This window comes from Colletotrichum higginsianum, chromosome 1, assembly GCF_001672515.1.
Source record: "Colletotrichum higginsianum IMI 349063 chromosome 1, whole genome shotgun sequence".
Taxonomy (NCBI): Eukaryota; Fungi; Ascomycota; class Sordariomycetes; order Glomerellales; family Glomerellaceae; genus Colletotrichum; species Colletotrichum higginsianum.
Window position 1 is genome coordinate 4,875,230 of NC_030954.1, and position 537,391 is coordinate 5,412,620.

Here is a 537,391-nt window from a genome sequence, read left to right on the forward strand (position 1 = left end):
GTTTCCTTCGTGTTTCCTAGGGAAAGCAGCAGCGTGGTGTCAAAGAGACGTCATTGGCTGTGGGGCAAGAAGCACGTACCTCTCATACGCATGTACGTACCTACGTCTATTCATCGGGATTGGTGACTGCGAGACCCGCAAGGTCACGGACCTGGGCCAGCAGGGTCGTCGGTCTTGTCGTGGACGCTTTGCTCCGGGGATCGCCCTGAACGCAGGTCCACCACTCGATGAGGTTATACGGTGGTAAGCATGTGGCATTCTAGCATCATCTGGAAACTGCCTAGGTAGGATGTACACGTACAGGTATAGCATTTCATGGCGCGGTACCGACATACTGTAGCTACGAATGAGAAGAAGGATTTCAGTGTTTTGGTGTGTCTTAGCTCCGATCACATCCCGGAAGACGCGGCCCCACTGCGGTCTCGACCTACGGGAAGCGCGAAAATGACGTCAATTACTCGGCACCCAGGCTTTTTGCCCACCTGCCTCCCTCCCTCACTAGCCACACCACACCACCACCCACCATCTCAGTAGTACCTCACCTATTCCAGGACACAATGCCGTGTTACAGGCGGCCTTTGTCCTTGGCTGATGATGCTTCCGCCGCCCCTTTCCCCTGTCGCATGGCTACTGTAAGTATTACAGTAGCGGTAACGTCGACATTGGCAGGCTTTTCACTCCTACAGATAAGCCTACGGGAAACACCTGCGTTCAATACCATCACAATTGACATCGCCGTTACCTCATCATCCCAACCAACCCTCGAATTCAGCCACAGCAGGGACTTGTTTTCTCTTGTCTTCATTCGCCGCCACATCAAACAGAGTACACGCGCCACCTACATTACCAACAACTACTGCAACAACCAACACCGACGACGGCATTGCCGGGCTGAACCCAACGTCAACGTCAACGACGTCGACACCTGACTTGACGATCCTCCTCCTTCTTTTTTTCCTTCTCCATCCATCCATCCATCCATCCATCCATCCATCCGCCCGGAGTCCTTAGCTTGCCGACGGTGGGTGTGTTCTCCGCCGTACCATACCTTTCCTTGCCCTGCTGCCTTCCACTTCCTCCCCCTCCATCCATCCATCCCCTCTCTGTCTCTCTCTTGATTTGTCATATTTTCTCCTCCGTTCATCTTCGCCATCCCGTCCCCTCCGACCTCTTGTCAATCGACTCTTATTCCGAGATATCCGAGTTACCAGCCACAGAGACCTTAGCACTACTGCCTGGTAGCTTTCGACCTAGACTCACCTAGTTGGACTGGATCGCTGAGACATGTCCTTTTGATTGTCCGATTGTCCGTCCGGATTACCCACTTCCTCTAGCTTAATCCTGATCTCCTGTACGCGCTCCGCGCATTCCGCATCCCGCATCCCGCATCCCCAATGCTGCAAAGCAAACTCGCCCGCACCGTGTCCAACATATCGAATGCTTCGAGGACTAGTAAGAGCAGCAAGAAGGACAGCAAGGTCGCCAGCAAGGCCAGTAGTATCGCCGGCAGCGTGACCGGCAGCCTACCCGGCACTCCCGACGATGAGTATGACAACCCTCTCGAGGGCGTCTCCCGTTGGCGTCTGACCGCCAACGCTGTCGCCCTCCGCTCGGGGGCCGCTTTTGCCTTTGGGCTGCAGAACCTTTCCGCTCCCGTCCCACCGGCTGCGAATAGAGTCATCTGGCTCGACTCGACCCTGTCGTCGGAATGGGCCGGCAAGGAGAAAATAAAAGTCGACGTCTGGCTCCCGCCCACCACCACCACCACTAGGCCCACCGGCAAGGTCCCTGCAGTCATCAACTTTCATGGCGGAGGTTTCGTCCTCGGCCAGGGAACCGACGATGCGCGCTGGGCTGCCGCCGTAGCAACCGCCCTAAACGCCGTCGTCTTCTCCGTCAACTACCGCCTGGCTCCCGGCTACCCCTTCCCCACACCGGTTGAGGACTCTGCCGATGCCATCCTTCAGATCGTCGCCCGTGCGCACGAGTTCCGCGTCGACACCCAACAAGTCCTGCTCTCGGGCTTCTCGGCTGGAGGCACACTAGCCCTCGCCAGCTGGAACATTCTTCAGGACCCTGGCAGGTGGGGTTACGATTTTAAATTCCCCGTCCCCGAAGTCTCCGGCATCGTTCTCTTCTACCCACTCTTGGATTGGACCATGACAAGGCCGCAGAAGCGGCAGACATGTGGCAGGCCCGACATGACCCTCCCCAAAGGTATGACCGACCTCTTTGATGCGTCCTACGTCTACCCTCCCAGACCGAGGTCGGAACGCGGTGACCCCCGCCTCTCACCGGGTCTCATGACAGACGACATGTTGGATCGTCTGCCGCCCATCCACCTGTGCATGTGCGAGTTCGACATGCTGCTTTTGGAAGGCCAGAGTTTCGCTCAAAGGGCGACATCCCGAGGCCGCCGGGTTACCACGCGCCTTGTCAAGGCTGAAAAGCATGCCTGGGATAAGCCACCGCCGTTTACGCCTAAAGAGTCCGTCATGGTTGAATACAATGAGGCCATCGCGTCAATTAAAGAATGGCTCGAGAACCCCAGCCCCATGGTTGGTTAGAAGCCAATACGCAGCAATGCGCAAAGTTCATCGTCTGACACCTTGGCGCCTGCATAAGACTCCCGGTGGAGATGACCCTTGCGCAGTAACATCAATAACTGGTCAAGTGGGTGGACGAAGCTTCGGTTCAGGGTTCTGGACCGAATAGGGTTTTTTGGGGGGTCCAGTCCTGGAGCTTTCTTGAAGTTGTGGGCTGTACATTTGGTTGTGGGCTGCATACATCGTCCTTGGCCTCAATGCTATCGTACATTAGCCGGGGAAGGATGCCGGCCGGATGCCGTCTTTCGCCAGACTACGGCAGGGCACGCAGCGAATCGAAGCCCCTCCCGATGACTTCTGGGTCTTGTTTTATTTTCAAGCGGAATAGATATTGGTTTAAAGATTCGGTGGATCTTCGTCCACACAATCTGTTCCTCGCCAGACAGCGTCAGCCGACGAAGCGGCGCAAGGCCATGTCTGATGTCCCTTTTTGTTCCTTTAATAACCCTCCCCGCCCCCCTCACCTTTTTGCCTGACACATGCAATGGCCACGATCCCAAACTCTCAACATTGGCGTTTTGTGGTATTGCGGGGTTGGCAAAACTCTCCAGACAGGTTCTCGAGAATGAGACAACCAATAAGAAGAAGCACGAATGGGGAATGGAAATGTACACTACTTACAAAACATCAGCCCAATTGACTCGCGGCCCTCCTGAGCCAAATCCGTGGAAAGACCGCCGCAGCGCCGCAGTAAAAGATGGCATGACGTTGCCAGATAGCCTCAAAGCCACTACGCCAAGAGATTTTAGGGAGGGGAGGGGGGGAGGTAAGCTGTTCCTAGGGAGCCAAAACCAGGACTTGGGGTTGCTTTTAATCTATTTATTTCTGCCCCTTTTTTACGTTTGGTCTAGCGGCAAGCGCCGCGCGACGATGTGACTCTCAAAGTTGATCTACAAATCATAACGAGGCGGTCTCAGAGGGTTGCTGTTGTCTCTTGCGAGTATTTTGTGGCTTTGCGGTCTGTTTGTTGTGTTGGCGTTTTCGACAGTTAAGTCGGACGCGCATTTGTCGTTTTGGTTCGTACCTTGGGGGGTTTTCTTTCCTGGCGGGGGGATGCCAAGAGTTAAGCCACAAAAGTATGCGCGTTTGAATAAATGAGGAGGATTCGCTGTGCTGAGGAGGCGCCGTGTTGGTGAACAGCATCCTGCCGCCAGTATTTTCGAGTCCCACGATGTCGATGGCGGCGGTGCTGGGGGTTGTCTAGGCTGTTTCTGCAACCGCGGCCGAAGTTTTCTGCAGATCCTTCGCGGAGATGAGGTGTTGCCTCATGAAATATAAAGACTTTGGGTTAGGAAGACCACAAAACGTTTACACTTTGACAGGATTTCTATTCTCGTGTTGATGTTGAGGTACGCGATGACACTGAAGTTCATCGTGAGCGCCATGTATAAGTCTTGAAGCCCCCAACCTGGCTTCTTCTTAAGACATTCAGCGGTTTGAAGCGTACTATGCGCCGTTATCCACTGGAATCATTCATGAATGTGGACACAAATAACAGCCAAGGCCAAGAAACAGCTTGCAAATATGCTCCTACGATGTTGGTCTAGATCGAGATGACTGTGGCAACTCAAGCGCAGAGCCAGCTTGGCCCCCGTGGAAAGCTTCTTCTAACAGATCATCAACATCCTGAGTTGGGCTTTGCCCGCTTGGCCATTGCTCAAGGCCACAAGCGAGCAGAATACGACAGGCCGAGTGCTGGTACCTGCGACTGTAGCTTGTTTGATGACAGCCCGAGCCTTCAACGACTTACAGACATCAAAGGCGGTGGATATCAGGTCCATGGCTAGCAGTGGCGAGCGATGAGGAATGAGGGTGCCACGATACTCACTTTATTTGATGTGCCGAGATGAGACCAGATCCTCTCCTGGCTTCATGGCCGTTCTTCCACGCATCCTGTGCCAACATCTCATCCAAACTTTGCAATGTATTAAAGAAAGATCTGGGCTATTAGGAGGGGGGTGTCTGGACTACTGCTTTACGCTTACGTATTCTACATTCTACATCGTATAACATTGGCTCAGTACCATGAGAGTCCGAGTCAGCTGGGAGATCTATACGTGCGGCAATATTTCCATCAACAACGTCATGAAAAAAAATCAGCCGCCTTGAGTTTCACTGTTTTTAAGTGTGAAAAACAAAGATGGTGTCTACAGGGTGGTGGGAACAACAGTCCAAGATGAAGTACAAACAAGCCCGATTCCTAAGAACGAGAATGTACTGGCCCTGCCAGACTCTCGGCTAGACGACGAATCATAGCTCCTCCGACGCGCCATGCTCGTCTAGGCTTGAAGATTCACGAGATGGGACCGGTGAGCCCCAAGAGTGTCGTGAGATCGTCTCGGATGATGTATGGACGAGAACGCGGTCCTTGGCATCGACGGCCTGCGCTGAGATGAGAACTTCCCCGCGGAACCGAGATACATCAAGCGTGAGATGCGTCTCAAAGCCAGTACGTCTGGCTTCTCCGAGCGCCAGCCTCCCCTCTCCTAGGCGCGGGCTGCGGTCCAGCGATGGCTCGGCGTAAAACCTCCACGCTGTGACCTCGGTGTCCCCATTCCACGAGACGTATGCCTCGACTTTACCCCTGGCGTCTCCTTCTACGATCACAAGTGCGGGATCCTCGCTCGGGGATCCTGTCCAGTTCGACCTGAAGCCCCGGTAATTCTGCACCAAGCTGCCCCCTGGGCCCGAGTCGAGATACGCGTGAAAGAGCACTTCTCCGTCCTCGCCAAACTCGGTGATAGCGCCGGCTTGACCCCAGTTCACAAACACGTTCCCGTTCGGGAGGACCTGCGCGTTCCCCTGTGACTGCGCGGACAGCCCGTCAGGAGCGGGATATGTGCGGAGCGCCTTGGCCGTGTTGTCGGAATGACTGAGCTGTACGATTCGAGCCCTGGAGACAGAGCTAATCTGCTTCTCGGGCGAGGCTGCTGCGTTGTCGAAGAGTGAGAGGACGTCGGTTGTGCCGTCGGGGGAACGACTGAGGAGGCGGGCGTCGTGTTGATACGCAAAGTGCGCTTCAGGTTCAATGTTGAAAGTCGAGTTCGCACCTCCTAACGTCCAGATCACGTCGCCGCTGGTGCCGTTGATCTTGTAAATGGCACTGGTGGCGCGGGCCGATATGATGTAGTTGCCTTGGCTGTCCTTGTCCACGCTGTTGATGTGGAAATAGTCCCATGCACTGGACGAGTCCAGACCCGTGGTTGATGGCAGCTCTGCGAGCGGAAACGCGCTGTCTGTGTGCAAGGTCAGCCATTTTGTGTAGTTGAAGAATGGAGGGTCTGCTATCCAACTGACTTCCGGGATCGACATGATCGAGGCTCTCCCACTGGAACACCACTTCCCCAGTCTCGATGTTTAGCTCTGATCATCGTAAGCACTACTTAACAACCGCCAGGGGGGAGTCGAGACATAACAAACCTTGGAAGCCGGTTGATAAAATCCAGTCCTGTCCCTTGGCGCCTCCCCATGGAGACAGCCCAACGGGCCTCGTTCTCCCAATCTCGACCAGCGCGAAGACATCATCGACGATGCGGAACTCGTGGGCCGAGCCGAGCCTGTTCGAACGCCCGCGGACCAGCTTCACGGGCTCGTATTTGCTGTCCAAGATGACGTGGTGCCCGTACGAGCGACCTTCGGTTTCGCCACGCTGGCCCTGGAAGGCGCGCAGTACCTGCCGCCCATCCCACGTGTCGACGCCGAAGTTGGCGACCCCTCCGGCAAAGTAGCCCAGCCCGGACCAGACCAGGTCCCCGTTGTCCTGGAAGATGTAGGCGGCGGGCTGTACGGGATTCCGCGCGTCCGGACCAGCTCCGGGGTACGGCGCAACGAACAGGAGGCCTTGTTCCACCTGTTCCCTTGCGGCCGGTGTTGTGATGTTGAGCCGGGGCGGTGTGAGATCCGGTCGTGAGCGATACTGCCAGTCTGCCGCGGTGAATGCGGGGAGAACGGCGAGCGATGCCAGACGGCACGAGATCGAGAGCTTCATTATGCGATTCACCCAAAGTCTCTGTGGCCATTCCTCGAAGAAGGGGCTCGATCATTGCGGTCCTGGTTCGAGTTTTATGTCATTCTTGAGCTGTGATATCCGGAACAGCATGAAGCTCACCATATCCCGCCAGAGTTGCGTGACCGGATGTCGACGGGTCCTCAGGCGAGATCCGCAACTTCCGATGACCGGGGTTGTCTAGCTGGTAAGGTGGAAGGAAAAAAGAACAAAACAGCCGCTCGAGAGGGTAAAGCAAAACCCGCTATATTGGGGTGAACTCTGCCCGTCAACCTCGGCCCGTTCAGGTGTTTGGCACACGTTTACATCGTAGTAATCACAGAACAACAAGACAGCCACCACGCCAGGCAATGAACTCCCTCGTCACTCACGCAACAACAAAGTCTGCAAGCATTGCTGCCATGGACTAGTCTTGAAAATCATTCTAACTCCTGATTGCTTTTTTTTATTCCCTATTGAAACTCTTGCATGATTCAAACCGATGACAAAATAGGACATAAGCAGCTACAGCAGCATACAAGGCCATGGCGTTATCAATAGCCTCAATGATTGCAGCATGTCCTGCGGTAGTGGTTGGCACCGGGGATAGCCTTTCGGCTGGGTGAGATAGCAAAAGCCCTTATCGGCAACAGTCTCTATATTGTTGCTGTTTGGAGGAAAAGAAGGAAGCTATTCACAAGGGCTGGCGGCAGCAGGTGATGGAGATCTACCGGGGGCCCCACAGAATCTGGGCCTGGAGCTGTTGACCGACCCAATGTCATCCTTATCCTTCCGATCCCCAATATCCATATAGGCTCTATTCCGACATACGAGGCTCGAGATAGGCGTGCTGTCTACGCCTAGCAGTGGCCAGGCTCCTACTCGAACATTAATAAAAGCGCATCCACTCGGATTTTGTGATGGGAACTTACTCCGCAAGGATCAGACGGACCCGACCTCGGGTTTCTGGCCTCGACATTGGCCACAGGCTTGAGGGTAAACGTTAGAGCTACGGCATAATAAACGGGCTTAACAGAATGACACTGTTGGGACTAACCTCCTTGTTAGGTACAGCAACCGCCAAGGTAGCGAAAGCAAGAGCGACGAAAGCAATGATCCTCATGCTGGGCTATTTCTGCGCGTTGGACCTTTCTGATAGTGTGATGAGTGTGTAGATATCTCTTTGAAGATGGGATAGAAGATGCCAAATTTCCAAAGCCAAGGGGTCAAAAGCCTCGGTTTAAGTACTCGGTCAAACGGTAACCGCTCGTGGTACCTTCGGAGGTCATTGGCCATACATGACTCTTATTGCAGCTTTTCGGCGCGAGATTGAGACCCGGGCTTCCAGGAATGGGAGGCGGGACCGGCGATATTCGTGTGCACCGGATCCCTGCCGGACCGGCCAGTCGGTCTGCTGCTTCACCCGACCCGTTTTAGATCAGCGGATTTCCAGCCTATTTTACCAACTGGGAGACTTTCACGTGTGGAGATGCATACGCAAGAATCTTTGACTTTGGGTATACGGGCTTGCGGCCTTGCGGTAACCTTTTGTGTCCGCATTGGCGTCATTCGCGCGTGCATGACTATCTTGCAACTCTCCGGCGAGAGAGTTTCTCTATCGACAGCAAGATGGCTCCATCCCCGCTGCTGCTCCATTCATACTCTACATTACATGCCACCCCTACTTTTACAACTTTTCATTTCGAATCTGGTATTGGCTGTCAGCTGCTCTACACTGGAAACATTTCGAAGTCAAGGGGTGGGTGGATGAGGGGTCTACCCCCGCATATAACCTTATGATTTATAGAATTACAATACATATTGTGAGGAGAAACGTACGAACAGGCCAGCAGGCTGCCAGAAGTACTACAAACATCAGCTAAACCTAACCTTGAAGGGGGGTAAGTGTGGCAGTGGACAGAAGAAACCTGGCAGGGAGCTTTTACTTTCGCCGGATACTACAGGTATTGTATACGCAGGAATATTTGACTTTGCAGTGCGAATATAAATCCGGTCAGCCTGTCCGCAACAATCTTGATAAACCCCACTGTTAACTCCGTCTCTCTCTCGTATAACGTCACATGGGGATACATGTACCTAAAACTTTGGAAACCAGCGCAAGACCTGGGTAGTGTAGGCATCTATCTTGTAAAGGAAAGCTGCAGCTGGACAAAAGGTTCGCCTTCTGCCCAGCTGCCCTGGCCCAACTTAGGCCCTGATCGGCTTGTAATTGTGATAAGCTTTGGAAATTTGAAGCAGAAGGCAGTGAGAGTCCGGATCTACCGGCAATGTAATCCATGTCTATTGCATGTATCTACGTTACTTAGGCCCCGATCCGCAATCGACAAACTTCCAGACCAATTTCCAACCTTGGTTGCCGTCAAACCTAAAACCGGCAGCAACTATCGTGTCGATGCATGACACAGTACGTAAGTCGATTTTGAACTCAGAGTCCACCAGACTCCACGGCTATCCTTCTGAGTCAGTGGGTATATCAGAAGCCCCCTCCCAGTGAAGCTGTTGGATTACCCGTGGCAGGATGCCATCTGGATCCGTTCAAGTGGAGACAAGTGTTGCTAAGTTTTGAGGCTCTAGGCGCTGCCCAGTTTACGTCGTAGTCTGCGGCCAACACGGGAGACAACCAGCCCCAGCTTCTGAATCTGACCTCCGCGAGCATCATGAACACAGAGCGGGCAAAGAAAGACAATGATAGGGGACGGACATTGGGGTACAGAAACCTGTCACTGATATGGATTGCGCTCGTGGCCATTCCTTTGTCAGTCTATTTGGCTTCTGGGCTCTCTCTGTTCGACGTGCGGGAGACCCGACTCACAACCACGATCGTGTCATTCGACCCCCTCATCATTTATCTTGAGGACTTTCTGTCCGCGAGCGAAGTCAAATACTTGAAACAAATAGCGTAAGTGCGCCTTGATATATTAGTGATCCCGACGGATTCAACCTCTGGGCTGCATGCCGTCTCGGCGACGGCCCCATCTAACGCTTCTCTGCTCTCTCTCTCTCTCTCTCTCTCTCTCTCTCTCTCTCTCTCTCTCTCTCTCTCTCTCTCTCTCTCTTTCTCTCATGCTATCTTTCTTCCCCTTGCTCTCCTTGTTTCCCTTGCTTTCCACCACTTCTCTGTCCCTCCCCCACAAACGTCTCCGCCGTAGTGTTAAGGTTGCTCACCGTTTCCTACACAGACAGGAAAAATATGTCCCTTCCAAAGTTGTAGACGAAAACAACAAGAAGTTGGACAAGACATCATTTACGCGCCGGAGTTCGTCGGCCTTCCTACCCCGACAGGATGATGTCGTCAAGTCCGTGATAGCCCGCGCGGCACGGTTCCAGGGTTTCGCGCCCACGAACCATTTCGAAAACATCCAAGCCACGAAGTACGTCTCTGGCCAGGAGTACATGCCTCACTACGATGTGTTTTCCGCCAAGCCGTCGCTATATGGGAAAGAAGACGGGTCCGAAAACGCGACGGAGAGGTTGTCAACCATGTTCGTGATACTGGAGGACAGCTGTGGGACGCACTGCGGCACGCAGTTCCCCCAGATTGCGATAGACTGGGCTTCGGAGGATCCCAGGTGGTGTGAGTTCGTCGATTGCGCGGAGAAGAGGCTTACATTTCCGCCGAGAGCCGGGAACGCCATATTCTGGAAGAACTTGCGGGAGGACGGGTCGCTGCACGAGGACACTCTGCATGCTGGTCTGCCGCTGCAACATGGCGCCAAGATCGGACTCAACATCTGGATGAGGAATGGGATTTATCCACACGTATCTACATAAAAGAACAAGCCCATCGTCGTACGACAGCTCGCCATGCTTGCACGGGAAGTAAGAAGTGAAGCAAAGGCTTTATATAGCAATCAACGTCAGAGGGGGTTATCTTCAAGAGGAGTTTGGTCAATACCACACAAACAGGGGTATGCTCATGTGGGGAGTTGTGACAGAGTCTGTTATTGGTCGTCAACATACGCATGGGAGGCTCAATGTCAGTTATCACATCAACCAACAGCACCTGCACCAACAACATCTGCACCAACAGCATCTGCACCAACAATGCCAACGATCAATGGGCCGCCAAGGAGAGGGGTAGATCCAAAGAGGAAGCTGTCTGGGTGTTTAAAACTACGAGCTCTCTGCAACGTTTTGTCTCGGAAACCCTTCTCTGGCGCCTCGGCTGCTTAGAACCCGACTTCAATCTGTCCTCCCTTATTCACGTCCGACATTATGTCTGAAGCCAACACAAGTCCCGCGGCGCAACCGCCCACGAGTCAACCTCCGGCGCCACCGCCGAACCCAGATGGAGTCTCGGCTGCCCCGACCTCGATCGAGGTTGACGAGGGGGACGTGGCCGACGATGCCTCGGCGATGGACGACAGGATCTCCTCGTACTCGGCGTCCCTGACCTCGAGCGTCGTGGACTACCCGGAGGAGTACGGCCGCCGGTACCACGCCTACCGGGCCGGCTCCTACCAGTTCCCCAACGACGAGCGGGAGATGGACCGGCTCGACCTCAACCACTCGCTGATAGCCAGGACGATCGGCAAGCTCTTCCTGGCCCCAATCGAACAGGACAAGACCCATCGCATTCTGGACGTCGGCACGGGCACGGGCATTTGGGCGATCGAAGTCGGCGACGAGTTCCCCAACGCCGAGGTCGTCGGGATCGACTTGAGCGCCATCCAGCCGGCCTTCGTGCCGCCCAACGTCAAATTCGAGATTGACGACGCCGAGAGTTCGTGGGTCGGGGATGCCAAGTACGACTTTATCTTTTCGAGATACCTCGCGCTGTCCATCGCCGACTGGCCGAAGCTCGTGCGCAACATCTACACGACCTTGAACGCCAACGGCTGGGCCGAGTTCCAGGACTACAGTCTCCTGTTCGACTCGGACGACGGGTCGCTGACGGACGACCACGAGACGATGAAGTGGGAGAAGAAGGGCAACGAGATTGCCGACATGATCGGCCGGGACTTCAACCCGGGCCCCAAGCTGTACAACTGGGTCAAGGAGGCCGGCTTCCGGAACATCGTGCACAAGCGCTACAAGATCCCCATCGGGCCCTGGGCAAAGGAACCCCACTACAAGGACATTGGAATGATGAACCTGATACAGCTGTTGGACGGCCTCGAGGCCTTTACGCTGAAGCCGTTCTGTTCGGTGCTGGGGTGGACGACCGAGGAGGTCCAAGTGCTGCTCGCCCAGGTCCGCAAAGAGATGAAGTCTGGGGTCTTTCACGCTCACTTAAATTACCACGTTGTTTATGGCCAGAAGGTGGAGAGCGAGGAGGAGGAGGCTTAACACCGAACGGTCGCTTTGAGTGTACATAGCTCGGGACCTGTGGCAAAACCAACGCCGTTAACTGCATAGTAATCTACGCCTTAGTGTCCCTCGCTCAAGAAGTTCAGACTATCCAATGGCCCGTGTTCCATCGCAGCCCAAGTCTTTCGTTTCTCACCAGGTTGTAGTAAGTTGTACTGCAGATTTCATAGGCATAGCCACCAGTCATCACCGAAGCTGAAGACAGAGCGGCCACCAAAGATGAAATACACGGAACGTCCAGCAGTGAAATCACGAAAAACCAACAGCTGGTCACAGTTTGTTGCTACATCAGGATCAGATTGGAGAAGATAAGCTACTCGGTGGCCATGCCTCAGTCCCTTTGGCCCGAACATGGCAGCTTCTCACTTGTTGCTCTTATCTACTTCCCACTTTGCCTGCAAGTCCTCTTCGCTTTTGGGTGCGGTTCTTCACGGTGTCGCCGTCTTTCGTTCTTCAAATCCGTAGCGGTTGCCTCTTTAGGCGGCTGTGTCGGTGGTTCAGGACTCGCCTCCTAGCCAGAACGCCCACCACCTCTTCGTTCATGGCCATACACATCTATGCACAACGTCGACTAGTTCAAGGTCCCCTTGGCGATCTTACGTATATTGCCAACGAGTCACCATCACAAAGCTGGGCAAGTGCGGCCAGCCTCTCTGTCTTGTCCGTCTGGTCCATCTAACCCAAGAGCCGTGCTTTCGAGGAGGAGGGCATTGGCGGCAAGCAAGACACGAGCCGGCCATCTTGAGTTGACAGACAGAATACCGGGAGACTAGAAAGGAGAAACCGCGCCGTCTCTATAGCCGAGGGTCGTCGACACATGCCCTCGACCAGCTACATCTGTGTCTATGAAACCGATCTGTCAATGTCACTTGGTATGTGGATAGGGGGCGGAAGGCGCACCATGAGCCAACACCAAACAATTGACCCCACAGAGGAATATGTCGTCGTGCCGGCAACCCGAGCAAGACTGCAATCGCAAAGGTCTCACCTCACCTCACGGCACCGATACATTTTTCTCAAAAGGTCTTGTCACCTGCGGCAGGTGACACGGCCACAGCCTCACGGATGATAACAAAATAGAAGCTCAATGATGGCGTAGCTTCGCGTCTTGCAATGGGCTAGGCGAAATCGGGTTGCCCCGTCACTGGAGGCAGAGAGCAACGCCGCCCGCGAGCCGGCCGGCCACCTGGTTTCGTTGTGACACAAGGGTCCGTCAAATCCCTTGTGTCGTGACACCTCCCTTGTGTCGTGACACCTAGCCATGAAGATGACCGTCCCACCTGACAGCAACTGACAGGTGCAGCGGCCAGTCTCAGTCGGGCGAGAGACAAGCTCGGTAAGATGAGTCTGAGACACGGGGAGCGGTCAATCCAGCGGTGAGGCAAAAGAAGAAAGACCTCACTCGTCGTCTGTGGTCACGACGATTCCAGAGCGTGGCTGCATGAGGAATGCAGTACTGAGCTGCAGTTGACCACACAGACAGACAGAAAGAAAGAAAGTGAGTGGTGTGGTTGCTCTGCACGCTGTTGCTGCGCAGGAGAGTGGAATCCAACCCGTGGCTGAGTTTAAGGAGCAAAATTGGGATGGACCTTGCATCGACGAACCAAGGACGTGCGGAGACGAGATTGACGGCCATGGCAACATCCCGCGTGGTTTCGGGGGCGTGTCACGGAGAGACGAGTGGCCGAGGGATTAGGGAGGGCACGACTCGTAAAGCAGAATTGAAATCCCGCGCAATGGGTAATGTGGTCAGAGATCTGCTGATCGACGGGCGCCGGTTCATCCTCACCCTCGAAGGATTGTCAAAGCTGGGAGATCGAAACGCTGCTCCTCGGTTATGACGCCGAAAGCCATACAGGCACCGTCTGACGAAACAAGACGGCGTGGTCGACATGAAGATGGCGTGCAACTCGGTCGCAATCAGACCAGGTATGACACGCAGAGCAGATCATGGGAATGCCCTGAACAAGACTTGATACGCCAAGAAACGGGAGCGGAGGCGTATTCGTGAAGTCGCAATGCCGAGCCGGCGGCGGCGGAGAGGCGATAGATGGCTTGTCCCCTGGAGGAGGAGGAGGAGGCGGCTGCGGGATCCGAGGGATTGTTCGTCATGCTGACTGTGGAGCGTCAACGATTTGCGCTTTGACACGAGGACTTGGGGCGATTGGGATGCATGCTGTAGAATGGAATGACGGACGGAGCGTGGACGACATGGAAAGTCTGTCGGTGTGTTTTAGGTTTTGTCAGTTTAGCGCAAAGAGGGACTCGGGGATCAGAATGGGGGCCGCCGGTGTTGGAGATTGAGTCGCTAGACGGGCCAACTTGCATAGAAGTGGGAATAGGGGCCGAGCCCGCCTTTTCTGGAACGGGGGGAACTGTTGGTCAGTGGGAGCGAAGATGAGATGTGCAACCCTAAGCAAATTAGAGGGAGGGCGGCCGTTGGACTGATACTGCAACAGGACAGGCGCGAAGGCAGACTGCCGGGAGAGGTGTGCCACGACAGCAGCGGTTTATTGGCACCCATCAGGGCGGCGTGTTATAGCGCAGGCCGTGGGATGTTGAATGAGGCGATTAGACAGAGGGTTGCGATCACAAGCCATCCGAGATCAGCCCGCCGTCAAGCGCACTGGTGGTGAGTGTCGCAGAGTCACCCAAACGAACAATAATGGCCGCTCGTGTTCTTGTCGGCACTTTGGGGGCCAATAACGTCGGAAGCGCGGATGGATATCTGGAGGTTTCTGGGGAAGACGGCAGATGGGAAATTTCTAGGTTTCTTGCTTGGTTCTGGCTGGGGGAGGGGGGGGGGGGGGCCTGTACGGAAGCTCTGTCGGACGTAGAACATGGAAACCATCCATCCAGGGCGGCGGTGTTCTGCTCACAACAGCTTACAGCAATGCAGACCGTTCGAGTGCGGACGAGGAGGGAGTGGCGTACTCCGAGGCATGGCACGGGCCTCTGGATGCTACTAGTAGAAAGCTGGTGTCCGTCTGCATCCATCACTTCAGGGGAAACCATGGCCGGCTGCATGGACGCGTGGATGTGCTTCCATGTGGGCGCAAATGAGTGGGCGCATGCGGAGAGAGCGCGCGCGGTAGGCCGGCCGTCACGGAGTGACAGATAGAGAGGCACGGAGGGAAGCCGAAGAACTGTTTGAGGGCCGAGCATTGAACAAGGAGCATGCGTCGACAGGACGGACAGCGAAGAGGCCGGACTTGCGACGTTCATAGCTGGCGAATAAGACGGGTTGCGGGACGGGGCACGCCTTGCGCCGCGACCCGGACGCTCGCTGGGGAGGAGGGAAGGGAAGGGGAAGGGAAGGGGAAGGGAAGGGGAAGGGGAAGGGTAGGGGAAGGGGAGGGCTGGCTTCGGGTAAGAGAGCAGGACAGATGACGGGAAGCAGGGTCGCATCTATTAGTCGTGCAGCAGGCGCCTACCCGGTGAGCCACGGGGCATTCTTCTGGAAGCATGGCATGAACATGGCATGGCATGGCGGCCGGTGCTTCCTTCGTATCTTGGGTGTTCGGAGCCGGTATCGTCTTCGGAACTGCAGCCGTGAGGTACCAGCCAGGCACCGAAGAGGGGAAAAGATGGCGGGTTGGCAGCCGGACCAACATTGACCAAGCATTCAAACACTCAAGACGGGTTGTTGTTCAGCTTGACTGACAAACATTGACAGAGAAAGACAGAGAGAGACAGTGTGTGTGTGAGTGAAAGAGCCAGATACATCGTAGTGGCATCGCCGTTTGACCCTTCGCCGTTGCTCAGCAGTCTTTCCCCCCTGCTCGCGCAGCGGGCGCTATCCTTGACGAGACCGAGGAGCACACCCGGCCAATGTTTTGGGGGTCCCTTGCAGCTGGCTTCTACTTTGGGACAAGAGCTGTGGTGAAGTGGTTGCATCTTGCATTACCCCTGCAGCCCTGCCCCCTCTTGTATCTTTTTACTTGTAGTTAGTAGCGAGGATGTCTGGTGTCTGGAGTCTCACAAGGCCTCCCGCCTCTTCCCGTCCATTGTTCTCCATTTACTGGCCGTTATCCATGGTGTCCTTCGGTGGGCGCGACATGGCAGAAGTTGCGGCAATCAGCTGGTCAGTGTGCAGCAAGACGATGTCGGGGATGGGATGTCAACGAGTCAGTCGTTGATTGATGGTGATGAGGTGCAGACCAGACCAGACCAGGCCAGACTAGACCAGACAAACCCACCCATCGGTGATGTCGCCGAAAGGGAGATGACGACAAATATTGGGTTTGTTTGGGTCGAGGGACTGCGCAAGAAGGAACGGGGAACCTGCCTTCGAAATGAGAGAGAGGGAAAAAGGAGAAGAAAAAAAGGATAGGAAAATAGAAGAAGAAAAAAAGGAAAAAAAAAGGAAAACTGACAGGCAGGAAAAAGGGGGAAACCCTGCAGGCGCGGTGGAGACTCTTCGCACCTTCTGTCCTCTTTTGGGGGACACTGTCTGAATGACCGTCGAGGGCGGCAAGCACCAGGACAAAGAAATGACAGGGTGGCATGGCAGGCTTCCGACCACATGTCGCCAGGGGCGGTCTGTTGCTATCACACGATGACAGGTAGGTAGCTGACTGGACCCTTCTTTCCTTCGTCTTTCCCTGCTCACTGCTGTCGATTCTTTGGCATGTACATGGAAATCGATACGTACTGATATGGAGACAGAAGGGGGGAGAAGCCCAAAGTAGAAAGGTAGGGACCCCTGGCGAGTCGGGGCAGGTGCACGTCGAAATTTGGGCAGTGGAGGAAAGAACGATAGTCTCGTCTGGAAGAGAAGGGTACTCTGTATCTGTCGTCTCTTCTGGGCGTTTCTTCCCCTTCACTTTGATCGATCGTTTCCCGCGGGTTGTAACGTTGGGGACATGTATCAATCATCATCTCGATCCAACAGATAGATACCCATGGGTGTGTCGTTGTCGTCGTCGTCCTTGTCGTTGTCGGATTGCCTCCCACCGGTATTGGCGTCCGTGCTTTGCTTGCATTATGTCTTGGTCGTTATTATTGTTGTCGTCTCGTCTGGTGTTTCTTGTCCCTCGGAGCAGGACATGACAGGGGCAGTCGCACGCTGGGTGTCTGCGTGTCTCGTATCGACAGACTGACGCCGTGCTTCATGCGGTTGTGATGGGCGCCGTTGGTGGCCTGCAGACCGAGACTGAGACTTCAGAATGGGACTGAGACCGAGTTTGACATTGACGGAAGACGACGGACTGCATTGGACAGTACAGCGCACTCCGTATCAAGCTGTATCAACCCGCCATTTCTCTCCTGCAAAAGACTGACTGACTGCCTGCCTGTAGACTGTAGCACATCATTGTCATGGCAATCGATTCGATTCCCCATATCGACATCCACCGCCCCCCTGCTACTTCCTCCTCTTCCCCTTGTCCCTTTCCAGGAACCAAAGGTGCAAGGTACCCGTATCCATCCATACCAAGACCCTAACCTTGACCTTGGCTTGACCTATTCTATCCTGACCTTCAATCTTCCTTTCCTCACTTTCTTTACCTACCTTGCGCTTGTCTTGCCTATCGTAGGCACCTAGTAGCTTAGCTTATCAGCTTACCTCGACCTTGTTGGATCCAGATGCAGTTCTTCTTTCGTTCCACGCCTCTGCCCGTCTGTCAGTCTCTCTGCCTCTCTGTTTCTGTGTGTTGACTGTCTGTCTGCCAACATCAACTGGGCAATCCCTCTTCTCCGACTGCTTGTGCTTCACCACCCAGGACGACCAACCCTGGCATGCTGCGCCAACGCACATAGACTGGACGAACATGCATATTCTTACACCATGGTCTAATAATACACCATTGCTTCTTTGACTTCCTTTACCCTGCATCGCTCCCTGTCACCCAGAAAACCGCACACGCACACACACACACCCTCGGGCAATTATCACCGTCGGCTGTCGACCATCGCCAACTTTCCCACTTCCACTTCCACTCTCACGCCCACTTCCACTGCCACCACAACCCATACGGGCCTGTCAAAGTTCCTAGGTCAGGGGAAGATTGAGGGTAACATCCATCGCCTCATTCAGAACATCGCACCAATTACCAACCACCACCCGAGCCTTCGCCTACCCACATCGGTACGAATACTAGTACATTAATAAACCTTTCCGCGCCCGTTGCCCGCCTGTCGCCCGCGACGAGCACCTCCCGGTCCTTGACATTGCCCACTTGCCTATGCCAAAGGCAGGAAAACGGCGAGAAGCAAGAGCAGAAAAAAAGCAATTCGAGCAGAAAAAAAGCCACCAAGGCACCAGGAAGCATCGCTGGCGCCCCTGCGTTGCAACGTCGATTGTCCCATAGAGGCCAAAAGGAGACTCGAGAATCCGAGAGAGCGCAACTACTGTTCGCACTACTTACTACCGTACCCAAGTCTCCAATCTCGACCCCAAATTATCTGCGCTCGCTTGGGAATCGTCCGCGCGGGGAGAGACTGACTGAGAGACAAAGCCGGCCGCGACCAGGCCGACCGCGATCCCGGCCTTGTGGACATTGCGACGCCTGGATACATACTACTACTCTCCTGCTGAGTGAGTATCCGTACCTGTTCGTTCCACGCATACCTCTTCAGGACCGTCGTAAGTACCGTAGTAGCTACTGCTACGGCTACGCCTGTTCGAGACACTAGACGTCGACGCGCCGCTCCCGGAAACGTTCTCAGCCCCAGCGCCGGTGTCAAAGGTCCTCGACGCTCGACTGCTGCGGTGAAATCTCTCCATCTCGTCGTTGGACTAGATTAGATTGGACTGGATTGGACTGGATTGGATTCGACCGCCTGCCCCCTCCGGCGTCGTATTGGACGGGCTTGCTTGCTGCTCGTTCCATTGGGCCATCTTGGCTGACCACCAGTCCACACCCCCCCTCCCTCCCTCCTCTCCTAACCAAGAAACGACTGTACTTCGTACGCGCTCCTAATACAACACACACTTACCACGCATACCCAAGCGGCACTTTTCACTTAACCTACTTGGGGGAGACGTTACTGCCGACCCTGCTTGGCTTGCACATGCGCCTGCGCCCGCGCCTACGCCTGTCGGATTGTTGCAATCTGGAAATGACTTGAAAACCCTTTCGGACCCCCACGATACCCTCCCATCCGGCCCCCCCTTCCTCTCCTCCACCATGTACGCCGACTCGCCGAGACGGTCCAGTCGCCGCCGTCCCGATCTCAACATCGACACTTCCCCTCCCGTCGCCTTTTCGACCAGGCCCTCCGCAGTCGCCGTCGCCTCTCGAGAATCAGCTGCCGCTGCTGCCGCTCCCCCCGTCCCGCAAACGCCCCCAAGCAACAGGAACAGACCGCCGCCGCCCTCTTCCTCCTCGTCCGTCGCCAAGGGCAAGTCTAGTTCCCGGGCATTGAGAGGCCCGGCTCTCTCCCGTCATGCCGACGACTCCCTTCTAGATACCCCCGAATCCCCCGACAGCTTCGACATGTCGGCGAACAAAGAAAACGATAACCCTGATCTGCCCCGTCCGCGCGATTCCCACGACCTGTCCCTGTCCCCGCGGAACGTCACACGCGACTCCCTAATGGCCAACATGCTCATTTCCCTCGACCAATTCACCATGGCCGGTCCTGTCGGCGGTCCGTTCGTCACCGGCGCCCCAGACATGCTCGACGAGCCGCCCCAGCAGTACCAGTACGATACCGACGGCGACGGCTTCTCTAGGTCGGTGCGAGGCGGTCGTGCCAATGGCCACTCGTACTCGTACAGCTCCGATTTCGACGCCGACGACGCGAGTAGGATATCCTCGCGAGGGCGGAGGAGCAACAGCAGCTCCAACTTCCAGCCCGGCCTGCATCGCATCAGCAGCATGCGCGAACCGCTGCGAAGCACCCCCGGCACCTCGCGCCACATGCACTCCCGAGGACGCAAGGGGAGCGCAAAAAGCAGCAGCTCCAACAGTATCGATGCCGGATACGCCCAGGTCCTCAGTAGTACGAGGTGGGCGTCGGGCTTTGGTGGTCGATCTTCGAGCTTCGACTACGGCCACCGCCCACCCGCCTTGCAGGCCACCACACAACAACAGCAACAGCAAGCAGGAGGTGCCCCGTGGCACATAGAGTTCTCCAACAACTTCTTCGCCGACAACTACGACGCGGCCCCGACGCCCACCGTGCCTGGCGGGCCTCGACGCATGATGCCACCCGTAACGCCCCCGGCGGCCACGAATTACCCACCGTCGCCTGGGCCCGCCGCTGTTCCCTTGCCTGCGGTGGAGCCCATCGAACCGCTGCCGCCCGTCACCCTCGAACGCAAGCGCTCGAACCGATCCGCCAAAAGCACCTCGACAAACCACCACCACCACCACCACCACCGCAAAGCGGAAAACAATCCCAACAACCCTCACCACGAGGTGCCGCCGCCGCCGTTGCCAATGCCGGGTCCAGCAGTGCCTGCGCCGTCGACGGCCGCAGCCTCCGCCGCCTCCTCTTCGCCAGCACCATCTTCCGTCCCCGCGTTCGAGGTCGATTCCGCACCCGCGCCACACGTGGGCTACGGCAAGACAAAGGAGGCGGTGCACGGAGCTCAAGTTCCGACACAAGCACCGTCGCAAACAAAAGAAAAACCGGGGTTTTTCAGGCGAGTCTTCGGCTCGTCCAGAAACAATGCCTCGAGCAATCAGTCCGAGACGCAAAATTCCACGGCCGTATCCGTACCGTCGTCAACATCTGTTGTCGACACGGCTGACCAGAGGTCCGGGAACAAATCTCTACACGTTGCCAGCCAGATGAAGTCCTCCGGCTCCGCCCCTCCCTCACGGGACACGTCTTCGTCCCATTCCCATCATCACGTGCTGCAAAAGAAGCCGAGCTCCTTCTTCCGTCGCAGGAAGAAGTCCGTGTCCGCCGACGACGTCCCTCCCATGCCCGCTGCCGCCCCCATCGAGCCTCCAATGCCCCCCTTGGTTCCCCCGATTCAGCTGTCCGTCCCCAAGGACAAGCTTTCTGCGAAACCCGAACCCAGCCCAATCAGCAGCCTGAGGAGGGTCATGAACCCATACCTAAAAGGCAGCCCGGTGACGCCAAACACACCTCTGTCACCTCACTCCGCCGGCGCCGCCCCTGTGCAACAATCCGCCAACCCTGAAATGGCCTCCGATTCCGCCCCGGCTTCGCGCAACGAAGCACCCGAGGAGCAGCCGCGCTCCTTTTCGCCCGACTACGACCCAAGCCCCAATGCACGCATACGAGAAGTCCGGTCTGCTTCGCGCGGCGGTGATGGTGACGATGACAGTGACGGCGATGACGACTCGCAGCCCGAATACGAACGCCGTACCGACACGCCCACTCGCCCGCCTCCAGAGCCTCCCGTGTCGGCAGAAAAGAGGAACAACTCCTTCCTCGACATTGATGGCAGTGACAACGAAGCAGACACCGAGTCGAGACGGGGCAATAAGACGAGAAGGGAGAAGGGGGCGAGATCTGGCAGGAAGATCATCAAAGACTCGTCTCCCTCGCGGAAAGGCGCTTCAGACGGGACCGACGATACCATCAGAGGCAGGAAGAACAAGAACAACAACGGCAGATTGGCCGTCGCCCAAGCAGACTCCGATGACGAAGGCAATCGGCCAGCGCTAATCCTGCCGATTGAGGGTACTAGGTCTGCCAGCAGGGCGTCGGGATCGACCACGACTGAATACAAGTCTGCGATAAGTGGAACCCCCAGTGTGAGGATCGAAGCCTCGGCCAACAACAGCCCCAAGGTCCTCGGCACCTTCGAGTCCATGAGCTCCAAGCCCCTCGATGAGCCCGACTTTGTCGTCGGAGACCCGACGGAGGATGACCGCCAAAAGGCCAAAAAGATATTTGACGGTAACGAGGACTTTATCCAGAAGCAGAAGGCCGCTGCGTGGATGGGCGAGGAGGGCCCCGTCCGGCAGAGAACTCTGCAAGCGTACATGGACCTTTATGACTTTACCAACAAGAGCATCTTGCAGAGTCTCCGGTTGATATGCCAACGTCTGGTCTTCCGAGCCGAGACGCAGCAGGTGGATCGCATTTTGGTTGCCTTTTCCAAGCGTTGGTGTGATTGCAACGCCAACCACGGATTCAAGGCATCCGGTACGTTTTTCACTCTCTTCCTGCTTTGAAATGGGGTTTCAGCTCAAGCTAACGCGGCCTACTAGATGTTATCCACACAATCTGCTATTCGATCATGCTGCTCAACACTGATTTGCACCTGGCTGACATCGAACAAAAGATGACGCGGAGCCAGTTCGTCAAGAACACTATGACCACCATCGTCCAGGCGGTGGCGGAGGCAGTCCCCGATGCGTTTGAGCGGCCGACCATCCTGCCAGGCAAGTCCAACAGCGCTCTCGGAGGCGACGATTCCAGAACATCCATCGAGGAGCGGTTCACGTCACGTCGATTGTCATTCCGACCTCCGCCGAGGCACGAGGGAGACGGGTCCGGAGACCACTGCCATGACGAATGCGGGCCCCTGGTGAAGGCGCCGTTTGACGGTTCGATGCGAGCCTGGGAACACCAGGTCGAAATCGTCCTCAAGGACATCTACGCCTCGATTCGCGACGAGCGATTGCCCTTATTCGGCGCCGATCCGTCCAAGAACCTCGCGCCGAACCCGCAGAGTAGCCTGTCCGTCATGGGAATGTTGAAGCGAACGCCTAGCGTTCTGAGTAAGGCCCCGTCTGAGAGTCAGGCATCTATGCGTGGACGCATAGCTGAAAATGGCCGTGCCAATTCTTCCAGATGGAATTCGAAGAGCAGGTCACGACCTCGTATGGGCAATCCGGGATTCTCTTCGTCGAGAACAAGTTTCGAGGACGGAAATTCAGTTTGGAGCCCTACCGTATCATCGGCCACGTGGAGCAAGCTCTCGCTGGGCCGAACGCAGACCTCGATGTCTGTGGATTCGCTCAGCTCGTCATTCTGCGGAGGCGACTATCAACAGTCCATCGGATTTGCCAACGCCCTTAGCCAGGCCGTCATCCGTGATGATGAATCCGGTCTCGGCAAGGAGCCGTCCATCATGAGCGACGAACTGAAGCCCGCTCACCTGCTCGAGGACGAGTCCCTCGAGCTCGCCGGCCCTCCCTGGGTAAAGGAGGGCATGGTGATTCATAAGCACCACCTGGACGGTATCGAGAAGAAGGCCAAGGACCGCCACTGGAACGAGGTTTTCGCCGTCATCCAACGAGGCCAAATGAGTATATTCTCCTTTGGCACTAACAAGTCGGCGGCACGCAAGAGCCGCGGCCGCCACGCGGCCAAGGGTCCCGCCATCGTCGGAGGCGGCAACTGGCAGGAAAATGCTACTAACCTAGGTACGTTCAGTCTCCGCCAGACCCTGGCATCGACGCTGCCGCCACCCGGCTACTCGAGAGCTCGGCCTCATGTCTGGGCCCTGAGTCTGCCAACGGGTGCGGTTCACCTGTTCCAGGTCGGGACCCCGGAGATCAGCAAGGAGTTTGTCACTACGGCCAACTACTGGAGCGCTCGCCTGAGCACGCACCCGCTCGTGGGCGGTATCAGCAACATCGAATACGGATGGAGCGATGCCATCATCAACAACGCTCTCGTCACGGCCATCAATGAACAAACGGTGGGCCCGTCGCCAGCACGCCAGCGGTCCAACTCCCGACCCGGAAGCAGCGCCGCCAACAACCGACCTAGCATTTCAAGCTTCCGCTCCGGCTCTCTCGACCATGGCCCTGGAGGACCATACAGTTCCGCCAGCCGTGGTAACAAGCTTCCCGGCGACAGAATCCACATCGCCGACTGGGCGCCTCCGACACAGAGTATGCGGCCCAGCAACCTGCCTGAGGAGGAGCAGCTCGACAGCCTCCTTGCCTACGTCAAGGGCATCGAAGACGAGCTGCAGGTACATAACCAGCTTCGCAGCCCGATGCTACTTGCATTTACGCCCCGCGGCAACAATGCCGTCCGCGCCATGGCCAACTGGGAGCGCAAGAGCGCCTACCTCCTGCGGGAGATTGTCAAGTTCAGGACGTACGTCGACTGCCTGCAGCAGGCGGGCACGCGCAAGAACGAGATCTACACAGAGAGAGATCTGGCGCGCCGGGCGGCCAGAGGAGAACTGGACGAGGGAGAGATTGAGTTTGACGCCGAACGAGACACATCGATCAGAGCGTAGACAACATGCGTACGTTAAAGATACGGTACGGGGCGAAGAGGAGGGTAACTAATCAGGAAAAACAATAACGAGTGGTTCGTGCTTGGAGGGACAATACCCGAGCACACGACTGACGATATGACCACATTGGACTCTGGGAGTTTGAGCTTGGGGACGGGCATCTTTGGAGGTGTTTGCTTGGTACATCATCTCTGCTCTCTCTCTCTCAACCTTTTCTCTTTTTGGGGGTGTTTTTTTTCTCTCTTTCATTTGTACAAAACCTTACCTAGTTTGATACCCAGACTTTTTTTCATCGACGAGCCACCCCCCCCACCCCCCCCCCCCCCCCCCCCACTCCCTCCTTTCTTAGAATGCCCCCGCTGTTCGTCACCTTTGAACCAGAGGACCGCATGCTCTAGGGGGGGGAAGGGGGGAGTGGGAAAGCTTTCTGATGTCTCGGTGTTTTGGTTTGCTAAGGGGAGGCATAGCATGCGTTATTGGATGATGATGTTTTGATTATAGGAGGGAACGATGGTCAACGGCTGTGACGGCCATGCTCCTTAGATATGGACGACAGCAAGGTCTCTTTTTGTTGGGGAATAAAAGGAGGGTTGGGAGATGGAGTAAAGTCGTGGGTTAATGAGGTGTAAATAGTAATACGTCGCCGTCAAGAGAGAGAAAACCAACGAAATAGAAGCAACATGAATTGCGCACCCTGCCTTTCCACCCCCCCCCCCTAATGAAGGTTTTTATTTCCTTTTTTTGGTCTGGGTTTCGTTCCGTTGATCTTGTTGCTTACCCTCACAACACTCTGGATTTGAATCATCCCTTGCTAATGCCCCCCCCCCCCCCCCCCTTCCCCTAGTTTTACTGGGTAGTGTTTCGACAAAACTTATAACTCGTAACCCTGCCACGGAGTCGTCTTCGTATTCGACAAGGGAGAGGGGGCGGACGGAGTGTGGACACAAAACCAGGCGGGCGTGGGAGAAGTGAGGAAAGACAAAGGCAGGAAATACGGGCAAGCCGCTGCTGCAAGGGACAAGGTACCTTCTACCTACCTGTAGGCGCCAAGCCAACGAAGCCTTTGCTGGGCGTCTTTGGGGAGACGAAAAAGAAGGCCTTTGCCAGCGCGTCGAGGGACTCTGTGTTGCGCGATGACGACGCGGCAGGGGCTGGGACACTCAAGCGTGCGTGACATTTCCGCATGCAGCCAGCGGGCTACGGTGGACGAAACATCGTTGCCAACGCTTAGAATATGATGGCTCAAAAAACAAATTAATAAAAGCAGACTAGGGTGATATTGAAGGTGGTATTATTAGTGCAGCATTACAAAAATGCTCGTCTGACTTTCACGGCAGCAGCGCCTTTTTCCCCCAGGACCAATTTACACATTTTACCGTTCATACATGCCAGTACCCTTCCAGTCTAAAACCTATGTACAAATGGGAACAAACAGTGATTAGCGGAGCCCATCCATAGAAATTGATACCAGTCTAAATAATCATGGCGGCAAAGAAAGCAGCGAGACCGCCGACGAAGAGGCTGGCCTGCAGAGCCGGGGCGGCAGCAGCGGCGGCGGCGGGGGTGCTCGACTGAGCGGGAGCGCCGCCGGTGGTGGTGGGAAGAGTCGTCTGGGCGTTGGCGGAGCCACTGGGGGAGCTGGCACTCGAACCAGGTCTCGTCAGGGCCGACGAGGTGGCGTTGTTGGCACGTGTAGTGCTGGTGATAATGGTGGTGTTGGCGACGACCGACGAGATGGGGGCGGCGGTGGTGGAGGCCGGGGCCGAGGTGCTGATCTTGGAGAAGACGGGGAGGTCCGACTGGGCGGCCTTGTCATCGCCGATGGGCTTGCCGTCCTTGGCACCGTTGCTGGAGCCGACGCCGCCGATGCTCGCCTTGTCGCCGGCGCCAACAACATTGATGCTCTGCCAGGTGCCGTCGGAGCCCTTGTTGTACTCGTACTGCTTGGCGCCGGCCTTATCGCCGCCAGCGTAGTCCCAGACCTTGAGGGAGCGGTAGTGGCCGGCGAACGGGGCCTTTTCCCATTCGGCAAGACCGCCGGCCCAGTCGATGGTGCCTTGGGCAGTGCCCTTTCCGCCGACCCAGGTGCCGAGCTTCAGCTGCATGGGGGTCTGGGGGTAGTTGCCTTCGGCCGGGGTGGCGGTGCGGTAGACCTTGCCGTCGATGGAGAAGACGATGGACTCCTTGGTCCACTCGATGGTGTAGGTGTGGAACGAGGTCATGGGGTTGAAGGGCACCTCGTAGTAGCGGGCGCGGGTGTAGTCGTTGATGCCGAGGGCGTAGAAGTTTGTCTGGACGTGGGTCTGGTCGGCGCCGACGAACTCCCAGTCGATCTCGTCGAGGGCGTCGGACTGCAAGACGATGCTGGTGACAATGCCGCGGCCCGGGGCGGCCTGGAGCTCGACCTCGACCTTGCCGAAGAAGAGGTAGTTCTTGGAGGTGAGCGTCGGAGCGTTGCTCTCCTCGAAGATGGTCATCTCAGCTCCCGTGTCGGGGGAGAAGGACATGACCTTGGTGTTGTACTTGACGCCGCCGTCGACGATGAAAAAGGACTCCAGGTCGTCGATGTTCTTGGAGGTGCGGAAGTCATAGCTGGCTTCGCCGCCAAAGGCCGGGTTCGCAGGGCAGGCTGGAAAAGCATGTTAGCATCGTGGTGTTGTTGAGTAACATGGGGCCATAGTTTGAGAGAGTGACCGGCCCGTGTAAGTGGGAGGTGGGGGGGGGGGGGGGGGGGGGGGCATTGGCTCACCATCGCCCTTGACGGGGTTGCACAGCGAAAAGGTCTGGGCAGATGCCAGGCCGGCAGTGGCCAGAGCCAAAGTAGCGTATCTCATCATCTCTTAGTTGACGGGGACGAGGACGATGGTTGTACAAGTGGTTGCAATATGCGGATGGTCTGGTGAGACTGGGGCGAAAAACCGACAGGTAGAAAAGACTGAAGCCCGAGACGATGTCGACGTCGAGTTGTGGTTTTATAAAAGAGATGAAGGATCACGGACGTCTTCCTGGAGAGAGTGAAGGAGGACGAGGAGGGTCCAAATATAGATGTTTGGGAAGGCTAGAGGCTACGAAACCGGCATCTAGCGTACCAGGGGAGGCACGAAGGAACCAAGGAAGGTTGAAAGGGGGGGTGGATGGTGAATGGTGGATGCAGGACTCGGACCAAAGGCCTAAGGGCTGGCTACCTGTGTATGGTTTGCGGCAACAAGAAACGAGAGGCTGGAGAGTTTCTGGAACAAGGTGAGTCAACCTCGAAGGGGTGGTATGTGTGTATGTGTGTGTGTGTCAATTGTGAACAGTCGCTTTCCTTTGGTGGCCGAAGGCAGCGAGCGACGAATTGGAAGATACTGAAATCAAAAGAATGGGAAACCAGAGGACGAGACACGAGACACGAGACGAAAACGGGCGGTCAACGGTTTGTTCTGCGTCGGACGGCGGTTCCACTGGGTTTTTGTACATGTTGGAGGGGGGGAGAATACCAAGTAGCTGGACTGACCTATCCCAAGAAATCCCAAGAAACCCCAAGGAATCCCAAGAGTCCCTGGATGGGGTCCAGGCAGCTGTGATGTTGGCTTCTCCGTCGCTTCGTTGCTTCATTTCTGCGTTTCTTCTTCCCTGTAAGCTAGCTGCCTAGGGCGCTTGTGTAAGCACAAGATGACATGGGTGGATGGATGCATAATTAGTATTGTCTCGTCTCGTCTCGTCTCGTCTTGTCTTACTCCCCTACTGTTCTTGCCTCCTATTCCAACTTCACTAATTCCCTCCTTCTGCTTGCCAAGAGCAACTTGCACTGGCAGGAGGAGGTCAAGCGCGAAGTCAGCAAAGGCGAGACTGGGAAGGAGGTGGTGCGCAAGGCAGGGTGTGCAGTAAGATGGGAAGGGAAGGAAGGAGGAAGGAGGGAGCGCCACGCTAACGCAGGGTCCAAAAGCGACAAAGGTACACCGCCACGCAGAAACTGGGGGGAAGGTACCTTGCATCTCGCTAACCGCCACCCAGCTGGTTCAGAACGATTGACAACTGGACTGCTGCAAGCGGGAGATTAGGTATCCCAGCTGCAGGCGGGCCCTTCTTTCCTACCACCTACTACGTAGTAGGTACCTGTAGGCTACCTAACTTACCTACTATGTATGCGTTGGTGCATCCAGCTTCGGTACGTACCTCTCTCTCCATGAGCCCCCCCTCCATCTGCAGGCACGCTCTCTGTGTCTCTCCTTCTTTCTACCTACCCATCGAACCGTTTGCTACACCGGCATCAAATTCTCTGTTTCTGCATCTCCTGCATCCAGGGCAGAACAGAAAGCCAGTTCCAGTTCCAGTTCCAAGTCGAGTCGAGTCGAGTCCAGTCCAGATTGGCGCCGTTTCCGTCTTACACCACCTTCGCCATCTTTTTTCTGTTCCAGCTCCCCTTCAGTCCTCGGCTCAAGTTCTCAACACCATCTCCCAGCCTCCCCATCCCCTCAGATGGATCGCCACATTCCCCCCCTCCCTCCACCTGACGAATTCCACCAGCCGAGGATTCCAACGACCCCCTCGGCCGTTTCCTCCTTACCCTTCCACAACGACGACGCCAACGTTGCCTCGTTCACCGTCAGCATCTCCATTCATCATTGTCTCACGCTTAAACCGACATGAAGCCGTACTTGCCACGTCTCGTCTCCCCACCAGCGAAGTCTCGGCATTCTCGGCCGCAATTTCCCACTGACTGACTGTCCGCTGCAAGCCGCGACTGTCGCAAGCGGCAGCACTGCTGCTGGCTGGCTGGCTGCCTCTGTTGACTGTCGTCGACTGCGACCTCCCCCTATGCGCCGGGCAACGATGATCTCCATCTGAACGGCACATGTCCACTTTGCCCAGCCCTACGCTTCAGGAGTATACGACAGATCGGGCTGGCCCAGGTGCCAAGACCGTTGGCCGTCTCGTGTTGTGCGAATAGGAGTCCAGGACGCGTCCGGTCGACCTGCACTGAAATTACTACTCTGCCAAAGCGAGGAGAAACAGAACCCCATTTGCTTGCATCACCAATCATATTCACCAAGACCATGTCCGGCGTTCAGGAAAACGCATTGTTCAACACCTTCCTCGAGCGGCATTTTCGATTGGTTTGCTTTTGTTTAATTGCATCTCTCCGGTTCGCCCCAGCCCAGCGGCGACTTGGGGACTAACAACGGATGCTAAACTAGCAATACCATCCACGCCTTGCATCTTTCTCGACCGTTGCACAGGCAGCACAGCCCCGTCGACAATCCAACGTTTGCAACAATGATTTTGTCCCCAGTTGCCCCTTACATCAATTCATCCGTAGACTTCGTGGCGGCGCCAAGCGAGCCAGTCTCGCGACCAACCAGCGCGTCCTCGGCGCCTTCGTGTTCCATCCCCCGATAGTCTCAAAGGTCAAGTTCCTTCCCTTGCGAGCAGGAAGTAGAAAATCGAAAGAATAAATATGAACATTGAAAAAGAAGAGAAAAGAAAGGCCCCGTCATGGTTCCGTCGCTGACGAAATCAGGCATGCGAAACCGGCCCAGGAGCACACACACACTCGTGCACCCAAGAAGCCCCATCTCTCGCTCGCTCGCTCGCTCGCTCGGATCGAAATCTCAAAAAGTCGCCATCGCTTTAGCAGGTGTTGAGCATCGAGGTGAGGGCCGTCTTCTCGGCCGACGTGACGCTGAGGGCCCAGTAGCTCTTGACCTGCACCCAGCTGCGGGCGTAGACGCAGTAGAAGCTGGTCACAGGAGGCTTCCACGAGTCGGGGCTCTTGTCGCTCTTGGACTGGTTGACGCTGTCGGTAACAGCCCACAGCTGGGGGCGGGTGAGGTCGTTGGCGAACTGCTCGCGCTTGGCAGTCGTCCACGATGCGGCACCAGACTGTCATGCCATGTTAGCCTTGCGTCCCTACAATCACTTTACGTCCCGTGAAGTCACAACTGATGCGCACAGCGCACAATTCAGTGTGCGTAGCCATCGATCAAACTTCAACCCTCGGACGGGGGAGAGAGAGTGAGACTCACAACCCAGGCATTCTTCAGAGGCACCATGTGGTCAATGTCGACGTCGCTGGCGGCGGTCCAGGTTGCGCCGTCGTAGGGGCTCTTCCAGGTGCCGCTGGTGGCAGCGCATGCAGAGTTGACCACGACGCCGGTGCCGTCACGCTGGAGTACAGTCTCGCGAGTGTTGCACGTGCCCGAGACGGTCGACCAGTGGGGGAAGAGGTCGCGGTTGTACGTGTCGGTGTTGGTCCACGCACGCACCGTCAGGGCAGCAAGCTGCGTCTTGGCCGTCGCGGCGGTAGGGATACCGGGCTGGGAGCGAGTTTGTCAGTCGGGCATGGTCCGCGTAGGATTGGGTCTCAACAACGGACGGGGCGCCGAGGAAATCTGTCGGCACTTACGGGAGTGGGCATCGGCAACGGTTCGGCGACCGGCTCCGGGACGGGGGCAGCAAAGCCCGCGCCGGCGAGCATGAACAGAACGGCGGTAACCTTCATGGTGACGGTTGACGAGTATGAGCGACTGGGGCGAGGACTCGAGCGAGAAGGAGAACAAGGATGAAGGCTGAGAGGTGTCGTGAACGGATGGCTTGGCACTGATGATGGAGCAGTTCATCCCAAGGCGGGCGATCCGCCGTGGTTTATATGTGTTTTGTTTCTCCTCTCTATCGCCCTCCCGTCTATCTTGACAGTTGAACACTCTCGTCGTCTCGACGTCTCCTTCATCGGCGGGCCGCGATAGTCCCAAGCCCACGTTTCCTGCTGTTCGACCACACCCCCCCCCCCCCGGAACCCCACACCCATGTTTGTTTGCTCTGCCGTCGAGCCAGTCACCATCCTTCCCGACCCCACGATTCGACCACCTGCTGTCTTAATCTCCAGCCCGACCCTCCAGGAACCCGCCGACGATGCGGCATTGGAGTCGATGAAACGGCTCACTTCTCTGAAAAAGGACACTCGGCCGGCCGCAGTACGACTCGAAGCAGACGTCTCATAAGGCTTCGCAGGGGTGGCCCCCAGGGTCCAGCCGACGAGCTGACGACCGTGTATGGCCTTTATCTCTGTCCTCATTGGCGGGGTAATCTGCCATCCTCCATGTTCAATGCCGACGCACGACGGGCCACCCCCTCCCTCCCTCTCTCTTTTCCTCTCAACCCACTCGGGGCCGAATCCACGACCAGCCACTCATATCTCTCGGCATCGGCACGTTATCTTATCGGTCCCTGTTAATCACCTGCGAAAGAGGGGACATGGTCTGGGGCCACCAGGTCTTGTCATCTCCGCTGCACGTCAAATTCCCTTCCCCTCCATGTCCAGTCCCGACTCCCTTCGACAATAGCGCACAGCGTCTTCCACGAACCTTCCTCTTTGGGGACCAGCTGCCGACGATGCGTGATCAAGTGGAAGCCTGTCTTGCGCGGCGACCAAGATAGCAACCTCTCAGCGCACAGAGATTGACCATCTCGGGCTGCAGCTGGCAGCACAAGAAAGAAGCCCAATGTCTTACGCCAGACGAAGAGAGGCAGGTGGGCGGGAAGCGTAGATCCGTGTCACGGTTGGCGCAGACACAAACCCGGGGAAAGCCATCTCGAACGCTGGTTGGATTGCTTTTACGACAGCCAAGCAACCTCTGATAGTGATCGTCGGCCAGGAGCGGTGTACACATCGCTCTGCTGCTTGACCATCCAAACTGAGTTTCCGCCCATCTCTCGAAAGGGTCGAACCCGTCCCCATAGGACGTAGGTCGGGCATCCCATTACTCGCGCGAAGCGGATCTCCCCAGTATGACAGAGACGCAGGCCCACACCGACCTCCGATCGGACCTTGCCATCCGATTAAGCTTAAGCGGCAGATAACCACGACCTTCAACGCCCGCGCGGGCATCAATGGAGAAGAAACAGACAGAACTTTGGGGCCCAAGCTCCCTCATCCCAGTCACAGCTTATCAATGTGTCTTTAGAGCATCACACCACCGGACGTTGTGCCCATTCCTGCACATCCGGCGTTTCCGCCAAACCAGCCGCTCTGTTCACCGTGTCAGTAAATCGTCATGGCCGTGGGAAGCCTCGGTACCGATGATAAGAAGAGAACATGGGACGTTATATCCCGCAGACCGTGGTGAAACTCGACCGAACGAGGAGGGGGAGGACTCACCCCAACACAGCCGGCTGTGCACATGCCCAGCAGCTCGGAGCCGCACCCAGTGGCTCCGCCGCATGTTCCCGTCGCGCAGCTGCCCACCGAGCCGGGCCCCATGTTTGCGAAGCCCGGCGGCGCGGGATACATGGCGCTCGTTGTGACAGCAGCCAAGCTCGAGGCCCAGGGTCCCTCGACCTCAACGTCTTTCCCCCAGAAAGACGTCCTGTCTTCGCCCCGGGGTCCCATACGCTTGCCAGAGTCGGCCTTGAAGTTCTTGGTCGCCCTCTTGCGCGCCTTAGAGTGCGTTTCCTCCAACCTGTTCCGGTACTCGAGACGTATCGGACGAGTGGTTGCTCGACGGGCTGTCGTCTCGTTGGTGTGAACCGCCGGGTGCGACGAGACGTGCGCCGACTCGGTCATGGGAGGCATGGGCACGTTATTTGCCTTGGCGGCCGCATGCCATGCTTCGAGGACTGCGTCAAGGCAGGGGTTCGGTAAGTAAGTGTGGTGGGATAATAACTGTGTCACACAAAAGCACATGAGGAAGGGGGGGTTGCAGAAGATTGCGTGCAGGTTGTGCTTATGCTTTTCTTCCTTGCCTATGCCAAACATCTTGGTCGCCGGCAACGCCATCACCCTGACAGCTAAAGATAACGCATGTGCTGTCAGTCATCATGTCGAGGATAAGGCCGGAGTGCGCCGACCAGCGAAGACGACTTTGGCCTCGGAAGCCATGAGAGAGCCCTGATTCCGAGCGGTCGCTGGCTTGCGTGATGGTGGGTAATGGAAGCACTTACTTTCACAGTACCAGCACTTGCACTGGGAGTAAACCTCGCCATACTTCTCTTGGTAGGTCTTGCTCGTCCACTCAAAGGCCGTGCTCAGCTTATCCTCGTCAACCTTGTCGTTGTGGTCCACGAAAGCGCCCGTCTTGGCGAGCGTGAAGACAAAGTAGGACTGTGGAGAGAGCTGGTGCGTGTGCCATGTGAGGTCGACGTCGAGCGTCGGCACAGCAACCTTGTCCTTTGTCGTGGCCGCGATGGCGATGATATCGACGAAGCGGGTGTACTTCTTGAGGAGGTCGGCCACAAGATTCCGAGCCGTCGGGAAGTGCAGCCAGTCGAGCTGTAAAGGGTAAATCAACCTCGCCTTTATGAAGAAGGACCATGGGCTCTCAATGGTAGGTCGGACCGCGCGGGAGGGTATCTCACCTTGCACATCTTCTCGGTAAACGTCCCTTGTCTCATGACACAGCCCACAAGATCAATGGCAAAAGGCGACGAGTTCTCCCAGTACCGCGACATCATCTTCCGCGTCTGCCGCCTCCCGTCCAAGCTCAGGCGGAATTCCGTCACCTTCTTGTGACCGTGACGATTCATCACCTCTTTTAGGTTCTTGGAGTCGGCGAACTTGCCCGTGAAGTTCTCCTCCATGTTGTCACGGACGACCATCATGCTCGGCGCCACCTTGCTGCCGGGCTTCAGCATCTCGACGACCTCGGCCAGCAGGCCGCGGCGGGCGAGGCGCGCGGGGAAGAGCTGGTCGGGACAGCCGGCCGAATTGCTGTTGTCAGAGTCATACTTGAGTGGTTTCGGCAGGCCGGTGTGGAGGTCGAGGATCGTGCCCGGCATGGCGTGGTCCGAGGTGACGGAGGCCTGGATGTCGTTGCGGAACTTTGCGGCGCGGAGGGACTCGTGGGTTATGGTGACGGAGCAGGACGGGCAGGTTTGGGTCAAGTGACCGTCTGCGTAGCCCTCGCCTGCGATGCCGGGGCGTCTGTTGTGATGTCAGGGAATGGGCTCGCTATTCCAGCTGCTGGAGGAGGGGATGGCCGAGGCGCTCGCTGCTGGGATTGGGCTGGCGGCGGATGCTGTGCACTCACTTGGTTCCGCTGTAGTCCCTTGATTGGCCACACGTCGTCCATGGGACGGACACCATCGTCGGGCACGAGGGGCAGCGGATCTTCTTGGCGTCTGGATCGTCCTCGTTGCACCAAGCGAGGCTCGTGCGGGCCTCCCATTGCGCGACGCAGGCGTTCGAGACGACATAGTCAAAGGTCGCACCCGAGATGGCCTGGTTGACGACGGGCCAGGGCATGCCGGCCGCCCAGAGGGCGCCGTGGCCATAGCGGAGGCAGTCCTTGTGAGCATTAGTGGGTGGTCTGGCATCGACGATGATGATTGCAACTATGTGTGTGTGGTGGTTGTGGGTTGGGGGTTGAATACCTCGAGGTAAATCCTTGGGTTGAGCATGTGTGCGTGCCAGACAAGCAATACATCTGCGTGACTTTGCGTCAGTTAAGATGACCAGCAAGAACCAGGACATTTCCTACCCAGCGGCGGAAGCATGTCGGCGTTCCAGACCATGGGTTCCGACCTTGGGAACCCTTCGTATCGGTCCCTTCTCTCCTCGGGCGGGTCGACCATGTCCCTCTCGAGCAGCATGTCCGGCACGAAGCTCCGCCACCAGACGGCATAGCGGTCGACGGCGCGGCCAACATAGACGGCCCACCGCTTCTCGCGGAGCTTGACAAGGACGTCCGGGTTCGGGGTCCCTGCAGCAGCGGCGGCTTTGTCATTGCCGCCGCCGACATTGGCGCGCGAGTCCCAGATCTCCCAGAGGCCGTCGCGGTATCCCGTCTCGTTCTTAAGGCGGTTGAAGGCCGTCAGGAGGCGGAGGTGGGCGAGGCAGGCGTCCTCCGTAGGGTCAGTGCCGTGGGGTGGTGTGGGGCCGAGGCTCACGGCGCCGAGGACAGCGGGGAGATCAAGGGGTCCGGATCCGGAGGGCTGTGGGGTGGCTGCGCCGTAGGCTGGTGGAGGGGCCGAGGTCGAGGCTGGTGCGGGTGCGGGGCCGGATGAGGATGCGGAGCCCGACGCGTCCTCGTCGGCTTTGTGGGACTTGCTCTTCCACTTCCACATGACGGGGTGTGTTGACGACTTCTTTTATTTCTAGTCTCCAATATGATTCGCTGCTGGGGATTTTGTGCTGTTCTAATAATATTTGCTGTTCTAGAAGTCCCAAAAACGTTGTTGCTCGCTGCCTGCCTTGGGCGCTTTCCAAGGCTTTAATAACATGCATGGGTGGTCTCTCGATTCACGAGGGGGAGGCCTGGACGCCGGAGAAACGAGGGTAGGAGGTCAGACCACGGCAGAAAGGGGAGCGCGAAAGCTGCGCCTCAATGGAATCAGTTGTGACACGCCCGGCACTTGGAGCATGTCGAGGAAGTGTGGCAGGGTAAAAGGTGGGGAGGGGAGAGGGGGGCGGGGGGGACATGCGGTCTCTCCTCTCAGACAGTCGCGGAACGACGGCCCCGGGCGCCGCTTGTCGTCCGCGTCGAATGAGCTGCTCCGACGACGATGTTTTGCCGCCTGCGCTACTCGCGCCCGAGACTTGGCGATGAGAGGGGGGGGACGACGTGGACAAGACGGTAAATCACCCCCTGATGTGGAAGCGAATCCTTGAAAGCCTAGAACAGTCTACCCGTCTAGCAACATCCCCCATTCGATCAGCGAATAAAGGATCCGAAGCCTTGGTTTGTGGCTTCAGCTTACTCAGTCAGTCTGGTTCGTCCTTGTCGGGGTATTCCCGTTGGTCTGATGCCGCCATTACCAGCCGCCCTTTCAGCTGGGCAACAGCTGCTATTAAGTTGGGCGACTTGACCTGCAGCTTCTCTGCTTCTACGTCCTTGTTGGCTGGTGACATGCCTCCTAATCGCCTATCGACCCTTTCTGTACGTCGATGGGACTATCCTTGGCTATCCCCAGTGACCTGCTAGGGCTGTGAGGAGACGGCCTTGCATGATCCTTGCGCGTAGTTTCTGAATAGTCAGCACCTGCAGGACTGCTAGTGGCACTAAGAGGGATGAAACAGCTTTCTAGAGAATAACTCTAAAGATGGTCTGTAAGGAAGAGCATGGTAGGGAGGCCATTGTATAGTTCACCTAGCTTAAATCTAGGTAGCCCTCTCTTGCTATCCTAGACTAGCCCCAAGCTGCCCTACACTATCTCCTAGCAGCCTAGTCAGGCTGCAATGTAAACAGGATAGCTTTCTGACTGGTACCTCAAGGCATTTAAGCAGTGTTGACAACTGTTTCAAATAACAAGCAGATTAGACTCCATACTAAGGCTTTGAGCTTCCCACAGGCTTTTAGGCACAGGAAAACTGCCAGGATTGGATTTTTAAGGGCTTCTGAAAGCTGGCTACGTCATTGTTAATCGTTGCGGCGACAGGGGTGTAGAGGACCATCCAAAGAAAAGAAAGTCAATATTCGGGAGACACACAATCTGGAGGGGAAAGGATCTTCGGCACCTCCACAGAATCAGGGATTTACTTAGATTAACTTAGACAACGAAACAGCGCACTCAAGAGACTGGTCGCTCGGGTTTCCTACTTGGTATCAATAGTTCAGTCTAGGGTAGAGAGAGAGAGAGAGAGAGAGAGAGAAAGAGAGTTAAAGAAGGTAGGTTTGTCTAGCTACTCAGGGCACTTGGTCAGCAGCCTCCTGTTCGTCACATCCAAGATGCATAGGTACCAGTTCCGCAAGTCAAAGTCCAGATGTGAATACTTGTTCATCCGCTACTCATGAAGATTTGTAACGTGTTGCAAGATCACATTCAAGAGCCACAGGCCTCACGGCAGCAAGAGGTTGGGATGCCGAAAAAAAACACAGCTTTATTAAATATTTTCCAACACCATGATCTCCCTGTTCATCATTATTCATCCGTTACGTGCCCCATCCCCCATCATCTATGACTCTTCCTCCCCCCTCACGCATCCGTGCTCTCGGCGTCCTCGGCCATCAGGAACTGCAGCTCCTGGTTGCTGTAGTTCGGGACGTCCTCCATGAGCTCGAGGGTCGCGGGCGAGGCAAGGGCCTTGTGGATGGCCTCGAGGCTGCTGAAGCGGATCAGGCCGGCGAAGGCGTACTTGGGCGGCGCGCCGTCCGGTCCCGGCTGGTACTTGGCGACGGTCCAGCTCAGGCAGCCCGACGGCTTCCACTTGGCGGCGGCCAGGGGCATGTGGCTGTTGATGTAGTAGTCGAAGTTGTACTCGGCGCCGGCCACGTTGGGGTAGAGAACGGTGAGAGTGGCAGTCATCTTGGGCGGGTTTGTATCGGCTCTGGATAGGATGCTTGGGGGGGAATAATTCTGTGATTGTTTTTTGAAACAAATTTAAAAAGCAGGATTCGGAAGATTTTAGTTGAAATCTTTGGAGGGTTTGGAAGAAGATGATGATGATGTAAAAGGCAAGAGATCGAAACCCAGCCGGGGACGCCTGGGATAAATACCTCGCCGACGATGTCCCCTCACTGACGTAGCAAGAGACTTCTGACTCGCGAGTAGCGGAGAACACAGCAGATCGTCTTTTTATTTTTATTTTTATATTTTTAAATTTATCTTTTAAGGTTTCCACTTCCGCGGATTCCATGGAATTAGTTCCGGGTTCTGTTTGACGTTGCCAGGAACCGGCAGCTACAAGCAGGGGACGCTGTTCCCATGTAGGAATCACTCATCAGGGCCACTCTGCAGGGTCTTGTTCCCTGCCCATCCTGGTCACCCAGATCGTCTGATCTTGGGGCGGCGGATGACCCGGCTGCACCTGAACGACATGATGGATCGAAGCGAAAGTCTCTGCGGTCCATTTGGGGGTCTGGCCTCTCGAGGTCGAGTCTTGGTTGAATGCGCAGCTAACGAAAGGACTGACAGGCTAGTCAGTACTATGAAATATGGCTGGCTGCGCGGTTTGCCGGATTGCACAAGGCAAAGTCAACGTGCCCCATCTAACTAGGGTTCAATTACCTTGGTACTAAGCATTGTAGTTCTAGGGAATAAATAACAAAAATGCATGTCTCTTTAGAATATACATTTCAATCAAAGGCCTAGGGTAAAAATCTCTCTAGATAGACGTGTATGTGGCTCATAGTGTTCAAAGTGGCTGACGAAGCACTTATGCTTCACGACATGCGTATAATATTGAATTGGTATTGGTATAAACGCTAGAAATCATGTGATCTTTCTTGATCGATTCAATATGCCTCAACTCCATGCCATGCAAATCTTCATGTAAATACACCACTTCCCGCAGACCTAATTGTGGCTGCAAAACGAGAAAACGCCACATGGTATTGAATGCCACGACATTATGATTAGACTCTCTCCTGGTGGGAGGTGCCATTAACGCCCTTCGGCTGCAGTCCCTCGCTCTTCTCGCCATGCGCGGCCGTGTCGCTCGCGCTGGCATCCAACTCGGTGCCTGCCTGCTTGCGGATGCGGTGCATCTCTTCGGCGGAAGGCGGCACCCATTGAGTGCTCTTCCAGGCGGCGACGCGCTCGAGATACATGGTGTCAATCTCCTCGAGGGTGCGGCCCTGGCCCTCGATGACGAAGAAGTAGACGATGGCGGCACCGACCAGGTTGCAGCCGGCAAAGACGTAGCCGTAGCGGAAGTCGATGGCGCCAGTGATGAAGGGCGAGAAGAAGCCAATGAAGAAGTTCCACATCCAATTGCTGGCCGTCGAGAGCGCCATGGCCTTGGCGCGGTAGCGGGATGGGAAAAGCTCGGCTTGGATAGTCCAGATCTGGATGAAATTAGTGTCTGATGCGGGCTTATGTCTTTTGTGTGCAGGTCCAAAGCTTACCATGGGACCCCAGGTGGTCGCGAAGCCCAGGATGAACAGGGCGGCGAAAACAATGAGGACAATACCGGGACCGACAGTGCTCTGGGGGTTTTCCTGGTCGAGGCTAAAGTGGCCGATGGAGGCGAAGATGATGAAGCACACGAACATCCAGATAGAGCCGGTGATGAGCGACTTGCGACGTCCGAAATGCTCGACGATGTAAAGACCAATAAAGGTGGTTCCGAAGTTGATGGAGTTTAGGATGATCTGCGTGATGAAGGAGTTGATGTTGACCGAGGCGAAGATGGTGGTTCCATAGTAGAAGAAGTAGTTTGCACCAGTGAGCTGTCGGGAAGTGTTTGTTAGTGTTTGTAGGACAGGGGGAGTGTGGGAGATGGTCCATACCTGCTGGAACATTTGCAAAGCACATCCCAGAGCAATGCGGTAGGCCATGCGGGGGGCCTTGAACATGCCGGTGAATTCTTGGACGGCGTTGCCCTTGATGGAGGACTCGGCGCGCAGCTTGCTCTCGATTTCCTCGAGCTGAACATGAATACTGTAGTGGTTCTCCGGGGCGCCGTAGACGCGGCAGAGGGTGCTCTTGGCGCGTTCGATTCTGCCCATGCGGTAGTCGAAGCGAGGCGTCTCGGGGAAGGCGAGGATTCCCACTCCGAGAATGAGGGTCCACAGCCAGCCAAGACCGATGACGATGCGCCACGAACCGGAGCTGTTCTCGAGGTGTGTCACGGTACCAAAGTTGAAGCAGGCTGCCAGGAAGATACCCAGTGTGATCAGGAGCTGGTAGGCGCAAACAAGAGCACCACGAATCCAGGGCGGTGCAGTCTCGGCCTGGAACATGGGAACGATGAGACTTAGGGCGCCAACGCCAAGGCCGGCGACAAAGCGGCCCATCATGATTTGCTCCCATGCCCTCTCGGCGGCAATCTGGATGACGAAGCCAACAGAGGTGACAACGCACCAGAAAGAGATGGAGTAGCGACGTCCGAAGCGGTCGGCGATGGGGGCGGCGCACAGGGCGCCGATGAGGGTGCCGATGGAGAGGAGACCGACAATCAGACCGGAGCGGACGTTGCTGAAATGAGGGGTGCCATCGGGGCCGCGCTCGCCGAAGCGTTCGAGGAAGTCGGGCATCTCAAGGAAGCCGGAGACCTGACCGGTGTCGTAGCCGAAGCTGGGAGGGTGTCAGTGACTGTATGGCGTGTAGGCAGGGGGGTTTTGTGAGCTCCAGCTTACACCATGCCGCCCATGGAGACGAGGATGCCCATGGCCCATGACCGCCCCGTGATGCGCTTCAGCGGGGAGTAGTCGAGGTGGGCGAGGTCCTGGCGGGCATCGCTTGCCTTTTCCGAGGCAGGATTGTACTTGTCGAACTCGATCGTCGAGAAACCCATGGTGGGCGACGATATTCCGGGGTTGAGGAGGGGAAGTTGGGGGTGTGAGGTGCTTGAGGAAGGATGCCGATGATGGTTCGTCCGAGACAATGCGAAGGCAGCGTTGGAGGACACGGCTTGCAGTGTTATATATGTATGTTTCGGTCGATCAACTCACGACACGAGCCCCAAGCCCCGAGCACCACCACCCCCCACACGGAGGTCCCGTAGAAAAACAGACACAAGACGGTTTGCTGGGGAGAACCAAAAGGCTGGAAGACTGGCGATTGCGGCATGGGCGTGTCTTGATAGCGGGGGGGCGTGACGTCAAGAGAGGACCGAGAGTCGAGTGTCAGATGACTTGGGACGGACCATGGACTGGTTTCCGTTGGACGAGGGAGAAAGGCACCGAGATGTTGCCGTCCGGGGCCTGGGGTCTCCAGGTCGAGTAATCGGACCGTTCCCCATCATTTTGGGCAGGATGACCAGAAGAGGGCGAGAATTCTGCGTAGCTGTGAGGAGAACAAAAACATGGAGATGGAATTAGAGCGGGCGTGTCATTGGGGTGGGAAGGGGGGTGTGAGGTGAGGACGGATTACCAATGCGGCTCTGGGGATGCCGATGGGAATTCTGGGCATGGGATTCCGGGAACAGTGGAGGCGGAGGGGGTTTGGGCAGAAGAGCCAATCTGGGCCGTGTTGTCTGTTCCCTGAAAGCTGTTGGTGCCTAGGTAGGGGGGTTGCTCGCTCAGTCAGTCAGATAGTCCGTCAGTCATCCAGCCAGTCAGCCATGTGGGGGAAGACGAGGAAGAATTGAATGACGTTGGTGGGGGATGGCGAGTGGATCTTGTAGAAACAAGGACTGGGGTGTGGGATGATGTAAGTGGGTGAAAGCGCGGAAGTCATCGTAGGTTCTGTACCTGCCTAGGTGGGAGAATGACGGGAGAAGGCCGAAGACGAGTGTCTTCCCCGGCGGGTATCTTTTGTATGGCAACGCGGCGGGGAGGTACATCGAGCAGAGACTGAGGGTGGGTGCGACGGATGAGCCGGGTCCAGGTGGTGCCCTTTGTTCGCTCGCTTCTCTCCCCAGAGCGTCCATCACCCACGGGGTTATTAGCAGACCAGGCTGAGGGTCTGAGTAGTAAAATTCTTCGGGCCGCGTCTAGACTTTCTTGCTGTGGATTGATTCTTGTTCTGGAAGGAAGCCATCGTAACATTCATTCTGCAACGGGGCAATCAAAGCATCCCTCTCTGCCGACATGCGTCCTCGTAGGACAGGACACATGTGTCATGTATCAATAATCCTGGGATACAAACTGTTACCGCCTCAAGTACGGACGGATACCTAGAGCACAAGCGGATACAACTACAGGTACACCTAGGTAGGAGGACCCTTACATCCGTCGGCATCAGACACATAGAAGACACCACACAACGAAATCCTACCGCGGCTCGTCGGGTCGGGTGTGGTGTTGTCTGCAGCCCTTTTTGCGCCGCATCGCCAATCATCGCCAATCACCGCCAAGCAGCTTCCCGCCCGAGTGGATCGGGTCTGTCTTGTGCCAAGGTTGAAGGGGCCTGCACTATCTGTCCTATCGGGCGGGCTATTGCTACAACTGTTGATTCCGTGGGATTTCCGATGAACCCATTGCCAAGAGCCAGTAGCCAAGGCACGCACAAGGCACAAGGTGAAGAGCCGAGCATGTCTCTTGGAAGATGGCCAAGCTCTCCCTAAACGGAGCCTGGGAAATCTTGATTGAACCACCAGCGTCCCCTTCCGTCCGTCCCTGCCTTGCCTCGTGCCTCCCCTGCCATCATTCATCGTGCTTTCGGCAAGTCCTTTCCTCTTTCCCCCCTTCTATCCTTCTCTCCTTCCCTCTTTGCCAGGTCACCTGCAAAATCCTCTTCCGGTCTCCGACCAAGACCCGCCTTTTGTACCCAATGGGAAAAAATAAGCCCCCTGATGACGTCGTCAAAATACCTGCGCCTGCAGCCAGCTGATTTTTTGCACTCCTTCATTTTTCTTCACATCTCCCAATGTCCATCTGTTGTCGTCCATGGTCTCTCTTCGGCCCTTCTCTCTCCTCATACCCCTAACGTCTCCAGCCAAGCCCCAGATATTCTCCAGAAATCTCCAGTCTTTCTCCCTCTTTGCTGTCTGTCGGTCGCCGTCCGAGGCACTTTGCAGCCTGCTCCAGAGACTTCCACGCAATCCACACAACTATCCTCGCCATCTTCCCCTCGGGGCACCCGGATTTTGTTCTGCTCTGGTCTTGTTCTTATCTAGGGCAAGGTCCGTTTCGGGGCCTTCTCCGGGGAACGACATGCAAATCAAAGGGGCCCGCCTTGTCGCCTCTGCTGTTTCGGCCTCCGCCTCTGTCCCGCTGCCGCCAATCACATCATCATGACACGCCGTGGACCCCGTTTGCCCCCCGCCATGGTCGGGACGATACTCGCGTGAGCGGTCATGAGCCTCCCATGGGGTTCGGCGATGCCCAAACCAACGGGCCTCGGCCAGGTAGTCTCCATAGTTCCTCCAGAGGATCAGCCACACACGATCGCGGTGGCCGTGGTCCGTATTTCCATCACTTCGGCCGGACACGAGGTTCGGCATCTCGACCGTTCGACACAACGCTGCCCACTTTCCACTGCCATTACGCGCCGCGTCGATAACTAACAGTTCAAACCACGAAAAAGAAAAAGAAAAAAAGAGGAGACACTGGACGAAAATCGAAGCTCGATAAGCAGATGCCATTTTCCTCATGTTGGCGCCATTACCATCTTCATCCAGCGGCATCCAACGCGTTGCCCTTGGCCCAACCTTGCCATGCCGCTGCATCAACCCCTCCCCCCCTCTCTATGATGATCAATGTGCCATGTTACAGCTGGACGAAGATTTCACAATGATCGTGACTGTCCACTTTTCCTCGGTCGCTTTACGGCGCATTTCTCCATTTGCTATGCACGAGACAACTCCAGGCGAAGCAACGCACGGGTCGGCCGTCTTCTCCAGCAACGCCCCCGGTGTCCGCTTGCTGCCGGCACTTACTGGCTAAAACGTCGCGGGAGCGCATGGCTCCGCCAAGTTTCCTCCCGCAACAATCTTTCTTCCCGTTTCACTTCCGAAGCTTCCATGCCAGTCCCTGTCTCCCCCAGGGAGCCTCGAGACGGTCCCAATTTCACTGTCACAGCCTACCTGTCCCGCCCACCTACATTGTATACCTCCAGACTCAAACAGATTGCAAGACTAACAGCTGCGCGGCCCAAGTACAACGGACCGAATGCTGTGATGCCACTCACCACGTGGATCCCAGGCCGCTCGCCCCAGTTGGCTTGTCTGCCAATGTCGTGATCCTGAACCCGTGCCGCAGTCCTTCCTGCGGGTTGTGGACGTTGTAATCCGAGATGGCCGTGTGCGCCGTTACGCGGTTGTCCCACAGCGCCACTGTGCCCTCTTCCCACTTGACGCGCACCTGGAAGTCTTGTCCATGGTTGATGTGCTGTGGTATTCGTCAGCGCTATTTTTTGTAAGCCGGGACGGGCGTTTCGTTCGATCCCCTGTACCTTGAAAAGCAGCTTCAGCAGCGCATCCGACTCCTCGTCCCGGAGTCCAATAATCTTCTTTGTGAAGCCCGGGTTGACGAACAATGCCTTCTGGCCGGTTGCCTGGGAATATGTGCTGTAAGCAGGGCTAAACGACCCCGGGCAGTCTTGGAGGGATCACCTACCGGATGGATGCGGACGATGGGATGCTCCGACTTGACGGGCTCCCTCCTCACAAATTTCCCGTCCCTCCGCGCATTGTCGGCTTGTGGAAACCCGCTGTGCTCCGCCCTCAAGCCCTCGAGGAGCTTCTGAATCGGCGGCGAGAGTCGCGCGTACGCCGCCGTCTGGGACACCCACGCCGTGTCGCCGCCCGTCTCCGGCACAGAGAGCAGCGTCAGGATCGTGACGCCGGGCGGCTGGTGCTCGTACGAGACGTCCGAGTGGTACCCGACGGTCGACAGCTTGTTGCTCTTATTCCGGTTGCGGTACTCGTTGTCAGGGCCCAGGTAGATGTTGTGCAACTCGAGGTGGTCCTTGACATGCGCGCCCACGGGCTGGTTTGGTGGGGCGGGCTTTTGGTCAGCGACGTTTCAATAATGGGAGGAAGATAGAAGAAAGGAGAGATGTACGTGGATGTGGAGGGGCCCAAAGTAGCGTCCGAAATCCTTCTGCTCGTCGATGCCGATGTCCTTGAAGTCCTGGTCGCGGAAGACGACGACGCCGCGCTCGGCAATAAGGAGCGCCAGCTCGTCTTTTTGCCTTTCGTCGAGCCGCGAGAGCTGGAGGCCCCGGATCTCGGTCCCGATGACCGGCGTCAGTCTCTTCGCCGTGATTTCCGCGTTATCCCTGGGCAGGAGGTTCGGCTTCTCCCTGTCCGCCGCCAGCCCGCGGTCGCTGAATTCGAATGGCTCCAGCGCCGGGAACGACGACTCTTCGTCGTAGACGGGCAGGTAGTGGGAGTACTTGTACTGTTGAATCTTTGTCAATCTAACTGTTTTCTCTCTATTTTGCTCGTTGTACATGATGTCAATTCTGAGTTGCTTCTGAATTTTACCTGGTCATGAGTTTTGTCGTCGTAAGCCAACGTCAGCTTGATGGGCGCCGCGCCGGCCCGGATCTCCGTGGCCGTGGTAGACATTTCGATTGTTTTCTTCTTCTTGTTCAAGTTGCTTGGTTTCGTGCGACTGAAATGTCGTTGCGATTCAGCACTGCATCGTCGGACATGAGAGAGGGGGGCTGCAGATGGGTATCGATATAATTGTCTCCCTCCCCGGGTGACCGAACGCCCATCGCGTCAATCGGCGGGGGATGGCGAGCACTAGAGCCATTCATCCCGCGGTTCACGCCATCGGCACTCGCGTGCGGGGAAAGCAGTCGCGGATGAACCGTCGCCGTCCGTCAACGCTGAGGATGTCACTGGTCGCGACATCCGGAGAGGAGGGGGGATGATTGAATTGCATCACGAAGGTCGGGTGCGCTATTGGCTCGGCACTTTTCTGGAGGGTGATTGTCTCCGAACGCAGATAACCCATTCTCATTCAGCTTCGGGAGAGGAAGAGGCCAATCCAAACAAGCTGCGGAGGGGGAGGGTATGCGTGTTTGCGCTGTTTCGTGATCATGGCGGGGATGGCATCAGGTTCGACGATGGGCATCGCCGACGGCGGCGGCGGAGGCGGGACCGGTTCGGCCGGTGTCTGTGACTTGTGGGGCCTATTTCGCGCCGACGGTGACCCACATCGGTTCCGGTTCCCCGGGCTGGGGAAGATTAAAATACTACACTGGGGGACTACTACGTAAAGTACTAAGGTACGTGGCCAAGCGGTCCCTCTTGATGTCGCACAGGGACACAGCGTACTTTATATAGAAACCGGACGTGTGCACTGCAATTTCAAACCCCTCAAAAGCTCTGGACGTCCAGCCAACAATCCCGTAAATCTGTCTGCCAGTCTGCAATGGGCCAATGAGCAACTTTACTGCTATGCTTGAGCAGTTCTCGGCTTCACGCTCGGCTTCACAGCATTTTTAACCCACCCCGATGGCCTCGCTATATGAGGAAGCCTCAGGCTCACCCACGTCTTCGTACGTAGAATGGTGTGCGGAAGTTCGACTAACGGCATGTAGCTGGAGATTAATCTCCTTCACAGCATTCTTAACCCACCTCAAGGGCCTCGGGCCTCTTCGCATCTACACCCGCAGAGGCCTTGATGAGACTGAAACGCTACCGCCAGCCCGCTGCAATGGGTTCATGGACCCGAATCAATGACATCTTTCTGAGGCTCGGCATTCAGGGCTGGAACTGTGAGCAGCGCTAGAAGGTAGGTAGCCTGGCTAAAAGTGCTATCTCACGACCCTGTTCGAAGCCTTCATCAACATCCCCTGGCTTGTATTAGAGCCAGCAGCATGTGGGTTACTTGTCTAAATTGCTTACACTTCAAGAATTCCTTGCTGTGCAGATGCTGTAGCACCTAATTTTATGTTGTGATGCCTCCATCAGCCACTATTGCTCTGCAAGCAACTGTGACTATTGATATGCATTCGCCCCGTTATTGTAGGTTACAGTTGATGACGACTAATGAGTCTTAGAGGGCGAGGGGAGGTTAAAACTGCAGTATATGTGTACAGTCTTAATTGCATAACAGGGGAGCCTTGCATTAGAGGTTGTAACTAATACCTGCCCTCCTATCCCCTTAGATGCAGTAAGGCTCTAAAGTAGAGTAGTAGCTAATTATTACAGTCAGCTTTCTATAGTAGTATTTATTAATAGAAGCTAAAGTAATAAAGCTATTAAATAATACTATAAGTTATACTAGAAGAATTAAGTCTTTAGAGAATATAGTAATTAATTGTATACTTAATAAGGAGCTTATAATATTAATTACTAGTAAAGAGTATTAAGAGTATTTAAGGGGATAATTATAAAGTTAATTACTAAAGTAGAAGTAAGGTTGCCTAACTACTGCAGAAGAGTTAGCATCTTATTCGTCTTAAGACACTTAGGCAGTACAAGGAGACGCACACATAGCTATTATAGACGCTATTAAAGAGAGTCTTAGAGCTCCCTACTCCTAGCGCAAGAGGGTACACTACATAGTCCTCAATAGGGTTATTACTAGTAACTCTTGCAGTATAGATATAGGTATTACTGCCCTCAGCCCTAAACAATCCTATAAATACATCCTTACGCAGTTTTGCATTAGCCTTCTCAAAGCTGCCCTTATTAACAGGCGTCTTAGCTAGGGACTTAAGGTCGATGGGGCTGGATCCTAAGCTGGGGATGGTGCCGCTGGCTTTGCCTTTCTTCCTATCACAAAGCAGGGCTGAAAGACCCCATCCGCCGGCACTGGAGACAAGGAACACGCCAATAAGCTGCAGCGCGCAGAACGAGGTTGACGAGCCACTAGTCTTGTAGGAGTACAACTAGCGAGGCAGCAAGAAGCGGGCGGCGGGCCGCGCGGGGACTCGGAGGGCGGCCCCAGCGCCGGGGCAGTATGCACGCTGCAGCATCATAGTTAGTCGTCTGCAGGCGGCAGTATTCTTAGCAATTACTTAGTAGACGTACTCTTATTTAGGATGCAGCCTCCCTTTTTGTAGTCCAGTAGGAGAATACTTTTGGACTAACTCTATTTAGCAACAAGAAAGAGGATGTACAAAGTTGAGAGTTGAAGTTAAGGTAGTAGGAGCGAGCAGAGCAGCAGCCGAGAGATAAGACGATAGAGTACAGAGTCAGCTGCAATGAATCGCCATTGCTGTAGCAGGTTGCTCGCGTGCTCATTCTCCCTCCCTCCCTCCCTCCCCCTCACTCCTTTTCGAATCTCCAGCCATTTTCCCTGCCCCCCCCCCCCCCCCCCCCAGAAGAGGCATAGACTGCACAGCAACCTATCAGCATTTTCAATAGTCTTGAGGCAAATTACACTACCACCGTTGGACCTCCGACTCCGCCTCAATCATGACAGGGGATAAGTGAGAGGGGAAAACAGGTTGAAGGGTTAGAAGGATTCATTATCCTGCAAAGCTTCTTCGATTAGGATTAGTTCAGAGGCTTACGTGATTTACTTAACCCCCGATACAAAACGAATTATGCCTGTTGGTCTAGTGCGATGCTCCTGTTGTGAAATGTCACGAGGTCACCGTTCAGAATCATGATAACCGCGACACCGTATTGGCCCTTCACTTCCTGGAGTTTCGTACGGTATACGTTACTTTTACTTCCCTTTTTTACTTCTTTTCTTTTTCTTTTTTTCTTAATTTTTAGCTCATGTTGAATGTGAAGAATGGATGCGTCCCGGTAGAGATATAGAAAGCCTCACTCGCCGATGGGTTTCATCTCACCATAGTAGTTATCGAGTTCTCGGTTCTCCAAAAAATTGCAATGCATATATAACTAAATGACCCCCCAAAAGAACCACCCAACTTCGCTCTTTTTTTAAAAAAAATATTCTTTTTTCTTTCTCTTATTCTCTTCATCCTCGGTCATTGAGTTGTTCAAAGGGATTTGCTCTGCCCGAACACTCAAAAGACCACAAAATCGACCCTCCGTACCTGTCCCTGTCGTCTGCTTCAAAGCGACTAAGGGATAGCATCAACGCCGAGACCGAATCCTCCCCATCCGTTGAACTTAGCGACGAACGTGGCAGCAGCTCGCTGGTACAGTCCGTCTGCTAGGCCCCATGTTTCCTCGACAACCTTCAGACCCCGTACCACCTTCGGAAAATGAACGTCCACAAACCATTTGTTGTCCAACGCACTCTTGTAGATCTTGTCCCAGCTCGGAGTGACCTCGTCACCCGAGGCCTTGCTCTCCTTCCACTCCGTCTCGGGCCGGAGCTGAGCGAGATACACAAGGACCGCGTACAGCCCGTACTGTCTCATCAGAGATACCTGTCGCTCCAACGAGAAATGAGGGAACAAGACGCGCAAAGCATGTGCGACCGTCAGGATGTGGGCCAGGTAAAAGTCGTACTCGCCCTCAGCATTGCATGTTTCCATGAACAACGTAGCAGCCGTGTGCGCGAAGTCCCCGAGCTGCTTGATTGGGTCCTCGACTACCCATGCGTTCCAGTGCTCGAGGACTTGGGCCTCGTGGTGGGCAAGGAGGGTCAAGATATTGACAAATCCTGGTTCGTTTGCATAGCCGTCGAATCGGTCATCGGCCCGGATCTTCCTTAGGACTTGCTCGAGCTGCGGGGTCTTGTAGGTCGAGTTGTCCGGAGGGGCCGAGTCCAGGAATTCGTGGGTTGGATCGTATTCGGTGCAGCCGAGACTGAGAGCCTCAGTAGCGACCTCCTTGTCGTTGAACTCAAAGGCGTAGGCGAGATGAATGAACGAGTGGCCAACTGAGATTTTCCATACTAGTCAGAGCAACGAAGGGGGTGATGGTGAGCCGGGTGCATAACTCACGTCCTCCGATGAAGCCGTTGATTACTGGCCGAGGTCCAGTGAACAGATAATCTTCCACAACACTCACCCAGTCTCCCCCGCGTTTCTCGACCTCGGAGTCGAAAAACTGTGCATAGGCCACAGTATATATTTTATTTCCGAGGAAGTCTCTCCAGTTCTCCGTTGTAATCTTTTCGCGATGGAGTTTGTCGGCGTTGGCTGCAGTCAGAGTGCGCGAGTCCGAAAGGTAGATTGCCTCCAACTGAACATCGGTCGCACCGAGCAGGTATGACGAGCCAAGGGCCTATTAGTAACTCCGTTAAAACAATGAACCGAGGGAAACCGCAAGTCTCCCGGCTGCTGAAGTGCTTACATGCGGCAAATGGTTGTGAAGAATAAGTCGCGGGTTATGGAGGACGGCGTGAGCAGTGTGGTTGCGGTGGAACAGCTCTTTCAACTTCTGCGACGACGGATCGTCCCGCTCGTGCAAGAGGTGTACCTGAACTGGTTCGAGTGTTGATGCCATTTTCTTGTTGCTGAGTCTTCTAACTATTCGACTTAATGATGATGAAGGAATCAAGAATTATTTGGATGGTCTCCGTGCTTTCAAGGCATTTATATTTGCGACATTGTCACATATCATACGACACATCACCGCTTGGCAGCATTGAATTTGATTTGGTAGGTGAAACCGTAACTTCTCATCGTCCAAGTACATCTCCACTTGCGAGATTGGAATGACAGCAAGCCGAGGTGATTCGACACTGAAGGGCATCCGTGGATCGGGAAACGGACGTCGGCGCACCGACAATGTCACATCCGCCCGGAAATCTCAAGAATGTCCGAGACCCCGAGCTTCCACCCGGGCTAATCAGATCTCGAATGCCGCCGAGAACGCCAGCTTTTCAAGAAGCAGCCGTCAAATCGATTTCATCGAAGTACAAAGTAAATTTCAGTCTGGTTAGAAGTTTGTTCCCCTATTCGTCCATTTGATCAGTTACTGTCAGGAGTGGTGAGTAAAAAAATTAAAAATAAATACCCCAGCGAACAGACGTGCATGAAGATTGCCACAACAAATTCCAATCAACAAAACATGGATCAATCAGATGCCACGGCCGACAGTGACACAGCAGTTACGGACTGCAACTTGGTCGACTGGGACGGGCCAGGTGACGGAGAGAATCCGATGAACTGGTCTACGAAGAAGAAAGCTGTTTTCATCACAACTCTTAGTTTCATCTCGACCTTGAGGTATAGTGCAAAAAGCCTCCATACACATTACTCTCAGTGCAACACATGACAAAGTTCTAACACGCTCTCAGTCCTTTGGCCTCTTCGATCGCAGCACCTGGTATCGCTTCCATCAGGAGCGACTTCGGTGTCACGGATACCTACGTCGGCGCCTTCATCATATCTGGTTTCCTGATCGGATACTGCTGCGGTCCCCTAATTATTGCACCGTTGTCCGAGGTTTACGGGCGCTATGTTCTCTACAACATCTGCGGCGGACTATTCCTCATCTTCAACATCGCGTGCTCCGTCGCGCCGAATTCTGGCAGCATGATTGCCTTCCGAATATTCTCTGGTATAGGCGGGTCTGCACCTCTGACCCTCGGAGCAGGTTCGCTTGCGGATATTGTCCCACGGGAAAAAAGAGGCGTAGGGATGACGCTTTTCACTCTTGGTCCAATGGTTGGTCCGACGATTGGTCCTATCGGCATGTCCTTTTCTTCCCTGAGCTACCATCCATGACTCTGAAACTGACTTTTCGTTACCAACTAGCTGGAGGCTACCTATCCGAGAACGTAGGTTGGAGGTGGTCTTTTCGGGTAGTCTCGATTGCTGTGAGTTGACACGTGCTACAAATACGCAATTCGACCATCAATGGCACATGGTACTAACGCCGTATTATAGGCAGCGGTTGCACTCTTGGCTACTGCACTCCTTATGCCTGAAACATACGCCCTTACGATCCTGGAGCGGAAAGCGAGACGTCTGCGCCGAGAAACCAATAACCCATCTCTCGTGTCAGTCTTGGCAACCAATCGCAAGTCCAAGGACCTCATTGTTTTCTCCCTGTTCCGACCAGCAAAGATGATGTTCCTGTCTCCCATCGTCTTCTCCTTGTCCGTCTACATGGCAGTACTCTACGGGTACCTGTACCTGCTCTTCACCACCTTTCCCCAGGTGTTCAAGCAGCAGTACGGGTTCTCTCAAGGTTCGTCGGGCTTGGCATACATTGGAATCGGCATTGGTTCGCTCGTCGGCTTGTTGTTTGCCGGCCTGGTGTCTGACAGGCTCGTGCGAACGTTGACATTGAGGAACGCTGGACAGTATCAGCCTGAATACCGATTGCCGCCCATGCTCTGCGGTGCAATTCTGGTTCCCATCGGTCTGTTCTGGTATGGGTGGACCGCCGAAAAACAATTGCATTGGATGCTGCCCATCGTGGGAACCGCGTTATTAGGTTGCGGCATCGTGATAGTTCTGGTAAGACGCCCCGGCCTTTCGGTCCCTGCCCCCTTTGTTTCGTGACTGGAGCTATCGAGGCTGAACTTTCTGGTAGATGTCGACCTCGACGTACCTGGTTGACGCGTTCACCGAGTACGCCGCATCGGCTATGGCGGCCAACACTGTGACTCGGTCCTTGGTGGGAGCATTTCTGCCTTTAGCGGGAGAAGAACTGTATCGACAATTGGGCCTCGGCTGGGGCAACTCGCTACTGGGGTTCATTGCATTGGCAATGATACCTATCCCGGTCGTCTTCTACAAGTACGGCCAAGCCATTCGGCAGATGAAACTGTTCAATATAGAGTTTTAGTTGTTTACGCGAGTGAGCCTCCTCTTTACAGTCAACTCGTCGTGTCATTTAACGGGCGTTGATAGTAGCGCGATCCTAGAGGGTCTAAGCTCTTAGAAATTAAGATTAACTCGTCCTGTATGCGTTTCGCTTAAATTCGATCTATGTTGCGTTCTCTTCTTCCCCTTACAGCCTAACCTCAGAAACTGGCGTTACTAACTTGTTAAAGCTCTTTATTAGCTCTAGGCCCTATTGTCTAAATATAGCATTATTCTTATCCTAGTTATTGCAATCGATTATTAATATCTTCTCTCCTGTAAAAATAGCATTAGCGCTAGCTATGAAATACAATACCTATTTCTCCTCTAATATAGTCTTCCTTCCTACTGCAATGCAGATAATAGTAGAATAGAGAAGAGTATTTAGTCTAATTAGTTTTTAATTTTCTTAACTCTAATTAGAGATACATTATATAAGCTAAATTTAATTAAGTAAACAAATATAAGGAGATAGGGCTAATTAGACTTAGATAAATATAATATAATTTACTTTTTACTAAACTTTTTATATAGATTCTCTAGATTAAAGTAGAGCCTTTTTTATAATTTACTCTTAAATGTAATAATATAAGACAATTAGGAGAGTCTACTCTTTTAATTAAGTTAGAAATAAGTCTAATTAGGAGACTTAAAGTAGTCTAATTAGAATAATTTTCTCAGCTCTTATACTTTCCACCGACATGCACAATCTGAGGTGCAGCTTTCATCGGCTCTTGTCTCATGAACTCAAACTCAGGAAGGGTAAATACACATGTGCCAGCAATTTTCACAACCAACTGTTCCCCAGTGTCAAACTGGATAGCAGTAGGCCATATCCAGACCTCCATCTTGACGACCTCCCCCGCCGCCACCGGCATATCCTCATCGTGCGCCAACGTCTGCCAGTAATGCAGCGAGATCTCCGGTGCAACCTTCCGCTTCGAAGCGCGAAGCCTGCCGTTCGGTCCGAGGTATTTGAGCGGGTTGATGCTTGGGGCCTCCTTTTGATCGGATATACCAAGATCCTCCAAGGGGATATTGAGGTGTTCGAGCTCTTAGCCGTGCTTTTCTCGTTTCCGAAGCTGCGCGTAGACGTCGAAATCGGGCTTTGAGGGGCAGGAAATGCTGACAACAAGCTTCGTCGGGCCCAGAAGTTTTATCGGCTGGTCGAACACGTAAGTGAAGGTGAGGTGTTCCGTGTCTCCGTAGCCCAATGCTATGTACTTGGAATCGTTCACTGGCTTCAAAGTCTTGCCGTGACTCAAGTAGAGACGGGTTTGTGTAGAGTCCGTGGCGGCGGGTGCGAGCCAAGGCAGCTGGCCGAAGGGCAGGTCCAGAATGGGCGGCTTATTGAAGCCTTGTACGGCAAGTCTCACCGGCGGTGTTTGCTCCCATCCGTTTCCAATGCCCTTGAGGTAGTGATCAAAGAACTTTTGCAGATTTTCGGTTCTTGCTTTGCGGTACAAGTCGAACCACTCTTGCGTGGCATGCACTGTAATCCTACTTGCCATCAGCATCGGGACATTAGTTAGAAGCTCACCGCACGACGTACCATTTCTTCTGATGCGGGATCTCTTCGAACCCTCTAAAGCTCCCAATCGTGTGCAGCATCGTTGAAAAGCTTCCCAGAATATACGCGGGGACCTCAATCTTGTCCATTCGCGCTCGCTTATCGTCCCAGTAGTCTCTGCAGTTGGGGTACTTCTCCATCATCGCCACGCTGTCCTCCAGTTCCTGACGGCCTAACACACCGTGAGTAGAGCGCAAAAGCAGCCCAGAGCTTCCGAATTCATTACTGACCTGATAACACGCGCTGTATCATCTCCACGAATCCGGGCGTAGGAATCCCGCCCCTGCATATGCCCTCTCGTAGATGATCGCTACCGCCTTCCAGCGGCGCGATGCACGCCAAGTGAGGAGGCCTTTCCGCGGCGATGAACCACTGCGCCAGCGCCAACCAGGAGTTGCCTGCTAGAGAGACCTTTCCGGTGCACCAGGCCAAGTTTGCGACTTCCTCGATGGTGTCGTGGCCGTCTCGACCTTCTGCAGCTCCCTATACCCGGACATCGCCTTCGGAGTCGCCGATTCCTCTGGCATCCACATTGACGATGGCGTAGCCTTTGGGCACCCACTCGGCGGGATCGAGACTTTGGGAATGATCAGTTTCTTTGAGCATAGAGAGAGGTAGACGGGATTAAAAATCCTTTAAACGACTCGTAGCCGGAGAGCTTGCTCTGAGGAACACCGCATCGCAGGGAGACTTTGTCCAAGTTGAGTATGCCTAGTACATCTCTTAGCTATATCTACCCCCTAATTGAACGGTCTTCAAATCGCCATGAATCGTACCTGTACCACTCTTCCCATACGGAGACCACATCAAGATAGCAGGAACCTTCTCGCCCGTCTTCGGCCGATAGATATCAACCCGGATGCGAACCCCGTCTCTGACAGCCACCGGCTGGTCGCGTTCAAGGATGATGTCGCAAGGGAGAGAGCGATGGTCCGGGGTCTTCTTGCTGCCGGCTTGCAGCAATAGACGGGATGGCTCTTTGGGCTGCGGCCAAAGTGGACGCTGCGTGGAGCATTGAAGCACTTCAATATTGTTGACAACAATTGGCGCCATATTTTTGATTTTGAATAACTTAATTTTTCAATTACTTCATATTATACAGCGTCGGCTTAGATAGTTTCAAATTATTCGAGGCACACCCCTAGGCTTTTATACGCGACGTTGTCAGCCTCGAACCTAAGCTTATCTTTCATCTGAACCACGGATTCCGATTTATGTCAGATCAAGAAGTTGTAGATCTTCAAATGCCACAGAGAAGGAGTCCTTCCCATCAGCAGAGTGTCACGGCATAATATGCCGCCCCCATAGGATGATCCATGTTGCACTCAGAGTGCAGCACTCTCACACACCCTTCGGCAAGACGGATAAAGAATCCCGAGGCTCCCATTCCGATTGAAGCGACAGTCTGGGGTAAACGCGTAGTGAGCGTCAGGCATAACAAGTAGGAAGGGCTAGTATGCTTAAAGGGTCCTTTCTTTAGAGTTTCCCCCGCCCCGGGAGCTGCCGACGGCCCGGACGCACCTTGTGGTTTTGCGGAATGCCGGGTTTAGGCCGCCTCGGACATCTGAAATATTCCGATGTCCGATTATTAATCCCTCGAAAGGCCCGTAGATAGTGAAAAGCCCCGACATCCCTCATTCGGTTTCCTGGGTGCCGACCCACCGATGTGGGATTCAGCGCTGGGAGACCACACCGTAGTTGAGATACTTCGGAGGGGTCGGCGCTGGCAAAAAGGCCGTCCACCGGTTTAATTGTCATTGCGGACTTACTCGGGGCAGTACAAGATGTATTCCCACTCATTAATTGATTTAGTAGACCACCTGGAGCCTTACTGAGGTCAGCCAACCTAACTTATAAGTTAATATGTCAGCAATCCCTAGATTATCTGCACCTACCCTCTATATTAACTAAGACTGCAACTTTAAAGTTATCTATAATATTCTAGCCCCTAAACTTGTAGATAGTGAAGTTGTAGTAAAAGGAGTCTATTTAGGAGTTAACCCTACTAATATTAAATATACTCTATTGCTAGGTGTCTGCACTACAACCCTTAGCTACAACTTTTGCAGCTGTATAGTATAAGTAGGAATAACCTCTAACTTTAAGACTAGCAAACTTATAGCTAAATATATACCTATAGGTATTAGTAGAGTTATAAAATATAGTACTTACTAAGAGTATTTAAGTTATCTAGAGAGTATAATATTTAAAGTACTAGAGAAGCTTCTTATTATAATTAGCTTTCTATATTAGTATTTATTAGTAGAAGATAAAGTAATAAAGCTAGAGAATAGTACTATAAGTTATACTAAAAGAATTAAGTCTTTAGAGAATATAGTAATTAGTTATATATTTAATAAGGGGCTTATAATATTAATTACTAGTAAAGAGTACTAAGAGTATTTAAGGGATAATTATAAAGTTAATTACTAAAGAATTATAGAAGTCTATTCTTAAGTTTATTTAAGTTTATTCTATATATAAGTCTTATAATGTAGTTTATAAGTAAATAAATTATATAAGTAAGTAAATTACTTTTTTAGTACTTATATAATAAAGTAAAAGAGAAATTAACTATAATGCCTTAAATTAATTTAAACTGTTTTAAATCCTCTTCTTTAGAGGTAGATTTAACTTTCTAATATATATAAGTATTATATTTAGTCTCTCTACAAATACTACATTATTGCGCGCGCATTTCTATTCTCCTTATACAACTACTACTTTAATTTATTTCTACTTATAACTACTCTATTATATTAATTTAAGACTTTATATTTTTTACCTAATTAATTATAAGTATTCTACTTTTCTAAAGCTAAATCTTTTTTATATTATAATAGTAGCTTATATACTTATTTGCCTCTTAATACTTAATTATTAGAATAAGCTATATACACAAAAGTAGTATCTACTAAAATAACCTACCCTACTAAAATAGTCTAGTAATATACAGTACTACTAGACTATTAGTAGGGCTAGAAGTAAAAGTAAGCTCTACTCCTATATACTTAAATTATTAAAAATTGTATATTAATAAATAGAGGCTTTAATTCTTAAATTTAATTTACTTAGAGTAAGTAAAATAAATTATAATTAAATAAGTAGAGTCTTCTTAAAAATATAAGTAAAGTATAAAAATTAAATTCTATACTCTAATAATAATAATAAGTCCTACTATTTAGTTAGACTAATTCTTATTTATTATATATAATTAAATTTAAAAATCTAAGAATTAAATAGATTCTATAATTCTTTCCTCCTTATAGCCCTTATAAGCTATACTACTCTATTCTAATTATCCCCTATATACCTTCTAGAATTACCCTTAATAGAAGTATATACTTAAAAGAAAATAAGGAAAAAATAAACTCTTTTAGACTTATAAAGTATAATTTGTAACTATTATAGAGTTTAGTAGAGACTATATTACTTATTTAGAGTATAGGGAACTAGTACTTATTTATAATAAACTTCCTACTTAAAACTATAGTTAAAGTTTTAGCCTTTCTAATTAGTAAGCTTTAAGAATAAGTAAAAAGTACTATTTCTCTATATATTACTCTTTATTTAAATTTAAGAGTTAATTTATTAATTAATATATTCCTCTTTTATATAAGTCTATATATTTAAAATAAGTATACAATTTAAGTAGTTAAGCTAATTAAAAATTTATTAATTGCAAAGAGTACTAGTAGAAAGAATTAGAGAATTACTAGAGTCTTTATTACTCTTAGTACTATTATTATCTAAAGCCTAAATTAGTATATATAAAAGATTACTAAGAGGGCTATTTAAGTTAGAAGTCTTAAGTAGGTAAGTACTAGTAGTAACTTTTAGAGTTAAATATATAAGTAGTATAGTCTCTTTAGAATTTGCAAATTTAAGTAAGAGTCTAATTATATAAGTTTTACTTATATAAAATAAACTAATAAAGTTATTAAAAAGTATATTAATATTATATAGGAGTAAATTCTTATATATAAATTAAAAATTATAGAATTTACTAGTAATTTAGCTTATTTAATAACTCTACAATACTTTATAGTAAGAGATTTTCTCCTTCTAAGAGTAGAAGCTATTAGCTATAATTTAACGTACACGCATAGCGAGTCGGCCAACATAGCGAGCCGGCCACTCCTTATCGCTAGAAAAAGCCCCTTTTCTAACTATTTATTAAAAAGTAGATTCTTAACTAATAAAGACCTAGTTTTTAGCATTAGATAACGATAAGAGTTAGATTTTAAGAAATAATAGTATTAAAATTATTATCTCTTTCTAGCCTATATTACTAAGCTTACCTCTTATCTAGGCCTCTAGATAAGAGGATTACTAAGAACCTAGGGTTAGGAAGAGACAATAATTTCTACAATATTATTTCTTAAAATCTAACTCTTATCGTTATCTAATACTAAAAACTAGGTCTTTATTAGTTAAGAATCTACTTTTTAATAAATAGTTAGAAAAGGGGCTTTTTCTAGCGATAAGGAGTGGCCGGCTCGCTATGTTGGCCGACTCGCTATGCGTGTACGTTATATATTTCCTATATAATCTTTAAGGAATTATTAATAGAAATTAATAAATTCTAAGAATAATTAAATATTCTTAATATTTTAAAGTATAAGTTAGTCTCTAACTACTTATACTTTCTTTACTTTTATTTTAATTTGCACTAGTATAATAGTGTATTCTAGGAAGTTAACTCTTTAAGAATAGAATTTGTATTTTTCTACTTCTACTAGTAGTTTAACTTTTTAGAGCTTCTAAAGGACTTTATATATATATTCCTTATATAGCTTAAGAGTAAGTAAGAAAATAAAAATATTATTAAAGTAGATAATAATAAATATATTAATAAATTTACTAAGAATATAGTTAATTATTATTTAGAAGGTAGTAAGTATATTAGTAAGTTTAAAAAGTATAATAAAGTACTTAAAAAGTCCTTTATATATTTAGAATACTATTTTTTATTCTTTACTTACTTTTATTCTAATTAGATTGTAGACTCCTTTAAAATTTAGAGCTATAAACTATATTACTCTATATAGTAGATTTTAGAATTCTAAAATAAGTAGTAGTAAGTAATAATTCTTCTTTATAATACTATTAAGCTATTAGTAGTTAATATATAATTGTAGCTTACTATTCTTCTTTAGTATAAGTAAAATAGAATATTCTAAAAATAATTTTAAGAGTTTAATATATTGCTTTTTAAAGTTCTTATTAAAGTACTTATTAAGTACTTTGCATTCTATTTTATTAAGTCTATATATTAAATAGAATTTTAAATAGGAGCCTTTAATAAGAGGAATCTTATAATTGTAAAGTTTATATTCTAGTAAGTTTATTTTTCATTTTAGAGTAAATAGCTTTTTGTACTTTTAATACTCCTCTAGAATAATTAAAAGTAAATTTAATTCCTAATTTAATACTACTAGAGCTACTATCTTAGAAGGCTGTATCTCCTAGAAATAAGTAATATATTATATTTATTATTTCTATTATAGTATATTATTAAGAAGTACTCTAAAAGATTTATTTAAAGTCTAATTCTTATAGTACTACTTAGTAATTAAATTTAACTATTAGAGTTAGCTAGTTCTCTAATTTATTTATAAGTTGTACTTTTATAATTATATAATTCTTAGAATAATATTAATATTTCCTATTTCTATAATATTAAATTAGAAATCTTCTTTCTAATTATAAATTTGTAAAGGGAGGTGCACTATCTCTAAAATAATAAGTCTACTACTATACTTAATTTATTCTCCTTTAACTATTTATAATATATATAAGTATTCCTTCTTTTACTATAGTATTTATTATTTATTTACTAATTTAAGTAAAATAAAATTTCCTTAAGTACTACTATTAATAATTGCGCGCATTTATTATTCTTAAATCTTAATATTTAAGTTAAAATATACTATATTGTATATTATATATAGAGTCTTATAAGTTATTACTAGATATTACCCTTCTACTATAAGTATTTTTAATTTTTTAACTATTAAGTTTTCTTCTATACTTTCTACTAAGTCTTTACTTTAGCTTTAGAGTAAATAAAGTATTTATTATATTTACATTCTTACTATTCCTTATTATTATTATAGTATAATATAGAGTACTTAGAGTCTAGAGTAAAAGTTGCAATATTTTCTTCCTTATAGTATTACATTATTTAAAATAGGAGTTATTTATATAAGTAAATAACGTAGTTCACAAGTGAGTGAGCCACACAAGTGAGTGAGCCACTTTTCTAGAATTTCGTACAACCTACTTTTCCCTTTATTTTTCTCCACCTACAACTATGGTACAACATTCAAATGAAAGCGATTTAGTCCTAGCGCTAAATGCGCTCAGATCCGACCCAAAATTAAGCGTGCGAAAGGCTGCATCTCACTACAAAGTATCTCGTGCAACCCTCCAACGACGATACCATGGCCAACCTGCCAGACGCGATATCCGACCACCCTGCCAGAATTTAACCTCGTACGAAGAGGAGACCATTGTACGATACATCGTTGACCTGGATTCGCGAGCATTTTCGCCACGCCTTAGTGCTGTTCGAGAAATGGCCGATCGACTGCTTCGCGACCGCGGCGCGCGACGCGTCGGAACAAACTGGGCCTCAAACTTCGTACGACGACGACCTGAGCTCCAGACGCGTTTTAATCGAAGAATCGACTATCAGAGAGTCCTCTGCGAAGATCCGGACGCGTATCGCGCGTGGTTTTCCCTCGTACGAAACACAATTGCGAAGTACGGGATAGACGATACCGATATCTATAACTTTGATGAGACTGGGTTTGCGATGGGCAAGATGTCCTCTGAAATGGTTGTTACAGCCTCTGAACGACGTGGCAAGCCAAGAGGAGCACAACAAGGGAATCAGGAATGGGTTACAGTAATCCAGGGCATTGGGTCGTGCGGCTATTCTATCCCGCCGTACATCATCTTTGCAGGCAAGGTCCATCTTGACTCCTGGACGTGCAACAGCCCCCTCCCACCCGACTGGGTAATTACACTTACAGAAAATGGTTGGACGACAAATGAGAAAGGCCTAGAATGGGTACAGCACTTTGATTTCCATACAAGGAGTCGTACGAAGGGTGCTTACCGCCTCCTCATCCTTGATGGCCACGAAAGCCACCATTCTGTCGATTTTGAGCTATACTGCAAGGAGCAGAACATTATTACGCTCTGTATGCCCCCTCATTCATCGCACAAGCTCCAGCCGCTTGATGTTGGGTGCTTTAGTCCCTTAAAACGGGCGTACGGCCAAGAAATTGAGGTCCTTATGCGGGTGCACATTACGCATATTGCAAAGGAAGACTTCCTCCCAGCCTTTTATAAGGCGTACGACAAGGCAATGACAACATCAAACATTCAAGCAGGCTTTAGAGCAACTGGCCTTGTCCCGTACGATCCGGAACATGTGATTTCACAGCTAGATGTGAAGCTTCGTACGCCATCACCTCCAGGTTCTTCTGCTGGCTTACCAGCAGCTTGGGTCCCAAAGACGCCAAACAACCCAATTGAATTCGATTCACATTCTGATTTTATTACGAATCGCATCGTACGACATCAGAATAGCTCCCCAACGTCAATTATTAGGTATATGCAGCAGCTGAAGAAAGGAATTATGGTGGTAGCCCATAACCAGGTTTTAATGCAGGCACAAATGACTGAGTATCAAGAGGCAAATGAGCGTATGAGCCGCCGTCGCCGTACGAAAAAAAAACAGCTTCAGAAAGGTGGAACACTTACAATCAATCAGGCAAAGGATATAAAGTCTCAGATTGATGTAACGGAGCAGTTACAGGTAGAAACAGGTCAGAGTAGTGGTCGTGCGAGGAGGACAGAAACACGCGCGCGACGATGTGGCATCTGTGGAGAGACTGGACATAATGCTCGCACATGTCAGAAAGTTGAATCCACCTCTGAAGAAGAGGATTCTGAATAGTTTAAATTAATTTAAGGCGTTGTGGTTGATTTCTCTTACACTTTGTCGTACGGGTGCTAGAAAAGTGGCTCACTCACTTGTGTGGCTCACTCACTTGTGAACTACGTTATTCTAAATAGATTCTTTAGTATATTATTAAGAGTAAAAGTAGAATTTATTCTTACTCTTCTTATATATTTTACAATTATTATTTAAATACTCTACTTAGAAGAAGTCTATATAGTCCTTATAATTAGAGTCTAGTAGTAAGTAGTCTCTTAGTATAAGTAGTATAAGTAAATAGTTTTTCTTATATACTATCCTATAGAATTAGACTAATTAGTTATTATTCTTAGAGTAAATAATTTAGTATTCTAATTACTTTAGGAGTTTTAGGCTCTCTTCTTTAGAGCTAAATGTAATGTAGATTTTATAGTACTAGCTAAGTATAATTCTATAGTTAGGTACTTCTTTATAGTTTAAGCTTTTTAGCTCTTATAAGTAGTTACTTATAGTATATTTATTTATAAGGGAAGTTTTATTAATAGGAGACTATTTAATAAAGACTTCTTATATAGTACTAAGTTACTCTATATAAATATCTTAACCTATACATATAAGAGGTAAACCCCCCTTTAAAGAGTTAAAGGAAAAACCCTCTTATATTCTTATACTTATTAAGGGATCTTATTTTTGTCTGCCCTTTTCCTATTAACCCTATACTTTTTAATTTAATGCATGTACTATTATTAGAGCCCTATTGTATATGTAGAGCTTAGGGCTCTATATGCAGTAGGTAACCTAGTAACTAATTAGACTACTGCAATAGGGGTTCCTACAGTTAGAATTAAACTAACTATCTGCGCGCAGTATATACAGATACTACTAGATACTTACTATTGTATTATGCAGGTATAGTATATTTGTATACTTCTCTTTCTTAAGGAGTCTATATTTATAAATTTCTTAAGTTAGCTACTACAACTTAATTAAGTATAGTAATATTAATCTTACTATTTAGTATTACTAGGCCTTAAAGGGCTAGTCTCTTAACTTCTTTAAGCTATTCTATTTAGAGTATTTTATTAAGTTATTTATTAATTTTATATATAAGTTTTTAATTAGAGCCTCTTTATATTATTATAAGGGTCTTTAGTTATTCTTAGAGTTCTTTCTTTCTTTTAAGGCTATTATTCTTTTTAGCCTCTTTTTTTATTTTAGGGATCCTTTAGTATATTATAATTCTGCAAGCTTATTAGAGAATATTAATACATTATTATTAGTATTCCTTAGGGGTTTTATATATCCCTATTTATTTATAGCTTAATTTAGTTATAGTTAAAGTTCTAGGGGCTTTAGAATACTATTCTAATTATATTTTACTATTTTAGTAGGTAAAGTAATTATTATTATAGTAAGTAGTCTATAAGAGTAAAGTATAGGGGATATTCTTATTAGTAATATTAATTTATTAGCCTTTCTTAAGTATAAATTAGAATTACTACTTCTTAAATTATTAGTATTCTCTAACTATATATTCTAGTTTATTGTAATTATAGTACTTAAAGTTTTATATTTTATTATCTTTCTAAGCTATACTAAAGTCTATAGGGCTACTATAGTATTTATAAGTAGTACTATTATAATTCTAATTATTTTACTAATAGTTTCCTCTAGAGTACTTAGCTTATTTATTATACTAAGAGTAATTCTACTAGAACTACTATTAGAATTACTATTAGTAGTTCTTTTCTAAGTTAGCTAGTACTTATTTCTTACTTTTCTCTTTATATTATTTATAGAATTTATTATTAATTCTAATAGTAAATTTAGTATACTATAGGAAATTATTTAGTTAATCTTACTTAGAGAGTTTATTTTTAATATTTTCCTTAAGTCCTTTATAGAATAAGAAGATTTTAGTAGTATTAGTATAATTAAGTTTAGTACAAATGTATTTAAATTCTAAAGTATAATAAGTAGCTGCACCTTTCTATTTAAAGTTAGTAAAATTGCACTTATATTATTATTATTTATTAGGTTCCTAAAAGAGAGATAGGAGTACTTTTTTAAATCTATAGTAATTTTAGAAGATAAGTTAAGTCTTAGTCTTAAGTCTATCCTATTTATTAATTATAAAGTTTATAAAATAGAGTTTAAATTAAGTAAGGGCTTATTCTTTTAGGAAGGAGGCTATATAGATAACTTTCTTAATTTTATTTATAAAGCTTATTCTATAGAATTATTAATAAGCTTAGACTTAAGTAAGGAATCCCTTAAGTTATTCTAGAGTTCTATTAAAGGTTTAGAGTAAGTTAAGTTAAAGTTTTTCTCTTCTATTATAGTATAGAGTAGTAATAATATTAGCTACTATATAGAGAGTTTTAACTTCTTATTAGAGTACTATAAGTTAAGTATACTTAGGGTTCTACTGAATTATTTACTAAAGTTAAGTAACTTTAGTAGTATTACTATTAAATATTTCCTATATACAAGCTATATTTTAATAGGTCTTCTTAAATTTCTTAGTTAACTCTATAGTATTACTTTTACTTTTAGAGGACTTAATATTCTTTATTTCCTTATTTAAAGTCTTAGGGGGTATAGGGGCTTTTCCCTTAGAAGTAGGAGTAGGAGTTATAGGAGTTACTTTAGAAGCTATTATATTATACTATTTATTAGCTTTATAGAGTTAACTTACTAAATAGGAGTAATTAAAGTATTATAGTTAGCTTTCTATAGTAGTATTTATTAGTAGAAGCTAAAGTAATAATACTATTAAATAGTACTATAAGTTGTACTAAAAGGATTAAGTCTTTAGAGAATATAGTAATTAATTGTATACTTAATAAGGAGTTTATAATATTAGTTACTAGTAAAGGGTACTAAGAGTATTTAAGAGAATAATTATAAAGTTAATTACTAAAGAGCTATAGAAATTTATCCTTAAGTTTATCTAAGTCTATTCTATATATAAGTCCTATATATTTATTATTAAGATTTAGCTTATACTTAATTACTAGTAATCTAAGTATTATATAAAGTAATTACTTAAAGTAGAGTATATAAGTACTTATATTATAATTAATTGTACTTATGTATAATTAGTTACTTACTTCCTTATTTCTATATAACTTTGTACTATAGTTCTTCTATTCTAGAGGAGTTACTCTTATTTCCTGTATTTACTTACTTATAATTTATTTGTAACTACTAGGTACTCTATAGGGGCGTCTCCTAGTCCTATTATATTTAATAAGTTGTAGTAGCCTTCTATAGTAATTAGAAATTATAATAACTTTTATATATAATAGTATTTCTATTAAGAAGCCTATTTTATTAAAATTGTAGATATTATTATTATAGATTCTATACTTTGCAATTGTATTTTATATAAGAGTAAATTAAGCTTATACAATTGCAGAATTCTTAGCTAATACTCTCTAATAGTTAATTCTATATTAAAAATGTATTTTTAATTATAGTTAATATTATATAAAATTCTCTACTTATTAGAGTCTAATATGCATTATATTGTATTTATTAAGGAGGCAATTAGCTATATTTTGTATTTTATTAAGTTGCAGAGGAAATTCTTAATTAATTAAATTAATAATTTATTTAAGAATTACTATTTCTTCTAGCTTAATTATCTTTATTAATTTTAATTGTATTTCTTATTATAGTAGTTGTCTAATGTATTAGTCCTAAAATATTATTCTTAGAATATTATAAATAGTAGTTGCTTTTTATATAGAAAAAATTAAGTGTTTATTACTAACTTAAAGTATAAGTATAATATAGCTTTCTTTTAAGGAGGATTCTATAGTTGTATATAGAGGAAACTTAGTATAAAGAGGAAAAGTATAGAAGTAAAGAGGAGTAGCTAACTTACTATAATAGTTAACTTACTATATATATACATTATAGTATATTTATTTAAGTATAAATAAATAAATAATAAATAATATTAGCTTAAATTAGCTAAAGTACTTTAATTAGTATACAAAGTCCTATATAAAGGGTTTTTATTACCTCTTAATTCTTAATAATTATAATAATTATAAATTAATTAACTTTAATAAATACTATAAGGAATAGAATATTATTACTTTATATATACCTCCCTATTTATTATATAAATTCTAGCCTCTTAGTATTAAGTACTTTAGCTTATTAAAGTACTTATATAGTAAGGAAATTAAAAAAATAATATAAATGCAAACTTTGCATATTATTAAAAATAATTTCTTTCCTACTTTTAAAGTAGTATTTTTTACTTTTATAAGTAAAAATAGTATATAACCTAATTTTAAATAAGTAAGCTTTATACTTTTTAAATCTAAAGTAGTTATTTCTTAATTAAATTTTAAATTAAAAATACTAATACTCTTAACTTTATAATTAAGTAGTTAAAGCTCTTAGAATATAAAAATACTAACTATAGTAATAGAGAGTATATAAAGTACTACCTCTCTTAAAAAGAAAATTTAAGTATATTAAAGTAACTTATTAATACTAATATATAAAGTAATTAACTTTTAAATTAAAAGTATTAATAAATTAGGTTATAAATTTACTATTATTAAAATTAAGAATTATAATTTTTATATAGGAATAGAAATATTAAGTAAGTACTAGAGAGTAAAAAAGACTTAATTACATTTTAGAGAGTTACTTAATACTACTAAAGTAGAAGTACTATAAGTAGAAAAGAGTAATATTAATATTAGAGGAGAGAATAACTTTTAAAAGGAGAATTATATGGAAAGTACTAAATTATATATATAATAATATAGTAATTGTAGAAAGCTTAAATATAATATATAAATTTATAAAGTAATTTAGAATAGTAATAAGGAAGAGAGTAATAAGTAGTTTTAATTAATTTTATATATTATAATTTAATTAATACTCTTTAGAGTATTCTATAATATAAAAATTACTATATTTAAAATTAGTATTTATTACTCCCTTCTATTTAGCTTACTTTTATATACTACTACCTCTCTATTATTAATTAAGTCTATCCCCTAAGCTTCTTCTTTCTATAGGCTCTAGCTGTAATGTATATACTGTATAGTATAAAGGATACTTTAGTACTAGTCTAAATACTAATTAATTATTTTAATAACTTCTTTTACTTATAAATTTATAAGGGCTATACTATTAATTAGACTATTCTTATAGCCTTTAAGCTAATTAATTTTAAAATTAATTTACTACTTATCTCTTAGAGTAGCTAAGTTAGGCTATAGGATAATTAGGGTAAATATAGCTTTATTAAGTATCTATTAGTAGTTATACTTTATATTAACTATTCAGCTAGTATACTAAATACTATATCTCTTTATAAGTTATTTCTATTCCTTAGTTAGCTAGTATAAGTGTATAATAACCTTAATAGGATTAAAGGTAGTATTCTGCAGAAGGCTAAATAGATTAATTATATTAAGTATTAGAGTTATCTTTCTAAGCTAACTACTATAGGGGAATTACTATTCTATACATTAGGTAGTTAGCAATAGTATAATAGAGAGAATGCATACTAGCTTTGTAGAAGTTAGTAAGATATATAGTCTTTTCTAATTATGCATTTATTAAAATCTGCATTATTAATAGCTATAAGATTTAGGACCTCTATAGTCTAGAACCTCTATAGTTAAGGCCTCTTTATTGTAGACCTTAATTACTAATACTATTAAGTATAAGCCTAGTTTAATATTGTATTTATAGCTAAGATAGCTTTATAGGGTTATTAGTACAAGCTTAGAGTATAGTACTAATTATATATAAGTCTTATTATATTAACTGTAATAGGTTATTTCTCTATAAGGCTAGGTCCTTAGTATAGAGAGAAAATAATACTGTTAAATAGTTTAATTAACTTATAAAAAAATTAAAAGAGTAGGAAGAGTGCGCAACTTACTATAATTTACAACTTACTATATAGGTACATTATTAGAAAATTAAAATAAGTAAAGCTATTAGTACTAACGTAGTTCACAAGTGAGTGAGCCACACAAGTGAGTGAGCCACTTTTCTAGCACCCGTACGACAAAGTGTAAGAGAAATTAACCATAACACCTTAAATTAATTCAAACTATTTAGAATCCTCTTCTTCAGAGGTAGATTCAACTTTCTGACATGTGCGAGCATTATGTCCAGTCTCTCCGCAGATGCCACATCGTCGCGCGCGCGTTTCTGTCCTCCTCGCACGACCACTACTTTGACCTGTTTCTACCTGTAACTGCTCTGTTACATCAATTTGAGACTTTATATCTTTTGCCTGATTGATTGTAAGTGTTCCACCTTTCTGAAGCTGTTTTTTTTTCGTACGGCGACGGCGGCTCATACGCTCATTTGCCTCTTGATACTCAGTCATTTGTGCCTGCATCAAAACCTGGTTATGGGCTACCACCATAATTCCTTTCTTCAGCTGCTGCATATACCCAATAATTGACGTTGGGGAGCTATTCTGATGTCGTACGATGCGATTCGTAATAAAATCAGAATGTGAATCAAACTCAATTGGGTTGTTTGGCGTCTTTGGGACCCAAGCTGCTGGTAAGCCAGCAGAAGAACCTGGAGGTGATGGCGTACGAAGCTTCACATCTAGCTGTGAAATCACATGTTCCGGATCGTACGGGACAAGGCCAGTTGCTCTAAAGCCTGCTTGAATGTTTGATGTTGTCATTGCCTTGTCGTACGCCTTATAAAAGGCTGGGAGGAAGTCTTCCTTTGCAATATGCGTAATGTGCACCCGCATAAGGACCTCAATTTCTTGGCCGTACGCCCGTTTTAAGGGACTAAAGCACCCAACATCAAGCGGCTGGAGCTTGTGCGATGAATGAGGGGGCATACAGAGCGTAATAATGTTCTGCTCCTTGCAGTATAGCTCAAAATCGACAGAATGGTGGCTTTCGTGGCCATCAAGGATGAGGAGGCGGTAAGCACCCTTCGTACGACTCCTTGTATGGAAATCAAAGTGCTGTACCCATTCTAGGCCTTTCTCATTTGTCGTCCAACCATTTTCTGTAAGTGTAATTACCCAGTCGGGTGGGAGGGGGCTGTCGCACGTCCAGGAGTCAAGATGGACCTTGCCTGCAAAGATGATGTACGGCGGGATAGAATAGCCGCACGACCCAATGCCCTGGATTACTGTAACCCATTCCTGATTCCCTTGTTGTGCTCCTCTTGGCTTGCCACGTCGTTCAGAGGCTGTAACAACCATTTCAGAGGACATCTTGCCCATCGCAAACCCAGTCTCATCAAAGTTATAGATATCGGTATCGTCTATCCTGTACTTCGCAATTGTGTTTCGTACGAGGGAAAACCACGCGCGATACGCGTCCGGATCTTCGCAGAGGACTCTCTGATAGTCGATTCTTCGATTAAAACGCGTCTGGAGCTCAGGTCGTCGTCGTACGAAGTTTGAGGCCCAGTTTGTTCCGACGCGTCGCGCGCCGCGGTCGCGAAGCAGTCGATCGGCCATTTCTCGAACAGCACTAAGGCGTGGCGAAAATGCTCGCGAATCCAGGTCAACGATGTATCGTACAATGGTCTCCTCTTCGTACGAGGTTAAATTCTGGCAGGGTGGTCGGATATCGCGTCTGGCAGGTTGGCCATGGTATCGTCGTTGGAGGGTTGCACGAGATACTTTGTAGTGAGATGCAGCCTTTCGCACGCTTAATTTTGGGTCGGATCTGAGCGCATTTAGCGCTAGGACTAAATCGCTTTCATTTGAATGTTGTACCATAGTTGTAGGTGGAGAAAAATAAAGGGAAAAGTAGGTTGTACGAAATTCTAGAAAAGTGGCTCACTCACTTGTGTGGCTCACTCACTTGTGAACTACGTTAATTATAGTAATTAAAAAGTTATCTTACTATAGTTATTAGATATATAGTAATTTATATATAATAGTACTCTAAAGGGTTTTTAACTTATATATATAAGAGGTAAAACTCTCTTTAAAGAGTTAAAAGTAAAACTCTCTTATATTCTTATACTTATTAAGGAATTCAGTTTTTATTAAACTCTCTCTTAATTATACTATTTACTTTTAATTAATATATATACTATTATTAGAGTCGTCTTATATATATAGGGATTAGGGCTCTATTTTAACTGCAGTATTGTAAGGGGTTAGGCTAGTTAGCAAGATACTAGCGCCTAAATGCCCTACTTAAGGATATGTATAGTGCAGTCTAAGTACTAAGTGCCTAAATTAGTAGATCTTTTAGTAAATACTAGAATAGTCTATTGTAGAGTATAGTATACTACCCTAGTCCTTATAATTATTTAAGTACTTAGTAGGTCTTCTAATTAAGTATAAGGCTATAGGTTTAATTCCTACTAGTAGTAATGCCTCTATTGCCTGCAGGCCTATAGGCTAAGTTAGTTAGCAATTAGTAAGTACTCAGCCTTAGTGCAATATTGCAATTAGTTAGTTTAGTAGCTAATTGAGGGCAGCTTACATTAGGCTTAGAGGGACTAATGTGCATAGGTAAGGCTTAGTGCAGCCTAGTAGCTGGAGGCTGCTGGGCTAGTACTAGGTACTAGGCGCCTAGGGCCTTTAGAGTTTGCATAACCTTTGTCTCTAGTGCACAGCAGCTAGTACTAGCGGACGTATAGGCCCAACTCAGGACGTATTGCATTAGAAGGGGGGGCAATTGTAAGGGGTTAGGCTAGTTAGCAAGACACTAGCGCTTAGACGCCCTACTTAAGGATATATATAGTGCAGTCTAGGCACTAAGTGCCTAAACTAGTAGATCTTTTAGTGAATGCTAGAATAGTCTATTGCAGAGTGTAGTATACTACCCTAGTCCTTACAAGTATAGAGAGTCTAGTAACTAATTAGATTACTATAAAATAGAATTTATATAGTTAGAATTAAACTAATTATCTATATATAGAGTATATAAATACTATTAAATACTTACTATTGCATTATATAGGTAAGTAAAGAAAATATATAAGTTAGTTTTAAATAAGCTAGTTTTATTTCTTTTAATTTAAAAGTAGTTATTCCCTACTTAAACTTTAAGCTAAAAATACTAATACTATTTAACTAATACTTAAGTAGCTAGAGCTTTTAGTACTTAAAAATACTAATTATAGTATATAATACTATCTATATAATGCAATACTAAGTATTTAGTAGTATTTATATATACTCTACATATAGATAGTTAATTTAATTCTAACTGTAGGAACCCCTATTGCAGTAGTCTAATTAATTACTAGATTACTTACTGCAAATAGAGCTCTACATTCTATATACATAATAGGGCTCTAATAATAGTATATACATTAAGTTAAAAAGTATAGTATTAGTAGGAAAAAGGCAGATAAAAATAAGATCCCTTAAAGTCTAAGGATATAAGGGGTGTTTTCCTTTAACTCTTTAAAGGGGGGGTTTACTTCTTATATGTATAAGTTAAATATTAGAATAGGGTATTTAGTACTAAATAAGAAGTCTTTATTATATAGTCTTATATTAATAAAACTTCCCTAATAAATAAATAAATAGAAAGCTAATTATAATAACTATTCCTAAGCTTTTTATACTACTTATAAAAAACCCTTAGAATATTTAACCTTACCTCCTCTTAGCCCTCTAAATAATATAAATTAGATTTAATTCCTCCTTAGGCTACCTATATAATGCAATAGTAAGTATCTAGTAGCATCTATATATATTATATACAGACAGTTAGTTTAATTCTAGCTGCAGGAAAGCTACTTTTATAATAGCCTAATTAGTCGCTAGGCAATCTATACTGCAGGAAAAGTAGAGCCCTAAGCCCTATATATACAATAAGGCTCTAATAATAGTGCATGTATTAAGTAAAAGGTATAGTATTAGTAGGAAAAGGGTAGATAAAAATAAGATCCCTTAAAGTTAAAGAATATAAGGGGTTTTTTCCTTTTACCCTTTGAGGAGGGGTTTACCTCTTATATATATAGGTTAAATATTAGTATTAGGTATTTAGTACTATGTAAGAAGTCTTTATTATATAGTCTCCTATTAATAAAACTTCCCTTATAAATTAAAAATAAATTCCTTCTTAAGCCTCCTAATTATATAGACCTTTCTATAGTTACCTCTAAAGACTTAAGTCTTATTAGTCTAGAGGATTCTTTTCTATTCCTTAAGGGGCTAGTTAATATAAGCTAAACTTTAAGTAAGGTATTTCTAATAGGTTACTTTAGAAAGTAGAGGCTTCTGCCTAGCTATATATTACCTATATCTAAAGTATTAAAAGGTACTATAAATAGTATACTCTCTATACACTCTATTAAAGAGAATAGTTAAGAGTAGGAGGAAGCTAGTAAGGCGCCCCTATTAAAATAAAGTTATATACTTAATTAGCTATTCCTCCTCCTCCTAACTAAGAGCTAGAAGGCACTTAGGTTAAGGCTAAGTAGTTTTTAACTTTAGGGCCTATTTAACTTAAATAATAAATATACTAGTCTGCCTATTTATCTCTTACCTATTAAGATAGCTATTAAAATAGAGAGTGCAAATGTATAGGCAATCTCTATCTATAACCTACTTTATATAGTAGTTAAGCTAATAATAAAAATAAGCTATAGTATTAATAGATAGGAGGGAAGGCTAACTAATAGTCTAGAAGAGTAGTAGAAGTACTATTAGTATAGGGGCGTAGGAAGGGGTAGGTAGAAAATACCTAATAGGGAGCTTTTACTTTCGCTAGAAACTATTATATAGTGTACTATAGGGCTCTGCATGCCTGAAACTCTAGCGGCCTCAGTTGCTTAGCCTGGGTATTGGAGGTGCACTGATGTACTACGGAGAAACATGGAATTTAAAGTGGAGACTGGAGGCTTGCCGGATACCAGCCATATGACTAGCAGTCATCAACTCCCAGCCCCAGCAGGTGTAGATTCACCTGTCCAAATATTTCATAGTCTTGCACACAATAAACCTCACCAAAGAAGGTTTAACTACAAAGAGAAATATCTGATTGAACCTGTCTTTTGCTTTTAACTTGCCATTGTCTTTTGCTTCTTTGTTTCCTGCTTCTCTATACGCACCAGAAGTGTAGGTGAGCAGCCCCTCGCTGGCCTGTCAGCCCAGCGTCACGTAAAGCCACTCCACGCTGCCGTGGCCTCCAGCCCATTCACTCTGCCAGACCGGTAAGGCTGCCAGGAGAACAGTTTTGTATAGTGTATTTATAAATTAGTAGGTTCTGCTATGGTTTGGTGAGGCTGACGTTGCGGGAATTGGGGCGTGTCCGGAAAGGGGGCGTGTTGTTTTATAGAAACCGACGATTTGAGATCTTCCAGCACGCGTTGTGTCACGTTTCTTCGGAGTCCTGGTCTTGCTGTCACCAATTTCTTCGGATCCATTATGAATCGCACGAACCAGAAGACAGGCAGCAGGAGAGCCGTCTTTCTTTCACCACTGCTTCTCATACAAACCTCTGAGGGCACGTGGCGGCGTCATGTCCCCTACGTCGCCAAACCAGCGTCGCCGTTTATCCATCTTTTGAGAATCCACCTCACAACATGGCTTTGCATACAGGCCGGACCAAAGCTCAGGGACCAAAAGTTGACACTCTCCATGAATCAAGATTCCTCTTTTGTTCAGTAAGGACCCTGTGAGAGCGCGAAGGATTCCAACAGCCTCGCTCCACCCATTTATATGGTTTGCCGTGGATTATTGAGCAAATATGCATGCGAGAGATGAGACTGGAACCAGCCATCTTGTCATTGCTCTCCGCCTTAGGTCAAACTTCGGGTCACATAGTACATACCACGATGTTTTACTCCGCACATCTAGATGGTCAATCCCAAATCCTCATAGAAAGGCTCCATCCGGACATCACGCCCCAGAAAATCCGTGAGCGTCTTCATCTCAGGCTGACTCCCTCCCTTCTCGAGCACGCCGTAGCGGTACCTGCGGCCTGCTCCCTGGCTCATGGGGGCTTCTTTGAAAACATTGGTGAAGATATCCTGCGCGTAGACCTTGGAGCTGCAAGAAAAACTAATTAGCCACGAACCTGCTACGGGATTTGGACAAGTTGTGGACAACTTGTCCACAAAACTTACAAGAAATAGCCATAATATCCAGCATCGTACTCGTCCATCAGGTGTCCAATGTTGGTGTATCCGTGTCCCCATCCGTCGCCCTCGCCCAGAACGGACGGGTCATCGGTCGGGACGATTTCCCTACGAAGCCTGTTCCACAGCTGCGTGAAGTCAACGCTATCGACGGCGTCTTGGCCCGCGAGCTGATGGACGGCCATGTCGAAGATACTGATGAAGAGCTGATGCAGCGTGCCCATCATCTGTCCGGCATGCCTAGCCTCGATGAGACCTTCGACCACGTCTTCCGGGATCTTCTCGGGCGGCTGCCGCGCGTCCTCTTGTCCCACGCGAGCCCGCCAGTCCTTGAGACACGCCTCGGACAGGTACGAGTAGTGTCGGCTGAGACCCCTCAGTTGGGTTGGCGTCCAGCACCAGTTCTCGAGCATCTGGCTCGGCGCCTCGCCAAAGTCGACGACGGTGCCCATGGGCCCGTGGAACCGTGCGAGCTGCGTGCGGGAGACGAGGTCGTGAATGCCGTGACCCAGCTCGTGGAAGAGCATCACGACATCGGAATGGCGGAGGAGGGTTGGCTGGTGAGCAGAGGGGGGAGGGGCAAAGGCACAGATCAGAGCCGTCGACGGATGCGTACGGCTTCCGTCTGGGTTAGTGAAGCCCTACGCGGGGTGTCAGTATGGAGCACTATCCCGGAGGCCTCGAAGAAAGAACGTAATACCGGGATCAGGCTGAAATTGGCGGGATTGCCTCGTTTCCCGTCTCGTTGGTAAAGGTCGAGGTAGAGATACCCTAGAAACCCGCTGCCCTCGCTCTCAGCGTCCCACGCGCTCAAGATCTGGACATCGGGGTGCCAGACCAAGTCGTCTCCTTTGCCGGTGGACGACAAACGATCCCTCTCGTCGCCCTCAATCTCGTGGAACGCCATCCCGAAGAGGTGCTCAAAGATGCGCAGCATTCCCCCGACTGTCGCTTGGAGGGGGAAATACTCCGAAATTGTTTCGTGGTCGACGGAGTACTGCTCTCGCGAGAGGAGATTCCTGTAGTACGGTACGTCCCAAATGAAGAAGTGCCGGCCGTCAAAGGTCTCGCCTCGGGCCTCGACATCGCGCTGTTTGAGCCTGACAAGAGTCTCGCGTTCAGCCTCGCCTGCCTTGGCCAGCTTCGACCTTAGAGAGGAGAGGAAGGCGTCAACGCGCCGGGGAGACTCGGCCATCTTGTCCTCGACGCTAAGGGAGGCGTGGTCGGTGTAGCCCAGAAGACGGGCGGCTTCGTGGCGGAGGACTACGACTTCGCGGAAGACGGCGACGTTTTCCGGACAGCGGTTCTCGTAGGCCAGGCGGGCGCTCTTCCGAGTTTCGGAGTTGCATACGGTCCGGAGAACGGGGGCGAGGTGGTTCGGGATTCTGATGCGTAGCTTACCCTCGTTTTCACCCCCAGATTCTCCCTTTTCGAGACGCGCGAGCGAGTCTTGCGGGTATCCGTCGAGTTCGTGGGGGGTGAACCAGACGGAGACATCGGCCTCGGCCAGTGACTTGGAAAATTCCGACGTCAGGCTTTCGATGCGGCTTCGGATTTCCTTGAACCGGTCCCGCTCGGGGCCAGCCGGGATGCGCAGACCGTTCTTGACGAACTCCTTGTGTTTCTTGTTCAAATAGTTTCTGGCTTCGGGCCCCAGGCCTTGGACCTCGCCGCTGTTGTTGTAAACAGCATCGACGAGGCGGAAAAGGTCTTCGTTCATCGAGCATTCCAGCTCAAATTCGCGGAGGGCGCTGCGGGCCCTGGCAGAGGCGTCACGGACTTCCGGGGACGGAGACACGGCGTTGTGAAAGAGGAGAAGGGTGGACTCCGCTGCGAGCGCGTTTTCCGCACGGGAAAGGGAGAGGAGGACTTTGTCGTAGGTTGCGTTGGAGGTTGTCACGGAGTGTGTGATGGCCTGCTGGGCGGCCTGGGATGCTGAGATGAGGCGGTTGATCTCGGTAATGATGCCGGTCGGCGTTATGGTGAAAACCGGCGGCTTTTGGGGTGGGTGGCGAGTAGACATTGTGAGAAGGACTGAGTTGATTGCTCAACAATTATTCAACACATGGAGGCTCGTTGCGAGAATCTCACCCGTTAATGAAGTTGGTTTACGATCAGGCTGCCGTCACTCTACAGATTGCGCTGTATTTGTGTAGTATGATAACGAATCTGCCAGTGAGAGGACCACCGACAAGATTGGAAGGTCGTTTGGGGTGTTGCTGATGTCAATGTCGTTTCGGTTTCAGGATCATTGTGAAGTTTGCTGGATCAATGATGTTTTGGGCATTAACTCCGTTGTAATTATTGCGTATGTCTCCAACCAACCGTTCGATACGAGCAAAATGGATGTGCCGCATGCACGATTCAGGTGGCCTCCCCTGGCACCAGCAAGCTTGCAGGCGGGGGGCAGTGCAGGCACCACAATCGCCGGTTATGCTGGTGAATAACTGCATTAGATTGATACGTGAGTGGCTCCATAGGAACGTCTAATTATCTAATCAATTCCGACTTGAAGCAATCACGCACCATGGGTCAGTGATAGTGCTGTACGAAGGGTAAATTGAGTCTGGAAAATATAAATCGTCCTTCGCCCCGTGCTGTGGCATTATAGCCAGGTGCGTGGACTGCAATACACGTCTTAGAGTGATGAACACGATCCACTGAGGTGTCCTTGCTGCTCATCGACGAAGAGAATATAAGATGGACGGATGGAGTGCACTAAGCCTTGCCAACCACCAACGACGCCTCTGATATGCCCCTTTCCGCCAGAGCCCTCTCCCAGGATTCCGTAGTCTCCGTCATATTGCGTCTCAGGGTTTTGGCGCTCAGGTGTTTTGTGTACCGGTCGATGGCCAAGATGACCAAGAAGATCAACGCCACAGTGGGCAACGTGGCGCCGCTCCCAAGATACCTGAAGATGAACTTGTCCGACGCCGCACCGGCGGCCAGCCCGACGGCCAACAGGGCGGCCAAGCCTCTGGTCGTGATGGCGGCCTTGTCGAAGATGTTGAGGGGCCGGTCCTTGTGCCTGGTGATGAGGATGAAGATGGCGAAGGACGCGACGACGAAGAGGAACGAGGACCAGTAGTAGATGTAGACGGTCGAGTAGGCGGGCTGCGCGACCTCGCCGACGTCTTCGTCCGTGGGCGAGCTGACGCCGTTGTACGACTCGAAGAGCACGCCGAGCACGCGTTTCGTCATCGACCGGAACGCGTTCGGCAGGAAGAGGGAGTCGCCGCCCGTCGTGTTGGCCGGCGAGCAGACGCCCGTGATGTTGCCGATGCTGTAGATCTCCTGGTATATGAAGGGGATCATGCTGCGCGTCTCGGCGCTGTCGGGCATCTTGAGGTTCTTGAACGAGGTGGTGATGGACTCGGCGAGTACCTGGCCGTCCTGGTTCTCGGTGATGCATGCTTTGCGCACGTCTCGGAAGAAGTCGCTGAAGTAGCTGAGGACCTGCCAAGCCAATGCGATCTGCTGTGACCCCTCCACAACACCGATCATGCCGAGATGGAAGGGGAAGTGCAGCGCCGCCCAGATCTGTTGGCGGACGGTGCCGAACTTGCACTCCGGCGGGTTGTCGAAGTAGAGCATCCAGCAAAACATCTGGTCCATGTTAGTAAGAGGGAGGAAGGGGGGAAGAGTCCAAGAACCACGGAAGGCTCGGAAGGAATAGCATGGACAACACGACGACTACGTACTAGGATGAAGACGGTGCAACCAATGATCAAGCAGGCGTCGAGCCGTAGGCCTGTGTCACCCATGATGATGCCGATGGTCTTGGTGGCGCCGATGGCGCCCTCGCCGATGATGACGAGGGTAAAGAGTCCCATGCGCTCCGTCAGATGTGTGTGTTTGAAGCTGAGGCTCTTCCAGATGGACGACAGTCCCAGGGTGATGCCGATCTCGATCAGGAGGATGATGTACCAGACGTAGTAGATGCCAAGGCCGTTGCCGGACTCGGGGGAGAAGGCCGGTGTCATCGAGTAGAAGGCGCCGCCGGAAAAGATGAAGAGGACAATGGTGAGGGAGAGGGGCCAGTTTAGGGCCTTTGTCTTCTTGCGGACGAAGTGAAGGGCGACAGAGTACTGCGCGACGAGCAGCAGGCGAGTCGCGAAGAGGATGTTGCAGAGCAGTTGGAAGTTCTGAAAGTTCGTTAGCTTTTTGAGGAGGTCTCCCGAGTGTTCCGCCACCGCAACGTTGACAATGAGGATAATGCCAATGACGTTAGCGACAAGAAGTCCCGTACCGCATTGTTGTGCTCCTTGGTCCCGGGGCTGAACGAGGACCCCACCAGCGCGAAGCCGACGAACAGCAGGAACTGCAGGATCTTGCACATGCGCTCGTAGCCCGAGTCGATGGAGAAGCGAACATCGTGCAGCGTAATCTGGAACCAGGTGAACCAGATGATGCTGAAGAAGCCGAGGTAGGCCGCGAGGCTGCCGAGGTTGGTGATGGAGTGCGTCTGCGTAAAGGTCTCGAGGTTGGCGACGAAGAAGAGGTCCGAGAAGAGCTCGATGGTGTTGGCGCTGTGCCGCACGCACAGCTTGATCTCGCCCGTGTCCTCGTCGGCGGACGCCACGGGGGACTCGATCCAGGTCAGAGGCGCGATCTTTTCTTCCTGGAGGTAGTCGAGACCCCTGTGGGGGCGCGATGGATCGTCAGCTGCAGGACGATGCGCGAGACCACATCGAGATGGCCGTGAGAGAGAGAGAGAGAGTGTTGAAGTCAACTCACCAGCTGATCGAAGAGCTGTCGGAATCAACCCGGCGGACCTGGCTGCTCGGGAGCTTCGCCATGGCTGGCGGCGATGATGGATGGGGGCGTTAGACGCCTTGCGGGAACGTCTGCTTGTCACTTTCACGTTCGTCTTGCGAGTCCGAGGAAGAGGTTTGTCATTCTGTAGCGGGAGAGCGAGCGAGATGCAAGTTGGATGGGGGGGAGCAAAGAGTGGTTAACAACGCGGCATGGTCGGAAAGGCCGTCGTACCGGGGGGACACCAACTCAGCCCAACTCAGCCCTGTGGTCCCCAACGAAACGACCGGAGCCATCCTCGAGTTTTGTCCAGACCCAGACCCGACGCAACTGGGAACTGTGGTGGTCTGAGAACCGCACTAACGAGTCATCGCCCTCGAAGATTGCCGTTTTGCGAAGGGACGCGGGAGGGCATTGGTTGTCTCTAGTCTTAAGGTTCCAGCTTGCGTCTCCACACATGGTGTCGATTCGCTCTCGGTATCGGTCTCGGCCATTTCAGGGGGAATGGGGGGGGGGGGGAGGGTTATCGTGTTAATCAATGAGCTGTGTGAGACCGCAATTTTTACCAATGTGAGTCTTAGATTGATGGAAACTCAAACAGTTTCCAACCGGCTTGCTATGTAGAGCCACCAAGGAGACGAAACCACAGAGAGAGCGGGCTACTATAACGGGGACACTCTTCTCTATGGATGTCTAAGATACATTTGTTAGGTTATAGGGTCTGAGGAAACTTTTGCCTTTTGTGATTATGGCGTAAAGATGACCCATAGTTGCTTTGCATTGTGACTTGCATAGGCAATATGGCACATTTGTTTTCTGTTCTTGGTGGCCGATACGCGGCCGTCGTTGCTGTTGTTCGAGGAATTGAATCAACTCAACGTCAACAACAGCCGTTATGGAGGCCCTTCCAACCATAGCGATAACACTCATTTGTAGAGACTTCATTGCAACAACTTTCAACAGACTTTTGTTTACTGGAGAGTGGAAGCTAAGCAAATAAGAAAAAAGAGTAAATACCGCCCGAATGTAAAGGGACTTCGCTCAATCGACTGCCCCTATCTGCCAAGCTTATGTAGACTGGAAATAAGATTGGGTTTATAATGTCGGCGTAACCCCCCCTCTCCATTATGAATCACGATCTATGGGTACTTAGAGGTAACCAAGATCTAAGCCGAGTGTCTATGACACTCCAGTAAGTGCTGAAAAAACTTGAATTCATACTTAAGAAAAATGTAAAAGGTATTGATGATGCGTGGTACTACAGCGGCAGAGTAGTGGAGGTATTTTCTTCATTCAGTCCCGAGCTGCCGCCTGACGTAGTGCATACACCAGAAATATCAGTAGACTACAGTTTCAATCTAAAATAATTTATATACAAAACTTGGCTTCCGTGCTATCGGAATGAGACTCCAGTCACATTGTAAACCCCCAAAATCTTCATCCAGCTAATTCTTTCAAATAAAACAACTGCTTCGTCAATCTGGCCTTCCTCTGGAGAAGTTACGTCGAATGCATTGTCAGGAGGATTCTTACAGACACAATCAACACATTGGCCAGACATTTCCACCGACGTATGGCCATTATAGCCAGAGACTAGCCGAAGGAAACGCAACACGGGACCTTCGAGGGTTTGAACCATGACGGGAATAACCCCCGCCGCCCATAAGGTCTGGAGGTTGGGTTTAACGTCGATTGAGAAGCCGCCGTCAGTTGGAGAGAAGTAAAACACGCCTCCAAACGGGCCACGTGTTTTCAATGTGCTCCGGATCTCCGACGAAAGCAAGAAACAGAGTATGTCCTGCTCGTCGAGCCCCGGGACGACGTCGGCCACTTCCTTGACTGTTCGACACGTCACTTGCCGAAACAGAAAGTCCCGCCAGGTCCAGTCAGACACTCTGACGCTCTTGGCTATAAGGATCACAAAGCCGGCAATGATCCAGGAGAACATGGTGAGATTGAAGGGGTCGACGCCCGTTATCCTCTCGCCCACAAAGAAGCCACAAGCCAGCCCGCCCAAAACCAGAGCTGCGCTGAACAACGACACCCTGACGACGAAATCAGGGCATTCAACGACTATGGATGACTCATGAATCTTCCACTTTCTGATGATATTTTCCAGACGTTTTCGCTTTTCTTGGGCCTCGTTGAGAGCCGCTATAACCTCCCTTGGATTTCTGGTTGCCGATGTTCCCACCCTCGCATGGTTCAGAGGCGGAAGCTGTCTGTCGAGCACATTGTGTCTTCTTGCCGCGATTACCGAGTTCGACAACGACGATAAAGTGTCCGTTGGCCGACCGCCTTCCGCATTATCTGCCCAAAGATTCACAAACGCATAGAAGGCGGTCCCTGATTTTGTGGAGGGTGTGTGCTCCGTCGGCACATCTGACCTAGTGGGGGCGGCGCTTTTGGTTGAGGCATACTCATGATCCTCTGGTTCCTCGAAAGCCGAGAGGGCGCTGATTGTTTGTAGGCTGCTTTGGAAACCTATCCCGACCTCGGGATGACAGAGGGAGAGACACGTCGCGATAGCGACAAAATCAAACAGTGTTCGTATGGTCAAACGCCGCCGCACGTGATTGAAACGCTGTTCCCCATCGACATCCTCATTGTGACGCTCCAACTCGACCACCAAGACCGTCTCCGGTTCATCTGAGCCTTTAGACGCGCTTTTAGATCGATCACTCATTGTCTCATCAGTGGCCTGGTCCCCGGGCGGTGGAATATGGGCTCTGGACGACAGGATGCTGCTTAGTTTATCGATGATTGTGATAGAGTTCGACGCGAACGCAACCGGTATCAGTCCAGGGGAACCGGATACCTCCCCATTCCGGGCTTGGCAGAGCAGAGTGCGGGTGCCAGCTATGCCGGCTGGATAAACGATGGTACAAATGTCCACGGAGCCGCTTCTTGCCGACCTGGGGTTTTGAGCGCCGAGGCCCCTCAAAACTCGTATGAAGCAGTCCGTCAGCCAGCCAGAAACAACTTCGACCTCCCTGCGATAGCGAGTGTGCGTAGGACTGTTGTCATTCAGCGGTTGTTGGGCGTCGTCGTCCCTGAAATGTTCTGGTCCGAGGGTATCCTGATGGTCTTTCGAATTTCGAAAGCAAATTGCGACATTTTTTGAAAATTCCCTGACCAAGAACTTTATCTTCGTCGAAAGCTTCGCTAGACAAGCTAGCACAACAACAAGCCAGTAATCATTGTCCCGGCCCCTTACCGCTAGTAAAACCAGGGTCGCCGTAACCTGATCCACAAGGTAATAACACTGCTCAAGTTCAAAGTCATCGAGATTGCGATGCTGATCCTCTGCTGTGTCACCTCGGCGTTTTGCCTTGTACTCTTGATAACTAATATCATCGGGATCAGAGCGTTGGCGGCGGCCAGGCAAATCGTCTTCCTCGCCCCAAGCCTGGCGAAGGGCCCAATAGCTCTCGCTGAACCGTTTCGAGGGCCTGGTATTGTCCGGGAGCCGTTCGAGCAAAAGGCTGTCATCTATGACACACACGTGCAAAGCCGCACGAATCCGGTCTGCTAGCACTTGCAGTTTTTTTGAGTTTTGTCGAGTGAGCGAATAATGAATGATTTCGTCGCTGTCGAGCTTCAACACGGGTACCAGCATGTCCTCTGTGCCGTTGACAACTTGAATGAATCTCCTGACTTCAAGCTCCCAAAGCCTTTCTTGAAGCCATGATGCATTGTCCCCAGCATAAGGCCTCAGGTTACCGAATAGTGGTAGCCTGTTCGTAGTCCTTGAGCGCCGGTCTGTTGGACGAGGAAGGCAGAACCGCATCACTCGAGAAACAGTGAGATTCCGGCTTCTGTGGTGCTTTGCAGGCTTCACCCCGCTCTCTGGGCTGTGGGCGGCAATAGATTCAGATGAACTGGAATCGACATGATGTCTTCGTCGCCTTGAAGGCCCAGCCATCGTTTCAAGAGCTGACGGCAAGGATGTAAACGTAAGTGTGTTTATGTGATGATATTGCAGATGATTCGCAACTGAACACGTCTCCTCGGCGACGTTGCCAGTTCTCAGTTCTTTTGAGGGATTTTCTCGGCCGTGGTCATCTGTCATTTTTCTGGTTTGCCAGCCACCTCGGCGACTAATCATTAGTATATGATTGGTGACCTCGTATCTGCAAGTCTCTTCCGCCGCAGAGACAAGTCATATACATATATGCACCTGCTTCCTCATTTCCTCCCACCTCTCGAGGACTTTACCGACTGAAGTTTCATCGATTACTCACACAAGCACAAAAAATGGCATCGTCGCAACATATGAAAGAATTTCAATCCTTCATCAATTCACGGAAACCGCCGTCAACAGCTCAGCATTCGCGTCCTCCAAGTATCTTGGCATCCGACGCCACTAGCGACGAAAGGCATGCACGGTACGAAGATCTATCGGACTCGTCCAGTTCTTCAGGCCATGGCAATACATCTCGCGACCCTGAGCGGGGTGTCCGATGGGCCGTCCCGAGCACTCCAACGGAGTATTCGGATGAGCGAATAGAAGACAGCGACGTCTTTTTCGTGACTCAGAAACTGCAGACACTGATCAATGAAATACGCGTCAAGGCAGGATTTATTCCGCTGATGAATACTTTGCCAAACAAGAAGCCCGTTTCTATCCGGTTCGACTCATCGTTCATGCCTTTGTTGCTCATTTTTCCACAGCTCAACTTGGCTCTGGGCGGAACCGATATAGACGATGACACCAAAGAGAACATTGAACACCTCATGGACTGGGTTTTCACCACGTTGGTGCCGAGTCGCGACTTTGACAGACCACACTCGCTTAAAATTGCCGTCGGAGAACAGGGAAAGATGCTGAAAACCGGGAGAGTGGCTTTCAAAGACCTGCACAAGCTCTTTTTGCCGGGGGATTTGATATACACCAGGAATCGAACCGAAATGGGGAGTCTAGCCTACGAAAAGTGCTGGATAACCCAGGAATGCTCCTTCGTCCGTGTTCCAGATGGTGTGGTTTTCGAACTAACGGCTCTAGAGTTGACTTGGAATTCAAAAGTTTCCAAACTGGCCGCGAGTTCCTGTTGAATACCTATTGAAGAGTACGATGGCGAAGAGCCCATCGACGTTCAGGTTCTCTCGGTCGTGCCTCTCAAATCTTTGCCAGCGACTGAGAGGGATGTATTGGTCAAGAGACTAACAGCACGAGGAAAAACCTACGCGGAGCTTTGCCATAAGCCAGCTTCTTCAACTGTTTGGAACTACCACGGCCCATCTTTGCGATACTTTAGCGACGAAGAGACATTTTGTGTGTCAGATCGCTGGCGTCCATGGGATCGAAAGGTATGTCATAGAGTTTCACGCGGCATGATGGCTGTCGTTACTGACAAGCTAATTGGGGTCCAGATCAGCGGAAGAGTTCTTCTTCATCAGCATTTGACTCATAAGTCAAGTCGCAAAGCCCAAACACCCTCCTTGTGTGTGGAGGTTACCGACGAGTTGACCATCAACAGCTACTTGATATGCTCAGGCCGAGTACTCATCAGAACCATACCTGATTTGGTAAGAGAAAGCATCTTCTGCGACCTCTTGAGACCCATCAAATGGAACAGTTCAGCCCTCAATGCCAATCACGCCTTGGCCGCAGACAAAATGCTAGACATGATTCGGAACTTCAGCACTGGGGTGGAATCGACAAACCAAAGCCCTGACACTTCTCCATCGAAGCGGCTTATAGTTATCTTGCGTGGGAGAGAAAGTGAATTTGAGCATGTTCTAAATGGTAACAATCTTACTTGTCTCCTTGAGTCTTTCGTATATCTTAACCAACTCGGGCTAACAGTCCCATCACGCACAGCCGTGGCAGAAAGTGCCCGGCGCGCATTCATCTTTGTAGACATTCTGGATCACATAACTGCCGACCGCCATCCTCTCTACTCATTGGCCTTTGTTACACATCAGGCAGTTTTATCGTCCGCGGTGTTGGGCCTGCAGAACCTCGGACCGCTCGTCGCAAAGCGATCATTTGACCAACCCGACCGGTGTGCACACATCAATAGTGAGTGGTTTGGCTGATACCAGCGCGAAGACGCTATGTTGCTAATGTGTCTCCGTGTCATAGAATGCCGTCAAATCCTGGAGAAGTTTTCCGGGATCGCCTTAATCTGTCTTGGAGACGAGGATGAGATGGACCCGTCCTTCGAGCGCCTCGGACTTGTGCATATCAGACTCGATGAGAGCCCGGCAGCCTGAGCTATCATTGTCTGCATGATGAACCGGGAGAACCGAGCCACCATTCGAAGAGTATCGTCACTTGATACCAGGTCCTCGAAAAAGAATCTACTTGGGCATAGCAGCCTCAACGAAAGCAAGGCACAAGCAGCAGATGAGCATCACCAAATGCAAACCGTGTCAACTCGAAGAAACAAGCTACCTGAAGGTGCCCTTCTTCAAGGAGACATGCCAGAACCCTCTGAAAGCCGTGCAGCAAGATGATGGAAACTGAGATAGAATGGGCTACGGGCTGCTAACCTCCTGAGACTGTGGCACGGCCTCAATCACTTGGGCCAGGCTCATTTTGTCTATCTTGCTGGTCAACGCTTGAAGCAGACCTTCTATTATAAGGTCCTCCTCCTGCTGCTCCAGGAGCTCCAGAAGCATCGTCTCTATGTCAACCGCCAACTGCAGAAAAGCGTTTGCAGCGCCACCCAAGTCAAGGGCGTACACCCGGGGCCGTACCGCCGTGATGCACTCAGAGATGCGATCCAGGTTCTTTCGAAATATTTCCTCAAGCGGGTTGACATCGTCAAAGTCTTGGGCAGCTTGGGTGGGTTTTGGAAGGAAGCGCTTGGTTTCAACGGCGAAGCGGTAGGTATCGGCCGTTGCTGTTTTGAGGGCTTCTTCATTTTTCCAGGTCATGGAGGAGCCTTCCCAGCCTATGTTCTTGAGGCGGAGCATCTGGCGCAGGGCAAGGCTGGCGTCGTTACATTTCTCGCCGAGACCGCTCGCGAGCAGCGTCTCGTAGGTTTCCTCGGATGAGATGAGAGGATGGGCGAGTCTCTTGATTTCCAAGAGCGCTTCAGAGTAGAGCTTTTGGTATTCTGGCGTATACATTTTGCCCCTGGCCTTATTTAGACCCGGACTTTCTCGGGTTCGAGACTTCGTGGACAGCGTCGCTAAGGCCCCAGATTAGCAGGCGATGGGGAAGACTAGAAGAGTCGTAATTCGATATAATTACACAGATTCTTACCTCTTTCTAACCCGTATCTCGAACAATGTTCCCTGATGTCATTCATCCATGGCTCTTCTGCCCAGTCGTTCCGGTACACACCACAGACTTCGGCGCCAATGAGGATTTGCAGCTGCCTAAGAGGACTGAAATGCGAATGATAGTTCACCGCGTGGCTCGGATGGAAGCCGTTTACCTTTCGGAACTTGACAAGCTCATGCTTTTGCTTTTGCCCTTCGGGTCTGATTCTGGCAATTTCTGGATGCTTGGAATCGTCTCCAAACTTGTTTCCTATAGCAATGTGCTCAAGCATGTAGGCCGACCCCTTGACCTTCCTTGCCCTACCGTGGGGCATGTCTAATCTGCCCGCGCAAAGCAACACATCAGGTCTCTTGTCCAAGATGGTCTCGACCGACGTATGGAAAGCATTCTTTAGCCTCGTGTCGTCGACATCAGCCAAGCTTTTTGTAACGTACGGCACGAGGTCAATAACGGCAATATTCTTGCTGATGTCCATGGTCCCGCAGGAAACCACTGAGAATATGTCGTCGAGGGCGCGGAGGGTCTCGCAGTCGGCGATAACGGCATCGAGGCCTTGTTCGAATGGGTGGTTGTGCCGCGGCTGCTGAAGCAAGACGGCGATACCGCCCATGACTGGCGGACCCGCCAGCTTTGCCGTGACCTCAATCTCGGCGATAGGTAGCTCCAGCGACCGGCCTTCCGCTTCTATTCGGGAAACGTGTTTGGACGGCTCTGTGTGGGGCTGAAAGACGGGTTTGAACAGTCGCCTGATGCGGTGGTCAATCGCTATGTCGAGGCAGACCGAATTTTCCACCACGGGAGACATGATTCCCTTCCTTTGCAACGAACACTTTGATAGAATCAAGAGACACCAACCCCAAGCGGCTGGTGTGGAGGTGACGAAGCAAGACTGATATCCGGGTCTCTCCCTGTTCGTTTTGTACTTGGATCCCACTTGAATGACCTGGAATGTTCATTTTGTGCCTTTACCAGATAGGGAGAGACAAGCTCAGCTCCTGCACCTCACGCTGGAAGTGGTATTCCGCATATGCCACGTGGCCCGGTGATCCTTGCAGACTCGAGTGCAAGTATTGATCTCCGCACCATATGATTCGTTGCGTCCTGATGCCGCGGCCGTTTTTGTGCAAGCCACTGACTTGGCTTCCGAATCTGTAACCACTGAGAGCTTCTTGTTGACGCCGGGGCATCCCGGCCATCAGAAACAACAGCTGATACTGACATGTTGATAAAATTCGTCGATCTGCCTTCTCCATCGTTCCAAAGAAAGGCAATCTCGGGCATTTCCCGTCAGGAGAAACCAACTCAACATTCTCTTCTTGACTCTAGCACCCACGAGAGCTCCAGCTGGTTCATCAATAAGTATTTTCGGGAGAATGAAGTTGGGCTAGTGATTCTCGAGGCTTGAGCTTCCTGCGGTGTGATGTTGTCTTTGCCGTGATGGTCGCTGGGAACGAATGTCGGGAGGGGTAGCCATTGACGGTACCACCTCTTCATCATATCTATTGCACTATCAAGCGGAAAAGCGGGAGCATTTGTTCTAAGTGTAAGTCGACAGTTGATGTCACAAGCTTAGAGGGTATGTTACAATGCTACAAACTTTCCCAGGAAGGCCACTGCCTTTACAATGGAACTGCTGACCTTCTGTTAAGTCTAACAGAATCTACAATAAACAAGATGTAGGAGGCTGAACACGAACTAGGAATTAGTTCCATCAGTAATATTGATCTACCGCTGTATTATGCTTTGGTAGTTTAGTCGGGAAGAGTATATTTGATACGGAACAGCTGATTCGCACCCTTCACAAGTTCCACCGGCATGATTTCCATCGTCGCTGCTTAACCTAGCATCGAGTTCTCGCTGCTACTATTGCTACCATGGTAGGATTTACAGCTGGACGTACTTTTAATCAACTGAGCAACGATGTATTATCCAGCAGAAGAAAGAACTGGCAGTTTAATGCCCCCTTTGTCTACGTCTTCTTGGTACCAACTACAGCATCGTTCCATGTATATTGCACATTCGCCGTGTTAGACGTTTCCCACCCTTCTTCCTTGGCTGACTCTAGACAGGGTCTTTTCGCTTGGGGCATATTTATGAACTAGATTTACTCATCGCATCTTGGCTTTTTGAGAGACAGGCTTGAACGAAACATCCATTAATTAGACGAAACTCTGCTAAGTAGTCGCTTTAAGTCGAGACTAAAGATGAAGTCATGACGCGAAATGGCTTCTGATATTGATGACATTCGAGATAGCAAACGGTTGACTGTTTCCAAAGAATGTTTATTGTGCTCTCCAAGAACCCAATTATCTAGAAAAACACATGTTTCAACCTCCAAGCGTTTTTGAGGACCTTGCAGCCGAGCCGTACTCTGACACTGGCCAAGATCGCAGAGATTCGACAACGCTCTGAAGGCGCCGACGCCTCCCGCCTGTCCTAGGCTGAGAGAGTCTTCAAAGCAACACCTCAGAGTCATTCATCTTCGAATCTGAAGTCTAGTTTCTGCCGGTGATCTGGCGGGCAGTGAACTGCGTCAGACATCTGAACTTGCGGTAACCCTCGGTGATGCCGAAAGCGTCGCAGCGGTAGTTGTGGCCGGGGAACAAGATGCATTCGCCGTAAACTTTGCCGTCCAAGCCGTACATCTTGTAACCGCGGTCCTTGTAGATCGCTAATGGAAAAAGAAACTGTCAGCCTTTCTATTTCGTCTTGTCTCGTCTTGCGAACCCTCTGAGGGACAATGAACTTACTCCAGTGGTAAAGGGGGTTGTTGTTGAAGTGCATTTCCAGAATTTGAATCCCGTCGGGCCTGTTGGAAGGGAAGCAGTCTCCCACGCAGCGGACACCAATATATGATCCGCTCACGTCGCCGTAGTTGCCGTAGATGATGGCATTGTTGACCTGACCACAGGGAGGATCGGCTTCGAAAATGGTCCAGCCTGTCGATCCGCCCTGGACGGTCCAAGCGTTGTTCATGTAGATGTCGAAGTTGGCCGTGCAGACGGGCACAAGCGCCAGGAGGGGGGCGATGATTGCTGTGAACTTCATGATGGCGGCTGTTTAGATTTTAATCTGAGTCTGACAACTGCCGAGAAAAGGTGAGAGGAGGTTGGCGATTGTGTCCCAAGACCCGATCTCTTCAGGAAGAGCGAAAGGTTTTCTTTTATACCCAGCGCCAGGCCTACTTCCAGTGACTATGATGGCCGGGGTTGCCGACGATACAAGCTTTTTGGAAGAGCCTCTTTCAGTAGCTGCGCATACACTCGTTCCGAGAACCAGCGAAGACCGAGGCGGACGACAATATTGTTGGCCGATTCGGACTGAGCGCGGGACTCCCTCCCGAGGGAACCAGTTCAGGATGCTTGTGGCCGGGTCATCTTCTACCGTAGCCTCTTCACCGGGCATCGCGAGGCTTGTTGTCACCAAGGGAAGAAAAAAACGAAGAGTGAAGGATTCGGTCCAGACCCACGATGTAACGCAAACCCGCTCTTCGGCTAGGGCGCCAGCCAACTTTGACGTGTTTAGCCTTTCTGCGATTAGACGCCAGTGGTGCAGCATCTAGACCTTCCCAGAGTTGCCTTCCCCTTTGGTGCGGCCGGGCCGCGGAAGGCGGTGAAGTTTCTGTTTTACGATTAATTAAGATCAGATTGCAGTCGGCTGGGGCCAGTGGAGAGACAACGGAGCTAGGTAAACGGGATGCTGTTAGTGTCGTTTGGCAGACAGCCCACGCTGACCATCGCAAGATGTCAAACCCATCGGCTTCTACTGGGATTGAATCCTTCAACAACTGGATCTAAAGCTGTTCTGAAGATGCCAATCCATCTGCTCTAACCCTTGAGTTTAATTCAACCATGAATTCAAGCAAGTCTACATACATACTCTACACTATGAATCAAGTCAAAGTTGTAACAAACTCCATGACCAGTCACAAGCTGGGGTGAATCGTCAAAGGTGCCAGCAGGGGGGTTGAGGCGGCTAGTCCGTTCCGAACCTTTGCCCCGAATGCTGGGGTCCGGGGTCCAGGGTCCAACCCATAGGGACTCGGCCAGGGGTCGCAGCTAAGGGTTCTGCAGTTCTGTAGGATCACTAGCTCACATGTTGAAGAGGCTAAGCTTCGAAACTTAAAGTAGTCTACTTGGCAATGGACTCGAATCCGATGCGGTTATGCTGTTGCCTAAGGTTCGACAAGGTAAGTTTTTTTTATCAGGGCTGGGTTTCTCCCTTTCTCTGCCTTATCTTCTTCATTGCCCATTGTAAATGTTGGCACAGACAGCTAGATGGGAAATATTCTCGTTCTTGAGCCCAAACTTGATGCCTCATCAGTACACTCTACGCCTTCCTCAAAAAGATCACGTAGCTGCTGGTAGTATCCATGTCTAGGCGAGAGAGTGTGAAGATTTCCCCATTAAGAACTTGATGAGGGTGGTAAGAGGAAAGTGATCCAAGCTCATCTAATTCTCTTTCAACGAAAAGTGGGAATGGGATTCATCGTGGTCCTCTCTAAAGACCATGTTTGGATTGAACTCGCTAATACATGCAGGTGCATCTTATCTTGACACGCAAATTATCAGGCATGGATCTTGAGGCGAATCAATCTGGCTCACTGTCTGATTGGACTGACCGGACTCGGCTCGGTCTCGATCAGCCTAACCTATTCTACGCAAAGGCTGCAGCAACAACTCGGAGAACAGGATACACGTCTCTGGCTCCTTTCCCAGGGACTGGATCTGCCCTTTACAGTAGTTCTCAGTCATACTGAGGCTCAAAGCATCATAGATCTCGTGTATTAACCTCACATTGCCTCCCTAATTAGGGCAGATGACAGTGGTTTTTGAAGACTCACAGGCCTTGACAATCTCCGTGTCACTTCTTAAAGGCATTGGAGCCGTTAAAAGACTCTCGGTCATAGACCAGGTATCACAAAATTGGTGGACTTCTTCGAGCCCGTGAGACCGGTGCCAATTGTCGGTGGTTCTACCAAGTCGTCCAGGCAGTTTAATATCGTGAACAGTATGTACGACCCCGTAAGACCTGGAGCGGAGCCAACTGACTGCTTCGACAGTATTGAATGGAAACACGGTTTCTTATCAGGTTCCGGATGTCTTCTTCCACAACCACGACTTGCTCTTTGGAAGCGGAGGGGACGTAGCTCTACTGGCCTGAGCAAGTAAGAAGTTGATATCCAGGATCCGTCACTAACGAGAAGGGAAATGAGCCTTATGAGATGACTTCTGCTAGCAGATGTGAGCAGATATGGTTCATAGCTTACCAAATCGAAGGCCGAACAGCCAATTGGCTGAGTGGTCGAAGATATACGTTGCTTAACTTCGAAATCAACGAGGTGAAATATCGAGGGGTAGAGCAAGCAAGTCGATAGAACGTCTCTGATTTCTTTTTGATTTCTCGGAAATTCCAGCTACGTACACCCATTTCTGATAATGAGCTCTGCCAGAAGCTAGCCACGTCGAACCATAGGTCCTTCACCCCGATGTCTTCATGGTACCGTACCCTGCAGGATTTCTTCCCAAGGATCGACCAAGCCAGCTCTCTCTAAGATCCAATACCCAGATCATCCTTGCAAAAATCCCAATACTGATTTTCGTGCGTATGTGCTCAAGACGCTCTCCCAACCTTCATCGGGCCATGGAAGGTCACTCCCCATGTCCGGGAACATGGAGTCGGCACAGCTCATCCATGCGCCTTCTTTGGGACCTACAATGGCTTCCATGCTGACCTGCCGCAGCGCCTGGTCATCGTCGAAGATTCTCATGTATGGCCTCGACATCAGAAAGCAGGGCGTAGTAATACGTAGCTGCGGGGTTGCCCACACACTCCATCTCCCTACAGAGGCTCTCGTACGCGTGTAGATCGCCGTGTCGTTTCTATCGTCGGCGTCGGCTGCCGCCGAGCCCGTTTCGCGGTCGATGGACACCGAGTAAGCACAATGACTGCCAGGCCCAAAAAGAAAGAGAAAGAAACCGCAGAGGCTCCCAGTAGCGGTATATGATTGGTTCAATGGTGGCTAACAGTTGACATCTATGTCTGCTGATCCTCTCGCGGAAGCCTTTGTGTAATAACCAATGGTACTCGCTGAAGCCTTCATCGAAGGCCTGAGCGGCTGAAATGCACAAGGCCGAGGCGAAAGTCTGATTGAGTCCTCGGACTCTGTAGAACATGTAAACGGCCCCATGTTCATTCTAGGAAAGTTTGTAGACTCACGCGAGAAATCAAAGTTGATTCGAGAATATGTATAGCTCGCAGTGCCCCTCGAGGAGTCCATACACCTGCCGTTGCCGGGGTGGTCGTTGGACGTTTCCGCTCCTGAAAATTGCTGCAGTCTCTTAAGGAAATGCTCGGCGCCGAGTTCTTCCTGAACCTCTTCTTTTGACCGCCTGTTTCGTCCTGTGCGAGAGCGGCGTCGTAAAGTCGACGACCCCAGACCAAACAGACTCCGGAGTCGCCGTTGTCGCGCTGCGCTTGTCGCCGAGACTGTAGACCGCTGACCTGCCCCTCAAGCTTTTTGAAGTACGACTCGGGCATGCTAATGGGCTTCTGCCTTGGGGGATACACGCATTATTTGCCTCGTGTTTGGCATCGCTCGCACGACGTCCCTTTTATGAGTTTGAAGCTCGGTTAGCCACAATCCATCTCGGTAGGCGGCGGCGGGGTTCAGCATATCTCCATTGCACTTCAGCCTCTGAGAATGGCAGGCCTTGCAGGCGATTACGTTGAGCCCCTATGGCGTTTTACCCAATTCGATAAACCCAGTCTTTTGTCTCCTCTTTTCCACGCGTTCTTCCTCGGCCACGATTAGCCGTGCTGGCCTTGGCGACGGCATCGTTACCTGGAGTGGCGGAAGAAATCACGCAGGACGGACGTCTCACACGACATCCGAAACGTGATGTTTGCCAAAATCGACCTCCTGGATACAGTAAAGGTCCAAGATTGTGGGGATGCGGGATTAAGAGGGGAAGGGGACAGAGAGAGACCCACGGCGTCGACGTCTGACATCGAGGTTGGCCTGGTTCAAATAGCAAACAAACATGATCCGGGTCGCTTATGCAGCCTAGGGAATGTTTGCTTGATTGTGCCCCTGCAATCCTCCAGCGGGGGGTCGGCATGCGTTGGCCCCCTTCTCGCTACTGCGCGTGATTGGCACTGTCACTCACACAAGGATAATCTGCTTGTCCAGCGAATGGGCCGTCGGAACGAAACGGACAGGGATGCGGGAGGTGCGTGGGAGGAGTCTTGGAGGTGCTTTGAATCTTGGTGTTTGAGAGAATCGGCGAATGTGAACGTGAAGAGAAGCCGGCTGCCATCGTGAATCGTGTGCTTATCCGCGCGGTAACTGGAAATGAAAAGCACGACAGTTAGACATGGTGATGGGTGGGATGGTTTCATGCTACGAAAAACTACAATGTCCTTTGTTCACGACTCGTTCCAGAGCCTGCTCTGAGTCCATTTCAAAGCAGTCTGTCGTCGCCGGACGCGCTCCGGCTTCTCCAGCCTGAGATATTGGACGGATCGGATGAGCCACGAAGCGGCCACGGAACGACCACAGGCTAGGGTCCTGGAAGCTATCAGCCACTTTGTTATCCTTCCAGGTCCAGAGGGCTAGCCAATCCTTACCAAGCTTCCCCTCCAGCACGTCCACTAGCAATAGGTATAGTATTTGCTTACGATCGGTAGGGGCTTAAAGCCATGATTCCATCTGATTGTCGTGAAGTACAGGTCCGTCGTCTCCGAGTAAGGGCAAACTCTGAAGTTGAGGTCTCTGGACATGCCGTCCCTGCACCGGCAGCTGCACAGGTTGATGAAGCCACTCACATCCGCATGGAAGATGATGTTTGTTGTGCTGATGTTAACCTACTTTTTCTGCCGTCTCTGAAGGCAATCATCATGCCCACACATCCTGATTGCCTCTATCGAGATCATTGATGATGACAGTCTCTTTGTCCTTTCTAACATCGTGCGACGCGAGCTTGGTGACACAAGTCACCGACGTCTGCGCCACGTACTCCGTCTCGGTCACGACCAGAGTTGCAGCATTAGCAACGGCGGCTATGACGACTATATCCGCTTCTTGTGTGGCACCTCCCGTCATCCAAAGTCGTCGTCGAACATAAACTGCTTGATTTAGCATGTGGCAGTGATTGCTGCAGACGCACTCGACAACCCGAGACCGAGCCGCGTCGGCCATTCTCAGGGGTGAGGGCTTGGCCAGAAAGCACCTACATATCAATATCCACTACAGACACCAGCGATCGAATAGCACACCCATCTTCCTATATCAAACCGTACATCGCTCACCCAACTGGTCTCAGTGCTCCACAAGTTAGTCCAGCCCCTGTTTCTCATCTCCCCAGCCGTTGGGGACCCAGACAGCTTTCCGGCTGGCCCCGGTGACCGTTTCGAACGTGCTGTCGAGCTGCGACCTCGCCAGGCTGTGACCTGCCATGAGCCACCCGCTCTCGCGGTACATACTTGCGAAGAGCGAAGCGGGTGGGGGGGGGGGGGGGGGGCTCCTCCACTCCAGCGTGCTCTGAAGGCCCTTCAGCACCGTGACAACCCATTGGGCTAAGTGGTAGGCCGTAGACGTGCCGACAACGTTGCCGTCGATGATGAACACCGAAGGCTTGGCCGTTTCATTCATGAGATGTCGTTCTATTGGAAGTGATTGTGACGAATGAGACTTGCTCCTTGATAAGCCCTTGACTCTTTTAGTGGTTGGACCTCCGACAGGACTCTCGTCAACCTCACCCGCATCTCGACCATGCACCATATCTATCCCCAAGCACGACGCCGTCTTCCGCTCACGATGCAGAAATCACCGACCGGGAAGCCAAACCTCAAGCCGGTGTCGGGGGGAAAAAAAGCAAGCCTGCCTCATGCGTGTGGTACATATCCGTGCTTCCCCAGTACCCATTCCAGTGGGACGGGGAAGACCGATTCACAACCACCCCCCAATCATGCAGCTCGGGTGACAGCCGCCCTGCAGGAATCCTTGTTTGCTCACGTACCGTCAAGGACGGGAGCGCCAGCACTCGATCCGCTTGATGATCCGGCACGCTCGTCACTGGTGCCGCCCCTCCCATCCCCCCACCTCCCCCGAGCCCACCGAATGAGTCCCTTCATCGGAATGGAAGGTCGTCTTGGACGAGTCCTACTTCGTTTTGACTAGGCTTGCCGAGGCGGGCAAAGCACAATGGCTGGGCGAAGAGCCAAACAACGGGCAAAAAGGGCAGAGATAAAGAGGGACGAAGAACCCGGTGCGAAAAGCATGCTTTCCAACACGCACTCTCGGTTTCCTCGCTTTAGCCGCCACTTGACGAATGACGCAAAGCACTGTACTGGGTTGTCTTTTCTACCTTCTCAGCAACAGCAGCAGCAGCCCGTTTTCAGACCCAGACTCCTACTCTATGTGCCTAACTGTCGAGACGCAGTGATCCTTTGGACGACGGGAATCAACATCGAGTGGAGTTGTGTCTCTCTCTGGGCAAGACGTCGAACTGGTCTTTGTCTTGTTCGTCTGGAGGTCCCTCTTCAAGGCATATCGATCCGTCGTTTGCAAGAGACATTAGTGGTGATATTGGGCTCAGTTGACCCCATCGAGCCATCGGCCAGGTTTGTTGAAGACACTAGACGTCCGTCCCCTGTTCGCCACTCGGTTCAAGCATTTAGACGAATACTCGGGCAACCAAAAGGGCTTCAACATCGCCATGGACTCGTCATCAGGCAGCAGCAGTTCGAGTCCCGAGGGTCCCGTTACGACGACGCTGGTTCCTCACGATCTCCCGGAATTGTTAGAGGGCTTGTCCAAGGACGAACTCGCTGCTCTCGAGAAGAAACTGATCAGGAGACTGGACACGAGGATGCTGCCCACGATGATTCTGATGTACATCATGAATTACCTCGACAGGTTGGAAAAAGGTTCCTTGACACCCATGATGGGCTCGGCTTACACTTCTACAGAAACGCGATCGGAGCAGCTAGGCTAGGTGGGCTGGAAGAGGAATTAGGGTTGACAGGGAGCCAGTTCCAGGTAGGCAGGCGTCCATGGTGTATAATACCCCAGAGCAGCCAGTGTGTGACTGACACGACGCCGACAACGTCAGACCTGCGTCTCCATCCTATTCGTTGGATACATACTCATGCAGGTCCCTTCCAACATGCTGCTGAACAAGATCGGTCGTCCTGCCTTGTATCTGACAGGCTGCATGGCCGTCTGGGTTGGTCCAACGCTCTCCCCTTTCCCCTTTCCCCTTTCCCCTTTCCCCCCTCCCCCTCCATTTCAGATCCCTGGCTACTATATCCATGTCCGCATGGCATTGGTGCAACATAAGGCACGGATCCCATACATGAAAGAAGCTTTTACTGACAGCCAGGGGTAACATGTAGGGTGTACTTTGTGCCTGCAGCGGCGCGACGACCAACTACGCCGGGCTCTTGGTGACGCGATTCCTGCTTGGGTTCGTCCAAGCTGCGTTCTATCCAGGTGAGTCCGACGATCCAACGGGCACCAAGTCCAACTTTGGGAAAAAACGAGACAGTCCCCCCCATAACATCATGGCGCGGACAGGTTGCATAGCCACGCTCAGCTCCTGGTACGTCCGCAAAGAGCTCGGCCTCCGCACCGGCCTGTTCTACACCGGCTCCATGCTCTCGGGCGCCTTCTCGGGGCTCCTCGCCGCGGGGATCTTGAGCGGCATGGACGGCACGCTCGGCCTGCTGGCGTGGCGCTGGATTTTCATCACAGAAGGCACCCTCACCGTCGTCATCGCCCTCGGCGCCCTCTTCGTCCTCCCGGACTTCCCGGCCAACACCAGGTGGCTGACGGAGCAGGAGCGGCAGCTGGCCGTGTGGCGTTTGGAGATCGACGCCGCGGGCGAGGAGGACTGGACGGGCTCGTCGTCGTCATCGCAGCCGCTCTTCGACGGATTCCGGATGCTCGTCGTCGACCCGGTCAACTGGATCCTCGTGCTCGTCGTCTACGGCGCCGCGTCGTCCATCTCCATCAACAGCTTCTTCCCGACCATCGTCGGCGGCCTCGGCAGGGACCGCATCGCGACGCTGCTGCTCACCTCTCCCCCCTACCTGCTGGCCTGCTTCGTGTGCGCGGCCGTCTCGTGGAACGCGGGCCGGACGGGAGAGCGGTACTGGCACACCGTCGGCCCGCTGGCCTGCGCGCTCGTCGGGTTCGTCGTGTCGAGCGCGGCGACGGGGGTGGCGCCGCGGTACCTAGGCGCCATGGTCATGCTGCCCGGCATCTACACGGGCTTCAACATGTCCATGTTCTGGACCGCCAACACCATCTACCGCCCGGCCGCCAAGCGCGCCGCCGCCGTGGCCTTCAACAACGCCGTGTCCACGCTGTCGAGCATCTACGGCTCCTACCTGTACCCCAGCCACGCGGCGCCCCGGTTCGTGCTGGCGTTCAGCGTCAACGCCGGCATGGCGTTCATGGCGATTGTGGCATCGACGGCCTTGCACTTTGTGTTGAAGGGGGAGAATCGGAAGCTGGCGTTGAGGGATCAAGAGGCGGAGACTGACGGCCGGACGGTCCTGGTGGGAAAGGGATTCAGATACTTGGTTTAGGCGTGTCTACATCACGCCCTAGAGGTGTTGTAACATATCCAAGTGGTATTTTCAACAGTGAACCAACAAATTAGGTAGTACTAAACATGCTCAAGAAGCATTCTAATGAAGAATAGAATATGCTACACGAATGTTGAGATGAAATCTATTTAAATCAAGCCTCTAACGCCTGTAAATCAAACCCCGCTGGCTATACAACCGAAGATATGCACCCGAATCAATGCTCCAATCAATGCTTCCCAATGCTATCCAATGCTTCCTATGCTCCCAAATGCTGATAATCTGATGAGTGTCATGTCGCCAATGCAAGTCTAAAATCGTTCCAGTCGTTTACCCCCCCCCCCCCCCCCCCCCATACCACCTTCAACTCGGTGTGGACTTTCTAAACAGAGCCAAAGATCTCGTTCAGGTCGCGCTTGGCGTTCCTCTTGATGCCGCACTTGTTCAGGCAGGCGTCGATGCCGAGGGCGATGTTGGCCGGGATGTGCTCGCGGAAGCTCTCGAGGTCGGCGCCGTCGACGGTCTGCACGCCGCCGAGGGTGGCGGAGACGACGTCCGGGCGGAGGTTGAAGAAGGCCTGGGCGACCTGCTCGACGCCTGGGTCGACGTCGTTGAAGCCGGCGACGAAGACGGCGTCCTCGCAGTCCGGGTTGAACTCTTGGTGGATGGCGCCCTGGGGGAAGACGGACATCTGGAAGGTGTCCATGGTGTTGGCGATGGGGTCGAGGCCGTTCTCGACGATGAAGTTGGTGACGAGGCGGCCCTTGACGACGACGTTGAGCTCGGTGGCGCGGTTGTGGACGTGGGCCGTGTTCATGCCGCAGGGGCCGAGGAAGGCGAGCGTCATGGCGGCGCCGTTGCCGATGAGGGCCGGGAACGTCTTGGCCGTGGCCGAGGTCGAGAAGCCGCCCTTGCCGCGGGACTCGGAGCCGGCGGGGGCACCGGCGTCGTTGAAGTCGAAGACGAAGTCGCCGGGCTGGTTGAGCAGGCGGACGCGCTCCTGCTGCGTCGGGGCCGTCATGAGCTTGGTGATGAGCTCCTGGTTGCCGGAGCGGGTGTTGACGGGGACGATGGGGGGGAGGACGTCGTCGATGGAGATGCCGGTGTTGGCTGCGGGTGCCGCCGAAGAAGTGCAGCTCGATGCGGGAGGGGCAGCCGGGGCAGCCAGGGCAGCCGCCGTGAAGAGGAGACCTGAGAGGATGGTGGAGGTGTGCATCTTGAGGGTGTTGCTGTTGTTCTAGTTGATAGAGAGAGAAAGTAAGGAAACGGACGTAAGAGAGATGTTGGAAAGATGATTGTTCTGCTTGTTGATGTTGATGTTTGTGTTGTGAGTGGTGATAGACAGAACAGTTAGAGGTGGTCTGAACATGATGATTATTATATGGATGAATGGTGATGTTCCAGAATCTCGTCACAAAGCGTCAACCTTTAGCCAGCCACGTCAAGAGTCTATTCTTGAACCTGGAGTTGCTGTCATCCGCGATGTGATCCGCAGCATCCTTCCGCTGATGTGCTTGGAATCATTCCATGGCCTAATGAAGATGGCACAGCCAACTGAGCAGTACGGATCGGGATAGCACTGCTGACAACGCTCGGCATGTCTTCCGGAACATTGCAAGTGTAGGATGGTAGCTCCATGTTTGTGCTGACAGCCAATGCTAGCGGGGGGCTGACGTCGGCGGTGCACGAGGGTGTCAGCCTCTCTTCCCAAGCTTCCTCAAGAGGCACTAAACTGCTGCTGGAGGAGGCAGGGGAGCCGTCCGTCAGCAGTCGGATTTGACTAGAGGCTCCAAGTAGGGCTGTGGGATTTTGAGTTTCTATTCTTGATCCCATCCTTCTTTTCCACGTGGTTTAAACATCACACGCAAGTTGATGGTATGAACCAGTTTCCCTTCTAATGTAAGCGTCTCGTCTTGCTGCCCCGACTAAGAAGACGTTCATTCACCTGGAACCCTCGCATGCAGTTTCTTTTCCATTCAGTGGACCCTAGGTCAAATGCCGATTATTTGACAACTGGCGGGTGAGTTGTAAAGTTGTTGTTCACCAAAACAGATCCTGTCTTGTGTTATTCCAATGTTATCACAATAGCATTGTGCCCGTTTTTCTTGACTTACTGTTTCCCTGGAGATGACTGCATGATTAGACATAATAGAAAGGTGGAAAAAAAGAATTGAAAAAAAAAAAAAAGACTGAATGAATCGCTTGACAAGCAGGGCAGATGACCAAGGTAAGGCGGTAAAGCTTCCCCCCCCCCCCCCCCCCCCCCCCTGCCACGCTTACTGTCCAATGACCCTGGATCTGGTGCGCGGTAGTGCTGACCGCACACCACATTAGGCTACAGTGATTCGATGATTCGACCTGCACAGCGGCGTGGCGCAGTAGTTGGCGACCCCGGGCTTTGAAGCTGCGGATACATAAGCCTGCATGCTAAATCCGTCCCGAGTGGAACGGGGCTGCAGGCTGAGCCACGTCGACCGGATCCGAGCTGCCTGCTTGCTTGTCTCTCGTCGTCTCAGTCTTTGGTGATCGTGCAAGAAATGCCAGACAAGAAGCTTCCATATCGAGGTTTTTGCTCCGCAGACATTCAAATTTCTAAAGAAACTGATGTAGATTATGGCTGGTAGCCTCCTGTTAGTGGGCAGAAACACCACGGCCGAGTCTCACCTGATGCCCACCGACACAGCTCAAAACCGGGACTCGCAAGTGTGACAATAGGTTTACATGGTTAACAATCATGAAATGTATGATAAGTGCAATGACGGAGGCTAATATTATCAACATGCCAAAATCCACCAAAATATCTTCTCGGGAGGGGCATCCGCTCCGGGGTTGTGAGATGGGTAAATAATTGTTACGTTGGTTACGGCGAAGGTATCAAACTATTGTGGTACTACAATCAGGCGACTCGCTCCGACGCGCTGCGGCAAAACGGCCTTCTGTCTCCATCACTCAAGCCCAAAGGTCAAGTTCCCTTACAGCAACGACGAGATCAACCCCACGGGCTGTACTTGACGCCCTCAAAATAAAAGTCTTGTCCCAGTCCTATCGTGTGAGCGACGACAACCACATATTCCATCGCGAGATAGAACAGCTCCTTGTACCAGGGGAAAACCCGAAGATCCATCGTATGCCGGGCAGTGTGTCGGTGATTTGCATCTTCCATGTGGTTCATAGACAATCCCAGGTCCTCCGGAGAGTCGTCGCGGAGCTCCTCGAGAAGTTGAGAGGCATTTTCGTCGGCACGATCTCGTGATCCGGGGTCGAGGTTTTGATGTCCTTGGCCGGCGTCCGTTCTACAACAGTCCGTGTTAATTCTCATTCCCCCCCTCAGACTCAACGATGGATCGATGCTTGGGCAAACACCGTACGCAGGCTTCCGATTGAATTTTGAGCATAGGGGCAAGACATACCTCAGGAAAGTCGACCATGAGCTTGGATCGAACGAATCGGTCTCGACGACATCCAAAAACCTCTTCATTTTGCCGCCTTCCATCGTAAGGTTGGTTTGTGAGGCGAGGCAAGGTGAAGAGCGAAAAGTTGAAAACTGCGGGTGTGAAGTCTAGGAAGGAGGGCAGAAGCTGTTTTTGCTTTGCAGGGCAGTGAGGTTGAGTCTCCGGGCTGGTATCCGTGATAGACGGTGACTCAAGGCCCAGAGGTGTATACAAACGGGCTGAGACTCAGTCGTTTGTTAGGTCTGTGTTTTTCTTTGCCCGGTTGTGTAACCTGCAAGACTGCGGCTTACAGACAAAGCAAACCAAGACATGTAGTTATCCATGAGGCTCAAAGGCTGCACATCATGTGCATAGAAGGCCGCATCAAGGTAACATGCGCTGCCTGGGCTTACACATGTCATCAGAGTAAAGTGTTGCAATTTAGTCAACCTATTCAGAAGCACCAAACGGAACATCTAGTAGCTCAAAACAGACTCTTGTCCTATCTATGAGGGAAAACCAGCTGTTGAAACCTCTCACTGTATCGACATCTCGCCTTAATAACTAGTCTGTGGATTCATAGGATGCAATCACTGGGGCAATAACAATTGCTAGCCCCCCTTTTTGCTCGCTGGGAGCTCCCAATTATGTGCCCTATAAGAACTGGATGGACTTTTGGACTAACTGCTGGATGTAAGAGGCTCATTCCCTCTCGAATCCCTGCCGACGTATTATATTACTCGCCCTCAGCCTACCCATCTGCCTTGCTGTGTAAAGAAAATGCTTGCCAGGGTCTGCGGAATCACATGAGGATTTTCTCAACTGGCGCAACGGCTATTCACTGTCGCGACAGGTTGAGTTCTAAGTAACTGTGCTCTGGGCTTGCTGGCATTCCAGTAGATAGATATGTTGAAGGATGGTGTCAGTAGCTAGGCGTCTGTCCGCATGTCACTCGTGTACTGCTCCCATCGGATTGTGGTCATCTGTTGCGGCTCGAGGGAAACTCGCTCTTTTCAAACGTCCCATAGGCCCCTCGCATTGCCTCGGAAAAGCTTCTCCCGCAGCTCGTCGTCCCCGTCACACCACTCGGCGACCTTGTCCATGAACGGCTTCGCATCCCACCCCCACCACTTGGTATGGGGCCAGTCCGAGCCGAACACGACGCCGTCCCCGTTCCGCATGCGGAAGAGGGCCTTGGCCAGCGACTCCAGGTCGGAGAAGCTCGCATCTTTGGAGAAAAGGTACGGTGCCGAGATCTTGACGTAGACGCGCGGGTCCTCCATCATGCGTTTCAGCGCATCCCAGCCCGGCTGCTTGGCCGGGTTCAACGGCAGTAGCGCCGGGGAACCGAAGTGTTCGAGCACCAACTTCACCCCGAGTTCGGACACCAGCGGCTCGACGTGATCGAGGACCTCCATGTCGGCGTACAGCCCGATCGACCACGTTTTCAACGGCCGCAGTCTCTCGGCGTACCTGCGCAACACGGTCTGGATTTCGGTCTTGGAGAGCACGGTGTTGGACGATCGGAGGTTGACCCGGACGCCCCGCACACCGAGATCGTGCCACTGCTGTAGGGTATGGGAGTCGATGCGTTCCGGGTCGAACGCGACGACGCCGCGACCTCTGGTGGGCCCGACGTCCTTGAGAGACTCGAGCACCCACGTGTTATCGTTGCCGTACATGGACAGCTGGACGAACACCAGGTTCGGCAGCCCGAGTCGTTCAGCGTTTTGGAATGCTTGGTTTATGGTTGCTTCCTGAGGGGGCTTGACGCTGGCGGGGAACGGAAACTTTTGGGGGTCGATGATGTGGACGTGGCTGTCCCATGACCCTTCTGGAGGAGGGGTGGGTTTGAACGAGGAGTTGAAGACCCGATGTTGACATGACTCAAAGAGACCGGGGAGAACCCGGCGGTTAATGGGCTTGGTTGACAGAGAGGCCATGGCGGGCCGCCCTGACAACGCGCGAGAGCGCAGGCGGCCGATTGTTGGCAGCATCGTGAACAGACGCTATTAATGTGATCGTTGAAGATGGGTCTGGTATCATGTGTCGTATGAAGTAGAGGTGGATTGTGGGACCCGTAGATCCATATAGGCCGCAGATAGACACACGGAGAAGTTCATGAAGAATCCATCTGACCAACTTGAAGAATGACGAGTGCTCTGACAGATGGGAATCCCCGGATCAGTTATCGGGCCGCATGTGCATACCCGAGAACCAGCCGAGGTCATTTCATAGGTTTCGGTTCTCTGACTTTATGGCACTCGCTATTCAATCAGAGACTGATTTTATCAGCCGGAAGCGGTGATGTTTGTGCTTGCTTCTCTCTCCCAAGTTTCTCTTGAAAAATAATCATGGGTGCTTGCCCTCATTGCAAATGTAATACTTGCGATAGCTTCATGACTAGGAAGCAACCCAGATTAAGCAGTCGAGCTAAGTGTCACACCTCGCCTCAATTTAGTTCATTAGTTCAGAGGGGGGAATGGCAAAATAAGGCAGTTGTCGTTTAGTGCAGGTTCAATGCAAAAGCTGAAAGGGAATGCGCTTTTTGATCCAGCTCAGTTTTGTCTCTAGATTAGCAACGTTGTAAGAGAGGTGCAAGTGATGTGTTGCGCCGTATAAATTAAGTTCAGGTAGGGAGCGGAGAGAATATTCCATGCTACCCCCTCAACTTTCGGGGGTTGTTCATAGTTTGTCAACTCGGAGTTGTCGTAACTCCCTCCCATCAAGGTGCTGGTAGGAAATCCAGACAAGTCACCCGCGTTCAAAGCGAGTCTACCGCAACCAATGGCTTGTTTCCTTAGGCGAGGCCAAGAAACCATACTATGGTAAGTCGTGATGGTCCAAAATGGGGGGTTGGAAGCAGAATCTTGGCCTGCTGCTTGATTGGAGTTGCTCGGCACCTTGTGCCGACATCCCTGTGTTCTTCCTTCATTGCAGGTAGTACTGTCATCCGGCCGTGAACTTGAGGAGAACTTAAGAAGACATGGAGGCATGGGTGAGTCGTTGCATTCTGTTAAATGGCTTAACGATAGTTCACAACTACTGGCAATTACCTAGTAGATACGGACACTCGAGCAACACCGGTATCCCGCCATCTTGCAACTGGGAACGAGCAGACTGCCGCCAGAGCACCAAGTTCATGGGGGAGGGATGAAACTATCGAATCCAACTGCCATGTGATTGGACAAGCAAGTATTCAAACCCATCTCACGTGCCGACTCGATTGGTCCCTCCCGAGTTGCCAAGGAGATCCGGGAATGGTGGCTGCAGGGGCTATTCAGCTTTGGGCGATCATCTCGTCGGCACCACGCAATGCCTGCAGCGGCAACGCTCTTTGCGGCGCGGAAAAAGAAGGTGAACACGTCCGACGGGATAATAGCTCATGTGGCCTCATACCCCCCATCCCTTTTGATCAACGGCCTCAAGCTTGATTCGCAATGGAGCATGAAATTCCCGAGCATGCACATCAGGCAGGCTATGTATTATGTGTCACGTTTGTCTGAACGCATCTTTGCTCCTTCACTCTTCATCTTCTTCTCCTCTTAAAGCACGTGAACCACCTGGAACCTAGCACAGGGCCGCCCGTCTTCAAGGGCGCGCAAGGCTAACCCCCCCGAGTCGTCTATCTATCGCTGCTTGTCAATGCCACCACCGCAGTCATGTCGAACCGGATCTACACCGGGGTCTGGACCGACTGGAGCCTCGGCCGGGTCACCGGCACGACCATCACCCTGTCGGCCCGCGACGGCGGGCTCCTCCTCGCCTTCATCGCCATCTTCGTCACCGTCATCGCCGCGCGGTTGTGGCGCTCGCTGACCTTTGTGTGCCACCAGGTCCTCGCCTCCGGCGGCAAGCACGACGGCTTGCACTACCAGCGCCAGGTCATCCTCCGCAACATCCCCGCGCCGGTGCCGGCGACGTGGCTGTTCCTCCAGCAGGCGTGGCACTGGCGCGGCCGGGCGGACCGGCCGCTCCTCCGGACGGTGCCGTGGGCCGTCTGCGGGTTCCTGTACGCCGTCCTCCTCGGGCTCGCCGCCGTCTTCTCGTCCAAGGTGTCCGAGAGCGCCACGCGGTTCCGGCTGCTGGAGGCGGCGGACTGCGGCATGTTCGTGCCGGAGGGCCGGGACGCCCTCCAGCAGAAGAACGCCTACGACAACTCCCTCGCCGCCGTCTACTCGCGACAGTGCTACGGGGGCCACGAGAACGACGTCTCGCCGGCCGCCTCGTGCGGCACGCTACCCGTCCCCTCGATCCGCTGGACCAACGCCTCGGTCGAGTGCCCTTTCGCGGACGAGGTCTGCATGGGCAAGTCGTTCCGGATGGAGACGGGCATGGTCGACTCCCACACCCACCTGGGCATCAACGAGCAGGAGCAGAACCGGGTCCAGTACTGGCGGGAGACGGACTGCGCGCCCCTCGTCAGCCAGCGGGGGTTCTCGCGGTTCCTCAACGGCACCGAGGCGCGCGAGCTCGGCTGGGACGACGACGTGCTCATCAAGTACTTCTACGGCGGCATAGGCGCGCAGAACTACACCCACATCTACAACACGTACGGCGAGAGCACGCAGATCGGCTACTCGACCTGGGTCATCTCCAACGACCCCTCGAGGAACGCCAGCCTGTGGCGCCCCATCGAGGCCCTGGCGCTCGACCACCGGGACCTCACGCTGCTCCTGATCGCGCCCAACTCCATCGTGCACCTGCAGCCCAACGACGACCCGGTCTTCGGGGCCCACATACCCGTGGACCTGTCCGACGGCAGCACCGTCTACCGCGCCGACCGGTACGCGAGCCCCGTCGCCTGCGCGGACCGGCACCGGATCTGCAACCCGAACAACGGCGTCTGCACGGCGCCGCAGGGGGCCGCCGACTTGGTGCGCAACGCCCGGGCGCCGGAGGTCGGCCTCAACGCGGCGCAGGTGGCGGCGGTCGACCGCATCGGCTTCTTCGTCACGAGCTCGACGTTCCACCAGCTCATCTGGACGCGCACGCAGAGCTACCTCAAGGCGCAGGAGCTCGTCGCCGAGCTCCTCCAGCTCCCGCTGCCCTCGGACCAGTGGCAGATCGAGATGGGGTCGCTGTTCGCCGAGAACCTGGCCAAGCTGCAGCACCAGATGGCCGAGTACGTCACGGGGCCGTCGATCGCCGTCCCCGGCGCCGTGAACAGGGCCTGGGAGGCGTTGGAGGCGATGCCGGACGACGTCCGCGCGGCCCACGAGGACATGTGCCACAGGCAGAGGACCCGGGACGCGCAGGGGACGCTCAACTTCTCCGTCCTCGGCCTCGCCATGCTGCTGGGCCTCGGGTCGCTCTTCATCGCCTTCTCGTACGTGCTGGAGCTCGCGACGCAGCTCCTGCAGCGGGCGACGGGCCTCGGCGTGCACAAGGCGAGGCGGTGGGAGCGCGACGAGAACCTGCAGGTCATGCGGATGCTGTTCGAGGCCAAGGACGCCGGCGTGTGGAGGGGCTCGACGGACTCGTTCCCGACGACCGAGTCCAGGGACTATTTCGAGTGGGACGGCGACGCCCTCGGGCAGCACGCTCGCTACACGACCCTGGTGCACGAGAATTACGACAAGAGTTAGGGACTAGATTGGACGTTGACGAGTCGTGATTCGCATTGGTCTGCACTAACGCGAGACAAGTTGTATAGTCTGTAATGTTCACGTCAATTCAAGGTCTTGTAATCAAGTCTGGAGGCAAGTTGTGCTGAAGACCTGCAATCTCCTGCTCCTTTTCTGGCATCCCGAGGGAGCCAATTTTGCTCTCGGTATTGATTCCCTAAACGTTGCCTTTCAGCGTCAGATACCGCACGCACCCTGGCGTTGCAACAGAAGCTTTTTGTCAACACCATTAGAGTTACTGACTCATCGATGTGGTTCTGCTTAGTTGGAAGCAAAGAGGTGTCTTGATACTCGGCGCCTGACAAGCCGGGCGTTCGGCACATCGGACCCAATGTTGGAAGATCAAATTCCTCCTCAGCACAAGTCACCCGATAAAGGGGTCTCTACACAGTAACATGCTACCTACGATTCGCGTTCAGCCGTGTAACGTGTCTCGTCCTTCTGTTTCTGCTGTTTCTGCTGTTGCGCTGTTAAACCTGCTTTCGACCATCGTCGAGGTCGGTGCGGCATGTTAGCCGCCTGCGGCCAACCGGACCCCAATGTGGTTCTACGACGGCATGACCTATTCCGCGTGCCCCCCCATACCTATCGCCCCTTGTCACAACTGCGCGCCATGCCTTGGCTTCCAGGACAGGAGGAGGTGCACGACTGTCGACGCGCGCGCCTTGTGAAACTCTATTAATAGGTGTGGCCTTACACCCACACACATGCTTCTGTTGGGATGAATGAGCATCGACACAAGAGGGATTTCTGAGCAGCTTCAAACCCAGATTTCTCCACTTTCTCGATGCCGTCAGTGACGTGACAAGCGCCTGATGCAAGCAAGCGCTGTTTGTGTGATACGGCAGCACTGGGGATCCAGCCACAGAGGGTGCGCGCGTATTTGCGATCGATGTTATCTGTCTGTGTGTCTGGTCATCACGCCGTCTTTTTAAAATGATGATCACCCAAATGGATTGGCTTCTCTTCGGTCAGTCCTGTCACCATTTTGTTGCTGATCAGGGCAAATTCCGGTCTCAGTTTCACTTGTCTCACTTATCTACTGTCCTCTTCGATCACAACTACAATGCAGAGAACCGGGCCACTCTTGGTCAAGTACGGCGGCTCGACTCCTCTGGGGACCCTTCCCACGGCATTCAAATCAGCGGTCGAGACGGTCAGCAAAACCATCGAGGGCGACATAAGTCCAAAATCTCAACATCTAGTTTTCCTGCAAATCCTGATTTTTCGACATAGTATCCCAAGGTCACAGAAGCCAGAATCCAGTAAGTCTGGACAGTAGCTATGGAGAAAACCAGAATGTCATTTGCATAGAACTGATGCCAGTGTTTTGGTGATGCAGAGGCTCCGTTCCTCACAAGTCTCACAAGGACAAGGACGATGACAAGGACGTGATCACCGTAAGCTATCACACAGAGAAGGGAACCCGTGTTACCTCGGTCCATGTTCACGAAGACAACACCTGGAAAGAATTCCCGTCTCGCAACGCCAGCAAGGGGAGGTGATTGAGATGCAGCAATGCTGGCTGTGAGCGATGGAGGTTGGATACGCACGCAGTAGCTTAGCGGAGGACACCGCTCTCAAGACTTGTGCCCCGTACATCTTTCAATACACAAGATGGTCACCAAGAACAGCATTGAAGCCCCTCAGTGAAGACAGCGAATATGATATCACTCTCTTTGGATGAACTATGCCAATATTCCCTTATTGGTCTAGGTGGCGCGCGCTTCCGATCTCGACTTTGATTGGCTGAAAACAGTGTGGCGAGTGTGCATCCGGCTCCACCTCAAAGGTAACTCAGCTCCGCAATGTCTTTCTATTCTGATCTCATCCGCCCTTCTGACAGTTACAACTCACTACACGTTCCGACCGTGAGGGTAATGATGCAGCGAATAAGAACAGGCCGCATTTTCGCTCTGTCCTTCTTGCGGCCTGGAAGAACTGGTCGTTCTTCGTTCAGTGTCAGCCCCCACCGACTTCAGTTGCCTGTGTTCGTTGCCGCAAAGACGATGTCTACCCAGATTCATACCTTTCCAAACGATGGTTTCGAAAGACTCCCAGTCCACATTCAAGTAGAAGAAGAAACGGTGCCAGACTACAAGCCCGAGAGGTTCTATCCCGTCCGAATTGGCGAGGTGTTCTGCTCCCGGTATCAGGTCGTCGCGAAGCTGGGGTTTGGCACCACTTCGACTGTCTGGCTGTGCCGAGACGTCAGGTATGTACATACATACATGCTCTCCCATGCCGTCCCGGACTTATTAGTGTTTCGATATTTGCTAAAGAAGCTGATGAACAGGGAGAACACTTTTCACTCACTAAAGGTATGTATCACGGGGGAAGACTCCTCCAACGAGGCGGCCGTCTCCCAACGCATCCAATCCATCGACGCCGAGCACCCCGGCAAGGAGCGTTTGCGGGTGGCTCTGGACACCTTTCAGGTCGCGGGACCGCATGGCTCTCATCGGTGCATGGTCTTCGCTCCCCTCGGTCTCACGTACACGACCTTCCGGAATCTTTTCCCCAACAACGCTCTGAACAAGGACATCTTGCAGCAAAGCCTGCTCATGGTTCTGTTGGGCCTGGACTTCCTGCACCAGGTGGGCATTGTCCACACCGGTATACCCCCTCTCACCCGTCGTTGCGTTTCGTTGGTTCTGGACGCCGAAACTGAGAAGTATTCCAGACTTATCGCCCAACAACGTTCTCCTCGGCGTGGAGGACGTCAGTGTATTTTCCAAGATCGAACTGGCGGAGCTGCAGAGCCCGTCACCGCGCAAGGTCCTTGATGATCGAGTGATCCATCTTTCATACACAATGCCCATTACCCCCGGCGCCCCGGTCATTACGGATTTCGGGGCCGCGCGCCTGGGGGATCCGGGCCAGAAGCACTCGGGCGACGTTATGCCCGGGGTTTATCGAGCCCCCGAGGTCGTGCTCGGCATGGAATGGGACTCCAAAATCGACATTTGGTCAGTCGGGGTCATGGTAGGGAGAGCGAGTCTCGAATAAGGAGGTGTAATCCCTACTGACGTGTTGAACCCAGATCTGGGATCTCTACGAAGGGGGCCGTCTCTTCCGCGCCGTAAGGGATGGGCATCTGCACGACGAACAGCATCTCGCGGAGATGGTCTCTCTCATGGGCCAACCACCGAAGAAGTTCTTGGAACGAAGCACAAAGTCTCGTCAGTTCTGGGACCAAGAAGGTAAGTCTGGGTGTAAGCCCTTGATTCGCATGAGCGAAGTGTCTCACCACATATAGGCAACTGGATCGGGTCAACACCGATTCCCGACCAGACCCTCGAGGGGCGCGAGAGGCAACTAAAAGGTAGAGACCAGCAGCTGCTACTCGCTCTGGTGAGGAAGATACTGCGGTGGGATCCAGATGAGAGGCCATCCGCGGAGGAGCTATTCGAAGACGAGTTCCTGATCCAGTATAGAGGAGGTGAAGACGGGTCTGGTCCATGACGAGATATCACCCTAGTTATTGCTGACGCTTTTACCGAAGCGCTTGTGAAACTACTTTTGACCGAAAAAGTCCATTCAAAACACTCCCGAAGCATGGCTTTATCACCATCTGGTGTTAGATCTTCTTGATCTGACAGGGCTAACAAACAAATCAATATGGTATAATCGAACTGAGATTATGAAACCGTCTTGACAGCCTCCCTCGCATCCCTCTTCTCGCCCTCGGCCCCGTCCTGGCTATCGACCACCTCGACCTTTTCGAGATGCGCCACGCTGTCCCCGGCCTCCCTCAGGGTCTTCCAGTTGAGCCCGAAGTCGAGGATGTCGGGGTACCTCCGCACGTACCACAGCATGCCGAGGATCGCGGCGATGCTGCCGACGCTGAAGGCGGCCGCAAGCGGGAACCCGACGGGGTACCGCGGCGCGTCGGCCGTCCGCCACGCGCGCAGCGGGATGGTGGCGTGGCCGACGTAGACGAGGGTGACGGCGACGCCGACGATGACGGAGCGCGCCTCGGGCTCCTTGCGCAGGATGATGGCGAGCCAGGCGAGCAGGGCGTAGCCCCAGGCCGCGGTGGCGAAGGTCAGGAAGTAGAAGGTCATGACGGCGGCGCGGCCGGCGGGCCAGGCGGCCAGGACCGAGGTGGCGACGAGCTGCAGCAGGGCGGCGCCGACGGCGACCTGCCAGCGCCAGTTCTTCCAGTCGCTGAGGGCGTTGAGCGAGATGTTGGCGACGATGGAGATGGCGTAGCCGCCGAGCGGGATCAGGTTGACCGTGTAGACCGAGTAGAGCGCCTCGCCAGTGGCGGCGTCCTTGAGGCCCTTGAGGTAGAGCAGGAAGTAGGCGTTGGCGCGCTGGGACCAGGCGAACTGCAGGTAGGCGGCGAGGAACAGGTACGTGACGGGGGAGAGGAAGAGGCCGCGCACGCGCGACCACAGGGCCGCCCGGCCCTTGACGATCTCCTGCGTGGTGGTGCCGGAGCGGGCCATCCTCGAGGCGGCGAGGGCGCGTTCGGGCCCGGTGAGCCAGAGGGCGCGCGTCGTGACGGGGCTGTCGGGGATGGCGAGGAAGCCGTACAGGCCCCAGACGATGGTCATGACGCCAGAGACGACGAACAGCCACTGCCAGCCCTCGAGGCCGTGGGCGCCGTTGAGGTTCTTGTAGAGGGCGGCCTGCAGGATGCCGAGGAACATGCTGCCGGCCTGGCTGCTGACGCCGAAGATGGCGAGGCGCTTGCCCAGCTCGGCCGGGGTGTACCAGTTGAAGATGAGGTTGACGATGCCGGGCCACGAGGTGGCCTCGAAGACGCCGAGGAAGAAGCGCAGCACGAAGACGGTGCGGGCGTTGCGGGCGGCGAAGGTGGCGAGGGTGATGGCGCCCCAGACGACCTCGCAGAAGGGCAGCCACAGCGAGGGCCTCACGCGGGTCTGGACGAGCTGGGAGGGCACGATGAAGAGGGCGTAGCCGATGGAGAAGTAGGTGGTGAACTCGACGAGCTCGTTGCCGTAGAGCGAGAGGGCCTCCTGCATGCCCGAGACGTAGGCCGCCGTCGTCGCCGACTGGTCCATGTCCTTCATGAGGCCCGCGACGAAGGCCCACGAGAGCAGGAGGACGTCGAGCTTGAGCACGAGGACGTGCCCGGGGTCGCGGAAGTAGGGGTGGATCTTGGCGAGCCATGAAGGCCGGTGAGGGTCCGCCGTCGCGTCGTCGGTTTTGGTTGTCGCCATGGTGGAGGGGACGATATGGTGGTGATGTGGTTGTGATGTGTTTGGTGATGTCTTCTTCCCTCTTCAAAAACAGAGTGTCTCTGGGTCGTATTTGAAGCTTACGGTTCAGCAACTATTCGCCATTTGCGTCTACTAATGGTTCCAAAAGAATCTCTCCTTAGTCGGACTGATCCCGACGATGTCGACCGGTGTGTCTATCGGGTGGTGCCGCCGTCTAAGACCGATTCTGGTGAGCGATTCGATATGGCAACATTGCCATGTTGGATGGTGGAATGAGGAGAGAAGAAGTCGGTTTTCACACACACACACACACACACACACACACACACACACACACACACACACACACACACACGCACACACACGCACACACACGCACAAACAACGCATAACACACCGAGCTGACAAGCTTTGGTCGGTTTTTTTCCAGACGAACCAGTACCAGTGAGCCACGGCGCCAACAAAAACCTTCAGCAACCCCCTGAGTCGCGAACACGGGAGAGCGACATGGGGCATCCCAGCACCCGGGGCCCGTCGGGGGCGGGAAATGTCGCCATTTCGACGTGTTATGCCGTGACGTGTCGTCCTCCTCACCGCCAATGAGACTACGAGACTGGGCTGGTGGTTGTTGTCGTTCAGAGTAAGATTTGTCGGGATGGCGCCGACGGGGGGAGGGAGATGCCGGTCGTGCGATGCCGGGGAAGCGGCTTTATCTCCGGTAGAATGTATGCATGCTTAGGTGTAGGAATCTAGCAAGATACTTATATCGACAAGAAAGGACGTGACAGCTTTCAGCTAGGCGGCTTACAGGTATAGACGTACATATTGTGTGCTCTGGCTGTTCACAAAAAAAAAGCCAGCACAAATTCGTCGATCCTTCACCCATCGAGCCGAGTCATTCACAATGTCGTCCCAGCCACTCTACCCGGCCTACCTGCCCACGCGGCCCGACGGCTTCCAGCCGACGGTCGACCTTCCCTACTTCGAGGCCGAGGAGCCCGGGTCACGCGCCGACGCCACCAAGCCGTCCCTCCTCCGGGCCGGCGCCGTGGTGGAGAACATCACGCCCCGGGTGGGGTCCGAGGTCCGGGGCGTCCAGCTGACGCAGCTATCCAAAGCCGGCCTGGACGAGGTCGCCCTGCTGGCGGCCGAGAGGGGGGTTCTTGTATTTGTGAGTCGATGTCGAGAGAGCTGTTCTCCCTTTTTGGTTGGGTGTTGACGACGAAAAACCGTGTCACAGAGAGATCAAGACTTTGCCGACGCCGGCTTCGACAAGCAGAGGGAGATTGTGCGACATTATGGGCCTCTTCATCAGGTAAGTTGATCCCCTCCCGTCCAAAGGGGGAGGGGAAAACGAACCACAAGGCTCACAGAATATCTGTGCGATGCTGAACATCTGACCACCCTCTTTCTCCCCAGCATCCCACCATGGGATACCCGGAAGGCACCGGCCCCGAGTTCCACGTCGTCTACGCAGACGAAAAGGCGTAAGTCCACGGCGCAATGACACAGAAGCAAACCATATATAAACATAACTCACGCTCACTGCCAAACCCCCCAACCCCCCCCTACAGAGGCAACCTCCGAACCCTCCTCGGCCCCCGCGCGGCCTACGATCTATGGCACGTCGACCAGACCTTCACTCCCAACGTGCCCTCGACCACCTTCTTCTGGGTTCTCGAGCAGCCGGCCTCGGGCGGCGGCGACACCGCCTTCACCTCCCTGACCGCCGCCTACGCCGCCCTCTCGCCGGCCTTCCGCGCCACCCTCGCCGGCCTGCGCCTCTTCCACACCTCGGCCTCCGTCGGCGAGGTCGCCCGCGTTGGCGCCGAGCGTGCCCTCGCCGAGGCCGTCTCCACGACGCACCCGCTCGTCGCCCGCCACCCCGTCACGGGCGCGCCCGCGCTCTTCGTGAACCCGACCATCGCGCGCCGCGTCGAGGGTTTCCTGCCCGAGGAGTCGGACGCGCTGCTGGGCTTCCTGCACAACCACATCCGGAGCCTGGACTTTGGCTGCCGCGTCAAGTGGGAGAGGGGCTCCGTCGTCGTGTGGGACCAGCGCAGCGTCGCGCACAGCGCCGTGCCGGACTTCCGGGACGGCGAGAGGAGGCACATGGTGAGGATCATCCCGTACGGGAGCCGGCCCGAGCCCGCGTTCCCCGAAGAGTACGAGCGGGCCCTGGGTAGAGAGGTGTAGTAGGTAGTCCGATGTTGCGTCTGTTTCTCTTGGTTCTTATCTCCACAACTAGACTTGGATATTTCCTGCTTCTACTCCTACTATATTATGATATTATATATCTCTCGGAGCCTTCATAGCCTGATTCGAGAAGAATATGAGGGGGAGGCGATGCTTCATCTACTAACACCACCAAGCAATCGCCTCTCTCCCCTTTCACGGCACGCCGCTTCACTCCCACCACTTCACGTCCGTCTCCCTCAGCGTGTTCGACCCGCAATGAATCTCCCCGCCGCCGACGTGATGCGAAAGGAAATCGTCCACGAAACTTACAGCCATCCCCGCCGCGCCGTACGCCGCTTTGACGGCGCCCTCCAGCAGATCCACACCGTCCACCACGGGGCCCCACGGCTTGGGGCTGAGGTAGTGGCCCCCGATTACGATGGCGTTGATGGCGGCGGGGCTGAACGCCAGCAGGAGCCGCTCGTCCCGCATTACCGTGTTCGTGTGCGGCGGGAGGCCGTCCGGAGAGCGGGCGAAGAGGCCGGAGGGGAAGTTGGCGTCCTTGAACAGCACGGGCACGCGGACGACGTGCTCGCGCGCCAGCGGGATCTCGGCGAGGAGCGTCTCGAGATTCGCGTCGATGTGCTTCTGCGCGTAGGCGTTGACGGCGCGGAACGTCTCGTTAGCGAGAATCTCGTCGACGGTCGTCTCAAGCTCGTCGGGGGTGAGGGTGAAGACGTCCCCGACGTTCCCGTCAAAAGAGATGGCGCGGACGCCGCCTGCAGGGGGTGGATGGATGTGTTAGTGTACGCCCATCATCGCTCGGCCTCCCCCTTTATTTCCTCTTGGACTTGAGAATGATTTCTTACCCTTTCCAGCCTCGGAAACGTTCCGGAACACCTCCAGCGCGGAGACGGTATCGGCAATGGCGATGGTAAAGCCCAGCCCCGTCTCGTTCGAGGGCAAGAACTGCACAAACTCGTCCACGTGGCCGATGAATAGCCAGCCGGCCTCGAGCATCAGCGGCGTCTGCACTTGCTGGCCCTCGAGGAACGCCGTCATGGTCTCAGCGGGAGACTCGCCAAAGTGCTTGCCTGTATGTGTGTCTATGTCAGCCAAACTTCCCCCTTATGACCACCATATCACCCAAGGGACTCTCTCTTTCTTTCTCTTTCTCTCTCTCTCCACACTCACCCTGGATGATGCGCCCGGCAGGGTACTTGATCCCGCTCTTGGACGTATACGGCGGGATCGTCTCGACGTTGCCGAACGAGTTGATCTCCCGGTGCCCGAACCCGCGCCTCCTCCCATCTGCCGGCTGGAACCCGCCGACACCCTTGCCCCGGAGCTGCTCAAACACCTGCCGGCCGCCCGTCCGCGTCGACTGCGCCGACCGGAGCATGATCCGCACCGCCACGACGCCGCCGTCCGGGCCCGGCATGCTCGCGTACGCCGGCTCGAAGAAGTCCTGCGCCCAGATGTCGCTGCTCTGGTTGAACAGGTACAGCGGCGCCGCGAGGCCGGCGTCCCGGCGCGCCCGATCCAGCCCCTCGACGAACGCGAGCTGCACGGGGTCCGACTCGTTGGCCGCGACGGTGACGAGCTCGTCGACGCGCTGGAGGTGGTGGTGCGTGAGGACGGGCGCGACCCTCAGCTCCACGGCGTCCGAGAGGACGGTACCGTTGGCGTACAGGTCGAAACGCACCCTGACGACGCCGTCCCAGGCGGAGGCGTCTGTCACGAACTCCCGCCCGTCAATGCCCAGGGCGATGCCCGCGCGCAGCTGCGTCGCGTTGAAGCGGAACTCCGGGTCGACGAACCGCCACGCGGCCGTCTCGTCGGCGCGGTCCGGGTAGTCGTTGACGAATAACCGGACCCTATCGGCCGCGGCGTCCGGCGTTGCGTAGACGTACGCAAACGCATCGTCGGCCACGTCGACGGGGAGAGTCGCCAGCGGGGCGACGAGGGACGGCTCGAGGAGCAGGTGGCCCGACGCGTCGTGGCACGCCGCCAGCTCGTGGTTGCTCAGCGGGTTGCCGCGGAGGTCGGTGTTAGCGCACCGCCCGTGGGCGTCGCCGACGTTGGGGAGGAAGATGGCGCCGCGGGCCGGCGTCCAGAGTGCCTTGTCGGCATCGTCGGCCTCGGTGAGAATGCCATCGCGGTTGGTGTCTGCTCGGATGACGGGGCGGACAGGGCCGGCGCCGAGGACCGCTCCGAGATGGAGGCCGGCGAGGGCGAAGGCTGTGGTCTGGGATCGCATCTTTGCTGGTTGGAGACAGGTTATGATATCTTGTCGAGGTCTAAGAAGACAAAGTCTAGCGGAAGAGGGAGTTGATGACGGCTGGGCCGAGAGCTTGTTCGAGAGATGCTCACTGCTTGTCTGTCCTCGTGTAAGTCCATCCGAGCGGCACCACCACAAGGTTATATATACACGTCCCCGGGCCCGCGGACCCGGAGAGCCCTAGAGGAAACAGGAAACAATAACAAGAAACAAGTATCCAAGCAGGTTACATCCAGTACTTCACCGCCCCGCTATCTCATCATCTCGGTATCCCACGATTCCACTGTGAAAGGGGTCCCGGATAGTCCTTTACGACGAGACCAAATCCAGGCATCGACATGTGTAGCGGAGCGGAGGCAGCCCACAAACAACAACACCGAGTAAGCATCCTTGCTGGATCGCAACGAAAAGGCCAGCTTATCTCTCTTGTCGACGATGCGCGAACCCGAAAGAACCACGCAAGAACAGAGCACTAGGCGACTGAAGCCATCTCCGGGGTCGGCTTCGGCGCCGCTAACCCCGATCGGGAGACTTTCGTGGCCAAGACTTTTGCGGATGGAGTCGATTTTCTATTTGTGGGGAGAGAGAAAGAGGGGGGGGGGGGTTGGCATAGCTCATCCCTGCGAGATTTTCGTTGCGGTCAGTACGTCTATTCCTGTGGCCTATGAGTGAACAAAGACGTGATCAACATTCATATACGTTGTCGCTCCTTATCTTGCTGAGAATGGCGCGGCCTTGGCCGACTTCTACGAGACCGGAGGGAGGGGGGACGTGTGAGGAACATTCATTAGATCTGTCAATTATCTAACTGCACATGATATGGTGATGTATCCCGCTGGATGATGCAACGCTGGCAAGGAAGACATGAGGGAAAATAAAGAACAGCTGAGCAAAGATGCCCCAAGGAATCCCCCGGTGCGCCTGACAAGATAGTCTAATGTGGAAAAAATGCCTGAGTAGGTAGACCAGGAACTAAGTAATACATAAAGGAAAATTTGGCCATCAGAACCCTAATTGATCACAGTGATCGATGGCTCAGTGATCGTAACCGGCGCCGCGCTGCCATGGACTACGGTGGGTGTTAGCTGGGGGTGCCCAAGAGAGTGAGGGTGAGAGTGAGGGTGAGAGTGAGGGTGAGAGTGAGGGTGAGAGTGAGGGTGAGGGTGAGGGTGAGGGTGAGGGTGGGTGAGAGTGAGAGTGAGAGTGAGAGTGACAGGGAGCTCACCTGTTATTGTTCTGCTGCCGGAACTCGTGCATATTCTGACCCATCTGGTTCGCAAACGGACTCGGCGGGTACTCGTCTCCGTGCGGGGACCGCGGCGTCACCGGCGTGCGCGGCCGCATCGAGGTGTCCACGGGGAACATGGGCACCGACGGACTCACAGCGGACCGGGCGCCGGGCGACGGAAGCACCGAGAGCTCGTGGTTATCACCGCCACCGCCGGCGACGGTGACGGTCGGCGGGCGGTACAGGGCGGTGCTGCTGTTGTTGTTGCTGTTGCCGAGGCTGTGCTGGCTCATGCCGCCCTCCATGGCCTTCTCGGCGAAGCGCAGCGAATCCCTCCGGCCGACGCCGCCGCCGCCGCCGCCCGCCTCGTCCTCGTCGAGGTCCAGGAGGCCCTTGTTCTCGGTGCGGTCGCCCTTGCCCGTGACGGCCGGGTCGACCAGCTGCGACGGCTGCTGCGGCGGCTTGCCCTTGACGCGCCAGAAGACGAGGACGCTCGAGATGAGGACCATGAGCAGCAGCACGAGGGCGAAGACGGCGTTGACGACGAAGAGCACGACGCCGACGGCGCCGACGACGATGCCGGGGGCGCCAAAGACGTTTGTGAAGATGAGCAGGAAGACCGAGTTGACAAAGTTGACGGCGAAGATGGAGATGTTGAACGAGTTGGTCGGCTTGTCCATGAAGGGGCGGAGCACGCTGACGGCGATGAGGGCGGCGGCCTCGAGGATGATGAGGGCGATGGCCTGGCCGACGCCGACGCCCTGGCCGAAGGCGACGACGGCGGCCTTGGCGAAGACGTAGCCGATGAAGGGCACGATGAAGTAGTAGGCCGAGGCGCGGTACTGCACGTACAGGAACCCCCACTTGTTGATGATGGCCGGGTTCGAGAAGAGCACGTGGGCCGGGTTCTGGTGCGTCAGGATGGACTGCTTGGCGATGCGGATGACCTTGAACGAGGCCCAGATGAGGGTGAAGAGCGTGCCGAAGAAGAAGACGACGGCCAGCACGACGAGCGCCGGGGAGTCGGCCTGCACGAACTCCCAGAGGCACAGCACGGCCATCTGCGGGAACCCGATGAGGCACAGCCGGAACAGGATGCCCTTGAGCGTCGTCTTCCAGTCGCGCCGGAACTCGAGGAAGCGGTCGCGCCGGGTCCAGTTGTTCTTGGCCGCCATGGAGGTGCCGTAGCGGAAGGCGGCGACGCCGAGCACGGTGAAGAGCACGAAGGCGCAGTAGACGATGAGGCCCGTCAGGAACAGGTTTGTCGTCTCGATCTTGGCGCGGAAGGCGACGCGCTGGATGCCGTAGACGACGTAGGACCCGTTCTCGAGCTTGATGTTGGCGCGGCGGGCCAGGGCGCGCAGGCCGCGGCGGACGGGGCCGGCGACGGAGCGCTTCGACACCTGGACCGAGACGCTCCGGACCGAGTCCAGCAGGCGGGCGGCCTCGCCGCCGGTGGCGCGCTGGTACCAGGTGCACAGGTCCTGCATCCAGCCGAGGTGCACGATGCCCATGGACCACTGGAAGTTCTGGGTCCAGGCCTGGACGATGGGCGGCATGTCGACGCCGCTGAGGCCGACGAGGGCCTGGGCCTGGAAGTAGCCGAACAGCGAGAGGGCGTTGGCGGCGAGGTGGGCGGCGGCGTCGGAGTGGCCCATGGCGGAGATGATGCCGGCGGACCCGAGGCCGAGGCCGGCGATGACGGCGGTGGCCCACTTGACGCCGACGAGGTCGACGGTCTTGCCGTTGGAGAAGTCGGCCTCGACGCAGGCGACGGTCTCGTCCGTGTCGGTGAGGTTGACGAGGGCGCGGATGGTGGCGTCGAGGTCCGGGATGGTGTAGGCGATGCCCGGCACGGCGTCGAGCTTGTCGCCGATGTCGAAGGAGAACTCCATGTCGATCTTGCCGGGCTTCATCGGGCAGAGGCCCTGCAGGTTGGCGGTGCACGGGTCGATGACCTGCCGCATGTACTCGAAGCCGTAGATGCGCAGCGCCACGTCGAAGACGGCCTTGCCCTCGACCGACACGACGGCGGCGACGTTGGCCGTGACGGAGCCATTGTTGGCCGAGACGACGACGTTGAAGAGGCTGGCCGAGAAGTCCGACTCCTTCTGGCAGTTGTTGAGCGAGAGCGACTGGAGGATCTTTTCGGCCGACGCGGCCGAGGGGAAGAAGGCGGCGAGAGAGAAGACGTAGACGAGGTAGGGAACGACTGCGGTGAGTTTCATTGTGAAGTAAGGATCGTGGGTAGTAGCTGTAGTACTAGTGGTGGTGGTAATAGTAGTGGGAGTTGTATCAAGCAGTAGTAGTTGTCGTCGTGATCGCCGTCGTGATCGATCGCCGTCGTCGTAGTCGGTGTCGTCGTCTTCGTCGATGGTTCGGAATCGGGGTCAGAGACTATTCACTGTTTGTCGCGCAGTGTCCGTCAGCAAGGAAGTGAACCGAGTCAGTAGACTGACATGACACGCTCGCTCCGTCGACTCACGTTGACTTGACACGGGGGGGTGGCGGCGGCGGTTCCGTCCCGAGTCGAACGGGTATTTTTTTTAACGGGAATTACTAGTTGAGGAAGAAAAGGGAGGGGTCCCAAAAGAGCGACGGACGACCCCCTAAACTGAACTGGACTGAACGAAAGAATTGAACGGGAAGGGAGGAAACGAATGGCTAGGTAAAGGCGATGTTGACTGGCTATCGACTTGTGTCTCTCTCTCTCTCTCTCTCAAACACACACACTCTCTCTCTCGCCCTCTCTTTTTCTCTCTCTTTCCGACGATGCGGCGTTGGGAAAAGACTCTTTCAAAGGGACCGAGTGGGAGCGGCGGCGGCGGCGGCGGCGGCGGCGCAATCAGAGCTTCAGAGCTTCAAAGCTTCTTCTTTCGAAATGCGACATTAGAGTCCAGTCTAGTCCGGTCGCTCGTCGGGAAGGGGGGAGAGGGGAGGAACACAAGGCGAAAAGAAAAGTCAATCGCGTTCAAGGAGAGTTATTCGAGAGACGTCTCTCTCATTGCCGGAAGATCGGGTCGGGACGTCCAGGCTTTTGGATCAAGGGGGGTGCCGGGAGGGGTGACGGACTGAGAGGGAGTGACTAAGGGAGGGAGGGTGTGAGGGAGGGAGGGGAGAGGGGGGGGAAGAGAGGTATGGTATGGTATGAATGAATGTATGAATGAGTGGTCCAGATTGCAAGATGAGGATAGGGAATAGGGGATATTGGGGGATATGGGATATGGGGTCGCACAAATCGGCTCCATATGCATCTTTGCCAAGGTGCCAATTGCCGTTTGGTGCATGCAATTTCTCTATACGCGGCTACAGATGGACGGGGGACACGACGTTGAGGGGGGGCTTCTTTCGGGAGGCGAGGCGAAGCAGCTCTTCGCGGTGGGGTTTCCAAGACCGGCTACTGAGAGACGAGAAGAAGAGAGGAAGACATGTTTCTGCTGGTTTGAACGAGACTTTCGTAGTTGTCAAAGAGTTGCTACAATCTGTTGCAAGTGCAAGTGGACTTGCTACACTCTCCAGAGTTGCTTCATGTCTCTCTCTCTATTCGCTCAAAGAAGACACAAGATGATGAGGAAGAACCGCCCGTCCTGTCAAGCAAAACGTCAACTCAACTCTCCAGTAAACCAACACGGGCCGAGCCAGCCGTTCGCTCATCATCTAGGTAGGTAGGCTTTAGTAGGGGAACATTCAAGGGGATGAACCTGTGAGTGAGCACGGCACACCCCCCTTGCGTCCCTGTCCAGCTGAAATAATGGGTTGGATGGACGGCGTTCGTACTCTGTCTGTACCGATGCTGTGTACGCTGTACCTTGCCTTAGCTCCCCTCACATAAGCTCTTCACTCCCGTCTTCACTTAAACTATCACTCTCCCTCTCCTCTCACACAGCGGCTCACCTTGCACTGCCCCAAACATCACATCCAGTTCGTCTGGTCGCCCGCCGCCCCACCCCTGAAATCGCCGAGACACCCAAGACCCTTGAAACGAGACATGCCACTCAGTCTCAGTCTCTCTCTTTTTTTTCTTCTCTCTCGCCCTCTGCTGCTGCTGCTGCCACACGCTGCCTGTGCTCGTTGTTCGACAAGGGGGAAGAGACCCAATATAAACTCCACCGCAATCCCCTCGGATCGACAAATCGGTTCTAGCTGCGCAGACCGGGGAGGGGGGGAAGCCAGAAGGCGAGAGGGCGCGTCGATAGGCTGACTGCACAAAAGCCAGCGAGCGAGTCGTAACACAACACGATGGGGAGGAATCCGAAAATCCTTCCACCACCTTGGACGAACCGGTGGAAATCAATTCCTGCTGCCTTATCCACTATCCCCCCATTCCACCACCCCCTGTGCCCACTTACCCTCCCGGGTTATGCATGCTTCAGGTCAATCAGGTGAAGCTCTCGCCTCCAGACAATCGCCCGCTCCCCCCCCCCCCCCCCCCCCAGTCTCGACTCGGTCGAATCGGCGGGCGACGATGGCAGTGCAGCAGAGCAGAGAGCGCCCAAGGGGAAAACTCTCCGCGGTTCGTTCTCGATAACTCCTGTAGGCTGAAGGCTGCTGGGGGTGGACTGACTGAAGGCTGTCCCGCGCCACTCACTCACTCACTCTACACAGTACTACTCTAGAACGCCGCGTTTGTTGTGACAGTTTGTCGCTGTCAGAAACCCCTGATTCTCTCTGGCGCCCGCTCTCCCCCATTGGCTTGTTGTTTTTTGTGACGCCGCCACTACGCGCCAACACCGCCAAGCGGGTTTGCTCTCCCACACACACAATCGATCGTCAATTGGACATGGAGCCCGGCCTGGCCTGGCCTGGGTTCCTCTTGGCGCTTGTGCCTGGTCTTGAGGCGCACCGTTTTGACGGTTGGCATTCTTGTCACTCCTCCTGTTGACACCGCCAGCTTAGGGAGCGCGAACCCGATGACGTCGTTGGGTGCGCCCCCCGCGTGGTCTGGACATTGGAAACACATAAGGCATGCAAGGGCCAGAAGAGTGGTTGGTGTCTCGCAACCTCCTGTAGGATCTTGGGATATAGGAAAGGAAAATGAAGAAGAGGAAGAAGAAGAAGAATCCTCGGTTGTCGACTTCGAACCGTGTCTGCTGAGACGCAACATCGACTTCCAATCCGTCGGTCTCTCGAGAGGAGTGCCAAGCAAAACACGGCGAGGATTTCCTCCCCATCTCCTCACGACCAATGCGCCCCCCCTCGAACCAAGGGAGATGAGATGAGGCCAAGTGTTGGCGTCCTGCAAAGCCACAAAGACAAGAGACTTGGCCGATGATCCGTTCGGCCTGACTCTGTCGGTACTGAGTGCAAATACTGCGTAGATAGATTTTATGAAACTCCGCAGCGATGACTGGCCAAGGGCAATTAGCCATTCCCTCACCCCAAGATGAAGAAGGATCTTTAACAGTAGGTAAGGCGTTCTTGACACAAAATGTGGTGAATCAGCCTCATGAGAGAGACTGGCATCCGGGCCCGGCAGATGTCCATTAATCTCTAAGCCTCGACTCAGCGAACAAGCAGCAAACGCCGACTTCCGGAATAGGCAACTGGCAACCAAACCCATAAAGAGATAGACACCTTTCGGAGGCCGACATCGCCGCTGCCGCACTCCGCCGCACACGGTCCCGCCGCCGATGAGCTCTCGGCAGACGCCGCGCACTACGGATACTTTGCCGTTAGTTCGACCGACCTTCCTCTGCCCAGCAACTTGCAATGCACTCTTCGAAACACTACATCTCCGTCTGAACGTTGCTCTCGCGCCTTGGTGAATCGGAGACGCTCTTCAACCCACTCCGCCGCCACACATCCATCCGTCCCATCCCCAGCATGAGCCTCGGCCCGCAATGCTGGCGCTGCCGCAAAAGGCGCCTACGCTGCGATTCCTCCCTGCCGTCATGCCACAAATGCCTCGCGGCAGACGTCCATTGCCCCGGCTACGGTGACAAGAAACCGGTAGCATGGCGGGATCCCCTGGTCCTGACCAACAGGGGCGTCGTGCGCATTCGGGATCCCAAGGAAACAAAGACGTCGTCACCTTCTGCCCCGGCCTCCGTCCTCGGCATCGTGTGCCGATCGCCAAGGACGGCCAGCTCCGAGATGGACCTGAGAATAGCCGCCGACGCCATTGAGTACTGTGGGTAAGATGCAATCCGTTTACGAACAGTGGTCTGATGCTGTGGCATCCCCCCTCGCCCTTCGCAGACAACTATAAAGTCGCCCCGGATCTGGCGCCGTACGCGACAACACCGAGCCCATTCCAAGTGTCACTGCGTCAAGTTGGCGAACTCGCCGTGTACTTGAGAAATGCCTACATCTCAATTGCGGCACTGCACCGACACGTTAGCGGCGAGCCTTCGGTCCTTTTCAGGCTCGCAGCAAATGACAACCGTGTCAGTCCGAGATCCGTTGCCCGCTCTCACGCGAGGTCGGAGGCGGCCGCGGCGGGAGACTCGGACCTCTTGTGCTTGATACGAATGGGGGATTTCAAGAGCGTCCACTTTGCATCTCAAGCTGCCGCTTTCAAGGCTTTGGGCGAAGAGTTGCACAGATACCAACCTGGTGGGTTGACAGACGACTTTGGCCCGAGCATATTCCTCGGCATCATAGTGATGCTCTCATCCCAGGTAACAGCGTGCCCTTGACTCCTTGACGTGTGTCATTTCCCATTGCCAACAATCATCAACAGATCCAATTCTCGGCGTACGCCCCCTGGCAATCCCATATCGACGGGGCATGGAGTCTGGTCCAAGCCCACGGCGGCTTGGAAGTCGCTGCAAGGATGGACGTGAAGCTGTGTCGACTGTTACAGCAGTTTGCCCTCCTAGACATATTCGGCATGACCACACACCGTCTCAGTAAAGTGACTGCCGAGACCATCATCTCGCGTGCAGTGCCTTATGCGTCGATATTCCATGACTCTGGTGTCGATAGTTGCAACCCGTGGCGGCTGATACCAAACCAACTGGCCAAGGTTTTGATCCGAATCAACGTGCTCCGGGCACAAAACGTGCTGTTTGCGAAAGCAAGTCCACGTACAGACGGCCTGTCCGCGATCTTGGACCACCTCGATGGCTTGTCTCCTACCCGATGGGCGGCTGATGAGATGTCGACCAACACCACAGCTTTGCTGGCGCCGAGTGATCTTAGCGAAGACCAGGAGACCAAGGATGCCTGGGTGGCTTTGATGACAGCGTATCGTAACGCTGCTATCTTATACGCCATCAGCAGCCTCACATCGCTCGGCGGCACATCTGCAAGTGGAATCATTGACTTGCAGGATCCGGCTCCCTGCTGTGCTGAAAGGCAGCTGACTGCGTACCACGCGCTTCTCGCGTCCCTCCATGTACTCTTCGATCAGAGATCCAGGCGAAGAAGAGATCATGGAATCAACGGGTCGTCAAAATCCGCCGCTACCAGCGCGGGCCTGCTGCACAAGTTTGTGATATGGCCGATGGTCATTACTGGTATCCATTCCGCACTGGTCTATCACGACCAAGACGCCACAAGGTTCCTGTGCTCGGAGATGCAAGCGGTGGGCGAGGAACTAGGCACTGTCAGCATGATAGACGGTGCTCGTATAGTCGAAAGACTGGAGCTTGGAAGAGAGCGCGGCCGCGACGTCTCTTCATGGGACGACCTGTTCGACGGGGTACCCTTGTTTTTCATGTGAAGAAGAAGCTCTCCAAGGAGACTCATCCAGGCTCATCCAAGATCGACCGTAAATCAAACCCCACGCCCAAATTGGAGCTTGAGACCGTCCTCCCGTGTCGGCTCCTTGGGTCTTTCATGCCCTTCCACAGCAACAATGGGTCACACTGCCAAGCGTTGCCAATGTGTCCGAATCCAGCATTCAAATGTTTCGCGTGCCGTCGCGTGGCACCCAAGTCAAGCCACGAGCGATCATTGCCGATACAACGTCGAAACCTGAGACACGGAACGGCATTTGACGCGTTTGCGATTCGACAGAATTCCTGCGTTCGCCAAAGCGCGTCATGGGTCGTTAGTGGTTCGCTGTCGTCACCAAGGGAGTTCGAATTCGAAGAATTGTGAAAAAAGTATTCATATAATCTGCTGGATATGTACAGGAGAAAATGTGCGTGCACGGCGCCGGCATGCTAAAGGGTGTCTATTACCCCCATGCAACAGTCCAAATTACAAGTCGGTGTAGAGTATCCAGACGAGCGAGATCTAGAGTCGGTGCGATTCTCACACGCGACATCGGGTGAGATACGAGGTGACGGATGCAAATATGCAGCAGATGCAACAGATGCAGTGCAGTCTCAGCCGACTGCAACGTCTCGAGAACAAAAGGACAACAACGGGGCTCCCAATGCAAATGCAACATGCGCCGCTGAGAGACGTGACGGAAGATGGTCGTAAACAGCAATATGCCAATTGCTTGTGAGCAAAACCTCGTCGCACCTCGGAGGCTCGCCCCGAGGGTAATCATGTCGCCGTCATGAGATGGCTGTCCTGACACGCGCATCGTCCACCTTTTGATTTTGAGTTTTTTTTCGTCCAATTTTTTTTCATCCTTTTCGGAGAGGGGGCCAAGTCCGTCTACCGACGGATCTCGCTGACGCTGACGCGGCTTGATCTCCAATCTTGTGCCGGGCTCTGCTTGTTGGAGGAACTGAAGCCAGACATGGAGGCGAAGCGGCTCAGCCGCTTCTTGCTGGGTTCGGTCTGTGACGAGATGGCCTCTGTGGGGGAAGCGGGCTCGGCGTGATGGAGAGCATTGACGCGTGGTGATGTCGACTCCTTCGTGTTGGTAGTGGCGGTGGAAGAGGAGCCGGTCGAGGTAGGAGTCTGGTAGACGTACTCGCCGTCGACGTAGACAGCGTTGGAGACGAAGGTTGAGCGGCGGTGACGGCGGCGCGTGTATCGCTGCTCGAGACGGAAGAGCTCAATCTTCTGTTGAATACGTTCGATGATGCCGGGAGCCATTTTGAATATGTCTTTTTGGGCGAGTGTCTACAAAAGGCGGTGCCGAGTAGGGGGGAGCGTGCGTCGATACAGGATTGGAATGACGGCAGGACGAGGCAAAGTCAATTGACTCTTTTCGGACGACAGGAACAGCGAAGGGACGAAGTCTGTGTCTTAAGGGTGGGTGGCAGATGCACGATGTAATGTAGGAAGACGAGTGATGGGACGAAAAAGCTTATTGGGAACCAAGGTGTGCGCGGAATGAATGTCGCAACGTGTGACACAGATGTCTCTGGCGTGGCTCGGATGTGGTTTATGTTTCCCCCTTTCTTTTCAGGCGTATTTGCGGCGGGATCTATTGTTGGGACGAAGGGACTGATTGGGCCGGCAAGGTCACCGAGGTTGTCTATTACGAGCGGCGATCGGGAGACTGTTCGTCGTGTTTTTGGCGTTTTTTTATGATTCGGAGCGGGTAAGCTAAGAGTAGCTTGATGTCTGTGTCCGGAGTCGGTGCGGGAGCGAGAGAATGAGAGGGAGTCAAAACGCCGGGCTTCGAGGACCTCTTGGTGGTTTATCAGAATGAGCGGACGGGGCCGGCTAGGGTGTGAGTGTGTGATTGTGTGTCTGTTGGTTGATGGCGTGCGTGAGCGGGAGACGGTTGGTTGGGACAGAAAAGGACTGGCTGGACTGGATCGAGTTGACGGTGGCGGCTTGACCCTTGACGAGGGTGTGAGTATGTTTGTGAGTGTGCGTGGAAAAGAACGAATGGCAAGGTCAAGGGGAAAATGGAAGAAGCGTGAGTGTGGAAATGGAAGTCTGCAAGACTGAGAAGGGAAGGGGATGGGGGGGAAAAGGAGGGGAGCGAGAGAAAAGATTCGACGACTGCGACGTTGGGCGACTCGCGCGAAGGGAACGACGGCAGGGTAGGTGCAGCTGACGGCAGGAAGGAAGGAGAAGTGCAAGTGCAAGTGCAAGTGCAACAGCAGGAGCAGGAACAGGAGCAAGAACAGGAGGGAGCAGGAACAGAGGTACCAAGGTACAGATAGCCAGTGGAAGGTGCGATGGACCAGGATGAAGCAGTGGGTGTCGTGGGAGATCGTCCATTCGTCCCTCCTCCTCCGGTTCTCATGCACCTTCAACTGCACTTGCACAACCTTGGGGAACGATGCATGCATGGCATGTCCATGTCCATGTCCATGTCGCCCTTCATGCATATGCTATGCGCGACTGGCATTGTTGTCCCAATCCAGCCCAGGCCCAGACCAGCCCAACCAGTCCAACCAGGTCCATATCCAGTCTCCATCCTGGGTACGGTACATAGGTAGGTACGGAAACGCACTACTGCGGCAATAGTCCATCGTCATCCGCCTGTTGGGAAAGCCACCGAATTGCCCAAGGGCCAAACTGGGCTAAACAGTCGAAAAAGAATTGAGCAAGGAAAGGACCGAGGGACCGTCCCCCCCGATAGACCGGTTCGTCCCTCGCTGGTTCCCTGCCCAGTTTTCCCAAGTTCCTGTCCATCCTTTCCTGCTTGGGTCAAAGTATCGGCCGAAGGACCCGCCAAGGTACCCATTGAGACCCAGTTGGATCCACTCTCCACGCAGCAAGCAGCCAACGGGACGACGCCGGTACCGACGCCTTCCCTGCCCGGCCATGTGCTCTCCTGCCCGTCCGTTCCCTATCCCAAATTCCAATTCCAAAAATCGCCCCCTCTTCCTCCTTCCCCCGGACATCGCTTCTCGTTCCTGGTCTCTGCTCCGAACCTCGTTCCCCTTGATGTGGGGCGGGGGCCCCTTTCCTTCCTTTGCGCACTTGCACACTCGCGCTTGCCATTGTTTCCTGCATTCCGGCCATTTTACCCTCTTTGTCTCCCCGTTCGTCTTTCCGTCGCAGTCCGTCGTGATTGTTTCCTCCACCTTTGTCGTTTCTACCGCCGTCGACAATCTCCGTCCGACTAATCCCCGGTGGAAAGCGTTTGCCGCGTGGCTCGTCCGACCCTCGGCCCGTTGTCGAATTATCGACATAGACACCATCCGTGGTGAAGACTTTGCCCCAGTATACATACTACTATGTGCAGAATCCATCACAACACCAACCGCTGTGTCGATCAAGCCCAGAATGCTCCACGGTTCGTGTGTGATACACTACATAACTACACCAGACATGCCTAGCCTTCACTCATTCAATCCATCAAGCCGGCTTCTCGAACAACTCTCTAAGCATAATCAAGTCAATGCACCAAACCCCCACCCATGTCGCTGTCGCCATCGTCATGATCCGTGAACCGCCCAACCCTCGTGTCTGCCCCTCTCCCAAGTCTTCCCTCCGCCACCCAGTTCCCATGGACCTTCCTTTTCGGCGTTACATCGTCCCAAGAACAATCGGTGGGACTTGCGTTCAGGGGTTCGTCCGGTACGATCCCCGCCGTCCGAACCAACTCGCAATCAGCCTCGGGAGGAGGGCTGGTAAGCGACATTGCCTCGCCGCCGTCCGGGTAACCATCGTCGCCACTTTCTGTATATCAGAGTCCTGGGTGTAGCTCACGTGATCGTCGGACGTCGTGTGTCAGTGGATTGATTAGACCTGGATCAACAATGCTCCTGTCCTCAAGGGGGCAACATTGGTGGAGAAAGCCCATCGTTATGGTAACCTGTTCTTTCCTGCCAGCCTCAATAAGCCTCTTGATGTCTCCCAGCTGCTGCCTCCCTCCAAGAAGGCGTCAGTTGCCGGGATTGACCAAGGTTGTTTTACATATGTCATCCGTTGAAATAGTCAAGGATAATATCAAGAAAGCATGGCATACAGCACATGAGTCTATGATGCTCAAGCAATCCTTCAAGTCCCCATATGAATGTAGTTCCAATGCCCTGCCTCCCAGCGACCCCATCTCTGCCCTGGTTTACTCGTTACATCCCAATCAAGGTCGAGGTCCGAGAATTACCTCCATCCAAGTCAACATGTCTTCTTTCCCCTCATCGAATACTGGTTCGTCTGCAATGGCCATTAGATACCCAAGAGCCGATTGCCTCCTTTGATCGATATCGATCGGACGCCTCACCGCCTGAACATCTACGTCTTGGCGGAGGGTCAGAGCTTTGACTGCGTCAGTGTTGGTTGCTAGCACAGCATTTATTAGGGGCGTACGGCCTGAATGGTCTTGCACGTCTGGCTGGATTGCTGGGGCTTTGAGGATGTCTTGTAAATTATACCAGTCGCAACGCTCAACGAAGTGATGCAGTGCTGTTTGTCCCTTCTTGTTCTGCAGATTGATAGTCTGCTCAGGGGCTACTGAAAGAATCAGACGGAAGAGCTCTTGGCCGTCTTCATCAAGCTCATTCCATCGGCTGGCCAAAACATGAAGTGCTGTTTCATTGTCTGAATGATTGACTATGAAGTCGATTCCTAAGTGTTCGGCTAAGTACTTTATTACAGGAATACCCTTATACATAAGAAGCTCCCTAAATTAGTTATCTTACATACTACTTTACGTACTAATATATATATAACTAACTACATTTTACTCTCTTTACTTTATATAGAATTAAGCATCTTTCTCCCCTATTCTCCTATACCTTACTGTATACTCTAATTTATAATAGTTATAAGTCTAGATTTACTTACTATTGTATAGTTAACTTTAATTATTAATTAATACTCTTTTTTTACAAAAGAGTATATTTTATATAGTCTCCTATTTACTAATATATTAAATTATACTTTTATACTCTTTAATATAGTTAAATTAACTAGTTAATACAATTAGCTAATTTAGTACTAAGTACTAAAATCCTAATACTAAGGGTTAAGTATTTAATTACTTATTAATTCTAATTTTAAGAATATACTATTTAAGTCCCTTACTAAGGAAAGAATCCTAATAATTAAAGAGCTAGTAGCTAAAAAATAGGCTACTACTAAATAGTAGTATAAATTTAACTTTTAGAAATATAAGAATTGTAAGAAAGTATAGGATAAGAATTATCCCCCCCCTCCTACTACTAAAAGTATAATTCCTCCTCTTAAGAGACTAATGTATTCTTTTAATAAATTTAAGAGACTTATAATTTTGCAATTAAATACTCTAGAGGACTAAACTATTATAATTAAGGCTTATAGTATAGTAGTTCTATTGTATACTTATTATATTAAAAGCCTTTATATAGTACTTAATTAAATAATAAGAACTATAAGTATAATACTTCTTATAATTGTATACTTAGAAGTAAGTACTAATAGTAAAGTTATAGTTTAATAAACTCTTTAGTATTTAAAAGTAAACTTTGCACTTAATAACTTTAGTACTCTCTCTATAGTTAGGGAGGAGTATTAATAAGTTCTTAAGTGTGTAAAGGGAGGAGTAAATCTTATGCACTAGTATAAAGACTAGTAAGTAGCCTACTTTTAAGTTTGTACTTATAATATCCCTAAAGTCTAAAGTAAGCTTATAGTAAAGGACTTCCTTAATGCAGTTTAAATTAAGTTAAATCTAACTTAGGGTAAATAAGTATATAAAATATATATTAAAAACTTTAAGCTAGGATACTTAATTCTCTTAGTCTTAGAATTAGAATAGATTTTTAGTATTATAATTTACAATAATATAATTAAGAAGAGCTCTTTTAGAGCTAGTATATACTTAATACTTACTAGCTAATTTAATAAATAAATAGATGCCTATAAGACTTAAAAGGTTATATACTCTTGCAATTACACTTATAGCTAAACTATTTACTAATATATTTACTTATAATACACTCTTATAGGGAAAATTAATAATAACTAAAAGACCCCTAACTTTATAAAGGAGTAATAAAAGTAAATTTAAAATAAAGTCCTAATTAGTAAGTAGAAATCTACCTACTAGAAGCTAATCTTAAATAAGTAGTTAAAATTTAATAGAAGACTCTTCCTAATAACTCCTAATTTAAACTACTTAGGAAATATAAAGGACTTAGAGTATTTTAGTAGTATAGTAGCTATTATAATTAAACTTCTTCTAATTCTTAAGAGCTCTTATACAATTTTTAGTATAGCTCTTAGTAGTACTTATTTACTCTCTAAGAGTATAGTTATAAATAGCTGTAGTACTATACACCTTATTAATAATAAAGGCCTCCTAGAATTAGGATCCTATAAGTTATTTACCTCTAATAATTATATTAAAGTAGGTACTTTATTACTTCCTATAAGTAGAAGAGGTACTTGCATTATTAAGAGTATTATTAATAGCCTATAGGGGGCAGTAATAGAAAATTTTATACTTATAAATATTACTATTATTAAAGGCTTTTATATTAATATTACCTTAGAGACTCTCCTTCTTAAGAGTAGACTTTAGTATTATAAGTAGGATTGCACTATATACTATAGGATAATTAATAATAGTAATATAGTTATTAACTTCTATAGGAAGTATAATTTAGTCTTTATTTAATATAAATTAACTTCTAACTACTTACTTACTTATAAGAACTTTATTCCTACTAGCTTAGTAGGTATTCTAGTATTTATAGACTAAGGGTTATAGAGGAGAATATATTAAAATATGCACAAGAGAGCTAATATTATACTCTTTTAGTATTTTAAATTAAGTTACCTTAGTTTAGAGGGACTTTGCAATTTGGTCTAGAGAGTAAGGAGTATATAAATTAAAAGCTTAAATTAGCTTAAATGCAAAGACTATAGTATTGCGCATATAGATAGTATTATTTTAAGAGGACTATTTAAATTAAAAGTAATATACTTATAGTATAGAGTTTACTAGAATCTCTTTAACTTCCTAGAGTTACTATTAGGGATAAAATAAATTCTTATAGCTTATAATAAGTACTTAGGTTTTATTATAGCCTACTTACTTATATGTAAGACTAAGTCTCTTATACTTAGTACTCTTTAGATAATTAAAGCTTAAGTGTAATGCAAAAAGAGTCTTAATATATGCAAATTCTAGTATAATAATAAAGTAGTACTCTTTAGTCCTAAAGTTATAAGGGTATATAAGATGTAAATTACCTTAATTAGAATTAAAATAGAGATACTACCTCTATATATAAAGGAGCCTATTAGAGCTACTAAAAGAGTAGGTTATTTAATTATTATTAAGTCTATTAAAATGTATACTATAGTAAATCTTCCTAAGGAGCTATATAATAAGGTAGTCTTTGCAGTAGTTTACATTTATAATATTAGCTTATAAGAATTAAATAACTAGGAGTCTCCTATTAAAAAGGAATTTAAATAGTACTAGTAATACTTCTACTAATAGTAAGTAGACTCTCTAGTACTATAATTTAAGTTACTATAATTATACTAGGGAGGCCTCTATATATATAAATATAAAGTATATTTATTATAGAGGGATTAAGAGAAAGGTATATAGAGAAGGGAGTTTAAGGTACTTTCCTACAGTTATATTAAATACTTTATAAGTTATATACTACAAATGTATAACTTATATAGAATCTAAGTACTTGCACTTAAGTAGGTTATAATAATATATAATATACAGTTTAATAAGAGTACTTTCTACTATAAAGTTTAGGAGAAAGAGGCTATTTAAGGCCCTAAAGTATAATAAGTAATTAAGGTTATTAAGGAGTTTATTACTATCTTAAATAACCTCCTAAAGTTACTTAGTATAATTACTTTAGAAGACAATATACCTCCTATATTAATTATACTACAACCTATAGTTAAGAATTACTAATTAGCTAATTTTACTTAAGATATTAAGTATATAAGAAAGGTAAAAGTAGTATCTATTATACTCCCTAATACTCCTATAAGTTACATTACACTTAGGGGTAAAATAGAGACCTCTACTTCTACAACTAGGTTAATAATAGTTAATAGTAGAAGTAGCTTAGAATTCTCTCTTTTATTTGTAGAATTATTACTATCCTTAACTAGTATAATTGCACTTAGTAGGCTAAATACTAATAGTAGATATTAACTACTAATTAAAATAGTACTATAAATTCTATAATAAATATACTAAGAGCTTGCAAGCCTATTAGAATAAAGGTTATTAAGATCTCCTTTACTAAAGGCTATATAAAGAGGTAATATTTATACAATTATTTAAGTATATAAAAAATACTCTTAAGAATGCCTTTTTAGTACCTTCCTACCTAATTAGTAGAAGGCTATTAAGGAAAGTAACTTTAAATATAAAATACTTTATAAAGTATTAAGAGGGGTAATTAAAAGAGCTTATTTTAAGTGTCCTTTAACTAGTAAAGACCTTAAGCTTTATAAGGACTTCCTTATTAACCTACTAATAAGATAGAAGGATCTTAATAATCTCCCTCTTATAGTTAAATTTATATTTATTAAGGCAACTAAAGTTAAAATAGGTAAAATTTAGAATAAAGATATATAGGAGATCCTTACTTATAATTCTTCTTTTTAAATACTACTACTAAAATAGGTCTTTACCTATAAGTTTAATAAGAATAGGAATCTTAATTACTATAAAGTGTAGATTTATATTTAAGGAGATCTTTAATTAATTAATCTATTATAGAGTACTTATGTATTAATACTTACTATAAAGGCCTTCTAAATTATAATAGCCTTAGTAGTATAGTTTAACTTTAAGATTTAATAATTTAATATTATAAATGCATTCCTTAATTCTATACTTAAAAGTAATAATATAGTCTATATAGAGCTTCTAGAAGAGTATAGAATACTAAATAAGATTATAAGGCTAAAATACACTCTATATAGCCTTTATAATACTCCCCTTCTCTAGTTTATTACATTTATAGATACTCTTAAGGACTTTTTAATAGTAGCCTACAATAAGGACTAATGTATTTACTAATTTACTAATAAGAAAGTAATTCTTATATTCTATATTAATAACTTTAAAGTTATCTATTATAAGAGCTATAAGAAGGAGACTAATAGAATTATTAATAGTATTAAAGATAAGTTTAAGTTTAAGGAGAGCCTACTAGAATACTATTTAAGTATATATATTATTTGCAATAGACAATAAAGGAAGATTTATCTCCTTTAAGATACTTATACTAAAAGAATAGTAAAGTACTTTAATTTTATAAATAGCCTTCCTCCTTTAATACTATTACTATTTATTACTCTTATTCTAAATAAGGGGCAAATAATACTTTAGGAAGTAAAGTACTATTAGGAAAAGGTTAAATTAGTACTATATTTAGTAGGAATAATTAGGCTAAATATTATATTTATATGCATATAGCTCTTATACTTTCTAATTAACTTAGGGGCTTAGTATACTATAGCTATTAATTAGTATATTTAATACTTATACTATATAAAATTTATTATACTATTCTACAGCTGTAATTTAAAGGCCTAAGCCCTTCTTATTACTAGAGATGCAAGCTTTATAGATAACTTATTAATAAAGTAATTCTCTTAAGGGTATTTTATTTACCTATTTAGAGGACTAATATAATAGAAAGTAGTATACTAGAATATAGTTACTATATTAACTATAGAAGTAGAGCTACTTTACTTTAAGTATATTATAAAGGATGCAATAGCTCTCTAGTACTTTTTTTAAAATATTAACTTTATACTAGAAGATAAGTAGAAAGTATACTATAATAATTTTTAGACTATTTACCTTATTATTAATAAGGGTAAAAGAGTTATAATGTAACTTTAGTATATTAATATTTAGAATATATAGTTACAATAAGAGTATATAAAAGGAAGTTTTATAGTAGTATATATACTTATAGATAAAATACCTACTAATAGTCTAATAAAGTCCCTATTGCAGTTAAAGTTTAAGGACTTCTACTTATAGTTTAACTTTAGTAATATACATTATATAGTTAATAATAAATAGTAGCTAGGAAAAGTCTTATATTTAAGCTATACTTAGAAGAAAGTAAAATTCTACTCTATAGAGTGCACATAAGAATACTAACTCTAATAGCTACTTTATATACTTATTAAGGTATTAGCTTAGGGGAGCTATAAGAACCTCCCTAATAAGAGGCTTAACTACCTTAAGGAGGTAAGCCTTATACTCCTTATAAAGAGTACTAGCTCTAGAGGGTACAATAACTACAACTAGTAAAATAGTAGCTATAGGCAGGAGGTTAAATAGTACTATAAGCTACTTTAGTACTATACACTTAGGAAGAGTATATAGTACATTAATAGCTGTAGGCTTAGGGATAGGGGTAAGAGTAGGGGTAGTAGGGGCAGTAGAGTATAAAGATAAAATATTATTAGTAATTTTATTACTATAGTTAATTAAACTATAAATAACTATTTATAAATAGCTAAAGTACTATATATACTATTAGTAACTATAATAATATAAAAATATATATAAGACTTATAGTTTTATTATTAAGACTTTTAAGCTCCTCTTAGAGCTTAATTACAAAAGCCTATAATACTAGTGCAATTAGAATGCAATCCTTAGAGAACTAACTACTAAAGTAGTATAAATAGTACTTTCTACTACTCTCTAAATAATAGCTTATACTATTACTATAGAGGGCAGCCTTTAAATAAGGGAAGTATAGAATTTTATACTCTTTAGACTTAGTAGTACTCTTCTTCTTAAGAGCTATATAACTATTAATATATATTCTAATAGCTAAATATATATATAACTACTTACTATACTTAAAAATACTCTCCTTACTCTTTTAAGTAGGGGTAAAAAGAAAATAGTAATTTAGAGAAATAATTAGCTAAATATAAATTTTAAAATAACGTACACGCATAGCGAGTCGGCCAACATAGCGAGCCGGCCACTCCTTATCGCTAGAAAAAGCCCCTTTTCTAACTATTTATTAAAAAGTAGATTCTTAACTAATAAAGACCTAGTTTTTAGTATTAGATAACGATAAGAGTTAGATTTTAAGAAATAATATTGTAGAAATTATTGTCTCTTCCTAACCCTAGGTTCTTAGTAATCCTCTTATCTAGAGGCCTAGATAAGAGGTAAGCTTAGTAATATAGGCTAGAAAGAGATAATAATTTTAATACTATTATTTCTTAAAATCTAACTCTTATCGTTATCTAATGCTAAAAACTAGGTCTTTATTAGTTAAGAATCTACTTTTTAATAAATAGTTAGAAAAGGGGCTTTTTCTAGCGATAAGGAGTGGCCGGCTCGCTATGTTGGCCGACTCGCTATGCGTGTACGTTAGGGAGTATATTATAGGAATACTCTTATATACAAGAAGCTCCCTAAATTAGTTATCTTACATACTACTTTACATACTAATATATATATAACTAACTACATCTTACTCTCTTTACTTTATATAGAATTAAGTATCTTTCTCCCCTATTCTCCTATACCTTACTGTGTACTCTAACTCGTAATATACTTCACTATGTCGGGAAGCGCATTATCTTCGATCATTGAGTTTATAGCGAACCACAGAGCAGTCCTCCTAGTATTTGACTGCTCTTCATTGACATATCCTGGATTATCCGAGTAGTGCTGCAGGATAGTTTTAACCGTGCCGAAATTACGTCGCAGGACAGCATGGTGTAGGGGCAGAAGACCATCAGCATCTCGTATGTCTTCTGAAGAAGTTGATTTCTAATGCTCTTTCAGCTCTCTGTAGATCTCCTCTTCGCCAAACGCTGCTGCATAGTGAAAGAGAGTGTGACCTGTTCGTGTTGCCTTAGGACTGGGATCCGCTCCGAGATTCAACAGGTTTGTAGCCATGGGGAGGTTGTCGTTCAGGATGGCCAGATGTAGCGCTGTGTGCCCATGGTTGTCTGCCTCGTCGAGACCGACTACGTCAGTCAGAAAAGAAAGGTCTAAGATCCCCCCAATACTGAGACGGGTCCAAAATAAATCCAGTCTGGGGATGCCGATTTGCTTATTGTCATACTGAACAATGACATCGCGGACCCAATTGTCAACATAACAGTTTCGGTCTTTCAACCAGTAGGGTGCGTCCTTGTGTAGCACTTGCCGAAGGAAGCAGCCAAGCACCAAGGCCATAATCAACCTTGTCACACTGGGCCCCGATGTCGATGCTCTGTTTGAGCATAGACTGAGGCCACAACCAGTGACCAGTCTTAGTAGTTCGGTTGCGTATTTGTTCGCAAAAGCCCTCAGCCCAACAACACTATCGCTCTTCACTTCATTGGCGCAATCAGCATGTTCTTTGATAACGTCCCTGATTTTCTTGTCAGACTCCTCGACCAGGAATCCCATGCCTCTCTGTAGAGTACTTAGTGCTCCCGCAATCAGCTTTGCCTCCGACGAGTCCATTTTCAGACGACAGAGTCGCTTGGCGAAAAGTTCGAACAATGCTTGCTTGAGATCATTAGGTGTGTGTAGACCGTTGACAAATTGGTCAAAAGCAGGCGGTCGTGTTCCATGGGATCCAAAGTGCTCTTCATGGGAGAACATGTTGAAAAGCGTCCGAAATTTTGCCATTTGAATACGATGGAAATCCTCTTCTATAATTAAAAGGTCGATGAAAGTAAAGACGGTTACCCTAAAAGCTTGTTAGTTTGAGACAACCCACAACGCTTCATTTTGCTTACACGTCCTCGTCTCTCCACAAAAAGCTTACAGCGTCAATACTCGTCACCATAATCTCAGGTTGGATGGGACGTGGCGCCAAGATGCTCTCTGTAATAGCCTCATGGTCAGGTCCAAGTGAGGTGGCACCAACTTCGGGCAGCGGGGTTGATCGTGTCTGATTTCTGACCCGTTGCTTGACGACACTGGGCGAGCATTGCAATCCTTTGCCAACGCAGCGATCGCATTTCTGGGGCCACTCGCGCGGCTGCGGACTGCACTGTAGTTGGCATTCACAAATCAGCGAAGGCTGACACTGGACGATGGATGTAGAAGGTAAAACCTTGACTTTGTCCCTTCGACACCTCTGGCACTTCGCGTTGTCCAGCTTTCGTGGAGGTCTTCTTGTCGAGGTGTTTGGCCGACTCGGCTCAGGGGGGTCTTCTCGATGCTGACTGGAACAGGGGAGAGGGACGTGGGAAGAACGTTTCGGACCGGCAGTTTGAATTGTTATCGAGGGCGGCGACCCCTCCCGCGGCGATGGCAGTAGCGGCGGGGCAGAAGCGGATAACCCGTCCAGCGGCGGGGGCCATATGCTTGGAAACTGATACATCCTACGAAAGACCTTAATGACGTTGCCAACGCGGCTGGGTGTGGGAGAGGGATGAGTGTGGCACGCGGTCAAAGTAGCAAAAGGTGCGATGACAAGTGCGGGCAGGATTGAGATATAGGCCACTGGACAGGAACCATCATGCCTGAATGAAACAAACACCGACCCATACAAAAGATGGCATATTCAACCGGAGGGCTTGAAGCGCATCATCTACATGATTCGCTATCGCACCTGGCAAGTGACAAGTGTGAAGCTCAGCTGGGGCAGCCTGCAGACGCGGCCGCCACCTTCCATAGTGCCTTACGACCCAGGAAGACATCCAATCGCACATACATCGCACTTGAGCCGGCGTCATTAGCTCGCCAGCTTGATGTGCTCCCCAGTTATGCTATTGGGCATGCACCGGAGAGCAGGGCAACGTGGCGATATCCCCGGCACCGCACTTTCGCACTTTCGCACTTGCGTCTCCCGCCATACATAGCCACTTGGGAGGAGGAGACCAGGGACCCTTTCTCCTATGAAAGTTTGGCTGATCATGGACTACGGTGACCGAGACGCCAAGCAACCCACACCCTATTCCGGGGCGCATCGCACTTCCGTCGCACTTGAACGAAAGCTTAGAACTGGCGGCGTCCAAGCCTGAAGAGCCCGCCCTCCTGGGCTGACACCTTCGCCTCGTTGTCTGAAGCAACTACCATCGCACTGTTGATCGCACTTCTCATAGCGCTCACTTGATGAGAACCAGCTAGGTTGGCTGTAGGAGTTGGCCGGGCTGAGCACCCGTGATCTGAGAGCATTCGTCCTGCCGCATGGGCTTGTCCCGTTGGCCTTCGCACAAATCGCACTTCAACCGTCTGGATTGCTTCCAGTCTACAAAGAAGAAATCATCGCACGTTATCGCACTTATTCGACGACGGATGGAGCATCGCCTCAGGGACTGCAGAAAAATGATGAGACCTCCTCGCACCTTCAGTCGCACCTATACGCATACCATGAGCACGGAATTGATTTAAGAAAGCCGGGCAGCCATCCCATACTCTCCTTCTTCTCATTCCAGAAGTCAAGACATCATTCGGGCACGTTGTCTGATTCTCAACCTCCGCCAACCCAGCCGGTGTTGCTCACTGGCATCCCCAAGAACGATGCTGCTGCCATACACCTCCACCACTTACTCCATGCCGAGTCTTTCCCCAAACACCACGGCGCCAGCTGGGCCGCCGCAGCCCCCAGTCGGAGTCAGCGAGATACTCACATTGGTGTTTGGCCTAGTCGCCTCCTTCACGGCCTTTATCGCCCTCATGCCAGTTGTGCAAACCTTTCGGCGTAAATGGAGGCACCGTCCCGCTAGAGGCCGACAGAGGTACCCCGACAACGACCACGAGATGCCTGTGGCGACGCATCTGCAGAGGCCACGCTCAAACTCGGCGCCTCCCGTGATCCACTCGGACACAGGCTCCACAATGATCGCCGGCGCTCGGACGGCGACGGCGGCGCATCGGACACCGGGTATCCACGTTGTCAATACCGAGACTGTTTAGAGGGTGAACCTCTTCAAACAACGCAAACGTTAATTCTTGTTGATGCAATTACCGTAACGTGTGTTTCTTCTCGACTTTTCCATTCACTTTACTGACGTTTCTTCCACCCAGGACCTATGCTTGGAGATGTTACCTAGTCAACGCGCAGCATCAAAACAGAGTTCGGAGATTTGGCCATTGTGAGGCAGATATCATGTACAAATTATAGTGGAAGAAAATAGACGAAATGAACTTCACGGCGATCGCTGTCTGACACACATAGCTCCATTCGACCACACGCTTCGCCCGTACTTAAACCTCGACCGTCCGTCCGTGTGTAGCCTTCATGTCCCACCCCCCAGTCCTTCTGACGCCGAGCAACCGCTGAGGTTATCCGCAAGCTCTGCGAAGTTCTCCCGCAAGAATCTCAGCACCTTTGCATGCTCCACGTGAATGCCATCTCTCTCTACAATTTGCTTCGCATAATCGAGAGCAGATACTCCAAGCGGCTCTAGTGGTCGCCGTAACGCTGCGACATTGACATCCCCACGAACCGCCAACATTTTCACCGCATCGGCCCTCGCCTCCATTACGGCATTGACGAGGGGCGTATAACCATCTCCCGCCTCGAGGTCCGGCTCGACCCCCGGAACATCCAGGGCCGCCTCCAATGTCTCCTGGTCGCCGTAACGAGCAAGCATGTGCAGCGGCGTCTCCCCGCTCTCGTTTCTCGCGTTGATCAGCCTCCCAGGCACAATGGAGAGGAGGGTGCGAGAAAGGGAGGACTTCATGCGGGACGCCGCCACGTGCAGTGCCGTCTGGTTCATGCCTCGATCAACCACAAAGTCGACACCGGCATAACCCGCGAGAAACTCGGCCGTGTCGATTGTTTCTGGATAGTCGATGGCCAGAGACAACGCAGTCTGTCCCGACTGCGACGTCTCGCGGTTGACATACTCTGCGTCGTGACAGTTGGCCGACAAGATAGCTTCCACGACGCGAGTATGGCCGCGCAGCGCAGCGACGTGCAGCGGCAACATGCCGTCCCGGTCCCGGGTCTCCTCCGCCGGCGCGAGGTCCGGGTGACCGCGCAGCTCGAGGTAACAATCTTGGCACCCGACCGCTGCTGCGAAGTGGAAGAGAGAGAACCGTTTCCCTCGGATCCGATGAGATACCCTTGCGCCCCGTAAAACTAGTTCACGGACAATGTCCGGCCTTCGGTCCAGGATCGCGGCGTGGATTAGCGAGAGCCCTTGGTTATCCTTCTCGTTTAGTCCGACCTCGTCAGTCAGGAAGGCCACGCTATCGAGGGACCATGACTGCGACGGGAAAGAAGCAAGGTCATTTGCTGTGAGGCCAATTCCCATGCCGTCTCTCGCGACGACGTCGTGGATCCAGATCTTGACATAGGACCTTGCCTCGCGGTAGTGCTCGCCGCTTTCGAAGAGCAACGACGCGAGGACGGAGTAGCCGAGCAACTTCGCCCATTCGAGACCGAATCCCTGCTCGACGAGGGACCAGTGGTACAGACCGAACTTTCTCACTAGGTTCTCTGAATACATATCGCTGGCCAGAACAACGAGTAGATTCAGCGGAATCCGCTCCGAGCCTCGGGATCTCACCTCGAGGAGCAGGTCACAGAGATGCGCCCGACTAGGCGATCTCACGCTATCTTGGCCGGCCATCGTCGGAAGTCGCGGCAGATCGGTGTGCAGATCCACTAGAGCAGTTTCGAGAACTGTTCTGTCAACCGGAGAAAGACCCTCTTGCCCGAGGCCAGCTTTGAAGGCAAGGGACAGCTTGTCTTTGAGCAGGGGCAGGCTCTGATGCAAGCTTGAGACGTAGGGGACCGGCCGCTGCCCGCCGGATGCAGGGTTGTCCCCAAGGAGACTACCCTCAAACGATGCTTGAGGATAGAAAATGTGAGCTAGTAGTGTTCTCTGACTGTGGTGTATCTCATACTCGCCGTTCAGGAGCTGGACGACGGTGAGGATGTTCATGCTGCCTTCCATCAGTCAACGTTAAGTATGGGACTCTAGTTCCCGACTTACACATCCTCAGTGCCCCAAGTCTCGCGAGGGGGTTTGTGTTTATTTCGCGGCATCGCCGGTGCGCTTGAGATATCGAAGGCAACATCGTTTTGCTCCTCCTCATCCTCCTCCTCCTCCAGGACCGGTCGTCTGACACGCCGCTTGATCTCCCCAGGCGAGCACTCCAGGCCCTTTGACAAACACCGATCACACTTTTGCGGCCACAGTCGGGGCTGCGGTGTGCACTAGGCATTTCATGAAAAGATCTTGTCAGAAATGAAGGCTCATCTTGTGGCAAAGGCATACCAAGCTCAGAAGAAGGTGGAAAGGGGGGTTACCTTCAACTTGTGTTGTCTACAAAGCTGGCACTTCTCGCTGTCAAGCTTTCGAGGCATGTTCTTTCTTTTTGCAGATAGCGAGTCTTGTCCTTCGGCGTCGCTCAAATGGGCAAACGACGTTATCGGGTCGATTCGCGCAGTATTCGAGGGTCGTCCAAGATGCTGCGGAGAGGGACGGAGGATGGGCAATTGCGTAGACTGCGTCTCTTTCTCGTTGGATGATATGGGTTTCATCTTGAGAATTGGATCAGTTCTCTTAGGTCAGTCGGTCGTGTTAAAACCCAGGTTGTGAACGCAGAGGAGGCACTGACTTGACCAAGACGGAAGGATGGGATCTGGAAGAATATATCCCATGCGACGGACTGGCTGGGTAAAACCGGTGCGGGTATCGGTTGGCCATGTCACTGGAAATCCGGACAGCACCATGCATGCATGAATGGAGCACATCGAGGCATGTCAGCAAATGGGGGGAGACCGCCGCACATTCACCGCACCCCGGATCGCACTTCAGACTACCTCCGAATCGCACTTTGGGGCTAGCTCCGGCCGGAGTAGTGCGGCCGGCCCGGTGCCGCTCGCCCCCTCGGCCCGTGGCTGGCCGTGGTAAGTTGCACAAGATACACCCTTCGACAACGTTTATAAGCTCTGATTCGTGGGCGATAAATTTTGGAAGTAGAAAAATGATCGCCTTGTATCCATTTCTCATAATGAGCCCACTGGCACCGTGCTCCTGAGAATTCTTGACCATGCGACAACAAAGTCTATCTGACGACCTCATGGACCTTACCGCTTGAACACAGCTTCGAACGACTCTTTATATTCCTCCAGGGAGCCAAGCACAAACGCGCGGTACAACACTTTTATCTAGCCCATTCTCTAAAAGCCCACTGTGCCCCGACAAGGCACTTGCGGAGAGGCTGGGAAATCAATGACAGGCCTTGAGGTTTAGAGCCGCTTCACGTAAATGATCTAACCCAAAATTCTAAGAATAAGGGGATCTATAGAGACAAGAGTAAACCATGTGTTTTTGGGCTCAACTAAATGCTGCCCCAGATGGCTGCGCATTGTCCACATTTCGACCCATCCATCGACGTCAAGTGGGAACCATTGACGTCCATCGCGATATGACGCCTGGAATACGCAACTGTACGTCATAAAATTGATCGATCACGATCGCTTAGAGTATACCGAACGAATGAATACATAAAGAACCCCAATCCCCGATCTGGCTATCTGAAACTCGACAACAACAAAGCCGTTACGATACAGCAACTCGCAATCGCAAAACATCAACCAAATCCACCTGGAATTACTCGAACCCGTCAAAATGCCTCAGTACCAGCCTCAAACCGACACTTTCAGTATGTACGCCTGAGACCACTTGCAATCTGCGGAGACATATTGACCGTGACCAGAGGACCCCTCGAGCAAGAGTGAGGCCAAGCAACAAATGGCCGAGCAGGCGAAACAGGAGAGAACCGAGCACTCCAAGAGCGGCGCAAACACCGGAAAGCCGCAAGGGATGGAGTACGTGGCACGCAAGGAGCATGCCGCCGATGTCCAGCACAACTAGGGCACACTGTGCATGATGATGATACGACCTTAAGAATATTGACGACACCGAATAATGGTTGTGTGGAGGAACGGGAACAACGTAGGCGCGTGAAAGGCTGGATGGGGGCTATGTACCATTAAACAGCATGCATGTGTCATGATGAATGAGAATGCTTAGGCTTGAGCCAATGTTTGGTGCTCTGCTTCTTAAAAGTGAATAGAGAGATGGTTGATGGAACATCTTGGCCAACAGTGCGTTGAGCATGAACATCTCTGGTGATGCCTCGGCGTGGTAACTACGTCAGCCGTGATCAAACTTTCTACTGGGAGAAGCCGCCGAGAAGATGAGAAATTAATTTAACTACGATCGGGTTGATAACAGAGCTTCGTGAGGATTGGGGTCATCTAGCGCGCAAAGATGTGAATTCAACAGAGTTTGAGGGGGTTTTACGTGACATATTCCGATACATGGGGGGGGGGGGATATCTCGTATGCCGACGTTTGAGCATAGCAGCCAAGAATAACAGACTTGGGACCCTGATGCAAGTGTGTTTACCTATGGCTCAGAGAGTCACAACAAGGCTTGGTTAGCACCATGAGTTCTACTCCGTATCGTGATTCCGGAAAAGGTAGAAGCAACACTGGACACTTGACAACACAGGCCTTGAACGTATGGCATTTTTGCTGAATCCCTAGATGTTGCTGTACTGGCGTGTCTGGCACATGGCAACGAAACCATTCTCTGTCAGTGAGTTGGCGTGAAACCTAGGACATGGTTACATGAGTTCTATCAGTAATCGTTAAAGGCTCAATGCAATGCGGATCTTCCCGCCTGTTAGACAAGAATCTATGTTATGGCTGGACAACGGGCATTAGACCTGGCGCATGAGCGCGCGATCAGAACACTAGCGGGGCGCGGTCCAGATCGCGGGGCAACCGAGATCGATGCCGTCATTCCGTCAAGCCTATTCTCACCTCGGACAACTTGGCTTGTCAAATTGTCCGTCTTGTACGGATGTTGCGCCGAAATTAGAGACAACCTGTTTGCCTAATCAGATTAGTGGGACTTGTTTGGGGAAAAACATCGTCCGTGTACAAGTGCACATTATGCCACGCATCGGAGGTGAACTCGTGTGAATCGATTCAGCACCAACAACCTTGTCAACCACAAACCTGCCACATGCATGTCGGGCTTCCCTCTGCTCGATCGTTTGCCCATCAACTCATCTCCAGAAAGTGGACTGTTGGAGCGTCATACGTCGTCAAACCACTCGGCATCGCAGCAACAATGCGAACAAGATCTGCCTCCACGGCCACGGCCAGCATCATGAAGCAACCCAAGAGAAAACGAGAGGACGTCGAGGACTCCGATGTGAAGAAAGCAACGAGAGGCCGTGGTCGTCCTCGCAAGACGCCGCGCAGCCCCCCATCCGAAGCCGAGGAAGAAACCTCCCCAACCCCCACCAGTGAAATGCAACTCAAGAAGTCATCATCGCCTGTGCCGCAAGTCAAGGTCGAGGCCGCGTCCCAACAACGCCAGACTGAAGGCTCACCGTCCGCCGCCAAGACGCTCTCCGAAAAGAAATATGCGGCGTGGTCGAAGCACGCCACGTCGTCGCCGTACCCCGACTTCCCGCGCCCGACGCCGGAGGAGTGCCGGACGGCGCACGACATCCTCGAGAGGCTCCACGGCGACGTGGTGCGCGAGAACTTCGCCGACCCGGACGCGCCGTCCCTGGAGTACCCGTACGTCATGGACGCGCTCGTCGTGGCGGCCCTCAGCCAGGCGACGAGCTGGGCCAACGCCAAGCGGGCGATGAAGAACATGAAGGCCGTCTACGGCTCGACCTTCAACTACGAGGCCATCGTCGAGGGCGGCATGGACAAGCTGGTGGACGCGCTGCGGCCCGGCGGCATGCAGAACCGCAAGGCCAAGATCCTGATGCGGCTGCTGCACGACGTCAAGGAGCGCCACGGGAAGTGGGACCTGCAGCACCTCTTCAACGCGAGCGACGAGGAGGCCGTGAAGGAGGTCGTGAGCTACTGGGGCCTCGGGCCCAAGTGCGCGTTCTGCCTGCTGAGCATCTGCCTCAAGAGGGACGCGTTCGCGGTGGACACGCACATCTACCGCATCACCGGGCTCTGGGGCTGGCGGCCCAAGGACGCGTCCAAGGAGCTGGCGCAGGCCCACCTCGACGCCCGCATCCCCAACGAGATCAAGTATGCGCTGCATTACCAGTTCATCGTGCATGGCCGACAGTGTCCGGCCTGCCGCGGCAACGGGGACAGCAAGGCGAGGTGTGAGTACAAGGTGGCGCTCAAGGAGGTCGAGAAGAAGTCGAAGGGATATTCCCCCAAGAAAGAGGAGCTTTGAGTGGTAGCTAGACACAAAAAGCACAGGACAATCCGTAAAAAAGTCTCTGCAGAGAAGGCAAGCTTGAGTAGCCAGACTCACACATGGACAATGAGATCCATGCTTGACATGACCCCCCCCCTATGGAAAAAGAATTTTCACACAACGGCACGTCCAAAATAATCCAGTTAATCTACGTCCCCCCTCGACAAGTTGCCAAGACAGCAAGGCGATGGTCATCGTGTCATTATCTCCTGAACCGAGAAACCACGCACTACTCGCTCAACCACATGGTGCCTGAAGCCTGCTGCACTCTGGATCCAATGCCCGCAGATCCCTCTCAAAATAAAAAAAACTCTCCCCCTTGGTGAAACAGATGTCATCCTTAAAAAAGTGTCGGCGCTCGGGGCGTATGAAGTGCCCGAGAGTGGTGAGCGAAGCGCCCGAGACTGAAAAGGGACTAGAAATCTCAAACGAACAGGATCAACCAGAGAACCAGACTGGACGGAATAAGGGCCGCCCCACAAAATGGTCCAACAACACTGTGAGGAGCGTGAACGGCATCGAGCATAGGCGCCGGAGTCGAATCTGCAACTTGGCCGGGCTGCCACTGGCCCGAATCCGGCTCGGGTGGAGCTTTTCTGCCGGTGCCACAGGGGTTCCGCCCCGCTAAGCCCGAGCGCGCTGCCCGATCATGGGCGGCCGGGTCCGATGCGGAGGGTATCGGCACTGTGAGACCGTTCAAAAATACAAAGTCCGTGTCAACAGAGATGGAGGCAGACGGGCAAAGGACTGCAAGGTAGACGGCAGAGTGAGACAGTCATGACGTCTTGTATCTTGACCAAAGCATGACACCGATGGAGACGGAACAGGAGATAAAAGAGAGAGAACAGGCTCTTCCTTTTCGAGTCTGGGACAAATCAACCTTACAGACTCGCTTTCTTCTTCATCTTGGTCTTCTTCATCAGACATTACTTCCAACAACATCCTCGAGAGAGAGACGAACGACGCCCTCCTCCTAAAGACCTCAAAACAACAAAACACCACGGCCCAATCATGAGCACCGCCGCCTCCCTTCGCCGTGACGGCATCTACAGAAACCTGCCGACCTTTGACGACTCCGTCACCGGGCTCACGGCCATCATCACCGGCGCCAACGGCATCTCGGGCTTCAACACCATGCGAGCTCTGCTCAGCAGCCCCGAGCGCTGGACCAAGATCTACGCCCTCTCGCGCAGCCCGCCCCCGGAGCCCATGATGGCCCTGCTCTCGCCCGAGGCCCGCTCCCGCGTCGAGGTCGTCACCTGCGACTTCCTCAAGGACGCCGAGACCCTCGGCGAAACCTTCAAGCGCGCCGGCGTCCGCCACGCCGACCACGTCTTCTTCTACTCCTACATCCACAAGGACTGGTCCGAGGCCGAAGCTCTCGTCGAGAGCAACGCCGCCCTTCTCGAGAACTTCCTCGGCGCCCTCGAGATCGCCGGCGTCAGGCCCGCCCGCTTCGTCCTCCAGACCGGCGGCAAGAACTACGGCATGCACATCGGCCGCGTGCGCACGCCGGTCGTCGAGTCGGACCCCCAGCCGCGCCACCTCCAGCCCAACTTCTACTACCCGCAGGAGGACCTGCTCAGGGCCTTCTGCGAGAGGAACGGCGTTTCGTGGAACGTCATCCGCCCCGCCGCCGTCATCGGCACCTCGATGCACGCCGGCATGAACACCTTCTACCCCTTCGCCGTGTACGCCATCGTGCAGGCGCGCAAGGGCGAGCCCATCGCCTTCGGCGGCGACTGGGAGCAGTGGCAGTTCGAGTTCTACCACTGCTCCGCCACCATGACGGGCTACCTGACCGAGTGGGCGGTCCTGCAGGAGGACTGCGCCAACGAGGCCTTCAACGCCCAGGACGGCGGGCCCCTCAGCTGGGAGCGCTACTTCAGCGAGCTGGCCCGCTGGTTCGGCGCCGAGGGCGTCGTCCCGCCCCCGGATGACGAGTCGAACCTCAAGACGATCGAGGGGAAGCGCGGCAAGGACACGCCCCTCGGCTACGGACCGCCCCTGTCGGCCAAGCAGAGCTTCTCCCTGTTCGACTGGGCCAAGGACGACAAGAACGCCGCCGTCTGGCGGGAGGTCATGGAGGAGTCGGGCGGCAAGATCACGGAGGACCCCTTCAAGGACCCGGAGTTCTTTCTCACGAGCAATTTTGCGTACACGAGGTTTGGCAGCCTGTGCCTGAACAAGGCCAGAAGGTTCGGGTGGACTGGGTTCGTCGACACCACGGAGAGCATCTTTGAGATGTACCAGGAGATGGAGAAGCTCGGCATGCTCCCAGCGATGGAGGTCCCCTCGGCTCGTCCTCTGTGTTAGAGATGGAGGGACACGGAGTGAACTATGCAAGTAACTCTGGCCCGAGACATCATCCTCAGAGGCACAGAAACGGCCGTGGTATTATAGAGGGAAATCCAAAAGGGGGAAATGAAAAATCAGGACTAGTTGCATTTGCTTTTCATAGCGGGCGATCACGAAGAATACATACTTGGATGGCCCAACACAGCGACCTAGTCAGCCTTCAAACACCACTGAAGCATCCTTGGTGAAAAACAACTCTTGAAGAATCCTTCCTTTGCAAGTATCTCAACCTGGTACATGCTGATGGGGTCATGGGTTGCTTGACAATGCAGAAAAATCACTATCATCGAGTAATACCACAGACCTTTCCACGGCCTTGGAGAAGCCGATTTGAGTGTAGGCGGGCCCCGCAATGAAGCACGTAGCCGACTGTACGAGGTTGACGAGGAGAAGAGAGACATTGACGTGGAGGGTGAGGTTATTGAACGATCCCCCACGTCCAGCGGCGGATGACGGACTGGAGCGCTCGAGTTCGGGACCTGAATCGCCGGGACTAGTCCCATGGCCCGTCTCGCCGCTGATGCGAAGTTCCAGGGTGTCCGGCCCCGATTGTCTCGCCCCCAGCCCCCGGAGTCGCTCTTGGATGTCCACGGCCGTCAGGAAGCCCGGCGGGGAGTAAGCGGCGTTCGCCTGGTCTGAAGCCGAACCCGGGGAGGCACTCAGTCCTGGCCCCAGGCTCTGCATCGCATGTTGAGGGGTATCAAGATGGTCTTCGAACATGGCGCCCCAGGGCATCTTTGCCGCGGCCTGCTTCTGGCCGAGATCTGACGCCAGCAACCAGCGCAAGTGGTACAGCACTTGCTCTTGCGTCTGAAACTGAAGCGCGGTGCCGAAGATGCGTTGGACCTCTTCGGGCGGTACCGGCAGATAGCCGTCCAGCACGAGACAGGCCTGGGACAGCGTCGTCTCCAGCAGTTGAAGGGAAAAGGTATCTATGATCGTGTTCGCCGGCGGAGGTGTGACGCCCGGGAACACTGACTGGTCGAGGCCCGTCATTATTGGAGACAGGGCAATGGCTCTTTCACGGCTCAGCGGCCTTCTTGAAGCCGTTGCTGGGTTCGAGGGCTTGTCTTGGTCATCCTTATCCAGGGTGCTGCGCGGGTCGGGAGGCATCGCATGCCCGCCCTTGGCGCGCTCCTCCGCGTGCCGGTATCCCGCCGCCGCCTCCAAGATGTTGAACCCCAAAGGCTCGCCGGTCGAGCCCGCGTCTCCGTCTTCGGCGTCGGTCACGGGCTCCACCAACGTCTTCAGGCGGCGCGCCGAGCTCTGGAACACGCCGAGGAGCTGCGGGCAGTGCTTGACGACTTGTTCGTCGCGGAGGATCTGGTCGAACAGGTCGATGAAGAGGACGCTCATGTCCTCGACGACGTTCTCGAGCCGCTGGACCCGTTGCCGCCGGCTCGCCTCCGCCGCCTGCCGGCGTTTCCGAAACTCCTGCTGCGACGTACGGTTTCGTTCCCGGCGGTCCTGAACATCGTGTCAGTACCCACCACTACGATGCGTGCGTGGCCCGGAGGAGATGCTAGCGGTGGGATGATGTCGGGCTTAGACCAGCGAAAGGATTCTGTAGGATACCTTCAGTACGTCTTCACTACTCCCACTGCCGGGGCTGGTTGTCTTTCTTCTGCGCGATCTCGGCGCGGGCCGAGGGCTCAGGTTGTCCATGGCTCTTTTCAAGTTTCTCGATTGACAGAACACTTCTTTGCCACTCTACGATATCCTGTATCTTATCGCCGTGTAATAGTTATCACTCAAGCGAGGGTCGTGTCGTCTTGCAAAGGGGGGCAATTTTCAAGATGGGTGACTGATGGATGGTACGGAGTAGCGTGCGATACTTGTCGTGGATGCTCGCTCACCATGATGCGGAGACGAGAGGGACTAGAGGAAAAGATATGGTCTTTGTTGACCTGCTTACTCAGTCCCTCCCCCTGCGGAAGTGTTACATAACGTCTCCGTCCTGAAGTTTATTGAGATGAGGGCCGAGGGACTGCTGAAAGGAACTTTGATTACTATTCATTCAACATTGCTTTGCTATGACACCGGCTAGCGGGCGGAGGGACGCTTCAGCCACGATTGTGATTACTCATCGGGAAAGGTTCGACTCCCCATCTGATGTGTGAAACTGGATACGGCCTCTTTTTTTGTAAGCTGGGTGCTGCTCGATGATCAAGAGTCGATTGTGGCAAACCGAGTTACACTCCTGGTAGCATCTCGATTAGTGAACCACAGAAAAGGGTAATGGGCGGCCATGAGTCTGGTGATGAGGCTCTTGACGCTCCCATGCCATGTAACCCCAAAACGTGACAACACAGATGGGTAGTACACGTGTAGGACGTGCCGTTCTACAGCTGCCGAGTTGTATTGCCAGCTCAAATGAGAAGAGAGATGGATGGTCTTTGTAGTCGGGCACGCAGTGGGGAGAGTGATGCAGATGACAAATCCATACTCCGGACAGATTAAACAACTTCATTAACTCCACCGACAGGGAACTGGATCGCTTAGTGCGAATGGAAACCAGACAGAAGAAGCCCAGACGGAAAAGGGGACCAACGGCCAACGCAACCGCAATGTACGCCCAAAAACCCACGCCCAAAGGCCAACGCCCTGTTGTTCGAGCATATGAAGCAGTAGAAGACTCTTTCCAAGACGTACATGGTGCAGGGTGTGTAGTACTGAATACTATCGGACAGACTCGAAGCAGAGAGCCATGTTCCAATTGCTCACCGGAATGATCATCGATTCCAAGACTTGTAGTAGACGGACGTCCCTGTGTGCCTAGGCCTCCTTTGGCCCCCATCCGCCTCTGAGTTGACGATACTTGTTCCGAGGGCCAAAGATCATGATGAGGCGTGACTGTCTATGGCCATATAGAACACAACACAAATTGCCTATTAACCGATTGGTTATCGCGCTTGACGCTCGAAAGGAGCCTCGCATGGCTCGTGAGCCGCTGCTACGTCGCTACCAGTAGAATGGCATTGATTCAAGGGGGGAGGGGCAAAGAGGGATCCATCCTCTCCTCCCCGGCGACTGATTACTTCCACAAATGAGACTGTTCATTTTCCGAAACTTCATTTTTCGACGCCTGACAAGACGTCGTTGTCCTGAAAAAAAGAAAAAAAAGAAAGGGAACCTCCCTTGACCGGCGATATGTGAATAACTCCGACGACCGGCAGCGGCGATTAGAAAAAACGCATTGAGGCATCCGTCGAGCGCCAAGATATGGCGCCGTACGATGTGTTGGGAGAGACCCCTTTTCCGAAGCCACATCGGCTGAGGGCTCGCACATAGCCGTGTCACAGAGCCGGTCAGTAGTGTGGCGGCGGCGGCGGCGGCGGCGGCGGCGATGGATATGATGAAGACGAGGACTCGAGGAGTAGGTGGTTGGTGGTGTGCGGGAACCATCTCCTTGGGATCGCTGGGCCGCCCTGGACTTGGCAGTCGACGGATAGGTGAGTAGGAAGTAGGTGTAACTGAGGAATGCCATGAATGGTCTGCTGGTGGCGGCGAGACAAGGCAAGCCGGGCGCCAGTCAAGCTCACGGCGTCGCGGACATGGCTCTGGTCTGGGCATGGCCAGCCAAGCGGTCACAAGAGATGGGCGGGCAACAGATGCGTCTCTTGGCGGGGAATCCTCCCCCCAAGAGCGCTGCGAGAAGGAAAAAACGACCAACCACACACGCCGCGAGCTCGAACAACCCCCCCGGCAAACCTGCACCACCATGGCATGATGCCGTCGTGGGAGAGGTGTTTCCCCTCTCTTGGCCACCGCAGAGGGGAGTGCCGATCCTTGGGGGATGTTTGTTTTTTTGCAAGAAATGCCCGGTCCTTCTCCAGGTTCTTGGTTCGGACGCAAGAAAGATTTGTACAGCATTTCCTCGGGCCCCCGCGTGTATATGTAGAAATGCTGCTCAGCTGGTAGCACCGCATGATGGTGGCATCTCGGGGGAAGAAAGCACCACTCTCGGCAGGCAAGGACCGACAGTAGCTGTCGGCCTATGAAAACATATCTGGGGTTTTTGTTGGCCTGTCCATGTCACTCCGCATTATAACCTTGTTTGCAAAAGAGGTCGGTGAAAGGGGGTTGGATCCCCCCCCCCCCCCCCCCATGCTCCCAGGGACGAGATCCTGGCAAGAGTGGCCAAAGCGACGTTGAAGCAGGGCCTGGTCACTGGCGCGCCTCGTACGGAATCCGGGGTCTAGCTCAAAGTGAATCTTCAGGAAATGGGGAATTTGGGATTGACTGGCGAGAGGAGGCAGCATTGGATCAATGTGGGTGGGCGGCACTCCACCGCGGAGGAGGAGATACCATGATAGAGAGTGCCACTGCATGCATGCATTTTTGAGGGGTTGATGATGCTCACCCGTGGGTCAGCCTCCTGCATGCATATACTCAAAATATCAAGTCAACCCAGACGCGCTGTTGAGGAACACGGGGCAGGTGACCAATACTCCTCCCCGTCTACGAATAGCCCGTCCGAAAGTTGGGATGGAAGTCATCCCATTCGTCGTCTGTCATCTCAACCTCGTGGACAAGCGTGACGTGGGGTTTTCCGAACCGGCAATGCTGCTCACATCGCATCCCAAGACCTCGCTCGAATAAGCTCCTCCTGCATGTCTAATTGCGAATGGTGTGTGTGTGTGTGTGTGTGTGTGTGTGTGTATGCCAAGAACTCGAGAGTGATTCAGTCAGAGGGGGACTGATGGATGATTGAGCAACGATGAACATTTCCGCGAGGAAGTTTTCCGTTTTTGCTCCTTTTCCGTGATGTTCTTGGCGCAGCCGGCACAAGACACGACGAACATGGGGGGACGGGAAAGAAAACAAACATGTGTCTTAAACGCCATCAACGCCAAGCGTTGAAAGGGGTTGGCGGATGGCAGGTACCGACAGGGGGGGGCCACAACGGAGCTACGCCTTGTCGAGCCCGTATCGCAAAGGGTGTGTCGAGGTTATGTTGTGGAGGAGGAGGGCGTTTATCCTTGTCGTGAGAATGGGCCGGGGGGGAGAGAGAGCTTGTCAGTATCCTGTATCTTGGTGAGATGAAAGGATACTGGAGGAATGTGAGCAAGGTGAGAAGAACCGAGTCAAGGTGGTTTCTTGTCAGCCCGAGAACCTGAGCCTGAAAGAATCATGGTGCTAGAAGCAAGAGATAGAAAGAAAAAGAAAAAAAAACTTGCTACATACGGCTTCCATCAGTCAGTCAGTTAGTCAATCTCGGCTTTGCAGCTTGGCATCACGGAGACACTCACACAAGAGTTATCTGGCACCAGGGCGCGGGACTGGGCAACCTTGATACCCGACCGCCCAGCGCAAGGAAAGACGCCTCATCTAGACTAGATATGTGCAAGCTCAGCTCTTGGGATGGGTGGAAATGGTCGACCTTTAACAGTCTTGGCTCTCTTCTCTTGTCTGTCACAGGGATTGTCAGTCAGTCAGTCAGTCCCCTCAACTTCCCCGCACTCCGCACTTGGGCGGAAAAGCCGTCCGTACCCCATCTTCCCCATGGGGGAACTTGACGCTTCTCCACCAATTATGCTCATCAAACTCCGCTTCTGGCTTGACCCGGCGAGATGGCTGCGAACGGCCGGTCGGGCGGGCGCCGGCTGGTGGAGGAGACGCGGGGGAGGAGAGCGAGGACACGGACTGGGATTGGGATTTCTGGGATATATATCAGAGGTTCCTCGAACGACATCTCGAACTATCTCATCTCCTTCAACCTGCGAACTCAGGGACGAACGAGTCAACCGTCAACCGTCAACCGTCAACCGTCAACCGTCAGCTCTACTGCGCCTCGAGCAGAAGAAACAGGAAAAGAAACCTTTCCCAGATTTTCGCAATCGCTCTTGTCGTAAACGGACTCTTTTTTTCAGTTCTCGTCTCGTCTCTCACGACAACAAAGATGGCGGCGACACAAGCCTCCCCCAACGACCGGCCTTCGTCCCAGGACAAGGTCGCCGTCAACCAGATGGAGCACGTCTTCACCACCGACGACCCTGCCCTCATGAAGCAGCCCGTCATCGAGAAGGTGGACGAGTTCGGAGCCCACACCAAGACGGACCCCAAGGAGATTGCGCTGGTGAAGAAGATTGACTGGTACATTCTGGTGAGTGTTGACACAAACTTGCAATACACCCCGCGTGATGGCACTTTCACAAAGAACCCTGTTGCTTACGAACTTCAACAACGAACAGCCCATGCTCTGGTCCATGTACTTCCTCAACTTCCTCGACCGCAACGCCATGATTAACGGAAAGCTCGACGGCCTCGCCAAAGACCTCAACCTGAAGGGCACCCAGTACAACACCTGCGTCTCCATCCTCTTCGTCGGATATCTTTGCGGCCAGGTGCCCTCCAACATGATCCTGAACAGAGTCCGCCCTTCCTGGTACATGGCCGGTAAGATGGTTCCCCCTCCCCTATCCCCGCAAGGGAACCCCGGAGACGCGATGAACTAACGTTTTCCCAAAAGGTTTCATGCTGGCCTGGTCCATCGTTAGTCTCCTGACGTACAAGTGCCACGACTACGGTACCATGCTTGCGTGCCGCTTCCTCCTCGGCATCACTGAGGCTCCCGTGAGTGACCAACCAACATTGCAATGAAAAACACGGCCGTGGTGCCGGTTATCTAACGAGACAACACCAGTTCTACCCCGGCGCTCTCTACATGCTCAGCATGTTCTACACGCGCAAGGAGATCTCGGTCCGTATGGCCATCTTCTACACCGGAAACATGGCCGCCAGCGCCTTCTCCGGTCTCATCGCGGCCCCCATCTTCGCCGGCATGGGCGGTCTCAGGGGTCTCTCCGGATGGCAATGGTAAGTTTTTACCACCTCTGTGGAAACTTGGCCCAACTCGGGACAAGTTTGCCACAAGAAGCCGAATGAGCTTCTGAAAGTTCTCTCGCCAGACAAAAGGAGAAGAAACAACATCCGCTAACCAGTTCACTTTCTCCCCAGGCTCTTCATCATCCAGGGCGCCGTCTCCATCCTCGTCGCCTTCGTCGCCTTCTTCCTCCTGCCCGACAGCCCGCTCAAGACGCGCTGGCTGACCGAGGAGGAGCGCCAGCTCGCCCACACGCGCATCTACAACGACACCACCGACCGCCGCGAGGGCACCAGCGTCTGGAAGGGCCTCGGCGAGGCCGCCTGCGACTGGCGCACCTGGGTCTTCTGTCTCATGGACAACCTCCACCTGTCGGCCAACGGCTTCAAGAACTTCTTGCCCTCCGTCGTCGAGACGCTCAACTACAACACCACCATCACCCTCGTCCTGACCTGCCCGCCCTACGTCTTCTCCGCCTTCTTCAGCGTGCTCGTGCCCTGGTCGTCCGGCCGCTTCAACGAGCGCACCTGGCACATCACCATCAGCAAGCTCGTCGTCTGCCTCGGCTTCGTCATGGCCGTCTCGTCGCTCAACATGGGCGTCCGCTACACTGGTAAGACGAACCGCCATGCTCCCAATATCTCTCACTCAAAAGTAAAAAGAGGTTCTCCGCTAACCACACTCACTAAACACAGGCATCATGATCTTTGTCGGCGCAACCTACGGCGTCAACAACCTCATCCTCGGCTGGACCTCCTCCGTCCTCGGCCAGACCGACGAGAAGAAGGCCGTCGCCATCGCCATGGCCAACACGCTCGGAAACGCCGCCAGCATCTACACCCCCTACCTGTGGCCCGACGCCGACCAGCCCCGCTACCTGAAGGCCATGCTGGCGAGCATCGGCTTCTCCCTCGGCGTCATCGTCTGCGCCTGGTTCATGAGGTTTGCCCTGATGCGCACCAACCGCAAGAAGAGGGAGGCCGACCCCAGCGCGACCAACTTCTACGTCTACTAAGAAGGACGATCTCGCGTCCGGGGAGTATTTTCGATGAAGAAGAAGAGTTTTGGGTGTGTGCTTTTTATGATATCACGGAGGCGGGAGAGCATGTGTTCTTTGGCAAACTTTTTTCCATGTTGGCCTTGGACAGAATAGTTGTAGCGAGGTTGATACCAAGTGGTTCATGATGATGAACCCAATGCCCACTTGCTTCCGACCGCCGAGACACTCCTATAATGTGAAATAGTGACTGTAGTTTTTCGTACGACTACGACCACAATCGAGTGTCGGAATGACTGATCGATCGACTTCCCATCAAGCAGGGGCCGGCGTCGCCAGAGCACCCATCGTAACGGTCGAGCAAGGAGCATCGTAGACCTCGGGCTTCACGAACCTCGCCTCGGGGCTGTTGTCGACCGCCAGCAGGACCAAAGACTCCTCGCCCGGGTCGAACCTGGGCCAGCCGACGACGGAGCTCAGGCCGTCGACCGGGTCGCCGGCGAACGCGGCCCAGGCGCGCTGCACAAGCGCCGTGGTCCGTCTCTGGGGCTCCGACGCCGCGATGCCGCTCACGTCCTCCGAGGCGCCGAAGACCATGTGCAGGTCGACGCCGTGGTAGGCGCCACTCGTTGGGAACAGCCGCGTGTTGTCCCAGTCGCCGAAGTAGCGGTACACCCACGCCGGGACGCCCTGCGCGCGACGCGCCTCGGCCTGGTACGAGTTCGGACACGTGAAGGACTCGAGGAGGAAGGACGCCACTTGCTCCGGTGTCGGGACGACGCCGTTGCCGTACGCTGGGATTCTGTAGTACCCGTCTTCGTTGTTGTTGTTTCCGAAGAGAATAGGCTGGGGAAGGGAGTGTCAGTCAGTCAAGTTCTCTTCTTAGTTGTTCTCATCCACATTCGACGGAATGGCCACCATACCAGCTTGGCGAAGCTGCCAGACTCGGTCAGGGACACGTAATCTTCAAACACAATCTCGTTGTCGACCCTGGGATAGAACGGCGGGATGGCCCGGAGGACGCTGCTGCTCGAGGTCGGGCGCACGGCGGCCGCGGCAGCCTTGATGGCCTCCCATCTCTGCGCCCGCATGCAGACCATGACATCGGCGGCATCCGTGCAGTTCACGGCCGCCACAACCGATTCCCAGTTCCGCTCCGGCACCCCCGGGCTGTTGAGCGGGAAGCTGAAGGCGTTGCCCGAGGGTGCGATGAGGCCGTTGACGATGGGGTCCTCGGTGTACGCGTACGCCCAGTAGTCGACGGCGACGCCGCCCGAGGACTGGCCCGCGATGGTGATCTTGGTCGGGTCGCCGCCGAAGCCGGCGATGTTGTCGCGGACCCATTCCACGGCGGCCCGCTGGTCCCGCAGGCCGAGGTTCTGGGGCTGGCCGGGCGCGCCGGGGAAGCCGAAGATGTTCAGGCGGTAGTTGACGGTGACGACGACGACGTCCTGAGCCGCCGCGAAGTACTTGCCGTTGTAAAAGGGGCTGTTTGTGTTGCCGATCGCGAAGCCTGCGTGACACTGGTCAGCGTCACGTAATGGACCATCATCACAGGGAAGAACCGTCGTGGAGTCTCCTTCATGATAGCCACGATCGACTTACGCCCGCCGTAGAAGAAGACAATGACGGGTTTCTGCGCCTCCTTCTTCCGCCTCGTCCAGATGTTGAGCGTCAGGCAGTCCTCGCTCTGGGGCGTCCCGGCACCCGACGCGAAGTACCCGATGATCCGTTGCGCCTGGGGCGTCATGTCCGGGTAGTTGACCTGGCGCGAAGGGGAGAGAGGGCAATCGAAGCCGAAGCTCGAGGCCTCATAAGAGCTGTTGCCGATGAACCTCTCCGGCGGAGCGAAGCGCAGGTCGCCAACGGGAGGCCTGACGTATGGAATGCCGAGATACTCCAACACGTTGGAGCCGTTGGACGCTGGATGACCCGTGATGGGCCCGTTGGAGGTTTGTACGGTGAGGAAGCTTGACGAGTCGCATTTCCCGGCCGGGGATGCTGCCGCCAGGCCTCCGATGAGTGCCCAGCAGGCCAACGGTGATATGAGGGTGATGGATCGCATCGTGCTGTCTTGCCTGCTTTGGATCAGAATCAATGAAGCAGCATGAGAATTCCAAGGTCGAGGAATCAATGATCCATCATCTTGGAAATGTACTCCAAATTTGAAGGATTCGTTGCTATCCTTGCTTGCCTAGACACCCCTCCCCCTCAGCGCTGATTCTTCATCTTGTTGTCCAGCGGACCTCCATGGGCTAATGCAGCTTCCCCATGCTCGCCCGGTTGTGTCACTAACCCTAGCATGGGAGTGAGGGCCGCCGCTAGATTAACCATGCCGGGGGGTTGATTGTGCTGTTTGTATCTCGTTGGCTGTGGGTTCTTTGATCCCTGACTGCCGGGGTTGGCCCAAGACCGCCGGGGGTCGAGGGACGCGGTGGAACATATTCCAGAGAACTCCGCCAGAGTTTACGCCATCGATATGTAGGCGAGCGAGCTATATCTACTACTCGATTGCCTGTGACATGTGCCGAAAGGTGTACCTCGAAACCTCAAAGTAAAGTCGAGCATCTGCGGCTCCAGTATAACATCACCCGCGGCCACTGAAGTTCTTTCTATCCAGCGGAATGCCACGCCCAGGTGGCTGCCTGCTTCTCATGTGCACAGTCTCCGACCGTGAGAGTTCATCTCTCAGAACCACCGACCTTCCGCTAGTCGAGAGTAGCACTTTTAGCTTCCCCCCTCGCAATACCTTGAGAAGCTCGTGTAGACGGTCATCGGTGCTTCTATCGTTGAGCCAATGAAGCCCGTCTATGATGCAGAACACCGAGCCGGGCATGGTGTCCACGAGGTCGGCTATCACAGAGAGAGCCGTGTTCCAGCTGCGGATTGTTCCGTCCAGAGAACGGAAACGCTCTGTCGAGAGGTCCGACGACGATTCGAAAGCTGGCGGCAACAACTCCAACAACTGCCTTATGAGGGAGTAGACCAGGCCAACCAGCGCTTGCGCTTCCCTGCTACCGTTTCCGTCGCGCAGCCTCTCGTCTCGACGAAGCTCACAGAAGTAGGAGACTACGGGTGTCTTCACCTGGTCTGCCAAACCGACGACCCGAGCGGCCATCATGGTAACCGGGTTGTCAAAGTCGTCGCACCGCATGGGATCCCCCTCGAGCCACAACAGGTTGGGCGGCGGAGCCTTTGCCCAGTCACTGATGTGGCTGACGGTCTCCGCATCCACCATGACGGGGTTAAACGCATCATAAGGCAAACGAACCCTATCTCTGTCAAAGTAGTCCTCCAGAAACCTAGAGTTCAAGGCGACTTCTTCGGAAGTGTGTTGAACTGGACACGGAGCAAAAAGTCAGTCATCATACTTCAGAGAAAGGCCCCCGACATAGTGAATCCAATACCTTTGGCTTTTGGCTCTTCAACTGCGAAGGCTGTGGTTTTGTGCAGTCCATTGTATCTCCAACCTTGAGGTTCACGGGCGGTCTCCAGCCAACTCAGAGCCTTGTCTTCCAGCAAGTCAACAATGGTCTCGGCAAGCTGCTGGCGTTTCTCAAAGCTCCAACTACTCGAGCTGCGCCCCTGCTCACGTCTCATCGCCTCGGCATGTTGTATCATCTCCGCTTGGTGTCGTCTCTCGCCCTCGAGCCCGATGCGCACGTCTCTCGCGAGATCCTCCAGAGCCAACCGCGTAGACCGCGCCTCGGCCCTTGAGCTCTGCGCAGCCAGGTACCGGATCCGGTCCGAGATGCCCCTGATCTTCTCCATGTCGTTCTCGATGACGCTGGGCAGGTCTTCCTTGAACGAGTCGAGGAGTCTCTGACGTCTCCTCTTCATCATCCAGTCCATCACGCTCGTCAGGAAGAGGAAGATGTGGGCGTACAGGTCGGCGATGAGCTTTTGCAAGTCTTCCGTCTGAAAGAGCTCCTGGTCGGTGGCACAGTCGTTTACATGCTCGCCGATCGTGCAGAGCGCGTTGGAGAGGTCTTCCACTACTTTCTCATGGTTGGCGCTGGCCTAGAGTCGATCGCGGCGTTAGTCCGGCACTCCCCACGGGCGTCGGGAAGGTCAAGGAGCTGGTCGACAACGTACGTGGATAATCACGTTCAGAACCCCGGTGAAGATGGAGATGTACTCGTTACCGGATGGCAACACGGCCATCATCATCTTGTGTGAGTTGAGCGTACCGCAAAATCTGTGGAAGAACTTCTTGGCCTTGTTGAACCGGCCATGTTGCCGTTGTGACGACTCCCAGGCCGTCTGAACCGCCTGAACAGTCTCTTTGACGCTTTTAACCGTCGGTTGCGAAGTTGTCAGATCCAACTGCTCTGCGTCTGGGCATGACTCTCGGAAAAGCATCCACTTCTCGCGCAGGGCTGCAGTTTCTACATCGAGAGCGGCGGTCAAGAAGCCGTCACTGAAGAGCCAGTTGGTTCAGTCACTGACCCTCGAGAGAAGTGGCACAAGTTCGGCGACTGACCTGTCTTGACTTGGAGTACGAGGCTCGAAGAATCGTCGCCAAGGATCGATTGCCGTGTCTCTATCTTCCTGGCCTTCTGCCACGATGCGTGCCAACGTGTGTGCGTCGCTGCCGGGTGGATTCCGATCCTCTGCCTCGAAGCTGTAAACGCGTACGAGAAGTCTCGAATCTCCGGTGACGCTCATTGTGCTACTCTAGATGGAGGTATAAGACTGATGACCAAATCTCGAAGGGTTATATGCCTCGTCGCAGAATTAGACCATAGCTTGATTCTTTGTTCACGCCCAAGGATGGCATCGTTCACAAAGCTGACTGGCGATGCTGTCAACGCGAGGGGAACACCCTAGCTGGTTAGAACCTTATCGTCTTACGGCCGATGCTACGCGGATGTAGTCATGTCGAAAACGTCCTGGGCAGTATTGCTTCTTATTCGCTGACTGACAAGGGATTCCCGTTACCGCATCGCTAGCTGCATATGATCCCGCGCGATTTTGCCCTCCTTGTAGACAGCCGCAGGAGCGCGATGATAATCGTGTCTTTTCCCTATTGGTGGCCCTACAAGGGAAATCGGAGGGAGTAATAGCGTTTTGTGATTGCCAAAGCTTGGTCTCAATTCACTCGTCTTCCTGACAACCCCCATATCAGCATTACGTCGGCAACAATGGCAGTGCAAACGAAGGCCAATACGGTGCTCGAGGCCTCTGCCGGTGCCCCTGGGGAGACTGCCACTGCTACCGCAGACGCACAGAATGAACCCACCGGCATTACATCTCCTGATGTGACGAATTATGAGGAGCAAGAAGAACCGCAGAGAGAGGTTGCCGCTCATGGTAGCGATGTCGACCATTGTACAGAAACCAAAAGGGCCTGGATAGGGTACCGCTTGGAGTATCGCAATCGCTGGACTGGAGACTTGATCTCGGAGAGAACGTACGAAAAAGGCAACGAACCATTGGAGCAGGAGACGGGAGGGCCGATATTCGAGATGATCACGTTGTACAAAGTCTCAACGCACTCACTGGACCCAGCCGCTTCGATGCCCATCACCTCCCAGGCGTTGCCGACTCGCCACATCCGCATTTACTCAATAGCCATCATCAATGCCTTGCAGTCAGTGGTACGATACTACCCCGGTCAGGACTTTTCTGGAGAGTCCGTCGTCGTCCAGAAGCCGTATCCGGTCTTGGTCCATTACTACGACGAGCTGCAGCAATTCCGACGGGACTGTTTGGAGAAGGCCCCGCACGATCTCTGCGATCGGGAGAGAGATGCCGCCGAGCATCTCGAGGTTCTCCTCGCCTTCCTGGACGAGGAGGTCATGTGGGAAGTGAAGCAGGAGCAGGAGCGCAACCGGAGGGGGTTCGCGACGTTCGAATGGCGGTGGGTGGCATACAAACCCGGCATCACCGTCTTGGACAAGACCGACACGGGCGAGTGGCAGGCATCCGTGGTCCACTCCATATCAGGGGGCGTGTTCGAGAACCCACCCAAGGACTGGGAGGTCAAGCTGTGGTGCATGGACTATGACGGCGAGAACATCGAACGCATCTGGTCGAGTCCGGTGACGTGGTCCAAGTTCGACGGCGAACGCAGCGATTCCAAGACCGGCCGCGAAACCAAGTTCTTCGACCCTACCCTCGACGAGTCATACCTCGACGTCGACGTTGTAGTCAAGCTGGTTGAGACTGGCAAGAAGTTCTGCTCCATGGTTCAGAAACAATGCTTCCACCACAAAGGCAAGGCAGCTTGCTTCCCCTTCAACGAGGTGAGTCTCTTTTCACGTACTGCTTCACAAAAGATGGATGACTGACGCAGTTGCTCCAAGATTGAAGGATTGGCGATGGTCGATCTCGATAGCTACTACATCATGTGTCCAGATGGTATCCCGCCGATTGTCGGGACGGACGACTTGCGAAACTGGTCGACAGAATGTACTTGCGAGATTTGCCAAACTCGAAAACAGCGCCTCGACCGGAAGATTGCCCCTTTGTTCAGCACATTCGGCCATAAGGATATAGAGACTGGGTTGACCGACCATGAATCTCTCCTCTTGCCCTCGACCGTTGTGACTTATGTGTTCCGAACGCGGACATGGGGTATTTGGACCACCAACTTGCTGGAGGAAGCTTCAACGCTGACATTTATTCTCAAGAATACGTCCACGTCAAGAATCTCCACCCGCCCCAGTTCGACGATGATATGATCAGCCACCTGGTGATGAGCGAGCAGCGCCTCAAGACGCTCAAAGCGCTGTCCAAGAGCTACGCCAGGGTCAACCAGCACGGAGAAGGAATGAAAAACTCGAAATGGAGCGCAGACTTCGTCCGGGGAAAAGGAAATGGCTTGATTTTTCTTTTGCATGGCAAACCAGGGGTTGGCAAAACCTGCACAGCTGGTAAGTACGACAGCGTGTCGAATGTGATTGTTCGTTCTGCGGTCAAAAGGGAAAAAATAACGTTGGTTAGAGTGCATCGCCGAGTTCACCCGTCGCCCTCTGATGATATTGACAAGCAGCGACATCGGGACGGACCCTAAGCAAGTCGAGCACAATCTCACCTCCAACTTCAAGAGGGCGATGAGCTGGGGCGCTGTGCTACTGATCGATGAAGCAGATGTCTTCATGGAGAGGCGGACCACGTCAGATCTCACGCGCAACAGTTTAGTTGCTGGTAAGGGAGACCACCTTGGTCAACCACGTTCGATCGTCTGGTAAAGGAAGCAAAAGGCTGACTTCACGCCCAATGGTGAAGGGTTTCTGCGTGCTCTTGAGTTCTACGACGGGATTCTGTTTCTTACAACAAACCGAGTCGGGTCGTTCGACGACGCCTTCATCTCCCGCATCCACGTGCAGCTCTATTACCCCGACTTCACGGAAGATGAGCGGCAACGCGTGTGGCAAACCTTCATCGATAAGCTCAGCCGCGAGAGGGGAGACACCATGCGCATGACCATTGACGCCAAGGAGTACATCGCCTCGACCAGAAAGCAAGGGATCAACTGGAACGGCAGAGAGATCCGGAACGGTGCGTGTCCGAATTTCCCTCACACCTCTCACACCTGTGCTGTGGAGTGTGGTCGTACGCCTTGATATTGACCACCCTGCAGCGTTCCAAACAGCCGTGGCACTCGCCGAATATGACGCGGAGAAGGACAGCGAAGGGAAGATCATGGTGACGGACAACCACCTCCGGGCCGTGGTTGAGCTGTCAAAAGATTTCAAGGGATACCTGACCGACCTCCATCGGCGAGATGAAGAGAGAAGGGCCGAGGATCGATATGAGAGGTTGGCCACTTACCACGGCGACAAGCCGTGAGGCGGCCTGTTGTTGATTTGCGAAGAACAATGCCATCCAAGCGATTGTGTGGGTAATCTGGGCTGTAAACAGACAGATTCATCAGAGAGTTCTTAGGGGGGTGTTTTCAACGAACATGTAACGAACAGCTGCTGAGGAAAGCCAATAGACAAATACCTAATGTTGAATCAAAGCCCATAGAGGTGCGCTGCTAAACCGTATGTTAATGTACAATACTTATTCTGTGCTGAATCTCCTCTCTTTCAACGTCTGTACGGCGCGGGTCAGTTGAGGGGGCAGACTGAAACTTTCAACCTCTACTGTATTCTATTCAATAATACACGTGTCTAACAAAATGCTATACACGAAGGGCAAAGGGGCCCTTTGATTCACGGCCTGCGTCCGCCGCTGATGGCTGGGCAGGGATCCTGTTCATGCGAATGTCGCCTCGTCCGATCGATGCGGCCTCAAGTCCCGACATCGGGGTTGCCGCACTGCCGTTGCAGACCACTGCTGGAAATACTCCAACAGTTGGAGCAGATGTTCCGGAAAAGAGGTTAATTGTGATGTACGGGCTGCGGCATAAACTTGGTGCCTCACTTCCTAACTTCCCTAGACCACGTAATGAGGACAGCGTCTGAAATTTCGGCGTTCCCGTGGGACTTGGAGGGCAGGTGGGTAGCCAGGTCGTAATGGAAGCATTGGGAGGACAAGTAGATAATACAATTTGTCGTTGCCAGACTTAGAGTGTGACATGGTACAGGTATCATGGACGGTGGTCACGAGCAGCGACTGGGGTACGTACCCCTCACACGCAACAAGGAGTAACTCCATTCTCAATCCGCACTACTTCTAGACACTACCTGTACATCTTGCCACTGAGTCTAATACGTTCTTACTGCAGTAAAGGTCCTGGACACTGCAAAGGCCTTAGTAGGCTTTACAGATGGTGGTGATTACGATGATATCTGGCGAAAGTAAAAGATCCTTACCAGGTATTTTCTACCCACCCCAGTCTTCAGATGCCCACTGCCAGTACTTTTGGCAGCCTGCTGACCAGTAGTCAACTTCTCATCATAAGATGTACTGTAATTCTATAATTCATAAGGTTATATGCGGGGATAGACACAACAGGGATTGCTCCTACTAGCTGCTTCCCTGCTCTTGGCAAAAATAGCGCCCACTCGCACTCGCTTTCGTGGGGACACAGAGAGACAAGGACACTTTTGAGTCTAATACGTGAAACTTGTCATTCTGTTATAGGGTTCCCCCCTTGAGACGGCAATACCGCTGAAAACTCTAAGACTTTATTTAACAATCCGACGAGTCAAGCATTGCATTAGGTACAACTTAAATTCTATCTTAAAACCCAGTTTTAAACCCCGAAAAGCCGTTAAATCCTGATTGCTACACTAAAGGAATCAATTTCGACTAGGTAGCTATACTGCTTAGAGTATCAACCTATACTAATTTTGAAGTCACCGCCTGACTAGTCCAGCAATTATCTAGCAACCAGAAGTACCTATGTTTCTTGTACTACTTCGGCCTGTACCTGCAATAGTTTGCTTGTTATTACCTAGTCAAATTGCTTATTTAAGCATGAAGTCCTGGTTATATAAAGTCACAGTAGACCCTTCTGTTGTACAAAGGGTATGATCCTCATCTTACAACTCACCACAGCGTCAAAGCAATGCCTTGGAGTATCGCTCGTCTCTCTTTACTCCTAGCCTTGGTCTATCTATGTGCCAACGGCCAGGCTCGCGAAGTCATTGGCTACCGTGTAACTTCAAAGGTAGGTAATCTTCGTTACGGCATTCGCCCTTTCATCATTATTAATGTACAAACTTGCAGGGGGAGGCTGAAGCCATCAACGAACGCAATGTTCCCTCCAGGAGTGAATTATTTGATAGTAAGACGGGAAACCAAATAGGCAACGGTGTTCATCTAGGTGAGACCCTTCCAGACAAATCGCCCAACTTAATACGTGGTTGAAAACTTACCAGCCACATAGTCTCCAAGCCGGGCGGCTGGATGGAAATACCTTTCAGACCGAATTGGCATTGTGTTTTCAAGGCAGACAAAGAAAAGCTTCGGGCAGCTACTAAACTCTGGATTCCATCTAACCAATGGTGGTCAAAGGACACGGATATTCGGCAATACATCAGGCGATACGGAGATCCAGATGAGACGCTGCGCTTTTCGTACATTGATAAATGGAAAAAAGGAAAGACTTTGCAGATGGTCATTCCCACCGAGATGATAAACAAGAACACTCTGGACATCTTTGCTAAATGCTTTCCGTCAAAGGCGGAATTGATGGCATATGAAAACAAAAAGGTCTCTTGGTTGAGTTGGAAGATTATTGGACTCCCTTCATAACCTCGAGTAACAATTGAAAGCACGCAATTGGACATAAGTGTGCATTATTAGTAGTAGTAAGATAACGAACTTTAGTAGAGATTTGAATATAGAGAATATTAAGGAATATGATTCTTTTACTCATTTTTATCAGTTAAACTTGGGATGAACTAACTACAAGCTTTCTCAAACGACACCTAGACCTCCGAAGTATTGTTGCGTACGCAACCACAAAAAAGCCCAATGCGACGATCCAGGCGAATTTAATGCGTAATTTCGCCTTGTGGCAAGCATGCTCGCAAAGTATGGCGCGGTGGTTGGAAGTAGTCAGTCTAATGTAGGTAAGCCGGCAGGATTATCCAACTGATTACCGATGTCGAATCCAGTCGACGTCCGAGGCATCGCGATTGTGGAGTCATCGTCAACTCATTATGTCAACACTTCAGGTATGGCGAAACAAGTGAAATAACATCTGAAGTTGATTTGTTATTTCAGATTTTCGGGAGCTTCTAGTTTATGACGAAGTCACTGACAGGCTTGGCTTTTCAAGTTGGTTAGATAAGACGAATGGCTCAGCCACCATTGGAGGCACCGAACATTGACGACGACGCCATTTCGGAAAAGGATGAGCCATATCGAAGTCCAAAAAGCAAAACAGATATTAATTGGGCCCATAGCGGCTGGTGTATCATGTGAAGCTCGTCTATCTTGGCTAATGACTGGAGGCATCATGTTCAGCCATTCCTAGCTCAACTCGCATGTTAAGACCTCGTGACACGTTGCGCTTCAACAAGCCAGCCCCATAGCATAATGTCTCCATAGCCCATCATGAGTCCCTTAGGGGAGGAACCCATTATTCTAATTGTTGGCGATGCCTAGGCTGTTATACCTCTAAAGCTCTGGTGCAGAAGCACAATAGGCCAGTTGTCTCCTCACTCGGCTCATCCAGGCCAGGGCGTTAACTAAAGCAAGACTAACAAGAAGTCTAGCGATACAAATCGCTTAGGTAATAGCAAAAGGCTTTGTAAAACCCATGGCAGTTGCCAAGTTAACATGAGGCTGTTGTGATGGTTATGACGGAAGACAGGAAAGGAGAATTAGCTGTAGCAAATTCTAACTCGCACAACTTACAAAAGATAGTTGAACTCTTTTATAAGGAAAATGAAGCGTTCATGGGGAGGCTAAACATTCAACTAAATACAATGGAGATGTAACCTTTCGTCGCTGACCCAAACGCAGTCAGCTGCTCTTTTACAGTTTGTTGTACAAACGGTCCAATGTGATACTTGTCACATGTGTCAAGCTGATATGCCGACGTACACCCAAGCCAATACCATGGTTCAAGCTCCGGTCTTGTAGCTGACAGGTCTTACGGATGGGAGGCTAGCACTATCTGACAAGACTGAGCCAACGTTTGCTTTGGTATTCTGTCAGAGTACATCGAATGTAAGTATAGGGTAGCAAGTTTTCTACGCGAAGCAACGGTCCGGATCTTCTAAAGTGCAGCTGTGAGCAGCCAGCTTTGGATTTTGCAACGTCAACTTGAGCCACGCAGGTTACTACTGTCACACTAGTCATTCAACCAGGAATCAAGGTCGGATTAAATGATAGTAGTGTTGATTGGGCTCTAGTGTATTCGAATTCGTGGGGATAATCAACGGTTCTATTCGTTGGTGATGATCTTCCTAAGATCCAACTTCAGGTGTAAGGATTCTGGCCACCTAGTCGTACGAGACCAGGTTCATCACATGAGGAATCATGTCTAAGCGTTCAGGAGTAAAGCCAGACCACTATCACTGATATCATCATTGACCTGTTGCGTGCGTCCATGCCAATGCTGTTCCAACAAGTAGAGACAATGGGGCAAACTTTGTCCAGGAGCCCGGCCCACAGGCAGATTAATGTTCGTCAGTCGGACGGGCTGCAAGCTACGCGTTGACGACTATCTTTTTGTCACTTGTGCTCGCGATTCTCTTGCCGAAGGAAACTTCAGAACGTCGCTCCTGGCCAGGCTCGACGATGCAACTGCTAAGCTTCTACTCTAGGTGCCAAAGAACCATAGCGAGATAGACAACTAGACCGGCCACTTCTTTGATCCCAAAGAACCATCCAGACACGTTCCAGCCAACAAATGTACATTTCCTCTGATACTCAGTGGAAAGAATACGCACTGCATAGGCAATACAAGCGAGGAATCACATACAGATGCTCGGACAGCTAAAATTAACGGGAATCCTAAAGTTTTCTGTTCTTCGCCTTTTCCGGGCTAATTGCGCGTTTCCCCCGTGAGTGTTCAATTATGCTGGCAATTTCTCAAGGTTCTACGAATATTGGGCCTTCCTTGGAGCGTAGATGAGATAGTCCTTGTGGTGGTCCAGAGTCATTTCGCCCATCTCTCGGCATAACGCCTGCTCGTCTAGCATCTCTCCGCAATAATTTCGGAATTCCTAAGTACTTATTATTACTCTAGCATAGTACTAGTCTATTAGTTTACGAAAATCTTTCTATTTTATAAAGTTACCTCTAACACCTATAGATCCACTTTTTAAAGAACTCGAAACATTGCGTAGATCATTCTAGCTTCACCCTGACCTCAACCCTAGCCTTAGCTAGATGATTGTAGAGGGTAAACAAAAGCGGCAAGGTTTACCTAGCTTACCCTATCAGCTAGAGGGTGACGACCTGAAGAAGCTCCGAATGTTGGTATCATGGAATGGCTCGGGCGCCATCCACGCCCCTTGGCGTGCCTCGCGGAAACTTGTATCTTGCACCAGCATCAAAACCACCATCAATCAGCTTTCCACGCAGAGATCCATCATAAAAAGGAATCTGGTCCTCATACTCCCGGACTGGACACAATCTTCCCATGGACCTCGAACCGAGGTCTTCAAAAAGCTGTCCCAATGCACATGCCCGTGCTCTCATGAAACCCATGTACGGGCCGCCGCCGCGATAGGGCACGGTATCTGGATTCTCAGAGTCCACAACGATGACCCATGGCTCCGTGTCGAGATTGGGGCGGCGGCCGCGAACGGGCTCGGGTGCGTTGAGGAGAGAGGCTAATGAGGAATCGTCGATGACTATGAAGACGTCACGACGCACATCAGACGGCCACTTCTCGTCACCATCATCGTCCGACGGGCTCTTATGGCGAAGGAACTCATTCAGCCAACCGGTGAAAGCATTGCGAATAGAGGCGAAGTCGGTTTCGTTTAAGGCGCTTTGATCCGCAATGACGGGTAGGGCAAGTGTGCTAGGGTGTATCTCGGCAGCATCGTCACCCGTCTTGACGTATCGACGAAGATTCTCCAGTGCAGCTGTCCAGCTTTGTTTGTCGACGTCCACCGTGTACGCGGTGCGCACCACGAAGAATCCCCATTCATGGGTGAGGTTCTCAGCTAGGCCTTGAAATTGGGAGGACAGACTAGTGAGGTCTGGACTCTGTGGTTGGGCCATTGTGTATATAAGTCTGTGTTTGACCGAACCAGTAGATGGAAAGCTCAGCAGGATACAGGTAAAGTAGTTGAAGTTGAAACTGAGGATATGAAGCAGAGAAAAGAGCACGCGGGGATCGTCTTATTGTCCACTGGTGCCTAGAGTTCATTTCTTCAGATCGCTTATCCGCTGGCGGCTTCACATACCCTGGTCCTATGTACCCACACAACATTCGCCGACCAGGTACATTCAGCCGTCGTAGAGTGCTGTTATGACATCAGTCTTAAGTCACATTTCCTCTTCTCCTATTAGCTAAGTTCATGGTGAGTAGTCTGAATCGTTTTCTCCATCACTGCACAGGATAAGCTGCTAGGAGTTTTAAAAGTTTTATTCTTTTTATAAATAAGAAATAGACAGAAAGAGAGAAATAAATAAAATAGCCCTTATGATACAGATAATATACAATTAGTATTCTAGTTAGAGATATAGAAGTTATTATCCTTAAAACCTCTATCCTATACCTTTAATGCAATGTAATGCTAACTTATAATTCTAAAATTTAAAGTACTTAGGAGACATAACTAATTGCAATCCTACTTGAATCTATTGGATACTGAGGTTAGGGGTCCTTAGGATAGAGGGCTAATTGAACGATTCCCCTTTTCTGATGAGCATGGCGTAGGTGAAATAGGACCAGAAGCGTCTATTCCTCTAGAATGGAGATACAGGACGAAGGCCGGGTATTTATACCCGTCTTGAGGGCATCTACGTCTCGGGCCGAGTTTCAGGACTGACTCGAAGACACCCCCCCTTACACCCATCATGACACCTTTTCAGCCATTGCCTCGAGTGTCTATCGACACGTCAGAGGTCAAATTAATCATCGTTTTGACGGTTCTCATAACATACTTAGCATCTTAAAGGTAGGGAAACTAACGAGTGAACGATACGTTGTGTTTTTGGTCTATGAGGCTTGGTCTGCTACACTAACTCTCTTCACACCGCACCTCTCTCTAATCTGTTTCCGTACTCTATTTCAATTTCCCGATACGGCGGTATTAAGTGCCTGAAAGCGTAGAGAATCTACTAGTACAGACCTCACTTCAACCATGGTCAGTGAGAGCCTCCTCCACAACCATGAATAGCTGTCGCTCAGGGGTGGCTCGGCATAAAGGCTCTCTATCCAAACCCTCGCGGCCACGTGCCGCCTGCAGAGATGGGCGGCACTAGTAGAAGAACATTACAAGAAGCCCTGAAACAAGCGCGCCGGCACTCCAAAGCACCCAGGAATAACCCCCTGCCTGATCGACCTTCTCATCATTGAACTGAACAGCGTGCGGTCTCTTGGGGAGGTCAATCTTGTCGATTCGGGGACCCGCCAGCGAGGTCTTCAGGAACGATTTGAGGAAGAGCGCGTCCCCAAACAGGGGGACCAGATAACGAATCAGCAGGCCCGAAAAGGGGCCTTCGAGGCTGGTGAGGGACTGCATCTGCTCTCCTTGCTTCACGACGTCTCGCGCGCGGTTGTAGCGGCGCTCGTAGACTTCGACGAACGCAGCCTCGAGAGCTTCTTCGGACAGGCCCTGCGGACACTCGTCGAGTCTGCGCGAAATGGCGTTGACCAGCACTGCCGCCGACTCTATTGCGCCGTTGCCGCCCTGGGCTGTAATGGGATGTACCTGGCAACTACAGTCAACTAGCTGCAACTAAACCTAGGCATTATTGTAACTCTACGACTGGTAATTTTACCTACTTTGTGGGCGGAGTCCCCAATAGTAAAGATCCTTCGGAAATGCCATCGTAAGAAGACGTGCTCTTGCAGGGGCACTAGTGTAGCAATGTGGCGGTTGACGTAGAGGTCCCGGAAGGTCACTGTCTCAGTTATATTATCGTTGAGATGCTGGCCTGCAAAGCTAGCCTCGTCCTCAGCTGTATACCTAGGTATATTTGCGCCATTCGCAGTTGGCACAGGGCTGAATAGGAACCAGTACACCCGGTCTCCTGGCGCCGAAATGACTAGGTAGCTCCATCCCTTATAGAATACAATGTCCTGCGCGTGGTGAGGGAACGTCGCTGGCCGGGGGGAAATGCCGAAGATGCACTTTGTGCTAGCTTTGAGCTCTAGAAGTTAACTGTCAGCCGGGAGGTGGTTCCAAACTCTCCTGCCAGCAATAGGAGGGGGTTGAGTATTACGCACTCGACCCTTCGTCTGGGGAAAAGATGCCAGGGCTCATCTGGTTAGCAAGCCGCCACATCTCCTTCCGGATAGTGCTGTGGACCCCGTCGGCGCCAATTAGAAAGTCGCCAGCGTAGGTGCAGCCGTCTTGCGTCTGGACCTGCACGCCAACAGCAGTGACCTCGACACCTGTGACGCGTTTGCTGGCGAGGATCTTGTCCTTATCCTTAATATTATCGTACAAGACCTGGAGGAGGAATTGCCTATCTATAAAGATGCACGGGTAACCAGTCCTGTAAGGTCAGGGGGCTTAGCATCGGAAGCGCCGTTTCAACTTATCAAGGGGGGGGGGTCGCAACATCCCAGGGTAGTTGCATACTTCTCCTCCAGCTGCTCCGAGAGGCTAGTGGACTGTTTTCTCATGAGGGGACGGCCGTCAGCACCTCGCAAGTTTGTGTGGTTGTAAAAGTCCCCCGCCTTGTCCCGGATAGTTTCGTAGCAGCCGATCTGGTCGAGGATGCGCAGGCCGTTGGGGAGCAGGCCGATACTGGCTCCAAGCTGGGGCGCAATAGTGTCGTGGGCCTCGAGGAGAATGTAGTCAATGCCGAGTTGCTCTACCATATTGGCGAAAGATAGCCCTGCCACGCTGCCTCCCACGATAATGGCTCTGGGTCCCATGTTTGAGATGTTGCTGGTGGTTGGGGTCTTGGAAACGTTTAGTGATGGAAGAGGATGGATGTTTTGACGACGCTTGAATTTGGCTGAGCGGTCTGGTGCTGTGTCTTCCGAGCAAGGCCATCTGCCATTAAGTATGCTGTTTGCGCCAACCTATTCATACATCCCTTTGGCTCGGCCGCTTAGCAATCAGAACGATGAAAGGCCATGTTTATCCGTAACGAGTAAGTGAAGCCTGGCCTCGCCTGCTCTTCGCCTGAGTCAACGCCTTGCATGCTGCGCGTCGACAGTGATCGAGCATTTGACGAATCTTCGGGGACCTACGTAATATTGACCCGAGGGGCTGTGTATATCTCTAACCAACTACTGCGAGACTATACTTGGTCTCGGTACCTAGCCCGGAGGACGTCCGGGAAGCGGCGGCCGCGGGCCCCGAAAACCACCACTCATGACGGCCGACGCCTTTGGCTTCCACTGGCGACTGCCGCCCAGGCTTATTTGTCACTTCGCCTCCAGAACCCCGCGCCGGCCGGCGGGATGGCTTGCCCACCGCAGCCCAATTGATATTGTTGCACTCCATCCCGTCGGGCCGGTGGGTTGACTAAGTCGCAGACACTGCTGTTGTTGGTTGTTCTTCGCTAGCAACCACCCATGTTGCGACTTCTATGTATGACAAAGCACAAAGTCCTCAGGCCGAACTACACGTATAGGCAATCCCACACAGGTTCCATGTCGTCGACTATATATCGAGGAGATGGGATGCTTGGTTAAATCTTTTTTCATGCCTCAAACACATCAACAAAGTCACAGCAACGATCCTCTGACTCCTCGTCTTGTACACGTCTATCTTAACAACGCCAACTCGTTGTTTACGTCTATCTTAACAACACCAACTCGTTTCTTCTTCCAATACTCACTATCAAAATGGGTGTCGTCGCCGTGGCCGGAGGAACCGGTGGATTTGGCAAGACCGTCGTCGAACAGCTGGCTCTCAGCGGGAAGCATGACATTGTTGTTTTCAGCCGCACTGTAGGTCACAAGATTCCTTTCCCGTTCCCCTGACTAAATAGATTGCTCATCTAATGTGCAAAAGGCACCCGCCGAGCAAGCCAAGGACGGTCCCAAGTTCATCAGTGCGGACTATACCAACCTTGACTCCCTCATTAAGATCCTTGAATCTCAAAACATCGACACCGTCATCAGTACCATTGGCCTCCACAATGAGGCCACTGAAAAGGCGCAGCTCAATCTAATTGAGGCTGCTAAGCGGTCTAGCAAGACTAAACGCTTTATCCCTAGCGAATTCGGGGCTATGAACACGCCAGAGTAACTATTTTGCCTCCGCCTTGTCCACCGCTTGTATTATATATCTCTAACCAATCTCACACCAGGTTCGCCAAGATCGAGCCGTATGCCAACGTATGGCTTCGCGCTGCCGACGCCCTCAAGGCATCAGGGCTGGAGTACACCCGATTTATTAACGGCTTCTTCCTTGACTACTGGGGTATGCCTTACATTAAGACATACATGCCAATGTATAAGTTTGCATTTGATATGGAGAACCACAAAGCTTCTATCCCTGGAACAGGTAATGAGCCCCTGACTGTAACTTACACTGTTGATGTTAGCCGCTTTATTGTCCGGGCCCTTGATGATAAGGATTGGCCTGAGTTTAGCATTGTTGCTGGCTCTGATATTACTCTAAATGAGGCCCTAGCTAAGGTCGAGAAAGTCCGAGGTAAATAGTTGTGTTCCTAGACTTTGATGTCTTAATTGTATAAACATGTACTAATATGCAAATACTATTCTAGGCAAGAAGTTTAATGTAACCTATGATAGTGAGGAGAAGCTTAAGAACAACCAGTCGACTGTTCTATTAGGCTATGAAGGAGTTGCCCCTGACGAGGTCCAGTGGCTGGATTCCATGTTTGGTAGAATGATTATCGGAGGCTGGCTCTCTATGCCGAAGGAGAACAGAATCAGCGAAAAGCACCCTGACATCATTCCGCTGACTGTTGATGAGCTCCTGGCTAAGTATTGGGGTGCAAAGAGCAATTAGGTAGTTTTCAAGTTAATATTGTCCATTTTTGTATCTATACAATCCAAGTAGACAAGAAGTAGGCCGTGCCAAGGGGCAGTCCATCTATAGAAGAAGTCGTCTATATCACTGTAACGCTCACGATGAAATGGCATGTCAAAAGTTCCCCGATCTGTACGCAGTAGTAAGGGAATAGGAAGAACGTTTGAAGGTTTCAATACTTGTCGGACGCTTTGATTGGTTTAGTGAGCATCCTTTGTTTGAAAGAAGCATTCTAGTAATGCATTGAAAAGGCTGCATACATACCAAGCCTTCACTGCTGTTGCCATATTTGCAGACAGGTTCAAGCCACCTTAGCTATTCAATCAAGACGGCTAGCAGCGGTCTCAGTTGCAATAAAAAGCGTTTGCAGGGAAACCCTTCTAGAAAGCTGCTCGCTCCCACAAGCATTTACTCATGAGAACCAAGTAAAGTAAATGGGCAGAAACGGATTCAGTGTACCGATCATGCGTGATATCTGATGTAGTTACTCAAACACCTGTCATGTCATAGCAGATGGCTGTCAGGGGTCGGAACCAAAAGACGCCGAACTGCTTCCAAGACTACATACATCACTCGTAGGTTACGTGAATGTTAGCATTACTCATCACACCACATGAGTCGAAAACCTCTCAGTGTCAGGTGTGATCTCTTCAACACCTTCAAATCTAAATCAAGAGGGCCACCACCCTCCAAAGACGAACTAGGAGGCGGCGCTTGCAAACTCGCTTTTAGAAACGAAAGGTGTATAGAAGCATGCCAAAGCGAGCCTGGTGTTAGAAGCAAAAGAAGCAAAACGAGGAGAGACTGCGACACTTCATCCGCTCTGCCATTTACACCAACTGGACATGTTCCAGAATCGATCCGGCCGAGACTTACTTTCGGGGGTGGATATCCCTTTGCATCCTAGGGTGAACTTTCTCAACCTCCCACACAATAGAGTCGAGCTCGTCCTCTACATCAAACCGCTCGACGCATTCATTCAAGTACAGTCGGGATGCCTTGAGAAGCTCGACATTTGCGATGGTAACGGATATAGATCGGATTCACAGCCTGGCTTGGTTCATTCTAAAAAGATGAGATCATTTCTAAACGTGGCATCTGGCAAGCGTGGTGATTCTCGAGTGGCAAGACCCAATGATAAGGTGATACGTGAAGGTCAAAGCTGAAGGGAAAGTTGGAAGCTGAAGTGAAGGCTAAAGCTGAAATGAAGGCTAAAAAAGGTGAAGAGAAGGCTAAAGCCTGGTGTGGAGGTTGAAACTTGGGGTGAAACTGGATCGAGAGAAGGGAATCCAACCGAAATTCTCGACGGATTGCATCTTATTAACGGGGAAGTCATCTCTGTTCTTTCTCAGTCGCTATTAAAATCCTACCCGTGGTCCCTCAAGTCACCAATCTTGCTACACACCACAGCGCCCACGAAACTCAAGATGTCCACCTCTTCTCTTCCAGGCCACATCGCAGATCCTCTCAAGGAGGCCGTATCGACGCTGGCCCCCGTTGGGATGGAGTTTGCCCGAGGCCCTTCTTTCTGGTCGTCCGCGGCATCATCGTACGCCTCCGGCGAGACGTCAGAGAACGTCTCCAACGAGAGCAGCAATGGCTCTCGAGAATTGTCGCCCATCAGCACCCCGGGGGAACCAGCCGGCAACTCGGTCTTGCTCCTGCAGCGAGAGTCCCATGACAATGCCGACAGCCCCTATTGCCTCCCCGCCGACAACGAGGAGAGGATCCGGCTCGACAAGCAGCACAACTTCATCCGCGACCACATCTGCGACGGCCGTCTGGTCATGGACGAGTCTCTCCGGCTCGAGGACGGCGCGCTCGTCCTCGATCTCGGTACCGGGTCCGGTGCTTGGGCGTCCGATTTGGCGCGTATCTTGCCCGCCGGCGTCGGCATCCAAGGCTTCGATATCAGCAACCGCTTGTTCCCGCAGAACACGCCCAGCGTGAAGTACGACATCGGCAATGTGCTCGAACTGCCGGCACACCTCGACTCGCGAGTCACCCTTGCGCACCAGCGCCTCCTGATTTACGCACTTCGCCGACATGAATGGAGCCGTGCCATTGCCTCCATCAAAAACACTCTCATCCCCGGCCAGGGCATCGTCCAGCTCACCGAGGTCCTCACACCTGCAAACAACCCTGGTGCCGCGCAAGAGAAGTTTCAGGTTCTGCTCTCCTCGTAAGTTCTCGATACCCGCAAGCCATGGATGGCCTAGTCCTCGGTTGGGGGAAACCCTCATGCTTACCAGGCCTCTGGCAGCATTGGTCAAAAGCGTCAGCTTCTCCTCGACTGCGGCGAGCACCTCCCGGCTCTCCTCTCCGAGGCCGGCTTTGTCGATATCACCAAGAGAACCGTAAAGGTTCGCCTCGGCAGCGCGGGCGGGCTGAAAGGCGTGGAAGCGGCCGCATGCCGAAGCGGTGCTTTCCGCGGCATGCGCGACAGCGTCTTGCTTGACGGCGGCTACGGAGTCGTCAACGGCCCCGAAGAGTTTGACAAGCTTGTCAGCCAGGTGATGGCCGAGTGGGAAACCAACGAATGCTACGCCTTCTACTACACGATAACGGCTCGCCGTCCAGCCCTGAGCCCTACTGCGCCGCCGCCATCTTCGCTCAGCATGCCGGAAACATTCGGTCTCGCAGCGAAGAATCATAGCGTGCATCATCCGCTTTACTGATACTTTTCAGAACAACGAATGCATCTCCGCGATCTGGCCGAGCTCTCAAAACAGATTCGGCATGCCTGTGCCGAGATCAAACGTTAAACCATCATAGACCTTGACTGCCCTCCCTGCTGGAGCCTGGCCGCCCAAGGGCACATTCGAAATCTGCCAATGGTCCCGAAATCGTCAGCCAGGGGGTGTATAGCGATAAAACTACCAATGAACACTGTGCAGAAAGCTTGCGGGCGACGCTTTTCTGGAACAGGATACAGCATCTACGATGTACATACCACTGTCGCCTCAAAGTTGCGTGCAACCTCAACTTCGTCTCAACAAAAAGATGGGCCTCCGGCACTCGGGATTCTCTTTTTTGTAAACAGGTGTTTTAAAACGAAAGGAAGTCAAACAAACGGAGCCGATGAGAATAGAGAAAGAGGGTGGAGGGGAAAAGGACATGGTCGGTAGGATCAGCAAGCAAACGTAGACACGTGAATAGTACGGCAGAGTTTTAAAGCGTCACGCTTGAGAAACACGGGTGAAAGCAAGGCGAGACTACCACCCATGTGATGTCAATGGCAGGGTTTCATGGGGTAGTCCGCAGGGGGCCACAGCCATGACCTCCACGTGGCGGGTGCGAAGGTTGTTCCCGAGGAGAGCCTTAACTCTAACAGTGACCTCACGGCTCCTTACTTCCGAAGCGGTGCGGAATGAGCAAAGAAAGGATTTCTCTGATCATATTCACCAAGGTTCGTTCAGGGTAAGGTTGTTGTTGCGAGGCCCTGGATCGACGCCAGGACTCCAAAGTTTGGTACTTGACGAGACCATACCGTCGATCTGAGACGACGTTGGTCGCATCCCAAGATTGGAAGAAAGACTCCTTTCTCAGAACATTAGTACGGGTGTCATTTTTTCCCCGACACCGAAAGCCTGGACCGACACCCCGACTGTGGTCTCTCGCACTTCGCTCTCTTCGCCTCCTCCGCAAGCCGTGATAGCATCTTCCCTTCACCCGCATGTTCCGTAAAGCTTAATGTCTGACGGCTGACGTATGAGGCACATCTCGACGACAGAGGTGATTGAAAGACGAACATGCCTGTCACGTCAAGAAAGCAAAGGCTGAAGTGCTCTTGCAATAGGTCGGGAGAGGGGGGCAGACAGTTCGCACCAGATCTGACCAATCGATGCTTGGGGGCTTTTGAAGTTCAACTCGTTCGAGCCCTCGATTTGCTCAGAGAACCGTCCACTGTCTTTGAAGACAGCCTAGTAGATGGCATGGATGCTGCTGTTGAAAGCTCAGAGAAGACCACGGAGCATACATCTTAGCCTCCCCGACAGTCCCGTCATAATTATAGGCCGCGGTTAAGGATGAGAGGTGTCCAAAGACACAGGTAAACAGAGAAGTTCGATCTAGAGGTAAATGGCGTTTTATTAAGAGTTCTATGAGGGAATCTTAAGGAAACCCAGTCCGCCTTGTTTCCCCTTTAGCAAGCCGTCAAATTGTTTATTACACAGTTAAACTTGTATCAGGAGCATCGCATTGCATTTGTAGTTCCACTTTTAGCAAGTTTTGGCCATCATAATTGGCCGGACATCACCTGACTCTCATCTCGCACCTCACTGTTCTCTTCCTTCTCCAAAGCTTTACGTAATCCAGGGCTTGTCTCCTTTTTAACGCATAACCGGGGGTTTAAGTGTTTAACCCCGTTTCTGACGGGCTCCCATCCCATCACGCAATTTCAACCTAATGCTTCACATGTGCTCACTCCATCTCTAATCACTATTCACAACCATTCCGCCGTTACCAAGATCTCCAAGATGGAATGGTCCACGATTTTCCTCATAGCCTTTGCTGTCTTCATGATCGGGCGCGTAAGTAACGTAACGCCCACTCGGCCGTCAAGTCGTCCGATGTTGTTTATTATGCCTTGACGGCTCTGCTTGGCTTCAACTGATGCCACGCAAAGGGCCGGGCGCGCCGCCGTCCCCCTTTACCCTCCGGATGTTCACTGACGACTCATGGATTTAGTCGCTGTTCGCAGACCGCTCGCCCATTCCCGAGACGTCGGGCAAGGTCTACAAGGTGTCCTCTGCTGCCGAGCTGGACTCCGTCTTGGCCTCCAACAGCCACGTGGTGGTCGACTTCTACGCGGACTGGTGCCCGCCCTGCCGCGCCATCGCCCCCGTCTTCTCCGAGCTGGCCGACAAGCACGCCGCCGAGGGACGTCTGGCCTTCGCCAAGGTCAACGTCGACCACGTCAACAACGTCGCCGGCCGGTACAACGTCACCGCTATGCCGACCTTTGTCTTCTTCCGCAGCGGCAAGCCCCAGGGTGTCGAGGTGAAGGGCCTGACGCCCCGCCAGTCCGTCGTCTTCACTGGTGACGGGCTTGTCGACAGGCTGAGGGGCGCAGACAGGGCGGCTCTGCAGGCTGTGGTTCAGGCCTTGGCGGGTCCGGGGGAAGAGGCGAAGAAGGAGTAGCAAGGCACGCCTGGTCGGGAAGATGAGCCTATATCCTCTGCTGGCTGCTGCAGTATCTGCAGAGTTACACTGTTTGCTCGCTAAGAATTCCGGAGTGTTTCGTAGCTCTGAAGACGAGGTGCACAGAGCGAGAATCAGGAGCAAACTATGATTGTCGCATTACGCCTGATCAAAACGCGGAATAAATCGGTTTTGGATTTGTCGCCTAGTGATTGCCGCTCTTGCACAATCTGCCAACAACCCCTGTGTTGATGAGAAATATGACGACTAGATGAGATAGCACAGCTAAATCCCATTCAACAGGTTGATAGAAGAGATTACCAGGCTTGATGAATCTTTGATTTCAGCTCACATCTGCTTAGACTGATTGGCTTCTAAGCGGCTTCAGTTAACTAGATTAGCGTCCATCTATCACCTGCTCTCTTCAAGGTCAGGCTCGAAAACCAGAAAGGTCCACAAAGCTGGAAACAACACAAGCCGCGATCTAAGTAACCCGTGATATTTACTGCTCGTTCTACTCTATCTCGTTTCAACGTAATATTGCTATGCATATCTTACTCTCGCCGGGGGCGGGTGAGGCGGATACTGGCCCGGATACGGCGGCGGCTGCGCCGGGTGCGCCATACCGGGCAGAGGCCCCGATCCCCTCTTCATCAACGTCTTCGCTCCTTTCTTCTTCCTGCAGGATGAAATCATGCAGGATACGATGATGAGAACGATCAACCCGCCGACCCCGGCGGCGACACCGATGACCCAGTTCCGGTTCCTGTCGAACCAGTCCTGGGCACCTCCGCCACCGCCATTCCCTCCGCCGCCGCCGCCGCCGCCGCCACCGCCGCCACCGCTGCCTCCGGAGTCTGGTCTCTCACAGCTGCCGGCCAAGCACCTCCTGCCGCTGCCGCACGGCGTGCCGTCCAGGAAGTTCTGCATGGTCGTGGTCATGGAGCAGCCCACGCCGGGGACGTTGCAGGACAACTGGCAGCTGTTGCTGTCGCAGGCCTGCACCTCGGCCTGCGTCTCGTTGTACGCGTTCGTACACTGCAGGTCGCGCGAGGTGCACCGCCCAGAGGCGCACGCCAGCCCCCCGCCGTCGCCGCAGGACTGGCCGTCCGGCTCGAAGGCGTTCGTGGGACACTGGGCCGACCTGCCGTCGCAGGTCTCCTGGGGGTCGCAGGTGCCGGTGCTGCCGCGGCACACGAACCCGCTGCTGGCGACGCGGCAGGAATCCGTGCAGCAGAGGTCGTTGGTCGGGTCGCAGGCGGCGTTCTCCCGGAGCTGGCACGTCGCCGGGTCGCAGCACAAGTCCGTCCGGCAGTTCTCCTCGCCGCCGCAGTCGCACTCCTCGCTGCCCTCGACAATGCCGTTGCCGCACTCGCTCTCGTTGATGTCGGGCGCCTGGTCCGGGCTGACGAAGCAGCTGGTGTCGATGACGTCCCGCCCGATGCCCGTGCAGACGGCGCCGATGGAGCAAGGGGAGAAGTCCTGGATGTTGGTCCCCGTGACCGGGTTCATGATGTAGCGGCCGCCGGCGTCGCAGGTCGACGTGCTGAGCGAGCAGCAGTTGCCGGACCCCCGGGCGCTCGACCCCGATCCGCACTCGGACCGCGTGCAGTCGTGCGTGGCGCCGAAGTTGTGTCCGATCTCGTGGGCGATGATCTGCCACTCGGCGCGCGTCCGGACGACGACGTTGGTCGAGGCGAAGCTCTGGGCGTTCCCCCCGCCGCCGCCGCGGCCTCCCTGGGACCTCATGCCGCGGCTGCAGACGCTGCTGAGCCAGGCGATGCCGACGGCCTGCCCGGTGTTGCAGGCGCTCAGCAGGGTCCAGATGGCGTTGCCGTCGTTGAACTGGCCCCTCCAGGCCGAGAAGGTGTTGAGCCGGGAGGACAGGTCGAAGCCGGCGGTGCAGGCGACGTTCCAGGGGGTCGACGAGGTCTCGCGAGCTGGGCACGAGGCGTCGCTGATGGTCAGGTTCTGGATGACCAGGCTGATGTTGAAGGTGTCCTCGTAGACCTGGGAGGCGACGTTGATCTGGGTGATGATGTTGTCACGGGCGTCCTGGGGGGAGGAAAAGGATGATGTGTAGGTGCAGTCGGTCGCCACGCCGAGCAGGGCCACCCGCCGGGTCGAGAAGCATCCCTGGGTCGACCCTATCGTGTCGAAGGGGTCGAATGGCAGCTGGCCGATTTGACGGGCAGAGATGTCGCTCACCGCCGAGTTGTTGTAGTGGTCAGTGGCACATGAAGGTCCATCTACCGATCGCCCCAACAGATTTGCCTGAGCATAGTCGGGGACTATGTCGGAGTCTCTCCAGACTACCATGTACGGCGAGTTCCTCTGCGGAACATCCGGATCTCTCGGCATCCTGGTTTGGCGGTAGGTTGAGTCGAGGGCGACATGGTACGACTCGCCGTGCAGTCGGAAAGCTCCTTCGAGCAAGTGACGGCCGTCTCGTTTCCGGTGAGCAAGTCGAGCCCACCCAGCATTAGTCCATCTTGCTTCGCGTTCCGATTTCAACCAGGCGGAGCCTTTGTAAACAACACTCGGCGCGTGCGGCGTCTGCCGGAGAGGTTGCGAGATTCCATCTTGCTGGACATGCTGGACTTTCAGGTTTCGAGAGAGGACATCCCGGTTGGGCGCGATCTGGAACCTGATCTCCCTGGCTTCGTCGGAGAGGCTCAGGATAATGTCGCGAACGGCATCGGGGCTCGTTGCGTCGGGATTCGTCAACCACTCGATGTGCTTGACTGTATCGACTCGGCGGACCGGATTCGCAGCAAATGAATGGGCTATTTGAACCGTCAGAAAAGACAAGAATGCTCAAATCAAGCCCAGCAGCAAAACTTTAGGGCTTTTTGTCATGGGCACGCGGTTGGCTTACCTCGAGTGCGCGGCCCGAAAAGACCAAGCACGAATATCACGTAGAGAATGCGCCACACAACCATTTGACGATCTGGCTCCCGAGAGTTCTAAGCTCTTTTTGAGGCCAAGAACTTCGAACTGAGAGGGATGAACGGGAACGAGCAGATGGGAAGCCTTGCTCTTATCACGGTCTACAGAGACGTTGGTTTTTTTTTTTTTTTGCCGCGCGGGACTCTTGAGACCACACCAAGCCGCCACGATGCACTGTAAGCATGGCGTCTGCCAATACCGACGGCTGTGTTGTGCTGTGTGTGTGGGCACAATGGGGGAAAAAAGAACGGTAGACCATGTCTTGGAGAATAACCATGTTCTGACTGCTGGATTCGCGGGCTTGGCGGTTGGTTTCTAAGCAGCTCAACTCGTCATACGGTGGCTCAGCAACGAGCAGCTGGTATGATTCGTCCCGTGGGCAGAGAGATCCAAAGGCCCGAAAAAGTCCGGGGAGGGGAGGGGGGAGGTGAGGATGGACGCCTGACTATTCTCACACGAGAGGGATAGGAGGGATCCCATCTGCGCCCTCCAGCCCCTCCTGTCCACGCAAGATACCAAGCCCGCCATGACAAATGATCATTGGGTCTAGAGTCTTGGTACTGAGCAGTGAGGGGCAGCGTCGGGCAATGGCATGCAAGGGTTTTGTGGTTCCCGCATCTGCCATGACGGATGGCGGCTTGGGGGGGAGGGCGTGGCCGCGTGTATCTGCTGTGGTTCCGATCGGAAGAAAAAAGGTTCCTGACTGATGTGTGTGTATGTGTTCTCGGGCGAGTTGACGGCTTGCAAATGAACCCCCCGCATTTTTGTTTCCAGCTCCAGCATTCGCTTGTCCGCAGAACCCGGTCTTTTCTGTTCCTTTGATCAAGTAAGGCTGTGAGCCGACAGGGACACTATCGGAATTTCCATTGAGAGTGATGATTGGATCAGAGAACCACAGAGCATCTGTGATCTGTATCGTACTCCCGGATCAGACGTCGATCGACAAGCGCCCGCCGGTGTAAGCGTAATAGATGCCAGCCGAGTTGGAGGGAGCCGAAGTTTGTCGTACATCTAGAAACCCACCATCCCCTGTGGAAAATGGATATGGAATCCATGTCACCGAAACCTAAATCTGATGGGTCGGATCTGGCCGAGCTGCGCGCTGCTGACAGCCATGTCATCCAAGACGCCCGGAGATAACCACTTAAATGCATGCGGCCCCGGCAGATGCACCACCCAGAGGAGAGAGTACGCGTTCTGTTGCCAAGACCCCGTGATCGTCGTCAACGCCCAGGAAAGTGGTTGAGCTAGAAACGCCAAATGAACAACAGTCTAACCACCTGGGCCGATCCCCTGGGAATAAGCAGTTCGTGTACTCTGTCGGAAGATGCGGGAAGGCTTCGAACAGACCAAGACTTCTAGATGGCCAGTGTGCGTCGATCAGCCCAGGTCTGAAGTTGCCCACAGCCCCCTCCCCCCAGGTCACAGCTTGCGATACAGGACCCAGGACTACTGAATTGTCTTACCTTGACAGGCTATTGCAGTATTAACAATGCTCCACAGCATTGGGTTACCGATAGGATGCCATTTATGGAGATGGGTCCTTGCGCAGTCCGAAAAGGGATAACAATCATCAAGCCGCCAAGGCATAAGTGCCAATGCGAGAACAGAGTGCGTTACAGCGGATTTTACTACTTTTCACGAAAGCTCCTTGATTGAATCTACATCGATCCTATTCAGCAGGGTCAACAGCGTTACTTTTGACTGGACTTTAAGGAGTTAAAGTCCGGCTCATGAGCCAGCTGTGACGCCAGCACAGGCCAAAGTCAGCGTTGGAACAATTTTTTGGTCCCGCAGTGAAGATGCTCCCCCCCTCCACCCCACCCCCAGAAAGAGGTAGACTCTTGTAAGCAGAATGTCTTGAACAGTGAAATAGTAGACAATAGATGCAGCTGCGACTGGGTTCAGGCTGAGGAGTCTCGCAAGGGCATCCACCATATCACCGAGAGCAGGGGAATCCGGAAAAGGGAGGGGAAAAAAGGAGGTCGTTCCTATGTGAAAAGAGCCATAGGTTTAATCAAATCGTAACAGTCGAGACAACATGGTCTTTATTTGGGGTCAACTAAAGCTTCAGATGGAGGTCTGACGAACCCTCGGGCAACCACAGCCATACCCGCCAGCCGCCATCGCCTCGTCTCAAAAGAAACAATAGGGAACCCACAAAGACCGGCAAGTAAGTCATCACAGGATGCCTGCATCAGTACCTGGCCACTTGGGGGAACACATCACGAGAGACAATGTAGGCCACCGAACGGGGAAAACGGGGGGGCTTCAAAAAGTCTGCCCATCTCATTGGTGAACTATTTTCTGTCTACTTGGAAGTTGCCTGACGTTTGAACAAGACCGGACCCCATGTTGTGAGCGGAACCCTAACGGCTCAGATGCTTGTTGAAGAAGGCCGTGATGTTGTTCAGCGCGGGGCCCACGTACGGCTCCCGGTCGTAAAAGTCCATGTGGCGGCCGCCCGGGACGAGGATCCTGGTGACGTTCGCATTGGTGCCGTTGATCTTGTCGTGGATCTTGTCCGTCTGCCACCTGCTGTCGGCGTCCTCGCCCGCGATGAGGAGCGTGGGCTGCGTGAGGTACTGGTCCGCGAACTGCCACGCGTCGAAGCGCAGAAGCAGCGGGGTGGATGAGCCGTCCATGACGTTCTGGGAGGTGTTGTAGAAGCCTCGCGGGGTGCGGTAGTAGTCCCATGCGTCCACCAGGTCGGGGGGCACATCCGGGCCAGGCTCTGGCAAGTACGGGATCATGGTCGCGTTGCCGCCGACGGCAGTGCCTTGAAGCCTCTGCCTGGCGTCTTCGATGACGTCGAAGACGTCGGATTGATTGAGGGTATTCAGCCAGCCTTGGCGGGTGGAATCGCCAATGTTGACCAGACTGACTGCTGCCACGGCCTTGATACGGTGGTCCGCGGTGGCGGCAGCGATTCCATAGCCACCACCGGCGCAGATTCCCACAACAACGATGGCATCGGGGTCGACGCTGTCGAGGCTCTGGAGGTAGTCGACCGCGGCAGAGACGTCAGACACCCTGGAGTTGGGATCCTCGAGAAAGCGAGGGAGGCCCTCCGAAGTGCCCTGGTAGAGGGCGTCGTAAGAGACGGTCACGTATCCCTGTTGAGACAGGCGCTCAGCGTAGAGGTTTGCCGCTTGCTCCTTGACACCGCCGCCTGGATGGACAACGACAATGCCAGGAGATCTGGCCGGCGCAGAAGGGGGCGTGTGCAGTATGGCGGCAAGGTGAAGACCCCCTTTGAGGAAGCGGACGAGCGACATCTTGTATAAGATGGCTAAAAACGATTGATGAACAAAGTCGAAGCTGCAACAGTGGGTTGCGAGATAGTTCTGCTGTGGTGAGGATAACCGAGAGCAAAGTGCTGAAGTCGGTCTCGACGGAGCCTGACTTTAAATACAAAACCCGTCCAGTACAGCATTTGCAATGTAGACATGGCAATAGTAGCAAGATTCTGATTGCCAATCCATCCATCAATGGCTTTCACACAGCCCCCTATGCTCAATAAAAGGGGCTACATCACGGAGCAGCAGGTAATCTGTTGGCCTCCGCGAAGACAGGGCAAACGACCCACGACTCAACATTGCCAAGAGACGAAAGCTGCGATGCAATGAGTGTTCGCTCTTCTGGCTGATACCTTCCCTTCCGAGCGGCCCTGACATTACGTACCTTGTCGTACGACCATCTACCATGCCGACTACTTGGACAAAAGTAGCGTTTGCGTGACCGGGCAGGGCAACTTGACTTTCAGGGGATACCGGAGGTACAGTGTGGAGTGCATGTACGTGTCTTGCCGGCGGGCAACACAACAAGTTGCCATCACAAGCTGCGGCATTACACTTACACCGTGCCGTGTGTTAGCTACCAACCCCCTCATGTCCGGAACATACGAATAGACAGCAGCTATGGGAATGGGAGCACGGGACACCGTCGCCTACGTACGCGAGCTAGCTAGAGCAGTTGCTTCAAGCATCAGGCGCGGGGGGGTAACGACCCGTATGCTCTTTCACTAGCTGAAAAGTGTGCTTCCCAGCATACCAAGTGGCTGTGTTTGCTCAGGAAGGACTTCCCAGCTGGCAAATTCATGTGACGGTGGGGGATTACTGGAGAAACTGGAACGCAAATAAAGCCCTGACCCCGTCCAAGATGCTTCCAGCCGGCCTTTAAAAGCCAGCGAGAGAGGGGTTTTGGCCAAGATGTCAATGTCCTCCATATGTCCACCGATGCTTCACCCGCGTCATTTAATAACGATGCAGCATCAATAACATGGGTGCTGAGAATATTTCCATTACTTCATGTCCTTATGTCTTCCTCTTTCATCGCAACCGAGTGGTCACATAGCCGGTCCTTGACTGTTGAGATTGCCAATACACAACGTCCGACGGCAGCTCAGCTAGCCCGAGCCAGCAATTACTTACGAGCATGCTGCCAAGTTTGGCTAAAGACAGTGTGTGTTCTTTGTTGTTATCAATGTGTCCTAGACGCTGGACCTCGCCGATGGTGATGAGAACGAGAATGCGGGTGATGATGAGGAATACGGGGACCCCCTTATCAGTGGTAGCAGCCGCAAATATGTTGGGTGAAAGTAGTTCAGTGCGTTCAACGCCACGGAGTGGTGCAACGGTCTTCATCATAGTATGAACGACCTTGATCCCTACCGGAGGCCACCCGCCGTTGTCCCCGGAGGCGAGGAATTGATGCCTAGTTAAACGAAATTCCCACAAAACCCCAGGAGACCACTCAGTCATTAAAAGTCCAAAGTCGGGTCTCAATCCAGATCGCTGTACATCTATTTGCTCTAACTGTCTGCGAAAGTGACTCAAAGCGTCTTCTGGCTGTCAGCAGAACAATCAACACAATAATCAGCAAACCAAATAGCAAGGCAAACAGCGGACAAGAAAACTAATTGCTGGCCACTGTTCTGGGTTGCTATTTCACGAAGACGGCCCCTGTCCGTGCCCGAGTCCTGATGAGGCAGGAGATATATGCGCCAGACACGGAGACCACAAATGTCTCGGACAAATCCCGCCGAAGACATTGAGAATCGAGGGACTCACATAGAGCCCAGTCATCGAAGTTAATCCTCTGCAAACAATAGCGGCACAGCACCTCCTTCAACAACGCATCGAGCCAACAGATAGATTTTCAGCATGTAAAGTTCACAGGGGGAACGGTGTGTTGGAATCCCCAATCATGACTTTGTACCTGGGTGCTTGGCCGCGGGCCGTTTCCCAAGCACGGCGATGTTGATATACTTACTCGCAGCACCAGTTGCTCAGGATTCATCAACCACACATTCCGAGTCTTGTCCAATCCTTTTCATATCATCCGGTTTGCATGGGGTTTTTAATTCAATTTCACTATCCATCAAGCTCGAATATCCTAACGTCCTTGACATTGCTGCCGTCTTGGCCACATCCCAACGGCCATTTGAAAGATCTTTACTGCCGTCGCCGGCCTGCTCTCGCTGCCCCTCGTGGTTGGTCAGTAGCTTACGCTCCGTACTACTTCTTAATAGTTGCTCGGGTTGAGTCTAAAGCGCTTGAAGGCGCCCAGCACAGTCTTGGACTGCTCCAGCCGGCTGATGAGCCATGTCAAGTTTGATTTGGCCTTCAGACGTCGGGTTGCTCAATCTGTTGCCCACCCCTTTCAACACCTACCAAATCCCCAAGAGTTTCATGGATTCCTCTGGCCTTGATTAGACATCATACCAACCGTCATGATTATAGTCACACGCATGCATAAGTAGCTTTTCGCCGACCTGAAATTGCTCATTCCGGGAAAAGGATGGACGTATGGTTTACGAGCGGCTTCAACGCCTCGAGACCGGCTCATTTGAGCGCCCTACAGTCACTATAGGGCCAACACCCGACGACACTAAGTTCCCGGCTCCTCAAGTCTGCAAGACCAAATGACGGAGATGAGACGGTGACATGACACAGCAATAAGCCTCAACTGAAATCACTTCTCAATAGGAATCCGTTCTTCCAACTCACTATATATCTCTGTCGTGTGTAGCCCGTGCAAAGTCTGATTATAGCAATCTTTTGATTAAAAGTAAATGATCTTCAGGCGACCGCCAGAATTTGGAATACTATTTGCTTAGTTTTCCCCAATATTTCTCGTCCGTTCGGGGGATCCCGGCTGTGGGGAATTGAACTTAATTCTCATCGAAATTAGTTGACATTGATGACATGGTTCGTCCCAACGGTGTCGAGGCTAGACGCTCAACCATTAAGCCGACGCGGTTGCCCACTGTTTATGGTTTACCAGACATAAATCTGAGAGGCCAAACAACTCGATTACATCTCCTGGCATGTCTCTCTTCAACAATCGAGAACGAGCGAGAACGAGCAGCTCCACCGGCTCTGCCGAAGTATTTGTCACCGTCCTACGCAGCACAGACCAGCGATCACCGCCAAGATGATGAGATGTGAAGTTCTTCATTCCGCATTGTACGATATTTCAGTGTAACGGGCAGGCCGTATTTGCCAAGATTCCCCTTAGGAGTCTTGGGGGATGACAACGAAGTCAAGATTTGGCATCTAGGTATTTGCTGCGCCGGGTTGTCACGTCGGTTTAAGCCGAGCATACAAGGTGCCAATGTAAATTCATCGACAATCATACGGCAACTAGACTTGATGTGATTTGTCATTCTGATCAAGAGTCTCGACGGAACAGACATGATCCTGTAATCTTCCTAGGTCTCGTCGCTAGTATTTAATAGTGTCTTGCCGTTCAGGATACTACGATGTTTACCCGACTCGGAGTACCACTCAGTCTCGACAAATCGCCCATCCTTCACTTGAATAGAAAACACCAAAGAAGAAACGATGACACGCCTGAGCACGACTCTATCTGTCCTCGGCCTTGCGGCGATGGTGGCAGCGCGCAAGTGCCAGGAGCTGAGTATCGGTCTGGACGTCTCTGCAACTAACCAGGTTTTCAATCTGGCCACGCCCAAGACCGACATCGATGTGACCAACATCCTCTTGGAACTCACAAAGCAAGGCGGTAGCTTTGTGAGCGACATCACAACAGGCGTATGTAAATCACAACCCCCCATCCTGCGTTCGTCACACCACCGCTGACGTGAAAACCAGGAGGCACAAGTCAGTGGCCAATACGATCTGGCGGCAACGTACTGCGAGCCCGATGGCGGAACCCCGACCGTCCTCCAAGTACTGACCCATGGCATCGGCTTCGACCGAAGGTGACTCGACCCCAGCGTATTCTCCTCGTGACATCCGCTGAGACCGGCAGCTACTGGGACTTTCCCGCGAACAACCACAACTACAGCTACACCAAGACGGCCGTCGACGACTACGGATACGCGACGCTCGCCTTTGACCGCCTCGGCGTCGGCGCCTCCTCCCACGGCGACCCGATGTCGGAGATTCAGCAGACGCTGGAACTCGCCGCCCTCAAGGCCTTGACGGAGCGGCTCCGCGCCAGCACCGTCCCCGGGCTCGAGTACAAGCGCTTCAAAAAGATCGTCCACGTCGGCCACAGCTTCGGCGCGATCCAGACGTACGGCTTGACAGTCAACGACAGCGGGTGTTCGCTCTCTGACGGCATCGTCCTGACCGGCTTCACGCAGAACGCGACTTTCCTGCCGTACTTCGTCCTCGGCGGTGGGTTCGTCCAGGCTAACTCGCTCCCCTCGCTGTCCCACTACGCTCCAGGGTACGTGGCGCCCGCGTCGGTAAGCGGCGGGCAGGTCAACTTCTTCGCGCCTGGGGCGTTCGACCCCGAGATCTTGAGGGCGGCGTACCAGGGCGGACAGCCGGCGGCCCTCGGCGAGCTGTTGACTATCGGCGGCAGCACCGGTCTTCCTAGTTCGTTCACCGGGCCTGCGCTGGTCATCACTGGTGGTGAGTGGAGTTATCTCCGATTTGTTCCTAGTTGACGGGGCGGCTGACACGGATGCACTGTAGACCGCGATATCCCTTTCTGTGGCGGCAACTGCTCGGCAACTGGAGACCCTGCGTTGAAGTCTATCCTCGACACTTCGGCCAGATTCCTGCAGGCGGCCAGCCCGTTCGAGTCTTACGTCGTTGCTGGAGCCGGCCATGGTCTGGCGCTGGTAAGTTGAAGTACCTGAGTAGAAAGAGGACATGTCTGACAGCAGTCTAGGAGTACTCGCATGTGGAGACAACCGGCAAGATTCTCGACTTCTTTGTCAAGAACGGCCTGGCAGCTCGGTAGATGAAGATTTTCAGATGGATTTACCTTGAGGCATTTCGAGTACGGAATCACTGTAGAGGTCTCGATAATCTCACCCAAGCGACTGGCCTCTCTTTCCCTTACACCAGCTGGCCTCGTGAGGCGACTGTCTATGGACAATACAGGACATTCACGGACCACGACGGCATTATGCAAAAACAATCCATCGTAATGATATCGGTTACTAGCTGCGTGCGGAAACCCACTGGTGATAGAACTATACAATCGGACGTTAGATGAGTAAAACTACTCTAGAGCAGGGTCTTATAATCATATGGTGATGGACGCATCCGCGAACAATCCGAGGCTGAGTCAACGACAGAAAAACAGTCTCGTCTACGAGGAATAGGACTATTTGTCAACATATTATGCAGTTTAGTGGAGGCATAATTGTCGTTTCCCTAATATTAACAATCTGCAAGACATTATTTGAGAACTAACATGGCGCCTACGAGAGAACGAAAGGGCATAGTGAACCTTGGAGCTTGAATATGAATAATTATCCCCCTCTCCAAGAGAAGATTTGCTCAATTTAATGCAAGTTGTGAGATTGTTCTGGGAACGATGTCACGACATGGAATTATTCACCAACGTAGGACTCTTCTATCAAAGTGGCTTGAAGAGTTGCTGCTGGCGATTGAGTTGCTTTTCACATCCACTCACGCCATTGGCTTCTGAGCGTAGTAAATATTGGCTGGAAAATAGCCGCCCTGCTCGGTCATCTCCCTCACGTATCTCGCTTCCAAGTTGGCATAAATCTTGGGGTCAAGATCGGGGCATATCACTATCAATCATGTTAGTCCTTAGGATAGTCGTTGATCATCTGTGTGGCGACCTACTTTTGGCGCTGCGCGCAACGAGAGGTATCATATGCATGAAAGGCTCGATGGAAGATCTCACGGCGGCCTCGTCGCCGTGCACTCTACCAATGCCGCACTCAACTTTTTCAACCGTAACGTTCTGGAGACCGGCCTTCTTCATCGAGCCTGGGATCTTGCTGGCGTAGTTGCGGTCCATGCCTTGCTTCTCAAACATGTAGCCAATCATTTGGACCAAGTCTTGCAGCGCCTGAGGTTGCTCCGACTGGCCGGGGATTATGTCCAATTCCATGACCTGCAGCCAGCCGCCCGGTGCCAGGGTGTCTGTAGCTGTTTAGATCGAAGCACAAACAGAGTCGGCAATCAGAGGCTAGCAGAACACGTACCGGCCAGGTTCGCCACAGCTTGCTGGACCCCGGATCGGTTGGCGCTGTGGAGGACGTTCCGGACGTGGGTCAGATCGAACCGACCCCTGAGTTCCGCTGCGGGGGGGTCGCACACGTCCTGGGTTACGTAGCGGATGTTTCCTTGAGGAGACGTGGGTAGGAAGACGGTTGAAATATCTGCGCCGACCATCTGGGCCGACGGCGGGACCTGTTTGTACAGGTCGCGAAGAAGCGTCCCTAGGTGTCATTGCATGTCAGGTAGGTCCGATGTGTAAGTTGAGGGCTGTGATGGATGAGACATACCGTCGGCACAGCCCATGTCGAGGACCTTCACTCCATCTTTTGTGAGGTCAACTGGGGCAAAGGCGATTTGGTCTTGCAGGCACATTTGGATCCAGCGGTGTTGGACTTGCAGTCTTGTGAGTTCGGCTTGGATATCGCCCACCATGGCCAGATATTGATTTTTGCTCTGACCGACCTCGGTGCTGCTACCGTTTTCGCCAATTTGAGCAGGCATATTGGAGTCGTTCGAAATTATTAAGGAATAAAGAATCGCAGTGAGAGTAACTGGCAAATGGGCTTGTAAATTTTGTCTTCTCCTCAGTATACTCAACGAGACCAGGAAGCAACCAGGAGGCCTTTATATACGTTTTCAATACTCATTGCACGATGAATCACAAGCTCAATCGGAGGCCGCCGAATACGAATAGCCAGCAAAATGAACAGCCGAGGGGACTCGCGGCAAAGATGACGGTCAAACTAAGGTTGTGGAAGGCAGGCAAAAACACTGTTCCATGATGCCTCTGTTGAACTTTTGCTGCCGACTTTTGGCCCTGCCGAAGGCATGTTATCCGGACAGGAGAATGCCGATGTGAACTGGAGGCTGCAGGAGAAGCGAAGTTTCAGCAGATGGGAAAAACACAAGGAAGCGCGCGAGGCCGAGGAAGCGAGCCTCGAGTTGCGAGCCTGGAGTTACGAGGGTGTTACGAGAGCGATAGCGATAGCGACTGTTGGAGAGTTGAGGGAACCGGCTCACTGTTCGTGGGAACACGACAGTATTAACAGACCTTGCTTTCTTCCACTGCCCCCGATGAAGTCACTTCGGCCGATGAGCCGGTTGGTTGTTGCTGGGTGGTGACAATGTTGCTCATATAAAAGGCGTGAGTGACACGTGTTGGTGGGCGGGCTCGGGCCATTTCCCGGTGCGTTTGTTTCTTCAACTCCCTCACCCAATCAACCCGCGGTATGCGTTTGCAACTCGGGGACGGGTGGTATCTGCCGCCGAGATGCTAAGATGATCTCAATTTGCCTTCCAGCATGCATGAGTAAGCATGCAGAAACCCGCCGGCCTCACTCACCCGCCCAGTAGTCAGTCTCTCACGGCGAAAATCAGGCGCTGCAGATCTCAACCAGAAAGGCAGGTCGTTGTGGACACTCTGGACTCTTGTTGAGCCGATCCTTGAGGTAAAGTGAGTCTCCCAGAGACCTGCATCGCTCACATGGCGATGCTACGGGCTCGGTGGAAACAATTGGGTTACAGCGCTGTGTCACATCGGCCGAGCCAAGCGGCAGATCCATGCCCTGCGACGTGAGCACGAGTAGCGGCGCGCATCTTCACAAACTTGAAACGGGAGAGCCCCAATCTTGAGCCAAATAAGCAAAAGTCACGTCACGCCATCCCTGGCCGCTGCCACGTTCTCAGAGAACCGCAAAGAGGGGGAGGGGGGAGGGACCGCCTAAGTGGCCACCAGCGGTCTCATCTCCCAACTTCCCTTAGATGGCACTCATTCACTCGGGGGGGGGCACGTCACTAAAGGTCTGTCTGCCTCTCTGAAATGCCCTCTGAAATGCCTCTCTGACCCATGCGAGATTCCTAAGCGAGTCAAGTCTGGGCGATCCTTCTCCCCATCGTGCTGCTGCAAGGACAGTCCGAAGATCCGAATCTCTCAAGCTCATTGGCTCCACCTCAAGACAATCAAGGTTTGATGATTGATTAAGAGCATCCAATCTTACTCAACCTGCCGCTGTGCCGCCGTGCCGCATCGGTTTGATTTCTTCGTTTTAATAAGCCCCGGGAGGCACCCTCTTCCCCTCTTCTCTCTTTCTAAAAGAGCTTCGCGTTCTGTGTTCAGTGCTTCAGTCAAGAGAAGAAGAGATACACGTGTTTGGTCTCGTCGTTCTGTCATCTGCGAGTTCACCTTGAATACGCCACCACGTTCCTTGACCGTGAACCCCGAGTCCTACACAACATCGACTTGTCATACACACATCTACATCACCTACACCCACAAGATGAAGGCAACACTCGCTTACATCGTTGCCGCGGGCCTCCTCGGGGCCGCCCAGGCAGCAATCACCCCGGTTAACAACATCATCCGCCACGAGTACAACTTGAACGCGAGGGCGGGCGTCCACGGCAATCTCGAGCGGGAAGAGGCCGGGTTCAACGCCGACACCGACATCCTGCAGCCTGTCGTCTAATAAGAACACCAACAAACGTCGGCTCGTACGTGCACCGTCGCGTTCGACGAGGCGGAGGCCGACTATCACCGAACCCGACTCTCGATCAGGCACGACTTGTATCGTTGATATCAGGAGTCGCTCGGCATCAACACGCAACACTTGTTCACTTCGATTTACGGCATGCTTGCAAACATGCATTTTAGGGAATAGCGATTGGGCGTTTGGGCGGAAGCTGAGATGCTCACTGGGCGTTTGGGAAGGAAAGGGGACTTAATATTCAACCGGCTTGGAAATCATTGACCGCGAACGTACCGCACGTGCAAGTCGCTTGGGAGGGCAATGCAGATCATGGGGAATGCACGAACCAAGCTGTCCATCGAAAGGGGAAACATGAATACTCAAGGTTGAACGTTTCGAGATTTCCATTGATGATGCGCAGTGTTGATTGACCAGTCCGCCCCGCGAACGTGCCATGCCTTTGACGTCCCGACTGCTGGCTACAAGCCAACAGGGCTCCTCGTGTACTCCCACATATAATCCCATACCTTTTCCCCATCGACGACGAGGTCATACTTGACCTTGAGACGGTTGGGCTCCGATGTGTCGAAGCTGACCTTACCGAACTTCGAGTTACCCCACGGATGGGAGTAGACCGAGACGTCCGTATCCTCGATCTGCCGGTGGAACCGATCGAACGGCTCGTAGAACTGGTTCAGTGGCGACGTCGAGAACTCGATGACCGCCTTGCCGCCCTTTTCGTTAGGCGGGAACACCGTCGTCGCATGTTCATGGCGGTCCTAGACGAAACCGACCTCGACATTAGTTGCTGATATCACACCTTGGAATCCATTCAAGCGGAACAGAACACCACTCACCCCGCTCAAGATGATGACGCCGTCCGTCTGTCTCATCGCGTCCAAGAGCATGTCTCGCTCCCAAAGGTACCCGGCCCAGCTATCAGCCGCATCCGCGCCTCTCCAGTTCCGGGTGAATGGCACGCTACTGACGACCACCTTCCACGCCTTCTCGGCCCTGAGCCAGCGCTGCAGGTCGGACAGCTGCGCGGGGCCGAGCATCGTCTTTCCGGGCCCGTCTTCCAGGGCCTCGGCGGACCGGTAGCGACGCGTGTCGAGCACGAAGAACGACACGTCCCCGCGGCGGAACGTGTAGTACGTCTCGCCCTGGCCGAACTGCGAAGCGGGATTGGCGTGTCCGTGGTATGCCCAGAACGGCTGCATCGCGGACTGGTACAGGCCCGTCTCGTTCGCCGCCCAATCATTGATGATCTCGTGGTCGTCGTAGACGTGCAGCCATGGCAGCGAACGCAGCGCAGGCGACCAGCTAGGCGAAGCGTAGACTTGGCGATACGCGGTCGTGTAGTGCTCCGTCGTCCAGCCAAGCGCGACTGGCAGATCGATGTAGATGAAGTCGCCGAGGAAGAGCATCATGTCGGCTGGGTCTGTCGCCAGGTAGCGGTCCAGGTGCTCCAGGCCTCGTATGCGCAGAGCGTGATCTGCCGGACTGTACGGGTAGAAGGGCTTGATGCAGCTCGTAGAGATGAGACTCCAGCGTTTCGGTGATGCTGCGGCCGTTCTGAAGACGCCAGAATGGCTCGCGTTCGTGCCGTAGGTGTATTCCGTGTCTGGCTCGAGGCCATCGAGAGAAAATGTCCCGACGTAATCGTTTGACTCGGCCACTGAGATTGTCGTCGACCTCGGCGGTTCATCGCCAGAACGCGATGATGGACTCCAAGTGATCTCGACATATGTGACGGGGGAAATTGGGGAACGCACGACTATCCTCGCCGTCGTTTCGTCAACATAGCCAAGCCGAGAGAAGAAGAGCTCGTTGCTCTGGTGTGCGAAGTGTCCTCTGTACAGGAAATCCCACACCGCGCCCAGTGATAACAAGTTCAAAACAACTGTGCCGAAGCTTGCAAGGAGTGATGTCTGATCGACACAGCCAAGGAGTAATATGAGCACTGGATGGCGTCTCTTCCGAGACCTGGCTGGCCCTGGAGGCAGAATCAACCGGAGCAGGATTCCTCCGAGATACAGTGCTATACTTCCATAAATACGATTCAAATATCGCTTGCCGAGAGGGTGCTGGTGGCCTGTTAGGAGACGAGAAACTTTTTGGCCCTGAAAATACGTACGAATCGAGTGAACAAGATAGCAGTGGCTCTTAAGGTGAGTGTTGCAACCGCCAAGATGGCATCCAAGACCCCGTCAAGTGCCATGTCAAAAAAGACTTTGATTCATCAATGAAAAGGATTTTTGCAGCTGTTCAGTCCAGTGACAAATGTCTTTCTCGCGCACGCAAAGTGATGAACTCTGAAGTCAAGTGCAGTGTTGTAACTCCATCAATTCTCAGGCCTTGCCCAATCCCTTCAGTGCTCATTCTCCCCATTGCCGTCTGAATGAGACTCCGACGACCGGAGCCGGCCGGAGCAAGACCCGTGCTGCTGCTGAAGTGGAGTTAAGCGTCCAACTTGTCATGCTTCCAATGATCTACACACGTGCGAGGTTGTTCACAGCGTACCATCCATCAGACGGTTGCTTATATCAGTGTCCCACAGGTCACTCCACATCCCGGACCACTTGGCCTCCCAATCTACACATACGCGATGCTCGGAACAGAAGCGAACCTCGCCAAAGGATCCGAGTACTGGAGCTGTGAAAAGTCGATGGGCGGACCGCGAACTGCGGGGACCGGGACCCCGCCCCGATGGACGTCTGACACGATCGTATCCCACCACGTGGGCGGCTGGTTGACGACGGCCACGCACCAGACGCGGCGGAGATCCACCGGGATCGTTGCGGAGATGTGCCGAAGCCAAGTCTCCAAGACTAGCCAAAGCTTGTTTTCGCGGCCCGGTCGAGGAAGTCAACGGCCACAGACTCCAATGAGTCGATAGCAAGATATGCATTCGGGTGTTTTACCCGGCGGCGCCCGTATCTCGGTCATGTTCCGTGGGACTGTCGTCGGGCTTCTTTGACGATATGCTTCCATCTGAGCACGTGTCTCGGTCATAGCCTCCGATGAACTGAGTAAATGCTCTAGTAAACAGTGAAAACAGGTCAACAAAAAAAATCTTCCATAGGACGTGTGGAGAATAGCGACAGGTTGATGATCAAAACCATTGAACCCACGCGTCCCGAGAGCTCGGTACAGGCAAGGATGCCACGTGCTATTTGAAAATGGCCATCGAGTCAACGGTGTCTACCGTATTTATGTCTTTGAGGTCTCCCTAGATGACTTGACGAATTTGCCCTGAGAAATTGCCATATAGCAGCATCTATTCTGTTGGAGCAGTTGCCACTTTCTATCAAAGAGCCACAATGGAGGCCGCAGCCCAAGCTGGAGCAACATACGAGGCCGCCGAAGACGCGGTCAAGAGAGATGTCGGCGTCTTTTCAACTGAGCGCGACGATGACTCGTCTCAAAAAGCCGAGGCACCCGTCAGAACCGCCGGAAAGCTCGATGTCCTCGTCCAGGGCGTTGCTCTATTTTCGGACGGATACAACATCCAGATCATCGGGTACATGAACACTGTTCTGGCGAAGCTGTAAGTTCCAGACCTCCTTTGACTGTGCTATGTTACTGTTGAACATGAGTCTCTAAAGTCCTTGGCCAGCTACCCGAAGCAGATGACCAACACCATCAAGACCAGGCTCTCCAACTCAATCCTGGTTGGTGACATCTTTGGCATGCTGATCTTCGGACTCTGCATCGACAAGTTCGGTCGAAGAGTGGGCATCATCCTCACGACTCTCTTCCTCGTTCTCGTAAGTTCCGGGAATCCGTTCTTAGTTAGACTGTTCTCTCTGATGAACGAGAAAACCAGGGTATTGTCATTGCAACTGCAGCTCACGGAACGTCCGTCGAAGGCATGTTCTGGATGATGGTCATTGGCCGTGGCGTCGCAGGTGTTGGTGCTGGTAGGTTGAGACGAACAACACCCTTCTTGACAGTAAAGAAGTCCCCAACGCTGATGGTCTGCAAGGTGGCGAATACACCGTCTGCACTTCCCAGGCGCTGGAATGCGCCGACAGTACCGAGGCGATGAGAAGGCGACGCGGTATGCTGGTTGCCGTGTCCACCAACGCCGCCATCATCTCCGGGTTTGTCGGGTCCAGCATCGTCTCCCTGATTGTAATTGCGGCGTACAACGGCGAGGCCAGTGATGGCATCTGGCGCATCTGCTTCGGCATCGGCATCTTCGTAAGCTCGCCCGTCTCATCCCAACCACTGTCCTCTGTTTTCAGGGGAATCCCTTGTAGTCAGGTTCAAGGCTAACAATTACCCCGTCAGTTGCCGTTGGTCATCTTCTTCTTTAGACTAAGACTCGTCGACTCGCAGCAGTACCAGAAGCACGCCATCCAGAAGAACATCCCGTACTGGCTCGCCATCAAGTTCTACTGGAAGGCCCTTCTCGGCTGCTGCAGCGCCTGGTTCCTCTACGACGCGGTCGTCTACCCCTTCAACCTGCTAGCCCCGACACTCGTGTCCGGCTTCTCCTCCCAGCAGACCATGATCGAGTCCATCGGCTGGTCGGCCCTGATCAACGCCTTCGCCCTCCCGGGCGCCTTCATCGGCGCCCTCCTGATGGACCGCCTCGGACGCCGCCAGACGTACGCTCTCGGGTGGGCCATCGTCTGCGTGTTCGGGTTCGCCATCGGCGGCAGCATGATCCAGCTAAACAACGTCTTCCCGCTCTTCGTCACGCTCTACGGCCTCTTCCAGACTTTCCTGTCCGTCGGGCCCGGGGACTGCAACTTCCTCGTCTCGAGCGAGTCGTTTCCCACGCCGCTGCGGGGCCACTTCCTCGGCTTCGCGGCGGCTGTCGGGAAGGCCGGAGCCGCGATCGGCACGACGGCGCTCAGCGCGGCGCTGGCGAGTTACGATGATCGACTGCAGGGGCAGCAGGCCATATTCCTCATCGGCAGCGGCATCTCGGTCGTCGGCACCCTCTGTGTCTGGTTTCTCATTCCCGACGTAAGCTTTTTTTTTTTCTCTCTCTCTATTCGGCTAGCAGATCGCCTCCCCAACTAACTCCCCCCTCAGGCACCCAAGCACCTGGAAGATGAAGACGTCCGATTCAAGAAGTATCTCGAGGCGAACGGCTACGACACTAGTCAGATGGGACTGAAAGCATGAGACCGGCTGCACTGTATCATGCACAGTGACAATAGATTGTTCCATGTGTAAGGTCGTCCCACGGTACCCTCCAAGTACTCGCTCGACAAAGTCTTTCTTGATCATCAAGAATACAACACTACTTCTAAGCCAAATCTTCCTAAAATGCCGCCAACTTGTCTTGTCCACAGGTCCTTGTACCTCTTCCATTTCGCAAGCAACTCATTATGTGTACCAGTCTCTGCAACTCTCCCCTCATCGGATTACTACAATAAGGTCTGCATTGAATACCGTCGATAGCCTGTGCGCAATGATGTGTGTCCCCCGCCCGGTCTTCAAAGCATACAAAGCATGCTGGATGCTGGCCTTCGTCATCGTGTTAACGGCACTTGTGGCCTCATCCAAGACAGGGATCGCGGGATTCTTGCTGAACATCCGCGCGGTGGTCAATCGCTGGACTTCTCCGCCTGATAGCTTCACGCCCAGCTCGCTAACGTATATCTGCTCGGTGGTGATGGCGTGAAACTGGACCCATAATTAAGTGCGGCAATTGCGTCGGGGGGGTAGGGCGATTTACCCATCAAAACATTCTAGGTTATAGGGGGAAGCTTTATGCTCCTTACGGTACATCCTACCGCGTGGAACTGCCTAAAAGATCAATAGGCTGCCAGAAGTACAGCATCGCGAATGTTGGCTAAACCCAAATGAGTAGGAGGCTAGGTATGTAGAAGATCCCTGACTAGGGGTATAAAACTTCGGACAAATACCATCGTATCCGTACCTTGCTCAAAAGTAAATTACTTGGTACCAGGTAAAGACTATCCGAAGCTCAGCTGGGTTCCGATGGGAGAGTTGAGAAAGCCAAAAGACGGGCCAATCAAATCAGGCGGTTCCATCCTCGTCAGTCCAGCCATATCACGGCCGTGTTCACCAGCTGCCACGTTAAGAGCTTCCTTGTACACACCCGCATCACAACCGAATAGCCGCACCCAAGTTGTGACTAATTGATCACTCGAGTGAACCTGTGAGAGCAACAAAAACAAAACTCTCAATTTGAGTTCTTGTAGCTTTTGCTTTTGTTAGCCTGCGGAGAAAATACTCCGATTGCAAGCGACCTTGCAGCTATTCATAAATGTGACTTTGAGCAGTGTGGGCAGGAATCCCACGATGCCAGACTAGAGGTAAAGCTTCCCTCTAATACTTAATATAAACTCTGTAATTTGACATGAATGAGCCACGCGTCAAGGTTTTTTCTGTGTTAATGTAGCGGATAACAATGCTAGGAAGGCGATTGAGGTTTGACCTTGCGGTACAGGGGGGTATGGGTAAGTCTTACGCCCCCTGTTATGTCTACCCTGTGTAATCTTCTGACTGATAGAATCACGGTACATCTTCCAACCTTTACTTTCACTGCCCTACCAAGCCAAAAGTCGGGACATGGTTCTGTGATTGCACGCAAAGGTTGTATCCCGGTGTCAAGTAGAATGTAGAAGTGCAGCTACACTTATCTATGCCGCAGTACGTCTTATTACTAAACTACTTTGGGTTCAAGTAGAATTTGGAGGTACAGCTACACTTATCTTCACTGCAGCACGTTTGATTACTAAACTCTCCGAGTTCACGCCAGCCAGTCAACGTTTCGACAAGGGATAGACTACTCAGTCTTACCCCGCGCGAGACCAGTCCTGGAGATCAAACTTCCCGCAGAACAGAGTATGCCCTCCGTTTGCAGGCGTCGCTCCCTCAGGCTCTGTAATAACTGTCTGGATTGGTCCTTTGGGAAAGTGCATTCCATGCCTCTGGAACCTAGCTGTAAAGAATCCAGCGAGCTGGCTGTTCAAGATGCCTATAATCAACCTGGATATTCTCTTTCATCCAGTTCCAGCAGCGCCCTACTGGTATGGGGCAAGTGCGGCTAGGATTATTTATTTATTTTTCTCTTCAAGGGGCTATTTGAGGTGTTGATGAAGGAAGGAACTCTGATTTTAAGTCTTGGTCTCACAGGATCACTCGAGCGAGCTTACAAAAAGGCTAACGTGTCTCTAGTCATGGTCAATGGCGTGTAGAAGGAAGCTTCAACGCACTAGAGAACTCTTCGCGGACGGCCATCACATGGCTGGACCGACAGAAATGATTCCGCATGATCTGATTGACCCATCCATTGGCCGTCTCAAGTTTTTCATCGGGATCCGGCAACCAACGTGAAGCTAAAGCCTTCTTTTCCCTTGTTATCCCCTCGACTGCAAGCTAGAGTACAGGGAACTCGCCAATAGAGGCCCGGATGCTACCATCAAGCAAGGTTATGTCCCTCCTGAACGAAAGCTTCCCATGGTTACCAAGAGTCTTTACAGTTTTCAGCGCAGCTGGTGTATGCTGGGGTAGGGCAGAGTAGACATGGAGTGGACGTGGAGTAAACTTGGAGATGAAGCCATCTTGGAGGGGTTGCTTTCTCAGTAGCCCTGCCAGACAAACCGTGTGAATTCAAGTTTGACTCTAGCATGGGATTTTACAATTTAGGTATGTAGGTTTAGCTAGAAGACATAATTCACAGGATTCTTATGTAACAGTGCTATGCAGCAACTTTTCGCATCCTGCCTACTAGTACGAAACCGAAAAGTGAGTGATGCAGGCATGCCACGTCAAGGTTCGATAAGACAATGAAGTTGACAGGCGATGCGCGCGAAGCAGCGCCTTTGCAGACACCAAACCCACACAGCAGAAAAGGCTAAACGGCTAACTTGTGCGGAGGGGCAGTACAACTCACAGGTTCCGTTTGTCATAAGGCGTCAAAAACTACTTACTTGATTATGCAGCTAAGCAACTTTATTAAAATCGACCTGGCCAGCTTCCTGCTGTGATGCACCATGCCCTGCTCTGTGCTAAAATAGAAGATTTTTGCTACTAGACACTAAGATCACTTTAACTCTTCAAAACTGCAATATCAAAGTAGGACGCGTGGCAGTGGCTTACGCAGACAAGAGTACGGGCTTCTTGACAATACGGAATATAAAACAAGTGTAAGAATAGACAGCTACAGCTTGCTCTCTGTTTCTAAAAAGTACTCAGATCGTCTTTCAATCAGAATCAACTTCCTCGTAGATTTCCATTGTTTCACTGAAGCAGCCATTTACTACACAATGTTGACTTTAAAATTACTATTCATTACACTGATGAGTAGCATTTTTTTCCTCAAAGTGTTTGCCGATGACCCTGGGTTCTGCAACAATGAGCCTGTGTGTAAACCTTGCAACTGCAACTCTGCTGGCAAATGTGTACGTTATCAAATCCAAAGGGAGTATCTTGTATTACTAATACTTGTCTCTAGCAAGGGTTCTGCCATCACGACAAGGGCAATTCTGGTCCTAAACATTGCGATTTGAATGCCCAGGGTTGCCAGTGTCCTCCTGGTAGCAAGGCCCTAGCAGGAGCCTCATTTCTTGAGCGCCGAGGTGGATGTATGAGTGTAGGCGGAAGAGGAGGAGGAGGGGGCGGAAAAATAGGGGCCGAACCTCACGGTTCGTGCGGTCAAGTAAGTTCATTCCGTGTTGACTGTACAACACAAAGTCTTTGTACTAATAAAGCTTCAGTACAATGGCTATTACGCATGTGTCTATACTGCACCCTACTATTGCCGGTGGATTGGCAACACTTGTGTGGATATTCGCGGAACCGGACAAAAGAAGGCTCCGGCCAAGAAGGATCCAACCAAAAAGGCTCCAACCAAAAAGGATCCAACCAAAAAGGCTCCAACTAAAAAGGCTCCATCTAAAAAGGTTCCAACCTGACTTCGTCGGACGCTGCTTGCTTGCTGAAGATGTCAAACCTCGATTGAGGAGTCGTGGATGGTAGCTCGCGTTCTAGGCGTTGGTTTTATTCTATTGTCCCGTTGAGCAAGTATGATCTCTGGGCAAGACAACAACCAGAGGCAACAAGCTCGCTTCCATCGTCTAACCCAGACACATGTTTCTCTTTGTAGCCGAAGAAATAGCAATAAAAAAAAAAACAAATTTGGATCTCGAGAAGGTGGTATTGGTCTCCAGTTAGACTATGACAGCAATTCTATACAACTTCCTGTATCCTTCAAAGAACCGCATGCAGGTGCTATTCGTCACAGCCTCATGGTCGACAAACCCGACACGCTCGCACACATGCTCGAGGCCCTCAGGCTTGCCACGGAGCACGATCAGACAGTACGTATCCGACTTCCGCCTGCGGGAAGCCTGGCCCGGAAGGACGCACGCAACCCAGCAAAAGTATTTGTCTGCCGCGCTCGTGAGTCCCAGCGGGCGGTCGAAACTGAACGTGATCGCCTCCCGCTTTCTCATCATCACGCCCAACGGCTGTTCTCTCGGCTTCGTATCGACAGCCACCCCGAGAAAGACTCTGCGGACGGTGATCCTCCCGCTCGAGACAGCGCCAACGTCGTCGTCCCGCGTCGCCGGCACGACGCTGACCTCGCGTACGGAAGTCTTGCCCAGGAAGAACCCGCGTACAGGATCCACATGGTCACAGGCCCGTTGTGAGCGGCCCAGGACCAGGACGGCGCGACGTAGCAGTCCGCCGAGAACGTCCGCTCCGTCTCCTCGGTACACACGGGCGCCCAGCACAGGCTGCAGAGGAAGTCCGCGTCCCACCAGTGCCCGGTAACGTATCTCGTCCGCAGAGCCAACTGGGCTACGCGGGCCACGCTGGAGAGAGCGGTCAGCCTCCGCCGCGTGTAGTGCTCGACGGTGCTCTGCCACATCCAGTTCGGCGTCTCGTAGGGGCCGCCCAGCTCCAGGCGCGGCTCGTACAGCTCCTTGATTGTCACGAGCCCCAGCGACGACACCGCCGCAGAGAACGCGCACTCGCACCGGTACCCTTCATCGAGGCACTGGAAGCTCATCTCCCCCCCCGTAGAACGTCAGCAGGCGGGCCGCGAGAACCTCCTCCTGGAAGCACCAGCTGCGGCTCAGCGTCCCCTCCGCCTTGGGCTCTGCCAGGGTAGACCAGCCGAGCTAGCTGTGGTCGAGCATGGGACGCGTCTGCACTTCCAGACGCGGCTGTGTGTTCTGGTGCCTCTCGAACTTGATGAGATCTCGGGAATGCCGTGCCGTAGACAAAAACCCATCCCCAACGCTCGTGCAACTCGCGGCTGCAATTACCAGCTCGGCGTTTCCGTATATATCTGCCATTTGGGATGACTGCTCTTTCCAGTCTACAGAATCTTCGTCGCCCTGGATGACACACAGGCTATCGATCCACAGGAAAGGAAAGTTGAGAGCCAGCGCCACCGTCACAGCGTCCTTGTACGTCTGCGGAAGTTGGTCGTAAGGGATGTTGGCCAAGTTCGACTGCAGGCTATCAGGGGTCGTCACGCAGGTGTTTTGCAGGCCCCATGTGTAGCTCAGGCAGACGTAGACACCACACATGCCCTCTGGCTCCAGCAGACGCAGCTTGCCTTTGCTGGAGAACAGCCTGAGATCCAGAACTCTCCGTGGCAATCGCGTCGGCAGGCGGTCCCTGGGGCATGGGCAGTCATCGACGTTAGGTAACAAGCTGCGAATCGTCGAATTTGTTGTTGTTGCTGTCGATGATGTCAAGGTCCCTTCTCTGACCCCTTCCGAATCCTCTTTGGCCGAACTTTCACCAAATATCGCTTTGGCTTTGGCACTCAGGTCGCCGTCGCAGGAGTGATAAGTCCTGCAGTGATCGATCCAGGCGTTGGCTTTGAGCAGCCTGCCCGACCCAAGCTTGTGCCAAGGCCGTCTGGTGACCTGGGCAAGCCACACCTGTAGAGGACCAAACAATAACACAGCACCCCTCATTCTCCATGATGGCTTCCTTCGGATGGTCTCTCAATCGACGTTACCTGTCCTGGGGGTCCTTGGCCTATAGCTTGAATCTAAACCGATTCCTCAAAGATCAACCGTCCCATACCGGCGACATGTAAACGGTGACGTGGCAGTACGGATTGCGTGAAAGCGCGTCCCCAATGGCGAAGACAGACAGAGAATCGGGATGTAAACCCCTAAAGCCACCGCCGTGCCGGACTCCCGGAGGCATACGCGTCCACTAGCCCACCAACCCCCCCGATCTATCCGGCCCAAGCCGGACGCGGCGCCCTCAGGGGAAACTCATACACCATTTCCAGACTATTGCACGCCGCCGCTGCGGAGCGTTTGTCCCCCAGGATCGACGACCTCCCCCCCCCCAAACATCCACATCGGCACTTCGCAGCTGCGTAAAGCCCGGTCTGGTCCGTAGAGAGATTCCTCTTCTCAACGCCCCCTCGTCCCCCCCCCCCCCCCCCGGTTTCCACTGAGATTCATCACTTGGAGGAAAGCCGAAGGACTGACCCCCTTCCTGATCTCATGAGTGGACTATTGTTACAGCCGATTTCCCAGGCTTGGAAGGATGCCGTCTACCATCGAGGCCTCAAGGGGGTCGGGAGGCCAAGCTTTTTCTCGGTCCGTCGATTGCCGACTCGGATTGTACCGGGTCCCCGAGTATATGCAACACCTAAGGGTTCGGGGCATAAACGGAGGAGGTTCCGGACGGTTGCGCCGCAGGGCGGGATGATGTGAAACACACGCAATCTATGTGCCGATAAAAACCAGCCCCCAAGAGGCCCCCCCCGCGACGCTCATCTCTCGCCGCTGTGAGATCATTGTCCAGTAGGAGAGCCTCCGGGAGTATCCGCTTGTCGAAACGGGGCGGGGGGGGGGGGGACGACGTGACAATCTAATTTGTGCCAAACGGGCTCCCGGATGGTAATATGTTCGACGGACGGCGGTCTGACGGAAGAACGATCGTCGTTGTAGGGACCTGGGAGAAACCAAAAAGGACAAATGTTCACCCTCACCTGCGGAAAAAAGTCTCGAATGGCGCACGAGCGAGTCAGGACGTCGTGCCGAGTTGTGGAGAGTGTCCTCTACTTACTTACTCCCCTCACGCTCTCGCTGTTCTCGCTGCATTGCCATGTAAAAATATAGAGAGAGTACTGTCCAACCCTCCTACCAGACACGGAGTTTTCTCCGTTCCTTTAACGGGGGGGGTGCCCCCCCTCTAAGAACGTCAGGGACATGCATTACACTCGGTCATCTGGACAGCGAGTTAATCTAAATCAAAGTTGCAAGCGAAAACTGAATCGCCCCTGGTCCCCCCCCCCCTCAGTCACTACTCTCATAGTACAATGACGACGGCGGGCCCCCCCCTCCCCCCACCAACCGAGCGGCTTCATGTAAATTAAAACACCGCCTTGCCACTTCAAACCCCGTTCAGGATTCAGTAATCAGAAACGCCGCCACCGCTGTGGTTTGGGTTGTTTTTATCTCTTTTTTGATTAGATTCTTAGTCTACCAGTGGGGTGGACGCGCAATCACTTCACAACAGGCCGGATTGGACAAGTTCTTGCGAATGTTGTCTTCGGCGCAAGGGGTGCCGAATCGGGACCGATCTTCGGATGACATCGGCATTGACAAACACTGATCTGAAGCTAAATTGGGCAAGCAATGCTGGTCACGATAGCTTCAATTCAACAAACCAATTTGGGTCATCAATTCTGGTCCTGGAACAACCCAGATCCCTCTTGAGATGCAAAAAAAAACTGTTCGTTGAACGTATACAATTGGGTATATTGATCCCGGCTTCAAGCAAAGGCTTCTTTCCACCTCTTGCTGCCGGGGCAATCTTGCAATGCCAGAATTATACAACAGTCGGCTAGAGAATCCATGCGTATGTATTCCCCCCAACTTGTCCATGAAGGTGTGAAGGTGAATGTGAAAGCGAGAGAAGAAAGGCCCGAGGGGTCCAAGAAGTCGGCCCCCCGTGGCAAAGGAAAAATACGCCGCCCAATTGCCCAATGTCCTCCAAAACGCCTTACTGTGCAGCTGAGTGGTTTTTTTCTCGTCTTATGTACGTTGGGTCGTCATCAATACCCGAAAAGAATTGTAAAGCCTCGTAAAGTCCTTGCTCGTTCCATCTGTGCCAATCACTCCGATCACAAGAGGGAGAGTGAAAGAGAGTGAGAGTAAGAGAGTTGAGAGTAAAAGGTAGAGAGAGAGAGAGAGAGAGAGAGGGAAAGAGGCAAAGATCAAATGACCAACCCCTTGCCGATGCCTTGTACTTGGAAGCCAAGCTTCTCAAGTTCGGGCACGGAGACGACGTTGCGTCCGTCGAGGACAAGTCGAGGACGCTTCATGACGGACGCAGCCCACTCCCAGTCGACGGGGTCGCCCAAATCCTCGTTGGCGGCGTCGAAGTTGCAGCCGTTGCAGCCCTCCTGGCACTCGGCTTCCGGCTTCATGCGCTTCAGGGGGTCCGTCGGCGTGTGGGCGCTGGTGCGGGAGACGAACTTCTCGAGCTCGACAATGTCCATCTCGGACAACGACTCCTTGATGAAGGCGTTGGCCTCTTCCCGAGACGCCTCGGGGCTGCTCCAGACGGACGAGCGGCGAGCCGTCGTCTGAGCCTGCTTGGGGTAGCGGAAGTGGTACCAAGGGGTAAGGATGCAGATGGCGCTCGATCCTTGGACAGTGTCACGCCAGTTCGTGTGAACCTTGACGCGCTCGACGATGCGCTCGTCGGGGATGGACTGGCGGACCTCGTTCATGACCTCTACGGGGTCGCAGCCGGGGTCGAAGATGGCAATCTCGTTGGGCATCTCGTGGGCCAGCTCCGTGATGATGTGGACGGCGATGCTGTTGCGCGTGTCGTTGGTGTTCTCCTTGAAGGCGAAGCCGAGGATGGCCACCTTCTTGCGGCGCAGGTTGCCGTTGAGCGCGCGGTGGACCTTCTGGGCGAAGCGCTCGCGCTGGTACTTGTTGATGTCGAGGACGCCCATCCAGTAGTCGGCGACGGTGTCGAGGTGGAGGGTCCGCGCCATGTAGGCGAGGTTGAGGATGTCCTTCTCGAAGCATGAACCGCCAAAGCCGACGCCGGCGTGGAGGAACTTCTTGCCCAGGCGGCTGTCGGCGCCGATGCCCTGGCTGATCTCCTGGACGTCGGCGCCCAGCTCCTCGCAGAGGGCGCTGATGCTGTTGATGCTGCTGATGCGCTGGGCGAGCATGGCGTTGGCCACCAGCTTCGTGAGCTCGCTCGACCACGTGTTGACGGTCAGGATCTTGGGCTCGGGTACCCAGGCGGCGTACACGCTCTTGAGAGCATTGGCGGCACGGATACCGGCCCGAGTAGTCGAGCTGCCGATCAGGATACGGTCGGGGTGCATGAGATCGCGCACGGCGGTGCCCTCGGCGAGGAACTCGGGGTTGGACACGATCTCGAACTCGGCGTCGGGCTGGTACTGGGCCATCTGCCAGGGAACATTGGTATTAGCATCTTGCTGCCATGGACTTGCTGCCATAACTGAGGGCTGTAGGCGCCTCGACGACGTAGACGCAGGAGAGAAGCATCATCATCGCAGGAAGAAATGGACAGAAACTTACAATCTCGCGAATCATGCGGGCGGTGCCCGTTGGGACGGTGCTCTTCTCGACAATGACTGCGCCATTCTTGGCGTACTTGGCCACCGTCTCGGAGGCGCCCTCGAGGGCACTCAGGTCAGCTGTGTAGCCGGCGCCGAGACCGTACGTCTTGGTCGGGGTGTTGACGCAGATGAGGACGATGTCGGCCTCGCCGATGCAGCGCTGGACGTCCGTGGTGAAGGTGAGATTCGGCTTGCGAGGGGCGAGCTTCACCGCCTTGCCGGCCGACGGGAGGAAGGCCGTCGTCTCGTTGGTGCCGTCACGGGCGATGCGCACAATCTTGGGCAGACCGGCTTCGTGGATGGGCAGATGGGGCGAGTTCCACGCAGCGATGCGCTCGGCGTTGAGGTCGACGACGTTGACGGTGAGGTCGGGGTTGTGCAACGCGATGAGAGCGGCAGTTGGGCCACCTGGAGTATATGTCAGTCAGGCTTGTCTCATTTTTGTCGTTTTGCCATGTTATGATTGTAAAATGTGAAGCTTAAGCTAAGCCACTTGGCAACTCTGGCCACAAAGACAAAGATTAAGGACGAACAAGGTGGTGGCAGAATCCATGACCGAGAAACAGGGTTACGCGAGGGAGGAGGTGGGTGAAGCTTCTACCGGAGCAGAGCACAACTTACCAACAAAACCAGCACCGACGAAGCAGACGTTCTTAACCTCGAGCGGCTCGAGGGGCTCGAGATCAGAGGCATTGGACGCGGTTTCGTGCTTCAGGTCGGGGCTGCGAGGCCGCGAGGCGGGAGGGGACGAGTTTGGGGTTCCGCTGCCAGATCCAGCATCCGAGTGGCCGGCGCTGACGGCGGGCGACTGAGAGACCATGCTGCCGACGGTCGAGGTTGTGTCGGTTGGGGCGAAGGATGTGCGCGTGTAGCTTGCAGCCATTGATGGGAGGTTGCTCTGTTGGCTAACAGAGCGGCTGACAACAGACGAGTTGACAGGCAGAGAGGTTGGATGACCCTCGGCGTCTAGCTGGGAAGACGGTCGGGGGAAAGAAGCTATTCGGGGATTTCCAGGTCAATGGAAATCAAGGAATCGGGGGATGGGAAGCAGGTTTCGTGGTTCGTATGCTGGAAATCGGGGATCAGAAGCTCAAAGGGGAGCAAAACGTTCCGGTCTAAGCAAATCGAGCGGAACGCGGCAAGTCGGATGGCGTTGCTGATCAAAAAGTCGATGCGGCGAACGAGGGTTGGCGGCACTTAAAGGAACCGAGGGGGGGTGGTGGGCTGGTTTGGTCTGGGAGACGGGGAAAAGAACCCAAAGATGCAACAACGTGACAGGGTCAACGTGGACGTGGAGTGGATTTTTCTCCAAAGTCCCCGAGCTGAATTCCCTTGCGTTGCTTGGCAGGTTCGGTCTCTGCTCTCTTTTCTTCTTCTTCGTCTGTGGCTGTCGACGTGTGTGAATGAGCGACGAGACAGATCGAGTTGAGTCGGGAGGTGGCGGCGGCGACGGCGGCGTCGGTCTTTTGGAAAGACTCCAAAGATGCGGACGGGCGGCGAATCGGAAAGGTGGGCGGTCCGTCTCAGTACGGGAGGTCGGACGGCCTAGGTGGGATTAAGAGACGGTCGGGGGATTCGTGAAGAAGGGGAAGAGAAGGGAACCTGGAGAAGGACTCGCGACTTGGACGGTGATGGGATTTTAAGGTGATGGCCGAAGATGCGAGGGGACGACGGGGAGCGAGCGAGCGGCAGGTTATCCAGACCTGGAAGTTCATCAATCTCCAACGAAGGTGAGGAAAGAGGAGACGAAGACGACGGGTACAGCTACGACGATGGACTACTACTGTGCGATGACGGGCTGGACTGAACGACTTCAAGTGGGAAGAGGCAGCGGGCAGAGGGCACCAGGGGGGCTTTGCTTTCTTGATATATCTTGCAGGGTCTTGGCTCTTTACTCATGTTGCTTCCCCCCCCTTCAAAAGGCTTCGTCCCTCGTCTTGCTTGACGGTGCCGTCCGACAGTTGTGGACTGTCACCGTGGACAGCCGCGAGTGTGTGGACAGGCAAGTGGGTTGTGAACTTGTGGACCAGGCCACAGAAGTGGGCAGTGGGAGGATGGGACGGTTGGATAGGATGAGATGGGATTGGATAGGATGGGATGGAGAAGGAGATGGGCATTTGCGGGACTGCAAAGTGGATTGGATGGGAGGTGTGGAATGGCATGGCATGGAGGGAGACTTGGAGAGAGGAGAGGGACTGAGGGATGAAGAAGGAGATGGGCACACGGCATGGGCATTATTGCATCCTTGCTACTGAGGAACCGGGAAGATAAGTTGCGGATACTTTGATACTAGGTGTGTCTGGCCCAGCAAGCCAGGTAATCACCTACTTCTTTGCTACTACCACTACTACTACTATGTATTCGAGGGGACCACCGTCCATTAGCAGGGACCAGGAGTCTGGGAGGCCGGGAGTCAGGACTCAGCAGCGAAACCGGAACGGGGACGGGAACGGGCTTGGACCTGGCATGTTGGCCGAGTTGAAGAGAGAGAGAGAGAGAGAGAAAGAGGGAGAGAGTGTGAAGACAAGACGGAAGGGTTATGGAACAACCCGACGCTGTTGAACTCTGTGCCTGTCTGTACCTGTATCTGAACCAACGTCTGTACCTATATCCGTACCTATATGTGTACCTATATCTGCACCTGTCCAGCAGACGGCAGGTCGCAGCCAGACGGGAAGAAGGGGAGGGGAGGGGGAGCTATCCGCCTCTGCCCGCCGCTACTGACCGTTTTCTCCCCCCCAAAGAGACGCTTACGCTTGCCTCTTGGCTCCCATCCCTCTCCCTCCTTTCTAGCTATCGACCGGCAACGGTTTCCCCTGGGCCGAAGCTTGGCACTCGGTACAGCAGTAGCAGCAGCCGCATCTTCCCTTCTTTCATATGTGGCCCACTGCCGCAGAAGGCCGTCCCGTCGTCCATTGTGTTTGTCGTTGGTTAGGTAATTTCCCTCTCCATCCGGTGCTGGCTGCAAAGAGACGAGATAGAAAAGGTCGCACGGAAACTCATTGGGCGGGTAGAGGGAGGGCCGACGCCGCCGACGCCGCCGCCGCCTCATCAACGCCTTGCACGGTTTCACAGGGACGATGGGGACGATGGCGTGGAGCGGCGTGGAGGGCACGCGTGTCCCCCCGTTTGAGATGTCAAAGGGGGCCCTGCAGCCGCCTGTATGTACTCTGTAGGTAGGCTGGTAGGACAGAGCGGACGGCAAGGCTTGGGCCCGGTTTCCCTGACACCTCGTCCCCTTGTTTGGGAGCTCTTTGATCTGCCTACCACCCTCACTCACCCTCTTTCTGTGATGGACATGGGAAAAGGACAATCGAGCGCGGACGAGCCCGGGGGGGGATTCCTACAAGTTACGGTGATGCCCCATTGTTCTCTTCTTCTTGTCAATTCAATCTCCAGGCTCCTCAGACACGGACGGACACCAAGCCCGGTTGGCAGGAAAGTTTCCTAGACATGTGGGTGCTGGAGATTGGGGTTTGGAGACGGGATGGATTCGCACATTGAATCGAATGACTAGGACTTGTACTCGTTGGTCTCCAACTCACCGTCCCCTCACTTCACTCATTGAGGAGGATGAGACTGACTGTTGCTCATTTAGCAAGTGGGCAAACGGAGACTTTCCAATAGTGTCCGTCCCCCTTCACCGTCCAATCCTACCATTACCGTTATCCAGGTTGGACTCCTCCCCATCAAACCAACCCCTTACCCCCCTGCCACACAGAGCAGAAAACTCACTACCGGTTCCCGACTGCTGCACGAGCACGACGGGCATCACGCAGCAAGGGGTCTGGATCTGTCTTAGCCTCATCGGGCTTGGCCCAGTGACATCATCGAGCTGCTTGAGGTCCCCAAGGTTCGCTCTTCTGCGAATCTGTATCTGCAGTGTCTAACTAGCCACATCTGGACGGATTTATCAGTGTACCGTGTTTTCGAAATTCTTGAGCAGTCAGTAACCGAAAGAGACGCAATACAATACATAACTCTCTCGACAGGCCAGACCACAAACTCGTCCCCTTATCAGGTCTCCTCTTCCACAACCCTTGCATTTTTCCCACTGCTCTCCGCCGCCTCCGGGATGGCGTGCGAGCACCGTCGACCATCACCTTGTTTTGACTAAAGGTTTTAGCAGCAGCAGATTGCCAGGGCGAATACAATGAAGGAGGAGGAAAAAACGTCCTTCTCTGTTGGGAAGTACCATCGCCCATCTATCTCCACCTCGGCCTGCTTTCTGACGGCACCCTACCGATTCATGTAACATTTCTCATTGTGTTTCTTCTGGTCCACAGGCAAAATGAACAGCACTCCACCTCCCCTTGACTCTCGAGAGCCAAGGACACGCACGGGTTTGGGTTGCACGCGCCCGAGATGTATCTTTGAGCTTCTTTGCTTTGCTTCCTCTCACTGGATGCTAATCAACAGGGCTTCTCTGCACATCACGGAAATTGTCCTCGTCAAGTCTCAATGGCTATCCTGCGAATACCATCGTCATCGTCATTTTCTCGACCCTCGTCCGTCCACGGACCACTCGTCAGACAATCCAGACACCCACCCTGCCCTGCCCTGCCTCGCGATAGACAGGGGCTGACGACAGGACAGACATACCTGACGGCGACCCCTCCTTGTCTCCCTCACTCAATATGCGAGTCTCCATCGCCTCAGAATTAAGGTAGTGGACTGGGATCGGGACTGACGCCCTCGCTGATCGCCATCATCCGTTTGCTCAGTCGTTTTACCCATACAACTTGCATAGGGGGGAGCATCCCCAACCCCGCCACGTACGTACACCACCACATTAGCGATTAACACTACCAACTCGACTGTCTCCTCGCCTCGTCTCGTCCCGTCCGTCTCGTCTCCAAGACTCAGCCGTGGTACGTTTCCCGCCGCCAATGCGATGCTATTCTCCGCCGTCTTCCATCCCTTACCCTCCTCTCCTCGACGGAGTGGCGGAAACCAGGGAGATGAAGATGGGGCGGGGGTTCGCGGAGTGGACCTTCATTACGGGGGGGTAGATAGTAATCACAAACTTGCCTGCATGGGCCGCAAGTACCGCCGAAAGCGAGACTCTCTGGTGATGATTCGATATTTTCCCCTCCAGCAACACATTGGGCATCATGTCGTCCATCGTTTCCGAAAGCCCCCGACTTGCCAGAGACAACCTCTGAGTCTGTGGTCGACAGGGAGCATATGCACCGCCCAATAGCCGCGGGAAGCCAGCCAGATATTGTTCAATGGCGAAGACAACACAGAGTAGTTGGTGATATGAGTGAGGCTCATTGACGCCCGAGCGTTTCAAGCGGAAGGGCGGGAAGAGCACACACCATGGATGGCATAGCAAAAAAAAGAAAGGAAATAAAGACAGGAAAAACTCTGCGCCCCCTGTCGCACACATGCGCAATGCAGGGCTTGCTCGCAAGAAAAAAAAAAGAAAGAAAAAAAGCAATGTCGCGATCTTCAGGCACGGACGAGACGAGACCATAACAACCGCGGCTGGGATATTGGCCACTGACCAGTGACCACTGGCCAGACAGGACAGACCATCCACCCTTATTTCGAGCAATTGCCGCGCGGGGGAGGAGGAGGAGGAGGAGGAGGAGGGCGTCGAGAACCATGACACCACGCCCGATTGGCCCGCTTGAAGGACGAACCATGGCGTGAGCAAGAGCGAGAGAGAAGGTATCTGTCCCCTGTGAGAGATTCAGGGACTCGTGGCAACAGAGGCACAAGAGCTGGTTCATCTGGCACCCGGCAAGGAAGAAGAGAGGAACCAAGGTCGGGTGAAACTAGGTAAAAGTCCGTACGCGTTCAACCAAACCTCGGGTCCAATCGGCAACGATCACGCGCTGTGGACACTCCTGAGAGATGCAGCATCGCCCGCCAGATCGCTGAAGCAGGCTGCTTGGGCGGGATAATATTGCACAGGGGGGGTTTCTTCACCCGGGCACGAACCTCGGCGTCGGGTACGCATCTTTGTTCAGCAAGGTTATTTATTCGCTGCGGGGAGGGGAAGGGTGGGTGGATGGGTTGGTAGTCAGTTGGAACTCGGAGACCATCATCCAAGTCGCCTGCGAGCTTGGGTTTGTTTGCTCTGAGCTGGGCCGCATGTACAGAGTACTTGTAGCTAATAGCTCCAAACAGCCCCAAACGGGGGCCACGATTCGCGATAACAGCGGCGAGTTTCTCTGATAAGAGACGAGCGGTATGAGACCCGAGGGAGGATACTTTGTACTATTGAGGGGATGGGGCAAGACAACAGGGAAGCAGAACAAGCTGCCTCCTCCTCCCTACGTTGGAAGGCTGAAGGGCTGGGAAAAGATGGTCTAGGCCTGGTGTGCCAGGCCACACGATGCACATCAAACCCAGTCTGAGCGTGTGAGGAGGTGCAACAGTGCGGTGAGAAGGGAGAGAGAGAGATAGAGACGAGACGCCGACCGACACACACCGTCACGGCCATCTACTCTACCTACCTTTTGTTGCCCTGTACACTGTATCCGCGTACAGGGCACAAAATAGTTGGTACATACCAAGGTATTGTGGCATCGCTCAGTTTACTGTAGACAGCGGTGGTGCGGCGGCGGAACCCGCCAAGCACGCAGAGCGGAGAGAGACAAGACGCAGGTTCCCACCCGCGTCTCAGCCATTGGAGCATCGTCCCCTGTCACTGCTGACGACGCCTTGTTGATTACAGGCTCGGCGAGGTGGATCTCGTGGGACGCGTTCGAGAAGGCGAGGGGAGGCGGCGGAGCCTCTCTCTCTCTCTCTCTCTCCCTCGTCTCGTCGCGGTTGATTCTGGCGTGGTCCGGTCTGGAGTTGCTGCCCGGGAAGAGGTCGCCCGTTCAGGCTTCGCCGTGAATAGCGTAGCAATTGTTTCACATACTCACACACACATACACACATGCACCAGGCAAGGCGGCCGTCTCGTCGTTTGTGGTAGTTGTCGTTGTGTCGTCGTCGTCGGTCGAGCGGTTTAGACCATCAAAGTCGTTCGTTCGCCCCTGTTCCCGCCCATCTCATCCCATCCCCTCCCACCCCCCATTATCCACCGTGGGTGAAAGTTGCAATTTCGCCCAGTCGCGCGTCGTCACCCGCTTGCTGGGACTTGGAATTGGACCGCAACCTCCCCCCGGCGGCCCAGACAGACAGACAGCCTGTGGTGCGAACGCGGACGGTCCACGGTTGCGGCGGCACTTTGCCCAGAGATTTGCCCCTTTTCTTCGCCGCCGGGGTTCGCCAATGGCCTAGCAGATTGATAGGTCTTGGGGGGGTCTTGGAGGAGTCTTGGAAGAAGCCGAGTTTGGACGCTGGAGAAACCTTTGAGAGTTCTTGGTATGGCGAACTGAACGTGCGGGCGAAGCGGAAATAAGGCGGTCTCCCTCCCTGCCACCGTTTTTCGCTGGGGCGAAGTTCTTCCAGGGATGGAAGGTCGCCAATTCGTTAGATTTGATGTCGCAGCGATGCTAGCTGTGTCGTGCTGTCGTCGTCGTCGTTATCCTGGTTGTTCAGGTGGTGGCCAAAAATGGGTTATGGACGACCGCCGCGCCCCCCTCCTCCTCCACACAAACATCGGATTTTCATGAGCTTTTTCCCATGCCGTCTAACAAGCAGTCGTCGTGGTGTTCGAAGAAAAGGATGACTGGACAAGAGCCAGGCGTATACGAGGGAGGGGGGGCGAAGGCAGCGATTATGTACTGCAGAATACGAGACCCGGGGAGAAATCATCTCGTCCCTCACTCTGTTTAGCTATGTCCTTGTCCCCGGCCCGGCGACAACCCTTCGATCACCATGCCGTTTTGGGCCTGTCACACGACGAGCGGTGGCCGAGGGTCGCGTGGGAGCCGGGGGCGTCTTTTTTCGCGGTCGCTATATGACTCGGGCGGACGCCGCACACTCAGCACACACTGCCCGGGCGTCTTGCTCGGGGAATTCGGTTCCAGGCCTTGCAGGGGGCTGCGTCGGGGCTGTGATGGGCCTGTTTTATGGTTAACCTTGCCTCGTTGCGGCTCTGGGGAGAAGGGTTCATCGCCCAGGAGACCGGGAGAAGTGTGCACGATGAGTGAGCGAGATGAGGATGAAGTAAGGTTGACCGCCTGAGGTGAGGTGAGTGAGTGAGCGTTGAACCTACCCTTACTTATTGGTCTGAGTGAGCTGGTGCTTCAGTCATGAATGACACTGGGGCTGGGAGGTTTTTACTGTGTGGCACTGCGATCAGTCACTCATTCCGATAATCAATCACCACAGGAACGGTTGCACACCTATTGAGTTTCATCTCACTTGGCTTTTGTCTCGACATCCCATCCCTCTCTATATGATTGATCTGGTAAGGGGGCATGGCGGGTGAGCTTGTTAAATCGGACGTAGTCGATCGACTGTAGCCCGGTTGCTTCATGTTGGCGGTAAATTTATGCTGGGCAACGACGATTTCAGTGAGCAACATGTCGCCATGAGTGAGAACTCCTCCGTCACACGAGGACATCCTGTGTCACCTCACACCTAATTGCCGCCCTGACTTGGGTCTTCACCAGACTCGTTCACGCAGCTCAGGGTAAGAGGCCAAGTGGCCCTCGTCCCGACAGCCCTCTCTCTTTCGCTCTCTCTCATATCCCACAAAACATTTGCTGCCAAGCGTGTCCGCGCCATCGGGCGCCGCTTTTCTCGTTTTGCTTCCCCGTCGGCCGGTCCCTCTCTTGCCAGCCAAATCGTCGACTGGATGGGTGTGTGTGTGGTGAACGGTGAGCATTCCAAGAAACCAAGCCAGCTGGGCTCTTTTTGGCGTGCAGATGGCTCGCTTTCATCATTGGCCATGATGGTGGCCGGCGCGCCGAGTTCGATGCTTCGTCGATGTCGCAAAAAAAAAAAAAAAAAAAAACTTGTGAAAAAATACATTTTCTTTGGTTCTCGTGTTGCTCACAATCTCATGTTGGCTGTCTTCGTCACTCATCTTCCACTCACTTCTTCAGCTCAACTCTACTTGCTTCGAACCGTCGGGGTACCGCCCAGGCTTGGATGGATGGCCGCATCTTCAAATCCAGTGACTGTAAGATGAGATACTTATGGGTGAGGTGACATGATGTGAGGCAACCTTGTACCTGTCCTGCCAACACCAAGGCAGCCGAATCACCGACCCCCCGGGGACTCACCTTCTCCTGCCCAGCCGCCCTCTTTCGCCTGTTGCTGCCGCTGCCGTCGTCATTCGACGCAAGATAAGCGGGCAGGGCCAATGTTGGGCTCTTTTCCCCTTTCAGCTGCTTTACCTATCCCATCCCCCTTCCCCAGTTGTTCTTTGACGGCAGGCTTGTAGAGAGAAAGTGAAGTGAAGGTCTAGACTCACTCATCGTCACATTTTCTCCCATTGCCTTCCCTTCCACCCCGCGGACCCTGCTTCTCTCTGCCCGCCTCTCCTCCACATAAGAAACACTCGTTCAAACTCCACGGGGCCCTCATTCTTCATTACCCTCGTCATTGTCCCGGCCTGTGCATCATCTGCATCTTGTTCCTCTTCAACTGGTCGTTTTACTGCTCGGGCCGCCATCTGGCAATCCCTTTCGTCCGTCACTCCTCGATTTGTTTATCTGTTCGTGCAAGCAAGCGACACTGCTTGCGCCTTAGACCCCCCCCTTCGACTTTTTCTCACACAACAAGCACAAATATGAAGACCACGGTTCTTCTCGCTGCAGGCCTGGCGGCAGTCCGTCACGCGTCTGCCGCCTACGACGCGACCATCTGCGGCAGGGAGAACAAGTACACCAGCGAGGACACCCAGTTTATCTGTACGTTGTGCCTGTCCGGCGATGCCATCATCGCCGGGATACACGTATCGGGCCCCCGTTCGCGTGTTGTTGGTTTGGAAGCTAACCCGAGAAACCTGCAGTTCAGTCCAACGCCTGGAACCCCGTTGGTGATGGTTCCTCGTGTGTCTCGGTAAGTGATGTAACGTGCTGACTAGCTATCGCATGCGAAGCTACACTTGACCCTACACTTCTACTACTCTCTGCGTCTCTCACTGTCATGACCCCTCCGACAGATGCCTGGCATCACCCCGCTGTTCCCCATCCTTCACCGACCCTGCATGGTGTCCCGATCCCCGTGTGTACGGCCGCTTCGGCACACGATGACTACTTTTACTTGCTCTTGAGAAGGCCCTCGTACCCATTGCCGCTTATCATATTGCTGACACCGCGTCCCTCTCTTTGCACAGGTCGACCAGGCGATTCCGGCGTTTGACGCCACCTGGAACTGGGAGGAGGACAAGAACAATGTTCACTCGTTCCCCCATGTGCGCTTCAACTCAACGAAGCTGCCGACGAAGCTGAGCGACATCAAGACCATGCGCCTCACGGCAGACTGGACCATGCGCAAGACGACGTCGGTGAACGACCCGCCTCGCGACTTCTCCGCGAGCGCCTGGTCCGAGAATAAGGAGGAGCTTGACGGTGTCGTATCCAACGCCGCCTGGGACTTCTTCGTCGACAAGAACAAGTCGAGGACCTACAACCCCATCGACTCGGAGGCTGAGATCATGATCTGGTTGGGCAAGGTCGGGAACCCGTACCCGCTGATGGGCGACTCCATCTTGACCAACATCACGCTGGGAAGCACCGAGTTGTAAGTTATCTAACCACCTCCTGAATTCGAGCTAGCGATGGGATAACCTCGGCCTGATGCCGAGCCCATGCCGCGATCCTTCTCGTATTTGCTCGATATACATGGTGCTGACGTGACGGCCCACAGCTCCCTCTGGTACGAGACCAACCAACGCGAGCAAAAGGTCTTCACTTGGGTCACGCGCGACGGGTCGGATGTCACCCAGTTCGACGAGGACATCACGCCGCTTCTCAAGTTCGTGCTCGAGTCTGGTGAGATTGACGAGGACTCGTGGCTCGGCCTCGTCGAGTTCGGCTCCGAGGCGTGGCACTCGCCTGAGAACGTCACGTTCAGCGCCGCACACTTCAGCATGGAGCTGGACAACGGCGAGAGCGGTTCCGGCAGTGGATCTAGCGGCGGTGGTGACGAGAACGCGGCAGGACAATACGGGTTCCCGGCGTTGTTCCTGGTGTCATTGTTCGCGATGGGCGTTTTCATGTTCTAATTCTGGCATGTTTAATCTGAAGTCAATTTAGAGGATAGTGGAGAGATGCTCGAGGATGAAACCAACGGCAGCGTACGATACGTTTAATGGTGTCTAGATAGATAGGTGAGAAGAAGACTCCTTGGGCTGCCCGTAATTGAAGCTCAGATGATGGACATCTTCATTGTGTTAAAATCACGGATGCAGTCTATGCCCTGACAATGGGAATGGATATTACAGACGCCGATCCATGAAGCCAGGAGGGATGGTACAGGCGCAACATGCACATCAGGCTATAGCCATTCGTGATATGTTACAACGGCCTCGCGGCCATGGGTGTCTTGAAGGAGCGTGCCTTGCGTGGCGGACACCCTCTCGAATGCGAGATGGGCGATCACGACGTTACTGGGGCCATAGATACACACATGTGAGCCGTGGCAGGTTGATGCCTGCAGACAGGGCTGGTGCTGCCTCCTGGATCCCTCATACGATGGTGACTCTAGGGTCTTAGTGCACTTTGGGCTGGCATACGCGGCTATGCATCACGACGGCGACTTTCCACAGCCCGCAGGCTTTCGACAGCCCGCAGGGGGTTGTTGAAATGGATGACGTTGCGGGTGGCTGGCTGTCCGATACGGGCATCTCTTGTGGTGAAAAAGGCGCCGCGGGATGAGACACAACCAGACGGGCGCGTGGCTGGTGACAGCTGTGTCGCTCACCTCACGATGCCGCGGCCTGCAGAGCTCGGATTCTGCACACGGCTGGGAGGGGAGAGGCGGCCGAAAGTCCATGCAGTTAGGCCATCCTCGCCGAGGATCTGGGTGGATGCAGCAGAGCGTGGGATGGTGTGCGCGTGCTTGGCGGAGTGGGAGTCATGGGTATCATGGGTGAATGGGCAAGGGGGGGGGTTGGAGGGCGGCGGGCTGGGCGGAGCGGGATTGGAGGAGGGACAAAGGAGGACGGACGAGGAGGGAGGCCAACCATGGGCCAAGCCAATGTCGACTGCCGCCGGGAAAAAAAGAGAAGAAAAGAAAAAAAGAGAGAGAGAATAGGGGGATGCAAATCTCGGACTCGCTGGGTGTTTCGTCATCAGTCTCCGCTGTCCGGAGAGACAGTCTCGATCTGGTTCAGAAGGCTCTGCGTGTTGTCGGCGTGTCGTGCACGAGATACTTGTGGGATGGATCACAGAGAGCAACAATGGTCTCTCGGAATCCTTTGATATCCACAAGCGGGCGGGAGCATGTCAAAACATGGCGCCTTGGCGCGCGTGCCGCCGTTGCCGAAGGCGTGTCTGCCAAGATGCGGGCGTTGCAACGGTCACCACCGAACCAAAGGCCAAAGGCAACCAGAGAGAGTGCAGAAATGGGCGGAGGAAAGGTAGTCCGGGACAGTGGGAGGTTTGCCGGTTGGGGGTTCTGCGATGGGCAGATTGGGCCAAGCAGCCGAACCGAGATGAGAAGGTCATTTGCGATATATCGCGTGCTTCTTGTGAGATTCCTCTCTGGATCCGCTCGTGGTCTCTGTGTAAGTCGACGAGGTACGGTTGCGGAACGGGACAGACAGCGAAAGACAGACAGAAAGAGATAGCGAACCACCACCACCACCCCCCCCCCCCACCCCTGGCCGCTCCGCAGCTGCTACTAGACCGTTCGGGGCCTGGACTGTCTCGGCATTGGGAAAACCGGATCGTCAGCGGCGGTTGGGTGGGTGAGAACGGTGAGACTCTACGCGCGTGGGGGGGGCGGCGGAGGATTGGGATTCGGCGCGAGCTGGGGGGTAATGGAGGAACAAGCGGGACGGGATTGAGAAAAGTTCGACATCTTCCAAGCGTGGTGCCACGTTCAAGAACACGCCGTTTTCGTCAGGCCATGGACCGTTGACGAGCCCAAGATATCGCGTAACTAAACAAAAAACGGCTTGGATAACGGGGTGGTTCGTCTAGAACAACGATAGGACCCATGCGTTGCTGGTTCGCCTCCGAGATGCCAAAAAGGGTGAAAGGGCACGCGCCGCGACCAAATACCCGCCCAGAGAGATACATGGGTAGTCTATCTGGTGGAGGCTAACGATATTACGCTTATTGCCGTCGTTTGCAGGTGGGGGAGGGGGCGGTTGGCTGCCAAACAGCCTGAGCCTGGTCTTTTTGTTGCTTTTCCATCAGAGTTTTCCATCCAACGGCCATCCATCCATCCGGCTTTGGCGATTTCGAGGGGGAGAAGGTGGCAATAGACAGTTGGCAAGCAGCCAAGGCATGGCAAAGAAGGCGAGGGTCGCAGATACGGGTTCAACTCTGCCATTAGAAAACTCGAAAGACCCACGACCCAAGACCCAAGTCCCAAGTCCCAAGATTCCAAGACCTCTGCAGTCATGACTGGCGAATGACGGACCGGACCAGTCGGTCGCTGAGATGGATGATGCTCTGCCACGGCCACAACCACCTCCGCCCCCCCCTGCGCTCATCGGGCCGGTACCTACATGTTAGAACGGGTACACATATCATTGCATATCAGATTGGAGTATCCGTATCCGTATCTGTACGGAGCATCCGAGACTGGCGTGTTTCCGGCGCGCGTCCAAGTATCTCGCCATCTCGTCGTGACTGAGAAACACAATCACACCCGTATATCGACAGACGGAAACGGGAAAGGATTCAGGGAACGGGTTCGTTGCCAACACGTTGAGCCGGTAGGAATAGGAACCACAGGTGAGCCTCGGAGTCCTTTTAATCCCCCAAAACGGTCGACCTGGCCGCCCAGCGATGCGGTTGCCGCCCACAAACAAACACACACGCAACAGTCAACCCCTGATCCCTGGCCTATCTTGTGCTCTCTCTGTACTGCACGGATGCATCCACTAGGAACACCTGTATTTGCTTACATGGGGTTTATCTCCTCTCGCTCACTCGCGCTTGCAAGTTGCCGACGGACGTCTTGGCGGCTCTTTTCTTCCTTCTCTCCCTTCTCTTCCTCCTTCTCTCTCTGTCTGTCTGTGTGTGTGTGTCTCCTTACCTCTTTGGCTGCCGCGCATGCATCAATCCTCCGAAGCAACCTCGCCAAAGCAGGAGACCAGAGCGTTCCCTTCCCGTCCGTCCCGGAGTGATGATGCAAGTGGCTTTTTGCATCTCGTCTCCTGGTTTTCTCCCTCCCGCCTGCAGCTTTCCCGTTTGCCAACTTTGCTGGTTATCTGGCTCTGGGACGCTGCTTATGTTTTCACCTCTTAGTCCCATTTCCAAGTCCCATGTCTCTGCTTATCGTCTTGGAGCCTCTCGCTCTCCGCCTGAGAGAACCGACATGCAACACGGTTGGGTCCTTCATCTGGAGCCCGGAATGAAATCCCCCTTCTCATCCTTCATCTTTGCCCCTGTCCCGTTCTAAGCCGCCCTGCCTGATGCGTGTAACTAACTGTATGGTTCTTCTCTCCTCTCCCGTTCCCACCACCTGCTTGCCCGTGTCTCCCAAACCCGAGCTCTCACCTGCCTAATCACGCATGCCAACGGCCAACCTCCTCCCCTCTGTGGATCTCATCCATGGGCCCGTGGGGGCCGTCGAGATTGATCACGGAGTAGAAACCGACGGCACACACCCAACCGCCATGTCCTTGGCGGTGATGTCACCTACTTGCTTCCATCGGACCACTGCCACAACATGCATACGACTTGGGACGCGGATTACGGACACATCTGAAAGCAGAGACTGGTTGGGTTCCTGGATGCATGGCCGCAGAGGGAGGCTCCTTGAATAGACCACACCCATGTAGCCACCCATCCATCCATCCATCCATCCATCTACTATGATATCCACCCAGTGCCCAATAGACGCGTCCCCTCATTACTCCGTTTTGACTTATCCATACCTTGGCCGAGTGGACTGAAGTGAAAACTCCATCACAACTCGACAAGGGCCAGAAATGACCATCTCTGACTGCCTTTGACTGACGAATAGGCACGGAAGAATGGCAGGCCAGAGAAAAGACCAAGACCGCCAACCCAGCCCGTATACCGTACCCATCCTTGGGTTTGGGGCCTTGCAGACGGTCGATGACAACCTGCCTGCCTGCCTGCCTCCTCCTGCTGCTGCTGCTCCTGCTGCCACTCCAGCTCTTGCTTCCTTGGTCTTGCCATGTCTCCGTATCTCCTGTTTCCTGAAGCTGTGGGCGTGTACTTGTGATATTTGGTATGGCTGTGGCTCCGTCACCCTCCCTGCTTCGTCGACCCAGTTGACCCCTCCGCTCACCACCTTGCCTCACCTTTCTTTCACCGTCGACACACATTCGTTACTGTCTCTGGCGTTGCACTCCCCTCCACCCATCCCACCCCCTCCTGCCGCCGTGTGGCTTGCCCTCTGACGAAACCTTGCCTGCCTCTCTTCTCTCTCGCAGAGGTTGGTCGTTGATTTCTGGTTTCCTGTTGCCATCATCGCGCCGCCTCATCACTCTCCGCTAGCCAACCCCTCCTACGAGGCTGGTCAGCTTGACATCTACAGTCGCTAAACTCACTCGCTTTCACGACGTTCGCTGCTTTTCTTCTCCCTGCTTCCGTCTTTCGCTTTGAGGCTTCTCCCGCGCCTTCGCTCTCGAGACGCCTTCGGCCTCATTTGATAATACCGTATCGGGAGTGCATCGATACCTTGAAGCCATCTTCGTTTGCTTCATCTTTCCCCCTTTGGTACATCTGTTCTTACACCAACTGAGGTGTCTTCTCTTGACCCTCTCGCTCACCACTTTCGCTGTTTGTACAAGAACACTACCTCGCTGCCTTCGCGAGACCTCGCCCCTAATACCATAATGTCGCGTCCCTACACACCCCGGGGGACATCTCCCGACTCGGGCTTGACGCCCCCGAATAATCCCTTCGGCTCAAACCCGTTTGACACCGATAATGAGACGAGCGCGGCCCCTTCGCTCGCCAGCGACTCAACCTTCACTGTGGTACGTTTAGAACGATGCTCCAACATCTTGGGCGGTCCCGAGGTCGACGAAGCAGATACTAACTTCTCCCAGAATGCCATCGGACACTCGTCTCCGTACGACTCTCACTCGGCTGATAGATCAGCTCAGAGACTGAGCTGGACCGACTCCTCCAACCACCGCCTGAGCAGACCCGAGATTGTAAGACTTGCCATGTCCTAAAGGGACACCCCCGTCTTCGGTTTAAGCGCAAACTAACAGACATACCAGGAGTCTTCACCTCTGGCCAGAGAAGCCCCAGTCTACAATGAAAAGGGCCCCCAGAATTCTCCCTCTGACACAGACATTGAGGCCAGCCATGTCCCGCCTGTGGTGTCGGACCCCGAAAAGGCAAAGGAGACGCACACGACGGCCCTCCCGCCATCGTCAGGCGCGTCGTTCCCCAAGCGACTGTACAACCGCTTTCACGCAACGTACTGCCCGAAAGAAGAGCCTCCTCTCGTCCTACCTGTCTGCCCGAATGATACAGAGAAGCTGAACTACGTTCACACGAACCGAATCCTCCTCTATATCTTTGGCGTCTTCTCGTTCCTCTCGCTCGGCGCCGGTATGTGGTTGTTTGCGCTCTCGGCTCCGGCATTCTACTGGTATGGCGTGTTTGCGGGTGCCATGTGCATCTATCTCCTGGTATCGTACGCCGTCGGTATCATTGGAAGAGACTGGGACTACAAGGCTCATCTGGACCTGGTTGAGCGCTTCCCCATCACGGAGGAGAACGCGCCGACCGTCGACATCTTTCTGCCCTGCTGTTCCGAGCCGGTCGAGATTCTCGAAAACACATACAAGCATATCGTCAACATCGATTGGCCCGCCTCCAAGCTCCAGGTCCATGTCATGGACGACGGTGCTTCGGAGCCTGTCCGCCTGCTTGCCGAGAAGTACGGCTTCAACTACTCGGTCCGCGACGACCGCCCTCGCCTCCGAAAGGCCGGCAACCTGAGATGGACTTTTGCCCAGACCAACGGAGACTTCTTTGCTATCTTCGACGCCGACTTTTGCCCGCGACCCGACTTCCTCAAGGAGCTGATGGTAGAGCACCTGGGTGACGAGAAGACGGCCCTCGTCCAGAGCCCCCAGTACTTCCGCGTCACCGACGACCAGACGTGGGTTGAGCAGGGCGCGGGTGCCACGCAGGAGCTGTTCTACCGCGTTGTCCAGGTCAACCGCAACAGATGGGGAGCGTCCATCTGCGTCGGAAGCAACGCCCTGTACCGACGCGAGTCTCTCGTTGATGTCGGTGGAACGGCCGAGATTGGCTTCTCTGAGGATGTCCACACAGGGTAGGTTTGATTCTATGCGCGCCCCTCCTTGCTTTGATACTTTGACTAACAAACCATAGATTCGGCGCAGTTGACCGTGGCTGGAAGGTCAAGTACATCCCTCTCTGTCTCGCCACCGGTGTCTGCCCCAACTCTCCTCGCGCCTTTTTCTCCCAGCAGATGCGTTGGGCTCGTGGCTCTACGACTCTGCTCACCAACGGTCACTTCTGGGTATCCAACCTCACCTTGATGCAGAAGATCTGCTACCTTTCAGGTACGTTTGTTTGTAACCCATTCTATCACCTCGTCTGCAAACTAACCAGATGTAGGCTTCATGTATTACATGGCCGTTTCTCTCAACATCTTCCTCGCCCCCATTGCTGGTACTCTCCTGCTTGCCGTTCGCCCCGAATGGTTCAAGTTTTGGAACCTGGCATTTGCCATACCTTCCATTCTGTACGGCGTCATTCTGATGCGCTGCTGGGCCAAGGCCAAGTACGGCTTCAATGTCCAACACGCCATGACCATTATGAGCTACGCCTACCTCACCGCCATCAAAGACCGTCTCTTCAACATTGAGCTTCTCTGGGCCGCGTCCGGCGACTCCAAGGCTCACAAGAGCAACAAGTACCGCAACATGCGTCTTCTCTGCATTTTCTGGAATCTCATCGTCACCGGTGCCATGATCGGCGTCGTCACATGGCGCCTCGTGACCGGATTTACGTGGTACCACCCCCTCCCGCTCATCATCATTAACGTCTACAACCTCTTCATCAACCACTACTTTATGTTGTGCGACTGGTAGCTGCGTTTCTTGATAAGTCGATAATTGTACGCACCAAGAGAGAGAGAGAGAGGGGGCGACTGAGGATGGTGTTTGCGGTGTTAAGCCACGCATTATACATGGACAAACGGAGTCAGGACACTTGATTTTTGCGACGAGGTGACGGTATAACATTGACACCTTGACTGTTTGGGAAAACGGCCTTGGGGGTTTCGCATAGACTGGCTTGTAATTACAGCTGGCTTCTCTAGCATACATACACTTGACTTTCTTGTATATCATGGAGGATAGAGTGTCCGTGGAGGTACAAAAGAAGACTTGTGGACTTACATAATTACATTTTATTACCGGCATTAGATGTAAATGCGAGATTTCCATGAAAATGACAAAACTGCTTAGTTGTGTTGCTTTGGGTTATCTCGGCCGTCTGAAGATCTCCGCCGAGATCCTTCTCCCCTTGGTAGGGCCACACCGCGTGATGTGCTCTTCAACTCATACCATCTGCAGAAACCGAATGCAGGTAAAACGTATTCCTCGCGCCGTCAGGCTGAAAAGTCGTTATCCTCCCTTTGTCGCCATCATAGGTTCTACGCACATGCGAACAGGTCATTCGGCCAGGTGAGACAGCAGAAGGCTGGTCTATCTCGTCTGCCGTCTAACAGACGGATGAGACGAAGGCAATACGGGCCCGTGGACGCTGGGCGGCTAACGTTCAGGCCAGACTAAGATGCCGCCGGATCAGTACGCCGCCGCCGCCGTACTGGCCGGTTTGGCGAGGATCCATCCATCCGATTCATGCGAATGTCGCCAGTCCTATCTTTTTTTGTGCCTGTTTTGGCCGAGAGCTTGGGCTGCGGCTCGGGCCCAGCCGCTTGTACGATCAGTACTCTCGATCTTGGTGGTGGGCATTGGCGAAGTGACTGTTTTCCCTTGCAACGAACGCCTTTTGATTTATACTATGAAGCGAAAGCATTTGAAGTGAGCCATGACTCGGAAGGGGTTGAGGATAACCTTTATAGTTTCCGCAGCGGGCAAACTAGTTGAGGGTTTGAGTCGCTCTTGGGCATTCCGAGTGCTCCCATGTACAAGTACCCGCTGCAATCATCAGTGTCGAAACGAACCTTGCCACACCTTTTCATATCGATGCCGTAATGCCACCCTGGCATCTCGCGAGCTCGATTTCCATCAAGCCAACCTATATAAGTTCAGACGAAGCATCAACCGATCTCGACCACCAAGCGATACCGAGCTTGCGAGCAAGACTTTCTTGATACAATCGGGCGTTTCAACAAGCGGGGAGGGGGCTTAAAAGTAAATACACGCCATGGTTTATCCAGCAGGCCCAGATTCGGCTTTTGTTCAACACACGACTGACGTCGTCCTAATGCCGGTCAGTCGCAATACTAGTACATAGCCCCTCTACTATTATCTTTGTCCGCGTCTCTCCTACTCCTGGGTATGCGCCAACGAGGTCCTTCTCGGCCCATGCCAGCGAGGTAGGGAAAGGGAGCGATCTGTCATACATCTATTACCAGGCCTTGACTGTTGATTCTGGTTTCTTTTTGACTTATAAGCAGTCAGTCCACTTTGTCCACCTGATCGGCCCATCCGCTCGCGCTTAATATCACCACCCGCCTACTTACTGCTTCAGCCTGTGAAGATGGAGCGTTTCCTTCACTTTGTCTCCAATCCGCTACAGCCCTACTCCGCTTTAACACACGAAGAAGATGGAGGTGACACTCTGGGGGAAGAAGAAGTAGAAAAGCTGCCTCCCACCACCCGCCGCGGTGCCCTGGTCCGGGGTGTCCTTTGGTCGCTTTTGCCCTCCTTCATCTCGAGGCCGATCCGCCGCCACACCGACCCGAACTTCACAGAGGAGGAGGACGACGGCGCCATACCCGACCCGAACTCGACGTCGTACCTCAACGGCCTTCGCGGCATCGCCTCCCTGATCGTCGCCTGCCAGCACAACACGAACCAGTACTTCCCGGCGAATAACATGGGATGGGGAGACCCCCCCGGCCACTACCACATCATCCAGCTCCCCTTCGTCCGCACCCTCCTCTCCGGCAGCTTCTCCGTCACTGTCTTCTTCGTCATCAGCGGATTCGCCCTTTCCTACGGGCCCCTCAAGAAAATGCACCAGGGGAGGGCGGACGACGCCATCGGCAACATCCCCTCGAGCCTGTTCCGCCGGCCCCTCCGACTCTTCCTGCCCGTCCTACCCGTCTTGGTCTTCACCAACCTCGTCCTGATCCATTGGTTCAACGCCTTCTACGCGATGGATTCGGAGAGCCTCCTGCCGCCGCAGACCACCGTCTGGGACGAGCTCTGCCAAACCTGGCGCGACATCATCGCCGTCGTCATCGGAGCCTTCCCGCCGGCCGCCATGCCCCAGGTCTGGACGCTCGGCGCCGAGTATCAGGGTTCGCTGGTCATCTTCCTCTGCTGCCTCGCCTTCTCGCGCGTCGGCCCGGCCACGCGCATGTCGTTTGTCACGGCCGTCTTCTGCTGGCAGTGGCACGTCGGCTACTGGCAGACCGGTCTCTTCCTGGCCGGCATGGTGCTCGCCGACCTACGCCTCCTGAGGCCGGGGCTCCCCTCCCTGCGCCGGGGCACCAAGATGGTGTTGGCGGCGGCGAACTGGTTCATGTTGTTCATGGCCCTCTGGCTCGGCGGGTGGCCCATCTACGGGGAAGGGGGCAGCACCCTCGGCTTCACGTACTTCGACTGGATCCCCACGGGGAACGTGCCGCAGAACCGGTTCTGGCACGGCGTTTCGGCCATCGCGCTGGTCTCCTCCCTCGAGAACATGGCCGGTGGCCGGCTCCAGTCGTGGCTGAACGCCAGGTGGGTTCTCTACCTCGGCGAGATCAGCTACGGGCTCTATCTGGTCCACTGGATGATCGCGATGAACTCGCTGACCAAGGGGACCGTCCTCCAGCTGCGTCTGGAGCCGGGCTGGTCGGACCTCACGGCGTGGATGGTCGGGTTCGCCGTCTCGATGCCGCTCTGCATCTGGGTCGCGGACCTGCACTGGAGGCTGGTGGACAAGCGGTCTGTGAAGCTGGCCAGGCGGTTGAGCGACTTTTTTGGCATCTGATAGGAAGCGAAATAGGTAATGACGGTAGATCGGGTAGATGGGTCTGGCCAAATTACAATCCTTGCCCTATATCAAGATGATTGAGGTGTGTCGCTGTGTGAGATGACCGCACCAAAACAAACAAGGTGTAGGTAGTTCCATTTCCCCCATAGTGTCAGCCTCTGGACCATCCACTCTCATGCACCTATTCGCACTTTTTCGTTGGCAGCAACATTTAAGCCTAGACCTCTGCGTTGAAACAGTGGTCTCCGAGACGGCAGAAACACAAGGCAATACATTAGTCGGCTCTAACAGGCGGCATTCCGACCTTCATCTCTCCACTATGGGTTCTGGGTCGCAGACGGCAGAGATGCTCAACTAGCAAGCAGTCCTCGACACTCTTTTCTTCTCGTCGCGCACTTCAGTTGCACATGCGGCTTAACAGGAAATTTTCGTATCGCACTAGATGTTCATCAATGCTACCACCTGACAGCATGTTTTGGTGGCGTCGCAGTCTCGTGGCGACATGGAGCTGTGACGGCAACCTGTGTGCTCGTAGCATACAGGTTTTTTAACGGGCTTCCAATCTTTCGGTTGTCCATTGACCCTTCGACGTCATTATCAAACGTTCTTTTTACGTTTCACTACACCGGGGTGGTGCATTGCTGACTCGGGAACTTCCAATAGAATATGGTGATTGCAATCTCAACCGAAGACAAGTCTTAGGAAATCTAGACAATCACAGTGAGCAACAGATACAAGAACCGCCCGGAGCTTCCTCATGTTGCAAATGTCAATTCTTCCTACGGTACAAGCTAATTGTTTGGCTGCCTAACAAGACTCAAGGTATGGCGGCTTCAACCGAGTGGTGGTTGGGACTGATAACGATACTGTCGTTCAACATCATGACCTACGACATCCACGCCACATGGGACGGCAACACCGAGTGGTCGCAACCCGCTGTTCAGCCGCACACAAACCCAAGTGGTAAGACTCCCCCGCTGAAGGATTTGGGCCCCTTTACCGGCGATATCAGCCAGCCGACGCGACGGCGACTTCAACAGGAGCCCTGTCTTCAGTCCTCACTCCGATCTGATCGCCCACTAGTTTAGTGCTGACCAGGAGAATTGCGGCACACACACCCACCCGTCAATGGCTTAGGTTCAAGGCTCAAAGCTTATTATTTCCGTGAAAAACTGCCATTGGTCTGGTTTTGTGTTGCCAGCCACCCACAGGATTTCCGTCGTTGCATTAGTCTCGTGTAAGCAAGTCTAGGCAGCAATCAAGCACCTAGGTGTCCCACCCATCACCGCTTGGCCAAGCATATCACTCACTGTCAGGTAATTGTTTCCAGTGGGAAACGCCATCATCAACAGGATCGAAAAGACTAGAGCTGTCATTGCGTACTGCAGTTGCGGGTTATTCTTAGGGTCAATGTTGCAACCCTGTCCAGCTTGCTAGGAAAACCAGACAACAATGAAAGCAGGTCTTTTGCTGTTCTCCAAGCCCCAGCTTCACAGACAACTGTGGCTTTTTCGCAGCGTCAAGTGAGACACGGCCGCAAGGCGACATTGAGAACTCTATGCAGGCTCCATGGAGCATTCCTTCGAGCGCGAAAGTACTACGCCGGCGACATAGGACTAAATCTCAACATAGTACTACACCGGCGACATTTCAGTGACGATCGAGAGACTATGTATGACATGAGGAAAGCGAATCGAGAATCCTCTAGTATAAGAGGGTGGTAGAATACCGGCCCAGTTGCTTTATTCCATCATCCACAATCACAACAACTCCAACATCAAGAGAAACCATCAGTTCAATTCAACAGCACAACCCGGCACTGAAGACTTCAGCAAAAACACCAGTAACCAATACCAAAACCTTCATCTTCCACAATGGTCCAGTTTTCTACCCTTCTTATCGCTGCCACTGCTTGCCTTGTCGCAGCGGCTCCTCACGGCGCCCAGAAGTCCAAGGCCATTGTTTCCCGCGGTGCTCCCGGTAGGCCTATCCCTTCTTCCCTGAAGGTTCGTCATACTGACTGCCGTGTTAGCACCAGGTGACGAGCTCACATTGAGCAAAACAAACAACAATATGGACGACGGGACCTTCGACGCCAACGGCGGAGACATCACGTTCAAGGTCGGCAACAAGCTCGGTGAAGGGAGCGCAGGCAGGATCTACAGCATCGACTGCAACGGCAACGCCGCCTGCAACGAGCTGGGCCGCGTCGTCCTCAAGCACTACATCGACAACTCGCAAGCCGGGGGTGAGCGGAACAACCTTGCCAAGATTGGGGAGCTGAAGGCCGTCAAATCCAGCAACGGGGACGAGTTCACCCTCCTGACGCAGTGGGACGGCGTCAAGTTTTCCGAGCTCCCGACGTACCAGAGACTCTCCCAGAACACGGAGGAAAACTACGACGCCCTTGTGGAGTTTGTCGACAGCGCCATTTCTAAGATTACCGACGATGCGAAGGCATACATTACGAACAACCTCATCTTTCATGAGTAACGACCCCCAGTTTTGTTTTTCTTTTGCTCCGACGTCGTAAGCTGATTTCGGTCCAGGGACGTCAACGACGCCAACGTCTTGATGCAGGAAAGCGACGGCAAGATCACCTCCGCCAAGGTTATTGACTGGGATAAGGCCACGATCATTTCTGCCGACAACGTAAGATACAGCCAGCCGACTGTTTCTGCCCCGTGAAAATGTTGGCTCACTTTAATTCTAGGTCGAGGACGCTCTCGGCGACATGGAGTATGTGGTCAACCTTGCGTTCGAGAGGTTCAAGCCGGAGTAAATCTTTCCATGCTCGGTAGGGGAGAAGATTGGCGCAAAATCGGTTCGCCAGGATGGATCGGGCCAAAAGTGCACACTCGGGATTCTTTGCTCGCTCGCTCGCTCGCTTTCTGATCGTGTCTGGATATCGGCATTCATGTACGGCTCTCTTGTTTTCTGCGCGGTTTTCCTTCCTCAAAGGTCGCTACACGGTTTTTGGTTTTGTCTTTGGCTCCGATCTGTCTTCAGGTTGAGATGGCGCACCCCCTAAGGGCCCATTCGGACCTGGGATGGACGGAGATCTTGTTTGGCATTTGTGTACCTCATTTTATAACATCGACACACGCATTATCAAATTTGATGAATCTGCATGCATCAATGCGTCGCTATTTGAGTGAAGGGAAACCAAGCTTTTCTAATGGAATAATGTGACTGTCGTCCGCAATTGATAATGTTGTCGCCGTGTGAATTGCGGCAGTCCTTGACATTATCCCCCTTCGAGATAGTTTCAAGGGCGTCGGCCTTGGAATAGATGCCCATGCACGCTACTCAGAAATATGGCAGTCGCTCGACGGGCGAGAGGGTCTTCAGTCTCAATCCAATCTCGTTCAGCAGATGCTGGCGGAGGGCATGAAGCAGGCTGCGTCCAGACAAATGGCGCCGTTTCCGTGAGCAGCGTCGTTTTGGGGGGGGGTTCGGCTTACTGTGTGGCTTTAAGGAGGTTGAGGTTTCGAGAAAGGTTTTGAGAAGAGAAGAGAATGTTTAGTAGAGCAGATGCAAGCAACAGATCACAAACAGATTCAAGTATGATGATCATCGATATCGTGTTGCTGTATCTAAGCATCAACAACAGCAACTTATCTCCCCTTGGCGGATGTTACGTGGCCGCCAATTTGCATGAGAGAATTTCAGGGGGGCTGCCAAATTATGATGCTGTTCAACAATCAAACAGAATTCTTGTAGCAGGTTCGAAAGAATTCTTCATCGGATTGCCGTGGATGCAACGTTCCCGCAGCATTCCCGCAACGGTAGACAACCATCACATAAACGTTGGTGCAACTCCAACACAACTTGCACTGTCATCACCAAGGGATGGAGATAATAAAAAAATTGTTTGACTCAATGCCACGAAAACTCGGGCGGAGCTTCAAATGACTCAATCTTGCTCTTCAGTTGTCGATCATAGCTACGACGATCCCCTCGTGGCCGGTGCCTCATGTTGAGATGCAGCGGGGCCGAACTCGACGATCCGGCGGCCAGCCGATCGCATGCCTGGCTGGTCCGGGGCGGGTTCGGAGTTTCCGGAGAGAGAGAGAGAGAGAGAGAGCGAAAGAGAGGGGAAAAACAAAGAATCACGCGCGAGCCGGGTGCGGATCGGAGGGGAGGGGAGGGGAGGAAGGGAATTGGGAGGGGAATCCCTCCGTTCCTATGGCGGTCCGCCGATCAATTGCCAATGTTGGAGGCCGCAGCACGTGTAAAGTGTCCTTTTTGACTTTCGTTTCGGTTGCAACCATCCATCCTTTTTTGCCTTCATAAGTGTGGTATTAATGCCCCGAGCCGAGAGTTTATCCTGCTTTTTTGTTTTTGTTTTTCTGTTGCATTGGACTCTGAGTGGCCCATGCCCACGTAAGCGGAAAATAACTGACTCGGCCTCGCAAAAGATCAGCGCAGTCTGGGCAACTTTGGTTAATCCGACTTCATTCCTCTTTGTGAATTGAAACGGGATGGGGACGTGGTTGTGTGTTTGTGGTGATGTAAGTAGAGTGCAGCCGCTGGTGTTGCAACTGAACGAGGAACGGGGTGCGTTCCGGACACTGGGTAATATCGCATCAATGTATTTCCCTCGGGGCGGCCTCCCAATTCGGGTCGGGCTTGGTTCTGCAAAGGGCATGCAACCCCGGACGGATCCACTGGTCCCTTCGTTTTCCATCTCGAGCTGCTTCGGGGGCCCTGGACGGGGTCGAGCCCCGACGAAGACTCGGGAGGCCGATATTCGTGACATAATACGACTGTTGGGCGGGAGGCATTGACCCTGCCGCTTGTGGCATTGCTCTCTTTTTGCGGAGGGTCTGGTCGGAAATAGAAGTCCACACAACTCTCTGCCGACCGACCCATTCCAAGAGAGTTGTGTTGGTTCGATGGGTCTCCCCCCCTTGAAATCTGTCAACGGATGTCATGCCTCTCAGCCATGCTCGCAGGGAGGAGACGAGGAGGGGGGTCGTCTGTTCAGGTACGATGGGGACCCATGGAGTGAGAACAATTTTGGATTCTGGACGACCCTCAGGGTTACTTGTAAAATGTGTGCACCGCTCCTGGAAAGAAAAGTGCCAGTTGCCTGTAACGGTTTCAATGTCCGTGGCCTGGTAGGGAACATGAATCGCTCAGATGCTAGGCTGCGAGGCGAGTCGTCCCGTTTTTGAGGTATTCCGGCAATAGCTTCCCAACTGGTTACTTGTGTACTTGAAACCACAACAAGAAAATAGATAATTGAAGTCTAATTTGTTGATTGACCCAGGTTCCAAGGCTGAATACGGGCTTCAATTCTATAAACAGTAGTTTGCCCGTTCGGGTTAGACTACATGCCTCGCCAGCAGTATACTGTCACTTGGTTGCTGTTCATGTTTCTCCAAAAAGAAAAAAAACAAGAAACCACAATCACGTCACCCCAAAACATCAAATCACATGTAGACCAGATGTTCAGAATGTGGTTTAATCGCTCTTGCAAATAAATTCTATCCAAAATCTCCCTCAAATCTATGTACAAAACAACATGCATAAGTCGCGTAAAGCAAGTGCACAAGTGGTATAACAGGACAAGGTGGGGGGGTGTTATTGACATTATATCATGCGTGTCCTTGGGTTGCTTCGTCCAAGAGAAGACCCTCCAAAACTCCCATCAGTTCCAGACATCCCTGAGGTTTGTTGGCCTTCTCGAAGAGTGGGCAGATTGTGTGTTTTCTCGCCGCAGACCCTCGACGTCAAACGAAAGCGCGGCGGGCCGTGAGCAGGCGGCGGCGGCGGCGGCGGCGGGCGAGACGCTTATCGGTGCTCGCCGTTGCCGATGCAGTAGGGGACGGGGTAGGTGGTGCTGTTGCAGAGGCGGATGACGCCCTTGACCCAGGCGAGGTTGCCGTAGGCCTGGCTCGAGTACGTGTCGGACTGGAACGAGGACTTGCTGGGGCTGTCGGTGCAGCCGGTGAGGATGTTGCCGGTGACGCGGCGGACGTTGGGCTGGGAGACGACGAGGCCGTACTGGCCCTCGGGCACGGTGAAGCCGAGCGTCTGGGTCTCGGTCGTGGTCCAGGTCTCGGCGTAGCTGACGGACAGGGAGACGCCGAGGACGCCCTCGGCGAAGCTGCCGGTGACGCCAGAGCTGACGGTGACGGTGTTGGCGAGGGAGTAGCCGTTGGCGACGGAGACGGTGGCGCTGCCGCCGATGGAGCTCAGGACGGGCGAGATGGCGACGTCCCAGTTGAGGAACTCGTCGTCCGAGAGGACCTGGATCTCGGTGGACTCCTCGCAGCCGCGGCGCTCGAGGCCCTCGATGGGCTTGACGTCCGGGGCCGGGGCGAGGGCGGCGCGGGCCTGGAGGGCGTCGTACTCGGCCGACTTCATGATCTGGTGGGTGCCGTCCTCGCCGATGACGACGACATCGTCGTAGTTGAGGGCGACGGGGGCGGGGCGCGGGGCGGCAATGGCGGCGCCGATGAGGCCAGCGGTGGAGAGAACGGAGAAGCGCATCTTGGAAGGGGTTGGGGTTTTGAGGTTGGAAAAAAGAGGTTGGAAAAAAGTGTGGTTTGTTTGTAGGGGTTTCGTCTTTTGCAAAAAGAGCGACTTGGAGAGAGAAAGTAAAGACTGAAGGTAGTTTGGATAGGAAGAAAAGAGCGTGGGGAGGGGATGAAGAGAGAATGGAGAGAGAATGGACTGGCCTTTCGAGATACTAAATCCCGAGTCTAAGGGTGGGAGTTGTCAGTTCTTATAACATCAGGGGAACCAATGTGTCCGCTGCTCCGTCTTGTCTGTCTTAGACTTTGACGAGCGGCTAGGTTTGGTGGGCGGGAAACTCTGGAGATCCCCCCCCCCCCAGTTGGCGGCTGTCTCGAGTCGTTCTCGGGTTGGACCATTGGACCGACTTTGCAGAGACACGGGCTACTGCGTCTGTCTGATGGACCGGCGCCCATGTCCATGGATGGGCTGGGAGAAGCGCACTCTGACGCGCGGGAGCTCCTCCTCCTCCTCTTCCTCCTGATTCCCGAATGACCGAAGGGGTGTATCCGCGTCATACACGCCAAGAATCCCTACGGGGCGGCCGACATGACCATCATGATAACCCAGCTCACGAACCGGGCCAGCCGTTCAAGGCTAAAACGTGATGTAGACAGTAGATGCCCAATTTGCCATCACCGGATAGTCTATCACATGGATACTATGACTGAGGCAGGTCCAGCTCTGGTACGACGATGCGCTGACTCGAAGGACCGACGGGCAACATACATGCATGCTTGGCTTGCGGTTCTCTCTGTGCCCTTCCCGAGGTGGGCGGATTGTGTATCCGTAGTTTGGGGGGGGGAGGGGATGTGACGGGATCTGATGTGATGTGTGTGGACTTTTGGGACGAACACGAACAAGGCGAACGCCAGGGTGGAAGGGGGCTTCCCAGTTTCAGATTGAGAAGATAGACGCCGAATCCGGGCGCGGATATTGTTCTAGGGCGTGGAGTCTTGCGGCTCTTTTGGAAGAGCAAAGGCCATGTGTGTGGCTCCCCGAGCAACTTCGTGTGGTCCCCATATTGACTTTCGGGAGCGGCTACGAGTCATGAACAACCGACAGACTCACCGTTGCATGCCACACTGCTTTATCCTTGTCCATCCCCTCCCCCTCCCCACTGCTTTTGAGCCTAATCAGGAAAGCGAATTGAGATTGCTCTCTGCTCATGCGGCCTCGGTTTTGCTCCATAATGGCGCCCCTGGGAGCTGGAGAACCCCCGTCGTCATATCCTCTTCTCTTCTCTTCTTTGCCAAGGTGAAACCCCGTGTAAGATACAAATGGGCAACCACATCACCAGGGTACTCAGCCCAGCCTTGGTCGACAGGGGCTCAAAGGCGTTCAAGCTCCAGAAAAGGGCTGATGACAAGACCGCCTGCCGGGCTATTCCGCTTCGAGCCGCCCATTTTGAGTTTGATAACGGGATGGTCACAGAACAGAGAAGCCAAAAGACAAGTAGAGCTCCCCCCCCCCCCTGCCGGTCTCCAGATTCCTGCACCGCCTACTCAGAGTAGAGGGAGGGGCGCGCGCCCAGAGGTCGCATCCATCCACACGGTGAGTCCGCACTTCTAATGATGATCAAACTCCTATTGCGGGCCACGGACTCTGGCGGGATTCCATGAACGCAGGTCCATACAAACACGCGCGAGAGAGAGAACCGAAGTGGAAGATGGGGAGGGGGAGGGACCACCAATGCCCTTTGGGAAGTGGGATGACATGGCATGGGATGGCCGACAACCGCGCCTCTGGCGCGCACTACCAAGCAGGCAAGCAAGCAAGCATGGACATGACCGAAAACGACCGACCGGACGGCCATGGTTGGCAGAGAACCCCCCTCCCCTCCTCTCCTCCGGGAGGATGGGAGAAAGGGGAGTGGCAGTCTGTCCGTGACTCGTTCGTTTTCCCAAGTTCACCGTGGATATAAACCTGTTTACGCCCCGTCCAACAATCTAGATGTCTTCTTTTCCCCTCCAGCTCCCATTCCAAACGCCCATCACATTCTTTTCTTCGGTCCAGATCTAGTAATCAGTACCAACTCCCGTTCATTCTTTTCACAACTCAAAGATCCCCCGTTCAACAGTCACTACCTTCTACCAAACACTTCTTCTCCTCCAAGATCCCCTTTCAAAAAAAAAAAAAACCGCCAAAATGCAGTTCTCCATCACCAAGATCGCCTCCATCTTCTTCTTCCTCTCCGTCGCGTAAGTCTCGAACAAGAACCCGCCTGCCTCCAACGCCACGTTTTCCCCGACTAACACGACACAGCTCGGCCGACCTCCACGATAGCTGCACTTGCCACAACGGCGACAGCTACAACTGGCGCATCACCACCAAGGCCTGCGAGCTCTACGCCTCCAAGAACTACAAGTGGGGCAAGGGAACCTACGACACCCCCTCCGGACGTGTAAGTTGGAGACCCTCCTCTCTCACCTCTCTTTCACCACTTATGCTCTTGTTTGCTGACACGTCTTCCCCCTTCCGCAGTGCGTCCAGAACTCCGGCAACGACCAGCTCGCCGGAAAGGAGTGGGAGGCTGCCTGCCGCGAGGTCGCCAACGCCGGCTTCCAGTGCGCCGACGGCCAGGGCCTGTACTGCAAGGCCCCTACCAAGGAGGTCCGCGGCCGCTGCTAAGCGTCTCGCCTGACAGCGGGGCAAAAGCGAGAAGTGTGGGAAGAGGATGTGTGTAAGAGAGAGCTCTTGATGTCTTGTTTCTTTTTTCTTCGCTAGCAAGGGGGGCTGCCCCTCCCCCGGCCTCGCCTTGTCCGTAGGGCGAGAAGACTGAGGGGGGAGGGAGGCAAGCCCATCATGGCTCCACGAGAGTGTCCACCTCCCGACCATCCTTAGCCGGTTCTCTGGATTTCGTTGGGTTGGTTGGCCTCGTAGGGAGCATGAAAACGCGCGCGAGGAAAGGGGCAACTGTTTTCTTGACTTGAAAGAAGTGTGTGGCTCTTGGCGATAGATCGGTAGTGGATTCTTGTGTCCCGTTTAGCTGTTTGTTTTCACGAATCCTAGGCGTTTTTTGTTGGGTGTTCGCATCAAATACCTATAGAGACAGTGTGGCATCGTCATCATCATCGTGTACCGTAAGACAATTGTTCTCTTAGACTCTCGACGCATCGTCCGTCAACACGCACAATGTGATCAACTTGGTTCTGACGCGTTTCTTGCTTGGCACATGTCTTCCAATGGATCGAGGTTGGCACTCGATGGTATCAGCCCCTCTAGCAGTGTTCAAGCTGCTGATATGCATCGTTACACAACCCACCCACTTCATATTGGCACGCCTCGATTTCCCAATCTCATAATGTTCGTCATCTTCGTCTCATCTTGGCCGGTTCCTGCCATGTCACAGTACCATCCCGTCTCGCGGGGCGGCCGATGAATTATGCTTCTATTCTTGACGTCTTCACAGGAGACCCGCCTCCTCGCCCCCTTCTTATCCGCACAAGTCGGTTCTCGACTACACTAACGCAAATAGTCCAAGGTCCTCCTCCAAGGAGGCTTGCCCTTTGAGCATGTGTGAGTTGTTTGTATCTTGTTCCTATCCCCGTCCGAATAGAGACCGGCCAACCAACCAACCAACCTGCCGGCGGCTTACCTACCTATTTCTGTATCGCCGTCCCCATCTCTGTCAAGGTCTCCTCACCTAGCAGAGAATTCAGAGGCATGGTGAAGGGTTTGAAGGGGATGCTTATTAGCGTACATGGGAGAGCCGGCGGGATGCACGGCATCGGCCCAGCTAGTTGCAATTACCCAACGGAAAATGTCGTGATGAAGGCACGTCAGATAGGGACGGACGAGGATGCCCCGACCTGGCTTTGGCGAAAACTCTAATTAAGGGGGTGTTTTCGGTTGCATCCGCGCCAGCGTCGCGATGGAGCGTGCTGCAAGCGCGGCATGGCGGCTGGGGTCTTCCTTGACATGACTCCGATCCCCTGCCGGTGTTCTGCAAACTCCTGCAGGGTCGGTGTTGCAGATTGACTTCCCTGCCTCTCTCTCTTCTCACTATGGACTTCTAGCGGCCAGACACGTGCCCGCGGCGTCTGGTCCATGGCGTTTCCATCATCCTCTTTGCTCATCACGGATGTCGCGGGAGTCGAATCGTGGCAGCATCTCCACCACCCAACCCGTCCCTCAAGGTGACAGCAAAAGCGAGGCTCCTCTTTTCAGCTCTCAGGGTAGTCGGGCGTGTGTCGGGAGTTTTGTCAAGACAAGTGATATCAAGTCATGCTATACCTCGCCGTTGAGTGGGTTAGCGGACGCCCACGCGCGGTCTGGACTTTCTGCCACAACGCTTGTGCTTCTTCTGTCTGCCCACTTCGCGTCAATGCCTCGGGTCGTGGGACACGTACACGTAAGAAAGTGTGGTCTTTGCTCTGCTCAGGGCCGGGAATGGACAATGCGTCCCGGGAAGAGAGAAAGAAGGGGGGGGGGAACACGTTTCTTGGTGGCAGGACATTACTCGTACAAATGCCACGGCGGAAATCCGAGCATCCGTGATCCCCGTCTAGTTTGGCGAGGTGCGGAGCCGCCCACGTTTTCGGCCGAGCGGCGTGTTTCCGGGTCCCGAGGCGAAACTGACTCGGTCATCGGCCAAACGGACAAAGTAGGCCCGGCCGTCCTCATCAGGGTCCGGAGGATGGGGGGCTCGGAGGTAATGTCGTCGGAGGCCGCACGCAGAGGTGGGTATCACCGCTGGGCCCCCTATTTTGCGTAGTAGAAGTTCAGGTAACAGGTATAGATAAGTTGGGCCACATAGTCTCCCGTGTGAGATTAACACGGCTTCATGGGGTCCAAGTAGGAATGGCCGCATGCAGATCTCATACAAACAGCGTCCTTACCTTTCATCACGAACTGTGTGTTGCACACTAAGCGTTTGGTAGGTCTTCCTAGAAACTGTCATCTGTTGTCGAACGACAGGTCACAGGTCCGTCAATCCTATTCCCTAAAACGTTAGCATGACACCTTGGCAGGCACATCTAGTCCCTGAATGAGTTGATAAAAATGGGACTTGGGTGAGAGAAACGAAAAAGATCTTCATATGGACCCAGAATAGTGAGGCTGCCGTTCTTGGAAGCTGGGCGCAGGTTCTTGGCTCCGATGGTTGTCCTTCTGAATCATGCTCCATGTCCACTCACTGTAAATCTGCCATGAAGTTGTTTTGCATGACGTAGTCGGAGACGCGTCGTCAAAATCTCGAGTGGTGTTGTCTTCATTTATACAGAATGGGATCTACAACCCCGACTGTCCGCGGTATCCGTGGTGCATGCATCATGACAACATCGGAAGGTGTCAGTGTCGCCCCATGTGTCCTGTGGCACTGGACATGCATATTTGGAGCCAAGTAATCTCCCCGTCCAAGATGCCAATAGCATTGCTAGAACAAGACTTGGCTTAAGATCATGCGCTCTCTTGATATTGAGTGGCCACTTGTTTCTCTTCTGCGCAAATGGTAGACTCTCGAAACTGGCTTGACGTCAGTCCGTTAACACAAAATTCAAACCATGAATCGTTGCTTACTTCTTAGGCAGCATTGGAACCTCGAATGAGATATATGGTTTGAGTTGGATGTTTCTGCGTGCCAAAACAAAAATCGAAAGCTTCCAAGAACTTGCGACCCGGCATGCGATTTCAAACCCCAAAGTCCAACTAGAAAAACATCATCGCTTTGCGACTTGACTCACAAGTAGGTTAGTCACAGATAGGCCATTCGGAAGAACAGAAACAGGTACCCACGACCATGAGAATTTTCGGGACACGAGTAAGAGGACTTGTGTTGGTGTCTCGGACACCCCTGGATCAGGAGATCGATGTGTATAACAATTGTTTGGTACAAGCCAGTGGTGTGCAAGGCATCATCAACTGAAAAGATGTTAGGGGTGCGCTGTACAGAGTAAAGAGGTCATCTCGGGGATGAGTGTGAGCTAGTGATTAAATTGATCCTTTGCTTCTCCTCTCTAATGTTAGGGAGACAGAAGCCCCTACGTAGACCTCTGGAGCCCCAGGAGTGAGGTTCCGGGGGGGTCACCGGCGCCATCATGTCTTTCCAAAATCCTGACCTGATTGCCCAGAGAGGTCGTTGCAGGCCTCTCGTATCTCTGACAACCTCCCATCCATATCTCCAAATGCTCTCAACCTCTGTGGCCCAGAGACACGCTTGTAGGTTCGTGACAAAAGGCCTAGAGGCTGACATACGGCAATGCTGAGCGTTGCGTGAAGTATTTGTGCATGATCATAGTCTCCAGCCGGTCCTGTTCCGAAAGTCACCCAGAGCAGAGCGAGATTGCCGTGATCAGTAGGCTTTGAGCCATACGAATAACCAACTCGACGACTGCCTCTGTGTTACACCACCTTTCATATGATACGGCAATTGACGAGATTTCTTTTTGGGGGACCCCAGTGTTTTGTTCCGAGTTCTCTTTGAAAGCCAGTAATCTGGGATCATCTGGAAAAGAGCCCAGGTAGGAATCTCAGCTCCCTCTCTTACATACTCCCAACCCCCAAGTAGCTCACCAGTCATGTGACGGACTTCCTCTCACGGAATCTCCTTGTTAAAGTGGATGCCGCATAGTGCCGGATATCCGACGGGAGTGTTGCGGCAACGTCGCTAAATCGGAAGCGCCCATCCCGTCATTTAGACCGCCAATGGCGGAGAAAATGCGCTATTCTCGATGTGTGTCTCTGTCCGAGATCTTGAGCAATTAGAATCATCCGCAGTCCCCTGGGCCTCGGCTTGCCATACACCGCAATCATCTACGAACCCCTGCCTTGGCAGCATCGTGCCAAGTTGCCAGCCAACAGCCCAATCAAGGGACCGTTGGTCTGCCTTATCACTCGGCCGAATCGCTGCTGTCCCCAAGCTTTGCCGGCACTAAAGTTGAGAAGTTGAACTAGGTGACGATATTCCCGAGCCCAAGAGCGACTCCAAAAAGGAAAGTGGTATTCTGCTGCGGAACCTCTCGTACAACGCTCGTCGGGCATCGGCCTCACGATATTTCCTATTCAGGGAGGAGCTCAGTTGAGGGCCGACCTAAAGTTCAGGTCAGAACCTGTTTCTCCTCCATCTGACAGATTATGGAAGCCGTCTTCATTGGAATAGATAGCTTTACGGGAACAACGGCATCGTGAGAGCTATCGACCTGCGATATGAAGCATAGCGGCTTCGTTTACAACGAGAGGGTAGTACGACATGATTGCCGAGTAGCCGGCACGTTGAGTGCATCTTGTATCTCTATAAAGATGCCCTTGAACCAGTGCCAAGAGCATTGAGATTTGGACCAGCATCGCCAGCAGCAACTCCAAGAGCCCAAAAGCCAACTCAACCTCTCTTCTCGGTTCCCCCGTCGTCACAACCTCCATTTAGTTACCATGAAGTTCGCCGCATTCGTCCTCGCCGCCGCCGGTATTGTTGCCGCCGCCCCCGGCACCAAGCTGGTTCAACGCAACTACTCGCCCCTCGTCCCTCGCTCTGCCCGCGCCAGGTACAGCTCCGCCCCGAACCAGAGGCTCTCCGTCGATTCTCTCGACTTACTCAAGTCCACCGGCGAGAAGAACGTCGACTACTCGGGCAACTGGGCCGGCGCCGTCAAGATCGGGACGGGCTACAACCACGTCACCGGCACCATCACCGTGCCCGAGGTGAGCGGCGCCCGCGGGGCCGCCGCCTCCGCCTGGGTCGGCATTGACGGCGACACCTGCCAGACCGCCATCCTCCAGACCGGCATATCCTTCTACGCCGACGGCACCTTCGACGCCTGGTACGAGTGGATCCCGGACTACGCTTACAACTTCAACAACTTCGGCGTCAGCGTCGGCGACAAGATCCGGATGACGGTCGACGCGTCCTCCAAGACCAAGGGCGTCGCGACCCTCGAGAACCTGACCACCGGGCAGAAGGTCACGCACTCCTTCACCAGCACGCCCTCGTCCCTCTGCGAGACCAACGCCGAGTGGATCGTCGAGGCGTTCCAGGAGAACGGCAGCCAGGTCACCCTCGCCGACTTTGGCACCGTCACCTTCACGGGCGCTGCCGCCTCTGGGTCCGGCGGCTCGGTCACCGCCGCTGGCGCGGACATCATCGACATCTCGCCCAACAACGGCCGCACGGTCCTTGCTGCGGGCTCCGTCAGTGGCAGCACCGTCACTGTCAAGTATGTTGGCTAGGTTGCCGCCGCTCGGAGATTGCGATGTTACACATCGATGGAGACTCGTTGAGCCAGATGCAGGAGGCTTTTTGGGGCTCTTGAATGCGATGGCTGGACAAGCTGCTGGACGTGGCTCCGTATATAGCTGGAATACCTGGAACATGCAGACATATTCTTAGGTAAACGTGCCGAACGGACCTAGTTGAATATAAGAGGTTCGGCCGTTATTGGACTATTCGTTTGACGTATTGTTTCCTCGCTTTGATGCTAGGGAATCTTCTCAAAAATACAATTCGGTGTTTCTCTTCTACAAAAATGGCCCACAAAACACATCGTGCACTGCTGGCTCACAAGAACACCTATGAACGAAACACCATCATCCAGTAGATATGTGGCAAGCGGCACTCATTTAAATACTGAATGACCGTTGGAACAAATGCGAAAGTGTCAGACCAGGCCACATGTATAATCCCAACGCTAGTTGACCGCGTGGCGATCAACATTTGTGTGTGATCCGTGTCTACTTTGCGAAGCTGCAACCTTATTGAGGAACTCATGAGTTGCAAGATTAGCAAACGCTGTGCTCTTCAAGTTTGGAAAGCCATGTTGAACCCGACTTCAGCCGATTTTGACACGCATTGGCACTGGACCCAGACTCTTCGACAACTTTGACTACCCTTCATGTTCCATTCAAATGCTGAATAGCTGTTATTTAAAAACGAGATGGAATGAATAAACGTAAACAGTAGCTTTAAAGAATCATTCACATTTAGTGGTCATTGTCTCATGCACACTCCAGGTTGCGGTACCTTACCTTCGACATCGGATTGTAGAACCTTCCAATCTTGTATTTCCCAATTTTGATGTGTGATATCGTGCAGGCAGCCCGCCGATAGCATGGATTGCTCAACCAATGCTGCTGTATTACGTTTAGGTCCTCACTTTACTATGATTGCCTCACAAAAACAATTGTCCGAAACAAGGCCTCAAAGGTATTTGTCAACGCAGGAAACCAAGTTTCAAAAGTGCGGTCTTTGTAGTGCTATTCGAATAAGTACGTAAGGACGTAGACATCTCCAACATCGCTAATCGCTTCGCAGAATTTTCCGAAAACACCAAGACTGTCCTAGGTAAGCCTCTTATGATCCAACACTCGCAATCTTTCGAAAGGCATGGGTCTGAAGACATCCCACTTCCGGAGGGGGTCCCTTTCCGGCTTGCTAAGGCATGCTACGAGAACATTCAACAGTTGGACTACCGGCGTGGAAGACATGCGGAGAGTCTTCCGCAGCATGTCCAAGTTGCTAAACAGCTCGCCGCGCTACGGGCCTGTTGCCTATTACCAAGAGAAGCAACAAGACAGACATTCTAGGTGCTACAGTAGGTCTAGCTCCATTCGGACAGGCTATTGAGAAGGCACAATCTCTCAACCTTCAGAAAATCACCTTGACACCTGCATCTCATGAGATTATCTTCAACTATGGTCCAATCATCCCCTTACACTTTCAGCTTCATGCTTCTAAGGAGTAGCCAACGCCAGCGGACCCACACCAGCCCAGGGCCTATCCCTAAGAAAGAAAGCATCAAAGAGCAAAAACATGCCTTTCGCATAGTGACCCGTGTTCTTGCGCGAGAGGCCCAAAGTAAGGTCTCGGAGCTGGCCATTAATGACATTCAGATCAGGGCAGGGATCGCTTGTGGTATCTTCAAGGTACCCGAGCCGTGAGAGGAGTAATATGAACCGGCGGCCTTGGTCCAAAACCCCGGCTTCGCTACAACGAGACTCAACCTCAAAGTAAGACTGGTGAGGACAAGCACCTGGGTTACTCTGTAATCGAATCCCCAGTGACGAATCACTTCATTACGCTGCAGTCCATCATTCCAGTCAAGTCTTGGACGCACTCGACGCACCTTTAGCTTTTGCCATTTCCTTGTTATACTAGGATCTCTTTGATATCCTCGAAGCGCTGATATTCACGTTTGGGTCAGCTGGGGTGACACAAGGGGTCAGCCAAGCCGGGGTGCGTCGTCCGAGATCAGGGTAATGCCGGGATGACAGGGCGTCCCGTCCTGGTGAGTAGAGAGGTGCAAAACTTACTCTATGGCAGTGGTGAAACCCCCTGTCCCGATATTATACAACCGGGCGTCTGGGTCCTGAGGGCATTACGGAAGGGCAGGACGCGGGTGCAGGACGCGGGTGCAGGAGGGAGATTGATGTCTTCGAGCCGAGATTCGATCGCCTATATACCAAGCTCGTTCAGTTGACGTGTTTGGGCATTCGTGGCGAATATGATGACAATTGAATGGTCTTCGTCTCCGAATCACAAAACCGACTTTTCAATGGCGACTTGTTAGATTACCAGGCTTGGCGAGGCTTGGAAGGACCGTTAATGTTCATCATATCATACATAGGTGTTGGCTTGAAGCCTGGTGTCATGATCCGTCCCACAGTCCGGGACTAGGAACCGTCCAACACGACACTAACTGCGCCCGTGACAGCCCGGCATCTAACACTTGACTGAACAAAGCAAGACTAGTCGGACCCATTTCGCATGTACACCGTCTTCAGTGTGATGGTGATGGAGTTGAAGAGTGGGCCTCAAAATCGCGACGCGTTGCTTGGCGTGGCTGGTGTTTTGTCGCCAAGGCCGCAAGCCGGCAGCGAGGGTTGAGAATGGACTGCGTGAAACGAAGCAAAAGACGGACAGGACGTTTAGTTTGTCTAGGGGGGTTTATAAGGACGGGGGCTTTCTTGAACATGCTGATGCTTTTTCAAGCTGTCTGATTCTTGTGGAAGTGGCCGACGACTTGGTAGACCGTGTAAGATTCGCGTCCATTTCAGAAGCTTTGTGCTATTAGTGAACCCACCGACTTGGCACGGGGTGGATTGAAGCAGAAACGTGGCCAAGGCAGCACCCCATTTTGCTCTGTTTGCATACATAGCCGAGATTCGATGACCACGGCAACAATACATGCGGGTGAAGTTCTTCGCGTTGGGTCGAGATGGAAATCCTCTCTTTCAAGGGGAAGAAAAAATGCGTCTCGTCAACCAGAAAGAAACATCAACGATGTGAAGCGAGTCTGGCTAGCGAAGAGCGGACAGCATGGTGGCGTGAGTTGTGTTCGTTGTGTTCGTACCAGTCCGATTGTTGGATCCATTTGGTGAGGTGAATCCAACGCTATCACGAGCTGCTAACCTGTTCAGGGCCATCCGTATCGACGCACCCAGTTTCCTCCACAGCAAGGCGGCCGCGGACAACAGCTCCCTCACTCTCTTCACTCGTCCGGCGCCCCCGGCCCTGCGTTCCGACACCAAGTGGGACCTCGGACTTCATCCCGAGCTCTCAGACCGTGAAATATCCGGAGTTCTACCGTGACACGCGTGTTGCGCGATTCAAAAGCCAGACCGAGTCTCCAACGAGATCAGTAACCGGCAGCAACTTGTTTCCGGGAGGATCGCCAAGAACTTGCCAACCCGGCGTGATGCCGACTGGGTTCACAGAACTCGGGGATGTCGCGGGTTTGGAGAAGATGAAGCAGAAGAGAGAAAACAGACTCCACAACCTCAACTCGATTTCTTCAATCGACAGTGTCGTCGTTTTTCCATCCATCCATCCATTCATCCATCCACATAACTCTCCTCTGGTCGTGCACGGCGGCATTGTGACCAGTGACCAGTGGCCGGTATGCCGAAGGGGACAGATGGCGGTGTCCCTGATAAGATCGATAGACGAGAGCCTCAACGTCGTGCTGCGTAGAGAGAGAGAGAGAGACGACAGCTTGGTATTGATTCTGCAGTGGAGCAGCACTGCCTGTTTTGGCCACCCGCAGGAGCTTCAGGAGCTTCACGTCGTCACCGGGTTCAGCTGTGGCAGGGGTCTTTGGCGCCATCTCACGATTCCAACACATTACCCGCCTGAGCCTCAATGTCAAGGCCTGCCGGCATTGTGAGTTGTGCACTGCCGGTTCAATGGCCACATTCTTTTGCATTTCTCTTTTTTTTCTTGAATTTCGTTGATTCGTTCCTTCTTGAAAATGCCCAATGATGAGTTGCAAGTAACTGCCGAGGCTTTCGATGTCAAAGACGCCACAACTGATCCACCTCCTAGAACATGGGGAAGACATGTCGTCCGACGCGTCGACGCGGTCTCCCGAGCCCCGACGACGAAGCCCGAGTCCTTTTCGTCCGAGGTCGAGATGTCAAGTGCCTGGGCAGGCGCTTCCAACTTCCGTCAATGCTACGCCAAGTAAGGCGGACACAACGACAACCCTGGTCGACGGCGTGAGACGACTCCACAGTCCGACTCCCCCCCCCCCGGCCGAGGGTTGGCGTTGGAGTAGTCAGTGGTGACATAAACAACCTTACCGACTGATTCTCTGCCTGCCGGGCCCAGTTTCTCGTCGTCGCCCAGCTGCCCAGCCGCCCCAGGAAAGCAAGATACCGCCGACCGTTCGACCGATGTTGATGCCACCATTCCGCGCTGGCGGTATATCGCCATGACAGCTGTGGAACCTCTGGGGTTGACTGGATCCTCCGGGGGGGATTGGCACGGGGTTGAGCCACGCTCTTTTGAGGGGGAACCCGCTTCTGGGTCAACTCTGACGACATGAGGTTCAACAGTGGTGCGCTCTCCTCGGCCTACCATCCTCTCTCATTCTCATCGGCATCCCACATGGAGAGCAATTGCAGGCTTTAAAGACTGAAGCTATCGCCTTTGCTTCACGTCTTGTCCCACCCAGCCTTGATCACCTCTAGCCCTCTCCTCCCTCCCTTCCCCCCTCTCTCTGTCCTCTCACCTCACCTCACCTCACCTCACTCACCTCACTTACCTCACTCACCTCTTCCTACCACGACTTCTCTTTGGTCCCTTGCGGCGGAACCGCAAGCTAGCAAGATGGGCGTCTCAGCCAAACAGCCAACGGCCAACGAGGCAAAGGCCGTCGGCCAGGAGCTCGCCAGCGTCCTGCCCAACGACGGCATCCCCTGGTGGAAGAAGAAGCACCTCCTCCGGCTCAACTTCTGCATCTTCTCCTTCATGCTCTTCACCAGCTCCAACGGCTTCGACGGCTCCATCATGAACGGCTTCCTGGCCCTGCCCCAGTGGCGCGAGTTCATGGGCAACCCGACGGGCGCCTGGCTCGGCCTCATCAACGCCATGTACTCCCTCGGCGCCGTCGTCGGCTACCCGCTCTGCGCCATGCTCTGCAACCGCTGGGGCCGCAAGCTCGGCCTCTGGCTGAGCGTCGCCTTCGCCCTGGGCGGCACCGCCCTGCAGACCGCCGCCCCCAACATCGCCGCCTTCATCGCCGCCCGTTTCCTCATGGGCGTCTCGCAGGGCCTCTCCGTCGGCGCCCCTCTGCTGATCGCCGAGAACGCGTTCCCCACGCACCGCGGCATCGCCTCCAGTATCTACAACTGCGGATGGTACATCGGGGCCATCGTTGCCGCCTGGGCGGTAAGCTTTCTCTTCCTCCTCGTCCCGCGTGTTTTCATTTCATCTTTTGTTGATCCACGCCTCACAACACTTTTGCTGATCTTGTAATTCTTCTTTTTGGGCAGACTTTTGGAACCAGAAACATGGAGGGCGACGTCTCCTGGCAGATCCCCTCGGGCCTGATGGCCCTGCTGCCGCTCATGACGGTTCCCGCGCTCTTTATGATGGACGAGTCGCCCCGGTGGCTCGTCTCCAAGGACCGAGCCGACGAGGCGCGCGCCAACCTCGCCAAGACGCACTGCGGCGGCGACATCAACCACCCGCTCGTCTCCTTCGAGATGGTCGAGATCGAGGAGACTCTCAAGGCCGAGAAGGAGGCCAACGAGACGACCTCGTGGGCCGACCTGTGGGCCACGCCCGGCAACCGCCACCGTCTCTGGATCTGCGTTTCCCTCGGCATCTTTGCGCAGTGGTCAGGTGAGAACGCCCTTTGATGCAGACATGCCTTTTCTTTTTCCATAAACCTGTACCCACGAGAAATACTGACGGGCTTAATCCACCAAAAAAAGGCAACGGCGTCGTCAGTTACTACCTGGCCATCATCCTCGAGTCCGTCGGCATCACATCCGTCACCGACCAGACGCTCATCTCGGCCTGCCTCCAGATCTGGAACCTCATCTGGTCCGTGGCCGCTGCCGTCTGCGTCGACAAGGTCGGCCGCAAGGCGCTCTTCATGACCAGCGGCATCATCATGCTGGTCTCCTACATCATCGTCACCGGCCTGTCCGGCAGCTTCGACGCCACCAAGCACGGCCCGACCGGTCTCGCAGTCGTCCCGTTCCTGTTCATGTACGTCCCCTTCCCTCCCCCCTCCATCGTCCCATATCGAAGCCTGTGTCGGATAAGCTAACATGGCGTCTCTCAAGTTACTTCCTCGGCTACGATCTCGCCCTCACGCCGCTCGTCATCTCGTACCCGGTCGAGATCTGGCCCTACCAGCTACGCGCCCGCGGGCTCGCGACCTGCCAGATGGTCTCCCTCGCCGCCATCTTCTTCAACACCTTCATCAACCCCATCGCGCTCGACGCCATCCAGTGGAAGTACTACTTCGTCTTCGTGGCCATCCTCGTCGCGATGCTCTTCTCGGTCTGGTTCACGTACCCGGAGACGCGCGGCCGCACCCTCGAGACCATCGCCTGGCTCTTCGACAAGGAGCACGCCAACGTCGGCATCGTCTTGGCCGAGGACAAGCTGGAGGGCACCGAGATGCACATTGAGGACTCGTCACCGGAAGAGTCTCACAATGAGAAGGGAGCCCGTTCGTAGTTATTGTTGCTGCACTGGGGCGTTGCCAGGACCATGATGAGAGGGGCCTGCTTTACTACTAAGGCCTTGTCTTCCAGAACAGGACTCACGTCATCTACGCCAGTTTCGAGAGATGCCAGACGATGAATGACGTACATGTATAATTAATTACGTTTATAATAATGAAGCTCACAGCGACTAGTTATCTTCTAAAGCAGGGTTGAGGAGCTCTTCATACACATCCACTTCACATGCTGACTGCTGACTGCTGACTGCTGACTCCTCAAGAGACTACCGTCACGAGATGGACCGCAATACAACAAAGACGTTTCATCAAGCCCGTCGACAGGTTCGTCGCTCATGGGCTGCGAGTCCACAACTGGTCAGTGGCTGGATGTGATCAGCCGCACCACACGCCGTGGCTGTGCTTAAACTCTCACAAAGTTGCCCGTCGCCATTCGGGGTTTAGTACAAAGTATGCTAGCTCACCCGCCCCCCCCCAAGAAAGCTGCACTGAGCTGAAAGGTGACATGAGACAGAATGATGAGGAAGTGTTCTGCCCAGGCGGCCAATGATCACTTGCTACGCGGGTGCTTGACACCCATTGCTTATACATATCCACTCGTCTGATCGCCCCAAATTAGCGTGAGACCCTTCTCATTCTTTTGACAAGCTTCGGGGAAGAGAAGGGGGTCTGATCCCCCGCTGCATTCGAGCTTGTTCTTGGCTCCAAAGACACATAACCATTGGAGCTGTACAGCTGCGTCCCCTCGACGTAATCACGAGCCAGTCCCTCGTCCCTCCTCATCAATGATCAATCGTGTGTCGAGAGCTGAAGCTGGGCGAGCAAAGGTGGCGGCGGTCCAACACAGCCTCCCCTCATTTTACTCAGCCGCATACGTTAGCCCAGGCAGACTTTCGGGGTTTGTGCTGATTCTGTCTGGTCTCTCACATGCGCGCGCCGTTGTTTAAAAGCGGTCGACACCCGTCGATGGTTGTCGCACCCGTCACTCTCGTCTGTCGCCGCGGCACATCTACCATCATCAGCTCGGAGGATAGCACTCTACGATCCAAAACCGAAACAAGTCCCACTACAACAAACCTGATCTCGAGTGACTAGTATAACAGTCAGTACTCGACGCCAAGATGGCCGCGCCCGCAGTGCACCACCTCCCGCAGGCCGGCAACTCGGTCGGCATCTTCCCGCAGATGACGGCGCGGCAGAGCGAGACGCTCGTGCTCAAGGAGAAGATGCTGTCCCTGACGGGCGACAGTTTCGACATCAAGCTCGCCAACGGGCAGCCTATCCTCCGCGTGCAGGGCAAGGCGCTGTCCATCTCGGGCCGCAAGTCCGTCTACGACATGGCGGGCAACCACCTGTTCGACATCGCCAAGGAGCACTTGCACATTCACACGACCTTCGTGGCGCAGGATCCTCAAGGGAACAAGATCATGGAGGTCAAAAGCAGCTTTGCGCGTGAGTCTTGGCCTTCCCATTACAACATGGAGAGAGACGGAGAGACATAGCGAGAGAGAGAGAGAGAACCAGCAGAACAGCGCGCTGACAACTAGCTTAACACAGTCATCGGGTCCAAGGCGACGGCGACCTTCATATCCCCGCACTCGGGCAAAAGCGAAACCCTCGAGATGAAGGGCAACTGGCTGTCGACGCAGGCCGACATCGTTGACACGACGACGGGCCAGGTGCTGGGCCGGATCGACCGCAACATGCTGCGGGTGCGCGACTTCCTGGGAGGCAAGCAGACGTACGCGCTGACGGTGGCGCCGGGCGTCGACATGGCCCTCATGTGCGCCCTGTGCATCTGTCTGGACGAGAAGAAGAACGACCAGAAGGGTTGAGGGGCTCTCTGCCGGCCTGGTGCGTGTTGTCGGGGGGGGGGGGGGGGGGGCGGTGTCTGTTATTGTTGTTTTGGTTGATAGTCCATGATACCTGGCGCGAAATGAGAATGTGAATTTGTTCGATTCGGGTGTATCCAGTATTGTGGTATGCCTGTCGGCTTGTGGTTCAGAGGTCAGAGACTTGTGGACAGAACAACGTCGAGACTCCTGCACAGCACCACAGGGTCACCGAATCAGTTGCTCTTCTTTCTTCCTGCCTCTTGATCCGGCTCGAGAAGTGTAGACGTAGACTTGAACAAGCACCTCACTGATGGGCAAAAGGCTGGGACAGCGACTAACACACGCGGGATGTGACCTGACACTGTTCCCTCGACTAGACGACGCTCACGACCTACCTGCTTGGCGTCTTCGAGGCCCCCTTCGCCGTCGTGAGGGAGGAGGCATGGTACCGCATCACGGCGTCCAGGGCTCCCACCGGCCACCTCGTCGTCGCCGTCAACGGTACGCTGATCCTCAATGTCTCGCACGCCTACCACCCCCGGGTCCTTGCCGGCGGCGGCACGCCGTAGGCGGGGTCGCCGACTTTCACCGACTCCGTCAGCTTCGGCGTGTACCAGGACCAAGCCGCCCACTTCAAAAAATGTACACGTCCACCACGATACAGCAGACGGCTCGATGCTCACGCCAACGTCCTCACGTCCTACTTCGGATGTCCTTGTCGAGTTCGGGACCCTCGCCAACCCCCTCAGCGCGTGATACACTCTAGACGTTCTAGCCCTGGGGCCCTCCTTGGACAACTGCGCCGCATTCGTCTACTGGGCCCACTGGACCTCAACTACTATACAGGTGCGTATAGAAGTAACAGAAGCGTCAGAAGCATCAGAATCGCTGGAACACATCACAGCATTAACTAAAATAGTGGGTTTAGTAGTGAAAGTAGGTTGGAAATCATGTTAGCAGAAAATACCACTGTCGGGTATCTGACTGTACAAAAGTCCTAAATTGAGTAGTCCAGATCGACGAAAAGTCTGAGCTATTAGACTAAGTCGCTTTGCAATGCGATCTGTTCGCAATGCCTTTCGCATCGCGAAGAGCGTCCGCAGCAGTTTCATAGTCTCTTGTCCAACATCGCGCGATGATGTCCCCGCCATATAGATCCTTAACGTCCGGAAACTCCCGCCTTCTAAAGAGATCATTAACCCGATTCTCATATTCTTCCTTCTCCTCCTGTGACCTGAACAGCCCGCCCGGTTCTCTGTAAGGCCAATGTCCTGTAACTATAGTGTATAGGACAGATCCAAGACTGAAGAGATCCGTGGATGGAGTCGGTATGCTATCTTCATCATCAGGTTGACTGAAGCCTGCGTCTGGAAGCCCTTCGCCATCTACATCCAGCTCTTCGCAGACAGACCCTCCAAAATCACAAAGCAAGAGACCCAAGGTACCAGGGCTTGCTTCATGGATCAGGAAATTATCAGGACGTAAATCGCTGTGGACGATGCCCTTGCTGTGTATGTAGACAACGCACTCAATGGCTTGTTGGAACCATCTTTGTCGGAGTGGTTGAGGAACATCTCTGGTGTTCAGATGTTGTTGCAGCCCGCCATGACTAGCCTCAGCGAGTAGTAGTCCTCGAGGTGTCGTCTGTCGCCCGAGAAGCCTGTGGCAGTAGGTAAACAATGCGTCTTGAATACATGCTTCTCAGCCTTCCTTACCTGACGACCCTAGGGTGATTTCCTAGCCTAGTTAATATTTTCTCCTCAACCACATAGTGTTTCTCTACCGTCGGCCGAGGTTGAATCTGTTGGTCCCTTGAAATGCAAACAGCTGCCTTGAAGATCCTGTCTTTTCCGACCCGGAAAAGGATGCCCGTGGACCCTACTGAGGGGAGTTGTTCATACTGCTGTAGGGTAACAAGGTTGTATTCCATGACGATAGGGAGGAAAAAGCGGAGGTGTGTTGGGGACAATTGTAGAGGTTACCAACAACTACGTACAGGGGGCCTATCCCACTAACAGATTTCTGTGGTGTCACTATATGTTAGCTGTGCAAGCAACATGCTCATCCTGCTCACCCTGCTCACCCTACTCACCCCGATCGCGCGACCTTAGGGCGGCGGGTGATCTGGCTGCACCTGGGACACACAGTGGCAAAAGGTTGGGCGACTGGCTTCTGCGGCAGATCAACCTATGGGACGGACGGAGCTGCTCACCCGTCAGGACAAAGAGAGTATCGAGTGATATCTAGAGCCTTGGCCAACTCACAGTTGGCGGTTCTCCCACTCGTCAATGTGTCTGCCCCGCCGACGCGTGCCCACGCGTTTCTCGAAATAGCCAAGACCAACAACGTACACACCTACATCGCCGGTTTTATTGTGGATTCGCGTCGTGTCCGGGCATCGCGTGCCTCCACTCTGCGAGCGGCCCCTCGGTTGTGTAGTGTAGTGGTTATCACTGTAGGTTTCCTCCAAAGCCTCTCCTTCGCATCCAACGTCATCACATACTGACTCCCTTCGAGCCGGATTTTGATCACTGTCAAACGTCTTCCGGCAACCCCGGTTCGAGCCCGGGCACGACCTTCAAATCGTTCTTCTTTTGGCCTTTTGTGTTTCTGATCAACTTCTTGGATGTTCAAGATACATACAATATGCGGGATGATTTTATGTAGTAGTTTGCGTAGTAAACACCCCTCTCCCTCCTTGATGTGTGTGTTGCACCAAGTCTACTATCATGAGCCCCTCGAGAAGAAGGGCCGGATTCCCGGGTGTCCAACGCCGGACAAAAGTCCCCCGCCGGCTACTTCCGGCAATTTGTTCCGGCATCGGAGCTACTCGATCGGGCCTCCCGTGCCTTTGCTTCTTCCTCCCTCTCCGATATCGTGTCACATGACGCCGTAATCAAGGCACCGGGGAAAAGCAATCCAGCCCATCAACCCAGACACTCTCCGTGACCCCTCTCCACGTCCCAACCCGCAATGTCCATCTCCGCACGCGTCTTCAAGAACGGCTTCATCCCCGCAGCCCGAACCCTTCCCCGCGCCACCAGCAAGACCGCCTCACCGTTCGGCCTCGGATACTACCGCACCATGGCCACCAGCGCAAAGGAGTTCCTGTGCATCCTGCCAGACAAGCCGGACACGCTCGCTCAGCGGCTGGAAGTTAGACCGTGAGTTGCAGCAAAATTCCGGGGGGGACAGCCCCGGCGACAATCGAGGCCGAAGTGCCGTGATGGCTAACCCGCATGGAAGCACGCACTTGGCCAACGCCCAGGCTCAAGCGGGCAAAGGAAAGGTGGTAGTTGGCGGTGCGTGTCCCTGTTTCCCCCACCTCGCCTTTGTGACAATGTGCTCTTGGTCCTGACGAGAACGGCGGCAAAGGCGCCATGTTCGAGGAGCACCCCGTGGAGGGCACGACGCCCAGCTTCAAGGGCAGCGTCATGATGTACACGGTCCAGAACGCCGAGGAGGCCTGGGAGCTTATCCGGAACGACATCTACGCCCAGAAGGGCGTGTGGGATCTCGAGAAGGCCCAGGTGATTCCGGTAAGTCCACCAACCGCCCGGTCCCCGATTGACTCGTCGAGACGAGACGAGACGAGATAGACGAGATAGACGAGACAGACGAGACTCTAAGGGAGAAGCTGGCTGACGGTGGCGTGCGACATATCAGTTCAAGTCGGCTTTGAGAGAGTCCTTGTAACTGTAGCTTTCTAAGTGCTCATAATCAAACATTCGGCTTTTGACTACCTCATCCCATCATCCGTTTTTTGGCCATTCAAGACAGATGCGGAGTAAATAACTGAGTGAATCCCGATGTGTACAATGCCCATAACCATCATCATCATCGTTATCATCATCGCAATTCAACTGCTGATCATCACATCTCATCACCTGTGATCCCCGTCCCCGTCGACGGACTGTATCAGATCCTCCACGTCCAACCGCTCCGCCAGGTCCAACAGCGCCTGCGGCGACAGCCCGCCCATGCCGCTCGTGTCAAAGATGTCCCACCCGGCCTCCTCCATCTGGTCCAGGAACGACCCGTGCTCGTGTGACCCGTGGTGTTGACCATGCTGCACGTGTTGCTGCGCGTGCTGCTGATGATGATGCTGCTGCTGCTGCTGCGCGGTGCTCGGCGGCGGCGTCGGCGGCTCCTCGCCCGCCGGCGTCAGCGCCGACATGATGTGCTCGAGCTGGCTGAGCTCCAACCGGCGCAGCGGCGCCACGAGGCTGCCCTTGGCGATCATGCGGTCGAGGACGCACTTGATGTTGTCGCACCAGGCGTCGTCCTGCAGCAGCGACGGGCTGATGACGCGGATGAGGTAGAGGAGGAAGGCCGATGAGAAGGCGTCCTCGAGCTGGAAGGGCAGGAAGGCCTCGAGGAGGTCCTCGTCGCCGAGGACGCGGAGGGTGCGGAGGACCGTCTGGGCCGAGTCGACGCACGACTGGAGGAGCGAGGCGACGGGGGGCGTCAGGCTGACGGTCTGGGAGTGCCGGTTGTCCGAGTGCTCGATGTGCATGTGGAGGGCGCACATGACGAGGGGTCTGGTGGTGAGGACGACGCACTGTCGAGGTCAGCGCTGCTGTGATGGGTTTTGCGTGTGTGCGTGTGTGTGTGTGTGTGTGGGTGGGAGAGAGGTGTAAGTGTGAGGGAGAGTGAGAGTGAGAGTGATGTTGATGTTGATGTTGATGTTGATGGTGATGGTGATGGTGATGGTGTGAGTGAGGGTGAGTGAGAGTGAAAGAGAGAGTGAGATAGAGTGAGTGTGTGAGTGAGATAGAGAATGTGAACTAGACACATGTACTTACGTGGTGATAAGACAGGATGAGCCGCAACGCCATCCTCGATGCCCTGCTGACGGACCCTTGGAAGTGTGTGTCGAGCAGTGCCGTCAAGTCTCGGGATAGACGGGCAAGATCTCTGAGAATCGACTGAGTGTTCAAGACAAGCGAGCCGTCAAACTCCTTGCCGACGCCGTAAACGGCTGTGATGAAAGATTGTTAGTAAAAAAGAAGAAAAAAAGCCATACCAGAGCACTTTTCCTTGCAGGTAAAACTCACTCGTGAGGATGCGCGCCATCAACCGCGATAGCCGCACATGCAGCGTCATGTTCAGCGCGTCGAGCGACCCGTCCATCTTGGACGGCAGCTTGACGGTGATGTCCTCGTCCCGGATCGACGTCGGCGCCCCCATGAGGGCCGAGAACTCCCGGTCGAGGGTGTAGACGACCCAGAAGACGATGTTGCAGCGGCGCGAGTACTCGGTGCCGACGACCTCCTCCGGCATGTGCCTGTAGATGCCCTCGACGATGCCGATGCGCAGCGCCTGGCCGATCTACGCGTGCGTCAGCCTCTCTCTCTCGCTCTCTCTCGCTTTCTCTGCGTGTAGAATGCAAAGAAGGCCTTTTGTGTGTCTATGGGGGTTCAAAGGGCCACACCTACATGTTGATACGCCGCCAGCCTCATGTCCAAACACTGGAAATACACGGCCGCCAGCGCCAGAGCCTGGATCGAGAGGATCGAGTCCGGGTTCAGCCCGGACAGGTCCGGCAGCAACGCCATCGCCCGGGCGGCGTACTGGGCCCCCGGGGGCGCCGTGGCATGCGGGCCGCCGCCGCTCACCACGAAGGCCTTGCCAAAGGCCAGGATGAGCAGGTACTGGGCGTACCACAGCCGCGACGAGGCCGCCTTGGCCGCCGGGTCCTCGTACAGCTCGCGCATCTCGCGCAGGAAGGACGGCTCGTCGACGAGGTAGAAGACGGCGCCGAGGTAGAACTTGGCCGTGTTGAAGAGGAACATGGCGTAGTCCAGCGGCGGGAGGTTCGAGACGTCGGGGGCCTCGGAGGCGCCGAGCGGCGTCCAGTGCATCCTGAAGGCGCCCTCGTGCGGGAGGTGCCACGGGTCCGGGGCGGCCTCCGGGATGCGTTTCCCGAGGAGGGCGAGGACACGCCGGCAGAAGGACCACGACGACGTCGGGCCCATGTACCCTGGAATGTGGAAATCAGCAAAAGTGGTTGGTTCCCCCGTCGACATGAAGGGGTCAAGGGGGTCAAGGGGGGAGGGGGGAGAAGCTGAGGTGGGTTTTCCAACTCACAGTACCGTTCGCCGACTTTTGCAAACGTGTAGTCGTTGTCCACCAAAGGGTTCTGCCGGAACCCGGGCCCGAAGTCGCTCTGCTCCCCGAGGGCTGACGGGGCGTCTTCCACCTCCGTGTCGGGTTCGGAGGCCGCGGGGCCACCCGGACGCGGACTGTCTGTAGGACGCGGTGTAAGTCATAAAATAAAAATAAAACATCTTGTTCTCATGCAGAGAGATAACTGAGATGCTGGTAGAGCAGCGTACCATTACTCGGGGTCTCCAGCTGACCGGCGGCGGCGGCATCCTCGCTCGGGCCCAGAGACGTGGGATGCGGCGTCGCGTATGCATCTGCGTACCGGCCCCGGACGTCGTCCTCGGCATCGTCGGCGCGGCTGACGGCCCTCGCCGAGCGGTCCGACGCCTGCTCGCTGTTCCGTCTCTGGTTCTGAAGCTCACGGAGGTAACTGTGCGGAGTGGAGTCAGATGGCCATCGTTGGTCCGGCAACTATAGCAAAACTCATGCTCAACACACAACAACTCAACTCAACTCACCTCTCCGGCACCGACACCCTCTTGTCCTCGGCCGCAAAGATGCACCGGTGCTTCTTCCTGTCGCAGCGGGCGCACGGCTGCGAGCCGGAGCACTTGACCTTCATCACCCGACATCGTTCGCACCTTTTCGCGGCATGTCAGTCAGATCGGTTCCAATTCACTCCCCTCCCCTAATTCTCCACGGGATGATCGAAGCCCCCCTCGCCGGCTCGTGGCACGCACGCTTTTTGGCATTTCTTGGTCACTTTGTATTGTCCCTGGCTTAGTTGCGGCATGACGGACTGTTCTCGTGGGGCCTACTCAAAGACTTCATGTCGGTCTTCCGCAGCGGTAGGGCAAGGCAGGTCGGGGGGGGGTTGGCAGGCAGGTTATCGCGATGGTGTTTGGGTGGCAGCACAGGACAGGACAGGAACGGCTTGATATGTCGGAGCAGCGTCCCGACAAGTGTCTTGATGGGCAGCGCGCCCTGCCGTCTTTATTGGAATGGCAGAGTTGGGGAAAAGACCTTTTAGCGTTATGGGGGCGTGCCTTATCACGCCTATCATACCCCCCCGTCTGTGGTCTGGTCTGGTCTGGGGTAGAATGACTCGCCGCAGGTAACCGGTTATCTTCTGGTGCTGGGACTGGTTGATTCTGCTGGTTGGTATTGGTGGTGCTGCTGCTAGATCTTGTACCCCACAGAATCTCAGTCCAGGGGGAGACACAGACTCCTCACTGACTGTCTCCCTCCCTTGAGTCCTGTCCTGGACAAGCAGACATGAATCATTATCATCGCGGGGAAGATCGACAGTGACGACGACATGGGGGTGCAAGTTGGAGATCCTGGGGTTGACGAGGGAGCACGAGACCACTCGGTTTCGGGGAGCAAGCTTGCAGCAACGTTGTGTACCTGTACCAGCATTGTGCCACGAGACAGGACGGGTTTGTCCATTGTGATGTGCCCCCCGCCCCCCTGAAATTTGCTCCGGCAGACCCGACTATGAAGGGAATATCTCAAGACACGAAAGGGGACAAAGTGTTGAGAGAAGACGACAACAACGACAACAATACCAAGATAGGAGGGACGAATAAAGAGTCTTTTCTTTATCTGCGGACTCCCATCATGGCCTGATTCCTGGCTCCGTCGATCGCAGTCGAGATAGATACCACAATCATGTCTCCTCGGCTCGGCCAAGTCGGCATGACCGAAAGGTTGCGCAATGTCCACGTCGGGTGGCGCATCCGACATTTCCGTCCCCATTCCCATCTCATCCCATCCCGACAACGCCTCCAAGGTGGAGATCGGGGGGCCCATCCGACGCGATGCCATGCGAAGCTAGTCACACCAATTACCCGAATCGATGCTATCAGCGAGAAACGCCTGTGACCGGGTAAGTAGCCGACTCTGAATGATAGTTGATTCATCCATGCTCCTTACAGTCAGGATGACTTCAATCAAAGAAAATGACATGCAAATTCATCCAGACTGTAATTACCTGAACAACCATGATGAGAAGTGGCCCCAAGTTGCTCCGCCTGACAGCACAAAGGTAGGTTGAGTGACTGCAACATGAGTTGACTACGCAAAGACTGACCGGTCCGCGGGGTTCAAGGCCGCAGACAAGCCGTCTTGTTCAGCGAGGCAACTTGACCGGACCAAGAATGGCTGCCAGTAACTCTTCAAACTCGAAAGGAGCAATTGTCGAGAGAGTAGACAACTTTGATGAAATCCAGTCTAAACGGCCCAAGTTCGATCACTCGGGCACGCCAATCGAAGTCACCCAGTCCCCAGACCCGCGCTGGACTTACGGACAAGGCGTCCGGACCAGGGGCGGCGACTCGGCGGTCCCTTCACACAGGGAGATCGACCCCTGCGCGCCAGACCGTCCGATGATCAGCAACTACCGGCTGCTGGTCTCCGGCATCGCACCCCGGCCCGTGGGCTTCCTGAGCACCGTGTCCAGCGACGGGAGGAAGAACCTGGCGCCCTTCAGCTACTTCCAGGTCGTGGACCACGACCCGCCTACGTTCGTCGTCGGCTTCTCGTCGCGCGCGGGGGCGGCGGCCGCCGGCCCGGGGAAGGACTCGTACCGCAACCTCAGGGACACGGGCGAGTGCGTCATCAACACCGTGTCCGAGGACATGATCGAGGCCGTCAACGCCACCTCCATCGACGCGCCGCCCGGCGTGTCCGAGTGGGACATCTCTGGCCTCCGCGAGGCGCCCGCCGCCACGGTGAGGCCGTCGAGGGTCCGCGAGTCCGTCTTCTCGATCGAGGCCAAGGTCGTCGACGTCAAGGAGCTCGGCGGCCATGCGGAGGGCGGGAAGAGCGCCGCCGCCCCCGCCGCCGGTATGGTCCTGCTCAGGGCCACGAGGTTCTGGGTCAGGGAGGATGCTGCGGACGCCGACTTCAGCCACATTGAGCTGGATAAGCTGCGCCCTGTTGGTCAGCTTGGCGGCAGGTCCTATGGCCGGATCACGTCGACGTTTGAGGTACCTCGTAGACGATGGCAAGACGAGGAGCCACGGAGCGAGTTGCTGCAGGGCTTGAGCAGGGCTCGGCAAGATCAAGAGTAGGTTTGAGCGGAGATGTCGACTCGATTGTATAATGAGTTCTGTGTCATGTCGTGAGTGCCTATTATCAAACACATCCAGTAGGGATAGAGAACTGTATCAAGGTCCTTGCCTCCCTCTTACGGCACTCAAACGTATATCAATACGGGTTCAAGTAGAAGATGAGCCCAGGAAATGTAACCATCATTGCTGGCTGTTACACACAGTCATCTTCTCCTGTGCATGCCATGAACTTATATCAAAGGCTTCACACATCAGTCTCGAGTCTGCCGCCGAACAAGAGGGTGTGTTTGATAGAATTTTCTCAGTGTTTTTGAGAGTCGTTATTGGATATCTTGGATCTAAATCAATCATGATGCATCGCTTTGAAAAAAAAAAAAATTTGAGAAATCCAGAAATAACACCAACCCCCCAGTACTCAAACAGCCAACCCAACCAAAACCGCTAACCCTCACCCAAACACCCGACGGCGCAGCTCGCTCTTCAGGGACCCGAGCATATGCGCGCTCTGCTCGATGGCGCCCTTGTTCTCGACGGCCCGGCGGTGCAGGTATCCCATGCACTCCGAGACGGACCCCCAGGGCAGGTACTTGAAGGGCTTGGGGATCGCCTCGCGCCGCAGGCCAGAGTCCGCCAGGCAGGCGTCGTAGTTGTCGAGCAGCTCGCAGCTGAGCTCGTCCGCCATGCCGAGCAGCTGGCCGCACTCGAGCTCCGTCGTGGGGAGGCCGTCGAGGAGGCGGCGGCGGTGGTTCGCGATGGCCGTCGACGAGCTGGCGGCGTTGTGCGTCGCGAGGAAGAGCGCGCTCGACGGGAACGACAGGGAGGCGTCAGCCGAGGGGGGCAGCCTCTGGGAGATGAACATGTCGGTGATGTCGTCAAAGTTGCGGTCCGTGTCCTCCTTGGTGTCGTGGATCAGGGACCGCGTCTCGTTCTCGATGTAGGCCCCGCGCACCAGCTTGACGCCCAGGCTCCAGCCCTCGCGGGCCGCCAGCGCCATGTGCCGCTCGGCTTTGGCCTTGGAGGCCTTGAGGTACGACTGGATCGTGTTGTAGACCAGCGGCTTGCTCTCGCGGTTGTGGCGCCTCATGAGGTCGATGGTCCACTCGTCCAGCTGCGGCTGCAGCGCTTGCTGCTCGGCGTCGATCCAGAGGCGGGAGCCCTGCTTCCGGGCCTCGTCGCACATCTCGTCCAGGGCATCGCGGATGACATCAGGGATAGGGGCGTGGGCTCGCATCGCGTCTACAGCGATGGGACCAGCGCCGGTGATTCTGGGGAATACGTGTTAGTCAGGATCTTTTTGTATGCGGGAGTCAAGGTTGGACGAGATAAAAAAACGTACTTGACGGCCAGGAAATCGCCAGGAGCCAGCATGCGAAGGGTCTCGATGTTGCCCTTCTTCCACAGGTCCACCATCTCGTAGAACGGCGCGGCGTAGTCCCCGGCGGGTGCGTCGGCGCCGGCTTCCTTGGTGTCCAGAACGATTTCCTTTGCGTAGTTGAGAATGACACCCTGGTACCCCATGCGCTTGACGCTGTTCACGGTCTTTGTGACCTGCTGCAGGTTCTCGCCGGCGCAGAAGTGGTCGTAGATGGTCCAGCGCAGCAGCCTGTTCAGCACGGGGTTCCTGTCGGGGTTGAAGAGTGCCATCTTGGACTTGGCGATGAAGTGGAGGAGGGGCAGGGCGGGCTTCATGAGCAGCGGCGACGACATGAACTGCGTGAGGACGAGTGACCGCACAAGAGCCAGCGTCGGTAGCCTCGACAGAGGCGATTTCCCTTGTGTGGATGAAGCCGCCGTCTGTGTCGTCTTGCCCACCGGCGTGACGGTGGTGGTTGTGGCAGCGGCGGCGGCGGTACTGTTATATCTCGCCGCGCCCTGCCGCCGGAGGACCCCGAAGAGAGGCACCGGCGCCTGGTTACACACGACGAGTCTGGCAGGCATCGTGATAAACTTGGGAAAGGCTTGAGGGTTTGGCGAGACTGAGACGCAAAGCCAGTTGAACGGATGGGAAGAAGGGTGTCTGGGCACCAGTATTTATCATTCAAGGACGGCTACGGGCGGCATAAAACTCACTCTCGAATCGAGTCGCGGCCGAGCCAGACTATCGTCGAAGCATGTTCTCCGACGCCAGGGGAGACCCTCTTCCACCCCCACCATCCATCGACGTTCCGACACTGGGTCTTTGCGCTCTGGGGAAAGACAGACTGACTGACTGCTTACCGTGTTACGTTTGGATTTTGCGGCTCTGCCCCGTCCATCGTGCTACTGCGGCCCATTTGCCGCTGAAATCATTACTTCACGGGTGGGTAAGACAAGATTGTCCATCAAGGGGGGTCATCGGAGATGCCATTGGGTCCCTGATGAGATCGGGGTCCTCTGACAGGCCCGTTATCGGGAGCTTTTGAGTTTAGATCCATGAGATAACAATGACCAAGTGACCAGAATCGGGGAGGGTCTTGGACCATCGAGGGGCACCCCCGGGAGCGGCAGATATCGGTGTACGCGTTCCGACATGTCGGATCGGCTGCGCTAAGAATGTCGGAAGAGCATCCCGACAATGCCAAGCATGTAACACGAGGCCTCGGTCTCAGACGGTGGGTGTTTTGGTTCCTCTATTTATGCAATCTCTTCGTCAAAAGGCATAAAGAGACTTCTTTGACCTGGGCATTAACACATGCGTGTGCTCGGAACTGTTCTATTATCTGTGTATGCTGCGGATACAACATTATCGGGCAGCTATAAGCAACAGCGCCGTAGATGTAGCGAAGATATCGAACAAAGTGTCAAGCTGTCCCAGGGGCTTTGATTTACAAAACCGAATCAACCGAAAAAATGCGTCTCAGCTAGCAACCTGATTTCAACTCGGCCAACCGACAGATCTTCTCCAACACAAAAAGTCCGATGGCAGTGCCGAATTGGTAGGCTCAGTTGACTGACGCAGATGCCACGACTCAAACATGAGACTGCCAGCCGAGTTGGCCGGAGAATCGGCAAATAAAAAAAGGCTAAACGGGAACGAGACAGAGAAAATAGATAGAGTTGTTGACTCGGGGTGGTGTGAGGCGCGATTTTGGAAACCGAGCTTGACTTCTGCATGAAAATTAGCATTCCGCTGCGGGCTTTAAAGTACGGCTCTGGACGAGGATGGAACAGTAGACAAACCGCACATAAGCTGATTGACTCAGGGACTCAAGGTATCCAGCACCTTATCCTCCAAGTGTGCGCCGTAAATGGGCGGAATATCTAGCACACCGTTCTGCAAGGTTACGTCGTTCGTCCCCGTCATGTCCTCTGGCCAAACAAACGTCTCGCTCCCGTCGATCGGCAGCTGAGGTGAAATAAAGAGTATAACAGGCAACGTCACACGATACTTGACTCGTGTTAGTCAAGAAACCAGCTTATAGACAGCTGAAGTAACCCACCGAAGACGTGCGGCCCTCGGGCTGCCGAACCGTAACATCGACATGAAGGACATGGCTCGTCTGGATGCCGAGGGCAGCCACATCTGGAGAGCACCTCTTTGGTTCCTTTGGCAATGGCAGGTTTTGCGTCATCTTCTGAACTTGATGGTCTTCTTTCCTATCACGGCTTTGGATGGATATGGCCCATTCGGCAACTTGTCTGTCGCCCGTGAAGGCTGCCAGTCGATGCCTCCCACCCGTCACTTCATGCGACTCGGACAGCCGGCATCGGGCTCGAAGCACTTCCACCCCCTCCTTCAGGGCCGTCACGGACATCTCGAGTGGTATCGTCGTCCCCAGTGCAACGGCACGATGTGCGATGGAGACGGAGTATCGCAGGGTATCGGACCACGTCCCTTCGATTGTGACCGGGTCCATCAATGTGAAGGCCGAGTTCGATAGGGCGCGGTTTATGCGAATCGTCCTGTACGTCTGCGGCGGCGACGCCGAAGAACTGTTCCGGATCGTCGTCGCCCCCAGCCGATACGTTATGCTGCACCGGCCGCATCCCTGGAAGGTCTCTGGGACGTCACCGGGAACTATCAGGACGAAGGGCCACTCAAAGGTTTCCAGATCTGGCTCATCTTCCGAGACGATTCTATGGCCGTGGTCGATGAGGAACGGTGGCGATTCCTGTTCAAATACGCTGATGGTACGGTAGGAGTCGGGCGTGCTGGAGTCGGCATCGTGCTCACTGGACACAGAAAGCGTCAGAATATGCCCCAGCCGCGAGTTTCTGACCATACCTACGTGTGCCTCAAGAAACCGTTCATACAGAGGCGTACGCCAAGCACCTTGTGTCCAGCAGGTAGACGCAACCTGACTGTACCTTGAAGAGGCTGTTCTGTCGCCTCTTCAGGAGGCCCTCTGAGAATCACAAAGTCCTTTTCTGTCCTGCCCACATGGTATAGGTGGTCAGCCAGAGGATCGTATAGAATGAGTATGATGCGGAGTTCTGACCGAATCGAGATGTGCGCGTTGCCCTCTGCGCCTACTAGTCGGGACAAGAATGAAAGCATCGGGGCCAGTGTGTTCCAGGCCGGCTTTCGAGGCGAATGTTCTACAACGGTGATAGATGCATCGTGATACTTTTGTCAAATGAAGAACCGTCCTTGAACAGGATCTTAATATTGCGATACAGCGATGTACGTAACAAGGTTGTCTGTCTCATCATGACAATGGACGAGCGAGAAGACGGGATTTGATTTCCGCCCGAGGCTAAAGACATTGCAATCGCATGATGGAGATGTCCAAGGTAACAAGAGTAAGGACCAGATCTCAGTTACTGTTCGGCGGAACTGCGAGGCCGAGTTGACGATGCCCAGGACTGGCGAGGGTCTGGCTTGCATTGTACTGGCGCTGGGACTGTTTCCCAAAGAAGCAATAGCTCGCGCAGGTAGACAGGGTCTTCGAAGACGGGGGAGTTTGGGGCGGCCTGTCTGCACCCAAGAATGCCTACTTATACGACGGAATATAATTGCCGCGGGCTTCTGTTAGGTAACCAAGCCACAAAGATGTCGCTGTTTCTACCATCACAGAACACCGCCCCGTCTTCTCTTAATAGCCAGACGCGGAGTCTTGCGGAACGATGCGGAGCCGACGCCGGTACTGGTTGTCTTGGTGGTTACAGGCGTCTCGTTGTAATCAAGTAGCCGAACAGACAATGTATGTATGTGACTTGTGAGGGAAAAGAAGCACATGTCCACAACGCCATTCGTCGAGTGACGGAATCCATTTTCGACGGGCGAATCAAGTCCGTCCTCTCTCTCGTCCAGTGCCACGGCTTGTCTGTCTTCCAGGTGGTAGTGTAAGACTAACTGACTGCCGGCGATCCCACCCCGTCCCATCCCATCCCATCCCCGTCATTTGACCCTTGAGCGACGCCGCCATCCAATCCGGTTGGAACCACCTTGGCCGACTAGCACACTTGTTGGCTCTTACCTAAGAAGCAAGCATGGAAGATGGCTTGTTACGGCATCCGGGTTAGCTGCATCTCGACGTCACATGTCTTGACATCCCCTTCTATCCTCCCCCCCCTTCACAGTACTTGGATTAGAAATTGGTGTGCGGTGAAGACTCATCCCTCGTGGGGGGGATTCCCCCCCCTTCTTTTTCGGTCAAGCACCACATATCGACGGTGATGGCTTCGCTCTGATGCCCGTGCATCTGCCAAACGACCAACGGGCAACATCAGGCATCATATTTCGAAATTTGTAATCTTGCTCTTTCTACTGCTGCCCACGTTCTAACGTGATATCCATCAGATGATATTACTATCATCGCGTTATCGGTTCCAGCCACACATCTTCTGATAAGTAGTCGCTGCATCCATCCATACCGATCTCAAAAACCGTCCTCTTCTCCTTCTGAATCCCAGTCTTCTTCTCTTCACATTTCAAAATCCTGTCACTACTTGGGGCCATTCCGATGCTCACCTCCGCTCTCCTGCTCGCGCCGTCCATCCCAAACATGGCCGCCCTACCGGCCTACGGAAACTACCACCACGTCCAGCTCGCCGAGGCCTTCAACTCGGAGCTCGACCAGAGGCTCGGGCGTCGCCTCTCGCCCACCCCGGCGCACCTCTCCCGCGTCGTCTACGTCCCGAAGCACAAGGACGTCACCGCCCATCTGCCGCTGTACGACGTCTCGGAGAACTACGCCAAGGCCGTCAAGGGAGAGTTCGTCGGGGGCAGCCGGTACAAGCTGAACCTGGCCATGATGAAGAGGCCGAACGGGGACGGCACCGACGGGGAGGTCCGCTACCTCGTCAACTTTGGGAGCGGCGCTGCCGAGGACGAGGTGACGGTGGAAAGGAGAGTCCCGACGCATAACGGGCCGATGGTCAGCATGTAAGTCTGTTTGGCATAGGACATGACCGACCTAGATAGATAGATCCTCGAGGCGAACAGAAAGAGCTGACATGCATCACAGGCATCTACCTCGCGAAGGCAACGGCAACTTTCGCGTCGCCTCGCTCGACCCGACGCAGACCATGCAGCTCGTCGTTGCCAACTCCTTCCCCATCCCGGACAGGAAGATGCACGCGGCCGCGCCGCCAGTCCGGCACCCGTGGTTCACCATCTCGCACACGTCACAGGACGATGCCGACGACGACGACGACGCCGCCGCCGCCACGGGACTGACGCCCTCGAACCTCGAATGGCAGATCCGGCCGACAGAGCATGGTCCCCTGCGCTACACGCTCGTCGACACGGCCGAAGAGGATGCCGCCGCCGCGGAGGCCGGCGAGCCGCTCATCCACGCCATCTACCACCACATCGGCGTCGGGTTCGCCCTGCCGAGGGACTACAGCGAGGGCGTCCTGCTGCTCTCGGAGAACCTCGACGACGAGGCCGAGGCGCTGGCTGTTTCTACGCTCCTCGGGCTGCTGCGACAGGTGCGGTCCATCAACCAGCCGCCGCCGAGACCAAGGAAGAAGTCGTTTGTCCAACGAGTCCTGGGCAAGATCTGACAGGATGTGTGTTGTTTTCGTATTATTCTTTTTTTTTTTTCCTGCTCTCTTTCAGGACAAAGGGGATGTTTATTTGAGTGTGACGTGATACTTTGAAAAACTAAGCACTGTTTCTTCCTCACCTCTCAGACGTATGGTGCTCCTCACATGTAAGGACACTGCTCTTACTGTAGCTAGTGTAGGATATCACTGATTGGCGAGATTGTAACTGATAATGCGGAAAAGCCGCTGATACCCTTTCTTTCATTTGGTAACGACTAGTTTAGTCCTCAACTCACAAAATGTGTATCGATCTAGTACGCTATGGGTTTGAGTATGCCATAGTCTTGTTGAGAAACCGTTTGCTATATGTTTTACCTAAACCACTGTGCTATGCCCCTCATCTCCTGTTGATATTGGTCAGATTGAAATGCTGCACCTTTGAAATGTCGAACAACAGTTTAGGGATGGCTCGACTATATTCATTAGCCAGCTTTACAGCCTTGTGTCCGTTGCACAATCAGGTTTGAGTACCCTTGGAGTTGTTAAGACATATTTCCGAGGTCTTGTGTGGGACATGTTTGATGGAGTGACAACGTTTAGTAGTTATTTCTATCTAATTTATAAGCTTTCAGGGCCTTAGCAAATGTACAACATTATCTTTGAATTTAATGGCAGCAGAGAGAGGGCCTCGAGCTTGAACTCGGGCTTACCTCTGGTACAGGCAAGAATAATTCAGCTTGTCCCAATAAGTCATGCTACCTCCATGGTATCAAGGTACATAAATGGGCAACGCAACGTTGAAGCAACAAAAGATGGCTCAGTATCTAAGACCAAAACCTGCAAACACTCATTTCCACAGGGACCTGAGCCAAGTCCGAGGACCCTTCTCAGCGGTCCTCATACCAACCCCCTTTTGCGAGCTCTCAATAATTTCCGACGCCAGCGGCAGGACTCCCAACTTTCTCGCCTCGGTATTGGTAAAGGTCGCATAGTAGTCCACTTCGTCAACCGTGCCGGCGTCTTGGGGCGGCCAGACCGTGTTGAGACCCAGGTGCAGCAGGAACGAGATGGCGAAGCCGAGAGGAAAGGCGAGGTAGTACAGGTTGATCCACGCCGCGCCGACCTTGACGCTGTCGGGCGTGACGCTCGCCGCGAACCCGGGAAGCTGCGTCGCGAAGCCGCAGACCCAGGAGACGAAGGCGCGCGGGTTGAAGCCCCTCCAGTAGTAGAACGAGCCGTCGGGTCGCGGGTGGTACAGGTCGGACAGCTTGATCCTGCGGCGGCGGATGACGAAGTAGTCGCAGATCTGGATGCCGATGACGGGGCCCAAGAAGACGCTGTAGGCCGAGAGGACGCTGATGAAGACGCTGGCGGACGAGAGGAGCTCCCACGGGCAGAGGGCGATGCTCAGGACGAGGCCGACGTAGGCGCCGCGGCGGATGTTGACGTAGCGGCAGAACAGGCCGGCGAGGTCCATGCCGGCGGAGAAGGCGTTGTCGATCGAGTTGATGCTGAGCTGGATGCAGAGGAGGCCGAGGCCGACGAAGAAGGCGCCGGCGCGGCTCTTTGCGTTGTAGTCGGTGTCGAGCCAGGCCTGGACGATCAGGGGCGGGTTCCAGATGGGCTGGCCGTAGATGACGCCGGTGGCGGAGGCGGCGAGGCAGCCAAAGGTCGGGAAGACGGCGCCGAAGAAGATGATGCTGAACCACTGGCCGAAGATCTGGTCGCCGGGCCGGCGGGCGAAGCGGCAGTAGTCGGGCTGGTTGGTGAGGCCGACGGCGATGCTGCCGATGACGGTGGTGATGCCGTGGACGATCTGCCAGCCGAGGTCGCTGGAGGACATGGGCTTGGACCCCTGCCGGAGGAGCGAGCCGGGTTCGCCCGCGGTGGCGAGGGCCCAGATCATGATGGAGAGGAGGGTGACGGAGGAGACGATGTTGAAGGCGAGGAGCAGCTTCTGGATGCGCTCCGGCCTGATGTAGAGGATTGGGATGAGGAGGATGTTGAAGATGATCCAGCCGATGAAGTTTTTTGTCGTCAGGTGGGAGGACTCGGGGAAGACGTTGCCCAGATACTCGAAGGACGGGAAGATGGCGGACAGACTAACAAGACAAAGAAAGTCAGCGTCGAGTCTCAAAGTGCAGCAGGAAGTGTCTTGGAGGGAAGGGAGGGAGGGTCTCCCAGATGATTATATATATATGAGCTCGTGTGGGGGGTGTGCTCACCAGTTGACCACCGTCAGGCCACCGGTCCACGACTGCACGGCGAACCAGACCAGGCTGAGGAAGATCCTCTGGATCAGGATGAAGTACTGTCCGTAGACGCCCCAGATGTAACGGGACACGACGGGGAAGCCAATGTGCCACTCGGCGCCGACCATGCCGTTGGCGATGGCGACGAGGGCGATGATGATCTTGCCGATGATGATGGCGATGACGCTCTGCCAGACCGAGAGGCCGACCGCGACGAGAGAAGCGCCGAGCTGCCAGTTCGAGACTGTTTGGTGTAAGTCAGCTGATGGATGGTGGATATGGACACCTTGACAGTTTTGACACGCCACGGGATTTAGATGTATATCAAGACGGTTGTCTGCTTACTGGCCACTTGGTTCGTCAACCAAAAGGAGATAAAGGTCGACGTCGTCCAGCGGCGGCGGCTCGGGGGCATGGGCCGGATGTCGTCGTTGATCCAGACGTTGGACTCGGCCACGTCGCTGTCGGGCAGCCGCAGCGACCGGGCGATCTCGCCGAGACTCATGACGACGACGGACGAAGAGTTGATGGGTTGGTGGTGCAAGGCCTGGGAGTCTTCTTCATGGCTCCGGGGACGATCAACAAGGAGATGGGACGGGGGGGGGCTTTTGTCTTGATGAATCCTGCTCGCGGAGGGAGACAGAAATGAAATGCTTCCCCGGCGGTATCACCGCAGGCTGGGCAATGTTCTTTTTCGGCCTTGCTGTTGCTCAGGAAACGTTGCATCGGACGCACACTCTTGTGTGGCAAAGGCAAAGGTAGGTAGGTAGGTAGGTAGGTGGCAGACCATGGAATCAACTCTGCTTCACTCAATGGCCGGCCCTTTCCCCTCCACTGATAGACCTGATAGACCCCCGCGCGGGCTTTCTTCAGTGGGAATCCAATACCTCTTATCATTGGGGTCAAAGACCCCAAGCAATTCGATAGACGGGCATACGGCGGGAAACGCTTATCAGAGTTCGGCCGGCCGGTGGAGAAAGGCAGTTGTGATAAGACCGGACGAGAGAGAGGGAGAGGGAGAGGGAGAGGGAGAGAGAGAGAGAGAGCATCACGAGTAACACAAGTCCGCTTATTCCAGGGGGATCCAAGTCTACCCCGCAGCCTCACGCTCGGCATCTGGAGGGAGGAATACATACAGAGTCGGGTCGAGAGTCAGGTCGATGGCATCTGGCCACATTTAGGGTTGGAGAAGCTTCGCGCTGGTACCTGCTAGCTAGTTTGGCCTTGGTTATCTCGTCGTCTCCTCCAAGAAAGTCGGCCGCCTACGCGGAGACCAGACGGACCCTGGCAGTTGAAGCAGTTAACCCATGGGAATCTGGAGATGGCCCCCCCTTTAACCGCTTTATCAGCCCAGTCTACCAATGGACCAGCTCAATGGACCAGCTCAATGGACCAGTAAGGAGAAACCATCTCCAACAGTGGTGGTAGCTCCCGTAAACAACTCGCGCAATTCCGATTCGGGGTCAATTACAACGAGGCCGTCATGTCAACGTCAAGTGTGCGTATATGGTGCCCTGCTGTTTGAATCACTAAATACTGCTTGAGGGCATATACTTGTCTCGAGAAATCAACAAAGAGCAGTCAGTGTCAAGTGATCCATAGACACCATGGGAGAAATGCCTCCGTCACGTAGAACAGTCCGCATCGGGGTTGATGTTGGAGGTGAGTCGAGTCTGATCCAACCACAACCGTCGCCATGACCTTCTATCACCATGCCTCTCTATCACTATCCCTCATAGTCACATCCATAAACTCACCCAGGAACAGACCCAGCTGACACCCAGACAAAAAAGGAACAAACACGGACGCCGTCGCCATCGACCTGAGCCTCCAACACACGGCCAACCGCGGCGTGCTCGCCCACTTCAAGACCCCGACAACCCCGGACGCGAGCGCCGGCATCGAGACCGCCGTCCGCGCCGTCCTCGCCGCATCCGGCCTCGACGCGTCCCCGGGCCGCATCGCCAGCGTCACCATCGGCACGACGCACTTCATCAACGCCGTCATCGAGCGCGACGCCCGCCGCCTGCAGCGCGTCGCCGTCCTCCGCCTCAGCAAGTCGTTCCTCCGGGAGGTCCCGGCCTTCGCCGAGTTCCCGCCGGACCTCGCCGCCGCCATCCGGTCGCACGTCGGCGTCGTCGACGGCGGGCTGCACGTCGACGGCTCGCAGGAGGCGCCCGTCGTCGAGGCCCAGGTCGTGGCCGAGTGCCGCAAGATCAGGGAGCGGGGCGACGTCGGCGCCGTCGTCGTAGCCGGCGTGTACTCGCCCATCGACGAGGCGTTCGGCCAGGAGGAGCGGGTCCGCGACATCATCCTGCGCGAGGTGCCCGGCGTCGACGTCGTCTGCAGCCGCGAGGCCAGCGCGAGCATCGGCTTCGTCGAGAGGGAGAACGCGGCCATCCTCAACGGCGCCATCCTGCGCTACGCGCGGAGGACGGTGGGACGGTTCCGGCTCGCCACGAGGCGGCTCGGCCTCGAGTGCCCGCTGTTCCTGACGCAGAACGACGGCACGATCCTCGATGCGGCGGCGGCGGCCCGGATGCCCATCCGGACCTTCTCGAGCGGCCCGACCAACTCGATGAGGGGCGCCGCGTACCTCGCCGGGCTGGACTCGGGCGCCGACAGCTCCGCCATCGTCGTCGATATCGGCGGCACGACGTCCGATGTCGGCGTCCTGCTCCCCTCGGGCATGCCGCGCCAGGCGTCGGCGTACGTCACGGTGGCCGGCGTCAGGGTGAACTACTCCATGCCGCATCTTCACTCCGTCGGACTCGGCGGGGGCTCCGTCGTGAGGACCGTGGGCGAGAAGGTGAAAGTCGGCCCCGAGTCTGTCGGGCTGGAACTCGTCGCCCGCGGCCTCATCTTCGGGGGCGATGTCTGCACGACAACGGACATCGCAGTGGCAGCCGGCATGGCGGATATCGGCGATACGGGGAAGGCCAAGGAGCTGGAGCCGCGCTTCGTCCAGGAGGCACTATCGCGGATACAGGCACTGTTGGAGGGTGCCGTCGATGTCATCAAGACGTCTCCCGATCCCGTCCCGGTCCTCCTCGTCGGAGGAGGCGCCATCTTGTCCCCCGAGCGCATCAAGGGGGCCTCCAAGCTCATCCGGCCGCCGTTCCACGACGTGGCGAACGCAGTCGGCGCGGCCATCGCACGTGTATGCGGCGCTGTAGATATCGTGCAAGGCACTACCCACCAGACGGAGAGCCAGGCTATCGAAAAGGCCAAGAAGATGGCCATCGAGAGAGCCGTTGCCGCCGGCGCCGTCCCGGAGAGCATCAAGATCGCCGAGATCGAGACGATGCCGTTGCAGTATGTCAGCAACCAGATCCGGACCCTCGTCAAGGCCGTCGGCGACGTCGACCTCCACGCCAAGCTTGAAGAGGCCTTCGACACAGACGAGGAGGGCGAGGACGAGGACGAAGACCACGCCGAGGCGAGCAAAGACCTGAACCGGGATGTTCAGGATGACGAGAAGGTCGATCCGGTGGCGTATAAGCCCACGGTTGTCCGAGACGCCGCCAGCGGTGTTCCGGAGTGGCACATCAGCGAGACGGACTTGGAATATCTGGCCGACGGCTGCTACGTCCTCGGGTGCGCCGGAGGAGGAAGCCCGGCGGCCTCCAAGATCCAGCTGCGGAACATGCTCCGGGAAGGATACAAGATGCGTGTCATCGGGGCGTCTTCGCTGCGAGACGACGATGTGATATACTGGGGCGGTGAGTCTTTTGCCTCTTCTTAACACATCAGTCCTGATACTTTTGTACTCACTGGCTCTCTCCTAGGCCACATGGGCTCTCCGGCCGTGTCCATCGAGCGTCTGCAGTCCACAGAGACGGTCGACGCCTTCAGGGCGCTGATGGAGTACCTCCGCCACGACACCTTTGACGCCGTCATGGGCCTCGAGATCGGCGGCGCCAACGGCCTCGAGCCCTTCCTCGTCGGCTCGTCCCGGTTCTTCGACACCCCCATCATCGACGGCGACTGGATGGGGAGGGCGTACCCGACGTACTGGCAGACGACGCTCGCGGTGCATGCCCCCCTGGAGCTGGTCCCCTGCGCCATCGACTCGGGCGACGGCAAGACGATGGTCATGACGAGGGCCCCCAACGACGAGATCGTCGACCGCGCCCTGCGCGCCTCGTGCTCCGAGATGGGCTCGCGCGTCGGCATGGCCGCGAAGCCCACGACCAGCGACCGGGTCAGGCGGTTCGGCGTGCTCAACACCGTCTCGCTCGCGTGGCGCATTGGGCGCTGCATCGCCGTCTGCCGGGCGACCAACACCATGAGCACCGTGGCCGAGTCCATCATCCACGAGGCCGGCGGTCCCGAGGCCGCCAAGGTGTTGTTCCGGGGCAAGATCGTGAGGGTCGAGAGGCGGCTGTTCAAGGGCCACTCGTACGGCGAGGTGCACATCGCCGCCCTCGAGGCCGGCGACGAGGACGAGGGCGAGGAGGCCGTGAGGGGTACGGGAAAGGCCGCCGTCGCCGCCGTCGCCCGGGGCGGGACTGTGAAGATCCCCTTCAAGAACGAGAACATCCTCGCCGAGCATACCGACGAGGGCGGCAAGACCAAGGTCCTGGCCGCCGTGCCGGATCTGATCTCGGTCCTGGACAACGAATCCGGCAGGGCTCTCGGGGTGCCCGAGTTCAAGTACGGGTACCGCGTCACGGTGGTCGGCATCACCTGCTCGCCGCGGTGGACCGAGACGCAGGCCGGGCTGGATATTGGCGGGCCGAAGGCCTTTGGGTACGATCTGGAGTACACGCCTCTGGGGAAGTACGTCGAGCCGCGGAGTGTGCTAGAAGAGTATTTGGTAGACTAGAGAATACTGAGTAGAATACTTCCCTTGACTTATTAATTAGAGAATCATTGACGGATACCCGCTGTAACGATTTACAAGTGCTCATGCTGACCGCACTCTTTCCAACATGCGTTCTAATAGTCTGGTTGTGAAGGCGTAGGACAACTTCTTACGTAGAAATCTCCCCTAAACACGTGTATAGCAAGTCTTCTGGTTGTATGAAGCATTGCTTGATGTTCAATGTCTAGAACATACCCAGTGAAAAACGATGCTTTCTAGAAGAAGCTCTGCTTACCTAGACAGAGAACAAGTGAGAATAGACCATCCGGGGGCATTCAGTCCGAGACAGATCGACAACATGAAGAGTCCCCCTCTACATCTGAATCTCACTGTCCTCAATGTCAAACACATCTGGGGCTCGAATGGAACACGACAACTGAATTTGAAACTAGCCAAAGAAAAGGGGCGAAAAAAAAGAATGTTATTCTATACCTGCGTTGCCCCCCCGTTTCGCACCCCCGAAAGTGACCTGTTGTGTAACCACCGTCGTCGTCCGGATATGCCCCCCGACAGCCTCCTCGTCGTCCTCGCTGCCCCTTGGACTCGTCGCGCGAGACAACTTGTCAGAGGCCCCGGTGCTGACACTGACCGTATACTCAACCGACCTCTCCGTCTCGGGCCCCGAGAGTTCCACCTCGTCCCCGCCCGCCTGGCGGTTCAGCCCCTCCGTGCTGCTCGGCGGCCGGTGCCGTCCCAGCGCGCTCATGATACCGACCATCGTGTTCCCCTCGCTGGCGTGGCCGTAGCGGCTACCGTAGGGGTTGTTGTGATCGTTGTTGTTATTGTTATTGATACCGTATCGTGAGGGTCTCCCGCTGCCGCTCTTGGCGTGGAACGACGACCCGTTGAAAAGGCGCGGCAGAAGCGTCACAAAGATCGGGCGCAGCGTCGGCAGGCAGGCCGCCAGGATGCCGATGGTGACCTCGAGGAACGACCACGTGGCGGCGTCGACGTTGTCCCAGTAAGGGTCCTCGGTGTGAGCTGCGACGCGGAGCGTTTGTAGCCGGTAGACGGAGATGATGCATGTGCTGTTGTGAATTGGGCGTCAGGTTAGGATCTTTTCCACTTTTTACGACATCTTCCCATTCAGAAAGAAGGGCCCTCCTGGGAGGGGTAGCAGTACTCACAGGAATCCGAGACCAAAGACAAAGAACAGCATCCGCTTCTGTCGCCGGGGCAGCTGGAGCGAGTTGATGACGGGGATCGGCATGCTGAACATGACGAAGTCGGCCACGAGGTTGACTCCGGCCATGACGTACCAGCTGGTGAGGAGGTCGATGCAGCGGCCCTCGACCGACTCGTCCCAGAAAGCCGCCACGGGCACGCACATGAGCGGGAGCAGGAAGCAGAGCATGACTGTCCAGGCGGACATGAAGGCGAGGCCCCACGTCGTCAGCCTCTGCATCCAGTCACTGGAAAAGATCCGGCGGTACTGCAAGAGGATGGAGAGCTTGACAACGGTCGTGGCGATGTTGTACAGTACGATCGAGGCGTAGAAGGACTGGAAAGGGAGGGGGGGCGTTAGCTAGAGACCAGACCGCTGGAGAGTGACTGTGTGTGATTCACGGCGATACCTTCATATACGGGATGTAGTCCTCCGGCGGCTGGACCCATGAATGTTTGCCGAGCCCATATCGAGTTTCTTTACACCGTCAGTTAGACCATCCCGCGTCTTCCACTCTGCAGGAGAAAAAACACTTACCAAGCCCAATGGCGACCGCAGCTCCGATCACCAGAATCTAGTCGAAAAGGGCGCGGTGAGCATGGGATCCCAGGCCAGCGCTGTGAGTAGCTATACCACCTACCTGTGCCACCACCATGACGGTGTCATCCAGGCCGAACGTGCGGAGCATCCTCATCCTCGTGAAAGCCCGTAGAGCCACGGCCGCCGTCGACAGGACCGAGCCGACGATGAGCATAGCGAGGATTTCTGCGAAGCGAGACTCGCCGTCCCGCGAACGGTCGACATCGCCGGCGACGGCCAGATGCTGGACTCCCTGTATCGGATCGAGTTGTCTGCGGTGGTAGACGTCTGCTGCCGACATGCTATCGAGAGGCTCCTCAAAACATGAAAAAATGGTCATATATATATCCCGGGTCCAGAAAAAAGACAAAAGGCAGAAAATAGTCCCGAAGCAAGAGAACCGTCCAGGCGGAAGGAAAACTTCGCGCGGAACCTCTTGATGTACTTATCTCTTCAGAGCCTATTGACTGACCCTTGCTAGGTTAAAGACCCATGCTGCTGCAGAACAACTGGTCCCCCCAACCTACATCTACACCAGTCGAGGACGTGGATGCGTCGGGTCTCCTCTGTTTGCATGGGTACACCCGAACGTCGCAATAGAGGCTGAGAGACACTAGCCATCTAGTTTACGACCCACGAATCTTTCGTTGGGTGGAGGGGGGGAGGGGGGGCAGCAATGGAGGCCCCGATGGCCTCCTCCGGCAGGGATCGGCCAGCGCGAGGGGGGCTTCAACGGGCAATCCGGGGAGCCGAGTTGAGTGCCGCCAAGAACAGCCAGGAGGACGAGAATCGACAGAACTGCCAGCGGAAGGCGTCTGCAGTCTCATCCAGGTTACAGATCACCACATGCTCGCCAGGGGGCAGCAATGCGTTGGTGTGTATCCTGCAGAACATAGAAACGTGTTTCTCCCCCTGACTTGGACAGTCGAAGTGATGGTCTAGCGCGGCTTTGGATTTGCCAATTGTACATCAGATACTTCTCGGCTCCTGCGGTTGACTGGGGTGATTTCGGGATTTATCCCCCCTCCCCCCTCCCTTCACTGCAACCTTGTGCAACCCTGGCCGGAGATATGTTTATAGCTTCGCTGGTTCGCGGGAAATAGAGGTCGGAGAGCCAACGAACATAACATTAGTCGGCAGAGGAAGAACGTCGATGGGAAAGGCTAACAAACGTCCCAGTTGAGGCCGCGCGTGGGTGTCACCGGTCTGGGACACCAATGAACAAACAGGCGTCGTCCTTGAAGTGATTTAGCCTGACGGTGTCTTGTTATGTTATCCCGGAACCCTTCATTTGGGGCCCTCGGAAACCTTGGCCCGCTTCATGTCCTACGCCGTCGCAAGTCTAAATCCCAACCGCCGGTCGTTTCTACTGTCTGTGAGTTGAGAGTTTCGTGGCACATTAGCGCCAACGTTCGTTCTGTTGACGTGTGCGCGTTTCGGGGGATACTAATGTACCGCGCCACCGAGAGCTCGGCGAGTCCCACAAGAAGCAGAGCCGTACCGGTTCGACGGACTGATAGTGATTACTGACAGCGTGCCGAGGTGGTCTTCCCAGAGGGGGGGAGACATGTTCCACTCAGGGAAGAGGGTTAAAACTGTCGGCAAAGTTCAATGGTGGCAAGACGCGCTCTCACATCGCAATCAAACGGCTGATCTCATCCTTTGTCAGGGCCATGGCCAGACACAGAAACCCCTGTGGCTTTGGTGGGGAGCCCAGAAAAGGAGGGGGAACAGGTGGTTGAATCTTAAAAGTCGGCGGGGGGGTTGGCGGTGGGAATGGGGATGAGCGGTTCGCCGGATGATTAAGCTTCTTTCGAATGGCAGGTAATAAGTCAGGTAATAAGTCATTGGTGTGTTGTGATTTCTTGGTGTTCTCTCACCCTCCCCGGACGCCGGTCGACAAGGCATCATGGCCGATGACTGAACCTTTTTGCGGTTTGAAGACTCGGATGACGGTCAACTGTGAGAGGTCGCATGAGACGAGTCCAGGTCATGCAACGGATGAAGATGAGGCGGCCCGTAACAGGGTGGGAACACTCTTGCGGTGATCGAACTCCCTGTCTCTATGTCCACGGCCCAGCGCACATCCAAGGAACTGTGATAATATCACGCACACGTGGATTGACAGGAATAAGAAGAAGATCTTGGGGGCGCTTCCCAGACCCAACTCCACTCTCGGGCACTTTTGGCGGCCAAGCTGAAATGTTTAGACAAGGGGGAGGGGGGCCATCCACTCGTCTAAACTTGATTCATCCTGCCAAAGCGGATCGTCCCCTATTGCGAATGCTGTCGTCAACCGAGAGAGGAGCTTGTCCAGGGCGCAACGTGGGTGTAGTTCGGAATGTTGATGCCGATCACGACACTATTGGAGATCTACGGTCACGAGGACGACGTGACAGGTTCATCAGCAAGTCGCGGTTCCACTGACGGTTGATGTCTCTTTACGAAGAACGGTATCGTCCCGGCTCTTGGCAGGGGAGGGCTGTCATAAGACTTTTCATCTCAAGTAAGACGGCTACAAAGCCAAATGTTTAACAGGTCCTGTTTACAGGCGAGGAAACGAGATGGGGTCTTATTACACGTAATTAAAGAAAAGTCAACTCTGTAGAGCCAGGTTTCTCCCCAGTAAGGTTCTCCTAGACAAATACAGGCAACGCTCATCTTTGATGGGTTGATCAATCTCCCCGACCTGTCACTATGACCTCTTCAACGAGTGACTATGGATACTCTTCAACCCTCACCGGAAACATCCATGCAACAGCATCCACACAACATCCACGCAAGATCGGCAACCACACGTGGTCCGGGTCGCCTAGTTATTACCGGAAGATAAGTTTCAACTCAGGATTTAAACAAAACCAGAAGACGCTGCATCACGGGCGAGACAACCACGATACCCTCATCATCATCATCATCACAGCTTGGGAACACCGCCCACCAGCCCCAGAACCCCCCTCGTCGTCGACCGTTGCTGCCCCTGGTCGATGCCCTCCTCTCTCGCCTTGATCTGCAGCGCGAGCATCTTGGAGAAGTACCGGCACAGCGCGAGGTTGCCGCCCATGAACCAGAAGCCCGGATGGCCCGAGCCGCGCCACATGGCCCGGAACTCGCCCTCGTCGTCCCAGCCCCAGACGTCGCCGACCCGGTCCGCCAGGGCGTCGCCGAAGATGCCGCGCGCCTCGGTCCGCATGTTCTGGTACCCCGTCGCGAAGACGACCTCGTCCGCCTCGAGCTCCGTCCCGTCGGCGAACCGCAGGCCCCCGGGGAGCACCTCGGCGATCTCCTGCCCGCCCTTGATCTTGATGGCCCCGTCGATGATGAGCTGGCTGCAGCCGACGTCGATGTAGTACCCGCCGCCGCGCTGGAAGTACTTGGTGAAGAAGCCGCCGCCGCTGGGGCCCATGTCCAGCTTGAACCCGGCCCGGTCGAGGCCTGCGAGGAGGTCGGCGTCGTTGGCGTTCTGCAGCTCCGTCATGCCGACCTGCAGCGCCTTGAACAGCTCCGCCGGCAGGCTCCAGAGCCAGAGGTCGGCGTCGTCGACGGGCGGCGCGTCCTCGTCGTAGAGGCCCTTGAGCCCGATGTCCGTGATGGAGCTCGACGACACCACCGACGTCGAGCTGCGCTGCACCATGGTCACGTCGTACCCGTTCTCGTAAAAGTCCTGCGCGATGTCGTGGCCCGAGTTGCACGACCCGACGACGACGGCCTTCTTGCCCCTCGAGTCCGGCCTCGCGCCGGGGAACTCGGAGCTGTGGCAGAGCCGGTCGCCCCGGAACCTGTCCATGCCCTTGATGTCCGGGAAGAACATCTTGCCCGAGTGGCCCGTCGCCTGGATGACGTGCCGCGGCCGTAGCGTCCGCGTCTCCCGCGTCCCGTCGGGCCTCTGCCGGTCGAGCGTGACGGACCACTGCTGCCTCGCCTCGTCCCAGGACGACCCCGTGAGCGTCGTCGACATCCAGACGTTGAGCTCGAGCAGGTTCGCGTAGGCCTCGAAGAACTCGGCCATCTTGTCCTTGGGCGTGAAGACGGGCCAGTGCTCCGGGAAGCTGATGTACGGGAGGTGGTCGTACCACACGGGGTCGTGCAGCACGAGCTGGTGGTACCGCTTGCGCCAACTATCGCCGACCCGGCCGTTCTTGTCGATGACGAGCGCGTTGATGTTGAGCATCTTGAGCCGTGCGGCGACTGTGAGGCCGGCTTGGCCGGCGCCTGGATGGCTGTGAGTATGACATGAAGCTGACTTTAGGGGGGGGGGGGGCAGGGGCTTTATGGAAGCTTACCAACAATCACAACCGTAGGTTCGCTGTCCACGTAGTTGATGCTGTCCTCCCGCTTCTCCTTCCAGTTCTTACTCTCCCGCTGACGCACGTGTTCTACCCCCTTCTCCCTCCGGTGGCGCAGCGGCTCTTCATGGCCCTTCAACTCGCGGAGCGCCGTGAAGAAGGTGAAGATCTCCCACTTCTCGCCGGACTCGATCAGCCGCACCACGCCCTCGGCCGGCCCGACGTCGGTGCTGGCCTTGATGAAGAACTGCAGGCACTGCACCTTCCCGTGGGCGTCGACGGGGGCGAAGTGCGGCGCCCGGAACGACGTCGAGGCGTCGATGAAGACCTCCCGCAGCCGGCACGACTGGCCGAGGAAGCTCTGGATCTTGTCTCTCCCCTTCAGCGTGCGGAAATCCCACGAGAGGGCCAGGTGGTCCCTCCAATAGCCGTCGGAGACGAAGAGCTGTGCGAGGTCCTTGTAGTTCTTGGACCTCAGCGCGGCGTTGAAGGCCTTGATGACGTTCGCCGCGACCTCCCCCGCATCGACGGATGTTGAGCGCACCGATGGGGGGTACGCGCGGGGCGGGAGGTTGACCGAGCCGGGCTCGACCCGTTCGCTTTTCGCATAGGTTCCTGCCATGATGGCTTTGGTCTCGTGAATTGTCTGCTGGCGAGATCAGAGTTTGCGAATGGTGTGTCAATGGGTTGCTGGTAAGGTGATGTCGGGACTCAGGAATAGCTTCGAGGGGAGGTCAGGGCGAGGAAGCAGCATTTATGGAAACTAAGCAGCTCCTCTCGTTCGTCGTCACACGAGGGACCCTTTCCGCCCCCCCCTCCGCCCCGAGAAAGTTGAGTCGTGACATCACCTGACAACCTCATAGTGAACAAGCGTGAGGGGTTCCTCCGGGGATAGATCGGGGGCAGCAGCCAGCAGGTAGGACGAAACTCTGGCAAACACGCCCAGCCGTTAATAATGCTTGCTGTGCCGTCTTGCTTCTCAACGCTTTCTGACGCACATGTGGAGTTCGATGGACGACGCAAGCCCGCCTCGGATGCGGGGGAAGCCAGAGACAACCCGAGCCTCCGGGCAAATCACAGAGCTTCGGGTTGCTGTCGCCAAGTATGGGCGTGATCTGCTTAGCCGGATAGCTTGAACTCTGCCTTGATGCCAGACCCGCCGGCGGCTCGGATTACCCCAGACTGGTGAGATGCATGACTTCTCCGCACTTGAGATGGCGGGGTTGCATAGAAGTGGTTCCAGGGCCAGGAGAGAGAGCTTTATGGGATTGAGACTCTTGTGGTGCCTCGGAGCCTTTTGGCCGTCGGATCAAAGACACAGAGCTTTGATCTGTTCCATGGTTCAGACACAGATATAGACGAACAGATCCAACGATGAGATTCCATCGATGCCACGGTGCCATCGGTGCCGTTTTACCACACCAGTGCCCCCCCAAGTCAGTTCTGCTGGGCGTAGAGCGCGTGCGGGGAAACGCGGGAACATGCATGATGCGTCCGGGGCAACGGAAACTAATCCCGGTGGCCCATATTCCGCGTTGCGGTGCCGCGTTGCGGTTCCGCTTGTTCGCTCCGTTGCGGCTCCGGGTCCTCGTGCAAATCAGAAGCGATGAAGTGGGTGGCCGACTTTGGGTCTGAATCACTAGTTAGAGGAGTCTGGCCGGGGTCTTTGAGGGAAACCCGATGCGATATGCGCCAGTTGCAAGTCTGGCTACACAGTTGTGCCTGTAGGGGCAGGTTGCCGTTGAAAGGCGTCCCTTATTAGTTTTCCCGATCGGAAACATCGTAACACCATCAGAAAGTTGTCTCGAGGGATATTTTTTGTAACTCTTGTTTAGGGGCATCGTTTTGTGTTTTGTGATAGACTTTTTGCCGGTGAGATTTCTTGAAGTTGGTTTATTGACACCTTGGCTGATCGCACAGACGATTAACAAGCACTCTGGACGCTATTGTTACTCCTGCTGAAAAATCACTAGTTTTTGTACGACTGTAGAAGCTGATGTGATGTATACGACGTCAATGGAGGCCACAGCACGGTTTGAAGCATCGTTGCCAGAATATAGAAGGCTCAACCATTCGCCATGATTGACTAAACAATGCATCGAACCATGGGGCGGCACATTCAGCATGAAGATTATCCCGAACTACATGACGTCTTCTTCAAGTCGCTTGTTTATTGAACTTGTTAGTCTCAAGCTCAAAGTCAACATGCAGTTATGGCCTGGTTGACGACGACTTCAGCCGTGTCAGTTTGAAGTGGTGTTAAAAGCTCCTTGTCATGATCCATAACAGGCAGCAGCTCTCTCTATATTCTCTTGAAAAACATTTATAAGAGAACAACTCTAGATGTGTGCTACATGGCGGGCCTAGAATCGAGGCGAAATGGATAAAGGCTGTCTGTCCTCCTTCGATGGCATGCATGATGTCTCAGGGATTCTGAGAACGACGCAAAATGCGGCAAGTCAGACGCACGACTCAACCTAGGGCGCGGAAGACACAGCAAGAGGCTTTCCCCAGTCGAGTTCAGACTTCTTTGTTGGACGCCATCTTCCTGGACATTGCTCTGAGACTGTTGTAAGTTCGCAATAGGCCAGTGGTTACTAGGCTCAGAGAGTGTTGCATGCCCCCGTCTTGGGTGAGAAATAAGTGACAAAAGTGAGACTCAATCTGGACAAAAGGGCATCGGACGAAGTGCAGCCAGTGCGCGAATCGTTGGCATGCATTTCTGCAGTAGACGTTTGGAACAAAACATACATCTCGGGGAGATATGCGTCAGTGACCTGCATGGCACAACTGGAACGAATCAAGAGTCCATCACAACCATTGGAATGGTTGTGATTGACCACTTTTTGATGCCCAAGCCTTTCATCTACCACCATCATGTGTGGAACTTGACTAGAACGCGTCATGTCCTAGTTCCAAATGGTGGAATGATGGAATGATGGAGGGGTAGGCGTCATTGATGCTCTGAATACTTGACAACTAGAGTGAACTGTCTCTGGTGTGAGCCATACGGCTATAGTTATGAGTGGTTAGTACTTTCCAAGGCCGTCGATATCTCTGTCGCTTCTTTGCCCACCCAAAGCTCAAAGTCAAACAGCTGGGTCGAAAGGCCTCGAAGAAGACTCTGCGAAGACATGATCGTTCGCCTCGGGGTAGCATGGACTGGATGGGCGGCGGCAAAGAAGTCGTTGGGCAGAACAAGCAAACATGAACAGGATGACAATGAGTGAGCACAGAGGCGGACGAGGTAGTCGCTCCTCTAAAATGATCGTTCTGCTGTCCAGAAGACTGAGCATGTCTGACTCGTAAAGGGGCGGCGGGCGGGGAACGTTCGTCGAGGAACCAAAACAGCCATCGGGGCCACTGCTGCTCATGAGTTTCCATCTGAACCCTAATACACCGCCGGAAACCCGATGGGATGCATCGGAACTTGAGGGAATGACTAGCGATCAGGAACCCGCGGAACCCCTTCTGGCGATATTGGACACCTTTTCTTGGCGGCGGCGGCAAGAGAGGACCGATGATGAACGGAGGAGGTTCAGTTCTGGCCAAAGAGCCCCAAATCGTTGTCAACGACGAGTACGAAAGCGATTTTGCAGACGCCGAAAGGCCGGTCCCCCCCCTCCCCCGTCACGCGGGCACCGCTGATCGTCGACCGTCAATGAAGCTGAGACAAACGCACGACAAATCAGCTCCAACCGCACGGAGAGGTGAAAGTAGGATCGTCAACCGCACTCGCCGCCCAGGCTGGGCGCGCGAAGTAGATAGGTTGCAAAGAAGCGCGCGCCTTGCAAGGGACGCAGGCCGAGAGGGTGAGGGGGGGAGGAGAGGAGAGGAGTTCCCGCGGTTAGTTGCAGCATCTTTGCCCCTTTCAGCCAGATGGCCAGGGTTCGGTGGATGCGGGAAGACTCTTTACACCGGATGAAGGGGGGCGCAACGACGGAGCAGGACCGAGCGGCTGGGCTGGATGGCAGTCCCAGCTTCAACCATCCCTCCGGCTCGGCCATGGCCCATGGAGGCCGATATTAACCAAATAGTCTTCGATGGGGCTGGCCTTGTTTTCCCTCGGACAGGGCCACCGGTGTCTTTAGGAGATGATGATGATGATGATGAGAGGACGAGTAGGAGGAGGTGGAGGAGAAGCGGCTCCGGCGTGGAGTTGGGTGACGCTCGTGCTTAGAGTAGACTGTATGATCTAAATTCATAGTGAGGGCTGTTATGATATCTCGGCAGAGCGGGACTTAAACAAAGACACTCTATTTTTTCCCACCATTTGGGGGCCTTGGCAAATGTTCCATCAGTAAGCTGCGCCGTGCTGGTGATGGTGCCGCGTCAAGGTTGATGCCGGGCCTCGCTCTTCGGCCATCCCACACCGCAAGCAAGGCGAGAAGAAGGATTCCAGCACTCATCAGAGGAACAGAGTTACTCGTGCAGTCATGCAAGTCTTGGCCCCAACCAGCAGCTCTCGGCTGCACGTACCGAAGGGGGCATCCAAGCGCCGTGATGCGAGTGGACTCTGGTCTCTATCTGCGTGGATATTTCGTCCCGTGTAAAGTGATCAGCAGCAAGGGGGGGGGGGGGGGGGGGCGAGTTCGGCGCCAGCGGGTTTCCCCCCCCCCTCCTCTTCTTCTTTTTCTTTTCTTCTCGTTTGCTGTGCCCCCTGACCCATGTTTCAGGTGAATGCAACACTGTCCAATACCACCACGGGCGCGTCGATCAGGAACCAGACCAGAGAACAGAGTTCGCCGCGGCATGGCCTATATCGCGGGATCTCTTGTGAGACGAAAGTTAGACTGATTGGACCCTGGGGAAACGGCACTCCAGTGGTCTTGGCTAGCTGGTAAAGATGTCTCTAGGAGATTATGGGCTGTTTTCGGTCACGGTATGTATCGGATACGAACGTTGAAGAACCAAAATATTCAATATTGGTCAATTGATGGCAATATTCCCCCCCGCTCCTGATTACCGACGGCCAGGGATTGACAAGCAAACCGGGCATGTCGCCCGAGATTGACGCCTGCAACGGTCAGACACGAAAAAAAAGGCCGTTTCCATCGCGCTGCCCATGCAAGCAGGATGCAGGATTCAGGAACCCGAACAGCCTAGTCCGTGGATAGAGACCAAACCCCACCAGCACGAAGAAAGAAATCCCCTCCCCAGCGCCTAGTACGGATGAGTGAGTGGTTCTCTGTGGATACCTGATAATCTACAAGCGACCGATTCGGAGGGACGACTCTAGACTCGACAGGGGACGCCGCTGCAAGCGAGGTGGGAAGTTTAGATGAACAGGATCATGTAGGAATCGGCGCATGAGCCAAGCTTGGCGACTGTATTTCGAGGAGGGTCGACATCCCATGTCCTCCCAGGGGGGCTGATGTCGTCAACTCACTCTAGTTGCGACCCCGTCGTCCCCCGGCTCGCCCATGGCAACCCAATCAACGACCGGACAACCCCCCGGCGGCGAGGGACCGTGTTTGGACGGTAATGGATGCTGGCTGTGCCTGCGGTCGGTCCAATGTTTCAAACAAGATTCAACGGTTGGTTATGGCTGTAAGTATCTTTTCTCTCTCTCACTCTCTCTGTCTCTCTCTCGGTTTCTCTCCGCCAAGGTTGAGTGAGAAGGCCGGGTTTTACGGCCCCCGACCCATGCTCTCCTCTCTCAACCACCACTGGCGCCCCCTTTTCGCCGCGCCCATAATGCCTACACCGTTGTGTACGGATGGAAGAAGAAAGATTGCAGCCATGTGGGGGTTGTGAAATCTCGTAAGGAACTTGGCATGGCGGCTGATGGCTAACGGTCCACCCCCCTTCCCTCCCCTCCCCTCCCCCTTGGGATATCTATCCAGGGGCGTGGGAAAACGCACTACTCTTGGGATATAAGAGAACCCGTTCTTCCTCGCCTTTTGGAGTTTCGTTTCCCTCTCCGTTCTTCGTTCTCAACCATCGCTGTGTCTCTTGTCATCGTACAGACAACTTTCATTCTTTCTTTTTGAAACTTCACTTTCTTTCATTCCCTGGTGGAAAATCAACTCTTCAGTTTTCTTCCCGTCCAATCTTTCCATAACACAAAAAACCAACAACACCACCCGGTCTTCACCAAAACAAAAAACACAAGATGCGCTCTTTCGCTTTCCTCGCCGCCGCGGCCATCGTGCCCCAGGCCATGGCCCACTACGTCTTCCCTACCCTCATCGTCAACGGTGAGCAGACGGAGCGTTACCAGTTCGTCCGCGAGGCCAAGAACTCCAACTCCCCCGTCGAGGACGTCCTCTCCGAGGGCATCGTCTGCAACAAGGGCGGCAACGACGACGACGTCCTCGCCAAGACCGAGACCAAGGCCGTCAACGCCGGCGACGAGCTCGGCTTCATCGTCGAAAACGACATGGGCCACCCGGGCCCCCTCGCCGTCTACCTGTCCAAGGCCCCCTCGGCCGTCAACTCCTACAAGGGCGACGGCGACTGGTTCAAGATCTACGAGCTGACCACCTCGGACATCACCGACGCCGGCCTCCAGTGGGGCAGCTACGTCGGCAACGCCGGCATCCACAACTTCACCTTCACCCTGCCCAAGGAGGTCCCCACCGGCGAGTACCTCCTCCGCGCCGAGCACGTCGGCCTCCACGGCGCCGGCTCCAAGGGCGGCGCCCAGTTCTACATCGCCTGCGCTCAGATCTCCGTCACCGGCGCCGCCTCCGGCACCCCCGAGCCCACCGTCAAGTTCCCCGGCGCCTACACCGGCGAGGAGCCCGGCCTGCTCATCAACATCTACTACCCCGCCCCCACGAGCTACACGCCCCCCGGCCCCGCCACCTGGCCCAACGCCTGCGAGGACCACACCGCCAACCTGCTCGGCCAGACCTCCGACGGCGACTGCACCGGCAGCGACGGCGCCACCACCCCGACCACCCCCACTACCCCCGTCACCAACCCGGCCCCCGCTCCCTCCGCCGGCATCCCCGACTACAACGGCGGCAACAGCACCGCCCCGGCCACTCCCGTCTCCGGCAACGAGGCCACGCCCAGCAACGACGTTGAGGACGACTGCGAGAAGTCCGCCGCCCGCCGCCGCGCCCGCTCCATGCGCCGCCGCGTCGCCCGCGCCGCCTTCTAAGCGTCGCGCGCTCTTTTGGTTGGGATGCTATGCAAAGGGGAAAAGGGAGACCGTAGATAAGGAAGGCTGTGTTATTGTTGAACCCGAGTTGGCGGGATACCTCTTGGTGACCCCCCGCCTTCTCAACCCCATTATTCTTGTACATACGTATGACTTTGAAGACACTGGATGTAAGATGCGATCGGATGTCGGACGGGCCCCTTTTACGGGCTCGTCCTCATGTTTGAAATATGAGAATCATTCCATAAACATACCTGTTCCTCCCACGTGATATCTCGATGAACTGAATGTAAAATGGTTTCCTGATGAGCCGCTCTTTTGAGTTAGAGAGAGAGTCTGATAGATTTCATTCCGAGTAAGCAGGTTTTTTTTCCATTCCAAGAAGTGGTCCTGCGCTACAATGTTCAACCTTGGCATGGGCAAGGAATCAAAGTACTTCGGTGCAAAGCTGGTATGAATCATCCATTCTATGTCTTCGACAGAACAACTTTTGCTGGGCAAGTCTAGCCTTTTATCTATGCCTCGAAAATCATCCCCATCATCCATGGTCACGCATGGTCATGTCCCTCATGGTCCCCGTGGTCCTCCTCCGCCCAGTCCGGGAACCCGTCGTCGAACAAGTCCTGCAGCCTGTCCCTCTTCTTCTCGTCGTCCCACCGCTCGTTCCGCATCACCTTCCCCCACCGCTTCCACTCCGCGTCGTCGAGCAGACACGCGTCCAGCGCGGCCTCGAGGCCCCCGACGTCGAGGTTCTCGCCGATGAAGACCAGCTCCTGCCGGCGGTCGCCCCACTCGCCGCCCTTGTCGACGTCGTGCGCCACCAGCGCGTCCACCTCGGCGTCGCCCGTGAGGTAGTCCTCGGGCGGGAGCGTGCAGAACCACGGCCGGCCGCCCGTCATGGTGAGCATCGCGCCGGCCTGCGACCAGTCGCCCGCGCGGTGCGGCCGCGTCGCGAGGAAGAACTCGCCCTTGGACCGGAAGAGGCGGTTGAAGAGCGGGTGGGCCGTCTTGTTGGCGAGGATCACGTCGTTTTCTGGCGGCTCGAGGGGGTCTTCCATGTCGTCGTCCTCGTCGTCGTTTTCTTCTTCTTCTTCTTCGTCGTCGTCGTCGTCATCATCGGCTTCCTCGTCGGAGCCGTCGGCGTCGCTCATGTCAGCGTCGTCCTCGTCTTCGTCCATGGCGTCCTCGTCATCCTCGGGCGCCTCCATCTGCAGGATGAACTTGTCGTAGAGGAGGGACCACAGGCGTCGGGGGTGGAAGGGTCGTGTCCTTGTGTAGACGAAGTTGCGCACGTTGTACTCTTCAGTCTCGGGTTTGGGAGTGATGGCCTTACGGCCGTTGACCTGCGAGGAGGAACCGTCAGCCTCGCTTTGACTCCGCCAAGGGCTAAACTACTGTTGAAAGACTCACCTCGCGCACCGTCATGGCGTGCAAGTCCTGGAGCCAGCCGACGCCCGACTGCGCGACCTTGAGGTCAAATGTGTTCGTGTTGACAATCTCCTTGACGTCGATCTTGCTGTAGCTGGCCTCGAGGACCTTGGCTCGTGGGTTGAGCTTCTTGATCAGGTCGAGGACGCGCGCGCGGTCGGCTTTTGAGACCTGTATGCGATTAGATTGAGTCTCTCGGATGGCTGCGAAACCACTCTCAGCGCGCGTTAACCCACCATGTCGATCTTGTTGAGGACGATGACATCCGCGAACTCGATCTGGTCGACCATGAGGTCCGACACTGTCCGCTCGTCTTCCGGTACGACGTCGTCGCGCCGGGAAGACAGCAGGTCGCTCGTGTGGAAGTCGTTGAAGATGGTGAAGGCGTCGATGACGGTGACCGTGGTATCGAGGCGGGCGAACTTGTCGACGCCACCAGCGTCGGCTCTGATGGAAAATCACACCGTTAGCAAAAGTCCCAATGCGAGAGACGGGGCATCTTTCGGAGTCGTCCTGGGTTTCTCACAGTCTCTTGAGCAGCTTCATGGTGTTTTCGTCCAGCCCCTCGGGTCCCTCGCCCAGGGCGGCCATCTGCTCGGCCAGCCGGGCGTCGAACGTCTCGGCGACCTGCTCGGGCTCGCTGATGCCGCTGCTCTCGATGATGACGTAGTCGAACTCGTGGAGCTCCGAGAGGTTGACCAGCTCCTCCAGCAGGTCGCCACGGAGCGTGCAGCAGATGCAGCCGTTCTGCAGGGCGATGACCTTTTCTTCCGTCTTGGTCAGCCGGTGGCTCTTCTTGATGAGGGAGGCGTCGACGTTGACACTGTGGATGGGACGCAAGGTTAGCGTTTTTGAACATGATTTGAAGTCTCTATGGGGGTGATCAACAACTTACGCCCCGATATCGTTGACGATGACGGCGATCCGAAGACCGTGGTCGCTCTTGAGGATGTGTTGCAGCAATGTCGTCTTGCCGCTCCCCTGTGCAGATGTGTCAGTCCTGTTGGTTGATGTCACGTTCTTCCCACGCCGTCTGTCTACATACCAGAAACCCGGAGAGGAGGGTCACGGGGAGTGGCTTGGCTTCGGCATCTTTCGTGACGTCGACGCCAGAGTCGCTACGGGTCAGCTTAGGCGGCGCATTGCTGGGCTTTTGGGCGGTGTTCGCCGGGACCACGACGCCTCCCGACTTGGACTTTGCCGAGGATCCCGTAAGTTTCTTGCCCATATTTGATAAAGTTTATATGTAGGTGTATCTGCTTTCAAGATCGAGGACTGGTGGTTCGGGAATAAGTTGGGCACGCTCTTGATTCCTCGGCGATTTGGATATTTATACAATGTGCACAGCCTGCCATGAAGCTGCTTCCTTACTTCGACAGTCTGTCTGCCATCAAGGTGTTCACTTCCACCTGCAACCATCCCGGGCTTTGGATCATCTCATGGCGGTGATGTCTTGCACGACGGGCCATCCGGGTTCTGGTGATGGGCCCCCGGCGATACAACACGGGATTGGCTGGTTGAAGACGGGGCCTGTCATCACCATCGGCCGCCGTGTAATTGGCCGAAATGACCTCAAAACGGGCCCTACCTCCCGGGAACGCCTCGCCAGATGAGGAAAAGAAGGTTCACCAAAGTCATGGAAGAAGTGGCCAACGTCAAAAGGACCCCTGAGAACCCTGAGGGCCTCTGGGTCCTCTGATTGCCAAATGCCTCTTGACGATTCGTCCGTGAAAATGGGGAGAAATCTGTCTCGACGTGGCGAGCAGCAGCTGTAGTTGCGTCCCGGTCCAAGGACACTTGGATCAGCAGTGCTGATCTGGTCTGGTTGTGACTGGGCGTCCCCTGTCAGAATGAGGGTAGCCGCTCTTTACTCGGTTGTCCTGGCGTGTTGACTCGAGCGTGCTGGGCGTTTCCTACGTTCGTACCCTCCCTTGAGACGCATCTGCCGTGCGTGGCTGCGAAAGCTTCAATTGCTTTTGGATCATCAGAAGCTGAAGTCTCCGTCTTTCGAATTCTCCTGATTTATTCACTCATTCATCAGAGAACATGACTGGGGAACTGTTGCTCAAGACAACCCCTAAGACCCTCGAGTCCCTATCGTTTTACTGATAATTGCAAAACAGTTCGTGGTGATGGACCGCCCCCCCGTCCCCCATTTCCTTGATCAAATCTCTTCATACGATAGCTTCATAGTCAGCTTCAAGTCTCTGCATTTAGTGGCCAGAAGTTACGTCTGCATCTCAAGTCAGGAAGAGTGACCAAGGTTTTCAACAGGTCTGCTTCCTATTCCTCAAAAACAAAACCTACACTGCCCAGTTCCATAGTTCAATATGTGGTTAATGATTGCTGCGATAATCCTGAGTGCAAAGAATCGTCGCCATGCATCTCTCAGCAACAACACACTAAGAGAGTGAGGCTTCATTGAGCCCGACAGGAAAATGGGGATCGCGACTGGCTCGCCGAGTTTGGGACCCTTTGAGACGGAAACGAGACATGCTGATGAGCTTGGCTCCAAGCTGAAATAGACAACCATTTGCATGATGGCTTAGCAGAGCGCTTTGATATGGGGAAAAGTGCACGCAGGGAAGCCGAAAATACGGCCACGTCATGATGGCGCTCCATGTACCCGGCAAGCCATCACTGGAGGGAGTGTCACGCAGGGATCCCGAGGGTCAGTCCGTCCATTTTGATGGACCCCCGAGTTTAGAGGCCGTGAATGGGAATCGGCGGTCATGATCTCCATTTAGAGACATGAAAGATGCCCAGAGCGGCATGAACACAAATAGTCCGGAGGGCACTGCAGCCGAGAGGTTAGTCGAGCCGGTGCTGGACGCACCGCGCATCAGGCACGCCACGTTTAGGCGGAGGGCATGGCAGGCAAAGACAGCCGTGCCGTATTAATAGACGTTATTAATGGTCCATGTCTCGCAGAATGGCCGCGTGTGAGAAGAGACCTTAACGTCATTATCAGGTGAGGAGCTGCGAGAAAAGATGTGTGCAAGGTGCCCATGCACTTTCAGTTTCATCGCCAACCCCGTGGTGGAACGCGGATGAACCAACACTACCCCGGATACGACCACGCATCACCACGAGGCAGGCGAATGGCTTACGATGGGCTAGAGGCCGAAATCCCCGAGTCGAGAGGCGGCTATTCCTTTTTTTGCTCCGCGTCGGTAAGAGTTGACGTTATTGATCACGGCAGTTGGAACCAGTGGTTTCCTTGCGGCGATCACGACTTGACCATGGCCGAGCAGGTTGAGCGATGAAGTGGATGGCCCCAGCTCGCGGCATTCATGCTCTCGGCTTTCTTTATGCGTATTCAGGTGGTCTGATACGGGGTTGAATGTGGTGCTGAACAACTCGGAGAACATCACAATGATGAGAGAACGGCAAGAGAACGGCACAAGAACACCGGCCAGCGCTGGGAACAGGAAAATACCTACCAAAAAAATCTAAAAACAATTGTAGACTCGAACAAGGTCTTTGTTTCCAAACGTCTCTTCCGCCTTGGAAGCGCCCAAGTGGGGGTCGCGAGTTTCGCTGCGACAGAAAAGAGCCCAAATGTCAGAAACTAACACCCTCTTGTATCTATTCGTGGCCACTCGCTGCCAACAACCAGAGCCAGGTCGCATTTTTGCAGGTTTCAGGGTGTCGAAGAAGCGCCTCCGGGCCAAGCCGCCAAGAAGCGCGTCAAACACGGGCGAGGGCTTTGGTGCGGCAATGCGGGTTGACCAGAGTGACAGCGGGCCGGGGTCCGTTTTGAAACCCTCCGACTTGGGGGGCTTCATCATCCCCCCCCCCTATAGACTGCAGCTGAGAGTGCCTCCGGTGGTGCCCTGGGGATGATTTACGGCTGCTGGAAGGGAACGCCGGTGCGTCTCCGGCGCCTGGTAGTCGGCTCTGACATGCCCCCGGAGTGATCCCCGCATCCATTTTGCTGGTTTTGTGAGCCGTCCGCAAGCTTATACTGCAGAGACACGCTCAAAAACCCCTTGCTGGTGTGAATCCTGGGACGCGTTTGATGTGGGAGACGCACATTGAACATGGGTTTGATTCCGAATCTGTCCATGTGCTGGGCTTGATGATCGACGCGATGAGATTGATAACTGAGAGCGTTTTCCACCGACGGACGTTTATTTCCCTCTCTATTCCTGATCCGCTTTCAGTCGAGCATCGAGCGGGCTCTTGTTTCCCTTCTCTCCCATAAGGCGCTGGCGACCTGTTTTCGTTTCTGTTGCTTGCTTCTAGACAGGTAGCTGTGCTGTTTGTTTTTGCTTTTAAGACACATCCGGCATCTTGATTCGTCCTTTCTTGCAGACTCATCGGTGGAGGCGTTGGTCAAAGCCACCATGGAGGGCACCGCCGCCATTTGGTCAAATCTAAGGTATTTGCTGCTTCTAGTGACTGTCAAAAGCGATTAAACCGTGGTAACATTTTTGGTAGGCAACGTCGAAGAAGACCAGGGCCCAAGTTTCCTGGCAGGCCTCGTCACAACCTGGTCCGCAGACAAGAACCGGCACCGCCAGCAGCTCCGCCCGCAGAAGAAGAGGAAGGCGGAGAGGCAGACGGGGAACAGGAGGAGGGCGGCGGTGATCAAGAGGAAGAAGAGGAGGAGGAGGAAGAAGAAGGAGAAGAAGCAGAACCCGTTGGTCAAGAAGAAGAAGAGGAAGGGGAGAAAGAGGACGAGGCTGAAGGTGCCAACGGCCAAGAAGCCGAAAGCGAATCGGACGCCGAGGGCCCAGCCGGCGCATCCTCCGAAAGCGAGTCCGACGCCGCGCCGCCCGGACAACAAGCAGACTCGAGCGACTCCGAACAAGAGCAGCCGCCCCCGGCCGTTTCCCCGCCACCTCCGGCCGCAACGCCGGCACCTCCTCCGGGCGTGCAACCACCGCCGGCCGCCTCTTCACTTCCCCCGCCCGCAGCTCAAGGATCTCCGGAACCACAATCGCCAGCAGAGCGGCCGGTCGCCGTCTTGAATCCCTCCCGCCCGTCAGACTTACCCGCGAGCATCCCTCCGGCAAGAGGGTTCATCACTCTCGTGCCGGGCGCCCCGGCTCCCCTGAACCCACCGCAGCCGCCTGCTCCTCCGCCTCCTCCCCCTCAAGAATCACCTGCGAGACAGCCTCAGCCACCACCTGCTGCAACGCCATCGAATCCTCCCGTCGCCGAACCCCAGAACCCTCCACCCGCCAGCCAGCCTTCGACCCCTCCGTCGCCGCCGACTCCGCCTTCTCCTCCTGCCGAGCAACCACCGACACCGCCGGCCGCCGAAACCCCTTCAACGAACCTACCGCCCCCGGCCGTGGAGAATGCGGCCTCTGGGACCCCTCGGCCGGGACTTCTCCCACCCAACTCACAAGCCGAGGCGACCAACGGCCCAATCTCCGCAACGCCCGCTCCAGCGGAGGGAACAGACCGCGGTTTCGCCATCGGAATAGCATTCGCCGTCGTCGGTAAGTCGCTGCATCCTGCCAAGGTCAAAACGCCCACATCAATCTAACCAAAAGGGCGCAGCTATTGTCGCGCTCCTCATCGGCGCTACCATCTTTGGCGTCAAGCGCTACAAGAGAAAGAAGAAGGTTGCCGCCGTGGCCACGAACATGGGCCAGAACCCAGGCGGCGGCGGCGGCGGCGGCAACGCCTTCTTCCCGCGAGAGTCCGCCATACTTCGACAACCCAAGCGCAACACGCGCGAGGTGGAGCAGGCCATCGTCGCCACCTTCAGACAGACCAAGATCGCGAACCGCACGACAAGGGAGATGGAGGAGCAGATGGTGGCCCAGTTCAGGACGGAGAGGAACACCATGACCTCACAACCCAACGCGCCCGCTGCCGTGGCCGTGGCTGCGGCTGCGACACCACCGCCCGTTCCCGATGCCGCCGCCGCCGCTGGGAACTTCAACGCGCGGAACATGCAGGCCGAGAGCTTTTATTATGAGAGGTCCATCAACGAACCCGTCATGCCTGCGCCGCTGCGGATCAGCACGTCGCAACGCCGGCCGGCGACGCAATCTACTAGGGCGCCCTACCCGGTCTCGACATACGACATGTACCAGGAAGTCGGACAGGGCCCGTATCGGGAGTCTATCAACATCGGGTTCCAGCCGTATAATCCGGACAGCTACTACTTCCCACCGCAGCCTGGCGGACTGCCGAGGGCGGAGAGAGGCGCAGACGGGCGCTTCGTCCCCGAGACGAGGTATCCGGGGTGAGAGCGGAGTCTTAGCCCACCAAGAGGGAAGGGTTCGGGGCGAGGTGATCGGCTTCGCTGTTCGGTTCACGAAAAGCCTGCAAACAATCAATGCTGACGCTCGTTGCCGTGCCGAAACTCGGACGACACTTGCCCGAGCTGGGATCAACCCTCGCCGCACAACGTGGAGGATGGGATAATGGGCCGTCCGATTTTCCTTTTCTCTTCAACCCACCAGAGCGAACAAGAGATGACGCCTAGCACTCATTTGATACCAGAGACTTTTCTTTTTCTATGTGAATACCAAGCGAGCAGATTACTCACGGAGGAATCGTGTACAACGCTGTTCAGATAATAACAAACAATAATGATCAACCCAGCCTGATGCCTCATTGTCAAGCCATTGGTCTGAATGTTCATTTTCGAAACCAGAAAGCAAACCAGCAGCCTTCGGATCTTCCAAATCCACACATCTTGCCACCACCTCAGCTGCCTCGATTGCCGTGGGCCTTCTCGGCCCCCTGGGTGGTTGCAGGCGCGCGGATGGCGTGAAACGATCATCGTGTCGAACCCCTGGCACGACCCCAAAAATAGGTTCGCCAAAAGATCCCGTTCGGGGCTTTGAGATGTAAATAACCGAGGGCTTGGTGAGCCTCTCGACAGCTTGTGGAAGGTTGACGCGGGCCTCCGGCCGCTGGGGACGAGATTTCACTATTGCCGGGTCGCTACCCTGTGATGGATGGCAGTGGCCATGTTGTATCATATCCCACCGATATCGAGCGTTGTCTTGGTGGAGAATGAAGAATGGATGCCTTCCTGTTGATATGTGACGGCATCGTTTTCTAGTATAGGATGAGTAGCATCTCGCCCACCCTTGGCTTCTGACACTTTTTCTCTTCAAGAAGCTAGGATTTCCAAGAGCAGCCCATCACTGGTTCCCTTGGTAGTTCCAGCCACAGGCTATAGTTCAGAATCAACTATTAGGCTGTCAGAGTCAGATTCTTGTTCATCTAATGCAGCCGCACAGTGAAGCTGTTCAAGCTGCTAATATCTTGACGTATAACTGTGTCTTTGCCGCTTCTGACCATTCCAATTTACCACTTAGGAATACGACATCAAGTATTACCATGCGCTTCCCCCATCTTTTGCTCACCCACTAGTATCCAATGCCGAAAACCGCAAGAACCTTGACAAAGACGACGAAGATCAGCACTACTGGGTCCTGCCCTCGAACCCTAAGACGCCTGCGCCACTTCACTGGGCATCGGAGAAGCTGCGGTCTGCGCTCAAGCTATCCTCCTTCAAAGCCCTCAGCCAAGAGGTCAACATCACCAATTACCGCCACGTCGCTATCGGATTTATGAGGAAGTTCCTTGAAAGACGACTCCCTTGATCGACAGGCCGGATACACAACAGCAGTGGCCCTGAACTGCTACGCGCGCGAGTTCGTGACGGGCGCAGGCAAGGTTCACATATACTACGCATTTGCGCATACCAGCGCGCAGTGGCATTGCCTGCTCTGCGTTAGTGCTAATCTTACACCTAATTAAGACATTAAGATGACTGCCCCTAATGACATGATCGCGGAGAGCATTGCGGCGCGACGCGACCAGGCCCTCCGACTGCAGAGCCTCTCCAGGCTATCATACAGACGGCCAAGCCCAAGTTGCGCCCACACTAAGAGCAAGCCATCTAGTCTGTTGCGTCTGGCAACGGTGACACCGTCTACGTCGCTGGTACTGGCACCGGAAAGAGCGTCGCTTTTCTTCTGCCCCCTAAGATAGCCCTTACCGGAACGACGATCCTCGTCATCCCCTTGAAAGCCCTCTAGGCCGAAATAACGGAGAGGTTCCGCCGAAGCCAAGTCACGGCTAGGATCTAGGAATCCGGCCGAGAGGATTCTGTGCAGAACACGACGTCGGTCATCATCGTCAGCCCCGAGCGCCTCGGCCACTTCCAGTGGAAGTCCCTCGTGGGAAAGCTTGCCAGCAACTTCAAGCTCGACTTGGTTGTGGTCGACGAAGCGCACCTGGCACTTGCGGCCACTGATAGCATCGCCTCCTCCGCGTCGGTGCCAATCTCACCCCCGACCAAGACGTTGAAATTACGGCACCGGAGGACATGATTGCCGAGAGCATTGCGGCGCGACGTGACCAGGCCATCCGACTCCAAAACTTCACCGCTGTAGGCGTCTCTCAAGCAGCCGCCGTCAAGCTTTATTACTCTGTCCACCCTGCATTTAATGAAGTAGGACCCATACTCTATAGCAGTAGTTTTCTCATTCGCCAACATCTGGTAGCAAGATAACTACTCGGTGGCTTAGATGACTGAAAGTCCGAACAGATGCAGACACCATCCCGAAAGCTGGCCTTCCAAGCCCATCCCACCCCGGTTCACCCCGTTAAGCTCATTTCCCTCAGTTTGGTGACTTCTCTAACCCTCCTAGAACCTGGGATTTTCGGAAGCAAGTGATCTGACCTTCGTGAGAAGTCGACTTCAAGATTCTTGTCGAACTATTTCACCATGATGATTACAGAAGGATGGGAAACTGTTGGCTACCAGCGGGTCAAACATTGGTGTCTATACTGACTTTCTATGGAAGTGATTCAGAGCTTTCTATCCGTTTCCCATCGATTCTAACCTATCCTCTGCTTTCTTCTCACCCACACCTCCTGGTCCGCGTTTGGCGTCGCAGCTTTGGATTCCCCCGTCGAGGTGTCCGGCCCCGTCTCTGCGATCTCCCGCAACTGCACCTCCCAAACACCCAGCTTGTACCTCGCGCGGTCTGCCATCCCAGAGAAGAGGTCAAACGACCACCCATGCTTCGGGCAGGTCAGGCCCGCACTCAAGACCATGCCGAAATCCTCAATGTCGAACGGGGTGCCATGCGATAAAGGATATGAGGAGTGTGGGCATTTCTGGCGAGGGTCGGGTCAACATCTGCATGTTCCGAGAGTGGCGGTCAAGCTTTCAGCATCAACCGATAAGACTTACATGATCGACGGCGTGAAACTTGCCCTTGTATCTAAAGACAAGGACCTGCTCCTTCAGATCCCCCTCTAGCTCGGCGTAGTTCAGGACGTCGGGGGCCATGAGCATCTCGGTGCTCTGCGTGCTGTCCGACTTGGGCACGTGGAAGACCTTGCACCCCGGCTTCAGGTCCGCATCGCAGAACCGGAGCTCCGAGAGGTTGCCCTCGTCAGCCCCGAGGTCGGGGAACGAGGAGCTGAGGCCGGCGAGAAACCATCCTGCTTCTGACCGAGATCGGGCCCTGAGTGAGCTCATCGCCAGAGAGCGTGAGGGGTTGATGGTGAGCGGGAAGCCAGCAGCAGGGGTGAGTGGTGGAAACGACCGCGAAGTCAACGCGGTCGACTGTCGCGACGAAAAGAGGCCCTTTCACGCTTTTCAAATCACGTGGCGGGTCACGTGCAGATATACTCAGTTGAAGGCTTCTACAGAAATGCACTGATTGGAATATTGTACGCTGGTTGATGGGCAGAAATCGACAAAACTCCAGGGAGTGTTGCCTATTTCCTGTGTTTTTTACAAGTTTTATCTCTGCGTTGAATGTTTCTTGGAAATAAAATAAAACCCGCCTTCAACACAACAAACAGAAGTAACCACTTTCCAATCACACATGACGATCAGCTGTCAGTTCCTGGTGCCTCTTTGAACTTGGGTCAGTACCAGGATTCAGAACAACGCAAAACTTGCTCAGTAATCTTTCATAGTGCTCGTTCCTCGCATGGCTTGATATCTTCGCCGTGTTCGTGAGCCACCTTTGTTAACTCTAAGGACTGTTGGTTCTGGAATGGGATGTGGCTCGTCAATCGGTGGACCACACAGATGTATCCAGACTGAAAAGCACAATTGTAGTCACAGCCATATGAAGTGCCGTAATCTAGTTTCGGCAAGACTGCACAACTAACTTGTGAGATTTGCGCAAAGTAGTCAAGCTTTGTATGTTGATCAGGCCAAGCTAAGCCAAGCCTTCTTGGGGCAGTGAACACAAGTATCTTGGCCGCCAAGATGCCAGGTTTCTCGACGGCGTAAAACGAGAGACATGTCTCTACCACCAAGATTCTGCATACTACTCTCATTCGCTGAGGTGCTCTCGGCATCGACCCCGAGGCTTCTGCTGAAGATTATTGGCCGAGCGATCGATATTCGTTCCCGACGGGCGGCGCCAGAAACGCCCTGCTCTCTTCCAAGGACGGAATCCCACGAGGCATGGCTTCGAATGTGACGTGGCCCCGACAACAAAAGCTCCGACGTTCCAGAAACTCTTGGTATAGACGGAAGTAGCTTGAGATGGCGGGAAGCGTCTCTTTGTGTTGGGGGGCTGTTACGGTGCTTTCACATGATGGAACCACCTGCGTCGCTTCGTAGTTCCAGCCAAAAACAACATGGTCGAATCCTAGCAGCGGATTCGTCACTTCTCTGAATCTGAGCTAGATCTCAATCAAACGTGATTAAACTAGGGCCCGAACTGTCGGGACTGTCGGTCGGGCCAGCCGTTCAACCACAGATGCCCGACATCAACAGAACCACATGGCGTGGCGGGCGCTTGTCCGATGACGAGACCATCCACGGCCCAACGCGGAATGGTTTACGGCCGCGAAAGGGCCACCCCCATCACTGATGGCTCGATCCGCATATGTTGGATCAAAACAAGTGCTTTTTCCGAGAGAGATGCCGAGCCTTTCGTCCTTCATGTTGCAATTCGGAGCGTACGACTTACATCCAGACTCGCCTTGGACCAACCCGGAACGTTGTAACTATTGAGTGATGTTCTTTTTGTCTCGAAACAGACAATTTCTCTTCGACAAATGATTCTGGACGGATCGCATCATGGCTTATCTCCTTCGTTTACGGCCGACGATCGCTTGGCTGGCTGGTTGCCGCATGCGGACCGTCCCCCCTCCCCCCCCTCTTACTTCGCCGTTCACGGGAGTCTTTTTACGATTAAAAGACTTCACGGGGCCCCGTAACTCAACGTTTTTGCCCAGCACCACTGACCTGTCTCATCAAGAACCACCTACAAAAAGCTAAAAGCCCATACATCCCGGACACTCTATACGCCATGTCTGCAACCCAGCTGCCGAACGGGTACAAGTCTTTCGGCCCGAAGGCCAACTGCACCCTCGAGGTGTGCCCGCTGGAGGCCAGTCTCCTGCGCTACCAGCCCTCGATCCCGGTCAATGGAACCTTCATCGGCCTCTTCGCTTTGGCCATGATCATCCACACCTTTCAGGGGCTGCGGTCGAGGAACTGGGGGTTCATGGCCAGCATGATAGGCGGCTGCCTGTTGGAAATCATTGGATATGTCGGCAGACTTATCTTGCACGACAACCCGTTTTCGTTTGGAGGCTTCCTGCTACAAATCAGTAAGCCGGTCTTCAGACTCGACATCTTGAATCCCTCCGCCTAACCCCTCTTCCAGTCTGCATTGCCGTCGCCCCGGTCTTCTTCTGCGCGGCTATTTACGTCACGCTGTCCAAGGTGTAAGTCTGATTTTGGGTTACGCTCCCATTGTCCAAGTTTGGGGTTCATGGACTAAACCTTCTGGCATACCAGGATCATCAATGTCGACCGCTCCATCTCCCGGTTCCACCCAAGCCTGTTCTACTACATCTTCATCCCATGCGACATCGTCTCCCTCGTCCTTCAGGCGACGGGCGGGGCGCTATCTACCGTCGGGAACAACAAGGCACAAGTGCAGAAAGGCGTCAACGTCTCGTTGGCCGGTCTCATCTTCCAGGTTGTGTGTCTGGTGGCCTTCTGTGCCCTGTTTGCAGACTACTTGATCACTTGCGCGCGGAAACCCGAAGCCCGGCAGCGGATGACGAAACGCATGCAGACGTTCGTTGCGTTTCTGTTCCTCTCCTCGCTCCTGATTCTCGTTCGCTGCTCGTACCGCATCGAGGAGTTGAAAGAGGGCTACTTCAGCGAGATGTTCCGCAACGAACCGCTGTTTATCGGTCTCGAGTCCTCGTATGTTGCCGCCCGTGAGCTTGGGTAGTGTCCCAAGGGTCAATACTAACATTCAATGCAGGGTCATGGTTGTTGCGGTATTCTGTCTAGTCATCGGAAATCCTGCCATTGGTTTCTGTCGGAGAGGGAACGCCGAATCGGTTACGGAGGGAACGTTCGAACACCTCCGTTCTCGACAGGACAGCATACCAATGGCATCGGTGGACAGGAAAGGGTCACTGGCGGGTCCAAGCAGCGCGTGATCATGGGGCGATGAAGCATTGTTTAACCTAGACGTCTGTCTTTTCAACTTGGTGCACTGCTTTTATCTTCACATCTGTAGCGTTCAAACGTTTACGTTACGCATGTCTTATATAGAGATGGTAGCTAAGAGTCCAGTAATATGATTAATGAGATTCGAATCTGAACAACCAACGCTGCCGTTTGTCAAAGCTAGCGACTTCACATGCTCGAAATACAACGATTGACTATCTTTCTCACGATAGCAAGCGTTTTCATGGGAACATCGAGAAGTCCAAAGAAAAGTATTACCTGGAGAAGAAGATGGTAAAGACCAGGATGATATCACAGTTTGAGCATGGGTTGGAAACAGTAGTGAACCAATCCATTGTCAGATTATCTGCCGATACTCCTTATTTCTACTTCTCAGTGGTGACCATGCACCGATACCCTTCCAATCCATCATCCGGCCCATCTAAACAATAACCTCTGCCCACCATGAGTTGTTGGCCCCCAACGAATGTTATCTCGGCACTCACTGTTGTCTAGGCAGCGGCATGGTTTCTATCCAAAGTTTCCTTGGTGACCCAGCCGACGTGGGTATGAAGGTGAGTGAAATATTTGTCATGGATCCATAGCTGATGGTTCTTTGAAGCTCTCGACCATAAAGATGCATTGGATGGTGAGTTGGAGCGCTGCTTGGCAAACCTAGCCACTATCGAGTCCATCTGTCGCACCATGAATCGGTTCCATCCCTGTGAAGGGGCCTGAAATCAATTTTGTCGTTGATTGTATGCGATAAAGTCGTTGGCAAAACGGGCCAGTTGCATCGGGAGGCTGACCGGCTGAGTTGCCTCGGAGGCAGGATCGTTGGTGGTCCGGTAAGACTCTGCCGCTTGTGTATCTGTGGCTCTGGATGGTTGATTGGCCTCCTCGTCTTGAGCCACTGTACCATTGCAAAGCCTGAAGCATCTAGCGAGGCCCCAAATGATGCAGCCCGCCACAGAGAGACAGCCTAGGCCAAGCACGCAGCCAAGGACGACATTGAGACCCGTGTTACTTTGGCCACCCATGCTGAAGAGGGGAAGATATGTATCAGTCGACCCGTAGGTTGATTCGGTGCTTCTTTCGATTGGACACAGTGTTGCAAGAGGGACGATTAATTCTGGCGCGAGGTGGGGACAACTCTGTGAAGATTGGAAGTCAGGATGCGGTGACCAATATGCGATCAAGTTTAGAATATTGCGTTTTCCAGTCGTAATTATACTCCTCATAGTCGTATCGGAGACACACCCGTTGTGTTCTGGTCAACTGGGCAAGCAGTACCGCCGTCCCATTTCCATCTTGATTGCCTGGGTCAGTGGAGAATCATCACTGTCTTCGTTGATGCCAACCGGAGATGACGTCTTCCAGCTCGTGTCAGAAGTCTATCCCAAGGGAAAAATTGGCAAATGATAAGCTTACGTTTCAATTTGGTCCCTGGGGAATGTCACATGTGAAAGGCGTAAAAAAAAAAACCCACCAGGCAGAACCAGGGGAAAAGCTCAAAGATAAATGTGTGTGGGTGCATGATACGATTTGTTCATGACTGGTGAGAATAAATCCTCTATCAACCCGCCCTGACCCCCCGCTCCCAACCCCCCAAACCGACCCCCAAGCCGTGTATCATCGGAACAGACGCATCCCAGTTGAAGCATCCGTTTCCGGATACAACTCAGACGTAACGCGATTCACTTCTGATTCTTCTTTCAACCTGTCGGAAATCAGTCCTGTGTTGCAACGACCAGCCGACTTGCCAAGTGAGGTCTTACAGCGGTCCGAGTCACTCAGAGTTCAACTCCGGCTGTCTTGTTTCCAGAACCGCAGTCCTCGAAGATTCGGAGACTAGGAAATGAAGAAATTTACTTTCTCTGATAGCCAAAGCCTTACATCTCGTAGCACTGGGCTCACGGCGTAGTAGCCGACGGCGGCGACCAAAAGCCATGAGGCAAGGGCGAGAGCCGAGGCCAGAATGCCTATGACGATTTTGAGCATGATTGGAAGAGGGTTTGATAGGTATGCAGCCGAATTCTTGATAAATGTGATAGTGGTCCAATTTTACGACTTTTTTTTGACATGTGCGATTTCCTCGTGTGGGCTGGGTGATGTGTTTCTCGACGTTGCTGAAGACCTTGTGCCTCGTTTGCATTTGACATGAGCAGGGGTGTATCGTCAAGATTATCTGGTTATACCCACGGGTTATACACTTAGAGAGACAAGATGATTTATATGGAAATGGAAAGAAAGCTGCGTTGCCGAATGAGTTGAAGTCTTCGAAGATGATTTGGCCAACTCGGCGCTGGCGCCAACTGATCGGTAACCACCGGCCCCAGTTCCATGGTACGACGACGACAAGGGCCACCGACCTTGATGGGTGGGACGTGAAGAGTATCATTCAGCCGCTATCATGTTGGACCATGTCTGTTATTGCCCCTTTCATGTACGTGTTCCTCGTTGAAATATCAGGTGGCAGCACAACACTGAGACACTGTGTCATACAGACTTCTCTTCTATACCACGTTTGCGTGCATAGGTCAACCATAGTGAGCACCCTGCCAGACACCAAGGGAATCCCGTCCATCAATATATCTTTTGTGTTCTTTCAATGATGCAGGCGCTTGATACTTGTACCATTGGGATGGTGGCCTCTTGGGTGCTTGAGACGGTCGAGTTGCGTGGTGAGTTGGTTCACGTCGTGCTCGAAGACTCAATCACGTTGTCTCCTCTAAGACAATGTAGGAGCTGGTAAGAACATTGACTGCTGGGTGGGATTCCCGGCGACTTGCCGTCCCATTTTGCTTTGTGTAGGCAGCGAGCGATCCCTCGATCAACAATGCAGGCGCGGGCCAATACCGACAAACGACGGGCTTCGACAAGGATCACCAACTGCGCAGCAGCTGATTTGTCGCCTCCTCGGGCAACAGGAGGATTACCTAGTCAGCGCGGCATTTTCACGCATGCAGGCTGTGCCACTTATGGTTACGCCGCGGCTGTCAGTTCACCAATCTGCGCCCAGATTATCCCATCCGTCAGCCTGATTTCCCAAGGAGGGGGCGGGGGGCGGAGAGGATGATTATCTTGGGGGGCCTTGCTCCCAACGGTGTGTCCATGCCATAGCCTCTTCACGTCCCGACGACGCAGTTAACCTCCGTATCACACACTGCTACCTTCCCACTGCCCAGGGGCTGTCTCTCAGTCTAGGGACATGACCCAGGCGCATCCCGACATTGCCAAACAGCCCTAGTTCTCTCCGGTCGGTCATAATCCCACGGCCTTATCGCTACGACATCATGGCGGAGCTTCTGGGGACCGTCGTCGGCGTGGTGTCGCTCGGGCTGCAGGTCTGCTCCGGTCTCAACACATACCTCGACGGGGTCCAGGGCCACAGGGAAGAGACGGAGTCAACCAGACGCCGCTGCAACTACATGGAAGCCCTCGTGAAGCAGATCGAAGATGCCCAACAGCACAACTCGGCGTCCTTCAGCGGCAGCGGCTCCCCGTCGCTGCAGCCCGTCTTGACCGGGGCCCAGACGGAGTTGTCCTCGCTGCGCGACTATCTGAACAAGGTCTGCGCCGAAGCCTCGACGCCCCAGACGACCATCGCACAGAAGATAGAGGGCCAGAAGAGAAAGCTCCTCTACCCTTTCCGTCGAGATCACTTGAATCGTCTCGGGGAGCGCCTCGCGACCGCCAACAAGGCCCTCCAGACGGCCCTCAACCTCGTTCAGATGTACCACCACCCTCCCCCGTTCCCCCCCTCACTCTTCTGTCAGAATTTCCCTTCGATTTCCAGTCTAACTTTTGAAACAAAAGCGAGCTTTCTCTCGAAGCCGGTCGAGGTCTAAAGGGACTGGACACCACCCTGGGCTCCCTGACGCACGATGTCGCCGAGCTGGGCCTGGGCATACAGAACTCTTTCCAGACATCCCACCGGGTCTCCGAGGAGATAATGCTCAGCATCCAGAGCCAGGCGGCCGAGACCTCCCTCCTACTCTCGTCGAGCCGGGACACCGGCGCTGCTCTCCGAGAGGACGTCGCCGAGCTCAAGACGATGCTAGCCGCCATCATGTCCCCCGACGTCCGTGAGGTTTGCCAGCGAATGCGCTCGAAGCCGGACGCAATGCGGATGATGTGCGATCTCGCGGCAGCCGAACCGGGGCCCGACCCAAGAGAAGATGCTCACCAGCATTCTTCACTCCAACTCCGATCCGGCAAGACGTACCTCGACTTCCAGTGCCGGTGCAAGCCACGCAGGGTCCGGACGAGGAGGAAGCGCCAGGCCGGACCTTTCTTCCTCATCTTCGAAGCCGTCGCCGAGAACAACCACGCGTGCGGCTGCCCGCTCGCCGACCTCGTCGACACGGATAAAAGCTGGTCCGCGGGAATCTCCCTCCGAGCCTTACGCGGTCTTGTCTCCGTCGCCGTCGCGACGACGCTCTCGTCCGCCCGCGGCGCCGGCGGCTTCAGCATCTCCCCTGTCTTCACGTATGCCCCGGTCCGCGACAACAGCCCGGCTTTCGAGGTCGTATATGTCTTGGAGATTGCCTCGCAGCATGCCTCGTACGGCGTGCTCAGCCGCGGCGCGTACCGTGATCTGGCTAGACGTGCGGTCAGGACGCTGCAGGCCATCTTTCGGACCAAGAGGGCGTCGCCGTTCGATCTCGACGAGTCGGGGCACAACCTTCTGTACTACGCGAGCGTGTTGTTGGTTTGGCAACCAGGCATGAATACGTTCGCGAAAGAGACGCTCGCGCTGCTGGAGTTCCTCGTTGCTCTGGGAGTGCCGCGGGACAGCGCCGACGCGAGGAGGTAAGAGAGAAAATACGTTCCCGAGACGAGTAGATCAACGTTGATTCTGTTCCCCTTCAACAGTTGGCTTCGCGAGCTCTCCCTCGACTTACCGAGATCTGTTGCACTCGATTCCGGGTTCATAAACGCCTTTGACCTCCTGTGCCCCGACAACATGGACTTCAATTCTTTCGAGTTGGGACCGGTTCTGCTGCAGGGAGAGGGGGATATTTCCACGATGGAGTACCACCAGTGGCTGGTCACGCAGTCGAAAAAGATGCCCGAGTGTAAGGCCCTCCTCCACCTCCTCCTCCTCTTCTTCTTCTTTCTTCTCCTCCTCGTACTGGAAATTATTTCTCGCCTCTTGGTTACTCCTGTATGAATGAGGGAGTGAGATTCACGGTAGTAACATCAAGCCAGTGTACGAAGACCATCCCGCAAAGGCCGTCTTCATGCGGAACCATGCCGCCCTATCTCGGATCCTGGACGCGGATCCCCCGACGTTGGATCTAGCCGCCACAGACGCTCTCAACCAGCCAGTCCTCTACCATCTCATATGCTGGCCACAGGGCCTGAGGACGGTGGTCGACCGGCTCGGCACGTCCGTCATACACCAGCCCGACCGCGACGGAGAGTCTGCGCTGATGTATGCACTCGACCGGAGATGTCCAGTCTGTGTCGCGACACACCCCATCCGAGACCAGGGCTTGAATGACAGGACATGTTCATGCATAGAGGTCGTCAAGCTGCTTCTCGCCGCAGACTGCCTCATCACGAGCTTACAAGACCCCGAATGGATCTGGGCTTTCGCTGCGGCGTCCGACAGAGCGAAGCATCTGGTTGTCGACGACCTCGTCCTCCGACGACAAAGGCTGAAAGAAGCGGCCCTCGCTCGCCTCAGCCCCGAGCAGATCGACTGCATGAACCTGAGCGGCCCTTCCGTCCTCGACAGACACACCAACGAGGTCTTGGACCTCCTCGAGAACGACGGGCACGACGTCCCCTTCGGACTCAACACAAGAACGCATAGACACAGCCCGACCATATACCATTGCATCGCCTTCATACGGGACAAGTCGATTGTGGTGTCCTTGGCGGACGCCTTCTATTCGAGAGGTTTCCACGAGGTCGACGCGCCCAACGCCCGAGGCTTCACCCCCCTCATGTGGGTTCGGAACACCGACTTCGCCCTCTGGCTAGTACAACACGGGGCGAGCCTTACGTCCCTGGTCCCGGAAACCGTTGGAGGGTACACGGCGATGCACACAGTACTCTCCTTAGCGGGATATTGCCTCCAGCAGCATCAGCACGAAGCCCACTCGCAGATCATGGCCGCGACACCTTCAGCTATCGGCGAGGCGCCGTACCTCGACGCCTGCCGGTGCTGGTGCTCGCTCCGCGGGTGCCATCCCTATAGCATGCTCCTGAAAGGAATGCAACGGTCGACGCGGGCGAGTATCCAGTCGGGAGACATGGGCACGGTAATCAATGCGCTGGACCAGTTCCTCGACAACATGACTGCGTCTCTGGCCGCACTCGAGGGGGGTAATCGGGGTATTATCCCGCGAGATCTGGTGTCCACGTGGCTCCGCGGGTGCACCTTTGCCGCGCTCGCCCTGCGGCATACCTGCTGCAACGAGGGGCGGGCGAGACACGACGAGGAAGAGGTTGAGGAGATTCTCGAGGAAGACGCCGTCGAGCTGCGGCGTCTCGAGACGTTGCTTGTCGAGTTCGAGGAAGCGGTCGACGACTCAGGGTCGTCCTTGACCGAGTTCATACAGACGTACTGGAAGGACAAGATGGCCAGCGTGTTGCGCGATATCACCCGGCAGAGTCTGACCGAGAGGGATGCCGAGGGTGCGAGGAGTCTCGGTGTGTACCTCCGGGTGGACGGATGCGAGGAAAAATGTGAAAGCGAGGATACTGACTCTTGGAGCGATTTTGAGAGCGATGATGAGAGTGCGGCCAGGAGGGTGAAACGTTACAATGACAGTCTCGACTTGTTGATTCGATAGATGTCTACGAAGGTATTCTGGTTGATAGTATGTGATAAGATCTTCCGGCATTCTCTTTGGAATGTCGTTGTGATCTCGATAGAGCAAGCCGTCTTATACAAAACACGAGAATACAGACACGACCCGGAGACCCTGAACATCCCAATAACACACATGCTGGTCGCGCAAACCAAGCCGTCCCCAGTCAAGAGCAGGCAAACGAACAATCCACTCGTCCTTTGGTCACCAGGCGCCCCCGTCTCGATCCTTTTCGATAACCTATGAGAAGACGAAACGAGAAAAGACTACGCATACTGAAGCTTGACGTGGACGCCGTCCCTCGGCGCCATCGTGAAGTGGACGTCCTTCCTCGGCTTCCCCTGGGGGCCCAGCCACTCCATGGACTTGAACCTCTGCAGCAACCTGACGAGCAGATACGCGGCCTCGGTCAAAGCGAATTGCTCTGCGGGGGGGTGACAAGTTAGCAAAGAATCATGTAAGTTTGAGACGGAGAGAAGAGAAGAGCAACAAAAACTCACGTCCGAGACAGATGCGCGGCCCGCCGCTGAAGGGCACGTAGTTCCAGTCGAGCCGGACGCCCTCCCACCTCTCGGGCTTGAACTCCATGGCGGCCTCCCACACGTCCTCGCGGCGGTGCAGCAGGTAGGGCGAGAAGTTGACCGTCTGCCCCTTGCGCACGACGATGGGCTGCTGGCCGTTGGCGCCGCCGCCGCGCGGGAGCACCGTGTCGCGCGCCGCGATGCGCAGGTTGAGCGGCACCACGTTGTACACGCGCAGCGTCTCGCGCAGGACGAACTGCAGGTACTTGGACGCCTTGAGCGAGGCGAAGTCGATGTGCGACGTGTCGCCGCCGTTCTCGGCATCGTACTCGCCAAAGGCCTCGACGACCTCGGCCCGGAGCCGGTCGAAGACGGCCGGGTGCTGCGCCAGGAGCAGCAGCACCCACGCCAGCAGCGACGCCGTCGTGTCCCGTCCCGCGAGCAGCAGGCCCAGCAGCTGGTCCCTCAGCTCGTCCTCGTCGCGCGTCTGCGTCGCCAGCGTGTCCAGCAGGCTGTACCCGGCCTCGCCGCCCTCCTTCTCGGGCGCCGGCGGCTTGGCCGAGCTGAGGGCGAGGCGGACGTAGTGGTCGGTGTAGCGCCTCATGTAGTCCGCCGCCTTCTTGCCCGTGGCGCTCGGCGCGAGCCAGTAGAGGCCCTGGAGGCGCACGCGCATCGTGATCCAGTCCTGGGCCTCGTGGAAGGCGTCGGCGAAGCTCATGTCGTTGCCGCTGCCCTGGTCGACCGCCATGGCGGTCGCGGCGCTCGTCGTCGACGAGATGCCCGTGGCGGCGGCCGTCTGCGACTCGACGCTCTCGCCAAAGAGGAAGCCCGTGGCCGTGTCGAGCGTGAAGCGGAAGAGCATGGGCATGATGTCGACGGTCACGGTGTCGCCGCCGTCGCCCGTGACGCCGACCGACGGCAGCGCCCTGAACAGGGCCTGCACGGCGGCCTCGGTCTTGTCGAGGTCGTTGATCTGGTCGCGCGAGAACTGCGGGCGGAAGAGGGCGCGCGAGTGCTCCCAGAAGGCGCCGTCGGCGGTGAAGATGCTGTTGCCCAGCAGCGGCTTGAACTGCTTGATCCTCCTCTCGCCGAGGTCAAAGTCCTTGAACTTGTTGGCCAGCACGGCCTGGATGTTGGCCGGGTCGATGGTGTACACCTCCGAGGGGCCGAAGAAGCCCGGCATGGAGAAGGTGGTGCCGTTGGCGGCGTAGTTGGCGCCGACGACGTCGTCGAGGAGGTCGCCGCCCTTGCGCGTCGTGGTGATGGCGCGCCAGACAAAGTCGATGCCCAGAGGCAGCTTGGTGGGCACATATCTGGGGAACGTCGCGCCGTTGGCCTTGGCGAACTGCTGGAGGCGGCGACGGTCGAGGTAGGATGAGATGAGGTAGTAGGCCACCAGGGCCGGGACGGCGTAGAGGAGCGCCGTCGAGGAGAGGAGCGCCATGGCGGTTGGTTGTGTGTGTGTGTGGGTGGGTTTCCGGGTCCGACTCGCGAGTGAGTGAGTGAGTGAGTAGCTGGAAGGGGTTTACAGACCAGACCTGGGTGTACAGCGGAGAAGAGTCGATCGAGCCTTTATATATCAGACACAACTCCACGATGCCCGGCATACCTGTCAACTGAGTGGATGTCGATCATGGCCCTAGACCGAACGAGGTGGGTTAACCCCGTAGACCGCCTTGGCCTCCCCCGCTCGCCCTAACCTAACCCGGTTTTACGTGCTTCTCGACGAATGACCGAACGACTGATTAGAAACAAGGTGTTCCCTGGCTAAGAGAAAAGGTACGAGCCAGTGCGCCTCTCCGTCCGTCCGTTCTCTTGTGGTGCTGTCGGGCACCAAGACTTGCATGTCCGTCCGTCTGAGACTGCAAACACCAACCCACTTACTTCCTTCACTTCTCCAACTACAGCATTGTGCCTCCTGAAAAGCTGCTGGCGATGGCGGCATTCCCCTCATACCGACACTCCATCCCTCTCTCCGAAGTTGCTTGAGCCTTGAGGTCCTAGAACAATCTTCGCTTGCTGCTCCCGGATCGCAGCGTGACCTAGGAGCACAGTCGGCTTGTTGATGGATGGACATGGGCGCACTCGACAATGATTGCACAGACAGAACACACACAATGTACGCAAGGTCAGCACCGCCCTCAAATTCGAACAGATATCTAGAAGCCTCAAGATCCATGCTGCTTTAGTTTAAACCTGTCGGACATGCTCGTTCGCGTAGACCAAATACTACAAGTGTTGCCGTGGACAACACCACATTGTTGTGTCTACAGCCTTGGCACAACGTACATCGCAAGGTGATATGCCCAAATGGGTCGTGTTGCCATTAACACTTGACCTTCCCACAATGTGCTAGGTTCCACACAGCCACATTCCCGGCGTGCGTATGGTCCCCTGGGTAGTATGTGGCTGGTTTTGGTCCAAATATCTTTGCGAGTGCTGGGGGTGGTTTGACACTGTTTTCATGTTAGAAACATTTGCTATACTCTACATAAGGACAAAAAAGAAAATAGAAGACAAGACCACAAGAAAGCTCCATCCAAGCATCAGTTGCGTATGAAAAAGGCTCAAGTACAACGAGGTCACAGGGGGGGACGTACTGGATAGGCTTGCCCTTATGCACTTCAGCAGGGAGCGCATGGCTCCCAGGCTGAGAGGCAAAGGGAACAGTGAGAAGGAGGAAGATGATCTTGGTGGCGTACATGATACTGTTTCTATTTCTTCCTTGTTTTTGATTGAAAAATGGCAAGAAGTTGGAAGAGGAGAGAAGACTGAGATCCCTCGTGCCTTTTACTGCAGGAAAACCTGGTGCTTTATACAACTTTCTTTTCTCCAAGCTGGCATATCACGTCGGTATTGTTTCTTGCCAGTGGGTGGAGAAGATGCTCAGAGAACTGAGCACTTGTTACCACGTGCAGGACTGCGATGCTGTAGGTTTGTTTCGAAACGGATGTAGACACTTGCATAGGCCCATGGTGTGGTTATGGATGATCATGATCACAGGAAATTGAGTGTTCTCCCTTTCCTCTTCAGGCTAGCAGGGTACAACGGCCAAAGTCTCCCGTCGGCATACTGAGAAGATGCCGTGAGAGAGCAAGGATTAGTTAACCCGGGCTTAACTGCAAGAAGGCCGGGTTGTTCCTGAAACAAATGTAGGCCACTCGTACGTGAGGTCTATGGTGGCTGTTAAAGATGGTCGAACGTGGATCAACGCCGAGGAAATCTGGCAAGGGCTGGACTTTTGCGCATGCTACCAAAAGCGCCACGGCGGAAGAATCTCTCCACCATACCTAACTAGAGTAGCGTCTGGCCAACAGGACTTTGTCCCAATGACTGTAGACACTGCCCTGACGAGGAAAAATGAGGTTGTATTCGGGTGTCAGGTACTCGGCACGCTCATTCTGGCGCAGAGTCTAGTTTTCGGCGCCTGCAGGCAAAAGGATCCTCGTACTGTCAGTCGCGGCAACTGCTCACTAATCTACGATCCATCATCTGGAAGGCTCCGTCGAGTCATTATCCGTCGGGGCATTTCAGAACTATGTAACGAGTCGTTGATAAACAGAACTGATGCGAGTAGCCTCATAACGGCAGAAAGACAAATGAAGGTTTACGAGCAGGATGCACTGGTTAGAACTGAGTTACCTACTGTATGCTTGCCGCCCAAAACTCTACCTTTCCAAAACCTACTTTTGCGTGCTTCTTGACGAATCCACTCGCTACGAGCGAGTTTGAGCTGCCCGGAGGGAGGGAGTCAAAAGTCTCAGCCCACTTCTACATTATTAGCCTCCTTCGAGCATTCTTCCTTAGACAAACACTGAAAGTACCCTCAACTGACTAACTGATAATAACCTCTTCAAGCTGGACAGCAGGACGCGCGTCGCATGCTGGGTAGGTTGAGATCTCCAACTGCTGTTTTGACTATTGCCTCTGTAGCAGTACGGAGCTGTCCGATTGCTTAACCACTTAGGCTTTACGCCAGCCAGTCTACGTTTTGACATTGTTGACAAAGTTCTTAAACTACTCGGCCTAACCCTGCGCAACACCAGTCAACGTAGGATGCAGAAACTTGCCGTACACCATAGTATGCTGCTAACAACTCCGCCTGCCCTTCTATGGGGTTGCCTGCTTCTTGACAGACAGACGTCTAGCTAATTGCACGCAGGTTGCCCCTGCATGTTCCTTGTCCGCTAAGCACGAGTGCGCCGTCGTCCGTCTCTTGTGGTGCTGTCAGATAAGAATTGCATGAGTTCTTGTCTCGTTCTGGTTCTCGTTCAGGGCAGAGAGGCTTGTCACAAAAAATTGAGGTTTGCGGAGTTTCGAGGAACCGCGGATCTCCATATACTTTGTCCGTCGCATAGGCAGACAAGCTGGATTTCGGACGCCTTCAGGATGTCGTGCGTGTTCGTTACTTCGAAGTGCTCAGTATCCAGTAACTAGGTTGACCGACTGAGTGCCAGGACAAGCCGAAGTTTCACGGTTGGACTGACGTGGGGAGCCCGGGGGGGGGGGGGGGGGGGGAGGGAATAAATGTTCGATTGTAGTTCATGAAATTCTAATCCATAGAACAACCCTGCATGGCTCGCTTTCGCTTACGGCGTCTCTTCAGTCAGAACCGATCGCCATGACGGGACTACTGAGGACACGGCGGCTGTAGGGCGAATAACAGTGAATGTTGACATGTACATGGATGTCAGATGCAGCGGCAACTGACCGGCGTTGAGTTTGGTTGACCTGAAACAACCTTTGGCCCGATACCATTAAGCATCGCCGTTGACCAGGGCGAGGGGGATGATGTACGGAGATTTGAAAAACCGGCCAATCGAGTCGAACTCATTGTGCAAGTGAAGGCTCAGCACGTAGAGTTTGGCGGTAGAAGCCCGGCGCGTTGATGTAATGGTGTTTCCGTGGTAAGCAAAAGTCCCTTTTTGTATCGCAAACGCCTACTATGCATCGCCGTATGGCCCATTCGGCTACCCTCGTCCATGACTGGTGTAGGCGGTCTCGTATGTCGACGTGGTCAACCATCTTCCCGTCCAGCCCTCTTGTAGTCAGTCTCATCTGTCCATATTGTAGACGGCATCCCTGTCCACTCCTCGTAAAATCCTGTTGACAAAGCTTCCTTCCCCTGGCCCCGTAGTCTCATCTTCCAAAGTTGTTCACGACACTCCCGACCATGACGGCCACCTCCCTCTCCCAGTTTCCCTCGCCGCGGCCTTTCCCCTTGAGCGCGCTCGGCATGCGGCACCCCCTGACGACGCAGTCCCTCACGGCGTCGCCGACGCTCGCCTTGTTGGACCGCAGCGTGCGCGCCGACACGCCGCCGCGGTTGACAATCTCCTGCACTCGCGTACCCAGGTTCCCCGCCATGGTGCGCCAGAAGTAGCTCGGCAGGCTGCCTGTCTCGAGGTGGGCCAGCAGCGGCTGCAGCATGTTGGTCTGTCGCTGGGACGCGGCCGCGACAAGCGGGTGCGTCGGCAGCTTGGTCGACTCGAGCACCAGCTCCAGCGCGACGACGTTCTGGCACCGTGCCGAGATGTCGGCGAGGGTGCGGTCGAGCGTCGGCAGCTGGCTGAGAGACCGCGACAGTGAGGCGATGGACGACTGCAGCGCCGACCGCAGGTACGTCTCGAGAGCCTGAAGGAGCAGCTGCGGCGCCCAACGGTCCGTCTTCTGGGCTGTAGCCGTAGCCGGGGCCGGGGACAACAAGAACAACGTCACCATGGCCGACACGGTGCGGGCCTTGGTCTCCTCGCCCTGCGCAAAGGTGGCCGAGTCCGGCACGGCAAAGTCCCGTACAATCTTCTCGGCCGTCTCCCTCACGGACCGCTCGATCGGGGCGACGACGGAATCGCGCAGGGTGCGAACGGCGTCGACACGGGCTAGGCCGTGGCCCTCTTCGCCGGGAGCCGTGCTCTCGAGGACCTCGCGCAGCGATAGGATGGTGTGCGAGCATCTCACCAAAGCGCGATGGTCCTCTTTCTTGCCGGCTGCTGCGGCGGCGGCGCTGACGCTCGAGCCGGCGATCTCGGCGTGCTGGACCTCGAGCTGGCGGCCCAGCTGCAGACAGCGAGCGACGGAGCGGCCCAGCTTTAAGGTCTCCCACAGACGGGTGGCGACGTGGCGCACCTCGTCTGCCTCGGCATGCTTGTCAATGACCTCCCTCTCGAGCTGTTTGTAGCTGTCGTTCAGGCTCTTGATCTGGGCGTCGAGCTCGGAGACGATGCGCTTGCTCGCGGCAGTCTGCTCGGCAGTGTGCTGCAGCAACGGGGCGGCGGACTTGGTGGTCAACAGGTCGATGTGGGAGTCGATCTCCTGTGTGTCGAAGAGCACGCGGGACAGCGGGGTGGACAAGTCGAGGGGCGCATCGTTGGGGTTGTTGGTGGCGAGGACGAGGGTGTTTGCGAAGGAGGAGGGGCTGAAATCCGGGTCGAGGAAGGCCTCGTAGTCGATGTAGGAGGGGTCCTCGGCGTCGCAGGTCGTCATGATGGGCGGAGGTACAGCATTGAGGGGGATGAGGTGGTTCTGCGGCGGCGGTGAGGTTGTGAGCCTTGGTGTTGGTGTCGGTGTTGGTGTTGAGGTGGGAGTTGGAGCTTCGAGGGAGAGAAGCGCAGGCACAGCTCCAAGCTGTCCTGTGTCGGTCGAGGTACGTACCTCGAGTGCCCGAAGGAGTACAGGTACATGTACCTAAGCGATTAGGTAGGTAGGCGAGTAACCAGCGTTTTACATAAGTGTGGCTGAAGTAGCCTAGCGTAGAGCGACCATGCGGGTTCATCCTGTGGCTCAATTGCCCCGCAATTTGTTTCTTCGAGCCACACGCTTAAACCGCCAACTCGTTCACCGATGACGCCGAGCGGCGGGTCCCGGGCGGCCTGGGCGGCGAATTGGGATCGAGGCGCATTTCCATTTCACACAGTCACGTTCTATGATGCTCACGGACGGATAGAGTTGGGAGGGGTCTAACTGCCTGTAAATAAACAAAAACGACACAAAAAACACACTGGACCGAAAACCCCGCAGGAATTGCGCCTTGCCTCACGTCTGTGGAGGGGGAGAGGGACGATTGAATAACGAAACATCCTCCTTCACCCTCTTCCTCATCGTCTGTCTTCATCCCGGAGCTTCGGCTTTCTCCACTCTTGACGGACCAAAACATGGACTAATACTACCCAACACATAGTGCACACAAACCAGATCACATCACTCACTCACTCACTCACCACTCACCACTCATCTCACTCCCGACCATTCCGCCCGGGTCCCGTCCCTCGTCCCCTCCGTCATCAAATGATCTGCGTCTAGCGTCCAATTCCCTCCCGCTGCGCTGACTACAACGCGCGACCAGGGGAGGGGGAAAAACAAGTCTCGTCCTCTCCGCCTTTCCGAGCGTTCCATACCTGTACACACCGAAAACAAACCCATGTTGTAATAGCCACACTTTTCGCCCGTCTCTTTCCTCACCAACCTTTTTTTTATTTACACTTTTCGTCTCCCTCCTCGTCCTCCTCTTCCTCTCCTCTCTCCAACCACCACACCACCTCCCGACAAAATCGGCGTCGACCTCCAACGTCTCCAGCAATGTCCTAGTCCAGCTCGTCGTCCTGTCTTCTGCCCATCTCTCTTCGAGAGCACCTCAATTGAGCGACACCGGACGACCTCCCTGCTCGCGATCCGGCGACTCCGGCCTCCCCCGGCCGACCGACAGACCGACCGTTCCGTCACGAAACCCCCGACTCCCCCGACGACCGAACATCAACTGCCATCCGAACATCAAGTCCCATCCGAAACGTCCACCTCATCTCGAGAACCTCTCTCCCCCCCCCAAAGATAACCGCCGCCATGCCCCTCCACGGCCGCGCCCTCCTCGGCTTCCCCCCCGGCGCAAACGCCTCCGACACCGTCCTCGGCGGCGTCCACTTCAACCGCACCGCCCTCGACTTCTTCAACTACACCCTCTACACCAACGGTACCGTCTCCAACGGCTCCAACTGCTACGTCACCGAGCCGCCGTACACCCCCGTCTACCTCTTCCCCAACGGCACCTTCGTCAACTCCACCTGGTGCTACGACCCCATCAACCCCATCGGCACCCGCGCCGGCGTCGGTGTCGGCGTCGGCGTCGTCTACGCCTTGGCCCTCATGCTCGTCCTCGCCAACCTCAAGAAGCACGGCGAGTCCCACCTGCCCGCCACCCGCCGCTTCTACCCCGTCGGCCGCCGCTGGCAGTGGTACTACGCCATCCTCGTCTGCGTCGCCGCCTTCATCAGTCTCTTTACAAACATCGACGTCGACCGCTTCTACGTCATCGGCCTGCCCATCGTCATCAACAGCTTCTTCTGGTTCCTGCTGCAGCAGTTCACCATGGCCCTCGTCTGGGAGGCCGTCCGCCACTGGGGCAGCTGGAGCGAGCGCCAGGCCATCGACCCGGACCCCTTTTCCCTGCGCGATGGCGACCGCCGGAGCAAGGTCGAGTTCTGGATGCCCTTGTGGTTTTATTTCTGGTTATGGCTGGTACGTTCCGTTCTTGATGTCCTCCACTCCGCCCCCTCCTCCCCTTGTGCTTCTTCTGCTTCTTCTTCTTCTTCTTCTTTTACCCACTCAACCCTCCACATTGAAACGTGAATGTATGACTGACAACAACCCACCGCCGCAGAACGTCTTCCTCATCATCCCCCGCAACTGGGGCGAGATCGAGAAACAGCGCTCCCCCGACCAGACCGCCGCCCGCGCCGCCCCCAACGCCACCGACGGCCGCTTCAAGGCCGCCACCTTCTGCCTCGTCATCTGCTGGCTCACCATCTGCTTCTCCCTCCGCCACTCCATCAACCACTACTACCCGCGCGACCGCGGCCTCGTCAACAAGGCCCGCGGCTGCCTCCGCTACACCCCCTGGCGCTTCCTCCTCATCCTGCCCCTGGCCGCCTGCCTCGTTGCCTACCAGGGGCTCGTCTCCTGGAATTTCGCCTACTCCGTCCTCAATGCCAAGGCGAACCTCGCCGCCGTCTACGTCGGCGGCTACGGCCCCGCCCTGCTGATCCTCTACATCCAGATCGCCTACGGCTTCCTCTCCCCCAACGAGGACCGCGAGCTCATCCGCCAGCGCCGCGAGCGCGGCACCCAGATCGACCGCGAGATGGGCTACGTGCCCAAGCCTGCCTGGTGGCGCCGCGCCAAGAACGACGACCACCTCGTCGGTCGCATGTCCATGCGCGAGCGCATCGCCATGAATGTCCGCGAGCTCGGCGGCGGCGCAGTCACGGCCCGCGGCGTCCAGCGGAACATGGAGGCCAGGGCCGAAGAGCGCGAGCGCGCCGACCGCGAGATCGAAATGGCCAGCATGGGCCGTGGCGGAGCCGGCGGAGGCAGTGCCGCGGCCGGCTCGATGATGACGACGACCACCACCACCACGTCCGCCCCTTTGAGGCCGGACTTTGACGCCGCAAACGGGGCGACATTCATTCCGTATACCGGCAAGTCCGAACGCCGCCGGAACGAGCGGGCCTTGAATGCCGCCGCCGAGCTGCTCTTCCCCGTCGCCGGCGGCGCGAGTCGGCCGGACCGCTCCTCCGAGCTCATGCAGGACGGTCCGCCGCCCTCTTACTCAGACGTCCCCGGGGCCGGACGCGGCAGACGGCCCGACAGCCTCACGAGGCCGCCCGACCCCAGTCAACATAGCAACAGCAGCAGCACGGCCGTCTCGGTGACCGGCCACCAGCCCCAGCAGATCAAGAGCATGCTGGATATCTGATTTTGTACAAAAAAACTGCCATCCCCTTAACGCGGGTACTAATCTGTGTAAAGCTTATGAGCCATGACCACCCAGAACTGCGTGTACTTGTTCACCCATTCAAGGCGTTTAGGAGCTGTATGTATCCTGTCTTTATATATCTAATAAGACCCAAATGAGCAAGGCGACTTGTTTATGCTGGAATAATGATAAAATGGAAGTAGCCCTTATCAAGTTTGCCTCGCCCCCACCCCCCTTACACCTGTGCCTCTCGGGTACTATGCTGTAAATGATGGGCCTGCAACCAATGTTCAAGTGAGACGAGGTCACGAGAACACGCCGTTGTGAACCCGCATTCGTGGCCGTCCACTCTGCCCCCTTTGCGAGCAGATGGACGGGATGTGAGTCGTTCGTTGGGCGCATCGTGAGACGCATATAAGGCGATCCGCGAACGATGTGCCTCGCAGCACCACACCACACCTACTTCGTGTGTGCATGCCACCCCGACGTGCATTGGCTGTGGGCTTGCTCGCTGCTAGATGGGTCAAACCTGGGTCTCTCTGGTCAATGACACTTTGAAGCTGCATCGGCGCTGGCCGTTTGACACGCAGCTCGTGGTGACACACGGGATATCGAAGCAATAATAATGTGTTCGTCGGGAGAGGGAACCCCCGCCCAGTCCGATTTCACAAAAGATAGGAAACGAGACCAATCTGCGTCCGTCCTGGCGTGCCGACCAGATGCTCAGTCAGAGACTCTATTCCACGTTGTGCTGTTGTCGCCTTGGACTGGGTCCAGCAGGTCGTGACGAGCGTCTTCTCGTCCCACAGCGACGCTGCCGGGATTCTTCTTACGAAATACATTCGTCTTTGCATGACGAGCATTTTCTCATCATCGCCGTCATCTCCTTGCCTTACTTTAGATAACCCCCGCTCAACTGCTGCCAGGACCGCACGTCAAGGAACCGAAAATAATCACAGGGCATCCGTCAGGCCTTCACACCAAGGGGTTCAACACAGCTGCCACCGCGAGTAAAGATTGAGTTCATCGCTGGTTGAATGAACGACATTCCCTCAACTATCCCCGACTCTGATACTGCCACCTGAAGCGCGGCCCTTGCAGAGGGAGCCGTCGTCCATCCAATGATGGCAGGCAGATAACAACCCAGGTACAGATCTCGTTCGGTGCGGAGAAAAGAACGGCAAGTGGCAGAGTCCGCACAAGAAGGGGCAATACGGCCAGGTACCGCAAAGTGCCCGGCGCCGGTGGTGCGTGTCTGGGCGGGAGTGGGGACAAGGAATCGGTTGTGCAACGATGTGTCATCCGGGACCGGATGCTGGTAATGGCGATGCAGGTCTTGTTGTATACCCGTAGAGGCGCGACTACCAAAACATGTCGGATGTTGATTGCAGAAACAGACAGGATGCAGGTCAGTGCTTTAGTCCCGGCCTAGAGACGAATAAGCCGCAGCTGCCTTCGACCGGGCGACGAGGATACCGAGGACTAGGGGCCTACCGGAGGTTTGTGTCTGCGTAAAACGGATCGGTCTGGGTCTGTCGGCGGGTGAAGGATGACTGCATGCCACATGAATAACAGGAGGGGAGAAGGGAGCATGCCCATCCACCTACCTACAGCAGACCGTGGCCAGTCTCGTTGGCATCACTGGCATGTGTGTGTTGCAAAAGGAAACACTAGCAGCCGTCGCAGGCGCAGCCACGGCCGAACTCGACGTGTTGGCTGCAGAGACTAGCTACGACGGTGGGGGGAGGCAGGCCGCCGAATCAGATGGTTTGCAAGCTACACGCCCTGCAGAGTCTCTTGCGGAGGAAAAGGCCAAAGGGGTCGTCGTGTTGGTCTGTCGAGCAAGAGGTCCTCCTGCTGGGGAGAGAGAGAGTGAGAGAGCGGGGGTCGGGGCGATCAGATAGTTGCTCCAGCCGTCTTCGTCTTCCATGCGAGCTCATGCACGTCTGGATGTTGTGCGCTGCACTGGGGGCAGCTAGCTCGCAGGTTGTTGCGCGCGCATGCATGGCGCCATTCATGCGATTTGCTGTGCCCTTGGTACAGTTGAATCCCTGGTAACTTGTCGAAACAACGATAAATACGGCGAGGAAACGGTGCGTCGTGCCAGGCAGTCGGTCGGCTGCCAGCGCACCAGAGATCACCGCCCTACGAGTCAAACCCAAACCCAAACCCAAGTCGCAAACGATGTCTATATTGGCTCTGGGAGGGGGGCTTCTTCGCCGCGGCCGCTTCCTTGGGGCTTACATTGTTATCGAGGTCGAGCCTGGCACTAAAAAGAGCGGTGAGAAGAGCACTAATATGGCGGCGGAGAGCTGGTATGAACCGTCTCAGGGATAGGCCAAGCTTTAGACAATCAAGCCAGGTCCGTCCAACACAGCGGCGCAACCACTTTAGATCCGCGCAGGGCGAACGAAAGTTGTTGGCATCTGAGGCCGTGGAGAATATTGTGGATCTGGTCTCTCATCGTTACAGGTATGTGCGTGCTGGTACGTCGAGTTACATGACACCGGTTGCTTCAGGCCAATTCCCTGTTGGCAACCGGATGGTGGCTTTTTGCTGCTGAAAGCCGAGGACCGGTGAAAGTGAAGGGAAAGCAACCGGCGGCGGCGAGGTTCAAAGTGGCCCGTGGTTTGTAAAGTCACCGTTTCCCCGTCTGTCTCTCTCCTCTTTCTGTCCCCGTAACATAGTAGGCCGGCCACATGACGCCGGCAGACGGATGGATGGATGGATGGATGAATGAATGGTGCTCTTTCGAAACGAACAACGCTGACGCCCGCCAGCGAACCGCGAGGCAGCGTTTCGCGCCAAAGTTGGAGTGAAAACAGGGGGCCCTGAGGGTGTGTGTGTCGTTCCGCCTTCATGTGCCACTTCAAAAGGATGAACTGCTGCCAGCTCATGTTTGAGCCGCCCGTGGACCATGATGTTGTCTTGGCCCCCCTCATCACTCGAAAGCCTTCAACCGCCCACACTTTTCCCCTTCTTTCTTCTATTTGTCGTTTAGTGGTGCTGCCGATTGTAGTGTTCCTTGCATCGTGCAGCCGGCCCTTGCTCGTCAGATCCGAGAGACAGGTCAGTGAAGATGCTGGGAGCCTGTGTTAGTCGTCGGTAGCACTTCGTCTCCTGAACCATTGATGTGCTGTAGCTTCACCCGACGGAGTGCCCTGGTTGGTCCCTGTAAAGTTGTTGAGTTGGCACAACTGATCAGCGCCATCGAACTTCGTGCCCTGAAGAGAAATCTTTTTTCCCCCTCCCCCCTCTCCACTGATGATGGTTGATTATGGAACCTAACCGAACCACAAGTGATAATGATCCCAAAGTAAGAATGATTCAGACTGATTGACGATGACCCTTGTTCTTAACGTCGCTCGCCCCTGGCCCCCCCTGTGGTCGTCCTGTAGAAGCCCCTGGTACGTCACATAAGGCTGGCTCCCCTCAACTGAAAGCGGTGGTGGCCATTTTGACCGAGACCCAGGTCGATTATGTCTCACTGGCGTCTTGTTCAGGACCCTTCGAGCCACGCGCAAACGTGGCCGGCAAAATGCTCCAGTGGCGGAGGGAGATTCCCGCAAGCCACCAATACGGAAATGGCTTTTAGCGGTGAAGTACGTGGGGACCGTATGGCTGTTCACTCGAAATAGTGAGGGGCAATTCGGCGAAGCAACCAAATGGCTTACAACTGATGAGCAAGAGTCTTGAGCAGACCAAAGCGTATCAATCGCAGCAGCGTATCAGCCCAGATCGATGCCGAATCCAGGCACAGCTTGAAGGGAGCGAACTGCACATGGTCTGCAGTGTGTATCCCACGGCATCTCCCCCAAGACGGCATTCCGTTTGGCAACAATGACCCCTCGTCCATTTCGCATGCATCTGGCCATGTTGTTGCATTCTGCACTTTGCCTGAAACGATCCAAGCTGCGCTCTATCGAAAAGGTTATTGCGTCCGTATAGTGGCTCGAGATCTTCCTCCTCGTCCTTCACTCTCTGTTTCCGGCCTCGAGGTTTTTTCCCCCTTGGTCAGTTTTGGCAGTAAGGCGGATGCGGTACACAGTAAGCCACGACTCCACGGGCAAGCGATGGTACCGATGGAGGGGCGGGGACAGTCAGGCACAAGGAAGAGCCTTGCCATCAGTTCGAGGATTGCGAACGTGTCCCTGCGCCGATGGCCAACATGCCGTATGGTTTCTGTGTTCCAGCCACGCAGATATCGCTGGCTCGGAAGGGATCTCGCCCTGGGCCCTGATCCGTGATCAGCGATCCGACGAGCTTGCGCGCCAATCCATTCTGCTGACGAACAGCAGTGGGGGCGAGACGCCGCTAGCCTGTCTCTGTGCTGGCATCTGCCTAGCATGCGAGTGACACGCGAAAGCAAGGGGCGGGGACTCCGATGCATTGTTTCATCCACACACTGAGTCTAAATTCTCCGGTCTTCGACCTAGGAAGACGGGGATCCGTCACTGCGTCGGCGACTCACACAGGACCAGGCATTAGGCAAACGCGACCAGGCGGTAGAGACTGGCATAGTACGGGGGGTTGTTGTCGCCGCATTGTCCCACTTACAAACAACCTAGAAACCGCCTCACGATGACTCGTCAACGACGGAGCCCATTCACCTCACCGAGATGTGGAAACTCTGAACGTTGTGCAATGTGACGGCTCATGGAGTGTGAAGGCGGGTATTATCGAACGCCATGTAGCATACCCTCCCTGTACATCGTATACCCAAGTGCAAGGGCGTATGCAGCTTTCTCGGTCCCCTGATCATGCTCCATGCATAGACTTTGTTGACTGCAAGAAAAGGATAGGATGGCATGAGGGTGTTTCCTGAGGCCCTCTTGCACGAAAACGGTTGACTTTATGGAGTGGAGTGCCATGGTATCTGTAATGCCATGGGCAACACTGCAGACGCCCAGGGAACCTCGACCTGAAGGGACATGCTGGTAGAAACTTTTCTTTCAAGCATTTGGCATACGTTCAGTTTCGGCGACGGCTGCGAGGATGTGACTGAAGGATTCTGCGATGCGGTAAGCGTGGATCAGCGAGTATCCTTGTCCTTCAAAAAGCGACCAACGTCAGTGTCATCATCGCGTCCCTGCGACCATCCCCCAGGGCCGGGGCGATCAAACCCAGGGCCAAGCACCAGCCCCCCGCGTTCGGCCAAGTGCGGGGCACTATTGGCAGGTACCTCCATCCCGACCGAGCAAAATGCGTGGCACACGCCGGAAATGCAGGTATGCAGGCACGAAGGGTGCTAGAGAAAGCCGTGGACTATACGGCTGGAGTTTGTGCGCACGCGCGCGAACTGCAGTGCAGACAGCCTCGCTGCTGTTAGATGGAGGAGGTGCTGCGACGGACGAGAGAGGTTGGTCAGCGCAAAGAATCGAAGCGTTGTCGGCACGGTGTCTGGGAGGTGTAGCGGTATGAGGTTGGGACAGACGGAATGGAATGGGGCCCGGACTGTACCTGTAGGGCGAGGGGCTCGGCGGTTATGATTCGAGGCTCGCTATAGCGGCCTGAGATGGTGGTCAGGCCGGACCGAGACGCTGGGTCTGAGTGTGTCTTTGGGTGTTGCTGTCAAACTTAGTTGGGAATGTGACGAGGCGGCAGGTACCAGGGTTTGCGGTCGTCATCTAGGCGCATGCTAAACTGAAATAGCTCTTTCATCGATGGTTGCTTGGCGCGTATGCAATGCGTATCGACAAGGAGGTGGAATGCTGTTGTGTGAACGGAAAGTCGTCTTGGATTGATGTTCTTCTCGTCAAGTATCACAGGGATGGGGGCCAATGGGCGGTCAGCACAATCCAGGCACAAGGTAATGCTCCCATCGGCGGTGGAGCTGATGGTTGTCACGGGACGGAGACGGACCCAATCGAGCTGGTGAGATGTGATGGTGATGACTTTGTGGGTTGCACCTGGCCAGGGTCTGGGCTTAGGTCACGGCGAGCTTGGCCATGGTCGGGAAAGCGAGGAGCTCCCTTGTTTCGAGGGAACGACTGCGTGGTTGTGCGGTGCGGCAGAGGGACAGCGCGGCGATTGTCGGTACGATGATAGTTCCGTCTAGCTGGCATTGCGGGAAGTCTGGCAAGAAGACCTCGACAGTCCCCCGTACTCCGTCACTTCCGGTTTCTCTTCCTCTCTCTTGCACACTTCATCACCCATCTGCCTCTAGCGGTGTCTGACGAAGAGAAGGGGTCGGACAGAAGGGGTGTGCTGATTAACACACAAAGATACGCAGAGTATGTGTGGGCTGATTGATAGGTTGGCGGTTGGCGTGCGTCTGGCGTGCGGTGTGGCATGTACATGGCCCCCCTCGGACTAGTCTTCCTAAGGGAGTGTCAGGTCCCTAGGGAGTGTTGAAGATTGCTATGCCGAGATGACTAGTCCTAAGGCGTTGTTGGCCAGGCCGGAATGGAGACAGAGATCGGCAGAGATCGGTGCCGAGGCATGGTGGGTAGCGCCAGAGGACTAACCGACGACGCGGAAGAATACAGGTGGGAGACTGCTGATGGAAGACAAGAGACGGGAGGCGGGAGACGGGAGACGAGAAAACGTGGGCAACGGCGGTCGAGAGGAATTCTCGGCTGTGAGTCTGAGACGAGAGGGAGGGAGAGACACAGCGGTAGCCGAGTGGAGTACCTAAAGGAGTGAGGGCAGGCAGGCGGGAAGGCAGGCGAGCAGGCAGGCGGGGCAGGCAGGCATGGCAACTATCGGATTGTTGGTGCAACCGTCGACAATCTACATGGGGCGATGCCGCGACACCAGGAGGGAAAGAGAGGGAGGTACGACATTGCCATCCATACCTGCCTGCCTACCTGCGAATTCCCTCCCATATTTCAAATAGCTGGGCTAGGCTTGGGGTAAGTAGTGAGTAACTTCGCTCCATCCTTCCCTCCTTCCTTCCTGATTTGAATAACAATCATCCTGGCCAGGTACTGTCGGGTGTTTTTCCTCTTCTCCACGATTCAGACTTTCAAAGACCCACCCCCTGAGATGCGCCTGCCTGTTCCTGTTTCTGTTCCTGTCTTGTTTATACAGAGGCTCCACAAATTCGGCAAGCACAAGGGAAAGGGTAAAGTCATGGTCGAGACTCGGGAGGAAGGGATGAGGGATGGGAAGCCAGGTGGTGAGATCGTGAAGGAAGCAGCGACAACCCAGGCACGCAGAGTCATGCACAAAGACAGTCGGTCAGTCACCAGACCGACCGACCGACAGACAGGCAGGCAGGCAGGCAGGCAGTCAACACACAGAAACAGAGAGACAAGACAGAGAGACTGACTGACGGAGTGACAAGACAGACAGACAAGCAGACGGACATACCCAAGCCCGCAGGAGCGCAAGGCGGGCCGATACCGAGTGCTGTATCCGGCACAGCACATGCAACACAAAGAACAGATGCCGCTTTCTTGTGTGACATGCCCAGTCAGAAACATTTAATAGAAGCTGCTTCCCTCCTAACATGTGCGCGGTTGGCGGCCCCCATTTAGAGATAGCCAGGTATACAAAACGGAGGTGGCAGGAGCCACGCCACGGAAGCAGACGCGGCAATAAGTAAGCTCAAATCATCGCCTAGGGAGGGGCTAAAGACCTGACCGGCAAATACCTGGTTCGGTGTGGTTGTGGGTGGGAAAAGCTACCTAGGCAACCTCTGGTGAGGTACGATGTACTTCCTTAGGTAGAAAGGAGAGAGGTGGACAGGCCGCCACCGAGATGAGAACATGGCCCGCGTTGTGATCCGCCATCGGTGTCGAGATGCGCCGTCGCTCGTTTATCTGAAATAGGTCCCGTCACTTATAGAGCCATAAGTAGCGTCTCCGCTCGTCCAACGCGGGAGAATATCCCGCTGGGAGGGGGCCAAAACCAACGACTCGACTTGGCTCTCCGACCGACTTCGATGCATTTAAACTCTTGAAGACGGAAGGGCGGCGCCCCGATTGCGGGGTGGACTCTCGCTTGGCGGGCGGCGTGCACAGTCCTCTACGGTCTGGCGTATATGAGTAATGCCCAGACAGGCAAGCACGTAGTACGCTACCTGCTGACTAGCTAAAGTAAGGCCATTGGGAAGGTGTCTGTAGTGTAGTGCACAGGCAGAGACAGGTACTTGGAATGTGTGCCGATGCACACGAAAGTCTATGTTCCCCCTGCCATCCCAAATGACTTTTTATAGAATTCATCGACAAAAAAGCCTCCGACCCCCCGGCGGCAATCCGACGTCGACTGGCACAGGGCAGGCCGAACAGGGCCGAACGGGGCAGAGCCCAGGGGCATCTCAGGGACATCTCAGGCACAGGGCCTCACAGACGCCAGCACCTGGCCCACCACATGCGGCGTCCCTTTTGCCCGCACAGGTACCTGGGCTAGGGCGGCGCTAGCAATGTCTGTCAGTCAAGTCTGTCTGTCTGTCTGTCCATGGAGGAAGGAGGAAGTCCCGTGTGAGGGGCACATCCCAACCCCTCGCATGATGCGCCAGCACAGGAATTAAAAGAGGGGCGAGACGAGATAGAATGGAGGGGCGAGGGCGAGGGGGGGCACAGTCGTTGTACCATTTTCACGCCAGGTACGCGGAAAAGGTACAAGCGGTACGCATAATTCCAAGAGGCTGGCGCAGACTGGAAAGGAAAGAGAGGGCGACAAGGCAGGCGGGTGGTGGAAGGTGGAAGGTGGACTATACAAGATGGATCTCCGAGTTGGAAGCAACCACCGACGACGTGCGTTTCGCAACATGGAAAGAATGGAAACAACAGAAACAGAGGGTTCCCGCCATCCCGGCGCGACATCTAACACGCTTTCCTGATATCGGGTTGGTCCCTTTCTCCTGATTCAGGAACAAACGAGCAAGTGCATGAATGACTCTTTCCAGGGCTAGGGCCAAGGTCAGAAATCAAGCAAGGCAAGCAGGCAGGCAGGCAGGCAGGCACTCACTATGTACAACTCTGCTTGCCCACCTTCCTTCAATTTGCCTTGGGTACCTTACCAACTTACCCTGCCTAGGTAGGCAGGCAGGCACCTAGGTAGGCCAACACACAGAAGGAGGTAGGTGCCTTACGTATCTACCTGCCCATCATATACCTCACTAACGGCAGAGCAAGACAGGGGAACACAGGGCAGGCACTGGCTGCATGTCATTCGCGGTGCTCCTCCCTCCATGCCACGTCGCCCGTTCGGCGACCGTCCCTGGCGGACTCCGACTTGCTGTGCGTGCCCCCTCCTTCCCTCGAAAAGTTGCCCGTCCGCGCCAGTCCACGAAGCTTCGGGCTGTGTATAGTTGCATTGCTGCGAGTTGGCTTGGCTGATGTTTGTCGTTATCGTTATCGCCGCCGCCGCCGCCGCCGTTGCCGGTGCCCCTCACTCAACCCGTCATGCATTATCCTCCGTCCCCTTTCTCGTCCTCGTCGCGGCCCTCTATCTGAAGATCATCTTCCGTCTCAGCCGGCATGCCTCAATGCGCCTGGCCTTGATTGCTCCTCCGTCAAATTAACACCGCCAACTTGGAAAACCAACATGCTCCATGCTTGATCCTGACAGACGGCATTACACACACACACACATGTGCACACAAACATACAAACACACACTCCTCGTCATCCCCGCCTACATCAACTAACACCAACGCCAACACTCCATCTTGACACGGATATCCATGGCATCTGAACCAGTGGAACCTCCAACACACGCCGCTGTCGCCCCGCTACACTTCTGCCTCAACGTTCACTCTATACTCTACATATACATCTACGCTAAACAGCCAAGCATCGAAGCATCGAAGCATCGTGACACCGAATGCATCCTGCCGTTTCTATCCCTTTAGCGTCCGTATCCGTCCAACCATGTCTACCCCGCCGCCATCTTTGTCACCAAACCATCCCTGCGCAGGGTGCCAACCCAGCTTGCGACGACGACGACGACGACGACGACGACGACGACGACGACAAATACTTTGGAGGCTACGATTTACAGCCGGAGGCGACACACGACTTCACAAGGGCTTCCTGGCTGTCTGGGGAAAACAACTTGTTGTTGCGGAGTATAGCACTCTAGGTTCGGTGGGCAGCGCACCATCTTGCGCACTACATAGCAGCACCATAAGCACCAACACCTACACCAGCACCAACAACAACCCTGGGCCTGGGCTCTCCACTCCCAGACAGGCCCTGTTCCCTCCCTGCGGCGTCTTTTTTGTCCGTACTTCTCTTCCTTTACTTTGACCTCGTCAACAACCTCGACCCGTCCGTCAACCTCCGATGACCAGCCTTCCTACCAATCCACTGCCGCCCCTTGGCCTTTCATCCTTTGTTCCTGGCACCTCGCCACACACTCGCACCTCGAACCCACGGACGGTGGACAGTCTTCCCACGACCTCGCACACATTACCGCATCCCGGCCTCGCCTCAGCCAGCCAGCCAGCCAGCCAGCCATAATCGGTACCTTACTTCTGGCCCGGGCGGCCCCCGTCACATCCACTCTGCCAACCAGCCACCGGGCCGCTAAGGAACAGCTGTTTGGCCCACCACCGCATCCTAGGTACATTACGATGTACTCTGCACTTGCAGCATACCCGCACTACACTCACAGGCGCTTCATCACTTGTGGCCGCTGGAGCGACGAGCATACTCCGCTACCGTCCACCACCCTCGACGCTGTCCTCTGTTTCCACGGGTCCGTTAGAGAGCCATTGTCCACCTAGACTCGCCGCCCACACGCGCAGACGGGGCACCACCGTCACGACCATATCTCACCGTCCCGACCACTCAGTCTCGTCTGCTGTCCGTCGCCAGTCCGTCCACGCCGCCCTAGCGTCAGACTCCTCCCCCCAACCGCTCGGCTGACTGGGATGCCGCCATCGAGCCGTCCGACTTGGGTCATGTACCTCCTGTACCCCTTGTACCTCCCGCCCACCGACTCCACTGAGACCACTACCGCCGCCAGGTCCTGCTTCTGGCCCTGGCCCTGGCGTCTAGTCCCTGTCCCTGAACCTGGCCTGCCCGCCCCTTGTCTCCTGTGTCTACCAACTCCGCTCCTACTGCCTACCCTTTCGTTCGGTTTGGGTGCCCATCAACGGCTGTCGTTAACTACTTACGAAGGCGTCCTCGCCCTCGCGAATGCTTCAATCTTTCTTCTTTTCTCCCCCCTGGCTGTCGGACTGCGTCGTATCCCATCATCCAGCCTACCTATTCGTGATCCCTTGAGAAATTTTCTTGTTCACATGTTGCACACCCTCGCAGATAACTACGAGGAACATCAAGACTGCATTGTGTCCGCCCCAGTCCTACGCTCGGTATTCAGCCGATCTTCGGTCAACAGTAGCGACTCTCTGCAGGCCGGCAACCTACAAACGTCGTCGAGCAGAAGCAGAACGCAAGGCATCCATCAGCGTCTTTGCCTGCATCCGAAAGAGACTCTGACTCTTTCAGCAGCCCAAGAACCCGTCAACTCGGATCGTGATTGGCATTGGACCGGACTTCGTTGGCTCTTTGATAGCCCACAGACGCTCCGCTCCCACCCAAATTCGCCGACTTGGTGCGCCGGATCCCCCCATCACCCCCATCCCCAAGAAGGGAGGCTGGTCTGCTAGGTTGGACGCTCCAACAAAAGAGGACAAAAAAAAGGTACATTGGGCAAACCCGGTCCAGGTCTCGACACTACACTTCGACTACCTCCCGCTAGACTCGAACGAACGCAAGCAGGTGTAAGAAAAAAGCCAGAGGCAGGGGGGAAGGAAAGAAAAGTCGGCGAGACCACCCACTAGGAACCACTTGAACCACTTTACTGCAGCCAGCAGGTCAGATCACGGCACGACTTTCATCATCGGCCATCCGTCGCCACACGCCCCTGGCAGCTCCTTTTCTAGAGCCGCCTGCCCCTCGCCCTACCTACCTACTACCACCTACGAAATACCTTACTCTTGTCTCTTCTCTTCACCCGCCTCCACCTGGCTCCGTACCGTTCGAAGTGCGGATACTCAACCGCGCTACCGCCATCCAAACCGGCCTCGCACCTTGTTCCAGCAGCAGAAAAGACACCCCACTCCCTGGCCCGGGGTTGATCATCGACTCCCGTCGCGCACTTCTATCGGCTTTCTGCGACTCTCACCTCTTTACACCCGCACACACACACACCAAACAACAACACCTTTGGTCGTTCTGCGCAGCAAAGCCCATCACCACCAACAACCACGACCCAACTTCCGAAAGAAAGACAGCGTCAGCTCCTCATCTCGATCAAGACCCTCGGATGATTTGATAAAGACATCGACGATTTTTTTCTCTTCATTTCTTTATTTTCTCCTCCACACTCCCCTCTCCCCCCTTCCCTTCCTCTCTCTCAGAGCCCGTCCCTCCTCCGGCTCAAGTCATTCTTCAGTAGCACACCTCCGCAGTCTGCTCTCCCCGCACCTTTCTGTGCTGTGGTGCTCGACTCAGCCCACCCGGCTTGCGTCCGCACTTTGACTTGAACGGCCATAGGATTCAAACAGAACACCTCGCGGGAGACAACTACTCATCCTGCGTCTTGCCGCAACTCATAAATATGGCTGCTGCGTTCAGACCAGTGAACTCGCCGCTACCAGCAGAGATCAAGATTGACGATAAGATGACGACGTCACCGACGACACCCAGGCCGAACACCGCTCCGCATCCACAGACACCTCAACCTCAGCCCCTTCCGGACGACGCGAAGACGCCGACCAAGGCAACGTTTGGCAGCGGCAGCGGCAGCACCGGCCTGGCGTCCCAGAAGCCACTCCCCAGCTCCCCCTTTCCCCAAGCCGTTCAGGTTCCCGAAAGCGCCGAGAAGGTCAAGACCCCGACACGAGCCAACTCGCAACATTCCAGGAGGTCGAGGGACTCTGAAGATGTCGACATGGATGACTCGGAAGGCGAGGACGACGGCGGATCTGACGACGACAGCCTGAATGCCGACGGCACCAGATCGAACAAGAAGAAGAAGTCGCAGCGCTTCTACTGTACCGACTACCCGCCGTGCAACTTGAGCTTCACCAGGAGCGAGCACTTGGCCAGGCACATTCGGTACGGTTGCAAGGTCCCGGCCTGAACGGACGATGACTAACCGTGTCAGGAAACACACCGGCGAGAGACCCTTCCAGTGCCACTGCTCCCGTCGCTTCTCCCGTCTCGATAACCTGCGACAGCACGCACAGACGGTGCACGTCAACGAGGACATTCCCATAGACTCCTTGGCCGCAACGGGTGCAAGGTTCCAGAGGCAGATGCGGACCGAGCGCGTGCGTCAACAAGGTGGTCGGGCCCGCGCTTCAACGGCTGGCAGCGCCACTGGCCCGGTACGAGGCCACTCCAAGTCGTTGTCGACATCCAGCATTGCCAGCGTCGGCTCCATTGGATCTGCCTTCGGACCCCGCGACGATATTCGACGACGCCCTCCCCCTCTGGTCATGGCCGACCCCCGGTCGCGCTTGTCGCTTGAGTCCTACCGCAGCGCCGCCGCAGATGGATCATACGGCTACCGCCCTGTCTCGCCGACGGACTACAGCACACCCACGTCGGCGACGTTTTCGACTGGTCAGAGCAGCCCGCGATGGGGCTCGGCCATCGCCTCTCCGGCCACTTCACACTCTCGGTCCCACAGCATGTACTCGTCTGGCTCGAGGACGCCGGGGAGACGGCTCAGCGTGCCCTCGGGCGTCAACCCTTTCCAGTCGCCGCATGGTGCGCCAGTCAATAGGATCATTTACGGTGCCGCCCCTGTCAACTCGTCCAACCTGGGTGCATTTTCACCCGCGCCTAGCAGTCATCTGGCATCGCCCACTACCCCGACATCTGGATGGTCTGGCAGGCGGGATTCCGCGGCATCCGCCGCCGACGAGGCATGGCGCCGACGGACTTGGCATCCCGACTCGAGAACCTTCAAAACCAACACCAGCCATCTCAGCAATGTCCTCACGCCGGGCCAGATCCAGCCGAACCCGGCGCCCCCTATGGTCAGCGCCCCGAACCCGCCCCAGACCCTTCGGCTGCCGGGGATCGAATCGTTTGACCCCTTGCCATCTAGGCATGTGTCTCCCCCGAGGAGGATTCCATCGCCGATGATGGTTGATTCCGAAGCCGCCCGCCCCAGGGCGCTTCTCCCTGGCACCGACGTCGTCACCGACGACCGGCGCAATGTGTCCCAGTGGGACATGGGATTGCACCGCGGGCTGACGAGGCTGGACATCACATCCAACACGACGCCGCCCCGCGACAGCGCCGGTGCCTGGGCGAACGAGGTGAACCAGGCCGTACAGGCGCAGGCGGAGCAAGTCCGGCTCAACCCGCCGACGGTCAGGTTTGATGTTGATCCGCCGTCCTATTCCAACAAGTCGGGTGCGTTTGCTCGCAACCATCAGCACACAATGTCGGCACCCTCGTTTGCGTCGAGGGAGAACAAGCGGCATGGGTGGTACCACGGGCCTGTCGGCAGCAACGTCCACGGACCTCGGCCAGAGGCGCCCAACAACGACGCTCGTGGGCCGCATGTTAACCGGATGGTTCACCCAAACATAACTGCCTTCTCTGGGTTCCCCGGCAGACAACCCGAGCCGCAACAACCCCAGCAGCAGCAGCAGCATCACCATCATCATCATCATCAGCAGCAGCAGCATCAGCAGCAGCAACAGCAGCAGCCGGGGAACCCAGACCCTCTCAGACGACTTGAGGCGCTGGTGGCCGTCGCCACGAGCGAAGGAACCACGGCGACTGCCTATTGAAGATTGGACCCCCCTCTCCAGAACACGAACTCATGCCGATCTCTTGCCGCGTTTCTCGGCAAGGCACATACATACATCCATACCAACCACGACTGATGACGTTTTCATATACTCTTGTTTTGTGTCGGTGGAGCTCCTCTCTGCATGATATACGGTCACTTTCCTACATGATATCCCTTTTTCCAACTCGGCTGGTGGGCGATTGCATTTCTTTGTTGGCGTTGTTACATAGCGTTGCTTTCACTCTCGTATCTGGGCGTCGCCGCCCGGCATCTCAGCTCATCTCGTTGTGGTCGGCTGGTGCTTCCCGTCAGCTTGATTCGTTTTCTTTTTGATATCCGGCTTGGTTTTCTGCGTTTCCTTGCTCAGTTTTCCTTCCATCTGGTTCGATATTGGAAGAGGCTGCTCGGGTTTTTGTTTCTCTCCACGGCTGTTTCTTTGCGCAACTAGAAGTTTCCTGTTCCGCCTCTGATTACCAGTAACGCTTGCTCACGATCAATGAGATACCCACTCATTCCGACATTATGGATATAGGGAGGGGTTGGATGATAATGGGTCGCCTTCCCGGCGATGGAGACGGGAATTTTTGGCCTGAACATAGTTTTCAGGTCGCGCCAAGGGCCGAAGGGGCATGCAATGGACGGATACGTAGGCATGGCACTCCGAGCTTGGCGGCCACTTCGGCTTTTGCTCTTTTTCCCCCCCCCCTCAGTGGAGAAGGCTGGGTTGAAGGTCACACAATTCGAAGGCGGTGGTGGTCATGGACCGTTGCCCGTGGATCAAGCCAGCATACACATTTTTCGTAGGCGTTTGTACAATGGGCGGGAATAACGACGCAAATGCTCACAATGACCATGATTCCATTTACTGACTTGGTTCTAACATGGACCATCATCAAAAAGTGAATGTCACCCACCATAAAGTCTAACCAGGTAGCAGATTGGCTCGTGATTCGAAGGCCTGACAGGTGAGTGGGCTATGTGTGCGCCAGCTTGTATGCACGATGATGTCCGCCAACTCCTGCCGTCACCGGTCTCCCCGAGGCTTGTCTGTGGACCGTCGGCCTACTTACTGCGATGACTAGGGGGGTTCAAGGAGGGGTGTACGCCATTTGCTGTTGAAGATCCAAGGCGGGGGGAGGAGGAGACGTTCTGCGCGCCAGTCCGCCCTAAACCTTCACGCGGGGGTGTGGATGGGGGAAATCGGGAAGGGGGGAGGGGAGGGGATGTCGGACGATCGCCTTATCTGTTAACCGGGCCTTTGGGAACGCCAATCTCAGAGACCGATGAGATTTCTTTGGCCGGGCGATGGGGGAAAGCAATGTTGATCTTGGTTTCGGGTGAAGGAAAAGGCGTCGTCGATAACCTCTGCCCCGCGACAGCATTTTGGGAGAGCTTCTCTTGTCTCAGTATAGGCTTTCTCTATGCTAGTCTGGCTGGTAGAGCAGCGTAAATAGCTCAATGTATAAAACAGACTATGTCGTGTAATCCTTTCGGTGATTTGTAGAGTTTTCTTGATACACATCTTGTGAAGCTTGAAGATATGTAATCCATGCCTACTCACTCACTACTATCACAGGGAAGAAGGACCTCGATTGGGTCGTGTGTTGTAACGTGTGAAGAATGCCCCTGTGTCAACTGAACCTTTCGCATGAAGCATGTTTTTTGGGCTTCAGTTGGTCTCGCTTGTAGCCGCCGTCGTCCGTCAGCTATTCTGAGGTATGTTGACTAGGCTTTATTTATATTTTAAAGTTTCGATACGAGCGAACACGAACAAAGGTGGTAGATAAGATGCCAACATGAGACGAGAATGAACCTAGTTTCTCTCTACAGACCAAGTATATACCCGGTCCTGGGATCTCTCCGTCTGGGGTGACACGGCATGTGGAACGTCCCTCGTTTCGTGGAGTTAACGACATCGGAAACGAAACTCGTGGTCCTCGAAAAGAGTCGTCCGTCTAAGCTCGACCCTTGGAAGATCATCACAAACGTTATCGCGTCAGGCCCGGTAGTAATGTATCCATCACTCAAGGGAGCCCGCAGACTTGCCCAGACCTCGCAGTCCACGTGCTCTGTTGCACACCCGCACCATCGTAGACTAACGCACGAGAACGTCCAGCTCCGGCCCCATGCCTCTGGTCGCCCGGAGGACGGTCTCGATCTGCCCCATGCCCAGCGCCGTCTGCTCCTGGCAGGCGAGCAGCGTGGCGACCTTGACGATGTTCTTGATCTCCCGCCCGTTCAGGGGCAGCCTCGCCAGGCGCGCGAAGGACTCGTCCGCCAGGGAGGCGGCCGCGGCGCCGCGGCCGTCGTCCCGTTCCGAGATGGAGAGGGAGCGCGCGACGAACTGCCGCCAGATGTGCTCCTTGGCCGCCGCGTCGAGGTCCGGGTAGTGGAGCGTCAGGTGGATCCTGCTCTGGAACGCCCGGTCGATGGAGTCGGCGCGGTTCGTGGTCATGATGAGGATGCCGCGGTGGTACTCGAGGAGTCTGTCGGTTGGGTTTTGAGGTTTTTGGTCAGCTTGTCCCCATGAGGAAACCTTTCACTCTTGGAGTCTGTCAAAGTAAAATGCTGCGAAAAATGACATAAGGGGGAAAGGGGGTGCAACAAAAACAAAAGCCTACCGGAGGAACACGGCGACGATCTCGTTGTGGGCTAGCGCGTTCGCCGAGCGCTCCTGGAGAAAGACGTCGCACTCGTCGAAGAGGAGGACGCCGTTCCACTTCTCCGTCAGCTCGAGGACCTCCCGCAGGCGCTGCTCGACGCCGCGGCTCGCCTCGCCCAGCTCGCCGGCGCTGAGGACGTACAGCGGCTTCCGCAGCTTGTCGGCCACGGCCTCGGCCGTCAGCGTCTTGCCGACGCCCGGGTTGCCGGTCAGGAGCATGACGATGCCGCGGCCTTTCCCCTCGATGACGTCGTCAAATGTGTTGTCGCCCGGCTTGGCCTGCCCGTCCACGAAGGAGAGGATCAGGTTCTTGTAGCCGCCCGGGAGCATCAGGTTCGGGAAGGCGGCGTCGTTGAAGGCGACCTCGGCCACGTCGGCCACCCGGAACTCGGCCCAGCGCTTGAGCTTGAGGGAGTAGCCCTTGACGGTGGTGTTGCAGATGAGCAGCTGCGTGTCCGTGAGGGCGGGGACTTTGGCGGATGGACGAACTTGGGTCAGCGATGTGTTTGGGGGGAAACAAAGGGGTGAGCTGTTTTCAGGAAAACCACTGACTGGATCCCGGTCTCTCCTCTGCCTGCGCCGGTCCATCTCCGACGTCGATCTGTTTTCTCTGCGTTCCGTCCTCGTCCCGTAGCTCCCGAACAGGCCTGGGGCTGGGCCTAGGGAATGTCGTGGCGATTGAAGACCTGGTTCTGTTGTTGCCGCTGTTGTGTGCGTCGTCCTGGACGTCGATCCTGGGCGTTAAGGATTCCGAGAGGGGCACGAGCTCCTCCTTCGCGTTGTTGGCGTGGAAGTAGGACGCGGCATCGACGATGATGCGGCCGTCGACCTGTATGTATTTCGATGTTACAGTCTGGAACGTCATGATCCATCCTTGGACTCAAGCCGGGTATGCAACTCACGTGGCGCGGTGTGGCCGCCCGGCTCTTGACACGTGCCATCCCGGAGTAGGCCTTGTGGTGGAAGCCGCCGAGTGCGTGGAACCGCCGGCCCCGGAGCGTTGCCTCGGCCTCGGCCGTCTGTTGGGACCCGTGGAAGCGCGCCGGGTAGATGCCGAGCTTGTTGATCTCGCAAGTGCCGTCGAACGGAGGGATGTGGATGCCGGCCTTGGCATACCCGAACCGGGACCCGTCCCAGTCGATGAAGCGCACCATGACGCCCACAGGACCTAACTGGCTCTCGGTGCAGCCGTCGACGAGGAAGAAGCGCTCGTCGCCGTCCTCCTTGGCGACGGCGAGCGTGCCGGGCTCGAAGAGCGCCCAGAGGAGAGAGTGCGTGATGACGCCGTGGCCGACGAGGTCGTCAATCTCGGCAAAGGTGGCCCCGAAGTGCCGGCTGAGCGTGTCGTGGAGGAGCTGCGTGTACGCGGCCGCGGCCGGGTCGTCGCGCCTCTGCCGGTCCAGGATGGCGCCGAACCGCTTCCAGCGGTAGTAAAAGGGGCGGAACGGCGACCGGAAGACAACCTTCTTGAGGGACGGGGTGATGCCCTGGAACCCCTCGAACAGCTCGCCGAGGGTCCTCTTGAGGGAGGCGCTCTGGACGACGAGGGAGTCGAGGGCCAGGGGCTCCCCGTCGCCCTCGCCGCCGTCGTGGTTCCGGCGCATTCGCGCGACGAGGGCCTTTTGCTTGACCGCGGGCCTCGCCTCGACCTTGACCTGCAAGTCCTTGGGGTACTCCTCCACCCAGTTCCTGCAGCACTCGCATCTTCGCTTGCCTTCGTAGAGCGTCTGCATCGCGCACTCGGAGCCGCCTTCAGCCCCGGCAGTGTCGTTGGGGACGGGCGCGGGCGGCTCGGCGTGGGACGGGAGCATCATGTCTTCCGCGCGGCAGATCGGCGCATTCAATATCGCCGACTCGTCTAAATCTAAGCCCATTAAATAGCCTAAATAGCCTTTGAGTTGGGATGTATGTGGTTGTGGCCGGAAACTTAACAAGATGATGTCGTGTTGATGTTAATGTCAATGTTGATGGTAAGGTCTGTGTTCATGACTCTTGTCATAAACGCAGCAAGATGAAGCTTCTTAGTACAAGCATAGCCAGCATAGAAGCCGACTTTAAGCCTTCATTACATCACCGAGAAAGGGACTTTCGAACTTTCACACCAAAGAACGAGCATCAATGTTGTGCAAGGAAAGCAGGAAAGGGACTTCTGACGGGAGACCCCTCATTGCCTTTTGACGCCAAGGAAGGCCATCGAACCGTTGACCAACAACAGGGTGTTTGCGCCACGCTCTAGGCTTCAGTTGCTTGAGAAAATTGTCAACACCTTCTTCTTTGACTCATCCTGGTGGGGAAAAATATACCTACCTGCCTTGCTTCTAATGGCTTGAGGTCCCTAGAGGGGTAGAAGCTGGCTGCGCCACACCTGTGCGTGAGACATTGTCAAGGATCATAAGAGTCACAGGCTCAATCGGGCATCTATGACTGTCTTGGCTTAGAGGATGCAGTCAGGCCCTTGAATCAGACTTGCGTGGCTGCTTGCGTTACTTGGATCTTCGGATTGCGTTCGAGCCTGAAGCAGGGCCAGCCGCCCATCAAGGAAAGGATATCGAGGGGAGACTTGCGTCGCTTGGACCAACTACCAAAGTAGAAAACTGCGAGTCCGATAGCCATTGGGCGGTTTCCTGGAGGATGTTGACCTGCTATCTTGGAACGCCGGACACGTGGTTCTCGCTTGCTAGGGGTCGATCATGATGATATGTTTCTTCCTCTTTCCCAGCCTTGACATCTAATAGTCTTATTCCACTTGCTACAGCAGTTTCCCCAGAACTAACTACCCTTATGGCACTTCAAAACGTTGATATATCGGTGGTATTCATATAACATTTCTGCTAGTCTGGCTGCTTCAGTCAACCTCCTGGTTGGGTGTTCTCAGTGGACTCTAGGGGAAGCTTCCTCATTCCCAACTAACGAATGAAACCTTGGGTGATTTGTATCGAGGCTTCGGTCCCATGCTCGCAAGTGGTATCTCTTGCAAGTTTCAACATGAAAAGAACACTAGACGATTCAAAACATTGCGTGTATCTCGCCACAACCCCACAAAAATCAACAAATATAGGCTTGCAAGCTCTCATCATGAGAAAATAGACAAATGCAGGCCAATGGTATCAATCCATAACTCAGTACCACAGCGCTTTGTTCCAGAACTTGGCCTGGTCGTTGGCCAGGTCATCGTTGTCAAGGTAGAAGGTAGTGTTGAAGACGATCTGAGTGCCGGCAGTCGACGAGTTGTACTGGGGCCACTCGAGTTTGTCCTCGGGCCAGAGGGTGTTGGGGTTCCCCGTCAGGACGAAGGACAGCAGATACTTCTGCATCATAACCTGGATTCTCGTCAGCTGGAATCCTGGGTCGAGTTGGAACATCACACTTACGGCAATCGTAGCGTTGACGGAGCTGGAGCCACCGGGCCCGCCATCGCCGCCAGACGGGGGCCCGCCAGCGCTCGAAGAGGAGGAAGAAGATGCGGCTGTGGAGGTGGTCGTGGAGTTCGAGGCAGTCGTGTTGGAGGTGGCGGACCCGGTGCTGTCGCTGGACGAAGAGCTGGACAGCGAATAAGTGCTGTACCCTGCCTGAATGTTAGATGCCCTGTCTGGTCCGGTGGCTTTGAAGAAAATCGAGCTTACAGTAATAGCTTTGGTCAGTGCCGTGAGTGGCAGAGTCGAGGGCAACCATGCCGTTCCAGGTCTGGTTGTCCATGGCATGGGTGAGAGCAAGGTTATGGGCCGTGAGGTCAAAGTGCTGCTTCATATCGGAGAAGCGCAGGCCGGGAGAGGTGTAGTCGTCCTCGGGGTACAGAGCCAGGATCTCGTCGACGACGCTGTCCTCAATGGCGGGGAAGAAGATGCGGAGGTAAGCGGCGACGTCCTCGGTCGTGTTAACGCCGGTGTAGGCCTGGCCGTTGGCCTCGTGCTGCTCGTGCGTGGCGACGACGGGGCCGGTGAAGTTGAAGCGGCCCTGGTATAGCTGGGCCTCGTAGGTGTCGGCGATGATGTCGCCGTCAACACGGGGCTGGAATTGGTAGTCGTAGGTATCCACGATGGTGGTGGCGGCGGTGTTGAGAGTGTCAAAGTCGATGCCGCGCATACATTCGAGGCTTCCACCAGGACAACCAGCTTCAGAGGAAACGTTCAGCCAGAACGCCTTGAGGTTTTTTATGTTAGTTCGTGGACGGTCTCATGGGGAAGAGGGGCCTCCATTTCAACATACCTCGGCGTGCTGATGGCCAGCTCCAGGGACGAAGCCGGGAGACATGACATAGGCGCGTTGGTAGAGCTGCTCAGCATGGCCAGCAAAGCGCTAGAAATGGAGTCAGCTTCCAAGATCAGCACCGAAAAAGAGGCTCCAGCTCACAGTCATTTGGAACAGAGTCTGAGATGCACCGGCCGAGAAACCGACAGCCGTGATCTGGTCGGGGTCGCCGCCGAAGCTGCCGATGTACTTCTTGGTCCACTCGAAGGCCGCCGAAACATCCCAGATAGCAGTGTTGGACGTGCCGCCCTCGTGCAGGAAGGTCGGGCCGTTGGCGAGACCGGTCATGCCGAGGCGGTAGTTGTACGCGACGAAGACGAAGTCCGTCGACAGGTCGAAGAGGCCCTCGGGCGTGTTCTCCGACTTGCTGCCGCCGGTGAAGCCGCCGCCGTAAGTCCAGACCATCACCGGCAGATTCTTGCCCTCGGCGTTGGCGGGCGTCCAGACGTCTACGTACAAGCAGTCCTCCTTGGAGCTACAGGCGACGTCGGCCGAGGCCAGGTCGCCGGTGTTGATCTCCGTCTCGACAGGCGGCGGCTGGGGCTTGGCCCATCGGAGGTCGCCGGTGGGTACGGCGGCGAACCGGATGTTCTGGTACTTGTAGTAGCCGACGGAGTCATTGCCGGCGGTGGCGACGACGGTACAGTAGTCGAGGGTCACGGACGGGAGGGTGCTGGAACCAGACGTTGCTGTTGGGCCCGGAGTAGTGGTCTGGCCCATAGCCGCGGAGGCCGCTATCAGCAGAGATGAATGGCTCAACTTCATGGTTGTTAAATAGGTAGCGATCGTAGCGGGTGGTTGTATGGCGTTGTCATTATGTTCTCCTTGCAGTCGGCATCCTTGGATACTTATATAACACTTTCGACTTCCATTTCGCAAAGCTCTTCCTTCTTGCACGGCAGTCTCCGATCACGCCCACAAGAAGGACGCGTCTCCTGAGCCCAGGGACGTTTCCTTCCTCTGAGCCTCATTCGCAAGCGGTATACGTCAGAAGCCAGAAATAAGGACCATGTCGACGAACCCGCGTCGTGGGGAAGATGGGTCCCGATGTTGTTTATAGAAGCCGAAACAAACCCTCGATTGGTTCGCATTAGCCCCACAAGGCGAGGTGGTGAGATGAACGGTTCGGATGGCTCAGGTTCATGAATCGTCCCCCAAGTCATTTAACCCTCTAGCGCAGGAACATGTCACCGTTCTTGAAATTGCAGTGCCCCGAAAGGAAATGCATCCACAAATTGCAAAGAGTCCCGCGATCTTGCTCAGGGGGATATCTGTACAGCTAGGAAGTTGGTGGCAATATTCAGTATTGCCTTACGGAGTGTGGGGGTGGGGTTGAAGCAGCGAGAGCAGATGTGATGATGCTTTTGACCAATATCTAGCCATTTGATGCTAGGTGAGCTGATTGAGTCTGATAGTGCCCGTTCATTATTGTCACAATTGTTTTCAACGACGGTTTGAGTGGTGGTTCGCATTTCTTTTCCAGTTTTCAAGCCCTTATATCATGTTCAGAGGCCAGAGTGACCCTTCTCTGTTGTGAGATGCGGGAGGTGGTGGTTTCTCCTGCTTCGTTTCCACAAAGCTTAGAGTTAATCCATGGAAACTGCGTATGTAGGCTGTTCGGCTTGTATCCGGAATCTTCTCCATCATTCATCTGTCTCTCATAGAAGAAGGGCAGAGATACTCTGCTTCCATTTCCCGCTGTCCTGCTACCGGTCCCAAGAGTTTAAATCTTATCTGTTTAGGATAATAACTTTTGACTTTCAGCAGTCAAAAATGATTCGACGATCCCTTACGCACTTTCAAACTGCACCTCTTGATAGGCAGTATGAAGCCTTGTTCAGTAAAGATGGGGAAATTGACTGTATGTCGCAAGATTTGATATGAGGTGGTTCAGCTAAGGAAGTTTCATATACTTGCTCATCCTTATCCCTCTGCTTACTCATTTCTCGCACCACCCCGTAGGCTGACCCAGGGCCTTGCATTTGTCGACGAATAACGGCTCGTTGATATCAATCATAATCTGGCACCTGGTGGGATAAGGACCAACTAATGCGGACAGAAGCCCTAACAGTTACTGGCTTGAAGTATGTAAAGGAAGGTGGCTACAGGTGAGTGCTTACCGACAGCGCCATAATCAGGGCAGGCAGTCTTGGGGTGTCAGGGTCACTAACAAGCGCTGAATAGGTGTCTCTGCCGCAGTAGCAGTTCTTAATGTCGTCCAGACGCTTAGTATGGTCGACTGGGGCGGCAGCGACAATACTAGCGAAGCCCCTACAGACACATGTTGTTAGCCAAGTCGCCCTGCGATGAAGAGACGTCGCGGTCTTTGCGTGGTTGACGGACAAAAAGGTTACAACAGTACTAAGGCAGAAGATTATGGATAGATGAATTTGGGTGATGATGAGTGAAAGAATGGGCTGTCTGGTTGTGAGATCTGGCCAGTGATTTGGATACTTGTGAGCCGGGAGACCGCCGCTATATACATTCATGGCATGCTTCAATTAGGAAGCCTGGAGGCAGATGATGTGTATAAAAGATGAGCTGGGATGGCCTACTTGTTCTTATACACGGTCTCGGCTCCATGGTGATTAACAAAAATTGTGCTGAATGTCCATCGCAGGGTTAGAACGTCCAATATCCGGCTACTGGATCTTGGCCTCGGACCTATCCGCAATACGGATCTTATGGGCCTGATGTGGGCCAAGTCTACCGCATAAGGGTATATATGCGACGTTTCGGACACAGCCTTCCAGGTCTGTGATGCCTATGGCCTCGCAGCCATGTTATTGTGACGGCCTCACCGAACATGCGGCCTCAAAGCACCTTCGCGACCATTACCGGTCAAACTTGGGCTTTGTTCTCGCTTTATGGGTCCCACTAGTAGTATTTCTGGTCCGCCACGCTTAAATCAAGCAAAATCAAGACTGGCAGGTATTGGTGAGCGAGGGGTAGGTGACTGGTTGTTGCGCAAGGATTTCTTACTGACGTAGGGGTTGAGACAAATTGACCATACATATACCACAGTTATTTCAATAAGCTTCTGTAATTTACAATGAACCACTGTGCTGGCGTTCTTCCAGCTTCATTCATTCCCAGTACCCCCGCCCGGACCGAAGCAATCGCCTTCACGCACCCTCAAGATGGGTCGCCTTCTCGCCCTTCTCCGAGTTGAATTCCTGTGGCATCGCGATAGGTCTCGTCTTGGCGTACTTCACGGTGGCCATAATCGAGGGCGACTCGCGGAAAAGCAGATCAATCTCCTCAAGGTTACGACCCGTCGTCTCGGGGAAGAAGAAGTACACCGTAACGGGCATAGCAGCGGCGATGACGGCGTACACGATGTAGTAGCGCCAGCCGATGGTGTTTAGGGCTACCGGGGTGACCATGATGACCAGGAAGTTGAAAAGCCAGTGGTTGGCGGTCGAGATGGAAGACATGGCCATGCGCAGGCGAAGGGGTGCCACTTCCGTGCAGTAGAGGTAGTTGGCGCCCATGAGACCGATGGGGATCCACGTGTTGTAGAGAAAGATGAAGAAGGCCGCGGCAATCTGGGCCGGGTAGTTGTCTGTTCCAAAAGACGTGGCGACGGCGAGGGCGATCATGCAGAGCGACATTCCCGTGCCGCTGACGATGAAGGCAGCACGGCGACCGAAGCGGTCGATGGTAAAGAAGGCGATGAAGGAGGCACAGAACTTCCATGTCAAAGTGCCGCCACTGAGGATGCGAGAGTATTGGCTGGATAACCCGAGACCCTGCTGGAATAGGATTGGGGCGTAAACGCTGACCAGGTTGGAACCGCTGGTGGAGGAAACGTTTCTGTTAGTTACGTCCGTTCCAAATGCCTACGTTGGATTGGGGAAAACCTACGCCATCTGTTGGAAGAACTGGAGCGACATGCAGAGACAGAATCGATACAGGAGTTTGTCCTCGCCCATCTTCAAAACATCCTTCAAGGAGACCTGAGTGCCCTTGGTCTCTTCGAGGGAAAATTCGATTCCGGAAAGCTCGGCCTGTACCTCGAGAGAATCTGCCGGAAGTGACTTCAGAACGGAGATGACGAAGCGTGCTTGTTCGTTCTTCCCCTTCATGACCAGCCAGCGCGGCGATTCTGGGAAGAAGTAAATCGAGACCATGAGAACAATGGAGAAGAAGACGGCGATGGCCAGGGGCGGCCGCCACGTGATGGGACCGGAATGGAATTGGAAGAAGCCGAGATCGATCCACGACTCGAGCATGTAACCGACGCACATGAAGACTCCGGATATGACGACTTGACGGCCACGGTTCGCTGCGGCGGATGTTTCGGACTGCCAGACCGGGACGATGGAGCTGAGCTGGCCGATGCCGAGGCCGGTGAGGACACGTCCCACGACGAACTGCGGCAGACCGAAGGAGGCCGCCATAAGGACTTCGCCGATGAGCGTGAGGATGGACGAGAAGAAGATGATGTTTCGACGCCCGTAGACGTCTCCGGTCCACGAGCAGGAAAGCGAGCCGATGGTGGCGCCGATCGTGAAGGTAGCAACGACGAGTCCCTGCAGCGTCGAGTTGCGAGATTTTTCGTCCCCGGAGGTGTTGACGGTGTCGATCTCGGGGAACGTCTTGACCCAGTCCGCCTCGGTCAGCAGGCCGCCGACGACGCCGATGTTGTAGCCGTAAAGAATGAAGCTGGGCGCGATGATGAGGAGGATCCTGAGGTTGTTGAGGGCGTTGCCGGTGAGGCCGAAGTATTTCTTGGAACCCATGGTTCCTTGCTGTGTATCGTGACGACAACACACTTCAGAGATGGGAGGAAAAGACGAAAGCAGAGGGCGGGAGGGAACACAAACGCTCTGGTCTCTCTGCTACTCCCGTTTCCCATGGGGAAGGGAGAGCAAGCGTCTTTTAGCCTCTTGACGCATTTGCGGCCCCACGGGCGGTTAGATAACTCCATCGTGGAGCCGTGTGTGGGAGGATGCGGAGGTATCCAATTCCTTCCGTTGCGCCCCATGGAGGAGTACGCGGAGTCGTGGGGATCGGCCGACCTGTTTGGGGGGGAGGGTGAGAGGGGGAGAGAAAGGGGGGATGATCTTGAGCTGCATAGACTGGCCACTGATCCACTTGTAAAGAGGTCTGACGACTCAACAGGCTTGTAAAGGCAACTGTATGGCTTACACACATGTCTAAAGGGCCGAATCTCATGGGTTGTACACAATCTGTGTGGTGTGGGGTTACGGATTGTTCCAAGTTTCCGGCCGTAAACATGCTACACGAGGGTATACCGAAGAGGTGTGGAAGCCGTCGCTGGATGCGGGACACACCAGTCATTCCAGGTCCCATTCATGATTGTACATTGAACAGACCCTTATGCCAAGCTTTTTCATCTCCGCAAAACCCCAGAATGTGCACGTTGTTCATCATGTTCGGATGGGACCGACGACGATTCCTTGGCGTGGAACTCACAGCTGCGACATGGTATACGATATCCGATAGAGAAGATGTCTGTGAGTGTGGTGTAGCAAGTCACACAAGAACTCATCATTGACAACGTCGGTCTAACGGCATTCCCTCGTGTACTTCTACCTCGGCTTCAGGTTTAGACAGGCTGCTGTCATCATCAAAGTGATGCAGAGCGTGCAAAGCTAGAGATGCCTTGCATTCAGATTGACAAACAAACGGAACTTCGGCAGATAATCGCCACCGGTGTATGAGTACTCGTCACCGAGAGTAGTAATCCCCTCGAAAGAAGGCCCATCAAGCAGCAGTTGATGGTATGACAAGCATCCGGGAACAGCCCGGGAGTGTGCTTTGCCTGCTTACATGTATTCGCGAGAGGCACGACTTTCGACCTGCCGCTTCCGTTGCCGCCGGCTTCCATCACGAAGAACCGCTTTAATCGAGCCATTTTCGGTGGAGAAAGCGCGGGATCCAAAGCGCGAGTCAACATCATCCGCGGTGTTTCGCTAGGCCGCCAAGCGGCATTTGTCCGCCGAGGGGGTTTGACCTTGTCCGAGGCGTATCGTTCCCCCGACGAGAGAATCGCCTGTAGACTTTTTTTTATCAATGAAACATCAACGCAGGCTGTTTGACCTGCTGCTCTTACAGCACAACTTGCGATGTTGAGGTTTGTTTCTCGATGAGATGCGGGTAGAATCTCAGTTAATCAAGACGACAAGCGTACAAGATTTGTTAGTGGCTTGGTAAATCTTAGCAGCAAGCCAAGGTCGACCGCCAATAAAGTTTGGCATCGGCCAAGAAACGCCTCAATCATTGCAGAGCCTCAGCGGTCACGGCGGAATGCAACCCCCCGTGGACACTTGCGGCAATGAACTGCACCGGCAGACAGGCTTGTCGCGGATATCCAAGACCATCAGTCCTTGGCATCTGCACTATCCCAGCCAGCCCGGGCCGATGCAAGTGTCCATTTGACGGTCAGCAATAGCGAGGGGCAGTGATATTGGTTGGCAAGGGCATGCACAAGGGTGTAATACTTGATGTCGGCGGAATCTCCGGAATGATACAGAAACGGCATTTTCTTACGGAGGACTCTTTGTGCTGTCTCGGACACAAGGTTGATGCCGATAAATACGTACGATTCCCGTTGACAGGACCTGAGAAGATTAGACACTTGTGACTTCTTAGATGCAGGTAGATTTGTAGGCTTCTACTGGGCTTCGCCTGTCTGAGTAGTCGTCTGTCCTATCTGCAAATCGCCTGTCTGGTTAACCGCTTTTTAATATTCTTGCCCCGTTCAATAGCCCGCATCCATTGATCATGGGAGCCCCGCGCGACCCTGACGACAGACATCACAGGAGAATGAACTACTGTCAAAAGCCTAACGACCAGTAATAATATACACATGCGTGTGAAGAAGATCCCTATTCCATTGAAAACTGCACAGAATTGGATACCCAACTGTATGCTCGCCGAAACAGGCCGTAGGTTAGGACCAAGCCCTCCACCATATTTCCTACCCCAGCTGGCTGTGCAGAACCAGATTTGGTTCTGCTTGCCCAAGGTGGGAAATTCTTTTCAAGCATCCCACCAAGATCCGGTAGGCAATGAAGATTGCCAGGTCATGAATGCTAGGTCCCATCCAAACGCACATTGACTGATATACAAGCCAAAGCATCGGTTTTTTTAGTGGAAAGCACAGCAGCTAGCCTCCCGTTTTAGTATGAACTGATCATGTCGACAGTGAATTCGATGAGGATCTTAACATGTTGCACACATGCAAACCGAGTCTGACAACAAGATGAGATGGAAATCAGCAAGGAGTATCATTTGTGCAACATTCGTCACCCTTGCTCATCATGACTGAGAGAGTAGCGATCTGAGAGATTGCCCAGCAGGTGACAGGTTGGTGTGCAAAGGACGAGGCCTTGTTTTGTCATGCTGCCAGTTGACTTGATGGGAGTGCTGATGATTCTATAAACAGCAACATACTGCGCTCGATGCAGGAAAGCTTTCCATTGGTCTGTGTTGGCATCTATCGTTCCGCCATCGTAAGATGGTACCGAAATCACTGCGGTAACACGTCCGACAGTCAATCAACTCGGCATCCCGATTCCTCGGTGTCGGCAACACGGCCGTCGACGCGCGTCCGTCACTTTGACGACCGACAGGCGGCCGTGCGACAAACCCGAACGCGAGCCTGCTTCTACCTCGCCACCGCCACCAAACGCCAAATTTTCACCTCCCAAGTCTTTAGGGGACGTTGGGAGATGCGCTGCTGCAGGAACGACCGGTGTTCTGAAGGGTGTGGAAGGGGGACGGTCCGTCAATATGTCCCATCAACATGCCGGAAGACGATTGGGAGCGAACCATGGAGAACTCTCCTACGGGATTACGCAAGTTTTCCGAGAAACAATCCTTGAGAAGTGGGTTTTGTGGCTGCACTAGTCCCTTCTTTGACCCTTTTCCTCCTCAGGGGCGGCGGGACTCGCTCTCCGATTGTCGCGAAGCCGAGGCCCCGAAAGCAAACAACAAGCCAATTCGTGCTTGTTTCTCTCTCGTTATCCGTGATGCACCCGGGCCAATCTACTCCTTTGCTGTCACATTAGCCATGGATCTTCATGTAAGAGCAGGGGGGAGGCTACGGGTATAATTCTCTCTTGAGTGCTAAGGTATTGTCAGGACAATGTCAGGACAATGTCAGGCTGGGCCGTCTGAACACCCTCCCGTCTTGGGTTCTCTGAGCTTGCTAATGTGAGAGGGAATGGGAATCGAAGTGTTGCAAAGATGCCGAATTCCCGTTTCAACAAAGCCGGTAGCTCACACCAGTTGCGCCGCCCCTTTCGACTTGGACTAACAAACGATTCAGGCCGCCGCTGCGAAAGAAATTTCTAACAGGGACCACAACATCGCATAGTGCACGTTTCGCATTGTTCGACTTCTTGACGAGGCGCGATGAAGCGCCACCTGAACTGCCGCTATCCGTGTTAGCAGCACGCGCTTGACGGCGCGATGACATCGGCCTTGGCTCGACTCTCCAACTTGAACAAGCTAGCAAGGCTGAAGACTGACAGTTATCGCTGTTGACAAACAGCTATGGCCACTAGTAGCCCGAGCTATGAAGTCAATAGGCCACGCTTCTGGGAAACGCCCAAAGCTATACGAAGCGCTCCTCGGCTTCGAGATGCCGAGTGTTTTTCTACGAAGAGCAATCGGCAGGTCAATATCACCCAGAGTCCGTGATGATGAAGGCGTCGTTTGACGTTTGGGCAAGACGAGATTGATATAAAGACGGCTCTGCTTGCCAACGGTCTGGAGAGGATTCTTTCTTGTTCATCCCAACACTTTCGGTCTCGACTTACACTGGGCATCACGTTCTCTTGACAGCGTTCTCTTTGAAGACACTCTTTAACTCTTTGAAGACACTCTTTAATAAACCCATACAGCTTTTGCCGGCTCCACGCTACAACTTCTCGAAAATGCTCTACTCATTGTTTCTCGTTGCCCTCGCGGGTTTCGGAACAGCTTCGCCCACTGTCCAGCCCATCAACTTCGCCGCCATCCTGTCTGCCCCGGCGCCGTCCTTGACAGGCCCTCCCGCCTATGCCACGGGCCAAACTGGAGTCTACAACCCCGCTGCTGCTTCTTCGATTGCATCCGTTGCGGTTACTGGCGTGGCCTCTGCCAGCGCTACCAAGTCTGTCGTTGCTCGCGACGTCTTGGACAAGCGGAACTTCTGCTTCTTTGGATTCTGCTTCGGGGGATCTCAGACCTGGAACACCCCGGCCCCCCAGACTACCTCGAAGGCTGTCCCGTCGTCGACCTGCGCTAGCACTACGTCTTCCCCTGCTGTCACTACCACTTCGAAGACGACTACTCCCGTGACCACGGCTTCTACCGTCATCACATCCGCAGCTTCCATCACCACGCCTCCCTCGACCTGTACGCCAATCAGCTGGACCAACACCAATTCCTTCACTACCGCCACATCATGCGCGGCGCCGTTCGAAGTCGGTACCTACTGCGGCTTCATCAACCCGGAAGATCCTTGCGCTGTTCAACCTGATGGTGAGTCTCGATGAGCTCGTGACGGGGGCCAATAGCAATAGCCCCCGCCGTTCAACCCTTTCTTGATGCCAAGCTAACCATGCGATATAGGAAACGGTCCTCGCGTCCAGCCCGATACGGTGGATGCGTTCCTAGCGTACCAGGAGTTCCACCAGGATGCCCAGAACGCCAAGACCCCTACGGGATACGCTTCCACCTTCAAGGATCTCGACGCTTCGGTCAACGCCAACAGCTATCTCGGCCTCTACACTCTCAAGAGCTACGACGTCGCCCAGTGCGCCAGCCTCTGCGACAGCACAAAGCTATGCACCGGGATCAACATCTACGTCGAGCGCGACCCGTCCATCAACCCGGCCGGCTGCACTTGCTCGAACCCGCCGTCCATCTCCAACTACAAGTGCACCCTCTGGGGCTCCGGCGTCGAGCAGGCCGCCGCGACCAACACGGGCGAGGGACGGAACGGCTTCCAGGTGGTGATTGCCGGCTCCAACGGCTACGAGAAGACCAACACCACCACGCCGGCGACGCCCTCCGGCTGGACGAACCCTCAGAACTGCAGCAGCGTGGTCCACAGCCACCCCAGCACCTGCATGGGGCAGAACTTCTTCCCGGGCCCCTTCGACGCCAACGTCTGCGCCTCCTACGCCGCCTCCCAGAACGCCCTGAACTCCAAGTCTCTCGGCATCTGGTCGTGGGCCTCCTGGTTCGGCTACAGCCCGCTGCGGTGCAACTTCTTCAACGCCTTCATGGTCAAGGAGAACGGGGTCGCCAAGGGCACCTACTGCAGCCTCTTCACCCAGCAGTATGCGCCTTCGGCAGCTACCTACAAGCCCGAGTTCTCGGTCGGCATCTCCTGGGGCATCGAGAGCAGCTGGAGTTTCTGCAGCGCTTAGTTGGAGTGTTGCCCTAGACAGCCGCAGTCATGTACAAGCTGACCAATTGGTCTCTGTGGTGTTTTCACTCCGATTATGTATCTATACTCTCTGTAGACTTGCTACTTTTCCCTCGACATGTATTGTATAATTTTCTATAGATATTAACTCATTGTATATTACACTGCCATCTCCGTTGTTTTCGACTTTGCCACGTGTGCAGACGAAACTTTGTGTAGGCCGTATACACCCTCGAATCGTTCTCACAAGCCGGGGCATGTTTTCTTCCTCCGTAGGGAGAGATACACCACCCCATGGCCAGTTCATGTACCACGGTTAAATCAGGCGTTGGTTCGTATGTGAATGGGGATTTCCAAACTTTTCGCAATCCAGAAAGACGCTACCTCTCGGCAAACATGGTGCTTTTGTGCTACAAGACTGGCCCAGCAAGCCGACATGAAAGGGCCCGGCAAGCTACAAGCCAGAAGCCAGGTCAAACCTGACGTTTTGGACTGAAATTGATCCTCTTGTTGCTGAAATTTAAGTCTGCAGGGAGAAGTCCTAATGTGCACACTTTGATCACCACGCAAAATGAACGATGTGTTAATACTTGGCACCGTTTCCGTTCCTTCGACGACCGGTTGTCGATAGCATAGGAGCCAATCAAGATTGTAGATATGAGGACCAACAAGCGATACAAAAAATTGGAAGGGCTGGTATTGCATATTTCCTTCATCAGACCCGGATGTTGCCCCTCGATGGGGAATGTGACACGCAAACGTGGGGCGTTCATTTAATCAATTGTCCGTTCACCATAAACTGCCCGAGCAATACAGTTGTGACTTAACTTTTGAGGGAGGGATGACCGATTTCAGTCAAAACAAGCTTAAAGAGTGAGTTTGCCAAACATGGATGAGAGGTGAAAGCAGCAAACTGTTGCAATGATGTCAAGTCTTGCGCGAGAGAGATTGGAGCAGTTACAGGCAAAGAGTTGCTTGAACCCACACTTAGCGTGTTGCAAACACATGGGGTCAATCGTAGGAGTGAAATTTGCAGCAGTAGTCGCTGAAACCGGACGTTTCTCATGTACAAAATCAGAAGAGATCTGGGTTGCTTTAGTTTGTCAAATTCAAGTATCTCTGGGGGTGTCCGTCGCTGGCTGACTGGTTGAGCTGTGCCACGGCTAAGTGATGCAGCATTATGCATCGCATGCAAAGTCGTGAACGCTGCAGGGTCTCAGTGAGATGCTGTTGACGCTTCAGTCTCGTGAGAGAGTCTGTGAAGTCCCGAGCAGCAGAGTCAACTACCGAAAGCTTCGTTTCCGTTCGTTCCCAGGTTGAGATTTCCCCCGCCTTCGATTCGATGCCAGGCCCAGAATATAAACTTTGGCTTGCGAGATGACTAAGCGCCCAAAAACCGAGCAATTCTTTCGGGAGTCAAAAAGGGGGCGGCCAAAAGGGGATGCAATGCATGCGAAAGAGTGGAAATCGGCACTTCCGAAGCCCCCGGGTCCAACCCCGGCGCCGCGCCGACGAGTCCAACTCGCACAGCACGGCCCAGGGTTCATTGATGCTTCATCGCTCGCGCGCTTCTTGAAAAGGGGGCCCCTTCGTGTGAGGAAGTGCAGTCCGCCCGAAGAAGACAAGACAGCCGGCGACGGCGTGTTACTGGATGCAGAGATACAAACACAATGCCTCTACCCGGGAGTTTCAGGTGTCCGCCCTCGGCACCGCGCTCAACCACTCGTTGCGAGGACCAAGACGTGGACCAAGCTGACAGAGTTCACCGAAGTGAGGGATGGAACCGCCCTCGTGTGTGTTTGCGTGTGCGCCTGTGTACATGTATGCGTAAAACGAAACGACAAGCAGCGTATCCTCTCTCAAGGTGGCCCCCCGCAGCAAACCGCCTGACAGCTCACGCGAACATACGATTGCGAAAGAAAAAAAAACCGAAAAAGTGTAAAAATCCAGCCCGTCTTGGCTGAGCAACGCCAGCTGGTCAGCTCTTCAGGGTTCCATTGCATAACTTTCTTCCAAGTGTCCCGACCAATCCCCTTTGCGATCTCCAGGTGGTTGCGGCTCTTCTGATGCGGCGTTCACGCTCTTGGGAGTCTTGGATGAAGGATCTTCTTGTCCACGGCGGCTGTGCGTGGTGGCCATTCACTGCGCCATGCCTCTTCCTCCCCCCATCCCAGAGCCAAGACAATGGCAATATGGCAGTTATTCGCCCAGTCCGATCTCCCGTTGCTTGTCTAAAGTGCCCAGCGCCTTCCGGACGGCCCGGCTGCAAGAGATACCCTGGGCCCCCGTGGGAACCCGACAGACTTTGCCCGTCTAAGAATAGGGGGAGAAGAGGCGGGGGGAGGGTGAAGAGGGGGGGCAGCCCAAAAACATTACATACATCGTGCATACCGGTTTGCCGCGCAGGGCTCAGGGGTTCATATGCCGCAATATATCACGGCGCTGTTTATGGCCTTGTAATGCCCATCATGATATTGGATTCACCACCAAAGACAACACATCAGACCAACCTTTCGGGCTCGGCACCTGGATCAACCCTGCGGACTGTGGTCGTCATCTCCCTGGCGCCGAGTCAGTCACGCGCTCTCCGTGAAATGTTGGTCCCCGCGGCCCCAAAAAAGCAATTAGTTTGCTTCGTCAACACGGGGCTGTGATGAACTCTATTGTGTCGGGACGGAAACGTTGTGAAGCGGTGCACACGGCGGCGCCATGTCGACGTGCCGTCATTTAAGTAACCCCGAAGTGTCACGCCAAACTCGAGATGAGTTCGCCTTTCTCTTCCTGCTCGTTAGCCTCGAGCTGAACACTTTCCAACTTCACTACATTCTTTTTTTGATACAGTTCAAGTCTTCTTCCGACTCCGCTCTATCATGTCCTTCGCTAAGTTGTCGCTCGCGGCCTTGCTGGCCGTGAGCGCTTCGGCCGCGCCATGCCCCGACAACGCCACTACCGGCATCGTGGCCTCGACGTATTTTGCGGGATACCACGCCAACCGCGGGTTCCCCGTGTCGAGCATGCCGTGGGAGAAGTACACGGATGTCAAGTACGCCTTCGCCGAGACGTCGGCCGACGGCAGCCTCAACCTGACAAAGTCCGCTCCCGACCAGCTGCCCGTCTTCGTCTCGGCCGCCCATGAGCACGTATGTCTCCCAGTCTATATCCCCCCCCCGCGACTCGTGATTACGTGACACAATTGCTGATTCCTTTGGTAGAACGTCAAGGCGCTCGTCTCTATCGGTGGCTGGACTGGAAGCCGCTTCTTCAGCACTTCCATTGGCAGCGCCGAGAACCGCACCGCTTTCGTCAAGACTTGCTTGGATCTTGTCGAGAAGTACAACTTGGACGGTGAGTTGAGGACCTAGAGCCGCTCAAACGAAGAAAGCCCATGCTAATCCGCGTCGCAGGTCTGGACTTTGACTGGGAGTACCCCAACCGCCAGGGCCTCGGCTGCAACGCCATTAACCCCGACGACACGGCCAACTTCATCGCCTTCCTCAAGGAGCTTAGGCAGAAGCAGACCAAGCCCCTGTTCCTGACGGCGGCTACCAGCCTCAACCCGTGGTTCGACGCGGCCGGCGTCTCGAGCGCCAACGGCACGCTCGCGCCCTTCACCGAGACGCTCGACTACCTCATGGTCATGGGCTACGACATCTACGGCGCCTGGGCCGCGACGGGCGGACCCAACGCGCCCCTCGCCTTCTCGTGCGACTCCCGCAACAACCAGGGCGGCATCAAGGAGGGCGTCGACAAGTGGATCAACGCCGGCATCCCCGCCAGCAAGCTCGTCCTCGCCGTCGGCGCCTACGGCCACGGCTTCTCCGTCAACTCGACCAGCGCCTTCACGGCCCCGGGCGTCCTCAACGCCTACCCGCCGCAGAACAGCAGCCACCGCTTCCAGGGCAGCAGCTGGGACGACGACCCACCCATCGACGACTGCGGCAACGCCCAGCCCCCCAGCGGCACGTACACCTTCTGGAGCATGGTCACCGAGGGCAAGTTCCTCGACGACGCGGGCAAGCCCCGCGAGGGCATCGCTACCGGCTACGACGACTGCAGCCAGACGGTATGTGTATCCCATGGTCTCACGCCAGAGAGTGATTTTTTCTTTTTTTTTGCAAGAAGTCTGGACAAATGATAGCTGACGATGAATAATTTGATAGCCATTCCTCTATAACGAGACTGCTCAGGTCTGGGTTTCTTACGATAACGTCGAATCCCTCACGGCCAAGGGCAAGTACATCACCTCGTCCAAGCTGGCTGGCTTTGCCATGTGGGAGGCCGGCGGTGACCACAAAAACATTGTCGTCGACGCAATCCGCTCGGCCGTCGGCTTGTAAGGAGGTTGTACTCGGGTGCTTCATCAGGGGAAGTTCACTTGAGAGGGTCTAAATGATATGAGGATGATATAATAACATTCCTACCAACAACTGATATACTCATCTTTTTCTTTCCATTAATTGATGCCTCATGGGGCCAATTTACCTACCGGGGAACAACCTCGTTTCCAACATCAAGGCTTTGTCTATCCCTAACCAAGATGGAACCAGCAGTCTTTTTAAGAAAGGTAGAGAGCAGACGAGTGAAGGCCATCCCCACCATGGATAGCGAATAAGTTAAGAAACCTTGTGACTCTGTACACTGTTATGGGAAGAGGTTCCGTGCTCCACATCACAGATTGCTAAGTACTGTGTCAAGTGAACTCAGGAATAGGTAAATGGTGCCTTTGCTATGAATCTGTGTAAAGCTGACTGCCTGCTCTGACTTGGGTTCGTTTTGACATACTTTAGTTATCCACCTTCTTCAACCTTCTTTGTTTTCCAGCCAAAATAAGTTTTCATCTACATCTCTTTCACCAAGGCATCAGAAAACCTGCAACTTATCACTCTCTTGTTATTGAACTAACCTGAGACATCAGGTATGGAGCAGGTATGGAACAAGACCTGAGAGTCTGAATCACAAAATTAAAGACACTCCTATCACAGTTTATTAGCCTGCAGAAACACACTCCGTTATGGCTTTGACCACATATTCTTCATTCACAGAGCTTCACGCACCTTCTCTTGAGATCCCTTCCTTGTTGTCCTATGGAAGGTTGCGGTCCATCCACAGCAAACCTGTTTCACACCCTCAATGACAAGGCTTCACAACACCCCCCCAGACCCAGACACCTCAAACCCAGTCTTCTAACCCACGGGGAACGTCTAAAGCCAATCCACATCCAAACGAGAAGGCTCCTTCCGTCCTCTTTTTGGGTCCTTCCAGTTTGAACCAATGGCCTTGGAATGGTGAAGCCAGGACATTAAAAACCCAGCCTTTTCTTGGAAACCTCGTCAAGTTTCTTTCTTTCCTCAACACCAAACGAACTTCGAGCTCGGTTTCCTCTTCAAGTCAAACGAAACGAAATCAAGTCAAGTTCAACCATCGAAAGATCACCAGAAACACCTCAGTACACTCGCAGTGAGTTAGAACTTTTCCAAAACTGTTGCCCCTGGTCCTGCTCTTCACAACTGACTCCTCCCTCTCTCCTGGCGTCAGATCATCATCATCACCACCGCGACAATGCCCCCGAAAGCCGCTCCCGTCGCCTTCGGCACCAACGCCACCGAGAGTGAGATCAAACTCGCCTTCGCCATCATGAAACTCGTGGCCCGTCCGACCTCCAGCGCCGCCTTCGCCAAGATCGCCGAGGACGCCGGCTTTGCCAGCGGCGACAGCGTGCGCCACCTGGTCCGCAAGGCCGCCGACAAGCACGACTGGTTCTCCGCCGCCGGCGATGAGGCCACTGGCGGCACCACTCCGCGCCCCAGAAAGGTCGCCACCCCGCGCAAGAAGAAGATCGCCGAGGCTGCCGAGGAGGGCGCCGAGGAGGAGGGCACCCCGACCAAGAAGCGCGCCCGCAAGGGCAAGGGCAAGGCTGCCGCCGCCGCCGCTGCTGCCAAGGAGGAGACTCCCGAGGAGGAAGCTGGTGACAAGGGTGGCGCCTCGAAGGACGCTGAAGTTGATGCTGATGCTAGCGGCTCCCAGGAGAAGGAGGATGGCGAGATCTGAGGGGTACATGGAGGCGGTTTCGGTGGTTTCTCACATGGTTGTTGGATTTGGCAGCGGAAGATGGCATGAGAGCTGCTCATCCTCCCGACTTTGGTTGACGATACCCCCGCCGCAACATGGGATTCTTGGCTGGCTTTCAAAGTTACGATTCAGAACAGACTTGCTCACTCTACCGCACGATCGAGAGAAAAGGGGATTACACGCTTAGACGGCCCGGGAATTACATTTCTTCCACGGCATGATCTTTCTTCTGCTCTCCCACGTGAATCAATGCTGCTGTGTAGACATCATTGCCGTCGCCGAGGTCAGAGATTTAGATGCGGTTCTGTTACATCATTCAAGCCTGAGCATTATATAGTATCCAGTCCCATGCTCCCGCAGGCTTTTGCAGGCTCCAAAACGACATCAAGAGCCTGAAGTCAAAAAGACATGGTTCTCCCGTCCCCTTTGCGGGTAGATTCTGCAAGGGTCAAGGCTTAAGCGTGTGCCGGTAGATGGAGCTTGAGAAGAAGACTACGAGACAAGGGCTACGACATGGGTTAATGGCGGGTGATGCTGCTCATATTCATAATTCATTAGCCTGTGCTACTTCAAATCCATTGCTTCGCCCACTTCCCGTCCCGTCCCGCTGGCAATAAATGTGTTCCAATGTCCCTATGCAATCTCCCGGTCTCAGATGCTGTCTCATGTGCTTTCCAGCGGAGATTATTTTTGATTAGTACCGCGGGTTGTCGCCGTATTGGCCGTGGTCCGGGTTGCCACCGTAGCCCTGACCTCCCCCGTAACTTTGGTTTCCTCCATAGTTCTGGCCCCCTTGGCCGTAGCTTTGGTTGTGCCCTTGGCTCTGGTACTGCTCGGAGTGGTATTGCTGGTACGACTGAGGCGGCTGGTTCTCGTTGGGCCGGTATTCCTGGTGAGACTGGTACTGCTGGTGCTGGTCGGGTCGGTACTCCTGGTGAGGCGGAGGATTGTACGACTGCTGGTGCGACCCGTGCCCGCCATACTGCTCGTGCGGCGGAGGAGGAGCGTAGTTCCCGCCCTGGGGAGGCCCAGACTGGTGACCACCACCCGAACCGTCGAGTTGCGAGCCGGCCGTCGGCGCACCGACGCTGACGTTCTCGTTGCCGATGTCGTCCGGCACGTCGATCTTGACCTTGGGGAGGTACTTCTGCACCTTCTGCTCGACAATGTTCTGCACGAAGACCCAGCTCTCGCGCTCAAACTTGCGGTGGCCGCCGTTGACGACGCCGAGGATGCTCTCGCGCAGCGTCTCCTGCACCTTGCGGACGAGGCCGCGGATCTTGTTGACCAGCTTGACCTTGATGTCGTCTCCGAAGCCGCGGTCCGCGTTGCCGCCAGCGTCGCGGTCGAGCTGCGAGTCGAAGGGGTTTCCGCCGAGGATCTTCTCGAGCGGCCGCTGGAAGGCGTCCGGCAGGAGCTCGAAGAGCTGTTTCTCGATGCCGCCGAGGATCTTGCGGAACTCGAGACGCACTTCCCTGTGCACCTTGGCGAGGCCGGTGCTGAGCTTGTTGCTGATGACCTTGGAGAAGCCGCCGCTGCTGCCGTCCCCGTCGCCGCCGTCGCGGTCGCCGATTCCGCGGGTGCCCTCCTGGGAGCTCTTCTTGTTGCCGAAGAGGCCGCCGAGGCCCTTGACCAAGTCCTTGACCTGGTCCTCGATCTCGCCCTTGACGCCGTCGCCGAGGTCGCGCGTGCTGGTGTTGCCACGCAGCCAGCGCTTGATGTGGTCCAGCGCGATGCGAGTGAACTGCTCGGCGATGGGCGCGTGCTGCTCCCGCAGCTTGAGGCCGACCTTCTCTTTGATCTCTGGGCTGATGACACGGGCCTTCTCCTCCGGGTTTCGGGCGGCGTCCTTGACGGTGTTGCTGAGCACGCCGAGGAGACCGTCAAGCTCGAAGCCCTGTCCGCCGGAGCCCTTGTTCTTGTCAAGGTGGTCCTGAACGACGTTGATGGCAGACGAGAGGAAGCCCTTGGCACCGGAGAAGGAGTCGGTGTGACTGACGCCGCGCGACTGGGTGTCGGGACCGTCACCGCGGCCTTCAGTGAGGTTGAAGATGTCCCGCAGGTCGTCTCCGGCCTCGTCTGTGATGACGCTGAAGCTGCGCGTGAGCTTGCCGATCTCGTCGGCGAAGGGCAGAGACTGGACTCCGTACGAGTCCGGAGGCGCGTCGTTCAGGCCTCGCGAGCCATCGCCCGAGGGCTTGTCCTTGTTAAAGAGAGAGCGGAAGGCGTCGATGACCTGGTCCTCGAGGCTGTCGATGGTCCTCGTCTGGAAGGTGTCGATCTCAGCGGCGATACGTGGCTGGATCTGAGGGGCGAGTGAGTCGACGTACTCGTCGACCTTTGTCATCAAGACATCGGGCAGGCCGCGGGAGTTGGACATGGTTGCAGTCGGCTTGTGGCCGCGATCAGCGATGGACGACGTGGTTAGCCTGAAGAAGAGAGTCAGGTCAGGTCAGGTTACCGTTGGACGCTCAACTGGTGCTAGCTCAGTCGAGTCGAGTAAGGTAAGGTAAGGTACGGTAGTGTAGAGAGTGTGGCCGGCGGGTGGTCCCGCAGCTGGTGAGGCAGCCGGGGTGCGAGCTCGAAGTGAGTGAGCTGAGACGTCACGTGCTGCGGCATTGCGAAGGAGGGGGTCGTGGCTGCCCCGCTAGCTGACGTCATCACGGGCACAGGCCATCCATGAGGAGCACCACAGAAGTACGTACTCTTTCTTCGTTGAGTGAATCTCACCTCGTTCTCACACTCCGCCCTGATGTCACTCACTCTCACTCACTCACTCCAACTGATTCATGAGACCTGGGCGCGAGATGAGTTCGGGAATGCCATGGCCGGGACTCATCGATCTACACAGATGGGTCACTTTCCTATTTTCCTAGACCTTGGATAACAGGGATTCCCTCCCATGGCTTTATTTATTTCACAGGCTAGCGCTGAGTCGACGGCTTGCTCAGTAATCTTGATAGTTGTTCTTTTTTTTCTTCTTCATCATAATCCCATCGGCAGCCTGCATGAGCTTGAGCAGTCATGACTCCAACGCTAGTTCCAGCGCCACAGACCTTTCATCGCTTCAACGACTCCAGGATCAGCCTCTTGTAGCCCTCGACCGCAAGCTCCAAGTCCGAGACAGTGATCCGCTCCTCCGCCGAGTGGGCGACAAGAATGGTCCCCGGCCCGTACAAATAGCGCTTGTGCGTGCCGTTCAGATGGGGGACATCAGTGTAGTAGTTGACCACGGTCGTGTTGAACCCTGTGTGGGTTTATGTCAATGTTCAACTGAGGGCTTCTCTGAGACGAGACAGAAACGACTCACCTTCGACGTCGTAGTCCAGGCTGATGGGCAATCCTTGGCCGGTGAAGGTCAGTTCGACATGCTCAGGCGTGACTTCGGACACGGCCTTGTTGAGGATGTCCTTGATTCCCTCCAGATCCTCGGTCGCTGCGCGAATGGAGGCCCTCCCATAGGCACTCTCGGCGATGACGTTCGCTGCAATGCCGCCCGCGATCAACCCCACGTTCAGCGTCGTGTTCCCAAACTCCTCGGTCCAAGGCAGCGCGGTCTCCTGCAGCTTGTCCAGAGCGCGGACGAGGAGGTCGATGGCGCTCCGCCCGTACTCGGGGTACCCCGAATGTCCAGCGACCCCGTCGGCGGTGATGTTGAACCCCAGCACGCCCTTGTGCGCCCGCACGAGGCTGTTCTCCGTCGGCTCGCCGAAGACGACGGATTCCCAGGTGAGGTTCAGGCTGTTCGCCGCCTTCATGCCGTCGCCCCCGGACTCTTCGCCGACGACGAAGAGCAGGGAAACGTCGCCCTCGGCGATGTCGCCGCTCTCGAGGAGGGACCCGACCGCCGTGATCTGCGCAGCGGCGCTCCCTTTCGCGTCCGACGTGCCGCGACCCCAGATCTCGTCGCCGTCGCGGGAGTACGGGATGTACGGCGGCACCGTGTCGATGTGCGATGTGAGGAGCACGCGCGCCTTGCGGCCGTTGCCGGGGTACGCGTAGACGTTCTGTCTGTCTCCTTCGACGGTCTGGAGCTCGACGGTGAAGTTGGCTTCGAGATAGGTCTTGAGCGCCTGCGTCCCGAGGGCTTCCGACTTGGTGGTCGAGTCGGCCTCGACGAGCGTTTTGTGTAAACTGATGAGCGCCTCCGTGTAGGGTGCAGCCCGTGCCGCCGAGCTCAGGAGCGCGCAGGTGAGGGCAGCCGTTCCGAGAAACTTCATATCGTAGATTCCCTAACTCGCGAGTGATTTCTAAAATGAAGAGACAGAATGTTTTGAGACACGGCCGAGTCTGCAGACGAACAGTGTTGGGCAGCTTATTTACCATTCATGGGCGGCATGGCGCAAGAGCACAAAAATGGGGACCGAAACCCTTGCTTTGAAGTCGCCTTGCACATGCACGACGATAAGAAGCTGCTGGGCGGCTGTGTGAGGGGTTGGAATGCGCCAAGATGATGGACACTTGTAACGGCGCACGATACGATATCCTGGTTTCCGTGGTTGGTGCATCGGTGTTATCAATACTGATGGCATGGAGAGAGTAAGAGTCTGCACCAACCGGAAACAAGATGATAAGTCTCCAAGAGGGCCTCCTTTAGGTTTTCGATCAGGTACACAATGTGAAGAATCATGGCACCTGATGCAGCCCAAGGACATCAACAACACTAACGCAATGTAGGGTTGAACACAACCGTAGAATAGAGTACAATGGGGGGGCCTCTACGTCCATTACCATCCCGTCAACCGACTTTGCGACCAGGGACGAGGCCAACACGTGGCTGGCAAAGAACTGGAGACTGAGTGGGTTTTTGGGGGGAGCATTGAGAGTTACCCAAACCAGCCAAGTTCCTATTCCACAGCACGGGCAACGCCGAAGGGGACATGGAATGATGCAGGCATTAAGAGGTGGCCCCTATCCTATGAATGGCTTCGGAGCCGGGCACCACCAGGTCTGTCCGACGATAGTTTCACAATGAGCGCATGTAAGGTTGTAATGTGACCAGCTTCAGCTACATGCCAATAATGTCTGCGGCCACGAGCCGGAAGATGGGTATCTCTACCTGTACGCTTTCTCGCACGGCTTCGGGATCGGCGGCAGATGATGAGATGATCTGAGAAGATGATGACTGTTTCACCAACTTTAATTCCATGCCCTCTTCATTGCCTGTCCCCGCCCGTCGTGGAGCTATGGAACATCAAGTTCTTTCTAGCGTACGGATACACACTACGTAATCCCTATGCGCATGGGTCTTTTTGCGCCGGTTTTCTCGTAGATCGGGGGCCTTCTGCCCACACTTTGTTCAGATTTCTAAGCACTTCGTCTTACAAATCCCTGCCTCTTGGAAGACCTTATATCGACTCGAAGCCATTTCACAGAGACGCTTGCTCGTTCCCTGATCACTTACGAACTCAAACCATCAACATCGCCGTGCCTCATTGACTGCCTCATTCATCTTTCCACATAGTCTTGTTATACCCTCAAAACGTCACCCAAAAGCCGAGCTACAGTCATGGCTGCCACAATGAAAGCCCTCGTAACCCAAGGTGACAAGACCGCCAAGGTCCAGGAGGTAAGATACTCCATCCAGTCTGACCCGCTTCCCCTTTTCCAACATCGCTAACCGAGTCCCAGGTCGCGAAGCCTCAGCCCGGCCCCGGCGAGATCCTCATCAAAGTCTCCGCCGTAGCCCAGAACCCCACCGACTGGAAATCTACCGCCGCCGTGCCCGCAGGCCGCATCGTCGGCTGCGACTTCGCAGGCACCATCGCCGACCCCAACGGCACCTCTTTCAAGCCCGGTCAGCGCGTCGCCGGCTGGGTTCACGGCGCCAGTGTCGATCCTCTCCGCGGCGCCTTCGCGGAGTACCTCGTCACCGAGAGCACCCTCGTCTTCCCCATCCCCGACAGCCTCACTGACTCCGAGGCCGCCGTCATCTCCCTCGCTTTCGCCACGTCCGTGCAGGCCCTATTCCAGCGCATGGGACTCCCCGATCCGGAGAACCCGGCCAAGGAGCCAATCCCCGTGCTGATCAACGGAGGCACCGGCAGCGTGGGTCTGTATGCTATCCAACTTGCGAAGAAGGCCGGTCTGCGCGTCATCGCCACCGGCGGCAAGAAGAACCACGAGCTCCTGAAGAGCCTGGGCGCCGACGTCACCATCGACTATCGCGACGAGGACTGGATCGAGCAGGTCAGGAAGGCGGCGGACGATAACTTGCAGCACGTGTTTGACACCATCAGCGAGGTCGAGACCACCACCGCCGTCGCCAAGGCCGTCTCGCCAAAGGGCGGCCATGTCATGTGCATCCTGCCCCGGAAGGCCGACGAGGTCGGCGCCCCGCAGGGCGTCAAGGTCGAGAGCACGCTCGGGTACACCGTCTTCGGGCGGAGCCTCAAGTACGGCGCCTTCGACAACATCGACGGGGCGAAGCCCGAGGACAAGAAGTTCTGGGAGAAGTACCTCAAGCTCCTGCCGAAGTGGTTGGAGGACGGAAGCATCAAGCCAAACCCGACCAAGGAGTTTGGCGGGCTGGAAGACATCCCCAAAGGCTTCGAACTACAGGCCAAGGGTGGTGTGAGTGCGGAAAAGTTGGTGTATAAGATTTCTCAGTAGTTGTAGTCTTCTAGCTTGTGTGAGGGCGGCTGTTTACTACGTTAGTGTAACCTGTTGGCGTCGTGTGCCGGTGTAAAATAAGGAGTAATTATGTTTTTAAAGAATGACATTTCCACATCAACAACACAACATCTTTTGCCACGTGTATGTTACAGTGCTCTGTACGCAGGAATTTGTGTTCTTTTGGAAGGGAAATTGACGATGAGACTAGATAAAGCATTCAACTGCACAAGTCAGAACATCACTTATAGGAAATCCTACTCCCAGCCAAGTTAATGTGGGACTCCCCTTGTTCCCCTCTGCTTCATCCCTAACATGATCCATGTTTGCTCATTATTACAAAAGACCCTCTGAATCTGTTCTGCAAAAGTGGCAACTGTTCAAGAACAAGAAGCCTTGTTGGCCAAGCCATTCTCGCTTAGAAACTCTTGGATCTTGCTAGTCACTTCGACATGGGAGTAGCCCTGGAGAAGCCAACGGTCAGCAATCGTTGAACGGAGCTGGGGGACGGGAATCGTGACCGGCGTACAAGAGTCAGGCCATGGCCCGTGTTATTAACCACGGCGGCCTCGAACGGGGTCGCACCCTGGAGGAGAACACGAAGCGCAGCCGGGAGCGAGAGCAGCTCGGGAATGCCAGTTGCATAGCAATCACCCCCGCAGAATATGAGGTCTCTTTCTATCAAGGCAGAATTGCCATCAGCCAGGGACATCTCCCGTGAGGAGTTTCTTCTATGTCAGACTTACCACCGGCGATGACGAATGCGGGCTTCGCAAACGCACTGAGTTGCCCAATTTCCCCCCCGATGGTGAACAGCTCACCGACCGTTACGGGGCTACTGCTCTCATACGCCAACCTCAGGATAGCCGGATCAAAGTATCCTGGCGCAAAGAAGCAGATTTGCATAGCGCCCTCGTACGAAACCGCGAAATACCCCTCTGCGTAGTCGCTAGCCTGGACAAATGCGCCGCCGAGCAAAAGGGCTGTAATAAAGGTTACGTTTGGCGCAAACCCTGTCAGGATAATGCCATCTGAGATGTCTGGGTATGCTGCTGTGAGCGCATACGTGTGGATTGACCCGAGCGAGTGACCGACGTGGACAATCTTGTCAAACGTAGAGCCAACCTCTGGGATGGTGCCAGCGCGCAGCTTATCCGTCAGTGCCTTGAGAGCAGCGACCTCAAGCCAGCCCTGAATTTCGTTGATAGGGTCGCCATGTGTCGACTCAGCAATACCGACGCGATCCCAGGAGAAAGTCGAGTAGCCGTGGTCGTCAACAACAGGGGCCACATAGCTATAGTTATAGCCGTTGGCTGGGAAGTCCCAGTAACTACGGTCAAAGCCAACACCGTGGGTAAGGATCTGGAGCACACGACCAGGGCCTGAATCTGGTTCGCAATATGTTAATGCAAGCTGGTAGGTGCCGCTGACGTTGGCGTACTATGAAAGGAGTGGCCATGTTAGTTCCTTTGGGCTGAGGGAGCGTTGGGGGGGCTGTGCGGGATGAGGATCTGGTATGGTTGATTTTTCTTACACCGACGAAGTAATCTGCTGAAAAGTCGTTTGACTGAGTTGAGAGACCGATCATGATGTTTGTGACATCGACGTTGGTCTCAGGGGCCGAGATGTTATAGACGCCATTCTTCGACGTGATCGAGACATCGACCGTGAGGTTCTGGCACACACCCGTGCCACCGTAATGGTTGCAAACGCCAGCGGAAGCGCGAGGGAGATTAAGTTGACCATCATGTTCCAAATATGCAATCCTTAGTCTTAAGGGAAGCGTACGAAGAAGGTTGAATGTTATGCGAATGGAGGAGTTGTCTTTTGAGATACAGCCTGCAGGAAGAAGAAGCTCTCGGTTTGAGTATTTATACGCCAAAAAACTCAGGTAGACGTGCCGATCTGGATATTCCGCACATGGTTAAACAGCCAGAAACCAATTGTTCACCCACATGAGAGGCCAGACAGATGCTCAACTTCACCGCCCACTTACTCATGCAGGTGTGATGTCAGCAAGTAAGCAGAGTTCTCCATGGGTTTGCTGCAGTAGTGACACCCAGAGATTCCATTGATGTTTGTACCTACTAAGAGCGGCGCAGCGTGGCCGCCATGAAGGCTTACCCGGAGCCAACCAACACTGTCTCGGCCCTTGTGCCCCAGACTCTGCCCGACCGGCTAGGAATGACGCGGAATGGGCTGCCAGGTTCTTACCAAGATCTACAGTGAGACGGATGTCCATGGGCTTATTGGATGTCTCTTTGGGGAACTTATTCCACGTTCTAAAGCATGGTCTCAATCCGGAGTCAAGTCCGGCTTGCCGCTAGACCCAAAGCAAGTACCGTTCGAATGATGGGGGCATGTAAATCGACAACTGTCAGATCAAGTGTTCAACAGCTGATATGCCAGTCCCCAGCCAAATACACAGCAGGTCCCAATGGTGCTGGAGATGTGGAAATGTAAACGAGGGAGGTAACAAGTGTGGAGGTAACTCAACTTCGTCTTGTCTCAGCCGCAGCCGCCAAGCCGAACACCATCCATGTGAAGAACGATCCCCTCTCGCCCCCCCTGCCATGCTTATCGTCTGCCACGCTCCTCCACGAAGCCTTTTTTGAAGGCCGACCGCGGGATGGGTACAATGGTCCCTTTCGCAAGAAGGCCCGATCATCGATTCTCCAGCCGTCCGGGACTCCGCCATGAGACAGGGGATCTTGGAGCTGCACAGAGACCGGTCAACCGCAGACCGATTGGCCAACATCGAGCAGGCCTCCGGTTTTATGCAGTACTTCGGCCTGTCAACGTAGACCCAGGAATGCGGGAAGTCCTCCGGTTTCGTGATAGCCTTCTCATTCGTGCAGACCCCCAGTTGCTGACAGCATGAAAACAACAACGAACGCCCGAAAGATGGGACGATGCTCGCCTTAGCCAGTGCTGGCAGACCAATCATGTTGTCATCGGCTCTGCAACGTGCCCTCAGCAAGTTGAGACTTCCAGGGAAGAATATAATTCGCGAAATACTGACAAGATGAAGGTTAAAAATCGATTACGTCTCGTCCAGACGTCATGGCATCAGAGAACCTCACTAGCTTGCAAATGGCTATTCCCCCAATTTGCACTCTTGGCAGGTAATGGCGCCCCCGTAGTTGCGATCTACTAGACGGAAAGCACGGAATCAAATCGGTAGCCGGCATCGCCATTTGCAGGTGTGTCGTTAACTCTAGTAATACTGACTAGTTAGTATGATCCGTTACCATTAACAAGAACAACAGATTCTCCCGAGTCACTCTTTCTGATCTTAAGGTGTACATTATATCAATTAGAGAATTAGTTTGCTATGCTACTGAAGAAATGGGAGAGGAAATGGGCGGCGACAGCCTGTGCGAGGATGCATGGGTCAACAAGGCTGGTACTGATCTCTGAAAAGATATGGCAGACTAATCATGGCCCGGGATTCTCAGAGGTTTTCTTTTTGATAGGAGTGTCTTCTTCGATCAGAAACAACGTGAACATTGAAGACGCCGCTGGTGCTTGTGGAAACGCCGTGGCAAGGGAGTCTGATTCTTTGCATCGCCCTTTTTTGTCACCAACGTATCGAAGACAACATTGCACACCCTGGAAATAATCACACCATTTTCCTTACCAAGCACCAGGAGATTAAGCGCTAACAAAAATGGAGAAAGGCTTGCGAAAACGTTATGGTTGGCCTTCTCAAATTGACGTGGTGGTAAAATGTATCGTACTCAGTCCCCGTGCCGCATTTGCACCCGTCTCTCTAGCCTGTGCTAGTGACGCCCTAAGGTACGCCACGCACGTTATATATCATGACTGCATCCTCAAAAGTCCCTCACTTGCAGGCGTACTTCGCTGTTATTGAACGCTGCTTCTCTGATGTAGCCGCGGCCGAGGCGTTCCAACACTTGTGCTCATCAAATGATAGCATGTCTCCATCAGGTCTGGCAGCGCTTCAAGTTACACGGGTCCACCCTTTCAGTATCTAGTCAGATAATCGGCAAGACTGCACTAACGCCCGGTGTGCTGAAAGATTGAAAGTATGTCTTACTTCGTCTTGAGAGGCCCCTTGTCAGAGAAGGCACCCTGCTGTACGTTTGACTAATAGAGTGCCAGCATGAATTGGAGCTTTTCCGATGATCATGCCTAGGCTAAAGAGTGCGAGGCTAAGAGCGCCATGTGGAGAGCAGTCCGGCGGCGGTAATCAGAAGCGTTATACCATGACTATATGCCTAATCTTCCGCCGTGAGAAGTTTCAAAAGAGAAAAGACAGCACGAGAGGTAGAGCAGAAGACACTCGAGTTTCTTGGCAGGGGCCGGGTCTGCTTCATTGGACGTGGAAAGAAACGCTAGCAGCCCACACCACCAACCTTGCGACGGGACACGGCAACGCCATTTCCCCGTCTCTCTCGCGGCTCGGCATACTACCAACTGGAGCAAACGAAGCAGCCTCTTTCGGCTCTGCTGACGGTCTTCACTCAAACACTGTAAGGTGCTGTGCTTGTTACTGGAACCGAGATCGGGATTCTCGTCAAGCTCAACACATCGTCGAGCGCTGTACGTGCTGGCCAAGAGACTGTCAAGGGGGTGGTTTTTCTGGACTTCTTCCTTGTTCTGCTTCTTGGTTCCTGGGCATGATGGCTCGCCGTCTGACTTGACTCTCGCGAATTTGGAGTCACAATATTGTGTTCCACTCTGGATCTATTGAATAATGGTGAGATTATGTTCGCCGTGAGCCAAGATGAGAAGCGTGACAACCTAGCCTGTCACAAGTTGTGTTTGATATTTTCTGGGGATCGGGTGATTCGTGAGCAGCCGGCGACGAGGATTTGTTAGAGCCGGGAGGTGCAACAAGGCTTATGTCCGCCTAGTATGAGCTGTCTTCGTCATGAACGTAATAAAAAAAGTGATACCGCTAATCACGGCAACAGTCAACTCTTCCATGATGCATGGAAGCATCAACCATGCTTGATAATGTTTCTGAAGGCGATGTGAACAGAACCTCCAGTAAAGACGTCTTCAATAACCCCAAGATGCAGGCCAGTTGATAGGTCTTGACCAGCCTCTGTGCAACCAATGATGTCGACTAGGTACTCAGTAACAGAGTTTATTTCTTCTCATCATGGCTGCAAGAGTGTTGTTGCTGGTTCAACAAGAATGTAGAGGGTAGACAGCTACGTAGTTAAATGTTAGAGACCAATTGCACTTAAGTCATAGATCATCATGCTGCAAACTTCTTTATAGGTCTGGGGCTATCGTCTTGCTGAAAGCCGCTTCTTATAGCTAGTTATATACACTTTTCCTCCTTATGCTAGGCGCCTAAGGACAGCTAGAGTAACGCCTAGGCTGCGCCTTGGCAGATTAGCAGGTTATCTATTCCAGCATGGCTTCCCTCCCTAACACTCAAGAAGTTGCAAGTTGTTCGAGACTCCAAGAGGCTCAGTGCATTACGGAGCTTCAGAAAATATGTAGGAAAGAATTGAATGACTCCTGGATCTCGAGTGGTTGCCCGGGACTCTATAAAAGACACACCCAAAGCTCCATCACGACTACTCTCAAGCGGTCGGGGGCGCAGGAACCACAAATCTGCCACTCTCAATGTCTTCTTGCGCTTGGAGACTCATGTTGACGATCTCAATGATGACATGCTGGCGCTCCGCCTCAAGGTGCTCCTCGGAGATTGCGCTACCGTACCAGATGGAGGCATAGATATCAACCTTTCTCGTCTTGTCACACCCGACAACATCGCGGGCGGCAATGTTGAGCACGCCAAAGTTGGTGTTGTCCTCGTCGACCAGGTTCTTGTCGCCGCAGGCCTTGATGGCGAACTCGGGCAAGGGGCGGACCATGGGCCGCTGGGCGCAGGTCTGGGGGCTGTAGTTGGGGATGGAGAAGTTGGTCGTGACGCCGCCCCAGCCCTCGAGGATGTGCGAGGTGCCGAGGGCGCCGGTATGGTCCGAGTACTTGAAGTAGTGCTCCGCGTTGCCGCGATTGTTGGCGGCATCGGCGAAGGGGGAGGCGGACCAAGCCGAAAAGGCCCAGGCGGTCACGTTGGGGAGGTGGACGAGGGCGCGGCACTCGACGGCCTTCCAGGTGGCCGGGTCGTCGAGCGTCGAGTTGTCGTTGACGTCGTACCAGAACTGCTTGGCCTCCTGGATGTCGGTGGCGAAGATGTCGAGGAACCCCTTGTCGCCGATGGCCGACTTGCGAGCGAAGAGGAGGTCCATGCATCGCTCGGCCGAGGACGGAGCCGGCACGGAGGTGTCGTTGGCGCGCTCGTTGAGGGTGTTCCAAACGTACTGACACCGTTCGAGTTCAAAGTCGGTCTTGCTGCCCAAGACTCGGGGCCCCGAGAGAATGTAGTCGTGGCCCTGGAAGGTCTCGGTCCAATTGCCGAACGCGGGCCATGGCGTGGACTGGGCAGATGCCAGGGCAGCGAAGGCGGCGGCAGCAGCAGCAGCAGCAGCGATGGGCAACATGACGAGATGGGGAGTGAAGGATGGAGAGACTGACTCAGGTTGAACTGCTTCAGCAAAGTTCGATTTTTTCCCAATCTCGTATGGGCGCATGTTGTCTTATATTGTCGAGTGGCTGAGAGTAGTGCTTACACCCTCACCCGCGTATCTTGCCCAATCAATCACCTTGTCTGCGGTGGATTTTCTCTTCTCTTCCTTGCTAGGGATCCAGCAAAGCCATCTTCACTATTGAAAAGAAAGCTGCAAACTTAATCGGAACCGGTAATTGGAATTCCCACCCCCAGGGTCTCCAGCCCATCAGCTCTGGATATTTGTTCGCTTCCGCGGCTGTCAGATTCACTGCCGGAAAACACGCGACCAACCACAGCCAACGGCGCGATGTCGACCCTGGCAGACCGTTATGTGATGGACACGCAGGCACAGGGTTCAGAGCACAGGAGCCGAGACCAGCACCCAAGAATCAAGCCTCGTCGACAAACCGTTGGTCATTGTTCATACAGATGCCAGCGCTCGCTCTCGCCTCTCTTGAGTCGGCCACAGGGCCAGAAACCAAGGCCATTCCATGTTTCCACATTGCGCTGTCGCTCAAACCTGAAGGGTTCTGACGAGATGAGGGGAACATCCCGGTGTTCTGGGCAGACAAGTTAGGCTTGGTCGCCAAGATGTCCAGTGCCGGCGAAAACCGTTTGCCACCGTTTCTCTCTGCGGTCTCTCGGTTGTTTTGATACAGGGGATAAGTGACAAAGAGACGAGTGTAGACCAATGCACCGATGCTTGTCTCAAACACAGCGTGATAAAAAACAAGCTGGGGGTGGACACGGGGATTGAACTCAATGTTGCCACTGACAAGATGTTGTTTGTTGTTAAGCAAACACAGAAATAAACCGGTGAAGGCAAACAATTCGAGATGTGTCCAAGTCCAAATGTTTGTCTTCCCCCGGCAAACTGAAGAAGCGTATACGCCCGGCGCCACCAGGAGATCGACATTCAGAATGGCTATGAATGGAGGCTGGGTGTTTGTGACGCGACATATATGATGAGCTCGAAGGTCTTGGAACCAATCATTCATCATCTAGTATCATGCTCATTTAAAATCCCAACTGCGAAGAAAGGATCCATCCCATGGATAGCCGGCAATCCTAGGGAGTTGGGGGTCGCAGTAGGCTGCTACTTTCCGCCGTTGGCTGAGCAGCGCCGCTCGTTCGATGCAACTGATGTGCCGTTCTCTGGTTGAAATGCAGAAAAAGCTCGCCTAAAGAGTGAGTTGCATGAGTTACCTATTTAGCAGCTGAATGGGGCGCACTGCATCCTTTCGAGCCGGGAACGCTTCGCCAACCGACGGCATGCCATGGGACCTGCTTTTGGACAGCGGCACAGCACAGCACAACGGAACCCCAAATCGCCAGCTACCATGACGAAATCTTGGCATGTCTTACGATGGGCCTTTCATGCGGCGGGTTGGCGCCTCGCCAGTTTAGGCGCCTCATGGTTTTGGCCCTTGGGTAGCATTCTGCAGCACCTATCCCCTTCGCCACAATCTTGAAAGCCGTCCTGCCTAAATCCCATCTATTCTCGGGGTGACTTAGCTGGATGAAATCGCAGTATCATGAGAAGCAGGAGTCTTTCATGAGGTTGACCCAGATATAAAATACGATGAAGGACTCGTGTACAAGAGTAGGACACCAACACAAGACAACTCAATCATGTTATACACCAAGGCGCTCAGTCACACCATCAGACCAAGTCTTCAATAACAGTTTCAAACCAGTAACTCATTCCACTACAGATACAACCGCCGACATGCATACCAACTCTGCCGCCACCATTGCACTGAGCTTTGCAATCTTTATCGCCCCGGTGCTTTGCAACTTGGCCACCATCATTCGCATCCCCGAATGCGCGGCGAACGGGTGAGCAGTGTGATTCTTTCCATAAAAACTATTAGAACCAGCGGACTAACTTGGATCTAGACATGGCACCGCTAAGAATATCTGGGAAACCAAGGCGGATAGGTGTCAAGCGGCGATTCTCTCTCTGTACGGCCGGGGCGCCGACACCATCACAGCTCCAAGGGCCGGATGCGACAGAAGTATGCCGGAGCCCGAATCACTTCCCATCTTGGAATCGTGCTTACTCTTGAGATAGTCGTCTCGGTCGACCCCTGCAGCGTCTGGTTGTGTGCAGGCGACGTAGGGTCACAGGGCACGATCTCGGCTGGTGCTCTAGCCACCGCCGCCCAAGACATCCATTCATTCTGCAGGCTCAACGAAAACGCCGGCGGCAGAGTCTTTGTCGCGGCCCCGGGTGGGAAACCAGACGGCACAGTCATTGTCCAGCTGGGCGAAATCCACAAGGACGAGCTGAAGATGGCGAGGCGTGAGGAGCCTTCTCACGTCCAGGGAGACGAAGCTGCCGGGTATGACGAATCCGAACGGAGAGAAACGGACTTGCGTCGTCGGGATCGCCTGTCGCGTGGCAAGAGATCTGACCCGGGAGAACTCGGTCTTGCAGAGGGCGTCAACGAGGGCGAGGAGATGATCCTGAACGAGGTCGAAACGGGCAACATCGCCACGGACTTTCTGCAAGACATCCAGCGAGTCCGCAACGTCAACAACCCGAACTGGCAAAATACCGCGCAGGTCGAACGGACATACGACACGAACAGCGGGCCAATCACCATCAGCATGGGGTTCCTCGGGAGGAACGGACGCACTGTGAGGGACCTCGGGCTCCGTGACGTGGAGATCAACGACCTCGTCATGGAGATCATCGGCAACTGGTATGAGCGCGGCCTCCGCAGCCTGTTCTCGGTCCATATCTTCCGGCACTTCCGCAACGGCGGGCAGCCCGATGTCCCGCTTGGGGAGGTTGCCATTGTGATTGAGCGAGGCAACAGGGGCGGCAACTTGCTGCCGGTCCAGGGGTCGCAGTAAGTGAGGGTTGGGCAGAGCCGATGGGATGTACATGGAGGTTCTCTAGAGTGGTTTGACGTTGATAATACAAGGGCCATTGAGAGTTTGAAGCCATGATAATGAGGAAATCAAGGCGTTACAGTTGGTTGGCTTGGACAGAGTAGGAGACGGCGCTGTATCTGAAGTTTAGCTCGCTCGATTGTTTAACAAGTAAACACTTTTCAATAGCTCAAAGTGCTTTCAGCACTACTGTCGTTTACCAATTTCAATCAGCATTACACGGCCATTGTCTGAACGCATAGTGCCCCATCCGTCTCAAAAGGAGCAGCCAGAGAACCAAAGAGTTGAAGCAGACGGAATGAAGTGTATCTCCTGACTCGCCATGTATGATTAGTGCACAATTTACTAACACCACTAAAGTCACATGCAAAAGGTACAATCCTCTGACGGCTGGAGATGCTATTGTTGTTGAAAGAAGAGCGGTGCCCAACATCTTGGTTACGCAAGGCGTGCCACTTCGTTGAGGGGCTGGAAAAACATCGGCACACTTAGCGGCGCGAGTCTCCTCAACTGGCATCCTTCCCTCATCCACATTGGGAACTTGGAGGCTCTACTTCGGGAGTGGTGGAGTCCATGATTGGTTGCTTTTCCTGAGATGCGGATTTCGCCCCTCTCGATGCCGGGATCAAGCTCGGAAGAGGTGCCAACCCGCCCCTCGTTGTCAGACAGGTCTCCGACAACTCTCGGTGTCTTCTGGCCCGCTCGTAACAGCTTCGAACCGATCAAGTTTTCGAGCGGTCCTTATATCTATTCTAGATATCTCTGCCGGCGGGTATGTAGCAGACGTCGTGCGCTTTTACCCACTGCTTTGGACATCAAGATACTTGCATTCAGTCACCCGCCGCCCAATCGCGGAAACCTGCGCAGACTCGACTAAAGTTTAAAGTGGTCGTCATTGCATCCTGATCGACATGGTGGAACTCCAGGTTGTCAACGTTCGTGTCGACCATTATCGGCGTCAGAACGCGCTGGGCATTCATCTAAGCAGGCCTCGGATCTCATGGCAATTCCAAGAATGCCCTCAGAGTTTCAAATCAGTCAACTGGGAGGTCCGAATCCAGCACGATGGATCTCAGCAGCTTTTGGTGAGCGAGCCTGAAGCTCAAGACGACAATGTTCACTCGGCATACTGGCCCAAAAGCTTGCCTATCCAGTCTCGCAAGGTTTACTCCATCGATGTCAGGGCCCGGGGTGCCGAGCAGACAGATTGGTCGCCCTGGAGCGAGCCATTCGTCCTGGAAACAGGTCTCTTGTATCGCCACGACTGGAGCAGCAGTCTCATCTCGGCGCCTTGGGCGGAAGATAGCAAGGACGCACCGCAGCCCGAGGACCTCTTCCGAAAAGAGTTCAAGACAGAGGGAACCATTCGCTCTGCGAGACTCTATGTAACAGCACAGGGCGTGTACGAGGCCGAGATCAACGGGCGTAGAGTTGGCGACCATTTCCTTGCCCCAGGTTGGACAGCCTACGACGGAAGACTGCAATATCAGACTTACGACGTCACTTCGCAGCTCTCTTCCCTCGATCCGAACTGCATCGGTATCCGGTTAGCCGAAGGATGGTTCAATGGCCGCATCGGCTTTGAGGGTGGGCGAAGGGGCATATGGGGCACTCGCACTGCGCTTCTGGCTCAGCTTGAGATTTCCTACGAGAGTGGTGTCACCGAGACTATCGTCGCCGATGACACCTGGAAAGTAACTCGCGGACCCATCAAGCTCGCTGAGATCTACGACGGAGAGAAGTACGATGCGACGGCAGAGGTGGATGGCTGGTCAAGCCCAAGTGCGCCTTCGGGAGATTGGCATGCTGTCGATATTCTCCCGCCCCTGCCTGCCACAACAGAACTTATCTCTGGGTATGGAGAGCCGGTCCGGAGGCTTGAAACAATCGCCCCATTGGAGGCTATTACAACGCCCTCTGGTAAAACCATCCTCGATTTTGGTCAAAATATGGTTGGATACGTTCGCATCAAACAGATCAAGGGCCAGCGAGGACACCAAGTGACACTGACCCACGCCGAAGTCCTGGAGAAGGGGGAGTTGGGAACAAGACCGCTGAGAGATTGCAAAGCCACGGATGTCTACACACTGAGAGGCGACTCGAACGGCGAGTCTTGGGAGCCACGGTTCAGCTTCCACGGATTCCGTTACGTCCAAGTCGATGGCTGGCCCTCGTCCGGGGCCAGGCTTTCGGAAGCTGTCGAGGCTCAGGTGTGCCACACCGACATGGAAGAGATTGGAAACTTCTCCTGTTCGGATGAGATGCTGAACAAGCTGTACAGCAACATCCGATGGTCGATGAGGGGCAACTTCCTATCCGTACCGACCGATTGTCCACAGCGAGACGAACGGCTTGGGTGGACCGGAGATCTTGCGCTGTTTGCGCCTACGGCGACCTTTATATACGACTGCTTCGGCATCCTGAAGAACTGGCTCGCGGATGTGGCCTTTGATCAGAAGGTGCTGGGTGGCGTTCCGCCCATGGTGTCTCCCAACGTTCTCCTCGGTCACAAGAACTGGGGCAAGATCGGCGCCAACGCCATCTGGCACGATGTGGTTGTGCTTGCGCCTTGGGCTCTTTACGAGGAAACGGCCGACCTCACTATACTCCGAGACCAATACGAGTCCATGAAAACATGGATTGATGTGATCCCGAGGAACAAGTCCGGCTCGGTACACCTGTGGGACTTTAGCTTGTTCCAGCTTGGGGTGAGTAACATGCAATCTCGTCTCGTCCCGAAGATTCATCTAGTAACACACATGTACAGGACTGGCTGGATCCCAACGCTCCCCCCGAAGAGCCGATGAAGGCGTTGACAGATCCCCCGCTCGTGGCAAACGCTTTCCTCGTCAGATCCCTCGATTTGATCACAAAGGTGGCGGCAGTCTTGTCAAAGACAGACGACGCTGCACGGTATCGAGAAGAAGCCGAGGCAGCCCGCAAAGAGTTCCAAGATGAGTACGTCAGCGCCAACGGACGCCTCATATCCGACTCGCAGACCGCCTACGCGCTCGCGATCTCGTTTGATCTCCTCCAACCTACCCAGCTGAAGCGAGCCGGGAACCGTCTGGCAGAGATTGTCCGGCGTAACGGCTTCAGGATCGGCGCAGGGTTCGCTGGGACGCCCTTCATCTGCGAAGCCCTCACCCACACCGGCCACAGCGATGTCGCTTACTCCATGCTCTTGAACCAGAAGTGCCCGTCGTGGTTATACCCGGTGACGATGGGCGCGACGACGGTATGGGAGCGCTGGGACAGCATGCTGCCGGACGGGACCATCAACCCCGGCGACATGACGTCCTTCAACCACTACGCCTTTGGTGCGGTGGCCAAGTTCCTCGTGGAGCGCCTTGCGGGCTTGCAGCGGTTGGAGCCTGGCTGGAAGCGATCGAGGGCACAGCCGGTGCTGGGGGCGGAGTTTATGCATGCGTCGGCGGAACATCTTACGCCGTACGGCAGGGTGTCTTGCGCCTGGAAGGTATGCGGTGAGGCAAGCGGCCCGCAACAGCTCAAAGTCGACGTGACTGTGCCGCCTCTCACGGAGATGGAGGTGGTATTGCCAACCAGAGGCGGGAAAAGGGTCGAGGTTGTCGGCCCTGGTGACTGGTCTTTTACCACAGATTATGAACGTAGCTACGAGTGGCCGGTGAAGGAATTGTCAATCTTCCCATAAGCGGACATGAAATTCTGTTGGAAGAGACACTGGACGGTACCTGGTACTTATGAACGTTCATCGCGGAAAGCCTTGCAAGGCTTTCAGTCGCAACTTCTGACCTTCTCATGATTGCATGCTGGATCCGTGTCCTGTTTAGGGGTTTAGCAGCAAAGCATTTGTCTTCTGACAGGCTCAAGCTGCCGAAAGGAAGGGTACGGTCTTGGGTAAGAGCATCTACAGAACGTGGCAACAGTGGATTGCAGCGTTATCTCACAGCATTGTCATGTGGTGATCATGGTACGTTGCCTGGTGTGACTTTCGCTATCCACTGTATGCAAAACAGTTGCATCCACAAACATGAAACTTTCAGCAAACGATGGTCATCTACTCATTGACTCATCATGAACATCTCATCATGTGAAACCAAGGCGCCCGGCATCCACGTCAACAGGTCTTAGTAAGTGCCAGCAGACTTGATGACAATGGAGTCTTTAGCCAGCTGCTCGTACTCGGCCCCTCGCTTCTCTTCATCCCGCTTGTAAGTACCCGCGGACTTGATAACAATGGAATCCTTTGCGAGGTCGGCGTACTGCGTTATTGTGTCAGTTTATCGCAACAGAACTCAAGAGCTGTTCACGTACCTCTTCGCCACGCTTGTAGGTACCGGCAGACTTGATGATGATGTTGGCCTTGGCGACGTCGGCGTAGTCGGCCCCTCTCTTCTCCTCATCTCGCTTGTAAGTGCCAGCTGACTTGATGATAATGCTGGCCTTGGCTACATCGGCATAATCAGCAGCAGGCGCTGCGACAGGGGCCGCGACAACGCCGATAGCCTGGAGGGCAAGAAGAGTGACGACTGAGAGCTGCATCTTGGGCTGTCAGATTGATGGAGAGTAATGATGAAGGGCAGAATTGCGGTTGGAAAAGCTCCGTTGATCTTTCTGCTGGTCGCTTCCACATCTTTATGTGCTTTGAAGAACTGTCACACCCCCAAAATACAGGGGCTAAACCAGGCTCTCTTCTATCATTAGTGAGTCTCTGGTAATGGTGGCGCCTTATCACACTCTCCGATCACATCAGATAGATTAGGAAATCGTCTTCTGACTTGATGTGCCCTCCTTGCCACACCTCTCCGCTTGCAACACCAAGAACGGAAGGTCAAAGATGACTTACGGCCGGTCTAGACTGTGCCAGGATCACCATCCACGTACAGGTCTACTGAGAACATGACTCTCATAAGGATTTCATTGGGACTTCAGTATCTTTCGACTAGAGACGGACAACTCGGATTGCCGAACCAGCGGGCTCGCCTTCACCTTGAAACAGGGGTCAAATCCCACAGGGGCGGGGTTGCGCTTCCATCCGCTCCGGAATTCCACAAAGATGCGTGTCTAGATCCAGGAATACAGTGGTTCGGCTCTTACTAGTGGCCGTCGTTTCCGCAAAGCTTATGTGAAAGCAGCCTACTCGTATCGATCCAGGGACTTTTGATGCAGCCCCCATGCCGAACCTAACTGCAACAAGCAGCTCGAACCTCGGAGGATTACGCCATGGGCGAAGGGGCAGGCAAGAGTGTCATCATCTCTCAGTGATGTGGGATGAGAATGATCTTTTCCAGCTTAGACCGCCGATAAGGTGTGACCTGCTCGCAAAACGAAGTTGCCGACCGACAATGGCGGCCAAGCTCATCTCCGTTTTGAACCACACTCCTTTCAAATCCTCTTCATCAAATTCGTTGTCCGAAACGACGGATTTTAACCTCTTCTTGAGTTATTCCAGACTTCAATTTTGGCAATATGTGGTGGAAATTGCGACGAGACTACGAAAGCCTACCACAATCTGAGGGCAAACCAAAAACCACCAATTCTCAGTGGGCACAATGGTTCACACAGCGCTTGCCACGATTGACGGTGGTGCTTGGGGCTACTAATGCCATCACTCTTACTGCTTTCCTATTGAAATCGAATGCTATTCCGTCGAGGGAAGCCCTTGTAGAACAATGCACTCGAGAGCTGTCCACATTTTGTAGGTGTGCCGACAGCGAAGTCCTCGTCTTAACATATCTGCTGACGATTTGCATTAGCACCAGCCTTCGAAGCTGTGAAGTACACAGCGCCAGATCACTACAACGCCGAATTCAGGCAAACAAATAAGTGGCGCGGCCTTCCCGGGACACACTCCAACGAAATTGACATTGCATGGCATGAGATCGAGCTTGGAGCAGGGGGCATCCGGGTCACGGAAGAAGAAGTCAAAAACCTGAACATGACCGATTCGCCAGAGATGCCGTTCCACAAAATCCCCGAGGATCAAGGTGGCGGATATTTGGCCATGCTAGAGGTTTTTCATTTGCTCCATTGTCTGGTATGATCATATCGCTCTGAAACTTGTACTCACGGTGCCTGACGTTGTGGTAGAACTCATTGAGAATGGGGCTATTCTTCAACTACGACCACTACAAGTTTCTGGACGAGGGTGTCCCTGACGAAAACATACATTCCCACTTTGGTAAGATCAACTCTCGGCGCGCCCCAAGGTCAGAAAACACCGCAAGGTATGATTGATCTCTAACCGGTTTCCTTTCAACGCAGATCACTGTATCGACATGCTGCGGATGAATCTGCAATGTCAAGCCGACGTGACGCCGGCTCTCTTCGTCGACCCGCTCAACAACCCTTTGAGGCGAGATGCTCTCCCAAACTGGTCCTCCATGCACACTTGCAGAGATTTTGATGCTATTTTGGATTGGAACAAGCACGGCCCGAGATCTGTGCGATGGCGGGATGCCGGGGCCAACCCATCGTGGGATCCCGCTCTCAAGGGAGCAGAACAGCCTTTCCCACCAGAGGGAGTTGACGAAGGCCATCACCACTGAAGCTAACTGAGGGTATCGGATTGTAAAGAGATTGCGAGAATGATGCATCACTTCACCAAGTGTTCACCGATGCTGAGTTTCAGTGTCAATGTTAATGTGAGAGATGGTTTCAATACATGAAACAGCGTGTTAGTTGCATGATTGGATTAGAGTCATCGTATATGAACCAAATCACGATGAAAGTTTGAAGACGGTAGTCTCTGGATTGCTTTTGAGCTCGGTTGATTCCAAGTACTATAGGAGTGTGCGGCTACGATTGGAAGTTGGATGGCGCTTCAGATATGGCATAATATGGCATAAGCGCACGGTGTCGGCATCAGAGGGCACGATCGCTTGGGTCATTTTGTCGAGCTGATTGAAACAATAACATCAATAACAGTTTATATAGGTTGCCATGTCACGCATCTATTGGCTCCCCGGCTTGTAACTATATGGACTGCTCGCAGTGAACAAGACTCATTGTCCGATGTGTAGCCTTTTCGACGATGGTGATGCTGGATAGTTTCGAGCTGTTCTCTTTGACGAAACTCTGCATCGTGTCCCTTATCCTTTCTATCACATGAGCCCATTCTCGTAAAGACTCGTCGGATAGAAACACCATTGTCTCTAAGACTCTAAAGCCTGTGAGGGCTTCCTGGTAATGACGTGACAAGCATTCAACGTCCTCCACTTCAATAACGAGGTCACGAATGACTTCCTTTTCCCTTCTGACTAACTTGAGGTCCCAATAAGTAGCTTGGATGGCATCAAACTCAAAATTGGCCCATATGTAACGCGGCATTGTACCGCTTGTGAACGATCTCTGGTACAATCCCAGGTTTCGAGACTCCCGACAAGCCTGCAGCACAACAGGGATAGGACTTGACGAGGCGCAATAAAGTAGCGTGTAGTCTAATGGGTGACGGCGATATTTGTTGAGCTCGACTTGGGCGCGAATCGTAAGTTCTCGCGGCTCTCTTGTGAGTTGCCAGATGCGTATCCGTAGCTCGAATGGAAGTTGGAGGAAGCAGTGAAATGTTTCCATTACTAACGCCTGAAGGCTTCTGTGCCTTGAACAGACCACTTACTGCAGGCCAAACAGCCTGTTGTCGTCGCTTGAATGATAGAAAAAGAGGAACTGAGACACACCGTCATAAGCAAAAATGGGCTGATTTGCGTGAAATACGGACATTGTTTCGAGGTTTTCTTTGTCGGGGCGTGGTCGCCTTAAGTGGGAATCTGACAATGTGCCCGTACATCCATAAGTTGCTGGATCAGGCGACTTGCAGACCAAGCAGTGCGTCATAACTCATTCTGGCTGCCAAGTTCAATGGCGTCGACTGTGCCACATGCACCTCATGTTTTTGTTGCCAATAAGATGTAGCTTAGGTCTTACATCTGCGGTAGTCGCCGTTCGCTTCCACGGCCAGTGATATCAGAAGCTAAGCTTGCAGCTTTTTGGCACATCACGTGAAATAATATCCATCAATAATGCCTCCGAGGACAATTGGATGGAGACGACTGAAGCTGTTCGAATGTGGCTGAGACTGGAGACAGCTTTTGTCTATTATTAACGGGCGTTTAATGCATTGAACCAACTGACCTTTAAACGAATACAAGTAGAAGAGGTCATGTGATATTTCGATATCTATTACAGATACTATGTAATGGATAAGCGACGACTTGAAATTACAAGTGACTCGACCCCGTGCTTGGCTCAATGTGACGTAGACGGCTAGGAAAGCAAAAGTACAGTCCCAATTTCACCATACACAGATCTATCTCGTTCAACATGATTGTAGAGGTGGGGTGCCGTGAGTTAGCAACTGGATGCGACTTGTCAAGCAGACTATCCGTCAAGTTTGTTACCTCATAGTGTGTTAACACTGGCAACTACATGTTCCGCTTAGGGACCATCCATGCACAAGTGGCACGGCCATCTCGGCCGAATGATCCCACGGGCACGGGAAAGACCGAGTGACAGGCGTGGGCTCCCCCGCACTATGCCATGCCAAGCTTCCCGTTGTCCGAGATCGTCCAAACCTGACAGCGAGATCAACGGAAGCAAGATCTCGTCTCCGCAGCAACTCTGCCGCACTTGGATATAAGCCTTCAGAGTTGAAGAAAGCGGCTAGACAGGCGGGGAAGCCATTGGTGGGAATGACGTGGGGACATCGCGGCATTGACACCCATGTTGCCGTGATCGCTTCTTTCGGCGTAGTCTTCGCCGAGATGCTACGATGTTACTCTGAAAGTCTGTTTCGATTGTTCATATATATCAATGCTCTTGTCCCATAAGTCAACCTGGTAAACCCCGCCGAACTGCGAGAGATCAACTTCTTTTGCATCGTCAACTTCTCTGTATTATTCGACGCATTTTCAGCTGCCCTGTGCATAATCTTTGGCGTCCTACGAATCTCTTCGACTCGTCAAGATGAGAGTTCAAAGCATCGCAGCCGTCTTGGCAGCGGCAGTCACATCGGTCTCCGCAATTCCATTCGGACACGGTAGCGTGTCGGAAACCCGTTCGACCAAGCCTCCCTACTTTTTGCTCACCGGCGACTCGACTGTTGCCATCAACGGCGGTTGGGGCAATGGATTCTTGTCCTTCGTCGAGTCGCCTGCCGATGGCAAGAACTATGGCAAGAGCGGTGCCACAACCGTGTCATTCAGAGCCCAAGGCATTTGGAAAACCGTCATAGAAGAGGTCAAGGCGAACAAGGACGCCTTTAGCCCCATTGTCACGATCCAGTTCGGCCACAACGACCAAAAGGCGACGGCGAACATTTCCCAAGACCAGTTTCAAGCCAATCTTGAGGCCTTGGCGAACGAAGTTACGGCTGCTGGCGGAACTCCTGTAAGTCTATCCTTGCAAAGTATACCCAGAAGGAATATGGCTAATGTCAACCGTTTTCAAGATCTTGATCACCTCTCTCACGCGTCGCACCTTCAGCGGCGGCAAAGTCATCCAGAACCTCGAGAACGAGCGCCTCCGAGCTATTGCTGCCGCAGAGGCTGTGGGTGCCACGTACCTGGACCTGAACACCGCCAGCACCAAATATGTCAACGCCATTGGCAACGCGAATGGGCGTAAGTACGACTTATCGTCTGGCGATGCCACGCACTTGAACCCTGCCGGAGAGGTTGTTTTCGGTCGCCTGGTTGCGGACCTGCTCCTTGAGAAACGGGAGGATCTTGCCGAGTTCATCAAGGAGAATAAAGCGCTGAGCGACAAAATCAAGGCTGGCGTGTTTGCCACCGGTGACGAGACAGACTAAGCGTATCTCCTTATAGTAGAAACCTTCCTATGCTAGTATCTGTTACAATTTGAGTCGCCGTGATTCCACCACTATCTGCCCTCCTTAATCCTAAGAAGCATCCTTGAATCCACTGGTCATTGTAACTCAATCGGCGAGTTTCAGTGGTCCTTCGAAGACTAACCGCCAACCCACAAGCACCCGCACAGTCGCGATAAAATTAAATCTAATCCTGTCTGCTTCTCCAAAAGCATCAAGCCAGAACGAAGCAGCCTCAGAGTCCCGACGTCTTCTCTGCTCAACGCATGTGAGCCCCGTCGAGTAACAGCAGTGCTATCGACATCTGCTGTAGAAGCAATTCGTCAATTCACCCTAGCTCAACGTCAGTCAGCACATGAAATACTGAAGGGGCAAAGACTTACAGGCGACAATGGCCTTTGAGCGTAGATCCGATAGCTGTTATGCCTCATCTGTATTTGAGCGTGTCAGAATTTGTGTCCCAAGTCTTTGCGGGTATGGAAGACTTGACCTCTACTCGATAGCTCAGACCCATTTCCCCGAACTTCTGCTTCAGCAGCACGGATAGTTTCTGAGGGTCAACCTGACGCGCTGGCACGACAAGCTTCTCTTCATTTCTGAGGGCCCAACAATGGTTAGATGACCATCACGCGTGCGGCTGGCTTCTTCTCGCCGGAACCTATCTCACCTGTGATCCCAAGTCATTTCGCTTGCTGCCTGCCAACTGCAAAGTCTGTGTTCTATGATTATAATGTGATGATGGCTTCTAAACTGATGCCAAAATTTTGGAGAAAATGGCCACCCAGGGTGTTGTGGGGTTCGGACATGTATAATCTGGGATTGAGACAGCCTGATCTTGCTTTTGTCACCTGATTATCTGCGTCACGCCAGCCTCATTATCGGTTTGAAAGTGCAAGAATGATTGGGCATGTGTGAGACTGCATTAGGCACAGCCCCGGTCATTCCACCGAGTTGGTGTGTGGTCACCAAATTGGTGTGTGGTTTCGGCATTTCATTGGCCTTGAAGCATTGCTCTTTAAATTGGATGGCACAGCTGATCGTTTTGGCGTTTATTAGGTGGGAAGAGAGGAGAAATGGTGTGCCGGAGGCATATCAGAGCCCTCAACGAGCATATCGACGCCTGTAATGACTCGGTCAGCCAGCATCGGCTCGCCATGATGCCGCAGGCCAGAAAGCAGATATCAAGTCAAGTTTTTTTCACGCACAACCAAATCCGTTCGTGGGCGTACCTTAGTTTGCATTGAATCAGTCAACGAACCTCGAAGAAAACCGCGTTATTTCAGGCTCGAGCCTTGGACGCGTATGTTGCACTCGGCCTCGAGTGAACCCCTTGTTTTCGCCCCCAACTCGCAGGTCAGCCCTTCAGCTGAATGCAGGACGCAGGAAGCGCCATGTTTACTGGGCCTCAACCCTTCTGGGTTAAGTCATCCTCAGCTTTTGTTAGACTCCCCAGCCTGCTGCGTCCGCATGGTCTACGCTGAGCTACATCCTCTTGTTCCACTTTCTCCGTAGCGGCCAGGCGATGATGGACGGATGTGTGTGTCCTGACAGGGCTACAATATTCCTTGTAGTCGTTCCAAGGTGTGCGCTTTCACTTTTACATTTAATAAAAACGTATCCGGAGCAAACAGCAAATCCTTTCCAATTGTCAAACTGAGGACACAACCACACCGCCAAGATGAACGTGCAAGGCAGAAACCGCTCTGCGCACAAGTCTGCCTCCGAAGACTGGGCCGAAGAGGTGGTGAGTGAACATCTTGCTGCCCCAAGCTTGAGAAATCGATCCTTTCTAAGGCGCATAGTAGCAATCATTGGTCGAAAAGTATGAGAACAAGGACCGTAATGGCACAGATAATCCCGCAATCAGTGCTATCCATGGGCAGTCTGGCGTTTCCAGACGTCGTACCCAGGAAAACATCGACCTTTCGGAGAACAGCCCCAGGCCCAGCCTCCCGTTTGCGAAGTCAGACCAAGGCTCTGTCGGCCAAGACATATCCAGAATCAGGACCCAGAAGTCTCTAGAATCCATCAGCACTTGTGTTGATCACGGAGACAGCTATCGCCTGTCCAACCGCGACACGGCACCTCCATCGGCTGATCAAAGTGGCTCGCTCCCTGAACTGCGGGAAGAAGTGCTTCACGCGGTGGGGCAGCATGATCACTTGGAGCCCAAGCATCCAGGGACTCGTGTTGAACTCCAGAAAGCACTCTTCAATGCTCTGGAGCGCCAGAGCAACGACAAGGAGTTTCTTCCTCTTCAGGCCCTCGACGACTTCATTACCGAGAATACAGTGCGACGGGAGCTTGAGGCTGAATTCGATCATTTATCCAAGACAGAGATAGAAGCCTGCGTGCACTATGTTTGTACTAGGAAGAAGATCAGCGATCCCAGGACCAAACACCTCAAGTTCACATCTGGCCAAAGGATCTTTGCTCTCCTCATCATGATTGAGGGGTTGGATAGCTTTCTCAATCTCAAGAGTCAAGGCCTCCACGATATTGATTTGCCTCTAAAAGACAACTGCCAGCGTAGTTCTCATCGACCAAAAACATTTACTTGTTTCCAGTCTTGGTCCCCGTTCAGATTACGATCGTTCGATGAATGGCAATGGAAGCTGTTGGCACCGTATTTTTCCACCACCAAAGACAGAGAAGAGAGAGTCTTGTTTTACAGCTTGCCTGCTCCGACAGTAATGCCATGGCTTTCAGAAACAGGACCGACGTCGGCAGATCCGGAGCCAGATCGCTTCGGGGGCTATAGCACAGTGAAGAAGGTCAAGATTCACCCTTCACATCACAACTTCCAGTTCCCAGAGGTATGCAACATCGGCACTGTATACTTTAGAAATAGCAATCACTGACTCCCATCCAGGGATGCGAGCCTTGCTTTGCTGTCAAGAAGCTGTATACGCATAAAAAGAAAGAATTCGACCGCGAGGTCGACGCTCTGAAGAGGTTCAACACCAGAACAAACTCAAATCTTGTTCAATTGTTGGCGACATATCGGCATCACAACAATTACTGCCTCTTGTTTCCAGGCGCAGATGGAAACCTGAAAGATCTTTGGGAAGCGAACCCTCAACCGGTCGCGGAACCTAGTTACAAGAGAGCGATGTGGATGGCCGAGGTGTGTCATGGCATTGCCACGGGTCTGTCGCAGATCCACCAGCATAGGACCACGGAAGAAATACGCCGAGATGCGATCGAAATTGCGAAAGAGGACAAGAAAGGGGATTCGCCTGCTGGGATACTTTCCAACACTCCAGCAAATCTTCGCCAGAACGAGGACCGATTCGGTAGGCACGGGGATATCAAGCCTGAGAATATCTTATGGTTCAAGAACTACAAACCGGATAGCTACCTCGGCGTTCTGCAGATCTCGGACTTTGGACTCACAAGGTTTCATAGCAAACACTCTATTTCGAAACACATGTCAGACGCTGTTGGGGGCCAAACTTACAGAGCGCCCGAGTTCAACACTACGAGGAACGGGTTCGATCAATCGTACGATATATGGACTCTGGGCTGTGTGTACCTTGAATTCATCACTTGGTACCTCCTTGGGTGGGAACAAGTGGATGACTTTTCTCGGAAGCGGACGAAGGAGGACGACGAAGCCTTGAAATCTTTTAACAAAGATGGGTTTCCAGAAGACAAGTTTTTCAAGTTGGACGGCGACGGATCACAGGCCACTGTCAAAAGCAGTGTCACTAGAGTGAGTCAGCGCTGTTAGGTTCCGGACAGAAGCAAGCAACTGACTGAGCCGACACACAGTGGTTCGAAGTGCTTCATTCCCGGCCAGACTGCACCAAGTACATTCATCAGTTCCTGTACTTTGTCGAAGGTCGGATGCTTCGAGTGATGAAAACGGAGCGAGCGGAATGTGGCGAGGTTGCAGGGGAACTATGCAAACTGCTCGAACAGTGTGAGAAACGTCCGGAGTTTTGTCTGCATGGTATACCTGAAATCTGAAGTAGCACCCAAGAACATGAGATGGAGAATGGAGGGTCTGTTAACACATACGCTGTCCAGGATGTTGAACAAAAATGTTCCCCGTGAGCATTGTCGAGAGGGGGGGCATTGGGCTTCTCGTTCTACCACAAAACACTACATAAGGTGGACTCTGGGAGGGCACACTCAAGGCCTCAGAAGAAGAAACACGCATCCACTTGATACTTGTATCTTTAGATAAGTTGAATTCACTTGCAACGAGTATATACCAATCAGAACCTAGAAATAGAAGAACTGGTGCGTCCGTTGTTGAGAAGCGGCAACATGGACGGATGTACTTGCTAGTGAGGCCATGCGACCTATCCCACCACGTTGACGAAGCCACTCTTAAGCATGCCCGACGGCTCCTCTTAGTCATATCATCGTATATCCTATCGCCAACCCTCCTCTTGTGTAGCATAGTGCGTCGCGATGTTCTCTTTGATTGTCTCGATTTCTTCCTAATGCCTCATTAGCGCAATTATCCCCGCGCATCATGTCCGATGGCAAGACTTGATGCTTTGAGAATGCACTGGATCCCACACATACATGTCGAAGTGCCCGAGGCAGGATGAGGTGGTAATGGTCATATTTAACCTGGAAATATCAGAATGCATAACAGCCGGTTCGTAGCCACTGAAGGTTTACTCACCTCTTTGATTCGGTGCTTGTTTCTGCCAAAGATCCGGTCAAGCTCTCGTTTGAGATCTTCCTGGCCCTGATAGGCAATCGGTAACTGTTGCTCAACCCATTGAGCCTGACGGGATGATCGGTGTGACCTCATGGCCGAGGCCCTATCATTGGTGAAAAGAGTGATCGAGGCTGAAATGAGAGTTGCCTATAGCGAGTCCAATGTCAAACCGAGCGGAAATGGTTGCTCAGAGCTGGGAACGATGTGGAAAAAGGAGAGTCGTTAGCTAAAGTGGCAAAGGCTTCGGTTCATTTAATTATCTTGCAATGAGTGTGAACGCCGTGTAGATGATTTGCGGGGGCCGACCTTGCTTTCGCAGAATGCGTCCATTTCGCCCGAGAAACTGCAAGACGGCTGTGAAGTTGCACATGAGGCTCAAGCTAACATCAACAGTAAAGCGGTGTCTCATCTGGCATGTGCAGTCGTGAAAACAGACGGCACCTAATATGCATGGTTCAAGTGCTATGCACATGTGACGAGAAGCGATGGCCTTTGTTGGCTTCTGCCAACACACCAACTCAGCAGTGAGAAAGGTGAGGCGGGAAAGATACGTATGCCGTCCCGTAGCCTGCTCCCGTTGGGCGGCAAGGCGGTGTCAGCTGGATTTGATGGCTTGTATTGGATGGATGCTTACCGAGCAAGTCTGCCTGACATGTAGGACTAAAATCAGGTGTGACGCATTTTGTCATACAGTACTACCACACCCAGACAAAACAAGCGGCAGATCCACGAGTATGGTTCTCTTCAGGCACTGTAGGCAGCAGTCAGCACTTTCTGTTCGTTTTCTTTTCACAGTAGTTCTTCGTAGAGCTGTCAAGAAGCCAAGGCACAGCCGGTTCACCTACTTTCGAATGATTTCGTCGCAGAATTCGTAGATGACCGAGGGATAATACTTACAGCGGACCAAAATCAAAGAACTCTGAAGTATGGACTGGGCACGCAGTGATCCCCGAATGGGTGACAAAAACCTTCGGACATTTCGATATCATCCGGCGCCTTGTCGCGTTGTCAGAAGGAAGCAAGCGGGTGCGAATGAGGTATGAATGACCCGCCGAGCACGAAAACAGATTTGATTCTCACTAAACATAGGATCATATCTCTTCAGCTGTTACAATTGGCGCAAGTGAGGGTGACTGGAAAAGCGCTTTCGACCAGGTTGGTTGTTACCAAGCAAGATCCAGATTTGAAGCTTCGTTACTCATATTTATCGCAGAAGACTTTAGGAGATGTCAGTGCGTCCCATGAGGGGCTCTTGATGTAAGAATTCTGTTCCGCGGCCACATGCTTGAGGTTAAAGGTTGATGACAGACTTGCGACGAGAGCGGCAGAAGAGCCCATTACCAACTCACACGAAACTACGATTCTTTCCAAGCTCCCGTTCTCGCGGCCAAGTTGGTTGCAAATCATGGAAAAGTTTCACATTCATGATTCGGTCGCCAGGCTTATCAACAGGAACACTGCCGCGGAATTTTCCCGCAGCCAAATGAACCCAAACAATATCGATGGTCTGGCCCTAAGTAAGTTTCCCTGTCACCAAAAAGAGGGTTTTAGTCTCACGGTTGCAGTCTACAATTGCCGCTCGTCGGCTTCATGGCCGGGTGACATTGCCCTATCCGTGACTTGGTTTCCAAAAAGGTGGAAGTGGTACGCCGTGTTTTACGGCTGCGACAACGCAACAGCAAAGAACATTGAACACCGACTGAACAATTGCGAGGATGCAACATGCCATCCCCTCATCCTGTTGGGAATATTTGCCGAGGTAGAAAGACGACGACAGATCAGCCTTGTCGACAAAGGCAGTCTAGACTTCCTCAGCGCTGTATCCAGCTTGAACAGTACTAATCACCAGTTGGATGACAGCGATCACGCCAGTGCCGGATCTCGCGACAATAGCCTTGCCATTGACCCCTGGCTCAAACTTTCCCATCTGAAGAACGGTATACAAAACTGGAAGGACCAGCTACTCAAGATGGTAGCCCATGCCGATGAGCTCAACGAGTCTTACTTCAAGTCTGATTCCAACTCCACGGTGGCCGTCAACGAACTCCGAAGCCAAATGCGTAGAATCGGGGGTAGGATCAAGGACAGACTAGAAGATATCATCCGCGACTGCGACGAACAGATGAGAAAATGCCAAACAAATTTGGATGGAATCATTCTGGCTGATCAGATGGTGAGGTGATCAAGAGACGTTTTGTTTCAGCTTCTCTAATCATTGGACCCATTTCTAGGCGCACACTCAAGCAAACATGGTCATAGCCTCAAGGACAAAGATGGACAGTAGCCAGATGAAGTCTATCGCTTTGCTGACCATGATATTCCTCCCGGCTACTTTTGTTGCGGTAAGCACACGAATCTGCAATCGAATCTTAACCTGACTGCTCTTCGATGATGTTTAGCATTTTTTCTTCATTCAAAAACCTGAAAGTGCGTTTTTAGTATGAAATCTGACTGGTAAATCCTCCACAGACCTTGTTTTCAATGACCTTTTTCAACTGGCAACCAAACTCAAAGGATGGAGAGGTTGTCGTCTCACCTCGAATTTGGATCTACGCAGTTATTGCGGGTGGATTGACCATGATAACACTGATTACTTGGTTCTTGTTCCTCAGAAGACGGCTAGCGAGGAAGCAGCTACGTCAACCGACAAAGTTGTCAACTTTACTCACGACATTTCGACTTAGAACTCAACAGGTGGAAGACGAGTAGCTCGACTGCCATGGTGATATGAGCAACGGCAACCAAACTGAACGGTGTTCTTCCTGGCCAACTGGTCTGTCAATATCATTAGCACGATTGTGTTGCTTCAAAATAGGGAATTAAAGACTGGCTGAGACTATACAATTACACTATCTCGTAACAAATAGCACTGAGATACCAATTTTCTCTATCCGTTTTCGCCTCGCAAAGTGTCTCTCTCAGTCACTAAACATCTGGCAACCATGTCTTGCACTTCTTTTTGCGATTCAGCCAAAAAGCACAGTCATGGCGGGATATCATCTGAAGCACAAGGTTAGTATTCCACCGTTAGACTCGAAAAAGCAAGTGACCGATGTTTAAAATTGGAATACGTGGCACATATGAATGTGCCTAAAGGTCTTTCGAGCCCCCAGCCTTCCAAATTCAAACTTCTGAGATCTCAGAGTTCTAAAGCCCGTAAAACACCAAGCTAACTAGCTAATGCCATTGCCTAGGCCCCTCAACTCCATCATCCTCGATGCTGGTCGGTGTTCCGTTCATTCATAAGTCGTAAAAACTGCGCACAACATTCTATCACATGTTCCAATTTGAGTGAGTGCCCCAAAGCGTGTTACTGCGTGCCGGCGCCGCGAGAGTCATATCGCTCTTCAGATGAGTTTACGTGCAGGCTTCAGGATTGACCATCACCCGCGCAAAAAAGCCTAGAGACCACGTTAGTAGTTTAGATATCTTGAGAGCTTGTGGTGAAAGGATACCCAGTTGATTTGTCGTTCTGTTGAGGGTGCCTTGATGGAATAGAAGTTATGTCGCATCTCCACTTTGTAGTTGATGTCCCCATAGTTTTCCTTCAGGAAGCTGGAGAGACGTTGTGGACTCGATACGTATTTTGACGGGATTCTGTGTTCCTGGAACCCTCCCTGGACAGATATTGTCGAACCAATGTCCGAAGCGGGCATGATAGTAGACTGATTATTTGAGTTACGAAGGTGGTTTAGTCTTTGGGAACAACTTTGAGATCGATGGTTCGTCTCCGTATGAATGCTTGATATTCGTGCAGGTGCTTAGTTTTGTAGTGTGTTTGTTGTGCTGATCGATAAGTTTTCAACATGCCCACCTTTGCCCAAGGTGTTATATAGCACTCGACCATGAGCTTCACTTGAACGAGCCACATCAGCTGGTGGCACCTGACGTGATTCACGCACGGCCGGGGAAAACGAGACAACAAGGCGAATGAAGTGGAAAAACCCCCTTATTCACTGCCCCCTGCGACTCATTCCTTGTGGAAGTGACTGGATCCTGCGAGCCATGACTGAGACGTCGCAGAAAGGCGCATAGTGGCCGCCTCAATCGTCATGTTGGCTGGGCGCTTTACGCAGAGGGGATTTCGTCGAGCCCCCCTGCATAAGGCTGATTGGCTAACATTGCCACACCCCCGGCTCAATGATGAGGCACAGCCTGATTTCAAAAGCGTCTGTCTGTGTAGCCTGTTATGGGAGCCTGCAGGATGTCTTATCCATGCATGCATGAGCTAATGACGGCTCGTTGGTGCATAGCCCCCCTCACTTCGAACGCCCCGAGTAGGTAGGCTTTTGCTGGGGCTGAGCAGGCAGCAGTGCCATTGTCTTGGATGTTGGGGTTCCATGCGCCCATTTGATCCCACCGACGTTTTCTTTTTGGCATTCTCGAAGCAGGCTGTAATCTCTTCGGTTGTCGTCGCTCATCCTGTAGGGCTTAGAAGCAACGCAGCTGCTTCCAGTTCGGTGTCTCGGAGTCGAGTGGGGCCGTCCGGACACGGAGGGTTCCGGATTGTTGACGGGCACGCAGAAATAAATGACACTTTTTGTAAGTAGACAGAGTTTCAAGAATGAGAAGCAATGAAAATTGAAGTCATCAATCAAGAGTGTTTATCCAAAGGGTGCCAAACTCGGCGCATCAAAACTAGCCTCTAGGCTAAAACATTCGACTCATTCCCGACTGCCCATATACGCATTGGTTTATTTCCTCCTGGATACAGTCAGCATTGCACCAACTTCCGCCATATCTTCCATTTACCTGAGATAGATGCCCCCTCGCGGAGATGGAAAACTTGTTGTGCCTCATCTGGATGGTTTACTCGTCAATTAGGTCTTTGATCATCTCATTTGCAGTCTGCGCTTACTTCCACACGGTACATCTTCTGCCCAAACCTTTGGTCCAAGACCTTTGACAGCTTTGCCGGATCAATGGACTGGCTTGCTAGCACTTGGGTCGGACCGGACCCGCTGTGGGAGCTTTTCCTTTGAGGACAGGCGCTGTGCGCCAAGCCGATGAGCGTCAGTAAAAGGCCATGATGATGAGGCTGGATGACAGATGCTCTAGGCAGACTCACTTCATAGTATTATCTGAAACGCAAGTAAAGTTCGACTGGTGAGCTTGATGAAGTAGGAAGTCGCGTCAGTAGCTTGGAGACACTTTTTCCACTCTCGCGAGGGTGCGAGCCTGCAGTTATTGAGCCTGGTCCCAACACCCCCTTTGCCCCCAGCAGGCATACCGGCGGCGGCGAGGTGGCTAGCCAGCTGGTTTGGGGGCAAATCCCCCCAGTGTCACTCTGATCGGCGGCGGCTGGATGCGTGTCGATTCAATAGGTCCCTCAGCTGGGGGTCGCACATACTCGGATTCCCGAAAGAGTCCGCGTTCCAGTCAGCCCCAGCCGTTCAAGTTCCCTGACCAACGCCTGCGTTCTAGGTCGCCTATGGCCCCCAATAAATGCAATGGGAGCTGCATATGGAGCTGAACAGGGAGGCACAGCCACGGTGTCTATGCAGGTGACAGCCTGCATGAGAAAATTACTGGCGAACCGCATCCCTTTCCTGTGTCCTTACAGTATAACAGGCGGTGGTTTAAGGAATGATCAGCGTAAGCGGGTGGAAGTGGCTTTCAGGCGTTTTCTCGCTGCTCGTCATTCCGCATCAAACGGATTCCACCCAGTTCCGCCCCCAAAGTCTTAGCTCAGGGCCGCCGTGCAACAATCAGAGCCTCACCATATGTGACAATAATTGATTGACGCCAGGAAAGTCTTGCTCGAATTTCATAAACGACTTGTGCTCCCGCAGTGTGTCTTCCAACTTCTAGGCTTCTGGGCCAGTCCAACCAACAAACCGTCACATCTCGGCTCAACATAGTCACACGCATGTGCAATGGCAGTAGACCAGTCGGTAAGATCCACTGATTACACGTTTGACCAAATATGAGAAACCTCATTTTGCTAACAAAGCCAGGAATATGTTCCATTCGGTGTAGCAGGGGTATGTTGCCACCTTACGTCAACTCTCGATCTCGCGCGGGTGATAGTCGAACGGGCCGGACCGTGCTTCATGTTCGAATCCAAGCTAACAACCATGTCAGGAGTTTAATCATGACTCAAGTGCACATGGCGGTGTCAATGTCAATGGGAACAACCCGGAGAATCCCGCATTGCGTTTGACTGCCGACGACGGCACAGAAACGGAGCTGGGCAATGTCGAAAATGTCGAACCTGTTGCTGGCGGGCTCGTGAGAGCTATGACGGGACTAGAGAATGACCTCTCCTCAGTGAGATCACTGATCAAGTCAAAGACTCCTTCTGATGTTCAAACGATCGTCATCGACCATGGTGACACAGCACAGTTACAGCAACAAGACCAAGAGGGTCAGGTTTCTGCTCCCGAGTCGCCTGGAAACGATCTTGCAGGTATCGGCGGGACACTTGGAGAGGAAAGGATGGAAGCCGACGACAAGCTTGAGCTGTCGGATGCCGAAGGCGAGGATGCAGACGACCTCTGGAGCTTGCTCGACGACAACCTCATCACCCCACCGCCACACGATGGCAAGAAGTTTCTTCCCTTGAACGAGCTTCGAAGGATCATTGCGAAGCCCAAGGTCCGGCGGGCGTTGAGAAGCATTTTCCCGGACGAGAAGGCTGCTGAGTACGCCAACGCCGTGTGCAACAGGACCATCTACAACGACAACCAACGGACGACGCGGCAGAGGATGTTCGCCATTCTTGTGCTCACGGAAAACATTGGCGCTTTACCCAGCCTCATTGACGAAGACCTCCACGACGCACACCTCCCTTTCCAGGAAGTTCGAGACGAAGGCGGGAAGAAATGGTACTTGTGTTGCAAAGGGAAAGACGGCACTCGCATTCGATTCGAGGGAAGTCGCAAGTGGACAAACCCGAAGATCAAATCCTTTGTTGACAAGCAGTGGCACTTTCTCTCTCCTTTCTTCGACATGTTGGCAAACAAGCCGTTGGCATATCTTCTCGAGCCCATGGTCATTCTTCCCTTTCTTGATGGGGACGAGGGACACCACAACACGGTCTATGGCGGTTACAGCACGGTTTGGAGAGTCAAGATCCACCATGCGCATCATAACTATACACACGTAGGTCTCGAACAGCGATGCAACCATGTAGACGAGGGTGCTGACATGGGTTTTATCGTAGCGTGCGGAACCTTACTTTGCGATCAAGAAGCTGCTTTCCGTCGACAAGCGTGCCTTCAACCAGGAGCTTCAGGCGCTGAAGACGTTCAACCGTCAAGGCCACAAACACCTGACCAAGTTGCTGGCGACGTACGAGTATCACGGTTACCGGTTTTTCCTCTTTCCATGGGCGGACGGCAACCTCCGAGAGTTCTGGCAGAGATTTGATCGTCCGAAACCAAGTCTTCAACTAGTCAAGTGGGTAGCAGAGCAGTTCGCTGGCCTAGCGTCTGGCCTCGAGCTCATTCAGCATCCGCCGCGGGACAGTATGAAGGTGGAAGACCCCAAAGATTATGGTCGACATGGAGACTTGAAGCCAGAGAATGTGCTATGGTTCAGGGACAGCGATCAACCTCACAACGTCCCGGGCGACGGTAATCTCAAGATTACGGATTTCGGCCTGACCCGATTCCACCGAGACATTACCAAGTCCAAGGACAATGCTCGAGGGCTTGGCGTTTCACTGACATACAAGGCCCCCGAGGTCGATGTGGTTGACCGTGTTTCTCAGGCTTACGACCTCTGGACTATGGGCTTACTCCTTCTAGAGTTCGTGACTTGGTATCTCAAAGGATGGGAAGGCGTTGATGAATTCTCCAAAAATCGATCAAAAGACGACGTTGGGAACGAGTTCAGTATGGACACATTTTACAACCTTGGAACGCAAAACGGGAGGACAGTCGCTATCCTGAAGCCATCCGTCAAGAAGGTATGTGACTTCATCTCCTACTGCTTTTTCGGGTGCTCATGCAAGGCACAGTGGGCTCAGCATTTACACCAAGACCCTCACTGCTCTCTCTTTCTCCATGTTCTCATCACCTACATCACGCACCACCTGATCCGGGTGAACTACAACGAGAGAGACACGAGCAAGGAAGTCGCACAGAAGTTGAAGGATATGGCCGAAAAATGCGCAAGAGATCCGCAATATGCGTGGTATGGATGTCCTAAGCCTCCGAACAAGTCCGACACTGCCCGCACCGACAACACTGTCTCGGATGACGGCTATGGCGGCGCAGACCGCCAAGAAGTTGCGGATTCGTGCCACACTTCCCCAGAGACCTGCTTCCACGATATCTACAAACCAGATCCTATGGAAGACGTCGTTGCGCTGGATGATCTGCGCAATGACACTCCAACACCTACCCGCAGAACCTTTGCCAATGGGTCAGACGTTATGCCTCCTCCCAGAAGCAACACCACCATGCAACAAGCTTTACACGAGCAAACCCCCGAAACAATGGGGTTCCCCTATCAGTATCAGTTTACTTCGGCACTGACGCACAGCCCTCCCCCCAGCCCACACTTTACTAGCCAGGCAAGCACAATCACCGAGAACGGTGATGAAGAGCGCTTGACGTTGAAAAGGGACCGGGACGATATTTTTAATGACTCACTAGGACGGGAGGTAAAGCAGCCGAAGCTGGATGCCAATGGTATGGGCTTATAAGGACCAGATCCTGACTACCTACGCCACACGCAATAGACGAGACTCATGGACAAAAACACGTGTATCATTGTACGCTAGACTAAGGAGTAGGAGTAGTATAGCGTAATGCATTTATTCAATCCCAATCCAGCTCGAATAGCATTCAATCTAAATACCACAAGACTGAGCAAAGTTTATTACTGAGTCTCGTTGAGAACACCGGCACATACATGTCATTGAATCGGCTGACAAGCTAAGGCATGGAGGTTCAGAACCTTTTGGACCTTTTTGGACCAGTTTCCCCATCCTCCTCAAAATTGATTTGATGTCTATGAGGCTTCACTTGTCATGACGACCTTCCACATTTCTTACTCCCGGTAATGCCACTTGACGTTGTCATGAATCTGCCTGATCTCTCCCTGGCTGCGTAAGCATCACTACTTTCTCATATCCGATATCTATGTTAGCTTACTGGTTGAAGTTTCCTGGGAGCCTCAACGAGGTACTGATTGCCCTTCACCTTTTTGGGGGCATTAGCAAATGACTAGACTCACACTTGACTGTTGACGATGGGAGAAAAGAACACTCACACTGAGCCGGTACTGATTGGCGCCAAACTTCTTATCCAACTCCTTTGCGACAGGGTCAGGGTCGTTGTAGCACCAGGGCAAAATGGACGGGACAAGTCTTGAGGGTGGCATGGCAAGATAGCGTAACGAGTTCACCGAAAATTCCAACGAGGGGCTGAAATTCAAAAGGGCAAGTAATCGGCCTCGAGGGAAATGCGAAAACAGATATGCGCCTTATAAGGCTTCTCGGCACGCTTGCACCAGAGAGGAAAGCCTGATGGTTGCGGCTCTTGAATATTGCCAGCAATTGTCCGCACTGGTAATCAGGCTGCCGGCCAGGCGTTCTAGGCAGATAAGCATGCGGCGGTGATCCTACACTTCCCGGTGTCCAGATATCTAAGCGGAGAACGGATGCATCACGAGTGCTGTTTCTCGGGCAGAGAGAACAGGCTGCCCATATCGGCCGTTACTCCAGACCCCTCCTGGGAACCCCGCACTTTACAGTCCAGAGTACCTCCTGCTCAGCCCGTATGTGAGGGTGCGTGATGGTTGTGCCACCGGCTGCATCCATTTGCGCTACTGCATCACGTATGCTGCACGCTGCAACTGATATCGCAACATGAAGCAGGCTGAGCTGCAGGCAATGAACCGCTGCTTCTGCGCCCGAATCCACCCAAATCCAGGCCAATCCGGTTGTCCGCCAATCACTCTCACTGCTCCTATCACGTAGTCTGATCTGATCCAAGGCCGATTGCCATCGGGGCCATGAGCTGTGGCTGTGGCACTCACGACTCCTACCCCGCTCTCGGGGGGGATGTCAGGTTGTTCTGTAAGGCCGGGCGATCGTTGGAACACTTTCTCTCAGTTCATGTTGGTGCTACCAGGAAGCAGCCAAGTGGCCCCGAAGACATCTCATTGAGCAGCATTTAGAGGCCGTACCCTCCCAGGGTCTGGTGCACGTGTGAGCTGGTCTTCTGAATTGGCACAAGGTAACGTTGACCGAGTCTGCTGCAAAAAGTCATCATTCTTGGTGCCATAAATTGTGGAGCTTTTGATCCAAGATGGAGTGGCCGTCCAAGGCATGTAGGTTCAGGACTCGCGACTTTCGCGCCTTCAAGTATGAGGAGCGGTCTTCCAGGGTTATCACCGTCCGTCTGGACGATACATCGGACTTGGAGGTGAAGTTTTCTTATGCCATGAAGTTTTCGACGTGCTGATTTTGGTATTAGGAGGCATTCGTCGATGAAGAACTGACATCGTCATCGGAATGGGAGTCGTGGCTCCGAAGAACCGTGGGTGCTCTTGCGAGGCAAAGCAAGTGGACTGAGCGGGATTAACATGGCACAGGAGGCGGATGCAAAGGACGATGAATCGAACACACTCCACATAGTGTAGGTATTGGGCAGAGGATCAAGTGAATCTACAGAACTGATTCCAAAATAGACTACTTCGCCGAACTACGAAAACAGTTTCCGAGTGCCCATCACAGATTCACCATGTCCCAGTGTCCCAAGCAACATTTAAGCAGATCACCGAGTCATTCCACACGCATCGGGCTCTAGCTCGAATAATCACTCGCAAGGATACAGAGTTTCTCTATTGTCTACAGGTGAACGATAGCTTTGAGCCAGAAAGACTAGGTAAGCTTGAAAGCAAAACCCACGCCTTCGTAAGAGGTCTAAATGCTAAGCTGTCCAGTTTACAACTACCGCACTAGCGCAACATGGCCTAACGACGTTGCGGTCTCTGTAACTCATGATCCGAAGTTCCGATCCACGACAGCAATCTTCTTCGGACTAGACGATAGCCAAGAGCACACGCTGATGGAGAGGATGAAGGATTCACTAGATGATTTCTACCACCCCCTCGCACTAGTCGGTGCGGTGTGCGAACTCGAGCGCGATAGACTGGTCACAGAGCATGCTCGTCCCATGGAGGGCAGATACCTCGAGAAGAATCTAGAGTGGAGTTCCGGTAGCAGCGAGAGCCTGGCATCCGGCTCAGAAACCGAGACAATGGAGGATGTTCTCGGCTTGCGCTTCGACTCGAGCTTTCTCTTGACCGGCTTGACAGCTGCCAGGCGGCAACTTTCGAGAATAGTTGAGCACATTGAGAAATTACGCAACGACGACGAGATGGCTGTATTCATGAGAGGTGCCAGGTGTTGGGCGAGCAAGGAGATCAAGACCGGGAGCGGAGACGCGGACCGGAGTAGGCAGCTCAGGCACACAGCCGAGCGACTTCAACAGCGTCTCAACCAGATCTCCGACGAGTTCGAGATGAAACTTGATAGCGTCCGAACCTCTATGGAGGACATGATGGCCACAACCCAGGTGGTAAGCAGACTATGCGACCTTGCGCGTTTGCTACACAGGCTGACCTTGTGTGCACAGGTCATCAGCCGCATAGCCCGGCATGACAACCAGATAAACATGGCGATTTCTGTGGCCACAAGACGAGACAACTCTCAGATGCGGTCGATTGCCTTCGTGACGATGTTTTATCTCCCTCTCACGAGTATTGCTGTAAGTGAGCCACGAATTCTGGAGGGGGTCAGGGCCAAACGCTGACTTGACAGACAATTTTCTCCATGAATGTGTTCAACTGGGACGCAAAGGACGGGGAGAATCTCATGACGACACACTTTTGGCTTTACTTGGCGGTTGCCGGGGTCTCGACGGTTCTCACTCTTGGGCTGTGGGTTTTTTACACTGGAATGCGAACGAGATTGTTTTCGAAGAAGAAGGATGAGGAAGCAGCTGAGGCTGGGTCACCAACTACGTAGCAGCGGCTGGTATGGATGGCTTTTTCCCTAGCAGAGTTGGGCCTTTCGTCGTTAGGGCTACGCTCCATATTCGGCCTATATTGGGTCATTGTCTTGTGAATCAATATCATTTGCCGTTGTGAGGCACGCAAATTGTTAGTATTGCCAAGGGACGCTCTTTAAATTCTTGCAGGTGGGACAACGAAATCCAACTTTTTAGGTCCATCTTTTTCGTTTCTGTGCGATAACGCCATCGTTTCTTTTGTCTACTGTTTCTTAACTGTTTTACGGAGTGATGTTGCACTGCGGTATCGAAGGAGCTATTACCTGCTCTAGTCGGAATCGATGCCTTTGTCGTCGTCTCCCCTTAAAATCGCATCGGATCAAGACCATCCCCTAAGTCTAAGAATGCAAGTATCAAAAACACATATCAGATCGGTACAGGTATCTGATGCGTCTTGCGCCACGTTGCTCCAAGACGAACAGTGAGATACACCAATCCAGCACATATGAATTGGATACCTGCTGACAGTGTCGAAACCCACCCAACGCCAATCGCCTCGATTAACGGGAGGCATACTGCAGTCGAGATTCCCGCGAGCATGTATCTTATCAAGTAATGGCTGGCTGTTGCACACACGATTAGCGAACGTCCCTATTGGCGAAAAGATTCGGAGCTTGCCAGAAGCCTCCCCATTTTGGTGTTGCATAACGTCCAAGATGTAAGCATTCAAGCTTGGGAATGCTGCCAACTGCGCAACACCCTGGAGAAACATGCAGATGATGGGTAGCGGTATACCGCCAAATCTCTTGTCCAATGTCCAGCCGTACAAGACCATCGAGGTCGGCAGCATGAGGCCCAAGAAGACCAGACTACTCCTGAGTCTGTCCTCTGGTAAGCGAATACCACGCTTTCGGATCCACGAGGCCACGGTGTAGTCGGCCCACCGTCCGCCAATCTGGCTGCCTACCACATAGCCGACACCTGGAGCGATATAAAGCAAGCCAGACTGCAACGGGGTTGTGAGGTGGAATCTTGGGTTGAGCACATATCGAATCGGAGTTAGGAGGGAGTACATGTTCCAAACCAGTGAAGAAGATGCAAGACACTGTGTGAAAGTTAGCACAAATCACCTTATGTGTGCGTTAAGCAAGGAAGACCTACAACCAAGAAGAAGTTCTTGTTGCCGTAGAGCTTCAAAATTCTTGAGGGGTTTCCCCATTTCCAGAGCTTGCTGCACTTTTCCACCACTCCAAGACCTGCAAGCTCGGATTCGCGAGTCTTGTGTAGTGTCTCTGGCAGGCAGAAAAAGACGAATATCAACGCGACGCCGGCAAGACTGGCCTGGATCCAGAAGATGACCCTCCACGATGTGAAAGTCACGACTATACCACCAAGAAGTGGCCCAAATGCAGGGCCAATGGTCGTGCCGCTGAGAAACCAGCCGAGAGACGTTGCTCTCTCAGTCTACATTTCTCTCTCAGTCAGGAACTTGATGTCATAGGCTGGCGGGAGAAGAACGCTTACAGGGTGGTAGATGTCCGAAATGCAGCTAGATCCAAGGATCAAGAATGAGGTGCCTTGGAAAGCCGTGAATGCTCGAAAGACGAAAAACAACTCCAGCTGGGGCGACAAAGCTGTCCCGATAGTGAATGCCAGGAAAAGTGCGAGGCTATGAAGATAGGCCTACTGCTAATTAGAGTTTGGGCTCGCGAGCGACAGATGGAGTTCACCTACTGATCGGCGTCCAAATATATCGGCCCACGGTCCCCATATGAAAGCCGAAAGTCCCATGAATGCGAGGTAGACGGCATTGCTGATACTGATGGCCGTCGCTGTCGTGTGATAGGTTGCGACGATTTCGGGCACGGCGGCAAGCACACTCGTTGTTGACACTTGCGCCAGAAAGCCGCAGAAAGCAGCGATGGCTGTAATTACGCGCTTTTGCAAAGGTTTGAACCGGGAGTAGACCGAGAGTTGGACTCGGCCTTGGCCTTCGACCTCCAGCATCCTCTCTGCGGTGACTGTCGACATCTTTGGCGCTGGCTGCAGCTGCTCGAGGAATGGTAGCGCAGAATGGAAAGCTTCCAACTGCCTCTTTGGTTCTTTTGTAGAGCGACGTTGGTAATGATGGCCGATACCGGCCCAGAGAGTCGACGTGACTCAAATAGAGTTCAACCCTGGGCCGTCCAGGAATCGGTCAAATTGCAGTTTGCCGGCCGGAACCCGCAACGGCCGCTCATGTTTAGTTCATAATGGGTAAATAAGGTTGTCTGCCATCTTACTAGATCAATCAATTGTCCCGTCAGGACTACAGCTAACCCGGTCTATTGTTATTCAGTAAGATGGCTTATCAACTCTTACGAGTCAGGCCTTACTGACCATTACAGGAGACACACAAGCCGATTGAATTAATTATTGATGTCACTAAAGCTCTTGCGGAGTCATCGACTCCACGTGTCGGGCCGCTCTCACAACCCAGTTCCTCGTTTCGGGGTTCATCACTGCCGTCCACTTTCTGCCCTTTACATCCCAACGTGTCATCCCCTTTTCCCATATCCCACCGGTAAACCCGTCCTCCTGACGGATGTCAGAGGCGACCTCAAGAAGCTCGCTCTTTTCGAGAATGGCGGCCATTGACAGTAGCCCCTGCGGCTCCTCGGTCAGGATCGATGGCGTGTCCTGGAGACGGAAGAAGACGAAGCCGACGGAGCATAGGGTCACGGCCAAGAACGCGATGATGACGTACGCGACCCAAGGAACGACAAATAGGCGCGTTGTAGGCACAAAGGCCGTCCCACTAGCGGTCTCGAGGTTTGTGAGTCCATCGAACCCGTGAATGGCGACTGCGTTCATGTAAATGCCCGTAAAGACTTTCGGGATTGCCTCCATCAGTGCCTCTGGTCCCAACGGATTCGATGCCCGTGCTCTCTGCGCGTAGTACATTATCAAGTTGCCCATGTCTGTCGTGGACCACTTTGCCTGAGGGTTGAAATTCACGGGCCCAAGGATTCCTTGTTCGAAGACTCTCCACAACTTGGGACGGCTGGTGTCTGGCTCGCCGGTTTCGACGAATGAGTCAACGGTTGGGGTGCTCGCTGGCGACGAAACTTTCAAGGTCCCTGCGACTTGGCGGTATCCGGTGGCACAGGAGATGACGCTGATGTTGTCGATGTTGTTGCTCGCCGAATCGGAATATTTGGCGGCCGTGAACACCAGACGACTGTAATATGCATTGGCTGAGCAATCAAACTCCACCGTTGTCTTGAAGTATGTCTCTTGCGTGTTGACGACGGCAAAGCTCTGCTTGAAGTCGCAACCTCTGTCGCTCCCAGAAACCTGAACCGAGTCTCCGTTGGACGTGACTGTGTAATCCTTGACCAGCTCGCAGCTGAGATAACCAGAGTATGCCGTCGTGTTCGCCGCCATTGCGGACTTGGAAGCCAAATGAGAGTTGGCAGCAAACGGGCGGTAGGCACGTTCACCGTCTGTCCAGGGTATGTTGTTGCCCCCGTAAAGCAGCGTTGCTGAGACTGTGTCCAGAACAGGTCGCCAGTCCAGAGTGGCATTGATGTTGTCGATGTTATAAGCTTTGGTATAAGCAATCGAAACTGGCTGGGACACTGTCACGGCTTGTGCTACAAACAAGCGTGCAGCGAGGGGTGCGATGAGGTAGGACAGAAACACGGAGAGCAGAGTCATTGTGCCCACTGTGAAGTGGTGCTTTCGAAAGGCTCCCCACCAGCGCCAGACGGTGGCAACAACGCGATAGTCCAGGAGAATCGACACCTCGGCGTCAGCGCCGCCGGCCTTGCGCAGCTCGACGTATGGCTGTCGTTCTGCAAGCGAGCTCGCAATCCACGTCCAGTACGCGCCGAAAAGGGAGAATGCAAGACTGGGGAGAGATGTCCAGAGTAAACCGAGGCTCCAGGGGATGTTGAATGTGACAGAGTTTTGGTCAGCCGACGTGGTGTTATCTGTCGCGAGTGTAACGAAGCCACCCTTATGAGACGATTCAATCGTTAGAACAATTATGGTGATGGCCAGGGCGATGTCGAGAAGGGCGAAAGTCAGGAGGTATGGCCGTCGTAGACAGCGATTTAGCCAGCCGTAGGGGCGTGAGGGAGACTCTGGACGTTTTTCCGACATGATTGAGTGGCATCAAGTTGCAATATCGTCGCCAGTAGGGCGAGAACCATGGCAAGGTAAAAGAATCCCCAGATCATCAACCTTGTGGGTGATATATCATTCACACGGCGCAACACACAAAGCCCAATGGAACTTACCGAGATGTGTCCAGCTAGGCGCCGCCACTTTCATCCCACAAGGCGGACTCGGACGCCATGCGGACAAGATCACTAACCTAATTTTCCAGCTGAAATTCTAACTCAAGCCACATTGAATGTAGATTGGACCCTCTGGTTCATCTAGTTCCCTTCTGGCGTAGGTTATCGGTGTTGGCTCGACAGCCGCATCATGCCACGAAGGCCTCAAACGTCCTCGACACGGGGCTGAGAGAACTGCGCCATGCTCTAATGACCTAGACCAACAATCTGGCTACACAGCTGGCTTGGAGTTCCAAGTTAGGTCGGGGGGGCCATTGACTAATATTTAAGATCAAGGCGCGTCAACTTGAAAAAAACCAAAGATTCAGCCCAGTGACAGTGAGCGAAAATGCATTCTTTCACGCTTTTTGTCGTTATCCTCCCCGCTATCCTGAGCGTGTGCCACGGAGCAGCGTTCAGCCCGCCGGAATGCGTCGGTGATATCAAGGAGTTCCCGAACTGCGAAAAGGCCGATGCCATCGCTAGAAAATGCAGCAATCTCCCAAAGCAGGAGACCATCAAGTGTTTCTGCACCCAAGATCTACTGAACGCCTACGTTGGGTGAGTGCCGCATCAGCACGACTTTTCCGATGCCCTTGACTGATTATCATAGATGCAAAGGCGAATTCAGGCAATGCGCCCTGGGCAACTCCTTTGACAGCGCCTCCGATGACCAGATCGCACTATGGCAAGATACGTGCGGCCCCTATCTGCCGAAAGACATCACGACGCCCGTCGCCCCCACCGCGACGAGGACGCTGGACGATGACGCGTGCAAGAGCGCCGTCGAGAGCTGCGCCCAGCTGAGCCAGTCCATCACCTCGTGCTCTTCCGCGTACACCAAGCCGGCGGAGCTCACCAGCTGCCGCTGCCAGGAGTCGCTTGTCTCGCTCGCCTCGGCGTGCGACGTCAACGGACGGCAGTCGTGCGTAGGGGTGATGTTGACGACGAGCAACATTTGGGAGTTTCGAAACTGCGAAGCCGCCACCAGCATCTTGCAAAGTTCAAAGGTAGATCATTGTGAGCTTTACCAGTGGGGAGTCAATGACTAACTGTCGAGAAAGAATACTGGTCCCATTACCAAGTCCGCAGAGACGTCGTCTGCCGCAGCAACCACGGCAACTGGTCCTTTGAAGTTTGGGCCGAGTTCCACAATCACCACGACCGCTTCGAGCGGATCGGCATCTTGGCACCGTTGTATGGGTCCAAGGGTGTTTGCTACAGTTCTTCTGGTTTTATTTTCATCGCTCTGATGCATAAGCCCGGTCCTGGCGTGGCAGAAGTTAATGTTTATGTATGCAGGTGATGGCTTAATCAAACATCCACTAATACGTCTCAGAACCTGTTCCAATCAGGCTCCTTGGCTGTTTACCATGTAACATCTTATCCACACAACCGATCACATCTCAGCTGAAAAAGGCTGGGTTCCTTTTTATGAGAGTACCGCTTGAGGCGGGTGATCCGCCCATGCCATCCGCGGCTGAAACAGAAGCGCTCCAGTTAATGCCAAGCTGCTCATGAATCATGATCCTGGTGTAATCGGCCTCCCAAGCCGGCGCTTATCCCCGTGCAATATGCACTTGACACAAACGGGAAGCCGCGGACATGAGCGGCCAGCAGGCAACTAACCTCGTCCGGCCCCCATCTGCCATCCATCCGTTGTTGACTTTCTTATGGCCATTGCACTGTGACCATCACGCTCTGAACAGTTGGGACTGGGATCGTTCAAGGTTTTGTGCCCAGTCGGTGCCGGACTTTGCTGAACCAACTAAGTCTTCAAGAGGTATCAGTCACCGGAGCATATCGTAAGCAGGCCAGGCTGTTGCAAGTAAGACTAGAAAAGACGTGACCATCCCGCACGTGGTGTGGTGATGATCGAACGTTGCCCCAGAACGGTGGGTAAGCCGCTCCACAATATAGGCAGCCCGTGTGGGTTTAGTCAAAGTTATCCCAGCTTTCGACCATGAGGCCCATCTTGACATCAGGTAACTGGTCGCTGTCGGAACCCATCACGGAAATGTCTGCCAGGGCAGTCCCTCCAGAGATCTGACCCTACAGGTGCACGTGCCCGTCGTCCATATCACGAGATTGTGCGCTAAGCTTCGGGACTCGGCCGAAGCCTGCTTAGGTTGGTATCTGTGTGCAGGGTATACATACATTTGACATGGCGCTAGAATTAAGGCGGTTGGGTGCCGCCTATACAATGTACTAGAGTACGTTGCCAAGATGGTGGCCCCCCTCTCAAGGTCATACAGGTACACAATATAGAGAAAAACAGTTGCCTAATATGTATAATGCATGGGCATCTCCCTGTCTTCATCCGTCCCAAAGTTGGATCCCCAAATGCCAGACGCCCCGCTCCCAAGACCCCGTGCCATCCGTCCTTCATAATAGGCTAAATCGGCATGGTAAACGAATCATGGTGTGAGCGTTTAGCACTTGTGACGCTGTGCCCAGCGGATGAGATCGATGCAGGCGGCGCCGGTGTACTCGTTGCCGGGCTGGCCATCGGGGCACGAGCAAACGGTGTCGTAGATGGGGGCGACGGGGGCGTTGCCGTTCTGGAAGTCGTTGGCGGTATCTCTGCAGGCGTTGGCGCAGCGGCCCTTCTTGTATTGGCACGAGATGGCGGCACCGGCGCAGAAACGCTTGCCGTTGGGACCCGAAATCTGAGCCGAGGCGCCCAGGACGAGGAGTGAGATGGAGAGGAGGGTGCTGAACTGCATCTTTGCCGTTGTGTCTAGAGGTATTGCGGCCGGTGAACGGGACAGGAATACGCCAAGGAGGACGTTTTGTTGTAATAGAATGAAGCGAGTGTGCAAGACTGGTGTGTGATGAGTGGCTTTAGGAGCTGCTATTCAAGCTCGAAAGGAAGCCTTCTTATAGATTATCATCAGACTCAACTGATATAAACGATATTGCATCACAAGAGTGAAGTGTGATGCCTCACGAGTCGTGCAAGACTCAATCGTCAATGTCCCGCAGGGGCAGCAGCATCAGCTTGTGGATCTATAGAGAATCGTTCGGCAACTCGGCGCCTGCATCGTAAAACCGACGACAACATCCTCAGCCAGAAGTGGTCCCGGATAGTACTCCTCAGTGGTTCATATGGGTCTATAGCGGGGGCCACAGGTGAGAGTGAAACGTTGCCATGTAATCTAGGATTGGATCAATCCTTCCGCAACGGCCAATCGCGCAGCTGAATGAGGCACATCGTGCTCAGGGTCGGGGCCTAGCCGTGTTCTTAACTCGGCATAGTAGGTGCGGGATACTTCCCGTCGAAGTTATCATGACACGAGCGCATGTTTGGCTGGACCAATATTTGGCTGCGGAGGCTTCCCAAACAGGAATGTCGATTAGACGGCTGCGCTGGTGGACAAGGAATATCGAGGCACTGTCAAAGCAATAGATTTCCTCGGAGAACACTATTACACAAACGAAACAACACGTGACCAAGAAGGCCTGTTAGGCTAGTTGACATTAAGGTCTAAAGTCTGGCTTCCCAACAGTTCACAATAGATTTAGGGGTGTTAATCTTAGAACTAGCAGTAACATAGCAGCTAGAACTCTACCTTCCATTTTTTTGAGGAACTCTACCCCCTGCGTTTACGGACCCTGTTAGCCCTTTCAAATGAACTTGACTCAAGTCCATCGTCATTGCTTCGATCGGAAATCCCGCAGTCAGGGGTAGACCGTATCTGGCGACGAATCCGACACCCTGAGCGACCTCGTGTCGCCGCATGATGGAGGACATCCGAGCGTTGCGGGACCTAATGGGGGCCCTTCGATAGAGACAACCCAGATGCAACAGCTTCACATAAAGGGGATAAAATCCTCTCGCGCTGAAGTTTTGCATGTTGGCTTGGCTTGTGACTAAAGTTATTGGGACTGAAATCCCAGCGCTGCGATATACCTACTGCTACGGATGGTCAGCCATACAGGCATCAGACCTAGCTACCTACAGCACCCTCTTTACATCAATACTCGCTAGAGTTGCTTGGGATAAGCGAACCATTCAAGTCGCCGTGGTCAGATTTGACGAGACGAACCCTTTTTGGAGATGAACGTCATGGATGGGTTATAAATGTACCAGCCTCTTCATCCCAATTCTATCCCACTGTGATTTCCTCCCATCTCGATATCATGACTAGAGAGAGTACATCTATACCTAAGAAACCCGCCTAGGCCAGGCGTGGACTCCCGTTCCTTGCAGCGCTTTGCCAGGCCGCAACGTCCCATCGATGCAAATGCAGATGGTTCTAGGCATTTCCTAGGCAATGTATCTGAATGGCTTTACCTCCGCCCTAAGCCAAAATGAGGCTATTCCCTCCGCACGTGATATGATCGGTAGATTGTCGCTATAATCAATGGATGTGTTTCTTTGCCGCACGGCGCAGCGCTTGAATTATTATCGCCATTCGCTGATCTACGATGTTCTGCTTTCTAGCCAATGAGACCTTTGGGAGACACTCTCATCTCACCTCACATCATCTCATCTCACCTCTTATCATCTCATCTCACCTCGGCCACCCAAACAAACAAGTAGCCCGAATCATCCAACCATCCGTTCCATTCCACAGTCCCTTTCATCAGCACTCCGTGCCTTTCCCCCCTGCTAGCAAGCACTTCACTTTGCACGGCCCAAGACCTAAGCATGACCATCACTACCACGGCCATATTCCACCCATTCCAAAGCCTCTCCCCCGAGCTCCACGCTCGCGTCTAGGTGCTGACCGTCGAGCCCCGTATCGTCGAGGTGCGCGTCGTATTCCATCGCCCAGACCCCCTCAAGGCCAAGCTATGCGACCCAGGCACGCCAACAGATAAGTGGATGGACAAGCGGCCGCCGCCGATGCGCCACCTGCGCTTGCCTACCCCCGCCCTGGTCCAGCTGCGAGCTGGCCGTGAGGCCTGCGACCACCGGAGCAGGCACCCTGATATTTGGTATTGCTCTGGATTTCACTGTGGGCCTGTGAACGTCTAGAAATTTTTTATACCTATAATACATGGGCGACATGATGATGAACAGCATTGACCTGGGTGCGATGACGATCAGGGAGTACGAGGGGCTTAGCGAGCTGGGAGAAGAGGGTTGAAGGCGTATTCTGACGGCGATGCCACTGCTATGGTAATGATGACTGGTTCATATCACAACTCAAAAGGTGCAAACAGTTGGAAATAGAGGTAACATGCTATTGATAGTCCTGCACCTCCCTTGGCTCAGAAGTCCTATGTTGTGACCAGTCAAAGAAGGCTACCAAACTTGCAATAAGTTGCCATAGAAATCAAATTTACTACGAAGCAGAGAAGCATTGCTATTTTCTTCCCCAAAACAATCTACAGGAAAGTCTTGCTGCAAAAGACGGAAGGATTGCCAAGCTCTCAACATCTCAACTGGCTTTCTGAGCGGGCACTTTGATAGTCTCAAACTTCCACGTCTTTCCGCCGTCGGTGGTAGTCATGTCCCCTCCAGTAGCACCGAAATTCAATGCTTTACTACGCCCAAAATCCTTGTCGGCCTTGTTAAGCACCACGGAGACATCTTTCCAACCTGAATATGATAACTCAGTCAGCTGTGCCTCTCTTTCGTTCTGAGATGATCTTACTGTGTGCCGGGAGTTCGGCGCAGGCATTGCCGTCTGCGCACAAGATTGAGAGGTAGAAGGCGTTTCCGACTTGCCCCTTGCCTGTTTTGAGGCTAGTTAGTCCCGACCTTAGGGGGAGTATCATTCGTGTCCTGGAGACATACTGTTAGTGTCGGAAGAACTGATTTTCCCGTCAACATAGACGTTTTGCGTCCAAATCTGGGTTTTTGAGTTGAGCTTGTCTGCGGGGTTTGTTAGCAGGGCAGCTGAGATGTCACGGGATAGCCCGGTGTCCTACATTCTGTTTTCACTGCAGCTCCAGGGGAGCAAGACTTGGGGGTCCCGAAAGTTGGTGCTGAGCCTGCCCGTCATTGAATTAATCTAGCCGGTCTGTGAAATAAGGGAGCCAACGGCGTCAGGGTGGCGGTACATACCGGTCATAGTGTAGGCAAAGGTGCACCACTTTTTCCCTCCATCGTTGCAATAGGATCTACAAACTGGTATGAGTCATCTTTCTTGGTGCAACTGTAAAGTTTCATCAGCGCCATACCCGGTAGCAGAGTTCGAGGCGACCCCTTGGATAAAGGTCTCCTTGTCGTTCATCATGATACCACTCCGTATGGCGAGATCTCCCTTCACGGAGTCAGGGAGTTTAGGCAGAACAAGCGTGGCGCGGGCCTCCTCAATGTACGCATCGCCGGTGGTAGGGAGGGTGAGAATGTCGGAAATGGCCCTGCCTTGGCTGACTAGTATCGCCAAGATGCTGCAGATTGCTGTGTGAACTGTCTTCATGATGATAGCTGTAAGACTGAGAAGAAGCGAGCGTCAACCGTGGGCAAGAGCGTCAGTTCTGGGGGTGGACATGTCTGAGGAGGAGAAACCTATTTATCCTCGTGTAGTCAGGTAAAATCAGAGCCGGAATAGCAAGGATCCGTCGGCATCAAATACTTTTGGATGGGCGCACGATGAGGGTGGACAGGACAATCGGCTTGCGAGAACCTAATACATGGAAGTGTGCCTTCGTTACCGGCTCCTGCGTGGATATTTCTTCCAACATGAAAAAAGCCGAAGCCTACCAATCGATTGAATTCTACTTCCTGTCCTCTGAGATCTCCAACTCTCGTGATGAAACGGATCCAACCGCCTTTTCAAGTCGACGACATCAAGACCCAGGTAACCTTGTGTTCCGTATCTCGTATTCTCGACTATTCTCGCTGGATACTGGCATCAACGACAAGGGAAGTAAGTACGATGTACATAGGCTATAATCTTCATGAAAACCTCGTATTAGTAGAAAGGGCTAAAGTTAAGGCCGCGTGGCGCCCCCGAACCTAGATCGCCGAGGCAGCGGAGGGTTCTGGAGCAAAAGGATTTGTCCTCTGATGTTAATATCCCTCCGATATACATCAACGGGCCCGACCTGATGATTTGAGCCACTTGATCCGAAGTATTTACTTTCGTCCACCATTCGGAATATGCCCGCGTTTATCCCCTTTTCCGTTTAGTGCACCTGACTGACTGTCGTTCATTGGTTGTACCGCTTGCAACACGTCGTAGAGAGAAAGGCATAGAAACAGACCTCACTGAGTTTGATAGGCTGTGATCTTCCTCGTGGTTGCGGACGAAAGTTCTACGTTCTTCCGCGGCAGGACGTCTTGATACTCCGGTCCGCCAACGCTGAACTCACAAGGGTCGAGCTGCTCGGGCCAGCTCTGCGGCCTGGAGTCAAAAACGGGCGGATGCCATAGTATGCCTCAGGGGGCGAACAAGATTTGTCACTTGGATCAGTTGACGAAGACGCTTACGACGCTCGACTCGAAGCATTGTATGTAGGCGCCAGATGATTCGCTCTGGAGAGGTTTATGCTCAAGCTCTGGCCTGTCACCAACACAAGTTTGGACGAAATCGATCAGCTGAGTAGGTTTGTGCTAGCCCTGGTTCGACCACGGAAAGTCACGAGAGGGGGGGAAACGAGAACGAAAAGGGTGAAATGCAGGGCGGCAAGAGCTACAGCATCGATAATAGTTTTGGAGATGCATGGAACAACGACCGAGGTGCTTGGGAGGCTGATCGTGAGCTGCAACATGTCGTCTATAGGGTTCGTCGTGGAGTTCGTGCGGTCAATGGCTCTGGCACCAGCCACGGCACCATGCACAGATGTACTGTTGCAGGTCTCAAGATGAGTTTTGACTTGCCATGGCCAACTGCTTAAGGGAGAAACCCAAATACTTGATCTATTCTGGGAAGTGGAAATGCAAACGTCACCGCCAGCGTGGCAAGAACTTTCCCGCGCCGGCTTCAACTCATCCCAAGGTTTTTCATTTTTGCCTTTTTCTCTTATTTTAGTTCCGTCTTCCTTTTTCTTCTTTTCTTTTCTGGCTTTTCTATTGAGCCCATTTGATGCGGCTTGCAAAAGAAAACTTGGCTTCGTCCGTCTTCTTCATCCTCCAAGTTGTGGCGCCAGGTGAGAATACTTGCGAGCTATCTCCTAAAACAACGCAAGGAACATTTCCATTACAGGATCTCTAATGGACAAGGCTTGAACGATTCTGTTCGGCTACCGGATAGGTCAAGTTAGAAAGTGAGTTTTGGAGAGTGTTTCCGATGACATCGTGAACGGAGCGACACATCTGTCTCTCCACGCAGGTGTCAGGCTGTACCGCCCCCAGGGAAAACCGGTTCTGCGCCTTTTTGCGGGATACTCAAAATTCCCATTGCTAAAAAGAAGAAGAAGAAGAGCGCTGTTTGATTCCGTGTTTGGTTATTTGAAAAACTCGAGAATGTTCCTTTTGAACAAAAGAATGGTGATGTGGACTGATGTTCGAATTTTCCATGTTAGTTTGATTGCCAATTAGGACTCGAAAGCACTAAGCGCCACCTTTTGTCTGTACTGAAAGTCACAGTGATGAGTGCTTTAGACCTCATTCTGGGAAAAAACAACAAGAAATAAACAAAGAGAAAAACCAGACCTTGAACTCGATCTTAAGCGGCGTTATGCCATCATCACACAGCAGCCATGATTGCGATTTCACCCCGGTTGGACAAATCCCTCTCGGAAGCAGAAATAACTCCTATCAGATTTATCTAAGCATGATAGCGATGAGAGGAATTCGAAGTAACTGGCGATATATCGGAACGTAGGCAGCCTTACGACGCAAGAAACAAACTCGATTAGACTGAAGTAAAGAAAGCGTTTCACATGTCGTTATTCGAATCACCATCACCTCCAGAATTCAATGCACATAGAACTCGTTCTTTATTATTCATGCCGCACCGGGTATCAATCGTCATCCAGAACCTCTCGCAAACTCAAACATCCAAGAGCGGCTTCCTCGGCTTCTTGGCGCGGAAGAGCATCAGCTGCCCAATGACCCAGGTCTCGACCTCCTCGAACTCGTGGTCCAGCGCCTCCTGGACGTGCTCCTTCTCGTCGTCCCAGTTGTGGAAGATGCCCCACCACTTGTTGTACCAGCGGAGCTGGAACCTCGTGAGCCAGCCGGTGGACGCGTTGGGGCCGAGCACGGTGCAGCCCGACAGCACGCCGTCGTCGCTCAGCAGCTCCTTGTACATGCCGAGGGCGCGCAGCTTGGCCCTGCCGCCGGGCATGCAGTGGAACAGGTTGAACATGGAGATGGAGTCGAAGCGCTCGCCGAGGAGCTGCTTGGGCGGCGGCTCCGTGACGTCGGCCTCGACGCAGCGGACGTCGGTGTTGGTCGCGACGGCCAGGACGCGCGCCTTGGCGGCCCGCAGCGGGTTCGCCGTCAGGTCGAGGAGGGTGAGGTGCTGCTTGCTGTCGGCGCGGAAGGGCCGGGCGAGGGCGGCGGCGGGGAACCAGCCCGTGGCGACGCCGCAGTCGAGGTGGTTGCGCGAGAAGTTCTCGGCGAAGAAGGGAAGGAGGACGTCGTTTGTCGAGCACTTCCAGATGTACCTCATGTTGAAGCCCAGGACGTACTTGTCGTAGAACAAGGTCAGGAAGGACGGCGAGTAGACGGCGCCGTACGCGGCGTTGGGATCGGCGCCGAGGTCAGCCATTGTGTGTGAGAGGGGCGTGGTTAGTCGGTGTTGTTGTTGTTGTTGTTGTTGTTGTTGTTGTTGTTGTTGTTGTTGTTGTTGTTGTTGTTGTTGTTATTGCTGTTGCGTGTTGAGAGGGAACAAGATGGCAGGGAAGTGGTGATAGCGACAGCGAGTCAAGATGGTTCCTTGAGCTTGTCTAGGTTCTGGACACTCAATAATACGAATAGACAAACAAGGTGGTGGATGGTGGAGGGGGCTTAGCTGGTTGCTGTTTGCCGGCTCAAACTCTCTACCGGGATGGACGCTGTGAAAGTCCCAAAAACTCCGAATATTTCGGGCAAACGATAGCTATTACTGTCTTTTCGGTGGCACCATACATACTTTGGTCGTCGGAACGAGCGCTGGGGCATCTTGGCGCATAGTTCCAGCGAAATTCCTCAGCTTTCCTATCTATCCGTACGTTTGTTGGTTCGACTGCTACTCGACTCCCCTCGGCTGTGCACTAACAAACATACTTGGCCCCATTGTCCAATCAAACTCTGACTCCGGGTTCGACGGGGGACAGAGTGTTTGCCAACGTCGCAATTCTCTTCTTCTCTTGTAACTCTGGTTGCAGAAGAAGTGGTCCCTGATATGCAACTCGGTGGGTCAGAGTGCCGGCTTCACTTCTGCTTCTGGAACCTGCATCGTCACCAAACCTTTGCCCGTTGGCGCTAAGGACACTTGAGTTTCGAGGCACCCGTTCGGGGTGAACCTCGGTTTGCGTGTCCATTGGATGTGAAAGCCTGTTTAAATGCCTCACAAGGGGACCCATGAGTTGCGGATTGCTGCTAGTCCAGCGCCATACCATACATATGCCTCATGCACGCGTGCGTTGCATGTGACCTAACAAAATGCCGGTGCCAACGTGCGAATGGCTTCACTGGGGGGGGAGGGAACCCAGACTCCAATTGGTGTGCGGAGTGCAGGGGAGAAAGAAAGAGAGAGAGAGAGGGAAGAATCCTTGGCGACCCAGTTCCGGCGATCTTCGCTTGGCTGTGTTGACCACGCCGCACTCTTGCATTTGCAGGCTCCGGAACCCTGCCAGACCCTATTGATCCTTTGGGACGTGGGGGCTGGTTCAAGAGACAACAACGGCCAACAGCGACAACGAGCAAGCTTTGCTCGCCAAGGAGATGACGAGTCGCACTTTTACGGCCGCTGCGGCATGCCAACCTGTCAACGGCATCTCATCTGTCGGTGAGCTCGCCACAACTGGAGCAAACACGGAAGAAGAAATTGATGCTTAGGGGAGATGTGCTATTTTCCGCTAGGGGGTGGGAGGGGGCGTGGACCGAGATAATGCATATGTTCTGTTCCAAAACCGCTTCTCATTCTCACGAGCAGAAAGAAAATTGAAGCCCTGGAGGGGACGATCGCTGGCTCTGCGCAGTCGTCTTCGTCGTGGTATATCTATCACCCAATGCCTTACAAACGTGACAAAAGTTTCTTTCTTCTTCCTGCTAGACTTCATTCTTTTCCTCCTGTGGACTGAGGTTGGAGACCGACACCTGTGAGACCGACGCCTGCGCCGAGCGTAATGAGCTCGCGAGTGACGTGGACGTCGACGTGCCGCTACGTGGCTTGCGACAATACACCGTCAACCTAGATTGAGGGATGGATGAGAATGTCGGCCAAGATCACATGGGGAAGAGTAGAGAAGGCCGTCTGTCGAGAGGGGGTGGTTCACTCACAATGTCATGAAAGAGTGGTATCTCGTGTCCTCAATCTCCTTGCGGACCTTTTTGAGCAGCACCTGCACCTGGGCCTCGGACCAGCCGAGGCCGATGGTGAAGATGGGCACGCTGAGCGGCTCGATGATGGCGTTCCAGTTGGAGACCATCATGGCGCCGAACCGCTGGCACTTCTTGCCCGGATAGCACGGGTTCGTGGGCGCGGCGTGCTTGGTCAGCTTCATGCGCTCGAAGCCGGCCTTCTCCAGCAGGGGCCGGTACTCTTGGACGTAGCGGATGTCGCGGCCCATGTTCTCGAGGCCCTGGCCGAGGAGCCTGTTCCACTTCTGGAACGAGGTGCCGTCGAGGGACCGGTCCGGCGACTGGAGCACGGGGATCCACTCGGTGAACTCGACCCAGCCGCCGGGGTTCAGCTGGTCGTAGATGGACTGGATGAACTTCTCCTTGTCGACGATGTCGCCGAGCATGCGGACGTGGATGTAGTCGAACTGCTTGTTGAGGGCCCAGTCGGCCGTGGCGTCCATGAGCTTGAACTGGCAGTTGGGGGCCGAGTACGGCGGCCGCACCTTTTCGATATCGATGCCGACGACGGCACAGTTGGGGTTCTTCTTGGCTGAACGGCGGGGGAAAAAAAGGGATCCCAGTAGTTAGCGTGGACCGTCGTGGGCCGCGTGTCACACCCGCATCATGACCGGAAGGAGAACTTGCCGTATTCCTATGTGCTCAAGTGGTTAGTCGAGAAGGGGGAGGGGAGGAGGGTTCCGTTTCCGTGATGGTTACATCATTTCTCATGCCCGGGATGGGATGGACGTGAAGGAGGGGAGAGGGATACGCACTAATGCCCATAGCCCCGGCCCCGTGCCAACGTCGAGGGCCGCTCTGGGCTTGACGACCGGGGCCAGGTGGAGTCTGCCGTCGAATAGCTCGGCAATGATTTGGTGTTGGAGGACTGCGTGGAGGTCAGCACGTCGTGCGTCTGGGACCTGCAAGGTTGACCCTCCTGCGAGACACGTAGGAGTTGGTGGGGAGGAGGAGGAAGGGATGGGCAAGAAGAGGCAAGCGGGGGTTCAGAGAGAACTTGCTGACCATTTCTGTCTTGTTCTTCCTAGAGTTGGAGCCACTGTATCAGCAGACGTTGTTTGCGTGTCGATTGGTAAACTGGGGAGGATGTAAGATGTTTTGACATACCTTGCTGTTTGGCACGAAGCCAAACCGCCTTCCGGTCTTTGCAAACTTGTTAAAGATGGATTGGAAGATGGACCGGGTATCCTTGGAGCGTGATTTCCCTGTCCCGATGCTGTTTGGTTTGGCGGGAGGAGGCGGGATTGTTAGTCCAAGTCCAATTCTTCAGATGGAAACCATGGTCAAAAGATTGACAGTCGATTCGCGTGCTCAAGACACAGGCGGCCGTGTAAGAACCAACGGCTCCCACGAGCCGCTATAGGAGAGAGGACGACTCACGGTGTCGCCGTGCGGAAACTCGCGGCCGGCGTTGCGTCGTCCGAACCGTCGTCCGAGTCGGATGCTCCCGTCCACAGCGCCCGGCTGACCTCATCGGAAGTCGGGCTCGGATGGTCGTCGGCATAGTCCTGTGTGGTTTCATTAAACTAAATTCTCTGGTTCTCTAAGAATAAAAAAATAAAAAAGTGCCCGTACAGAGCACCCTGATGACGACGATGATGATAATGAATCATGATGGCCGGTGCGGTGCAGTGCGGTGCAAGGGTGGGTGGAGACGTGCGAAAGCTAACACGGGCGTTTTACATACATCTTGTTGGCCCGAGTTCATCGAAGGCCTCGTCGAGGGCGGCGTGCGCGGCCTGCCGTCGCTCTCGGTCGACGGGTTGCGGGTACGCTCCGAGGACGAACTAGCGGTGAGCCGCGTCGATGTGGAGGCGGCCGAGATGCTGTTGGCGGCCGTTGATGGGCGCAGCGGCAGCCGTCCCACGGGCGAGGCGCTACGACCGCTTTTGCGAAGCCTCTGCAGGCTGTGTTTGTCCATCAACCTGCGGTCCTCCTCCGAGCGAGAACGTGGGCGAGGCGAGGCGAGGCGAGGCGAGACGAGACGAGAGGAGGGGAGTGGGAGGGGAGAGGGGTGAGGGGTGAGGGGGAGGGGGGGAAACGCCGGATGTGGTGTGATGGATGGGATGCGGTGCACCAAGACTGCAGCAGCAGCAGCAGCAGCAGCAGCAACAACAACAAGAGCCAAGGGAAAGGGAAAAGAAGAGGGGCTGAGGACGTCAAGTGTAGGACAAGAAAGTCTCTGTGCAGAGCGCAAGGGGGGGAAGATGATGGATGTTCGGATAGACGGATGGACGGATAGTAGGAATGGCAGTTCCTGATAGTCCGAGACAGACAAGACAAATCAACCGGCAGCAACAGAAGAGAGTTTGCGGGATAGACAAGGACGTCCCATGGACTCTGAACTCAGAAACAGCAGCGGTTCGTCTCGTCTTTCTGTCTCTCTGTCTCTCTCTCTACTCTTTTTCTCTTGGAGGAGGGAGGGGGTAAATGGGCCTAGGGCAACAGTTTAATTTTTTTTTAGTACCGAGTCAACGGACACTGCCGTCCTGGAACACCCCTGTCGCTTCTCCCTTTTTCATCCCTTTACCCGCTTTCGAAGGCCGGGGGGTTTTGCTGAAGAGGGGAAGAGGGAAAAAGTTTGTAGGGAGTTCTTGGGTAAGCGACTGGCTTTCAATAATGTGAGAGACGACATGCGGGGCTTATCTCTCTCTGTGTAAATGGACCATGTCTTCAAGACTCGAATGTCTGTATCTGCATCTGTATCTGCATCAGCGTCTGCCCTAACTCCTGAGTTGGCAAACCAGGGAATTGTCAGCCGGGGAGATAGTGAGAGAGAGAGAGAGAGAGAGAGAGAGAGAGAATCAAGACTAGGGCTACACCACCATGCATCAGGCTCCCGGCGTCTGGCGTAGTCTGTACACAAATAGACAGAAGAGAGAACTTTTGCAAGCGAAGCAAACACGGGGGTTCTCTCGCGTCAACAGCGTTGTTATCTCCCCCCCTCGCGGCCCAACCTGTTGGACCGGCAGCTAGAGCTTGTCATCCGGCTAGTCATGACATTGCATCCAGCACGGAGCGGAGCAGAGCAGACGGCTGGGGAGGGGGAGGGGGGGCCCATGTCGCCGGGGGAAGAACATCCAGGGCCCGGCAACTGGCACGCCATGAGTGGGATCTTCTCGCTTGCAAGGCCTCCTGAGTCAAGGTTTCTGCCGCGAATCGTCATGAAAAAAGGCCTGGATTGGGCACCAAAGCCATGCCGGATCGCTTGAGGATCGTCGCCGGATCTGTAGATTCCGGCCTGGGTTATCCGTTTTGTGTCCCTACCGCTCTAGACACTTGAAAGACCATGGCCAGAAGTATGTATCACCAGAGAGAACGCAACTCCCGCACCCCACCAAGCTCTCACTGCAGTGCCGAAGAAGCGTTTGTGTCTCCTCTCTCACGTGCTGTCGAAGAAATGCAGCCGACATCACTTTGGGCGACCAACAGCCAATCTCCCGCCCACCCCACCACCACCACCATCTAATAAGTACCCCAGCACCCGGCCCCCCCCCCCAGATGGCGTCCAGGCAGTTGCTGTCTAGGTATGGTTGGGTGGGCGGGTGATGTGATATATCACACTTGCAGAGGGGGGCAGGGGGCGATATGCAGTTTGTGCCGGTGCGAGCTGGACTAGGAAGAGACTGTCAATACTTTGACCCATCCTCCTTAGCCACTCTGCTTGGCGCCCGATGCTTGGGACTGTGATCTGCGATCCATGAGCTAACCCCCCTGAGCTATCATCTGGGCCTGGGGGGAGGGGGGGGTGACACACGATGTTTGGGCTGCATTAACAGCTCTACCGTCCCTTGGCCTGGCCCCCACGGCCCTGCTCGCCAAGACGATATCAGGAGGCTTGACGAAACAAGGAGCAGCAAAGAGTTGGTTTCTTCGAGAGGCCAACGGAGACCCAGCGAAGTCCAACAGCATGTTCCGCGCCGCATGAGGTACGATGTACGGATATAGCTGTTGCCAATCAGACATCCCTGTACACAGTAAAAGGCCACAAAGCATACGTACCCTTGCCTTTGATTCCTTGTTGGAGCGGTTTGCCAGTCGCGATAACTCTCGGAGCCACCTCCGTGTTTTCTCCGTTGTCTGCCGATGAAGGGGCTCCCCGTACAGCCAAACAACGCGAAGCATCGACACTTTGATAGTCATGGGGGGTTGGCGGACCAAGTCGAGGCCGCTTATCGAGCTTGACGCCAGAAATCGCCATCTGTCCACTTTGTCCACATGTCGTCGACGATCCAGCTCAAGAGAGAGGAGGGGGAGGGGGCGCGGGCAGCTAGTGGATTTCATCTCATAATGCCGCCATCTTCTGGAGCCCTGATCCAGGCCCCCTTCGACTTCGTCCTCAAGGATCTCCCTCCACGTTTCATTCCCAACCGCTTCCCCGAACCACTTTCCCTCCCTAACCTCCAGGCTCACCGTGGGCTCACCGCACGGACGTTGAGCAGATCATCGCCGGAATTATATCCCACACATCTCATCGGACGTTCGGCTGGCCTAGTACGCGGAAACTATCCGATCAGCCATGGAAGAACCCATCGCCATCGTCGGCCTGAGCGCCAGGCTGCCCGGCGACGGAGACACCCCCGAGCGCTTCTTCGAGTCTCTGCTGGCCGGGAGGTCTGCCCGGACGGAAGTCCCACAGGATAGATACAACGCAGACGCATTTTGGCATCCGGACGCCAACAGGAGCGGTGCTGTTCGTTGCCCCCCCTCCCCCCTTCTAAATGATGGTCGTTTATCGTTTTCATGGTGTATGGCAACAACTGACAGGAGGAACGAATAGACACGAGTTCGCCATGGGCACTTTTTGAAAGGCAGCATTTCAGCGTTTGACGCCCCCTTTTTCTCCATCACGCCGACGGAGGCACGGAGTATCGATCCGCAGCAGCGAGGGATGCTGGAGAGCGTGTACAAGGCACTCGAAAATGGTATGCAAAGAAAACCCGGATACCCCAATGACACGGAGAACGTGAGAAAAAAAAAAGAAAGAGAAGAAAAGAAAATGATTTTTTTTTATTTTTTGGCAAAAGATGGAAAAGAAAATGGAAAACCAGATCGAGATGCTGACTTTCTTACGTGCCCTCCCCCCTCCTCCAGCCGGCATTCCCCTCGATACTGTTGCCGGGTCCCGGACCGGCGTGTACGTCGGCTGCTTCACGGCGGACTACAACGACCACATCACCAAGGACCTCGACATCCCGAACAAGTACTCGGCACTCGGGACGGTCGCGAGCATGCTCAGTAATAGGGTCTCGTGGTTCTTTGACTTCCGGGGCCCGAGTGTGACTGTCGACACGGCGTGTTCGAGCAGTCTAGTAGCGGTGCATGAAGCCTGCATGAGCCTAAAGCTCCGCGAGATATCCATGGTAAGGTCCAAAAGAACTGTTCCAGGGGGGGGGAAGAGGAGGGGAAGAGAAGGGGGGGAGGGGGGACAGCGGTGGCGAGAAACCTTACTTTGACCCCCCTAGACTCTTTGGCCCCCAAACACTTGAGACAATATCATGACCCCCCCCTGGCTGACCCATCATCTCCATGACAGGCCGTCGTCGGCGGGTGCAACCTTATCCTGACCCCGGAGATGACACTCAAGCTCGACGCGGCAGGCGTGCTCGGCCCGGACGGCCGGTCGTACAGCTTCGACCACCGGGCCAACGGGTACGGCCGCGGCGAGGGGTTCGGCGCCGTCGTGCTCAAGCGGGTATCGGACGCCATCCGGGACGGGGACGTCATCCGGGCCGTCATCCGGAACTCGTCGACCAACCAGGACGGCCGGTCGCCCGGTATCACGCAGCCGACGAGGGCCGGCCAGGCGGCGCTCATCCGGCACGTCTACGACCGGGCGAACCTGGACCCGGCGCTCACGCGGTTCGCCGAGGCCCACGGCACGGGGACCCCCGTGGGCGACCCGATCGAGGCGGGCGCGCTGGCGGACGTCTTCGCGCCGCACCGGTCCCCCGACGAGCCGCTGTACGTCGGCGCGCTGAAGAGCAACGTCGGCCACCTCGAGGGCGCGGCGGGCGTGGCGGCCGTCATCAAGGGCGTGCTGACGCTCGAGAGCGGCGTCATCCCCGGCAACATGGGCTTCGAGAGGCGCAACCCCGAGATCCGGGACGCCTGGAACCTGGCGTTCCCGACGGCGCCGACCGCCTGGCCGCAGCGCGGGCTGAGGCGCACGTCGGTCAACTCGTTCGGCGTCGGCGGGAGCAACGCCCACGTCGTCATGGACGACGCGCTCCACTTCCTGAAGCGTCACCGGCTTGTCGGCAACCACCGGACGGAGGCGGTCCCCAACATCGCCCGGCACCTGAGCGCCCCGTTGGCGACGAACGGGAGCCGTGGTGAGTTCTTTCTCTCCCCCGTCGTCGACGACTTGATATACATACATAGCTTTGCTCGCGGCTTCGCTGACTTTGTTTCTTTGAGTAGCAGATGACGCCACCACATCCTCTCACCGCCCGTCAGACAGCGGCATAGACCTCAGCGGAAGCGAAAGCGAGGACCTCCCGCGCCTCTGCGTCCTCTCGGCGAACGACCCGGACGCCGCGTATCGCCTCCGGAAGTCGTACAAGGCGTACCTAGCAGCCAAGTCGTCGCAGGGCGTCTTGGGCGAAGCTGCGCAACTGCGCCTCTTGAGGGATCTCAGCTACACGCTCGGCTCGCGGCGTACTCACCACTCGTGGAGAACAGCGTGCCTCGCCAACTCGCCGAGACAACTCCAGAAAGCGCTGGAAGAAGGACCGGCACCGGTCAGGGCGAAACCAAAGCCCCGTCTGGCCTTCATCTTCACCGGGCAAGGAGCGCAATGGGCGGCCATGGGCATAGAGTTGTTGGCCTACCGGGCCTTCCAGGAGAGCCTTTTCGCGGCTGATAGATATCTCAACGACCTAGGCTGCAGGTGGTCGTTGACGTGTAAGTCAAGCCCCCCTCTCAAGCCCCCCTCCTCCAGGACAGGGATGCAGACCAACACGCATTATCGGGATTTTGTATGCTGACGTTCTGCTTCCAGTCGAGCTGTCCAGACCAAAATCGTCTTCTCGGATAGACGACCCCGAGTTCTGTCAGCCCATCTGCACGGCGTTGCAGGTTGCCCTGGTCGACCTCCTCACCACCTGGGGCGTCTTCCCTCGTGCCATCGCCGGCCACTCCTCTGGCGAGGTCGCTGCGGCGTACGCTGCCGGAGCAATCTCCCGAGAGGCCGCGTGGAAGGTCGCATACCACCGCGGGCGGCTGAGCGCCAAGTTGGCCCGCTCCGAATCGCGGCCCAAGACGGGCATGGCCGCTGTCGGCTTGGACAAGGCGAGCACCGAGGCGGCCATCGACCGCGTCAACCGGCTCGGCGGCGACGGCACGCTGGAGATCGCCTGCATGAACAGTGGCGACGGCCACACCGTCAGCGGCGACGCCCAGAAGATCCGTCGCCTCGTCGAGATGCTCGGCGAGGAGAAGGTCTTTGCGAGGAGGCTCAACGTCGACGTGGCGTATCACTCGCAGTACATGAGGGCCGTGGCCGACGAGTATCTCCAGGCGATGGGCGGCGACCTTGAGATAGGCGCGCTCAAGAGCCCGTCCGAGCAGCCCCGGTTCTACTCGTCGACGACGGGTGCCCCGATAGCGCTGTCGCAGCTCCGACGACCGGACTACTGGGTCAAGAACCTGGTGTCGCCTGTGCGGTTCACCGAGTCGGTTACCGAGATGCTCAAAGGCTCTCCTATGCCCAAGGTCAACGGGCATGTTGATGACAGACACGTCAACGGACACATCAACGGAGACGTCAGAGAAGAGGCTGCCATGGAGCCCATCACCGACTTCCTGGAGATCGGCCCTCATAGCGCTCTGAGAGGACCGCTGTCCAGCACCGTGAAGCAAGTCCGCGGCAGCTCGGCGGTCGACTATCACTCGGTCCTCCATCGCCAGAGGCCGGCTGTGGGAACCATCCTCGAGGCCGTCGGCGCCCTCTTCTGCCACGGACACAGCTTCAACCTCGCCCGGGTCAACGAAGCGGACGAGCCTCACGGGCCGAGGCCTCTAATGCTGACGAACCTGCCGGCGTACCCGTTCGACCACTCCAAGGAGTACTGGGTCGAGAGCACGTTGAGCAGCGGCTTCCGGAAGAGATCCGCGGGCCGGCACGAGCTCCTCGGGGCCCCGGTGCCCGGCGGCTTCAACGCGGACAACGCGGCGTGGCACAACTACATCCGGCTGACGGAGAGCCCGTGGATCGAGGACCACAAGGTCTCGGGTGACGTGCTGTACCCGGCGGCCGGCATGCTCGTCATGGCCATCGAGGCGAGCCGGCAGGTCGCCGACGGGACCAAGGCTCTGAGGGGGTTCAGGTTCCGAGACGTCTCTTTCAAGCTCGCGCTGCGCGTGCCTGACGATGCCAGCGGCGTCGAGTCGCAGTTCTACCTGCGCCGGTACCGGGAATCAAGCCTGTCGGACGACGGGACCTCCTCGTGGCACGAGTTCCAGCTCTGGACTCTGCAGGACGACGAGTGGAGGGAACACTGCCACGGGTTCGTGCAGACAGAGTACGAAGCCGAGGACCGTCCCCTTCTTTCGAACACGATAGAGGACGACGTCGTGGCGGGTGACAACCTCCTCGGCTGCGCGACTGAAGTATCTGTCGAGAGACTGTACCGCAACCTGTCGGACTCGGGGCTGGAGTTTGGCCCGACTTTCCAGACCCTGAGCAACGTGCGTGTCGGGAAGCATCTCGACATGACTGCCACGGTCGACTCGCCCGGCGAGAGGGTGAAGCAGACGATGCCATACCAGTACCTCCAACCGCATCTGGTGCACCCGGCAACTCTCGATGCCGTCGTCCACGCCAACCTCGTGCCCGTGGTTTCTGGTGATAAAGATGCCAAGTCAACCAGAGTTCCGACTTACCTGTCTGACGGATGGATCTCGGCGCGGCACGATCTGTCCCACGACTCCTACGCCGTGTCTGCGGAGTCCAAGATGCTCGGCAGGAACGAAGTCTCGGCTGAAGTCACGGCCACGCATCGCCAGCAGGGTCACAGGATCATGGTTCACATGTCGGGGCTTGTTTTCAAGACAATCTCTGACGGTCCATCCAAGGATGCCAGGGACGACACGTCTGCACACCCGGCTCTCAACATCGCATGGAAGCCTGACCCTCTCTTCCTCGACAGAGAACAGGCTTCGAAGCTGTTCGAGCTGCCCATGACGCAGGAAGACGACCCAGCCCGGTGGATGAAGGACTCCGAGGCCCTCTGTCTCGCGTACATCCGCCGCCTCGTCCGGGACGTAGCCCAGGACACCATCGACAAGATGACCCGGCACCACCAGCGATACTTCTCCTGGTTCCAGCACGTCGTGGGCCAATCCTCCAACGAGCAGCCCCCCAGCAGCGACGAAATCATCGAACTGGAAGCCAGGGTCGTCGCCTCGGGCGCGCCGGAGGGGAAGCTCATCATCGCCGTCGGCAACGCCCTGGCCGACATCCTCGCCGGGGACCGCGACCCCCTGGACGTCATCTTCGGCGACAAGCTGGCCGAGGACGTCTACAGCAACGGGCTCGGCTCGCGGCGCTGCTACGCGCAGCTCAGCCGCTACCTCGACGCCCTCGCCCATGCGAACCCGGCCATGTCGATCCTCGAGATCGGAGCCGGCACCGGCGGCGCCACGCGGCCCGTCATGGCGACGCTCACGCGGGGAGGCGGACGCCGGTACAAGCACTACGACTTCACCGACATCTCGCCCTCCTTCTTCGAGCAGGCCAAGGAGAACTTCCGGGGCGAGCTGGCGCACATGGGCTTCCGCGTGCTCAACGTCGAGAAGGACCCGGTGGCGCAGGGGTTCGAGGCCGGGCGGTACGACGTCGTCGTCGCGGCCAACGTGCTGCACGCGACGCGGGCGATGGACGAGACGCTGCGCAACGCGCGGACGCTGCTGAAGCCCGGCGGCCGGCTGCTGCTGTTCGAGATCACCAACACCGAGGTGCTGCTCGGCAGCTTCTGCTTCGGCGTGCTGCCCGGGTGGTGGCTGTCGGAGGACGAGGACCGGGTCTGGGGCCCGCTGATGTCGCCGGCCTCGTGGCATCGCCACCTGGTGAGCGCCGGGTTCAGCGGCGTCGACGCCGTCTTTGACGACTTCCCCTCGTCGCCGCACCAGATGAGCTCGATCCTCGTGTCCACCGTCCCTCGCCGGCCGGAACAGGTACCGCCAGCCGAGATATCGACGACGACGACGTCGACCTTTGTCTTGGCGAGCGAGACGCCTGCTCAACTCAAGCTCGCCGAGACCATCTCGCAGAGCATCATCGGCCGACAGGGACCATGCGACATCACGACGGTCTCGGCCGTTGTCAGCCGGGACATGGCCGGCTCTACATGCATCGTCGTGTCCGAGTGCGAGAAGCCCGTCTTGAGGGACATGACGGAGCAAGTCTTTGAGGGCGTCAAGCGGGTGCTCACCCAAAGCAAAGTCGTTCTTTGGGTCACCCGAGGCGGAACGGCTGCCGCGCCGGACCCGGACTCGGAGCTGGTCACCGGCCTCGCGCGGGTCGTTCGATCGGAGCGGCCGGACGCCAAGTTCCTCACGGCGTCCTTCGAGGCGACCGCGACAGACGACGTCATTGTCGAGAAGTGTGCCCAGATACTGCGGACAGCACAAGACGACACGTCGGACAACTCGTTCAGGGTCGTCGACGGCATCATCCACGTGCCCCGGCTAGTGCCGGCGGAGTATCTGACGGAACACGTCGGAGCTCAGACGGGGCCCCTGAGAGTTGTGGATAAGCCCCTGATCAACGACGACGACGACGACGACGACAACTCATGCTCTCTTGCTTTGCAGATTGGTCGTCCTGGACATCTAGACTCCTTCAGATTCGAAGACGACGGCATCTACAACACGCCGTTGGGAGACCACGACGTCGAGTTCAAGCCGATGGCCTGCGGACTCTCCGTCGACGACGACCTTTCCTCGGCTCTTGGGACCTCGGACAAGTCCACGTTAGGCTTTGAAGCGTCCGGCGTCGTCACCAGGGCCGGATCGTCCTCCAGATTCCAGGCCGGCGACCGGGTCTTCGGCCTCTCCGTCTCGGGCGCCGTCAAGACGCGCGTGCGGTCCAGTGACGGCCTCCTTGCCAAACTGCCGGACGGCGTGAGCTGGGCCCACGGCGCTGCCCTGCCGGTGGACTACACGACGGCCTACGCGGTCCTTTGCGAGTTCGGATCGCTGCAACGAGGCGACACCGTTCTAGTGCATGGGGGAGCCGCGTCCACCCTTGGACGGGCCTTGATCCAGATTGCTCAACTCCAAGGCGCCGAGGTCTACGCGACTGTCGTCGGCGACGACGACGAAGACGACGACCAGGCGGAACGCGACGCCCTCGTCGTCGCCTGTGGCATCCCACGAGACCATCTCTTGAGCACCCGCGACGGACCACTGAAGCCGTCTCTCCAGAAGCTGACCAAGGGCCGCGGCATCAACGTCCTCGTCAACTCGGCCGGCGCGGACGCGTCCCTCGACAGCGCAGCGAGCTGCGTGGCGCCGTTCGGGCGCATCGTCAGCATCGGCTCCGATGTTCCCCTTTCGAGCGCGAGCCTCGTCCGGGGCCGCAACGTACGCCTCGAGTCCTTCGGCCTCGCCGTCTGCGCATCCCACGACCTCGCCCGCACCGGCGCCCTGTTCCAGCGCATGGTGGACCTCGTCTTTGCCAACTGGAGCAGCGTCGGCCGGCCGGTCCCCGTCTCCGTGTACCCCTTCTCCCGAGTCCCAGATGCGTTCCGTCAGCTGCAGGCGGGAGGGCACAAGTCCAAGGTCGTTCTCGCGCCTCACGACCACGACGTGGTGCCGGTCTTGTCCGCCCGAAAGGCAACGAGTGTGTTTGACCCCGAGGCGTCGTATGTCGTTGCCGGCGGTCTAGGCGGGCTTGGACGGTCTGTTGCGCGCTGGATGGCTTCCCGGGGTGCCCGGAACCTCATCTTGCTCTCACGGCGTGGAGCATTGGAGAAGCCTGCGATCGATCTCGTCCGCGAGCTCGAGTCGTTGGGCGTCAACGTGGTCACGCCGGCGTGCGACGTGACGGATGAGAAGGCCCTGCGGCATGTCATGACGGAGCTCGCGGCCACTCTGCCGCCCATCAAGGGCTGTATCCAAGGATCCATGGTCCTCCGGGTGAGTCTTGATCGAATTCCTGTTACAAAAATGGAAATAAATCTGATACTAACACACACACTTCAAAGGATAACCTTGTCGAAAACATGTCCGTCGACGAGTGGAAAGCGGCCACCCTCCCCAAGGTAGACGGTTCGCAGAACCTGTGCAGCCTCCTCGCCGACACGGTCGACTTCGTCGTCTTCCTCTCGTCCTTCGTGAGCCTCTTCGGCAACCCCGAGCAGGCCAACTACGCCGCGGGCGGCGCGTTCCAAGACGCCCTGGCGCGCCAGCTGACGGCGCGGGGCGTCAACGCCGTCTCGGTCGACCTACCCATCGTCGAGGGCGTCGGCTACGTCGCCGAGAAGCCGGGGCTCTGGGACCACCTCCGGTCCGCCGGGTGGACGCACATCTCCGAGGCCGAGCTCCACGCCGTGCTGGACTACCACTGCCGTCCCGCGGCGGCGGAGGACGGTCAAGGGCAGCACACGGCGGATGTCACGAGGGCGCAGGTCGTCCCGCGGCTCTGGCTGCCGCGGGAGACGCCGTCGTGGGGCGGGGATCCCCTCTTCAGCCACCTCCAGCTGAGGGCAACGGGAGAGGAAGGGAAGACGGACGACGAGGCGGCGGCGGCGGCGGCGACGGGCAAGACAACGGTCAACCACAGGGCGCTGCTCCAGGGCACGTCGTCGCGGGAGGAGGTCGAGGGGGTCGTGCTGGAGGCGCTGCTCCTCAAGATCGCGCGGATGCTCAGCGTCGGCGTGGCGAACCTCGAGACGACGAGGCCGCTGCACGCGTACGGCATCGACTCGCTCACGGCGGTCGAGCTGCGGTCGTGGCTCGCCAAGGAGCTCGGCGCCGAGGTGTCCGTCTTTGACATCACCAACAACTCGAGCATCGCGCAGCTGGCGGTGGTGGCCGCGAAGAAGAGCAGCCTGGCGCCGAGGTTTGGTGGAAGTTAGTTAAGGGAGGGGGATTGGGTTGTTGGTAGTCTAGTGGCATTTTTTGCCTTTTTTTCCTTTCTTTCTTTCTTTCTTTCTTTCTTTCTGTTGCATTCCCAGTTGCATGTTTGTATATGTTGGTAGACTTGGAGGCGGCATTCGCGATGCATTGGTTTTGTTTTCACGCAGATGGGATGGGTGACGATGATTTGGACTTTTATTATCCTGTTGTTAGTTAGCGGGCGAACATGATTGACTCTATAGAGGCTCGAAGAATATCGTTGTAATTTGCTACCGCTACTGAATTGATTACTATGTCATGCCACTGATTCATGCGGGCAGAGATGTAAACCTGATGCACTTGTAAGAGTCGGCTCACCAAAGCCGAACAAAGCCCTCTGAATTGCAACGCAGGAGAAGAGGAGGTAGGGAGCGCTAAGAAGAAGGAAAAAAGACGGGGAAAAAAAGGGGAAAAAAGAAAACACCCCCCCCCCCCCCCCCCCCCCCCAGATGCGGAGAGAAAGCTTGATCTTGGCTGGACTCTGGACTGGACTGGACTTCCTCGTCCGTGTGATCCGGCGCCCGCCACGGGAGCGCATTCCAGGGCTCCGTGTCGTCCGCAGTCCGTAGTTACCGACTCGACCGAGGTGACGAGAAGAGTCTGCCTTGGTTTCTTCCATCTTCTGCAAGTTATCTATTACTGTCTGCTGATGAATACAGCTTCTCAAAAGGCCAAAAGGTCACGAGCCGGGTCAGCCAGATAGTCGCGCATCTGGACGGAGTCTCGGAGTATTTGCTGACAACGCTGAAGCTGGAGCTGGAGCTGGAGCTGGAGCCGGGGCCGCCGGCGAGTCCGACCCCTGGTCATCCGAGCATCCGCAGGGCATGCAGCCATCATGTACCAAGGATCGGATTGTTTGTCCGCCACCCATTGTGCGAGCCTCGGCACACGAGGACTGAAGGGTTTTGTTTGTGTGTTAGTGGGGGGCATGCCATGGTGACTGATACACTCAACAGGTTGTTGGTCTTGTTTGTAACTATAGAAAAGCGAGAGACCAGGAACATGACACCTCGGGTTTCCCAGTTCCTTCTCCTCTCTTCCCAGTCAGAGACAACCATCACCCATCAACAAGCAGCAAGCAACCATCACTCATCACTCATCACAAATCACCCATCAACCATCAACAGGCAACAGACAGCAGACAACAAGCAACAGGGCTCGAGGCGAGACCGAGAGGACCCCGTCAAAAAAAGGCTGTACGAGACTAACTGCAACCGGCATAAACCTAGAGCGCCCCTCGTAAATCAAATCTGCATGGAGAACTCATCTTAACGAGTGCCGCCCCCCTCCCTCCACACGCCTCTTGGGGGGGGACGCTAACACCAAATCCTGACCCCTCCATGACGTTCCCTTGGCAAATTTCTGAACCAAAAAAAAATACACAGAAAAAAAAAATACACAGCGAACGAAGCTGCGTTCGATTGGGCATGACACACGTGATTGATCGTCACCGAGTCAGCGCTGTGGAATTTGCTTGCGGCGTAGCATAGCATCGCATAGCACAGCATAGCATCTCACCACTTCATCTCATCATACTGAGTTTCACAGCTTATCTCGGAACTTGAGCTGAGAGCCTCAATCTCACTCAATCTCACTCAATCTCATTGAGCTTCGTCTCATCCTCTCTTCTCACCAACACTTTACAACAACTCATCGGCGGCTTATCAACAGCTTGCTTATCAACACCTCGTCAATCGAGACACTCAAACTCAATCAACCAACCGTCGAGTTACTTCTGTGAGAGCATACATACATACACAGCATCGAGAAGACACCCTCCTCCTCCCCGGCAACCAGCCTCAGGTCTCCTGGGTCCGAAGCCCATCGGATCCTCCGACTCTCCATCGCCATGGCACTCAGCCGCGTCACGTCAAGGGGACTGGGCCACATCCAGCTGGGGCAGAGCGACAGGTCCGACACGGCGACCTCGGGCAACGTCGGCAGCGATGGCCGCGTCAAGGTCCGGTTCCACGCAAACCCGCAGAAGCTCGCCTCCTGGTTCCAGGACTTCCAGGGCTCCTTCAGGCCGCACTCGGGCGACTACGACGACGGCGTCATCGACAGAGTCAACACCAACGCCGACGACCTGACCCAGGCCCGGCTGCGTCGGCGCCACAGCAGCGTCGTCCTCGAGAACCTCAAGCGCCACCCGCCGGCCGCGAGCCCGCGCCTCAACATCGCCATCCACATCGTCGGCTCCCGCGGCGACGTCCAGCCCTTCATCCCCATCGCCCAGCTGCTCGGCCGCGCCCCTTACGGCCACCGCGTGCGCATCTGCACCCACCCCGTCTTCAAGGACTTTGTCGAGTCCAACGGCGTCGAGTTCTTCAGCATCGGCGGCGACCCGGAGGCCCTCATGGCCTACATGGTCAAGAACCCGGGCCTGCTGCCCAGCCGCGAGAGCGTCAAGGCCGGCGACATCGGCCAGCGCCGCAAGGAGATGGCCGAGATCATCAACGGCGCCTGGCGGAGCTGCATCGAGGCCGGCGACGGCATGGGCCAGCGCACCACCGCCGCCACCGTCAAGGACGCCGACGACCTCTTCGTCGCCGACGCCATCATCGCCAACCCGCCCTCCATGGCCCACATCCACTGCGCCGAGAAGCTCGGCATCCCGCTGCACATGGTCTTCACCATGCCCTGGTGTCCCACCCAGGCCTTCCACCACCCGCTGGCCTCCATGAGCTACGGCGAGGCCGACACGAGCGTCGCCAACTACCTCTCCTTTATCATGATGGAGCTCCTGACATGGCAAGGGTCGGTCACAATCTGTCCTCCTCCTCCTCCTCCTCCCTTCCCCTTCCCCCCCATTGTGCCTATAAACTGTCACTCTGCAAGATCCTCCAGTCCCCCCATACTGACAATAACCCCCTAGGCTCGGCGACTTGATCAACAAGTTCCGCACGCAGACCCTCGGCCTCGACCCCATCAGTCCCATGTGGGGGTGCCAGCTCCTCCCGAGGCTCCGCGTGCCCTACACGTTCCTCTGGTCCGAGTCTCTCATCCCGAAGCCCGCCGACTGGGACTCCCACATCAACATCACCGGCTTCTCCTTCCTCCCGCTCGCCGACAAGTACACGCCGCCCCCGGACCTGACGGCCTTCCTGGAGTCCGGCCCGCCGCCCGTCTACATCGGCTTCGGCTCCATCGTCGTCGATGACCCGAGGGCCCTCACGCAGCTCATCTTCGACGCCGTCCGGATCGCCGGCGTCCGCGCCATCGTCTCCAAGGGCTGGGGCGGCGTCGGCGGCGGCAGCGACGACGCCGTCCCGGACAGCGTCTACCTCATCGGCAACTGCCCGCACGACTGGCTCTTCCGCCGCGTCTCGGCCGTCGTCCACCACGGCGGCGCCGGCACCTCCGCCGCCGGCATCGCCGCGGGCCGTCCGACCGTCGTCGTGCCCTTCTTCGGCGACCAGCCCTTCTGGGGCCAGATGATCGCCCGCGCCGGCGCCGGCCCCGCCCCCGTGCCCTTCAAGGAGATGACGGCCGAGACCCTGGCCGCGAGCATCTCCTTCGCCCTGCAGCCCGAGGTCCAGGTCGCCGTGCAGCGCATGGCCCAACGCATCGCCGAGGAGGACGGCGCCGGCGACACGGCGCGCGACATCCAGGAGAGGCTGGCCCTCGACACGATGCGCTGCGACATCTGCCCCGAACGCCTGGCCAACTGGACGCACCGGAAGACGGGCGCCCACCTGAGCAACTTCGCCGTCGGATGCCTCGTCGACAGGGACCTCATGAAGCCCCACGACTTCAAGCTGCTCAAGCACAAGAAGTGGTACGTCGACGAGGGCGCCGAGCACCCCATCATCGGCCTGGTCGCCGCCGTCGCCGGCTTCTTCACCTCCGTCGGCATCGCCACCTCGGACTACTCGGAGCGCCTGCGCAGTCCCCGGATCCCCCCAGGGCAGTCGAACGGAATGGAGATAGACCTTGAGGCCCAACCCGAACGGGCAAAGCCCGCCGAGGTGGAGAGCAACACGACCCGCGAGGCATCTGCAGAACCCGACGGCGGCGGCGGAGGAGGAGGAGGAGGAGGAGGAGGAGAAGAAACGGACATGGCTGAGGACGGACACCTGAAGCGGGTGGCCAAGGCCAACACGATGACGCCCAAGCAGATGAACGCCATCGCCAGGAAGATGGCCACCAAGTCCCTGCGGTGCGCCGACCCCACCGTCGAGATCGCCATGGACGACATGTTGAACCGGGACAGGGGCTGGCGGAGCAGGAGGCCCTCGGCCGCGTCGTCGTCGGCCGGCCGGCACCAGCGCAGGAGTCGGCCGATGGAGATCGCGCGCGCGACCGCCCGGTACGGCTTCGAGGTCGCCAAGGCCGGCCTCAAGGCGCCCGTGGCCGTCTTCTACAACATGGCCAACGGCTTCCACAACTACCCCTCGTACGCCTTCGCGAGCCACGACGTGCGGCGGCGGGACGAGATCACGGGGCTGGGCAGCGGCATCCGGACGGCCGGCAAGGAGTTCGCGTTGGGGAACTGGGAGGCCTTTAGCGGGATCGTCGTGAAGCCCTACAGGGCTGTGAAGAAGGACGGCATCAAGGGTTTGGGCAAGGGGATCTGGCAGGGCGGCCGAGGGTTCACCTACAACATCTTTGCCGGTAAGCGTCCTGCTGTTTTTTTGTGTCCGTCGATTCCCCCGTTCGAACAAGAGTGCTAACAGTAGTTGTCCGTCCGCAGCGCTCTTCGGTCTGCCAGGGTACACTCTCAAGGGAGTCGAAAAGGAGCTGTCGAAGCACAGTCTGACCGAGCTCAAGGCCGAGGTGCTGCTGATCCGGCTGAGGCAGGGGATAGTCGACTTCAGGAGGTCGACGGCGGCGGAGAGGGAGGAGGTTGTTGTACGATGGCAGCAGTTTTTGTCGGGACGGTCGTGAAACCCAGTTAAACTTGTATACCCCTTTTCGTTTGTCTATAAGCCTTGTGTAGAGTACACTTTACTCGTAAGAAACGAGTCTATTCGTAATTCCAACTACTAATTCTGGAACCTATTTTGACCTCTGGTTTCGGATCGGTCCTTCACCGTCTCCGAAGCCCTGGTTTCTGGGGGCTAGTTGTTTGCCTTGAGTCTACTGGCTGCCTCCTCGAGTCCGAAAGTTCTGAGTCGCACTTTGAGTGATGAATATTTCAGGTTTCCGATTTCGGATCATCTTCTCAACTAAAAACAGGCCTGGAGTCTATGAATGTCACCAGCTGTGTGTGTTTGGTTGAGACGTCCAACGATGAATGGGATGATAATGATACCGGATTCGACAACACGCACTCACTGCTCACTGATACACAGCGTCTGAGATATCATGGGTCTTCATCAATTTCTTGGTACACTATGGGAGACGACTCCCTGAAACCTACTTTACCACTGCCGAATCAAGTGGTACAACTCCAGATGCTCACAGATGCTCTCCGGCTTGGTCAAAACGGCCGGGTCGATGCGCTGACTGACGGACTGGAGCGTGAGACCTGGGTGGTGTCGGCTAACTACCTTTTCCCATTTCGACAAGATCGCATCACTCAGAGGGATTTTCCAGGTAGCGCCCACCGTGAGTTTGACTTCGTCCTCCTTTACTTGATACCTGAAGAAGAACCCTTCGCCAGTACCACCGGCCCACACTTCAAGAATTTTTATACGAGGCATCCACCGGGCCGCCTGAGCTGCTGTTTTAATAAGGTGTATTGCCTTTACCGGGTCATGGGCCAGGTGTCGAAACGGATAGGTGAGTGCTAAGTGTTCGATCTTTGGACTTGGCGCATCCCGTGGAAGCCCAACCCAGTACTGGAGGAAGTTTTCTGCATCCACTGCATGGGAAACGGCCAGTTCTTGGAGATTATAGCTACTCCGGACTGCTTCGGTGGAGATGATGTAATTCTCGGGCATCGAGGCAAATGCGTCGCTTTCGCTTTCGAGTATGCTTCGGTTCTGGGCTAACCACACGCTTATTCTGCGTACGTCGGGGCGACTCGAGGTTTTGAGCACCAGGCGACTCACAAGCTCGACGTTATAAATGTCTTGATCTTCTATTCCAAGCCATGGTTCGTAGTTAATGTTGCGAAGACTCGGCAAGCTGCCGAGAATATGCTCCATTGACGTGTGGCGGATGCTCCGACATAGTTTCTGCTTGACGACAAATGAATGGATGATGGGAATCGGAGCTAGGGCCATATTCGCAAAGGGCCAGGTAAGCGTAAGAAGGTTACCGAGCAAGCGCTGCTCAACACCGGTGAGTGAGTATCCAGGCGACCGGCTGCGTTCACAGCGTTCGTGTTTCGGTGATGAACTCAGATGCCGCGCATCGCTCGGCGAGCTGGCGCTCAACTCAAGCGCGATTCCGTCTCCTGGGTCATGCGAGGGCCAGCTTGCAAGGACGCTGAAGAGTTTTATCATCGCGTCAGAGAACCTCGCGTTGTTCGCCATCATAGTCTCTCTGCTTTCCCGCTGGTCGCACTCCTCGCAGGTGTAGCTCTCCAGGTCGATGTGAAGCGAGATTTTCCTGACCAAGCTTCTTCGGTGATCCGCCATGATCTCTCTCAAGCCGGCAAGGCCCGACTCTAAAGTGGATGACCGAAAGATCAGCGTCCGCCATAGCAAAGGTTCGAAGTAGGAACGCCACTCTTTCGATACGCTGGCCCAAGTGCGGACGTAATGGTTGCTGGCAGAAGAAAGTTGCTTCTCCAACTCGTCCAAAATCGGGAGGCGAAGCTCCGTTGGAAGTGCAGGCCATCCAGCAAGCGGTTTATTTTCAAGGGCCGTCTGTTGCTCCAGCTCGGCTCCGGCTCGAGTTTGTGAGCTCATGCTCCCGGTCTTGGAAAGAAAACTACGTAGAGACTGGTTCGAGTGATGGCTCGTACGGGTTGAGTTCTCGGGTGTTGCGACAGATGTTCAAGCACCGAAAATTATGTTTTCGCGTACGGACGGCATACTTTTATTCTGCCGGTCCTGTACTGTCTCCGATGCCATAAGTAAGCTTTCTTCGAACCAGTGATACCTTGATAGATGGTTTCCGTCTCCCGTGGTGGAAGTGGCTTGAACCACCAACATGTGCACGCCACAAGATATTCAGGAGGAAAATCGAATACCCATTGACAATCTCGAACCAAAATCAACGCCGCCGAGATGAATAAAAACTAAGCAACGGGTACGATCAAGTACTTGCACCCACGGATCGATGTAACCACGGATCGATGTGGGTTTTCCACCGGGGGAGTGTGATATCTTGAGTAATCGGATCGGAAACTACACAACATCAAGAATTTCGGACAACACCTTGAAAACGGACAATTTACAGATTTACATCTCCTTGATGATCAAAGACTGAGATGCGTAGCCAGAGTGATCCTACATATTGTTAAACGGTCATCCTAGAATAAACATACCTTGCACAGGGTTCTCCACAGACATGGTTGTTTTCCCACTCGACAACAGGGATGATTGTACATCACGGATAAGCTACTGGAAACGAAGTGAAGAGGCTCGCTGGTCCTCGGCAGTTGCACCACATCAAGTCTCATTAATCTCGGCTACTTTTTTCTGGCTGTAATGCTGAGCTATTGCCGCTCTTAGACTTGGGCGAGCCTGAGCATGGAACTGAGTACACGAGCTTGTGATCGAAGTATGCCTTCCACAGCGTGGTAAAACGGGTCTGAGATCATCCCTCAAGGGCAACGAACGACAACGAGGCTGTGGAATGGCCATCCATCCAGTCTTGAGGCTTCCATGTCTTGTCTTCGACGCTCGCTCACCTAAACCTGGCCCAATAACAGCCAATCCAGGTTGAAGCTGCCATCATCGTCTTCCTCCTCCACCTCCCACTCGGCTCTCTTGATTGAGTCCCAGCTCTTCGGTCGGTATCCAGATCCCTTCTCTGTGATGTATTCGTCCGCTGTTGTATGTATACCACCCCCGTCCTCGCCCTCGTCCTCTTCAGCCGCCTCCACCCATCCCCAGAAGTTCGTCTCAGACATGTCCGTCCTGTCTTGATTCTCAGTACCTCTCATGGCTTGATACGCACCGTAGTCCTCTTCGTCCTCCGAGACCTCTCCAACCTCCTCGACCACAAATCGTCCGCCTGTCGCTGGTCCATATCCGTAGGGGAAGTACTTTGCCGCCTTGGCAAACACCGCCTGCTTTGCTCTTTGCCTCTCGCCTGCGTACGCAGAGTCCAAACCCTCGTTGGCGTTGATCATGTTGTTGGCCGCAGAGACCCTGGGCTTCCACTGGGATGGGTTCATCGGTAGATGTTCAAAGTACTTTGCGTTGTCGGCGCCCCAATCCAGGTGCAGCACATAGATGGGAATGATCTGTGCTGGGTCGAAGACGATGTATTCAAGCTCGCGGTTCGCCACGTGAGAATCAGCGTCCTTGTATGGCTGCGACTGCGTGCGCCAGTCGTCTTGGCGGAACATCTCTCGCGCGCGACCCATGATGGTGGCACACACAATCAACTTGAGGCCGAAGTACTCGGTCGGCGATGTCGGCCGCGCCCTGGAGTTCGAGTAGCTCAAGGAAAACTCGGCGCTGGGCGAACTATAGATGCCGCAACCGTAGGTGGAGCCACAACGGACCTTGTGCACGTCGTTTCCTCCTCCTCCTCCTCCTCCTCCTCCTCCCTTGGGCACGCGCGAGCCCGGCTTGAGAAAGCCGTGACGGACGATGGAGGGAACCAAGTGGCGCTGCGTGCCGTGGAACGTCATGCGTGGACGAAGGAGATGCTCAACCTTGTCCTCGAGACGGGTGTGGTTCGCGCAGCAGCTCGGGAGGCTTTCGTGGTGGCGGAGGAGCTTTTTGCGCAACCGAGCTCGGCAAGCATCGAAGCGGGCAGCTAGATCGCGCCGGATGACATATTCGGCGTGAAGAACTCGGTAATCCGGGGGAATCGTGTCGCAGATCTCCCTGGCCGACTTGCCCAGGTACTTCAAGGCCATCTCGTTGGTTGTAATCGCCTGGGCAGCCTTCTTTTGATATGGGTCCGAATGAGGTATTATGCGTTCCTTTTCGTCGGCTTTTTGGTTGGCTCGACTTCGTACCGCCTTCACCAGAGCATCCGCCTCTTGGGCCATCTTCAAGACAACCATGGTCGCCTCAAAGATTCCATATGTGCTGTTTTCCCTGTCGAGCCATTTCTCGACGCAGTTCGTCTCGGCCGCCTCCTCGATCACGCAGCGAAGGGTCGCACGGAGGCCATCCATGTCCTTGCGCGAGAGTGTGAGGTTGATGAGGTCAAAGAAGGGTGCCGTGACGGGATAGTGAGGACCAGCTGTGACTTGAAGGATGAGCTCTTGGTGCGTAAAGCAGAGTACGCCGTCCATCGGTGAGGATAATCGGTGGTCGTCGCTGAGGAAGCCAGCGTCTATGAGGGCGTCTGTTTCTTCATCACGAAGGAGAGACAGCTGAAGGATGTTTTCTTCGGAGAATTCGATGACATCAGCCATCCTGGATTCCCTGGCGTGTGGCCTGGCCTGAATTCGTACGATGTAGACAGTCTATCGGTCGGTCGGTCGGTGTGGGAGGGAGTGAAAGCTTCTTGTATGAACTCCCACAGCTAGCGGCGGCGCGAATTGTTCAAGAAAATGAATAGTTGACCAAGAAAATCGAAGTGGTTCGATTGACAACTATTATTGCCCATGCAGGCAGGTTCTTTGACCAAAAAGGTGTGCAGCAGTGCTGCTCCGGGGTGTATTTAGTTTGTCCAATGACTCTTCCGTACACAAAATGCCTTTGTTCATTTCTAATGAAAGTTTGAAATCGAGGTTATTCATACATCAATGTGCTTCAAGTCAGTAACTGAGTGCTATTTTGTGGGTTGAACGAAAGTGTATTTCGGCGAGTGACAATGAGGCAACTCGGCGTGCTAGAAATGGTTTAGCGCACACAAAATGCCTGCCTATCTTCGGTGAGCCTGAAATGGTCTACCACCTTGAAATCAGACAATTCACAGATCTACGTCTCCTTTAGAATAGCTATGGTAGTCCTACATACTATTTAGCAGTTATTAGAGGATAGATATACCTTACACAGGGTTCTCTACACACGTTAAACTTGAAGAACTGAGTTGAGGATGGAACCTCGATCTCACCAACGATCTTCCAACACCACCCTAACTGCCCGAATGCAACGTCGCCATGTGCCCAATTTTCTCCCCAAGGCAATCAAGCAAGTCGTCCTGAATCAGCATCGACCGGTGGAGTCTTGGCTGCGCTGTCCATGTCATCGCCAAGAAAGGGCTTGCAGGAACCCCACATGGCGATGGCGCAGGATGAGCCTGATGATAGCAGTAATGAGGGGTAGATCTTCCGTCGGTCTCTCCATCGTGGTTCAGAAGCTGAAATGCTTTCACTTTTCCGTGGTCGCGGCCGTTTGTCGGTCAACTACAAGGTCCGGCTATCCGGGGCCGTCTGGAGGTTTTCAACCCATGGCTTTCCTGCTACACGATGGTATGTGAGATCTACGTTTGGGATTCTATGGTCAGAACCTCAGGGGACTTCACATACTTTTAAAGTCTGATTGAGCGTGCCAACTCGTTGTTTTCTCTTGGTCATGCCAAAGTTGTTAAATCACTTGAAGCGGAAAACAGTACCTGCGGTCCTGTGCGGTCCTATCGCTACGTTGAACCATGGTTGTTTTTCCACTCGACAACAGGGATCGTTGTCCATCACGGATAAGCTACTGGAGACAAAGTGGAGGCTCGCTGGTCCTCCGCGGTTGCACCAACGACAACCAAGCATCAATGCTAGAGGCTGGTTGGGACAACCTGTGCCCCGGGGTTCTTGGCAAGTGAGCCAAGAACCAACTTGAGAGAGAACCATCAAGATTGATTCATGGAATTTGACAGAAAAAGAAAATCATCCGACGCCCGCCGAGGTCTTCGTGCTCTAGATCCGTTGTCCGGTGGGCTTGGGGAAGGTTGACGGATCATTTGACAGGTGTGATGATGCAAGTGGTCTCCAAGGCGTGATATTGAGTCCAGGCTGGAGGCAAGCTCGCCCCCGATGCCGACAACTATTTAACCATTAGAACGTCCCGTAACACAACTATTCTCTTCTGAGCCAAAGACCTGCTATTCTACTTTTTCCCACTCCCAAGTTTCACGTCTCTGCTTCATCATGAGGATCACATTAGCGTTGCTCGTCTCGATGTGGTCCGCAGCCACCCAGGTTGCCGCCCACCAAAGGCGTCAGGCCGGCGCAGGCGACCCCGACGCGACGCAAGCCGACCTCAGCGCGCGTCCACCGCCCCGGTTCCCCTACCCGGTCACCAGGTTCCCTGTGGCGAACGAGACCGTCGTGTTGAAGGAGGCCTTGTACATCCTTCCCGGCCAGGTCTTTGACGGCGGCATGAAGCGGTACGAGCGCCTGGAGGGGAGTTGCAACGAACAAGCCGAGGTCAGCCGCCCTTGATTCTCTAGCAAAACATCTCGCTGATACCAAGGCTTCGAAGGGCACCGATGCTGACGCAGTCTTCAACCTGATGCCCGGTTCAACAATCAGGAATGTGATCATCGGAACACACCAAGCCGAGGGCATCCATGCCCTCGGCGACGCCTGGGTCGAGAACGGTTTGTCACAAACGACCTAGATCCAGTATGGCCTCGGCTAACCTTGACAAGTGTGGTGGGAGGATGTCTGTGAAGACGCCCTCACCTCAAAGGGGCTGAACACCCAGCTAAGGGTCATCGGCGGAGGAGCTCGGGGTGCTTCGGACAAGGTACTGTTCCCTTTCTTACAAGCCCAGTGATTTCGTCCAGCTTGCTGAACGAGACTTTCGCAGATCTTCCAAGACAACGCCCTGGGCGGCAAGTTTACCATCACCGGCTTCTACGCCCAAGACTTTGGCAACTTCTACAGGTCGTGCGGCAACTGCGTGCTGCAGGCCAAACGGACCGTCAACGTCACAAACGTCGTCGCCGTCAACGGGACGAGGATGGGAGCTGTGAGTCAACTCGGCCTTATCCTGCCACCACCACCCTCCTCGCATCCTCAAGAGACTCAACTGACACATTGCGCGTGCTGCCAGATCAACGCCAACTACAACGACGAGTACCATCTCAGCTACGCCCAGCTCGACACGCAGAGGATCGTCGACAAGGGCATTGGGAACGACCTGCAGATCGTGCCTTACATGGTGGGCACCGGCCCGGACGACAAGTACGCCCTGTTCAACGAGACGAGGGACTTCATCACCAAGTTCGAGGGGACGGTGGACAACGTCTACGAGCCGGAGGACCCGTACCCTTGGCTGTCGGAGTACTGGCCCGAGGGCTTCCATTAGTTGCGAGTGCTTGGGGTTTGGTTGCTTTGACGCATTTTGCCGTTCGGAGTTGGACCGCTTCAGAATCTGTGTTGCTGCTCCGCCGCTCGGTTCGTCTCTTATTTTTTGCGTAACTAAAAATAAAGCGAAAGTGACACTGCAGCCTCCTGTGAGGGACTCGCATCCTTTTTGGTGACGCAAGAGCAGCTCGCATTTGTCTGATGAACGCCTGGCGGTGACGGGAGAGCACCAAGACGACACTGCCCGGACAAAAGCCGTCACAAACAAGTAAAAGTATTTGATGTACTAGAAGAATGCCTCGTGAAGTAGCTGAAGAACCGGAAGACGCAGGACATGCAAAAAAGGCATGACAAGCGTTGACCTAGGCGCTTGAATTCGATGACCAAGCAGCCGGATATAGGCATGAACTGCATCAAAAAGTGTTCGGCCACAGTCGAACGCCTTCGCAACTGATGACCACCTCAGAACCCGTGAGCTGCATAAAATCTCTATCAAAAGTGTCTGTTCCCCCTCCTGAGCTGACAGAGTCGAGGGTGAACCGGTCTCCCGCGAGCCTCCCACAGACGCCAACGGGTCGACAGGCTCTCGAGCCGTCCCACACGCCACCGTAGATGCAAGTCGGTGCGTTTTAGCCAACGATCGCCCGCCCCGTCCCGTGCAAACGAGAAACGGCAGAAACGGTCCGTGGGGTAGGACGAGGGGAAGGATGCTGACCGGCTCGACTCCCCATCTGGGGTGAGCAGCAGAAGAACAAACTCCCACGCTTTACGATACTGAACCAACCGTCAACGTGGCGGGACGGGAGTCACCGGCCTCGAGCCGCCCGTCTTGCTGTCCCGCGCCAACACAAACGTGACGTGACATCAAACAACGAAAAAAAAGGCCGGGGGCCCGCTAGCTCCGTTCAGCCTTTTGACGATGTAACGACGGACCCAGCGTAGCGGTGCTCTGACAGGTACTAGAGCCGCGAAGGCTTCCCCTTCATGACTCTTCTGCCGTTCGTCTAGAAAAAAAGGACTGGGAACCTAAAAGGGAGGGAGGGGTCAATGCCTCTAAGGAAGGGGGAATGGGAGGAACTCACGCTCCGATGTTTTCCATGGAACGAAACCCGTGGAACCAGAGTAGAACGGGTGTGGAACGGGTGGTTTTGGAAAAAAAATCTTTCTCGATCATCTGTGAGGAAGCCTCAAAAAAGGAGGTCACGAGGTCCCCGCGCTGCGTCCTTGTTGTCGACCGAGCGCGGCGGGGCGTCTGAAGCCGGCACACGCAGCTGCGAATGCGACGTTTGCGGGCGAGCCGGCGCCGGGCCGTTTGCATTTTTTTGCAGACGCGCGTGGGCCTGAAGTTGCATTGTCAAGATTCAAAGATGCGAGATCAAAGGGGGTGGTGGTGGATGGGTTCGTCTGCATTGTTGATGGCCGACCCGATGAGTGGATGGCTTCGTCTTTCAGATGCGACCTCGAAGGTTTCGTGGGACAGAACTCCTGACAGGCCCCTAGACGCGGCGGCTAAGGGGTGAAGACGACGGCTTGTGGCGCCAGTCAGGCGAAGGCGAGTTGGAGGATGTGTCGTCGTCGACTCGTCGTCTAGTCCGGGGGCCTATCCCATTGCATACATACATAGCCTTGTTCAGGATATCGCCGACGAATAGGACGAGCCCCCGTCAGCAACGGGCGGGCGGCCGGTAAGGCAGATTCGCAACAAGCACTCTCAGCCGCGAGTCAAAGTCTCCGGAGGGTTCCGCGCCTTGGGGGAATAGGAGGAGACCATGGACGGGCTAGTCGGCGCATCCTTGGTCAGAACCCCCGGCGCCGGGCGACCTTGGCCGGCGTTGAACGGTTGTCCATGGAAATATGGGGGAGGGAACAGAGTATGGAGTCGCAGTTTGACAGCACAGGGAGAGTCATGTTGGTTTCTCCTGTGTCACCAGGACAGCTATCCCCAGTTCATATTGAAGACCGGTTGGAAACGGCCGTGTCGAAATAGACCGGGCCAGTTTATCTTCTTGTCCAACATGGTTTCTTCTCCTACGTGTCCGGCCGGCAGCCCCATGGATGCTACGGACGGATAGGACATGGGAAGATGCGAAGACCAAGCGGGCAGGGCCGGAGTCTAAGTCCCTCGGACGCCGCCCCATCGTCTCTGTCCGAAGTCCCAGTCCGCTGGTAAACGAACGAACTGGCCCAGCCTCGTTTCCGCAAAACGTTTAGCTTTTCGACCATCAACTGTTTGACAAGGCCGAGAGGGCAAGGGCCGAAGCGCAAGCCAGCCAGCTCTCTGGTTGCGCGTCGGGTCTCGACTCACTCCCCTGACCAGCGGGAAAAAAAGGTTCTTGGGTAAGCGGTTCACAGGTCTTGCTAGCGGCAGGAAAGCAAGTACAGGTATTATCCCACACAACGTTGGGGGATATCATACCTGTAGTCTCGAGGATCAGACCATAACCGCAAAAGGGGCGTTGACGGGGACAGGGCAGAACCTTGGCGGAAGTCATGGCATGCCTGCATTACCATACCTGCGTTAAAGGACGAGTAAACATAGGGGGTTGCAGAAAGGAAGAGGGTCTTGCAAGCATGAGAAGAGGGAGAGGGGAGAGGGGAACAGCTGGATTTGGGGTAAAACAGGGGAGTACATCGTATGTGCGCGCTTTGATGCCCGCATCCGGCCGCATGTTCCAGCATGACCAGGAGCAAGCTATGGGAGTCTGGGACGAAGAGTTGCTTTAGCATACCCGCGCAGTATGCCAAACTGGACGTTGTCCCAGTGTCAACCATCTTCTCCCCTTCCGCGCGAGATATGCCTTGATCGGTTGAACACGGCGTGCATGCGCTCTGCCGCTCTGCTCTGCCTCTGCCATATGCTTTCCATTCTTGCTGCTTGCTGCGTGCTCTGATATATATCCGGACTTGACTCCGCACTAGCGTTTGACGCTAGAACCGAACACGACCGAGAGCGACTCCATCGACGGGCTCTTTGGGGGTTCGAGTCAAGAGCATGGAGATCCCGGGCAACAACTCTCGTCTGTCCAGCAGTGGGAAGTACTCGTAGAGGTACGGACAGCAACCACCTGTCTGTCTAGGGCTGTTCTGGCAGAAGCGCAAGAAAGGGCGCGAGGGGCCTGGGCTAGACGCCAGAACGCCAGGGTCGGACCCTGGTGTCGGGAGCTAATCGACATGTTCCGCAACGGAGTCCGTCGCCGATCGTCCAAGAGGCCAAAGAGAAAATCCCCCGAGAGTTCACAGTCCCGGGTTTGGTGACCTTGTGGTGGGTAGGGAAACAACCTTCCACGTCTCGAGGAACTGAGAGGTCTTGGCCTGGCCTTGGCTTGGAAGTCTAGAGCGAGGCGTCCGTCGTCCTTCGTCCTGTCAATGTCAGAAGGACGACGCTCTTCACTCTGCCCTGTCTTGCTGTCTCCCCCTCCCCCTTTGTCCCTATGGCTCTTCTCATCCCACACACAAACACACACACACACCCGCCAAGAAACTCAGGGCATTGGTGGCAGCGGGCAGAGGTACATAGTAAAGGCTGAAAGCTCTGGGTTTATGCCGGCCAGAGTTTGCTGATGTGGGACGACCGTCCAAGTACCCGAAGGGCATTCCTGGGCCGGCCGCGTTGGCTCCTGGCTCGGGGCCCGAAGAGGAGCAGCAGTACGGATACTGCATGGGTACTCAGATACCCGATGTACAATATATGTATGTATGTATGTGTGTGTGTGTGTGTGTGTGCATCGTACAGGTATGTGAGTTTGTATCCCTCCGCTTTGAGCCCAGATACCGGCACCCACTTGGGCACGTTGTTCTTTTCCGAAACCAGGGACCGGCCGGCCAGGCGGTCCGTCTGAAGTCGCGATGCATTTCATGCTGCCCTCATGATTCGTGTTGCGACGGGCGTATGGGTTGTGGGCGGACGTGCGCTTTGGGAGATCCGCGCCACCCACACACCGGTCCCGCCAAAGGGTGAGCTTACTTACCTTTTCATATGAAGTAGTCAGGTCGCACGTTTCGTGCAGTGAGAGACAGCTAGAGAGAGCGAGAGAGAGAGAAAGAGAGAATAGAGAGCAAGGCGAGCTCTGGTTCCTGTTTGTATCACACATACACCGAGCCACATCGAGAGAGAGAGAGAGAGAGAGAGAGGAATCGTTGTCTCGTCGTCTTCTTCGTCTTGGTCATCGCCCTCGTTGCTGTTTGTTTGGGCTCGCGCGCGCGCGTGTGTGGAAAAGAGCTGTTCAGCTCTTCACTCGTTCCCATTCGTTTTCTTCTTTTTCTCCTTTTCCCTTCGTCTTCTTCTTCACTCATGCTCCTGCAACCTCATCTCCTTTTCTTCCCTTGAAAACAACGAATTCCAGACAGGATCGACCGGGTATCGCTGCGATGCAGTCGGGAAGCAATGAGCCGGCCTCTGCCGCCGCCGCCGCCGCCGCCGACATCACCAGTGACATGGACGGCGGCGAGCACATCACGTCGTCCAAGGCGAGCTTCGAAGACGCGCCTCAGGAGCAGGTTCCCAGCACCTCCAACTCGGGAAACAGCCACCCGTCCGAAGACAGAGCGCCGAGCGAAGACGCCGCGGTCGACAATAACGGCAGCAAGCCGGCCTCGCAGAAGGCGCCCGATGACGTTGCAGCGAAAGGAGGATCCCAGCCGGGGAGCAAGGCGCCGTCCAACAAGGCACCGTCGCAAGCGGGGAGCCGAGCAGGCGGCTCGCAGCAGGGCAGCAGGAGGGGGTCGCAGGAGGCGGCGGTGACGGGCGGCAGCGAGTCGGCGGCGCCGGGGGGTCCGGTTGCCGACGCCCCCGGAGCGGCCTCCAACGCCAGCGTCGCCCGGGAACGCGCGCCGGGGGGCGACGAGAACCGCGAGACGTTCCGCGACTCGACCATCACGGCCGTCAGCGAGAGCACGGCGCAGATGCTCGGGCGCGACGGCATGCCCAAGACGACGACACACGACCCGTCCGCGCCGGGCGTGCTCGCGGGCATCGGCGAGAACGACCAGGACGACAACGACGACGAGCTCGAGCCGCTGACCAAGTACGTGGACTGGACGAAGCACATCTCCATCTCCATCGGCCCCTTTGTCATCCTCTTCTTCGACCTCGCGCTGCCGGTCTGCATCTACTACAGCTGGCTGCGCGCCCGACGCAACGACCGGCGCGCCGCCTGCCAGCCGGCGTACGACGCCGGCGTCGAGTGCGGGTTGGGCCCCGTGCAGACGATCGAGAGTCGGATTCTCGGGTTCGCCATCATCTCCTTCGGCTTCGGCGAGGTGTACATCCTCGTGGTGCGCGTCTACCGGCTCATCGCGCGGTTCGAGGAGTGCGCGCCGCTGCTGTCCAAGCACTGGCTGGAGATGGACGCCACGACGTGGGTGTACACGCTCGGCCTCATCGCGGCGCTCGTCCCCTTTGTGTGCTCGACGACGGTGTACGAGCCCGAGGTGGTCGAGTGGCTGTACCTGTACTCGCCGGCCTTCATGTTCATGGTGCTGGACGTCATCGCCTTCATGACGCTGATCCCGATCAAGATACCGTTCCGCATCAACTCGGACCCCAAGGGCACGCGGCTCAAGCCCATCGTCTACTACGCGGCCGAGGACTTCTTCGCCGTCGACGGGGCGCAGAACCGCGAGTTCCGCAAGAAGTACGTGGAGCGGTACGACAAGTCGATGATGTTCCGCAAGATGATTCTCGAGCTGACGCTGTTCTGGATCGGCGGCTGCACGTGCTACATTGGCTACGTGGCGGCCATGATCTGGAACCTCGAGTTCGAACGGGCCTTCGGGTCCACGCTGGGCGTCCTGTTTGGGTGGATCATAATATGGGGTGTGGCGGCGAGGTTTTGGATCGAATATGCCATCAAGCGCGAGCAGAAGTGGTGGAAACAGAACAAGGCCGAAAGAGAGGCGGCCAAGCTTCAATGAGCCTAGTGTTTAATCAGAGCCGTTGGCCCTACCCCCGGGAACCTCCCGAGACTGGCCGGTGAAGAAGAGGCCGGGCGGAGGGTAGGGGAAGGGAAGGGAAGGGAAGGGAAGGGGCGACGGCTCGTCACCGATAACCTAGTGTTAATACTGGCACAGCCAAAGATTTTTGTGTGTATTTATGGCGGCACGGGAATGGGGTCTGGCTGATGCGATAAAGGCACGAGACGGGCCTGGCCCGGACTGGACTGGACTGGACTGGACTGGGATACCCAGAGACCCGAAGAAACCGAGGGCGGGCTTTTTGCGACTAATACGTAAACCGTTGTTTTTCTCTATGCCATGGAGCTGTTTGATGATGACGATGGTGGTGATGCCGGTGCCCTGAACACATCCAGTGAGTGAGACACGGTCAGCCCAGTACTGGGCTTCGCGATAGCCTCACAGTCAGGCAGTCGATCAATACTCTTGTCAATCATGCTGCAGACATCAGACAACCGTCAACGAGGGCCGCAGGCGTCCAGAGGAGCAAATGGCGGGCTTCCCGGATAGCCAAGACTGGCCCAGGCTCCCGAGTTCGTGGCGGCATGGGCCGCGGAGAGCCCTGTGGCAAACAGGGTTTTTGTTTTGTGGAGAGAGAGAAGAAACAGAGCTTCGGGTGGGAAGGACGTTGCCGCATGAAAGATGGTGTGGTGTCTCGCTGATGTCGCGATGTGGTCGAGGCAGGCCGAGGTCCGACCTGAGTGTGTGAGTGAGTGAGTGAATGAATGAGTATGTATAAGTGGAAATGTGTGTGTGATGTCTGGGGGAAGCTCTGGACTGCCGTTCGGCGGTACGTACCTCCAGCATGTCGACAATGTCGCCTCACTTACACAAAACATCATGAGTTATGAAAACGAGTTGTGCAGAGCCTTATGCACATCCCCCATCCACCACACCACATCCGTCACTGGAAACCTTCTGGAGTATCCGTTCAAACAAACACCCGTGATCCATCCCTTCTCCCATTGGCCTCTCAAGCTTCTTGTTTCCCTAGGGGGATACTGTCGAGTACGCAATTGGCGTGGCTGATTCGACACGAGTGAACTGGCTCAAGTTGGGGAAATCATACGATTGATGAACAAGACAGAAGCCCTTTTCTGCGTTGGTCGCAAGGCTTCGAGCGGGCACTCTTCCGCCCCTTCTCACCCCTCCACAGTTACTCCATGTTTCATCGTGAGACGTCGTCTCTTGTGGCAGGCAACTCTGCTGAGCCATTCCCGTTGCTGGTCAGGAGAATCGAGGAAACGGGACGCAATGAGACAAAAGACCAAGGTTCTGACTGAAGACTCGGGACTGACTGGAAAAGGGTCTCTCACTCATATCCACCATCTCAGCCGCATCGGATGAGTCCCCGAATCCTCACACCAGCTCATCCGTGGGGCACACACACATACACCTTGCCTCACATGTATTTTCCCAAGCTTTTGTGAGTGATTAAACCGGGGTCGGAATAGATTACTCCAGTCCGGCACCTTCACCCCCCCAACACCAAGGATATCCCTCGCGTTGACCCGAGTCATCTTCGTCGTCTTCCTCACCCCACCCCGTCAACGTTAGCCCGCCCGGCCACCGAACTCGGCCCCCTATCTCCGTTGATACCCGGGGGGCGGGGCCCAGACCGAGGCCAATGACAGTCTCCCGATGCTCCAAGCCAGTTACCGAATTCTTGGTCCGCCTAGCGAATCCGCTCGCTTAGCTGGATCCAGAACCGCGTGCCATGGGGGGCCTAGAGTCGGGTTGGGGGTTGGGAAAGAAGGTGGGAGGGGGAAGAGGGGGCGGCTGCAGCGATAGGATACCTTTCTCGGCACCTTGGACTCGGGAGAAGTCAAAAACACCCAAGCTTAATTCATCACAGCCGGCTAGCTAGCGACCAGTCTACCAGTCAGCCCATCACCTTAGACGTGACTAGAGAACAGGTGGACTCGGCCAGCGACGAGTCTGGTGATCCCCAGCGGAGCAGCCCGTCGTCATCTTAACTCACAAAACCAGCGGCCGAGTGTGATTTGCTCACTGAAATTTTCCCGCTCCAAACCTTGCAACCCTCCTCCATCCATCTCTCTCTGAACCACAAGAGGCAGTCTTGGCCTTGCCTCCCCCCCCCCCTCCCTCGTCCTTGTTCTCACTCTTATTTTCTCTTTTAGCCAAGAAGGGAAAACCGCGCAAACGAGGCTCGCCCTCGGCCAATGAGACAGCACTAGCGACGACGGACAAAGAGTTCAGCTCACTCATCCCACCCACCCGGGATCTGTTTTCATATCCGTGAAAGAAAAGCCCTCAGACGCGCTTCAGATATACTCCAACTCAAAATAAGAAGAAATCTAAACGATCTAGAACTAAGATTGAAACGAAACAAGGTGTATCCCACACTCGCTCCCACTCTCACTCTCATCCCCCAAACCTACCCACCCACACACACAAACACACATAAGCACACGCACACGCGCCTCCCCCCGCGCTTCACCCCCGCAAATGGCCCCCGAAAAGGACCTCCAGGCCACCTCCGGCCCCGTGCCGGCCCCCGGACCCGATCCCGACCTCGAAACCGCCGACTCGCCTCCCCCCCACCGTACTGCTGCTGCTGCCGCCGCCGCCGCCGCCGCCGCCGATGACGATGCCCTCGCCATGGTCGGCACCCGCCCCCAACCCTACGACCCCGCCGTCGCCGCCCGCGCCGTCCGCAAGATCGACCTCTTCCTCATGCCCGCCATGGTCTTCGGCTACGGCCTCGTCTACTACGACAAGGCCATCCTCGGCTCCGCCGCCATCTTCGGCATGACCGCCGACCTGCGCCTGTCCGTCCCGCTCCCCTCCGGCGCCGTCGACACCTCCCGCCTCTCCTGGGCCACCTCCCTCTTCTACTTCGGCATGCTCGCCGGCCTCTACCCGACCACCTACGCCCTCCAGCGCCTCGACGTCGGCCGCCTCCTCGGCGTCCTCGTCCTCGTCTGGGCCGCCGTCTGCATGCTCACCGCCGCCGTCACCGACCACCGCGGCCTCTACGCCCAGCGCTTCTTCCTCGGCTTCGTCGAGAGCGTCATCCCCACCGGCTTCATGTGCATCGTCACGGGCTACTACACCCAGGCCGAGCAGTCCCTGCGCCAGAGCTGGTGGTTCTCCGCCACCGGCCTCTTCACCATCGTCGGCGGCGCCCTCAACTACGCCTTCGCCCAGATCCGCTCCGGCGACCTCCGCCCCTGGCAGTACATCTACCTCCTCGCCGGGTGCCTCACCTTCCTCTTCGGCCTCTTCTGCTTCGTCCTGCCCAACTCCCCCGTCTCGGCGCGCTTCCTCACGCCCGAGGAGCGCCACGCCGCCGTCGAGCGCCTGCGCCACGGCCAGACCGGCGTCCGTTGCACGCAGTTCAAGCCCTACCAGGTCAGGGAGGCCCTCACCGACGCCAAGGTCTGGCTCGTCGCCCTCATGATGGCCTCGGCCTACACCATGAACGGCGCCGTCTCGGGCTTCGGCCCGCTCATCGTCTCGACCTTTGGCTGGACCCCGTACGAGGCCATCCTGCTGCAGTTCCCCCTCGGCGCCATCTGCTTCGCCGTCATCCTGCTGACGGGCTACCTCGGCACGCGCCTGGCCAACGTCCGCATCCTCATGCTGGCCGTCTGCTGCCTCCCCGTCATGGCCGGCTGCGCCCTCATCTGGCGCTCCGCCTGGACGCACCACGCCGCGGCGCCCGTCGTCGGCTACTCCATCACGGGCTTCTTCGGCGGCGTCGTCAGCCTCGTCATCACGCTCGGCATGTCCAACGTCGCCGGCCACACGAAGAAGAGCTTCATGGCCGCCACCATCTTTGTCGCCTACTGCGTCGGCAACATCGTCGGCCCCCAGCTCGTCCGGTCCCAGAGCAAGGCGAGCCACTATCCGGAACTGTGGCTTGGCCTCATCATCTGCTACGTCCTCTGCATCCTCGCGTCGGGCGCGCTGTACTACGTCCTTTGGAGCGAGAATAAGCGGCGGGCCGCGCTGCCCGTTGACGAGGACGAGAGGGCCAAGCTGGCCTTTCAGGATCTCACGGACAAGGAGAATCCGTACTTCCGCTACGTATACTAAACGGTTAATCCCAGGCAAAGTGTTTGACACGATACCCGTCGGCGTCTTTGTTAGCCAGCTGTTCTTGTTCGTTAATTCGTTTCAGCTATGGAGCTGATGTTGGACATGGAAGCATCGCCTAAGCGTGTTCATCCAGTACATATCTCGTCTGCAAAGTAGTATTGTTCAAAAACATGCAGTAATGCGAATGGAGGAAGCAGTGAAACGCGCTTAGCGCATGGTATTCCCGATAGACTCATACATCAGGGTCGCATGCAATAAACAAGTATGCACCTCAGTCCCCAATAGAGGAGAGGGCCGTCTAACTAGAAATACAAGCGAGGTAAACCATGCGAACCCATGGTGCCTCTCCGCCCAATTCTTTTACTCGCCGCGGTTTGCCCCGTCCCGATCATGAAAATAATAATAATAGTGGTGTGCGATGACCCTCATGAGGCGGGAAAAAAAAAGCAAGAAAAGAAATGCCGATCAAGTCCCTAGGCATGCTATCCGAGCATATTGGGCTGCGCCAGGCCCTCCGAAAAACGCCGTTTTCTATGCATATGTCCCGTGGCGTCCAATTGGTAAACGCCGTAAAATCGTTTCTGAAAATCATCATTCCGTCTGCCTGAAACATGATACCGAGGCAGAAGTTGCCGTCTTCGTTTCATGGTGCACATGCTGTTATCTGGGTGACCGAGGAGGGTTGTTTGGCAGCTCCGCCGGCATATTCTCCTCACCACGCCCATCGTTCAACTCGACCGGCGATTGCATAGTGCCGGGCGCCGGGGGCGGCGGCTGTGGGCGTTGTTGTGGCGGTTGCCCGGGATGTGCGCTACCCGGGGGCGGTGGCGAGTATACACCCGGGAGGTCCGACTTGGTGGGTGCCACTGGGGTCACCATGGGAAACTGGGGCGAGCCCATGTTGCTGCCGGACTGGCCGGTATGCTGGGACGCGATGGGGACCTGCTGCTGGTACATGCCGTAGTTCTGGGCCGGCCAGACACCGCCCTCGGGAGGCGGTTGTTGCTGAGGGGGCTGCGGCGGCCATTGGCTGCTGGGGAAGTAGGCCGGTTGAAATCCGTGGGGTGGGACGGAGTTCGGCGGCGAAGGGTTCGTTTGCGAGTGCGGCGATTGCGTGTACGGCGGTTGGCCGTAGTAGTGGTAGGCGTGAGTGTGGTGAGGAGGGTACTGGCTGTTCCAGTGGATGTAAGTAGGGACGGCGGATGTCATCTGCGGCGACGCGATCATTTTGTCTCCCTCGGCCTGAATCGTCTTCTGCGAATCGGTCGTGCTGGGCGCTTTTTCCAGGTTTGCCTTGCGCAGAGCATGCAGGGCGCGGCCTGGGGACGGTCAGTCAAGATCGAGAGGGGGAGGGGTAAGCATCCTCAGTCAAGCAGATATATCTTAACAACAGAGGGAAAGGGGGGAGGGGGGCACGCACCAAAAACACTAATGGTGATGACAAAAAGCACAAAGTTGACGACGGACGTGGCGGTGCCGGCAAAGGTGGCAGCAACAAAGCCGTCGGCAAAAGGCTCAACATTCATCTTGTAGTAGACCTCGTATTTTGGCCCAAAGGTCACGATGAAGGCGTCGAGGGAATCGAGATCGTCAGCATGGCTGGCCAACAGGGCCATGGTGATGAGCCAGAAGACGACGGTGAGCAACTCGAGACCGCTGCGCAGGACGGGTCAGTGAGGGAACGTTGCGATACGTGCGAGGAGGGGATGGGGATGTGGCCTACAGATGCACCCAGCAGTTGTACATGATGGGAATGAACATAACGGCAACGCCCAACCAGGTCAAGTAGGAGAAGGTCCAGGCGAATGCGAACCACGAAAAGGCTACGGTCAAAATCAGCATCGAGACACAAGTAAGAGGGCGAGGCGGGGTGGTGATGTGACGTACGGAAACCCTCTGTGCCGCTGAAGGACTATATCACGAAACAAACAAGCACAGGGTCAGCAACAGATCAAACATAAAAAGCCAACAGGGGTGGCGACAAATGTGGTTGAAGCGGGAATGAGGGGCATACCGTTATCCTACGATATCCCGTCGCCTTTTGCATGGTGGTGAGGCCGAAGATGGTGATGCCTAACGTCGCAATGGCGAGAACCTAGTGTTACAAAGAGGGGTCAGCATCTCGTCGGCTCGCGGCAATGTATCGGGTCTTTGACATGTCTGTCGGCTTGGAGCGTTGAAAATGGGAGTAAGAAATCTGGGGTCGCGAGTGTCCTTACGAGCTGAAGTATCCTGATGGCGGCGATCCACACCGGCATGGCCGGAACGTGAGACCTATTCCTCCCATCCTTGGGCCAAATGTTGTTTGTCAAGAAAGCCATGGACGACGAGGTGGGGAATTCGGACCCCTTGGGTTCGGGGATGGGAGACCTCGTCGGCTGAGCCGGTGCCTCGCGAGGAGACGGGGCGCTATCGAGCCGTCGTGATGATGTGTCGGGGCCAGCGGGCTGCAGGTTCACAAGCGGGATTGAGTTGGATTCGGCGGGGTCGGGGGGGACGGGGTCTCTCTCGGGAGAGGGATCGCGAGATCGTGTCGACGTCGTCGTGATGGGAGTCGGTGGAACGGGGTGGTGTGGTCTGGGGAGCTGTGAAGCCGTCGTTGAGGAGGGCGCGAGGCGCGGTGCGATGCAACGCAGGGCGACGCGATGCGATACGGGAGGGTTCGGTGTCGATGTCGAAGATAGGACTCGGAGGGCGGTGCGGTTAATCGGTTCGCCGGTTCACGGTAGCGGTAAACGGAGAGTCGTCGTGTCGATGTTTTCTTTCGTCGATCGACGTCACAAAGGTTGGGACCCGGCAGGGAGACGGCGGCGGCTCGGGGGGGGTCGGGGCGCACTGAGAAGACAATGGGCGTGTTCCTTTTGCTCCTTTCGACTTCCTTTCTCTTTCTCCGTCCCGGAGCAAATGCAACGTCAACGTTCCTTTGGGGGCGGAGGTAGGTCGGTGCTGTCGGTGGCAGTGGTGGTGGTTGTAGTCACGGTTGACGGACGTGATTGTTGGTGGTGGTGGGAGATTGGGCGGCGGGCTGGGGAGGAGCTTGAAAGAAAGTTGGCAGCGGTCGGCGGTGGGTTCGGGCGATCCAGGTCCAGATCCAGGTTGTTCCCGGCGTCAAGGTGTCAAAGTCTCCGGGTTGGGTTGAGAGATGGAGAGAAGAGTTGAGTTGAGTTTGGGGGGGCTTGGGACGAGCAGGGGGGGAGAAGTAGACAGAAATGGCTCTTGTTGTCTGCCTTTCTGAAAGTGGCTGTCTCTGTCCCTAGTCGGTCTGTATCTCTCTCCTACGGCCTGCGTGACGGATGGACAGACAGGAAGATGTCAGTGGGGGGGGACAGATGGAGATGGGGAGACAAATGAATGGGGTTGCGACCAGGTTGGTGGAAAGTATGCAGAGTACAGTAGGGTAGTTAGGGTACTCTGTCTCTGTAATACGGATACGTATGGGAACAAACGAGAAAGGGAGAGAACGAGAGGGATAAGATGTGGTAGAGCGAGCGGGCCTCCTTTGCTTGTTTGTGTGTGGGCGAGGCGGATGGATGATGGAACGGTAAACACTTCAGCGCCCAGCAAGCAAGCAAGCAAGCCATCAACTAGCCAGCGCCCGGAGCACAGCAGCGTATTGGACGCGCTGGAGAGTAGTGGGTGACTGGTAGACTGGGCAGGCCAAGAACAGGGAACATGGGGGAGACAGAAGAATCCTGGCCAAGACAGTGAGTGGGTGGAGGGGTGGATTGTGGATTGTGGATGGTGGATGGTGGATGGGACAGTTCGGTCGCTGGTCCATAATCCATCTCTTCGGTGCAGCTGCCGGCATCTGTCATTCATTCGGCACGGATACGATGTGAAGTGCCTAGGGCCATTGGGAACGGTATTGGTATTGATGTTGCCGAGTCTGGTCCATCTTGATGCCAATCGTGTTGGTGAGGGAGTCGTGAATGAGCCCATGTCGATGTCATCCGTCCAGGCAAGCCAAGGAATTTCGCCAAGCTTAAGCAGGTTGCTAGTTGGGAGAGTTTGTACTATCGTAAGTTGTATTTGGCAGGCGTAACAGTTGAGTTGTGTGTGTCTATGTCTATCTGTATGCCTGCCTGCCTGCCTGTCTGTCTGTCAGTCTATTGGTAGGTATCAGTAGGTATGGTAGGCATGGTAGGCATGGTAATGGTAGGCAGGTACCTAATGGTTTGGTGTGTATCTGTGCTCCGTAGGTGTGTATGGGTATGCTGTGTGTGTGTTGTGTGTGTGTTTCTCCGAGAAGACGACGGCCGCCAGCCCCACTGAAAAGAAAAGAGAAATCCACCCAGCGGCGAAAAAGACGAGAAAGCATCCTATTGGCCCCAGGCTGCCCCATATCTTTCCCTGGTCCACTTCGCCAAGCGGACCGGCTGAGTTCCGACGTCATGATTTGACCGCGCCTGTGCCCATATCGTCCCCCCACCACCACCACCACCAACACCACCGCCCTCTCAAGTATCTTTTTGCCGCTGTGCAAGGCGGCGAGGTACATGTTGCGCAGATTTCAGCGACCGACAAGCATCCCACTTCCCGCCGGGGTAGTGCCGGTACGTACCTTCCGAGTGCATCAGGATTCCCTCGTCATTCTCGCCCATTTCTTCCCTCTTTAACTTTCTTTATTATTAACATTCGTTTTTTTCAATGGTCCCCAGCTTTACTCACTCACCCGGCACAAACCCTTCGTTTATTAACTATTATTTGTCGTTCTATACAATGTACAATTCGACACCTACTCAATACGCATCCATTTGTTCACCATGCAACACAAAGCTACATTACAGACGATGCGGATACCTCCGTGTCTCTCGCCAAACCCGCCCACAAACCAGCTCACCACCCACGCCTCCGTCCTGCTCCCACCCACCCTCCGCATCCAACCGCCCATGGAGCCTAGCCTAGAGGGCCCGCCAGCACGATTGACTCCTAGCGTTCCTTTCATGCTGTTCTAGCTATGCAATCGCCAGTCGCCTGCTCCCAAGACCACCTCTCGCCCAATCACCCTCGCCTTTTCCCCTGCCGCCGTATCCCAAACGGCATCCGTCACTTTGCTCCGGCCGCCTCTGGTCCCCGCTGCAGTGTGGCAGAGCCCATCAGTGCTGCAAGGGTTGTTGACATCCGGGGTGCCGCATCCCCCTCGGATTTACAACTTTGCCGCCGTCTACAGTTGTTCTCACTCTCTCTGTTTTGCTTCAGCTTGCATTCGTCCTAATGCCCAACCTCGCATTGCACGGAGGTGCCCATACAGCACCAAGACTCACAACGTCCCATTCAGCCTCTCGCTGCTCATCCGGCCGACTGAGAGAGGTTGGGGTCGGTGCCCTTCATCACACACTACATTCGACGTCTGAGACATGCCTGCCAAGCCGAATGAAGCTTCTATTTGTTGATGACAGACTACGAGTACGAAAATGATTATCATACACAACACCGCCTCTAACAAACGCTCTGTCAACACACCACTGGCCCGCCCCTTGCTCCATCTCGTCTTTTTTCTGCCGGGTCGGCCTTCGACTGACCGTCAATCCCTCTCCCGATCCACGGAACCAAATTCTACTATTAACTCTTCCCCTCCCGTTCTCATTCCGCGCATGCAACACTACCGGTGGACCCTTTGAGCCCACTGAAAGGTAGAACCGCACGCTGTGCCGCCCTGATCACGCCCGCTCTGATCAGCCAGCAGGCCGACCAGACGCCGTTTCCGTTAGCTAGCGACAGGAATTCTCTCTCTCCTCCCCTCCTACAGGCCGTGCATGGGGTATGCCTCACGACGCTCTACCTGTCGAAGGCGCGCTCAGAACTCCTGGGCGGGACCAACAGTCACCAAATGACAATGGGATGATGCAGAGGGATGGATGGGATGCAGGACGGACGCAGACGCAGCTCGCAGGTCAGATCACAACGTGCGACACTCCCACAACGCGAATTGGCCCCTCCCCTCACCTTTTGTTCCGGCACTCTCCCCGCCAAGATGTCCTTTACCGCCAAGGTCGACTCTCCGCCAAGACGAGAGAGGGAGCGAGCCACCGGTGCTGAGTGGGAAGGGAAAAGCGGGGGTTGCTGGTCCAGGAAGCGTGCAAGATCTTCCTGCTTCTCCGCCAGAGGCCTCCGCTTGAAGTCACTCCCTCTCGGCCACTCCGTCTCCTCCCAAGAGCCAAGACTTGTGCCCAGCCCTCCCCTCTCTTCCTCCTGCTCCTGTCCTCCTCCTCCTTCTCGATCATCTGTCTCTTCTCGCTCTCTCTCTCTCTCCGTGTATTCAAGCATCTCCACGGCTCTACTCCAGTGGCCATGTCCGAGACAAAATGGGGCTGACCGTCTCGTCGTCCGAGGCATACCCCATCTTGTCACCGTCTTGTCATCCCAATCTCTCAACGCCGGACCCCCTGCCCTCCCCTGCCCTCCCCTGACTCGGCCCCCCGGATTCCCCTCCACGGACACCGGAGGACGTTCAAATGAGGCCCGGCTTGTCAGCAGGCCACAGGTGCACATCCGCGATTCCATACTTCAGGCACCTGCCGATCCAACGGCCCTGGACATTCGTCAATCGGCCTGCCGTCTTCGGTGGTGCTTGCTCAGGCTTTCGGAACACCACAATCTTCTCACTTTAATTGCCGCAGCCCACCCCATCCTCTCAGACCTGTTCGGGCCATGTTCCCTGTTGTCATGACGAAATGCCTATTTCTCGTCTGCCACGGGACAAACCCCGTCAAACGCCGGCCTGACGAGAAAACGTCGCGACGATATGCTTCTTACTGGTGAGACGATCCGACTTTCAAAAGACACACAATCATCCGACCCCTGGCCACCACCGCCGGCCCATCTTGCTGCAAACTCTTTTTGCAGCAGCGCCAGACTAACATGCTACCATCCCCGCGCGCCAAGAATCATTACTCTCGGTCCTCGACACATGCTCACTTGCAGCCATTCGCTATGCTAGAAACGTAGGCTTGGCCGGTACGAATAGACGAGCGCTCCTCGCCAACACGATACACTAAGTCATTGCCGAGCCGCCGTTCCAACCCTAATTGGATTCCTGGGCCCGGCGAAGATACTCTTAACCTCCCTCCTATTGGCGGTTGGCTGTTGTTGCATCCCACCGGTCCGGTTACCTAAAAGCAACGATAATAACGGGCTCGCTTGATGTCTGTCTGTCTACTGTTTTAGTCGAACCGTCGACAGAAGTCCGTCCTCTCTCCCGCCGCTTCGTGCCATCACATCATGATTTCACCATCGATTCCAAAAGAGCGAACTGGGACCTCGAGCGACCGTCTGATTATTGCGATGAGCTGGCGTTGTCCATAGATGGGTCATCACACCGGTTCTCCCGATGCTCATGACTAGAGAAAAGAGAGCCAAGGTCGTGATAGGCCATGCCCCCTCCCCCTCGAGTGTCCTGTTGATGAGTGTCGCCTCCACTGTATGGGTGTATGTGTTCGCGCCAAGCGGCTGACTCATTCGCGTGCTCTCAAAGCCTTGGCACGTCCGCTAACGGATGTGTCTTCTCTCGGTGAAATCATCCATGCAATGCCCCCCCCCTCCGCTCCTAGTATTGCCTGGACTCCTGGCGCGATCTCCCTTTGTTCGCATCGTTCCTGTGGTCCAGAGGAATGGGAAGGAGATAACGATCAGCAAAGACGAAGGCTGCCAGAGGAGTAGAGTGTGGGAAATGTAGCGCGGTGAAGTAAGATGCTACTCATGTCCCCCCATCTTCGCTGTATCGTTCGTCACCTCTACCAGGCCGAGGAAACGACACAGTAAACGTAAACGAGCACAACAACGGCGAAACGCTCCCAGGGGTCAGTCTGCTATCACAGAGCTCCCCCAATCCAAACGAACAAACTTCTTTCTGACGGGAAGTGGGCGTCAAATGCACACAAAACCATCTTTCCCGCTTTGGTATCATCGTAATCACCTAGCCCTATGGGGCTCAACGGTATACATTCCGGGCAACGGGGAGCTTCCGGATTGACGGTGTATCGGCAGGGAAGACGAGAGAAGACTTAGCTTTGGCGTCTGCATAGTAGTCGTTGATATGACAGAGGAAATGCTTAGAGGGGTGGTCGACCGTAGGGGCGATGCTCGAGTCATGCGCTCATCTAGGGTATGTTGTAAGGAAGCACTTTGGCCCTCCCACAATCTCGCCAGGTGCAGATGGAAGAAGCCCCGGCCAGCCAATGACATGTTTCCACATTATGGCGGCTGTGTCTGCTGTAGTGCTCAGGAGGTTCTGCCCAGTAGCCTGTAGGGATGTCCTGAAAAGCTCTGGTGACTGTCCAAGAGGTGTGAAGCGTGGTGTCTCGCGAGCTTGAACCACGAAGTGCGCATCGGAGATGGTGAATTCAAGCCCAGCCAGTAGATTATCCGACTTCTTTGCTGTCAACTTGGTCAGGTAAGTGTTTCTAGGGGCCAGAGCGTGAGGACGATATGGCTGGGCGTGGTGCATCCCGAGGCTAATTGCCTACTTGAGCTGGGGCTTGCCTCGAGTTGACTAGTGAAGAGCTTCGAACGTTTCTGCTTCCAGACACTACTTCGTTCCCTTCTCATCTTACACGACCACTCACCACTTGCATGGGTAACTTGAAAGTTGGCCAGCGTAGATGCCGCTTGAGTGCCGTTTGATGATGATACCTCGGCTCCGGCGAAGCGATGTATGCTCCAAGAACGCATTCTGTACGCCAACCCTGGCCCAAGTGTTAAATGACGTCCATCTCAGGTTTCACTTCGTGGCCAGAATTCTGAATGTTGATTGGCATCGTTTGCTAACTGGAGGCAGACGTGCTGCCACTTTGTCGTTACTCTCCAGGCCTATCCAGCTGGAACGAGGACCACCACACTTGTCCAGTCTGCAATCCTCTCGATGGGTGTTCTTTAAAACGAGATTGATTTTGTGAGGAATCCAAGACACTCTCATTGTTCGGGACGTGTACAAATTACTATCCACGTAGTCTATCTTTTGTATACACAACCACTGCCCATGCCCAGCTTCCCAATGCGACTTTTGTTCATTTTCGTAACGCAAATCTTCAGCCGCTTCGTCTAACGGTCCTGTTTTATCCAACGGCGAGAATCCTACTCGCGGGACACCTGAATGAACTCGAACTTTGCGAGTGCCTAATGCACTTTGACATTGTAGCTGTTTACCTCCCGCCTCTCAACCGACAACTCTATTTAATATAGCTTAGGTAAAGGCAACCTGAATCTGTTTCGTTTGTTTTTACCAATCCTGTGACTGTCCCTCCGCGCTTTCTCTGGGTGATTGACGCGAGTCATCAAGGAATCGTAAACAACTTCGTCCTATGGTCTCTGTTAAGCTTGAACTTTACACAATGCCCCTTTCTAAAATGTCCCCTGAGACAACCTTTCTCCCTTTTGACAATGACAAGTCTCAAAAGACATTGTCAGCGTATCATTGAGGCCCCTGATTCTTGTCTGGGTCACCACAATGCTTTGTCGATGTTGAACATCACATTTCCGAAGGAGTGCAACGGTGCAACCCTGACAACAAGTGTTGGGAACTTCAACCCCAATCGCATGTTTCTGGACTGCTCAGGCGATTCTATGCAGCCAAAGTCCCACCCCATATTCTAAACCTTATGTAGTTCATATGTATGACACGTTCAGGCCAATCTATAAGGTGTTATAAATTTGCCATCAACTATACCCTTGCCAACCTTAAAAGCCGGTGGGATAGGACCTTGGACTTTGGCCTCAGCAAACTGTTCAACACGTATCTGTACCGTCAAGTTCAAAATTTCTATTATCCGTGCCACGCAATTCGTGTTTCAGTGGAGTTTGTACCAGTGATATCGTTGAGTTGCCTCTCTCGCTGTGCCTGATGGCACAAAGTTCTCCCGTGGAAAGGAAAACATGACGCACGCTATCTTTTGCAAGATAGATCGAGCCGCAGCGCCGTGACAAAGGTGGAAAAGGCCAAGGTCACGCAGTCATGTGCTGTTCAAGTGAGAAGAGAACATCTAAGACTGATTGCAAATTCGAGAAACCAGTATGAAAAGTGAAGAGATTTTCTGGGAACTTTGCCATTGCGCGTAGCATAGATAGGCAATAGACGGCAGTTTCGCTAAATGGTATCCGAGCTGTAAAGAAAAGATTCAACAACTTGCTCACAATGCTGGGATACCCCACACCTTGAGACGCGTTATAGACGGGAACTAAGTCCAACAAATCCCCACAAGGGCAAAAGTACAGATGGTTCAGTGGGAGAGATTTTACTTCTTTGATACGTTCTAAGCATTAGCCATGTGCTTCTTATGTAGCAAGGGGAAGATCTGGCCTCAAGCCTTGTGTTGTGTCAACAGAGCTTAGGCAAGCATGGGTTACACGGTTTGACAATGTAGCAAGCATCCCTTTTACTTTCTAGGATGACTTAACATCACTTTAGCGTAGTGAGAATGGCACAATGCCACGTCAGATAGGATGATGTTGCAGATTGAAATCAGTGAGCTCGAAATTAATGAACCGCAATGCAGACTAAAGTCCCCTCAAAGTAATTATATGCAACCATGTTCCAACCAGTCTCCTCGCTTTTCTGTCCGCACAATAAATATCCATGCAATCATTCAGTCCGAACCAACCATCCCATGTTCTCATCCCCCCCTTTGTCAGTTGCTGTAGAGAGTAAAGGTGGCGTTCAGCAAATTGTTGATGACATCGGCCAGGGAGAGGGCCTGGTCCTGGACGGTTGAGTCGATGAACGGCAAGAGCGCGGTGATGAGGCCAGCCGTGTCCGTCCTGATGAGGTCGAAGTAGTTCACGAGGCCCAGCGGTGCCCGGATGCTGCCCAGGAGGCCGCCCAAGGTGGTGCTGATGCCTAGGATGTTTGAGGACTTGGCCTTGCTCAGCAGTTCGGTGGCTGTCCTCAGGTGCGGGATGATGTCGTTGGTCAACTTGTTCACGATGGCGAGCGAGTCGTCTGAGCTCAGATTGGCCCTGACGCCCTGGGCGTCGAGGCGGGCGGTCTGCGTAGCGATCTGGTAGCCGATGGCTTTCTCGAGGATTTGGGGCAGATTGGCGTTGCTGTTGCCGGCGTTGTCCGTGGAAAAGTTGAGACGGTTGAGGGAGTCGGTGAGGGCCAAGATGGCACCGTCGACTGCGCCTAGGCCCTTGAGGACGAGAGTGCCGGTCGTCGGCTGGGCAGGGAGGTTGCCGACGGGCAAGAACAAGCTTAGTGGCAGCGCGGAGACGGTGCACAAGGTGGCGAGACTGGAGAGGATGGTAGAGTAGCGCATGTTGGCGGTTGTGAGGAGATCGACTAGTCACTCGTAGAGAAGAGGACGTTCGAGCACGAAGTATGTGAAAGGGCTCCCGATTTGGGTTGAAGATCGTCTTGTAGGTTCCGCTGATGGAAAACGTTTGGCAGAATGTCTGAGTCTCTCGAGTGAGGGAGGGACACGGGGGAGCCTTATTTATGAACTCGTCTGCCGCTCCCGTTCGTCTTAGTCCTGCTCCGCCTGTCCTCTTGTCTTCTTACTGTTGACGAACTTGGCACTGGCCGACAAACTCATCCGAGACACTCTTTCCTGGCCCAATGTCTCACTGCCCCCCAGTGAAGATCGCGATCATTAACCTTTCCATACAAGCTCGCCAGAGCCTTGAAGCCACGGGCTAGTCCCATCGCAGCCACACAGCCAGCAGGCGATTGGTTACTCGCCCATGAAGCGGGCTGGATCGCGGTGACAAGACCGGTTCCGGGTGCGCCGGGGCGGCTGCATTCGGTCGTTGGTGTCAAAGACATTGCTTAATCTGCGGGGCGGGGGGTTTCCCATCGCTAGGGTCCAATGGCCGTCGTTGCAGCTGATCAACTCGATGGAAGCCTTGGACCAATACGGGCGGGAAAATGCAAATTGCTGCCCGGGAGAAGGCCACTCTCTCCCATTCGTCCCTCCTGTTGTGAACGTTGGGTAGCCTGGGTGGGGGGGGTTGTTAATTGTCTTTCGCTGTTTGCGTTGCCAATTTTCCTTTGCGTCCGGCCTATAGGATATCGGGATGCCGCTTAGTTGATGACCGATCAGCAGACTAAGAGGCCGTTCTGTTGCAACACTCTAGCACTGTTCCGTCACTCTCATACGCATCGGATTCTTCTGCGTCATCCGGGAACTGGCAGAATCTGACCCAGGCCGCGGCCCGAGATGATCGGCCCAGACCGAAGCAAGGAATGTTGCTTCCAAAGGAGACAGACAAGGCCGTTGTGAACTGTCATGGAACCGGCTGAGCGAGGGCATCCGGACGTAAGGGTTCGGTTCTAGCCCTATTGTCTACTCTCTCTTCGCCTTTTGCAGCCTTTGTGCTTTTGTTTCTTGTCTCTCACATTCGTGCCAGAGAATCCCACCTAAAAGCCCAGGAAATCCAAAGACTGGAAGGTCGGCAGAGACAAGAATCTCGAGAGCATCAGACGCTAAAGCCATCAACCAGGGGAGGAATTTGACCCCACGAGGTATGGGACGACAGAGAGGAGGGCAAACAAGACTAACCGGCGAATATGACTGTAGAAAATTAGGAAGCAGTAATTTTTGTGCCTCGTTTGTCAGCGTATCTATTGTGTTCTGCACAAAAGCTGCGGGCAGGGGCTGTGCTAACGGACGTTTTGGGCTTTAGACTCCCAGTTCAGAGTATATTTGCGATAGACATGACATGTTCCTTCTAACCGAGGCTATCCGGGATTGTCCCGTTCTTTGTGCTCTCGGGGGACGCCACAGCTCATTGTTCCTAAACCAGTTCATGATGACAATTGTTTCTTGCTGCGGTCTACGAAGTCAGCCTAGAGGCCACCGGACGGACGATGGGTTTTGTATGGATGACTCATTATTGCATCCCGTAGGCTTTAGATCATGCTCTTATGTCAAACTGGATATGATTTACCACCTGGCTGTCTATTCTGGGGACTCGGGCCGTTACCGTCGAAAGCCACGGCGACCTCGTGGACTGCTTGAGCCTTTCGTCACTTGACAGAAGAAGATGACAAGCATGACGCATTCAAGAGCAAGAGTCTGATTTGATGGGTTTATTCTTGAAGCCATCGATCTATAACTGTTGCCATCGTGAATGATCACGACGGGACAGTTCTACTGTGTGACTGTGGCTGCCGGCTGCTCAAGCTGTCCCAAGAAATTGAGTCTGTGTAACTAGGAAGATGGGATCATATCCTTGACCAAAAAGTGCAAATGGCCGCGAACATTCACCGATCATGCTGTCTATTCCTTTTGCGACCATCGTGTATCTGGCGGATCTCGTCTGGATAATTCCGGCTCCTGCTTTGCGGCCAAGTAAGGCTTGCTGTCCAATGCATGGGTTGTCATGATGCTGGTCAGCGAGAGAAAGACCGACCATACAAAGCCCAGGTGACGGTAGTTGATCTCGTGTGTTCAGGATATCATATCCCTGTCGTGGAATCGTTCGTATCGCGAGCTAACGATGGTCCAGCCCGCATACTTGAGAGCCACGCTCATTGTGGCTGCCAAAACGAGCGGCCGCAGGCCGAATCGGTTAGCAATAGAAGGGTCTGGCCATCGCCGAGCTAACCAGATTGATCATGTCGAGATGCTATTTTATGGGAAACGAGCTATCGTACATGTAGTTTAGTACTTATCCGAGAGCTTTTTCGGTTCCTCCCGAATTCCAGCGAATGGATAGATGCCGGTTGCTCTCTTTCAGAGTTACTTGGTGAGGCTATGCTGAGACATGAATGCGAGGGAGAAGATTATATATGATGACTTGATTTCCGTTGCCGGTGACCACAGCGAAGCTATCTCTGACCTCTCCTGCTAAATGGAGCACCGGTTTTCTGCGTCATCCCATCCAGAACTCATAGATGTGCGTCAATGTAGGAAGCAAAACTCTTGGAGAGGTGAATCGTGATGCAACGCTGAAGCTGGCTCAACCAGGACTAGGCGAATCAGTCACGTGTCCCCTGCCAACGGAACAAAGCCAGTCAGCGCCAAGAGCCTTGATATCATGATACTTTTGCGAGATAGCATGGGTACCTAGTTCGCATTTTTCGAAAACCTAGCTCACCTGGCGGCCGGCCAGCTTTGAGTTGTGTTGATGTCCGTCCGTCCCGAACAGAACAGAAACAGAACCGTCACAACAAGAGGATCCGGAGCGTCCTTTCCCACCTGTTTGCTCAGATCTGATATCTCCTCTTGCTCGGATGCTGTCTTTCTGCTGGCTAGGCTCTTTGGTAGCCAGCACCCCTGTCATACCGTCGACAGGGCGGTGACCGGTCTGAGTGGCCCCCCCCCCCCCATTATCTAGTGCTGGTCAGCTTCGGCGATTTTCCCTTGCTTTCGATGCTCTGCAGATGGACACTTCCCCTGGTTCCTGCAGCGGCCATGAAGAATATACCGGGATACGGGATACGCGCACGCTTCCTGGTCACAATCCCCGGCCTCCAGCCACCCTAACATTCGCCCCCCCGCACCTTGGCTTTCCCCATGGGGAGTCACGTTCGTCGTGAGGGGGGCCACCGCCGGAGATTACATTGTGATAGATTGGAGGCCAGCAGCGCCGCTAGTCGGCGACCATTACCCCGAGAGGGGAACATCGTGAGCTTTCACGGGAAGAGGCCGTCATGGCAACGTACAGGGACCGCCTTGGCTATTCATCTCGGTCATTGGGTCCATGGCTAGGTACTTAAAGGTCCTTGCCTCGTGGCGATCCGTTTGCGCGGCTCTCCTCCCGGCCTCGGCCTCACCTCTCTCGCACCTTCACCCGTCTCCGCCATGATACCTCGTCGCTTCATCCAGACACTGGGGGGGTTGGCCCTGCTCGCCGCCTCGGCGTCTGCCGCCGCAGTCATGCCCCGGCAAAACGTCTCTGTTGACACGACCAGCCTCGAGCTCCTGACCAAGGCCGCCGATGTCCAGGTTCCGACTGTGCTCACCAACAAGAACGCGTCGCTGACGGGCTCGCCGCGCAGTCTCACGCGCGAGGTCCGCCGCCTCGTCACGCCCTTTGTGTGGCCCGACTCGGCCTACTACCACGACGAGACCCTGCTGCCGCACATTGACGAGATGCTCGCCGTCCTCACCCAGAGCCAGCACTGCGACGGCACCTACACCGTCGGCAACCGCCACTCGCCCCCGGACACGGGCTTCCTGGTCGAGGACTTTGGCATCATGGTGCGCATCCTCGAGGCGGACGACCACGAGGCCTCCCAGGCCATCGCCGATACCATCCGCGACATCCTCGTCAAGGCCGGCCCGGGCCTCGCCAAGGGCGGCATCCACACGCCGAACCACCGCTGGAAGATCTGCGGCGCCCTGGCGCGCATCTCGCGCATCACGGGCGACGAGGACGGAAGCCTGGTCGGCCGCGTCGACGAGTGGCTCGCCGAGGGCATCGACATCGACGCCGACGGCATCTACTCGGAGCGCAGCGCCATCTACTACGCCGCCGTCACGAACCCGTCGCTGCTGACCGTCTTCCACGAGCTCAACCGCACCGGGCTGCTCGCCCACGTCCGCAAGAACCTCGAGCTCACCATCGAGCACGCCGAGCCCGGGGGCGAGATCGAGACCATCCTCAGCCGCCGCCAGGACCAGGCCCAGAACCCGGGCAACAACATGCGCGAGTTCTACCCCATCTTCCGCGAGATGGCCCTCCTCGACGGCAACGGCCGCTTCGCCGCCATGGCCCGTCTCATCGAGCAGCAGAGCGGCGCCACCCTCGGCGACTACCTCGGCGCCCTCATCGAGCGGCCGGCGCTCATGGCCCCGCTGCCCGCGCCCGAGGAGCCGTTCGTCGACTTTGATAAGCACTACGCCGCCGCCGGCCTCGTCCGCGCCCGTCGCGGCAAGCTGTCCGTGTCCGCCTTTGGCGGCTCCGACTGGTACCGCGCCGGCGACAAGACGGACCTGTACAACCGCTTCGGCTCGGGCTTGTCGACGAACCCAACCATGTTCCGCGCGTGGAACGGCAAGGCCGTCCTCGAGGCCGTGCGGCTCGTGCCCAACTTCTTCACCATGGGCCACTTCCGCTCCAACGGCATCGCCGTCGACGACAGCGGCAGCGGTGTCGTGCGCCTCGCCAGCGAGATGGAGGTGCCGTACTACCTGCCCATGCCGGCCGAGGGCCGCGACGAGAACGGCGAGTACGCGCTCGGCCGGTCCGTCGCCGACGGCCGCTTCTACGCGGCGCTCGACTTCGCGAACCGCCCGACCAGCATGCGCCGCCTCAAGACCGAGGTGGCCATCGCGCCGACCGAAGCCGGGTACGACCTCACCTTTGAGGTGACGGGCGAGCGCGACGTCGAGCTGACGTTCGAGCTGGCCTTCCGGAAGAACGGGACGTTCGCCGGCGTGGAGGAGGTCGGACAGGATGCCACGGGCGGCAAGACGTACCACCTCGTCGAGGGCGAGGGCTCCTACAGCGTCGGGGGGGATACCATCACCTTTGGCTCGGGACTCGGCCGCGGCCTGATCGACGCCCGGCCCGGCGAGCAGTACAGCTGGCTCGGCGGCACGCTCGTCTTGCAGGGCGACAAGGTGTACATCACGGGCAAGTCGCCGTTGACGTACACCCTGAAGTTGGGGTTCTCCTAGTGAGATAGTTAGAATGCATAATATATAAAGTACGTGGTTTCCGAAGGCCGACCCTCCTCAAGAATGTGAGCTCCCCTCCTACGCCCCAAGGAACTGTCACACCAGGAGCAAATGAAGCCTCCTTTCTCGCCTGTCTTATACAACATGGGGTTTCTCCTTTGCTGCATGTACATACTCTGTAGTCGACCATGGCACGGATCAACCTGCTGGCTTATCCCCCCACCCACGCCATGGTCGGCCGAGTTTTGAGTCTTGACCGGTGAGAGTGGCTAAGCAGCACGAACAGAGACAGACACATACACCTAGGTGGCCAGGCCTTGTGTTTGTACGCTAGACCTAAATAGTGCGACGTCTTCACGGCGAAGGGAGTACATATATGCGTGGTGGCGTGCCGCTGCTCCGGTTGGCTGAGCGGATATCAATATATGTTACAGAGTACGGTGTCTTGATCCAAGCCCATCGCTGACCGATTTTGGACACCAGATCCGTCACATCTCCACCATGGAAGACGCGGCAGGCTATGTGGGAACATCTATGGGCGCGCTGCCACCGGACACTTCTCCTGCCCAGCCGTATAGCAAAACCCTGTTGTTATTATTATGTTTCCTGGCAAATTCCCAGGTCTCGGCGGAGATGCTTCATCGTGGGGGTACACCACGCAAGCGTTGGACCGAAGAGGGCGGGATCAAAGTCACAGGTGCGCCTCATGATACCGCTCTCCAGCCACTGCTATCCGACCTTCCGACCTTGCATAATGCCATGGCCGAGCTTGAGCGGCTTTCGGCAATCACCCTGAGTGTCGATGGGACATGTACCCTTCACCCTGGTGTCAGGACGGCCGTCCTGCAAAGTCTGCCTCCCGAATCGCACTCCTTTTGGCGGTGGCAAGCCCTTGCCACTGCGTACCGCGCCGTGCCATGGAAATATCTCGAGCCCGCTGCGTGAGTACGCACTCGGTCAAAGAACACATGAGAAGTGCTAAGAACTTTCCAGGGAACCGCATGCGAGGGCGGGTTTAACACCTCACGTGGTCCACATCATGGCCGCTGTCCGAAAACACGACGGCTATGAGAGCCTGTCCATCCCTGACAGGGTCGATGTTGTGCTCACTCTCATCGAAGCATCTCGCGTCCCCGGTATAGAGTGGAAGCGTTATGCGGTTGAACAGGCAAAGGCGGCCATGTGCGGCCGGCAAGATGACTATGTTCAAGCCTGTATTGCGCAGAGAGAGGCGCTGCTGCAGCGGCTTGCCGGGGACGGGATGCCGCTGACCCTGCCCCCCTTCTCGCACCAGGAGCGAAGAGGTGGTCCCGTCAACGAAAGAAAGAATGCCGCAATTGGGCTCACTGTTCACCAAAGAGCGTTGGATTGCTTCCAGAACGAGGAGTTGTCTTCGGCGTTGGACGTGCTTGACGAGTGGCAGCCAACCGGGTATTCATCTCCCGCCGAGGACGTAGTTCTGTTTCGCATGAATGTCTTGCGTGGAAAGATCTTGCGCTTCCAAGGCAAGTTTCAAGAGGCTCTCGGATGTTTGGACAAGTCGAGATGTGCGGCGGAACAGCAGGGAGATGTCCACTTTGATGAGGATGCTGGAGACCTGGTGGTTGAGACCGCCGATACCATGAGAGAGCTGGACGAGCCTGTTGGCGCCGAACAGCTGCTTAGAACGCAGCTCGAACGACCGCTTCACACTCCAGAAACTCGCGCGCTGCTGAATCTGGCCCTGACCGAGTCTCTGTTTGCCCAACAACGATTCACGGAGGCGGACCAGCTCTGTCGCGATGCCGAGTCCTGCCGGCTGTTCAAGATGGCACGCCTGCGTCTTTGCATCACGGCGGCCAAACTGCGGCATGCAAGCTCAGATTGGGAGGGCGCGTTTTCGTGGTGGACGCAAGCGCTCGTCGCCATCAACAAGTTCCCCCCGACCAGCGGGCACACGACGCGCTTAATCTACCTCTCACTTTGCGATGTATTGAAGCACCAAGGCCAAGAGGAGCTGGAACAAGCATCGCGTGCGCAGGTGGTTAAATTGGAGAGCTTGTCCGGCAACGCCCAAGCAAAGCATTGGATAGCCGGCCTGCGACATTGGCAAGCGTACCTAAAATCTTCTGTCCTCTAAGACGTGCGTGGTAGTTGGAAGTCGAGAAGGTTAGACGCTTTTCTGAAGACCAATCCTATCTCCCTTACATCATGTCAAGGGAAAGCTTGCCACTTTGCTCCAGTCGCACACCACGGGACATGTACAAGTCCATGTAAACGGCCCAGTGAGCTCGCAACAACACCACCACTACCACCACCACTACCACCAATAGCAACCCATCTTGAAACTTTGCACGAAAGATTGTACCAACATATATTGACCTACAGACTCGGTATTTCCGGTGTGCATGTGGGCGCCAAGCATCGATCTGTACACAGGATCCGAAGAAACCTGCGCCCTGACGAAATACCGCGTCCAAGTGATGGAACCGAGGCAACGTATCTAACTTGGCCAAGGCCTCCTCAGCGTGGTTCAATGTTCAGTGGCCACTTAGACGACCTCAAAGCAGACCTTCTTGATCACCGGGCCAACATGTTCGTATCCGCATGTCGTCGCCAATACAAGGGGTTTCATTACCAGGGATCAATTGCTCAAATTCTGCGCATGGCCTCCGGCGGCCGCTGAATTCGAGCCATGCGAGTGCCAACTCGTCTGGGGCCGCGAATGAATGCATGTTTCCTCACATCATTTTTAGAAGTATGAAGGCTTCATGATGCATGTTGATGTTCTCATTGGATTTGAGGCACCGCAACCTGTTCTTCGCAGGCTGCCTAACCGCATAACCCAACTGTCACTTCCGGCAAATTGTCATCGGATAGCCAAGCTACTCATGATGAATCTGTGCAGAAATTCTGAGACATGCTGACCAGTTCTGAGGGACTGATGAGGCCGGATGAGAGATGCAATGTGTATAAGTAGGACCACAACCCGTTTAACTTGAGTGCGACTATGCAAGGCCTCTTGAGCATTAGTGACGAACGGACAACAGTGCCGCAGATGTAAGACTTTCCCGAGTAATCTGTTGACCCAGCTAACAGCAGGGAAGAGTCTTTTCGGATACAAAAAACTAAACACCACCTGTCGATTTATACCAAGCATGTGCTTCAAAGCAGCACCCGCCACCGTCTACCGTAAATGCGGCCACAAATCTGACGGCATTGAAAAGTTGTACAAATGCCTCCTCTACCCGAACGGCCCCAATTGCTTGAATCCATCATACAACCATTCGGTCACGGAGAACAAGGTCAGCATGTGGTGCGATGATTGCGTTGCGGCTGGAAAGGGGCAGAACTGAGACGGACGGACGGACGGACGGACGCGAAGGCCGGGTTCCTGTACAGTCTTACACACACTCTCTTTTCCCTCGGATGAATCAACTTCCGAGACCGGCATTCAGTCAAATACAAAAGGATTACCACAACCGTGTCAGTCACTGGAGCTGGCTTGTCCTACACACCACCTCCCTCCAACATGACAGCCATGCAGATCCATTTGCCTTTCAACGACCAGTCTGGGGAATGCCTCGGTATTGGACCATCCCAAGGCCTTGTCTACGCCATTGACAGCGAAATCGTCATCAAGATGCCATTCCAGTACGCCGTCGTCGAGGATCCAGATGAACATCACCTCCTTGAACTCTCGCTCAGAAGCTTCATCTCCCTAGAAAAGGAGCTGGCCGTCTATGCCACGCTCAAAGCGCATCCTCATCCCAACTTTGTCCGGCGTCTGGAAACGGGCCAGAGTGATTGCCTTTTCCTCGAACGGCTCGAGCCGCTGGAACGAGCCTGGCCCCGTTCGACCGAGCCAGAACGGCGGCGGTGGGCCCTGGAACTGCTCGACGCAGTGAGCTGGCTAGAGGCCCACGGCTGGGCGGATGGCGATCTCGCCGTGCGGAACCTCGGCGTCGATGGCAGCAACCGCTTGAAGTTGTTCGACTTTGGATCGGCGGTTCACAGCTCCCACCCGGATTACGCGATCGACGTCGTCAGGGATCACTTCGAGCTGGCAACTTGCCTACATTACATTCTTTCCGGGATCGACCCGCTCAAGAATCTGCGTTCTTACGCGGAGGTGAAGGAGGTTCGGGCACAATTGGCTGGTGGCCACGGGGTCATCGGACCGGGCGCCGAAGTGCTGGCCGACATTATTCACGACGGCTGGACCGGGCGGAGCTCCTCTACGTCCTTCGGCCAGATTTATAGGCGAGTCTCCTGCCTGTTTCGATCTATTGCGGGAGCTGCCACTCTACCAGAACGCCCAGAGAGCCATTATCAGCGCCTCGAGTCTCGCTGTAGAGACTGGCTTGGCAGGGCGTCGAGGAACGCGAGATTTCAAGAAATCGAGGGGTATGTCAGGGACTGCAAGGCGGTAGGACTTGATGCAGACTTGGATGTTTGGCGCTGACGTGATCCGGGTGAGAGGTTGAAGATGAAAGATACCCGTGCTAGCATGGTAACGTACCTAAAACATGTCGTTCTGCTCTTTTCCTTCACAGGTGGAGGGGGACCTACTGGTTGAAATGTCAAACTCCTCTTTGTCCCTGCCTACTCCTGTTGCATCACCATCTTCCCCTTTGAATTCCATCATACTCAAGCTAGGCCACTGGCCACTGCGAGAGCCTCAGTGAAGATAGCCAACGGCGAAAAAGAAAATAATGGCGCATGGGACAAGTAAGGAGAGCGGTGGGGAGTCGGTTGAAATATACATAGCTGACTGCGCGTCCAACTTCTCCATCTACCTCCTCACCACGCCTACACGAGACGACGTTGACGCCGCGCACGCCAAGGGATGCCATTGTCTCCTTCATCAGCATCAAGGGCGTGAGCTAGGGTCCTTCCGACGTCGTCTCTTCAGAAGACAACATGAGAGATGACCGTAGATAAAGGAGGGGAGCTCGGCGGTGGGAAAGGACGCGAAGACAACAGGACAAAAAGAGGGCACGGCAAGAGAGGACACGGCATACGAAGCACTCGGGCCTCGGCAGTGGGGCTCTCGGCGTTTCTGGAGGGGCTCGATGGTGCTGATGGAAGATATGGTAGGGCACGTACGGCGATCCTGACCGTCGGCGTAGCCGCAGCCAGATTGTGCTTCATAGGGCAGTAGGCCGCTGGTGTTCACTTATGAGTTCATCCGGCCGCCCTTCTGGAAGTCAAAAAAGACATGGGATAGCGCGGATAGAGACCTACAGACCTGCTTGTAGGCGGTGGATGGGGGTCAACTCTTCGGAACCGAGCAGTGCCCCGTCGAGCGTCAGTTCTCGCGACTCCCTCATATTGTCGGTCCCCGTCGCCAGTATTACTCACTCTATCAGTCCAATTTGGTACTTCGCTCACAGCTCGCTCATCGAGCTTCTGGACAGAAGAGCCGCAATTGGGCTACGTTTGCGGCTGAAGTACTCTTCGCTCCGCGCCACCATACCAAAAGAAGCCCCTGGTGTCTTTGTTTCCCCATTATGTTTCATTTCAATCTTCGGTGTCACTTTCTCACTTCTTATAATCCATGTTGTCATAATCCGTAAATCTTGTTGGCTAGAGACCCGTGAAGAAATGCTTATTGACCCCGTCGACAAGACCAATCTTTTTGTAGGAGACATCAAATCGCCATGTGTCGCCTCTAGGGCCGCATCGGTACAGCATCAGTTCGGTCGTAACCAAGGTCCCTCATGTGCCTGATTTTGTGGGATGACCTCTTCATTATTGTGGCTCAGGACTGTGAAACCAAGATACTCTACCCATGGGATGGAAATCAGGCAATGGCTGTTGCGTTGAAGCACACTATCAAGTCGGAGAAAAGGTGGAATACTCCACCAACTCGTTAAGACTACTGGAAAACGCTGTAGTAGGCTTCAAGACATACTTTTTGACGGTCCTGGTGCTCGCTGCGGCGTTCGTGGGGATGGGATTACAAACGCGTCGGGTGGGCTCGCGAGTGATGGAGCGTTGCGTGCTGAAGTGGGGGAGGGGGGAGGCCGAGATGCTGAAAGACTGAGAGTAGAATGTCGAGTTGGGTGGGTAGAGCGCCGATAGGATTGAGCAGTTCTGCTTTTGTGTCCTTGTGGTGACCCAGAACCGTCAGTAGAGGGTTGCTGATACGCGTGGACGAGACACCGGAAATTGTTGATACTTGAGGAGACCTTGTAACGCGAAGAGCTCCACGGCCCGTTCAGACTACCATCTGAGAGTACCCTTTTCTGCTAGTGTATCTGTAACGTTGCCTTGCATCCGGGTTCCTCTTTGCTCAGTTGACGGAAGTGGGTGTCGAAGCGTAGAAGGCTAGGCGTCTAGGCGTAGAGGACGCAAGACCGTGTCGTCCTCGGCCAAGATGTAAGCGGGAGAAGATTTCTGGTAGTCAACAGAGGCTGAAGCGAGAAATTGCTTGAGAGGAACTTGATGTCGGGGCATGAAGAAGGTATGTTCCTGGTCAGCATTGAAACCAGGGCGTCAGTAACACGAGTTCTCCCAATCGGCCCGCCGTTATCAATAAAAATCTAACACTTTAGTCCTGCCCAATGTCTCGTATTTGATTGAGAGAACCTTGAGGCTTGCGGCGGTGACTGGGAAGAACCAACTGCCCAAAGTTCGAACGGGGATGCTGCACCGAGGTGGCGAGGCAAGGTGGCGACGCGGCCGACGGGCGGGAGGGAAGGGCGTGGAATATCGAGGCTCTTTTGGAATCTTGGCGATGATGGGGACAGACCAGGGATACGAGGGGCGTGGGATCGGTAGCATGATATATAGGCACTCACAGATGATCCGTCCAACGACTGGGAGTCCGTCCGATTCTGGCAAAAGCTCCTTTATTGGCAGAGCCAGTCGGGTGCGAGGTAATCGCGTGTTGTTGATGCAGGCGATTCCGATTTCTCCGTCGACAGGGAACTCGGCCACTCGGTCTGGAATCCGGTCTTACCCAAGCTACCCCGTTGTCTCTGTTGGACGGATGTGTTTATGTGCGTCAAGCACACTATGTATGTACGTCGGGGTTGTTGTTGATGCGCGCATGTGAATCGGGCATGGTGAGAATCACGATGTATGTCTGTCTGGTGATGCTTGATAGCCGCAGGATTCCGCAATTCAGCCGGCCGCTGTGCGTATTTTGTCACATTTGGCCCTGGCCCCTCCGCCCCCCCCCCCGTAATTGTTATGAATGCTGGGAAACGATGACCGAGGCCTACCTTTCATCGGTTGTGTGGTTGGTTGAACTGAACCGTTAAGTCAAGGTTGCAAGGAAGTGAGATCAAAGACGAGGAGGACCGTAGAGTGTTTGAGGACCTTGATGGCCCGGCCCGCCTCTTCGCGGCTGGGCAAACCCGGGACTGACATGGTTCCCCCCCAACCAAGATGGCTGAACCGGGTCGTGGCTCGTGGGGGAGGGAGAACGAGGAGGTCCCTGGAACACCCCATACCTCGCTGGCTGACGGATCGCTGACCCGAGCATGGGCAATTTTGCATCAAACAAGTTGAGAGGCGAGGAAAAAGGACAGAGAGGGGGGGGGGGGGGGGTGAGGCGATCAGGTTGTGATGTCTCCAAGGCCAAAGAAAATACTGACTTGTTTAGAGCCTTGGCACATCTCGAGCTGGACTCGGGGCAAACAGCCCAACCACACCCATGTATAATCAATCCTACAATGTTTCCTCTGGCCAAGCCGTGCTAGGGTGGTATCCGTACCATTTTGTTCATTCCGTGCCTTGGCGGTTGGTGTATTCACCTGGGTCCCAGAAACAACCACCACCACCACCAACACCCTAAGTGATTACATACGTGCATATATATCTCACTTCACCTTCACATCAACCGCTACACACCTTTCTCAGCTCTTCTTCACCTCCCACACCGCCCTCAGCCCACCTCCATTCGTTGGTTTGCCGTCCTTCGTTTTCCGAAACCTCCACTCACCACCACCACCACCAACACCATCAAGATGAAGGCCTCCCAGATCCTCGCCGTCTTCGGCTTCACCACCCTCGCCCTGGCCCAGAGTGAGAGCCTCGCCCCCTCTCCCACCGAGAGCATCGGCTGTGAGCCTCACGGCGACCATTATACGTCACCCCCCCTCCCAATATTCCTTTGGGGAAAGCCAGTTCACAGAGATTGCTAACACCCACACACGGCACTGCGAGGCCGCCCGCCCTACCACCGCCGCCGCCGTCTCTTCCGGCACGACGCTGAGCACCGCCGTCGCCGTCACCACCACCGCCACCGTGACCGACGACCACGACCACGACGAGGACCACGACCACACCGCCGGCACCGCCAGCCTCGCCCCCTCGCCCACCGAGTCCATTGGCTGCGAGCCCCACGGCGACCACGTTAGTTTCCTGCTCCCTCTCTGGTCTGGTGTTTTCTTTACTTCACGAGCCTGTCTTCTAACCTTTTTTCACGATAGTGGCACTGCGACGGCCCTGCCACCGCCGCCGTCTCCGGATCGGCCACCGCCACCACCACCGTCGCCGTCACCACCACCGCCCCGGCCTCCACCGGCGCCGCCGCCACCTCGGCCAACGGCACTGCCGCCACCACCACCGCCGTCCCCGCCGGTGCCGCCCGCGCTGGCTTCGGCGCCGCCGCCGTCGCCGTCGCTCTCATGGCCCTCTAAGTACGCCCTCGAGGAAGCGAGAGAGGGGGGATTCGGAGGCTTGCGTGGTTGAAAGCGCAGCAAAATGTACTTTACGACGCGGGAAAGAAAAAAGTATTTACGGAAACGCGGGGACTCTGATTCATGAAAACATGACTTGGGATGGGGGGAAACACTCGTATTTGGCATGGCGAGACCCGGGATATGAAAAAACAAGGGAAAACAAACACTCACACCCCCTTAAGTCAGACTACCCACTTTTCGGCACCCCCCCCATTTCGGCACCCCAAAAATGAAGCTATTCCCATCATACTCGTCGACTTCAATTAATCATTGACTTCTTCTAGATGCAACAACAATACAGCTTTCAGCTTCACTAGGGTATTCAGAGTCGCTGGATTCGGCTGCATCATCCTCTTTTTCCCCAGCCTTAAGTTGCGCCTGCTGGATGTCTTTGATGTTGGCGAACTTAGTGTTAGGATCCAGCTGGACTGCCCTTCTTTTCCTTACTGCAGTATTGGTGACTTGGGCCTGCAGAAGCTCCAGTTTCTGCTGGGTATTTGCCAGCTCATATGCCTGCTCGCTGAAGCCTTTTTTTACCTTCCTGAATAGAAGGCGTTGAGTAAAGGCATCATTCTCCAGCTCTGTGAATAGCTTCAACTGCCCAGCTAGATCCTTCATCTTCCTTGGCGTCGACCATGCCACTGCAGATGACGCAGATACCCATCCTTCAGCTTCCTTGCCTCCAGACTGCCCTTTGCTGACCTGATCAGATGATCCTGATGCTGCTGGTGTTGATGGGAGCAGTAGGGAGCTCATCAGAGGCTTCGCCATAGAGACAGGCCACAACCCTGTCCATTTCCAACCACTTCTAATGTTCTGCATCGTCATACCTGCAGTACGAGCCTTCTGATAACAGCCTATAAAGTTCCTCTTGCCTACAACAGTTGAATCATTCCACTGACCAAGGTATCCAAGCTCCTTCCTATAGGCTGCCTTGACAGGGCTGAAGACTGACTGATCAAGTGGCTGGAGGACATGGGAGGTATGTGGCGGTAAGAACAATAGATGGATGTTGTTTATATAGCATAACCACATAAAGTCAGTCGTTGTATGACTCCCATGTCCATCCATGATCAGCAGCCTGACCTCCTTGCCCTGAGGAAGAGTCTGAGGGATGAAGACCTTCTGCAGCCATTCAACTGCAGTGGCATCTGAAGTCCATCCATTCTCCGTTGCAGTGAATTGCCATCCTTCATAAGGGCCAAGGTCTAGAGGAAACCACTGCTGCTGGACTGCCTTGCCCTTATAGATAACGAGGGGATTCAGAACATGGCCCAGGGCAGAGATGCATTCGATGATGGATACCCATGCCCTTGATCCAGGCTGTTTCTTACGTACAGACTTCGTCTCAGACATGCCCAGCACCAGCCCATTAGATCCCTGGCCCTCAAGGATACCAGTCTCATCCATGTTGTATCTATTAGCTGGTTTGATGCTGGTGATCTCTGGTATGGCGAGTAGTTTGAACCAGTCCCTGATGACCTCAGTAGATGCCCCATTAACACGCCTAGAATCGATAGGGCGACTTCTCTGGACCTTGACTGATGGATTCCTCTTCAAGAAGGCTTGGATCCAGCCTTTTCCTATAGGCTCTGTATCCCCCATGGCATGGAGGATCCTTTCTGCGAATAGCCTCACTTGCAGATGGGTTGGGGCAACACCAAGGGCATGCTGAATGCGAACCCATTCAGCCAGTTTAGCCTCCTGACTAACAGAAAGTCTCTGCAGGTCAGAAAAGGCAATTGACCTTGGTTGAGTGCCCTTAATCCGATACTGAAGTGTTGATCTTGGGATGCCATACACCTGACCAGCCCTCTTAATGGGCATGCCGTTGGTTATTGCGTCAAGGGCCTGATTGACTTCATCTTCGGTATACTGGCCCATAAGGTCGAAAAGAAGCTCTGAGGAAAAAATGAGGTTATTCGCATAAGTATAGAAAATGTTGTTGATGTTGAAAGTTGAGGGGTATGTTCTGGTGATGAGGCATTTGAGGCATTTTTGGGGTGCCGAAATGGGGGGGGTGCCGAAAAGTGGGTAGTCTGACTTACTTACACCTATGATTCTGCCGGCCGCTCATGGCGTTTCAACCTCTTTTTTTTTTCCCTTTCTGATTCCCACTCCGTAGAAGGGAGATGGATAATAATTGTAGCATTAGAAGAACAAGATTTCGACAGCCATGCAAAATACCTGTCATTGTTTTGCCGTGTGTCGTATCTAGGCGTTGGTGACTTGCTACTTGGTCATACGACCATCACCGTCACCAAGCCACCATGCGTGTTTTGCTCCTGCAAGATCTGATCGTTAACGATCAAAGTAAGTTTTGCGGGAACGTGCTGCTGTTCGTCCCATGCCTCGCGCGGAAGCCCCTCTGCCATGACGCAGAAATGCTACGTGATCCGAACAAAACAGCAGCACGGACGCGGCGGGAGGCCCAGCGGCTTGGTTAACCTCGTCTGGCGGCAAAGTCAAATAATGCAACCACGCACGCGAACCGCCTCACACATGTCTAGCTCACACCGCCAAACGGCGTCCACCATAGACGGGAAACGCCAGCCGCAGTGGGCGTCTTTGCGTGCTGTACCTGCCTCAGAGGGGTTCTCAGGGTATCAAGGTGTGTCTTCATCAGGTGTGAGTCGACAGGAGAAAAGACTCGAGATACATGACGAGGGATAACGAGGGAACGCCTGGCGCCCCCCCCAACTTTCCAGGAACACGACACCTCCCGAATAGAACGTCAACAATAGTGTTCTCTTCCCACCCCGTTTGGAGGGGGGAAATGTCTCACATGTGAGCTGTACAGTACATCGGCCAGCGCCGCACTCGGGAAGAGACTAGGGTGCCACGTAGGAATTGTGGTCTTGCGCCAGATGTAGCAGAGGTGAGCACAGAGCAGAGCAATAAACGGGTTGGCCAGACAGACAAAAGTGCCCGGCGTCGGCGTCGGCGTCGGCGTCGGTGGTTCTACGAGGTTGGGCCACCTAGGACTACCCATCTGGAGGTCTACAGTCGGCTCGGTGGGTGGGCTTCGCGGGTCATCTTGGCGGTGATCCTCAGGGGGCGGGAAGATTCAGCAGAGCGAGCGAGAGCGAGCGGATTAGGAACTGGGTGTCGGCGGTTCTTTCGTAGCAAGAGTGAGCCGAGAATCGACGGGGACCCTAGCGAAGCAAGAGAGAAAGCCGCCCGCCCACTATTGCCTCGATATCGCGGCCGCTGGTCAACGGCGGTGGTTGACTGGTTTATAGAGGCTTGGCATGCAGCAGTCGCCACAAGTTGGCCATCAAGGTTGGCGGGGTTGAGGAGAGGGTGATTGGGGGCGAGTGAGTGAGTGAGTGCTCAGCGAGAAACAGAGAAACAGAGAAACTGAGTGGGAGTGAGAGTGCGAGTGCGAGTGAGAGTGACAGAGAACGTGAGAGTGAGAAGCGGTTGCGGTCAGGAAAGAGGCCATCAAGGTTCTTAATGTAGTGCACCCGAAGGAAGGATGCATGTGTGCATGTGGGCGGTACGTACCGACGCGGCGGGAGAGGCATGTGGAGCACCCTCCTTGGCGCCCCATCGCGGATCTGTGGCCAATCACCGACCAGACGGTGACCTAGACGGAGCGGGAAGCGAGGCCACATGGTGTTGTCTTAGCTCAGCAGGTTCAGCAAGTGCAAGCAAGTGCAAGCAACAACTGCCCTACCTGCCCACCTGCCCACCTGCCCTCTCACCTCTTGCCTCTTGCCCCCCCCCCCCCATGGCTGGCCATCCGGGTCCTCAGCCTTGGCAATGGGGCCCTCAGCCTTGGCAAACCGTCCGCGTCGTGTTATGCTTCTTTTGCCTTTACCTTCTTTTTGCCCTTTTTTGCCCTTTGGCCTCGGATTCTCTGCACATCATCCATCTCCCCCCGGTCTGTCTCTCTGTTTGTTTCCCGCTTTTCCCACCTTTTTCTCTTTTTCGCCCATGCCCACAATGAGCGCATGATCCCTGCCCTCGGCCGAAGATGATGCCCGTGTCTCCTTGTCTCTCGTTTTGTTCCCGCGTTTTCCCTGCGCCGGGTTGGTCATACCCCACGCCCATGCCATGCCGCGCCAACGAGACGAGACCATTGAACCGATGACTGAAAGGACTACTATGCTAGGGAAAACCAAACAGGGTCACGCCCGATGAAGACACCAGCGAGAGACAAGCAAGACAAGCCTCAGCCCAGCCCAGCATAGCATAGCATAGCATAGCCCAGCCAGGCCGTGGAGACGACACGCCAAAAGAACCTGGCGACCAGCAGGCCTCGCTCGGAGACACTACCGCGTTGCGTAAGACGAGTAGACGAAGGGCCCAACCCAAGGGAAGGGGGGGGAGGGGGGTGGGTGAAAAGTCAGAGATGGCCGATATCAACCCCGAGATGGGCGAGGCATGAGGACGGATAGACGAATAGACCAATGAATGAATGGGTGGATGGATGGATTCCATGTTGCCTCTCTAGACGGATATTCGCGCACAATTCAACCTCGACATGGCTCTCGCGTGGCAGGGATTCTATTCACTCTCTCTCATCTCGCCCTCTTTTCGCCGCACCCGTCGATTCTTTTTCCTAAACATCCATCCAACACACACACCTCCATCGTCCACTCCTTCACCCTCCCTCCCTTCCTCTCTCCCCCCCAGCATCTTCTTTACCCTCTTGAGAAGTTGTCCCGCTGCACGACTTCTCTCCCAACCAACTCCTCTCTCTTCCCACGCCCCTGTTCCCTCTCTCCAACCCTCCGCCCCCCTTCCGGTCACCTTTGCCGGCTCGGCGACTACTCTTGGCCTCTTCTTCTTCTCTCAAGGTGCTCACTCTTACTCTCACCACGCTCTCGGGACGTTCCAGCCTTGACGCTCTCACCCTGGCCACTTCTATCCCGATCTTCTTTCTCTCCCATAAAACACCCGGCCGAGCACCGCCCGACACGCCAAATTCGAGACTCTGCAGCTCACCATCCTGACTGTGTCTCGGACAACGCCTCGCCTCGCCTCGCCTCGCCTCGCGCAGACCCAGCCCTGTCTGTTCATTTCACTACAGACAAAGCCCTAGTCCGCTTCTCCTCGACTGCGCACTCCCCGGCGACGCTATTCACACGTTGGAGACGTTGGACGCCAGACGCCAGACATTGCCATGGCCAGGTTCACGGCCGCTGCCGCCTTTGCGGCGCTTCTGACTACCGCTTCCGCCTCCCTCGTCGCACGACAGACGGCTGCTGCCACCACCTCTGCCGCTGCCGCCGGCCCCGATCCCACCGCCATCTCGCAGTGTTCCGTTTCCTCGTCTACCCAGTGAGTACCCTGCCAGATAGCCTCATTTCCCATGCATACATACGACACATGTATGTGCATTTACATGTATATGTTCATGTTAGTATGTGCATGTGTGCCTGTGTGTCTGTGTCTGTGTCTGTATTTGTGTCTGTGTACACTACAAACTTGAATATATAAACTCGATCAACCGCTCACACAAACCTCAGGATCTGCAAGGCCGGAACCACCGAGTTCAGAGTCGTCTCTACCCCCACCGGCACTTTGCCCAGCTCCTACACAGGATGCCACAAGCATGCCACCGACACGTAAGCACCCTCGCCGTTGTGTTGGCGATCGCTTCTCTTATTCTCTACGTTAGATACTGCTTCTTCGGCGATGGAGAGGTGCAAATCCTGCCCGCCGGCGCAGCCGCAGCCACCGCCACCGCCGCCGCCTCGACGACGGCTGCCGCCGCCGTGACCGGCGCCCCCACTGCCGTCTCTGACTGCCATCTTCACGGAGTCACCGTGTAAGTGCCGCCTCTTGCCCCGCAATCCCAGACATCATCATCACCGTGACTAACATGCCCGTCTCAGCTTCTGCATGTGGGGTACCTCGGAGTACCAGGTCATGACCACACCCACCAACACCGCCGCCTCGGCCATCCCTACCGCCTTCACTGACTGCCACGCCCACGGGGCCGACACGTACTGCATCGCCCCCAACGGCGACGACGTCGAGATCGTCGCCGAGGGCGCCGAGTCCTCTGACGCCGGCTCCGGCACCGGCTCCGAGGAGCCTCAGGGCGAGAACTGCCACTTCCACGCCGGTGTCGAGCACTGTGTCGGCGCGGGCGAGAGCGAGAGCGGCGGCACGCGGAACTGCGCGAAGGTCGACCGCGACTACAACATCCCCCTTCGTATCGGCCTCATCTTCGTCATCCTCGTTACCAGCGCCTTTGGCGTCTACTTCCCCATCTTCATGATCAACTGGATGCCCACCAAGACGCACACCATCTTCCTCATCCTCAAGCAGTTCGGCACCGGCATCATCATCTCCACCGCCTTTGTCCACCTCTACACCCACGCCCAGCTCATGTTTGGCAACGAGTGCCTGGGCGCCCTCGAGTACGAGGGCACGACGTCGGCCATCGTCATGGCCGGCATCTTCCTTTCCTTCCTGGTTGAGTACATTGGAAAGCGCATGGTTATGAAGAAGATGGCCAGCAACCCGACCGCCACCACCCGCTTCTCCCCTGAGACCGTTTCCGTCCTGGTCCTCGAATGCGGAATCATCTTCCACTCGATCCGTACGTCACTCTCACCCCCCTTGCATACGTCGTATGCTCATCATCCCCTTGTGACGACGTTCGTAGCCTGCTAACAAAGAACCAAACAGTCATCGGAATCACCCTTGTCGTCGCTGGCGACACCTTTTTCATCACCCTCTTCGTTGTCATCCTCTTCCACCAGATGTTCGAGGGTATCGCCCTCGGAACCCGCATCGCCCAGCTCGGTCAGCTGACCCCGACGGAAAACGCCGTGAGGCCGACGGAAAAGGCCGTGAGCCCGACGACGGCCGTCGAGGTCGGGCAGACGTCGTCCGCTCCCAACAGCTTCAACTCGCTCAAAGCGCCCGACTTCTCCCTCGTCAAGAAGCTTCTCATCGCCACCCCCTTCGCCCTCGTCACCCCCATCGGCATGGCCATCGGCATTGGCGTTTTGCAGCATTTCAACGGCAATGACCGTGAGACCATCATCGCCATCGGCACCCTCGACGCCCTGTCCGCCGGTATCCTCGTCTGGGTCGGCGTTGTCGAGATGTGGGCCGAGGACTGGATGCACGCCGACGCCGAGCTCCTCCGCACCGGGCCCGTCGTCACCTTCCTGGCCGGCCTCGGTCTCGTTTCCGGCATGATCATCATGAGCGTGCTCGGCAAGTGGGCTTAATTGCACGCATACGAGAGAGAGAGAGAGAGAGAGAGATGAAGTAGGGGGAGGAGGAAGAGACTGAAGTAAATAATGAACAACGATGCTATGCCGCTTCTTTGCTGCGCGGCGCTTCTATAATGCGGAAATGGGAAAAGTTTGGAATGATCGGGTCGGTCCTTGTCTAGATAGATATTATACCCTACATGAGTGTAATGATACTTTGGCTTCTCAGCATCGCCTCCTGGAGCATGTCTGTGTGTCAGTCTCTGGTGTCGTAAGCCGATGCTTGGCCGAGATGAGGACGTGGCGAGACTGAGAAGAACCGGAAGATGAAGACGATGATAACGCGTAGGCGATGCATATTGTCCACTCGCCATGTCTCGTTGAAGTTCATCCCTTTTCCTGGACAGTCGCTGCTCTAATGCTGAAGCTTACAACAAAGCGGCTCATGTTTCGCACATCCTTGCACTGTATCAATATGTCTGTAGTTACACTACGCTCGCGCAACACCTGCGGAACAGATGATACGGCACGTTCAACTCTAGAAGCCATCTCATACCTACCCGCATTGCCACTCCGCGTCCTGGTTTCGACGAGGCACTAGCCGAATGAGCCTATCATCACTCTTACTCCATTGCTGGCAGCTTGAAAATTGGCAAAAATCGTCGTTTGCCGTCGTCGAGCTTCGTATAGTCATTAGGAGGAAACGAGCGGGCTCCATCCCCTCTACTCATGACATTCTTTCCTACCGTACCTTTGAAAGCAGTTTCAGACAGGCCCGCCTCTTGTGACCCCGAGAATACCCTCCATGAGACATTGAACAGGCGTCAGGAAAGCTTGGAGATATTGGTCCAGTCGAAACTCTATGAGTCGGCGACAACCCGAGGACGATCTGGCGATTCGGGATAGAGAGTATGGCTTCGGGACGGCACACAACAAGAGAGGGTTGGAAGACGTGGGAGAAAGCAAAGCTGTGAATATACCAGTGTTGCGACAATCGAAAGGGTATAATAGTAACAAAAGCCATGGTGCCCCTTGGCCCACATCAATACCCCGAAATAGCCCACCTCCAGACCCCGGAGAGCAGCGCCGCCGTCTGCCAGGTCTCCCCGAGCGCCCCCGAACGCCCCGAACCGAGGAAGAGAAACGTGAACTTCTTGGTCTCGCAAAAGGTGAGGGCGAGGACGGCCACCACTTCCTCCCCGCGGCTCGAGAAGCCCTCGCTCCGCTTCTTGCGCCACCCGCCGGCGCCGGCCTGCTGCGCCGCCATGCGCACTAGCTTCCAGCCGATGGCGTGCTTCCCGACGCTCTTGACCTCCTTGCCCTTCGACGGCCTCCACTGGAACCTCTCCTCGACCCCGCCGATGTCGACGACGAGCTCGTACAGTTCGCGGTTCATCATCCTGGGTTCCTGGAGGTAGTGCATCAGGATCTTTTCCTCCTCGGCGCGCAGGCCCTCGACGGCGGGGAGCCAAATGACGTGGTGGTAGTGTTGGCTGGAGCAATCCTCCTTCACTAGCTTGCCGAGGATCTCGTCATTCGCGTCGAGCCCGTCGTGGAGGTACACGATCACGGTGTGGAGAGATATGCTCACGACGCTGAGGCGGAACCTCTTTTGGCTTAGCGAGGCGCCGAGATGAAAATTCCACGAGTCGATGGCGTAGCCGTTGAAAACCGGCGGGAATCTGGACGGGGCTGCGGGGACCAGAACCGGCGCCGGCGCCGGCACCGGAGGGCCTGGCGCGGGTTCGCGGTGGTTTGCCGAAGGGTAGCTTGGAAGCTCTTCCTCCTTGACGTACGGCGGAGGAGGGTCGTCGAGGACGGGCGGCGGGGGCGGGCCCTCTCGAATCGGGCGGTTATCCGCTTCGTCCATTCCGTCGCCCCCTTGGTCTTCTTTGCTCGCCGAGAGATGCTGTCTGACAGGGTTGAGAGTTGTTGGAGGGAACGTGGCACGACGACGACGACAAGCGACTTGCCGTCAACCGGAAGGATATGCACAGAGCAACACCTCAACACCTCAACGTCGGCAGCCAGCCGCCCAGCTGATGGGCAACGCCCCCTACATATGTATTGCCAGCACACCGTCCGTCCCCCCAGGCCCCCTGTAGTATCAGTCGAACGCTTCAACCAGAGGCGAATGGCCTCTATCTCCGGGGGAGGGGGAAGGGTTGGACTCTCAAGGCCCAGGCTCTGATATATCCCTGTCAAAATAACCCTCATTGGACAATGACCGATCCTCGGGCGCAGTGCCAAGCGATGGTTCCCTGTTGGAGCACGGCGACTATGCCAGACTCAGCACTCTGCAATCAGGTGCCCCCTCCCCTTTTCCCAGGTAATTTAACCGGCAGGGCTGAGGCGTGTCGTGAAGAGTTTTGCGAGATGCATCGTGGTGTTGTGAGGACGGCTGGACGGATGGCTTTCAAGCACGACTCGGTCCCGGGCCGCGGGGCGGTTTTCGAGAGTGAATGAGATTCGGACCAAGGTACGTGGCCAAGGCGGTCTCTCTCAAGGTCGTACAGGGATTGAGTGAGTGAGACTCGGACAGCCGAGATGCTAAGCCTATTCATGGGGGAAAGGGATGGGGGGGGGGGGGGGGGGGGGGCAGTCGGGCACTGTTGATTATTCAACATGGACATGGATGGATGGTTAAGGCAGATGGCGCCATGCAATCCCAAGTGATACGACTCTAATATCTACGGCTGTTGGTTGAATCCATCCCCGTTGGCTGCCTCTTTGGCCTCGGTCTAGCCGTATGCAGCCAGGTTCCTCATTCCTCTCTACCGAATCGACGGGTTCATGTTCTTGTTAACATGGCACTCACGTCAGACTCATACACAGCTTCAAGAAGCATGAGAGCCCGTAACCAATCTGCTATGTCAGGATTTTCCTGCAGTATCGCTCAGCGGGACCTCGGTTTGAACAGGAGGCAATGCTGGCATCTCTTCATCTATGCAGTATGTCGCGGCTTAACCACCCAGCTCAGCTCTTGTCTCCATATTCCTTACATCACAGTGCCGACTTCCACCCTCCTTCGGCCTCAAAGATGTCTCCGACCGCCTTCGCAACAGTCAAGAGGTGGCGGTCATGGTACCGAGGCGCGATGAGCGAGACGCCAACAGGCATCCCGTTGGGGCCCTGGAACCCGGGGACGTTGACAACGGGAACATGGAGTGCCTGTGAACATGTCAGCCCAAGTAACTTTGTTGCGAAAACTTCTTTTTGGAGAAAGGAAAAAAAAAAAAGAAGAAAAAAGAATTCAACCGACCGTCCAGAGGCCGTTAAAGGCCGCGCTCCCCGTGCTCGCGATGCCCTCCGGCGCCTCGTCGACGACGCTCGGCGCCAGCACGGCGTCGTACCCGCCCAGGACCCGGTCGACCCTCGGCCGCGCAGCGGCGATGTTGTCAAAGGCCTCCAGCTGCGCCCTCCGGGTGATCTTGTTCGCGTTCTCGACGTGCGAGGCCAGGAACTCGTGGAGCTGGCCCCGGGCCGCGCGGTAGTCCGGGAGGAACGTCGGCCTGCCGTCGCTGTGCAGCACCGTCGCGTGCCACTCGGGCAGATTCTGCAGGTCGGCCGCGAGCTCGATCTCCTCGACCTCGGCCCCGTGCGCCCGGAGCAGCTCCGCCGCCTTGGCGATGGCCGACTGCGTCCCGGGCCCCGCCTGCGGCCAGACCATGGTCTTGAGGAGGGCGAACCGGGCGCCCTTGACGGGGAACTCGGCCCGAGGGGGCTCGTCGTCCTGCAGCTCGAACACGTCGGCCATGAGCTGCAGGTCCTCGACGCTGCGGGCGAAGAAGCCGAGGGTGTCGAGGATCAGCGAGTAGATCTTCTGGCCCTCGCGGCTGATGGAGTTCCACGTCGGCTTGAGCGCGTAGATACCGTTGAAGGAGCCGGGTCGGATGGTGCTCCCGCCCGTCTGGGTGCCGAGGGCGATCGGGGCCTGGAAGTCGGCGACGGCGGCGCCCGAGCCCGAGGACGAGCCGCCGGGCGTCCGGGTCGTTCCGTGCGGATTGACCGTCTTGGGTCCGTGAACTGTCGCGGCGAACTCGGTTGTCGTTGTCTTGCCTGTTGGAGAGAGGAAGGGTGACGTTTAGCCCTGGGGCGTCTTCCCCGGTCTTGTAAGTCGGGACATATGGACCTACCGAGGAGCAGGGCGCCGGCTTGTCGAAGCACGATGATGGATCCGGCATCGACCTTTGGCGCGTCTCCTGCGTAGATGGGCGAGCCGTGCTGGGTGGGCATATCTGCAAACCGGGAGTGAGTGACATGCCGGAAGCTCATCATCACAGAGGATAGACCACTCACCCTTGGTGTAGATGACGTCCTTGACGGCGATCGCCACGCCGTGCAGAGGGCCGCGCTTCTCTGGCGGGATCGCGTCCAGCTCCTTTGCTCGCGCGATGACCTGGTCCGGGTTGAGGTACTCCCACGCCTTCACGACAGGGTCTCTCTTCTCGATGTGGGAGAGGAGGGAGCGGGCGTATTCCTCGACGGTCAACTCGCCGGCCCGGATCTTGGCCGAGGCTTGGGTCGCCGACAATCTGTACGGTTCGGTCGCCATTGTGAACAGGGTTGAAAATATATGATGAGATTTATGAGGTTCCTCCTGCGTTCAAGGGACAGCCTAGATATAAGAGACGAGACGGGGTTGCGGTTTCGGACTGGGAGGTGACCGGACAAACACCAGCATCCACTTCGCTCGGGATGAAGACGCAGGGGTATGTGGACGGTAAACGTTACACCACTTCAACTTCGGTCTGCAAGTGCACGTTGCCGAAACTCGGTCTGTTCGTCCGAACTCAAGGGCAGCAACGAGAGGAGGTAGCCCAAAGACAACTGGGCGAAATACGAAACGATGGCTAGGAGAAGCGTTTTGCGTCATGCATGAATAGGGAGCAACGAGCCGGCTTAGGTATTTCAAAGGTTCAAAGGTCCAAAAAGAGGGAGGGCGATGCCGGCGCGCCTCCAACGGTCATCGGGAGCTTTGGAGTTACTCCAACAAACCCCCCGCAGGCCGTTATCGTCCCGGGTTCCCCGCAGAGCCCGGCTCGCCCTTGGTCTCGAAAGGGGCAGTGATCGTATCGTGGACAGGCTGTCGGGAAGTCTGCGCCGAGGGGGGCTTCTTTGGGGGTGGTGCAGAGCATCGGCTTGAAGGGGGATGGCGAGCCGAGGGCGTATCCACCGAATTACGCAACATATTACTTGTCTTTTGTTGGTGCGGGCAACCCTGGACTGCATTGAATTGACTGACGGCCTTCACAGAGACTTTGGATAGCGACTTTGAGCTGAGTTGAGTCGGTTGGTCTGGGTTGAGCTCAGTTGAGCTGGTTCAAACTGGGTTATATTCAGTTGAGTTCACCGATGTAGACGGAAATTGACGATATGCATTCACAAGGCGACATTCAACTTGTTCAACGTGCCATTTCAACGAATGTATACTCTGTCTGAGTACAATGCAGACTTGACTGGTGCACTCATAACCCACGCTCCAAAAACAAGTCCTCTCTCAAGCCTCCATCTTATGCCCCTTCTCCCCCAAACGCATCTCCTCGCCGTCCGCGATCCGCGGGGACGGCGGCGCGTAGATCTCTCCCTCCCTCTCTCCCTCAAAGAAGCCGTCGCGGCCCTCCTTGGCCAGCCATTCATAACCCATCGGCTCATTCTCATACCCTGGAGGGTACACCTTGACCTTGAAGAACTGGATGAGAGCGATGTACAGAATGGCCGACGTGAAGAACGTCAACACCCAGCCCATCATGTACATGTACTTGGCCGGCTGGCTGACGCTCTGGGGCTGATACTCGCCGACGAGGCCGGGCAGCCCCATCGCCGTGCCCCCGATCCAGGCGAACACACCCACCCAGTTGACGCCGGATTTGAACCAGTACAGGCCGTCTTTTGAGCCGTTGTACAGCGACGGGACGTGGATGTTGCCTCTGCGGGCGACGATGTAATCCGACATGATGATCTGCGGAAAGGAAAGGTCAGCGTTGGTAAGGGAGGGGGGGCGAGACCATACGATCCCCGAAGTCACTCATGAAATCACTCACGGCGCAAAGGGGGGCCATGAAGATGTTGTAGCTCCCCAAGAAGGACAGGAACGCGGACGCGTTGGCGATCAGCTTCCACGGCAGCACGACGACGCCGAGGACGGCGCAGACGATCTGGCCCCGGCGGATCGTCAGGTACTTGGGGAACAGGCCCGTCATGTCGGCGCCGAAGGGCAGCGAGTTGGCGCCGAAGTTGGTCGCCAGCACGCTGAGGATGAAGCTGAGGGAGACTAGGAAGACGCCCGTACGCCCGGCGGCCGTCCAGTGCCGGTCGAGGATGGCGTCGAGCATGTCCCAGAGGTTCCAGTACGCCTCGCCCCAGGCGCCCTGCAGCGACGTGGTCGACGCCAGGCCGAGGAAGAAGACGAGGATCTTGGCGAAAAAGACGCAGGCGCCCTGGAGCCAGCCGGCGTCCCGGGGCCGCTTGCAGTACCGCGCCAGGTCGGGCTGGTTGACGAGCATGGGCGAGAGGGAGCCCATGATGACGTTGACGCCGCTCATCACGGCCCATCCGACCGGCGTCTTGGCGGCGGCGGCGGCGCCGGCCGCCGAAGCCGCGTTGATGTTGGAGATGCCGGTCCCGTGGGCCATGCACCATCCGAAGAGGCCGAAGCAGGCGAACGGCATGACGATGCCCTTGATGGTGAAGATGTAGTGGATGTGGGTTGGGTGTATCCAAGTCTAGGACGAGATGTGAGCTTGCTTCTCTTTGGTCTGCGATCATAGGACAAGAGGGAGATGGAGAGAGATGGAGAGAGAGAGAGAGAGAGAGAGAGAGAGAGAGAGAGAGAGAGAGAGAGAGAGAGAGTGTGTGTGTGTGTGTGTGTGTGTGTGTAACGTGTGTTTACTTACAAAAGGAAACTCAATCAGCCAGAGGAGAAAAAAGGCCAGCAGCTGCTTGGACGTCACGTCGGCGCCGGCGGGCAGCGCGTTGGCCCAGTTGTTCCAGCTGTTCCCGAAGACGCAGCGGAAGCACACGGAGAGCAGGTTCGCGCCGTAGTACGTCTGGATGCCGTACCAGATGATGCAGACGACGGCCCGGATGAAGACGAAGAAGTACGAGCCGTACATGCCCATTACCGACCGCGCGAGGACGGGGCTGGGAGGAGGAGGAGGAGTATGATTAGCGATGATGAGCCTAAGCAAGCCGTTTGTCTCGACGAGGGCCTCGACTCACTAGCCGAGATGGTACATGACGCCAGGTCTCGCCATGCCCGTCACGATGATGGCGGAGATGAGCGCGCCGAGCACGCACGACACGAAGGCTTGTTGCCAGGTCTATTGGGTGTTTGGTGTTGATTAGCAGCAACAGCAACACAGGGGCAGTAACTAGACGATCTGATCAACTCACCAGGCCGACGGCAATCAGCGAGGACGCGACGTTCCACCCCGTCGTGCCAAACATGTTGGAGAACCAGTACAGCGGCAGGTTGTACCACGTCCAGGTCCTCTGCTCCGGCGGCGTCGGCTCGAGGTCTTTGTTGGACCATCTCGAGTCGCCGATCCGGGCCCGTCCCTCGGGCGCCTCGGAGGCCTTGGCCCATTCTTTGAAGGCTGCTCTGGACTGGAACGGGGCCGTCATCTCGGCTCTGGTGGGCATGCGAATACGTGCCATGTTTCCTGTCGATGTTTTTTTTTCGGTTTGTTTTCCAACAGTACTGGAAACCAAAACGAACCGTGGTATCACTCAGATGAGACTGGGAAACGGAAGGCATATCTCTTCCTCTTCAACTCCCCCCCTTTGAAGCCGGTAGTCGTCATATTCCCCGTATCAAAACCCTGGCGTCTGGGGATAATCAGAGACGACTCGGGTGCAAGCCCGGCGTTGTTGTCTCTCTACAGCCCATCGGCGCCTTTCCAACCGACACTGTAGCGCTGCGTCGCCACGCGAGAATCTGTTGGAGATGCATGCCTCCTGGGACGGATGATAAGGATATGTCATGGCACATGCGGAGCGGTTCTTGGCATGGTGGTGAGGGGAGCCGGGGTGTCTAGCTTCCGGATGCTCCACCGAGATAAGAATGCGTCCGGTCTTTGGACTTATGGGCGTGATGGGCGTGCGGTTGTCCCGAGTTGGTAACGACTACATCGTCGGCAAGAAACTGCCGACATTGGCGTCTTCTCGAAATCAGAGGGGCTGGATGAAAGCAGAACGGGTTGCTTCACTGTTCCATCTCTCAGGGAGGCTCAGATCCGTCAACAGAAAAGGTCCCAATCAAGGCGAAGCTGTTCGATGTTGAAGCAGAGCAAGCCGGCTTCCAGAGATATGTCCGCGATAGTCGTGGGAATAACCACGGACCCGGTTCAGCATTCATCTATCTGCCGAGCCCGGGGCTCCAGACAAGGCTCCTATCTGTGACTTCCGGGATTCGAATCCTCTCACACCCACAACCATGTGTCCTCCTCCCCCTCCCCGAAGCCTCGACTGTCCTTAGAATGACTTGCTTGATAGCGAAGTGTGGAGGATCCCTGCCAGTGTCCATCTTCTCGCCCCCCGTGAATCTCATCGGCTCGAATTCTCCCTGCTTTAACGTTCCCATCCATCACTGACCGTCCTGACTCAATACCGCCGCTCCGATGTCAGCACAGTTTCGGACCGAGAGCATATTTGACGAGTCGTCGCGGAGCAATCCGGCGGCTCCCACGTCGGCTTCTCACGGTCACCCGGAGAGCCCCGTCAGTCCCCGCACCGGACCTCCGCCGAACCGCAAGCCACGAGTTGCTTTGGCTTGTAAGCGCTGTAAGCGGAGGAAGCAGAGGGTATGTAGACACCCGGCGGACGCGGGGTCTATGTAGATATCGTCAGCTGACTTTTGGTAGTGTGACGGCGCCCATCCGAGTTGCAGATCGTGCCAAAGGGCAGGTTCCGAATGTGTCTACGAACGGGCCCTGAGACCGCACTATCCCGGCGGGAAGTCGCTGTAAGCCTGCGCGACGTGTGATCCGCAATGCCTGTAAAGTGATGTTATTCTGTTCATGCTAACACCGGCTCAAGATACATCAGCGCCCTCGAGGAGAGGATCGCCTTCCTCGAGGCCCGGATGCCGGACTACGCCGAGGACCACTTCGCAACGTCCTCCGCCGCGAAGACGCCGGCGCCGGAAGCGGGGGAGGCCGCCCGGCGGGAATCGCGAGAATCGTACTCCGAGGATGAGCCCTCTTCGCTGGTCGACGGCGTTGCTTACCTGTCGCTCTGCGCGTCTGGCACCACGGACACCGCCCCGGAGCCGTTCTACCTCGGGTCCAGCTCCGGTGCGACCATCGCGCGTATGATCCAGTCATCCATCTTCCACGGAGCCGGGGGCAGGGCCTTGTCCGAGGCCATGGCGGCGACGCAGCCCGGTGTTCTAAGCCCTCCGCCGCCGCCGCCAAGGAAGACGGCCTCGGTGTCGTCGCACCCGGACGAGATGATATCGGAGTTTCCGTATTTTGCAGAGGCAAAGATGCTCTTCGATGTCTTCTTTGACCGGCTTCACACCCGTTGGCCCATCCTGGACCGCAAGCTGTACACGACGCTCTTCGAGCAGCAGTACGACCACGGATCCCTCTCAATCCAACAGAGAAGCATCATGCACCTGGTGTATGCCATCTCGGCAAGGTTCTTACAGCTGATGAAGAAGCCGTGCGACGTAGATCCACAGGTAAGATGGATGGACCGGAGGCAATCTCTTGGCGCAGTCAGACTGATAAAATCGCGCGCAGCAACATCTCATGGCGGCCATCGAGCCGATGGACTACATCCTCGAGCAGCACAGCCTTTCCACGGTTCAGTTCCTCCTCCTGCTGGCCGTCCATGGCACACGGAGTCCTTACGGCGCCGGGGCCTGGTCCCAGGTACGATACGCCGTGACGCTGTGCATTGAGCTGGGCCTCCATAGGAAGCCAGCAGTAAGAGCATCGTCGTTTCACGGCCCCCGTGACCTCGAAATCAGGAGGCGAGCCTTTTGGTCGTGCTACTGCCTGGATCGTATGACCAGTGTCGTTCTCGGACGGACCTTTGCGATTGCTGATAGGGACATCAATGTCGAGGTGCGTAGTCATCACAAGCATCCGGGATGTGTGAGGGGGGCCGTGACGCTGACGAAACTAATCCCAGCTTCCCAGCGACAGCGTCGAGTTCTGGGACCTTACGGCTCTCGGATCCCCGCCCTCGGGTCAGGATCTGGCGTGGTCGAACATGGAACCCTTCATCCACATCATCAAGCTGCGCAGGATCCAGTCGAGAATCCACCGGTGTGCGTATCGCGTCGACAAAGAGGTGTCGGCGTGTTCGCCGGCGGAGAGGGAGAGACTTGACGCAAAGATGTCAGCCATCCGGGCCGAGCTGGACGGGTGGGCGAGAGCCATCCCACACCCTCCCAAGGACGCCGCAACCATCACGTGGATGTATGATCCCGAGAGCGCGTACCATGACTCGAGAGACTTCTTCAACCTGTAAGTCGGAAAAATCCTTTAGCCCCCGCCCGAGGAATACAGAAAGAACAGGCATGCTAAAGTAGGCGGGTGACCAGCCAGTATCACAAATCAGTGCTGTCGCTGTTCACCGTCCTCCTCCCGACGCTCGACACGTCAGACACCCGATTCGTCACGACGGCCCGGTCCGCCGCGTGCGTGTGCACGGCGTACAAGCGGCTGAACCAGCAGAAGACGCTGAGCTACACCATGACGGCGCTGCACTCGTGCTTCGTGGCGGGGCTGACGCTCGTCTACTGCCTGTGGCGGGACCGGTCCCTCTTCTCGTACGACGCGCTCGAGGCGACGCGGGCGTGCTCCCAGTCCCTCACCATCTTTGGCGAGAAGTGGCCCGGCGCCGTCAAGTACCGCGATATCTTCGACGCGCTCTCCGGGAGCCTGTTCAAGACCATCGTGAGCCCTGTGTCCGAGCACGGTCCGGGGCCGCGGCCGCTGAGGGTCGACTTCGCGGCGGAGCCGGTTGGATCGCCCGCGGTAACGGTCCCGGCGGGTTCGCCGGAAGACCGGGCCCGCAGACGCGGAAGCGGAGCCGAGGAAGCAGTCGGCGACGCCGTCTCCGACGCCGTTAAAGAGGCGTTCATGGAGGTTGACGAAGAGGCGCCCGGCGGGTGGCAGGGCTGGAGGATGTTCAACGAGATGGTCCAAAGTGACCTTGCCCCGGGACAAGTGGTGGGCGCCGGGGGACCCGTTACAGGACCATGGGCCGTGGCTGCGCAGGACCCTGGATTCTCGTCAGACTTCGGCCAGGGCGGTATCCCCGAAACGATGGATTCTGACTGGGACTTTGGCGGGTTGGAAGGGCTGCGTTGAAACAAGTTGTAGCCAACTTTGTTGGATGAGCTAGACCAGGCTTTCTTAGTATTTGCAAATAGGGTGGACGACGGTAGAAACTACTTGTAAAGTGATCAACAGATCAAGTGTTTGTTAGTTCATTACGCGCCTGGACTGACACTGGTTGTTACGGAATGGTCTGATACTCCAGCAATTTCAACTCTTGATTATTCCAAAGCAAATTGGTGAGGTATTGATAAGCTGGCTTTCACCAGCGGTCATCATCAGCTGATTAGTCATCACCATTGGTCGGTTAGCTCAGTTGGTTAGAGCGTGGTACTAATATTCCACCTGGAATGTCAAGTAATGCCAAGGCCGGGAGTTCAAGCCTCCCACTGATCATCTTTTTGCAACTCTTTTAAGAGCTTCTTTTTATCTTCAGGCGTGCAGAGTGCATACACGGATTATCTACACTCTAGAAACTTGAAATCTGCCAACGTATGGACTGGCAGAAAGTGTACAGCTTGTCAAGTTGTAAGCTTGTCATGAGCTCACGCTGGGGATTGGGACGATGGATATAAGTGGGAAAAGAGACATTATCTAACTACGTTGTACTCGTAACTCAGCCCATCCATCAATCCAATTCATTTACCGCCTCACGCCAACTGCCCCTTCTTGTACGGATACTTGGCCTTGAACGCCTCGGCGATCTCGGTCCTCGTCGCGACCCAGACGCCCTCCTTCTGCGCGATGTAGTCCACAAAGTCCCGCAACGCGCCCAGCCGCCCCGGCCGCCCGACGATGCGGCAGTGCAGGCCGATGGTCATCATCTTGGGCGTGCCCTCCTGCCCCTCCTCGTACAGCACGTCAAAGGCGTTCTTCAGGTGCGTGTAGAAGCCCATGGGGTCGCGGAAGCCGGAGCCGGCCGTGTGGAACTTGAAGTCGTTGCAGTCGTAGCTGTAGGGCACCATCAGGCAGCCCTTGGGGTCCTCGCGGTCCCGCTCGAGCGGCAGGTCGATCCAGTACGGCACGTCGTCGGCGTACGTGTCGCTCGCCCAGACGAGCTGCTCGCCCAGCTCCTCGTAGACCTGCGGCACCAGCGTGCGCGAGTGCGGCGAGTTGCGCCCGTAGTACCACCCGCGCGGCGCGTAGCCCGTCAGCGACTTGAGCGAGGCGACGCACTTGCGGATGTACTCCTTCTCGGCCTCGACGGGCACGTCGTGGTAGTCGATCCAGCGGTAGGCGTGCGAGGCCACGTCGTGCCCTTCCTCGACGCACCGCGCGGCGACCTCGGGCTGCTGCTCGACGGCCTGCGCGACGGCGTAGAGGGTGAACTTCATGCGCCGCGAGTTGAAGAGGCGGAAGAGGCGCCAGAAGCCCGCCCGCGACCCGTACTCGTACTCGGACTCGACGTTGTAGTTGCGCTCGTTGGTCTTGGCCGGGCCCATGGGGTTCTCGCGCAGGTTCGTCTCGGACACGCCGTCGCCGGCGAGGACGGAGCGTTCGCCGCCCTGGGGGAAGTCAATTTTACTGGAGCATACATACGTACAGATAGGTGGGTGGGGAGAGAAAGAGAGAGAGAGAATCATACCTCTTCATAGTTAATAACAAACGAGACGGCGATTTTGGCATCGTTGGGCCACGGGCAGGCGATGCCCCCTTCGCCGTACCCCTTGAAGTCGCGGTCGTAGCCGTAGTCCGGGTGGGCGTGGTACGCTTCAGGCATGGTGGCGATGCTGTAATGCTACGATTATGGAGCGGCGAGTTCGTGACGGTTCAACTGGGTGTGTTAAAGCGACTATGATGAAATCAAACGATGAGGGCACTAGAAAGAACTATTTGCATTGAGATCCAGACGGCAGCACCACATGTGAGAATCATCCCGACGTACAGATAGAAATAGGCACACAAAGGTTGTGTCCAGCGTCGGCCCATCTCCGCCGTCCAGCTGTGCGTCCCGCATCATCGCGACTATCTTGAGCTGTACCTCCCTCCGACCCTGGAGCACTCCGTTATCGCCAGTTGTTGGTAGCTTGCAGCTCACAGCTCGTTATCATATCACCCGCATCTCGGTGCAGGGATGGGATGCATGCCCTTGGAGGCGTCCAGGGGGGGGGGGGGGGGGACAGTTCTTGCGCGCATCGGGAATAAACGAACCGTTGGAGCACATCCCGGGGATCCTGCCAAACAGGGCTCCCTCCCCTCCACGATCCATCTTGATAAGGCATTGACAAGACGCGGGATCGATATGCGTTGTTGGAGGTATGTTGGAGGTGGCGTGGAGTTGATCAAGTGAGATATTACGTAGACAAGAGAGCGTGTGTGGAGTAATCGACAACGGCTGCGGATGTAGCTGGAGAGCCCGTTTGATAACACAAGGGCAGCTCCCGTGGCGGGGATGCAGGTTGATGTAATGCCCAGGACGCGGGACTATCTCTCGTCTGAATCGGGACATGGGGACCGGCGATTGAGTTGCAGGATCAAAAGGGAGGTCTCGTTGTCCGCGGCAAACGGGTTCTGTGGTTCTCTCGAGGCCCTGCGTGTGTCGTCCTGCCAAACCCTTTTCTCTGAATCTTGTCAGTTGTCACGCAAGAGACGTGCGATATGATAGTGTTGATCTTTCCTCGTGATACGCAACTCTTCTCTATCGTGTGAAGGCGGTGATGATGATTCCCAGCTCAGACCCAAAAACGCCACGATTGCTAAAAACCTGCCGAATGCTGCCTTTCCATGCGAGGGTCGTTACCCGTTTCTTGAAGAATAATCTATCACATGTGACCCAAACAAAGCCTCATCCCTCCACCTTTTCGTCTCTGCCCGACGTGTCCCTCACCACCGTCTCCGGGCCCTGCGCCGGCTTCTTCGCCTTGAGACTCGTGTTGCCCACCCCGAGCGTCAAGACCAGACTCAGCCCGGAACAGATGACGTAGTAGATGAAGATGTAATGCAGGCCCCTCATGTAGGCCTCGAGGATCACGGCCTGCTCCTCGTCCGAGAACCCCTTGTCGCCCAGCGTGTACGTCGAGGACGTGAGCTCGGCGACGACGCCGTCCGAGACGAAGTCCCTGCCGCGCAGGTCCCGCCGCAGCGTGTTGGAGAGGATGACGCCCGAGACGACGAGCCCGAAGGCGCCGCCGATGGTGCGGATGAAGTTGCGCAGGCCCGTCGTCACGGCGCGGTCCTCGCTGCGCGAGTTGGCGTACATGCCCACCAGCGTCGGCTGCAGCGTGAGCCCGATGCCGGCGCCGACGACGATAAGGATGCCGATGAGCGGCCCGAGCCCCGTGCCGCGGCCGAAGAGCACCGTCAGGCCGTTGCCGAGCGTCCACAGGAAGAAGCCGGCGAGGATGCAGGGCATGTACCGCCCGGCGCGCAGCATGTACTGGCCCGAGAGGATGGACAGGACCGACGTCGTGATGATGACGGGCAGGATCATGGCGCCGGCGGCGAGGGGCGAGAAGCGGAGGATGGACTGGAAGTAGATGGGCAGGTAGAACAGGTTGCCGAAGTAGGCCTGGCCCATGAGAAACGTCTGGCCGTAGAGGCAGCTGCAGTGCGGCGCCCGGTACAGGCGGAGGGGCATGATGGGCAGCTTCGCGAGCTTCCACTCGTACAGCACGAAGAGGACGCCCAGGACGCCGCCGCCGACGACGGCCCCGATGACGAAGGGCGAGGACCACGGGTACGACACGCCGCCGCCGGACAGCGGGACCAGGACCAGCAGCGTCGAGGCCATGTTCAGGGCGATGCCGCCGTAGTCGATCTTCCGGATCTTGTCGGCGTAGTTGCCGGGCCGGTGCTTGAGGGGCAGGCAGAAGAGGATGGTGACGGCGGCCGGGGCGCTGATGATGGGAACCATCCAGAAGACCCAGCGCCAGGTCGACTGCTGCACGACGGCGCCGCCGACGAAGGGCCCGACTCCGTTGGCCAGGGCGAGGACGGCTCCGAGGATGCCTGTCGGGGATGGGGATGTTTGTTAGACACAAAGTTTGAGCACGATCATGGATGTCTCTCTCTCTCTCTCTCTCTCTCTCTCTCCACAGTCAAGTGAGAAGGGGGCGTATTCTCATCCCCAGGGGCTTCCTTACCTTGGTATTTGCCTCGGTTCTCCAGCGTCGTAATGTCACTCACGATGATCATGACGATGCTGTTGATGCCGCCGCCGCCGATGCCCGCCACGGCCCGGAACGCAAAGAGCTGCTCCTTGGTGCGGGAGAAGCCGCAGAGGACGTCGCCGACGGCCATCAGCACGAGGCAGACCATGAGCAGGTTCTTGCGGCCAAAGATGTCCGAGAGGCGGCCGTTGATGAGCTGGAAGGCCGTCGACGCGATGAGGAACGAGGTCCCGATCCACGACGTGGCCGTGCCCGTGTCGAGGTCGCCCGCGATGGCCGGCACCGCCGTCGAGACGCTCGTCTGGTCGATGAAGGAGACGAAGAGGCAGACGGACAGGGCCGAGAAGGCGAGCAGCATGCGCTTCCGCGACATGGTGTTCCGCTGGCCGCCGACGCTCTCGGCATCGCTGTCGTCCTTTGGCTGTTGTTGTCCAGGGGCCGCCGGGGTCGGGCTCGGTGATGATGATGGTGGTGGTGGTGGTGTGCCGTCTTCATTTTCGCTCGATGCGGCATCCGTATGCAGCACCCGGTGTTCTGTTTGCGCCCTCGTCGTGTCGGGGATGATGGACGTGTCTTCCTTCATCTTGCTATCTAGCATAGCATATACCCTCAAAAGTCACCGGGACGGAAGAGAGAAGCTCTGTCTTCATCCGTCAAGCATCTCAACAAGAGGTAGTAGTTAGGCGACGAGCCACGAGTTGAGACCCCCGATCTAGATCCCATCATGCAGGGGTTCGGTGCCGAAATCGCCGGCTGTCATCTTCCCGGGGGCCATCTTGGATATTCTCTACGAAGAAGACGTGTCGGGCAAACCGCTTACGGCAATCCATTGCGTCAACAGTCCTCGAACCTATCCGACGGCTGTGTCTGAAAGGCTTTGAAAGGCTCTGAAAGGTCTCCTACAAGACCGATCCACACTGGGTATGTCGGCATGGCATGAGGGGGGGGGGGGGGGGAGGGAATCCAGACTGGCGCCCGTTTTCGCCGATCTCACACCTCCGGTCTCTTTGTCGGCACATTTTGTGCCGATACGCATCCGCATATGTCCACCGGGTTTGCGCCGGGCGTAGCTGAAAATCTCAAGAGGGTGGGAGAGGGGAGGGGGTTGTTCAGGTGTGCGAGTCTTTTCTCTTGGGGAACGTTTCCTGACTAGCTGGGCTCAAACAAGGTCGACTTTCTTACTGACTGCTGTGATGCCCGTCGTGATGATGACTTTCATGATAACCTGCAGTAAACACCCATCCGAGGCCGCGGCAAACATCGGCATGCGTGTCAAGGAACTAGGCCACACTCACTCATCACTACTCTCGCTAGCGTTGCGGCATTGCTGCAACCAACGATGGCGACATGACGCTCCTTTGGTGGTTTGACTTCTTTTGAGGCTTTTCCAACTCTGCTCCTGCATCTGCTTTACTTCATTTTGAACTTGTCTCGTGACCCCTTGAACCGGCTGCCGTGAGCCGTGAGCCGTGAACCGCCAACCTCTCACCGCCATGTCGAAACTCTTCTCTCCCCTCACGGTCGGCTCGATCCAGCTCTCCAACCGCCTGGCCTTGGCTCCTCTGACGCGATACCGTGCCGACGACGAATGGACGCCGACGCAGATGATGAAGGGTGAGTGTGAAGAAGCACTATGAGACAATTTCACCTGCAGCTCGTTTTCTGACGGTCCGATGATAAAAAGAGTACTACGCGCAGAGGGGCTGCGTGCCGGGCACCCTGCTCGTGTCCGAAGGGACCCTGATCTCGCACCGCGCCGCCGGCCGCCGGAACGTGCCCGGCATATGGAGCGACGCCCACATCGCAGGCTGGAGAGAGGTGACGGACGCCGTCCACGAGAAGGGGTCTTTCATCTACTGCCAACTGTGGCATCTCGGCCGCGGTGGCAGGGTCGACGTGCTCGAGTCCCTGGGCCTGTCCCTCGAGTCGTCGAGCGCGGTGCCCATTGCCGACGACACGCCCACGCCCGTCGAGCTGACCGAGGCCGACATCCTAGCCACCGTCGAGGACTACGCGGCGGCTGCCCGCAATGCCATCGAGGCCGGCTTTGACGGCGTCGAGATCCACGGCGCCAACGGCTATCTCCCGGACCAGTTCCTCCAGGATACCTGCAACAAGCGGACCGACGCCTGGGGCGGCAGCATCGAGAAGCGGGCGCGATTCCACTTGGAGGTGACCAAGGCCGTCGTCGACGCCGTCGGGGCTCACAGGACCGCCGTCCGTCTGAGCCCCTACAGCGACTTCCAGGGCATGCTCATGGACGATCCGGACCCGACCTTCAGGTATCTGGTCCAGCAGCTGAGACCCCTGGGCCTGGCGTACCTCCATCTCATCGAGGCCCGAATTAGCGGAAACGACGACACGGATTGCGGCGGACAGCGGACGGTGCGGTGGCTGGTCGAGCTTTGGGACAACGCGAGTCCCGTCCTGCTCGCCGGCGGCTTCACGGCCGCGTCGGCGAGGACGGCCGCCGACGACACGTACAAGAAGTATCATGTGGCTATCGTGTTCGGCCGGTACTTCATCTCGAACCCAGACCTCGTATTCCGCATCAAGGAGGATATCGAGTTGGATAAGTACGAGCGGACATACTTTTACACGCCCAAGCTGCCGACTGGGTATATAGACTACCCATTCTCCCCCCAATTCCAGTCGGCGTAGGTTGTGTCAAGAGGATTTGAATTGCAAAAATGCCAGGATGGGAAAGTAGAAAACAGGGTATCTTCGCCTAGATAATGAAACGTCAAACACAGATAACATCACGAGATCCTGTCATCCAGAAAACAGTGGTCGTGTCTCATCGCCCCGTCAGTCATATAGTATGCCTCCTCTTCCGACGCTGTGCACAGAAAAAAGGGCTATCCGGGTGAATCTCCGTGGGATGCAAGCCACGCGTATGAGTAAGGGATGTCGTTACGGGCTGATTCTCATTCACTCCTCGCCAACAGTGCCCAGGCGTGGCTGGGAGCCGAGCTTGCGTGACGGTCGTAAGAGAAGGCTTCTACTGGAGCGGCTTTTCAGGCCGTCGTCGCCGTCGAGTCTCGTGTCCTCGCTCCTCGCGGATCGCAGTTCGAAAGAGCTGGCAACCCTCCTAATCTTGTCTTTGAGCATCCGGAGCGAGCCTCGTTTCGAAAGGGTGCCGGGCCGCGCTAGGGTCTCCGACGGGACGGCCGTGACATGGACGGATTTGCTGCGGATGTGGCCGGCCTGACGATGCGTGGAGCTCTTGTCTTGATCGACCGCCTTGGAGGGCAGCGAGGCAACGGATGCCACTCGGCGGACCGACTTTCGAGAATAGAAGATGCTCAGGCTTGATCGAGGCCGCGGAGGCTGCGGTTTTGATGATGCCCTTGGTGTCTTGGAGATCACGGTCGGACCTGGTGTCGAGGCCGATTGCCGCTGCATGGCTCGCATGAGAAGATCCGGTTGGCTTGACGAATGCTGACTCGAGTACCTCTGAGACGGCACATGAGGCATCGCCGACGTGTTCCTGGCTATGGGACCCCCGAGCGTGGCCTTGCGACCGACGGGCGTTGACGCCGTACGTTGCTGTGGCCCTGGTGTCGTCGCGGCACCGGCGGATTGCGTGCGGGTGTGCGTCCGTTGCCGTTCAGGGCCCATGGGACGCCTGAACTGGGGTTGCGATGGTGGCAGCGGTTCTTCGCCGATCTCGACCGCGGCGGGTATGTCCTGCACCTCGAAGCGCCTCCCTGGGCGTCTCTTGGCCCGAAGCTTCTTGAGGTATTCTTCCGAACTGACGTCGCGGAACGACATCTCGGCGGCGGCTCGCTCGGCTCGGCGCTTCGCTTGTCGGTGAAGGTGCGCGACCTCCTCTGGTGATAGAGCCATGGCTGGTGTGCTGGGTAGAAGATTCGGTCTTGGTACGATGGATAGCTCGGCGTCTTGTGGCGGGATCACCGGGTGTTTTACGAGATGATGCTTCGTGCAAATGGGACCGTGGTGCTTGACTGTTATTGCTTCGAACGATTGTACCTAGGATTCGAGCATCTATCTCATGGCCCTCGGGCTCGAGGCTGGGTGAATTCTCGGGCCCGGGCTGGTGAAAATCGTTGAGCGCGGCGGGGGGGTTGTCTCAGTTCGTTGCGGTGGGTTGCCTGTGCAGTGGAACAGACAGGAATGTGGACTTTCGTCGCAACCGTCAACTGTTTCCGTCGCCAGGCCTGAAGATAGAGAGAGCTCTTCGCGGCGTTACCGTCGAGAGAAGTTCAGAGAGAATATCCCGTGAGAAGAAGGCTGCATGCAGATTCGTGATGCCAGGATTTTGCTCTGCGGCCTCCGCTTTCCGCCCTCCGAGAAAGGCGCGCGCGTCGATGGGAAATCAATCTAGTGGCCTGCAGCTCAAAGACCAACAACTCGGTTTGCCATGTCGATTTGCAGCCCTCTGTCGCAAACGGGAGAGACTCGGGGGGGAGGAACTCCAGGGATCTGCTTGTTTGAAGCTGTGCGTGGCCGAGGCAACGCGGGAGGAAAACAGCTTGTCGAGGATGGGTGTTCCTGGTTTGTTTGGTGGACAAGAGAGAAATGGAAATTGAAATGCACTTGAAGGGTGAAGAGGAGGGGGAGGAGGGAGCTTGGGGCAGATTGGCGATGGCGGGGAGTGGAGTCAAACCGATAGACGCATATCGGGGGTTTGTCGATTAAACAGATGTTTCGGTGCAAGGGTGCAGCGATATGACGGTATCACGGTTAAAGCGGTCACCTCCCTCTGTTCATCAAATCGAGCATCATGTTTCTTCTTGTTTTAGTTGTTGTTATTGTTATTGTTTTTGTTGTATTCCATTGGCATGCACCTGCTTTCTGCATCTGCGCCAACTTGGGGAAGTCATTATCAAAAATAATTATACAGTGTCATCAAGTCATTCGCCAGTATCCATCCCAACAAACATCATCGTCATCCTCCTCACTCACTCACAGCTTGGCCGCGTCCTTGGGGTTCTTGATCTCGACAATCAGCTTGCCCGTGTTGATGCCCTTGTACAGGTCGACGAGCGCCTGCTCCGCCGCCTTGAGGCCGCCCTTGACGATGGTCTCCTTGCGCTTGATCTTGCCCTCGTCGAGCCACTGCGCGAGCTCCTTGCGCGCCTGCGCGTACTCCTTGGCGTAGTCGAAGACGATGAAGCCCTGCATCTTGATGCGCATCGTGATGATGTTGGCGTAGTTCTGCCGCGTGTTAGTCGGATAAAAGAATGTGACGGGAATAACCCGCCGGGGCGAGGCAGGGCGACTTACCTTGGGTCCCTGGGGCGTGGCCGAGTTGTACTGGCTGATGCCGCCGCACATGACGAAGCGCGAGAACTCCTTGGCGCGGGCGAGGGCCAGGTCGAGGATCTCGCCGCCGACGTTGTCAAAGTAGACGTTGATGAAGTCGGGCGTCGCCTCCTTGAACTTTTGGCGGAACTCCGGGTCCTTGTAGTTGAGCGCGACGTCGAAGCCGAGCTCCTCCGTCAGCCAGCGGCACTTGTCGTCGGACCCGGCGAGGCCGACGACGCGCGCGCCCTTGAGCTTGGCGATCTGGCCCGCCACGCTGCCCGTGGCGCCCGCCGCGCCCGAGACGACGACGGTCTCGCCGGGCTGCGGGTCGCCGACGCGCAGCATGCCGAAGTAGGCCGTCAGCGCCGTCATGCCGATGCCCGAGAGGTAGTCGACCGGCTGCGAGACGTTGGGGAACGACGAGACGGGCTCGACGCGCGCGTCGTCGACGACGCTGTACTCGGACCAGCCGCCGAACGTCGGCAGCACGTCGCCCTCCTTGGCCTTGGGCGACTTGGACGCGAGCACGCGGCCGACGGTGGCGCCGCGCATGACTTCGCCGATCTGGACGGGAGGGATGTAGGAGCGGCGGTCTTTATTTGGGGGGAAAAGGGGGAGTCGTCAGTCGTCTGTTCCTTTTAAACGTGTCGTAAAACATCAACAGGTAAGGGGGGGGGGGGGGTGGAGGAAAGAGGCCGAAGAGGACATACCGTTCAACCATCCGCGCATGGCGGGGTCGAGCGAGAGGTACCAGTTCTCGATGAGGATCTGGCCATCCTTGAGGTCCTCAGCCTTGGGGATGGGCTTCTGCTCCGACTTGAAAGTCTGGCCGGGGATGATCTCGGCCGTGGGACGCTCGGCGAGGACAATGGAGAGGTTCTGTTGCGCCATCTTGTGTAGTTTGTGCGTTGGGGGGTAAGGGGGGGGGGGGGGGATATCAAAGTGAGATGGGAGGGTTGATGTTTATAAATATATCGAGGAGGTGGGTGGTGGGTGGACGTAACAGGTAGTAATACTACGATATCCAGGGACAGATCTTCAACAATCAACAAGCTATTCAATTCTATCTTGGGAGGGGAGCAGAGGGAGGAGGGCTTTATTAGTAGTCAGTCAAGCTCTATATCCAAGAGTCAGATCGGCTGTCTGCCTCCGTTCCTCTTGTCGTATAAGGGACGGATTACTTTACCCCTCCGAGCTTGATGACCGCGAACTGCCTGTCCCGCACCACAAAATTCCCCCTCCTCAACCCTTTTTTTTTTATTTTCTTCCTTGCTCTTGGCTTTCGTTACTTTTTTTTTCGTTTTGCCTTTTGCCCAAGTCATGACTTCATGCCCCGCGCCGGAGCAGCGCGACCAAGAGGGACAATGGCCCGCACGAGCTCCGAGACTCAACGAACGATCGAGGAATCTTCTCCGGCGCACGGGGCACAGGCTAGTAGGGATGAGGCCTGGAGGCTTTTTCTCTCGTCAAAACAAACTGGTAAACCGTCCTCTCTCTCGCGTCTCTTCCAGGCGGGTTGCAGCAGACAAAGGGGGCGGGCGGCCTTCCGTCGTAGCGGCCGGTTTCCCCGGAGAGACAGCCCGAATGGCAATGGAGTCGGAGGGTTTCATGGAGCCGGGCGAGTCTCTATTAGTCTGACCCGTTTGTGTGAGGAGGGACTCGGGGCCGGGGGGAAAGGGGCTGACTGGATTGCATGTACAGAGTACGCGCAGAGAGACAGAGGCGAGGGAGGGGATTGGATGGGAGACCGAATGGGTGATGGGCTGATGACAGGTCGCTAGCATCGGGTTGCTGCGTCTCGTCTCGTTCCCGCGGCGGGGCTGGTTCCTCGATCATGACGACATGCCGAGGTATGATGAGTAGTGTGCGCAGTGAAGACGAAAATGTACTCTGTGCAGACAGAGTACAGAGTACTTTATTGCTGCATTACAAGACGCAGTCGGCCTGGCGCGTCGTGTCGTTCCTGTCGGCCTGCGGCGTTGCTCTCAGTCTCAAAGCACCCATCTATCCCTTCCTCCTCTCTTTCGCCCTCTCTCTTTCGCCCTCTCTCTCAACCGCTGCAGAGCCGGCCGGCCGGCATTGGGCATTGGCAGCTCTCAAGGTCCCCTTGATCGGCTGGAAGCGAGGCGAAGCGAAGCGGTATGCGGGAATGGGGCAACGGGGCAACGGGGGACGGACACAAAGTGCTGGGGCCCTTGACCGTTTGACATCTTTTCGCCCGTTCCACGTTCCATTCTGAAGGGGGAGGGGAAAGGAGGGTCGTGGTGGGCTCGGAGGCGGGTTGGCGGCGGGCCATGGATGCGCAGTGCCGTTCCCACGTCGGGATTAGAAATGCAGTTGTGAAACGCGAGGCTCCAGAGATTCTTACCATGTACGAGGTAGAGTTGCAATCCACGGCCGTTTGTGTCTATCATTGGTGTACGCGAACTAACACTACAAGTACACTTTGCGTATGCGAGTCCCAGACTCCGACTTTCAGTATGTGTACCCGAAAGAGCATATACGCACGCAAGTACTTGGATGTATGTGTACTACTCGTAATGAACCCCGCCGTGTGCCACCACCCCTCCTCCCCCTATGCCGAGGCTCGATTAGTCTCTTGATTTTCTGGTTACCTTCTTTAGGCCCTTCACCGACGGCCGAAGCTCCTAATCCGGCCCGTCCGGCCCTGCAGCTCGGCCGGCTGGCTTCCCTTCCTTCTATGCATTTCCAGATCCGCCAGACGTGCATATGTTTGTCAGCGCGACATTGCTGCTAAGCTCGCTTCAGAACGCACCTCGTCCCCCCGCCAGCCGAGCTGCAGCCAGCTCACCGTCCTCGCCGCTCTCTTACCGAAAGGTGGGACCGGAGTTACCGGCACACCGAGGGGATTTGTAGCTAGGGGCAGAGTACATACAGACAGCCATTTTTCACAAAAAAAAAACACCAAAGAGTTGCGCGCTGCTATGATCGGCGTAAGAATACCCCGAAATGGTGTTCGTTATTTCTTGTCCACCTTGCTTGCCCACACGTCAAACTTGTACTCTTTTTGTTTCCTTTTAAACGTCTCAAGCCGTCGCATTTTGTCAGTCTCTCCTTGACTTTAACAAACTGTTTTAATTCCTTGAGCATCAACTCTCCTAGCTGCAAAACTCACTTAGGAAGTCAAAAAGGGAGTATCCCATGTCACCAGGTTCTTCCTTGGAAGAAAAAGGTCGGAGATGATGCCGAATAGGACCTTCCTTGGAAATCGTTGGGTGTTCACGCTTGCATAAAGACAGCAAGACTCATTCATCTCGCAGCCCAAGTCCAAAATACGCCGATCGACGTCGGTTTCCATCAGCTTGAATGGTTTCGCTAAATCTCCGTCACTATAAACGATGTAAAACACAAGCAGAAAACATACAACAGTGATCACTAGGTATTCACTAATCGTCACCAACTTAACTACAAATCCAGTCCTTATGAACTCTGGTTCTTAAAAGGCAGAAGTTACTATTAGAATTCTAAGACTCTATTTTAGACTTATTTCTACCAGCCTTGGACCTCCTTAATGCTCTTACCTGCTGTTACCTTCCTCGACCACTTACTACGGTACTGTTAGGCATTCTTATAATAGAACTGTAAGTATATAGAGTAACAAAGCAGTAAAGGACCTACCTTTTGCTTTCAACTTACAGTTGTTCCATATTAGTATCTACTAATAGAAGTAGAAACCAGAAACTGGTAGATTATTGTAACTGGAATTATTGAAATAGGACTAGGGAACGCTTAAGATGTCTTTCACACATCTTGTGTGTAAACAGCAGTCATCAACTACCAGCAGGTGCGGGTCCAAGTCCAAAATTGATTAAAGAAGAAAGTGGACGGCGAGAGCCACGACAACAGCCGCTGAATGAGTGACTGCAATGTCGTCTTTCCAGCCCCGCGAGCCGGCCACGACCACGGTACCAGGTCGTGACTGAGTTGGCTTGTTCTCGGGCAGTCCCGAGCCCGCTGCGGCCGGCGCTTCGGCAGCGAAACCGTGCTCCTGGTTGCTCGGGCCTGACCACGGGCCGTCTCTGACGTATGATGACCTGGGGCAGCAGATGTGCAATTTTGGGACTTCCTCGTTGTATACACCCGCGTATCGCCTCCCTTGGGCGAGCGATACGCATCTCTGCACGGTCATTTCTGGGTCTACGCCGACCAGGTTGAAGGATGGGTAGCCAGACGGAGACCCTAAGCAGCCGCGTAAAACGTAAATGTTGGGGTCGGGCAGGTTTATGCCCGACGGCAGTGTGCTCGGCGTAGTGGTCGAGCTCGGCGCTGGCAAGGCGGTCGCTGATGATGTGGTCAGGTTACTAAAGACGAAAGGTCCAGTGGTGCTTCCGGGGACAATGGTGATGCCTCCGGCGAGGCGAGCAAGAGCCGCGCATGATAATGCAACGACGTGCGTTGATGAGGACGTTCTCATGTTGACGCTGAGGTAGACCGCACCGCCGCGGGTGGAGCATCAGTTCGAGGCGTCACACTATTAGCTTGGTCAGTGAAGCAAAAGGTCATGGACATTGTGTGCAGGTTTTTGCCGAGTTGGAAAAGAGGTCATGTTTATGACAGACGCCGTCTCTCGTTGTGTTTGCCCCAACTTGCTGGCCGGGTCGGTAAGTCGAGTGGCATGTTGGGCCTCTGCCTTCTTCCTCGCCACAAGAGGTTCAAGCACGCAAATCCTGGCCTGGCACCGGCCCCTCATTTACGAACGCACTGGGAAGGCTGGGGAGGGAGGGCAGTAGGAGGTGGAGAGTCGGGGTCGATCAAGATAGCATCCATCCCCTTTCGTTGGAATTCTGGGTCTCATACAGGGGTTCACGGTCGTGGCTAGACAAAGACATGCTTCAGCTCTCGACAAATGAGATGCCGTCGACCATATCACGAGCTATGAGGCGGGGTTCCAAGTTGTCTGCCCATGCATGCCAGGTTTCGAGAGGATATAATTAGACCATACATTTATCAACAAACACTACTGCTTATCCTCGCCTGCTTTACGCCGTGCAATTTCCATGCCCATGTTGCCACTCTTCTCGTGTCTCGGTCATGTCATTTATGGTCCAGATCGCACACTCATCGTGGTCCTGGGTGTGTGGGCTCGGCCCCAGGGCCTCGGTGAAATGCTGGTCAACAATGTCGAAGCAGACATCAAGGGCCCGAAACCCAATCCCAATCTTCCTTGTCCGTCTCGATGTGCTCCAGCATATGCGTCATCTGCCGCTCCAGGAACGAACAGGGCCCAGGCGTTTACCGACGACTCTGGGGTTTCAGTTAGCCCGAAGCGAGATATTTACTTCTGAAGAATAACAAAGACGTTATCTCCATGGTGGGAGTGCTTTGGGTCAAGGACGCCGAGTCCTTTGAACCTTGTGGCAGAGCAGGTCATCGTCATCCAGTAGGACAATGGGGAGGACGAAAGAGGGTTGTCGTCAAGCAAGAGAAGGGGTTGTTTCTCAAACGATTGATAATTCTTGATTTTGTTTGTTTCAATATTAACTGGCCTTGAACAACTGTAATGATTACAGATATCGCGAGAAACCTGTAATGCATGAACGTTAACTATGAAACTGCACAATGAAATGACAACCGCCCACCTGCTGAGTAGTTTTAGTGAAAACAAAATAATTCAACTGAGTCGCCCACGCGTCAAAATGTCCATCAGAGAACCCCGGGGCATTGTACGGACTGTCAAAAGCCTTTGACGTCGTTGCGGATTGCAACTTGCCGCATCTGATGGCGCCGATGGAGAAACACCCAACTTGCGGGGCAAGACAAGGGAAACCTACTTGTTAACAGAATATACGTTTGGCGTCAAGATGAATCAGAAAAAGTTCCAACAGGGGGTAGTTGGGATGTTTGATCCGTCATTAGATCATCGAGGGAGGAGCAGAATGTGCACAAGACTCCGTGTGCTCTCACTCGAAAGAACTCAACAGTTGCAACATCTAATGTAACAATAATTAAAAGGCCTCGTTCAGGTTATTTTCGAAACAGCCGCCAAAGTCGTTGTGTAGTCATAAACCCAGTTTGCACCCTTGCTACCCTGCTAGTAAGCATATTTGGTGCCGCTCGATCCCATCTTCTTGTTCGTCTGGATAAGCCAGACCCGCAGCGCCCATGTTCCGGCAATGCAGGCAAAGGCGAAAGCAGCATTGCTCGCCATAGCCGTCAGATAACGAGGTCCGTCGCTCTTGGGGTACTGCAAGGGAGAGAAGCCAAAGTCAGTCTACTGTATCTGACAGAGAACAAGACAACGGCTCAACCAGCGAGTTGGGGGGAGGAAATGTAACATACCAGATAAGCGGTGTAGATGTACGAAGCATTAGCAACGACATTGACGATGGACAGACTGACTGCCTTCTTCTCCTGGGTGGAGCCCAGAGTGGCAGACACCCAACCCAGGATACAGCTGTTCACCGCGTACGCCCCAGACGCGAAGAGGAAGCACGAGACGTAGCGCGCCGGGGTGTTGAGCGTCGCGCACGAGATGACGAAGCCGACGATGGCCATGCCCATGCACACGGTGATGTGCCACGTGCGCTCGTTGTATTTGCCGGAAGAGATGCCGACAAAGTAACCAAAGATTCCGGAAATCAGGTACGGGGGGCACGTAAGGACCAGGGTGATGGTCGGGTTGAAGCCGAGGGAGCCGACGACCGTGGGGAAGAAGTTGTTGAAGGAGCAAGCCGACAGGTGCATGTTCTGGATAAAACAAAGCAGCCAGAGACGGGGGTCGCGGACGGCCTGCATGAAGCCGGCCTTGGCTCCCTTGCTCTCCTCGAGGCCGACGGTATCCCGAAGCATGCGCTCGTGGGCGAGCTGGCGCTCCTCGGGCTTCAGCCAGCGCGTCGTCAGCGGGCTGTCGGCGAGGGTAAACATGCCGATGACGGCAACCCCGAAGGTGAGGCATCCCTCCTGTAGCCGGGACGTCAGTGACTTTATCTCGGCAATCCCGTTCAGTGGGAGAATGGGGAGGGGGGAGGAACGAACTATGATGAACAACCATTGCCAACCGTGAAGGCCATGGTTCCCGTCGACGGTGTTGAAGACGGCGGCGGCGATGAGGCCCGAGAAGGAGGTGGCGAAGATGTTGCCGGAGTAGAGGATCGACAGGCGCGTGGCGATCTCCTTGCGGGTGTAGAAGATGGAGAGCATGTAGATGGCGCCCGGGTAGAAGGGGGCCTCGGTGACGCCCAGGAAGAAGCGGACGATGACGAGGTGGGTGTAGTTCTTGGCGAGCGCGGTGCAGGCGGAGACGACGGCCCACGCCATCATACATACGGCCATGTAGATGGAAGGCCGGACGTGCTTGGAGGACATGAGCATGTTGGAGGGGATCTGCATGAGGAGGTAGCTATACAAAACACGGGGGCGTCAGTCAGGGGGGAGTTTGGTAAGCTGGCGGGGAGAATCAACAACAACATACCCGACGAAGAGGATCGAGATACAGGTGTTGTACTGGGAGCCCACCAGGCCGAGATCCGTCTCAAGGCCATCGAGACGGGCCTGTGCAATGGCGTTTCGGTCGAGCTGTAACGCAAGTCAGTCCTCGGGTTCTGTTGTGCTGGTTTGGTTTACCAAGTCTTTGTTGTTGGAGACGCACGTAGTTCAAGAAGTACATGCACCTGAGAGAGATTAATGTCAGCCGACAAGCTTTTTCCTGCACACCTATTTGCGGTTTGCCAAGCTTACCAGAGTGTTGGCATGATTCTCAAATCAAGCTTCCGGACAAGAGCAATCTCCTCTGGGCTCGACTTGGCCACCGCGCCAGAGTAGTCCGCGCCGGGCTGCAGGACACCGCCCTTTTCGTCCTCGGCCGACATCTCGACGAAGTTGTCGTTGGGCTTCGACTCGAGGTCGATGTGCTGGCTCTTCTTCTCGGAGGCCATGATGACACTGCAAGACAGATAACAGCTTGTCTTGGTCAAGCAAGTTCAGACGACGACGACGACGACGACGACGACAACGGGTAGGAGTGAATGATGGGGACGACAGATGGCGGACCGAGAAAGGGGGCGAAGAGAGGCTGTCTGAGGTCTGTGAGTTTGGGAAAAAGATGAGACTGACAGGCGTCAGATCAGCTCTTATACCTGAATCGTCCTGCGTCTGCCCCATACCATCTGTGCTTCGTCCGGGGTAACTCCACGGGGTTGTGTTTAATCATGCCATGTGTTTTCCCCTTTCCCCTGTGTGTGTGTGTGTGTGAAGAAGAAGCTCACTATTCGGCCTTTGCTCAGAGATTTTCCCCAAACAACGACGAGTGACCGCCTCTAACCCGCTACTTCCCCGGACCCAGACTAGCCCCAGCGGACAAAGGCTCTGCCGGGGCCTTTGGGGTAAGATCGCGGGGGATGCGGGGGAATGGCATGGTTTTCCAGGTTATTGCGTCGTGGCTGACTCTGTCGAGGAGGAGAAGGCGACGCGCTAAGGGCACGAGTTCATCTGCATTGGCACGGCTGAGGCTATTTGACGGGGCCTCCACGGAGACGGGACCCTGTCCGTATGGTTCTGCGCGGGGGAGGGCCGGGGGTATCTTGGGCTGGGCCCAACGACGTGGGACTGACTTACCCCGGATAGCTAAAGTATGGCCTAGTTGGAGCTTAAGACGTGGGGTTTTGTTGGTCCTGGAGAGGCAAAGGATTGGCAACTCACGGCTTGAGAGAGCCATACAATGAGCATAGGCTTGGGACCGATTTGAAGCTATGGCAACTTGTCAAGATGCCGTATGTTGTGTTGATAGCTTGAAGTGGGGAAGAGGGCGATCAACAACTGGAGGGAGTAGACTCAGAAACGACATTAAGACTCGGATCAATTTCACCGGATCATGACCATGACGCCTTACCAATATAGCTATTTTATGAATGTCATCACCAAACATGACTAAATTTCCAGACACACTCCTTTTCATGGGGAATGGGCAACAAAGACAGATTTTTGGACAGAAACGCCCGCTACGCCTTGTCGACGCGCAGGACTGTTCGATTTGAGTCTAGGATAATGCGAACATGAGGCTTCTCCGGCGCATCCCGCGGCGGGAAGAGCGGCTCCTGCGTCAGTCTCTCCAGATACAGCTCGTACGCCGGCATGTAGCCCTGGACGAACCGCACAACCTCCGCGTCCGTCATGCCCGCACCTTTCTTCTCCCGTAGCGCCCTCTCCTGGTCCAGGCGCCAGTGGTAGACGTTGACCAGCTGGTCGGTGCTGAGGTGGAGGAACGCGTCGAAGCGCCAGGGGCCCATGAAGGCCTCGCAGTACCTCCGCAGGTTCTTGTTGATGAGGAGAAGATGGTCCAGGTTGTGGTCCGCCAGCGTCGTTGTGGAAAGCTGAGGACGGCTCGGGTTGTTGCTGGTCGTAGAGCCCTTCTTTGCGCTCCTCCACTTTGCTTCCACCGCATCATCCGATAGCGGTTGGAAGCCCACGCACCAGCCCTCGAAGATGATGACCTCCAGCGGTGGGATTCGGGGCACGGCCTCCCACTGCTCGACGGGGACCCTGCCGCCCTCGCCTCCGTACAGGCTCTTGTCGAATGCGGGCCACTTTATGGGCCCTGCTGAACCGGCGGCATCCAACGACTCTGTCGTCGCTGTTGTGGAGACATCGTCGAAGAAACGACGCGCCAAGTCTTCGTCGTGTGTGCCGGGTTGGCCGCGGGTCCGGAGGAGATCGTTTCCCGGGTTGGAGTCCCGTAACGCTACCAACTGATCATGGTCATGGTATAAGTCATCAAGCGATAGCGTCCTTGTGTTGATGCCGTACTGCTTGTTGAGCGTGTCTGTGAGGGCTGAGGCCCAAGTCGACTTGCCGCTTCCCTGGAGACCCGAAAGGCCAAGGATGAAGGGGCTTGACGACTCCGCTCTATGCGCCACGATGGATGGCAAGACGTGTTGTACCACAGCATGCAATGCTGTGGCGTCGATCATGTTGAGACTGGGAGCCCCCGAGGCGAGGCGAGCTGCTTCCGAGGGGACCTACCTATCTCTTGACTGACACCCGTCGGATAATGGAAAGGTTGAGTTGTGAGATGGCCACCCTCAAAAGTCCGAGTCCGACGGTTTCACAAGTTGCGCTACCCAGGTGGGAACTCCGTGTTGATATCACTCTGCAGACTGCGGGGGGAGGCCTTTGTAGAGTTCCCCATGAGACTGATCGTGATACAGAATTACCCACACAATGGCCCATCCTGTGATGTGCGTACCGTAGTAAGTACGTGTAGTTCAAACTCAAGGCCGCCGCCGTAAAGCGGCGGACTTGACTTCCTCCGCGGACGTGTCTTGGCCGGCGGACAAAGTCAACACCGCTCACCCCCGGACCCCGGATCGCCGCCTGCACCTCCAACTCCAATCCAAACCTCCCCCCCCCTCCCCCACTCTCCGACTCCACAAACTTCCGATGCCTGTGGCCCTTACCCGGAGATGGCATGCGTTGAAGACGGAGATCTAGCCGCTGTCGGCGAGGTTCAGACGATTACAAAAGAAAGACAACTTCACTGCGCTTCAACATACCCTGCAACATAGCCAGCAGCAGCAGCAGCAGCATCAGCATCAGCATCAAATTCACTTTCCAGAGTCATACAAGAGTTCAAAGAGGAAAAAGGACTCTACCACATCTCCCCCCCCTTCACTGCAACCCCCTCATCTCTTTCTTCGCCCATCAAACAATTTGGGAACATCCCGCTCACTTCCCCTCTCCAAACCAAAAGGAATAACCCCCTCACACAACCAGCAAGATGTCGCCCAGCGCACTCCCCTCCCAGAAGTCTTACAGCATCGCCTCCATGGGCGCCGACGGCATCGGCCCGGAGGTCGTGGATGCTGGCGTTGAGGTCCTCAAGGCCCTCAGTGAGACTCTTGGCACGTTCGACCTCAACTTCACCGACTACGACTGGAGCTCCGAGACGTACAAGAAGACGGGCAAGTACATCCCGGACGGCGGTCTCGAGCAGCTCAAGAAGCATGATGCCATCCTCTTTGGCGCCGTCGGCGCTCCCGGTAGGTCTCCCCTTAACATCACCACAGAGATGTGCGTTCGTACTAACACAGACACAAGACGTCCCTGATCACATCTCCCTCTGGGGCCTGCGCCTGGCCATCTGCCAGCCCTTCCAGCAGTACGCCAACGTCCGTCCCACCCGCGTCCTCCGCGGCACCCAGTCGCCCCTCCGCAACTGCGCCGAGGGCGACCTGGACTGGGTCATCATCCGCGAGAACAGCGAGGGCGAGTACGCCGGCCAGGGCGGCCGCTCCCACCGGGGATTCCCGTGGGAGACGGCCACCGAGGTCTCCATCTTCACCCGCCACGGCGTCGAGCGCCTGATCCGCTTCGCCTTCGAGACTGCCCGCAGCCGCCCGCGCAAGCTGCTCACCTTTGTCACCAAGAGCAACGCCCAGCGCAACGGCATGGTCCTCTGGGACGAGGTCGTCTACGAGGTCGCCAAGGAGTTCCCCGACGTCGCCCTCGACAAGATGCTCGTCGACGCCATGACCACGCGGATGGTCCTCAACCCCAAGAGCCTCGACACCATCGTCGCCACTAACCTGGTAAGTGGTGTTGGACCTTTTTTCTCATGACTCGGCTGTTTGTTCCCTGGACTTGAGAAGAAGAAAAAAAAAAGACTGACAAGAGCTTATCCGGACAGCACGCCGACATCCTCTCCGACCTGGCCGCCGCGCTCGCCGGCTCCATCGGCATCGCGCCCACCAGCAACCTGGACCCCACGCGCAAGAACCCGTCCATGTTCGAGCCCATCCACGGCTCGGCCTTTGACATCACCGGCAAGGGCGTGGCCAACCCCGTCGCCACCTTCTGGACCGCCGCCGAGATGCTCGAGTGGCTCGGCGAGAAGGACGCCGCCACCAAGCTCATGGAGTGCGTCGAGAACGTCACCGGCAAGGGCATCGTCACCGCCGACCTCGGCGGCAAGGCGACGACGAAGGAGGTCACCGCCGCGGTCGTGGCCGAGATCAAGGCCACGCTCGGAAAGAGCAAGGCCTAAGTTAAGGATGGGCGAGGTGATGATTTGTAGAGAAGGGGGGAAGTGATGGGATGAAAACTGATGACCATGCATGAGGGGCGGAGGGGAACGAGTATAATACCAGCGTCTTTGTATAGATATACAGACAATTCCAGTCGAACAATTTCAGTTCTTACTAAAGTAACTTGTGTGAAATGGTTGAGACTTTGTCATTTTTGTGTGTGGTGCAATTTGAGGGAATTGGTCAACGGGGTCTCTCTAGTTGCGGGAGACCGAGACAGAGCTACACCCAGCCTGACAGCCAACTTGTCGAGTTGTTTGATAATGTTTTCATTGTGTTTCAAAGGATGGTTATTAAAACTGGAAGAGATTTTCAAGTCTGGCATCATTGAACTGAGGTCTATTCTAAAATCGAAGTCAAGTCAAAGGGTTGAGAAACCTGCTCGAGCAAAGCGAGAGCCCGGGATAAACACACAAGATTAAGTTTCAGTGCATTGTAGATAAGTGATTCAGAAAAGATTGTATGAACAAAACGCATGTGATTAACACCATCATTGGCTTAATTGTTTTTTCAAACACCGAATCTACGCTTACAGAAACCGAAACCCAGTGTTCATTGATATAGACATCTCAAGATGCAGCATCTCGACCGGGCATGCAACACCCGGAATTTCTTTCCAGAATACAATGCCGAACGCCCCCCCCTTCCCCTTCCCCCCACTCGACACGGGGTATCAAAAGCCATCATGTCGCCATACCGAGGGCGTCTTTGTTATCATTACCTCAAGTACGACCACGTGGGGTCCACGGACGGGTCGAACTGAGCCGCCGCCAGGAACGGGTAGTCGATGGCGCCGAACGAGTTGGCAAACAGCTGATCGTACCACACCATGGACTCCTGCCCCTCCCCCGGCGCGGTCTCGGTGGCGTTGACCCCCGCCGAGGGGAACGACGTCGCCGCCAGGGATATGGAGAACGGCTGGGTGGCGTCGAAGCCGGGAGAGTCCTGGTGGGCCGCGGCCTGGAAGCCGGGCTGGGCGCCCGGCGTGCCGGCGGTCCATCCCGCCGCCGGGGCCGACGTGCCCGATGCCGGCGACGCCTGCGTGGGCCACCGGCCGGACGACTGGTCATCCGGTCCCGAGAACCCGTCGGCTTGGTTCTGCGGCGGCGGCCACATGGTGGTGCCATCAGGCGGCCCGCCTAGGCCATGGTCGTCTGGACGGCCGGTGGAGGCGGCGACGGATGGGGAGAAGCGCGTCCGTGGATGGGAAGGTTTGGGTCTGTGGGAGCTGCTGCTGGGCCGGGCCGGCTGCCCCATGTCCGGACGCAAGTGGTTCGGAGGCGCTGCCGGGTTACTCGTGCTCGGCTGCCGGCGAAGCGAACCGGGCGGGGCCGAGAGCTCCCGCACAGCCGCCGTGAGCTCGTCGATTGCGGACAGGCAGTACTCGGGCCACGATGTGTCTCTGGACGCGATGTGACGCAGGATCTCCTTGCCGGACTCGACGTGTCTGCGGCGACGTGTAATGTTAGTCTCACCGTTGTCTCCTCTGCCGAACTGGGGGGGAGGCTAGGAAAGAAGACACCTTACTTCAACGCACTCGCCAAGGGCAGTTGCCGCTCAAAGGCGGCATATATGAGTATAAAGGCACTGATCCAAACCGCCCACGTGAAGGCAGGCTGGAGCATCGGCTCGAGCAAGCGAGCGCTCGTCGGCTCGGCTGGGATCCTGTTCTGGCTGTGGTACCTCTTCAGCGAGATGAAGATGGACTTGGCCGCGAATATGCAGTTCTGCAAGCCGGCCGAGTAGGCCGGGCTCGACGGGTCCGAGGTCATCATCGGGCGGTTGAGGGAGATCATGGACTCGTACTTCAGGAGCAGCAGGAACACCCTGTGGCCCGAGGATATGGGCGGCTGGGGAGCGTTCTCGTCTTGCACCTGCTCGTCCTCGACGGCGTCGTGGATCTCGTTGGACCATTTCGCCAGCTCCGCCTGGACGTAGCTCGCGCGGTCCGCGGTGTCGTCTCGCGAGTGGATCGACTTGTTCCTCAGCTCCAGTATGAGACCGCGGATCCGCGCATGCTTCACCAGGTACGTGAGCAGCTGCAGACGGTTGTCCTCCTCGCCGCCGCCGCCGCCGCCGCCGTGTCGCTCCTCGCCCGGGTAACAGACGTCGACGTCGTCGTCCCTGATGTCGAGGGGCAGGCCGAGGGCCTGGCAGAGGAACCTCTCGGTGCAGTATATGCACCAAAACACGCGCCGGCGCATGTGGGCCTCCTCCTTTGTGAAGAAGGGGTACCTCGAGGGGCAGCGGTGGAGGCCGAGGTGGAAGGCCATGCGGACGATCAAGCCGCCCAGGCGGGAGGCCGAGTTCAGGCGCAGCATGGAGACGAGGAACAGCTGGATGGCGAGCGCGGCTTGGGTGGCCTGGACCGACGCCGGCTGGTAGAGGGCGAACTGCGAGGCCGACATTGCCTCCTCGACGGTGCGGAAGACGAGGGAGGCGGGCAGAGGCTGGGCAAAGGCGGCCCTCTGACGACTGTCGGCCAGCGAGATGGACAGGATGGACTTGACGATGGACCGCTCAAGGTGGCCGAGCGAGGCGACGCCGGCAGCGCTCACCTCTTCGAAGAGGCCCAGCACATCCGGGGCGCTGAGGAAGGGGAGCGTCGGGTGCCATGCCTCGAAGTAGCTCCTGGACCATTCGACGAGCTGCTCGAACGAGGGGTTGACGTCTTGGCGCTCCGTCTCCGGGACCAGCTCGTGGTCGTGCCAGATGTTCTGCTCGTCGCCGTCGCGCGACGAGGCCTCGCGCTGCAGCTGGTCGTCCTCGCCGGGCACGAGGTCGTTGATGTTGCTGGACTGGGAGTTGGAAGAGGTGGCGGTGGTGCGGAGGGCGGACTTGCGGGCGAGGCGCACGTAGACGCCCCGGATGAAGTGAATGCCGCTGCCGCTGCCGACGAAGCGTGCGGTGTCATGCTTGCCCGTGTCTCGCATCAAACCATACTCGCGGGTGGGACGGTCCGTGGACCCCGAAAGCTTCCGTTTGCGTGATTGGTTGAAGTGCGCCGGGCTGAGGGTTCCAGACTCAGATGTGGCATTGGGAGACTCTACGGCCTCCATTCGGGAAGGGGAAGGGGAAAGGGGGTTTTGGAGAGAGCGGGAGTCTGAAGAAGGGCACGGAGATCCTGGAATTGTCGGACAGGACCGTCTTCAGTGGACGGCTCGAGGGACTGTGGGGACCCGGAGCATGATGTGTGGAATTAGGCAGAGAGAAAGGGGGAGGAATGAGATGGGTGCGAGTTGTGGGATTTGGACGCGCTTCTCGATATGTCCAAGGCTAACGAAAGAAGCGAGAGCGAGAGCGAGAGAGAGAAAAGAGTTCAGAAAGAGGGGGGGGTGAGGTGAGGTGAGGGCGTGAAACGGTTCCGTTTCCTAGGAGACAGTTGTGCGTGAGGTGACCTGAGTGGACTGGGAGGGTGCCAAGGATGGGTTTAGGTTGATCGGCAGGACATAATGGACGTGAATCGCGATAGTGTTTGGAAAGGAGAGAAGGAGGAGAAGAAAGTTGTGGTGTTTGCGCCTCGATCGGGGGCGAGGTCGGCCGGAAGTGGATCCGCCAACACGGCAAGCTCCGGGAAAAGCGGGGCGGGGAGATACCGGCGGACAAAGAAAACCCCGCCGTGCTTATGGAGTTTTTGTTCTTCAACACCAGCTTTTTACGTCGCAGATCCAGATCCTCGACCAGGGACGGGAAAGAGTGAGCGAGTAAGTGAGAGAGAGTGAGTGTGAGAGACTGAGAGACTAAGAGCAAGAGGAACGACGGCAGTTAGTGGCTCTCCTGGTCTCGTCTCTTGAGGGACGACAGTATTACAACATTGATTTTTCAGAAGCTCACTCACCCACTTACTCACCCACTTCTCACTCTACAGCCATGTCTCGAAATAGCAGTGACAGAGCAGACGGCAGTGCATTGCAGAGCCCCATCGCCTGCGAGTCTTGTCGACAGAGAAAACGAAGGGTCAGTCAGTCAGTCCAGCAGCATCTCATCCGTTCATCCGTACTTTACGCCATGTTTTCCGTGTGTTCGTTGCCTTGGCTAATTAGCTCCCGTGTGCAAAGTGCGACAGAAAGCTGTGAGTGGCTCACTCCCCCCTCCCCGTCTGTTTTCCCAGAGAGTGGCCCCCCCTGTCGCTGTCGGGCCAAGGTCTTGAGGCTCACGTTTCCCCGCAGGCCGTTCTGTCTCCAATGCAGCCACGAGCCGGCGAGATGCCAGTATCCCGAGCAGAGCAAAAGGTGATTAGTTGCGCGCGCCTTTTCTTTTCCGTCCTTGCTTGCGTTTATCTCCATTTTTGTTATTATGTCACTATTTTTATTATTATTTTGGATGTTTTTTTCTTCTGTTGTTTGTTGTTTGTGATTGGTGTGCTCACTGAAATCGTGTCCATAACAGAGGCATCCCCAACGGATACCTCAACAGGTTGGAGACCCGGCTCGCCGAGACCGAAGCCGCCCTCTTCAGAGCGCTGTCGGGTGCTCTGGATGGCGGCCCGACCTCCCTGGACTCGGCATCGTCACCCGCGCTCCTCCCACAGGCGGCGTGGACTCCGCGGCAGAACAAGGTCGACCGGGTCAAGGAGTGGGATAGCCTGCCGCTGCAGACGCCCGACGACATCCAGGCCTGGTTCCGCTCCAAGGCGACGGAACACAACGACGCGGCCATCGACCTGCCCGCCGCCAGCCCCCAGTCGTTGATCTCGTCCGTGTCGGACCCCATGTTCGCCCCGCCGCCTCCGCTGCGAGACCCCGGCTCGTCGGTGCCGGATCACCAGTCCATCTCGGACTCCGTCATCGAGCCCCAGCTTCGATCGGTGACGCCAGTCATCACGACCCCGGTGGGCAGGAGCCCGGCGGACGCGGTCAGCAAGGCCAAGGAGTTGTCCAAGTCGCAGCAGAACCTCTATTTCTAGATAGAGCCGAGTGGCATTGTCGAAACCCATGCATGATGTGGTGTTTTCTGTCAATACGTCCTGTCTCACGGCCAGACGACGGGTAAAAAAAGGGCATGCGCCGGAAACACACATCCACGGACGATCCGACGCAGCTCCATTACCTGGATGAACATGAGAGACGGAGAGAGAGAGAGAGAGAGAGTAAGTACTAGCCCAACGCTGCGGAATACTCCCATGCCACCGTACTCGCCTACTCGCGGCTTTGCTCCAACAAAAGAGTAGAGCAGAGCAGAGCAGAACTGAAAAACATTACCCCGCCACGGCGCCGAGTGCCGAGCCCATCATACCCCGCAGCAAAGCATTCCATTCCGCGGCGGCCCCCCGGCTTTCCACGCATAGCCGCTTGGGGTTGGCTTGGCTTGGGTTGGCTCGGCTTGCTGCGGAATTGCGGAATGTCCCAATTCCAAACAACTATGATCTCAGACGCCGAGCGAGACACACGGACGGTCAGACAGGCAGACAGGCAAAAACACAAGACAGACAGACAGACAGAGACCGCTTGGACCGAGAGAGCTCTAGCTGAAAGCTACCCAAGTACATACCCGGAGAAGCTAAGCTGTTCGACCTGTGTGTGTGCTCGCTCACCCGCTTTGTTGCATCCATTCATCCATCCAAGACGAAAACCATCACGAGGAAGCCATTCACACAATACCCCCACCAACATCCAACACACACACACACACTCACACACACACACACTCTCTCTCACTCGGCCCCTCAGTTCAGTCACCATGTCCAACTCACAATCCTGGGTCCCCGTCTCCCCCAAGAGCCACTTCTCGCTGGCCAATATCCCCTTCGGCATCATCTCCACCAAGTCGGACCCGACGCATCGCCCTGCCGTCGCCATCGGGGACCATGCCTTGGACCTCCGCGCCTTTGCAAAGGCCGGCGGCTTCCACGCCCTGCCTTCGGTCCAGGAGCGCATCGCCGTCTTCTCCTCGCCCACGCTGAACGACTTCGCCGCCCTGGGCCGCCCCGTCCACCGCGACGTGCGCTCGTACCTCCAGTCCATCCTCAGCGACAACACTCCCCACGCCGGCCTGCTCAAGGACAACGCCGCGCTGCGCAAGACGGCTCTCGTGCCCCTCGCCGAGGTGCGGAACCACCTGCCGCTGGCCATTGGCGACTACACCGACTTCTACGCCGGCAAGAACCACGCGTACAACCTCGGCGTGCTGTTCCGCGGGCCGGACAACGCGCTGCAGCCCAACTACGTCCACCTCCCCGTCGCCTACCACGGCCGCGCCAGCAGCGTCGTCGTGTCCGGCACGCCCATCCGCCGGCCCTGGGGCCAGATCCTCAAGGACCCCAAGGCCGAGCCCAAGGTCCCCGTGCTCGCGCCCTGCGAGAGGCTCGACATCGAGCTCGAGATGGGCATGTTCATGTGCCGCGAGAACGCGCTCGGCGAGCCCGTGCCGGTCGACGAGGCCGAGGACCACATCTTTGGCTACGTCCTCATGAACGACTGGAGCGCCCGCGACATCCAGGCGTGGGAGTACGTTCCCCTCGGGCCCTTCACGGCCAAGAACCTCGGCACGAGCATCAGCCCCTGGGTCGTGCTCGCCGACGCCCTCGAGGCCTCCAAGACGGCCGGCATCGAGAACACGACGGAGCTGCAGCCGTACCTGCGCGAGAGCAGGAAGAACAACGTCCTGGGTGTCCAACTGGAGGTTGACATCATCAGTGAGTTTGCCCTTCTTTTGAAGCCAGTCCCCCCCCATTGTGTCGGTCACATTATGTCCCATCCTGTTCCACTATGCCTCTTTATAATCCGAAGTAGGATGCTGATACCGTAACCCTTGCAGCCGCCAGCGGGAACAAGACGACAATCAGCCGCACCAACTCGAGGAACCTGCTCTGGTCGTGGCCGCAGATGATTGCGCACCACACCATCACCGGCTGCAACCTGCGGCCGGGCGACCTCCTCGGCTCCGGCACCATCTCGGGCACCGAGCCCGGCTCGGAGGGCAGCATCCTCGAGCAGACGCAGGGCGGCAAGCAGACGGTGAAGCTGAGCGGGGGCGAGGAGAGGAAGTTCCTCCAGGACGGCGACACGATGGTCATCCGCGGCTGGAGCGGCGAGGAGGGCGCCTTGGTCGGCTTCGGCGAGGTTTCCGGCACGATCGAGGCCGCCCTGAAGCTCTTCTAGTCGTACGGGGAAGACGATCATCCCATTGCCTCATACACGCATCAAAAAGCATTTATTTTAAATTGGACCAGTTTATTCCGATTAGTTTACCTGGTACATGGGAGTAACTCTCCGTGAAAATGAGTGTGACCTGACCTGGCACATAACGATGATGAAAGCGTGAAAGTCATATGAATCATATCAATTGTAGTCTACTTCATCCTAAGCTCGTCGGGAGTATCCGGCTGGTTAAAATAATGCGCCCTCACCACCGCCTCGTAATCCTTGAGATTCCCCACGATTCTCGCGATCGTGGGATACACGCCCAGATCCACGCCGAACCTCTCGGCGTTCCAGTACGCCGGCAGCAGACACACGTCCGCGAGGGAGACGTGGTCGCCGACGGAGTACGCGCCGGCCCACTCGCTCGCGACGGCCTCGTACGCCGCGAAGCCGTCCGCCGTGAGCTCGCGGTTCCAGCGCTCCGCGTCGCCGCCGAGCGCCCGCACGCGCCGCATGACGCGCAGGTTCGTCACGGGCTGGACGTCGCAGGCGACGATGTTGACCAGGCTGCGGACCACGGCGCGGGCCCTGGGGTCGTCGACCCCGGGCAGCAAGGGGGTCGACGACGGGTGGGCTTCCTCGAGGTACTCGAGCGCGGCGACGGACTGGGTCACCTTGAAGTCCGCGGCGGCGGCAGCGTGATGGACGAGGAGCGGCACGCTGGCCGAGGGGTTGAGGGCGCGGTGGGACGGCGAGAGGTGTTCGTCCTTCAGGAGGTTGGTCGGGATCGTGGTGTAGGGGATGGACTTGAGGTTGAGGGCGATTCGGAGACGCGCCGAGCAGGAGGAGCGGAAGTAGGAGTAGAGGGTGTAGTCCGCTTCGGCCATGTTGGCGTCTCTGGATTACTTGATGGCTGGTTTCTCTGATTCAGGTGGAAAAGACTGAGCACATGGAGCGTAGTTCATGGGACGCGAGCGCCCCGATCTTATGTCATTGACCACCAGCCAATACGCACTCAAGCCATGGCAATTCATAGCAGGCAATTCCGCTCCGCCATGGCTCTGAGAGACGAATGCCACTGTCTCACTGACACACGTACCACAAAGAATAACCGCTCCTAGCCTTGCCCTGCCGAAAGAGGAGGGGGGGACGGTCCCCTTGGCTTGGAGGTTGCTGCATGTACCCCGGAGCATCATGCGGGGGAAGACGGCTCTCGACGGGCATGATGGCTGCGAGAGCTCTTTGTCAATTGGAGCTTGTGATTGGTTATTCTGCAACCTGTTTGGTCCTTTTCTTTGTGGTCACGGTGGCCATGGCGTGTTCTCTCGGGCGGAATGTCGGAAACACATCAGCTTTACCCGCCCGTTGGATCTTGATGTTCCGCCACTTCATCTCATATCTCCAACACCTATCTAAAAGTGAGCCAACAAGACAACTGTTGGTTTCGGAACAGCTATATTCTAGGTCGTTTGCCATGCTAAGGGTTCTGTCATGGTTATATTGCGCTCTGCAGTCTTCATGATGCCTCACAATCCACAAGTGGAACGCTGGATGACCTCCGGAACAATATCTTCCAGCTGCTCATGGACTGACTTAGTGCTCTATCAAAACCCGGGGCATCTTCCAAACCGTCTGTGAAGAGCTCATACAGAGTCGCGACGTTGCTTGCCGGGATGGGCAGACTCTCCTGGAACGCGCTCCAAGTCCTATCAGCCGTCTCTACCGTGGCGCCTTTGACGGCAATGACGGAGTCGGAAGCAATGACACCCCTCAACTTTGATCAGGTGAGGTATGTCGCGTTTTGTGTCCTGTTGTCCGGCTTTGCGTAGGTGGTGCTGGTTGTGAAAGTGACCCGTGACGCAGGGCGTTGTATAACCTCTGCTTCCTGTTGGACTCTCGTTCAACGTTGTTGCTGCCACGTACGCCGTAGGGTTTCCTCTTTTCGTGATGACTGGACAAGAACTCTAGACCAAAGACTCACTGATGCTCTGGAAGTTGCAGCTGGCAATAGCACAAAAAAGAGCGCTTATGTGTTCGTCTCGCGAGCGAGTTTGCGTCATTCCTCGAGGGCCCGTTACTCCGCCGGGGTCGTTAACGAAGGCGCATTCGTTGATCAAGACACTATAGCGAGCGGGCTGACCTGAATATACCGGCTGGGACGGTTGATCATGGCATTGAATTGCACCAGACTCGCACACAAAGCAGTGGAAAATGACCTAGCTCACGCGGTTAGACCTCGCTTGATCAACTGCGACCTGCCATGTCTCAATTGAAAGGTCTTGGTTTGAAATCACATCTGCATCTGGCTCCGTTGTGGTTGTCGTGACGGGGCTATTTCCGGCATGAGATCCAAAGACCAGGGGGAAAGCTGCAGGTCTCCATTGAAAAAGCAGGGGTATACGAGAAGAGTTGGTAGAGAGAGAGAGGTCCGTTATCGAATCAAGAATCACAGGCTGCGTTCAAAGGATCGGCTGAAACTTCAATGCTCCTTAAACCGCAACCCTTTCCGCGATACATCCGTGGCGTCTAAGAATCCCTTGATTGGTTCAACGTTGGTGATTACCTCGAATCCCAGGCCGCCGCTCACCGAAGGCAACGGCTTCAGGATCCTGGGTTTAGGCATCTCTGAAAGGCAGACAGACAGACCACTCCCAGATGAATAATACAAGAATGGGATCGAGCTGGAGAAGAAGGAACCGCGTCTCCAGTCCAGACCTCCTTGGCAGGCTGTACGTTGGCGCTCCTCGTTGGATTTCTACATCCTACAGACAGGGCCCCCTTCAGGCTGCAGCGTTAACAGCGTCTCATTCTCCCGACAAGCGCCCGCCAACGGGGAAGCCATTCGCGGGTTCCAGATCCATTTTCATGATGGGGCCCCGTCAGCGCTTTTCCCGACTGAGAAATGAGCGAGCATCCTTTCTGCAGGGATCGGAATCCTTCATCTCCCTTGCCGGGTCCTTGGCGCCAGTGAGCCCGTGATCCTGAGCGAAGGGGGGGCCGCGAGAAGAAAATCCACAGCTCCTAGCCGTCGGCCGCTGCAACCTAGCAATCTTGTTCCCCATAACGTTCAGGATTCCCCTCCTCCTCCAGTCTCTTCATGTCTTCATTCAGCCCTTTTCCCCATAAGTCTCAGCTTCTCTTTGCTCTCCTTATGTCGGTATTGGGACGGGCTTCGGTCAGTGACCCGACTATGAGCAGCTCAACATGACGACGCCGAACTACAGCAGCAGCAGCAGCAACAACAATGCCGCCCAGGAGTACTACGGCGGCCTCGAGATCGACGGCAGATCCGGCCAAGGCGGAGGAGGATGGGGCGCCGACGACGTGACCAAGTTTCGAGTCGCCGACCAGAACAACCTCCCCGAAGTCCACAACCGCGACGGCGACCTCCCGCAAGTCGCGCACCAGTACAACCATGACTACTCGATGATGCAGGCCGTCCACCCGGCGGATGTCGGCGGCAGTCCCGCAGCGGCGACGGGGACGGCGGCGACGACGCCATACGAAAACACCTTATACCAAAACGAGACCTCGTACGGTTACTACGCGCCGAAAGACCAGAACTCGCTCGAGGTCGTCACGGAGGGACTGGATGAGAAAAAGGAGGCTCCCGCCAGCGGCACAATATGCGGCATGCGGAAGAAGGTGTTCTGGATCGTCCTGGCCGTGGCGCTCCTCATCGTCATCGGTGCCGCAGTCGGAGGAGGCGTCGGCGCAGCAATGTCCGCGCAGAAGAGCTCGCAGCAGTCGAGCAGCTCATCAGGCGGATCGAGCGGCAGCGGCAGCGGCAGCAGTAGCAGTAGCGGTGGAAGCGGGAGCGGCAGCGGGAGTGGTGATAGCAGCGGCGATAGCAGCGGCGACAGCAGCGGTGATGCCAACAACTCGACGACGACGAGCGACATGGACATCCTCCCCAGCACGAACCTCGGCGCCGTCAACTTCACCGATGCCTATGGCCACGCCAACCATCTGGTGTTCTACCAGCTTCGCTCCAAGAACCTGATGATGAGCTCGTGGAACGAGAGCACAAAGGTCTGGTCCACGGCCGTCGCAAACAGGGAGAGCAACGTCAAGGAGGGCACGCCCATCAGCAACAGTTTGTTCTGGCAAAGCAACAAGGTGAGTCGCCCCTCGCGGTATTTTACAGGCACCGCCTGTGTATCATCGTGTGATCTAACCGAGACCCTCGTACAGACTCGCGACGTCCGAATCTACTACCTGAACGACGACAACCAAGTCGCCGGCCAGATCAACGCCAACCCCGTCTACAGCATGACCTGGGACAAGTCCGGCGTGTCGGACACCTTCACCGCGAACCCCAGGTCCCAGCTGCTCTCCAACGGCATCTACACCCCCGACTCATACCTCTCGAACCTGGTCATCTACCAGGACTCGGGCAGCACCCTCCGCGTGCTCCGCCGCACCGGCGGCAAGACGGACTGGGTGGCCGTGGGCATCTCGACCGACTTCGGCAAGCCCGCCGAGGGCACCGGCCTGTCCCTGATCCCCGTCTACACCAAGGAGTCGGCCAAGAGCATGTGCCTCTTCTACGCCACCGAGTCCGGCTCGCTCACCCAGCTGACGCTGACCAACGACAACGACTGGAACAACGCGACGCTGCCCACGACGGTGGAGACCAACGCCACCATCGCGGCCTTCTCGAGCGGGTACAACGGCACCAACCTCGTCATGCACGTGCTGGCGGCGCAGACGACCAAGGCGCCGGTGCTGACGACGTACGCCGAGGGGGAGTGGTCGAACAAGGGTGAGGTTTCCACCATGGCGGGCGACGACAGGCCCGTCAAGATTGCCGCCAACCTGGCCGGCCGGGTGTACGGCCTCGTGCAGAGGAGCAGTGGAAAGGTCGAGATTGTGGAATGGGAGTGGATCGGCGGCACGACATATAACAAAATCGGCGTCGTAGACACAGTGTCGTGATGTCCGAGAGGGGGGCAGACAAGAGTAATAGAGAAACTAATGTTCACAACAGCCCTCCCATCGTTTGCACACCTGCCTGACCCAGCTGATGTCTTGGATCAAGATGATGTGACAGAGACTAAATGCCTCGCTGGGTTACCCCCTTTCGGGTCGGGTGTCATCCCTTGCCGCGGATCAGTCTTCGTCCCGTCTAGTGTGACGATACCCGGCTTGCCGGCGGGGTCCGGGACGGCGCGAAAGACGCAGGGGCCGCGGGACTAGCAGATTTGCAGCCGGCATCTTCCCTTCCTTACCGGCTTCATAAGAAACGGCATGCTGTTCAAGACATCAGTCAAGATACGCCTACCTTCGCGATGCTGTAGCACTTCACTCGACTGTTTGTGCTTCATTGTGGACCATGCTAGGGGCTACATAGACCGGAGTAAGTCCTTGCCCATGACGACCTGTGAGGCTATTTCCTGCTACATACATTCAGTTGTGGGTTTGTTGCCCGTTACAGCTATAACACATGGAAAAGAGCCTATGGATTCACCTTTGCTGCATTTATGTTTAGCTTCTGCGTATCAAGGAGTCTCGACTTTTTGGCCACATGATGATCACATTCGTGACTAAAACCTGCAAAAATTGCTTGGCCCAGTCAGGCTCCTTCGACCTGCAACATGCAGGGCATCCCGACTGATTCATGATTAACATCGCGAACCAGCATCTTTGAGGGTGTCGTGCCAGCAGCGAGTCTGGAATTGTGCAGCCTGAAAATCGTGGCATGATTTAACTCATTATTGCTACTCCTATTTTGGAAAACCCCCGACAACTATGTCCAGAGAAACCCGAGGGTCAAGCAGCACAGGTTTCCTCGTTGAATCTCCCCGCCACACAGCGGTCTCCTATCCAGTGACACATTTCCTACTCGCCCACTTCGGTCACCTCTAGCGACGACGAAGCAACCAATCAGACTGACGCGGGATGACCGACTTGATGTGCAGGGTTGAAGATTGAGGGGTGGGCACGCGCGGTCTTACATGCAGCTCTCGACGCACCCAAACGGGCTCCTCGTTCACGTCTACCAGACACAGTGAGAAACTCAAGGCGCATACAGTGATGCCCATTTTAAAACAAGTCACTGGAGGCGCATCGAGGCTGGCCCTTCCAGACCTCTCTTTCTGTGTCGTCTCACACACATATGAAGCGTAGCCCAAGATGCCGATGAATAAAAAGAACCCCGAGCGCAAGACGTACTTCATCCTCCGTAGCACAGACTACAAGCCCGATGGCCTGATCCAACTCGGCCAGCTCATCGAGGACCCTCACACGCCCTACCGCCGCATAGCGCCTCCCATCAGGCCCCTCCCTGCAGACGCCGTTCACGTCTCCCTCAAGAACGACTGGTCCCTGGACAAATCCAAGGGGGCGGCCGGCGAACTCGGCGTCTTTGCGCAGTTCCTGGCCGTGATCACGGCAGAGGCCTCGGCCCACGCGTCCAACGAGTTCACGCAGTCGTGGAGCGCGGCCCAGCTCGAGACGGCATTTCTCGAGCTGGGATCGGACAAGGAATCCGACTACGTCACGTCCAGCGTGCAGAAGGCGGCGGTGCAAAAGCGTCTCACGCGCGAGGGGTTCTTCAAGAAGATGGTCCTCAGCAAGAAGGTCTTGTACATGGTCACGGGCGTCAAGATTGCGAGGAGGCCCGGCCAGGTCTCGTCCGGGGCGACCAAGACGACGGGCGGTGCCGTGAAGCTGGGCGCGGACCCCGGGACCGGGGGCGTGGTCACGACCGGCGTACAGGGCGGGCTGGACCGGTCCAGCAGTTTCGTCGAGAGCAGCACGCCGGACGACGATTTCGTGTTCGCTTACAGACTGCGCAAGGTTCACGTCAACTTCAGCAGCAACACGTCCCTGCTGGGGAACGATGTTTCCGGGGCCGAACTGCACGGGCACGGTGCTGGGGGAGGCGGTAGTGACACGAGCTCCGATGAAGAGAGCGACGAAGAGGTGCCGGAAGAGGTCGTTGTTGATGTTGATGAAATCGACAAGGTCTTGGTTGAGAAGGAGGACTTTGGAGACTCTCTCCCTGCTCGAGACGAGAAGAACGACGGCCTCGACGAGTTCGATAGTGGCGAGTGCCTTGTCATAGTTGCATGATAGTACCGCCGAAAGAGATGTCTAATATCTACATAATACTTAAGCGAAGCCCCTCGTGCAGCTTTCCAAACTTGGACTTGGATAAATAACACTGTGTAGGTTAACGTACCTGCATAGCGAGTGGGCTAACATAGTGAGTAGGCTACTTTCCTCTACTCTTCTACCTTCTATACAAGTTAATTAAACTATAATATACAAAATTAATTAAAACTACATATTACCCTCTTCTTTATTACTATTCTAAACTACTTTATAAGTTTGTATATTATATTTAGGCTTCCTATAATTACTATATTACCTTACATATAGTTTAGTACCTTCTATATAATCCTCCTTCTAAAGGTTAATTTCTCCTCTAGTACTAATACTACTCTTTTCTACTTATATTACCTCTACTTTAGTAGTATTAAGTAACTTGTTACGGTCGGCTTTCCGTGGTAGTGTCTATTAGCAGAAGCTGAGGCAACGAAGCTGGGGAACAGTGCTGTAAGTCGTGCTGAAAGGATCAGGTCTTCAGAGGATACGGTGATCAGTCGTATACTCAACAAGGGGCTTGTAACGTGTGTCACTAGTGAAGGGTGCCGAGAGTATCCGAGGGGATAATCACAAAGTTGATTGCTGAAGAGCTATGGAAGGTAATCTATCTATGCGGAATGAGTGTCCTTATATCCTTGAATGTTGTTCTTGGGACCGACATCTCAAAGTCGGTCCTCGTCCTGGGACCGACGATCTGGATGTCGGTCCCTAGCGTGGACCGCTTATCGTCCGTCGGTCCTTCTTATCTGCACGTGACCTTCCCTAGTTCTTCCGTTCCGAGGAGTCATCTGTGTGACCTTGTTTCTTGTCCATACAAATGCTGTGCCGCCCGCGCCCTGCCTGGCCTGGTGGGGCTGCGTCACCTGTAGCTTGTTGGGTCGTAACATCAGGTCTCCTCTCCAAAGGTCTTGTCCTCAAGACCACATAAGTAGGTGGTGTCTCCCAGGTTGGGGAGTCGTCAACTTGCTTCCTGATTTCTCATGATGCTGACACCATGTCAGGTCGCGTCGAAAAATCGAAATCGAAATCTAAGTCTCAAAAGACAGAGATCAAAGATCGTGAACGTCTCGCGCTTCTAGAGTTTTTTGACGCTCGTTCTATTGTTGCCGACATGCCTTGCACTCGCTGTTTTCGCGCACAGGCGTCTTGTCGTTTTAGTGAGGGCTCTTCTCGCTGTCGGGCCTGTGTCGAGGCGAAGAAGCCTTGTGATGGCGTCTTGGTGGCGTCCACTCGTGAGTAGCCTTACTCGTGTAGATTTTTGTTTGCTAACTGGTTGTAGTCCAACGGTTGAATGCTCAGCAACGAGAGTGGGATGAAAAGGAGGAAAAAGCTGGTGAAGAGCTCTTGAAGCTTCATGAGGAGCTTGCTCGTTTGCAATCCTTGATGGCAACGGCGGCGGGTCGTCTGGCGAGGATTCGGAAAACTCGGAAACTGGTTCGTGATCGTCAAGCCGAGACTTTCCGCAGGGGTATGAAGGAGATTGATGAGTCGGATGCCCTGGAGTCAGCACTGGGTGCTCACGAGCGTGGAGTGGTGGAGGAGCTGCAATTCATGGGGGTTTCTAATGACGTGGATTGGTCCTCGTTCGGGCTTGGTGATGATTTCTCGGGCTTGGGGCCGTTGGTGGTGGAGGAGGAGTCCGGAGGTCGTGATATTCCTGAAGCAGTCGCGGGGCGTGCTGGAGGTTCTTGACTGGTTCCCATGAGTTGTCTTCGTGTCCGTAGCCTTTCCATTTAATGAGATATTCGTCATGACCATCTTCGTTCCTGTGGTCGATGATTCGTTCGACTTCGTATTCTGGTTCGTTGGGTTCTACGATGATGCAGTCTTCGGTGTGTGATCCGCGTGGCGCTGGTTCAAGGAGTGCGATGTGAAAGACTGGGTGGATTTTCATCGTGTCGGGTAGTTTTAGCTTGTAGTTGACTGGCGAGACTTTTTTGAGGATTTCAAAAGGTCCGAGTTTTTTGTAGTCCAACTTGTCGCTAGGCCGTTTGGTTTTGATGTTTCGTCGTATGAGGTAGGCGCTATCTCCCTCTTCGAAGGATGGTCCTCCAATCCTTGAAGTGTTGGCGTATTTTTTCATTCGTTCTCTGACGAGTTCTAAATCTTGGGAGACGTTTGTCTGGATTTCACGCATCTTGTTGATATCGGCCACGGCCTTCAGGGCCCGTGGTCCTTCGCGTGGTTCTCCGTGTGCGGTGGGTTCGAATCCGTAGTTTAGGTAGAATGGGGAGTGGAGAGTGCTTTCTCCAACTGCGCTGTTGTAGGCGAACTGAGCTGTAGGTAACAGTGGTACCCAGTTGTCTTGGTCGTAGTTGACATAGCATCGTAGATACTGTTCGAGTATCTGGTTGATTCGTTCGGTCTGACCATCGGTCTGCGGGTGGAAAGAGGTAGACAGTTTGTGGTCTGCACCAAGTTGCGAAATCAGAGATTTCCAAAACTTCGAAGTAAACAGCTTGTCTCTGTCTGACACAATTTCTTTAGGTAGTCCGTGGTTGCTGATGATGTATTTCAAGAACGTGTACGCAAGGTCTTCTGCTGTACTTGCTTCCAGGTATGGGATGAAGTAGGCGTATTTGGTGAGTCGGTCCACTATGACCAGAACGCTGTCGTAATAGACCTTCGTGAGTGGTTCCCTTGACTTTGGTAGTTTGACAATGAAGTCTAAAGAGATCGAATGCCATGCTGCTGGTGGTACTGGTAGTGGCTGAATTTGTCCATAGGGTTTGTGTGGACTGTTCTTGCTTTTCTTGCAGGGTTCGCAATCCCGGATGGCGTCTGCAACGTCTTGTCTTGTTACTCGTTGGTCGTGGTGTTGTCGAATTCGTTTCCAGGTCTTGGTAACTCCTTGGTGACCATGTATCCGGGCACCATGAATCTCTCTGATCATGTCATGCGTCATTTTGTTGGTCGTGCCAGCCATAACTCGTCTGGCGATCATAAGAAGCTTCTGTGCTGGAATGAGGTCTCCATTTTTGTCTGTTTTGAGGATGACTTGTGTTTCCTCTGGGACGGGAACTTCGTGATCCGTCCTTCTGCTGAGAGCGTCGGCTCTACCGTTGTCGGTTCCTTTCCTGTAGATGATCCGGAAGTTGTATTCCGAAAGGAATTCTGACCATCTGACTTGTCGTTTGTTCAGGTTCTTGGATGTTGTGAAATGTGCGAGGTTTTTGTGATCTGTGTACACGAGAACTTCGTGTTTCGTACCAGATAGTTGTGGTCTCCATTCATGGAATGCTTCGATGATTGCCATGAGTTCTTTGTCGTGGATCTGGTAGTTCAACTCTGGTCCATGAAATGCTTTGGAGAAGAAGGCACAAGGGTGTAGTCTTCCTTCTTCGTCGCGTTGTCCGAGTTGTCCGCCCATAGCGAAGTCCGAGGCGTCGGTCTCGACTTCAAAAGGTTTGTCTGGGTCGGGGATTCGAGTGACAGGTTCTGAGCTGACCTGTTGTTTGACTTGCTCGAATGCGTCGTTGCGTTCTTTGGTCCATTCAAACGGGGTGTCTTTTCGTGTGAGGTCTTGGATGCACTTGACATTTCCTGCGTAACCTTTGAGGAATCGTCGATAAAAATTGACGAATCCTAGAAACGACTGGACGTCTTTGACGTTTTGGGGGGTAGGCCAGTCCCTGACTGCCTGTACTTTCTTCGCTTCCATCTCGATTTGTCCTGGCGTGATGGTGTATCCTAGAAAGTCGACTTTCTTGCTGTGGAATTCGCATTTTTCCGCTTCTACCAATAACTTGGCGTCTTGGAGCTTCTGAAGGACTTTGTGTACGTGTTCCTTGTGTAGCTCAAGGGTAGGTGAGAAGATGAGGATGTCGTCGAGGTAGACGACAACAAATATGTCGATAAATTCGCTGAGGACGTGGTTGATCATTGTCTGAAAGGTGGCGGGTGCGTTGGTGAGTCCGAAAGGCATGACGAGGTACTCGAAGAGTCCTTTGCGTGTTCGGAACGCTGTTTTCCACTCTTCGCCTTCCTTCATTCTAATCAAATTGTAGGCTCCTTTGAGGTCGAGGGCCGTGAACCAGTTTGCTCCGTGTAGTAAATCTCGGAGTTCTGAGATGAGTGGTAGCGGGTAGCAATTTTTCTTCGTGATGCTGTTGAGCTGTCGGTAGTCAACGCATAGTCGTAGCTTGCCATTCTTCTTTGGCACAAACAGGATAGGGTATCCTGCTGACGATTCTGAGGGTCTAATGTACCCTTTCTTGAGGTTTTCGTCGAGGTACTTGTCGAGTGCCTCGCGTTCTGTTTCGTTGAGTCCATATATCGGATGGAACTTCGGGTGGGAGCCTTCGATGAGAGGGATCTCGTGATCGTAAGGTCCATGTTCTGGTAAGCCTGTTTCCAATTCTGGGGCAAACAGCTTGTCGTACTTCCGGTACTCCTCTGGAATAGCTAGGAGTGGATCTGATCCCTGATCGGATGCTGCCGGGGCTACCGTCTTGGAAGGCCGTATCTCCCGGAGATAGGCGATGTACCGTGTTCGTTGTATTGTGTCGTCAAGAGGTGCTCTGGAAGATTCGTTTGAGGCCTGGCTCTTGCAGTGCTGCTCAGTGACTGAATCTGACCATTGGAGTTGGCCGGTTCTCCAATCTATTCGTGGGTTGTGCTTTCGTAACCATGTGATTCCTAGGATGACATCGGCGTCTCCTATCTCTGTGATGTCGAATTGGAGTTCTTCTTTCTGGCCATGAACTTGCAAAGGGAGGTGCACTGTCTCCAAAACAATGAGTCCGCCGCCGTACTCGACTTGTTCTCCTTCGACCGTCCGTAACGCGTACGGGCGTTCTTTCTTCTGCCATGGTATCTTTCGTTCATTCACCAGTCTGGGCGATATGAAGTCTCCTTGGGCGCCGCTGTCGATGACTGCGCGCGTTCGTCGTCCTTGGATCTCGATGTCCAGTTCAAAATGTGCTGCGTCGTAGGTTGCACATAGGGTCTTATAGGTTGTCGCCGTACGTTGCCCTTTTTTCGTAGGCGTCTTCAGTTTTTTGGCTGTTTCTTTTCCTGTGCCTTCCTCCAGGCTCTTGCCTTTGCCTTGGAATGAATGAGGCATTCGTCATGTTTGCATTGTTGCCATCCTTGGTCGTTGTTGTAGCACGACATAGGGTACTCGGGGTCGGGAGCGAAGGTCGCAATGTTTCCTTCCTCATAGAGTCGCATTGTCCAGAAGGGGAGTTGTCTGTGTAGATAGACATCCTGAATGGGTTCTTCTGTGTAGCGTCGTGGGTAGAAGTAGAACTTCTTCTTGCCTTTCTTGTGGTCTTTGCAGTTGTCGTCCAGGCATTCGGCCCAGAA

General features: G+C 54.4%; 162 protein-coding genes across 162 annotated transcripts; 77 read left to right on the forward strand and 85 right to left on the reverse strand.

The window, feature by feature from the left end:
• Positions 1-557: 557 nt before the first annotated feature.
• On the forward strand, positions 558-929 carry CH63R_01434 (uncharacterized protein; the record flags this gene model as incomplete). The annotated part of the gene is made up of 2 exons (XM_018296409.1): positions 558-632; positions 687-929. The coding sequence occupies 2 exons, from the start codon at positions 558-560 to the stop codon at positions 927-929; spliced, it is 318 nt and encodes a 105-aa protein (XP_018164771.1).
• Positions 930-1,394: 465 nt separating this feature from the next.
• Positions 1,395-2,567, forward strand: CH63R_01435 (Alpha beta hydrolase fold-3 domain-containing protein; the record flags this gene model as incomplete). Its single annotated transcript, XM_018296410.1, has 1 exon — positions 1,395-2,567. The coding sequence occupies one exon, from the start codon at positions 1,395-1,397 to the stop codon at positions 2,565-2,567; it is 1,173 nt and encodes a 390-aa protein (XP_018164772.1).
• Positions 2,568-4,856: 2,289 nt separating this feature from the next.
• On the reverse strand, positions 4,857-6,594 carry CH63R_01436 (Secreted protein; the record flags this gene model as incomplete). The annotated part of the gene is made up of 3 exons (XM_018296411.1): positions 4,857-5,842; positions 5,904-5,969; positions 6,027-6,594. The coding sequence occupies 3 exons, from the start codon at positions 6,592-6,594 to the stop codon at positions 4,857-4,859; spliced, it is 1,620 nt and encodes a 539-aa protein (XP_018164773.1).
• A 2,675-nt stretch (positions 6,595-9,269) lies between these two features.
• Positions 9,270-10,383, forward strand: CH63R_01437 (2OG-Fe(II)oxygenase; the record flags this gene model as incomplete). The annotated part of the gene is made up of 2 exons (XM_018296412.1): positions 9,270-9,511; positions 9,792-10,383. The coding sequence occupies 2 exons, from the start codon at positions 9,270-9,272 to the stop codon at positions 10,381-10,383; spliced, it is 834 nt and encodes a 277-aa protein (XP_018164774.1).
• Positions 10,384-10,827: 444 nt separating this feature from the next.
• On the forward strand, positions 10,828-11,901 carry CH63R_01438 (TAM domain methyltransferase; the record flags this gene model as incomplete). The annotated part of the gene is made up of 1 exon (XM_018296413.1): positions 10,828-11,901. One exon carries the CDS (start codon positions 10,828-10,830, stop codon positions 11,899-11,901), a length of 1,074 nt encoding a protein of 357 aa, XP_018164775.1.
• Positions 11,902-19,052: 7,151 nt separating this feature from the next.
• CH63R_01439 (Sec7 domain-containing protein) lies at positions 19,053-24,052 on the forward strand (the record flags this gene model as incomplete). The annotated part of the gene is made up of 2 exons (XM_018296414.1): positions 19,053-21,996; positions 22,062-24,052. The coding sequence occupies 2 exons, from the start codon at positions 19,053-19,055 to the stop codon at positions 24,050-24,052; spliced, it is 4,935 nt and encodes a 1,644-aa protein (XP_018164776.1).
• Positions 24,053-25,524: 1,472 nt separating this feature from the next.
• Positions 25,525-26,889, reverse strand: CH63R_01440 (Glycosyl hydrolase family 16; the record flags this gene model as incomplete). The annotated part of the gene is made up of 2 exons (XM_018296415.1): positions 25,525-26,681; positions 26,802-26,889. 2 exons carry the CDS (start codon positions 26,887-26,889, stop codon positions 25,525-25,527), a joined length of 1,245 nt encoding a protein of 414 aa, XP_018164777.1.
• A 2,776-nt stretch (positions 26,890-29,665) lies between these two features.
• On the reverse strand, positions 29,666-30,536 carry CH63R_01441 (Secreted protein; the record flags this gene model as incomplete). The annotated part of the gene is made up of 3 exons (XM_018296416.1): positions 29,666-29,917; positions 30,061-30,351; positions 30,441-30,536. The coding sequence occupies 3 exons, from the start codon at positions 30,534-30,536 to the stop codon at positions 29,666-29,668; spliced, it is 639 nt and encodes a 212-aa protein (XP_018164778.1).
• A 1,458-nt stretch (positions 30,537-31,994) lies between these two features.
• CH63R_01442 (Alpha-ketoglutarate-dependent sulfonate dioxygenase) lies at positions 31,995-35,095 on the reverse strand (the record flags this gene model as incomplete). The annotated part of the gene is made up of 6 exons (XM_018296417.1): positions 31,995-32,063; positions 32,193-32,821; positions 32,975-33,302; positions 33,389-33,953; positions 34,060-34,455; positions 34,554-35,095. The coding sequence occupies 6 exons, from the start codon at positions 35,093-35,095 to the stop codon at positions 31,995-31,997; spliced, it is 2,529 nt and encodes an 842-aa protein (XP_018164779.1).
• A 1,848-nt stretch (positions 35,096-36,943) lies between these two features.
• On the reverse strand, positions 36,944-37,273 carry CH63R_01443 (Ethyl tert-butyl ether degradation EthD; the record flags this gene model as incomplete). Its single annotated transcript, XM_018296418.1, has 1 exon — positions 36,944-37,273. The coding sequence occupies one exon, from the start codon at positions 37,271-37,273 to the stop codon at positions 36,944-36,946; it is 330 nt and encodes a 109-aa protein (XP_018164780.1).
• Positions 37,274-38,322: 1,049 nt separating this feature from the next.
• Positions 38,323-40,205, reverse strand: CH63R_01444 (Hexose transporter; the record flags this gene model as incomplete). Its single annotated transcript, XM_018296419.1, has 4 exons — positions 38,323-38,754; positions 38,815-39,138; positions 39,199-39,985; positions 40,048-40,205. The coding sequence occupies 4 exons, from the start codon at positions 40,203-40,205 to the stop codon at positions 38,323-38,325; spliced, it is 1,701 nt and encodes a 566-aa protein (XP_018164781.1).
• A 2,199-nt stretch (positions 40,206-42,404) lies between these two features.
• Positions 42,405-42,797, reverse strand: CH63R_01445 (uncharacterized protein; the record flags this gene model as incomplete). Its single annotated transcript, XM_018296420.1, has 1 exon — positions 42,405-42,797. The coding sequence occupies one exon, from the start codon at positions 42,795-42,797 to the stop codon at positions 42,405-42,407; it is 393 nt and encodes a 130-aa protein (XP_018164782.1).
• A 682-nt stretch (positions 42,798-43,479) lies between these two features.
• On the reverse strand, positions 43,480-44,867 carry CH63R_01446 (TfdA family Taurine catabolism dioxygenase TauD; the record flags this gene model as incomplete). Its single annotated transcript, XM_018296421.1, has 5 exons — positions 43,480-43,683; positions 43,748-43,849; positions 43,912-44,283; positions 44,359-44,697; positions 44,784-44,867. The coding sequence occupies 5 exons, from the start codon at positions 44,865-44,867 to the stop codon at positions 43,480-43,482; spliced, it is 1,101 nt and encodes a 366-aa protein (XP_018164783.1).
• Positions 44,868-48,295: 3,428 nt separating this feature from the next.
• CH63R_01447 (MGS207 protein) lies at positions 48,296-49,631 on the reverse strand (the record flags this gene model as incomplete). Its single annotated transcript, XM_018296422.1, has 3 exons — positions 48,296-49,062; positions 49,127-49,409; positions 49,479-49,631. The coding sequence occupies 3 exons, from the start codon at positions 49,629-49,631 to the stop codon at positions 48,296-48,298; spliced, it is 1,203 nt and encodes a 400-aa protein (XP_018164784.1).
• Positions 49,632-50,198: 567 nt separating this feature from the next.
• CH63R_01448 (Fluconazole resistance protein) lies at positions 50,199-51,926 on the forward strand (the record flags this gene model as incomplete). Its single annotated transcript, XM_018296423.1, has 4 exons — positions 50,199-50,356; positions 50,428-50,797; positions 51,020-51,595; positions 51,672-51,926. 4 exons carry the CDS (start codon positions 50,199-50,201, stop codon positions 51,924-51,926), a joined length of 1,359 nt encoding a protein of 452 aa, XP_018164785.1.
• A 694-nt stretch (positions 51,927-52,620) lies between these two features.
• Positions 52,621-54,566, reverse strand: CH63R_01449 (X-pro dipeptidyl-peptidase c-terminal non-catalytic domain-containing protein; the record flags this gene model as incomplete). Its single annotated transcript, XM_018296424.1, is given in 6 exon segments — positions 52,621-52,995; positions 53,038-53,443; positions 53,496-53,685; positions 53,744-53,996; positions 54,003-54,109; positions 54,290-54,566. Coding segments are annotated over 6 exon segments (1,608 nt in total).
• An 18,703-nt stretch (positions 54,567-73,269) lies between these two features.
• Positions 73,270-75,577, reverse strand: CH63R_01450 (Metallopeptidase MepB; the record flags this gene model as incomplete). Its single annotated transcript, XM_018296425.1, has 3 exons — positions 73,270-73,465; positions 73,543-74,195; positions 74,255-75,577. The coding sequence occupies 3 exons, from the start codon at positions 75,575-75,577 to the stop codon at positions 73,270-73,272; spliced, it is 2,172 nt and encodes a 723-aa protein (XP_018164787.1).
• Positions 75,578-76,272: 695 nt separating this feature from the next.
• CH63R_01451 (uncharacterized protein) lies at positions 76,273-78,353 on the reverse strand (the record flags this gene model as incomplete). The annotated part of the gene is made up of 4 exons (XM_018296426.1): positions 76,273-77,160; positions 77,256-77,699; positions 77,804-78,194; positions 78,292-78,353. 4 exons carry the CDS (start codon positions 78,351-78,353, stop codon positions 76,273-76,275), a joined length of 1,785 nt encoding a protein of 594 aa, XP_018164788.1.
• A 1,349-nt stretch (positions 78,354-79,702) lies between these two features.
• On the reverse strand, positions 79,703-82,381 carry CH63R_01452 (uncharacterized protein; the record flags this gene model as incomplete). Its single annotated transcript, XM_018296427.1, has 1 exon — positions 79,703-82,381. One exon carries the CDS (start codon positions 82,379-82,381, stop codon positions 79,703-79,705), a length of 2,679 nt encoding a protein of 892 aa, XP_018164789.1.
• Positions 82,382-82,566: 185 nt separating this feature from the next.
• Positions 82,567-84,528, forward strand: CH63R_01453 (uncharacterized protein; the record flags this gene model as incomplete). Its single annotated transcript, XM_018296428.1, has 4 exons — positions 82,567-83,287; positions 83,378-83,619; positions 83,683-84,334; positions 84,398-84,528. 4 exons carry the CDS (start codon positions 82,567-82,569, stop codon positions 84,526-84,528), a joined length of 1,746 nt encoding a protein of 581 aa, XP_018164790.1.
• Positions 84,529-84,792: 264 nt separating this feature from the next.
• Positions 84,793-86,351, reverse strand: CH63R_01454 (uncharacterized protein; the record flags this gene model as incomplete). Its single annotated transcript, XM_018296429.1, has 2 exons — positions 84,793-85,451; positions 85,526-86,351. 2 exons carry the CDS (start codon positions 86,349-86,351, stop codon positions 84,793-84,795), a joined length of 1,485 nt encoding a protein of 494 aa, XP_018164791.1.
• Positions 86,352-88,041: 1,690 nt separating this feature from the next.
• Positions 88,042-88,594, reverse strand: CH63R_01455 (uncharacterized protein; the record flags this gene model as incomplete). The annotated part of the gene is made up of 2 exons (XM_018296430.1): positions 88,042-88,217; positions 88,297-88,594. 2 exons carry the CDS (start codon positions 88,592-88,594, stop codon positions 88,042-88,044), a joined length of 474 nt encoding a protein of 157 aa, XP_018164792.1.
• Positions 88,595-91,645: 3,051 nt separating this feature from the next.
• Positions 91,646-92,086, reverse strand: CH63R_01456 (uncharacterized protein; the record flags this gene model as incomplete). Its single annotated transcript, XM_018296431.1, has 2 exons — positions 91,646-91,711; positions 91,766-92,086. 2 exons carry the CDS (start codon positions 92,084-92,086, stop codon positions 91,646-91,648), a joined length of 387 nt encoding a protein of 128 aa, XP_018164793.1.
• Positions 92,087-93,881: 1,795 nt separating this feature from the next.
• Positions 93,882-94,199, reverse strand: CH63R_01457 (Fructosyl amino acid; the record flags this gene model as incomplete). Its single annotated transcript, XM_018296432.1, has 1 exon — positions 93,882-94,199. The coding sequence occupies one exon, from the start codon at positions 94,197-94,199 to the stop codon at positions 93,882-93,884; it is 318 nt and encodes a 105-aa protein (XP_018164794.1).
• Positions 94,200-95,265: 1,066 nt separating this feature from the next.
• Positions 95,266-97,141, forward strand: CH63R_01458 (Pantothenate transporter liz1; the record flags this gene model as incomplete). Its single annotated transcript, XM_018296433.1, has 4 exons — positions 95,266-95,465; positions 95,519-95,588; positions 95,662-95,775; positions 95,945-97,141. The coding sequence occupies 4 exons, from the start codon at positions 95,266-95,268 to the stop codon at positions 97,139-97,141; spliced, it is 1,581 nt and encodes a 526-aa protein (XP_018164795.1).
• Positions 97,142-97,523: 382 nt separating this feature from the next.
• On the reverse strand, positions 97,524-98,357 carry CH63R_01459 (Spherulin-1A; the record flags this gene model as incomplete). Its single annotated transcript, XM_018296434.1, has 1 exon — positions 97,524-98,357. One exon carries the CDS (start codon positions 98,355-98,357, stop codon positions 97,524-97,526), a length of 834 nt encoding a protein of 277 aa, XP_018164796.1.
• Positions 98,358-100,130: 1,773 nt separating this feature from the next.
• On the reverse strand, positions 100,131-100,619 carry CH63R_01460 (uncharacterized protein; the record flags this gene model as incomplete). Its single annotated transcript, XM_018296435.1, has 2 exons — positions 100,131-100,434; positions 100,552-100,619. The coding sequence occupies 2 exons, from the start codon at positions 100,617-100,619 to the stop codon at positions 100,131-100,133; spliced, it is 372 nt and encodes a 123-aa protein (XP_018164797.1).
• Positions 100,620-101,585: 966 nt separating this feature from the next.
• CH63R_01461 (TIM barrel metal-dependent hydrolase) lies at positions 101,586-102,515 on the reverse strand (the record flags this gene model as incomplete). Its single annotated transcript, XM_018296436.1, has 1 exon — positions 101,586-102,515. The coding sequence occupies one exon, from the start codon at positions 102,513-102,515 to the stop codon at positions 101,586-101,588; it is 930 nt and encodes a 309-aa protein (XP_018164798.1).
• A 1,719-nt stretch (positions 102,516-104,234) lies between these two features.
• Positions 104,235-106,160, forward strand: CH63R_01462 (uncharacterized protein; the record flags this gene model as incomplete). Its single annotated transcript, XM_018296437.1, has 1 exon — positions 104,235-106,160. One exon carries the CDS (start codon positions 104,235-104,237, stop codon positions 106,158-106,160), a length of 1,926 nt encoding a protein of 641 aa, XP_018164799.1.
• A 1,105-nt stretch (positions 106,161-107,265) lies between these two features.
• CH63R_01463 (uncharacterized protein) lies at positions 107,266-107,704 on the forward strand (the record flags this gene model as incomplete). The annotated part of the gene is made up of 2 exons (XM_018296438.1): positions 107,266-107,464; positions 107,544-107,704. 2 exons carry the CDS (start codon positions 107,266-107,268, stop codon positions 107,702-107,704), a joined length of 360 nt encoding a protein of 119 aa, XP_018164800.1.
• Positions 107,705-108,007: 303 nt separating this feature from the next.
• CH63R_01464 (Protein kinase) lies at positions 108,008-109,664 on the forward strand (the record flags this gene model as incomplete). The annotated part of the gene is made up of 5 exons (XM_018296439.1): positions 108,008-108,414; positions 108,496-108,815; positions 108,883-109,184; positions 109,243-109,402; positions 109,459-109,664. The coding sequence occupies 5 exons, from the start codon at positions 108,008-108,010 to the stop codon at positions 109,662-109,664; spliced, it is 1,395 nt and encodes a 464-aa protein (XP_018164801.1).
• A 176-nt stretch (positions 109,665-109,840) lies between these two features.
• Positions 109,841-111,391, reverse strand: CH63R_01465 (Vitamin H transporter; the record flags this gene model as incomplete). Its single annotated transcript, XM_018296440.1, has 1 exon — positions 109,841-111,391. The coding sequence occupies one exon, from the start codon at positions 111,389-111,391 to the stop codon at positions 109,841-109,843; it is 1,551 nt and encodes a 516-aa protein (XP_018164802.1).
• Positions 111,392-112,295: 904 nt separating this feature from the next.
• Positions 112,296-113,587, forward strand: CH63R_01466 (TfdA family Taurine catabolism dioxygenase TauD; the record flags this gene model as incomplete). Its single annotated transcript, XM_018296441.1, has 4 exons — positions 112,296-112,562; positions 112,632-112,706; positions 112,811-112,878; positions 112,966-113,587. The coding sequence occupies 4 exons, from the start codon at positions 112,296-112,298 to the stop codon at positions 113,585-113,587; spliced, it is 1,032 nt and encodes a 343-aa protein (XP_018164803.1).
• A 210-nt stretch (positions 113,588-113,797) lies between these two features.
• CH63R_01467 (Arginine deiminase type-3) lies at positions 113,798-115,829 on the reverse strand (the record flags this gene model as incomplete). The annotated part of the gene is made up of 3 exons (XM_018296442.1): positions 113,798-114,348; positions 114,439-114,663; positions 114,764-115,829. 3 exons carry the CDS (start codon positions 115,827-115,829, stop codon positions 113,798-113,800), a joined length of 1,842 nt encoding a protein of 613 aa, XP_018164804.1.
• A 1,056-nt stretch (positions 115,830-116,885) lies between these two features.
• CH63R_01468 (Transient receptor potential ion channel) lies at positions 116,886-119,306 on the reverse strand (the record flags this gene model as incomplete). The annotated part of the gene is made up of 2 exons (XM_018296443.1): positions 116,886-116,919; positions 117,076-119,306. The coding sequence occupies 2 exons, from the start codon at positions 119,304-119,306 to the stop codon at positions 116,886-116,888; spliced, it is 2,265 nt and encodes a 754-aa protein (XP_018164805.1).
• Positions 119,307-122,901: 3,595 nt separating this feature from the next.
• CH63R_01469 (C6 zinc finger domain protein) lies at positions 122,902-124,744 on the forward strand (the record flags this gene model as incomplete). The annotated part of the gene is made up of 3 exons (XM_018296444.1): positions 122,902-123,208; positions 123,289-123,698; positions 123,761-124,744. 3 exons carry the CDS (start codon positions 122,902-122,904, stop codon positions 124,742-124,744), a joined length of 1,701 nt encoding a protein of 566 aa, XP_018164806.1.
• Positions 124,745-125,634: 890 nt separating this feature from the next.
• CH63R_01470 (uncharacterized protein) lies at positions 125,635-126,021 on the reverse strand (the record flags this gene model as incomplete). The annotated part of the gene is made up of 1 exon (XM_018296445.1): positions 125,635-126,021. The coding sequence occupies one exon, from the start codon at positions 126,019-126,021 to the stop codon at positions 125,635-125,637; it is 387 nt and encodes a 128-aa protein (XP_018164807.1).
• Positions 126,022-136,570: 10,549 nt separating this feature from the next.
• CH63R_01471 (Ankyrin-2 ankyrin) lies at positions 136,571-137,395 on the reverse strand (the record flags this gene model as incomplete). The annotated part of the gene is made up of 1 exon (XM_018296446.1): positions 136,571-137,395. The coding sequence occupies one exon, from the start codon at positions 137,393-137,395 to the stop codon at positions 136,571-136,573; it is 825 nt and encodes a 274-aa protein (XP_018164808.1).
• A 1,869-nt stretch (positions 137,396-139,264) lies between these two features.
• Positions 139,265-139,660, forward strand: CH63R_01472 (uncharacterized protein; the record flags this gene model as incomplete). The annotated part of the gene is made up of 1 exon (XM_018296447.1): positions 139,265-139,660. The coding sequence occupies one exon, from the start codon at positions 139,265-139,267 to the stop codon at positions 139,658-139,660; it is 396 nt and encodes a 131-aa protein (XP_018164809.1).
• Positions 139,661-139,983: 323 nt separating this feature from the next.
• Positions 139,984-142,064, reverse strand: CH63R_01473 (Ankyrin-2 ankyrin; the record flags this gene model as incomplete). The annotated part of the gene is made up of 3 exons (XM_018296448.1): positions 139,984-141,640; positions 141,691-141,902; positions 142,008-142,064. 3 exons carry the CDS (start codon positions 142,062-142,064, stop codon positions 139,984-139,986), a joined length of 1,926 nt encoding a protein of 641 aa, XP_018164810.1.
• Positions 142,065-143,334: 1,270 nt separating this feature from the next.
• Positions 143,335-143,580, forward strand: CH63R_01474 (uncharacterized protein; the record flags this gene model as incomplete). Its single annotated transcript, XM_018296449.1, has 2 exons — positions 143,335-143,368; positions 143,423-143,580. 2 exons carry the CDS (start codon positions 143,335-143,337, stop codon positions 143,578-143,580), a joined length of 192 nt encoding a protein of 63 aa, XP_018164811.1.
• Positions 143,581-144,849: 1,269 nt separating this feature from the next.
• CH63R_01475 (Base excision DNA repair protein) lies at positions 144,850-145,935 on the forward strand (the record flags this gene model as incomplete). The annotated part of the gene is made up of 1 exon (XM_018296450.1): positions 144,850-145,935. One exon carries the CDS (start codon positions 144,850-144,852, stop codon positions 145,933-145,935), a length of 1,086 nt encoding a protein of 361 aa, XP_018164812.1.
• Positions 145,936-146,970: 1,035 nt separating this feature from the next.
• On the forward strand, positions 146,971-148,275 carry CH63R_01476 (NAD dependent epimerase/dehydratase; the record flags this gene model as incomplete). The annotated part of the gene is made up of 1 exon (XM_018296451.1): positions 146,971-148,275. One exon carries the CDS (start codon positions 146,971-146,973, stop codon positions 148,273-148,275), a length of 1,305 nt encoding a protein of 434 aa, XP_018164813.1.
• Positions 148,276-148,566: 291 nt separating this feature from the next.
• CH63R_01477 (uncharacterized protein) lies at positions 148,567-149,982 on the reverse strand (the record flags this gene model as incomplete). Its single annotated transcript, XM_018296452.1, has 2 exons — positions 148,567-149,784; positions 149,893-149,982. 2 exons carry the CDS (start codon positions 149,980-149,982, stop codon positions 148,567-148,569), a joined length of 1,308 nt encoding a protein of 435 aa, XP_018164814.1.
• Positions 149,983-154,219: 4,237 nt separating this feature from the next.
• CH63R_01478 (MFS transporter) lies at positions 154,220-156,158 on the forward strand (the record flags this gene model as incomplete). Its single annotated transcript, XM_018296453.1, has 6 exons — positions 154,220-154,423; positions 154,512-154,716; positions 154,790-154,893; positions 154,964-155,136; positions 155,278-155,756; positions 155,839-156,158. The coding sequence occupies 6 exons, from the start codon at positions 154,220-154,222 to the stop codon at positions 156,156-156,158; spliced, it is 1,485 nt and encodes a 494-aa protein (XP_018164815.1).
• Positions 156,159-156,455: 297 nt separating this feature from the next.
• Positions 156,456-158,205, reverse strand: CH63R_01479 (Carboxylic ester hydrolase; the record flags this gene model as incomplete). Its single annotated transcript, XM_018296454.1, has 3 exons — positions 156,456-156,986; positions 157,064-157,653; positions 157,746-158,205. 3 exons carry the CDS (start codon positions 158,203-158,205, stop codon positions 156,456-156,458), a joined length of 1,581 nt encoding a protein of 526 aa, XP_018164816.1.
• Positions 158,206-158,727: 522 nt separating this feature from the next.
• On the reverse strand, positions 158,728-160,808 carry CH63R_01480 (Carboxylic ester hydrolase; the record flags this gene model as incomplete). Its single annotated transcript, XM_018296455.1, has 4 exons — positions 158,728-159,479; positions 159,548-160,160; positions 160,236-160,560; positions 160,624-160,808. 4 exons carry the CDS (start codon positions 160,806-160,808, stop codon positions 158,728-158,730), a joined length of 1,875 nt encoding a protein of 624 aa, XP_018164817.1.
• A 476-nt stretch (positions 160,809-161,284) lies between these two features.
• On the forward strand, positions 161,285-163,937 carry CH63R_01481 (ATPase; the record flags this gene model as incomplete). Its single annotated transcript, XM_018296456.1, has 6 exons — positions 161,285-162,388; positions 162,449-162,719; positions 162,776-163,018; positions 163,089-163,292; positions 163,374-163,646; positions 163,729-163,937. 6 exons carry the CDS (start codon positions 161,285-161,287, stop codon positions 163,935-163,937), a joined length of 2,304 nt encoding a protein of 767 aa, XP_018164818.1.
• A 1,669-nt stretch (positions 163,938-165,606) lies between these two features.
• Positions 165,607-166,295, forward strand: CH63R_01482 (uncharacterized protein; the record flags this gene model as incomplete). Its single annotated transcript, XM_018296457.1, has 3 exons — positions 165,607-165,708; positions 165,768-165,864; positions 165,928-166,295. The coding sequence occupies 3 exons, from the start codon at positions 165,607-165,609 to the stop codon at positions 166,293-166,295; spliced, it is 567 nt and encodes a 188-aa protein (XP_018164819.1).
• A 2,685-nt stretch (positions 166,296-168,980) lies between these two features.
• CH63R_01483 (uncharacterized protein) lies at positions 168,981-169,730 on the reverse strand (the record flags this gene model as incomplete). Its single annotated transcript, XM_018296458.1, has 1 exon — positions 168,981-169,730. The coding sequence occupies one exon, from the start codon at positions 169,728-169,730 to the stop codon at positions 168,981-168,983; it is 750 nt and encodes a 249-aa protein (XP_018164820.1).
• Positions 169,731-170,935: 1,205 nt separating this feature from the next.
• Positions 170,936-172,563, reverse strand: CH63R_01484 (FAD binding domain-containing protein; the record flags this gene model as incomplete). The annotated part of the gene is made up of 4 exons (XM_018296459.1): positions 170,936-171,388; positions 171,463-171,830; positions 171,907-172,178; positions 172,265-172,563. 4 exons carry the CDS (start codon positions 172,561-172,563, stop codon positions 170,936-170,938), a joined length of 1,392 nt encoding a protein of 463 aa, XP_018164821.1.
• Positions 172,564-173,484: 921 nt separating this feature from the next.
• CH63R_01485 (NmrA-like family protein) lies at positions 173,485-174,619 on the forward strand (the record flags this gene model as incomplete). Its single annotated transcript, XM_018296460.1, has 4 exons — positions 173,485-173,589; positions 173,654-173,886; positions 173,952-174,298; positions 174,372-174,619. The coding sequence occupies 4 exons, from the start codon at positions 173,485-173,487 to the stop codon at positions 174,617-174,619; spliced, it is 933 nt and encodes a 310-aa protein (XP_018164822.1).
• Positions 174,620-176,067: 1,448 nt separating this feature from the next.
• On the forward strand, positions 176,068-177,318 carry CH63R_01486 (Methyltransferase domain-containing protein; the record flags this gene model as incomplete). Its single annotated transcript, XM_018296461.1, has 2 exons — positions 176,068-176,822; positions 176,904-177,318. The coding sequence occupies 2 exons, from the start codon at positions 176,068-176,070 to the stop codon at positions 177,316-177,318; spliced, it is 1,170 nt and encodes a 389-aa protein (XP_018164823.1).
• Positions 177,319-179,118: 1,800 nt separating this feature from the next.
• Positions 179,119-179,782, forward strand: CH63R_01487 (Thioredoxin; the record flags this gene model as incomplete). The annotated part of the gene is made up of 2 exons (XM_018296462.1): positions 179,119-179,172; positions 179,330-179,782. The coding sequence occupies 2 exons, from the start codon at positions 179,119-179,121 to the stop codon at positions 179,780-179,782; spliced, it is 507 nt and encodes a 168-aa protein (XP_018164824.1).
• Positions 179,783-180,325: 543 nt separating this feature from the next.
• Positions 180,326-182,724, reverse strand: CH63R_01488 (Adam protease adm-b; the record flags this gene model as incomplete). Its single annotated transcript, XM_018296463.1, has 2 exons — positions 180,326-182,568; positions 182,661-182,724. 2 exons carry the CDS (start codon positions 182,722-182,724, stop codon positions 180,326-180,328), a joined length of 2,307 nt encoding a protein of 768 aa, XP_018164825.1.
• A 2,376-nt stretch (positions 182,725-185,100) lies between these two features.
• On the reverse strand, positions 185,101-186,009 carry CH63R_01489 (X-Pro dipeptidyl-peptidase protein; the record flags this gene model as incomplete). Its single annotated transcript, XM_018296464.1, has 1 exon — positions 185,101-186,009. One exon carries the CDS (start codon positions 186,007-186,009, stop codon positions 185,101-185,103), a length of 909 nt encoding a protein of 302 aa, XP_018164826.1.
• A 3,570-nt stretch (positions 186,010-189,579) lies between these two features.
• CH63R_01490 (Ctr copper transporter family protein) lies at positions 189,580-190,954 on the forward strand (the record flags this gene model as incomplete). Its single annotated transcript, XM_018296465.1, has 5 exons — positions 189,580-189,789; positions 189,850-189,959; positions 190,010-190,620; positions 190,684-190,832; positions 190,883-190,954. 5 exons carry the CDS (start codon positions 189,580-189,582, stop codon positions 190,952-190,954), a joined length of 1,152 nt encoding a protein of 383 aa, XP_018164827.1.
• Positions 190,955-191,631: 677 nt separating this feature from the next.
• Positions 191,632-192,693, reverse strand: CH63R_01491 (Methyltransferase; the record flags this gene model as incomplete). The annotated part of the gene is made up of 4 exons (XM_018296466.1): positions 191,632-191,756; positions 191,812-192,114; positions 192,177-192,413; positions 192,480-192,693. 4 exons carry the CDS (start codon positions 192,691-192,693, stop codon positions 191,632-191,634), a joined length of 879 nt encoding a protein of 292 aa, XP_018164828.1.
• Positions 192,694-194,468: 1,775 nt separating this feature from the next.
• Positions 194,469-194,657, forward strand: CH63R_01492 (uncharacterized protein; the record flags this gene model as incomplete). The annotated part of the gene is made up of 1 exon (XM_018296467.1): positions 194,469-194,657. One exon carries the CDS (start codon positions 194,469-194,471, stop codon positions 194,655-194,657), a length of 189 nt encoding a protein of 62 aa, XP_018164829.1.
• Positions 194,658-195,136: 479 nt separating this feature from the next.
• CH63R_01493 (PhoD-like phosphatase) lies at positions 195,137-196,878 on the reverse strand (the record flags this gene model as incomplete). Its single annotated transcript, XM_018296468.1, has 3 exons — positions 195,137-195,436; positions 195,515-196,744; positions 196,795-196,878. The coding sequence occupies 3 exons, from the start codon at positions 196,876-196,878 to the stop codon at positions 195,137-195,139; spliced, it is 1,614 nt and encodes a 537-aa protein (XP_018164830.1).
• Positions 196,879-197,980: 1,102 nt separating this feature from the next.
• CH63R_01494 (Metabolite transport) lies at positions 197,981-199,799 on the forward strand (the record flags this gene model as incomplete). The annotated part of the gene is made up of 6 exons (XM_018296469.1): positions 197,981-198,207; positions 198,277-198,427; positions 198,487-198,580; positions 198,646-198,863; positions 198,954-199,637; positions 199,707-199,799. 6 exons carry the CDS (start codon positions 197,981-197,983, stop codon positions 199,797-199,799), a joined length of 1,467 nt encoding a protein of 488 aa, XP_018164831.1.
• Positions 199,800-202,915: 3,116 nt separating this feature from the next.
• Positions 202,916-203,563, forward strand: CH63R_01495 (uncharacterized protein; the record flags this gene model as incomplete). Its single annotated transcript, XM_018296470.1, has 3 exons — positions 202,916-203,050; positions 203,104-203,307; positions 203,366-203,563. The coding sequence occupies 3 exons, from the start codon at positions 202,916-202,918 to the stop codon at positions 203,561-203,563; spliced, it is 537 nt and encodes a 178-aa protein (XP_018164832.1).
• Positions 203,564-203,818: 255 nt separating this feature from the next.
• CH63R_01496 (Heterokaryon incompatibility protein) lies at positions 203,819-205,189 on the reverse strand (the record flags this gene model as incomplete). Its single annotated transcript, XM_018296471.1, has 4 exons — positions 203,819-204,227; positions 204,272-204,651; positions 204,704-204,775; positions 204,809-205,189. The coding sequence occupies 4 exons, from the start codon at positions 205,187-205,189 to the stop codon at positions 203,819-203,821; spliced, it is 1,242 nt and encodes a 413-aa protein (XP_018164833.1).
• Positions 205,190-207,852: 2,663 nt separating this feature from the next.
• Positions 207,853-210,127, reverse strand: CH63R_01497 (Nucleotide sugar dehydrogenase; the record flags this gene model as incomplete). Its single annotated transcript, XM_018296472.1, has 3 exons — positions 207,853-209,070; positions 209,204-209,652; positions 209,866-210,127. The coding sequence occupies 3 exons, from the start codon at positions 210,125-210,127 to the stop codon at positions 207,853-207,855; spliced, it is 1,929 nt and encodes a 642-aa protein (XP_018164834.1).
• Positions 210,128-218,890: 8,763 nt separating this feature from the next.
• Positions 218,891-220,330, forward strand: CH63R_01498 (Glycosyl transferase; the record flags this gene model as incomplete). Its single annotated transcript, XM_018296473.1, has 4 exons — positions 218,891-219,011; positions 219,113-219,162; positions 219,440-219,846; positions 219,973-220,330. 4 exons carry the CDS (start codon positions 218,891-218,893, stop codon positions 220,328-220,330), a joined length of 936 nt encoding a protein of 311 aa, XP_018164835.1.
• Positions 220,331-225,091: 4,761 nt separating this feature from the next.
• CH63R_01499 (Glycosyltransferase family 2) lies at positions 225,092-227,338 on the forward strand (the record flags this gene model as incomplete). Its single annotated transcript, XM_018296474.1, has 5 exons — positions 225,092-225,235; positions 225,308-225,415; positions 225,485-226,554; positions 226,614-226,807; positions 226,863-227,338. The coding sequence occupies 5 exons, from the start codon at positions 225,092-225,094 to the stop codon at positions 227,336-227,338; spliced, it is 1,992 nt and encodes a 663-aa protein (XP_018164836.1).
• Positions 227,339-228,977: 1,639 nt separating this feature from the next.
• On the forward strand, positions 228,978-230,420 carry CH63R_01500 (Hard surface-induced protein; the record flags this gene model as incomplete). Its single annotated transcript, XM_018296475.1, has 1 exon — positions 228,978-230,420. The coding sequence occupies one exon, from the start codon at positions 228,978-228,980 to the stop codon at positions 230,418-230,420; it is 1,443 nt and encodes a 480-aa protein (XP_018164837.1).
• Positions 230,421-232,297: 1,877 nt separating this feature from the next.
• CH63R_01501 (uncharacterized protein) lies at positions 232,298-233,205 on the forward strand (the record flags this gene model as incomplete). Its single annotated transcript, XM_018296476.1, has 4 exons — positions 232,298-232,403; positions 232,456-232,912; positions 232,973-233,075; positions 233,137-233,205. The coding sequence occupies 4 exons, from the start codon at positions 232,298-232,300 to the stop codon at positions 233,203-233,205; spliced, it is 735 nt and encodes a 244-aa protein (XP_018164838.1).
• Positions 233,206-236,222: 3,017 nt separating this feature from the next.
• CH63R_01502 (uncharacterized protein) lies at positions 236,223-236,924 on the reverse strand (the record flags this gene model as incomplete). Its single annotated transcript, XM_018296477.1, has 1 exon — positions 236,223-236,924. The coding sequence occupies one exon, from the start codon at positions 236,922-236,924 to the stop codon at positions 236,223-236,225; it is 702 nt and encodes a 233-aa protein (XP_018164839.1).
• Positions 236,925-239,096: 2,172 nt separating this feature from the next.
• CH63R_01503 (uncharacterized protein) lies at positions 239,097-239,579 on the forward strand (the record flags this gene model as incomplete). The annotated part of the gene is made up of 3 exons (XM_018296478.1): positions 239,097-239,149; positions 239,214-239,352; positions 239,433-239,579. The coding sequence occupies 3 exons, from the start codon at positions 239,097-239,099 to the stop codon at positions 239,577-239,579; spliced, it is 339 nt and encodes a 112-aa protein (XP_018164840.1).
• Positions 239,580-244,316: 4,737 nt separating this feature from the next.
• Positions 244,317-245,111, forward strand: CH63R_01504 (Peptidase A4 family protein; the record flags this gene model as incomplete). The annotated part of the gene is made up of 1 exon (XM_018296479.1): positions 244,317-245,111. The coding sequence occupies one exon, from the start codon at positions 244,317-244,319 to the stop codon at positions 245,109-245,111; it is 795 nt and encodes a 264-aa protein (XP_018164841.1).
• Positions 245,112-248,671: 3,560 nt separating this feature from the next.
• On the reverse strand, positions 248,672-248,983 carry CH63R_01505 (uncharacterized protein; the record flags this gene model as incomplete). Its single annotated transcript, XM_018296480.1, has 1 exon — positions 248,672-248,983. One exon carries the CDS (start codon positions 248,981-248,983, stop codon positions 248,672-248,674), a length of 312 nt encoding a protein of 103 aa, XP_018164842.1.
• Positions 248,984-249,987: 1,004 nt separating this feature from the next.
• On the forward strand, positions 249,988-251,853 carry CH63R_01506 (Hexose transporter; the record flags this gene model as incomplete). Its single annotated transcript, XM_018296481.1, has 4 exons — positions 249,988-250,548; positions 250,653-251,004; positions 251,097-251,376; positions 251,454-251,853. The coding sequence occupies 4 exons, from the start codon at positions 249,988-249,990 to the stop codon at positions 251,851-251,853; spliced, it is 1,593 nt and encodes a 530-aa protein (XP_018164843.1).
• A 1,125-nt stretch (positions 251,854-252,978) lies between these two features.
• CH63R_01507 (Duf567 domain protein) lies at positions 252,979-253,692 on the forward strand (the record flags this gene model as incomplete). The annotated part of the gene is made up of 2 exons (XM_018296482.1): positions 252,979-253,309; positions 253,415-253,692. 2 exons carry the CDS (start codon positions 252,979-252,981, stop codon positions 253,690-253,692), a joined length of 609 nt encoding a protein of 202 aa, XP_018164844.1.
• A 147-nt stretch (positions 253,693-253,839) lies between these two features.
• Positions 253,840-254,261, forward strand: CH63R_01508 (RhaA is able to hydrolyze alpha-1; the record flags this gene model as incomplete). Its single annotated transcript, XM_018296483.1, has 2 exons — positions 253,840-253,845; positions 254,070-254,261. The coding sequence occupies 2 exons, from the start codon at positions 253,840-253,842 to the stop codon at positions 254,259-254,261; spliced, it is 198 nt and encodes a 65-aa protein (XP_018164845.1).
• A 472-nt stretch (positions 254,262-254,733) lies between these two features.
• CH63R_01509 (Kinase) lies at positions 254,734-255,622 on the reverse strand (the record flags this gene model as incomplete). The annotated part of the gene is made up of 2 exons (XM_018296484.1): positions 254,734-255,352; positions 255,408-255,622. 2 exons carry the CDS (start codon positions 255,620-255,622, stop codon positions 254,734-254,736), a joined length of 834 nt encoding a protein of 277 aa, XP_018164846.1.
• A 1,043-nt stretch (positions 255,623-256,665) lies between these two features.
• CH63R_01510 (Ycii-related domain protein) lies at positions 256,666-257,388 on the forward strand (the record flags this gene model as incomplete). Its single annotated transcript, XM_018296485.1, has 4 exons — positions 256,666-256,856; positions 256,939-256,994; positions 257,068-257,231; positions 257,359-257,388. The coding sequence occupies 4 exons, from the start codon at positions 256,666-256,668 to the stop codon at positions 257,386-257,388; spliced, it is 441 nt and encodes a 146-aa protein (XP_018164847.1).
• Positions 257,389-257,575: 187 nt separating this feature from the next.
• CH63R_01511 (Fungal specific transcription factor domain-containing protein) lies at positions 257,576-260,422 on the reverse strand (the record flags this gene model as incomplete). The annotated part of the gene is made up of 7 exons (XM_018296486.1): positions 257,576-258,253; positions 258,498-258,673; positions 258,750-259,023; positions 259,131-259,675; positions 259,783-259,941; positions 260,031-260,230; positions 260,319-260,422. The coding sequence occupies 7 exons, from the start codon at positions 260,420-260,422 to the stop codon at positions 257,576-257,578; spliced, it is 2,136 nt and encodes a 711-aa protein (XP_018164848.1).
• Positions 260,423-261,959: 1,537 nt separating this feature from the next.
• On the forward strand, positions 261,960-262,874 carry CH63R_01512 (Flavoprotein oxygenase; the record flags this gene model as incomplete). The annotated part of the gene is made up of 1 exon (XM_018296487.1): positions 261,960-262,874. One exon carries the CDS (start codon positions 261,960-261,962, stop codon positions 262,872-262,874), a length of 915 nt encoding a protein of 304 aa, XP_018164849.1.
• Positions 262,875-263,322: 448 nt separating this feature from the next.
• Positions 263,323-264,812, reverse strand: CH63R_01513 (Proline dehydrogenase; the record flags this gene model as incomplete). Its single annotated transcript, XM_018296488.1, has 2 exons — positions 263,323-264,139; positions 264,211-264,812. 2 exons carry the CDS (start codon positions 264,810-264,812, stop codon positions 263,323-263,325), a joined length of 1,419 nt encoding a protein of 472 aa, XP_018164850.1.
• A 1,240-nt stretch (positions 264,813-266,052) lies between these two features.
• CH63R_01514 (CreD) lies at positions 266,053-267,560 on the reverse strand (the record flags this gene model as incomplete). Its single annotated transcript, XM_018296489.1, has 4 exons — positions 266,053-266,241; positions 266,294-267,026; positions 267,083-267,392; positions 267,440-267,560. 4 exons carry the CDS (start codon positions 267,558-267,560, stop codon positions 266,053-266,055), a joined length of 1,353 nt encoding a protein of 450 aa, XP_018164851.1.
• A 1,199-nt stretch (positions 267,561-268,759) lies between these two features.
• Positions 268,760-269,804, forward strand: CH63R_01515 (uncharacterized protein; the record flags this gene model as incomplete). Its single annotated transcript, XM_018296490.1, has 2 exons — positions 268,760-269,181; positions 269,264-269,804. The coding sequence occupies 2 exons, from the start codon at positions 268,760-268,762 to the stop codon at positions 269,802-269,804; spliced, it is 963 nt and encodes a 320-aa protein (XP_018164852.1).
• Positions 269,805-270,633: 829 nt separating this feature from the next.
• On the reverse strand, positions 270,634-272,543 carry CH63R_01516 (NCS1 nucleoside transporter; the record flags this gene model as incomplete). Its single annotated transcript, XM_018296491.1, has 3 exons — positions 270,634-271,888; positions 272,012-272,282; positions 272,384-272,543. The coding sequence occupies 3 exons, from the start codon at positions 272,541-272,543 to the stop codon at positions 270,634-270,636; spliced, it is 1,686 nt and encodes a 561-aa protein (XP_018164853.1).
• A 1,102-nt stretch (positions 272,544-273,645) lies between these two features.
• Positions 273,646-276,866, forward strand: CH63R_01517 (Hydantoinase/oxoprolinase; the record flags this gene model as incomplete). The annotated part of the gene is made up of 3 exons (XM_018296492.1): positions 273,646-273,700; positions 273,832-275,760; positions 275,827-276,866. 3 exons carry the CDS (start codon positions 273,646-273,648, stop codon positions 276,864-276,866), a joined length of 3,024 nt encoding a protein of 1,007 aa, XP_018164854.1.
• A 460-nt stretch (positions 276,867-277,326) lies between these two features.
• Positions 277,327-278,989, reverse strand: CH63R_01518 (Integral membrane protein; the record flags this gene model as incomplete). The annotated part of the gene is made up of 5 exons (XM_018296493.1): positions 277,327-277,933; positions 278,033-278,406; positions 278,480-278,547; positions 278,608-278,644; positions 278,711-278,989. 5 exons carry the CDS (start codon positions 278,987-278,989, stop codon positions 277,327-277,329), a joined length of 1,365 nt encoding a protein of 454 aa, XP_018164855.1.
• A 2,574-nt stretch (positions 278,990-281,563) lies between these two features.
• Positions 281,564-283,554, reverse strand: CH63R_01519 (Flavin-binding monooxygenase-like protein; the record flags this gene model as incomplete). Its single annotated transcript, XM_018296494.1, has 2 exons — positions 281,564-282,858; positions 282,930-283,554. 2 exons carry the CDS (start codon positions 283,552-283,554, stop codon positions 281,564-281,566), a joined length of 1,920 nt encoding a protein of 639 aa, XP_018164856.1.
• Positions 283,555-289,047: 5,493 nt separating this feature from the next.
• CH63R_01520 (Glycosyl hydrolase family 61) lies at positions 289,048-290,043 on the forward strand (the record flags this gene model as incomplete). The annotated part of the gene is made up of 1 exon (XM_018296495.1): positions 289,048-290,043. The coding sequence occupies one exon, from the start codon at positions 289,048-289,050 to the stop codon at positions 290,041-290,043; it is 996 nt and encodes a 331-aa protein (XP_018164857.1).
• A 548-nt stretch (positions 290,044-290,591) lies between these two features.
• CH63R_01521 (CobW/HypB/UreG) lies at positions 290,592-292,699 on the reverse strand (the record flags this gene model as incomplete). The annotated part of the gene is made up of 6 exons (XM_018296496.1): positions 290,592-291,386; positions 291,454-291,642; positions 291,708-291,918; positions 291,998-292,294; positions 292,367-292,452; positions 292,517-292,699. 6 exons carry the CDS (start codon positions 292,697-292,699, stop codon positions 290,592-290,594), a joined length of 1,761 nt encoding a protein of 586 aa, XP_018164858.1.
• Positions 292,700-295,820: 3,121 nt separating this feature from the next.
• Positions 295,821-297,683, forward strand: CH63R_01522 (uncharacterized protein; the record flags this gene model as incomplete). Its single annotated transcript, XM_018296497.1, has 3 exons — positions 295,821-295,855; positions 295,915-296,924; positions 296,986-297,683. The coding sequence occupies 3 exons, from the start codon at positions 295,821-295,823 to the stop codon at positions 297,681-297,683; spliced, it is 1,743 nt and encodes a 580-aa protein (XP_018164859.1).
• A 2,614-nt stretch (positions 297,684-300,297) lies between these two features.
• On the reverse strand, positions 300,298-300,946 carry CH63R_01523 (Rieske domain-containing protein; the record flags this gene model as incomplete). Its single annotated transcript, XM_018296498.1, has 2 exons — positions 300,298-300,579; positions 300,656-300,946. The coding sequence occupies 2 exons, from the start codon at positions 300,944-300,946 to the stop codon at positions 300,298-300,300; spliced, it is 573 nt and encodes a 190-aa protein (XP_018164860.1).
• A 1,798-nt stretch (positions 300,947-302,744) lies between these two features.
• CH63R_01524 (Parasitic phase-specific protein PSP-1) lies at positions 302,745-303,683 on the forward strand (the record flags this gene model as incomplete). Its single annotated transcript, XM_018296499.1, has 3 exons — positions 302,745-303,048; positions 303,105-303,165; positions 303,239-303,683. The coding sequence occupies 3 exons, from the start codon at positions 302,745-302,747 to the stop codon at positions 303,681-303,683; spliced, it is 810 nt and encodes a 269-aa protein (XP_018164861.1).
• Positions 303,684-307,203: 3,520 nt separating this feature from the next.
• CH63R_01525 (Ankyrin repeat-containing protein) lies at positions 307,204-310,716 on the forward strand (the record flags this gene model as incomplete). The annotated part of the gene is made up of 4 exons (XM_018296500.1): positions 307,204-307,643; positions 307,727-308,722; positions 308,786-308,988; positions 309,122-310,716. 4 exons carry the CDS (start codon positions 307,204-307,206, stop codon positions 310,714-310,716), a joined length of 3,234 nt encoding a protein of 1,077 aa, XP_018164862.1.
• Positions 310,717-311,000: 284 nt separating this feature from the next.
• On the reverse strand, positions 311,001-312,699 carry CH63R_01526 (Cytochrome P450; the record flags this gene model as incomplete). The annotated part of the gene is made up of 2 exons (XM_018296501.1): positions 311,001-311,158; positions 311,235-312,699. 2 exons carry the CDS (start codon positions 312,697-312,699, stop codon positions 311,001-311,003), a joined length of 1,623 nt encoding a protein of 540 aa, XP_018164863.1.
• Positions 312,700-316,394: 3,695 nt separating this feature from the next.
• Positions 316,395-317,738, reverse strand: CH63R_01527 (Golgi transport complex component cog5-like protein; the record flags this gene model as incomplete). Its single annotated transcript, XM_018296502.1, has 1 exon — positions 316,395-317,738. One exon carries the CDS (start codon positions 317,736-317,738, stop codon positions 316,395-316,397), a length of 1,344 nt encoding a protein of 447 aa, XP_018164864.1.
• A 1,353-nt stretch (positions 317,739-319,091) lies between these two features.
• On the forward strand, positions 319,092-321,000 carry CH63R_01528 (uncharacterized protein; the record flags this gene model as incomplete). The annotated part of the gene is made up of 2 exons (XM_018296503.1): positions 319,092-319,763; positions 319,906-321,000. The coding sequence occupies 2 exons, from the start codon at positions 319,092-319,094 to the stop codon at positions 320,998-321,000; spliced, it is 1,767 nt and encodes a 588-aa protein (XP_018164865.1).
• A 12,519-nt stretch (positions 321,001-333,519) lies between these two features.
• CH63R_01529 (C2H2 transcription factor) lies at positions 333,520-335,713 on the forward strand (the record flags this gene model as incomplete). The annotated part of the gene is made up of 2 exons (XM_018296504.1): positions 333,520-334,019; positions 334,069-335,713. The coding sequence occupies 2 exons, from the start codon at positions 333,520-333,522 to the stop codon at positions 335,711-335,713; spliced, it is 2,145 nt and encodes a 714-aa protein (XP_018164866.1).
• A 2,097-nt stretch (positions 335,714-337,810) lies between these two features.
• On the reverse strand, positions 337,811-340,191 carry CH63R_01530 (ATPase; the record flags this gene model as incomplete). The annotated part of the gene is made up of 4 exons (XM_018296505.1): positions 337,811-338,201; positions 338,337-338,978; positions 339,064-339,206; positions 339,280-340,191. The coding sequence occupies 4 exons, from the start codon at positions 340,189-340,191 to the stop codon at positions 337,811-337,813; spliced, it is 2,088 nt and encodes a 695-aa protein (XP_018164867.1).
• Positions 340,192-341,496: 1,305 nt separating this feature from the next.
• Positions 341,497-343,390, reverse strand: CH63R_01531 (Esterase; the record flags this gene model as incomplete). Its single annotated transcript, XM_018296506.1, has 5 exons — positions 341,497-341,697; positions 341,749-341,942; positions 342,001-342,517; positions 342,584-342,673; positions 342,728-343,390. 5 exons carry the CDS (start codon positions 343,388-343,390, stop codon positions 341,497-341,499), a joined length of 1,665 nt encoding a protein of 554 aa, XP_018164868.1.
• Positions 343,391-345,750: 2,360 nt separating this feature from the next.
• Positions 345,751-347,370, reverse strand: CH63R_01532 (Hexose carrier protein; the record flags this gene model as incomplete). The annotated part of the gene is made up of 2 exons (XM_018296507.1): positions 345,751-346,441; positions 346,493-347,370. 2 exons carry the CDS (start codon positions 347,368-347,370, stop codon positions 345,751-345,753), a joined length of 1,569 nt encoding a protein of 522 aa, XP_018164869.1.
• Positions 347,371-351,537: 4,167 nt separating this feature from the next.
• Positions 351,538-353,019, forward strand: CH63R_01533 (uncharacterized protein; the record flags this gene model as incomplete). Its single annotated transcript, XM_018296508.1, has 2 exons — positions 351,538-352,126; positions 352,217-353,019. 2 exons carry the CDS (start codon positions 351,538-351,540, stop codon positions 353,017-353,019), a joined length of 1,392 nt encoding a protein of 463 aa, XP_018164870.1.
• Positions 353,020-355,888: 2,869 nt separating this feature from the next.
• CH63R_01534 (Glycosyl hydrolase family 18) lies at positions 355,889-357,355 on the forward strand (the record flags this gene model as incomplete). Its single annotated transcript, XM_018296509.1, has 4 exons — positions 355,889-356,158; positions 356,231-356,363; positions 356,423-357,081; positions 357,179-357,355. The coding sequence occupies 4 exons, from the start codon at positions 355,889-355,891 to the stop codon at positions 357,353-357,355; spliced, it is 1,239 nt and encodes a 412-aa protein (XP_018164871.1).
• A 1,222-nt stretch (positions 357,356-358,577) lies between these two features.
• CH63R_01535 (uncharacterized protein) lies at positions 358,578-359,066 on the forward strand (the record flags this gene model as incomplete). Its single annotated transcript, XM_018296510.1, has 1 exon — positions 358,578-359,066. One exon carries the CDS (start codon positions 358,578-358,580, stop codon positions 359,064-359,066), a length of 489 nt encoding a protein of 162 aa, XP_018164872.1.
• Positions 359,067-359,781: 715 nt separating this feature from the next.
• Positions 359,782-361,467, reverse strand: CH63R_01536 (C6 zinc finger domain containing protein; the record flags this gene model as incomplete). Its single annotated transcript, XM_018296511.1, has 1 exon — positions 359,782-361,467. One exon carries the CDS (start codon positions 361,465-361,467, stop codon positions 359,782-359,784), a length of 1,686 nt encoding a protein of 561 aa, XP_018164873.1.
• A 679-nt stretch (positions 361,468-362,146) lies between these two features.
• Positions 362,147-363,307, reverse strand: CH63R_01537 (C6 zinc finger domain-containing protein; the record flags this gene model as incomplete). Its single annotated transcript, XM_018296512.1, has 2 exons — positions 362,147-362,334; positions 362,398-363,307. The coding sequence occupies 2 exons, from the start codon at positions 363,305-363,307 to the stop codon at positions 362,147-362,149; spliced, it is 1,098 nt and encodes a 365-aa protein (XP_018164874.1).
• A 1,289-nt stretch (positions 363,308-364,596) lies between these two features.
• On the forward strand, positions 364,597-365,699 carry CH63R_01538 (Zinc-binding dehydrogenase; the record flags this gene model as incomplete). Its single annotated transcript, XM_018296513.1, has 2 exons — positions 364,597-364,656; positions 364,719-365,699. 2 exons carry the CDS (start codon positions 364,597-364,599, stop codon positions 365,697-365,699), a joined length of 1,041 nt encoding a protein of 346 aa, XP_018164875.1.
• Positions 365,700-366,079: 380 nt separating this feature from the next.
• Positions 366,080-367,448, reverse strand: CH63R_01539 (Ctr copper transporter family protein; the record flags this gene model as incomplete). Its single annotated transcript, XM_018296514.1, is given in 5 exon segments — positions 366,080-366,199; positions 366,229-366,377; positions 366,446-367,139; positions 367,234-367,374; positions 367,386-367,448. The coding sequence occupies 5 exon segments, from the start codon at positions 367,446-367,448 to the stop codon at positions 366,080-366,082; spliced, it is 1,167 nt and encodes a 388-aa protein (XP_018164876.1).
• Positions 367,449-371,263: 3,815 nt separating this feature from the next.
• On the reverse strand, positions 371,264-372,187 carry CH63R_01540 (uncharacterized protein; the record flags this gene model as incomplete). The annotated part of the gene is made up of 1 exon (XM_018296515.1): positions 371,264-372,187. One exon carries the CDS (start codon positions 372,185-372,187, stop codon positions 371,264-371,266), a length of 924 nt encoding a protein of 307 aa, XP_018164877.1.
• Positions 372,188-373,984: 1,797 nt separating this feature from the next.
• Positions 373,985-375,117, forward strand: CH63R_01541 (uncharacterized protein; the record flags this gene model as incomplete). The annotated part of the gene is made up of 3 exons (XM_018296516.1): positions 373,985-374,094; positions 374,155-374,273; positions 374,330-375,117. The coding sequence occupies 3 exons, from the start codon at positions 373,985-373,987 to the stop codon at positions 375,115-375,117; spliced, it is 1,017 nt and encodes a 338-aa protein (XP_018164878.1).
• Positions 375,118-376,067: 950 nt separating this feature from the next.
• On the forward strand, positions 376,068-378,829 carry CH63R_01542 (Glycosyltransferase family 28 domain-containing protein; the record flags this gene model as incomplete). The annotated part of the gene is made up of 2 exons (XM_018296517.1): positions 376,068-377,864; positions 377,924-378,829. The coding sequence occupies 2 exons, from the start codon at positions 376,068-376,070 to the stop codon at positions 378,827-378,829; spliced, it is 2,703 nt and encodes a 900-aa protein (XP_018164879.1).
• A 436-nt stretch (positions 378,830-379,265) lies between these two features.
• On the reverse strand, positions 379,266-379,680 carry CH63R_01543 (uncharacterized protein; the record flags this gene model as incomplete). The annotated part of the gene is made up of 2 exons (XM_018296518.1): positions 379,266-379,400; positions 379,453-379,680. The coding sequence occupies 2 exons, from the start codon at positions 379,678-379,680 to the stop codon at positions 379,266-379,268; spliced, it is 363 nt and encodes a 120-aa protein (XP_018164880.1).
• A 1,010-nt stretch (positions 379,681-380,690) lies between these two features.
• Positions 380,691-381,686, forward strand: CH63R_01544 (Tat pathway signal sequence; the record flags this gene model as incomplete). The annotated part of the gene is made up of 4 exons (XM_018296519.1): positions 380,691-380,724; positions 380,901-381,175; positions 381,229-381,319; positions 381,403-381,686. 4 exons carry the CDS (start codon positions 380,691-380,693, stop codon positions 381,684-381,686), a joined length of 684 nt encoding a protein of 227 aa, XP_018164881.1.
• Positions 381,687-384,099: 2,413 nt separating this feature from the next.
• On the forward strand, positions 384,100-384,943 carry CH63R_01545 (GDSL-like Lipase/Acylhydrolase; the record flags this gene model as incomplete). The annotated part of the gene is made up of 2 exons (XM_018296520.1): positions 384,100-384,522; positions 384,584-384,943. The coding sequence occupies 2 exons, from the start codon at positions 384,100-384,102 to the stop codon at positions 384,941-384,943; spliced, it is 783 nt and encodes a 260-aa protein (XP_018164882.1).
• A 277-nt stretch (positions 384,944-385,220) lies between these two features.
• On the reverse strand, positions 385,221-385,645 carry CH63R_01546 (uncharacterized protein; the record flags this gene model as incomplete). Its single annotated transcript, XM_018296521.1, has 4 exons — positions 385,221-385,268; positions 385,345-385,392; positions 385,452-385,557; positions 385,629-385,645. 4 exons carry the CDS (start codon positions 385,643-385,645, stop codon positions 385,221-385,223), a joined length of 219 nt encoding a protein of 72 aa, XP_018164883.1.
• Positions 385,646-386,639: 994 nt separating this feature from the next.
• CH63R_01547 (Protein kinase) lies at positions 386,640-388,933 on the forward strand (the record flags this gene model as incomplete). Its single annotated transcript, XM_018296522.1, has 4 exons — positions 386,640-386,705; positions 386,767-387,777; positions 387,834-388,676; positions 388,736-388,933. The coding sequence occupies 4 exons, from the start codon at positions 386,640-386,642 to the stop codon at positions 388,931-388,933; spliced, it is 2,118 nt and encodes a 705-aa protein (XP_018164884.1).
• A 40-nt stretch (positions 388,934-388,973) lies between these two features.
• Positions 388,974-389,541, reverse strand: CH63R_01548 (uncharacterized protein; the record flags this gene model as incomplete). The annotated part of the gene is made up of 2 exons (XM_018296523.1): positions 388,974-389,412; positions 389,501-389,541. The coding sequence occupies 2 exons, from the start codon at positions 389,539-389,541 to the stop codon at positions 388,974-388,976; spliced, it is 480 nt and encodes a 159-aa protein (XP_018164885.1).
• A 1,054-nt stretch (positions 389,542-390,595) lies between these two features.
• On the forward strand, positions 390,596-391,824 carry CH63R_01549 (Protein kinase; the record flags this gene model as incomplete). The annotated part of the gene is made up of 4 exons (XM_018296524.1): positions 390,596-390,679; positions 390,732-390,797; positions 390,856-390,899; positions 390,951-391,824. 4 exons carry the CDS (start codon positions 390,596-390,598, stop codon positions 391,822-391,824), a joined length of 1,068 nt encoding a protein of 355 aa, XP_018164886.1.
• A 3,694-nt stretch (positions 391,825-395,518) lies between these two features.
• On the forward strand, positions 395,519-398,295 carry CH63R_01550 (Protein kinase domain-containing protein; the record flags this gene model as incomplete). Its single annotated transcript, XM_018296525.1, has 4 exons — positions 395,519-395,536; positions 395,600-395,626; positions 395,727-396,746; positions 396,808-398,295. 4 exons carry the CDS (start codon positions 395,519-395,521, stop codon positions 398,293-398,295), a joined length of 2,553 nt encoding a protein of 850 aa, XP_018164887.1.
• A 347-nt stretch (positions 398,296-398,642) lies between these two features.
• Positions 398,643-398,975, reverse strand: CH63R_01551 (uncharacterized protein; the record flags this gene model as incomplete). Its single annotated transcript, XM_018296526.1, has 3 exons — positions 398,643-398,693; positions 398,747-398,818; positions 398,865-398,975. The coding sequence occupies 3 exons, from the start codon at positions 398,973-398,975 to the stop codon at positions 398,643-398,645; spliced, it is 234 nt and encodes a 77-aa protein (XP_018164888.1).
• Positions 398,976-399,904: 929 nt separating this feature from the next.
• CH63R_01552 (uncharacterized protein) lies at positions 399,905-400,180 on the forward strand (the record flags this gene model as incomplete). Its single annotated transcript, XM_018296527.1, has 2 exons — positions 399,905-400,021; positions 400,073-400,180. 2 exons carry the CDS (start codon positions 399,905-399,907, stop codon positions 400,178-400,180), a joined length of 225 nt encoding a protein of 74 aa, XP_018164889.1.
• Position 400,181: 1 nt separating this feature from the next.
• CH63R_01553 (Protein kinase) lies at positions 400,182-401,628 on the forward strand (the record flags this gene model as incomplete). The annotated part of the gene is made up of 5 exons (XM_018296528.1): positions 400,182-400,234; positions 400,287-400,483; positions 400,542-401,179; positions 401,237-401,368; positions 401,422-401,628. 5 exons carry the CDS (start codon positions 400,182-400,184, stop codon positions 401,626-401,628), a joined length of 1,227 nt encoding a protein of 408 aa, XP_018164890.1.
• A 346-nt stretch (positions 401,629-401,974) lies between these two features.
• On the reverse strand, positions 401,975-403,642 carry CH63R_01554 (Major facilitator superfamily transporter; the record flags this gene model as incomplete). The annotated part of the gene is made up of 5 exons (XM_018296529.1): positions 401,975-402,009; positions 402,248-402,716; positions 402,773-403,075; positions 403,136-403,294; positions 403,346-403,642. 5 exons carry the CDS (start codon positions 403,640-403,642, stop codon positions 401,975-401,977), a joined length of 1,263 nt encoding a protein of 420 aa, XP_018164891.1.
• A 393-nt stretch (positions 403,643-404,035) lies between these two features.
• CH63R_01555 (uncharacterized protein) lies at positions 404,036-405,757 on the reverse strand (the record flags this gene model as incomplete). Its single annotated transcript, XM_018296530.1, has 1 exon — positions 404,036-405,757. The coding sequence occupies one exon, from the start codon at positions 405,755-405,757 to the stop codon at positions 404,036-404,038; it is 1,722 nt and encodes a 573-aa protein (XP_018164892.1).
• Positions 405,758-406,282: 525 nt separating this feature from the next.
• Positions 406,283-406,985, forward strand: CH63R_01556 (uncharacterized protein; the record flags this gene model as incomplete). Its single annotated transcript, XM_018296531.1, has 2 exons — positions 406,283-406,494; positions 406,547-406,985. 2 exons carry the CDS (start codon positions 406,283-406,285, stop codon positions 406,983-406,985), a joined length of 651 nt encoding a protein of 216 aa, XP_018164893.1.
• A 1,380-nt stretch (positions 406,986-408,365) lies between these two features.
• On the reverse strand, positions 408,366-408,659 carry CH63R_01557 (Glycoside hydrolase family 3 protein; the record flags this gene model as incomplete). The annotated part of the gene is made up of 1 exon (XM_018296532.1): positions 408,366-408,659. One exon carries the CDS (start codon positions 408,657-408,659, stop codon positions 408,366-408,368), a length of 294 nt encoding a protein of 97 aa, XP_018164894.1.
• Positions 408,660-411,323: 2,664 nt separating this feature from the next.
• On the reverse strand, positions 411,324-412,310 carry CH63R_01558 (uncharacterized protein; the record flags this gene model as incomplete). Its single annotated transcript, XM_018296533.1, has 5 exons — positions 411,324-411,484; positions 411,540-411,620; positions 411,683-411,760; positions 411,953-412,008; positions 412,069-412,310. 5 exons carry the CDS (start codon positions 412,308-412,310, stop codon positions 411,324-411,326), a joined length of 618 nt encoding a protein of 205 aa, XP_018164895.1.
• A 263-nt stretch (positions 412,311-412,573) lies between these two features.
• On the forward strand, positions 412,574-413,730 carry CH63R_01559 (uncharacterized protein; the record flags this gene model as incomplete). The annotated part of the gene is made up of 3 exons (XM_018296534.1): positions 412,574-412,760; positions 413,115-413,265; positions 413,451-413,730. The coding sequence occupies 3 exons, from the start codon at positions 412,574-412,576 to the stop codon at positions 413,728-413,730; spliced, it is 618 nt and encodes a 205-aa protein (XP_018164896.1).
• Positions 413,731-414,827: 1,097 nt separating this feature from the next.
• Positions 414,828-415,550, reverse strand: CH63R_01560 (Methyltransferase; the record flags this gene model as incomplete). Its single annotated transcript, XM_018296535.1, has 1 exon — positions 414,828-415,550. The coding sequence occupies one exon, from the start codon at positions 415,548-415,550 to the stop codon at positions 414,828-414,830; it is 723 nt and encodes a 240-aa protein (XP_018164897.1).
• A 1,711-nt stretch (positions 415,551-417,261) lies between these two features.
• Positions 417,262-418,354, reverse strand: CH63R_01561 (TAM domain methyltransferase; the record flags this gene model as incomplete). Its single annotated transcript, XM_018296536.1, has 3 exons — positions 417,262-417,873; positions 418,102-418,214; positions 418,249-418,354. The coding sequence occupies 3 exons, from the start codon at positions 418,352-418,354 to the stop codon at positions 417,262-417,264; spliced, it is 831 nt and encodes a 276-aa protein (XP_018164898.1).
• A 36-nt stretch (positions 418,355-418,390) lies between these two features.
• CH63R_01562 (TAM domain methyltransferase) lies at positions 418,391-419,267 on the reverse strand (the record flags this gene model as incomplete). The annotated part of the gene is made up of 4 exons (XM_018296537.1): positions 418,391-418,423; positions 418,454-418,562; positions 418,727-418,854; positions 419,034-419,267. The coding sequence occupies 4 exons, from the start codon at positions 419,265-419,267 to the stop codon at positions 418,391-418,393; spliced, it is 504 nt and encodes a 167-aa protein (XP_018164899.1).
• A 2,598-nt stretch (positions 419,268-421,865) lies between these two features.
• CH63R_01563 (Beta-ketoacyl synthase domain-containing protein) lies at positions 421,866-430,431 on the forward strand (the record flags this gene model as incomplete). Its single annotated transcript, XM_018296538.1, has 7 exons — positions 421,866-422,039; positions 422,127-422,271; positions 422,441-422,709; positions 422,883-423,681; positions 423,806-424,238; positions 424,363-429,490; positions 429,559-430,431. 7 exons carry the CDS (start codon positions 421,866-421,868, stop codon positions 430,429-430,431), a joined length of 7,821 nt encoding a protein of 2,606 aa, XP_018164900.1.
• A 1,889-nt stretch (positions 430,432-432,320) lies between these two features.
• On the forward strand, positions 432,321-435,358 carry CH63R_01564 (Glycosyltransferase family 28 domain-containing protein; the record flags this gene model as incomplete). The annotated part of the gene is made up of 3 exons (XM_018296539.1): positions 432,321-433,228; positions 433,347-435,085; positions 435,165-435,358. 3 exons carry the CDS (start codon positions 432,321-432,323, stop codon positions 435,356-435,358), a joined length of 2,841 nt encoding a protein of 946 aa, XP_018164901.1.
• Positions 435,359-435,834: 476 nt separating this feature from the next.
• On the reverse strand, positions 435,835-437,271 carry CH63R_01565 (F-box domain-containing protein; the record flags this gene model as incomplete). Its single annotated transcript, XM_018296540.1, has 1 exon — positions 435,835-437,271. One exon carries the CDS (start codon positions 437,269-437,271, stop codon positions 435,835-435,837), a length of 1,437 nt encoding a protein of 478 aa, XP_018164902.1.
• A 947-nt stretch (positions 437,272-438,218) lies between these two features.
• On the reverse strand, positions 438,219-439,907 carry CH63R_01566 (Parp domain-containing protein; the record flags this gene model as incomplete). The annotated part of the gene is made up of 1 exon (XM_018296541.1): positions 438,219-439,907. One exon carries the CDS (start codon positions 439,905-439,907, stop codon positions 438,219-438,221), a length of 1,689 nt encoding a protein of 562 aa, XP_018164903.1.
• Positions 439,908-441,578: 1,671 nt separating this feature from the next.
• CH63R_01567 (Secreted lyase) lies at positions 441,579-442,743 on the forward strand (the record flags this gene model as incomplete). The annotated part of the gene is made up of 5 exons (XM_018296542.1): positions 441,579-441,857; positions 441,904-442,030; positions 442,082-442,179; positions 442,243-442,404; positions 442,489-442,743. The coding sequence occupies 5 exons, from the start codon at positions 441,579-441,581 to the stop codon at positions 442,741-442,743; spliced, it is 921 nt and encodes a 306-aa protein (XP_018164904.1).
• Positions 442,744-447,110: 4,367 nt separating this feature from the next.
• CH63R_01568 (uncharacterized protein) lies at positions 447,111-448,655 on the forward strand (the record flags this gene model as incomplete). The annotated part of the gene is made up of 1 exon (XM_018296543.1): positions 447,111-448,655. One exon carries the CDS (start codon positions 447,111-447,113, stop codon positions 448,653-448,655), a length of 1,545 nt encoding a protein of 514 aa, XP_018164905.1.
• Positions 448,656-453,419: 4,764 nt separating this feature from the next.
• Positions 453,420-455,080, reverse strand: CH63R_01569 (Integral membrane protein; the record flags this gene model as incomplete). The annotated part of the gene is made up of 5 exons (XM_018296544.1): positions 453,420-454,078; positions 454,180-454,415; positions 454,483-454,582; positions 454,785-454,854; positions 454,979-455,080. The coding sequence occupies 5 exons, from the start codon at positions 455,078-455,080 to the stop codon at positions 453,420-453,422; spliced, it is 1,167 nt and encodes a 388-aa protein (XP_018164906.1).
• A 5,774-nt stretch (positions 455,081-460,854) lies between these two features.
• On the reverse strand, positions 460,855-461,205 carry CH63R_01570 (uncharacterized protein; the record flags this gene model as incomplete). The annotated part of the gene is made up of 1 exon (XM_018296545.1): positions 460,855-461,205. The coding sequence occupies one exon, from the start codon at positions 461,203-461,205 to the stop codon at positions 460,855-460,857; it is 351 nt and encodes a 116-aa protein (XP_018164907.1).
• Positions 461,206-463,381: 2,176 nt separating this feature from the next.
• On the reverse strand, positions 463,382-464,008 carry CH63R_01571 (uncharacterized protein; the record flags this gene model as incomplete). Its single annotated transcript, XM_018296546.1, has 1 exon — positions 463,382-464,008. The coding sequence occupies one exon, from the start codon at positions 464,006-464,008 to the stop codon at positions 463,382-463,384; it is 627 nt and encodes a 208-aa protein (XP_018164908.1).
• A 3,489-nt stretch (positions 464,009-467,497) lies between these two features.
• Positions 467,498-469,318, forward strand: CH63R_01572 (uncharacterized protein; the record flags this gene model as incomplete). The annotated part of the gene is made up of 1 exon (XM_018296547.1): positions 467,498-469,318. The coding sequence occupies one exon, from the start codon at positions 467,498-467,500 to the stop codon at positions 469,316-469,318; it is 1,821 nt and encodes a 606-aa protein (XP_018164909.1).
• A 1,039-nt stretch (positions 469,319-470,357) lies between these two features.
• CH63R_01573 (uncharacterized protein) lies at positions 470,358-471,437 on the forward strand (the record flags this gene model as incomplete). The annotated part of the gene is made up of 1 exon (XM_018296548.1): positions 470,358-471,437. One exon carries the CDS (start codon positions 470,358-470,360, stop codon positions 471,435-471,437), a length of 1,080 nt encoding a protein of 359 aa, XP_018164910.1.
• Positions 471,438-472,829: 1,392 nt separating this feature from the next.
• CH63R_01574 (Protein kinase domain-containing protein) lies at positions 472,830-473,762 on the forward strand (the record flags this gene model as incomplete). The annotated part of the gene is made up of 1 exon (XM_018296549.1): positions 472,830-473,762. One exon carries the CDS (start codon positions 472,830-472,832, stop codon positions 473,760-473,762), a length of 933 nt encoding a protein of 310 aa, XP_018164911.1.
• Positions 473,763-477,276: 3,514 nt separating this feature from the next.
• CH63R_01575 (uncharacterized protein) lies at positions 477,277-477,951 on the forward strand (the record flags this gene model as incomplete). The annotated part of the gene is made up of 3 exons (XM_018296550.1): positions 477,277-477,334; positions 477,444-477,664; positions 477,742-477,951. The coding sequence occupies 3 exons, from the start codon at positions 477,277-477,279 to the stop codon at positions 477,949-477,951; spliced, it is 489 nt and encodes a 162-aa protein (XP_018164912.1).
• A 5,173-nt stretch (positions 477,952-483,124) lies between these two features.
• CH63R_01576 (ZIP Zinc transporter) lies at positions 483,125-485,192 on the forward strand (the record flags this gene model as incomplete). Its single annotated transcript, XM_018296551.1, has 5 exons — positions 483,125-483,282; positions 483,471-483,569; positions 483,623-483,772; positions 483,840-484,552; positions 484,642-485,192. The coding sequence occupies 5 exons, from the start codon at positions 483,125-483,127 to the stop codon at positions 485,190-485,192; spliced, it is 1,671 nt and encodes a 556-aa protein (XP_018164913.1).
• A 1,027-nt stretch (positions 485,193-486,219) lies between these two features.
• On the reverse strand, positions 486,220-487,047 carry CH63R_01577 (uncharacterized protein; the record flags this gene model as incomplete). The annotated part of the gene is made up of 1 exon (XM_018296552.1): positions 486,220-487,047. The coding sequence occupies one exon, from the start codon at positions 487,045-487,047 to the stop codon at positions 486,220-486,222; it is 828 nt and encodes a 275-aa protein (XP_018164914.1).
• A 1,133-nt stretch (positions 487,048-488,180) lies between these two features.
• CH63R_01578 (amidase) lies at positions 488,181-489,732 on the reverse strand (the record flags this gene model as incomplete). Its single annotated transcript, XM_018296553.1, has 4 exons — positions 488,181-488,348; positions 488,440-489,236; positions 489,314-489,415; positions 489,477-489,732. 4 exons carry the CDS (start codon positions 489,730-489,732, stop codon positions 488,181-488,183), a joined length of 1,323 nt encoding a protein of 440 aa, XP_018164915.1.
• A 945-nt stretch (positions 489,733-490,677) lies between these two features.
• On the reverse strand, positions 490,678-492,836 carry CH63R_01579 (NCS1 nucleoside transporter; the record flags this gene model as incomplete). The annotated part of the gene is made up of 5 exons (XM_018296554.1): positions 490,678-491,139; positions 491,222-491,902; positions 492,074-492,359; positions 492,414-492,499; positions 492,573-492,836. The coding sequence occupies 5 exons, from the start codon at positions 492,834-492,836 to the stop codon at positions 490,678-490,680; spliced, it is 1,779 nt and encodes a 592-aa protein (XP_018164916.1).
• A 2,096-nt stretch (positions 492,837-494,932) lies between these two features.
• On the forward strand, positions 494,933-496,504 carry CH63R_01580 (fungal specific transcription factor domain-containing protein; the record flags this gene model as incomplete). The annotated part of the gene is made up of 3 exons (XM_018296555.1): positions 494,933-495,055; positions 495,318-495,655; positions 495,733-496,504. 3 exons carry the CDS (start codon positions 494,933-494,935, stop codon positions 496,502-496,504), a joined length of 1,233 nt encoding a protein of 410 aa, XP_018164917.1.
• A 617-nt stretch (positions 496,505-497,121) lies between these two features.
• Positions 497,122-498,191, reverse strand: CH63R_01581 (Polysaccharide deacetylase; the record flags this gene model as incomplete). The annotated part of the gene is made up of 2 exons (XM_018296556.1): positions 497,122-497,976; positions 498,057-498,191. The coding sequence occupies 2 exons, from the start codon at positions 498,189-498,191 to the stop codon at positions 497,122-497,124; spliced, it is 990 nt and encodes a 329-aa protein (XP_018164918.1).
• Positions 498,192-499,256: 1,065 nt separating this feature from the next.
• CH63R_01582 (Major facilitator superfamily transporter) lies at positions 499,257-501,178 on the reverse strand (the record flags this gene model as incomplete). Its single annotated transcript, XM_018296557.1, has 2 exons — positions 499,257-500,419; positions 500,554-501,178. The coding sequence occupies 2 exons, from the start codon at positions 501,176-501,178 to the stop codon at positions 499,257-499,259; spliced, it is 1,788 nt and encodes a 595-aa protein (XP_018164919.1).
• Positions 501,179-502,073: 895 nt separating this feature from the next.
• CH63R_01583 (NADH:flavin oxidoreductase/NADH oxidase) lies at positions 502,074-503,241 on the forward strand (the record flags this gene model as incomplete). The annotated part of the gene is made up of 2 exons (XM_018296558.1): positions 502,074-502,194; positions 502,265-503,241. The coding sequence occupies 2 exons, from the start codon at positions 502,074-502,076 to the stop codon at positions 503,239-503,241; spliced, it is 1,098 nt and encodes a 365-aa protein (XP_018164920.1).
• A 270-nt stretch (positions 503,242-503,511) lies between these two features.
• On the reverse strand, positions 503,512-504,429 carry CH63R_01584 (uncharacterized protein; the record flags this gene model as incomplete). Its single annotated transcript, XM_018296559.1, has 1 exon — positions 503,512-504,429. The coding sequence occupies one exon, from the start codon at positions 504,427-504,429 to the stop codon at positions 503,512-503,514; it is 918 nt and encodes a 305-aa protein (XP_018164921.1).
• A 1,080-nt stretch (positions 504,430-505,509) lies between these two features.
• Positions 505,510-506,742, reverse strand: CH63R_01585 (Zinc-binding dehydrogenase; the record flags this gene model as incomplete). The annotated part of the gene is made up of 3 exons (XM_018296560.1): positions 505,510-505,761; positions 505,831-506,444; positions 506,562-506,742. The coding sequence occupies 3 exons, from the start codon at positions 506,740-506,742 to the stop codon at positions 505,510-505,512; spliced, it is 1,047 nt and encodes a 348-aa protein (XP_018164922.1).
• Positions 506,743-509,680: 2,938 nt separating this feature from the next.
• On the reverse strand, positions 509,681-510,286 carry CH63R_01586 (Mixed-linked glucanase; the record flags this gene model as incomplete). Its single annotated transcript, XM_018296561.1, has 1 exon — positions 509,681-510,286. One exon carries the CDS (start codon positions 510,284-510,286, stop codon positions 509,681-509,683), a length of 606 nt encoding a protein of 201 aa, XP_018164923.1.
• Positions 510,287-511,903: 1,617 nt separating this feature from the next.
• On the reverse strand, positions 511,904-513,746 carry CH63R_01587 (Vitamin H transporter; the record flags this gene model as incomplete). The annotated part of the gene is made up of 5 exons (XM_018296562.1): positions 511,904-512,056; positions 512,152-513,211; positions 513,284-513,387; positions 513,461-513,482; positions 513,550-513,746. The coding sequence occupies 5 exons, from the start codon at positions 513,744-513,746 to the stop codon at positions 511,904-511,906; spliced, it is 1,536 nt and encodes a 511-aa protein (XP_018164924.1).
• A 1,062-nt stretch (positions 513,747-514,808) lies between these two features.
• CH63R_01588 (D-glycerate 3-kinase) lies at positions 514,809-515,777 on the reverse strand (the record flags this gene model as incomplete). The annotated part of the gene is made up of 1 exon (XM_018296563.1): positions 514,809-515,777. The coding sequence occupies one exon, from the start codon at positions 515,775-515,777 to the stop codon at positions 514,809-514,811; it is 969 nt and encodes a 322-aa protein (XP_018164925.1).
• Positions 515,778-516,583: 806 nt separating this feature from the next.
• CH63R_01589 (Tartrate dehydrogenase) lies at positions 516,584-517,849 on the forward strand (the record flags this gene model as incomplete). Its single annotated transcript, XM_018296564.1, has 3 exons — positions 516,584-516,845; positions 516,904-517,394; positions 517,493-517,849. The coding sequence occupies 3 exons, from the start codon at positions 516,584-516,586 to the stop codon at positions 517,847-517,849; spliced, it is 1,110 nt and encodes a 369-aa protein (XP_018164926.1).
• A 757-nt stretch (positions 517,850-518,606) lies between these two features.
• CH63R_01590 (Fungal specific transcription factor domain-containing protein) lies at positions 518,607-520,948 on the reverse strand (the record flags this gene model as incomplete). Its single annotated transcript, XM_018296565.1, has 2 exons — positions 518,607-519,336; positions 519,417-520,948. The coding sequence occupies 2 exons, from the start codon at positions 520,946-520,948 to the stop codon at positions 518,607-518,609; spliced, it is 2,262 nt and encodes a 753-aa protein (XP_018164927.1).
• An 811-nt stretch (positions 520,949-521,759) lies between these two features.
• Positions 521,760-522,795, forward strand: CH63R_01591 (C6 finger domain-containing protein; the record flags this gene model as incomplete). Its single annotated transcript, XM_018296566.1, has 2 exons — positions 521,760-521,854; positions 522,279-522,795. The coding sequence occupies 2 exons, from the start codon at positions 521,760-521,762 to the stop codon at positions 522,793-522,795; spliced, it is 612 nt and encodes a 203-aa protein (XP_018164928.1).
• Positions 522,796-523,229: 434 nt separating this feature from the next.
• Positions 523,230-524,989, forward strand: CH63R_01592 (Fumarylacetoacetase; the record flags this gene model as incomplete). Its single annotated transcript, XM_018296567.1, has 2 exons — positions 523,230-524,523; positions 524,646-524,989. The coding sequence occupies 2 exons, from the start codon at positions 523,230-523,232 to the stop codon at positions 524,987-524,989; spliced, it is 1,638 nt and encodes a 545-aa protein (XP_018164929.1).
• A 191-nt stretch (positions 524,990-525,180) lies between these two features.
• On the reverse strand, positions 525,181-525,858 carry CH63R_01593 (Maleylacetoacetate isomerase; the record flags this gene model as incomplete). The annotated part of the gene is made up of 1 exon (XM_018296568.1): positions 525,181-525,858. One exon carries the CDS (start codon positions 525,856-525,858, stop codon positions 525,181-525,183), a length of 678 nt encoding a protein of 225 aa, XP_018164930.1.
• Positions 525,859-528,175: 2,317 nt separating this feature from the next.
• CH63R_01594 (uncharacterized protein) lies at positions 528,176-529,909 on the forward strand (the record flags this gene model as incomplete). Its single annotated transcript, XM_018296569.1, has 2 exons — positions 528,176-529,090; positions 529,166-529,909. The coding sequence occupies 2 exons, from the start codon at positions 528,176-528,178 to the stop codon at positions 529,907-529,909; spliced, it is 1,659 nt and encodes a 552-aa protein (XP_018164931.1).
• A 1,197-nt stretch (positions 529,910-531,106) lies between these two features.
• Positions 531,107-532,048, forward strand: CH63R_01595 (uncharacterized protein; the record flags this gene model as incomplete). Its single annotated transcript, XM_018296570.1, has 1 exon — positions 531,107-532,048. The coding sequence occupies one exon, from the start codon at positions 531,107-531,109 to the stop codon at positions 532,046-532,048; it is 942 nt and encodes a 313-aa protein (XP_018164932.1).
• Positions 532,049-537,391: the final 5,343 nt, after the last annotated feature.